Genomic DNA, 522,195 nt, shown 5'->3' with positions numbered 1-522,195 from the left:
TCTTTTTTAGTTCTTTTAGTTTTTACCTTTTTTAGTTTTTTTAGTTTTTTAGATGAAAATTTTTTTTAGTTTTTTTCCTTTTTTTCTTTTTAGTTTTTTATTGGTTTTTACCTTTTTTTTAGCTTTTTTAGTTTTTTTCGTTTTTTCTTTTTACTTTTTTTTTTAGTTTTTATCTTTTTTATTTTTTTTTATTTTTATTCTTAATTTTATTAGTTTTCTTTTTCTCTTCTATTTTTCAGTTTTTTCCTTTTTTTTAAGTTTTTTTTTTAGTTTTTAGTTTTTTTAGTTTTTTTTCCTTTTTTTCTTTTTAGTTTTTTATTGGTTTTTACCTTTTTTTTAGCTTTTTTAGTTTTTTTCGTTTTTTCTTTTTACTTTTTTTTTTAGTTTTTATCTTTTTTATTTTTTTTTATTTTATTCTTAATTTTATTGGTTTTCTTTTTCTCTTCTATTTTTCAGTTTTTTCCTTTTTTTAAGTTTTTTTTTAGTTTTTAGTTTTTTTAGTTTTTTAGTTTTTTTAGTTTTTTTAGTTTTTTTTAGTTTTAGTTTTTTTAGTTTTTTTTTCCTTTTTTTCTTTTTAGTTTTTTATTGGTTTTTACCTTTTTTTTAGCTTTTTTAGTTTTTTTCGTTTTTTCTTTTACTTTTTTTTTAGTTTTTATCTTTTTTATTTTTTTTTATTTTATTCTTAATTTTATTAGTTTTCTTTTTCTCTTCTATTTTTCAGTTTTTTCCTTTTTTTAAGTTTTTTTTTTAGTTTTTAGTTTTTTTAGTTTTTTAGTTTTTTTTAGTTTTTTTAGTTTTTTAGCTTTTTTATTTTTTTTATTAGTTTTTAGTTTTTTTTGTAGTTTTTGCCTTTTTTTAGTTTTTTCAGTTTTTTTTTTTTTAGTTTTTAGTTTTTTACCTTTTTTGTGGATCGTCACCTGATCCACAGATCCACAGATCCACACACAGACAACTTATTTTTATATATATAGATATACTAGCTGTTGGGGTGGCGCTTCGAGCCACCCCAACACCTAGTTGGTGGGGGCGCTTCGCGCCCCCCCCCCAAGCCCCCCCGCGTGCGTAAGTCGTCACGCGCCATAATAGTTACGCGCCATTGTAGTTGTGTCCCTATGTCCCACCTGTGAATATAGATAGATATATATATATATATATATATATACTAGCTGTTGGGGTGGCGCTTCGCGCCACCCCAACACCTAGTTGGTGGGGGCGCTTCGCGCCCCCCCCAAGCCCCCCAGCGCGCGTAAGTCGTTACGCGCCATAATAGTTACGCGCCATTGTAGTTGTGTCCCTATGTCCCACCTGTGAATATAGATAGATATATATATATATGGTTTTAACTACGTAAAACTTGCGAATATACAACATTCTTTGCTGTCCCATTGTCTTTGCATATAAATAGATTGTCAGGTTTACCGACTCTTGAACATGCAACATATAATGGTCCATGGGAAAACAATCTGTATTCAGATCTATACCTCATGATTCTAATGATTGCCCTTGAGCTTTGTTGATGGTGATTGCTAATCGACCATTCCCTGTCCCGGTGTCCCGGTCGTCATTTACATCCCCCTGTTTCCTCCGGTGTCCCCGTTGTAGTTATGTCCCTGTGTCCCGGTCGTCATTTATATTCCCTGTGTCCCGGTCGTCATTTGTATCCCGGTGTCCCGGTCTGTATATACATTCGTTTTTTAGTTTTGTTTTTCTCCTTTATTTTTTTCCTTTTTTTTTCTTTTTTAGCTTATTTAGATTTTTAGATTTTTTAGTTTTTTTATTAGTTTTTAGTTTTTTTTTCTTTTTAGTTTTTTTGTCCCGGTCGTCATTTATATCCCCCTGTTTCCCCCGGTGTCCCCGTTGTAGTTGTGTCCCTGTGTCCCGGTCGTCATTTATATTCCCTGTGTCCCGGTCGTCATTTGTATCCCGGTGTACCGGTCTGTATATACATTCGTTTTTTAGTTTTGTTTTTCTCCTTTATTTTTTTCCTTTTTTTTCTTTTTTAGTTTATTTAGATTTTTAGATTTTTTTAGTTTTTTTATTAGTTTTTAGTTTTTTTTTCTTTTTAGTTTTTTTGTAGTTTTTACCTTCTTTTTAGTTTTGTTAATTTTTTTTTTTACTTATGTCCTGGTCGTCATTTATGCTCCCTATGTCCCGGTGCTTTGTTGATTGCTAATCGAACATTCCTTTTGTCCTGGTCGCTTTCTCTTTGAGTGTCGTCATTTATTTTTTTCTTTTTTAGTTCTTTTAGTTTTTACCTTTTTTAGTTTTTTTTTAGTTTTTTAGATGAAAATTTTTTTTAGTTTTTTCCTTTTTTTCTTTTTAGTTTTTATTGGTTTTTACCTTTATGTTAGCTTATTTTTCAGTTTTTTCCTTTTTTTTTAGTTTTTTTTTATTTTTTATTTTTTTTAGTTTTTTACCTTTTTTTAGTTTTTTTTAGTTTTTTTAGTTTTTTTAGTTTTTTAGCTTTTTTACTTTTTTTATTAGTTTTTAGTTTTTTTGTAGTTTTTGCCTTTTTTTAGTTTTTTCAGTTTTTTTTTAGTTTTTTATTGGTTTTTACCTTTATTTTAGCTTATTTTTCAGTTTTTTCCTTTTTTTTAGTTTTTTTTTAGTTTTTAGTTTTTTTAGTTTTTTACCTTTTTTTAGTTTTTTTAGTTTTTTAGCTTTTTTATTTTTTTTATTAGTTTTTAGTTTTTTTTGTAGTTTTTGCCTTTTTTTTAGTTTTTTTAGTTTTTTAGCTTTTTTATTAGTTTTTAGTTTTTTTTTGTAGTTTTTGCCTTTTTTTAGTTTGACAACTTATTTTTATATATATAGATAGTTTTTTTTTTTACTTATGTCCTGGTCGTCATTTATACTCCCTGTGTCCCTGTGCTTTGTTGATTGCTAATCGAACATTCCTTTTGTCCTGGTCGCTTTCTCTTTGAGTGTCGTCATTTATTAGTTTTTTCCTTTTTTTTTTTAGTTTTTTATTGGTTTTTACCTTTATTTTAGCTTATTTTTCAGTTTTTTCCTTTTTTTTAGTTTTTTTTTATTTTTTATTTTTTTTAGTTTTTTACCTTTTTTTAGTTTTTTTTTAGTTTTTTTAGTTTTTTAGCTTTTTTACTTTTTTTATTAGTTTTTAGTTTTTTTTGTAGTTTTTGCCTTTTTTTAGTTTTTTCAGTTTTTTTTTAGTTTTTTATTGGTTTTTACCTTTATAGTTTTTTTAGTTTTTTAGCTTTTTTATTTTTTTTATTAGTTTTTAGTTTTTTTTGTAGTTTTTGCCTTTTTTTAGTTTTTTCAGTTTTGACGTCACCTGATCCAGTTTTTTCAGGTGACGTCACCTGACACATCCATCCATCCATCCACAGACAACTTATTTTTATATATATAGATATATATATATATATATATATATATATATATATATATATATATATCTATATATATAAAATAAGTTGTCTGTCTGTCTGTGGATGGATGGATCAGGTGACGTCACCTGAAAAAACTGGATCAGGTGACGTCAAAACTGAAAAAACTAAAAAAAGGCAAAAACTACAAAAAAAACTAAAAACTAATAAAAAAAATAAAAAAGCTAAAAAACTTAAAAAACTAAAAAAAGGCAAAAACTACAAAAAAAACTAAAAACTAATAAAAAAGCTAAAAAACTAAAAAAACTAAAAAAAGGCAAAAACTACAAAAAAAAACTAAAAACTAATAAAAAAAATAAAAAAGCTAAAAAACTAAAAAAACAAAAAAAACTAAAAAAAGGTAAAAAACTAAAAAAACTAAAAACTAAAAAAAACTAAAAAAAAAGGAAAAAACTGAAAAATAAGCTAAAATAAAGGTAAAAACCAATAAAAAACTAAAAAAAAAACTGAAAAAACTAAAAAAAGGCAAAAACTACAAAAAAAAAACTAAAAACTAATAAAAAAAGTAAAAAAGCTAAAAAACTAAAAAAACTAAAAAAACTAAAAAAATGTAAAAAACTAAAAAAAAATAAAAAATAAAAAAAAACTAAAAAAAAGGAAAAAACTGAAAAATAAGCTAAAATAAAGGTAAAAACCAATAAAAAACTAAACAGAAAAAAAGGAAAAAACTAAAAAAAATTTTCATCTAAAAAACTAAAAAAAAACTAAAACAGGTAAAAACTAAAAGAACTAAAAAAGAAAAAAATAAATGACGACACTCAAAGAGAAAGCGACCAGGACAAAAGGAATGTTCGATTAGCAATCAACAAAGCACCGGGACACAGGGAGTATAAATGACGACCAGGACATAAGTAAAAAAAAAAAAACTATCTATATATATAAAAATAAGTTGTCTGTGGATCTGTGGATCGTGGATCAGGTGACGTCACCTGAAAAAACTGGATCAGGTGACGTCAAAACTGAAAAAACTAAAAAAAGGCAAAAACTACAAAAAAAACTAAAAACTAATAAAAAAAATAAAAAAGCTAAAAAACTAAAAAAACTAAAAAAAGGCAAAAACTACAAAAAAAACTAAAAACTAATAAAAAAGCTAAAAAACTAAAAAAACTAAAAAAAGGCAAAAACTACAAAAAAAAACTAAAAACTAATAAAAAAAATAAAAAAGCTAAAAAACTAAAAAAACTAAAAAAACTAAAAAAAGGTAAAAAACTAAAAAAAAGGAAAAAACTGAAAAATAAGCTAAAATAAAGGTAAAAACCAATAAAAAACTAAAAAAAAAACTGAAAAAACTAAAAAAAGGCAAAAACTACAAAAAAACTAAAAACTAATAAAAAAAATAAAAAAGCTAAAAAACTAAAAAAAACTAAAAAAACTAAAAAAACTAAAAAAAGGTAAAAAACTAAAAAAATAAAAAATAAAAAAAAAATAAAAAAAAAGGAAAAAACTGAAAAATAAGCTAACATAAAGGTAAAAACCAATAAAAAACTAAAAAGAAAAAAAGGAAAAAACTAAAAAAAATTTTCATCTAAAAAACTAAAAAAAACTAAAAAAGGTAAAAACTAAAAGAACTAAAAAAGAAAAAAATAAATGACGACACTCAAAGAGAAAGCGACCAGGACAAAAGGAATGTTCGATTAGCAATCAACAAAGCACCGGGACACAGGGAGTATAAATGACGACCAGGACATAAGTAAAAAAAAAAATTAACAAAACTAAAAAGAAGGTAAAAACTACAAAAAAACTAAAAAGAAAAAAAAACTAAAAACTAATAAAAAAACTAAAAAATCTAAAAATCTAAATAAACTAAAAAAGAAAAAAAAAGGAAAAAATAAAGGAGAAAAACAAAACTAAAAAACGAATGTATATACAGACCGGTACACCGGGATATAAATGACGACCGGGACACAGGGAATATAAATGACGACCGGGACACAGGGACACAACTACAACGGGGACACCGGGGGAAACAGGGGGATATAAATGACGACCGGGACAAAAAAACTAAAAAGAAAAAAAAACTAAAAACTAATAAAAAAACTAAAAAATCTAAAAATCTAAATAAGCTAAAAAAGAAAAAATAAGGAAAAAAATAAAGGAGAAAAACAAAACTAAAAAACGAATGTATATACAGACCGGGACACCGGGATACAAATGACGACCGGGACACAGGGAATATAAATGACGACCGGGACACAGGGACACAACTACAACGGGGACACCGGGGGAAACAGGGGGATGTAAATGACGACCGGGACACCGGGACAGGGAATGGTCGATTAGCAATCACCATCAACAAAGCTCAAGGGCAATCATTAGAATCATGAGGTATAGATCTGAATACAGATTGTTTTCCCATGGACCATTATATGTTGCATGTTCAAGAGTCGGTAAACCTGACAATCTATTTATATGCAAAGACAATGGGACAGCAAAGAATGTTGTATATTCGCAAGTTTTACGTAGTTAAAACCATATATATATATATATATATATATATATATATATATATATATATATATATATATATATATATATATATATATATATATATATATATATATCTATATTCACAGGTGGGACATAGGGACACAACTACAATTGGACACAAGTACAATTGGGACACAAGCTGTTGGGGTGGCGCGAAGCGCCACCCCAACAGCTAGTATATATATATATATATATATATATATATATATATATATATATATATATGGTTTTAACTACGTAAAACTTGCGAATATACAACATTCTTTGCTGTCCCATTGTCTTTGCATATAAATAGATTGTCAGGTTTACCGACTCTTGAACATGCAACATATAATGGTCCATGGGAAAACAATCTGTATTCAGATCTATACCTCATGATTCTAATGATTGCCCTTGAGCTTTGTTGATGGTGATTGCTAATCGACCATTCCCTGTCCCGGTGTCCCGGTCGTCATTTACATCCCCCTGTTTCCCCCGGTGTCCCCGTTGTAGTTGTGTCCCTGTGTCCCGGTCGTCATTTATATTCCCTGTGTCCCGGTCGTCATTTGTATCCCGGTGTCCCGGTCTGTATATACATTCGTTTTTTAGTTTTGTTTTTCTCCTTTATTTTTTCCTTTTTTTTCTTTTTTAGCTTATTTAGATTTTTAGATTTTTTAGTTTTTTTATTAGTTTTTAGTTTTTTTTTCTTTTTAGTTTTTTTGTCCCGGTCGTCATTTATATCCCCCTGTTTCCCCGGTGTCCCCGTTGTAGTTGTGTCCCTGTGTCCCGGTCGTCATTTATATTCCCTGTGTCCCGGTCGTCATTTGTATCCCGGTGTACCGGTCTGTATATAGTTTTTGCCTTTTTTTAGTTTTTTTAGTTTTTTAGCTTTTTTATTTTTTTTATTAGTTTTTAGTTTTTTTTGTAGTTTTTGCCTTTTTTTAGTTTTTTCAGTTTTGACGTCACCTGATCCAGTTTTTTCAGGTGACGTCACCTGATCCACGATCCACAGATCCACAGACAACTTATTTTTATATATATAGATAGTTTTTTTTTTTACTTATGTCCTGGTCGTCATTTATACTCCCTGTGTCCCGGTGCTTTGTTGATTGCTAATCGAACATTCCTTTTGTCCTGGTCGCTTTCTCTTTGAGTTTCGTCATTTATTTTTTTCTTTTTTAGTTCTTTTAGTTTTTACCTTTTTTAGTTTTTTTTAGTTTTTTAGATGAAAATTTTTTTTAGTTTTTTCCTTTTTTTCTTTTTAGTTTTTTATTGGTTTTTACCTTTATTTTAGCTTATTTTTCAGTTTTTTCCTTTTTTTTATTTTTTTTTATTTTTTATTTTTTTTAGTTTTTTACCTTTTTTTAGTTTTTTAGCTTTTTTCATTTATACTCCCTGTGTCCCGGTGCTTTGTTGATTGCTAATCGAACATTCCTTTTGTCCTGGTCGCTTTCTCTTTGAGTGTCGTCATTTATTTTTTTCTTTTTTAGTTCTTTTAGTTTTTACCTTTTTTAGTTTTTTTTAGTTTTTTAGATGAAATTTTTTTTTAGTTTTTTCCTTTTTTTCTTTTTAGTTTTTTATTGGTTTTTACCTTTATTTTAGCTTATTTTTCAGTTTTTTCCTTTTTTTTAGTTTTTTTTTATTTTTTATTTTTTTTAGTTTTTTAGCTTTTTTATTTTTTTTATTAGTTTTTAGTTTTTTTTGTAGTTTTTGCCTTTTTTTAGTTTTTTTAGTTTTTTAGCTTTTTATTAGTTTTTAGTTTTTTTTTGTAGTTTTTGCTTTTTTTTAGTTTTTTAGCTTTTTTATTTGTTTTATTAGTTTTTAGTTTTTTTTGTAGTTTTTGCCTTTTTTTAGTTTTTTCAGTTTTGACGTCACCTGATCCAGTTTTTTCAGGTGACGTCACCTGATCCACACATCCACAGACAGACAGACAACTTATTTTTATATATATAGAAGATAGATAGATAGATAACGATGGATGATTGAAGGTTAAAGTGTGAAAGCTTCCTGATTATTGTGGGAATGATAGTTTTTAACAGAAACCTCGTTTTTTATGCCAAAGTATTATGATAGGAATTTGAACATAATTACAAATGAATGGGTGTTTGCTTCCCTCTGATTTAGGAGATTTGGTTTTATTCTTGATATCAAATACATCTAAATGAGCCCTTTGTCAAAACCTTGTTATGCAAAAGTTTAATTTTAGTGAAAAGAGTGGGGTCCGAATAGGGCAATAATACCCTTCGCACATAGGATGATAAAAAAAACTGATATTGAAAACAAACATACGCTACATTAAAAAAAAAGATAAATTTTTCTCGATAGATAAAAAGATAAATAATCCTCTATTTATTTATTTATGTATGTAATTTTTCCCGAAAACGGTTCCATATTTTTTCGGGAAAATTGGTATCCTGGTATATTCTGGTCTAAAAAAAAGGATTTAAATAGGTCAGAAGTATGAGAAAATTCTCTAAAAGCCTTAACTTAGGAAAAAAATTACTTATGTGAGTGACTTCATTTTCATGTAAATCAGTATTACAATGACGTTGTCACACTTGTCACACTTATGTGGAAAAATTGAAGATTTTCATATGTGGAGAAGTACATTAAACTGCTTAAGGAGCAAACAATTGGTCATTGCAAAAATATTTTGAAGTCATTTTTATATACATCAGTATTGCAATGACGTTGTTACACTTGTCAAACTTATGTGGAAAAACTGAAGATTTTCATGAACGGAGAAGTCTATATTGAGTTGCTTAAAGAGCAAAAAACTGGCAATTGCTAAAATATTTAAACGGCTCATGAATACACATTTCGATACATCTGAGCATTAAACAAATTCCAGAACACATTTGGCCGATTTCAGTGCGCAACGGTAAAATTCTTTTCTTTTCCAGACGGTGACAATTCCAATAGTTTTTTTTTTACCAAGTATTTTGGGAAAATGGTACAGCAAAAGTTATTATTGGGGTTAGCCCTGATTTGAAAAGAGAGGCAGCCCTGTGCTTTACACTAGATTTTCATTTCATTGTTTTTATATGTAAATAGTGTTAGAAATTGTGAACTTAGTGTTAGGAATTGTGAAACAGTTTGTAAACATTTAAATTTTTTTTTATTTCACCCCGCAAGACGATCCTTGGATAAGTATAATAAAAATCTGTAAATCTTGAAATTGGGGTCGCATGTCACCCTAGCTAATTTGATATTAGTTAAATCCCTGACTTACATCTTTTCTGATGAATATTTCATCATTCAAGATGAATATTTCAAGATGATTTAGGTATTCACTTATTTTCTGCTGCATTCAAGCCGGTAAGTTGATGTATGTAGTTATTCAGTACCTTGGTGATAAACATGTTTAAACGCCTATAATAGGGAAGTAGGCAGGCGTATATTTTTAAGATTGACTTCGGATGTTTTTGGATTTTTGGCATATTCGATCGTGGATGTTCATACTCAGATGATTGTAGAGGGCACCTGGTGTGTGTGTATGATATTTTTGCTTACAAAGGCTAATATTGGTTTTGACACTCAAACAAATTATTTATGTTTCGTACTCCAGTATAGTTACATCAGAGGCTCTCTGTATATCTGCTATTTTTAGGGTGAGAGCTAACAATGTTAATTATATATATAAGGACATTTTTGTTTTAATCTTAACAAGAAATAATTCTTACCTTGATTTTTATTACAAGAAACCATAGAACAGCAGTCATCAAAAGGATCAGGAGCAATAGTACACCCCATTTCAATAGTGTCAGGCAACGGTGCACATCTTGGCTGAAAAGACGAAAAACGAATCACATATATTTCGTACGGTAAAAATTAATTTAAAATCTAATTAATCAATAATGCCATTTGAGAAACAACCTATTTATTCTGTTAGTATTATAATTTTAGCAAGACATCTACGATTACTTGATCAATTGTAATTTGCCGAGGAGACAAGGTGTCTTCATACTGTTTCCAGCTCCGCAAAAGGAAACTGCGATCTTCATTTTAAGTCTTTTGAGGTAATCCCAAAGATTTGAACTTAAATAAATCAAAAGCAATTTAAATATTATTAAATAGTAATATACATGAGAGACAATTCTCCCATTACTAAGTAAACACTAGTTTGGTAAGTCTGATCCTGTAACATTAAAATACCATAAAGAACTATAACCATGGTCAACGACGCCAACAATGTGAAACTTGTAATTGTTTCTTCCTCTTCTCTGTTTCGCTTTATTAATACTAATCCAATTCAATAGCATCGTCTCATTTTTTTCAACGACTTGATGACTTTTTTTTCGCCAAAAAAGTTGATGAAATTGCAGTGTTAGCAGGCTAGCTTTAAATATACTAAATGCATCATAAACACAAAAAGAAATTGATAGTGTTCAAATTGGTTGAAATAGTTGAGCTACTGTTATTTAAAATTATGTATAATACTTCTGGTGAGCCCCAAACAAGAGTAATCACCAAAAGATGACTTTTGTTTTGCTACAGTTTTTTAGATAAACTTATAATTTTGTCTGGCTGAAGTTTGCTTTAAAAAGAGCTTTCAGTTGTCAGGTTTGGGGGTTTCAATTCAAAAAGTGCAATAAACTGTGTACTTCGTCCCTAGGTGATTTTTGAAGCATTTCAAAAGCTCCCACCCGAGATTCTTACAAAACATTGTATGTCACGAATTCACACTCCTCAGTTGTTAACTATAGTACTAATTGGCGGTGTTAAATACTGCTACATTAGCCTATTCTCAAGTTCAAATAAAGCTAGGTTGAAATACAACGCGTAGTTTTTTTGGAGCTCAGGGGGTTTTTGTGCTAAAACGAGTCGTTAGTAACAGCAGTATTTACTCGCAGTATTTATTTATATTCCAATCATATTAGTTATTCTAACTTATTTTGCTCCTTATTGGACTTCCAATCAAAATAAGTAAAATCAAAGTGATAGAAACTAATAGCTGGATTCACACTAACGAGAGTAACAAAGGCAATTTCTTGAAAAACACTTTTTTTTCAATATGTAATAATTTAATCAACAGCAAGTCTGCTTAACTCACAATTAACTAGAGCAAAGTTCGTACTAGTGAAAAGAAATTTTTAAAAAATTGGTAACTATTTTATTCCCGCATTCATTTCCTAAAAACAAAGCTGAGGAATAAGAGCACGATTAATTTTGATTTCTATAAATATTTACAGTAATCATTTTTTTTTTCACAGACTAATAGTACCTTTCGAAACACGCATTATCATGCAGCATTACTACGTCTGAAACTGGAAAGCTCAACATATAATTTTTAGACAATTTTAAAGTCAATTGTCTATCTTAGAATTTTCACTCGTAAGCTTTTGGCTCTACTTGGGCCAACACTTTTGCTTTGCTTTGAAAAGATACCTCTTTTCTGTTGGACTATCTTTTCACTACTTAAATAGGACACCAGAACTTCTAGTATCTGTTCGAATGAGTCCTCTACCGCTATTCTAGGACTGTTGGTTCGATACAATTACCCCTGGGGAAAAGACAGTAAATAAACACCCATTCGCAATAATCCTTCTAGGAAAAAATACAAATTTCTAAAAAAAAATGCAGTAGGGTTCTCTGATATAATGAATTTGCTCATGTAATCAAACAGTTCGTGGTAACGAACTGTAGTAACGAGCGACCCGGCTCAATAGTAACCAAAACTCTAAAAAATTGAATTTTGATACCAATAGCTGATTTCAAATATATAAGTTTCATCAAGTTTAGTCTTACCCATAAAAAGTTACGAGCCTGAGAAAATTTACCTTATTTAGGAAAATAGGGGGAAACATCCCCTAAAATTCGTAGGATCTTAACGAAAATGACACCATCAGATTCAGCGTATCAGAGAACCATACTGTAGAAGTTTCAAGCTCCTATCTACAAAAATGTGGAATTTTGTATTTTTTGCCAGAAGACAAATCACGCGTGCGTGTTTATTTGTTTTTTCTTTTCTTTTTCCCAGGGGTCATCGTATCGACCAAGTGGTCCTAGAATGTCGCAAGAGGGCTCATTCTAACGGAAATGAAAGTTCTAGTGCCCTTTTTAAGTGACCAAAAACATTGGAGGGCATCTAGGCCCCCTCCCGCGCTCATTTTTTTCCCAAAGTCAACGGATCAAAATTTTGAGATAGCCATTTTGTTCAGCATAGTCGAAAACCATAATAACTATGTCTTTGGGGATGACTTACTCTCCCACAATCCCTGGGGGAGGGGCTGCAAGTTACAAACTTTGACCAGTGTTTACATATAGTAATGGTTATTGGTAAGTGTACAGACGTTTTCAGGGGGATTTTATTTTGTTCGGGGGTGGGGCTGAGGAGAGGGGGCTATATTGGAGGATCTTTCCTTGGAGGAATCTGTCATGGGGGATGAAAAATTCAATGAAAAGGGCGCAGGATTCTCTAGCATTACTATAAGAAAACAATGAAACTTAAAACGAACAGAGATTATTACGCATATGAGGGGTTCTAAAAATACTTTAGCATAAAGAGTGAGGTATTTAGGAGGAGATAAATACCTTGCTCTTTATGCTAAAGTATTTTTTAGTAATTTCAACTATTTATTCTACGGCCTTTCTGATTCAGAGGTCATTCTTAAAGAATTGGGAGAAAAGTTAAGATTTAGTGTAAAGAGCGAGGTATTAACGAGGGTACAAACCCCCTCGTATACATAATAAAAATATAAGGTTATGAAAGTTTGTTACGTAAGTTAATTCTTAAGTTACGTATATTTTTTACTAATAAAAACGTTTGTTAAAAATTAAAAGTTCTAGTAGCCTTTTTAAGTAACCGAAAAATTGGAGAGCAACTAGGCCTCCTTCTCCACCCCTTATTTCTCAAAATCGTCTAATCAAAACTAAGAGAAAGCTATTTAGCCAAAAAAAGAATTAATATACAAATTTCATTTTAATAATTTATGTGCGGAGAGCCAAAACCAAACATGTATTAATTCAAAAACGTTCAGAAATTAAATAAAAAAAAAACTGATTTTTTTAGCTGAAAGTAAGGAGCGACATTAAAACTTAAAACGAACAGAAATTACTCCGTATATGAAATGGGTTGTCCCCTCCGCAGTCCCTCGCTCTTTACGCTAAAGTTTGACTCTTTGCCACAATTCTACTTTTTAAAACAATTAAAAACTTTAGCGTAAAGAGCGAGGGACTGCGGAGGGGACAACCCATTTCATATACGGAGTAATTTCTGTTCGTTTTAAGTTTTAATGTCGCTCCTTACTTTCAGCTAAAAAAAATCAGTTTTTTTTTATTTAATCAAACAGTTCGTGGTAACGAACTGTAGTAAGGAGCGACCCGGCTCAATAGTAACCAAAACTCTAAAAAATTGAAGTTTAATATCAATATCTACATCAAAAGAATCGCATTTTAATGCTGATTTTAAATATATAAGTTTCATCAAGTTTAGTCTTACCCATCAAAAGTTACGAGCCTGAGAAAATTTGCCTTATTTAGGAAAATAGGGGAAAACACCCCCTAAAAGTCGTAGGATCTTAACGAAAATGACACCATCAGATTCAGCGTACCAGAGAACCCTACTGTAGAAGTTTCAAGCTCCTATCTACAAAAATGTAGAATTTTGTATTTTTTGCCAGAAGACAAATCACGGGTGCGTGTTTATTTGTTTGTTTGTTTTTTTTTTTTTTTTTTTTTTTTCCCAGGGGTCATCGTATCGACCAAGTGGTCCTAGAATGTCGCAAGAGGGCTCATTCTAACGGAAATGAAAAGTTCTAGTGCCCTTTTTAAGTGACCAAAAAAATTGGAGGGCATCTAGGCCCCCTCCCACGCTCATTTTTTTCCCAAAGTCAACGGATCAAAATTTTGAGATAGCCATTTTGTTCAGCATAGTCGAAAACCATAATAACTATGTTTTTGGGGATGACTTACTCCCCCACAATCCCTGGGGGAGGGGCTGCAAGTTACAAACTTTGACCAGTGTTTACATCTAGTAATGGTTATTAGGAAGTGTACAGACGTTTTCAGGGGGATTTTATTTTGTTTGGGGGTGGGGCTTAGGGGGGGGGATATGTTGGAGGATCTTTCCTTGGAGGAATCTGTCATGGGGGAAGAAAAATTCAATGACAAGGGCGCAGGATTCTCTAGCATTACTATAAGAAAACAATGAAAAATAAATATGAAAACGTTTTTTCAAATGAAAGGAAGAAGTAGCATTGAAACTTAAACGAACAGAGATTATTACGCATATGAGGGTTTCTAAAAATACTTTAGCATAAAGAGCGAGGTATTTAGGAGGAGATAAATACCTTGCTCTCTATGCTAAAGTATTTTTAGTAATTTCAACTATAAATAGGGTCATTCTTATAGGGGTCATTCTTAAAGAATTGGGACAAAACTTACGATTTAGTGTAAAGAGCGTGAATGAAATGAGTTGTCCCCTTCACAATCCCTCGCTCTTTACGCTAAAGTTTGACTCTTTGCCACAATTCTACTTTTTAAAACAATTAAAAGCTTTAGCGTAAAGAGCGAGGGATTGTGGAGGGGACAACTCATTTCATATACGGAGTAAACTAAGAGAAAGCCATTTAGCCAAAAAAAGAATTAATATACAAATTTCATTTTAATAATTTATGTGCGGAGAGCCAAAACCAAACATGCATTAATTCAAAAACGTTCAGAAATTAAATAAAAAAAACTAATTTTTTTAGCTGAAAGTAAGGAGCGACATTAAAACTTAAAACGAACAGAAATTACTCCGTATATGAAATGAGTTGTCCCGTCCACAATCCTTCGCTCTTTACGCTAAAGTTTGACTCTTTGCCACAATTTTACTTTTTAAAACAATTAAAAGCTTTAACGTAAAGAGCGAAGGATTGTGGACGGGACAACTCATTTCATATACGGAGTAATTTCTGTTCGTTTTAAGTTTTAATGTCGCTCCTTACTTTCAGCTAAAAAAATTAGTTTTTTTTATTTAATTTTTGTCAAGATCACTTGTCCTTATGGGTTTTATTTACCTTTTTTTCGAAAATCAAGCATATTTTTTAGGCTCACAACTTTTGGGGGTAGCTTTAAACTTTATGAATTTTACATAAATAGAATAACCGTAATAGGTAGATTCTTTTTATTTATATATTATTGCCAAAACTCGCTTTTTAGAGTTTCAGGTACTACAGGCACGAGTCCCTCCCTACCTAGAGTTCATTGTCACGAGCTGTTTGGCTATAGACGGCATAGTGTTTTCGTAAGCTCTTTGACTTTATATCTTTCTTAAGGTTTCTTTATAGGTGTTTGGAGCAGTTGACACAGGAACAAACAGGTTTTTTCTGAATATATCTGGGTATATCTAAACTGGTTAATTCTACCCTCGACTCCATTATTCCTTACAGATGTTTGGCGGCTGAATGCCTGCTTGTTTATTTAAATGCGTCTTCTGTATTATCTGTTACCTATTTAGGTAGTTCATCCACGGCACTTTTATGCCTCTTCAGAACCAGAGTAGATAAATACTGTCACAGCCACAAGCTTTAGAGCCTCTTCTTTGACACCCTGGGTGGCTTTGGAGGAACAGAAGGATCTAAGGCAAAGTTTAAGGTGGAAATATACGGTCATAGTATGAGCGATAATGATAAAAATACTGTTTGTCATCCAGACTTGATTTCCATGCTTATAGAGTTGATCCACGTACTGCTACCTTTTTCGTTCATTTTTTTTTAAATTCTTTTGCTTCTTAGAAGCTATTTGTGTCTATTTATTTATCTATTTTTCTTGTATATGTTTATTTCATTGGAGTCTATTTAATCTACTAAATTAATTAGTCTATTCAGTCTATTTAGTTTTGTGTTATATAGTTTTGTTTTATTTGTATTTTTTCTTCTCCTTTTTGCTCTTTATTCTGAGAGTAAGTGATTATTTTTTTCCTCTGTGTATGTAGCTCGTTTGTCTTCCCCCTACTTTACAGGCCAATGAGCTTTTGGGGGAATAGTAAAATGTAATATTGTATGTGTATTTCATGATGAATAAATTTAATCTCATCTTGCTCTTCTTCTATTTTTACACTCTAGTGCTTTTTGCTGCTATCAAGTTTATACCAATCACTTTTTTTCATTTCATATTGCCTTACACAACTACCACTCCATTTATATTTTTGGTTTGTTCTCAGACTAGACCCGCTAGATGTGAAAATAAAAAAACAAAAAAGATTGAAAAAAAATTTCTACAGTGAATAGAATAGGACAAATACAGACAGTTAAGCAAAGAGCTTTACAAAGCCATCTTTAGTGCAAAAAAAAACAATTGAAAATAATGTATCTGAACCAGATTTCTATCTTTTCCGAAAAAAAAATAATGCAACAGTGGGACAATATTACATATAGTATTTTCAATTCTCCTTTTTTCTATCTGCATTTTCCAGGTTGCTTATTAGGACGGCAACCTAAGTTGTCACTATACACCATAGATTGCAGTTTTTTTATGGGTAAATGGATTTATCTTTATAGGCTCAAGAGAGCAAAGCTACCCTTTTTTGCTACTTACTACTGGCAAAATGTTTTCATAGGTTTTGGGTTTCCATGGGAAATGACTCCCGCCGTTTACCAGTGCCATTTAACCAAACACTTGGAAAACTACAGGCTTTATGACTATCTTAGCTCTATGACTATCTTAGTTCTACTGCCCTAAGAATGACGCATGGACATGGACGGATAATAGATGGACACATCCATTAACAAATCAACTAACATCATTTTCATACAATCCTAATAAGGGGGGATTAATGCCAGAATTGTCTCTGACTCAATTGGACTATCTGTCTTGGCTTTTTCTACAATTAGCCATGACTTGATACCCATAACTATTCCATTTTAATTCAATATTTTGTTTTGAACAAGGATAAAGCAAAAAGGTTTTTTTTTCATAGCTTCACGGACTCTGTCAATCGATTCAACAGGGCCAATAAGCCACGTTTTGAACCGTAAAAAACTCCGACAGTGCCTCATGAAGTGAGATACCTTCATGTTTTTTTTGCACTCCCATGGATAAATGGATTAATGATTACATTCAGGTTGTAATTATTTTTTAAAAGGGAATAGAATAAAAGTGATCTATTCCATGGTTGGTTAGTATTAAATTAGCAAAGGGTTGGCATGTTCACTGAGCGTGGTAGCAGGATGGTAAATTTATGAAATAATTATCATCATTATACCTAGATAAAAGCTTTGAACACTTTGCGACGTAGGAAATGAATGACAGGTGTTTCAAAGACATTTAAATTTTGTTTCCATCTGGTACCCTATTTCCTCCAAGAAAATTGTCCACACGAGAATTGTTCAAATGAAGAGTAGACAATTAGCAGTGGCGTCAATTGGAGGAGGGGTCTCCTAGATTTTATGAAATGCCTTTTCTTTTTTTTTAACGACGAAATAGGCTAAAGGTATTTTTCTACCGTTAAGAAAAATTTGAAACAATAGAAAGATAAGTCTTGGAACTTAAATTAAGATACTAGCAGCCACCGTAGTAAAAAGTCGTCAACTATTGCTCTGAGACGTGGGTACTTTGACAGATAAAGGAAGATACGCTAGATGCGTTCCAGAGTTGTTGTATTAAGGTTAGTTTTAGGTACCCGTCCGGATTACCTTTTATATAATAAACAACAAAGAGAGATAAAACTCCGCAAAAAAAAACCTCAAACGAGACTGCGGCCAGTAGAGAGGGAAGACTAAAATAATGTGTACATTTCGCCTGTATCCAAACTAGGCGTCCTCAGCACAAGACAAAAAGAAAAAACACTAAACTAAAATCAAATAAAACCACCACCAATAATAATAAATACAATTATCGCTACTGATCCACGTAGAGAAAAGAAGCTATTAGAGTTACTTCAATGAGAACATCAAAGCAACTGAGGAAAAATTATGAAAATTGAAACTTAGTTAACTATTCTGTTGCGAAATAATCCTCTTGTAAGCTAATATTGAAGCAACTCTTTTTGGTCTAGTAGGTAATCTTGTCCCCTGGTAATTGTGTAAAATTTTAATTCCCTTATTGACTATTGGTTCATTTTTCAAAAGACAATCATAAATTGGGTCAATATTTAAATTCCCTGTGTCTCTATTTATTGAAAGATTAGCCAATATATGTTTTTAATTTCTATAGCCTCCCTCGCCCACTGAGAAAAACCTCTATCATTAGAAATAGCAGTAACAATCAGTAAGACCATTTGGTAGTTTTCTTAATTCTGGGAAGCATTTAACCCAGGGAGATTTAGTTAGTGGGGTGTATAAAATTCCTTGTTCTTGTGGAAAGTTTTATACTGGTAGAACTCACCAACAATCTACTGAAAGATTTATTGAGCATCGCAACTCAATAGAAAAAACCCTGCAATTAAGAAAGCCTCCTGAAACTTTCTTTTCATACCGAGCATTTTATACAATTAGATGAGATTACTGCTCTAATGACAGAAGTTTTCTCAGTGGGCGAGGGAGGCTATAGAAATTAAAATAACATATACTTGCTAATCTTTCAATAAATAGAGACACAGGGAATTTGAATATTGACCCAATTTATGATTGTCTTTTGAAAAATGAACCAATAGTCAACAAGGGAATTAAAATTTTACACAATTACCAGGGGACAAGATTACCTACTAGACCAAAAAGAGTTGCTTCAATATTAGCTTACAAGAGGATTATTTCGCAACAGAATAGTTAACTAAGTTTCAATTTTCATAATTACTTGCCAGAATGGGAGGCAAGTCATATATATCTATATATATATATATATATATATATATATATATATATATATATATATATATATATATATATATATATATATATATATATATATATATATATATATATATATATAATATATATATAATATAATATTTTATAATATATATTATATTATATAATAATATAATATATATATATATACAATATTTTGCACCACCTACATTTTGTAGTTAAAAAAGTCCTATGAAACGAAATTCATTTTACGTTAATATTAGCAGCAAACCTTCATTTAAAAGAGGTTTATTATGAAGAGTCATTGTGTGGGACTTTACAAGTCCCATCTACTTACAAGTAAGTAGAAATCCCGTTAGAAAATGTTAAAATTTTGTCCCAATGCGTGTTTTTGCTTACCTTACAAAGAATTTCAGAGTTTTGATCACACTCACAAGTATATTCACATCCATCAAAGAAATTTTCACCGCGGGCATAAGTCTCGTTCTTGAATGTGCAGGCACCTTCTCCTTCAGCATTGTCAATTTTCATTACAACTGAAATAAGAATTAAAAAATGCTTATTTAACTAGAGATTTTCTTTCGTAACATTCTTATGTACAAATTTCCTGTTTTGTTTATTCTTCCAAACTAAATCAACTAAGAGAATTTTATGTTTAGAAAGTTTAGTGAAATTCAACTTGATTCAGCTGCTTTTGTTGGGGAAATATTTCTGCAAAAATTGATTTTCCCAGTCAACAAAATAAAATTATTCTTTATTAGAACTGAACACACTTTATTAAACCTTATTAGGACTATGTCCTGAGGTAAAATACAGACTAAAGCAAAAGAAAAATTGCCAAATTTAAGAAAAATTGCCAAATTTAAGAAAAATACCGGCAAACACTAAAAACAGTACGAATTGTTCAATTGAATATCCATTTATTCGTATTGAATACAAAAAGAAGAAACAACACCAAAAGTCCAAGCAAAATTGACTGAATTGATTCGTGTCATAAAAAAAAAACTGTTTCAATCGTAAAAGAACATAGAAGTAGAGAGAACCTTGACGAGGCATTAACTTGGGATAAACACATGGTTTCACAGCCTCCATGGTTAAATCTATTGTACAGTGTTCCACTTCAGGAGCTCTAGCTCCCCCTTCCAATTAAAATATGGATTTTTCAATATTCTTTCATGTGAATTATTATTTTAGGGATTTTGGGCTATAGTATTTTAATTATCGGTTGCTCATGGAAATTTTCTGAGGTTTTGAAAATCCTCTATAAGAGAAAACAGTTCCAGTCGAAAATCTTTATAGCGTATTCTATGTTCTATGTTCAATGTATCTAATGTATGTATGTCTATGTATCTATGTTCAATAACAGTGATGCTCATAGCCAAGGTCGTTTTCACAACTATTTTGTTAGTGTTTTTTTTCCATTCTTTGGGGGTAGGCAAGCTAACAGAGGCTTGGGGTGCTGACAGCCCTCTAATTCCATTTGACTCATAAAAAGGGCACCAGAACCTTTGATTTCCAATTGAACTAGCCCCCTTCGAGGCTCTACGACAACTCTTTCCATGCGAAGTGGCCTGAGAAAAATAAACAAAAAAAATTAATACCTTGAAGCCTTGTCATATGCAGCCCTATTGCGCTGCCTATGATTTCTGTTCGTTTTGGGTCTTATTTGTTCGTTGATAGTGATTTTTGTTCGTTTTAAGTTTAAATTGTAATATGACTTTATTGCTCCTTGTCTTTGATTTAATATAGCTCTTCAATTTTCTTTGAAAAAGGTTGTTTTGATTCGTTCTAGTAAAGTAAACCAGATTTACACAGCGTTTTTAGCTTTCCCTTTCAATCACACAAGGGTCGTAGATGGTTACCCTTACTTTAACATTCTACAAATCAATCAAGAATACAGTTCATAGTAATCAGAGAGGAGGTGGGATTCTTTGAACAGGAATTTGAAGCCAGATGTGTTCTATGGTCAGTTTCTTAAAAGGAAAAAGTCAACTAGCAATTGAGTCAAATTATGGTTTCATCCTAAACATCTGTGACGATCATCATGTAATATGTTAATTAATTTTACTTATTTTAGTGAATAATTATCAAGTAATGGTAGGTTAGCTAGGAGGATGGTTATACGAGATCATATTCTGCAAAAAAAAAAAAAAAAAAAAAATGAATGTTATGATTCCATTGTCTTTCTTTTATTTATTATTTCTCATATGGGACAAAGATAGAGACAATTTTCCCAAAATCAAATAAAATGACAGTGAAAACTGAAAAATGAGTCATGCATTACCATAAAGGCAAAGATATACTAAAGAAAACTAACCTGTTTCTCTGAATACTTGAATTATGAAGTTTCATCTTAATTTTGAAAAGATTTTTGAGGAAACTAAATTTCAGCTGTAGGGGCAATTTGGGTCTGAGGGGGAAAGTTACCCCCCTCCACCTTTGCCTGATATCAAATCATAATCCTGCTACCCCTAGATTTTTACCCTCCCCCTATATTTTAAAAATATCTTTTTTGAGTGTTTTCATTGAGGAACTGCTTTTTTGGCATTTTCAATAAAAGCAAAACAAAAATCCCCACCCCATAAAGGAAATTACATTTTGTCCCTCGGTATGATTTCGTGGATCGGTGTCCATCCATGATAATTTATGGTTCAACATCGTTTTAAGATGACTGCACGTGGAACACACAATCAAAATTTAGCGTGCCTTCAACGACTCAAATCTCTTTGCGACTTCCAACTAGTTTGTCTGCTTTTCCATTTTGTAGAAACAAAACTGGTTTTCAATTGATTACACCATATCTCAGAGCGACGTTTAAGGGGTTCCACACTGTCTTTCACTAGATAAATTGACTTTGTGCTTCTGTTTCTGTCACTATTCTTCGAAATTTTATCGAGTTTGCTTATCAAACTTTTAATATATGCAGCTCTAGTCCTCCCTCCATGCCTTACTTGTGAACAGACTAGGTCCTAATCCCTTGGCTATAATTTTAATTCTGGTAAGATTTCGAAAACTACCCTTAAGGAATTTTCAAATGATTGGATGGAGTTCAGGAATGACTTGCAGAATAAAAGCAAAATTTCGAGTTACCCCAAGTCCTAAGGCAAAGCAATGCCTATAAGCAATCAATTTCAGAAATCGATCAAAACCTGTAAAATTAACATTTCAGATCAAGCCATTAACATGCATGAAATATATAAAGAATCATAGAAGCAAAATAACTAGCTTTTCTGAAAATAATGCCGTAATGCCAGCTCTTCATATTAGGACAGGAATAGACTCTAGATACTGTTCCCGTAGTTACGCCATTTAGTTAAACAGTTTTGTAAAATATGATAGATGTTTTTCAATTAAAAAAGTTCATTTCTTATGGTCCCTAAATAACCCAAGGCTATTCTGGGAACATGAAGACAAGGTCAAGAAAAAGTAGAAATAACCAACAGCCAAATATAGACTAAACATATAAAATCAGATGAAATTAAATTTTTGGCCGCTATACTTTCATTTTCCCTGGACAACCTTTAAACTAATATTAAGGTGATATAGTTCCCATGACAACAGGTATACTCATTTTTCGAGGTTTGAGACAGACAAAAAAAGTTAAAGGGCAAACAAAGGACGGTTTACAAATTATTATTCAAGTTCACAAAAATACGGTAGTGACAATGCTACGACGATGACAAATTTACGAGAATTTTTTGAATTAAGATTTATAAGAGATTTTTGAATTAAAATGGAATAGTTGTGTTGAGGTTCTTTCAGGTTCAGCATGCTTCAGGTTCTTTTCATGCTTTCAGGATGCTTTTCCGGTTCTTCCATTATAACGGACAACTTAAGGAAATACAAGACATCACGTTCATTCATTATAATGACGATTAAAACACATCGTCACAGCATCGACAACCTGGAATAGGGCTCCTTATCCTCTTATAAATCAAACTGAATGTATAAACAACCAGATCAAATAAAAAACATGTTCCTAAGCAAAAGCCATTCCCTTTTTCCTTGTGTATTTTAATAATTGCTGTATTTCTTTGGTGCTTTTATGTCGTTCACACATAGAGGAGACATATGCTTTATAATTTAAAAAACATTTAAACATTTAAAAAACTAATAAAAACTTTATAAAACATTTTCTATATTTAAAATCTTTTGCAAATTTTTCAGTGACAGCAATCATGCATGCATATGAAGTAGAGGAATTAAGGAGAAATTCCCAAGATGGCTCGAAAAAAATCCATGCGTCGATCTTTTGGATCCGCCTCGTGTACCAAAATCTTATTTTTCATATAATTCAAAAAATTTGTACATCTTGGTGACTTTCTCGTTCCTAAAAACAGTTTCATCGTATGTGCCTGGTCCAAAGGAGTCCCCCTCTAGGAGTATATATAAAAATGTGGTTTCAAATCTGCACAATTTCACTTTTTTCATCCTCCCACACGCAGAAAAATCGCCCCTCCCCACTTGCCTCTCCTAAAAGTAAGTTCAGTGAGTATCTATGACGATAATGAATATCGAGAGCAAAGCTTGAAAATAAAAGATAAAATACCCGCATAAACAGTACTTGATCCAGTGGGTGAAAAAAATTACAAGAGAAAACTATGTATAGGTTACTGATTATCACGTTAGTAACATACCTTCATCTTCAGCTGAATCGTCGGAGCAGAATACCTGAACACAGCAAGTATCCTCTGCAGGTATTTCTTCACAAAACTCGTCATCTTTAAACGTTCCAGTTCGATAAAATGGTAATGCACATCGTGGAAAGCAGGACAGACGACCTGCTTCATCGCAAGTGCAATTAGACTCACAACCTTTTGAGAATCGTGTGTTCGTTGGATGTGAGATACCATTATCGTAGCAGCCCGCTAAAACGTGAATATTTCATTAAATGCGAAAGTACAGATATATGCGTATTTTAAATAGAATAACATCAGACAAACACCGAATAACGCTAGAGTTTTTATAGACGGAATATACGATCAGTTGAGATGGCGGTGTCTGTGATAAGAGCTTGTGCCAGGAAAATATACATCGCTGAAAAATACTATGCCATTTTTTCAACGAAGAGCAAATGACACTTTACCGCTATACAAGGGGTGGAATGGGAATTGGCCCCTTTTTTTAAAGGTCTGCTATGAAATATAAAAACCTTTGTAAGATAAGTTTCTAAGGGCCTGCTGGTACATGACGGCGCATTTTGTCCTTAAAACGCATTATCTAGTCCGTATATACTGAACGGTTTTTAGCGGACGAGAACATTTATTAAAATAACAGAATTTGCACGGATTGGGGAAAAGGGAGAAAACATTTTAAAAGACAGGCGCAATTTTAATGAAAATTGCAGTGTTAGATTTAACAAGTACGAGAACCCTTAGGCTTATTTTTCTCGGCCTTATCTGCGAAAATACAGATTATTTTCTCTTAGAAGAATGGCCATGGATACATGCTTTGGGTAGCCCGCTCAAGAAATTGGATATGGAACCTAGTTGGTGGGGGCGCTTCGCGCCCCCCCAAAGCCCCCCCGCGCGCGTAAGTCGTTACGCGCCATATTAGTTACGCGCCATTGTAGTTGTGTCCCTATGGCCCACCTGTGAATATATATATATATATATATATATATATATATATATATATATATATATATATATATATATATATATATATATGTTTTTAACTACGTAAAACTTGCGAATATACAACATTCTTTGCTGTCCCATTGTCTGTGCATATAAATAGATTGTCAGGTTTACCGACTCTTGAACATGCAACATATAATGGTCCATGGGAAAACAATCCGTATTCAGATCTATACCTCATGATTCTAATGATTGCCCTTGAGCTTTCTTGATGGTGATTGCTAATCGACCATTCCCTGAGTCGCCATCGTCATTTATATATCCCCCTGTGCACCCCGGCGTTCCCTTTGTAGTTATGTCCCTGTGTCCCGGTCGTCATTTATATTCCCTGTGTCCCAGTCGTCATTTGTGTCCCGGTGTCCCAGTCTGTGATTTCTCTTTGAGCGTCCCGGGCATCATTTATATTCCTTGTGTCCCGGTGTCCCGGTCGTCATTTATATCCCCCTGTGCCCCCGGCGTCCCCGTTGTAGTTGTGTCATTTATATTCCCCGTGTCCCGGTCGTCATCCCGGTATACATTCGTTTTTGAATTGGTATATGATGAAATAAATTTTTAATTTTTTCCCTTTTTTTCCTTTTAGTTTTTTTTTATTGGTTTTGACCTTTTTTTAGGTTTTTTAGTTTCTTTCTTTTTCTTTTTAGTTTTTTTTTGAAGTTTTTATCTTTTTAGTTTTTTTACTTTTATTTATATTTTTTTAGTTTTCTTTTTCTCCTTTATTTTTCAGTTTTTTTCCTTTTTTTAGTTTTTTTTTCTTTTTTAGTTCTTTTAGTTTTTACCTTTTTAGTTTTTTTTAGTTTTTTAGATTAAATTTTTTTTTAGTTTTTCACCTTTTTTCTTTTTAGTTTTTTATTGGTTTTACCTTTTTTTTTATAGCTGTTTTATTTTTTTTTCGTTTTTTCTTTTTACTTTATTTTTAGTTTTTATCTTTTTTATTTTTTTTTATGTTTATTTTTAATTTTATTAGTTTTCTTTTTCTCTTCTATTTTTCAGTTTTTTCCTTTTTTTAGTTTTTTTTTAGTTTTTTAAGTTTTTTCCTTTTTTTAGTTTCTTTAGTTTTTTTAGTTTTTCGGCTGTTTTATTTTTTTATTAGTTTTTATTTTTTTTGTAGTTTTTGCCTTTTTTTAGTTTTTTCAGTTTTTTTTTTAGTTTTTAGTTTTTTACCTTTTTTAGCCTAACCAGGATTTGAACCTGGGACCTTCATTCTCCGTTCTGACACCCTCTCTCACCGAGTGACTACTCCAGCATGTTCATTTTGGTGTTTTAAATGGTATATTATTAACCAAATTAATGTGTTTTACAATATACTAAGCATCGTCATAACAAAAATGACGACAACTAATTTCATGACGTCAGCCGACACAGAAACATGACGTCACCTGATCCACGATCCACAGATCCACAGACAACTTATTTTTATATATGTATAGATTGGATCCACTCCCCCAGGGTCGTATCCAGAATTTTTTCGGGGTGGGGGACAAAAAACTTTTAAAAACATCAAAAATTTGTTTACATTATATTTTTGTTACATTTTTGCGAGTCAGACAAACATTTTAGAGAGTAGGAATGCAAATCTCCCTCCTGGATACAGCCTTGCCCCTAGCGTATAACCTTAGAGGTTTGCTTTTTTTAGGGGGGATCAGAATGGCCAAATGGTCATACAAATTAAGATAATACTAATCGAAGTACGATTTTTCAACTCTACTTCCCTTTTTAAGCATCCAAAATGATCGCGGCTCAACAAACCACGCGAAAGTTCTTTATGCCGCAGAGCAGCAATTTTGGAAAAATGCAGAAAAAAATAATTTGACCAAATTATTGCGGTGGCTCTTCCGTTTGGAGTGTCGAGTTGACCAATAGACACAGACAGAAATCAACTAAAGACAACTACTTCAAGCAAACGAAAATTATCCTCAATTTGGATGGGTCTGTTTCTTCGTGGTTGAGTTCGATTTTCAACAAAACTTGTTAAAAAGCAACAAACAGGACATCGTTCTATCAGCTGACTCTTTCCAAAATGAGATTGAAATATATATTCTCTCAAGAATCAATGAAGATAGGTGTAAACGAGGGGCACGAAACAGATTCAGCTTTTCACAAGATAGATACCCAACTGGTCCAAGTTATAAGTGCATAAATGAAAAAAGTCGGCGATTTGAGCAAAAAGAGTTAAATGGTCAAGTTATATAAAGCCCAATCCATTTTATGCCCCTTTTTTTTACTATTATTCAGATTTCCAAGAAAAATATTATTTTCAACGTTTTAGTTCATTTTGAAAGCGTTTCTTTTTAATTTTATGTTTACTATTTTCAGCTTTTTGCTCTTGTATTATTGCACTTTCACCGGAAGTTCATACAATTTGCAAGTAATTAGACATTCGGAAATGGTAAGAAAAGGCTCACAAATTTGACAAATTTAGGACCCAAAAATACAGAATCGGTGAGTTGAGGAAAACGAGTTAAAAAACAAAAACAGATTTATAAAATCAAATAGTTGAATCTATGTAAAAAGTAATGATTTTATATGTCAATTGCAGCAAATTGAGTACTAGCAATTTCAATATTCATTAATATCATTGATTCCTTTCAAACTTTTTTATGTGGGCTTTTTTTTGCATTAATGCAAAAACGACCCTAGCACTACACTACCTTTCCTCTAAGACGTTATCTGAGAAAAACGATTGTCATTTCATACGATATTCTTTCGTTGATGTAAGTGACCCTGTGCCTCCCCCTTCTAGCTCCGACTAACCCATTTCTTTACATAAACTATCTGGAAGGAAATGAATACGAATTTGTCATTTGCTTTTTTGGATGGTACTTCAAATCACTGCTGAGATAATTGAAACTAAAAAATGTCCTTGTCACTTAAGCCAGATTAATGCAATCGTATCCTTTATTTGGGTTTTTCAATATTCATATCTTTTAAATGTCGACCCGGAAGACGCTACCCGGATTTACTTTTGGCGGAAAATTTACGGAAATACAAGACATCATGTTTATTCCTTATGGCTTTTTACGACGCAAGTAAGATCTAATGAGTATTCACTTATGAGTCATAAAAGAAGGGCTTCACATTTCTATGACAGGTAAACATAGCCTTATCGCTCTAGTCCTCACTCTTTCAGCAACGTTTTGTTTTCAATCCCCAATCCCTGGTAAAAATTAGGAAAAACGACAACTGTCTTCTTTCTTATTGCGATAAGCATGGCCGTACCCAGGATTCTCGTTCGGGAGAGGGGGTTACAAAAGAATTCTTCTCGCGGACTTAGTCTAACGTTCAACAGTGGAGACCTTCAGTCCGTCCCTTGCGAACAAGGACACGTCCAAAAGGCATACTTTCTTTTTTTTCTTTTTTTTTTACAATATCACATTAGTAAACCAAGTATTTAAGTATTTATGTACATAATATATCTACAGAGCCGACCAAGAGTTTTGTCAAGTAAACTAAGTACCTACAAAACGAAATCTAAACGTCGATTTTTTTTTTCCAAGCAAAAACGTCTATGACTTTCGTGGAAGACATCAATGTCTCTATGGATGGCGAGAAGGGATAAACCACTCGGCTTTTCTATTCCTGCTGAATTTCTTAGCCAAGTTTTAAACCTTCTAAGTGCAGAGAGGCTTCTTTCCGGAATTGCAGTACTGACAGGCAACGTTGCAAGGACAGTTAATAGAACAAAAATATTTGGAAAAAATGTGGAGTCACATTCCTGAACAGAAGATACTGCACACGAAAGCCTTTCTGTAATAACAACTTTTCACATTTGCTGCACCAAAGCTCAACCTCTTGCTTCAAGCAGTCTCGCTCGAGAAGAATATCGGCATACGACTCAAGCAAAGACTCCAACTTAACGGTTTTGGGTCAACTGATACAATCCTCGAAGGGACAAGGATGCTGAGATGAAACAACAAATTCAGGTGGAGTTCAAAGAGTCGTTTCAGCTCCGATATGAAGTGGTCTAGAAAAGAAGTAAACAATGGGATTCTATAGTGAGTGAGAAGACCAGGATCGTCAAAATGAGATTTCCTTACTCCTCTTTTTCTTGGGTGAGTCATCTCAAGCCCTAAGGTTGTCGCAAAGACTGAGCTTCGTCGAAAAGAGCAGCGGAGGTAGCGACAGAATCTTGTCATATTTTCATTGTTCTAGAAAGAACAGTTTTTACGTGTCTACAAGCGGCAGGCAAGTCGCAATAGTCTTGCACAAGGGCAGCGTAAGGCAGAAAAGTTCCTTTACGACATGGAGCCACATAAGGAACTGTGACTGGTCCATGGCGTCTAGCATCTGCGACGCTTTCGCAGACTTTCTGCGTTGATGCACTCCTTAAGAGCTTCAAGATCACACAGAATTGACTGGTAGAGCTCAAGAAAACGCATAACTGAATCATGGCGCTCGACCCTTCTTGTTTCGCAGAGTCCGGTAGGTTCTGTTTTCACGAATCCGGCAAGAGCTCTTTGACCTTTTCTTTCGGATTTTGAGTGGTGAAGGACTATAGAGACTGCAAATTTGCGATAGGGCTACAAAGAAATGCTTAAAAGCTGGAAGAGAGCAGACAAATCAAATGCCAAAGTTGAAACTATGTGCGCTACATTGGGCGTAAAGCCCCTTTGGATACTGTTTGCGTATGTAACGTATGACCCTGACTGCAATAGATTAGTGTTTATCAAGGTTACTATTTGCAAAAATTTGTTTATATGTATTTCGTTACTTTTGCACGATTCGGACGAAAATTTCAGGGGGGGGGGAAACTGGGTAACCCCTTCCCCCTGGGTACGGCCTTAACGAGAAGAGTTTTGATCAGGGGTTTTGCCATATTGGAAGAAAAACTTCAAAATATTGCAAAATCCGGACTACAATATTTCAGAGCTCAAAATATTAAACTGTCAGAAAAAAACAATCATAATTGCACAGAAAAATAAAACAATAAATAATATATACAACATAAACTAATGAGCTAAAATTATTGAACACTAGATTTCGCTTGTCTCAGGGACTTTCCGCTTTAAATTTCAATCTGCTTTAAGTTCTTAGGCGTTTTTTTTCGGGGAGAAACAATATCTGTTTCAATTTCTCTTGAGAATTGGAGTCAACTCGGTCCTTGGATTTAACAACAAATTAATTTGTTTCTTATATTAGGCTCCTCTTTAGTCAAGGACTTATGGCTGCAAGATACAAAAAAGGTCTCTTGGCCATTAGTGAGCCCTCAACACCCTCCCTCTCCAAACAAAATATGTGGTCCCATGGTCTGGGCAGTGATCCTTGTAAGTTCCCAGCTAATCGAAAAAATAACATTTTCTGGTGCTAGTTTTTCAGGTTCCGTGCCTCCAACCTAGATCTCACTTTTTCCGGGGCGCCAAGCCCCTCTTACGGCTATAAGGTTCAGACTGATCAGGGCAAATAAAACTTATGCCCGTTTCCCGACCACCGTGCTCCCTTAGTAAAAAAAAAAAAAAAAAAAAAAAAAAAAAAAAAAAAAAAAAAAAAAAAAAAGAAAAAAAAAAAAATCCAACGAATATTCAAAATCAAACAGTTCGTGGTAACGAAGTGTATGTAAGGAGCAACCCGGCTTAATAGTAACCAAAACTCTAAAAACGGAATTTTGATACCAATAGATACATCAAAAGAATCGAATTTGTATGCTGATTTTAAATATATAAGTTTCATCAAGCTTAGTCCTACCCACCAACAGTTACGAGCCCAACAATGTTTGCCTTTTCGAAAAAAGATCATTGGGTCATTTTCAAGCCCCATATTTAGGAGCCCGTATTACAACTAAAAGTATTACTGATCATTTTTCTGATCCTATTTTCTGGGGAACAGAATTTACGCTTCAATTCGTCTAGTACATTGGGATCCTCATGGTCCAGGGATCTAAGGACAAAGTTTCAAGCCTATCGAAAAAAAATTAGTTCTTCTTGAGGCTCCCTTTTTGGGAAAGGTCCATGCTCCCTAAATAAAATCATTTTTGTACATTGTGGTTCCCTTGGTCCAGAGACATACAGTTTCAAGTTTCAACCCACTCATGAACTGTCTAGTTACCCTTTTCAGCTCTTTGTATTTTGTAATCTGTGTTCGGGTCCCCTTTGTTCAAAGACCTAAGGATCTAACTCACGAGATGATAAAAAAAAAAAAATTGTTTTTTTGCCTTTTTCAATATTTGATTTGGGGGCCCATACCCACTAAAGTTTTCCCACAATAGGCTCTTCATCCCTGAAGGATTTGCTGCTATAAGTTTCAAACTGATCAGGGTCACAGAGTATTTCCACAAACTTCCTGTCCTACTACCACCCTCCCTGACTCAATAAAATATGCATTCCTCTTGGCCCCGGAAAATATCCTTGAAAGTTTCAAGCGATTAAAACATCCCAAATCAAACGTGAGCCCCTTTTTCCACTAGAAAATCTACTTAAAAACAATTGGCAATTTGTCCTTTCCCTAAGGTTTAAGGGGGAAGTCGTGTTATCTCTAAAGCCTTTGTATCTTTCGTCAACTTTATATAAAATGGCCATCTCAAAATTTTAATCCGATGTCATGGGGTGTTGTAGGAGAGGACGGTTAGCAGGGCGATGGAGAGGGATAGTTGCCAGCCAACTATTTTCAACCCTTAAAAAGGCAAAAAGACTTTCAAGGAACTTGTGTCTTCAAGCCACCACACTCAGGTTCTGTCGAGAAGCAAAGTTTGGTTAAGAATCAGTTTTTCAGACGGTGGGGCGAAATTCACTCATTTTGTGATCTGTGTTGATAGGAAATAGTGTCTTACCATGGATGTTAAAATGAAAACTTGGAATTTGTCAAGAACTGAAGAAACGTAATTAGAATTTTCCAGGATAAGGGTGTCTTGCCCAAGACAAAACAGTGTGTTGATGGACACAGCATGACTTTTACAGGACCGAGGTACATCCCGCCATCATTTAAAATCATACCTAGCAGAGTACATGCGAAGGGTCGCAACAACTGCAGAAGGCAGAGCTCATTTCAACGAAATTCTAAGTGACATTTCTGCGTTCTGGGCGCATATTTCTAAGTTGTAGTTTTCACAATATTGTTGATAAGGTATTATATTTTCATCATATTTGTTTTATTTCATTAGCATTAACCAAACTTCACTTCTCGACATAACTTTAGTGTGGTAGCTATAAGACACAAGTACTACTTTCAATTTCTTGTCAAATGAGCCCTTCCCAAGCTTTTAGCACTATCCCTTCGATATAAAGTGGCCGGGGGAAAATGCAGGAGAGGAACATGGCTCTTTTACTTAGGCAGCGCTCGAGCGCTACCTTTGGTTTGTATTTTTATGCGTTTCTTCAAATAGGCCCGACTCCCCTTTCCCCAAACAAAGGAGTTCTAGCATACATATCTGACTCCCAAAACAACTACACTGAGACACTCGGCTTAAAATTAATGATTATTATTATATAGCTGCAAGTGATGGAATAACATTCAAAATTGTAGACGAAAATGGGTGTTTATAAAAGTTTTTGAAAATTAAAGTACTTCTACTAATAACAGTTAAGTTATTTTTTAAAGGCTCAAATTCAGGAACTTTGTTTAATATTGTCAACGATCAATTGGAGCATGTCTAAAATTGAACTACTAACTGCAATCTGATTTAACACGATTCGCAACTTGAAAATACGTAACTAACCAATTATGTGTTGAATTCAACCAGTCTGATGATACTGACACACAGATTAAATGAAACAAACCTGAATTGTTAAATACAATTTGAATCGTTTTCAACATAAACTGTATAGTTTATTTTCATTTAATGGAAGATGTGATGCAGCAGCACATGTCTTCAAAGATACTCTTACAGATATTTTTTTTCGGAGAGGGGGAGAGGGGTAAAATAATTATAACAGCAAAAACAAAAAGCAGGCGAGCTATATGAAGATTGTAGAGTTCATTCAACCGTCGGTAAATTCTTGAGTCTCCAAACTTTGTTGGCTAAAAGGCCTAACAAACAGATTATCGGCAAGGATCATGGGCAGGAATCTTGAGTTGAGATACTTAATGACAAATTTATTTTCATTGTTTTGGCAGGCCAAATTCAGACTTTTGTAGCCAGAACTACACAAAAGAGATCATAATTTAAAGGTTATTTTGCAGAGAGGATTTGCATCAATTGTGTGAGGAGAACGTTTGGGCCAAATTATTGCCCCGAAAGGTAAACTTTTTTTTATACAAACATTCTGTTGTCGTATTAATCAAGTTTTGGAAATCAAACTGGTCGTTTTTATGAATATGTAAAAAAAGAATTAATTAAATAGCTATTCTAGGGCTTTTAACGACTATAACATCTTCTTAATAAGAATAATAATAATAAATGTAAAAAAAAACAGTACTGTAATCTGAATCTGATGTATCAACATCATAATCATCTCAACTTGAAAAACTATTTTTCACGCAGATAAAAAAAAAGAAGAAAGAGAACAACTGGAATATTTCGAAATAAATCAGAAAGTAATTCGGAAAAAATAATTGTTTGTGACTCATTCTGATGCCAAAAACAATAAATTAAACTCTTACCTTCTGTCCTTATAGTTATTTCTTCTGACAAAGTTACGAATTTTTTTGTCAATGTGTCCATAAAACCTAGCCTTAAATCATAGTCTGTCGATGGTTTAAGATTGTCAAGAATAATTGTATTTCCATTCAAAACATCTGACATCATCCATGTTTTGTTTTCTCGTTCTTTAAACTCAAGTATATAGCTCCGGCCATCAGGTACTTGGTGATCCCACACTAAAGTCACTGAGCTCATTGAACGGTCAGTGGCCATGAGGTGGATAGGCATATCTGATTTTGAAAAGATAATATTTACCATTTTGGCTATTAACTTTAACTAAATATAGATAAAATATAACATCAGCAAAGATTGTGAACTAAATGTTGGAAAGAAACAGTAAAGCAGAATGATTTTATTTCTTTTTTTAAGTGAATGAAACACATAATAATATACAAGAGCACCAAATTTGAAAGAACAAAATTGATTGATAGCAATATAATGGTTTATAGGACCAAAAATAGTGTAGAAATATACTCAATTAAGCTAGGAAAGTAAAACAGAAGGTGAAGTAAAGGAATGGAGGGATATAATGAATAGAAAATATACGCATACACAAACCAAATTTTTAGCCAGTCATTTACATTCTTTGATCCTACACAGGAAACAAAAAACTCATTTCCAAATGGTGCCCAATCAAAAGTGATATATGGGGCGATGCATGCTTGAATATGATCTCATAATTTTACCACGAAGAGGAGCATAATAGAAAACTTTTCCATGGGATTGCATAGTTCTAATGACATCACGCTATTCGAACCTAAGACAATTTTAGAAAACTTCCAACGGACCCCCAAGTCTCTGTTGCACAATAGAAAAAAGGCTACCCAAAATGTATGAAAATAAAAAAAAAATTATATATTGAATAACAGGTTCACAGGAAAACTACGACTGATAATAATGATAAACTATCAATGATAAACTATGAGTGATAGTCATATAAAATAGCTCAAGTGAAGTTCGCAAGATTTGCATTTTAACTGTGCTCAATATTCAGCGAAAACTAAGCATAATTAAACAATAGTACGCAAGCAAACTATCTGTAGGCTAGAAACATGATCACAAAGAGAATGGAATTAGCACGAGCAAAATTCGCATGATTTTGGCGTAATAATCATCAAATTCAGTGAGATACCACTTTTTTATTAACAGTTTCTGCTACAAACTGTGGATAATCTAGTAAAGCAGCCCCAATAAATATGAAAATTGCACGCGCGAAAATCACGTGATTCGCATATAACATCTTATTAGATTTGGGGAAAGCCAAGCACAAAACTAGATATTCATGTTCAACAGAATTAAGCGTGGCAGACTTGAATGAAGTCTATCTTCAGGTAACCAGCTGTTTTCTTATTCTGAGTATAGCTAGTTGGTCTGGCTAGTTACGGTGGACATAAACCGTCGAGCCAATAAACGATCACGATATGTGATAGATAATAATGCTCTGAAAGTCCTGTTTTGAGGCTTTTGGCCTAACTCCACAAGTAAAGACAGCTCATTACTATGCTTTAGAATGTCTTACATTTTGATTTTATGAAGATTTATCGCGTCAAGAGCTGCAACTAATTTAAAATAAGATTGTGGTGGTATGTGACATCGATTGCTCTCTGCCTTCCAACATTTGATATAAATAAATTAAATATCGGTATCTAAATCGGTTGAATTTGTAGTATATATAAATACTATTTATACTATAGTATATATATACCATATATATATATATATGGAAATATTCTATATACATATATAGAACTGACAAGTATATTCGGAGTTACTAACATCTGAAAATGTCTTTATTGTGGAATTTTTCATAAGAACATCTAGATATACATTTTTTTTTATATATGTTAACTATGTGTTCTGGAAACAAAACTGCTTTGAAATTAAAACAGCACCTCTATACAATACGATATTCATTGTAAAGAAAAGCCACGGGCAACAGGTACCACAAGCCCGTTGGAAGCCTTGCCTGTTTTGTTGGTTACCTGTGGCAACAAACAAAGCAATAATGACTATTAATAAATGAGCATTTCACAAGCAACAGTAAATTATAAAGGAAGACTTTTATCATTTGTCCACATGAGCGAAACTGCTATTCCAAGCTTTCATCTTTTCAAATTAAAAAAAAAATATGCTTTGAATAATAATTTAATCACAATTATGCCCTTAAAACTAAATAAATAGAGGAATGTCCCCAATTGAATGCTGGTAAATTCATAAACATAAGTGTTCAGTTTCAGACTTTCTTTAATATATACAATTAATATGGCAACTGGAAACGCCGTTTTTCTTACACTGTGTTGAAAATAACTTTTCTGATAGTTTGATTGGTTTGTTTGCTTTCAGATTTGTCAAGAAAAGACCAAAACAAAAACACAGCTTAAAAACACGTAAAAATGGTGTTAAGAATGCGCTATCCTTAGAATAGATGGTAATGTGAAATTCCTGCATCGCTCTTTGGTTTTGAGTCATCAGGAGTCGTCAAGAAGTTGACAGGTTTTTGTTTTAAGGAGGCCTTAGACGGTCAATCATTTTGATCAAAAGCTTCCGTCGATCAATTGATTCAAACATGGTTGACCGCCTAGGAGCCCGTTTGACGCTTAAGTCAAGCGTTGACGGTTATTGATAGAAAGTTTGAATGACTCAATCGATTTGACCACAAGCAGTGTGTTAGGTCAGCTTTGGTCAAAACTGGAGGGTTTATTGTGGGTCGATTGAATCAAACGTCAATCGATTGACAGAAACTTTTGATCAAAAGGATTGACCGTCAAGGGTCTCCTTAAAGGAGGCCCTAGACGGTTACATCTACAACGAACTGCCCGTCAGCATTATGCTTGTGGAGAGCAAACTGTCATTCTGACCACAAACTGATTTCTAACATAGAAAAAAGCGATTTTTATTAACATAACCGATACTATTAAAACTAAAACAAACCTTATCCTGTGAAATAGTTAATCTAGAACAAAAAAGGAAAAAGAAAAGATCTCAAGTTGTGTGCTGAGGGAATGAAAGATTTAAAAGTATATATTTAAAAAGTTTTTATTCAAGATGTACTTGGCAACCCTTATATTTGTAATTTAGCTCATCGGGAAGGAACATAAATTGAGGAATTAACGGATTTCCTTATAAAGACGCATTGAAGCAAAGAAATCTTCACATACTTACCACACTGAAATCACTTATCAGCCTCCAAAAGCAAAAACTGGTTCTTTTTTTTATCCCAACTAGTGACAATAGAGTTCAACGATAGTTGTTCCAATAAATAATTATTTACAAACTGACTTCGTCACATTTCTTGTACTTAATTAAATAAAAAAAAACAAGTTTTTTTTAACTGAAAGTAAGGAGCGACATTAAAACTTAAAACGAACAGAAGTTACTCCGTATATGAAAGGGGCTGTTCCCTCCTCAACGCATCACTCTTTGCGCTAAAATTTTACCCTTTCTCTCAACTCTACTTTTTAAAATAGTACAAAACTTTAAAGCAAAAAAATTGGCATAAGAAAAAACACTTAGCTTAGAAGAATTTATGGTGAGATAGTCAGCATCAAACCACAAAAGGAGTACTTCGAACGAATTTACTAGATTTAACCGAAGTTCAGATTACTCCTATAAGTTCTAAGGGTATTGTATTTAGGGGAAGAAACAAGAACATCCGAAAGAGGCAAACAATCGTTGTCATTAAAGGCATGGAAAGGCTGGGAATTACAAAATCTACTGTAACTTACAGGTTTCTATATTTTTACCAAATTTAGTTTATGTAATGAAAAGGCCATTTACATAAACTACAAATAGAACAGGCACTAATGGGTGAAGAGGTATCTAGGTTCTCGATTATCACTACCTTCCGGAAAGAGAATTAATCAGTAGGCTATCTATTCATCCATATAACCATTATGCGGCCAACAGGCTCAATCATCCTATGGAAATTTTAGCTCAACCATCATATGCAATAAATGCTTTCAGTTGATCCAAATAGAGTTGACAGGTTTTTCTGTTAGATCCACACCAAACTGTGCACGAGAATTATGCATGCGCAAAGCAACCCGCGTTTCTGACCACAAACCGATTTTCAACATTGAAAACAACGATTTTTATTAATGTAATCGATATTTTCAAAACCCCAGAAAAAGATTATTTGATTAACACATCGGTTTCAGTAAAGACAAAATGACGCAATAGCCCCTGTGTGATTTTAGGGAACGGTGACCAAACTATTTTTTGTATAAATTGTGTTTTTTTTATTTTGAGTTACTTATTCATTTTAATTCCTGAATTTCTTTTTTGTTCATTATATTATCTATTATTTAGAAGATGACTTTGTTAATAATTTAATTTCCGTTCATTTTCAGTTTTATTTGTTCATTCCTGGTAACTTCTGTTAATTTTTCTAAGTTTTACACATAACAAGAGTAGTATCCCCACGATGGCCTTTGTGACAGCCATAGCCACTACTCCTTTTTTTCCTTTAGTGATCTAAGATGATGAAGAAGTTAATCGGTGACCACGTCTGGGCAAGGGGCAGGTGCATGTTACGTAATAGGGAATAGTTTCTTCGAGATGCAGGTGTTAAATACGTAATAGTGACTATTTCCTAAACGATGCATGTGTTAATTACTTAGAAACCTGTGAGGGCCAAGGGTTGTTAACTTCAGAATTTCTATGATTGTTACGTAATAGGGTTTGTTTAGCTACGTAATAGAGTGTGTGTTTTTTTATTGCTTAAAAAGCCTGAGAGGGCCAGAAAAAAAAAATCAGGGACCCCATCAAATCAGATTTTCTTTACTTGTTTAACAAGAGCTCATATGGCACTTGTGACGAGGGCGGACAAGCCAAGAGCCAAGACCTCATATGGTATGAGCTCTAGCAAAATTCTAAGAATCAATAGATTGATTTAAAAGAAAAATCAGAGGCTTAATGCCGGTCGGAATTTAAAATAAGATCTCTGAGTCACGAGGTCCTTCTAAATATCAATTCAGATTCGATCGCCCACTCGTAAGTTATAAATACCTCATTTTTTTCTAATTTTTCCTCTCCTTTCAGCCCTCCAGGTGGTCTAATCGGGAAAACGACTTTATCAAGTCAACCTCCCTGATACACCTACCAATTTTCATCGTCCTAGCAAGTTCCGAAGCACCAAACTCGCCAAAGCACTGAACCCCATCCCCTAGCTCCCCCAGAGAGAGCGGATACAGTACGGTTACGTCAATCACGTATCTACGACATTTGCTTATTCTACCCACAAAGTTTCATCCCGATTTCTCCACTCTAAGCGTTCAGCAGTCTCCAAGATAAAGGAAGCGAAATATTTTGCGTGCCATTGATTCTGGCAACTTCTTACATTCAATAAGGGGAATCCACCTCTTGATATATCACTAGGGGAAAATGTATTTCTTGAAGACAAGTAGTGTTAATTTAAACTCCCCCACTCCCAACTCACGCCACTGTTGACTCTAAAACGATTTTTTCTGAAACGAGATAAAATGTATAAGATATAATATTTGTCCTGGGTAAAATAGTTTGCTTTTTGATTTGCAGGATTTTTATTCTTTTTGAACAAAACCATAATTGAAGGTAAATGGTTGATCAATCTCCTTTTTCTTCAGCGATTGCAGACAGCGTGGTTCGGCTAAACTCTGGGCTCGTGATTCACATTGGAAAATTACCAGATGACCCAGAAGCAAGAACCGGCTTACATAGTGCATTAAACAGTGATCTCATCATCTCGTTGGCACTCATCTCGCGAGAGTCCAAGACAATAGCTATGTTTTTCCTACTTTGTCACTCTATGATTTTGAAATTCTTGGGTCCTAACCCCCCATTACAGGATAGATCTGCCAAAATGTAAATATGGCCCAATTCAATTGATTACAAAACGAACAACTGAAATTCTTAATGAGGAGAACCATCTCTTGTCTCCTTATATGACAAGAAACTTTAAATAAGAAATTGATATAGTTTTGAAATCAAATCCTGATAGTACTAGAAACTCAGATCAGTACTAAGCTACACGAGACACAGCTGTGCAGGTTCCTCCTTCATCCCATTCTGATTCATTATTTACTGCCTTTCATGGCATTCTCACTTCCTTCAAATTCTTACTTGTGACTTTTCCCCAATCCATTCAAGGGGTCCTCCTCTCCATTTGTCCACAGCTGGTTTCCCAAAAAAGCTCTTGTCTAGAGTTGGGGAAGGGGGTGGGGTGGTTCTGGCCTGGCCCCTCCAAGGTTCAAGACATTTTGGATTTCTTTCAAATTTGATGCACCCCCTCCAATTTAACCATCTATTTATAACAAAACCTTGTGCATGAGCTCGCTTCGCAGCGTAATTATAATTTTTTGACTTAACTTGCTCACAATTATAATTCAGAAGACAAGATGGGTCTTTTTGTGTAAAGAGGTGTTTTTGGTTAAGGTAAAATTTATGGTGGTGTATGTATGTGTCATATGTATGCAATTTTTTTTCTTAACGGCTCCATTTTAAATAATCGCACCCTGTGATTTTCTGGCCTGAAAAAGAATCTAGATAGGTCACGAGGTTGAGAAAATTCGTTTAGAGCTTTAATTATGTAAACAAATTATGTGAATGACGTCCCATTTATAAACATTTCAAGACTGAGAATTATATCATTTTTCCTCAGGAATGGTCTGGAAGATGCAGCTAGACGGCATAATAGTAAAATATTATACTGGCATGTTAATACATTGAGAGGGAGTAGTCAATCCGGAGTAGTCCCAGTTAAAGATAGGAATGGGGCCACAACTACTGATAAGGAAATAGTTAAAGTGAGATGGGCGGAACATTTTGAAAATGTGCTAAACCGAGATACAGCTGCAGGAAAAGATATAGATGAAAATGAAAAAGTTTGTGATACCTTGGATGTGAAGGAAGATTTGTTTTGTGAGGAAGAATTAGCGACAGTACTAAAAGGATTAAAAAGTAATTAAGATCCAGATACTGATAATGTGATAAATGACTTTCTTACATATGGTGGCTCTGAGGCTAGAAATAAGTTACTGAAGATTATGAATATGATTTTTGAAAAAGGGGAAGTACCTAATGATTTTAGGAAAACCTTAATTAAACCACTGTATAAGAAAGGTGACAAGAGTGAGTGTCGTAATTATCGAGGCATTAGTCTGGTCTCTGTAGGTAGCAAATTACTTAGTAATATGATACTTTTTAGACTGAGAGATGCTGTAGACAAAGTTTTAAGAGAAGAAGAGTGCGGTTTTAGAAAAGGTAAAGGATGTGTCGACCAAATTTTTACTCTTAGGTTAATAATTGAAAAGTGCCTTCGTTGTCAAACTCCTTTGGTCCTCAGTTTTATAGATTACGAGCAAGCGTGCCATTATGTTGATAGAAGAGTTTTTGGTAGAAAATGAGGTTAGCAGCTGATTTTGTATTAAATCAGGATTTAAGTAGGGCTGTGTTCAATCCCCCTTTGTATGGATCATTTGGATGGACTTTATCTTAAGGAGCACAGGAAAGGCAATTGGAGATCACGGAATCAAATAGGGAGGAAAAACTCTCCTGGACTTAGATTATGCTGACGATTCAAGCCTATTAGATGAAAGAGTGAGCAAAATGAATGACTTTTTATAGGTTTTACGAGTTCAGGGTGCAAGAATAGGTTCCAAAATTTATGTTAAGAAGACTGAGTCGTTAAGACTATCAATAAGTGAAGTTGAAGAGGTGACCTTGGGTAACGACAATATTGATCAAGTGGGCAGCTTCACTTACCTTGGTAGTATTATTAGTAAAGCCGGTGGGAGCAGTGTAGATGTTAAAAGTAGAATAGCCAAGGCTCAGGGTGCTTTTTCAAAGTAAAAAAAAAAGTTTGGCAGAATAGGAAGATAGGTCTGTAAACCAAAACTAAAATATTGGAAGGTACAGTGATGACAGTGGTCAAATATGGCTCTAAAGCATGGGTGCTCCGGAAAGCGGATTAACATTTACTAGATGTTTTCCAGAGAAATTGCCTACGGATTGTTCTGGGTACCCGGCTAACTGACCGTATTTCAAACAGTAGGTTGTAGGAAAAATGTGGTTCAATCCCGCTTTCTAGGGCTATAACGAAAGAAAGGTTGAGATGGTTAGGCCGCGTTTTGCGGATGAAGGATGACAGATTGCCAAAGATTATCCTTTTTGGCCAACCGTCTGGGGCTAAACGGAAAAAAGGTCGTCCTCATCTGGGGAGGGAAGATGTCATTAATAAAGATTTTAAGGAAATGGCAACTTCCTGGGAGGGTGTAAAGAGAGGCCTTGAATAGATTGGGTCGGAGGAGGAGCGTGCGTAGCTGTGTTGGCCTCAGGCGGTTTAGTGCTGCGGTGAGTTATTATTAGAAGTAGTAGTAGTGGTTGTTTCGTTTTCAGTATCTACAGCGGTATCACTTTCGACTTTTGCCGGCGTTTGCGATGGCAATACATAAATCACATGGGCAAACTTTCGAATTTATTGATGTCGACCTTTGCACACCTGGACATCTTCCTATATGAAAGGGTTGCCCCCATTCACAATGCTTTGCTCTTCACGCAAAAGTTTTTAGCACGTTTAGAAAAGCTTCTATAATAATCAAACGCCCTTGTGTTTCGGGAATCACCATTGAAAAAATGGAACTGATACTCACACTTATAGCGTACAGAGCAGGGCAGTGAGTAGGGGTGCAACTTTTTCATATACGGAATAATTTATGTTCTTTTTTAGTCTTAATGTTGCTCATTGCTTTCTGCTGAAAAAAATTATTTTTTTTATATTCAATTTCTGTTCGTTTTTCAAATAATGCAGGTAAATCTAGCTCACTCTCCAGGAAAAATGAAATTCCTTCTGGACAATTCTATCCTCACTTAAAATCCCCCCCTCCGTAAAATTTCCTGTAGAAGATTCATGTTTAGCAAATTTTTATTTGAAAAAGATTTTAAGTTCTATTCGTTTTTCAATCACTTCAGAAATCCACCCTTCCATGGAAATTATTTCCCAGAAATCCAAACACGCTGAAAATTCCCTCTGGACCATTCTCCCTGGAACAACTCCACATTCAAAACTTAGTAGGCAAAGAGAAATTAAGACAAATGAAAGGAATTTTGCATAGGAATTCTAACAAAACCCCCCAGTGTAAAAATTTCCCATGGATGGTTCATCCCCACAAACTTCCCTCCAAATGGAAAATCATACCCATTGAAACCCACCCAAAACAAAATACCCACCCCACAAAAATGTCCGTATGCTTTCCAAGAACTACCTACTGTACGCAAACAATGGGCAAGTTTTATGCCTTAGCAACCTATCCCCAAGATCTAGGGGGGTCAAGTTATCTCCAAATGTATAGTTTTGGGACTTTTCAATTATGCTAAACAAAAACGCTATCTCAGAATTTTGACCGAACGATTTTTTTTTTTGGGGGGGGGGAGGTGTGAGGGTGGGATGGAACTAGTTGCCCTCTAATCTTTTTTGTCACTTAAAAGTACTCTAAAACTTTTAATTTCTGTTCAAATGAGCTCTCTCCCGATGTTCTAGGACCATGGACTCGATACGATCACCCTTGGAAAAAAAACACGTCCGTGAAATTTCTTCTGTTAAAACACACAAAATGCCATATTTTAGCAGATAGGAGCATGAAACTTGTAAAGTAGGGTTTTCTGATACACTAAATCCAATGGTGTGATTTTAATTGAGATTCTTTGATTTTTAGAGATTTTTACAGCCTTTTTTCGAAAATCAGGCAAAGTTTTGCGGGCTCGTAGCCTTTAATGGGTAACACTAAGCATAATTAATCTTATATATTTGGAATCAGCACAAGAAATCCATTCTTTTTATATATTAAATATAAAAAAAACAAGTTCTTTCAACTGAAAGTAAGGATCAACATTAAACTTAAACCGAATAGAAGTTATTGCGAATATGAAGAGGATTGCCCCCTCCTCAAGACCTCACTCTTTACGCTAAAGTTTTTTAGTACTCCTAAAAAAAAACATCTTATTATTCTCATTAAACGACTCCTGTGTTTCAGGAGTCCTTCTTAAAGAATTCGGACAAATTTCAAACTTTAGCGTAAAGAGCGAGTGTTGAGGAGGGGAAAATCCCCTTCATATATGTAATAATATTTTTTCGTTTTTAGTTTTAATGTTGCTCCTTACTTTAAGTTGAAAAAACTTATTTTTTATATTTAATTTCTTATCTTTTTCCAAATAACGCCAGGAAATATGGCTCGACCTCCACGGAGAAATCCTCCACTCCAATGGCAAATTCTCTAGACAATTCAATCACGGAGAAAATTTACTTTTAGGATAATTACCCTTAATAACTCCGCGCGTAAAATTGAGACGGAAAAGAGAAATCAAGACACATAAAAATAATTTTTATAGAAATTCTGACAAATTCCCCAAGTGCATAATTTTCCCTGACAAGTTCACCCCCTGGAAATTTCGCTCCCCATGAAACCCCATGGAAAAACCCCAAACAGAAAATTCGTCCCCCCATCCGAAAATGTATATATACTTCCCAATAATAAATACTATGCGTAAACAATGGGAAAAATTTTATAATTTAAAGACCCTTCCCCTAGAGCTCAGGAGGGGGATCATGTTATATCCAAAGGCAGAGTAATTGGGCCTTTCAACTATGATGAACAAAATGGCTATCTCAAAATTTGGTCGGACGATTTTGGGAAAAAATGTGTGGGGGACAGGGCCTAGTTGCCCTCCAATATTTTTGGTTACTTAAAACACTAGAACTTTTAATTTCCACTCAAATGAGACCTCTCACAACGTTCTAGGACCACTGGGTCGATACATCACCCCTGGGAAAAAAAACAAACAACGAAATAAACAGGCATCCATGATCTTTCCTCAGGCAGAAAATACAAAATTCCACATTTTCACAGATAGGAGCTTGAATTTTCTACAGTATGGTTCTCGGGTACGCTGAATTTGATGTTGTGGTTTTCATCAAGATTCCTTGAATTTGCGGGGCTGTTTCCCTTTTTTTCGAAAATCAGGCGAAATTTTTAAGGCTCGTAGATTTGAATGGGTAAGACTAAACTTAATGAAACTTATATATTTGATATCAGCAGAAAAAGCCAAATCTTTGTTATATCTATTGATATATCTATCAAAATCCCATTTGTTAGTTTCGGTTGCTATTGAGCCGGGTCGCTTCTTACTTACAGTTCGTTACTACAAAATGTTTGATCTGTTGATATTAAAGTTCTGTTTTTTAGAGTTTTGGTTACTACTGAGCCGTGTACCTTCTTGCTTACAGACAGGGGATAATCTATAGAACCTTTATTAGGGAGGCAAGAAGGAGGAGAGCCTCCCTCCCCCAAATGACGCCCCTGCTTACAGTTACTTACCAAGAACGGTTTGATAGGGCCACGACGATATTCATCATCTAGTATACGAGAGGAAAGTTTTTTTTTGCCAAAAGTTTATTTTACTTTAAATATTATGTTTTGCTAGCGAGTAGATGTAGCAGTTTTCTTCTAAATAATCCCTTAAACAGCTCTCTATGATGTCCAGTTTCACTAGCAGAGGAAGGGAAAGATGGAGCCTTTTGCTCCATCTTTCTTTGAATTGTTAACACTTTCCTTAGAATTTTACTTCATCTCCATATGGTTCAGTTAATTTTTTTTTAATCTTATGCCCTCTATCCCGTATTCTAGTGCATATTCCTCGGTCTGTATTGCTCTTCAAATACAGCCACTAACCTGGAAAAATTCTTATTTTGAGGGGAGGTAGGGACTTACCTTGATCAGCTGGAAACTTGATTGCGTCAGTAGATTCATCAAATATAGCACCATTAGCATCTGAAGGCATAAAAATCCCCTGGAATGAAACGTACTTAGAATCACTTAAAGAAAGTAGAATCATTGATCATTTACAGACGATGCACATCGATAATTTTTATCGATGTGATAACTTCGATTTTTGGAAATCTTAGGGTTTTAGTGAAGATCCAGGCCTAAAGGCCCCATCCCTACACAAGGGGTAAGGATCGAAATCAGTGTACGTTAAATTTTTGCTGGGTTGAATATCCATGGTTGTATTTTCTACAAGCTACATTTTGCGGTGGTTAAATGTGGGATTACATTGTGCTTGGATTGTAATTCTGCCTGGTTTGTTTTGCTTAGTTGAATGTTGGGGGAGGGGTTAATGAGTGAATATTAGAGGATCTTCTGATATTTTAATGTTAAACATGTTATTCTATACCAATGGAAAAGATGGTTCTTCGAACTTTTATTTTCTTATCCCGGTTTTATTTTCTCGTCACGAAAAACGTAAGGATAAAATATGACATTTTTTTACCTTGTGGTTATCATAAATAATTACTAACTTATTTGCCGAAATCAGTGTTAAACTTGTTAGCCTGAATATCAAGTAAACTAGAAATTAGCTTTGAAGTTAGCTCCGAAGTGCGGTGTAAACACAACAGTACCTTATAGTAGTACACGTACTAAAGCCAGTGTGAGGAAAATGCATGTCATATATAATTTCAATTTACGCTATGCTGGGATTAGAAAATTACAACGAAAGAATTAAAAGGTGTTTCTACTACAAATGTTAGGGGCAATCTTTAGTATTTATCATTTGGTTCGTCATTGTTTATGAGTAAGATAGAAGAAGTCCAAAAACATTTTTTCTAGCCGTTCCTTCATATATACAATTTATCACAAAATCAAAAAGAATATTTATTTGATTCACTTGAACTCTTAAGTCAGTTGTCATTGATTTAAAAAAAATACATTTATCATAAGAAAAATTTGTGTGTTGATCCAACGATCCAAGGATACTTTAAGAATAATCACGTTTTACTGTCCTAAAACTCATAAAATTTCCAAATTTAGGCCATAAATCGGATACTCTGTAGGTTGCTATTATTTTATATGTTTTTTGCTCTAAAAAAATTTCTCCGAAAATATCTTGGTTGAATCGTCAGATATAACCAATAAAGAACAAACTCTAATCCCTTAGCAACTGAAAATTTAAAACGCATTTTGAAAAAAAAACTCTCGAATGAAGAAAAATCACTATTTAAGGTTGATTTAGGAATGATAACTGTCATTTCGGCTAATCTTAATAGGAACAGTTAATTGCGAAAAAATTTCATAGGAATTTTGAAAAAAACATGAAATCCCTTAAAAATGGTGTCGGATTGACATGAAAACTGCACTATTGGAATCAGCATAGCTGAAAACTCAATGTAGAAAAATTACAGTCCCCTATGTGGAGATATAAGGAAAATCCCTTTTTTGCGATCTATGGAAATAGCGATCTGTCTCCTTCAGGTTTGATCGCACCAAACTAATGGGCATAAAATGGGAATTTAAAACACGTTTAGGAATTTTGAAAAAAAAACATGAAATCCCTTAAAAATAGTGTCGGATTAGAAAAATTACAGTCCCCTATATGGAGGTACAAGGAAAGTCCCTTTTTTGCAGGGGAAATAACAATGTGTCTCCTTCAGGTTTGATCGCACCAAACTAATGGGCATAAAATGGGAATTTAAAACACGTTTTGAACAAAAAAAAACTCTCAAATGAAGAAAAATCACGATTTAAGGTTGATTTAGGAATAGCAACTGTCATTTCGGCTAATCTTAATAGGAACAGTTTATTACCAAAACAATTCATAGGAATTTTGAAAAAAAAACATGAAATCCCTTAAAAATAGTGTCGGATTAGAAAAATTACAGTCCCCTATATGGAGGTATAAGGAAAGTCCCTTTTTTGTTGGGGAAATAGCAATGTGTCTCCTTCAGGTTTGATCGCACCAAACTAATGGGCATAAAATGGGAATTTAAAACACGTTTTGAACGAAAAAAACTCTCAAATGAAGAAAGATCACGATTTAAGGTTGATTTAGGAATAGCAACTGTTATTTCGGCTAATCTTAATAGGAACCGTTTATTACCAAAACAATTCATAGGAATTTTGAAAAAAACATGAAATCCCTTAAAAATAGTGTCGGATTTAAAAAATTAGTCCCCTATATGGAGGTATAAGGAAAGTCCCTTTTTGCAGGGGAAATAGCAATGTGTCTCCTTCAGGTCGCACCAAACTAATGGGCATATAATTTTTGGAAGGGCGTCATTAAGGAAATCACCATAGATGACTTCCTAAATCTTTAATTCAAGTCCTTTGTTTTCCAAATATGGGGCCCACCAAATTTTGGAATCCTTCCTGAAATAGGCAGCCTCCAAGCTATATGTAAGTGCATTTGTATGCATTTGAGACTACTGAAGAATCGTTCACGAATTTAAACCTGGAAAGAAGCAAGCGCGCCGTAAAAAATTGTTGGTGATAATAACCTTTCCCTGTGAAAAACTAAACTGGGATTCAATGATACGGCTTCCGCATAAAAGGATGTGTCCTTGAAGTAAATGAACTTTTTTTCTTTGATTCTATTTTTAACGTTCTGGGATTTTAAGCCTCACTTTTATACCACAAGTTATTTTCGTTTTTATCCTTTACGCTAAAACTATTTGTTCTATTTTTACATCGAATTTGTTTTACAGTTTGACTCTAATGATAATGAACTGGGGAGATCCTTTTCAGCTAGTTTGTATTTCCTTCTTTCATTTACGGATTCCAAAATCTTCTCATTTCTTTCATTTAACTTGATCCTTAAGCAACTCCCTTAAGTTCTTTTTGCTTCAGCTTGCTTCCGCAAAGAGGCCATCCATTCTACCACCTTGTATAAAGGTATTGCTACTTGTTCCACCACACGTGGCAGAGTTCCGCCATGGTATGTCTCTTAGTGTCACGTTTGAGAAATTTTGCATTATCCTTGGGACACGCCATCTGATATAGGCTATTTTTATACTGGGCTACTCTTCGACTGTGGCAGCTACTTCTTTCTAGTGGTGAATGACCACTTATTATATAGATTATTTAGAAGACGACAATTTAAGCTGCGGCAACAGTTCTTTCAGGGGTTTGCGTACTACTACTACTAACGACTCACTGTTGCACCAAGCCGCCTGTGGCAAACACATCTACGCGCGCTCCTACCCATCCCAATCTGTTGAAAGCTTCCCTCTTCACACCTTCCCAAGAAGTTCCAATTTCCTTTAAATTCTTCCTTACGAACTTTTACATACGATATTCTTTCTTATGAATTATATGAAATGTACTGAATAATTAACAGGGAAGTGTTAAATGCAAATGCAAATTTCATAATTTTACTTCATTTGAAACCATTTAGAAACTTAGTCAAAATCCCACGAATGCTTTCTCTTTGTTGACTTGCAGTTAGTCATCAACCATAAAATTACCTCAAAGAGTTGATCATTGTTTAACTATGAAATATCTTACTGAAGCGGAACAAACATACCATTTGGTTCTTCGTCATAATAGACAATTTCTTCCTCGAGGGGAGATGATTCGCAAACAATTCTCACACAACAATCCGGGGCGCTGGATTCCACTTTTTCAAAACAAAGGTTATCCTGGTTGAGTCCAGCCCTAAAAAATCCCGAGGGGCAGTTATACGGCTTACAGACAAAGGAGCCATTAGATTGGCATTGGCAATCTTGGGTACAATTTCCGGTTAAAAGTGATTTTCCGACATCGTACAATTTGCCATCATGCATGCATTGGATCTCCTCAGGAGCCGCTACAAATAAAGCACGTTAAAGGGAGAAGGGTAAAGGCACTTATGAATTATACGACCAACACTTAAGAAGTGAAATTAGGTTAATCCTAATGAAAAATACCAAAACATGATGAAAATATAGTACGTTGGAAACAAATTTGGGCTATATATTTGCACATTACGTGGAGGAGGAGGTAACCCAGCCCCCCTAATGTGCAAATATATAGCACAAATTATATAATTCCAATGTATTCTGTCACCCGCCACTTGTTTTCCACTGAGCGTAAGCTAATTGTTTCTTAATACAGACAGATAAAACCGGTTTGTTCTCGAGTTTTACACAGTGTTAACTGAACTGTTGATGGTATAATACACAAGTACCAGGGTAAAAACACAATAAACAAAAATATAAATTAAGTCAAAAGCGTTACAAAAAAAAGTAAATAGGTTCAAAATTCCTATAGTAACTAGGAATATAAGTAATATACATTTGGAAAAATTAAGTATAATCAAAGGTTCTTAAAAATTAAATTTATTTGTTATAACAAAAGCAAGTAACTAATAAGTGTTTTACGAGCTATACCAAAGTATTCCCTCATTTGCCTAATAAAAATATTATTTTCAGCTATCAGGACCGTATCAGCGCCGTACTAGCCGAGTCGGTTGGTGCGCTGGATTTGGGATCCTTTGTCTGAAAGGACACGGGTTCGAATCCCAGTGTACCCAATTGTTCAGTTTGGGACGGGAGTCAGTGGCGTGACTCTGTAAGCTTAGCCAGAGTCGACCCAGCTTTAAATGGGTATCTGGAGAAATCTGGGGAAGGTAAACAGGAGGGTGTGCGAAAGCACAGGATGGTTGGCCCCCAACCCCCCATTGCACTTCCTGGCTGAAGATCCAAGAAACGGAGATCAGCACCGCCGGTAGGGACTGTAAAGTCTAATACCGTGTTGTTTTTTTGTTGTTTTTTTTTTTGACCGTACTTAACAATTGCCCAGGTTCGCCCACTGACGTAGGCCCAACTGGTATCTAGAGACCTACTGAATTTAATCTGCGGGCCCTGTACATTAACTCGCGGAGCATATATATACTCAAATAAAGCAATCTAAAGGCTTCAAAATAATCGTAATTACTAAGCAATTTGTTTTTTTCTTCTTTGCTTTTATTAATACTTATCATTTAAATAATCATATTTTTCAAAGAACTCGATTAGTTTGTTTTTTTAGAAACAGGAGCTTTAAGAGTAGGCGTAACCGTAGTAGACAGCAAGAAGGGTAACATCTCCTTCTAAAACAAGAGCTAAGAGCGTCATATGGCACTTGTGACGAGGTCGGAAGAGCCGAGAGCTCATATGGTACGAGGTCGGAAGAGCCAAGAGCTCATTTGGACGAGGTCGGAAGAGCCGAGAGCTCATATGGTACGAGGTCGGAAGAGCCAAGAGCCAAGAGCTCATTTGGCACTTGTGAGAAGGTCAGAACCTAAAGTTAAACTTTATAGCACAAGATCCTTCTAAATATCAAATTTCATTAAGATCTGGTCACCCTTTCGTAAGTTACAAATACCTCAATTTTCAAAATTACCTCCCCCCTCCCAATTCCACCAAAGAGAGCAGATCCGGTCCAGTTATGTCAGTCACGTATCTTAGACAGGTTTCTATTCTTCCCATCCAGTTTCATCCTGATCTCACCGCTTTAAGTATTTTCTAAGATTTCCGGTCCCCCCAACTGCCCCCCCCCCCCAATTACGTTTGATCCGGTTGAGATTTAAAATAAGATATCAGAGTTACGAGGTCCTTCTAAATATGAAGTTTCATGAAGATCCGATCACTCCTTCGTAAGTTAAAAATACGTTATTTTTCTTATTTTTCAGAATTACCCCCCCCCCCCCGCAATTGAGCGGATCCGTTCCAATTATGTAAATTACGTATGCAAGACTTTTGCTTATTTTTCCAACCAAGTTTCATCCCAATCCCTCCAATCTAAGCGTTTCCCATCATTTTAGGTCTCCCCACCCCAAACTTCCCCCAATGTCACCAGATCCGGTCAGGATTTAAAATAAGAGCTTTGAGCCACGATATCCTTCTAAAAATCAAATTTCATGGAGATCCAATCACCCGTTCGTAAGTTAAAAATACCTCATTTTTTTCTAATTTTTCAGAATTAACCCCCCCCCCCCAACTACCCAAAAGAGAGCGGATCCGTTCCGTTTATGTCAATCATCTATCTAGGACTTGTGTTTATTTTTCCCACCATGTTTCATCCCGATCCCTCCACTCTAAGTGTTTTCCAAGTTTTAGGTTCCCCCTCCCAACTCCCCGCCCCCATCACAAGATCTGGTCGGGATTTAAAATAAGAGCTCTAAGACACGATATCCTTCTAAACATCAAATTTCATTGAGATCCGATCACCCGTTCGCAAGTTGAAAATACCTCATTTTCTAATTTTTAAGACTTACTCCCCCCCCCCCAACTACCCCAAAGAGAACAAATAAGTTCCGATTATGTCAATCATGTATCTAGGACTTGCGCTTATTTTTCCCATCAAGTTTCATCCCGATCCCTCTACTCTAAGTGTTTTCCAAGATTTTAGGTTTCCCCCTCCAACTCCCCCCAATGTCATCAGACCCAGTCGGGATTTAAAATAAGAGCTCTGAGACACAATATCATTCCAAACATCAAATTTCATTAAGATCCAATCACCCGCTCATAAGTTAAAAATACTTCATTTTTTCTATTTTTCCGAATTAACCGGCCGCCCTACTCCCCCCCCCCAGATGGTCAAATCAGGAAAACGACTATTTCTAATTTAATCTGGTCCGGTCCCTGATACGCTTGCCAAATTTCATCGTCCTAGCTTACCTGGAAGTGCCTAAAGTAGCAAAACCGGGACTTTAGGTTTTCCCCCTCCGACTCCCCCCAATGTCATCAGATCCGGTCGGGATTTAAAATAAGAGCTCTAAGACACAATATCATTCCAAACATGAAATTTCATTAAGATCCAAATACCCGCTGATAAGTTAAAAATACTTCATTTTTTCTATTTTTTGCGAATTAACCGGGCCCCCACTCCCCCCCAGATGGTCAAATCGGGGGGGAAAACGACTATTTCTAATTTAATCTGGTGCGGTCCCTGATACGCTTGCCAAATTTCATCGTCCTAGCTTACCTGGAAGTGCCTAAAGTAGCAAAACCGGGACAGACAGACCGACAGACCGACAGACCGACAGAATTGGCGACTGCTATATGTCACTTGGTTAATACCAAGTGCCATAAAAATCTGCTTTTCGTAGAAGATATATTGACCATCTTGAAAAACCATTAAATGTGAATATAAGAATGTTTTACGACGTGAGTCACCCCCCTCCAAGAAGAATGTGTAATTATGTCCACGAGATCACGTTGAACCTATTAAGAGTTAGTTTAGAATACTGTTGCTGTTGGCTTTTTGCTGAGCCGTGAAAAAACAACACTTCTACTTTATAACCAAAACATTTTTATGGGTTTTCTTGACCGTTTTGTAGTTTTGGCTGGTTGAATATTGCTTGGAACAGAACTAATATTCAACAGTTTTATCAAGCATAAAAAGACAACGTTATAATCGCTCTGTGCTTTATCCTCGAAACATTTTTGAAGCACTACACAAGCTCCCACTACCGTTTGTAAAAAAAAAATAACAAGATTTTATGCCCTGCGATTGGCCGTCACGACTTCAATAAAGCCATCAGAAGTGCCTTAGCATTAGCAAGAACAAACTACATAATCCCAAGTACCCACGAAGAAGGGTGCCTGCTGGACAATACGTAAAAAACAAAGGGCAATAAGTTGGCCGTTTAGCCACCTCGTTTCATCAAGATGAAATGAATCATCTACACACTGTATTCAATTGATACATGGTCTTAACTCCAACCAGATTAAATCCATAATCTTCAATTATCTAAATGGTTGTATGACATTAGACACCGGATATTTGAAGCCTGAAGCCAGGAGATTAGCCTATATGTCAATATGCATTCAGTCAGCGAGTTTGATTAAAAGGGTGTAAAATTTTCAGACGTTGTCTTGATGACCCTGTTTAGTCTTACAGCAGTGGGATGTGGCTGTAATTTTTCGATAAATTTTTTTTTGGGTGCAGAGGGGGTAGGATAATCTGACTTGTAGTCTTATTTTTGGGAATACTTGCAAAATTTTTTGGTTTGTTCTCACAGAAGACCATATACATCGTTGCTTTTTCTTTTTAATTAAGCATGTAGTATTATTAATTACTTTGTCTATCTTCCAGTATTGCAAAATCGGTCAACATTGGAACCATGTAGGAGTACCTTGTAGTCCCACATTTGGTTGAACTACGTTGTTGGTAATTTCAACTTGAAATATAAACGATTCGTTTATTAATAATTTTCAAATAGTCTATTTTAATTATCGGTCTTTTTAAAATGATAATTCCGTAAATAAATCCAGAAAACGCTTCAAAAGATTATGGTTAAAGAGCCACCAAATTTCTTTTCAAGAAGACATAGGCGTGTATTTATTTCTTACACGCAATTAAGAAAAAAAAAACAAGTTTTATTAACCGGAAGTAAGGAGCGACATTGAAACGTAAAACGAACAGAAATTATTCCGTATATGAAAGGGGCTGTCCCCTCCTTAATGCCCCGCTCTTTACGCTAAAGTTTTTTATTGTTTTAAAAAGTACAGTTGTGAGAAAGAGTCAAACTTTAGCGTAAAGAGCGGGACGTTGAGGAGGGGACAGCCTTGTTTATACACGGAATAATGTATGTTTGTTTTAAGTTTTAATGTCGCTTCTTACTTTCAGTTAAAAAAACTTTTTTTTTTATTTAATTCCTAGACGTTTTTGAATTAATGCAGGTTTTGATTTTGGCTCACCGGATATGAATAATAAAAAAAAAATGCATATTAATTTTGCCTTTTTTGGCTAAATGGCCTTCAAAAGTCCCAAAATGGGACGATTTTGAGAAAAAAGGGACGGGAAAGAGGGCCTAGTTGCCCTCCGATTTTTTTTTACTTAAAAAGGCCACTAGAACTTTTAGCTTAACGAACTTCTATATTCTTATATTTTTATTATGTATATGAGGGGGTTTGCTCCCTCGTCAATACCTCGCTTTTTATACTAAAGTTCGAATTTTGTTTCAGTTCTTTAAGAATGACCCCTGAATCACAAAGGTCATTTAATTAGAATAAATAGCTTTTTTGAAATTACTATAATTACTTTAGCATAAAGAGCGAGGTATTGAGGAGGGGACGAACCCCCTCATATACGTAATAATTTCTGTTCGTTTTAAGTTTTAGTGTTACTACTTACTTTCAGTTGATAAAACTTGTTTTGTTTTTTTTATTTAATTTCTGAACGTTTTTGAATTAATCCAGGTTTTGATTTTGGCTTTTGATCTTTGTCATCAATTAAACTTGATAAAACTTATATTTTTAAAATCAGCTTAAAAGTCTAATTCTTTTAATGTATATATTGGTATCAAAATTCCGTTTTTAGGAGTTTTGGTTACTCTTGAGCCAGATTGATCCTTACTACAGTTCGTTACCACGAACTGTTTGATAGCAAGGAGAGAAAAAATATTATTGCAGTATGATTTCGTGTTAAAAACTGTGCTTTAATTCTATGGGTTTAACCAAATAACTTTGGCTTTTCACCTGTTGTTGCATTTACCTGTTGTTGCAATGTGAGAAATTAAAAACGTTGGCCCTAAAAATAATTTTGATAGTTTCAACATCCTCCCTAGCAATTGGCACTATTTCACGGTGAAAAGAGATGGGGCGAGAGTATTCTTAAAAGTCTCAGGAGGCGATTTTGTTGTTTTTCAAGTTTTTTCAGTGAAAATTCAAACCGAAGGTCTCAATGAATATAACCAAACAAAGGGTATTTTTCACAAACTAGAGAAAGTGCAAAATCTAGTGAGTCCAATGCCCCCACCCCGTTGAAACCCCGATCCCTACCAAAAAATCCTTTTACCCCCATTTTCTCCTCCCTCAACGTTGATAAATCCACCAGTACAAGTGATTATTTTCCTTTAGGAAATAAAATAGCTGAGGTTGATCAGATCTCTCAGAGATTTTATGCAACCGGCTTGCATATTTGATTTCTTTCTTAAAATCATTTTTTGCCTCTTTTATCTTCCAGAATTAAGTCTAACTTGAAATGCATCGAAGAGAGAACTGTGACAACCCCTTCCCTAAAAAGTTCAGCAGAACAATGCTCACATTATATTGTTTGCTGCTAACTAACAATTCTTTAATGCAGTATTTTAATACGCTGTTTTTAATACACAGTTAGTGGCAAAATGTGTTTTAATCGATGAAAAATCTAGGTGAAAGAGCACTAGCTGTAGCGTGGAACTTTAGTAAATTAGTATAATACAGCTACTAAGAATATATCTCTACGATTTGAAGAAAAGCCAAGATGAATATTTGATCTTTCAATATATACCCAAAACCAATCCAAATTTCCTTCTTCAAGAACGATTTAGGGTGACTTGGTGAATTAGTTCAAATTTTTATTAGATGACAGCAATAAAAAGAATAGACTTACTACTTATGCACACTCCTCCTCGGTTTTCAAAGCCCTTTGCACAAGAACACACCGGTCTATGGTCTCTGGTTGTACATATGCCAGAGGGCAGAGATCGAGCACATGGGTTAAATAGCTTGCAAGGATTAGCACACGCGCCTCCGAAACACAGCTTGTCACTAGAACAATCACGGTCGCTTCGACACGACTCTTGAGCTAAAAAGTAAAAAACAATTGATCTAAAGAAACTAAAGAAGTATCATTTTTCTAGGGATTTTTTTTTTGCAAGAAAAAATGGTTTGGAATATAGTCTGCGCACTCTTGCTCTATTTTAAAAGTTATTGTGACAAAACCATATGCTACTCTAAATTTGCGAGAAGGAGTAAGGCAGGATGGGATCTTATCTCCCACCTTTTTAATATCCTAATTTCTAGTATTTTGGCTAAGCTGTAGTTTTTTTGTCCTAACGTTACCTTGGTGTTTCTTACGACCCAGTTCTGATCAGCCATTCCATAAATGTGTTCCGCCAAATGGTTTCTACTTTTTCTGGCGCTTTTAAACCAAGTCGTGAGAAATAATATAGAAAATACTGGTATAGTTTTGTTTAATTTGCAAGTGGAAGAAGATTCATTAAGCAAGAAGGAGGTAGAGACGATATTAAAAAGATCGAAAAATAAGTTTTTAAAACAGGGTTGATTCAATGTTGAAGATAAAATGCTGAAAATAATTAGTATAATTTTCGATAAAGGCGAAGTGACCTACTGCTAAGCCCTCTTTAAGAAAGCTTAATTTTGAGATCTGGACTCTGTTTGTGTGCCTGCCCCTTGGTCCTTAGATCTATTTAATACAAGTGACCAGATTATAAACAGAGTGAAAGTTTAATTTTATAGGCATTAACTTGATTTCAAAAGGAAACAAATTTCTCAGCCTGCTGATACTTATTTGATCAAGAGATGATGAGGTATGGAATGGTTTAGCTTTGCATTGGCTAACCTTTCACAATCTGATTAGCAATCGTGGAGAGCTTGATTTACCAAACTCCTCAGAAAAGCTTCAGTGAAGAACATATCGTTATATACTACTCCAGATGAGTACGTTAAAGTGATCGATGATTTGTACGAGAATAAAATATTACTGCTTTAAAGATAGGAAGCTTTATTAGTTGGATCGGTATGGAATTGGATCGATGTTATGAACACGAAGTCATTAAAATAAGCAATAACGAAAAATGGGAGATTTTAGGTACCGAGAAAACTGACAGAATAGATAGTTTTATTTACCTAGGTAGCATTGTTAGTAAGGATGATTGTGGCAGTGAAGATGTAAAGAGTAGAATAGTACACGGGCATTTTTCCTCAACTAAGAAAAATTGGGAAAATATTGAAATAAATTTTATAACTAACATTAGTATTTATAAATGTGCTTAAAAGCAAGCGGCCATATACACAACACCAAACACACACAAAACAAATAACACTTAACAAATTTATATCATTGTCTTCTGCGTCCCCACACCTTTCTCTATACATCCCTCGAATAAATTTTTTCCTTGAATTCTCTAAGCCTTAGGAATTAATCAAAAATGTTTCAGTCCATTCCCATAATCCCCACAAAGGAGGTAAGCACAGTTACCTTCCGTGATATCCTCGTCATATTCTCCCAGTGTACCCTACCCAGTAGCATGCAATATGCCAATACTCACAACCAACGCTTAAGGGCTCTCTGTGGTAGATGAAGTTTCAAATAAAAGTTCAGCATACTAGAAACCAAGATCAAGTGTGGCTCTTAAATAGGGTTGCTTTGGAAAGTTGAGGAAGGCATGTTAGACGTTTTATGGAGGATTGATCTAACGATTGTTTTAGGTGTTCGTTTTAGTATGTCAAGCAAAAAGCTGTGCGAAAAATGTGGTTCGATCTATGGCGCCAATTCAAGAAAATATAGGAGGGCATGGATGAAATATTTTTTGAAAATCTTCAGGGAGGGGGGCAATTTCGTTGTTTTCCAAATTTATTTTTGCAGAAAAAAAAATTAAGACCGGCTCGGATCATCCTCGAATGTCATGGGCGAGAACACAAGAAAAGACTTAAAGGAAGTAGAAGCTTCATGGGAGGCAGTAAAGAACACACTTCCAGTGCTTATTTTTATTTCACTCGAATGAATTGCCTCTTTTCAGCTCACTTTATGCATCAGTCCTGGTTGAACTTCCCTGAAGTAAGGATGCTATGACTGTTTTCACATTATATATATAATAGCGTCTATACGCTGGACTATTTAAATTTTTTTAAGTTTTAATGGTCGTATTCTAATGTAAGTTTCTTTTATATTTTCATTTGTTGTTTTGCTGAGGATGGCCCTTGTTTATAGGGTCGAAATATTTATTGAAGATTAAAGTTCCACTGTCTTATGAAAAAATTCCTTATTGTTCTACTTCTTATTTGTGTTTATGATGGAAAGGCAGTGTGGTCTTCGTCGCTATTTACGGTTTTACCTTCAGCATTCCAAAGGCACTTTTAGCTAAAGACCCTTGGCCAAATGATACCTTTCTCTTTCTGGGTAGAGTGCTCGTTTGCACACAGTGCACAGGCGTACTAAGAGACAGGGAAAAAAAAAATCTAAATGCAAATTTAGTATATGGAAAATTTCTTATGGAGAAATCAGCGAACTGTAAGTAGAGAATAGGTTTTCTTGCCATAGGTTTTCTTGCCCGATTAATGCTATATGAATTTGTTCTAATCACCTTCATTTTCAAACCAATGCAACATTTTTAGAAATTCTACAAGTTACAAGTTTTATGGTAAAACGTATTTAGTAAAGATTTATGGTTTCCTTCTTTTATTTCAACTAAAGAGAGGTATGCTTTCTGTTTTCACTGGGTTGCACTTTACTGGTTTTCCTTACGCTTCATAGCCAGTGTTAAAGAAAATGTCAGGAAAACATGTTTTTCATAGTTTAAGGGGGGGGGGGCAATTTGGTTTTTCTTAACTTTTTCAATAAAAGTACCAAAAACTGAATTTTTAATAAAAAAACTACCAAAAAACTGTTTGGAAATACTGTAGGTGGGGGCAAAATATACAGAGGGTAAGTGCTACCTCGAAATGTCTATCACTGAAGTATTTAGAAAGTGTATGTCAATCAGGCATTTTTTTTGGGGGGGGAGGGGGGTGAAGCAGACTCCTCTCAAAGCTCTGGGTTTTGACAAGATATTTGTATTTTCGTCTTTCTAAAAAATTAACGCTCCCCGAGGAACATCATTTCTGAAAAACATCGGAGACAGGGCCCAGGGAGTAAAATCGACTCATATTCAAAAACTTTGCCCCAAATAAAAGTGCGCCTCATGAAATAAATTATATTATTCATTAGTAGCCTCATTTTCTCAGCATTTTTTAAGCAACATGACAAAACTTTAAGACATGCCTAAATTACGCAACGAGTAATTTGGAAGCATAAATCTCAAACTAATTTTTCACACTTCTTGAGGCTTTTGTGGCAATATCCTCTTGACTAGATAAGGGCTTTCTTCATAAATTAGAGACATTAGGAACCATTGTTTTTGCCCGTATAAAAGCAAAGTGGTGTCAATGTTCTCCTAGTCTAATGCTTAAATTACTATACTTAACGCAGCTACTGAAAAGTTTGCAGATATTGAACATCCTGAAGCACTTCCGTGTTTTCCAAGATTCAAAGGTCGAAAGCCAATTGCACTTCTCTAATTCATATCGTACTGTTCCAAGTTTATGAGAAAACTATCAAGAACACCTAGAAAGAGCTATGGCATGGATTTTCAATAATGTTCATAAACTAAGTAAAATGAGGGCCTTCCTACAGTCGTAACACCTCCTCTGCGAAACAAGACAAGTTAAAGATCACCATTGCGGGAAAGAGCTGTGGCATAGATTTCCATAACGTTCATAAAGTAAGTAAAAATGAGAGCCTATCTACAGCCGTAACCCCTCCTCTGCCAAGACGTGTTGCTCCTTACTTTCAGTTGAAAAAACTTTTTTTTTGTTTAATTTCAGATCGTTACTAAAACAAATACCAGTAAATTTGGCGCATCCGCTAGTTCCTCCCACCCAAAAAAACTTCCCTCGGAAGGTACTCGTAGCTAAATGCCAATAACCCAGGGGTTCTAAAAGTTTCCTATGTATAGCCTACTGTCAGGGATATATTTTTCTTTTTTACGTAAAAAAAGTCAAAACCTAAAAAATCTAATTTTTAGTGAAGTTGACGGATAAATCTTTAAGAAGAAACCGGTAATGTTACGTAGCTGCATCAAATATTTGCAGAGAAAGGTCAAAAGTTTTTATTAGAGAGGAAATGGTGTTTAGCCGAATATCTACAGAACGCTCAATTGTTTACTTAGTATTATTGCCTTCGTCTTCAAAGAACCTTCTTAGACCGATATTTTGCAGAGTACACATGTGTTTTACGTACTAGTAATCCTAACTGTTGGGCAAACGACTCTAAAATTCAAGTAAATAAAAGTCCATTCTAAAAAGAAACGTTCAAACGTTAATGGACGCACAAGAGATACGTTCTTGTTTTAAAACTGGGATAAAGGATCAACATTAAAAAACAAGACAAAAGCAGGGGAAGATGAAACCAAAAATTCAGTCAGCTGTGAGTTCTGTACAAACACGTACGCAGGGCTCGAAAAATTATTGAAATGGCCCTGAGTGCCAGTATTTTTTTTTTTTTTTGAACGTAGTTTTCTATTGCCGTTTTATTTAAATCGTTTAATAAGATAAAGTTGCCTAAGAATATTGATTTACAAAACAAAGAAAAAGAATCGGACTTTTAGAGGGACTAAAAAACACAAAAATTTTTTCAATTGAAAGTAAGGAGCAATATTAAAGCTCAAAACGAACGGAAATTATATCGTATATGAAGGGGTTTGCGTAATTAAACTGCCCTTGTGTTTCGGAAGTCGCCCTTAAAAATTGGGACAAACCGTCAAACTTTAGCGTAAAGAGCAAGGTATTGAGGAGTGGGGCAGCTCCTTCATACAGGGAATAATTTTTTTTTTTTAGTTTCAATGTTGCTCCTTAATTTCAATTGAAGAAAACTTTTTTTTTCGTCTAATTTCTGATGGTTATTCAAATAATGCCAGTAAATATGACTCATCATCTAGTTCCTCCCATCTACACCCCCTTTATCTTTACTGAAAATTCCCCCCCTCCGTAAAATTTCCTGCTGAAGATTCAGCCTGAAATTCTCCTTAGTATACTTTCATTTGAAAAAGATTTTAAGTTCTAATCGTTTTTCCAATCACTCAGGAAATCCCTCCTTTGGTGGAAATTATTTCCCGGAAATCCAAACACTGAAAATTTCCTTCCGACAATTCCCCAGGAATATCTCCAAATAAAAAATTGAGTAGGCAACAATAAAGTAACACACATAAAAAGAACTTGGTATGAGAATTCTCAAAATCCCACCTGTGTAAAATTTCCCTGGAAACTTAACTCCCGAAAATATTCCTTCACATGGAAAATTGACCCCATGGAAGCCCATCTCAAGCACGAACCACCATCCCGAAAACTGTTTGCAAACTTCCCAATAGGAAATAATACACGTAACCGGCAAATTTTATAAGTTAAGGGTCTATCCCATAGGGCTGGGGGAGGGGGTGATATTATCTCCAGAGGAACAGTTTTGGGACTTCTCAACTATGCTGAACAAATGAACATCTCAAAATTTTGTTCGGATGATTTTTGGGAAATAAAAGGGGCGTAGAAGAGCGATAGGTGCCTCCGATCTTTTGGTATATTAAGAGGGGCACTAGAACTATTATTTTCCTTTATAATGAGCCCTCTCCCGACGTTTACGACAACTGGCTCGATACGATCACCTCTCAATAAAAAAAAAAACATATATTCATGATTTTCTTCTGACAAAAATTCTATATTTGTGCAAATAGGAGCATGAAACCTCTACAGTAGAGTTTTCTGATATGCTAAATCTGATGGTAGGATTTTCATTAAGATTCTATGACTTTTAGTGGGGTGTTTCTCCCTTTTTCAAAAACCAGGCTAATTTTCTAAGGCTTTTATCCTTTTTTGGGTAGCACTAAGCTCAATAAATTTGGAAGCAGCATAATAAGCCAATTCTTTTTTATGTATTTATTGATATCAAAATTCAATTCTTCAGAATTTCGGTTTCTATTGAGCCGTGTCGCTCAATACTTATAGCTCGTTACAACGAACTGTTGTTATTGTTTTCTATTTAAATAAGACAGATTTTCATATAAAATCTAGGCAAAAGGGGACAAGTGCCCCTCTTCTTCTTATGTACGCCCATGATATTTGTATTCTGAACATTTGTTCTTCTGCTTTGAATCCGTTGTACACTTTTGAGATAATATGAAAAATGTAATTGCTCTATCGAAGATTAACTATACTGCTCTGAACTATTTAAGTTCTACCAGTGCTATCAAACTGAATGGAAAGGAAAGGCGAAAAAAGGACCTTCCGACAGAGCAGCAAATTTGAGCCCCCTGCCAGCTTCGGCCACAAAAATTTCAGTATTTATTGTGAATACCGCTAACATTCAACATTGAAAATGGACAAGTTAATTATAATAGTGAAAGTGGTTTCAAAATCAGAACTATTTGCGGTGATCCATAAATAATGTAGAAGACAATGTTTTGTGAACAGCGTACTTCTTCTCAAATGACCACGAAAAGCCATCAGCGTTTTTCTCTTGAGAGCAAAATTGTCCTCCTGCAAATAGAGGATTTCGAAAAAATTGACTTCAGAATTTGAGCTTTACAGTTCATGGGTGTAGCGGCAGCTGCAAACTAGTAAAGAACGAATCACGGCCATGTAGCGACCAAAATATTGAAAAACGTACTAAGAAAAATGGCAAGTGAAAAAAAAATTACCATTTCGTATTGATTTATGAATGATAACTACAATCGCGAAACTCTTAGTATCAAAATTTGTTTTGAAAACCAATTTATGAAAAATTTTGAAAAATAACCTGAAACCCCTAAAATAGGGTATTCACAGTCCTGTCGTGGCGCAGTGGGTTTGACCTTAGCTTGGTAATACGGGACCCAGAGATCGAATCATGCTGCAGTAATGCACCGCAGGGCCGACGCAGGGATCTTAGTAGTCAAGAAGCGTCATTAATCTGATACAATATAATAATAGGGTATACCATTGGAAATAAACCATACAGAACACCATACGCAGGAAACTTACAGCGCCCTGGCCTGAACAACAAAAAATCACTTTTTTGCATCGGTACTGATGTGTCCTCCTCTTTCCATCCCTTTTCCTTTATTGCTAGCGGGGCACTAGAACATCATAGAGAGGTATTTAAGGGCTCATTTTGAATGAAATTGTATATCTAGTGCCTCTTGTGAGTACCAAAACATATTATTTAAAAATAAATTCATTTTTTGCAAACAATCTGCATCTTTATATGCGAGAAGAAGAATGACGTCATACTCGTAGGCTCCAACCATTATTGACGTTATAGTAAAGCTTTCAGTACCAATCTAAGATGTTAGAAGGTTAATTCAAAGATAATAGCTACCGAGAAAGGCCAACAGATCTGCGAGGGTGCATAAAATATAATTTAAAGGGCGTATTGGATAACAGTGATGACACCGTAGTTCGTCTTTACTAGTTCCTGCCACCAATAAGCCGAAGGCTTTTGCCTGTGTGTAATATATTTTTCCAATAAGGCTAGTGTTACTCTAAAGAACTATTAATGCAGGAGGATTTTTAGGTTCGACGATATTATATATCTGCACAATACCCACGCAGTTCCAGAGGCAAGTGCCATAAGTTATGAAATTACTCACAGCTCAGTTATTATTTTCAAAAAGTTGTGAAACGATCACCATTCATTAAATATCTGGACAAGCACAGATGGGGCACAATAAGGCCTACGGAGTAGGGCTTTTGTCAAGTTTAAAAAAAACGAACAGTTTTCCTGAATTTTAGAGATAATGACATAAAAAAATAAGGAAAGTAAATAATGATTTATTTCCTTCTTTAGCAAAATTAAACCTCAAACAGTCGACCATCAATTCCATAAGCTTTCAGTTTGCAAAGAAGTCCCTTGTGCCATACACGATCAAAGACTTTTGCGATGTCAAAGGAGAGAAGGCAAATATCGTGCCCCTGAGAAAGAAGCTCAACCTACTCTTGGTACTGTGCAATCAGAGAGCCTAATTTAGACTGTTTTCTGCGAAAACTGTATTGCGTGTCTGCCAACAACAGACGTGACTCAAGGTATTGGTAAAGGGTCTTGTTAATGTCGCTTTCATAAACTTTACCTACACAGGACAGCAGACCTAGTGGACGATACAATCCTACATTTGTAAGGTCGGACTCTGCCTTAGGAACAAGGACCACATGAGCAGTTTTCCAGGCTTTCGGGAATGATCCCGCTACAAAGCACTTTCTATACAGCGAGGCGAGAGGACCAGCAAATTCAGGGATACATCTTTTAAGGATGAGATTGGGAGTCGTATCAGTTCCTGAAGCTTTGGTGACATCCAACTGGAATATGAATGATCAGTTAAGAAGAGATCAAGCAAGGATGATCCATGATGATCTAAGTCATAAGCAAGACTCGGGTCTAGCAAAGCTGCGCCTTCCCCATCAGTCGTACGACTTTTCAGCCAGTGGCAATGATGAATGTTGAAATCTCCCCAGATTATTCCAAGCAATCTTCCAGATAATCGGTCGGTGATTTTTATCATTGGTGGGTTATACACTGTATCAATAACAAACGATTTGTTTGGTAGGTTTACTTTCACCCAAAGGACCTCCTTATGACTAGGAATCGTAAGTGCCAAAAAAGCAATGTTATTTTAATGGTACATAGCAACACTACCTCCACCAAAAGCCGAGCTTCCTCAAGTTTTCGCGATCCAGCCTTAGCAGGGTGTAATCAGGAATATTGATCTCACTATGAATGACGCCAGAATGCTCTTTAAACGAGCAACTATGTATTTTTTTAGAACTTTTTCTTTTAAAAAGGCTCCTTTTTTTTGAAAATTGGCAACCGCTGAGAAAAGTCGTTTAAAGCCTTTTTATGAAAAACAAAATTCATATGACTGACATCCTGTTTATAAACACATTTTAAGAGCATAAATTACATCATTTTCTCTCAGGAGTGGTCGTATCATTTTCAGTATCTAAAGCACCGAAAATTAAACAAAGATGACAAATGAACAGCTAAAGAAAGGGGCACTGAACAAGAAACAACACAAAGTAACTCCAGAATTACTTCAGAATTGCTGATTTATCTCTAGAATGAAGAAGAGTTATTTTAGCGTCTGCCAAGATACACGGGAAGGAGAAAAATAATTCACGCCTGAATTAAATCATTCTACCGGCAAAAATACAATAAGGAACAGTGTGTCACTTTGAGGGGCCCTTCGAAGGCTTAAAATAGAATTTGCAAGGATAGCAATTATTATCTTTGAAAAGAGAGTCAAAAGCGTGTCAGGTGGTATGTTCTTCTTTCAGATAGTGAACTCATCCATAAATTAAACAAATGACCGGTTTAAAGTCCTACTACGTCAAATCTGTGCAACTATGTTTTTAAGCCCATGTCCTCTATACAAGCCTTAGAAATAGGGCAGGAGCAGAGAAAAGAGCTTAAAATCACCCTCCCCCCCCCCGAGCACAGTAAAGGCCCTAAATACGTTCCTGGAAATTTCATTCACAACAAACTAGCCTACGAAAAATTAAGAGGGAAAAATGGTTTAATATAAATAAAGCAGTGACAAAGAACGGTATGAAAAGCAATAAATAAAAAATAGCAGCAGAACTTAAGTTAGTAAAAAAAAATCTGAATGTTTTAATTCCACATCCGAGAGCCTTCATTAATGGGAGAAAAAGGAAAAAGAAAAAAAAAATGGTACTTACGTGTTCTGCAATACACACTCGACAACTTGTATCGCGAACATGAGACATTACAGGATTTTCGCGGTGTTTATACCAGACAATTAGCTTCAGCTAGGGGGAACTACATTATAGCTATACTTTAATTAAACATTTAGTTAGTATTTTGGTTTGGCTAGGTTAATTTAGGTTATGTTTTTGATATAACCTGCTCTGGGTGGCCCCCTTCCATAATTCTTTGTTGCAGTTTTCTTAATTCTTTTACTAAAGTATTGTATTTTCATCATATTTTGTTTTATTACAGTGGCATTCACCGAGAGCCTTTATCAATGTGAGAGAAAAGAATATGATACTTATGTGTTATATAATACACACACGGCAACTTATATCACGAACATGAGACAATACAAGGTTTTCACGGTGTTTATACCAGACAATTAGCTTCAGCTCGGGGAAAACTACATTATAGGTATATTTAGAGTAAATGTTTAGTTGGTATTTTGTCTTGGTTAGGTTAATTTAGATTACGTATTTAATATAATCTGCTCTGGGTGGCCCCCCTTCCATAATTCTTTGTTATAATTTTCATAATTTGTAACTCAAGTATTATATCGAGCGGTATGTTCACTTTATTGGTAAGTCAGTAATATGAACAGTGATATATTTACCTTTTATTTTGATAGATCCCATTTGCCAATCTGAATTTATAGAGGAGAAATATCGGCTATACTAGAGATTTTCGTTGTCTTATCTGTGATTACGCGTTTGCAGTATTTTGGAAGTTTATTAAAATAAGAGTTTAATTTATTTGTTTTTCTTTTCTCTTTTGTATTATTTTTTGTCTTTTTCTTTAGATTATTTAACTATGTTCCCCCCTTTTTTCGTTGAGGCTCCCGGACGTGGGGCTGAAAAATTTTGATTTCTCATTAACTAATGTTTTTTGTTGTAGTTTTGGTCAATGTTCCTACTACCTGAACAATTGTTTTGGATCATGAAACTATTGTTAATAGATACATTTTGACTTTTTGAACATCTTTTCTCTCTTGCAAAATTACCAATAAATCACCGTTATGGAGTTATTATATATTTGCACATTAGGGGGGGGGTAAAGCATAGCTTATATTAAATACAGCAATGGTTAGTTTACGTGTTTAATACATGCTATGCTTGCTTATATGCTTATAAAATTCTACTGAATCTAGAAATGCCAAATACAAAATGATAGCTCTTACGTTCACACACCCTCCTTGTTCCACAATGCAAACCTCTATCCGAATCACACAAATTATTCACACCATCGCACGGCTCATTTGCTTGGTTTGCACAGCTGAAACAGCAGTCACAATCAGGACGGGCCACAACACGTCCACTCTGACATTCTGCCGCGGTGGCATTGTTCAAACAACAGGGACACTGACTAGAATCTTCTAATGTACCTATCCGTGCAACACTGAATAATTTATCCAAATTGTTCGAAAGATTAGGTCGTTGGGAGCACACACTGCCGAAGATGACCAAAAATGCAATGGTTTTGAGAAACATTTTTTACGAAGTTACATTATTTAACTATCACGGATAAGAAGAGACTGTCAGACGTCATCTTGCAGACAAGAAAATAATGCTATCGCCTGGAGCAATATACCTTTAAGGTATTAATGTGGGTATGGTCGATACCTGGGGTTTTTGCTGCGATCAAACCCGATCTGGTCAGGTGTGCTTCCCTTCAGCATTTTAACATTTACATATATTCGACTTAGATTTTTCTAAATATGCGTAGAAATTATCTGCATGCAACCTATGTAGCTAAAAAGTACAAATCAAGTGTAAAAATAAAACGTTTTCATCTGTACAAGCTTCGATTTCCATATGAAGAAACGCCCCTTGGCAAATAAATTTCGGAATTGTTGATCTTGGCGAATGGTGTCAATTGGGGGCAGGAGGAGAACATTTTGGTAAAATTATTGCAAATCGTATAACTGGCTTTCGTATAAAGTGAATATACCGCTCGATGCCTTTTTTATGCTCTTTACGAATATAATAATCGCTTCTACCTTAAATTTAAATTTAAGCACTTTTTAATCTAGCCTAGCTTAACCTAAACTAACCTTCTTATAAAAAAAATTTAGTACTGAGAAAATGTAGTATTATTTTGTCGAAAACGGCGCGGAGAAAACGTAGTATTATTTTGTCGAAGACGACGGATAACTCGTACTTTAATTGAAAATTCGTCATTTTTAAGAGCTTAAAAAGTGCTTAAGTTTGAATTTGTGGTAGAAACGGTTATTATATTCATAAGGAACATAAGAAAAGGCGTCAGTGGTATGTTTGCTTTATTGGTACATCAGTTATACGAACTGTCATAATTGTTTGAAAATTCGTCATTTTTAAAAGCTAAAAAAGTGCTTAAATTTGTAGTAGAAGCGATTATTATATTCGTAAAGAGCATAAAAGAGGCATCGAATGGTATGTTCACTTTATACGAAAGCCAGTTATACGATTTGCTATAATTTTACCGACATTTTTTCTTAAATTTTTTTTGTCCATCCCCTAAGTTCGAAAACACCTTTTATTTAGTACTTTCATAGTAAAATACCCTTTTCGGTATTTTCATTAAAAAAAATCCCCTCTAGATTTTTAAAATGTGTTTACCCTCCCTCCCAAAAAATCCTTAAATTGGTGCCATTGTTTTTGAAAGGCCTTACTCAGGCAGAAAGATTGCCTCAGGCTTCAATACTGCTCAAAATTTGAAAATGGAATAGAATCGTGCTACTTTTTGCAAACTAACGTCCAAAAAAGACCTCAAACGGACTTCGAACCTTCCCAATTTATTAAAAGAAACATACTAACATTTAGTTAAAACATTTGAATGTATTTTGTTTTCAGTAAAGTGAAAGTTGTGTTCTGGTCTTCTGAAGGCATGGGGGCTGTCAGCCTTATTCATGTTAAATTTTGCTCGTTTTGAGTTTGACTCGGTTATTTATAGTAACTTCTATTCGTTTTGGGTTTCATTTATTTAATGTTGTTGATTTGTGGTAGTTTCATGCTTATAAGATTTTTTTACCTTATTTCTACATATTTTTGGTTTAATGGAGTTCTTACTTTTTTTCGAAAAACTTGTTTTGTATAAAAAGTCTTTAAAATTTATAACTGTTCATTTTTCATTGAAATAATTTGTTTCGTGAAAAAAATTATATTTTATGTCTTTTCGATTTTCAAACAGTTCGTGGTAACGAACTGTAGTAAAGAGCGACCCGGCTCAATAGCAAACGAAACTCGGAATTTTGACACTAAGGGATACGTCAAAAGAATCAGATTTTTATGCTGATTTTAAATATATAATTTCCATCAAATTTAGCCTTTGTCATCAAAAGTTATGAGCCCGAGAAACATTGCCTTTTTTTGGAAAATAGGGAAAAAACACCCCCTAAAAGTCATAGAATCAGACCATCGAATTCGGCGTATCAGAGAACTCTATTGTAAAAGTTTGAAGCTCCTATCTACGAAAATGTGGAACTTCGTATTTTTTGCCAGAAGACAAATCACGGGTGCGTGTTTTTTTTTGTTTTTTTTTTCTTTTCCCCAGGAGTCATCGTATCGACCAAGTGGTCCTAGAATATCGCAAGAGGGCTCATTCTAACGGAAATGAAAAGTTCTAGTGCCCTTTTTAAGTGACCAAAAAATTGGAGGGCACCTATGCCCCCTCCCACATTAATTTTTTCCAAAGTTAACGGATCGAAATTTTGAGATAGCCACTTTGTTCAGCATAGTCGAAAACCATGATATTTATGTCTTTGGGGATGACTTACTCCCCCACCGTGCTGCAGTTACAAACTCCGAGGGAGGGGCTGCAAGTTACAAACTTTGACCAGTGTTTACATACAGTAATGGTTAATGTGAAGTGTACAGACGTTTTCAGGGGAACTTTTGGTTAGGGGGAGGTTGAGGGGAGGGGGCTATGTGGGAGGATCGTTCCTTGGATGAATATGTCATGGGGGAAGAAAAATTTAATGAAGCGGGCGCAGGATAATTTAGCATTTTTATAAAAAAAAAGGAAAAAAATATAAAAACGTTTTTCAATTGAAAGTAGGGAGCAACATTAAGATTTAAAACGAACAGAGATTATTACGCATATGAGGGTCTATTCTCCTCCTAAATACCTCGCTTTTTACGCTAAAGTATCTTTAGTAGTTTCAACTATTTATTCTACGGCCTTTCTGATTCAGGGATCATTCTTAAAGAATCGGGACAAAATTTAAGCTTTAGTGTAAAGAGCGAGATATTAACAATGGGACAAACCCCCTCATATACATGATAAAAATACAAGAATATAGAAGTTTGTTACGTAAGTTAATTCTTAAGTTACGTATGTTTTTTACTAATAAAAACGTTCGCTAAAAATTAAAAGTTCTAGTTGCCTTTTTTAATAACCGAAAAATTGGAGGGCAACTAGGCCTCCTCCCCCACCCCTTTTTCTCAAAATCGTATGGTCAATTCAATTCAATTAAATTCAATCATATATATTTAAACAAAAACACATAATTTTCATGTACATAATCTGCCAGGAAAGCACAAAAGTGCTTGACTAGGGCAGACTCTTAACTAAAGAATAATTAAACAATCAACTAACAGAAACAACGAATCAACTGGATTTATCAAAAAAGAAAAAAAAGAGAAGGAAAAAGGTGGGCGACGAAGAGAAAGAAAAGAAAATAAAGAAAAAAAACCGAAAAGAGGAGGACCGCACGATATTCAAATCTAAACAGTTTTTCTGTAACGACCTTTCACTGCTCGCTCGAAGGTAATAAGTTTATTTGAGTTCCGGATTTCCAAGGGGATTGAATTCCAGATAGCTGGTTTAAAAAATTTAATTAAAAAAGAAGTTCTTTTTGTTGACGGTGTCTCGTGGACAATGTCACATGAATTTCGCGTTTCATAAGCATGCAAATCTTGATTTAAAGTGAATAAATTTTCAAATGATGATGGAAGCAGGTTGTTAAAATATTTAAAACAAAAAGTTGCAATCTGAAAATCCCTAGTCTTTGACACATCAAATATTTTAGTAAGTTTGAAATGGAGGTTAATGTTATTTGAATGCTGAAGAGGTGATATAATTTCAGTGGCCTTATTTTGGATGATTTGGATTCTCTTATAACATGAGATGAAGTTGCTTGCCCATATAGAGCATCCATAAGACAAATGGGGATGAAAAATAGAATGATAAATCATTTTCAGGATTTTTTTTAGGGAAACAGAATTTAAGACAGCGGATAACTCCAAGGGACCCTGAAAGTTTGTTACCAATCAATTTAGCATGTTCATTCCAAGAAATATTCTCATCAATAATAAATCCAATATATCTACAGGTTTTTACTCTATTTATAATATTATTTTTTACAATTAAATTGAGGTCTGTTTGGACTGACCCGATTCTAGAAAATAAGATATAATTTGTTTTACCATAATTTAGTGTCATATACTGTGAATTAGCCCACGATATAAATTCAGTCAGAGCAATTTCCATTTTTTTAAATAAATAAGGTAGATTTTCACATGCAGCAAAAAAAGTGGGTCATCTGCAAATATTAGGTCCGTAGAAAGTCCTTTGCGAAAGCCAAATTGGGTATCACATAGAAGTTTCTGCTCCTGGAGGTAATCATACATTCTTTTATGGACTACTTTTTCATAAATCTTCTAAAAAAAAGGTAAAATAGAAATGGCTCGGTAATTACTCGGTTCATTTTTTGACTTCCCTTTGTGAAGGGGTAGCACTCGGGCTAATGTAAGTCTTTCTGGAAAAGTTCCCTCTTCAAGTGATAAATTAATCAGATGAGTCAAAATAGGAATAACAATTGTTTTTGTTGTTTGAACAAATTTCTTTTGGATCATTAGCAATATTTTCACTGGAATTCATCATTTTAATCTGGTCCTTTTCCTTTTTATGCCTCAGTGACTCATTGATTTTAATCCAATTCCGCTTCATGTTTCCATTTATCTGTTCAAACTCTTTTTTTGTAATAAGCTCTTTCAGCGAACCGTTTAATTTTATTCAGCCGATTTCTATACTCTTTGAAAGTCAGGAGTTTCTCATTCGTGGGGTCTTTTAAATAATCTTTATACAGTCTATTCTTCATTTTTACAGAAACAAGGATGCCAGCCGTCATCCATACCTTCCGAAGGTTATTTTTTTTTAACTTTCTTTAAGGGGCAACATTTATCAAACTCAGCTAAAAATATATCCATAAACAAATTATAACCCTTTTTTGCACATTTCCATTTGAAAATTTCTGAAAAATCAATACGTTCCAAATTTACAGCCAGATTTTTCAAACTATTTTCTGATAAATCTTTAAACTATCAATTTAACTCATCAACATAAGGTGGTCTGATCCATCAGTAACAAGTACATCGGCCATACAACCATTCAGTAACTGCCCATCAACAAATATATTATCTATTAAAGTTGCCGAAGAATGCGTTGGATCTGTTACTAGCGTTGTTACTGCGTTGGTCTGTTACTGCGTTGGATCTGTTACTCTGTTATCTATTAATCGTTGGATTTGTTACTAAAGGGTACAAATAAGACGACAACATTGTATTAAGGAAATCAACACGATCATCTGGATTTAATAGATCAATATTGAAATCTCCCGTTAACACTACCTTTTTCTTTTCTTTTGCAACTTGTGACAGAAGACTTTCAAATACATCTAAAAGATCTTTCTTCAGAAATGATAGTACTTTATATATTATTCCAAACAGTAGCTTTTCAGACCATGACGACCTTATTTCAATAAACAATGTTTCGAGTTTACCTTCAAGCCAGAGTGAAAAGTCATGTCTTACTTCATAATCTACATCAGTTCTTATTAAAGCGGCTAGTCCTCCTCTCTGCATAAAAGAGCGACCTTTATATTCAACCCTATACCCTGGAACAAAAAAATCCATTACATTCAGGTTCTCATCACTCAAAAACGTTTCACATAGACCTACAAACAATGGTTGCGACTTAAGACACTCCATTGTCCACAACAAAGAACATTTAGCCGATCGGAATCCTTGGCAGTTCCAAAAAAGTAGCGAATTTCCATTACATATATCCCGTTTAGTAAGATCTTCAAATTCAACGTATGAACTATCATTAAAGTACTTTTTTAATCCAGCTTTAAATCCCGACTGACCAAACGAAACATCTGAAAACACATCATAAATAACTAATCTATTTTCCTCATAATTTTTGATTTGATCACGGGACCCTGACATAACCTAAGTGCAAACAGAGATTGATAAAGAATATAAGCAGTGACGAAAAAAAGTGAAGAGCATAAATGAGAAAAAGACACTAAAAAGTAGGGTATCGCAAGCGGAAAATGGTTGAAAGAAACAAAGAGTGAGAACATGGCACTGCACAAACTGACATGAGAAAAGCAGTAATTAAGCTGATGATCCTTCACCGATAAGATCCTTTGCACTTCGTATTTTCCTGATATTCGGACCCTGTTTGACAAAAATCATTCCATCGATTGACCATGCGTTCTTTGAACCAAGTTTGTTTCGAGCCAAATCAAGCAAGTGTTTGCGCTTTCTCGTTAAGTACTCCGACACAAATATACCAGTTTTTGCTAGTTTCGATTTTGCCATGAACACCGTTTTTGCAGCATCCAGATTACGAAACACAACACAAACGGGAGACACGTTAGAATTGTTGGAGACTGGATTGGATGGATTCTGGAACCAACGAACGCTCAGGATGTGCGTTCTGCAATTTGCAATATCCGGTAGTCCCATTTTTCCCCAATAACTTGTTTCACTGACATCTCAACACTGGCTCCTTGTGCTTGCTTTAAACCACTAAAAATAAGCGTAACCATTATCGTTTTCTGTTCCATATCATCAAGTTTTATTTCAATCACTTTGATTCTGTCTTCCAGAGATGTAATTTGCCTTTTGAGCCCAGATAACATTTTTTCAAAAGCACTGAACTTTGCCGAGTATTCAACCAAAATTGAATCATGGATTTTACAGGCGATGTCTTCTGTAACTGATGATGCTAGCCCTCTAGAAGGCACCATGCTCAAGTTGTCATTAACTCTTTGTTCAATTTCATTTCTCAAACCGTTTCGCAGATTTTCAAGTTCTTTTTGAGCATTGTCCACAACGGAGGCAAGAGAAGACCGATCCAAGTTTAACTTTTCTAAGTAAATATCCGGAAAAGTGGTAACCTCGCTGAATGCATTTGCTACACCTTTGGTTTTTTTTCTTCACAGCTTCATCAAAATTTTCTTGGTATGGTTCAAGCTGAGATTCTTGAACCATTAATACCTCATGCGTGCCGTACCAGAAAACAGCGTAGTTTGAGCAGTTTTTCTTTTGAACAGTATCCACAATTCGAACCGGCCATTTTGGATATCCTTGAATTTTTGCAAACGCTAGTCCTTTCTTATTCATAGACATGCCAGCCTTCGTCTGTTTCTCATTAAAGTTATCCAGAAAAAGTATCCAAAAAAGATTTGATTTCTTCGTCACTGAGTAATTAGATCCAGTACTTTTACAAAGCGTATCAGTTTACTCTATTGCGCAACACTGAAACCACTATTCCAAATATAATCCTTTTTCAACACTGGTCTTAACTGTATGAAGTCTGAATGAATACTGATCAAAACTAAGGGAAAGCCATTTAGCCAAAAAAGGAATTAATACACAAATTTCATTTTATTAATTTATGTGCGGAGAGCCAAAAATCAAACATGCATTAATTCAAAAACGTTCAGAAACTAAATAAAAAAATAGTTTCTTTTTAAATGAAAGTAAGGAGCGACATTACAACTTAAAACGAACAGAAATTACTCCATATATGAAAGGGGCTGTTGCCTTCTCAACACCCTGCTCTTTACGCTAAATTTTTTACTGTTTAATAAAGTATGATTGAGAAAAAGATTCAAACTTTAACGTAAAAAGCGGGGTGTTGAGAAGGGAAAAGCCCCTTTCATATACGGAGTAATTTCTGTTCGTTTTAAGTTTTAATGTCGCTCCTTACTTTCAGTTAAAAAAAAACTAGTTTTTTTATTTAATTTTTCTAGGAGAATCCATTGTGTGGCTTGCTATTTGTATGTTGAAATTTTTTTTTTACAAATTTTTAATCCTGACAGAAATAGCATTATTTTAGTTTATTTTATACCTCCTCAAATTAAAATGAAAAATAAAACATAATATGGCTCCCAAAAAATTCTATCTATGCTCTTTGACAACCTGGATACACTTACACTCTTTTGATTTATTCAAATTGTAAGAGCAGTAGCAGTAGCCACAAAAGTTTCAAAATAATACCCCCAGTCATTCTCGATATATTGCTGATGTGTCTTATTGGCAACCGTACACCATGTGCGACATGGTGTACCATGTGCAACAAGTAGGAACCAATTTTCCCAAGAAAGGTGAAAATGGACAAGTGAGAGAGGAACCGTGTAGTATCATAAAAGCAAAGTAGTATTAAAGAAAACCGATCTGTTTCCGTGGATGCTTGAATCATGTAGGCCTGTCTTAGTTTTGACAGGATTTTGAAGACGCTAAATTTCAGCAGGGGGCAAACTGGGGTCTGGGTGGGCAGCTGTGCCTTTTGGTTTAAAACCAACCGTACACCATGTGCCTTTTGGTTTATTTGGTGTTGTTTATTTTGGTTTGTTTGGTCTATTTGGTGTTGCTGATGTGATTGCCGATATATTGCTGATGGCAACCGTACACCATGTGCCTTTTGGTTTATTTTTGAAGCAACATTTGGTTTTAAAGCATAATCGGCCAATTAGATAATTTTTAGGGGGTTGACATACCTGATATCCCTATAGACATAGTTACTGGACCGTTCTATTAGGCTGAACAAAATGTTTTTTTTTCAAAATTTTGACTGGATGTGTTCGGAAAATGAATGGATTTGGGAGGAGGGATGCTTGCCCTCCAATCTCTTCTGACTCTTAAAAAGGGCACTAGAATTTTTTGATTTAGTTCAACATCCACCTAAATATTTCTAGAAAGCTTCACCTTAATGCTCTTAGCTTGTGTAGTAGCAGTAGTTATAGTAGCATTAGTAGCAGTATGCACCTATTAACCTCGGTTTCTAAAACATTCTCATCAACACACGCCGAAAGTTTAAACTTAACACCATCAACCGTCCTTGAAGTATTTCTGATACGTCTTCTTGACAATCTGTGCGGACATAGTGTGTCTCTATTTAGGTCCATACAATTTTAGTATTTTCCAAATTTTGCAACTTGATAACATTAGGTTTTAGCAGCAGAAGCAGTAGAAATAGTAGTAAAACTAATAGTAGCAGCCTTACTTTTAGTGGCAACAGTAGTAGTTGAACTAGTAAAAATAGCAGCTGTAGTTGCATTATGAGCAGAAGGAGTAGAATTAGGAGGCAAACATTTTCTTTGGGTTAGTTCGACATCCCTCGAAACACGCCGTATTAGTTTCAATTTCACATCTTTGAAGTCAGAACTATCTGTTCCTGAAACATTATTGTTATGACCTTTCGACAGCCTGGATACAGACGGCGTGTTGTGATTAAGTTCACCTTACCTAACTGAAAATTACTGGAAAATTTCACCACTATATCCTAAGGCATAGTTGTAATAGTAGTCATAGTAGTAATATTGGTAATAGTGGTACAGTTTCTTGAAGTCAGCAGGAGAAACTTTGGTTTGGTTCAGCAGGTTTTTACTGTGTCTATGATTGTACAGTTTCTTGATATCAAGAGGAGAGACTCTGGTTCTACAGTTTCTTGAAGTCAGTAGGAGAAACTTTGGTTTGGTTCAGGAGGTTTTTCATGTTTCTTCATATCTAGATGATAGACGTTTGTTCTAAAGTTTCTTGAAGTCATCAGGAGAAATTTCGGTTTGATTCTTTGATTCAGTAGGTTTCTACTATTTCTATGATTGTACAGTTTCTTGATTTCAAGAGGAGAGACTCTGGTTCTAAAGTTTCTTGAAGTCAGTAGGAGAAACTTTGGTTTCGTTTAGCAGGTTTCTCAAGTTTCTATGATTCTCAAGTTTCTTGATGTCAAGAGGACAGATTTTGGTTCTAAAGTTTATCGAGGTTAGTAGGAGAAAATTTAGTTTGGTCCAGCAGGTTCCTACAATTACTACGATTCTTCAGTTTCTTAATGTCAAAAGAAGAGACTTTGGTTTTGTAGTTTCTTTAATCTATATGGAGGAACTTTTGTTTGGTGCAACAGTTTTCTACAGTTTCTTCGATTTTACAGTTTCTTGATATTGAGAGAAGAAAATTTAGTTCCAGAGTTTCTTAAAATCAGTAGAAGAAACATAGGTTTGGTTCAGTAGGTTTCTAAAATTTCTACGATTCTATAATTGGATCGTGTCAAGAGGATAGACTTCGATTCTAAAGTTTCTTGAAGTAATAGGAGAAACTTTAGTTTGGTTCAGTAGGTTTTTTACTGTTTCTATGATTGTACGATTTCTTGATGTCAAGAGGGGAGACTCTGGTTCTACAGTCTTGTGAATTCAGTAGTAGAAGAAACTTTGGCTTGTTTCAGCAGGTTTCTACAGTTTCTACGATTCTCAAGTTTCTTGCTATCAAGAGGGCAGACTTTGATTCTAAAGTTTCTTGAAGTCTGTAGGATTAACTTAGGTTTGGTTCAGCAGGTTCCTACAATTACTACGGTTCTAAAGTTTCTTAATGTCAAAAGAAGAGACTTTGGTTGTACAATTTCTTTAAATTAGTAGGAGAAACTTTTGTTTGGTGCATAAATTTTCTACAGTTTCTTCGATTTTACAATTTCTTGATTTTAAGAGGAGAAACTTTGGTTCGGTTCAGTAGGCTTGTACAGTTTCTTGATCTCAAGATTTGGTTTGGTAGAAACTTGCTGAATCCGAATCAAAGTTTCTTCTACTGAATTCTCCTTTCTGACTCATTTCCTTTTTACTTCAAGAAACTGTAGAACTACAATCTTCCTTCTTGACATCAAGAAACTGCAGAATAGTAGAAATTGTAGAATCGTGGTAACTGTAGAAACCTGATGAACCAAACCAAGGTTTTGTAGAAACTTGTAGAAACTGTTACTTGTAGAAACTGTAGAACTAAAGTCTCTCCTCTTGACATAAGAAACTGCATAATCGTAGAAACTGAACAAAACCTCCTGAAACAAACCAAAATTTCTCCTACTGACTTCATAAGACTGTTGAACCAAAGTAAATCCTTTTGACATCAAGAAACCACAGAATCGTAAAATCTGATGAACTGAACAATAACCCCTCCTTTTAACTTCAAGAAATTGTACTATCAAGGTCTTTTCTCTTGACGTCAAGAAACTGTAGAATCGTCGAAACTGTATAAGTCTGATGAACCAATGCATTTTTATTTGACTTTATGAAACTGTGATACCAAAGTCTTTCTCTTGACGTTAAGAAAAATGCGGAATCGTAGAAACTGCAGAATCGTAGAAACTGTAGAAACCTGCAGAACTAAATCAAGGCTTCTCCTACTGACTTCAAGAAACTATAAAACCAAAGTCTCACCTCTTGACATGAAGAAACTGTAGAATTATAGAAACTGTAGAAACCGGCTGAATCAAACCAAAGTTTCTCCTACTGACTTCAAGACACTGTTGAACCAATGTCTCTCGTCTTGAGGTAAAGAAACTAAAGAATGGTAGAAACTGTAGAAACTTGCTGAATTAAATCAAAGTTTCTCCTACTGACTTCAAGAAACTGTAAAATCACAGAAACAGTAGAAACCTGCTGAACGAAACGAAAGTTTTTCCTACTGACTTCAAGAAACTGTAAAACACCAATGTCTCTCCTCTTGACATAAAGAAACTGTAGAAACGCAACCAGTATCCCCTTCTGACTTGAAGAAACTTTAGAACTAAAGCCTCTCTTTTTCATATCAATAAACTGTGGAAGTGCAGAAACTGTGGAAAACCACTGAACCAGACCAAAATTTCTCCTAATGACTTTAAGAAACTGTAGAACCAGAGTCTGTCCTCTTCACATGAAGAAACTATAGGCTCGTAAAAACCTGCTGAACCAAACCAAGGTTTCTCCTACTGTTTTCAAGAAACTGTAGAACCAAAGTATCTCCTCTTGATATCAAGAAACTGTAAAATCGTTGAAATCGTAAAAACCTGTTGGACCAAATCGAATTTCGCCTACTGAGCTATAGATATTGTAGAGCCAATGTCTCTACCTTTGACACTTAGAAACTGTAGAATAGTAGTAACTATAGAAACCCACTGAACCAAACCAAAGTTTCTCCTACTGACTTCAAGAAACTGTGTAAACTTGCTTAACCAAACGAAGGCTTCTCCAACTGACTTTCAGAAACTTTAGAGCCTAAGTCTCTTTTTGACATTAATAAACTGTAGAATTGTGGAAACCGCTGAACCTGCTGAACAAAACCAAGATTTTTCCTATTGACTTCAAGAAACTGTACAACTAAAATCTCTCCTCTTGACATAAAAAAACTGTAGAATTTTAGAAACTCTAGAAACCTGCGGAACCAAACCAAAGTTTCTCCTACTGACTTCAAGAAACTGTAAGAAACCTACTGAACACAACCAAAGTTTCTCCCACTGACTTAAACAACTTTAAAACTAAAGTCTCTCTTCTTCACATCAAGAAACTGTGGAAGCGTAGAAACCTGCTGAACCAAACCAAAGTTTCTCTTACTGACTTCAGAAAACAGTAAAATCGTAGAAACAGTAGAAACCTGCTGAATCAAACCAAAGTTTCTCCTATTGACTTCAAGACATTTTTGAATCAAAGTCTCTCTTCCTATAGTAAAGAAACTTCAGAATTGTAGAAACTGTAGAAACCTGCTGAACCAAACCAAAATTTTTCCTACTGACTTCAAGAAACTTGAGAATTTGATATATTAAGACAGAGAGTTATAAACACGCCTAGGAGTACTAGCAAAACCCGGTGGGTGTGGGAGAAGAGAGAAGGGAAGAAGATATGATAAGGAGGTCATGAATCAAATTACCGAGGACCTGTAAGATGCAGCCATATAGCCAGAGAGCATAATAGTAAGATATTGTATTGCCAGGTCAAGAAATTAAGAGGAAGCAATGAGATAACCCGGACTTGGTCGAGCTAAAGATAGGAATGGGGCCTCAGTAAGTGTTAAAGAGAGATGGGCAAAACATTTTGATAATGTGCTGAACCGTGATAAAGTTACAGGATATGATATAAAAAAGAATTAATTTTTTTTGATAATTTTGAACCGAAGGGATTCTTATTTTGTAAGGCGTTACAGACAGGAGTAAACGGATGGTAATAAACAGATAGAAATAAACAAGGCCTCAAGCGCTGATAGCGTGATAAATGAGTTTTTGAAATATGACAGTTGCGAAGTTAGTGATATTGCTGAAGCTCTTGAATACTACTACTACTAACAACTCACTGCAGCTCCAAGCCACCTTTAGCCAACACAGATACACACATCCCTCCTGTATCCGAAACCATTCAAAGTCTCACTCTTTACACCTTCCCAGAAAGTTCAAACCTCCCTTATTCTCTCCTATTGAGATCCTTCCACCCCAACAGGGGACGACCTGATTGTCGTTTGGCCCTAAGGTTGGCCAACATGCACAATCTTTGGCAATCTGTCCTCCATCATCCGCAGAACGTGTCCTAGCCATCTCAACCTTTCTCTGACTATGGCCCTAGAAACGGGGATTGAACCGCACTTTTCGCACAGCCTACTGTTTGAAATAGGTTCACTGTGACAGCCCAGTGTAACTCGGGTACCCAAAACAATTCAAAAGTAATTTTTCAGGAAAACATCTAACAAATTTCCCTCCGCTTTTACGCGCGCGCCCACGCTTTAGATCCATACTTGACCACTGTTATCACTGTAGCTTGCAATGATTTAATCTTGTTTCGGAGACTTATTTTTCTATTTTTAAAATTTTTTTCAACTGCGAAAGAGCATTCTGGGCTTTGGCTATTCCACTTTTATCATCTTTCCAGCACCCAACGTCTTTACCGATTATACGACCAAGGTATGTGAAGCTGTCCGCTTGATCAATCTCTCGTTACCCCGCATCAAGAATGAGATTGGTAATTGCAGGAGGATTAGCTTGAGACTAAACGACGGTGTGCATAAGGTTTTAAGACGAAAGGACAACATGGTTTTAGGAAAGAAAGAGGTTGTGTCGAACAAATTTAAATACTAAACATTCAAAACGGATTAGATTTCAGTTTTAAGAATTTTATTTAATCAAACTTTAATTTTGAATCAGTTTATAATTTGAACTGAATTATTATAGTTAACTTTAGTATTAATTCTAGTTGAAATTTAGATTAATTTGAACTTACTAGATGAACTTATCAAACAGTTCGTGGTAACGAACTGGCGACCCGGCTGAATAGTAACCAAAACTCTAAATAATGGAATTTTGATACCATTAGCTACATTAAAAGAATGACATTTTAATGCTGATTTAAAATAAATAAGCTTCATCAAGTTTAGTCTTACCCATCAAAAGTTACGAGCCTGAGAAAATTTGCTTATTTTAGAAAATAGAGGGAAACACCCCCTCAAAGTCATAGAATCACACGAACTGATTCTATGTGATTTTCTTAACCAAAAAACCACCATCAGATTCAGCGTATCAGAGAACCTTATTGTAAAAGTTTCAAGCTCCTATCTACAAGAATGTGGAATTTTGTATTTTTTGCCAGAAGACAGATCACGGATGCGTGTTTATTTGTTTTTTTTTTCCCAGGGGTGATCGTATCAACCCAGTGGTCCTAGAATGTTATGAGAGGGCTCATTCTAACGGAAATGAAAAGTTCTAGCGCCCTATTTAAGTGACTAAAAAATTGGAGGGCACCCAGGCCCCCTGCCACGCTAATTATTATCCCAAACTCAACGGAACAAAATTCCGAGATAGCCATTTTATTCAGCGTAGTCGAAAAACCTTATAACTATGTCTTTGGGGACCACTTACTCCCCCACAGCTCCCGTGGGAGGGGCTACAAGTTGCAAGCTTTGATCACTGCTTACATATAGTAATGGTTATTGAGAAGTGTACAGACGTTTTCAGGGGGATTTTTGGTTGGGGGAGGGGTTGAGAAGAAGGGGATATGTTGGGGGAACTTTCCATTGAGGAATTTGTCATGGGGGAAGAAAATTTCCATGAAGGGAACGCAGGATTTTCAAGCATTATTTAAAAAGAAAAAACAATGAATGAACAAATAAATATGAAAAAGTTTTTTCAATTGGAAGTAAGGAGCAGCATTAAAACTTAAAACGAACAGAAATTGTTACGCATACGAGGGGCTCACCTCCTCCTAATAATTCGCTCTTTACGCTAAAGTATTTTTAGTAATTTCAACTATTTATTCTACGGCTTTTGTGATTCCGGGGTCATTCTGAATGAATTGGGACAAAATTTAAGCTTTAGTGTGAAGAGCGAGGTATGACGAGGGGTGAACCCCCTCATATATGTAATAAAAACATGAGAATACAAAAGTTCGTTACGTAAGCTAATTTATAAGTTACGTATATCTTTTACTAATAAAAACATTGGTAAACAATTAAAAGTTCTAGTTGCCATTTTGAGTAACCAAAAAATCGGAGGGCAACTAGGCTTCCTCCCCCACTCCTTTTTTTCTCAAAATCATTCGATCAAAAATATGAGAAAGCCATTTAGCCAAAAAAAATACACAAATTCCTTTTTAATTATTCCTCTGCGGAGAGCCAAAATCGAAACATGCATTGATTCAAAAACGTTCAGAAATTAAATATAAAAAAAAAACAAGTTTTTTTAACTGAAAGTAAGGAGCGACATTAAAACTTAAAACGAACAGAAATTACTTCGTATATGAAAGGGGCTGCTTCCTCATCAACGTCCCGCTCTTTACGCTAAAGTTTTTTACTGTTTTAAAAAGTAGAGTTGAGAGAAAGAGTCAAACTTTAGCGTAAAGAGCGGGGCGTTGATGAGGAAGCAGCCCCTTTCATATACGAAGTAATTTCTGTTCGTTTTAAGTTTTAATGTCGCTCCTTACTTTCAGTTAAAAAAATTGTTTGTTTTTTTTATTTAATCACTATATTAAAGAGACTAGTTCTACGTAAAGAGTCAAATTGCTTGGGCTAAGGTAGGAACTGAGGTTAGTAGTTGGTTCTACGTAGAATTAGGAGTTAAGCAGGGTTAAGTTTTATTCCCGCTTAAGCAAATTATTCTGGTGGACTTTGTTCTAAGGCAAAGGCTATAGGAGAACATGATATTGAATGGGAAGGTAAGACTTCCCAGAATTGGATTATTTAGACGTTCTAAGGGTTCTAGACAACAATGTTGGCGGAATGGGTAAAATTTAGGAGTTTTCGAGAGTTTAGGGTGCCAATATAGGCTTAAAAGTTAGTGTTGAGAAGACTAGCTGAATTAGATTAGGAAGATATAAAGGCGAATATTTGATTTTGGGTAACGAGAGAATCCATCAAGTGAATAATTGCACTTACCTTGGTAGTAATATCAATGAAGACGTGGATATAGTTCCAAGACACAAGGTGTTGTTTTCGCCGGTGAAAAAAGCTAGAAGAATACGCAGGTTAGTCTGCAAACTAAAATTAGAATATTGGAAGCCACGTTCATGACAATGGTAAAATATGGCTCTGAAACATAGGCACTTCAAAAAACTGAGGAAGATACGATATATCCGTTCCACAACAATTGTTTAATAATAGATTTATGTCCTAGTTTGACAAACCACATATCAAACAATAACCTATACGAGAAATGTGGTTTGATCCTATTTTCTAGGACTATAAGGACAGAAATGTTAAGATGGGTAGTATACATGTTGCGGATAAAGAAGGACAGATCACCAAAGATTGTGTCTTTGGCCATTCATTTAGGGCTAAAATGAAAGTAGATCATTGAAGAATAGGTTGGAAAGGAATCACAAGTGAGGATTTAGAGGAAACTGGAACTATACTCTAGAGGGGTAAAGAATGTAGCTTTGAATAAATTGAAGAGGAGGAGGAGGAGGAGCGTGCACAGCTGTTTTACTTTCTGGAAAGCTTGGTGCTACAGTGAGATGTTAGTAATAATAACAATGTTTTCTATAGCTTAAATAGGAAAGAAAAAATCCCGAATTAGCCATTTTTAAGCAGAATGTGCATGCGTAAATTTAATTTCTATACTATGGCCAGGTGGGAGAAGTCAAACCTGATTTACCTTTTTCCTCGGTCACGGCCATGCAGGGTAGCAATACGAATTGACTCGTCCTACTTTTACTGCAATTACTCGTGGTGAGTTCCATTAATTTGCCTGCAAACCACAACCGATTTCTGGAGGTATTTCAACAACCAATAGGAACTTTTGTCTTTAATCAGAATACCGTATTTTCAGTGTCTACAAAATTAAAAATCGAGCCCTGAGCCGCCAGGTACTAAAATTGTCACACGACTTGAATCGTTGAAGTTGAAAAATTGAGCTTAAAAAAAGGGACAGTTTTTAAAATTTATTGAAGTTTGTGCTATTCTAGAAGTCTATCTTAAACCGCCAAAAATGTTTTTTCAGAAATCTTGATTATCATTGTCTACTGTCCAGTGGCATTAACGATCCCAAGTAAACAGAATTTGCCCTCATTCTTTTAGATGATTAAACTAGCCCGCACATCAATTGCATTAAAAACCAAACTCCTCAGAATTCCTGACTTGGTATAAGTTCTCTAACATCCCAGATTTGTGTAAACAACGAATTACTCACGACGAAGAGTAAAAAAGAAGGTTTTATTGATAAAAAAGAAGGTTGCAAATACATTTAGAAAAAAACAGAGATTATTGTAAAAGAAATTAAATAGAAAAAAACGACAAAAGATACTAAAAACATAGAATAAGCTACAATAGTAAATGAGAAATACTATTAAAATGACACACATAAAATCCTTTGACTTTAATATTTTAGTTGTCCTTGCAATGGAGACTGAAATTCGCCACGCATCAAATATTACAAAGTCGACACATATCGAGCAGTTAAGCCACATAAAACGACGTCTTGACGATAGGATATCGAAGAAACACCTTGACTACCTCCTGTTACCGTTGTGGATGATACGAGCCAACTGTCAAAGAAAACTTGCTCTTCCACCATCAAGTCACCTTGGAGTTACTTGGCAGACTTGAGAACTACGGCACACGTTTGGATCAATACTGGTTATTGATCGTCGAGCCATCAGCAAGGACAGACCCTCCTTGAGATAGATGTCGTCGAATCTTCATCTTTATGATGAGCCAAGGGTTGAAGTGTGAAACAAGTAGAAGTAAGTAGCTCCCCTCAGAAAGGCTAACACTTTGATAGTGCTATTGTCATGTCCAATTCTTCACGATAATGTATGGTGAATTGTATATGGAAGTCAGTAACTTCTTCGTTGCTAGGTTCTGCTCATATATTCTCATGTCATCACTCAATGGGAATTCGCTCTCTAGGAATGTCCCCCCTTCACGGAAAAGAAGACACTTCCTCCTGGAAAATCACCACGACATGAAGGAAGATTCACAAATAGCCGGACTTTTGCTATGAAAAGTTGTTTTATCATGTTTTCTCCAAACATTTTTGTCATTACCATTCAGAGTGTTCGTCATTAAAATTGAAGGACAAATCCAGCTTTTATCCATTGATTTGAAGAACATATGAGACACTTCGACTTTGATATCATTCATTGCTTCTGCAAAGCTTCTTTCAGTCTCCCCATGATGGAAAAACTTAGTTTTCAAATGTTTTTTATCATTCTCAGGAATCGGAAGTCACACTCGGCTATATCTGACAAATACGGAGAGTGGCACTGGTGGATCCAGGCGGGAACCCGGGCCCCCCAAGTTTTTTTTCAGGCACCCTCATTCCTTGTTTTTTCTGTTTTTCATTCTTTGTTTTTTAAACAAATTTGTCACTTTGCTCAATTATTGGCGCACATGTCACATTACCCCCCCCAACCCTTAATATTTTACTTATTGGCACCCTTGTCAAATTACTCCCTCCCCCATGATTTTTCTTATCGGCACCCTCGTCACATTATCCCCCTCCCCGAGATTTTGCTCTATATCCGCTCCTTGAGAGTGGGGAACTCTAATCTTAACACCAAACTGGTGGCAAAATTACAATAGACGTTAGTAAAACATTTGAATACAAGAATAGGAACCTGTTATAGATTGCGCTGAGACAACAGGTTGGTAAAAGAACATTATGAGCTAAAAGCACAGATTACTCAGACAAAGAAGACTAGCGACCTTTTACTTTTTGGATAATTTCTTTCTGCCATCTAACGTTAGTGTGCATAACTTGACTGCGGTAATCAGAAGACGTTATGTTACAGAGCAGAGACATAGAGAAACATAGAGAGCAAAAAAGGGAAAATACGCTTTGAGTTTTAGACTGTTATTAAGGACCCATTATTTCTACAAGGACGGTTGGCTTAGGCATTTGAGATACGACAAAGACCATAATCACATCAAAAATGCTGTTTCCCGAATATATCTATGGGTTAAAAAAAGAAAATATAATAGTAAATATTACATAGCGTCTTTTGAACTGCTGCCAAATTACCAAACTGGCACTTTAAATACGTATTTAGAATCACGTAATTTAAGATATAAACAGTACAATTCAAAATTGTTGAAAATTACATCCTCATATTTGACAGTGAAACCACTTTTGGTAATGGAGAATATTCTTTATATTATTCGAAACACCCCCCCCCCCCACACACACACGCCTAAAAAACATACTTGTGAGTACATATAATAAAATTTGAAGTATATTTACCACGACATGTCTTAAGCAATAACCTGCGATCCTTTATAACTAATAAAGATTTCCTGTTCAAAACTTAGCTTTGCATAAAAAAACAAAAAAAAATCTAAAAGACCAGCTTCTTAACATCAGAATAGGTAAAGAAACGCTCTCAAAAAGTAGAAATTAAGATAACTAGGTAAGACATACAAATCACTTCACAAACCCAAAAGCAAACTTGGGTAGGAAAACTGGACCTCGTTTGCCCTTGAGGATGCACTTGGGGCAGTTGTAATGACGCTTTTCAATCTCACTCAAATGCTTCACGCAAGCTGGAATAAGAAAATAAAATAAAATAAAATTAAAACAAGAGAACTAAAATTAATGCAAGGGTGATTTTCGGAGAAATTTTAGAAATGTGGAGAATAAGAGAAGGAGAAGGATTTTTTGCTTCAGAGTTCTCTGTAGTCGGTTCCATTTTAGCAACCATAAGGGAGTTTGCGCTATTGTCAAAACACTTCGATGTAATATTTTATGAGCAACATCTTAAGATTTAGGACCAACAGTAGCCGACGAGTCATAGTCAACAATAGTGAGAACCAAAGAGTCATAACCAACAATACTGAGAGCCAAAATTGCCAAAAAGCTGTCAGCGGCATTATTTTTATAATTCACCAACGGATTTCTTTTTGTTTTCTCTCTCCTGCGAACTTTCTCATCTAATTTTCATGTGTCTGACAAAAAATATGCTTTGCATTAAACCAATTAGTCTTTCTATAATTCGTCTTTCTATTACCACTCACATATTTCTTAAACAAAATCTTGTACGTTCTAACCTTTTATCAGATTTCAAATGTGTAAAATTTGACTATAGGTCAAGCAGCTATGTAGGATTTGTGTGTGAGCAGGGGAGGGGGGTGAGACATTTTCCAAAAGGCAAAAAAGGCAAAATATATAAAAAATTATAGTAGACTGTAGAACAGATTTAAAAATCTTTGGGTTTCAAACGGCCAGGGTATAGAACCTTCCCCTACCCTACACACTTTTCAGATATACATATCACATCTTTAATTTTCGTCTTAGGAGGAACAATAAAAAAAGAAAACAGATAGCAAACATGAAAGTTAAAAGAAAAACAATATATAATAATGAATTTGGTCAGACAAGAAAAAAATAGAGTAGAGGGAATTTCCATAAAAGGACAACACCAGGTAGGAGCATCTTCTTTGATTAGCTAGAAACAGGACAAATATTATAACAACTTTGTTTTAACAAGGACAATTTCAATAAGAAATGAGAAAATTGCAGGGCATTTAATAGGCTTACTTCAGCAGCATCTCCAGTTCCACATTAACGACTTATTGAAAAATATGACCTCATTATCATTATAAAAGTAATGGTAATAGTACTGGCTGAGCTCCCATGGAGTGAGGTCAATGCTAATTTGATATCAGTTTATGTACATATTCTTTTTAATTTTTGGTTGATTTATACTTAAACAGCTATTATACATATAACTAAAACATTTCGGAGTAAAAGTTTCATTTTTCACTCTCTTCTGAAAAAACAGTTTACATTTCTACGAACGCCTTTGTTCAATCATTATTATTTCAATAATAAAACACCAATTATTCTCTTTGCGGTTTTTTTTAGCTTGTATTTAACTTCTCAGTTTTGAATTCTGTTTGATTCTGTAAAACAAAATTCGTGGCACGATTAACTATTTAACAATGTGCCCTTGATCTCAGTAATTTCATAAATATCAGCTGTATGGGTTACTAGCACTTAGAGGAGAAAAGAACTGTCCAGAGACAACAATGCTTCATAGCAAAAAGAAAGGCAAGTAATCGTAAACTTCTCACCAACAAAGACAGTGGAAGCCTAGACCCCTAAAGGATCCCGAGGCCAAACGGAGTCTAGCATAAAAATTAACAGTTAAAACAATTTTCCCAAAATTTTTATTTTGGCAATTCTTGCAGCTGGTAATAAAAATATTATACTAAAAAAAGTTGTAGTCTCTGAACTACATGGGACAAAGCATTCCAGCAAGAATAAGCCGTTCCCTTACTTTTAAAGTAAAACTGGGTTTGTAATGATGTCACATTGATTTAGAAGGCCGGAGGATTCCTGTCTGTTTCATTTTCAAAATACGTTTTTTGACGATGACAACTTTGTCCCATATTTGGTTATAATAAATTTTCAGGTCTATTTTTAAATTTAGAAGTATTTCTAACTGAGATTTATTGATATTTTTTTAAGTCTGAGAAAGTCTAAATTAGGAGTTTCCTAGAAAAAAGACAGAGAAAACACCTGAAGTGAGTGGAAATGGAAATTTTATTAGAACCTTTCTGGAAACTTACGTTTTTCTTCTTTTCTTTAAGAAATTTCTCTTTATTGACTTTACTATTTTATTGACTTTACAATTTTATTGACTTCTACTATCTCTACACATTTACTTTCTTTCCCTCTCTGCAAGTTTACATTGCTAGTTTTCTGTTTATTTGTTGTTGTTTTTTTGTTTGTTTGTTTTTTTCCGCCTAAAGATGAAGAAACAGACCTGTGTGAGTTTTCCTCTGGCATGAACAACAGTCAACAACTTCAGAGTTATGAATAGGGGGGATAAGACATTTATGACAGACTGGACAGACTCGGCCCCTCTTCCAAAGTTTCAGACAACGAACACAGAACGTCATGAAATATACACGCGTACCATCTGCCATTCGTCGAAGCTGAAAAATAAAGGAAATATACGTGTAAATATATCGGAATTTTCATTACTCTGAATTCACTAACTTAAAAAAAATCCGTTTTTTCTATAAATTCAAATCTCGATACAATAAAACGAAGCTCACACAATACTAAAATACAGGTATTTATGATACTATCTAGGTAAATAGCAAAAACTAGAGTTTATGTATTGAAACTCTAGAAATAAATGATATCCGTAATGAAGATACAGTGTAGGGGATAGGTCTAGATCTACGTCATAGTATGCACTGGTTTTCATAAATAAAAAAAAAAAAAAAAAAAAAGATGAAAGGAAGCCGAATAAATTATCGCCAATATAAGGGCTATAGTTACCACATGCACAAATACCCAAACAGAAGGCCATTTTGGAGGGAGAAAGGGAGCAAATTAGACAAAAATGCGAAAAAACTGCAATATACTAAGAAATTACAAATCCTCTGATATACGTTAGAGAAGAAGCTGAAGATAGGCCCCAAAACGTGTTTGTAAATTCCATAGCCCTTCTAAGGATTTCTGGCTCTTTTTCAAAGGTTTTAACTTGGTGACAAAAAGTAAAAAAGCATGTGCAACAAAAATTATATCTATGAAAAACAATGTAAAAAGGTCACAAATACCCTAAGACGTTTAAAGTGAAACTAGCCCCCGAATGGAGCTCAATCAAGTAATTCTGAATTTTTGATCTTGCTATAATGTAATCAGGACTGCCACCTATGGCACTAGTATACTATTTATGGGAACTTTTTATGGGTGGTCGAACATTTTTTCGTGCGGTTCCTCTTTAAGCAAAATATCACAGTTTTTACTTATGGTACCTTTTGGTGGTTCTTTCAAAATCAGACTTAATCCATAGATGGGGAGCTTTTAAATCGATTATCTGCTTCAATAGGCCACACTTACCCTACTAGCCAATTAAGTCAAAGAGCTTAGTGAGTCAACTCATGCCAAACGATCTGATTGTGAAAGTCATCTTTCATCCATCAAAATCAGCTCAACCATAAAATATTTCGTCCAATTTCACACGGGCACAGGTTAGTATATTTTCTAAGTTTTAAAATTTTTGACTCTTAATACAATTACATAAAAAAAACTAGTTTTTTTTAACTGAAATTAAGGAGCGACATTAAAACTTAAGACGAACAGAAATTACTCCGTACATGAAATGGGTTGTCCCCTCCGCAATTCCTCGCTCTTTACGCTAAAGCTTTTAATTGTTTTAAAAAGCAGAATTGTGGCAAAGAGTCAAACTTTAGCGTAAAGAGCGAGGAATTGCAGAGGGGGGACAACCCTTTTCATATACGGAGTAATTTCTGTTCGTTTTAAGTTTTAATGTCGCTCCTTACTTTCAGTTAAAAAAACTAGTTTTTTTTATGTAATTTCTGAACGTTTTTGAATTAATGCATGTTTGATTTTTGCTCTCCACACATAAATTATTAAAATGAAATTTGCATATTAATTCCTTTTTTGGCTAAATGGCTTTCTCTTAGTTTTGATCACGATTTTGAGAAATAAGGGATGGGGAAGGAGGCCTAGTTGCCATGTAATTTTTCGGTTACATAAAAAGGCAACCATAAATTTTAATTTTTAACGAATTTTTTTATTAGTAAAAAATATACGTAACTTAAGAAGTAACTTACGTAATAAACTTTTATATTCTTTAATTTTTATTATGTATATGAGGGGGTTTGTACCCTCGTTAATAACTCGTTCTTTACACTAAGTCGTAAGTTTTCTCCCAATTCTTTAAGAATGACCCCTGAATCAGAAAGGCCGTAGAATAAATAGTTGAAATTACTAAAAATACTATAGCATAAAGAGCGAGGTATTTATCTCCTCCTAAATACCTCGCTCTTTATGCTAAAGTATTTTTAGAACCCCTCATATGCGTAATAATCTCTGTTCGTTTTAAGTTTCAATGCTACTCTTTACTTTCAATTGAAAAGAACTTTTCCATGTTTATTTTTTCATTGTTTTTTTATAGTAATTTTAGAAAATCCTGTACCCTTTTCATTGAATTTCTGTTCCCCCATGACATATTTCTCTAAAGAAAGATCCTCCCACATAGCCCCCTCCCCTCAACCCCACCCCCAAAACCAAAAAAAAATCTCCTGAAAACGACTGTACACTTCCCAATAACCACTATTATATGTAAACACTGGTCGAAGTTTGTAACTTGCAGCCCCTCCCCCAGGGACTGTGGGGGAGTAATTCATTCCCAAAGACAAAGTTATTATGGTTTTTGACTATGCGGGACAAAATGGCAATCTCAAAATTTTGATCTGTTGACTTTGGAGAAAAAATGAGCGTGGGAGGGGGCCTAGGTTCCCTCCAATTTTTTTGGTCACTTATAAAGGGCACTAGAACTTTTCATTTCCGTTAGAATGAGCCCTCTTGCGACATTCTAGGACCACTTGGTCGATACGATGACCCCTGGAAAAAAAACAAAAAAAAAACAAACAAACAAATAAACACGCACCCGTGATTCGTCTTCTGGCAAAAAATACGTAATTCCACATTTTTGTAGATAGGAGCTTGAAAATTTTGCAATAGGGGCCTCTAATACGCCGAATGCGATTGTGTGATTTTCGTTAAGATTCTGTGATTTTTAGGGGGTGTTTTCCCCTATTTTCTTAAATAAGGCAAATTTTTTCAGGCTCGTAACTTTTGATGACAAAGACTAAATTTGATGAAACTTATATATTTAAAATCAGCATGGAAATCTGATTCTTTTGATGTATATTTTAGCATCAAATTCCGTTTTTTAGAGTTTCGTTTACTATTGAGCCGGGTCGCTCCTTTTTTAAATAAAAAGAAACTAATTTTTTTAGCTGAGCATTTATGTTTTTTTTCGGTTTATTTCGGTTCACATAATATTCACGCGAGCATGCAGAGTACAATAAAAGTATTGGATTTGACTTTCTGTTGTTTATTCATTCGTCTGTGAACTTTTCCAAGACTTTTGTGAACTGGTTCAATTTCAAATTCTTAACATAAAAAGGTACAACATAGACTTGAAAACGACACATTTCTTGTGACCTTATAATTGGTCAAAAAACTTTATTCTCATCAATTTTCGTCCAAATTTTGTTCTCCATAAATTTCTGAGAAAACATGTGAGAAGTCAGAAAATTGACAGGCACATTACCAATGATAATGCCAATAGCAGGGCTCGGAATGATTCCTGCTCATTAGAAAAGGGACTTGACAACCTGTCAAAGGACTTTTAGGGATGGAAAAAGGGACCAATAGGGACCAAAGTGGGAAGAGATTTCGACTGCCATTCATGGTCAAAACATCCCTTTGCTCACAAATCAGAAACGGTGGCCAAGTCACCCTAAGAATCATCTTATTCATGAGCCTCGGAAGGAATTCATTATTTGCAGTTGCCCATTGTCTTTCCTAGATACACTTGGGAGACCTGAAAGACAAGGAGGTTGAAACACAGCAGGAATACATCAAGATTTTTGCCATCTGAATATTCCATTAATGGTACTCTTCTCACTCATCCTACCATTACTTTATTAACTAACCTCAGGGAAAGAATGTGTAATGTGCTCCATTGGAATACAAGTCAATTAAAACACATACAACAATACAAGTCAATTAAGTTCCTACTGGTATGAATCATTTTATGAAGCTACAGGAAACTATCTATTCTTGAACTTTACCACAATATGACCAGCCCATACCACACACCCTATAGGTCAATATTCCTCTTTATCCTTGAACAGTACAATAATATCACCCATCTATCCCTCCCCAATATAGGCCATTGTTGTGCCGTTATAAGCTTCCTATGTTTACAACAGTTAATAGACACTTTGGCCACAGACAAAGTTCCCTCTGCTTTATTGCTCCTGCGACGGCGTAACCAAGAGGCCAGTATAACCGCGTTTGTGTAAAAGCTAAATTATCTAAAGAGGGTCTTTCAACGTATCATGGCTCAGTTTTCAAATATACGATGCTCCCAAATATAAACTTTAAGGGACTTTTGGGAGAGTTAAGGGACTGTTTGCACAAAAAGGGATTTGGAAGGGATTTCACCCAAAAAGAGACTTTAGGGACTAATTCCGAGCCATGCAATAGTTTCAATAAATATTTCTTATCAGACTGCTATGAGTTGATTAGTATGTACAAAGCCGAATATCTTAAATAGCACATTTTCTAACTTATTTCATTTTGGTACTAGAGGAGACAACGTTTTTTTTCTTCTAGAAATCATCTTTTTCATTTTAGTCCACTTCTAGTTTAGGGGCAAAAAATTTACATGGGAAACAAGATTGATATTGTCTGGCATTACTTCTACAATGCCTGTATAAGATATGGTGGGGGATGGTGACACCCTCTCGCCTCCAAATTGAAACGTCAAAATTCTTTATAATAGCAAAAAAATCCATAAAATACGATTGAAACTTTTGTGACGGTCCAAATCCTACCCTAAAAAAAAAAAGAAAAAAAAAAAGAAAAAAAAAAAAAAAGATGATATAGAAAATGAAACCCCCTCGCGCTAGTAGTTAAAACAAGTAATAGTCAAAACGCGCTAGCAAGGCCACAGAGAGGAAAATGAAAAAGGGAAAAAAGAAAATGTATTAACTACAAGAAGAATATAACAAATTCGCTGCTACGCATTTTTACCTTCTTTTGATTATTTTGGGATGTTTCTACTGAAGTCCATAAGAATGGACGATAAACAGTTGAATTACTAGCACAATGTCCTCTAATAAATAGACTTCTTACTATTATTCATCCTCTGCAACTCAGGTCAATCGAATAGCCTGGTTATCACAGCAACTTGAACATATTTTAGACCAAACAAATTAGACTCGTTTGGCTGCTACAATCCATTTAAATATATTCGACTCAGAATAATCATAAGAATCAGCTTTCTTAAAATTTTCAGTAAAACCTTTGGTCCACAGCAGTCGTAAAGAGAAAATATTGACTATTATTTACACAACAAATTGGTATATTCGTACACAAAACTTAAATTTTTAATTTTTATTTTAGAACGCAATTTAAAAGGAAAAATACTTAAATTGGAAATATAGAAAATAAAAAGAAGAAAACAGATGCTTTACTTTTACCATTACTTTTAAACAAGGCCATATCAACGGGAGGGGGTTACCGTTTTTGATCTCCTCCCCCTCCCCTGAAAAAAGAATTGTCTGATCCATAAAAAAGTAACAAGAATGTATTTAAACAAATTTCATATATTTTTTAAGTTTTCTTTTGCCCCCCTTCCAGAGCAAAAATCCTGGATACGGCTTTGCTTCTAGACGTCAAATTTCCCTAAAATAGCCATCTTTTCAAATTACGATGCACAAAAGACACCCTTAATTATTTGTATTTCTTGTTCATGTTTCGACATCTTTTGGGCCTTGCAACAGAAGTAGCAACAAAGAAGACGGGAAAACAAACCTCGTGATGCCACTGCCCTGTTTCTCCTTCTTCAACCGGTTTAGTCGTGCCACAGCTTGTACACTTAGCACACTCAGGACAATGCCACCTGCCATCTGGCCGACGTTTTAGACCGCAGCATTTCAAATGATAATATCTATCGCACATTCCACAATTGGCAAAGCGCTGTTCATTATTTGCATCCAATCGGAATTGGTCGTTACAAACACAGCAAACACGACATATACTGCACATCCAGTTGTTGATCTCACGGATACGATTGTACATGTCGGGAGTCAGGCCAACACACGTCATATGAGCTAAAACAAAAGAATCAAATCAACATCAACGAATACTGTATAACTTGTTTATGCAGTCGTTTAGGTAATTGCCTAAAGATTTTACCTGGGAGAAGGAAATATGTTAAAAAACAATTCTTACTTCATAATAGGCAGAACAATCATAATTAAGACATTTTGCAAGCAGCCAAACTTTATCTTCACTTATTTCAGTGTTTTTCCACTTTTTCGCAATAGCCTTTGATTAATTTTGAAAATTCTGCGAAATGCAGCACTGTCAACTAAAGATTCGGGCCATTTTTCTGAAATAAAGCGCAATCTATATATTTTCTCATAGAATTGTCTTTAAATAAATAGACTGGTTTCATGAATTTTGCGTTAACGCCATTGCAGTTACCTTAACGTCCTCTACAAAAAATTTTACGGAGTGCTCTGTTTCAGGAATGTTTCGAAACTGAAGAAAAGCTATTAAATAAAATGATAAATATATTAGAAAAAGTGAGAAAACACTTAAATAGGTGAAGATAAAGGCTAGCTGCAAGCGAAATGTGTTAACTACCATTATTCCTGCATATTATGGAGGAAGAATTGTTTTTTAACATGTTTCCTTCTCTCCAGTAAGATCTCTAGGCTTTTACCGTCGTTTAAACCAAGTTCTTAAGATTCTATATTATGTCCATTTTTAGAATTTGTCACCACCCCACCGGGCCTCCAAAATCTTTTATTTGAAGTAAAACATGTAAGTGAATTGTCAAAAAATATTTTTGCAGGGGGGAAGGGGGCATTCCAATTCTTAGAGAATATTTAGGTGTCAAAATGGTAGATTAAATTCACACGCTTAGCTCTACCGAAGGGAAGGAGTAGAAAGCATCCTTCCATAATCATGCCTTCTTGGGAAAACCCCATAGTCCCTTGAAACAATTTAAAAATTATCTCTAGTGAAATAATCTGTTGGCATAATAAACAGATATTGTCGTTATTATTCAAACTCTACTAAACATATGTTAAATATTAAGAATCATGGTCTGGAAAAATAAAACACCAATTTTAAACTGATTCTATTAAATCAAAATTCAAAGTTTCATAAATATAATCCAAAATTAGGCCATCGTAGACGACAGCCCCCCAACCCCAGCCCACTCAAAAAAAAAAGAGAAGAAAAATAGAAGCAACAAGCTAAAAAAAAAATTACTTTAAGGTTATGGCTATGGTAATTCGAAAGGCAATATGTCCCATTTCATGAAAGACTTAAACCACAGCTAACCCATTCAAACTAATCAAGCTATCATTTGATTTCATTTCAATGAATCGATTTGCAATTCAATCAATTGGTCTATTGAACAATGCAGAAAGCTATATATATATATATATATATATATATATATATATATATATATATATATATATATATATATATATATATATATATATATATATATATATATATATATATATATATATATATATATATATATATATATATATATATATATATAGATATATATAGATATATATAGATATATACATATATATACATATAACTATACATGGTGTGTATACCCCATGTATATATATATATATATATATATATATATATATATATATATATATATATATATATATATATATATATATATATATATATATATATATATATATATATATATATATATATATATATATATATATATAGCTACTGCGCTAAAGTTGATAGTTACGAAGGACTGCGAAATGCATACGAAAAACTCTGTTTTCGAGGAGGCAACTTAGGGGCCGATCTCTCTCAGACCAAATCAAAGTATACCAATCATATATTGGAGAGCTTGGAAATATATGCATATTGTGGGTATATATCCGATTCCGAAGGTGAGTACTGAGATAATTTAATTTGTCGACTCTTTCTAATAGAAACCACTTCGAAGCTGAAACGGGTTCATTTTGTTGTCTGGATTTTTCCATTATTTGTGGAACCATTTAAATGATTCCTAGCACATCGTACACCTTTTCCCCTAGTATTAGCATAGGTGAACACAGATGAAGGTCAGGTGGAGCGGGATGCCTCTAAGACCTTTTTACAGGGAGAGAGGAATGGAGAGGGAATTTTTTAAGGCTTAAAAGTTCAAATTATAGATTGTTATTTATTGGAGGTTTTTCGAAGAAATATGGGTAGATTGAACACAGTTCCCTAGGGGCGTTTGTTATTATTAACATATAAGCAACATTGGCCATTGAAACTATTCTATGAGTTTTTGGACTAATTTATTAGCCACTACAATAAGCAATGCACTGAAAAAATTAGGTTAACTTGGCTAATAGAATATAAGTAAATTTATGATGAAATTTTAGTATTTTCATGGTCTCTACAATCCGATATTTAGACTTCCAAGAACTCTGTAACTAAATTTACCAGCATAGTCAGATAAAAGGTGCTCACACAACGACTACGTTTTGACATCCTCATGTTAGCTTAAAGCTATTGTGCAAACAAACAATTCTATTCCAATAGCACTATAATATAAAGCAAGAAAAGTAGATAATATCTATCGCATGCAGCATGATGCAATAAGCAGTGGATTGTATGGTTGGTAATATTGGGGAGTTGTTTTTTTATGTTGAGTAAAAACAAAAAAAGGGTTTTGGTCATCAGATTCCGGGTGCTTTTGGGTAATTTTGGTTAGATACTGCATATCAAACAATAGCTGTAGAGCTTTTAAAATAATGTTGCGAGTCAGTGGTTCAACAGATTCTCGGGGACCACGGGAGCTAATGTATGCAAAAAAGATAAGGCCTCCTCGAAGAATATCCTGACGAATCCCGTAGAAATGTTGAAAAATTCAAGTCTACGATTGAACTTTTCGTTACGTCTGTTACATTACGGTAAATTTCTCTTTATCTTCTCCCCTTAGAAGTTGAACGAAGATGCATATAAATAAAATGGATTTTTTATCAAATAAACTAACGTTAGGATCAAAGGGCTTCTATTACTAAAAATTTGGCGATTTAGAATAAAAATTCAGCAATTCGAAGCGTTCTCCGTTCGCTTTATATTAACACTGTGTTTAATGTATGGGAATTCCAATTTGTCACAACTTTCCTAAAGTAATCTCAAGTGGAGGACATTCTATGGAGAACATTTACCATACATTATCTTAGAAAAAGAAGGAAGAAGAAAATAAAGACAAAGCAGAAAGTTGTCTTTCTACTGTACATCAAAAGAACATAAAAAGTCTATCTCAGAAGAACTTACCACTTTTCAAGCATTTAATACAATGAAGCAGAGGCTCAACTTTTTCATCTTTCATAAGCTTCTTTTCTTCATTGCATATTTTACATGGAACACCTGGTCTTTGATATGGGTCTTCAGGCTCGGCATCTGAAGCAGTATCTTCGTTCTGAGTATCGTCACTAGATGAAGATGAACTAAAATGTATGAAAAAGCATGAAGATGAGAAGAACTTCAGAGAACATTCTTTGGTTAAACCATAAGATTCGACATTGTATCTTGAAATAAAACTAAATGAAATACGACTAAAGTACTTTTTTGTGTATATCGAATTTCAATTTAAAAAAGGCGTTGAAGGTAAGGTTGCCTACAGCGTCCTTCCCATTTAAGAGAACCCTGGATAAAACAGATTTTTAGTAACTTTAACAATGGGATAAATATTTTATGGAATAAAATATTTGAATCAAAACAAATTTTTTATTTATGCTTATTCTAAATATAAGCATAAATAGAATTTGACATATGATATCTGAGAGATATGAAGGGTGAAACAACCTAAAAAACGGGTGCATTCTTAATAAAAAAATATGCAATAAAATCCAAAATTTGTGAGAACCCTGAAGCTAGTATCTACTACAAAAAACTGAAAACAGCCATTCCGATCCGGATCCTTCGATTTGAAGACTATATATACTTCAATGAGTAAAAGATAAAGCTTGAAGTACAGCTGCTGAAGTAAACGCTTCTCATATTGTAAAATAAAAACTAAAAAATGCCCCGTAATTTTCAGCTAAGAAAGATTTGGTTATTTCTTATTTCATTTTATGTTCCGGGCTCCAAAATCTAAAAAAAAAAAACAAACAAATAACAGGGTTTTAGGGAAGCCTCAAAATTCCTAACTGCCCTCCATACTGAGTGTTGTACACTTGAATTCTAAAAAAATAAAAAAAAAAAAAATGAAACTTATCTTCTCTAGAAATTATTAACAGTTAATGTGCCAATTCATATATTTTCTACCATTCCAAAGACTTGCAGCTTTCGAGCGGGCCATTTGAAAAAACAAAAACAAAAATCAGACTAATAGCCCTTTTGAGTTTTTTGTTTAATTGGGGAGCCCTAAACATAATAGAAAACAGGGAAATAGCCCACCTAGTTGGTCGTAAAATTGAGGGCCATCATTTTAATTTTCTCTAAAAAAGAAAATGCTATAGATTTAGACCAAACCTATTGTTACTTGTATAAACCTACACTGTGCATTCAATAACTTCCTTTTATACTGGAACCAGTGCCGAATTTCGGTCTGGTTCTTCATAAAAATTTCACTCCTTATTCTCTCAACGTTAACAAAAACACCAGCCAGTGTAGGTAGAACTAAACCCAAAACTATTATTGTGTAATACAATCAATTTAAACTAAAAGTATCTTACTAATGGTTCGTAATTGATACCATTTAACCATTTACATCTTAATTAATCTTTTGATTTTTCGTTAGGGTATTTTAGATTCTTCAAAAGAAATGTTGCATTTAATACTATTTACTGTTCGTATTTACTGCTAGTTCATGATAAGCAAAATTCTGAAAAAGTGGTTTAAATTGGTATATTTATTAGATTTACCTTTATTTATTTGACCTTGATTTAAAATATATTCAGAATCAATCATAAAGATGTTTTTGTGAAACAAAACTGAATGAAAAAAAAAAAAAAATGGGGAAAATCACCCTCCCAAAAAGATTAAGATGATAATGAAAACTAACGAAATTTTCAACAATCTTTCTTTTTGGTTGTTACAACATTTTAAAGAATTTTCACGTCGTGCAAAGTTCTTCGTTGTTGCAACAATGAATTGAAAAAAAATAAGCGGAACACTAATTTGGTAATTTTACGACACTTTTCCTGTGTACACAGCAAGTTCAACCGGGCGATTGTAACACCCCATTGATCTGCATCTTGTCTTTTTTTCTTATTAATTAAAAAAAATTCTTTAATCTTATTAATCTTATTAATTCTGAAAAAGAAGTTTTCTACAGAAAAGTAAAGGCAATATTAAATTTAAGATCAGAAGAAATAGAAACCTACAACAACTCAAGCTCAAAACGACCAAAAATTACTATTAAAGAATAAATGAAACACGAAACGAACAGAAATTAAACAAACAATAATAGCAAAAAAAAACATATAACAGGTACTAAACATACAATAGGTACTAATATAAATGAGTGGAACTTAAATTGAATATGCGAACCAAGCTTGAAACGAACAAAAATCTCTACAAACAAGAGCTTGGGTTTTGCCTCCTTCTCTCACTGTAAAAGTCTAAAACCTACTACTTCACTGGCGCTTTACTGAAAACTATAAGTGTCTTGAACAGTCTTGGAAAGCACAAATAAAATCAAACTGAATGTTTTATATGTAATGCTATTAATTGCTGAAAGATCATCAGTTCAAGATTTTATTTCATTGTGATTTCATTTTCATTTTCAATGCTACAATAACTGGAAAAGAAAATATTTGTAATATAATTTGTTTTCAGTAAAGCATCAAAGACTTAATAGGCGTTATGACTTCTTCAGTTAGGGAAGGGTCAGTATCCGATTCTTGTTTGTAGTGAAGCTATATTTGTCTTTAACAGTCTTGGAAAGAACTAATAAAATTAAACTTAATATTCGATATATAATGATATTAATTGCTGAAAGCTCATCATTTCAAATTTAATTTTACTGTAATTTTCGTGTTTATTATCAATGTTGCAATAAGTAAAACAAATATTTGTAATATAACCCGTTTTCAGTAATTTTATTATATTATTTTATTATTCAATTATTTAGAAATTTTTATGATGTGACATTTGATTATAAAATCTCATAGAATCTTATCAATTTAAATATAAAATCTCAAAAATTTGATCAGACACATTTGGGAAAAAGACGAATGGTGGGGGGGGGCTAGTTTCCATCAGATCACTTGGGACTCTCGAAAAGGGATCTAGAACTATAAACTTTTAATTATTTGAGTCCCCTCCAATTTTATCTCTTCCATAAAAACCTTATATGCCTCCGGGCATAATTTATAACCCTTCCCCCGGGGTCTGGAAAAAAATTGCTATCTAAAATTTTGGATTGAATGCGTTTGGAGAAAAGAGTGTGTGTGAGGGAAGGGGAGGGGGGCTGGTTGCCCTCCGATCTTCTGACTCTTAAAAAAGAAACCCTGGAGCTTTTGCTATATAATTTTTCGTCAATCTTGAAGAAAATGGCTGAATAGAAAATTGATCAGATTTGAGGAAAATAGTCCTGGTGGGGGGGAGGGGCTAGTTACCATCAGATCACTTTAGACTCTTAAAAAGGGAGCTAGAACTTTGAATATCTAATTATTTGAGTCCCCTCCGAAGTTTATACGACTACCTCTTCCATAAAAGCTTATATAACCCTGGGGAACATACCTCTTGGGATATGTTGACCACGAAGTTAATGTTATTTGATTGTTTGACTATTTTAAAGAAAATGACAATCTTAAGTCCATTAGATGCACTTAAGGAAAAGATGTCGTAGGTGGAGGAGGGGTAGATGTCCTTCAATCACTTTTGACTCTTAAAAAGTTAACTGGAACTTCCAATGTCCAATCAAATGAATCAAATAAAATGGCTGTCTAAAAATTCTTATTGGATGGATTTGGGCAAAAGAGGGCGTGGGGCTAGTTGACCTCCGATCTCTTTGACTCTTCACGTCCTGGAACCTAATGTCCAACCCGCTGTACAACACGTTATGAATTTATCTTGTCCTTTCCGTTTCCTAAGGGAGCTCTAAGATGGCATATTCTGAAAGAGCACAACTTGAATGCCATCTGTGTTTTTTTTTTTAGTAGATAAAAACAATGACTGATCTACCCCAATTTTCACGTTTTCCAAGAATTCCGGTTTCCCCCTCCAACTCCCCCCATTGTCACAGGATCTGTTCAGAATTTAAAATTAAAATTTTAAAGCACAAGATCCTTCTAAATATAAAATTTCATTAAGATCTTGTCACCCTTTCGTAAGTTACAAATACCTCAATTTTCAAAATTACCCCCCCCCCCCCAATTCCACCAAAGAGAGCAGATCCGGTCCGGTTATGTCAGTCACGTATCTTAGACAGGTTTCTATTCTTCCCATCCAGTTTCATCCTGATCTCACCGCTTTAAGTGTTTTCTAAGATTTCGGTCCCCCAACTGCCCCCCCCCCCCCAATTATGCTTGATCCGGTTGAGATTTAAAATAAGAGATCTGAGTTACGAGGTCCTTCTAAATATAAAGTTTCATGAAGATCCGATCACTCCTTGGTAAGTTAACTACCCCAAAGAGAGCGGATCCGTTCCGTTTATGTCAATCATGTATCAAGGACTTGTGTTTATTTTTCCCACCAAGTTTCATCCCGATCCCTCCACTCTAAGTGTTTTCCAAGTTTTAGGTTTCCCCCTCCCAACTCCCTCCCCCCCAATGTCACCAGATCCGGTCGGGATTTAAAATAAGAGCTCTAAGGTACGATATCCCTTTAAACATCAAATTTCATTGAGATCCGATCACCCGTTCGTAAGTTAAAAATACCACATTTTTTCAAATTTTTCAGAATTCCCAACCCCCCAACCCCCCAACAACCCCAAAGAGAGCGAATCCGTTTCGATTATGTCAATCATGTATCTGGGACTTGTGTTTATTTTTCCCATCAAATTTCATCCCCATCCCTCCACTCTAATTGTTTTCTGAGATTTTAGGTTTCACCCCTCCAACCCCCCCCAACGTAATCAGATCCGATCAAGATTTAAAATAAGACCTCTGAGACACAATATCATTCCAAACATCAAATTTCATTAAGATCCCATCACCCGCTCATAAGTTAAAATACTTCATTTTTTCTATTTTTCCGAATTAATCGGTCCCCACTCCCCCCCACAGATGGTCAAATCGGGAAAAAAACTATTTCTAATTTAATTTGGCCCGGTCCCTGATACGCTTGCCAAATTTCATCGTCCTAGCTTACATGGAAGTGCCTAAAGTAGCAAAACCGGGACCGACAGACAGACCGACAGAATTTGCGATTGCTATATGTCACTTGGTTAATACCAAGTGCCATAAAAACCTTATATACCCCCAGGGCACAAGTCAAAACCCTTCCCTGATTTTTTTTTGGGAAGGGGGCTATATTGACCCCAAAGTTTTCTCTTCTGATCGTCGGACTAATTTGAACAAAATAACTATTTCAAAATTTTGATCGGATACAGTTGGAAAAAAGAGAGGGAGGGGGGGGGGGTATATGCCCGACGATTACTTTTGATGACTATTAAAAAGGTAAATAGAAATTTCAATTTCGAATCAAATGAGCCACCTCTGATGTTTATAGAACTCCTTACATAAAATCTTATGTGCCCCCTCCACCAGGGCATAACTTACAACGCTTCTCCCGGGCTCTGGGGGTTGTGTTGACCCCTGAGTTTTAATTATTTGATCTTCAAACTGTTTTGAATAAAATGGCTATCTAAAAATTTTGATCAGATACATTCGGGGAAAAGGGGTCTTGGATGGGTGGGGGGCTAGTAGCCCTTCGATCACTTTGTCTTTGGTAAAAAGGATACCATAAATTCCGATTCACAATCGAATGAACCCCCTCCAAAGTTTATACTATCATACCTTCCATAAAAACCTTATATGCCCCCGGGGCATAATTTACAATACTTAGCCCAAGACTCAGGTTGAATGTGTTACCCCTGGAGTCTTTGTTATATGATTTTTGGTTTATTTTGAGCAAAATGGCTATATAAAAAATTCGATCAGATGCATTTGGGGAAAAAGGAGTTGGTGGGGGGCGGCTTATTTGAATAGCTTTCGATTCTTAAAATTTCAATTTCTAATCATTTAAGTCCCCTCCGAGGTTTTTACGACCACTTCCATAAAACTTTAGGGCATAAGTTACAACCATCCGCCAGGATCGGGGAGGGGGTATGTTGACCCCAATGTTTTTGTTATCTGATCATTGGGCTATTTCAAACAAACTAGCAATCTCAAAATTTTGATCAGATGCATCTGGGGAAAAGAAAGAGGGTGTATGTGTGTGTGTGAGGGGGAAGGATAGATTTCCTTCGATCCCTTTTGACTTAAAAGCAGTAACTAGAACTTTCAATTTCCAATCAAATAAGCCATCTCTGAAGTTTATACGAGTCCCATTACATAAAAACCTTATATGCCCCCAGGGCATAACTTGAAACACTTGCCCCAGACTCTGGGGGGTTTTGTTGATCCTCGGAGTTTTTAACTATCTGATTTTTGAACTATTTTTAACAAGATGGCCATCTGAAATTGTTATCGGCTGGGTTTGGGGGAAAAGGCCGGGGGGGGGCCTAGTTGCCCTTCAATCTTTTGACCATACGAGCATCCTTTCTATAAGAACCATATATACCACCAAAGCCCAACTTACAATACCTGCTCCCGGGCCGGGGATTTGTGTCATACCAGGAGTGTTCGTTATATGATCTTTGAACTGTTTTTAACAAAATAACTATCTCAAAATTTTTATCGGATGTATTTGGGAAAAAAGGGCGCAAGGGGGGGGGGGGGGTAGTTGCCTCCGATATCTTTTGATCTTAAAAAGTGAACTATAAGTTTCAATTTCCAATCAAATGAGCTCTCTCTAAAGTTTATACGAGTAACCCTTCTATATGAACCATATATGTCCCCAGGGCATAACTTACAAAACCTGCCCCGGGCCTTGTGTCTATCCGGAGTTTTCGTTGCATGATATTTGAATTATTTCAAACAAAATGGCTATCTATAAATTTTACCGGATGTATTTGAAGGAAAAGGGGATGGGGGGCAGCTAGTTGCCCTCCGATTTCTTTTGACTCTTAAAACATGAACTAGAACTTTCCACCTCCAGTCAAATGAGCCCTCTCTGAAGTTTATACAATCACTTCTTCTATAAGAACGACATATACCTCCAAGGCATAACTTACAACTCCTGCTCCCGGGTCTTGGGGGATTGTATCGACCCCGGAGTTCTGTTTTGTAATTTTGGACTATTTTTAAAAAAATGACTATCTCAAAATTTTTATCGGATGCATTTGGGGAAAAAGGGGCGAAGGGGAGGGGGGAATAGCTACCCTCTGATCACTTTTGACTCTTAAAAGGGCACTATAACTTCTGATTTCCAATCGAATGAGTCCCCTCTAAAGTTTATACGACGATCCCTTCCATATGAAGTGCCTCTGAAAAAATAAAATAAAAATAAAACATTGGAGCCGTACGGCCTTTACTATAGGTGACGCTACAGGGTTGCCTCTGAAAATTGAGCTCCAGGGTTTTCCAAACTTTTTTAGACGTATATGGTTGTATAAATTTCCACTAAACCAATTTATAGAACCAGATTTCATTTTTACTGACCTTGATATTTCAAGAAAAATATATTACAAACAAAATTCAGTGTGTCTGAAACCTTAGTAAAACTCAACAAAAATCGAAAACTCGGTAGCTTAGTTTCTGCATTAATAAAAATTAGAAAAAAATAAATCTCTAATGAAATAAGAGTGTCCAAGACACCGGTGAGAAAAAAGAAGAAAAAAAAAGAAGAAAGAAGCTGAATAACATACTGCCTCTACCAACATAAATATAAATTAGTATTTTCATAAAAAGAATAATCACGAATGGGTGTTTATTTTATCTTCTTACGGCTGAACCTGTCAAAATTATGGCCACACGAAGCCGGAGGATGGAGTTCTAGTACTCTTTATAAGTAATAATTGATACCGCGCCTCAACGAAGTGCATTTCTCAGCAACACTGTGTCATCAAACAAGTTTTTCAGGCCAAATAGACCCAAAGCACTACACAGTAAAATACACTAAGATAGCTAATCAGTGGAAAACTATCAAAAGCCTTGCATAAAACCTACAAGTTTCAATGAGCATGCTGGAGTGCCTTCCGTTCATCATCAATATAAGTCTATATTGGCACGTTTGCAATGCTCTAGGGACGGGGTGGGGGGTGGATAGGCCCAAATAAATTTCAAAACATAGATGAATGATATAAAAAATACAAACAATTATAGGAATTGTCTTAAAAACCTTGAGATGTTAGGGATTGAAAGGGGAGGGGGCAAGGTCCCCACTCTCTATACATACCTGTGACTATGATTTAACCCAAATTAGAACTTTAGATGAACATCCACAAATCATTCAAAACGATTGAACAATAAAATTCAAGCATTAAAACTTTAATTTAATCTGACTATTTCCAGAAATTTTCGATTGATTTTAGAGATTTTTTGTGTGCTTTTTTTCGAGCACAAAAAATTATCCCAGAAATGTCTCGTTTGATTTTAGAGAACGCAGAATTTTGCTTTTCCCTTAAAAGAGTCTTAAAAAACAAAAACAAACAAATAAAAACCTTGAGTCATCAGAAGAACTAGAATCGTCAGAATCTGATTGTTCACCATCAGACTTTAAATCTGCAGGGGGTGCTGCCACCACTGTATTGAGTGGCAACGACTTCAATTCTTCTGGCGTGTAATATTTAACTCCGTCTTGAAATTGTCCAGGAAACAAAGCAACTGGATACAAAATCATTGCTTCTTCTCTCTCAACGACTTCTATCGGTTTTACTTTGCGATGAATTTGAAAGGTTTGTAAGTCAAACGCACAGCCTCGTTTTTCTATTCTCTCTTTATTGAAAGATGCGTTCCATGACAAAGCATCTCTTAAAGCTTGAGTCCGGATGTCCATGGCTGAACTAATTCCATCTGTTCTAGGTTTTTTACGCGCCATTTCTTTACGCTCTTTTTGGGCTTTTTGGTATTCATCGTATTTTTCAGGGAAATCGCTGTAGAGTACGTCTAGAACTTCTGACACTCGAAGGGCAGTTAATCCTGTAAAAGAAATTTGTGTTGGCTAAGAATTTACTGATTACGAATGGTCATATATTTCCAAGCAACAATGAGGGGTTAGTAATTAGCTTTTTAACTTTTCGCGGAGGATCATATCTGGAAGAAGACAGACATGACAGTGGCAATCGTAATCTCATTGACTTTCTATCATTAAAACCGAGAGACATTATAATTATATTTTGGTTGAAGTCAATTAAGTTAATTAGACACGCTAGTTAGAGCTGCATATGAAGAGATGTTAAAGAGCAATTTGAAAATTCGTGGCCATCCCCGATTAGATCATTACAAGAAAGGGTGGGAATGTGTTATTTATGGAGAAATCGTCTGGGTCCTCGTGGCATGTCTATTCTTAGTTCTGTCTTCGAAGAGATACACAAATGATATTACAAAAATGCTCCAACAGATAAAACAAAACAATAAATCACCATGCACTTAAAAACAACAGAAAGAAATATGCAAATTTTAATTTAGAGGGTCAAGGAATTCAGTGTGGCTGGGGCTAGTTGGCAATTCAATATCATTGATTTCGACAATCTTTTAATAATCTGGATAAATCTAGTGTTGGAAAGCAAAGAGCAGGTAAAAGGTATGGTAGAGAGTGTGAGTTCTGAAGAGGGATACGCTTCTCCCCCCCCCCCCCCTATAAGAAAGATGATGAAGATTGAGACCATTTTCTCCGGAAGTGCCCGGTGCTTTTTGATTTCAGGGGAAAATCTTTCCATGGGATTGATTTGTAGCTTCCTAACACTTTTCAAAGTAGAAACCCAAGAACAATGACTGGAATTGGTGTGTATAAAGATAAATGCTCAGACAGAAGGAAAGTTTGCGCGATCATGTAATTTTGTCTGTAGGTTAGGTATTATTAAACTTGTATTTAGTTTTTGTATGCTTTGGAATTTCTTTTGTTGGCAATTTCCATGTATTGCATACACCTTTTCGTGTATATGGTTCCTGGGCTTTTGAAATACACTGATATACACTGATAAGATACACACTGCAAGTCCTATCTTTAGGTGGTGCAAGCACTACGAGCAACCGTGTGCATCACTAAATGGAGGAAGATTCCCCTTGAAGGTATACTGTGAATCGATTCGTATACTGTGAATCGATTCGTATACTGTGAATCGGGGTACTATGTGATTCATATACGTATTTACGCACACTTTAAATTTTAGAGCGAATTATTGAGAAGCAAAACAATATTAGAACTTAGAAATATTATTCAGGTTTGTTTATTGAATTTTGATATCAAATTTGATCACCTGAAGCTATCATTAGTTTTAATCTATGTGTATTCGAAATACATGGTTCGTGGGCTTTCGATATACACTGATGAGATACACACTGCAAGTCCTATCTTTAGGTGGTGCAAGCACTACGAGCAACCGTGTGCATCACTAAATGGAGGAAGATTCCCCTTGAAGGTTTTCAAAGGATTTTTGTTGGGTAAAGTTCCAAAAAAATTCTGACAAATTTATATATTGTCGAGGAAAAGTTATACCTGAACCAACGATTCCTTAAAACTCTATTGTGCATTGACCCGGAGGGATGCCTCACAAATCATCTTAATCGGTTGGCCAAAATTGGGTTTAAATTGCTGCTTTTTTTCTAAAGATTAATTTCTGCTCTGAAAATACTACTTTCAAACTAAAAAGCATCAGTTTTAGGATTCGTCTGTTGTCACTTAAACCAGAGAACATGACTTGTCAGAAACTTTATTTGGCTGCCTTATTATATTCTGACCGCGTCCAGAAAAGAGTTTTTGAACAGTTTTTGAACAGTACAGACTTCTTTATCGACTTTAATAAATAGGTCTGTTTACGGAAAGAATCATGGACAGCACTAGAGGAAATCAAGCTCATTTTGAACGTGTTTAAATTAAGCTTGCAGCATAATTTTCACTGTAAGCAAATATTGCAAGTTTCTTCATTATTTATTTCTTGCATGCATCATGTCTAATCTCTTTCTAATATATTTCTGATCTTCAAATTTTTCCTCTGACTCTAAAGGGATGCCCCCATGGTGCTCGATATCAGCAAAGGTAATTATCAAAATGGAAAAATAGAAAAATCGAGATATGTTCTCAAATTTCTGCTAGAACTTGCATATGTTTTGATAGAATATTTATTTTGATCCAACTTCTGATTCTTTTGATGGAACTTTTAATTAGAAAAAAAAATTTTGAAAGAACTAGAGAATCTTCTTCTTTTCTTTATTTTAAATCATTTTATCGATTTATCAAAATGCTCATTCTGGGTCTAGATTTATTTTTTGTTTGTTTGTAACACCTAAGGATATATAACTCTAACAAACAAGTTTCGTACATTGATCTTGTATCTTTTGTTCTTTGTACCTTAAAATCATTTTGCGAGCATCAGCGTCGGCTGACCGCTATAAAGACAAAGGGCTCGTTAGCAAATTCTCCCATCGAAATCTGTTGATAACCTACAGAACTTTACGGAATGTTAAAATGGAATTTTACATCCTTTTGTCGATAAACTTGTCAATCAAAGCGGGTAACACCACAGGGAACTACAAAAACGGGTGAATTATGGATATAATAATTCTTTTGAGGTGATTTTTAGCGTTTTCTTAAACGAAGGTATGCTAGAAACTTTTCAGGGACTGCCCTTTCCTGAACTTTAAAAAAAAATAAAATTCTACTCCGTCTAACCGAAAAAGCTACCACGATTTAACCTTAATTGAAACCCAATTTCCGTCTTCAGTACAAAACACAAAGTTAAACGGTTTTTCTAATATTTCCAGGAAAGTATGAGTCAGCTTTTTAGTTTCATCCGTTTAGTCAGATCTCTTATCCAAGCTCTAAAAGTTATGGCAAGATCGCCCAATCAATTTAAACCCAACGCACACAGAAGAGCCTTTAGTACCAAGTTCCCAAGAAATCTCACAGTGTTTATAATTCTACAATATTATACTGTCTACATACTTATACTGTCTTACATTTCCAACTCTCCCCCCCTGCCCCTCAATAAACCGAGAACCCTTGCGTATTGCTTGGTTGAAGGCTTAAATCAATTGAATCAAGTTGAATCAATATTTATTTATAAATAGGCTAGTAGATTCGTTTATAATAGTGAACCACTCAGTAAAACGCAGATTTAAAATACATTTAGACTTTATGCAAAAAGGCTTGACAGTATGAAAAGCATATTAAAGAAAGGGCACTCCTTGTGTCCCAGTGATGGAAATAATAAGTATTAATTTAATAGCTCTTTGCTTGAAAGGTTCTTTATTAGAATACAAATTCATAATTCATTGAATCAAAGGACGAGTAAAATCGATCAGTGAATTGCAGTAGAAAGATGAGACTTTGGGATTATGACTCATAAATTTTGTGCAAAAACAGTTGTGGGGGCCAAAAGACCTTCCCTTTTTAATCCTACATGATTATAGGAATGCTCGCCTCTTCCTATTTTCCCACAAAACTTTGGTTAAATAATCTACTCAAATCGAACTGATGATTGTAAAATATTGGAAAAATGAAAAAAAAATGTAGTACTGTGAAAATGAGTACTTTTAAAAGTGGAGTATACGAGTCTCATCTTAGAAAAAAAAGAAATGATGCGAGATTTCATGTCAAAATCGTTATTCCAATGAGAAAAATTGAAATATGCAAAGAAATATGTTTTGGTGGCAAATTTTCCAAATTACCCTGAATCTGATATTGAAAATCAATAGAAATTAAATCTGAACATAAATTTTCTCAAACGAAAGTAAAGTAAAACGAAAGTATGAGGGGCTGCTATAACTCTCAACACCCTACTCCTTACACAAAAATTTACCCTTTTTTTGTTAATTCTTCAGGAAAGAACAGTGATGTTGCACCAACGAAATATTTTCTTAACAATACTTCAAAAATAAAAAGGCTTCTTTGTTCGCATTTGTGTTAAATGATAAAATTTTCAGATCAAATATTCTTACAGGCAATCAGTAAATAATAAATTCAGAATTAACAGCTGGGTTAAACATATTACACACAAAAATATTTTAAAGTACCGTTCAAATGTTAGCGTTGAGAGCAAGACAATAGCTGTCATTCTTTTTGAGTGTGGTGGCAGACCCTTTAGTATACAGGATAAATTCTGTTATTCTTCATATTTATTCTGATATTGAAAAAAATTGATTTTGAAAAAGCTTGTTCTTTTAATTCAATAGAGCTACGCGAGATTTGTATTTATTATTGATACTGGCAAAAAAAGGAATAGAAAAGAAAAGAAAAAAGACAAAAAGACCAGTATTACTCCTTCGTTACTTCTTGATACATTATATTAAAAAACAGCAATCAAAATTAAAAGGCAGAAAATAGTAATGCTAATACTCATGATTTATTACCATTTTATTTTATCAATTTTACATTCTATCAATTTGATGATTAAAATCATTTTTAAAGAACAATCTATTTTACAACAGCCTTTAGAATTCACTTACATCACAACTGCTTTTAATTTCCACACGTAAGTGTTGGAAATTGATTAGTTGGTTTTACAACTTTTGGTTATTTACATAAACATTAAACGGGTTTTATCCGGAGTTTCCAGACATACCGAAGCTCATGATAATAGCCTTTGTCAGCTCAATGACACAGACAAAAAAAAAATCAAATAAATCATATATATATATATATATATATATATATATATATATATATATATATATATATATATATATATATATATATATATATATATATACATATTTATATATATATATATATATATATATATATATATATATATATATATATATATATATATATATATATATATATATATATATTAGTGCAATAGCACAATAACTTAAGTGTTCGAAAGAATTGAGACTTTTTTTTAATATTAGACACGTGAATAGCCAAATAATATAAACGATTATTCCCTAGAGCCCAAGTAGAGTCACATAGTCCCTACCACCGACACTGTCCCATGATAATTTGATAGGCACTGGCTACCCATCTAAACATCAGAAAGGGGCAAACATTTATGACGGAGGAGAGAAACGACCTCGATGTTAAAATTAAGACCTTGAGGTCCTGAAGGTGTCACCTCCCTTAAGGTAGGGCCAGGGATGGGAAATATTATGAATAAAGAATCATTCCACTTTACCTAAATCAGATTGTTTCATTGTAACAATTTCATTTTCGAGAAGAAAGTCTCTTTCAACAGGTTCAACAGATCTTCTCCACAGCTTTGGGAACCGTCTTTTGAAAGATTTGATATCCAAATACTCTGAAATATGCTCCTGAAGGACCCATGTTTCCGCTCTGGGGTCATAGGGCGGCCAAACATACTCAACTATATTGGAAGCCGTCATTGCCTCCATACAACTAAAATTAAAATGAAGTGGTTAAAACAGATAAAAGAAAATATTTTATTTTCTTTCTTCCTTCCTTTTCTCGAAGAATTACTTATGTTTAGAACACCCAGTAACCACTCCAATATTTACGATAATGATAAAAAAAAATTGTTTGGACGATTATGTATGTTTCTAAAACAATTTATTGTTCAAAGTTGAGGTAGGTGCAAAACAAGGTTGCTTCCATCCCCCTTATAATTGTGTTACTGAGACAGACCTTCCTTAAGACGCATTTACAATGAGATTTTACTAATACCGAATAAAAATATGATCGTTTGAATAAAGGTAGATAGCGATCTCAGAGAATGGTTGAAAGTAGAGGTAGGTGCAATCCAAGGTTGCATCCTTTCCGCTTTCATCTACACTACTGAGCAGTGGTGTCAACTTGGGAAAAGGGAATGCAGAGAAGACATGTACACCTCCTAGATTTTTTACTCCCCCCCCCCCAAAAAAAAAGAAAATACCTTTCTCGGGGGGTGTTTTCATTGAAAAAAGACAAGTTTGCTCCCCCCTTGATTTTGAAAAATATTTTCCCCCACCTAAATTTTTGTCAATCGACGAGCAAGTTTATGACATACGGCAGCGGTAAAAAGGTCAGGGTATATCTAACCTAAATTATGCAGACCATCTCAATACTACTTAGGAACATTTTTCTTTAGGTCTAATCGTGCCCGTAATAATCTTAATAAACAAAGGGAAGCTAAGTAAGACGAAAATTAATAAAAATAACTGCAATGAAGACAAAATATTTTAGACTACAACATTTTACATAAGGTACTAAGAAGCTAGGAAATAAAGCGCTGGAAGTAGGGAAGTTTCTTTCCTTGTACAGTGCTAAATAAGAAATATTTTCTAAATCAAAGCTTAGGCAAAGTTATTTGCCTAATTTATTAATTTAGTTATTATTTAATTTATTAATTTAGTTATTATCTAATTTAGTTATTTGCCTATGTAGATAGCATAATTATGCTATCTACAACAGCATCCACAATAGTTTGCATTTGCAATCTGGTTCCTAAGTTTTTAACGGTTTATTTATATCAAGTGATTTGATATACGGTTACCCGTCATGCTAGCAATCCAAGAACAAGAATGTATAGATACCAAAGAACCATTTTTATACGCCGTATTGCCAGAAAAGACTGTCTTCACGTGCATGAACGTTCGGATCACTTCAGTTATGGATCAGAGTTGAAAATTAGTTTGTCGGGCTGACAAAACCGTCTTTAAAATAAACAAAAACTTTGTGCACATGTTCTGGAAAACATACTGGCATTTCATTTCAGATAGGCATTCAAAGTGGTCTTTCTATAAAATAAATTTTCTAGGAAGACATAAGAAAAACTTCCCCCTCAGTTAGATATACCAGCCGGAATTGACATAACAACATCGCTTCGTCGTTTTCACTTGACAAAATTCGTCATCTTCTGTCAAAAATTAACTTTAGCATTGCTTACCTCTCTCCCAGGAGTGCGGTTTCACGTTTAAACCTTTTGGACGCAGAAGTCATGGAGCTACTATCACGCGATTCTTCATCAGCTAGTAAACTTAGCTCTCTCTTCTCAGCTTTCTAAAATTACAGCAAGAAATATAAATCAATTTGTTAAACACGACACATCTATAAAAACCTAAATAGGTTCTGATGCAACACTGCCTATACAAGAGGTACGACAAAACGATGAACGAACAAAAATAAAAAATCAAACGAGGGTGATTTTCGGCGAATATCTGAATGGAAATCATCATCGTTTATTTTAGTCTTTCGCTTAATTTTTTTTTCGTTGTTTGTCGCACACCATCCATACAATTCGAAGAACTCGAAGGTTTAAGATCAAACTGCTCAATGGTTATTATTCTTTATAGCATTGTTATGATAGTCAAGTTATTATGATCATAATTATTATTTTTTTTAATTTAGCGAAAAATCAGCCTGAATCCTACAAAATTGTTTCTCTTTGTAACTAGTTCATGTTTATTGCAGTCAGAGGATATAAAAAAGAGAGTATAGCAGGCAACAATATGAAGAAACAGATCCGTCAAACTCATGCTGATGCCACTTGTTAAATACAAATTACACAATTTTACGAACAAGTGAGATTATAAAAATTAAAGTAGTCTAGACTCCCATAAATATTATCTCCCGGGAGGGATCCTAAAAAGAATTTTCAAAGGGGGAGAGGGCTTAAGATTTTGGAAAACCAAGTGAAAAAGTGATGCTTTGGTATTGCAAAAACTTTTCGATTTTTATATCTGTTTGCTCTTTCATTGAGGGTAACTCATTATGCTATTGTCCTCTGTGACACTTATAACTTGTTTCTAATTTCGCTTTTGTATTCCATTTATATCATTTGATTACATGCTCAAACACTTATAGAAACTACTTGATGAAGAGAAAAACGCAAAACATCAAGCTTCCATTTTATTTTTCATTTAACTGAATAAAAACAAACAGTTCATGAACAATTTGCTTCATTAATTACTAAAATTCAGTAAGATTTACGATAAAAAATATTTCAGGTTATCTTTTTTTCAAGGTGCCAACATTTTTCATTGCGTATCTAGTTTTCTCTCAAAGAATTCTCAAGACACACGGCTTCCCGTCCCATAAACCATAAACACAAAGCTCCTAGTCACTTTCCCACACACAACTCTCCATTCTATATATATATATATATATATATATATATATATATATATATATATATATATATATATATATATATATATATATATATATATATATAAAACACACAAATCCCCGTCCACACAGTCTTTTTCAAAATGATTTTTACTATTGATAAAAATGGGTTACCCAGGATAACCCAGTTATATAAAAAGATTTAAGTTTGAACGCTCTAAGTTTATGGGAGGGTTTGTCTGTAAGGACTCACTTTCAAAATTTCACTGAAAACTGTTTTTTTTTAATCCCTTTTTTAAAATTCTAAATAGTGATGAAGATTCCTCTTTTAGCAGTGATTCCAATAAACACATTGTATGAATTAAACTTCATCCAACTGAGAAAATCTTTATATAACAAAGTTTTACAGGAAATTACCATTTTTCATAGATACTTTATTTCTAATTAGCATCTTCCGAGTTTATAGTATATATATCCAGAACCAGCAAATAACTAAGTAACATTTTTTTTTGCAAATTACACTTTCAAAAACCGAAAAATTTGGACTTCTTTTAAGAATACAATTTCTGAGCCATAAAAAAAAAACTTTTATTTTAGACCAAAATAATGAAAAGATCGCTGCACTGTAGGTTAGAGCCAGCACTTCAAAACAAAGAAAAAAAAAGCTTGAATCAAATACACCGAGTTCAAAAGTCTCAAAATTCTGACTGGAAAAAAGTTGAAGTTAGCGCCATCTATAACTTTCAACAACTCTAAACATGAGTTTTGCGTAATTTCCAGGAGTTTCCAGTAAATACGTGCTTTCCTGAGAAGACGTAACAGCTCTATATCCTGATCATAATATTTGAGATCGATGGCCTTAACAGACTGGTTAATCATGTCAAAGAATTGTCCTAAATGATAAAAAGAGACAAAATGACACTGCCCAACAAAGAACAGCCATTCCATTTCATAGCGCCTTCCCTTCAAAACATCAGTTTCTACATAAACAACTTTTAAGTTTTTAATTTGTACTAAGACATTATCAGCTATCACCTTCATAAGACTTAAGACAATGAACGACTAATATGCTGATATAACTTTTCCAGACTACTTTTTCATATTTTTTAGAGGAGCCCTAGGTTAATAGGAAAGTTCCCTAATCCTAACATTTTGAAGCTTAGATTATATCAAACTTTGGGCGTCTAATCACTTCAAAGATTTCGTTAATCAATTGACGTAGGATAGTAATCATAGATGACATGTTTATCAGAAAACTGTAAAAATACAAGAAATGCGTTAGTGAAGTGGGAGGGTTGAAATGTACAGACATTACAAAACTAAAACTCTACAAAATTTTGGGGGCACCTAAGAGGGTCACGAATATATCCGCGACATGTATTGATAATACAGTCTCTACTGTTAACCCTGATTCCCTCCTTGTTGTTGTTAGTGACACTTCTGACCATTTTGGTGCGTTTTCTAGACATACTATTCCTCTCGGAAATAGTTTTAGCTTAAAGAATGAGTTTTCTTGGCATTTTCTTGACCGGATCCAGTAATCTTGGAAAACGCTTAGAGTGGAGAGATCGGGATGAAACTTGGTGGGAAGAATAAGCACAAGTTCTAGATACGTAATTGACATAACCGGACCGAATGCATTCTCTTTGGGGGAGTTGGGGGGGGGGAATTCCAGTGCTTTGGCTAGTTCAGTGCTTCTGGACGTGCTAGGATGATGAAAATTGGTAGGTGTGTCAGGGACCTGCACAAATTGACTTGATAACAGTCGTTACCCGATTCAACCATCTGTGGGGGGCTAAAGGGAGGGGAAATCGTGAAAATGGAGGTATGTTTATCTTACGAATAGGTGGTCAGATTTTAACAAAACTTGATATATAGAAAGATCTCATGTCTCAATGCGGGACATGGGAAGGGGAGGGGGGAAACGTAAATCTTGGAAAACTCTTAGAGTAGAGAGATCGGGATGAAACTTGATGGGAAGAATAAGCACAAGTTCTAGATACGTGATTGACATAACCGAACCGGATTCACTCTCTGTGAAGGAGTTGGGGGGATTTCTAGTACATTGGTGAGTTCGTGAATAAGTACAATTTATAGATACGTGATTGACATAAAAGGACAGGATCTGATCTCTTTGGGAGAGTCGGAGGATTTTCTAGTGCTTTGGCGAGTTCGGTGCTTCTTGACGTGGTAGGACGATGAAATCGATAACTCTAGTACTGAGTCTAATTTTAGGTTCCGACCTCACCACAAGTGCCATATGAGCTCTTGTTTTATCTGCAAATATTCTTCTATGAGATTCAAAAGCGTCTGAGGATCTTGCGGTTTATTAGCCACCAAAGCAATAGCATCTGCAAATAATAAAAGGCTAACTTTTTACTATTTAAGGCTAACTTTTCGCTAACTTTTTACTAGGCTAACTTTCGGAGCCCATCTATTCTCTAGAAAGTTCAACAAAATCATTGATAAAAATATTAAACAACTTAGGAGAATCAAACTAACAAATAAATGGGGAAGGCCAATTTATAGCATGACATCTTTCAATAACTCTCTGTCGACACTGTCGAAAGCCTTATGTAGGTCCAGTAATCCAAAACAAAGACAAGTTTTTTCCTTTCCATGTTTATCTATTAATACCTTTAAAATAAACACACTATCGTCCCATACACTGTCCTGAAACCACCTTGTTCCTCATGTATTATATTATTTTTATTTAACCAAACGGAAAGCCTGGTATCTAATATTCTCTCCAATACCTTACTTAAAGCAGGGACAAGCACTATTAAACAATAATTCTCATGAGCCTGCGGGCTTCCTCTCTTAAAAAAGGTATAAACAATGATGTCTTTCGAACACTTGGCCATTGCTCTGAAGTTAACACTTTATTACAAAGAAGAACAATTATCGGCATAAAAATGGAAAGAAAATTCTTAAATAACTTTATTGGTATACCATCAACATCCGCAGCAGTACCACCTTTTAAATTCTTGAATACCAACTTAATCTCTTGGCCATTCACATCACCCACTAAATCACAATAATGTTCCCTCATAGGATAAATAAACATCTCTGGGGTATGCGCCACCTCCTGAAGATCTACACAATCACCTTCCGAATGTTTTAGGTAATCAGGCCATGAATCAGCTTCCGGAACAACCTGGGTATTAACTTCTCCCTTCCCACTATCATTCCTTATATAGCCCCAAAATTTCTTAAAATCTACTTTTATAAAATCATCAGCAATGTCCAGTTTCTTCTTATTCTCATACTCTTTTTTTCCGTTTTATTAAACTTTTATGTTCTCTTCTTTTATCTTTATATTTAGCCAACCTCAAACTTTCATCTTCCACGCTTTCACATTCATTCAAGCGATTCAATAGATATTTCACTTCTCCTTTCATTAACTTGCAATCCAAATCAAAATACCGCTCATTCTTTCTTAGCTTTTTTGTCAGGCCAAACGATACTGCACAATTGCCCATTATTTCATTTAACTGTATAATTACACCGTGTGCATCTTTTTCATTGTCTTCTAACACTTTCAACTTATTTTTTACGTGCGAGTCCAAGAGCTCCCTTTTAAATGCCTCAATATCTTTATCTGTTAAATCATTTCTAATTCGTTTTTCTAAACCTATTTTTCTATACTTCACACTGTAGGAATTTCTTACTCGTGGACCGCGGTCCTGAAACTGCCCAACCTTCACCTCAAGCTTAATAGCTCTATGATCAGATCCAGCTAAATCTAATACTTCCATATTGATTGGTTCAGGTACAAATTGCGTATTAATTAGCGCATAATCTACAACACTTGGAGTTGGACCCGAAAGGCAAGTAAATTTGCCCCTACTCTTATCGTTCCCAAACCTACCATTCGCAATCATCAGATCATGTTCCCCACCACCAGGAGCTTTCTCCTCAATACATTTATTTTTCTTTTTTCATCCTTGTTGCTTCGTGGTATTCTACAACAAATTGGGACAAAATCATCTAAATTTGGGATCAACACATCTGTGATCTCAGCCTCCTTGCCGGTATAAGCATTAAAATCCCCCATCAGCACGCACTCCAGATCTCTATAGCTTTCTTGTATTAACGATAATTCTTCTTCTAAAATTTCCCAAGTATTTTCTCGATTATACGAACTATTCTGTGGAGGTATATACACTACACCCAAAATTAATTGCTTCCCACAGTTAAAAACAAATATACCGCCAAAGCAAGTTTTCAGACCTACTATTAATTCTCTCACAACCTTCAGTAGCAGATGCTTTAACCAAAACCAAAATGCCACCATAATGTCTATTATTTCTTGATACATTACGCACGATCTGTTCTACCGAACACCCGGGGAGAGATGATATAGGAGAGTAATCATTCCATGTTTCAGTAAGGAAATCACATCAAACGAAAATAAATCGTCATATAAATAGTTCAACTTATCACGTAATCCCTGTATGCTCCATGACACTAGACTCAGTATATGACCCTCTATTTCCTCTGTATCTACGCCTTCTGTCAGCACGTTAACATCACTAGCCTTTGGTTGAAATTTCTCGTTACTAGTCTTAGTCGGGGTAAAGGCAACATGATAATACTCGCGACTGCGGTTACTCATATCCGTTAACACACCTCGGTGTGTATTGTCATAAAAATCACGTGAGAAACCACCACGATGTGTTTCGATAAACTTCTCTCTTGGCGAATGGCTCCTTTGCGTGCCACATTACGAGTACCTGGTGGATGCAGGTCAGTAGGGGGTGACAATAGCGCTAGTAGGTCTTTTAGTTGTTGATACTGCCTGAGGAGTGCTGGTCGACGGTACCAATGTCTCAGCATCACTATCTAGCCTCATCGGAATATTATTGGGATCATTTGAGGGCCTAGCACTAAGAGGTGGACCAGGATTTTATACTGGCTTCAAAATACGCTTAATCTCGACAATGGAATTTCCATCGTACCTGATTAATCGGCCTTGGATAAACAGTTTGTCACCTCATAACTTTGCATCACGGTCGTCATTTTGCGAAAGAGTCAAGATTTCCTTTAAGTGTTTGCGGGCCTCCCTTAGTACAGCTGTGTAATCCGGAGCCACCGATAGACCAAACCTTCTTAATACAGAACTGTTTCTTAAAATATAGTCTCTGATTTTAACCGAGTTTAGCTTTACTACTATCGGCCCAGATTTCAATCTAAAAATGTCACGTATATCACCTCGATTTATTTCGAGAGACGGCATAGTACGGTTTAATAATCCCGTTATTTCTCGCTTCAGAGCATAATCGCTGAGGTCTTGAGGAGTATAATTATAGATCATTGAATTCGTTCGATTCGTTTGGTCTAGGTTTGATTTTACATTTTCCAGCTCTCTTTTAATTTCTTCATTTGTCTTAGCACAGTTAGATAACTGTGTAATAATGATACTTAACTGTACTTGTACGGCATCAATGCTATCTGAAAGTTCAAGAGTCGCATTAACTTTTTGCGATAGCGCCGGTAATAAATCGAGTTTAAAATTAATTTCTTGCAAAAACTGGACACTTTGCATTTTCTCGGCCTTTTGTGTTTGGTCTGCCATTTACACCCTTATAAACTTATCAATGTACAAAATGTAGACCTTTGATCGCTTCTTGATTTGATCCAGTATCGTTACCTAGCAATTATCATTACCTAGCAATAAGACAATTTTTCCACAGTTCGAAAAAAAAAATACAATATTGGCACAAAGCCACACAGGTGAAAAACGATAATTAAGTTTTGGTTTAACTAGTTGATTAAACAATCTGTCTAAATTTAAGCAGGGATTTTATCCGAAAGAAAAGAAAAACTTGTTTTGCTGTTAACTCCTTGAACTTTGAATGAAAACTGATAATTAGTGATATAGAATGGTTTGAAAAAATTTAGAAAAAAAATTCAAGGGAAAATGTATCCTATTGAGGATTCCTGAGTTGTTATTCACCATTTTTCTTTTTCTTCTTTTTCTTTTGTTGTTTGAGGTATGTGAAGGAGCATAGTGAATTATTTGGATTTTTTTGTCGTTACGGTGACTCCAGTAGCAACTCAGCACAGAATTATGCACTTTTATTTATACACACATATATATATATATATATATATATATATATATATATATATATATATATATATATATATATATATATATATATATTCTGTATTATAGGTATTTCTGGTATATTTAATTTGTGCTTATAACTAGTACTAAAATTTTCTCATTTTTTCTTCTTTTCCTGACACGTCCCTAGGACAACTTACCGTTGCAAGTTCATGGGCAGGCTAGAAGATTTAGTTGATTGGCTTTATTTTTCCTGTATTATGTATGAATTTTGTAAGTCCTATTTTTATTAATAAACTTAAGTAACTACAATGTATTATTTATTTTTTGGTCTTAGGCCAGAGCGCTTCATATAGAAGGAGTTGTCATATAAACTTCAAAAAGGGCTCATTCGATTGCAAACTGAAATAGCTAGTGCTCTTTTTAATAATAGGAAAGTGATTGGAGGGCAACTAACCCCCCTCCCATACCCCAAACACATCCAATCAGAATTTTGAGATAGCCATTTTGTTCAACGTAGTTCAAAGACTCAAAAATTATGTATTTGAAAATGACACCCCCCCCCCACAGCCCTCAAGGCGAAGATTGTAAGTTATGCCCTGGGGGCATACAAGGTTCATTTAGAAAGCGCTGTCGTAGAAACTTCGAAAAGGCCACATCCGATTGGAAATTGGGAGGGCTTGTGCCCCTTTTGATAGTCAAAATGATCGGAAGGCTAATATCCCCCTCCCCACAACTATCACTTCTCCGAATGCTTCCGATCAACATTTTGATTCAGCCATTTTGTTCAACGTAGTTGAAAAGTCTGGAAATTATATCTTAGAAGATGACAAAACCCCCTCCCCCCACATCCCTTAGGACAAGGACTTTAAGTTATGTCCTTGGGGCAAATAAGGTTTTTACAGAAAGCGTTGTCGTAGAAACTTCAAAGAGTGCTCATTCGATAAGAAACTGAGAGGACTAGTACCGAGAGAATTAGTCGACAGTGATCGGAGAGCAAATGCCTCCCCCCCCTCACACCCATCATTTCCTATAATACTTCCAATCAAATTTTTTAGATATAGTGGAGGAAAGATACAGAAAAAAATGGTCAAACCTCGGGGAAATTGCAACAGATTTTTTTTTACACCAAAATGTTCAGAAAAATCAGTTTAATCACACAAAAAAACCCCCCGAATCCCCCTTGCACAAGTATCCCAAATTTGCCCTTGAAGGGGGAAAATGAGAGGAAAAATCCCACTTGTGTTTATAAATATTTTTGAGTTTAAATAGTCGTTTTCTATCAAATCAAGTATGCCGACTCCAAATCTGAATTCAGATTTTCCTTTTTTCATACCCTAATGCCCATTTCCACCCTTAAAGGGCGGGGAGGGGGGAAACTCGAAATTAAGAGGTTGTTGCATTATTTGACGGTTTCCTTTGGAATCAATGGCGGTGAATTCGAAAATGAAGTTAAAAACTTGATTTTACGTGGTCAAGTACCTCATCTTACCTAAATCCACTGTGAAAGTTGACCTACGTGAACTAGTTATTTTAATCATTTGTCGGTTGATTCACCACTTCCTATCAAGCTAGAAATGGCGCCTTAGAATATGAGTCTCGAACAGTCTAATTTCATACCAGCATTCCAGACTCCCCCTGCAGTTCGCGGTTTCCATTCCTAAGTGTCATTCTCTAACTGATCTAATCAGTGGAGCCATCTACCATGGTACTTTCTAGATGATTGGCTAGATAGATTTGGTTATTCTAGATAGGTTTCAAGGTTATATACAAGGTTTGTGCCGTTTTATTTACTTCCTCAAAGAAAAGACAAAAATAACAAACTGGGATCCGCGAGCGTTGATTAGAAGTATTTAGTGAGATAGTGTTTAAAATTATGCTTCCGATTTTGGAAAAGAGCGGATATTAATTTCTGCTTTTCAACTTCATTTGTGCAATGCCATCTACTGTGTATCGTTCAAGCTGAATTTGTTCTTCTAGGTGGCGATGGTTTGAATTGCGATTGAATTGTGCCTGGATTTACTGAAAAAACAAGTTGTATGAAATGATCAGTCTCTTTTTCTTCTAGAACCGTCAATGAAGAGAACATGGTCTGTCCAATATGCCAAAGCAGCATCAAACCCGGTGAAAACACTACCAAATTATCCGAGAAAGGAGCCGATGCCATGAATAACGCAAGCAAAGGAAGAGGTAGTAGCATAGCTGTGACGACTGGAAATGAAGTCCACACCGCGTGTCGTCGTAACTTCTGTGACAGACGTCGGATCGACAGAGAAAAGAACGATAAAAGGAGAATTGAGCAGAAAGAGCCGATTGCAGCCCCCCCGACCAGATCTTCAGCTCCACGCTTTGATTTTTCGAAGAACTGCCTATTCTGTGGTCAAGCAGTGAAATTATGCAAGATCACAAGTCGTGAATTTGCTGAAGCTTATGCAGTACAAACTCCGATCGAGTAGGTTCGACTACTCGATTAGTGAAATGTGTAAGAGCAGGAACGATCAGTGGGCCATGACAGTGCTTGATCGGATAAATTCGAAGACTTCTGACCTTCATGCAGAGGATGCCTTTTATCATCAAATATGCTCAGTGAACTTCAGGACAGGAAAAGGGGTTCCACAAAAATTCTATGGTCAAGAAGAAGTGAGTGACGTGCCTCCATCAAAGAAAAGGAAGGGAAGACCATGCGGTAGTGAAAGGAAAGCTGCTCTCGAAGAAGCAAAGCGGTGCTATGCCAGCAGTGAAGAACCTGTACCTCAGACGATCATTTTAAGAAAAATGGCTCATATTCTCTCTGAAACTGACTGTGATAGTTTGGCCTACAGCTTTCGTCAAGCCAGAGATTTGCTAGTCAGCGAGTATGGCGAACAAGTGATTGTGTCCGATTCAAATGGGAAAGAGACACTCGTAACATTTAGAGATACGGTCGACAGGATATTACGACAATTTCACCAAGAGAAAAAGTAGATAGTGAAAATTGAGAAAGGGATCAGCTCATCAAAGTCGTTGGAAAGATAATAAGAAGTGAAATCAAATCCATTACGACAAGGAAGGATTCCTACGAATTTCTTAACGAGACATCGTCAGTAGAGAAGTGTTTGAACTTCGTGTGCCCATCTCTTTGTCTACTGCTTTCATCGATAGGGGTCGACACGCCTCGTCTAATATCTTCTATCGGACAGGCTATAATGCAGGCATGCAGACCACGTGGTTTAATGTCTCCTGTACTGGCTTCGCAGCTGCATCACCATTTCTCATCCCAATTTTTAATTGACACACTGCACAATCTTGGCTTCTGCTCTTCGTACTCAGACGTAAAAAATTTGAGAGATGTGTAGCAGTAAATCATACGTTGTTGGAAGAGTCCGAAAAGAAAGCACATTTTTTTCAGTATGTAGGAGACAACGTCGATCATGATGTTACTACTATCGACGGCATGAATACCTTTCATGGAATGGGACTTATTGAAGTGTCTACACCTGAGTTTCCGGCAACGGAGCTTTCAGTGCCAAGAAAAGAAGTAAGTGGAGATGAGATGAAGTCAATCGGCACCGTGCCGTTCTACACCGACCAAAAACCCACTAAGTCGCAACCAAGGACTTTTGTTTGCTTGACAAACAGTGGTGACACTCATGACAATGAATGGAAAGCTGAAACACTCTGGCGCATCTCTGGCTTTTTCAAAAGCTCATACATGAGCTGGTCGGCCTTTTTGTGGTCAATACACCAAAAGCTACCTCATCCGGGAAAGTCGAATATTCGTTTTTTGCCAATGATTAACCACAACCCAAGCGATATCTCCTCTGTTTATTCTACACTTATGCATGCTAACGAACGCGCTAATCGAGCTGGAAAAAACTCTAGTCATTACCTTTGACCGACCACTTTACTGGAAGCCGAAGTGTATCGTCGATGCAGAGCCTGTCACAAGTGCTTTAAGAAATGCTATTGTTGTCCTAGGTGGGTTTCATACACGCATGAGTTTCCTAGGAGCCATTGGCTTCCTTATGGCTGACTCGGGAGTTTTGGAAATCCTAAGTCAAGCATACGCGCCTAACACTGTGCGTAGTATGTTACAAGGCAAAGCCGTCTCTCGTGCTGTACGAGGCCATGGTCTGTTGGAGGTAGCCCTTTATAAGAACCTTTAAACATCAGAACTGGATAGCAGAGCGTTTGATGGCAATGACATGCTACCAGAACCCCATGAAAAGGCAAAAAAGGCGTACGAGTCGCTCCTTGAAGGAGATAACATAGATGAAGCGCAGGTGTCGGAAGCAGCAGAGCTTATCTATGAATAGTTCAAAGTGCAAAAGAACGATTATCTGAGTCCAGAACTGTCCCTCTTTGGTTTCAGTATCTGGACCTACTTAGAATCCTGAGAAAGAACCTGAGAGCTGAACGAAGTGGCAACCTTGAGCTTTATCTACAGTCTTTGTTGGAAATACTTCCTTACTTTGCTGCTTCCGGACACAATCTTTATACGAAGTCTACTTGGATGTTCGTGAAGTCCATGTTTCAGTTGAGGAAAGACAACCCAGAGCAGTACAGAACGTTACAGGAGTACCTGTTCATCCGAAGAACTGACAACTACTGGGTGGCACTTTCTCCTGATTTGGTGATCGAACAGACGTTAATGAGAAGTATGAAAACGAGTGGCGGTCTCACGAGAGGTAGAGGCATGACTGAATTGTAACGGACAATTTGGACGTTTGCTATGCCTACTTTGGTTCTCGTTAACGAACGCATGCAGAACCTGACTGGCCTCGCGGAGTTGACTGTTGAAAATCACGCAGAAGCGATTTCTTCGAGGAGAGCTAGAGATCTAGAGGACATCGAAAAGATAGTTCGATACATTGAGCCCCTAGAACCCTTTAGGCAGGATTCAGAACTGTTGAGCGTGGTTACTGGTGTCCGCGCTTCATCATTTGTAAACGCAGACGATGCCAAATCTGTGGGAGAAAACATTGTAAAGGATATGGAACCGAAAGACATTGAGAAATATGTTTTCAGGAGAAAGGAGAAAGCTGTAACTATGGCTGAGAGGTCATCCGTCGTGATAGATAGCGAGAGGGTAATGGTCGACCCAGCTCTAATCTTCCAACGTCTTGCCGCAGTGGCTAGCACCAGTGGTTCTGACTTGAACGAGGTTCTGTCGTTTGAGCTCTGTAGTTTTCCACCATCACTCTTTAGTTCGTTCGAGGTGATGAGGACAGCCGACAAAGGCTCTCTAACAAATGCACTGATGAAAATTGAGGGGCTCGATGGTCCAGAGACATTGCCAACCTCCCAGAGAGTCTTGGACGGTGGCTGACTAGTCCAAAAAATCCCGTGGACTGCCGGATCCACATACTCTGAGGTGGCAGGATCTTACGTAGATTATGTCACAAGACATTTCGGCCAGGCAGTGGTAGTTTTTGACTCTTACACTGATACACCAACGACAAAAAACTGCACACAACTGAAGAGAACCAAAGGCTTGTCGTGTCCAACGATTCAATTCTCTCCTAACATGAAGATGGTCAAAAGTAAGGAAGAATTTCTGAGAAATCACAAAAACAAACAACGCTTCATCAAGCTACTTGCTGAGAGGCTGGCGAACTCAGGATGCAAAGCTCTACACGCTCAGGATGAGGCCGATGTCTTAGTTGTACAAACTGCAGTCAGTTGCGCTGAAACTTCGTCGACCACTTTGATTGGGAATGATACCGACCTATTAGTCCTTCTGCTGACCATGCCAAGCTTGATGCATGTGATATCTTTATGCAGACAGACACGCATGGGAATAACCAACGAGTGTACGACATAAAAAGAATCAAGAACAAAATAGGAACCGAAGCTAGGAAGTATTTATATCAATACTTCCAGGGAGATCTCCCATGTTGTTTTTCGGGACTGCTTTAACTAGTAGGGGAAGTAAATTTGTATATCGTTCGTAACCGGGAGGATGTGATGATTCCAGCTAGTCCCTCGGTTCGTTCAGACGTCGGCCTGGCTGTGACTGTGGGACGTGCTTGGAACTTGGTTCCCGCTGAGATCCGGCAGTCACGAACACTTGGCTCCTTTAAGAGACAGATGAAAAGTTTCCTATTAAAGGCTTCTTATTAAATGTTTCTTATGGTTTATTTATTATTTTTTTTCTTTTTTGGGTTGTTGTTTTGTTGGTGTTGTATCCTCGATGACGCGAGAATTTTAATTTACATTTTATTATCGGGTGATGTGAGGGTCGCTATTTCGTGGGGACTGCTGCCGGTGAGTTGATTTCTTTCCCTTACATATTTATATTTAGATGTTGGTTAGTATGTTTATGACAAGTTTTATGATTCTTTATTTATTGTATGCCGTTTCCCAAATAACGGGCCATTGAGCCCTTTGGGATATTGTTTTTGTTATTGTTATTTCACGAAAATAAATAGAACTTGAACTTGAAGCAGCAGAAAATCTACCCGTTTGCCACGCAATGTCTAGCTGCGATACAACATCTAGACTTCACGACGTAGGGAAACCAGCAGTGGTTTTTTTTTGTCACTTAAACATGGGATTTTTAAAGATGCTTGCAAGACCTTCATGACACCAGGATCCAACCATCAGGAGATCGCAGAAGCTGGAGAGAAAGCTTTGCTCCGCATCTACAAAGGATAAAGCAATGAGAAGACCCTGAAGGATGTTCGGGTGCGAGCATTTACAATGCGGGTTGCAAGTGCAATTGCTTTCGTTCAGGCAGAGCGGCTTCCGCCGAATTTGGCTGCCGCAAAGTACCACTTTTACAGGCGCTATTTGCAAATAATGAAGTGGCAAGACACGTCCGATTCGCTAAAGCCCGAAGAATGGGGTTGGCACCTCTCTTCGTCACGGAATATGTATCTTCTCATAATGACGGATGCTTCACCAGCACCGGAGAACCTGCTGAAGATGGTGCGGTGCCAGTGCACCAGCGGGTGCAAGTCGCCCAGATGCAGCTACCGTCGGAACGGTTTGCCCTGCAGCTTTGCCTGTGGGGAGTGTAAAGGGGCGTTATGTGCTAACGCTGCAGCAAGACAATAACGAAGACGAGCAGGAAGAAGAATTAGCTTTAGGTTGTGCTTTAAAATCAAAATGTTCTTGTGATTATTTTACCTCAGTTCTAAACGTTCCTTTTTATAACTGATTGATCTGAAGTTTTGATCTCGATTAAAGAAGTGGTTTTCAAGATGTTATACTCAGCAACCCCTCATATTACAGGCCCTTTAGAGGTGAAAATGGCGTAAATAGTAAAAAAAACCTGCTTTTTGACCTCATATCTGGCAATAAGGTACTTTATTTGATATAAAATGATCCTTTAGCCGCAGGAATCCGGCAAGTAATGACCTGCGTACTTTACCCCCCCGTTCCGTGAAGGTGAGAATTGATACTGGGGTACGAAATACTTGATTTCTGACGTCGGATTCGGATTCATCATGCTTGATTTGATAGAAAACGACCACTTAAACCCAAAAATATGTCCAAATAGAAATTTCGATTTTCCCCCCTTCAAGGGGGGGGGGGGGTTCGGGTAGTTGTGCAAGGGGGATTCGAGGGGATTTTTTTGTGTGATTAAGCTGATTTTTCTGAACATTTTGGTGTAAAAAAAAATTCTGTTGCAATTTCCCCGAGGTCAAACCGTATTTTTCCTCCACTAATAGCCAATTTATTCAACGTAGTTGGAAGGTCTGGAAATTATGTCTTTGAGGATGGCAAGTCCCCCAGCTCTCATGGCAAGGCTTGTAAGTTATTCCCTGGGCATATATACTTTTTTATAGAAAGCGTGGTCATATAAACTTTGAAGGGGGTTCATTGGATTGGTAATCAGACACTCTAGTTCCCTTTTTAAGAGTCAAAGTGATCGGAGGGTAGCCCCCCCCCCCCATCCCTTACACACACGTCGTATTGTCCCGAAATACATCTAATAGAAATTTTGAAATAGCCATTTTATTCAAAATATTATAAGTATCATATAACAAGGCTTTTGGGATTGAAACAAACCCACAGAACCTGGGGGCAAAGGTTATAAGTCATGCCTCAGGGGCATTTGAGGTTTTTATGGAAGGGATGGCTGTATAAACTTTAAAAGAGGTTCATATGGTTGAAAATTGAAAGTTCTAGTTCCCTTTTAAGAGTCAAAAGTGACTGAGGGCAGCTAGCCCCCCACGACTAAGCCTCTTCACCAAACGAATCCGATTAAAACTGTGAGATAGCGATTGTGAGAAGAACATATAACAATACTTCTAGGGTTGAAACAAACCCCAGTGCCCTGGGGATAAGGTTGTAATTCATGTCCTGAGGGCATATTAGGTTTTTATGCAATGGGTGGTCGTATAAACTTCAGATGAGGCTCATTCAATTTGAAATTGGAAGTTATAGTGCCCTTCCATTGTAGTCGACGGGTCCGAAAATTATGTCTTTGAGGAAGTTACTCCCGTCCCACAGCTCTTAGGCCAAGGGTTGTAAGTTATGCTTTATTAATTAATTAGTATATTAATTAAATATTAATTAATTAATTATAAGGCTCTTAATAATTAATTCTCCGAGGACAACCTGACTCTTATAGATAATAATGGTAGATAGTTATTAGCTTACTCTAGATTTTATTAATACTGATTTAATTTCATTTGATTTAATCTCTTCTAGATGTGAATTTGGACCTGATGATGACAAGCACAGGTCCTGTCAAAATTATCGTTTAAAGAAAATCAATCATATGACATCCATAGCTTAGGTAAGCTTATTACCATCTACCATTACTAAGGCTCTTATTGAAAGGGTGGTCGTATATACTTTGAAGCATTAGATTAGTAATCTCAATTTCTAGTATCCTTTTTAAGAGTCAAGGTGATCTGAGGGCAGCTATCCTACCCCAACACGTCGTTTTTTCCCGAAATAAATAGAATAAAAAATGAGACAGTCATTTTATTCAAAATTGTCCAAAGATCTTATAACGAGGCTTTTGGGGTTGATACAAACCACCAGAGCCTGGGGGCGAGGGTTGTCAGTTATGCCACGGGACATTCAAGGTTTTTATGGAAGGGACGGTTGTTTAACTTAAGGAGAGGCTCATTTGGGTGAAAATTGGAAGTTCTCGGCGTCAACACTTTAGCATCCGCCTCCTCAACAACCCCTCTTTTCACCAAACGCTTCTGATTGAAATTATTAGATACTGATTTTGTTCAAAATAGTCCAAAAAACGTATAATAATGCCTCTAGGATTGACACAACCCCCCAGCGTCCTGGGGATAGGGTTGTAAGTTATACAATGAGGGGATACAAATTTTTTATGAAACGGGCAGTCGTATAAACTTCAGATGGGGCTCGTTTGATTTGAAATTGGAATTTATACTGTCCTTTTTAAGATTCAAAGTGATTTGAGAGCAACTAGCCCCCCCCCCCCCTTCACGCTCATCATTTCCCTTAACACCTCAAATCCAAATTTGGAGATAACAGTTTTGTTCATCGTAGTTGAAGGGTCCGGAAATTATGTCTGACAGGAAGACCAACCCCCCCCCTCTACAGCTCTCAGGGCAAGGGTTACAAGCTATGCCCTGGGGGCAAATAAGGTTCTTATAGAAAGGGTAGTAATATATGGTTTGGAGCGGACTCATTGGAATGGCAATCAGAAGTTCTAGTGCCCTTTTTATGAGTCAGTGATCGGAGCACAGCTACCCTACCCCCTCTCCTCCCCCCCACACACACAAACACGTCGTGTTTTCTTGAGACGCATCCAATAGACATTTTGAGACAGTCCTTTTATTCAAAATAGTCCAAAGATCATATAACAAGGCTTTTGAGGTTGATAGAAACCACCAGAGCCTGAGGTCGAGGGTTCTAAGTTCTACCTCTGGGGTATTTAAGGTTCTTAAGGAAGGTATGTTTGTACAAACTTTAGATCTGGCTCATTTGGTTGAAATTGGGGGTGCTAGTCCACTTTTAAGAGTCATAGTGGAGGAAAGATATGGATAGAAATGGTCAAACCTCGGGGAAATTGCAACAGAATTTTTTTTTTACACCAAAATGTTCAGAAAAATCAGTTTAATCAAACACAAAAAATCCCCCCGAATCCCCTTGCACAAGTATCCCAAATTTGCCCTTGAAGGGGGAAAAATGAGGGGGGAAATCCGACTTTTGTGTTTATAAATATTTTTGAGTTTAAATAGTCATTTCCTATCAAATCAAGTATGCCGACTCCAAATCTGAATTCAGATTTTCCTTTTTTCTGTACCCTAATGCCCATTTCCACCCTTAAAGGGCGGGGGGTGGGGCAAAACTCGAAATTAAGTGGTTGTTGCATTATTGGGCCGTTTCCTTTGGAATAAATGGCGGTGAATTCGAAAATGAAGTTAAAAACTTAATTTTACGTGGTCAATTACCTCATCTTACCTAAATCCACTGTGAAAGTTGACCTATGTGAACTAGTTATTTTAATCATTTGTCGGTTGATTCACCATTTCCTATCAAGCTAGGAATGGCGCCTTAGAATATGAGTCTCGAACAGTCTAATTTCAAACCAGCATTCCAGACTCCCCCTCCAGTTTGCGGTTTCCATTCCTTAGTGTCATCCTTTAGGTGATCTAATCAGTAGATCCATCTACCATAGTACTTGCTAGATGATTGGCGTGTTCAAGGCTATATACAAGGTTTGTGCCGTTTTATTTACTTCCGCAAGGAAAAGACAAAATAATAAACTGGGATCCGCGAGCGTTGATTAGAAGTATTTAGTGAGATAGTGTTTAAGATTATGCTTCTGATTTTGGAAAAGAGCGGATATTCATTTCTGCTTTTCAACTTCATTTGTGCAATGCCATCTACTGTGTATCATTCAAGCTGAATTTGTTCTTCTAGTTTGCGATGGGTTGAATTCCGATTGGATTGTGCCTGGATTTACTGAACAAACAAGTTGTATGAAATAATCAGTCTCTTTTTCTTCTAGAACCGTCAATGAAGAGAATATGGTCTGCCCGGTATGCCAAAGCAGCATTAAACCCGGTGAAAACACTGCCATATTATCCGAGAAAGCAGCCGATGCCGCGAATAACGCAAGCAAAGAAAGAGGTGGTAGCATATCTGTGAAGACTGGAAATGAAGTCCACACCGCATGTCGTCGTAACTTCTGTGACAGACGTCGGATCGACAGAGAAAAGAACGCTCAAAGGAAACTTGAGCAGAAAAAACCGGTTGCAGCCCCCCGACCAGATCTTCAGTTCCATGCTTTGATTTTTCGAAGAACTGCCTATTCTGTGGTCAAGCAGTGAAATTATGCGAGATCACAAGTCGTTAATTCGCTGAAGCTTATGCAGTACGAACTCATAGCTTCGACTACTCGATTAGTGAAATGTGTAAGAGCAGGAACGATCAGTGGACCATGACAGTGCTTGGTCGGATAAATTCAAAGACTTCTGACCCTCATGCAGATGATGCCGTTTATCATCAAATATGCTCCGTGAACTTCAGGACAGGAAAAGAGATTCCACAAAAATTCTGTGGTCAAGAAGAAGTGAGTGACGTGCCTCCACCAAAGAAACGGAAGGGAAGACCATATGTCTTCCCTTTAAGTGCAAGGAAGGACACTCTTGAAGAAGCGCTTCGGTGGTATGCCAACAGTGAAGAACCTGTACCTCTGTCGATCTTTTTAAGAAAAATGGCTTAAATTCTCTCTGAAACTGACTGTGATAGTTTGGCCTACAGCTTTCGTCAAGCCAAGATTTGCTAGTCAGTGAGTATGGCGAACAAGTGGTTTTGTCCGATTCAAATGGGAAAGAGACACTCGTAACATTTAGAGATACGGTTGGCAGAATATTACGAGAATTTCACCAAGAGAAAAAAGCAGATAGCGAAAACGGAGAAAGGGATCAGCTCATCAGAGTCGTTGGAAATATAATAAGAAGTGAAATCAAATCCATTACGACAAGGAAGGATTCCTACAAATTTCTTAACGAGATATCGTCGGTAGAGAAGTGTTAGAACTTCGTGTGCACATCTCTTTGTCTACTGCTTTCATCGATAGGGGTCGACACGCCTTGTCTAATATCTTCTATCGGACAGGCTATAATGCAGGCATGCAGACCACGTCGTTTAATGTCTCCTGTACAAATAGGCTGGCTTCGCAGCTGCATCACCATTTCTCATCCCGATTTTTAATTGACACACTGCACAATCTTGGCTTCTGCTCTTCACACTCAGAGGTAAAAAAAAAGAGAAATGTGCAGCAGTAAATCAAACGTTGTTGGAAGAGTCCGAAGAGAAAGTAGATTTTTTTCAGTATGTAGGAGACAGCGTCGATCACGATATTGCTACTATGGACGGCATGAATACCTTTCATGGAATTGGACTTATTGAAGTGTCTACACCTGAGTTGCCGGCAACGGAGCTTTCAGTGCCAAGAAAAGAAGTAAGTGGAGATGAGATTCAGTCAATCGGCACCGTGCCGTTCTACACCTACCAAAAACCCGCCAAGTCGCAACCAAGGACTTTTGTTTGCTTGACAAACAGAGGTGACATTCGTGACAATGAATGGAAAGGTGAAACGCTCTGGCGCATCTCTGACTTTTTCAAAAGCTCATACATGAGCTGGTCGGCCTTTATGAGGTCAATACACCAAAAGCTACCTCATCCGGGAAAGTCGAATATTCGTTTTTTGCCAATGATTAACCACAACCCAAGCGATATCTCCTGTGTTTATTCTACACTTATGCATGCTAACGACCGCGCTAGTCGAGCTGGAAAAACTCTAGTCATTACCTTTGACCAGCCGCTTTACTGGAAGGCGAAGTGTATCGTCGATGCACAGCCTGTCACAAGTGCTTCAAGAAATGCTATTGTTGTCCTAGGTGGATTTCATACGCATGAGTTTACTAGGAGCCATTGGCTTCCTTATGGCTGACTCGGGAGTTTTGGAAATCCTAAGTCAAGCATACGCGCCTAACACTGTGCGTAGTATGTTACAAGGCAAAGCCGTCTCTCGTGCTGTACGAGGCCATGGTCTGTTGGAGGTAGCCCTTTATAAGAACCTTTAAACATCAGAACTGGATAGCAGAGCGTTTGATGGCAATGACATGCTACCAGAACCCCATGAAAAGGCAAAAAAGGCGTACGAGTCGCTCCTTGAAGGAGATAACATAGATGAAGCGCAGGTGTCGGAAGCAGCAGAGCTTATCTATGAATAGTTCAAAGTGCAAAAGAACGATTATCTGAGTCCAGAACTGTCCCTCTTTGGTTTCAGTATCTGGACCTACTTAGAATCCTGAGAAAGAACCTGAGAGCTGAACGAAGTGGCAACCTTGAGCTTTATCTACAGTCTTTGTTGGAAATACTTCCTTACTTTGCTGCTTCCGGACACAATCTTTATACGAAGTCTACTTGGATGTTCGTGAAGTCCATGTTTCAGTTGAGGAAAGACAACCCAGAGCAGTACAGAACGTTACAGGAGTACCTGTTCATCCGAAGAACTGACAACTACTGGGTGGCACTTTCTCCTGATTTGGTGATCGAACAGACGTTAATGAGAAGTATGAAAACGAGTGGCGGTCTCACGAGAGGTAGAGGCATGACTGAATTGTAACGGACAATTTGGACGTTTGCTATGCCTACTTTGGTTCTCGTTAACGAACGCATGCAGAACCTGACTGGCCTCGCGGAGTTGACTGTTGAAAATCACGCAGAAGCGATTTCTTCGAGGAGAGCTAGAGATCTAGAGGACATCGAAAAGATAGTTCGATACATTGAGCCCCTAGAACCCTTTAGGCAGGATTCAGAACTGTTGAGCGTGGTTACTGGTGTCCGCGCTTCATCATTTGTAAACGCAGACGATGCCAAATCTGTGGGAGAAAACATTGTAAAGGATATGGAACCGAAAGACATTGAGAAATATGTTTTCAGGAGAAAGGAGAAAGCTGTAACTATGGCTGAGAGGTCATCCGTCGTGATAGATAGCGAGAGGGTAATGGTCGACCCAGCTCTAATCTTCCAACGTCTTGCCGCAGTGGCTAGCACCAGTGGTTCTGACTTGAACGAGGTTCTGTCGTTTGAGCTCTGTAGTTTTCCACCATCACTCTTTAGTTCGTTCGAGGTGATGAGGACAGCCGACAAAGGCTCTCTAACAAATGCACTGATGAAAATTGAGGGGCTCGATGGTCCAGAGACATTGCCAACCTCCCAGAGAGTCTTGGACGGTGGCTGACTAGTCCAAAAAATCCCGTGGACTGCCGGATCCACATACTCTGAGGTGGCAGGATCTTACGTAGATTATGTCACAAGACATTTCGGCCAGGCAGTGGTAGTTTTTGACTCTTACACTGATACACCAACGACAAAAAACTGCACACAACTGAAGAGAACCAAAGGCTTGTCGTGTCCAACGATTCAATTCTCTCCTAACATGAAGATGGTCAAAAGTAAGGAAGAATTTCTGAGAAATCACAAAAACAAACAACGCTTCATCAAGCTACTTGCTGAGAGGCTGGCGAACTCAGGATGCAAAGCTCTACACGCTCAGGATGAGGCCGATGTCTTAGTTGTACAAACTGCAGTCAGTTGCGCTGAAACTTCGTCGACCACTTTGATTGGGAATGATACCGACCTATTAGTCCTTCTGCTGACCATGCCAAGCTTGATGCATGTGATATCTTTATGCAGACAGACACGCATGGGAATAACCAACGAGTGTACGACATAACAAGAATCAAGAACAAAATAGGAACCGAAGCTAGGAAGTATTTATATCAATACTTCCAGGGAGATCTCCCATGTTGCTTTTCGGGACTGCTTTAACTAGTAGGGGAAGTAAATTTGTATATCGTTCGTAACCGGGAGGATGTGATGATTCCAGCTAGTCCCTCGGTTCGTTCAGACTTCGGCCTGGCTGTGACTGTGGGACGTGCTTGGAACTTGGTTCCCGCTGAGATCCGGCAGTCACGAACACTTGGCTCCTTTAAGAGACAGATGAAAAGTTTCCTATTAAAGGCTTCTTATTAAATGTTTCTTATGGTTTATTTATTATTTTTTTTTCTTTTTTGGGTTGTTGTTTTGTTGGTGTTGTATCCTCGATGACGCGAGAATTTTAATTTACATTTTATTATCGGGTGATGTGAGGGTCGCTATTTCGTGGGGACTGCTGCCGGTGAGTTGATTTCTTTCCCTTACATATTTATATTTAGATGTTGGTTAGTATGTTTATGACAAGTTTTATGATTATTTATTGTATGCCGTTTCCCAAATAACGGGCCATTGAGCCCTTTGGGATATTGTTTTTGTTATTGTTATTTCACGAAAATAAATAGAACTTGAACTTGAAGCAGCAGAAAATCTACCCGTTTGCCACGCAATGTCTAGCTGCGATACAACATCTAGACTTCACGACGTAGGGAAACCAGCAGTGGTTTTTTTTTGTCACTTAAACATGGGATTTTTAAAGATGCTTGCAAGACCTTCATGACACCAGGATCCAACCATCAGGAGATCGCAGAAGCTGGAGAGAAAGCTTTGCTCCGCATCTACAAAGGATAAAGCAATGAGAAGACCCTGAAGGATGTTCGGGTGCGAGCATTTACAATGCGGGTTGCAAGTGCAATTGCTTTCGTTCAGGCAGAGCGGCTTCCGCCGAATTTGGCTGCCGCAAAGTACCACTTTTACAGGCGCTATTTGCAAATAATGAAGTGGCAAGACACGTCCGATTCGCTAAAGCCCGAAGAATGGGGTTGGCACCTCTCTTCGTCACGGAATATGTATCTTCTCATAATGACGGATGCTTCACCAGCACCGGAGAACCTGCTGAAGATGGTGCGGTGCCAGTGCACCAGCGGGTGCAAGTCGCCCAGATGCAGCTACCGTCGGAACGGTTTGCCCTGCAGCTTTGCCTGTGGGGAGTGTAAAGGGGCGTTATGTGCTAACGCTGCAGCAAGACAATAACGAAGACGAGCAGGAAGAAGAATTAGCTTTAGGTTGTGCTTTAAAATCAAAATGTTCTTGTGATTATTTTACCTCAGTTCTAAACGTTCCTTTTTATAACTGATTGATCTGAAGTTTTGATCTCGATTAAAGAAGTGGTTTTCAAGATGTTATACTCAGCAACCCCTCATATTACAGGCCCTTTAGAGGTAAAAATGGCGTAAATAGTAAAAAAAACCTGCTTTTTGACCTCATATCTGGCAATAAGGTACTTTATTTGATATAAAATGATCCTTTAGCCGCAGGAATCCGGCAAGTAATGACCTGCGTACTTTACCCCCCCGTTCCGTGAAGGTGAGAATAGATACTGGGGTACGAAATACTTGATTTCTGACGTCGGATTCGGATTCATCATGCTTGATTTGATAGAAAACGACCACTTAAACCCAAAAATATGTCCAAATAGAAATTTCGATTTTCCCCCCTTCGAGGGGGGGGGGGGGGTTCGGGTAGTTGTGCAAGGGGGATTCGAGGGGATTTTTTTGTGTGATTAAGCTGATTTTTCTGAACATTTTGGTATAAAAAAAAATTCTTTTGCAATTTCCCCGAGGTCAAACCGTATTTTTCCTCCACTAATAGCCAATTTATTCAACGTAGTTAGAAGGTCTGGAAATTATGTCTTTGAGGATGGCAAGTCCCCCCAGCTCTCATTGCAAGGCTTGTAAGTTATTCCCTGAGCATATATACTTTTTTATAGAAAGCGTGGTCATATAAACTTTGAAGGGGGTTCATTGGATTGGTAATCAGACACTCTAGTTCCCTTTTTAAGAGTCAAAGTGATCGGAGGGTAGCCCCCCCCCATCCCTTACACACACGTCGTATTGTCCCGAAATGCATCTAATAGAAATTTTGAAATAGCCATTTTATTCAAAATATTATAAGTATCATATAACAAGGCTTTTGGGATTGAAACAAACCCACAGAACCTGGGGGCAAAGGTTATAAGTCATGCCTCAGGGGCATTTGAGGTTTTTATGGAAGGGATGGCTGTATAAACTTTAAAAGAGGTTCATATGGTTGAAAATTGAAAGTTCTAGTTCCCTTTTAAGAGTCAAAAGTGACTGAGGGCAGCTAGCCCCCCACGACTAAGCCTCTTCACCAAACGAATCCGATTAAAACTGTGAGATAGCGATTGTGAGAAGAACATATAACAATACTTCTAGGGTTGAAACAAACCCCAGTGCCCTGGGGATAAGGTTGTAATTCATGTCCTGAGGGCATATTAGGTTTTTATGCAATGGGTGGTCGTATAAACTTCAGATGAGGCTCATTCAATTTGAAATTGGAAGTTATAGTGCCCTTCCATTGTAGTCGACGGGTCCGAAAATTATGTCTTTGAGGAAGTTACTCCCGTCCCACAGCTCTTAGGCCAAGGGTTGTAAGTTATGCTTTATTAATTAATTAGTATATTAATTAAATATTAATTAATTAATTATAAGGCTCTTAATAATTAATTCTCCGAGGACAACCTGACTCTTATAGATAATAATGGTAGATAGTTATTAGCTTACTCTAGATTTTATTAATACTGATTTAATTTCATTTGATTTAATCTCTTCTAGATGTGAATTTGGACCTGATGATGACAAGCACAGGTCCTGTCAAAATTATCGTTTAAAGAAAATCAATCATATGACATCCATAGCTTAGGTAAGCTTATTACCATCTACCATTACTAAGGCTCTTATTGAAAGGGTGGTCGTATATACTTTGAAGGGAATCATTAGATTAGTAATCTCAATTTCTAGTATCCTTTTTAAGAGTCAAGGTGATCTGAGGGCAGCTATCCTACCCCAACACGTCGTTTTTTCCCGAAATAAATAGAATAAAAAATGAGACAGTCATTTTATTCAAAATTGTCCAAAGATCTTATAACGAGGCTTTTGGGGTTGATACAAACCACCAGAGCCTGGGGGCGAGGGTTGTCAGTTATGCCACGGGACATTCAAGGTTTTTATGGAAGGGACGGTTGTTTAACTTAAGGAGAGGCTCATTTGGGTGAAAATTGGAAGTTCTCGGCGTCAACACTTTAGCATCCGCCTCCTCAACAACCCCTCTTTTCACCAAACGCTTCTGATTGAAATTATTAGATACTGATTTTGTTCAAAATAGTCCAAAAAACGTATAATAATGCCTCTAGGATTGACACAACCCCCCAGCGTCCTGGGGATAGGGTTGTAAGTTATACAATGAGGGGATACAAATTTTTTATGAAACGGGCAGTCGTATAAACTTCAGATGGGGCTCGTTTGATTTGAAATTGGAATTTATACTGTCCTTTTTAAGATTCAAAGTGATTTGAGAGCAACTAGCCCCCCCCCCCCCCTTCACGCTCATCATTTCCCTTAACACCTCAAATCAAAATTTGGAGATAACAGTTTTGTTCATCGTAGTTGAAGGGTCCGGAAATTATGTCTGACAGGAAGACCCCCCCCCCTCTACAGCTCTCAGGGCAAGGGTTACAAGCTATGCCCTGGGGGCAAATAAGGTTCTTATAGAAAGGGTAGTAATATATGGTTTGGAGCGGACTCATTGGAATGGCAATCAGAAGTTCTAGTGCCCTTTTTATGAGTCAGTGATCGGAGCACAGCTACCCTACCCCCTCTCCTCCCCCCACACACACACAAACACGTCGTGTTTTATTGAGACGCATCCAATAGACATTTTGAGACAGTCCTTTTATTCAAAATAGTCCAAAGATCATATAACAAGGCTTTTGAGGTTGATAGAAACCACCAGAGCCTGAGGTCGAGGGTTCTAAGTTCTACCTCTGGGGTATTTAAGGTTCTTAAGGAAGGTATGTTTGTACAAACTTTAGATCTGGCTCATTTGGTTGAAATTGGGGGTGCTAGTCCACTTTTAAGAGTCATAGTGGAGGAAAGATATGGATAGAAATGGTCAAACCTCGGGGAAATTGCAACAGAATTTTTTTTTTACACCAAAATGTTCAGAAAAATCAGTTTAATCAAACACAAAAAATCCCCCCGAATCCCCTTGCACAAGTATCCCAAATTTGCCCTTGAAGGGGGAAAAATGAGGGGGGAAATCCGACTTTTGTGTTTATAAATATTTTTGAGTTTAAATAGTCATTTCCTATCAAATCAAGTATGCCGACTCCAAATCTGAATTCAGATTTTCCTTTTTTCTGTACCCTAATGCCCATTTCCACCCTTAAAGGGCGGGGGGTGGGGCAAAACTCGAAATTAAGTGGTTGTTGCATTATTGGGCCGTTTCCTTTGGAATAAATGGCGGTGAATTCGAAAATGAAGTTAAAAACTTAATTTTACGTGGTCAATTACCTCATCTTACCTAAATCCACTGTGAAAGTTGACCTATGTGAACTAGTTATTTTAATCATTTGTCGGTTGATTCACCATTTCCTATCAAGCTAGGAATGGCGCCTTAGAATATGAGTCTCGAACAGTCTAATTTCAAACCAGCATTCCAGACTCCCCCTCCAGTTTGCGGTTTCCATTCCTTAGTGTCATCCTTTAGGTGATCTAATCAGTAGATCCATCTACCATAGTACTTGCTAGATGATTGGCGTGTTCAGGGCTATATACAAGGTTTGTGCCGTTTTATTTACTTCCGCAAGGAAAAGACAAAAATAATAAACTGGGATCCGCGAGCGTTGATTAGAAGTATTTAGTGAGATAATGTTTAAGATTATGCTTCTGATTTTGGAAAAGAGCGGATATTCATTTCTGCTTTTCAACTTCATTTGTGCAATGCCATCTACTGTGTATCATTCAAGCTGAATTTGTTCTTCTAGTTTGCGATGGGTTGAATTCCGATTGGATTGTGCCTGGATTTACTGAACAAACAAGTTGTATGAAATAATCAGTCTCTTTTTCTTCTAGAACCGTCAATGAAGAGAATATGGTCTGCCCGGTATGCCAAAGCAGCATTAAACCCGGTGAAAACACTGCCATATTATCCGAGAAAGCAGCCGATGCCGCGAATAACGCAAGCAAAGAAAGAGGTGGTAGCATATCTGTGAAGACTGGAAATGAAGTCCACACCGCATGTCGTCGTAACTTCTGTGACAGACGTCGGATCGACAGAGAAAAGAACGCTCAAAGGAAACTTGAGCAGAAAAAACCGGTTGCAGCCCCCCGACCAGATCTTCAGTTCCATGCTTTGATTTTTCGAAGAACTGCCTATTCTGTGGTCAAGCAGTGAAATTATGCGAGATCACAAGTCGTTAATTCGCTGAAGCTTATGCAGTACGAACTCATAGCTTCGACTACTCGATTAGTGAAATGTGTAAGAGCAGGAACGATCAGTGGACCATGACAGTGCTTGGTCGGATAAATTCAAAGACTTCTGACCCTCATGCAGATGATGCCGTTTATCATCAAATATGCTCCGTGAACTTCAGGACAGGAAAAGAGATTCCACAAAAATTCTGTGGTCAAGAAGAAGTGAGTGACGTGCCTCCACCAAAGAAACGGAAGGGAAGACCATACGTCTTCCCTTTAAGTGCAAGGAAGGACACTCTTGAAGAAGCGCTTCGGTGGTATGCCAACAGTGAAGAACCTGTACCTCTGTCGATCTTTTTAAGAAAAATGGCTTAAATTCTCTCTGAAACTGACTGTGATAGTTTGGCCTACAGCTTTCGTCAAGCCAAGATTTGCTAGTCAGTGAGTATGGCGAACAAGTGGTTTTGTCCGATTCAAATGGGAAAGAGACACTCGTAACATTTAGAGATACGGTTGGCAGAATATTACGAGAATTTCACCAAGAGAAAAAAGCAGATAGCGAAAACGGAGAAAGGGATCAGCTCATCAGAGTCGTTGGAAATATAATAAGAAGTGAAATCAAATCCATTACGACAAGGAAGGATTCCTACAAATTTCTTAACGAGATATCGTCGGTAGAGAAGTGTTAGAACTTCGTGTGCACATCTCTTTGTCTACTGCTTTCATCGATAGGGGTCGACACGCCTTGTCTAATATCTTCTATCGGACAGGCTATAATGCAGGCATGCAGACCACGTCGTTTAATGTCTCCTGTACAAATAGGCTGGCTTCGCAGCTGCATCACCATTTCTCATCCCGATTTTTAATTGACACACTGCACAATCTTGGCTTCTGCTCTTCACACTCAGAGGTAAAAAAAAAGAGAAATGTGCAGCAGTAAATCAAACGTTGTTGGAAGAGTCCGAAGAGAAAGTAGATTTTTTTCAGTATCGAACACGATATTGCTACTATGGACGGCATGAATACCTTTCATGGAATTGGACTTATTGAAGTGTCTACACCTGAGTTGCCGGCAACGGAGCTTTCAGTGCCAAGAAAAGAAGTAAGTGGAGATGAGATTCAGTCAATCGGCACCGTGCCGTTCTACACCTACCAAAAACCCGCCAAGTCGCAACCAAGGACTTTTGTTTGCTTGACAAACAGAGGTGACATTCGTGACAATGAATGGAAAGGTGAAACGCTCTGGCGCATCTCTGACTTTTTCAAAAGCTCATACATGAGCTGGTCGGCCTTTATGAGGTCAATACACCAAAAGCTACCTCATCCGGGAAAGTCGAATATTCATTTTTTGCCAATGATTAACCACAACCCAAGCGATATCTCCTGTGTTTATTCTACACTTATGCATGCTAACGAACGCGCTAGTCGAGCTGGAAAAACTCTAGTCATTACCTTTGACCAACCACTTTACTGGAAGCCGAAGTGTATCGTCGATGCAGAGCCTGCCATAAGTGCTTTAAGAAATGCTATTATTGTCCTAGGTGGATTTCATACGCATGAGTTTCCTAGGAGCCATTGGCTTCCTTATGGCTGACTCGGGACTTTTGGAAATCCGAAGACAAGTATACGCGCCTAACACTGTGCGTAGTATGTTATAAGGCAAAGCTGTCTCTCGTGCTGTGCGAGGCCATGGTCTGTTGGAGGTAGCCCTTTATGCGAACCTTTTATCATCAGAACTGGATAGCAGAGCGTTTGATGACAATGACATAATACCAGAACCCTTTGAAAAGGCAAAACAGGCGTACGAGTCGCTCCTTGAACAGGATGAGGATGATAACGAATACGAGCAGGAAGAAGAATTAGCTTTAGGTTGTGCTTTAAAATCAAAATGTTCTTATGATTAATTTACCTGATTTCTAAAAGTTCCTTTTTTTAACTGATTGATCTGAAGTTTTGATCTCGATTAAAGAAGTGGTTTTTCAAGACGTTATACTTAGCAACCCCTCGTTTTACAAGCCCCTTAAAGGTGAAAATGAGGTAAATAGTTAAAAAAAAACCTGCTTTTTGACCTCATGTCTGGCAATACGGTACTTTATTTGATATAAAATGATCCTTTAGCCACAGGAATCCGGCAAATAATGACCTGCGTACTTTACCCCCCCCCCCCCCGTTCTGTGAAATTGATACTGGAGTACGAAAAACTTGATTTCTGACGTTGGATTCGGATTCGTCATGCTTGATTTGATAGAAAACGACCTTTTGAACCCAAAAATACGTCCAATTAGAAATTTCGATTTTCCCCCCTTCAAGTGGGGGGGGGGGTTGTTCGGGTAGTTGTGCAAGGGGGATTCGGGGGGATTTTTTTGTGTGATTAAGCTGATTTTTTCTGAATATTTTGGCGTAAAAAAAAATTCTGTTGCAATTTCCCCGAGGTCAAACCGTATTTTCCCTCCACTATCAATAGTGATGGAGGTTAACTAGCCTCAACTCCCCATTTTTATACCAAATGTATCTCATTGAAATCGTGCAATGGTAATTTTGTTTATAATAGTCTAAAGAACATCTAACAATGCCTTCAGGGTCGGAACAAACCCCCCTCCCCCAAAGCCCTTGGAAAGGACTTTAAGTTATGCCTTGGGGGCGTATGTGGTTCTTATAGAATGGGTGGTCGTATTAAATTCAGACGGGTCCCATTTGATTTTAAATTGTAAGTTATAGTGTCTTTTTTAAGAGTCAAAGTCATTTGAGAGAAACCATTGAGATTGACTAAAAAGGCAATATTTGTACGCTACTACTACTACTACGACTGCTACTGCTTCTACTACTACCACAAGCATGGGCGTACGGAAGGGGGAACGGGGGGAGGGCAACTGCCTCCCTAGAACAAGGGCGTATCAGCAATATCTTAGAAACAGTTTTGCATGTGAAATTAAAACTTACAACGCTTGTTGTGGGGGATGTTGAACTGACCTACAGACAATATTTGCATCATAATACTACTGCTTCTACTCCTACTGCTACTAGTATTATTATTGCTACTACTACAACTGCTACTAAAGCTAAGACTATTCTAACTAAGACACACTCTAAGCTAAACTCTACTCCTACTGCTACTACTATAACTACTAGTGCTACTAATACTACTAATCAGGTATTAAGGCCAAAAATTTGGGCAATATTGTAACTGTATCGAAATAAATCGAAACACAGTATGCCCACATAGGTTTTCAAGAGAGTAATAAATTGTTGTCAAGTAATAAATAACCAAGTTAAACTCAAAAACGAGCAGAAATTAACATGAGTTAAACCCCTTTGCCTTCCCATATTTGCACTTTATTGAAAAAAAAATTATGTGCATTTTCAGCTTAACATACATATGCTGATATTTATTCCTGAAAATGTAAATAATATTTGACTTATCTAAAGTTATAAAAATGAAAACATTTAATTTTTTTCAGTAGAGTGCAAATTATGTTTTGGCTTTGGGAGGGTACAGAGATTTTGAGCCCTACTCATGTTAATTTCTACTCGTTTTGAGTTTGAATCTGTTATTTATTGTATTTAATGTTCGTTTTGGGTTTCATTTATTTATCGATGCTGACTTGTTTATGCTTGGTAGATTATTTTATTTTTGCTCATTTTTAGTTTAATAGAGTTCTATACATTTCTTTGGAAAACTTATTTTATGGAAAACGTTTTTTTAATTAATAAATATCATATATTGTCCCTTTTACATTAGAAAACTCAACTTTTACTTTTAAGACTAGAATTGTTCACTAGACTAGTCTTTCAACGAAAGGATGAATCTATATCCCGAAGAGCAAATATCAAAAATGAACTTTCTCACCTTTTTACGGGCTTCTGCTAACTTTTGCGCCTTTGACTTTCTTCCTCCCCGTCTCCTCCAATGAACGAACACAGGTTCAATGTCTTCTTTTGTCTGTGTCTCATCATTTTGACTCATTAGCTGATCAGTCATCATAGATGAATTCATACTTATATCAAAATCCGCCCCCATCTGTAACGACTATAAAAATAATGTTCAATCATCCTAAAATGGCATAAATAGACATAAAAAACTGACATCTAAAAAATATTCTTTTACACAAATGAAGAGGAAACGACTTCATATTCAGAAACATACTTTTTTCTAAAACACAGTGACATCTACTATCCAAATATTTCACAATTTTTAACTGAAATTGAGAGTGACTTTCAAGATGAAGTAGAGAATGATGAATTTGTTGTGATGTAAAAAATAGAAAATTATGCTCAGGAGGATGTCTGCAAATTAAAAGAAATTCTAAAAAGAGGGATATTTTGTGCAAAATCGTTCTTAGGTTTGTGTTAAGTTCACCAGAACATCCAATTTTGTGGTTAACTCCCTTGACTTTTTCTGGATACAAACGCCCTTTAAAGAACGTTTTGATATCCAACCTCAAGAAGTTCAAATTCTTTTATAAGGTCTTTTGTTTTTGCATCAATGGAAAGAAGTCTTTGAAAAGAGGAATTTCCATAATCGACTAAGATATTATAAAGGTATTAACTACGGGGATATTTCCAAAAAAGTTTGGATCATCATATGAAATTTATTTGGCGATTTGGTTAAAAATTTACTATTCGCTTATGGTCACAAGTTATCAAATACATAAGCATTGGTTTAGGATTGATCCATGCAAAGGAGGCCAATAGCTTGGGAAATCGTTGTTTTTATGCATAAACGTTAAAATGTTTCCTGAGGTTCCTATGACAGACCTTTTCAGGCAACCCTTCTCTATCCTCTCCCTCCAAAATGTACATGAGTAGTTCCTCACTGAGTGGCACTCAAATATAAAATAGAACAAAATCCTCAAACGGAATAGAGATAAACCTCAAAAATCAAAATGAAGAAAGACTTAAATACAATAAAACACGCAAAACAAAATAAAAAGACAAACTTCAAACAAAACATCCTTATTTAATTTAGCATTCACCTTTTTGCAGTTAGGAGGATTGGGTGTTTTTTTTTTAATATTTTTCCTATGGAGTTTTATCTTTTTATTTTTTTCAAGAATTTTATTCTTTTTGCAGTGAGGGCTTCAGAGTAAAAATATTTTCATTCCTTCTGGGTTCTACAACCTGAAAATTTACCCTAGTTTAATTCTTCTTTTTTTACGGAAATATGTTCTAAAGCCCTGAAGCAAGACATGAAGTAAAAGAAAAAAAAATATTAGGGAGGAGGTTGTAGTCACAATGCACATTTACAAGGAAGTTGCTCTTAATGGGTGGAAATTTTTTTTTTAGCCCCGTTTACGAGCCCATGTATACTAATTATTTTGAAACACAATGAAATAATTAAATATCAGATACTTTCCCTTTTCTTTCAACCCACTAAAACAAATTTCAGGAAATGACGTGCATAATTAATATAATTGAATTCCTAGAGAACGGATCAAAATAAATGTACCGTATCGTCATTAGTGGTCTCATCCATTGTCATTGATAAATCTTCATTAACATTCATCACCCCTGAAGTTACACCATCTGTCTTTAATTTGTTTTGTTTCCCAAAAGCAGAATGAAAATTCAGACTTTCCGAAGTTTTGCCTGAATTTGCTTCAGATTTATTATCGTTGTTAGAGGTTGTAGGATCTATGATCGTTGTCTCGTCTATCATAAAGCTCTGCACATGATGAAGGCTCAAACGTTCATCTGCGCTCGGGACATTTTCTTCTGTTTTACCAATTGTTGCAATGCTTTTGTCAGGGTTGTCGTCACGATCTGTTAGAACAGGTTCATGATCAGTCATTAGAATAGCTGATTCATTTTCACCAATTCCTTGAGAAAGAGATAACTCCTCCTTAGCAAAAGAAGGCATATTATTTTCTATACCTTTTCCGTCACTTCTCGGAGATTTCCTTTCAAAACTTTTTTCACTTCTTAAAGAGAGTTCAGAATCTGAAAATTGGACACTTCCATCATCATCAGTGCGACAATCACATGAATTACCAAGCATTGTAGCCAAAAATGGACTAAAATGACTAGCAGCAGATTTTTCATTCGAGGGTAGCACAACGTTCTCAGTTTCATCAGAATCAGGTTTAACTGCAAGTTGCTCTTTGCCTTCTTCAGCCTTAAGTTCATTTGGTACATTTTTTGAATCTGCAGGGGCATTACACACTTCTGCAGCTGGTTTTACCTCAATCTGTTGTTTTTCAGTATCAATTTCTGAGTCTTGACAAACGATGTCTTTACCTAATTCAACTGAACTATCAATGTTATTCTCTTTGAAAAGTTTAAAGGTCTTTCCATTTTTAGTATTGCTGCTATCAATTTCTTCAACTTTACTTTGCAGATTGTCAATGCCATCGAAAGCCTTTTCATGAGATTCATTGCGATTTCGGCAGACGGTTTTCACATCTTCAACTTCATTTAGCTTATTTTTGGCATCATCAGTAGCCTTTTCAATGGGTTCACTAGCAGAACTACCACCTTGGCCAAATGTTCCCCTATTTTCAACTTTAATTTGCTTATTTTCTGCACCACCAATAGCTTCTTCAATGGATTCACGAGCAGGACCACCACCTTGGCAGATTGTTTTCATATTTCTCATTTCAGGTTGCTTATTTTCGGCACTGTCAGTAGGCTTTTCAACAGGTTTACAACCAGAAGCACTCCCATGGGAGGATGTTTCCATAGATTCAACTACAGTTTGTTTATTTTTAGCATTATCAGTTCCCTCTTTGTTGGGTTCACTAGAAAAAATATCACCTTGGCAGACTATTTCCATATTTTCAACTTCACTCTGATTATTTTCAGCATATTCAGTAGCCTTTTCAATGGATTCACGATTGGTATTACCCTCTTGGCAGACAGGCTCCATGCTCTGAATTTTATTTTGCTTATTTTCGGCATTAGCAATATCCTTTTCAATGGATTGCCTAGAAGAGCTACCACCTTGGCAGATATTTTCCATATTTTCAGTGTTACTAATGGCTTTGTCCACAGATTGACTAGTAGGCATGACATTTTGACAGATGGTCTCAACGCTTCCTATTATATTTTGCTGATTTTCAGTATATTCAATAGCATCTGCACTGGGTCTACTTTTTTCAATAGCCTTTTCAGCATCACTATCGTCTTGACAGACAGCCACCATATTTTTCACTTTATCATGTGTATTGTCAACATCATTCACAGGTTTATTCTCAACACTGTCAATAAAACAAACATTTCCAGCTTCGTCTGTTTTAACTTCATTCTGACCAGTCTTGTCCTTTATAGTTGTTTCTTTTTCAGAGTTATCATCTTGCAGATTCTCTACATTATTCTTTACTTCATCTGTGGTGATTGCACTATCTAGAGAGTTTTCTGAATGAATCATCTCTTGATTCGTACTATTTTCATCTTGTTTAGTATACTTCTGAATGGTTTCCTCTTCAAGAGGCGCCAGCAAACTATTGGAGTTTGCATAGTTCTCTTTGTCAAATTTCTTTACTGTAGATCCAGATCTTTTACTTTCTTCATCTGAGGTGACATTAGATGGTGGTAAATTTGCTGTCTCTTCTTGTCCTTTTGATGACTTCTCATCCATTGCTGCTGAAAAAACAAGTTTTTAGTATAAACAGGAAGAACATGGCTAAAGCAATACAATTGTAAATATCATGCAGTAATAATTTCTAGTCAGGAATGACTCAAATGCAATTAGTATTTTATCTGAAAAATTTGGGGTGCATTGCAGTTTTATTTCCCGTCATAAAAACAAAATATACAGAAGAAATAGCATAAACATAAAATCTGACAGTTAAATGCAAAATGAATGTCATTAGATGCTAGTTCAGTATCTTTAAACTGGCCATTCAACATTGGGACCGAGCATATAGGTAAAGACACAGCTCCATCTTCAGGGATAAAAAAAACAGTGCCTCAAATTTTTCACAGTGTGTGATGGCGGTGTTCTATGTTTACAAAACTTCTTCAGTCCAAAAATTGTTGACTTATCGTCCCCTCCCCTTCAATCGTATTTTGAACACTCTTACTACATAAGTTCAACCAATAAGCAAGGGAAGATAAGGATCTAAAATAATAGAAGGAGGAAGTAGCATCTTATAAAGCTTAACAAAAAATAGATGCTTCATAAGTAGCCGAGAAGATTGAATTAAAAAAAAAGTCAAAAAAAATTTCTAGCTAACAACTTCATCAAGCGACAAAAAAATATCAACATAAACGAGCTAAGGCTTTTTATATATATTTGTTAATTTTTCTATGTGACACCACATCGAGTTGCTAGTCTCACTGCTTCTAGTCTTTGCACTTAGTCATGCTCATTCGTCTAATCACTGTGCTGGACAGCTTGTGTCCAGGGAAAAGAATTGGTAGTCTACACCTTTCCCCATATAGCCTTGGTATTGAAGGATGGATTGAAAAGGCTGAAGACCTCAGAACAGTATTTCTTTTTACTTTTAATCATACTAAATAAAAATGAAATAGAAAGGCTTACAATGTAGAAAAAAGGCTACTAGAAAAAAACTACTAAGCTCCTTTCAAACTGTTTTATCTTAGTGGACACGTAGCATAAATATTGCATACACATTTATATACATGTTCCTATGACTACACAAATAATCAGCTGGTTGATGTACGGGGTAAAATTTAAATCATCTAAAAAAGTACTCTAACTATTTTTTATGGAAACTTTATTAATCATTCATCAGTTTCATAAGAATTATCATCAGAATCAGTGAAGTCTTCATCATCGAAATCTTCATCAAAATCTCCATCGCCTTGGCCCTCAAGAGCCATTTTAGCTAGTTTTTCTTTTGCTATTTGATATATCTCATCACTTGACTTATTAGTTTGCTTCTCAGCATTCGAATCCACATCTTCTACTTCTTTGTCGTCTTTCTCTAAAAAAAAGAATCATTTAATAAAAATGAAAACTAAAAAAAATAAGAAGTGGAAGTAAATATTACATTAATATAATAATCAGCGCGATAACAGAATTTTCCAGTGCAAACAAAAAAGAGAATGTAGTCAATACCATCAAATGAGCTTAGAAAATCAAGCGAAATAAGCAAAAAAATAATAGAGGAATTTTTTAAAGAGATATCTCTCAAAACTGTACTCTTCCAGGTCTGAATTGCAACCAATCACAGAGACTCTGGAATTCTAGGGAAGATCTTGTGGACCAATCACAGCGAAAGTCTGTAAAGATGAATTTGTATTCTGAATTTGAAAACAGTCTCTCAAAACTGTACTTCCAGGCCTAAATTGTCCAAATCATCCTGGAAGATCTTATCTTTCAGAGCATGTGCAGACGAATTCACAATTTAAATTTCAAAACATCTTTCAAAACTGTACTTCCAGGTCTGAATTATCCAAATTGTGCTGGACAATCTTTTGGACCAATCAAAGTGGACACATATGTCGATGAACTTGCATTCAAAGTTTAAAAAATAACTCTCAAGACTGTACTTCCAGTTCTGAGTTGTCCAAAGCGTCCTGGAAGATAATTTGGACCAATCACAGGAGACATATATGTAGATGAATTTGCATTCAAAATTTGAAAAATATCTCTCAAAACTGTAATTCCAGGTTTAAAATATCCAAATTATGATGAGCAACGTACATTCAAAATTTGAAAATTTCTCTCAAAACTGTACTTCCAGGCCTTAATTGTCCAAATCATCCTGGAAGATGCTTTTGCACCAGCCACAGAGACCATCTGTGTAGATGAATTTGCATTCCATTTTTGTCTGTGTAGATGAATCTCATTCCAAATTTTGAAACATCTTTAAAAACTGAAATTCCAGGCCTGAATTATCCAAATTATGCTGGAAGATCATTTAGACCAATCACAGGGGCCGTCTGTGTAGATGAATTTGCATTCCAAATTTGAAAAAACATCTCTCAAAACTGTACTTCCAGGCCTGAGTTGTCAAAAGCATCCTGGAAGATATTTTGAACCGATCATAGAAGCCGTCTGTGAAGATGAATTTGCATTCCACATTTTTCTATTGCTTTTTTAAAACATTTATTCATGTAGACACTGCCAGACTCAAATCACAGAAAGGGGTGGTAAACATTTCCCCAAAAATTTTTCTATTTACCCGGGGAAGGTCCTTTGAACTGATCTGATACGACAGCCTCTCTGTCCCTTTGGCCAGGTGTAGCCAGACTGACTCAGCAACATTGAGTCATTCAAAATCTAAAAATGTCATTTTGGTTTCTACCTATCTTGGTCTATATATCACTAAAGTAGAGCGTATTTTACCAAAGGCAAACCTATGTCATTACTGAATATTCACTTCTAAGTTATGTTCTCTTACTATCTCTGTTCAGGTCTTCTTTTAGCATAGCTAGTTTTTTAGGGGGAAGAAGGATATGGTTCAAATTATTTGGGCGAGGAGGGGTGATTATAGGTTTATAACTCAAACTGAAAAGTGTGTTTTTTAGCCATAGTATAACCAAATAGAAATTTCTATAAACTTTTCATATTTGACTCGGGGTTGAATGGCTTTGACTACATGGCGTACTGTTGCATGTAAGGCTAGCCTACTTGTAGATTCAAACTGTTCCTACATTATGCTAAGCTTTAAAGTGTTTGGACTTGAACAGATAAGAAAATAATACGGGGAGTGTGTGTGTTGTTTTTTTCTTGGAGGGGGAGGGCATTAATTCACACCTGCAGCACGTCTGCCTCATTTGACGGCCCATAGAAAACAATGAGAATACTTTCAATGGTCAATAGTTTGCTAGTTAACTTTAATCATAGTCAATTATGCTTCATGACATTATTCAATTAAACCGAAAATAAACATTTCCACGTTAGTAAAATGGCAAATTATCAAATTTATCAAATTCTCAGGATATTATCAAATTCTATCATAGTATACATTTTTTTAAGCAAAATGTATAGTTGCCATAATAATTTCTCACTGTATCTGGTCTATCAATACAACCAAATTTATATTTTGCCAACAAATAGCTAATCAGGGATACACAAAAAGAAAGGCCTATTTAGGCCCACAGCTCCTGTAATCAAGGGACATCTACAATTTTTCTTACAATATTCTACTGCATAATTTACTGATTTTCAGAAGTTGCAATATCTTCCTAAATGTTTGCCCTTCCGACATTAATTTCTGCGTGGGTGCATAGGGTGTAGCTGTGGAAATTTTATCTTGTTTCAAAATAATTCCGAAGTATGGTGAAGTGGTAAGTAGTAAGTCAACTTACTAGATAAATTTTGATCATCCAGTCTTGGGGAGTTTGAGTACTAGCTTTATTAGTATAAATAACAATCATAAAAAAATACAGCATTCTTTTACGAAAAACTGAATTGCAAATCAGAATCATTTCAAATGCCTGGTCTGACCCTCCTTGCTCTACTGCAAGTACCTACATAACTCTCTCATGAAGGTAATTTAGGGACATAGGGCTCAACTAACAAAAAATAAATAAACTTTATAAGACAAACGAGCAAAGACTTACTTTTGTCTGCATTGGCCAGGTATCTCAACAGCCCTCTCCTTTTTCTTTCTGGCAGGAGTTTAAGTTCCCTCTGGAAATCACTATCCATGCGAGCTTGCTCAGCAGCAGAAGGTGGCGCTTTCATGAGAACTTCTTTCTTCTCTCCACACTTTGCACAAACCTCCAGCTTCTCTGAGCAGAGACTACACATCATGTGATATGCATACTTAACAGACTTTTGCATACACTTCACACATTTGACAGGAGTACTCAAAGGCTTATATTTATTAAATTTAATCCTCCATTCAATTTGATTTTTGCACCGTTCACACACAGAACATACTTGGATACTGTTCAAAAGCTTTGTTAACTTTGTGTCTCCATGTAAATTATTTTTATAAGCAGTGGTGTTATTGTACTTCTGTGCTCGTTTTCTCTGAGGGTTTCCTCTTTGGCTGCTCATGACCTACAAAAGAGCAAGAGTCAATAGCAAGCTCAAAGAGAAAACACTCAACACCCAGAGACTATAACAAGGAACAGATAAATATCAACTTGTAGCATACCCGCAATTCCAATTTGGGAGGGGTCCTGCCCATTTCCAGAGAGGTGTCTACCCATGAACCGTAGTTCTGTTAATAGGGCCCACCAGCCATGGAAGCCCTTGCCAGATGATCTTGTTCGTGCTCGAAGTGGAATGTCATTCAAGAGAGGTATTGTTGATAAACTATTCTACTCATTGCAGTACATCCATACATTTTATTAGACCCATAGAAGAATTTTTCGTGCCACTTTTTGTTTGTTTCAGTAAACATTGTAAACAGTCAGAATTGTGTGCTTAATGTTTTTGGTGATAATAAAAAAAAAAAAAAAAAAAAACAATAAGTTCCTTTTGCAAAAATTATATAACTAAAAATTGTATATTACAATAAAATTTCAAAATCCTATTTGTAGCTCTAGTAGCTCTAGAGCTATGTCTCTCAGCCTGTTCCCCTAATAATGAAACTAAATAGATTTCCAAAATATAGACGTTTCTTGCTACATAATAAACGAAACTACTCTATCCTGGTCCTGAAGATGCCTCCAGAAAAACTTGGATAAAACATAATCTTGTCTTTGACGTTTGTCCACAGTACCTTGACTAATAAGTACCTTGCAGACAAAGCTCTTATAGGTAGGTCCAGCAAAATTGGGAAAAGTAGATCTTTGGCCTCTATTTCTCCATTTATTTGGAAAATCTGTTCCTTTTGAATAACCTCTGGTGACATGTGTGTTGGGGAGAGGGGGGAAGGTATAGCACCCTCTATAGAATTTACATTAGTGCATTGTAGGCAATGCTCACTTTTTTTTCGTATTAGAGGGTTTTGGAGCCCTATTTCGTTTTAAATGCCTAAAATCCTTTGTTGTCAGGAAAGATAAAGTCAACTTTATAAGCCCTTATTACTTGGGATGTATTTTATTCATACATGCAAAGAGGGGAGATCAGTTGCCCTCCTTCAGGATTTTAAGGGAGATAGAGGGAAATTAGAAAAAAATCGTAACAACATGCTTTATCTTGCTTTTTATGTGCGGACAAAGGTAAAAGATCTGACATGGCACTTGGACTTCAAGAGCTTGAAAGCTATAATGACATAGTTTATTCTACAAGAGCAGGCAAGTCTTTGTATTTTATACCTTTCCAGTCAGAATGGGCATGGTGTATTCCAGAGTTCTTTTGTATATTTCAGGTGGCCTCTGAACCAACTATTAGTTGAATTATTCATTTAACTGACTTGAAAATATAAATTCTCAAGTTCTATTTATTTTTCATAAAATAACAAAAACAATATCCCAAAGGGCTCAATGGCCCGTTATTTGGGAAACGGCATACAATATATAAAGAATGACAAAACTTGACATAAACATACTAACCAACATCTACATATAAATCTATAAGGAAAAGAAATCAACTCACCAGCAGTCCCCATAAAACAGCGACCCTCACATCACCCGACAATAAAATTCAAATTAAAATTATCTGCGTCATCGAGGATCCAATGCCAACAAAACAACAACCCCCCCCCCAAAAAAAAATTAAACCATAAGAAACATTTAATATGAAACTTTTCTTCTGTCTCTTAAAGGAGCCAAGTGTTCGTGACTGTCGGATCTCAGCGGGAACCAAGTTCCAAGCATGCCCCACAGTCATGGCCAGACCGAAATCTGAACGAACAGAGGGAGTAGCTGAAATCATCACATCCTCCCAGTTTCGAACTATTTACAAGTTTACTTCCCCTGCTAGTTTGAGCAGTCCCGAAAAACGACATGGGAGATCTCCCTGGAAGTATTGATATGTCAACGAAGATAGAGACAAAACATAAATATCTTTAATCTTAAGGAGGTCAAGAGGAGTGTGTGTAGCCGACTGGAGAATTCTTGCTGCTTTCTCATGAAGATGGTGAATAGGAGCAAGTACCGAGGGAAATGTGGACATCCACACAGACGAACAGTAACAAATATAAGGATAAATGATAGAGAAGTATAAAAGACGGAGGATAGGGAAAGGAAATAAACGCTTTAAATTTCGGATGATCCCAAGTCCACGGGAAATTTTCACTCTTGTTATTTGAACATGCCACTTAAACGACAAATTTTTATCCTGAAGAACTCCCAGGAATCACCCATATCGATCCAGGGAACGACTTATGGAGCCTCTTGGTGTAGGAAGCTCAGTAATTGTGGGGCAGCTCACACCTTTATGAGAAAAAATAAGAAGGTACGACTTTTTTACATTTAAAACCAATTGATTTATGTCAAACCAAAAGAGTATCTTCTAAGTCATTGCTTGAAGCTTTAGAATAAGGGATGATTCATTTGGAGCTGCAGCACCTAAAGTAGTGTCATCTGCAAATGCTATCAATTCTTCTCGACTATCAGATGTGAGCATCAACGTAGTCTGAGAGTAAGATTTATGACACAATCAAAAGCAAACATTGTTATTTGGGATGTTAAAAAGTCGGTAGACCGTTCACATAGATGAGGAAGAGGGTTGGCCCAAGAATAGAACCTTGGGGTACTCCGTATTCAATGGGAACTTTATTGTCTATAACTTCCGTGGCGATAGATCTATCAGTTAGGCATGACTAGAACAAAGACAATGCTTCCCCACGCACACCAAGATGAGAAAGTTTGCCAATGAGGATCTTGTGTGTAAGGCTGTCAAAAGCTTTCTTTACATAAAAAAAAAAGGCTCTATGAATAAGATTAGAATCTAAAGAACGTCGTATAATCTGAAGAAGTCTATTACAAGCATGTTCTGTAGAATACTTTGCGCTGAACCCAAACTGATACTAATGAAAAAAAAAATTGAGCTTGAAGAAATCTCACCAGACGTTTGAGCATTGCTCTTTCAAATATCTTAGAGAACACTGACAAAAGAGAGATCAGCCTATAGTTCCCAGGATTCACACGGTCACCTCCTGTAAAGAGAGCTATCACACGCGCAAATTTAACACGTTGGGGAAATACTCCTAGTTGAAATGACCTATTAATCAAATGTTAAATTGGGGCGATAATCGATGGAAGGATATGTTTAATTACTTTAGCAGAAATTAAGAGAAGATAATCAATTTTTGAAAGTTCTTAAGTCATTCCCAAACATTCTAACAGCAGCACGAGTAGCACTGGCTTGCCATATTATGGCCACAATCCTATTTCAAAATGTTCAGACAGCTTTACACAAAATAATGACTTTTGGTTTCTTTGGAATTACTTTAATTAAACTAATCACCAAATAATAAAATTTAAATAGAAGCGCATCTTCTGTGTTCTAATTTTGCTATTACATTTATGATAATCTGTATTTAAAGAGTTGATTTTGGATTGTGATTTTGGCATGTGAGCTACATACTATACGGACTTTCAGTAATAGATATACACTTAGACAGATTTCAGCAATAGATACCACAGCCTAGGAGGGAAGAACATTTAATTTTTGGTGACAATTTTTAGTTTTTCAACAGTTTCTCTTGGAGCTAAATCTCTTTCACCCAAGCCGATTTTTTTTTATTGTAGCAACGAAAATATTACTTGTTTGGGACAAAATCAGGGGTGTACTGGACTAATCTGTACCCTAATCAATTAAATTTTGCCATGGAGATGATCAGAATGGGAACCTATGTTATGTCTTGATGAAAAACGAGCTTTTACAAATGATGTTACAAATGATTGGTTAAAACTTTTGAAGTATTTATGTGAAGAATAGAGTTAATGTTCATCATGCAAAACTAAATTCCGTATGAATGATCTGTCTTGCACACAAGAAGTTAAGATCAAAATTATGAAATACCTGATAAAGATTAGGAAAATAATATTTTTTTTTGTTCTTTCTAAATTATATGACTCCAGCAATCTCTAATAACAAATTCCATTTTCCTTTCCCCCAGCAAAAAGACACTGACTAACAAATGTTATCAAAGCACATTGTGTGGAAAAGTGTTCAAATAAATTCTATTAGAAAATAATACTTTGCTATCCAAAGCCTTGCGGAAAATTGACAGCAAATTTCACTTCATAGCATAAGACAAACTATGGTTAAGTTTCTTCTTTTCTTCTTTTTTAGGTCTCCTGCCGGGCGCCGCTCGGCGTAGAGGGATGTCTGCCTCCTACATTCACGTCAGTCCATTGCAAGGGTTTGTGCTTTGCTTGGTCTGATATTTGCAATCGCAAGAAACTCGGGTACGCTGACGGACCATCGTTTCTTCGGTCGGCCGCGAGGTCGCTTCCAACCGCCTTTGATAGGGTCAAAGACGAAGATCATCTCTGCAGGTTGTCCAAACCGTTGTAAGGTAAGCTCAGCTGATAAGGTAGAAAACTGGGACTGCTTGGTGAGGTGCAGTAGCTTCTCGTCACTCACTAATTCAAACCACTGTAGACCTTTTATCCTTCTTAGGCTCTTCGACTGGAATCCATCAATAGCCTTTAGGGTTACAACTAATGCTCGCCAAGTCTCGGCTCCATAAAGCATCACAAAATCGACTAGGGAGTTAAAAATTCGCAGTTTAGTTGAACAGCTAATACCCGGTTTTTGCCAAAGATGACAGTTCAACCTGCCCATAACAGAAGACGTTTTGGATAGCCTTACTTACAGCTCAGGGAGAAGCAAGCCATCTGAAGAAATTGTGAATCCCAGGTAGGTGAACCTTTGGACAACTTCTATGCTAATTGTTCAGCCCAGGCTGGCTGGAGGATTGACAGCAGGAAAAGACGAGTCTATGGCCATAATTTCCGTTTTATTCCAGTTTATCTGCAGCCCCACATTTGCGGCCTCTTCTCGCAAGATTCGAAGCGCTTCCAGCAACTCATCCATTGAGTCAGCAAAGATGACCAGGTCGTCAGCAAAGATGACCATTAAGAACATTACGAACATGGGCTAGGTCGAACTGAAACAATACATTTTGGCTTATTGACAAAGTAGCTCTCGAGTCGCAGACACGTTCTGTGACAGAATGAAGAAACAAGGAAAGAACAACTAAGAAAATAACAAAACCGAACAAGGGAGATTTTTAGCAAGAGAAAAAAAAAATAACGTCTAATGTCTGCTACAAAAATATCGGAAAACTCAAATATCATGAACTCAAGGTTTGAGCATTTTCTCAATTAGGATAAGATGAAGTTGATCAAATTCTTAGTAGTGGTGTATATAGTCCTGTGTTCTTGCGGAAAATTTTACATTGGCAGAATCCACCAACAGTGGTAAGAAATGCTACAGGAACACAAACTTTCAGGAGACAGATATTTTAAGTTTACAAGTAAAAATGATGATTTTGATTCTGCTTTAGCCCTTCATGCTTTTGAATACCCAGATTATTCGTTTTTTTTTTATAAAAGATTTACCATAATATTTTAAGGGAGCAGCAGAAAAAAAAAATATTTAAGGACTCGTTTTAAAAATAGATGCTCGGAATACTTTTATAAACTTTACAAACTACAAACTTTAGACAACCCCCACATAACAACCGTTATTTGCATTTCTCATCAAATCACTCCCATTCTGTGACAGGATTTTTGGCTATCCCTTTAGTAAATCAAGTTCTAAAAATCATACGCCATCCCTCATTGTTTTGTATTACAAAGGTTGGTGAATATTTAAATTCAATAGGTTTAATCCCACACTCCATGAGAAGCAAATGCAAAGCCAAAATTACATTCTTGTGCTGTAAATTGGGCTAGAGATATATTTCTTCGCGTTTCACTCGCCTAACTCAGCAAATTTCCTGAATAGAATAAAGCTGTCTAACATTGTCTTGCAAATCTCTAGTTTGAGGGCTTCTTGCCATCTTTGAGAATTATTTGAGGTGGGCAAATGAGACTTCCAGGACTGAAATCACAGTCCAAATTATGAAAACAAAGTGTATTTTAAGCTCTTACCTCTTTCCTTACTTACAAGGCTTTAAAGATTACGCTATTACCCTACAACCTTAAAAGGCTTGACTTTGGTCTATTTTTGTCTTGACTCATCTCAATTTTGAAAGTAATTTGTTGTTTTCAAGTGAGCTTAGTCTGCTTCTCTAAGACTGTAGTTTTTAGCGAGGAAATTTTGAACCGGATTTGAATTTTTGCTGCAACAAAATCTCTTAAACCATACAGGAAGGGAAAGAGTGTAGGTATGCTATGAGGTGAAAACATCTCTCAAGACCCTTATTTTGAAGGATGGAATAAACCTTGGATAGTTTATGCCAACAATAGCTGCTCTATATACCAGTCCAAATAGGCGTCCAACTTGCTGATTAAGTCCTGAGGTCCAGACAAACAAATATCAAATCAAATTTATTAATTATATAAAACTGAAATTATAATAAACTGAGTCAACAACATTTTGTAGATTCTAAGGAGTTTTCCATGGGTTTTTATGAAATTTATGGGTCTTTTGGGCTAATCATTCATATTGTCAGTGAAACAATACAATACATCCTTTGACAGCCCTCAGATCTGGTCATTTGAGATAACAAATGAGTAAACAACATTTTTAGCTTCTAAGCAGTTTTCTATTGATTTTATGAAATTTATGGGGTTTTTTGGGACTTAGAATTATTTTTAATTTTTTTACTTAGAAATTTTGGGACACTGATAATTTCTTGGTATGTATCCGAGAAATTCAAGAATGATGTGTTATCTGACATTGCATAATTATTCATGCTGTCACTGAAAGAAAAAACAATAGGGGGAGACCAGCCTAGCTTCGCCACAGCCCAGGTTCACCATTTGCGTTTTACTTGCAATCCATCCACGGAGAAAATCCCATAATCTAGCGTTTGAACTGCCATCTAGTAACGAAAGTTTAAGTAGATTAAGAAGCATGTTAAAACACGTTTTGTAAATTCTATGCGGTAAGTTGTTTTTTGGTGCTTTAAAACTAGATTTTGTCCTGATGGAAAATGGAAAAAGTGAATCCTTAACATGAAGGTATGAGAGGACTCATTAACTCAACGTGATCATCTGCAACTTAGCAACAATGTGGGTGCATATTTGATGCCATCTATGGTAATCACTGATCAGCACTTTTTCTCCTCAAAAGAGGGAACAAGCCCACGTTCGCCATCAAAAACCAGCCCTGGTTCGCCACTCCTAGGAATGGCGAACCAGGGCCTGGCGAATCTGGACGGTCGAATTCTCGCAATAAACCGACTAAGTCTATCTTCTTTTTTTACCTAACCGGGAAGTAAATGTTGTGATTTGCGTTCAAATGTGACCTTTCTTCTTCTTATACTTTGTGACCAACAGTCGGTATGATCAACCCCGAGAAAAAATACAATAGTTGATATTCCTGAATCAGCTTCAGACGACAATTCCTCCTCCCTTGGCAGCTGTTTTCCCAAACATGTTTTAAGTTTTTGGCTGCTATGGTGGTTGTGACGGAAGCACCAACCATGAAAAAAAACTGATTGTTCCAAGTTGTGCTTTTCCTTTTGGTTCAATGTGTGCGACTTTAAGTCCTCAATCGAGGATTTTCAAGAATTTCGATTTCAATGGTGTTTTTATTTCGATTTGACACACTTTTTGAGGTGTTCCTGGCTTCTTTTGAAATTCTCAAAAATGTGTCTCAATAACGACAATTTATTGTTCTTTAAACTCAAATAACAGCTATTATTTTGTATCAGCATTCATTCGGAAATATTTCTCACAATACGGTTCTTACAGCATACATTTTAAGATTACGTTGAAAATAAGTCGTGTTTCACTCTTTACTAAGCTGTAACTAGTGCTGCACTGATGATTAGAGAAACACTAACCACCAGTATTCTGCTCAAACTTATATGTTTGTAAAACCAGACGTGATTAATGCACCAAGGAGATTCCTTAGATATGTAAAAACGCGATTCCTCACTTTTCTGTGAGCAAGAAGACAAAAGAAAATAGCGTTTATTCTCAATTATTTACCGATTTTGTTTCAAACCAGAGATTCATTGCTTCTTTGTCTTGCTTCCTCTATGGGATATAAAGCTGAAATTCAACCTAGATTAAACTGTTTATATATCACATTAGGAGAAAATCATCACAATGTCAAGGGAAAGGGCAGTTAGATGATGGCTTATAAAAATAATGCTGCTGAAAGTCTGAAAATTTTACACACACAAACATATATATATATCAGGTTCACTCCAAAATGAAATACCGGTAATTTGTTGGGAAAAAAGAAAAATTTAATCATTCAGCTTACTTTTTTCAGGTAAAATGGTGCAAAAAACTAAGCCAGATAAAGAAAGGAAAAAGGGTGCTGTGGATCCTGAACTGGTTCAAGCAGCTGTCATTGAAGTGTTAGTAAAAAAAAAAAAAAAACGCTTACATCTGCGAAAAAGTATGGAATACCATGGAGAACTCTAAGGGGATATGTCACAAAAGCTAAGAAACAGAACATGGAAATTGAGCTTCTACCTCTCTCATTTTTTCCCCAGTTTACGCCAAAAGAAAAATTTTCACAGAAGAACAGGAAAATGCCCTTGCCAGGTACTTGAAACTTGTTTGTCAGATGCATTATGACTTAACGCCGCTTGAAGTGCGGCAACTTGCCTACAGATACGCTCTCGCGAAAGAAACTGCTATTCCAGAGTCATGGTCTTGCAACAAAAATCAAAATGCCGCCAGGGATTCGGGGTTTTATGGCATGACACCCGCACCTAGCTGTCAGATCGCCTGAAGCAACAAGTCTTGGCCGTGCAACTGCTTTCAATCGTGTGACAGTTGTGAAATTTTTAGAGAAACTTGGTGAAGTGTACGGGCGCCACAGATTTACTGCCCAAAATATTTGGAATGTTGATGAAACTGAAGTATCAACTGTCCACAAGCCGGGAAAAATTGTTGCAGCAAAAGGACAGAGACAGGTTGGCAAGGTTACTTCTTCAGAAAGAGGACAGAATGTTACTATGTGTGTTAGTGTCAGTGCCATGGGTAATAGCCTCCCTCCAATGCTCATTTTCCCTTGCAAGAAATGCCCTGAAATTCTGCTGAAAGGAACGCCACCAGGTACCATTGCTCACGGCTCAGAAACGACATTGGGCTGGATGTGCAATGAACTCTTTCTTGTTTGGATGAACCATTTTATCAGTCAGGCAAGACCAAGCAGAGCTAATCCTGTGCTTCTAATTCTTGACAATCACATTAGTCGTTACAGTAGTGAATTGCTTGAGTTAGCGAAAGAGAATGGAGTTGTCATGCTGACAGTGCCTACACACACAACGCATAAGTTGCAACCACTTGACAGGGTTGTCTACAACAGGGAATCTGCAACTTTTATGACACAGCACAAATGCAACACTATTTCCATGTACAAATGTATCCAAGCTTTGCGGAAAGGCGTATCCCAAAGCACTGACTCCAGAAAACATAATAAGCGGTTTTCGTAGCACTGGGATTTTCCCTTTCGACCCCAATGTTTTCAAAGATCATGAGTATCTCAGCTCATATGTCTCTGATCGACCATATCCTTTGGACCAGGATGTCTTAATACCTCCATCACCAGTTTCTGGTTCCTGTAAAGATGATGCGGCTAGCCAGTCTACTGACTGTGACAACGCTACCCAATCTGTATTGGGCTTCCTTCAGATGTAGACCTATTGGCTGACAAAAGTTTCTCTGAACTAGTTGACATCTCTCCATTCCCAAAAGGTTCTCTGAGAAAACACATCAGACGTGCAGTGAAAAAAAAATCTACCGAAATCTTGACTGACACCCCAGTGAAGGAAAGAATCCGTCAGGAAGAGGAATTGAAAGGCGACAGGAAGAAGAAGAAAGAACAGAAAAAGGGCCAGGGAAAGGAGAATGCAAAGAAAGCCAAATTACAAGAAGCAAGCAAGCAACTATTTCTTGAGGGTGAGAGTGAATCCGGTCATGTTGAGATGGAGTTTGATGATGATAGTGACAACAGTCTGAATCTAGGAGAAGATGAAGAGGATTTGGGAAGCAGGCCAATAGAATTGGGCGACTTTATCTTAGTTGGTCTTGCAGGTAAAAAGAGTGGCAAGCATTTCTATGCTGCGAAAGTTTTAAAGGAATTTCCAGATGAACTTGGTGTTAAATTCTTGAAGTGTGTAGAAATGAGCAGGTTCGTGCTGACTGAAGAGGAATCGTGCGTCTTGAAGTCCAAGGTTGTAACCAGATTAGGAAAACCCTCAATATCAAGTGGAACTTCAAGACTTGCTGAATGGCTGAAGTTTCTGAAAAATATCTGAAATAACTATACATAAACACCTATTCTAGCGCTACATTTAGAGCAATAGATGCTTTAATAACCACGATGCAAGGTGGTGGCAAACGTGGGCAAATGTGTGGCGAACGTGAACCAGGTTGGCCCAGGTTAGCCATCTTTGGAGAATCTCACTGTGGCTCTTTTTTTCGTTGCATCGAAAAAGATTGACTGCTGGGGATTTTTTTCCTAGATACCCCATAGATAAGCATATATTCCAGGATTTTCAGAATTATTTTCAGTCGAAAACTGTGGTTACAATAAATAAAGAACGAAAAAAGTGGCGAATGTGGGCTGGTCTCCCCCTACATGATGTGGCAGCCTCACATCTGGTCTTTTGCGACACAGACACTGTTGCAGCCCATACTCCAATGTACTATTGGACTTGCTAACACCTTGCATCCAGGTTTCCAAGAATTTCATGGCATGTTTCCGAGAATTTCAGAATGGTGTGTTATCTGGTATTGCGATCAGTAATGTTGTCAGTAAAACAATACAATACATCCTGTGACAGCCCTCACATCTGGTCTTTATTTTGGGACACCAATAATTTATTGAATGATACATTATCTGATATTGCGTAATCATTCATGTTATCATTGAAACAATACAAAACATCCTGTGACAGTCCTCACGTCTGCTCTTTTGAGATAACAACTGAGTCAACAACATTTTTAGCTTCTAAGCAATTTTCCATTGATTTTGTGAAAAATCTGATTTTTTTAGGACTTTTATTATTTTTTTTTTTTACTTGGAATTTTTTGCGGACACCGAGAATTTCTTGGCATGTTTCGGAGAATTTCAAGAATTCTCAAAAACATGCAAAGAAATTCTTGGAAACCAGAATGCATATTCTGGGAGTGATGTCAAAAAAGGTGGAAAGATCCCCTCACATAACCTTCTCCCACCAACAGAAATATCTCCCTGAAAACTCCTATATACTTGTCATCTTCAAAGACATAGTTATTAGACTTTTTGACTATGCTGAAAAAAATAGCTATCTCAAAATCTTGATTGGGTGACTTTGGGGGGAAATGAGCATGGGAGGGAGGCTAGCTGCCCTCCAGTATTTTTGGTCACTTAAAGAGGGCACTAGAACTTTTGATTTCCAATCAAATAAGCTCTCTCCCGATCCTCTACGATCACTGGTTCAATACGACCACCCCTGAAAAAAAAAATTAATAAGCATGCATCCGTGATCTTTCTTCTGGCAAAAAATGCAAAATTCCACATTTTCCTACATTGGAGCTTGAAAACCGATTCTCTGGTATGCTAAATCTGATGGTGTAATTTTCATTAAGATTATTTGATGTTTTTGGGGTGTTTCCCATTTTCAAAAATTTTGCAAATGTTCTCAGGCTTGTAACTTTTGATGAGTGTCATTAAATTTGGTGAATTGTACATATGTAAAATTCATCGAATTTACCAAGTTTCATCCCGATCCCTTCCATGATTTTAGGTCCCCCCCCAAACGTCCCCCAACGTCACCAGATCCAGTCAGGATTTAAAATAAGAGGTTTGAGACACGATTTCCTTCTAAACATCAAATTTCATTGAGATCCGATCACCCATTCGTAAGTTAAAAATACCTCATTTTTTCTAATTTTTCAGAATTAACCCCCCCCCCCCCCCCAACTACCCCAAAGAGAGCGGATCCGTTCCGGTTATGTCAATAATGTATCTAGGACTTTTGCTTATTTTTCCCTACCAAGTTTCATCCCAATCCCTCCACTCTAAGTGTTTTCCAAGATTTTAGGTTTCCCCCTCCCAACTCCCCCCCCCCCAATGTCACCAGATCCGGTCAGTATTTAAAATAACAGCTCTGAGACACAATATCCTTCCAGATATCAAATTTCATTAAGATCTGATCAACCATTCGTAAGTCCCCACTCCCTCTCCCCCAGATGGTCAAATCGGGAAAAAGACTATTTCTAATATAATCTGGTCCAGTCACGCATACGCCTGCCAAATTTCATCGTCCTAGCTTACCTGGAAGTGCCTAAAGTAGTAAAACCGGGACCAACAAACAGACAGACAGACTGACAGACAGACAGAATTTGCGATTGCTATGGGTCACTTGGTTAATACCAAGTGCCATAAAAACTGAAAAAACATAAAAAAAAAATTTCTAAGAAAAAGACTAGATCAATAAAAAACGAAAAGAAATTAATTTAGAACTTTTTCAATGAAACAAATTTTTTAAAGAAAAGTAGAGCTCCATTAAGCCAAAAATGAGAAGAAATAAAGTCAAATAATCTTTCAAGCCTAAAACTATCACAAATCACTATCAATAACATGGTGATAACATGATTAAGAGTTCATCAGACTTGGATAACACAAAATCAAATACTAATGAATGCAAACTAAAGGTGAAGACTATTAAGATAAGTAGTCATGAATTGACTACAGATAAAGGTATTTGCAAATATGCGTGGAATACTATTTGCAAAAAAGGGAAAAAATGTAAATATCTGCATGTTGCAAACCTTTTAATATTGAGGGTAAATGTAAGGTCCCTAACTGCCAACTATTACACCAAAAAGTTTGTAGCAAGTTTGGAAGTGGTCATTGCTTTGGTTTTGACTTGATTCATTTGAATAATGGTTATGGCGCATTCAAACGACTTTTTAATAATAACCAAAAGAATTGTCAACTGTCAAACTCTCTCCCGAGTATTAGATCAGCCAAAAAACGAAGTTTGCCAAACCAGCCCACTGTTCCCACCAGCCCTAAAAAGCAACATGAATCCATATTTTCAATGACACCAAACAAAACCCATTCAGAAGACCTCCATGTTATGTTCCCACTCCCTCCCATTTCAATTGCCAAGTCAGTCCATCTCTTCAGCCTTGTTATTTGCATCAAATGAACACAAGAATCTACAACACGTATCCAATAGCAAATCCAGAAACCCCGGTATGATACATCACTCCTCCTCCTAATCATTTCCTAGAATCCTTCTTGTGAATATAAGGTCACTGGTAAACAAAATGATGAACTACAAATTATTCTTGACAAATACCAGATTGATATTGCTTGCCTAACTGAAACATGGTCTGCCACTGAAGATTTTGCTTGATTCCTAATTATGATTCCCATTTTAAGCCCAGATTGGACAAAGATGGTATTCCTCTATCTCATGGTGGAGGAGTGACTTTTTTTGTCAGTGTACCCTCCCAAATCAGATTCTTTAATTTTCTAAAATAGAGAACAACTTCAAAACCGAAGTTCTATAGTGCTGCTCCAGATCCAAAACCTCCCAAAAGAAGGATCTTGCATGGTTTTTTGTATTATTTATTACCCTGCTTGTAGTGGATTTAAGAAGGAGCTGACGGCATATCTGCAACTTTATAATGACAGAATTGGCTGAAAGTACCCTTATGCTTCCCCCAAAACCACTGATCAGTTATTCATATAGACCCATTACTGACGAGAAAATTGCCCATTTCAAAGAAAACCTTAGCTCCAAATCTTGGGCCACTATCCTATGTCTTACCAATGGTGATGAAATGGTTTCTAAGTTTTCAGTAAAACTTTTCAAGTTATTCTGTGACACCTTTCCAGTGAAAAAAGTTAACCAGCAAATCCAATTGTAAACCATGGACATACAAAAAAAATTTGCACCTAATAAATGAACATCTTAAATTTTCTCCAAGATTTTCTCCAAGAATCTTAAAAACTTTGAAACATTGTTGTTAGGGAAATCTGTAAAGCAAGAAAGGAGCAAGGTGCTCATATCCTCAATAAGTTACTGTATTCTAGTGCTAATATTTTCCCCAAAAGTATCCAAGATCTCATGGGAAAGATCTCTTCAGTTTTTCTTACTGGATAGTAATGAAGACCCAGTGAGTGTGGATATCATAAATGATTTTTTGCTTCAATTTGTAAAAGTCACCCACCACTCCAAAATATGCCAGCCAACAGTGCAGTGAGTGACATTCCTGTGATTGTCACTGATTGTGAAATGTGCCCAGTATTTAAGTGTACCTCTAACTGCAATTTTTAATCAATGTTTTGTAGGGGGTATTTTTCCAGTGTGTTTTAAATGAGCTATTACATCACCAAACCAAAAAATAAGACCCCAAAAGTTCCCTCGGACTTAAGACAAATATCAAAGACGTCTATTTTCTCCAAAATTTTTGAAAGCTTTATTTACAATTTCCTCTTTGATGATATTCAAGATAAAATCAACCCAAATCAGTTTGGCCTTAGGCTGAATCGTAGCACTACACATTGCTTAATTTATATACTCGACACTGTTTACAAACATCTTGAGTTAAATAGTTCCCATATTAAGGCTGTTTTTGCTGATATTAGCAAAGCCTTTGACAACTTGGATGATCAGACAGTTATTGATAATGCAGGGGCTTTAGGAGACAGAATAAAGAATAAAAGAAATCAAGAATAAAGAAATAAAATAAAGAATATAAAATAAGAAATAAAATAAGAAGAAACAAAGAATAAAGAATCAGAATATATAAATCAAGACAGAATAAAATATAAGAAGTATTTATAGCGATTATGTTGTTTTGTATCTGATAAAAGTATTAGCAAGACTAAATCTCTTCAATTTGGCTAATTGAACTCATTATCTTATCTTTTTTTAATTGCATAGTATTAAATAAGCTCAAAAGGGGACTATGACAGTATTATACTTATTTGCTGATAAGTTTATGTGCATCTGATAGCTTTTAACCTGCCCCCCCCCCCAAAAAAAAAACAGAAACTCTATATATGACACTGCTTCTAGGAACATTGGTTTGATATTATTCCAGCTGGGGAAACAACAAACAATAAATAAACATGCATCTTTGATCTTTCTTCAGGCAAAAAATATAAGTTTCCAAATTTTTGAGGATATGACCTTGAAACCTCTACAGTAGGATCATTTCCACTGAGATGTGACTAGGGTGACTTTTTGCTCCTATTTTGAAAATCAAGCAAATTTTCTCAGACTTGTAGCTTTTGATGGATAAGATTAACCTTAATGAATTTTACATATTTGGAATCAACATAAGAAGCTTAGTCTTTTGATGTGCTAGTAGTTATTAAAATTCCTTTTTTTAAACTTTTGCTTGCTATTTGGCTGAGGTGGTCTGTACTTAAAGCTTGTTACTATAAACTGTTTAAACCAACAACAAAATAAATGGTATATTTCTAGTTTGGGGACTTCTTGCTATTTCAGAAAGTAGTTGATTCAAATGAATGAAATTCTCAGGAATGTACATAGAGCCTTGATGATCTCCTGTGAAGACATTTGAAGCACTTCCACTCCTTCAATCACCAGAGGGCACTCACTTTTAGCAATCTTTGTGATATAAAAGTGAAACCTTTCAAAACTAATCTTCTCAAATGAGGCACAAGAAAAGTGAACCTTGTAATGCTGCTTAATCTCAATCATATGGTTTTAAAGATCTGTAAATCTTCTTATTGAATTCAGGAAAAAAAACTTGATACAGCTTAAAATTTTCCTTGGATAACAATTGTATTTCAAAAAATAAAAGCCAATGAAAGTAACTGAAGACTTAAAGTAAAGCATTAAATTATCAGAATTAAGATAGGTATATACCTGTCATGCATATGCAATCTTCTAAGCTTTAAAAATAACAAAATTGTAGGTAAAGTAGATAGGTAATACTTTCTAAGCATAAGTTTTTGCCCTGAATATATTCTGGAAAGTTTTATTCACTTGACTCAACTACTTTCCAAGATAGCAAGAAGCCCTTAAACTAGAATTTTACCAAATATATTGTTAATCCATATATGCAACAATTAGGAGGGGATGCATGCTATAAAAACAAACATGATATTTAAAATGAGCATAGAATAAGGAATCTAATAATACTACTTGCATTTTACTCAGATGCTTCTTCTATCAGAATAGAATATGATTTATTGACTGAAATAGCATACAAGCTAGCATAATCACATCAGAACAGTTAAAATGATAAAACATATATTAAGGGATAAACATAATTAAAAAGTTTAGTCAATTACTAAAATGCAAAACAAAATATGGAACAAAAGAGTTTTTGTACCTCATGGTCAACATTTGGGGACACAACTCAAATTGGGTATTTGGAGCTCTACAAGCACAAGTCTTGTATTAGGAAGGATTGGGGGATTTGCTTTGAAGAGGGGAAGAAGATGCTTATGATAGTCAGAACTAAGGCACTTGTGACCAAAGTTTGTGGTAAGGATGTGACATTGTGATTCCAATGTAGTAAGTTCAAGTCTAGCCAAACCTTCATTGTAAGTAGTATAGGATGTCCCCAGTATAATTTTTATTGCTCTTTTTTGAATGCTTTCAATTTTAGAACATTGGGCATTGGTCAACCCATGGTGCCAGACAGGACAAGCATATTCAAGACAGGGTCTTATATAAGAACAATAAATTATTTTAAGGTTCTGGATTGATATGGAGAACCATTTGAGAAGGGAGAAAGATTTAAGGAGAAAACTACTATATTTAAATAAGTGAAAAATGTGAGACTTCCATTTAAGGTCATTGTCCAACTGCACACCAAGATGCAGCCCCCTAATATAAAGAATAATTTCTGTTTGTTTTCAAGTAATGTTGGGGAATCTGCCTCCCCCTCCATATAAAATTCTCCCCATTAGAAATTCCTCCTTGGAAAATTCCAAAGTTCAACAATATTCAAACTTTAGTGTAAAGAGCAAGCTGCTGAGGAGGGGACAGTCCTCTAATTGGGGAATCTGCCTCCCCCTCCATATACAATTCTCCCCATTAGAAATTCCTCCTTGGAAAATTCCAAAGTTCAACAATATTCAAACTTTAGTGTAAAGAGCAAGCTACTGAGGAGGGGACAGCCCTCTAATTTACAGTATAGTTTCTGTTTGTTTTTAAGTAATCTGTTTTCCCTTCTGTGGACAATTCTACCAGGAAAATTCTCCCTAGCCTACTTTCATTTTGAAAAAAGATTTGTTTCTTATTTGGTTTCTGTTTTTTCCCAATTATGGTACAAATTGCCCAAGGAAAGGTTTCCTAGAAACCTCCTCCCCAATGTAGTTTTTCCTGCAGAAAATTCCCCATGTAGAATTTCTCTCATGGAAAATCCTCTCTCCACAAAAAAATTCACCAAACAATTCCAACCCTGTTGAAAATTCTCTAGGAGCATCTCTACATCTAAAATTGAGTTGGCAAAGAGAAAATATGGCAAATAAAAATAATTTCATGTGGAAATTCTGGCCAGTGTTAAACTTCCCCTGGAAAGTTTGCCACCAGAAATTCCCTAAATAAAAAATCCTAGTGTAAGCTTAAAGAGGGACCTCTATAGAAGGAAACATTTTAGGAAAGCAATTCTTACTTCATAATATGCAAAATAATTGTATTTCATACAACTTGCATGCAAATAAGCCTCTTCTCCACTTCAATTTTTTTGGTCACTTAAAAAAACACTAAAACTTTTAATTTTCATTGAGCCCTCTCCTAATCTTATAAGGCTATTTGGGTAAATATTTTATAGTTAATAGTACTGAATTATAAATAAAGTGAACATATCACTTTATGCCATTTTTATACTCTGTACAAATACAATAATTGTTTTTTCTTGCAAGTTCAATTTTAAGCTATTTTTGAACCCTTGAAAACAACAACTTCTTTTTATTTGATTTAGGCTATATTTCATTCTATAACATTTTTTTCAAACTTACTATTTCATTATAAATCCATTTTGTAAAAGTTGTATGGGCTAATTCATAAATGCTGATTTATCAAAATTAAGCTGAATAGAACTAAAAAAATCAAATCAAATCTGCCAATTTTTCTTCTTATTCTGTTAAGCTGATTAAAAATTGCCATTTCATCTACAAGTTGAAAAATATCAAAGCTGACAGACAAAGCATGGCATATGGAGAAATTATTTTGAATTTTTTTATCCAACTTAGTTGTGACAAATCAATGCTTGCAGATTATTTAACTTTAAAAAATGGATTTAACAATGAAATAGTATATTTGAAACCAATGTTTTAATCCTTTTTGTACAAAAATCATAGAAAGAAATTACTACCATCTTCAAGGATCCAAAAAAAAAGGTAAAATTCTAGTTAATTGACTTCTTGCTATCTCAGAAAGGGTTTAGGTTAGGAAAATGAAACTTTCAGGGATTAATCTACAGACAAAAGTATGTCCCAGGAAGGTATTTTGAAGCAACTAACTCCACTCCTTTTCCCTCTAGAGGGCCCTGACCTTTGATGACCTTTAAAAATATGTGTGTTATTAAAGTGAAACCTTGCAAAATAGATCTTCTGTTTCATTGAAGTACAACAAAATTGTTTTCAGCTTCATAATTTTGCTTAATTCCATCTTATAAGGTTTTAAAGCTATGCAAATACATTTCATAAATTTTGAAAAAATACATTGATATGGCTCAAAATTCTACTCAAATAACAGGAATAGCATTTTTCAGAACTAAATGCAGAGAAAAAGCAACTAGCCTAGTAACTGAAAATTAAGGTAAAATGTTGTTTTGTCAAAATTTCAATAGGTATAGATCTGTCATGTAGACAAATTCAGGGCCCTCTGGAGGGGGAAGGAGTGGAGGTGGGTACTTCAAAATACCTTCCCAGGACATACTTTAGCCTGTAGACCTATCCCTGAAAATTTCATTTTTATAACCTAAACCCTTTCTGAGATAGCAAGAAGTCAATTAACTAGAATTTTACCCAAAAAAGGTTTAAAACTGAATTTGCAAGAAAAGCAATTAGGCTATTATATTTAAGCTATAAGGAGAATAAAAAAGGCATCTGGTAGTATGTTCACTTTATTTTTTAAGTCAATAATATGAACTGTGAAATATTCAATCTGATTTGTTTGATACAATCACGCCTGGCAAAAAAAAATAGCAAACAAATAATTAAAAGAAAGTGTTTCCCCCTCTTTTGAAAATGACTCATATTTTCTTGGACTATTGACTTATGATGGGTAGCATTAAACTTAATGAATTTTATAGGTCTATGTTAGGAATCAGAATAAAAGCTAATTCTTTAGGTGAATCTATTGCTACCAAAATTTTACTTGCACAAATTTTGGTTACTATTGTGCCAAGTTCCTCCTTATTTACAATTTGTTATCACGAAATTTTTCACTCTCAAAAGACTAATATCGCTTATGGGTTCTTTGTCCTTGGATTTAGCAGCCTTGACTAGCCTAGGCTTTTGCAAGAGCAAAAGAAACTCATTAGCCAGAAGTAAGGACTTGCCTCCAAAAACATAAGAAGCTTATGGCTGTAATTACCAAATATCAACTTAAAACATATAAGATACACCTACCAACAATATATATGGAAGACCAAATGTATGCACAGTAATTATACCCTACAGTAATTTCCAGTAGGTTTTTATCTTCTTTTCTTTCTATAAAATAAGAGCAGTGTTTCTATCTTCGGTCTAAAGCTCTTTTTTACTCTGCGCACAGAAGACCCGATGCCCGGCCGGTTTTTCTTTTCGATGGCGAGTAGCTAATTTTTAGCGAAAACAGCAGTGTATCATGGCGCGCCACTTATTTTCTCCGGTGGAGTGCCACAGAATGACTCCAATATCTCTTATTAGAAACTAGTTTTGGATCTGTTCAAAACCTCCTGAATAGCGTACCATTCAAATCCGAATAAGCAGTTGAATTTGTCGGTCCTTTAGAACTCCAAGGACACGTCCTACATAATGAACGCGTTAGTTCGAGGAAAACGTGACCTAAACAGCGACACTAAAAATTTGTAGGATCAAGAACTTTTTCCGACCAACTTAATCTTTTGATATTCAATAAGTGGTAGCGCTCACTTCTTTCCGTGTCTGTGTTTTCGTCATCTTTGTCAGTTTACCTCATGAAACCCAATAATCATAGTCAGGGGCGTCCCGAGCCTCTTTTCATTACCAGTATACCATGTCCGAATCTAATAATCCTTTCAACTTCTTTCAAATTTCAAAGTCAAGGAAGGTTTTTCAGGTTACATTCCTTGATTCAAGCTTCTTTCTAGCATATAGTATCAAACAATTCCCTAAAACAGGCCAGTTGCGCGATAAATCCATGATTTAAGTGTTAAATGTTTACAGATTTAAGAATCTATTTTCCTATTGTCCTTCTTTCAAAAATATTCACTGGAAAAAGCCGTTTGCTAATAACTTGTCAAATTTGTGTATGAATCAATTCAAATTGTCTATTCAAACCTCATAGCCAGCATACACTGTCCAAATTTGGTATGAGCCTGTTAATAACCTCTTCAAATTTCAAAGTCGAGTCAGGCTTCTCAGGATAAATTTTTTGATCCAAGCTCTTTTCAAACATATAGCATCATACAAATTCTTAAAACAGGCCATTTGCAAAATAAATCTAGGACTTAAGTCTAGAATTTTTACCAATTTAACAACCTGTTTTCCTATCGGTCCCCTTCTAAAAATATTCACTTGACAGATATAATGGATAATAACCTGTCAAATTTAGGTAGCAATCATTTCAAATTGTTTATGTAAACTTCAGTACCAGCATACCGTGTCCATTTCTAAATATGAACCTATTAAAAATCTCTTCACTTTTCAAAATCAAGGAAGGTGTTCAGGGTAAATTCCTTGATTCAAGCTTGTTTCTAATATGTAACATCAAACATTTCCTTAAAACGAGCAAATCGCATGACATATACTTGATTTAAGTCTGCAATTTTTCTTATTTTAACAACCTGCTATCCTATGGTTTCCTTCAAAAAATTTACAGCTAAAAAAATCCTTTGCTAATAACCTATCAAATCTACTTCAAATCCCCTTTCATTTTTTTTGTTCTTTTCTGCCTCCATTTCTGTGTGTCAGTGAGTTTGTTTTTGTGTCTATGTATTTCATTTTGTCTGTCTGTCCGCTCTACAAAGTCGAAAAGTACTCATCCATATCATCAACTTTTTTCTTCTTATTTGAAACATTTTTTATTTTCAAGAATACAACAATGGTATATTTTGACATCACTATGTTCACATACTGATTCAAATCATTGTCTTTACTATATTTCAGAGTAGTACTTAAATCATCTTGTAGTCTTTGTATATCTGTAGTCATAAGGTATACTTTTTCAATACTGGCATCATCTTTACTTTTTAAAATAAGACGTATGTGTTTATCCTTCCAGTGCACAATTAATTTTGATTGAACATATACAATAAATCAACTATTGCCGATGACCAAGCACAGAGTACCACGGGGACAGCCACATAAAATAATATCCAGAAACCATGTTCACCAAAGATTATAGGTCATTTTAAGACATGGAAAAAAAAGTAGAAACATTTTTAAGTTAAAAATAAAAAGTTAGTTGAATTCTAAGTAAATGAAAATTAGTTGAAATCTAAGTCCCAAAGAAAATTTTATGTCCTCTCCCCCCCAAAAAAGTTCGGGGATGGGTAAAGTCATGCGGGAGCATTGAGGCCCCTGGAGGTGGCCCTTGAGAGGAGTGTGGGAGACCCGAACTCATACGCAAATCCGGTAATGGATAACCAATATGCACGGGACCAATACATTGCAGAAAAGAACCTGGTCGGCTTTATTAATTACAATTTTTGGGACCGAAACAGGTGCCTTTTGACCAATCAAAAGAACCAGCGTGCTCGGTATAAAACAAAATTGTACGAAAAACAGTCCCCACCCACTAAGCATATGTTCAAATAAATACATTGATAATGAACTCCTTGTATATTTCTTTCAAAATTTCTTTTATTGGAATTCTTCTCAATTCAAACTCACTTCAAGTAATAGTAATACCTAGGACTAGTTTTCATTCTTGGCAAGCAAATCCATTTTCACCGGATTCTCTGATAAGGCCAGATAGTCGACAGACCAGATGCGTGGGACTTGTAACTATAGAACTCTCAATGGATATAGGTGGATACAAGGGACTAACAACTCCAATTGTATACTGAGATAGGGCTCTCATGGGAGTTTTATTCTCCATAGTACTTTCTCAAATTTAAGTTATTTAAGTTCAAAATTAAGTTATTTTTCACGGAAAAGTAACTTTCATTTTGCCATAGTAACTTAAGCCGCCATAACTTAAAAATACAGAATATTATGTCATTAGTATATTAAAAACAACCAATAAATCAAATACAAATATATGTTCTTTCCAAGCCTGTATACACGAGTTTGGTAGTCTTACCCTGCGAGTAAGAAACAACTAAAACAGTAATAGTGGCTTCACATTGGCAAAGAAAGCCTATTAGCTTCGCTCACAATAGGTTTGTCACATTTTCTAGTGATTGGTGCATAGTTTTCGGCGTATTGATCAGAGGTTAATCCACCTATCTAAGTTCTGCAAACTCATACGTAACAAATGAAAGGCCCATAACTCTTAGATTCTTAAAAAATAGGAGTTTACGTGGGAAAAAATGTAAGGAGTCATTTTACACACCCTGGAGCAATGCTCCAAACCATAGATTCCTTTAGCGAAATAAAATGACTGCGTTTTATTATCATTGAAGACATTTGCTCTCCAAAGTTCTTCTACTTAATCTTTAAATCTTAAGTCATCAAGTAAATTAAAAGATTTAAGAAGGACGTTCAGCAATTGGAGTCCCTCGCTCATTAGAACACTACTTAGATGAGCCTTTGCTTTTAAATCTACCAGTACATGTGAAGCGAGAAGCGGAAACACAATTTTACAGGACTGTTAAGCACCATTACACCATCTAGAAGGCTAAATTAAGCATAGCCTCTCCCAATGATTCCAAACACAGCTTCAGCTGATTATCTTTGTCTGCTTATATCATAATACTGAATGGTCAAATCAAGATGAAGTAAACAAGTGAATAAGATGGCACTAGATCCTTAAGGTCCAAACCGGCGGTGCTGATCTCCGTTTCGTGGCCCTTCAGCCAGAAAGTGCAATGGGGGCTTGGGGCTAACCATCCTGGGCTTTTGCTCACCCTTCCTACTTACCTTCACCAGATTCCTCCAGGTACCCATTTAGAGTAGGGTTGACTCTGGCTAAGCTTACGGAGTCACGCCACTGACCCCCTCCCGAACCAAATGGCTGGCTATGTCTGGTATCGAACCTTTGCACCCTGGAAAAGAATTCTTAAGCCAGCGCGCCTACCACTTAGTCAGGACGGTTCAAGATGAAGCCAAAAGACGAAAAAACTGGATTGAAGAAACCTTTCTGGAAGGAAGAAAAATAATTTTGAGTGGAAGAAATTTTTCTATGTCTAGAGCATATAAAAATGCCGTGCTCAGCCATCATTTGAAAGTTCTCTATAGTATAAAATTGTCCATTTATGTTTTATTCTCCTACAAATCCAACAAAACTCACATAAAAAATCAAAAAACTTCCTTTATTAAATATTCATGTAAGTTCTAGCGTTCAATTGAGCACGGGTTCTTTTTTTGTGACTTCTGTTATACACATTGAAAATCTTTGTAATAGCCCACTTAAAAGAAGATGCGAATGCCCAAGATTCTACAAAAAGGTGGTAGAGAGTCAGACAGGGGACGTTAAAAATGCCAATTGACCCTTTTGTGCATGAAATTTTACAAGTTTGAAATTGGCTTTCAATTTGAATTTTTAATTTTTCTGAAAAGATTGCTCATGAACTCACATTTATTTATTTGTTCATTTTGTTTTCTGAAGGGAATGAAATGCAGCCAATAGTAATAAAAAAATTGAGGGAAGACTCATTCAGACAAAATTTAAAAGTTCTAGTACCTCTTTTAATTATTAAAAAATATTGCGCCACATCCAAGTCTTCCATTTGAAAGGAGAATAAAAATTATTTTAATTTGGCATTTAATAAAATTTTTTAACAAGCTTACCTTTTTCACACACAGCAAAGCTGTGCGGTGACATATCAGTTCCTAAGGTCATACATAGTCCACAAATTAAATGGTTATTATAAACATGTTCCGTTTAAGTGAGTTGGTTCATAATATGAACCAAAATGGTTTGACCTATATAAATTGTCACAAAGAGTGCGTGACTCCAAAAGATGGTTCAAGACTATTTTTTTTTTCTTCTTTACAATAAAAAGCTTATCTCCTTCACTATTGTGGATAGAAGTGAAAAGAATAAATTATGCAGAATATATTAAATATCATATTTTTTTATAGATGGTGAACAGCTTTTTATCTTCTTTATAGCGGGGTGGTTTGTATAACTTACATTTTTTTATGAATATTTTTTTACCATTTTAATTTCGATAGATTTATTAAAACTTTAATCCTCACCAGATTTTGGATTAAACTTACGACCGTTTCCACTACTTACCTACGACATATAGTTGTCTAGGTTCCATTTAAATTGCAAGTATTTTTTTGTTCGCAAGGCTATTAAGCCAGCCTTATTATGGTCCCCTTAAAGAAAATTCTGGATTTGCCCCTGGTTCATAATTGGCTTAAAAAAGAAGAATGCATAATCACGTATTAGCTATTAAATTAGAGGGTCGGGAGTTTTCCGTTGGGGGATATCCTAATTCTAAGAGGTGGTTTGATTGGCAAGAGTATTAAAAAGCATGATTGTAGAAAGGAGCTGCCAAGAAAAGGCTATAAACATTGTTGACCTCGTTAGAAAAGACATTAAAGAAGACTCGGCTTTTCAGATGGATATTCGAAATTTGAAGTCGATGCTGTTGGCAGTGTTAGGTTTCAATTTTGGCAAAATTTTAAATGCAAAAACGTTGTTTAAGGGTTACTAACTACTGTAAAGGCGTTTAATGATCAACTGTATGAAATCAAGCGTTGTTCAATACCTTTATGTACTCAGCCTAGCTGGAGCTGAATGCGAATTCTATCCTTAAATTATGCTGGATTTTAGTAAATTCCACGCACAATCTAGATTAAAATTGGGATCTGATATTTCTCCAATTTTCTCTTTTATTATTCAATCTTTTTATATCTCTAAAAAAATTCTGCTGTTCTGATATCTATGATTTTCTATGCACCCCTCTATCTAAATTAAGAAATACCATTTGTCTAGGTTAGTATACCCTGTATGCCTAGGATACAGGGTAAAATGGCATTGCTACTCTAATAGCACCTAGAATAGCCTACTATATTTGGGTTTCCTACTGGTCCTCTTCATCTTACACAAGTTATAATAAAGCATTTTAATTATCAAGAAGGCTCAACAGTCATCTAAAACCGTAATTTAAAGACTAGTGGTAAATCTGGCATTTAATTATACCTGCAATGACAAACTAAGAAAATAAATCAAATTTTGGTATCTCATACCTCTGTTTTTACCTATAAATTCTGATTCACAGTCATTAGTTACTAACTAGCATTTACAATGTAGAGGTTTTCCCCATGTCTATTCATCAGGTCATTTTAGATAACTTACACCATCAAAACCTGTTTGCTCTTTTCCTGCTTTGTAAAATATTTACCAAATTTCCAAACTGGAATGAATAACCCAGTATATTGATACATGAAAGCTGTGTAGCCTATTTGCTGGGTCCAAACTAGCAATGGGTTTTTCAGCATACAAATAAAACAAGTTAGTAAATTACCAAGTGGCTATATTGGTTGAAATCTAAGATATGTTTAAATATTAATTGGGTCCTTTTTGCTGGGTCCAAACTAGCAATGGGTTTTTCAGCATACAAATAAAACAAGTTAGTAAATTACCAAGTGGCTATATTGGTTGAAATCTAAGATATGTTTAAATATTAATTGGGTCCTTTAATTTCAGTCAAATTTTTTTCCAGTTTAACATTTCTGAGAATAGCCTTTTGATAGTTCTAATCTTCTAACCTGTTTTAATATCATGGCTTGCTAGCATTGGTCCTAGCCATTCTTAAGTAGTTTTCAAATTGTTGCTTGTCTTAAGTTTCAACTTTGTTCTTAACTTTGAGCACATATTTTTTCCTAATTAATCCATCCTTGTTTTTAATAATAATGATAATAATAATAATAATAAAAAAAAAATGCAAAATGCCACCTTTGAAACTTTTCAAGTGAAAAGGTGAGCCTAGTTAAAGGAAAAAATTGCAAATATATACTATGCTTCCTGTGTCTCCATGTTTGCTCAGGTCAAGTCTTTTCCTCTGTTAGTTGAGTCTTTTACCTCCTATAATATGTCAGTTCAAATAAGACTATCTTTTTTTAAAAACCTTGAAAATAGATGATAAAACACCTCTCTACATCTGCAAATAGGACATAAATGGACTCATTGAAAAACATCAAATTATTCAGAACAAGAATTTTTTTCATAGAAAAATATGAAAAAGAGATCACCAAAAAAGGAAATAAGATTTAGTGCTTTTTATAACAAGATTTGTACTTTAGCTAGATAGGTCAAATCAGCTGCAGTTTAGTCATAGAAGTTAGTAGGAGGGGGGGGGGGGTGCCTCCAGGAATCATTTAATTGTTTTAACTTTTACTTCTGGTATTTATATTACTACTCCAATATAGGTCCAAATTCTCTTATTTGTTATTGAAATGCCAAATAAGTAGAGATAATATCCTTTTTTTGCGTTTTTGGATTTAAATACTAATCTATAAATGTATATCAGAATATGTACAATATCATGCTGACCTCTTGCTACTTTTGCTCTTCTAAACATATCTTTTAACTAGCTCCAAAAAAAGATGTGACATAAACGTTCTGAGGATTATTTCCATTACTGATCACAATTTGCATAGTGCCAACTCTATTTGTGTGGCATTTATCTCTTCATCATCATGCTGTATGGAATGTATATATGTATGTTTGTATCACAATTTAGAAATTTTATGGTCACATATAAGCAGTACCAACCCATACTCTTTATCTATTGTTATCAGTTTTAACATGCAGCAGTAGGAGACCATGTTTTGCTTGGTGAAGAGAATTTTAGACATAAAAAAAAATTCATTGCCCCCCCTCCCACTTCTGAAGAGATATACCCCCATATTCTGATTTGCACAAACAAACTTTTTGGTAATTTTTCTATTTTTTTTAATATAAAGAGGAAGGTAACTTTCAGACTCTAGGTGTCAATTTTTCTGATCCAATTGGCATCCCTGGCAAGTTTTAACGAATACAAAAATTAAACAAGAAAAATGAGTTTTAATTTCAACAAAGCAGTGAACACAAAATAAAAACAACAACACTTTTATTAAAAAATATTCCAAATATTTTGGCCCCACATCTGGGAGAAAAAAATAAAAAGAACAAAAAAATAATTTTTTAAATAACACACAAAAAAACAACAACTAAACACATGAAGAAGAAGAAAAAAAGAATAACTCACATTATTAACAAACTTCCAGCACTGATGTTACAACATAAGAATAAAACTGAAGCAAATGTTTATAGTGAAACCTTGGGTCGTTCTCCTCTCAACATTCAGTGTATAAATGAGTATCTATTAAAAGTGATGTTGCAGTGTTTGTTTTTACAAAGAGTCAGAAAGAGGGAAAAAACTCTTGTATAAAGGAAAACAAATTTTGTTTGAGTATTTTTTTTTTACTTTTTTTTTGTGATGATGTTTATTTTGTCGTAGGTTTTATTTTTAAATATTAGCAACCTTTTTTGTGAAGAAATGACACTTTATTTTTTGTTTTCAATCTTTTACAATTTAAGTCAGAAGGTGATTGGAAGAACACTGCCATCCACAGGACTTTTGTCTTGTATATGGTTCTTTAAGTTTTTTTTTTGTAAAACATAATTACGTTTTTTTTTATTTTGTAAAACATGGTAGATATCTATCTATTTAATACTTTGGAATGACAAACTTGCACAAATGTTACTAAATCTCAAAATGAATTCAACTCTCTTTTATGTTTCCTGATAATGTCTAACATACAAGCTGTCGCCCTAGAAAATTCCTATATAGGTGACTTGATTATTTAGCACTTTACAGGCGTTATGTTGGACTGTTGTTGTCTTAAAGGAAGGTCTTTGAGTTTTGTGGTCTAGTGTATTCCAGCCAAGAAAATTACTCTTGGAAAATACCATGACCTCTTCCCAGGGAAATTCTCCATTCAGTAAATCCCCTCAGAAAAATCCCCCTACACCCCCTCGAAATTCTCCCCACATGTAAAATTGAGCACCCAAAAAGATTAAGATGAATAAAAAGAACAAAGAAAAAAAAGGATTCAGGAGTGTTGTATCTATATTCTAAAATACATTTAGAATATATAACGTAGGATATATTATAAGATTTGTTTTATTTTTTGTTTCTTTTAATTCTTCTTCTCATGTTTTTGGGAACTAGGAGCTGAACAGGGGAAATTTAATTTGCTTATTTGGAAAAGGAGTTCTGTTGATCCTAAATTTTCTTGATTCTGACTTGGATTTTGACTCTGTTATATTGAAATTTAATTTTTTTAAAATGCCATATTGATACATCAGATGGGAATACCTTCTGATGCACACATATGCTTAGTGGTTGCATTATAGAGCACGAGGGATGAACTGATATTATGTGAACCATGCCAATCTCCCTAATCCAAAGGCTGAAGAGGTCCTTATTGTCTGCCAAGGAATTACAAGGCAAACAAGAGAAATATCAGACACTTATTCTCACATTATTTTGACTGTTGCAAGAGGCTTGACAGACCTAGCTCTCGCCAGGCTTACTATGTTTAGATCTTGAGTTTTTTCTGCCTTTGTCTTAGCGTCTGTAGAAAAGTTCATTTGCTTGAGCTCCAAAAGAGATGCAGAAGTGAACCTGAGTTTTTTTTATGCAGATTTCAATGATACCATCCCTGCCCATTCTTCCTATTGGTTACGTTGTGTCAGCTTTTGAAGATATCCCAGGGGATCTTGGCAGTGATTTTACCGAGTTAGTGAACTACTTCGAGGACATCTATGTAGGTCGTCTAAGAAGGAATTGAAGGGTCAAGCCACATGCACCAGTATCTGGGGCCTATTATCAGAGCCATAGAATCCACCCTTTCCTCCTGGTCAGTGATGGTAGATTTTGAAGTTTGTCAGTTAATGCCTTAAAGTTGACGTTTCCTACTGCAGAGATAAAGGTTGTTTTTTCCGCCTGTCTCAGAGCGTCTGTAGAAAAGTTCAGGCACTTGGATTCCAAGATTGATACAGAAGTGCCCCTGAGTTTTCTCTGTGGGTTTGGGTGATACCATTTCCTATTAGTAATTCTATTTCAGCTTTCGAAAATAATGAGGAAGAGCTTGGCAGTGATTTTACCGAGTTGACAGATGACTTCAAGGTTCAGCCTTCCCCCCATTTTCTTCTGGTCTATGGAATACCTGCAATCAATGTGACCAAAGCCTCCCTTAAACTAATAATTCTATGGAGAGCAGGTACTCTTGGATGCAAGGCTCCATTAGCTGCCACCATTAAGACTTCTGGAAGTTCCTGGAAATCCTGAAACGCTTATAGGGCTACATGAGTACTGTTGTCACTCATTTAGCCTTCTGGACCTCTTACTCCCACAACCCCCTTCTCCCCTCCCCCTCATCCTAGAAAACGTATATAGACCCATAATCCGTGGGTATGAATGATTTTACAAACGTATGACCTCCTAGCCCCCTAGCCATTTTTGAAAGCCATTCCCTATAATATGTGGAAATAGTTCTTTTATTTCGAAATGATACCCTTTGCTTTTTTTCTTAACGGATTTTGTTACTTTTCAAAAAAAAATTTTGGAGGGGATATACCTAGCACTGTTTGGTCACAGAGAACCCTTGCTGGCATCCTAAAGCTAAAAGACCATTAAATCACTCTGGAACACTAAAGAATTTGATTGAAAATAGAAGAAATACAGAGCTTGTATTCAGATATACCTATTTGGAACTTTTGCAATGTAGATTTTGCTGTTAAAAAAATGTTTGTTTCAAACTTATTGCTGTAGTAGTTTTTGGCCTATGTCTTTGTGCTAAATCTTCAAATGAAAAATGCAGTATATAAAGGTTTTCTAAAATCAAGTTACAGGAGACTGTTTTATGTGGCCTCAGATTTGTTGCAACAATACAAAACAATTTGCTAATAGCTGTTGAGCTTTTACTGATGTCAGTCACTCTACCTAGGTTTCCTGCTATCTTTGAATCATGGAGCCTGAGTTTGGTGATTTTTCAGTACTCATAATTTCTTCATGCTTCCCTACTTGGTACCGTACTTGTGGATTGCTTTACGTTGAAGTTTTTGTTTTGCATTTACTTTGTGTCTTTATATGTTTTTGTGTTTAATTGCTCTTGCAGAAATAAAAGATGGATTAATATAATTTGGTTCCCCTGTGCGTAGGAGTGCATGTATTATTTTGTCCTCGGAGGTTTTTTGGGGGGTTTTAGGTTTTTAGACAAATTTGATTAAACCAGATTACATTGTAATTTTAATATTTGGTGTTTGGAGCTACTGGGATGCCTGAAGCACAAAAAAGGCAGTTGGGCTCCCTCTGATACGTTTTGTAACTGAAAGAGGCCACTAGGTATTAGAATTTACGATTTTTCTCGTAACTCTACAGTTTTCTGTTCTATGTTATTAGGTGGGAAAAATTCACACTGGGACATACGTCGCTGTCTAATAATTCCAAATTAGGGTGTACCATGATCATTATTTTGCTTTAACCAACTGTTACAGAAAGCTAAGACAATTGGCTTCGTTTCGCTTTTTGGTTTCCCTATTTCCAATATTATGATCGAATTTAAACCAATGAGCTCCAAAATTCCTTGATGCAAATTGCAGCAGTGGAAGATGTTGGTAAACAGGTATGGGGGACAATTTGTTTTGTTGCATTGGATCAAATTGCATTTTAAGCTTCAAATTTGAAATTCTTGGCTTCAAAAAACCCTCAAGTACCAATTTCGCTGAAATGAAAGCCAGTTTTTCCAAATTACACTGGTAAAACTAAAGGGCCTGCTGCAAATATAGCAAAACTGGTCAACGATCGTCAAGATTTGACTTGATTATCTTCCAAGGCTTCCAAGAAAATGATAAAAAAGTTGCTAAGCATACAAAGTAAATTTAATCCTTTGGACAAGTGTCCATCCCAATCCTTAGATTTACTTCTCCCTAGACTTAAAAGAAATACCTTTTCTGAATTTTCATTGAAAAATATCCTTTTTTGCTACTTTGACTTGGAAAAACGAAGCAAAAAACAGAATTACTCCCTCCCTATATTTTGAAAGATATGTGCTGCCCCTCGCCCCAAAACGTTCTACGACTTGGTGTCACTGCCATTTGGTAGGACTCGGTAAAAAGATCTTTTGGGACACTTCCAATTCTTTAGCTTTAAAATTCGTTTATCCTTGTGAAAAATTCTCAAGAAAAGAGCAAAAGTTAGATTTTGTCTACAAAAATAATAAAGCTACACTAGTATAAAAAGCTACAAAATAAGATTTTTTAACATTAAAAGGAAAGTAAAAGCAAATTTATTTCAGATCAAAAAGTGGGAAAAGAGGCATCACAAATCAACTTTTCCGTTCATGCAGATGTTCGGCTGAGGGTGACAGTTTCAGCTCAACTTATTTCTGTAAGACACCGGCCATGTCGTCAGTTTGTAGCAAAGTTTCTAGTTTTAATGCACTTAATAATCCGAATCTCTAATGTATTGATTGATGTGTATTTAGTAACGGCAGTATGGTGAATTGAATTTCATTTCTTGCTCTTCAGCTTGGTCACTATTTAATCTACAATCGATGCATTCTCTTGAATGGCTGAGGCTGCTTAATCTTCAACATGCATGTTGGAATCTGAATTGTTGCTCTATATAGGATAGTCTACGCTGGAGTCATTGTTTCACCGGTATCTTTTTATTAAAAATTCAGGTCCTTTTTAGTAGAGCCAGTTCGTGTTTGGCCCTCTTATAATCTTTTATAGGATGTTGATGAACACCTCTTAATTCGCACTTTTATTTCTTTGCCTTGTTGGTTTTTCGTAGGGAAGCCTTACCGAGGGGGAGAGAATCTATGATTGCTGTGAGTGGACTATACATCAATTTTTGCTTCCCATATTTAGGGTATCCTGTATTGCTGCACCGTTAGCGTCACTGTAAAAGGAGACGTTTTAATTTTTGTATTTCTTGTAGAACGTTATCTTTTGGGCTCTTTGCTATTTGTAACTTCGGCTTGTCTGATACAGACAATGAGAAAAACTCATCATCCTATAAGATACATCTCTTTGTTGGGCAGATTATCCTTACTTTGAAGCTACTTATAATGTCTTCAGGACTGGGAGCCATTGTTCATGCTTTCTCCAGCGGTTTGAGGATGCTAAACATATATGTTACACTTACAGACGCTTAGGAAACTTGCTGCTTCCTTGTAGCAGGAGTTTTTCAATGATCCCATGACTGTCCTGTAGACTAGTTTGTGAGTGGTGCGAAGAGGGGTGCACGGTTAGGAAAACGCCGTTGGTTTCTGCCAAGTCAAGCAACTCAACTTTGTAATAGCTAATTGCATTTTCTAGTTTCAGAAATAGAATTTACTGATTTAAGGATTTTTGTAATGTGATTGTAAATGAGAAAGGACGAAGCAGTCAGCCGGAATAATTCCCTGAACTGGACATAAGGATTATAGGTGAAGTCCCCTGAGTAAGATGCCTCGCAAATCAGTAGACAAATGAGCAAAAGATCAACAGGTCTGAATCGGTAGGTATGACTTCCTATTTATTTCTGTAGGTCTATCCTCTCAGGTCTTTGGACATTCATAGTACACGTCTCTTCCACGCTCCAGATATTTTTCTATATGAAACGATGTTTGCCAAAAATACACTCTTAAGCTATAAAAAAGATTCTCACAGTGTAACGGTTATTTCAGTCACCAGTCCTAGACTCACCCCATCATCCATTCTAACTGTTGAAGTTTTGGGGCGAGCCATAGAACCACGATGACAATCTTTGTCTGCAACACCTTCCCTATTTCTGCCAGCTTCACATTTCCAGTTGCCTGGTACATTTATATCTTTAGTAATGGAACTGCTTAAGTATATCTGCGTGTTTCTTGTGGGGCATACAAGTAATGCCCATCTTCAGCTGTAGGTTTTTATTCCTTTTGCCTCAGTAAATATTGGAGCTTACAAACATGGTTTTCTATTTTTTTCTAAGGTGATGTTGTTGCAGGGAGCAACGAACCACTAGATGGGGCTTTTATACTTTGTTCTGATTATAAGCTACAAATTATCCTAATCAACCACTTTTTCATTATTTTTTCTATAGTGATGTGGGATGTGTTATATCAGCAAATATATTTGTACTTATTAGGTTATCAAATATTTCGTGATAACCAACTATTAGTAAACTCTAGAAAACGAAACCTTGATATGAATAGATACATCAAAGGGACCAGCTTATTATCCTGATTCCAAATATATAAGATTCATCAAGATTAATGTTACTCATCAAAAGCTACAAGCCGGAGAAAATTTGCCTATTTTATAAAAAAGGGGGGACCCACTTAAATTCAAGGAACCTTAATTAAAATCACACCATCAGATTCAGCATATCAGAAAACCCTATTGTGGAAGTTTGAAGCTCCTATATACAAAATGTGAAATTTTGCAATTTTTTTTAGCTCATATATAAATAAAAATCATGTATGCGTGTTTAATTGTTTTTCCCCAGGGGTGATTCATATTGAACTAATGGTCCTATAAGACCGGGAGAGGTTGCGTTTGAACCAAATGCACCTAGAGACGGTTGGGTTCGTAGCCCTTCTCCTGAAACTTCTATTCCTACAAATGCTACGAATCTGAATGCTATCATCTCAAACCCCCTTTTCGAACTTCGACCACCCATAGACGATTCCCTCTGAGTATGGTTGACCAAGGTGACATAAATGTGGCCACCTGGAATGTTCTGACACTAAATCAACCCGGTTCAAAGCTTCTATTAGCCAAAGAACTACAGAAATATAAAGTTACAATAGCTGGAATCACTGAAACACATCCATCTGCTGATTGTGAGGAGTACATTGGTGAAGTGCGTACACTGGTCTGGCGGTCACCAGAAATGAGGAGGTGTTGCGCCGCTCGCAAGTCCCTCTTGTCATTTGCACCAGTAAAACCCAGGCTCCTGAGAGCAAGGTTCGATAGTAAACATGGAAGAATAAACATCATCACCTGTTACGCCCTCACAAATGAAACCGAGGAAGAAGATAAGTCTGACTTTTATACCCTTTTAAGTTTTGAGCTCTCTTCAGTACCTCCCCATGACTACCTCATCCTTCTAGGAGATATGAATAATAGCATTTCAAATGAGTCTGGCATGTGGGATTTCGCTGTTGGACCTGTAACAGTAGATAGCCTAAGCGACAACAGAGTGAGAATGCTGAACTGCTGTCTCGCCCACAGTCTTACCGTTGCAAACACAAGGTTTCAGAGACTCAACTTAGCCATGTACACCTGGTATAGCAATGATGAATCCACGAAGAAGATGCTTGACTACATCGTCATACGCCGGCGATGACTGTTATCTGTACATAATTGCCTCACCTACTGATGCGCCGAACTTGGGAACACTATTGTCTTGTTAAAGCTAAAATCAGGCTTCGCCTAAAATGTACAAAAACCAGCCAGACACCTCGGGAAATTGATAGTTATCATATCCAGAAAAAACCCCGCTTTGGCTAAGCAGCATCAGGTTGAAATATTCAATAGATTCGAGGTCCTTACGTATTGTGATGATAGTGAAGGTGTATGAAAGGTCTTCACAGAGAATGATCTTGCAGCTGCAACGTTACTGAAATGAAGCAGCATAAGAAAAAAGACTGGATCAGCAACGTGTCCGTCGCCATTATTGATATTAGAGGGGAAGCCCGCCTTCGCGAGGATATGACAGCGTATAGGCAATTAAATAAAGAGCGTAACATCATGCTATGCGAAGACCATAAGACCTTTATTGACTAAAAAGCACGCAAGCTCTAAGAGGCCGCCAAAAAAAGACATTGGAGCCACATATAAGATCCTCCGTGAGCTCTCAGGTCAATACACTCAAACTAAATCCTATCTCCGCAATGCGAATGGCGAGAATATTTACGACCAATCACAGTGCCTCCACAAGTGGGAACACCACTTCGAGAAGCTACTAAACTCAGACCCAGCCGACCAAATTGACGACCAGATTACTGCTGCTGCTGACAATGCTACACCTGCCCCCGATGGCACTGAATACACTGCAGAAGAAATCAGAGGAAGAACAACAAAGCGTCGGGAGTATGTGGCCTGACATCAGAACTCCTTAAAAATGGCGATCCTACCGTGATCCTCTGGCTACGAGTGCTGTTTAATACTTTGTGACGTTCTGAAATGATACCATCAGACTGGAAGACAGGCTTACTTCTGCCAGTCTACAAGAGGGGAGGAAGTAAAGCAGTATGTACTAACTCTCGTGGTCTGCTCTCAGTACCCAGCAAACTCTACGCCATGCTTCTCCTCAAGCGGGCAACTAAGTACCTCCATCCCCTTCGCCGTCAACAGCAAGTTGGCTTCATGTCGGGTATCTCCACTACGGAGCAACTTCATACAATTAGATAGCTGATAGAGAAAACTCTAGAATTTAAAAGGAAGGCATAGATTGCCTTTGTCGATTTTTGATCTGCTTTCGACACTGTTGTCAGACAGTCACTGTGACTGATCCTTCAATCTGCTGGTGTACCGAAGAAAATTGTCAACCTGTTAAAAGAACTTCACAATAAGACCGAAAGTGCTGTCTTTGTAAATCGCCAGCTCTCATCAAATTTTCAAATTAGAAACGGTGTTCGGCAAGGCTGCGCTGCTGCTCCCGAACTCTTAAACTGTGTCATGGACCATGTTCTCAACAAAACACTGCTGGCGCGTCCGTTTGGCGTCGATTTTGCTAGAAGAATTTCGTCAAATGTTGACTTCGCTGATGATGTTGCATTGGTATGCGAAAATCTCACTGACATCAAGACTGCCCCGGAGATGCTAGCATCTGCTGCAGAAAAATGTGGTTTAAATGTAAACTGGACCTAGATCAAAATATTGCCTGTGGACAAGACACCATGCAGCCCTTGACAATTATAGAAGTATTTGGCCAAGATGTTGAGATAGTCAAGCAGTTGACCTGCCTTGGTTCAATTGTCTGCTCAAACGGAAATCTAGATGCAGAGATATCTGCAAGGGTGACAAAGGCGAACGCCGTTTTCAGCCGCCTGCTAAGACCAATATTCCACAAATTTCTGATCAGCCGTCTCAGCCTCAGACTCAGCCTCAGTAGCAAGTGGGTGTTGCACATGTCAGAGACTTGGCCTTTGACTCAATCGCAAATGATAAAGGTAGATGCTATCCAGACAAAACACCTCCGCAAAATTGTGCACGTCAGGTGGCTCGACAGGGCAATGATCCTTTCAGGATATCCTCCGGTCCTTTAAATTACCACCCCTTTGTCCGAACAGCTTGAGCCCTAGTCGCTGCTTTGGTACGGTCATTTACCTCGCATACCCACTGAAACACTTACCCGACTTATATTCGACTTAGATCCAACTGCAAACGGCTGAGAACGCCCCAAAGATAGACCACGTATTAGATGGGCGGATATCATCCGCGGTCGACTCACGGCGTGGGGCATTGACCCCAGGGAAGCTCCTACCCTCTCCCAAAACAGCCCACTCTGGAGACGACTAACGGCACTGACGTCTGGTTCCCTCTACGCTGGCGTGGCTGCCGAACAAGAGCTTTAAGTAAATAAGTAAGTAACATGACCCCCACAGTCTGCGGGGAAAGGACTGTAGTTTATGAAATTAGCCTGTTGTTTCCATATAGTACTTGTTATGGGGAAGTATACAGACATTTTTCGGGGGAATTTTGTGCTTGGTGTGGGTTTCCATGGGAAGGATTTTCCGGAGGTGAACTTTCTAGAGGAAACTTTACACGGGGAGAAGGGGGTTGACAGAATTCCTATGCAGAATCCTGTTTACTTGCCTTACTTTCCCTTTGCCAACTCAATTTTGCATGTGTAGATGTTCCGGGGGAAATTTTCAGTGGGTTTGGATTTCTGGAAAACTTTTCACAGATGGGGGATATCCTGATAAATCGAAAAAAAAAACAATTAGAAATTACAGTCTGTTTCAAATTAAAGTATGCTAATGAAAATTTTTCAGACTAAATCGCCTGCAAGCAATTTTATGGGGATATTTTCAGTGAGGATGGATACGGGCAGGGTTGTATTTTACGTGCGAGGAACATTCCATGGAGGAGCTTTCTGTGAGGGGAGGGAATTTTTCATGGAGAGTGAACCAGAATTACCGACATTATTTGAACAAAAACCAGAAATTAAATAAAAGAAACAAGTTTTCCAACTGAAAGTAAAGAGCGATATTAAAACCCAAAGTGAAAATAAATTATTCCGTGTATAAAGGGGTTGCCCTCCTCCTCAATATCATGCTCTTTACGCTAAAGTTCGACTGTGTAACCAATCTTTTTAAAGAACCTTTCCTGAAGCACAAAGACCGTTTAATTAGAATAGGACGCATTTTTTAAAAGTGCTAACAAATTCAGACAATGGGATATAGGAAATATATGTATATATATGTATTTATTCATATATGTATTTTTCTCCAAAATGGCTCCATATTTTTTCGACAAAATTGGTACTTTGGGATATTCTCGCATAAAAAAAATAGATTTGTCAAAAGTCTGAGAAAATTCGCTGAGAGCCTTGTTTTTTTTTAAGTGACGTCATGTAGCCTACTTTGTTAGTACATCAAACAAGCATTTCTTATGACATCATATAAACACTATCTTATATGATATCATGCATTTGGGATATTCTCGAATAAAAAAAGATCTAGATTGGTCAGAAGTTGAGAAAATTCGTTGAGAGCGTTATTTTTTTTTTTTGCAAATGACGTCCTGTAGCCTACTTTTTTAGTACATCATACAAGCATTTCTTGTGACATCATATAAACATTTTCTTATATGATATCATGCATAGCATAAAAAAGATTGTTAAGTTTTCAACGCATCAGTTATTTATATAGTACTAGCTGTTGCGCTTCGCACAACACCAAGACCTAGTTGGTGGGGGCGCTTCGCGGCCCCCCAAGCCCCCCCCCCCACGCGTAAGTCGTTACGCGCCACTGTATTTGTGTCCCTGTGTCCCAACTGAGAATATAGATAGATATAAATATGTTTTTAACTACGTCAAACTTGCGTAGTCAAAATTCCCTGTGTCCCGGTCGTCATTTGTGTCCCGGTCTGTAATTTCTCTTTGAGTGTCCTGGTCGTCATATATATTCCCTGTGTCCTGGTGTATTGATCTTGATTTTCGATTTGGGCACCAAACGACGTCATTTGGAAACATAAGTTATATTTTCTGATGTTTAATAAAAAAAAAACGCTTAGATTCTGACGTAGTTCCAGTAAGCAAAGTCTTCAATGGCTCTGGTGGTGCAGCCAGTTGAGGAAGTTTAACTTTTCCTGAGGTGCAACACATCTACTCAAGCTATAATCCTCGACTGGGCTGTACCTGATTCCTCGGCATGCTTTCTTTTGGCATTATCTCTTTAAGCCACAAGCCTGTTTTCATTTTGTTCTTGTGATTCCTCGGCATGATTTTTTTCGGTAATTTCTCTTTGAACTGCAAGCCTGTTTTCACGTTGTTCTTGTGGTTCCTCGGGACGCTTTCTTTTCTTACTTTCTCTTTTAGCTGCAAGCCTTTTGGCATTATCTCTTTGAGCCGCTTCCTCGGCTGTTTCTTCTGCCATTGTAGGATTTATACTAAAATTTCTCGCACGATTTGATTCCTTGGCTGTTTCTTCTGCCATTGTAGGATTTATACAAAATATTCTCTTTGAATCGCCCCCTTATATGCTTATAATGGCGTCATATACAAAGCCTTATATATTTATAATGACGTCATATACAAACATACAAAATACATACATGACATCATAGCACAGCACCTTGGATGCAGGTGCGAGCAAACTGTCTCCCTCTTCACAGTATTTGGAAAAATAGGTGTCACCCGGAAATGCGGTATACTTGTCCAATTTGCGGTGATCTTGATGGGCTAGACCATTTTCTTTTCAGGTGTCAGGGTAAATGAGCTAAGAGGGAGCTTTCTTGGGATGGATGGTCGTGAGCCCCTTCTTGGAACTTTGAAGTCGACGTCGAAAATAATTATAGTAGCAGTGGCAAATTCTGTCCGGAAGGGTCTTGTTATTCGAAAGTCGATTGTTACATAATTTAGTTTGTTTGTTGTTATTTATGTATGTATACGGCCTGAAAAATGGCTTTAAATGCAGTCATTCATTCATAATGCTCAATCCGTATAATGACGTCAGTCGCCAAACATACATACAGCTCATTTTTACATAAATCTTATTTTTAAATAAAATTAAAACAATTTATATTTTATATACAGTTTTATATTGTTAAAGCAAAGGTCATTGCTAAATTGTCTGAAATAATCAAATCCAAAACGGTTTCAAAAATGAAACGAAGAGTAAAGACACGGGCGGTTAGAAGATATGCGAAAGCAACAATTAGAGCATGTTAAAAATGAAAATGAAGAGTAAAGACACGCGCGGTTAGAAGACATGCGACACCGAACATATGAGCGAGTCAAAAATGAAAATGAAGAGCAAAGACACACATGGTTAGAAGACACGTGACACCGAGCATGTGAGCAAGTCAAAAATGAAAATGAAGAGCAAAGACACGCATTGTTAGAAGATGTGTGACACCAAGCATGTAAGCGAGCCAGTGGAAATCAACCTGGACAGCGAGAATCAAAACGTTTCAAAATTGAAAATGATGGCAATTATGATTGGGTTTGTGATTTTGGTCACCAACGCCTACCATATCTTTGAAAATGGTCGGCAATGTGTCTTATATAAATGACAAAAGACAAGCCGAGGCAAAAGAAGGAAGTTTTGTCCCACCACCGGAACAATTAAAAGAAACAAAGGTGGTCATCAATGTCTACCATATCTTTTAAAATCAAAAACCTGGACTTGATAAATCATTGGAAGAAAAGGAAGTTTTTGTCCCACCATCTGAACAATTAAAAGAAACAATGGTTGGGCGATATGTCTTTCATCAAACAGTTCGTTGTAACGAACTGTAGTAAGGAGCGACCCGGCTCAATAGTAAACGAAACTCTAAAAATCGGAATTTTGATTCTAATACATACACCAAAAGAATCGGATATTTATGATGATTTTGAATATATAAGTTTAATCAAATTTAGTCTTATCCATCACAAGTAACGGGCCTGAGAAAATTTGCCTTATTTTGGAAAATAGGGGGAAACAATCGTTAAAAGTCATAGAATCTTAACGAAAATCACATCATCGCATTCAGCGTATCAGAGAACCTTACTGTAGAAGTTTCAAGCTCCTATCTACAAAAATGTTTTTTTACAAGAAGGCCGATCACGGGTGCGTGTTTATTTGTTTTCTTTTTTCTCAGGGATGATCGCATCGACCAAGTGGTGCTAGAATGTCGCGAGAGGGCTCATTCTAACGAAAAGTAAAAGTTCTAGTTCCCTTTTTAAGTGACCGAAAAAATTGGAAGGCACCTAGGCCCTCTCCCACGCTCCTTTTTTCCCAAAGTCAAGGGATCAACATTTTGAGATAGCCATTTTGTTCAACATAGTCAAAAACCTAATAACAATGTCTTTAGGGGCGACTTACTCCATCACTGTCAAAGGGGGAGGGGCTGCAAGTTACAAAATTTGACCAGTGTTTAGGTATAGTAACGGTTATTGAGAAGTGTACAGACGTTTTCAGGGGGATTTTCTGGTTGGAAGGGGGGGGGGGGTAAAGTTGAGTGGGTCTTTCCGTGGAGGAATTTGTCATGGGAAAAAATAATTTCCACGAAGGGAGCGCATGATATTCTAGCACTATTTAAAACAAAAACAAAACAATTAAAAAATAAATATGGAAAAGTTTTTTCAACTGAAAGTAAGGAGCAGTATTAAAACTTATAACGAACAAAAACTAGACCTACGTTGCCTGAGCAACGTGAAGTGTTGTGACAACCTTTGTCCGGCTTCGCCGAATGAAGTGTTGCGAGAGCAACACTTTGGTTTTGTTTCTTTGCTATCGGTCAAACGCTGAAGTTGTCAGCCTATCGAAGCTTTTAAAATGTTATGTTCAAAGAAGAACACGATCAGTAATCACATGATCAAAGGCTATTCCTCAGCGTTTGAAAAAAAAAACAATAACAAAATAATATCGAAAGAAGGGACTAAATTGAATTTGCAGCCAGTTGAACTTTATCCTTTTCAATCGTAGACATCGTGACGGATCAAGACTCGGAACAATATCTTATATAATCTAGTTGGTATTATAAAGCTATCCGTAACTTCTCAGGATCAAAATACCATAGATGACACTCTATTAATTATTCCGAAATTGCCTCGTTGTTTTACGTTATCGTTTGTACCCGTTGCGTAAACATTTAATTCTAGGTTATAGTGAGTACGGGTAGGCTACACCAGCTAGCAAAAGTTACAAGCCCCTCTTCACTAAAGATGATTGTAGCCTAACAAACGATTATTACTTACAAGTCCCCTACATGTCTTACCACTGGAACCAACTCGGTCTTACCATCAAATACACTGGAAACAAATAATAGGTACACCAAATAGCAAAATTTGCAAACCCCTCACTGCCAAAGATGATTATGAGCTGACAGCCGACCTTTCCTTACAAGTCCCCTACATGTCTCACAATTGGTATCGGCTTATTTTTGGCTTCAATGTGTACCCTACTACTGAAGTTGTCAACCCCTTGAAACTTTCAAATTAGTTTATCTTATGAAGGAATTTTTATACCAAAATATGGACGACATATATTTTGATCAGCTCATCAAGAGCTATCGATTGCCGTCGAAAAAAAATCTATGTGTCTTAGTTCAAAAGTTGATCTTTTTGCCGTAGGCCAACTTTCTAATGTCACCACTTAGAAAGGAGCAAAGGATAAGCTCCAATTTCTTTAGCAATGACAGAACTTTTGAAGTTTAAGAGGTAGCCTACATCTGATAACATTTTTCTACCTCAATCCCAAGTCTGAAAAAAACAAATGATAAACCCAGCCAAAATCACGGCTGCACTTTCGGACCCATGGGAAAATGCCGCTTTTTTGCTTCTGTAAATTTTTCCATGTATCACTCACAGAAAATATATTGGCTGTGGGGCCGAGTAACTGCCGCATATATTAGCACTTATTGATTTTAGTCCATCTTCAGTTTGAAAGTGATGCCTGCCTTCTTGCCTGCTAGAACGGAGCTTTTCACTGATGAAACGAAAGCTTGGCTGCACAACTTCAGATACTCCTCTCTGACATAGGCTATATAACTCCACTTTACTTAGCACACCATGGGCTCTGGCTCGTGGACAAGTAAAAACCATCCTTTTGGGCCCCAGGCAAGAGTTCTGCGGAGCTTTCCAAAATGTAATACCATATTCATCAATCCGGCCTGAGGTCCACACTTTCCGTAAAAACCGCACAGGCTAGACCCTTACCAGTTTCCAGGAATAAGCCGAAATCGGCGGCATAGGAAAAAAAAAGGGACAAAACCAAATACAACAATTATTACGCATATGTGGAGTTCATGTCCTCGAAAATACATCGCCTTTTACGCTAAAGTATTTTTAGTAGTTTCAACTATTTATTCTACGGCCTTTGTGATTCAGGGGTCATTCTTAAGGAATTGGGACAAAATTTTAGCTTTAGTGTAAAGAGCGAGGTATTAACGAGGGGGCAAACCCCCTCATATACGTAATAAAATATACAAATATAGAAGTTCGTTATGTAAGTTAATTCGCAAGTTACGTATATTTTCTACAAATAAAAACGTTCGTATAAAATTAAAAGTTCTAGTTGCCTTTTTAAGTAACCAAAAGATTGGAGGGCAACTAGACCTCCTCCCCCAGCCCTTTTTTCTCAAAATCTTCCGATCAAAACTAAGAGAAAGCCATTTAGCCAAAAAAAATTAATATGCAAATTTCGTTTTAATTATTCATCTGCGGAAGTCAAAAAATATATTAATTCAAAAACGTTCAAAAAATATATATGAAAGGGGTTGTCCCCTCCTCAACACCTCGCTCTTAACGCTAAAGTTTGACTCTTTGTCACGTTTCTACTTTTTAGAAAAATAAAAAACTTTAGCGTTGAGGAGGGGACAACCCCTTTCATAGACGGAATAATTTGTGTTCGTTTCAAGTTTTAATGTCGCTTCTTACTTACAGTTAAAAAGCCTGTTTTTTATATTTAATTTCTGAATGTTTTTGAATTAATGCATGTTTTTATTTTGGCTCACCGCACGTGAATAATTAAAACAAAATTTGAATATTAATTTTTTGTGGCTAAATGGCCTTCTCATAGTTTTAATCGGGCGGTTTTGATAAAAAAGAGGTGGGGGAGAAGTTGTTTGTTTGTGTGTCTGTCTGTCTGTCCGCATATGACGTCTGAATTATTTCATCATATACCAATTCAAAAACAAATGTGTTCAAGCCGAAGTAGCTGAGTTGGTAAAGCGTTATGTTCCAGGTTCTAGGTCCAGGAGGTTCCAGGCTCGAACCTTGGCTTTAGCATTAATACAAAAGAAGAAAAAACTAAAAAAGGTAAAAACTAAAAAGAAAATACTAAAAAAAACTAAATATGCTAAAAAACTAGAAAAAAGGTAAAAAACTAAAAACTAAAAAAGAAAAAAAAACTAAAAAAAGTAAAACTATATTTCATCATATACCAATCCAAAAACGAATGTATATACAGACCGGGACACAGGGAATCAAAAAACTAAAAAAGCTAAAAAACTAAAAAAGGTAAAAACTACAAAAAAAAACTAAAAAGAAAAAAAAACTAAAAAAAGAAAAAAAAAATGAAAATTAAAGGAGAAAAAGAAAACAAAAAAATAATAAAAAAACTAAAAGAGGTAAATGTATTCAAGTAGCTAAGTTGGTAAAGCGTTATGTTCCAGGTTCTGGGTCCGAGAGGTTCCAGGTTCAAACCTTGGCTTTAGCATTAATACAAAAGAAGAAAAAAAACTAAGAAAGGTAAAAACTACAAAAAAAAACTAAAAAGAAAATACTAAAAAAAGGTAAAAAACTAAAAACTAAAAAAGAAAAAAAGCTAAAAAATCTAAAAAAGGTAGAAACTACAAAAAAAACTAAAAAGAAGAAAAAACTAAAAAAGGAAAAAAACTGAAAAATAAAGGAGAAAAAGAAAACTAAAAAAATAAAAATAAAAAAACTAAAAAAGGTAAAAACTACAAAAAAAAACAAACTAAAAACAAGAAAGAAAAAAAGAAAGACTTGCTGTTGGGGTGGCACAAAGCGCCACCCCAACAGCTTGTTAGTAATAAATATATGTGACTTACGTATTAACGTATATGAGGAGGTTCACCTCCCTCTTCAATACCTCGCTCTTTACACTAAAGCTTGAATTTCGTCCCAAACCTTTAAGAATGACCCCTGAATCACAAAGGCCGTAGAATAAATAGTTGAAATTCCTAAATATACTTTATTGTAAAGAGCAAAGTTTTGTGGAGTATACGAACCCCCTTATAAATGTAATATTTTCTGTCCGTTTTGAGTTTTAATGGTGCTCCTTACTTCCAGTTCAAAAAACTTCATTCATTTATTTTCTCATTGTTTCTTTTAAATAATGCTAGGAAATCCTTCGCCCCTTCATGGAAATTCTCTTCCTTCATGATAAATTCCTCCATGGAAAGGTCCTCCCATGTAACCCCTCCCCCGAACCACCCCAACCGACGCGGAAAAGTCCCCCTGAAAACATATGTACACTTCCCAGTGACCATTACTATATGTAAGCAATGGTCGAAGTTTGTAACTTGCAGCCCCTCCCTCGGGGACTGTGGGGGATTAAGTCGTCCTCAAAAACATAGTTATTAGGTTCTTCAACTATACTGAACAAAATGGCTATCTAAAAATTTTGATCTTATGACATTGGGAAAAATGAGCATGGGAGGGGGCCTAGGTACCCTCCGTAATTTCCGTTCGAATGAGCCCTCTCGCGACATTCTAAGACCACTGGGTCGATACGATCACCTCTGGGGAAAAACAACAACAAACAAACAAATAAACACGCATCCATGATCTGTCTTCTGGCAAAAAATACAAAATTCCACATTTTTATGGCACTGTATTAACCAAGTGACATATAGCAATCGCAAATTCTGTCGGTCTGTCTGTCGGTCCCGGTGTTGCTACTTTAGGCACTTCTAGGTAAGCTAGGACGATGAAATTTGGCAGGCGTATCAGGGACCGGACGTTTTCCCAATTTGACCATCTGGGGGGAGGGAGTGGGCGGCCCGTTAATTCGGAAAAAATGGAAAAATTGAAGTATTTTCAACTTACGAACGGTTGATCAGATCTTAATTAAATTTCATGTTTGGAAGAATATCGTGTTTCAGAGCTGTTATTTTAAATCCTGACCGGATCTGGTGACATTGGGAGGGGGGAGTTAAAATCTTGGAAAACACTTAGAGTGGAGGGATCGGGATGAAACTTGGTGGGAAAAATAAGCACAAGTCCTAGATACATGATTGACATAACTGGAACGGATCCGCTCTCTTTGGAGTAGTTGGGGGGGGGGGGTAATTCTGAAAAATTAGAAAAATGAGGTACTTTTAACTTACGAACGGGTGATAGGATCTCAATGAAATTTGATATTTAGAAGGATATCGTGTCTCAAAGTTCTAATTTAAAATCCCGACGGGATCTGGTGACATTGGGGGGAGTTTGGGGTAGGGGAACCTAAAATCATGGAAAACGCTTAAATTGGAGGGATCGGGATGAAACTTGGTGGAAAAAATAAGCAGAAGTCTTAGATACGTGATTTACATAATTGGAGCAGATCCGCTCTATTGGGGGGGGGGAGGTAATCCTGAAAAATTAGAAAAAATGATGTATTTTTAACTTACGAAGCAGTGATCGGATCTTTATGAAACATCATATTTAGAAGGACCTCGTAACTCAGATCTCTTACTTTAAATCTCAAGCGGATCCAGCGTCATTGGGGGGGGGGGCAGTTGAGGGGGACCAGAAATCTTAGAAAATACTTAAAGCGGAGTGATCAGGATGAAACTGGATGGGAAGAATAAAAACCTGTCTAAGATACGTGACTGACATAACCGGACCGGATCTGCTCTCTTTGGTGGAGTTGGGGGGGGGGGTAATTTGGAAAAATGTGGTATTTGTAACTTACGATAGGGTGACCAGATCTTAATGAAATTTGATATTTAGAAGGATCTTGTGCTTTAAAGCTCTAATTTTTAATTCCGACCAGATCCTGTGACATTGGGGGGAGTTGGAGGGGGAAACCGGAATTCTTGGAAAACGTGAAAAATGGGGTGGGGAATTCTTGGAAAACACTTGGAGTGGAGGAAAAAAACTATTAAGGAATCTAGATGAAGCTTGGTGGATAGAATAAGCAAATGTTCTTGATACGTGATTGACGTAACCATACTGGATTCGCTCTCTTTGGGGGAGTTGGGGGGAGGGTTCAGTGATTTGGCGAGTTTGGTGCTTCTGGACGTGCTAGGACGATGAAAATTGGTAGGCGTGTCAGGGAGCTGCACAAATTGACTTGATAAGTCGTTTTCCCAGATTCGACCATATGGGGGGCTGAAGGGAGAGAAAAAATTAGAAAAAATTGAATATTTATAACTTATGAATGGGTGATTGGATGTTAATGAATTTTGATATTTAGAAGGACATCGTGACTCAGAGATCTTATTTTAAATCCTGACCAGCATTAAGCCTTTGATTTTCATTTTAAATTAATCTATTGACTCTTAGAATTTTGTTAGAGCTCATAGCATATGAGCTCTTTGCTCTTACTCTTCTTGCTTTGTCACAAGTACCATATGAGCTCTTAGCTCTTGTAGTAGATAGGAGCTTGAAACTTCTTCAAGAGAGTTCTTTGGTATGCTGAATCTAAAGGTGGGATTTTCGTTAAGATTATATGACTTTTAGGTGGTTTTTCCCCCTATTTTCTAAAATATGGCAAATTTCTGACGCCTTTAACTTTTGATGGGTAAGACTAACCTTGATGTATTTAAACTTATATATTTAAAATCAGCATTAAAATACGATTCTTTTGATGTAACTATTGGTATCAAAATTTTGTTTTTTAGAGTTTTGGTTACTATTGAGCCGGGTCGCTCCTTACTACAGTTCGTTACCACGAACTGTTTGACAAAAAGCAAGCCGAGGCAAAAGAGGAGTTTTTTGTCCCACCACCTGAAAAATTAGAAGAAACAAAGGTTCGGTGACTATGTCTTTCAAAATGACAAAAGACAAGCCGGGGTAGAAGTTAAAGGTAAAATTAAAAAGAAACATTATTTTGCAAAGGCACTAATTCTAATTTAAGGTTCATTTTTTATGTCAAGAAAAGGGTGATATGATGTTCCCTGAGACAAAGTATAATGTATGATGTTCTTTTATATTTATTGTTTAGTCTGATTGTATTTATGGTATCGGTGGCCAAATGTTCTTTTTGTTTTAAGGTTTTTTTTTCTACCTCCCCCACGGACAAGCTTTGCTTTTTAGGGGAAGTAGCAATAGTTTTTATGTTTGGATGTTTTATCAGTAAATCTTTCTTACGATGAAGAAGGATTTACTGACAAAACGACAGAGCGAACAATGATCTCATTTGCTTGCTTTAAACAGTACAGTTTTTACTGTAAATATTTGAAATGTGATCGCAAATACACTTGTAATTACCAAATGGCCGAATTAGTTGTGTTCTAACATGCTTCCAAAAAATAATTAGTAAAAATTAAGAATAAATATGGGAAATAAAAGGAACCTCTTAAAGAGGGGAAGTCTATTTGCTATATATTTTCATGTCACTCTTTACTCTGATTCGAACGAAAAGTTTTTATTACACATTTAGTTTATTTTCATTCTTGATATTATGTGCGGGGCTGTCTTAACTGTAAGGGGGCTGTCACCCCTCAACCAACGTTGTTTTTTTTAGGAAACAGTTTTTACGTTTCCCCAAAGGGATTCATTGGCCGAGTGGGTTTTTGAGGACATATCCCACCCATCCCCTTTTCTGACCAAGTAAGACATGAACATAATCTTTTACGTTCTCACCCCAAAAGTTTCTCCAATAAAAGAGTAGCTGTCGTCCCGTCGCGCACATATTGCAGGCTCATCCCAGTAATATTCCTCAAAATTAAGAGAGATTAAGGGGTAAGTTCCTGCTAAACCCTCTTTGTTTTTGTTTGAAGGACCTTTTACTCAAAATTATAACGTTCGCGTCTATTGGGCTCGGGCTCATGTCTGTAATTTTTTTTCTCGGTGGGTGGATGGGGGACGGTAAATATTCATAGTAATCTTTTACCAGATAAGCACAACATTTTTACCGAAAATTAGGCAAGTTCAGTTGTTGTATTACCATTTTTTTTCTCTTTTAGGGGACAGGGGGCAGTCAGTCCTTTTTCCAAGTGCCACTATTTCTACTTACTAATATTAAATTCAACACCCCCTCGGGAAAGATTATGCCAGCCTCCAGACCGTCAATATATATGATATAACATAACTGACCGATCAGGATAGCTATCACAATCGTTAAAACATTTTGAGATAATTTCTTTCAAGAATTTTTGACAAAATTCTCCAGTGACGTATTGATCGCCAAAAGCGAGCGGGAACAGTGTCTCTGCGAGGAACCCATCTATTTAGTCTTTACTACTCTTCTGCAGCAGTATAGTGCAGGTGAAGGAACCTTTCAATATATTGAAATTCGCCAAAAATAGTGTTAGTCTTGTTTTTACTCCCCTCACCAAAGGAATAAGGATAATAAAAGATTTGGAATTGATTTTGTCCCAAGTCGTCTATGGTAAGAAACCTATTGAATATATTTTATTATAAAACTTTTTTTGTGTCGACCTATCATTAAACTAATTAGAGCAACGACAATACATTGGTAGAGGGTTTAAACTGGGATAGTATTCGAGTAAAACCTGAAGGTTTATTCTAGATATATACTAACTCAATGTGTAAGTTTTATAACATGTTCTCCAAGGGGTGCAAGGAACACTTGGAAACACAGTCTTCAAAGACAATAATCGTAATTTAGATTAGACCTAATGCAATTGACTCCCACTTGGAGATTTTTTTTATTCTAATGTAAACTCTAATACAAACCGGAGGCAAAACTAGGTGGCAAATCTTCTCAAAGGGTTGGGCATGCAGACCATTTGGAAACGTTTTCTACAATAATTGTAATTTAGATCATGCCGAATACAATTGACTACCTCTGGGAAGAATTTTTCTTGATTGTCAAACCAACTCTTATTACTAACCGGAAAAAAACAAAAAAAAACGTACCTTTTAGATATGAAATCAAAAAAATAGTTCTTTTAACTGAAGTAAAGAGACACATTAAAACTTAAAACGAACAGAAATTACTCCGTATATGAAGTGGGTTGTCCCCTCCGCAATCTCTCGCTCTTTACGCTAAAGTTTTTAATGGTTTTAAAAAGTAGAATTGTGGCAAAGACTCAAACATTAGCGTAAAGAGCGAGGAATTGCGGAGGGGACAACCCATTTCATATACGGAGTAACTATTTTTTTATTCAATTTCTGAACGTTTTTGAATTAATGCATGTTTGATTTTAGCTCTCCGCACATAAATTATTAAAATAAAATTTGCATATTAATTCTTTTTTTTGGCTAAATGGCTTTCCTTAGTTTTGATCAGACGATTTTGAGAAATCAGGGGTGGGGAAGGAGGCCTAGGTGCCCTCGAATTTTTCAGTTACTTAAAAAGGCAACTAGAACTTTTAATTCTTAACGAACGTTTTTATTAGTAAAAAATACACGTAACATAAGAATTAACTAACGTAACAAACTTTTATACTCTTATATTTTTATTATGCATATGAATGGGTTTGTCCCCTCGTTAATACCTCGCTCTTTACACTAAATCTTAAGTTTTGTCCCAATTCTTCAAGAATGATCCCTGAATCAGAAAGGCCGTAGAATAAATAGTTTTAAAAATAATAAAAAAAAATAATTTTTAGTAATAAATTACAAAAAATACTTTAGAATAAATAGCGAGGTATTTATCTCCTCCTAAATACCTCGCTCTTTATGCTAAAGTATTTGCAGAACCCCTCATATGCGTAATCTCTGTTCGTTTTAAGTTTTAATGCTACTCCTTACTTTCAATTGAAAAAACTTTTTCATGTTTATTTTTTCACTTTTTTTTATAGTAATGCTAGAAAATCCTGCGCCCTTTTCATTGAGTTTCTCTTCTCCCATGACATATTCTTCCAAGGAAAGATACTCCCACATAGCCCCATCCCCCCTCCCCTCAACCCTAACCCAAACCAAAAAAATCCCCCTGAAAACGTCTGTACACTTCCCAGTAACCATTACTGTATGGAAACACTGGTCAAAGTTTGTAACTTGCAGCCCTTCCCCCAGGGACTTTGGGGGAGTAATTCATCCACAAAGACATAGTTATTATGATTTTCGACCATGTGGAACAAAATGGGTATCTCAAAATTTTGATCCGTTGACTTTGGGAAAAAATGAGCGTGAGAGGGGACCTAGGTGCCCTCCAATTTTTTTGGTCTCTTAAAAAAGGCACTAGAACTTTCCATGTCGGTTAGAATGGGCCCTCTTGCGGCATTTTAGGACCACTTGGTCGATACGATGACCCCTAGGGAAAAAAACAAAACAAAAAACAAATAAACACGCACCCGTGATCTGTCTTCTGGCAAAAAATACGAAATTTCGCATTTGTGTAGATAGGAGCTTGAAATTTTCGCTATAGGGTTCTCTGATACGCTGAATGCGATGGTATGATTTTCGTTAAGATTCTATGACTTTTAGGGGGTGTTTCCCTGTTTTCAAAAATAAGGCAAATTTTCTCAGGCTCGTAACTTTTGATGACAAAGACTAAATTTGATGAAACTTATATATTACAAGTCAACATGAAAATTTGATTCTTTTGATATGTCTTTTAACATCAAATTCCGTTTCTTAGAGTTTAGTTTACTATTGAGCCGGGGCGCTCCTTACTACATTTCGTTACCACGAACTGTTTGACTGTACCTTTTTAAGGTAAAACTCCAGACGAGTGGCTTTGTCTTACCTTGAAAGTTAATTTGGGCCAATGAAAGTTTCAGGAATGTATTTACCGCCTTTATACACTGGAATATGTCAAGCTCCTATCTCCGCCAATAGCCGTATCCAAGGGGAGCCCACCCCCACGAAGTTTTTGTCCGACTCGTAAAAACATAACAAAAATGCATATAAACGAAGTTTTGATCCCTGCGCAACTTTTTGGTATTCTATTTCTTTGTAGTTCTACGATGTTAAGGTCTTAGCGTGAGACGATAATTTTGCTGTCATTCGGTAGCTGAGATTAATATTCATCCAGCGGGGAATTCAATATTAAAAAAAAAATTCAAAATGGTATCTCTTTTAAATAAAAAATATGTTGGAAAGGTCGCTAAAATCTGTAAAAATAAGACAACTTTTCTATTTTTAATCAAGTTCAAGATCATTCTCTAGCTGTCATTCGATAGCTGAGATTAAAATTCATCCAGTGGGGAGCTATATTTTGAAATTTCAAAATGGTATCTCTTTTAAATAAAAAATATGTTGGAAAGGCCGTTAAAATCTGCAAAAATAAGGAAACTTTTCTATTTTTAATCAAGTTCAAGATCATTCTCTGAGAAAAATTAAATAAAAAAAATGTTTTTTTAACTGAAAGTAAAGAGCGACATTAAAACTTAAAACGAACAGAAATTACTTCGTATATGAAAGGGGCTGCATCCTCCTCAACGCCCCGCTCTTTATGCAAAAGTTTCCTACTGTTTTAAAAAGTAGAGTTAAGAGAAAGAGTCAAACTTTAGCGTAAAGAGCGGGGCGTTGAGGAGGAAGCAGCCCCTTTCATATACGAAATAATTTCTGTTCGTTTTCAAGTTTTAATGTCGCTCCTTACTTTCAGTTAAAAAAAACTTGTTTTTTATTTATTTAATTTCTGAACGTTTTTGAATCAATTCATGTTTTGATTTTGGGTCTCCGCAGATGAATAATGAAAACGAAATTTGCATATTTTTTTTTTTTTTTGGCTAAATGGCTTTCTCAGAGTTTTGATCGAATAATTTTGAGAAAAAAAGAGCGGGGGGGGAGGCCTAGTTGACCTCCGATTTCTTGGTTACTTAAAAAGGCAACTAGAAATATATTTTTTTCACGAATATTTTTATTAGTAAAAGATATACGTAACTTACAAATTAGCTTACGTAACGAACTTTTGTATTCTCATGTTTTTATCAAGTATATGAGGGGGTTCACCCCCTCGTCAGTACCTCGCTCTTTACACTAAAGCTTAAATTTTGTCCCAATTCCCTAAGAATGACCCCTGAATCACATAAACCGTAGAATAGATGGTTGAAATTACTAGAAATACTTTAGCCTAAAGAGCGGGGTATTAGGAGGAGGTGAGCCCATTATATGCGTAATAATTTCTGTTCGTTTTATGTTTCTCCTTACTTTCAGTTGAAAAAACTTTTTCATATTTATTTTTTCATTGTTTTTTTTTTTAATAATGCTAGAAAATCCTGCGTTACGTTCATGAATTTTTTCCCCCACGACAAATTCCTCCAAGGAATTCCTCCAAGGAAATTCCTCCCCCAACATATCTCCCTCTTCTCAACCCCCCCCCCCCCAACCTAAAAAGCCCCCTGGAAACCTCTGTACACTTCCAAATAACCATTATTATATATAAGGACTGGTCAAAGTTTGTAACTTGTAGCCCCACCCACGTGGACTGTGGGGGAGTAAGTCGCCCCCAAAGACATATTTATAAGGTTTTTCGACTACGGTGAATAAAATGGCTATCTCAGAATTTTGATCCGGTGACTTTGGGAAAATAATTGGCGTGGGAGGGGGCCTAGGTGCCCTCCAATTTTTTTGGTCACTTAAAAAGGGCACTAGAACTTTTCATTTCCGTTAGAATGAGCCCTCTCGCAAGATTCTAGGACCACTGGGTCGATACGATCACCCCTGGGGAAAAAACAAAACAAAAAACAAATAAACACGCATCCGTGATCTGTATTCTGGCAAAAAATGCGAAATTCCACATTTTTATAGATAGTAGCTCTAAACTTCTACAATAAGGTTCTCTATTACGCTGAATCATATGGTGTGATTTTCGTTAAGATTGTATGGCCTTTAGGGGGTGTTTCCTCCTATTTTCGAAAATGAGGCAAATTTTCTCAGGCTCGTAACTTTTGATGGGTGAAACTAATCTTGATGAAGATTATCGATTATCGACGAGGGGTGAACCCCCTCATATACGCAATAAAAACATACGAATATAGAAGTTCATTACGTAAGTTAATTCGTAAATTACGTATATTTTTACTAATGAAAATGTTCGTAAAAAAATTAATAGTTCTAGTTGCCTTTTTAAGTAATCAAAAAATTTGAGGGCAACTAGGCTTCCTCCGTCGCTTCTTTTTTCTCAAAATCTTCCGATTAAAACTATCAGAAACCCATTTAGCCAAAAAACATTAATTTGCAAATTCGTTTTAATTATTTATGTGCGGAGAGCCAAGATCAAACATGCATTAATTAAAAAACGTCCAGAAATTAAATAAAAAGGGGCTAGTTTTTTTAAATGAAAGTAAGGAGCGACATTAAAACTTAAAACGAACAGAAATTACTCCGTATATGAAAGGGGCTTTTCCTCTTCAACGCCCCGCTCTTTACGCTAAAGTTTGACTCTTTCTTTCAACTCTTCTTTTTAAAACAGTAAAAACTTTAGCGAAAAGAGCGGGGCGTTGTTGAGGAAGCAGCCCTTTTCATGTACTGAAGTAATTTCTGTTCGTTTTAAGTTTTAATGTCGCTCCTTACTTTCATTAAAAAAAATTGTTTTTTTATTTAATCATAAGAAAGAAACCAACAACAATAACAAATGTACGCTTCTCAAAAAGAGAAAAAAGAACAGGGAACAAGCAAAAAGTTTTTTTTTTTTTTTTTTTTTTTGATAGACTTGCATAAGTGTAAGTCCAAACTCCATAGAAGCAAATTACACCCAAGCAAGAGTTCGATATCCACTTCCTTGGTACGCCACGAATGCTACCACACGTTGGTAGTTGTATGTGAATATTATTGCTCAAGATGGCGTATCAAATGGGAAATCAAGGATAGCTTTTAAGACTCATGTGCCTCTGGGTGGCAGTATATCCTCAAACACTGTGAAGTTTACATAGCTTTTCAATAATGCCTATCTAAGAGAACATTTCAGAATTTTTTATTCTACGTTTTGGCCCTTAGCGGGACTAATATGTTGTTTTGCGGCGCAAAATGAACGATGAAGCTACAGTGTTAGGTATTTGGCCATGATGATTCTAACATTTCTTTTATTTTGATTTGCCGGTTTTTTCAACGATTATGGGGCTCTTCTTCAAGAAGAGGCTTCAGGGTTAGGTGTAATTTTTAGATTAAATAGTTCCCTTCCAAAATGTATATTTCAGTTTTACTTACTAATGCCTGAAGTTTACTCATCTGAAGGTTGCAGTGACTTTCACAACCGTGATATTATAAACCGTCTTTTGCTGACATACATTAGGAAATTACATTAAAGAAACTAGATACAAGCTACCAATTTCTTAAGAGCTCATAAGCAAGATTAGGATGTTGTTTCATTAATAATAGCTCGGAATACTTTCATACAATGATATTTGTATTTAAATGTTAATTTCTGTTAATTATAGAAACTTGAATTAGGAAATTCTCTTAGCTTGTGATAATCATATTTTCAAATATATGCGGTAAGGGCAATTGTACTATTTCTAAAATTATTAGCTTGATCCCTTCGACTGGCAGTTTTTTACGTGACAAATCCCTCTGCCCTGGTTTTCGGCTATAGCGATTGTAATGTCATTTTTATTTTGATTTTCCGTGTTTGTTCAAGGAGCTTAAGGATCGTTTTCAAGGAGTTTTGAGGTTTCATTGTCCTTGAATATTCCTACGCTCCTTTCTGTACAGAACATTGGAACATGTGCCTTTGGAATGTACGAATGGGCACAAAAGGAGGTAGGAAGATAGAGGGACATGAAGCAAATTGCTTTGATATTACTGGAAAATACCATGTTCCGAATGCTGCAGATAGACACAATTTGTAGGTATGCCCTCTAATTTTTTTAGTCACTTAAAAAGGGCACTAGAGGAAGGGCACTATCGGAGAAGGGCACTTCTCTGATAAGCTTAATGCGATGGTGTGATTCGTTAAGATCGTATGACTTTTAGTGGGTGTTTCCTCCTATTTTCCAAAACAAGGCAAATTTTCTCAGGCTCGTAACTTTTGATGAGTAAGACTAAATTTCTAAAAGAAGGGCACTATCAGAGAAGGGCACTTCTCTGATAAGCTTAATGCGATGGTGTGATTCGTTAAGATCGTATGACTTTTAGTGGGTGTTTCCTCCTATTTTCCAAAACAAGGCAAATTTTCTCAGGCTCGTAACTTTTGATGAGTAAGACTAAATTTCTAAAAGAAGGGCACTATCGGAGAAGGGCACTTCTCTGATAAGCTTAATGCGATGGTGTGATTCGTTAAGATCGTATGACTTTTAGTGAGTGTTTCCTCCTATTTTCCAAAACAAGGCAAATTTTCTCAGGCTCGTAACTTTTGATGAGTAAGACTAAATTTCTAAAAGAAGGGCACTATCAGAGAAGGGCACTTCTCTGATAAGCTTAATGCGATGGTGTGATTCGTTAAGATCGTATGACTTTTAGTGGGTGTTTCCTCCTATTTTCCAAAACAAGGCAAATTTTCTCAGGCTCGTAACTTTTGATGAGTAAGACTAAATTTCTAAAAGAAGGGCACTATCAGAGAAGGGCACTTCTCTGATAAGCTTAATGCGATGGTGTGATTCGTTAAGATCGTATGACTTTTAGTGGGTGTTTCCTCCTATTTTCCAAAACAAGGCAAATTTTCTCAGGCTCGTAACTTTTGATGAGTAAGACTAAATTTCTAAAAGAAGGGCACTATCACAGAAGGGCACTTCTCTGATAAGCTTAATGCGATGGTGTGATTCGTTAAGATCGTATGACTTTTAGTGAGTGTTTCCTCCTATTTTCCAAAACGAGGCAAATTTTCTCAGGCTCGTAACTTTTGATGAGTAAGACTAAATTTGATGAAACTTATATATTTAAAATCAGCATAAAAATCCGATTCATTTGATATATCTATTGGTATCAGAATTCCGTTTTTTAGAGTTTCGTTTACTATTGAGCCGGGTCGCTCCTTACTACAGTTCTTTACCACGAACTGTTTGATAACACTGCTGCGGTTAAGGTAGGAAATGAGGTTAGCAGCTGGTTTTGTATAAAATCAGGAGTTAAGCAGGGTTGTGTTCTGTTCCCCTTTATATGGATCATTTTCATGGACTCTGTCTCAAGGAGCACAGGAAAGGTGATAGGAAACCAAGGAATCAAATGGGGAGGGAAAACTCTCCTGAACTTAGAGTATGCTGACGATATAAGCATCCCCCGAGTGGAGTGTGAGCAAAATGAATGAACTTTTGGGGGTTTTGCGAGTTGGTGGTGCTAGATTAGGTTTGAAAATTGTTGTTAAGAAGACTAAGTCACTAAAACTAGGAATAAATCAAGATGAAAAGGTAACGAAAAGATTGATCACATGGGCAGCTTCACTTACCCTTGTAGTATTGTTAGTAAAGACGGTGGGAGCAGTGAAGATGTTAGAAGTAGAATAGCCAAGGCTAAGGGTGTTTTTTCACGGTTAAAAAATAGTTTGGAAGAATAGGAAGATAAGTCTGCAAACCAAGGCTAGAATATTGGAAGCTACAGTGATGACAGTGGTCAAATATGGCTCTGAAGCACGGGCGCTCCGAAAAGCGGATGAAGATTTACTAGATGTTTTCCAGATAAACTGCCTACGGATTGTTCTGGGTACCCAGCTGACTGACCGTATTTCAAACAGTAGGCTGTACGAATTATGTGGTTCAATCCCGTTTTCTAGGAGTCTAATGAAAGAAAGGTTGAGATGGCACGGTCGGTTAGAAGACATGTGACACCAAACATGTGAGCGAGTCAATGAAAATCAACCTGGACAGTGAGAATCAAAATTGATAAAGATAGCGATCATGATTAGATTTGGGATTTTGACATACATAACCTCGTCAATGCCTACCATACCTTTCTTAAAAAATATTTTCTTAAAAAACCTTTCTTTCGTAAGATCACCTTCGGGATCTTACAGATGAAAAGTCATCCTCCCTAGGCCCTATCATATCTAATGATGGAAATATTATCACTGACGAGAGCGCTCAACTGTCATTATTTTAAATTTTTGAAGAGGCTGTGGATAAATTAAGCTCCTAAGGTATACCCCTCCACCCTTTTCAGAATAGTGTAGGTAGAGCTGTACCTGCTGTCACCGCCGCGGCTTCCACTTATCTTTCCAAATATCTTCCTCCAAATGTAGGAAGGCTGTACCTTCGTAGAACGGGGACTTACGGATAACAGTAGTACTTAAGGTTTAACATTTATTTGTGCTGAGTTTGCCAATATTGAATCGGCTGAACAAGGGATCTCTATCCTTTTTTGCACAAATAGTCTAAGCAGTGAGGTCAATTGGGAGGGAGCAGATATTACCCCTCCCCCCCAAAAAAAAATGTGAAGAAGATTCTTGTGGGGGATATTTTCATTGAAAATTGCCTTTTTGGGGTATTCCCATTGAAAAAATGGTCGAATTTGCCGAGCTCCGCTAGATTTTGAAAAGTATGCTTTGTCTTTCCTCCTAAATTTTTGTGAAAGACGCCACAGAATCTAGCCACAACATCCTTTTTTCCTTGTTCTCATAGTGTCTGCTCAAAAGACATACAAATATGTCAGAATGTAAATGGGAAGAAGGCTCATACTTGAATAAAAGGTCATTAGGAAAATATAGAAATCCAAAAGAAAGTTAAACTCTCACCAAAGGAGTCGTTTTCTTGTCTGATAGTTCCCAATAGATTCATAACTTCAAGAATCGTGTTGCAGGCTCTATAGCTTCCCTTCCATAAATTATGCTAATATATGAACACAAAAAGCTACTAATGGTGGACACAGGAATGTACTTCCAAATTGGTACATACAAGTTGTTTTGTTTTTTAGTTTTATTTTTGGCTGGGGAGAGGCAGGAAATTTTTCAACAAAATCTTATGAAAATTTACAGGTTTGGGTCTGAATATCTCCATGAATACCTACTGTGTGCGGGTATGTGCTTTATTATCATATGCAACTGAAAATCTTTAAAAGAATCCTTGAGGAGACAATACACTATGCCATTCCATAACGTGATTGGGTACGTAAAAGCAAAATTCATGAAATATACTCGTATATACCAAATGGAAGAAAGTTTCTGCACTCTTGTCTCCGGCCTATGGAAATCGTTAGTTGTTCCCCCCAATAGATAATTAAAATTGCATACCCGATAAGTTGAAGCTCGATAAAAAGAGACAGTAGTCCAATAATGGACTTCTTCATTGGATGCTAATAAAACATCATCAATTTTCCAGCTATGTCTTCTTTCAATTTAGTAGATAATTCACTAACTGACAAAAACCCAAATCTTTCATTTTTGTGGCCGATTCGTCCATATCAAAAATTTCTGAGGCAAATCTATTTTCTATCGAAATTACTGTCCCCTATTCTAGAGAATAAAGAAATCTCCTCTGCTGAACAAGCGAGAAAAACATTAAAGCTTCCTTTAAATCATATTTTATGGCTGGGAAAGCGGGATTTTTTTCGAGGAGTTTCTATCCGAAAGAGTATCAGTTATGGAAGAGTTGCTTAATAGGCCCTACTTAAGAGATTCGCAACGATCAGGGTCTTTTTTTCAAAATAGATCTATTTCACCCAAATAAAAGCGAACTTCGAATACAGAGCTATTGAACACGGCGGACAATTACGCAGGAATTTACTTATTTGCATTTGGACTCAGTTCGTCAGAATCGAACTAGAACTGAAAGAAAAGCATAGCCGAATAATGGGGAAATCAACTATGAAAATAAAAGATTAATAATAAGAAGATTTTAGTGCGACAGGTGGGCTCTACTTGCCAGGAACGCATCGTTCTGAAATTTTCCATAAGTTTCGTGCAAACTTATGGTCATCCATGGCCCACCTCCAAGGGGTCCCAATACTCCTATTCCAATTTTTTGCCCCCGCTTTTCACACATAGAGTTTGTTGAACTAAGAACTTTTTGGAGATTGGAAGTTTTTTGGGGGTAGGGGGCTATGATACAACATCCCTATGAAGGAAATGATATAATGAAGCTTTTCGAAAAGTATTGCTTAGTATTGGGGCATGCACAAAGTCAAAATTAATATAGTTGAATATGTTTTAAGCGATGATACTACAGTCCTATGAGGGAAATGATGCAATAAAGCCTTTTGAAATGTATTGTTTAGTATTTAGTATGCATAAAGTCGAAATTAATAAAGTTTTATATATTTTAAGCAATGATACAACAGCCATATGAGGAAAATAATGGAATAACGTCTTTTGAAAAGTATTGCTTAGGTATGCAAAAAGTCATAATCAACTAAATCATATATATTTTAAGCGATGATACGACAGCCCTATGAGGGAAATGATGTAATAAAGCCTTTTGAAAAGCATTGCTTAGTATTGGGGCATGCATAAAGTAGAAATTAATAAAATCATATATATTTTAAACGATGATACGACCACCCTATAAGGGAAATGGTGCAATAAAACCTTTTGAAATGTATTGTTTCGTATTGGGGTATGCATAAAATCGAAATTAATAAAGTCGTATATATTTTGAACGAAAATACGGCAGCCATATGAGGGAAATGATACAATAAAGCCTTGTTGAGTACGACAAACTCAACTAATTGATAATTTCCGTATGTTTCACTTACTGGCTGAGTACCAAAGAATTTCATAAAAACACTTGACAAAACACGGGGACAAGCAAACATCCGCTCAGACACACAGGCACAGAGAAAAAGAGACAAAAACACATACAAACACACTGAGTTAGGCACACAAAGACAGACATAGAGACCAGTAAATGGCGGCTCAGACACATAGACACCGAGAGAGAGACAAACACATAGAGTCAGACGCACTAGTACACAAAGATAGACACTGGGACAAGCAGACATCTGCTCAGAAACACAGGCACAGAGAGAGAGAGAGAGAGAGAGAGAGAGAGAGAGAGAGAGAGAGAGAGAGAGAGAGAGAGAGAGAGAGAGAGAGAAAGACGTCTACAAACCCAGAGTTAGACACACAACATACAGAGACAGACAGGGGGACAAGCAAACATCCGTTCAGACAAATGGGCACAGAGAGAGAGAGAGACGAAAACACATACAAACACATTTATACGCACAAAAACAGACACACACACAGAGAGAGAGAGAGAGAGAGAGAGAGAGAGAGAGAGAGAGAGAGAGAGAGAGAGAGAGAGAGAAAGTCCGAAACACATACGAACGCACAGAGTCAAACACACAAAGACAGACACAGAGAGAATTAAGCAAACTCCCGCTCAGACACACAGGCATATAGAGCGAGAGAGACAAAAACACATACAAACACACAGATTTAGACACAAAAACCCACAAAGGACACATGAACGTGAGGTTACTAACTACTTTTATGTTAGGTTCGTTTAGATTAGGTTAGCGTGTTTGCAGGTGTTTTTGTCTCTCTCTCTCTCTCTCTCTCTCTCTCTCTCTCTCTCTCTCTCTCTCTCTCTCTCTCTCTCTCTGTGCCTGTTTGTCTGAGTGACTGTTTATTTCTCTCTCTCTCTCTTTCTTTCTTTCTTTCTTTCTTTGCTGCCTTTCTTTCTTTCTTTCTTAGACTGCCCGTTTGCTTCTCTCTCTCTTTCGCTCTCTCTCTCTCTTTTTTTTCTCTCTCTCCAAAAAATTTAAGTCACCAAAAAGGGGGGGAGACAAAAAGTTGGGAGAGGGGTTTTTGGGGGCCTCTTGGAGGTGGGGCACGGATGACCGTAAGTTTCCTCTAAAAAAGACATAGTAACTGATTCATTGGGGAACATATGTTCGCTGGTTTACATTACCTAAGTGCGTGTGATGAAAAATGGGTAGCAGATTTGTCGCTTTTTGATTCACTAAATTTCGGTTCGTATTATAAAACGCTTCCGATTTGCTTCACCCAAGTACGTTTCGAGACTAGTTTAATACACCCCTCCCCCCAAAAAATTATTCATGTAATTGTATTGACTTGAATATTAAGTATTACAGTAACTGGTCATTCCTCTTATTCAGTGAAGGTCGAATAAATGTTAATTTTGTCCTGGCAGGAATATGTAGGTCATTGAACTTAGCGTGGGCCACATTAGGGCCTCACTACTCAAAGCTTACACATTGAACCGTTTTACGGATGTTCAGTAACCGCAGTAAGTATTACGCAGCTTTTATATACATAAAAGGAAAAACCATGCGGATACAGAGCCTGTCGATTATTTCGTGCCTACAGAACTTCTTTATGGAGTTATCTAATTACGCCTTAACCTTACAAATGATAACTTACAATATACTCAACGCATATGCAAACTTGATACGGGAGCATAACCCAAACATTTATTACCTGTTAGATATAATTGCTTTTGTTGCTCCGTAACTGTTATTCATCGCGTAATAGATGCCTGAGCACTCTTCCCGGGGCCTCGGCACCTGGGATCTAGTTTTACTATAAACTAAAAATTTTGTTGATCTTTCATTATCGCAAGTACAATTCTTTGAGAAGGCCCTAGTAGCTGAAGAGTAAGGAAAGGATGGCACTAAACTGGTGAGTTCCGCAAGAAATCCTAACAATCGGCACATTCAGAGGAAAGATTGGGCCCCTAAAGGCCTCCCCGCATTTCTTCCAGTTTAGACTTCCTAAGAGCTTGACGAAACAAGAAATTACTCCCGATTATCCCAAATCTAACTATTTTTGGGCAAATAGCCATAAAATATTTGCTTCATCTGAATACCTGACTCTTTCTATTAACTCTACATTTTAAAACAGTAAAAAACTTTAGCGTAAAGAGCGGGGTGTTGAGGAGGAAAAGCCCTTTTCATATACGCAGTAATTTCTGTTCGTTTTAAGTTTTAATGTCGCTCCTTACTTTCATTTAAAAACACTTTTTTATTTAATTTCTGGACGTTTTTTAATTCATGCATGTTTTGATCTTGGCTCGCTGCACATAAATAATTAAAACGAAATTTGCATATTAATTTTCTTTTTGGCTAAATGGCTTTCTCATAGTTGTAATCGGAAGATTTTGAGAAAAAGGGAGAGAGGGAGGAAGCCTAGTTGCCCTCCAATTTTTTGATTACTTAAAAAGGCAACTAGAACTTTTAATTGTTTTACGAACATTTTCATTAGTAAAAAATATACATATTTTACGAATTAACTTACGTAACGAACTTCTATATTCGTATATTTTTATTGCGTATATGAGGAAGTTCACCCCTCGTCGATACCTCGCTCTTTACACTAAAGCTTAAATTCTGTCCCAATTCCTTGAGAATTACCCTTGAATCACAAAGGCCGTAGAATAAATAATTGAAATTCCTAAAAACACTTTAGTTTAAAGAGCGAGGTATTACGAAGAGGTAAACCCCTCATATGCGCAATAATTTCTGCTCGTTTTAAGTTTTAATGCTGCTCCTGACTTTCAGTAGAAAAAAGCTTCTCATATTTATTTTTTCATTGTTTTTTAATAATGCAAAAAAGATCCTGCGCCCCCTTCATTGAAAGTCTCTTCCCCCGTGAGTAGTTTTTCCATGGAAAGATCCTCCCACGTACCCCCCCCCACCTCAACTCTCCATCCCAAACCAAAAAAAATCCCCCTGAAAACGTCCGTACACTTCCCAGTAACCATTACTATATGTAAACACAGGTCAAAGTTTGTAACTTGCAACCCCTCCCACGGGGACTGCGGTGTTGTAAGTCATCCCCAAAGACATAGTTATTAGGTTTTTCGAATATGGTGAATAAAATGGCTATCTCAGAATTTTGATCCGGTGACTTTGGGGAAAAAATGAGCGTGGGAGGGGGCCTAAGTGCCCTCCAATTTTTTGGTCACTTAAAAAGGACACTAGAACTTTTAATTTCCATTAGAATGAGCCCTCTCGCGACATTCTAGGACCACTGGGTCGATACGATCACCCCTGGGGAAAAAAAACAAATAAACACGCATCCGTGATTTGTCTTCTGGCAAAAAATGCGAAATTCCACATTTTTGTAGATAGGAGCTTGAAACTTCTACAATAAGGTTCTCTGATACGCTGAATCTGATGGCGTGATTTTCGTTAAGATTGTATTACTTTAAGGGGGTGTTTTCCCCAATTTTCTAAAATGAGGCAAATTTTCTCAGGCTCGTAACTTTTGATAGGTACGATTAATCTTGATGAAAGTTATATATTTAAAATCAGCATTAAAATGCGATTTTTTTAATGTAACTATTGGTATTAAAATTCCATTTTTTAGAGTTTCTGTTACTATTGAGCCGGGTCGCTCCTTACTACAGTTCGTTACCACGACCTGTTTGACATGAGGGACAATTTGGTTGAAAGGTTCTTTGGCCTGGATCTCTCAAATTATTTAAGAAAGAAATTGATTTTTAAGCTGTGAAGGTTATTAAGGTCATAAAGACAAATATGTCTCAATCACTCTTGTGATAACTACTAAGAAATTTGAACAAATTTCTGACACTCTTAGAAATTCATTGCAACCTCAATAGTACCTATAGCCTATATAATGATACAGAAACTCGCTTGGCAGGGTAGCTTTAGGGTACCATGTATATGGTGTCATACAAAGTTTACATTGCAAATCATTATATAGAATATATTCGCTCCTTGTGTCTTTTTATTCCTTTTTGCCTCTAAGTTGCTTTAACCTTACACATTTTTCCCGTTATGTTATGACCTGCTGGCTTATTGGAAAACAGTGGCGTATCATTAGATGTAAGAATCATTTTAATTTTGATTCATCCCTTCTCAGTATCCCTTTTATTGATTCCCCGTTCATCTTCAACCGCACTTCTCCCTTAATCTTGGATATTATCTAACAAAATCTTTAATTCCACCTACCTACCAAATGACTTGCAGTACGCTTCAATTTCTCTCCAAAAGAAAATCGGTTACTTCTACCAGACCGTTGGTTTTCTTATTAAATTTTAGATCCTGTCACTCTTTGAAGGGTCAGATAGTGGAAGAATTTTTATCAAAGATCAGATTTTAGCTTTTGAAACCGGATCTTCATTTCTATAGCGTTAAATACAAACCATCAAGTTTGTCTAAGTCGTGTTAATCAAATTTCTGCGATCGTTAAGCAACTTTCTAGGGTCTTCAGACGAAATTAAATTAAAAAAACAAGTTTTTTTTACTGCAAGTAAGGAGTGACATTAAAACTTAAAATGAACTGAAATTATTCCGAATATGAAAGGGCTTGTCCCCTCCTCAATGCCTCGCTCTTTACGCTATTTATACCATGAACTGTTTGATAAGCTTGTTTCCCGACAGTCTTTAATATAAGAGAAGAACAAGAAGCTGGCTTCTTTGATTTAAGATTTAGCTGTCTTGATCTAGTTTTTATTTCCACTCATTGCTTGATTCTCTGTCGTGGACACAGGAACAACGACGAGCGAATTTTCAGTTGGAGCCACTGGATTTGAGTTTTTGCTGTCTTTTTTTCTTGTCGCTTTTGTGATCAGTTGGGGAGTTTTACTTGTACCATCTGCCAACAGAAGAATACTCGACGTCATTTTGCATCAGAGGGGGGGGGGAGAAGTTTAATATTGATTATAGCTAAGAACTAGGCATAGGTCTCAGAGCTTGACAGTGCGCTAAGGTTTGAATTATGTCCCAGTTCTCTAAGGAAGACTCCTGAAGTACTATGTCCATTTAATTAGAACAATAAAAAGTTTTTTTTTTTTTGTAAGTACTAAAAAAACTTTAACGCAAAGAGTAGGGTGTTTTGGAGGAGTAACCCCCTCATATACGTAGTAATTTTTGTTCGTATTAAGTTTTAGTATTGCTTCTTACTTTCAGTTTAAAAAAAACTTATTTTTTCATTTAATTCTATTTCAGAAGTTGTTCTGAAAGAATTGGGTCTAAAAGTCAAACTTTTTGGGATTCAAACTTTACTTGAGTTCCTCTCGCGTAAAATCACCTGCCCCTGGACTATTTTATCCTCACTGAAAATTACCCCCAAAAAGTTATCAGCGGGTGATACCGCCTAGAAAATTCTTCTTCGCCCGTTTTTACGTGGAAGAAAAATACTTGTTCTTTATTTAATTTCTTATTGTTTTTTCGTATCATGCCAAAATTCCTCCCTCCGTGGAAATTTGTTCTTGGAATTACCCCAATGGAAAGTTTATCGCTGAAAATCGCAGGGAGTGCACTAAAACTTTCAATTTCCATTCGAATGTCAGAAGAAAGGCCACAGATGCGTATTTATTTGTTTTTTTTTATCCAGGAGTGATATTATTGAAATAGTGAAGCTATAATATCGTTAGAGGGCTCATTTTTATCGTAATTCAGAAGTTCTAATGCCCTGTAATGTGACCAACAATATCGGAGGGCAGCTTGCCCCCCTCCCTTCGCCCATGTTTCCCCTGAAGTCGCCAGATAAAATTCTGAGACAGCCATTTTGTTCAACATAGCCTAACGATCTAATAACTATGTCTTTGAGGATGAATTTAACCCCTCCAAATTCCCCAGGGAAAGGGCTGCAAGCTGTGAACGTTGCTCATTGTTTACACGTAGTATTGGTTATAGGGATTTATGCAGACATTCTTCGGGGGGAGGGGGTTTCTTCTGACGAGGAGATGGTACGTGGGAGGATTTTTCAATGGAGGAATTTTTGCGGGGGAGGGAAATTTTCCATGGGGAGAGATCTGGATTTCTCGGCACTATGTAAAATATAATCAGAAAAATAAAAAAACAAGTTTTTCCAACTGAAAGTAAGGAGCAACATTAAACTGAAAACGAATAGAAATGTGTGCCTATATTAGGGAGGCTGCCCCCCCCCTCAATGCCTCGCCCTTTAAGTTGAATTACTTTTTCAGAACTTTCATAAAAGCTTATTGTTCTAATCAAATGGACCCTTGTGTTTCAGGAGTCATTCTTAAATAATTGGAACTAAAGGTCAAACTCAAGCGTAAGGATTGAGGTTTTGAGGAGGGGGCTGTTCCTCTCATTTACGTAATAATTTTGGCTTGTTTTAACTTTTAATGTTGCTCCTTACTTTCAGTTGAAAAAAAACTTTTTTTTTCATTTAATTTACGAAAAAGGACTTTTTTTTGTCAATCCTTCAAGAATATATGCCCTGGCACAAGACCAATGTGATAATAGCAGAATTTTTCTTTATCGAATGAAAGGCATTTCGAATAAAAGGGCTCATTTAATTTTCCCCGATACTTCAAGAACGAGTGCTCTTGTACAAGAGCAATGAGGTAATCTTTTTTTTCAAAATTATTTTCTTTTTTAATTGTAAGAGATTGTTTATGTGCATTTGCTTCAAATAATTTTGTCCAAAGTTTGTGCAATGCAAAGTGTGACTTAACACTCGCAGTTGCCACCTGGCTATATTAGTTGCATTCTTTCAAGCTTTTAGGACTGCAATTGCCAACTTTAGCGTATAGTGCGGGCAGTAGGGTCAATTCTTAAAATTTTTGGGGAGAGGATACATATGTCATTTTTCAATGGAAATACCGAAAAAATGAAATTTTTCAATGGAAGTGCCGGTACTTGTCGGTTATTCGAAACACACCCAAGAAGTGAAGTTGAGTTAGTCCTAATGAATTATAACAAAAAATATTGATAAAACAATACTTTAGAAACAAAATTATGGACACATAACCTAACCCCCTCCCTCCTAATGTGCAAATATATAGCTCAAATTATGCAAGCCCAGTGTATTGTATTTTCCGTCATTTGTTTTTCTAGCTATGAAACCGGTTTTCTGAGATGTAACCTAAGCGTAATTCTTGCATGTGTTTTGAATAACCGACAAGTACCGAAGTGCCTCCGAAAAAGTTATTGTTTAAAACCTGGGTGGGGGTACATTTTGACTCTGAGAGCAGGAGATGGGGTTGAATGCTAGGGCAGCTCTGTTTGCACAAGACAGTTTTTGCTTGTTTCAAGTTTTAACGCCACTCCTCACTTTCGTTGGAATATGTTTTTAATATTCAATATATTTTTGAATTTACAGCATTTTTAAAAGATTGACATGATTTGAAGATCCCATTAATGCCTCTAAACTCACTCGATTAATATGAGCTTCAGGAGTTCTTGTGTAAGAAGCAGCCGACAGAAAATTTCGCGTGAATTGCACAACCCATTATTGTGCTTCGACAAATACCTGTGCTACTATTGACAATGCCAATTGAAAGGTAAAGCCGTCGTCTATTCAACAATGGTCTATTTGAAAGCCTTCCTGTGCGGTCTGTTTCCTGTGGGAAGATATTATCAAGATCGGTTATATGGCATCTAATTTTTTTTTCGGATTTCTGGGGTATCTAATTAATTATTCTCACCACTTTAATGCGTTAGTTAGGCATAGACAATTTTGAAGTCAGAATGTTTCAACTTTATTGTGTGAAGCTAGCTCATTCAGGCAGTTACACTCAGGGGCGGATCCAGGGTTTTCTTTAGGGGGGGGGGGAATAATAGGTTGCTTCGATAAACTTGCAAACAAAGAAATTCTCGCAATTTAAAGGGCATTTCGACAATTATGTGTCGTAGGTAGGTAGTGGAAATGGTTGTAAATTTAATCTAAAATCTGGCGAGGGTTAAATTTCTAATAAATATGTTGAAATTGAAATGGTATAAAAATATTGATACCAAAAATAGTAAGTTATAAAAACCTACTACCTTTAAAAAACCTTTAAATACTACCTTTAAAAAAATGCTGTTCACCATCTATACAAAAAAATATGATATTTAATATTTTCTGCATAATTTTTTGCCTTTGCACTTCTAACCACTATAACGATTGAGTTAAGCTAATTATTGTAAAAAAAAAAAAAAAAAAAAAAAAAAAAAAAAAAAAAAAAAAAAAAAAAAAAAAAAAAAAAAAAAAAAAAAAAAAAAAAATGGGTCTTTTGGGTTCATTCGCTCTTTGTGACAATTTGTATGGGTCAAACCATTTAGCATGTCTCCTAACTTTGCGGCGTCGCCTAGTAAATATGATAGTAATGAAGAATAGGAAATGAGGATAAAGATACAACTTGTATATTCTTAAAAGATATATTAAACATTAAACACTAGTTCTTTTAGTGGTATAAGAAGAAAAATAGAACAAAGAGATAGAAATACATAGAAGATATTTAAAACGATGGTTTTAAGTATAGGCAATAAAGCATTAACTAATCACTGTTTCTTTCTAAAAGTTATGTTTTAATAACTGTTTAATAACTTATCAACTTTGACGAAATCTCAAAAATATACTAACCTTTTTACTTTTCATAACAACGTACCGTATCTTTCCTATTTTTAAAGTTCGATATATCTCGCTTAAATTACATAATTCACAATTTATAAGGAACAGTCGATTTCTCTATTTCCAATCACGCCATATGTATTTATTAAACGGTCGATGTCTACCTCAATATTTCGGTGAACGTTTATAATGGCTAATCCTTTCAGTTTAGAGCTCTTCCTTAGTGTTTTCTCTTCTATTCATCCTACAATATTCGTATAAAGACCAATATCGTCAGAAAAAGATGAACTCTAATAAAGATGCATGTAGGTATGTGCTTCAACCTAAGTATATGAGTCGAAATGCTCCTTAAAAACAAATAATTATGTGTTTTTTACCTTTGTATTTGATAGGTATAGACTAGTGATTCAAATTCTTAGGGTTTCAAACTTTTGACAAATTTTTGACAGTAAAAAAAATTGAATGTTTTGTTTTTCAGCCCCGTTGGAACAGCACAATCCTGAAATATCATTTCGACAGCCTAAAAAGGCTAGGATTTTAAATTTCCCCTCCTTGTTATTATGAAATGAAGATTTTCGTCTCCCAGTTGGCTTTTGTGGTAATATGGACAGATTCCCTTGATAAACCTAAATTTAATTAAGTACTTTTTGGCAGTATGTGTCATTAGTAAAATCTAAGAGAGACCGCACAAAGTAACTAAAACCTTTTTTCAAACTTGTTTGCAAAAATAAACAGTCTTAATAATTAAAAACTCGACTATTAAAAACCATTTACAAAAAAAAACTATCGTCTTAACCCAAACCAGAGCAAACGGTCCCAATCACAAATACGTCACTACGCCAGGCCCCCCTGGATCCCTCACAGCTTAAACTGCATTTCAGGGGAAGGATCAAATTAGAAAAATAGGTAAATTATACGTAAACTATGAGAAATAAAATTAAAAATCATGAGATTCTAGAGTGGGCCTGAAGGTCCCTTGATCACATGCCTGTGATTATCAATTACTCAATCTCATAACTAAGCTTCAACCCCAAGTTGTGTTAATGTGACTAAAGTTTTCAGATCTTATTATATTGTATGGCATTTAACTGATGCAGAACAGTACCAGTACGCGAGGGCAATGGGGCTTTTGTGTCCGTGATTATTATTGAATACCCAATATATCAACTTTTTTTCAAGGTGGAAAAGCAAAGATTTAGGTGTAGCAAAACGTTATCGTTTTGGTAAATTTGTACAATAGGGTTTTTTCGCCGACCCTTAAAAGTTTTCAATCTACTAGTTGATAATAACTTTTAGGAAAAGGTGTCTAGTCCGAAAGGAATTTTTACACTCTCGCATCCACCCTTCCTCTACCTATAAGGCTTTGAAGGCTAAATGAAAATAGGGACGTCAATTAAGGGGGATATGGGCTTTTGAACCCTCTATATTTTGATCCTCCTCCACATTCCAAAAATTGTGTTTTATATTCTCATTGAAAAATATCCTTTAATGGGTATTTCGTTTGGGGAAAAATAAAAAAGAAACTGCCCCTGCACCAAAATTTTGAAGAATAACCTTGGTACAGGAGGTGATTCCCTCCCATTAAAATTGTTGTGAATTTGGTGTCATTGTCTGAAAACTGTTAATATTCGTTATAACTTTGAGCAAACTTAGTTTTCCAAGATTAGTTTAAGCCATTTTCAAATGTTGTTTTACGGGCGTAACACAAAACTAATTATCAATGAAAATGTGAGAAAAACGTTGTTTTTCTTTTCGACACAACAAAAGAAAATTAATTTTTCTAGTCCGTAAACTTCTAATTAAAACTGATATTTAATGTCTGACTTTCTCGACAATAGGCCATGACAGGTAGATTTCTGAAATTTCAGTGGGATTCCCCTACTCAAATTTGTTGTGTTGTTTAAAGCCAGGGCCTAGTTTCCGAGAGCTTAGAATAGCTTTCTGGCAGCTCAATGCCCCAATCAAAAAATATATCCAAGTTAATGAGAAGATACTGTAACGTGGGGGGGGGGGGGTCAGTATGCAATAGAATTTTTTACTTAGTAAAATATTCTTTCCATTATTTAAATAATAGATCCAATGGAGTTTTTTAGTCGCCTACTACAGCTGCTTTCTTATTTTGGAAAAAGCCTCTCTTCTGCGCTTCAAAAATTGCTTCTGTAATTTCTTATATCTTCCATATAATGCATCCATCTTTTGGCTTTTATTGATTTACTCTCTCCCCCGCCCCCAAATATTTCCGGTCTAGCGAATAATTGCCTAGTCTGAAGAACAAAATAGGAATACTTATAATTTAAGTTAAACCTGACTTGCGCTAAACGAGAGCCACGTTCGGTGACACGTGTATGAAAATCCAGATTCCAAAAATTGCTAAATTCTATATCTGATGCATTAATACTTTTCACTTTTTATTGGCAGTGTCTAGGACCAAGTCTATTTTCGCAATTTGTGTTTTTTCAAATATACGGACATTTGCTTAAAACTCTAATGTAAAAGACCCGTTGACCCTTATGTGGGTGCAGCTATTAAACCAGTCTTTATGACTCGTTACAACCAACTCTACAAGGTTGGGTGCTGGCCAAATATCGTATAGTTACATCAACAGTTAATTTCGGCAAATCGTCTTGCAGCAAGAACAAATTTGATTAGAAAAACAAGAAAAAAAAACAACAAAAAACTATCAACTATTTCTAAACCTTTGTACAGCGATATTCAGTCAATTGAATCGCAATCTAAATAAATATTAAATATTAAAATAGAAGAAAACGCGTTCTATCAAATGAAATTAAAGAGCGACATTAAAACTTGAAACGAACCCTCAATCAGGCGGAATGCCCCCTTCAGTGTTGCCAATTATAGCAGGGGGGGCCTCTAGCTTCTATATTTTGGAAAATACTTTTTGGTGTATTTTCATTAAAAAACACCTTTTTTCAATAAAAAAAATGACAAATTTGCCACGCTGAATATTGAGAGATACATTTGCCCCCTCCAAACTTTTGAGAATTAATTCCACTGGCCCCACCTTAATCCCCCACTCTACTGAAAGTATTCATGAGCACAGATGCATTACTGAAAGTGTTTATGAGTACAAAAAGTTTGGCTGATGGATAATTCTAAGGGTTTTGTTTACTATTTGTCATTTTAAACCCTTTAAAACAAAATGTGCATTAATATGCTTTTTTGGGGTTTCGGTTAGTATTTGAACGAGTCACTCCTCACTTGCAGTTCGCTACCAAGAACAGTTTTATGCTTTATCTTTGAAAAATAAGACATTTGGGACAACGTGTTTTATAGGTTAATCGCCAAAATCAGTTCCGAAAATACACTTTTCTTATTCATTAAATTCTTCCACCTGATTAAATTCTTCCTTTGGACATTTTTTTCCGGATATCCAAATCCATGTCAAATTACAAATAGGAATAATAACTAATTTTTCCTTTTCCGCTAAATGATTAACATATAATATCAAGATATATAATACCATATCACTTAAATGATTTCCATAAAATGGATATTAAAAACGGACTAAGAACTCCCATTTTGACAAAGGCTCATTATTATGATTACGTTTCGAATGGGTCATTAAATGGTCTAAAAACACCTTAAATGGTAATTTTCCCGACAGGTTTCCATTTAAAAGCCATTTTCGGCAACAAACACTTGAGATTTGGCAGCGTTGGGTTTAATTTATGCAGCCACATATCTGACTGCATTCCTCTGATCCTCTGTATCTCTGGTGGAGTAATAATATTTGATAGCCTCTCTCAGCCAGGGTAGTATTCAGTATTTTTTTTGTGGGGGGGGGTACACAAGGATTCTTTTAGGAGGGGGTTTACAAAAAAAAACTTTAAAAAACGTAACAAAAAATTGTTTATTTTCATTTTTGTTACGTTTTCACGAGCTGGACAAATTTTTCGGGGGGGGGGGGCTCAAACTCCTCAACTTCCCTTCCCCTGTGTACGGTCTTGTTCTTAGTATACTTTCTCGCAGCATTTCGTGAGTGGACGTCAAAATATAAGCTATGAACAGTGTGGAAGGAATGGGGAGTTTTCATCTTTTTTTTTACCCCAGGAGGCTTAGCGCTATAATAAGTATGGATTAGGAGCAGTGGCAATAAATAGAGATTAAGGCTTAGTAGCTCAAGGGCGAGGAGAACACAGTTCCATTCCGTTCGCGTATCAAGTTCTAATACTTTTATGACATATTCTAAAAATCTCGTTTGCTTTGTATATGTAGGCTGCATCCCAATTTTGCGTTTCGTTTTTGATCTGAATTAAATAAAAAGAACAAGTTTTTTTTTAACTGAAAGTAAGGAGCGACATTAAAACTTAAAACGCACAGAAATTACTTCGTATATGAAAGAGGCTGCTTCCTCATCAACGCCCCGCTCTTTACGCTAAAGTTTTTTACTGTTTTAAAAAGAATAATTGAGAGAAAGAGTCAAACTTTAGCGTAAAGAGCGGGGTGTTGATGAGGAAGCAGCCTCTTTCATATACGAAGTAATTTCTGTGCGTTTTAAGTTTTAATGTCGCTCCTTACTTTCAGTTAAAAAAACTTGTTTTTTTTATTTAATTTCTGAACGTTTTTGAATCAATGCATGTTTTGATTTTGGCTCTCCGCAGAGGAATAATCAAAACGAAATTTGCATATTTTTTTTTTTGCTTAATGGCTTTCTCATAATTTTGATCGAATGATTTTGAGAAAAAAAGAGCGGGGGACGAAACCTAGTTGCCCCCCCCCCCCCGATTTTTTTGTTAATTAAAAAGGCAACTAGAACTTTTAATTTTTTACGAATCTTTTTATTGGTAAAAGATTTACGTAACTTATAAATTAGCTTACGTAAAGAACTTTTGTATTCTCATGTTTTTATTACATATATGAGGGGATTCGCCCCATCGTCAGTACCTCGCTCTTTACACTAAAGCTTAAATTTTATCCCAATTCATTAAGAATGACCCCCTGAATCACAAAAGCCGTAGAATAAGTAGTTGAAATTACTGAAAATACTTTAGCGTAAAGAGCGAGGTATTAGAAGGAGGTGAGCCCCTCATATGGGTAATAATTTCTGTTTGTTTTAAGTTTTATTGCTGTTCATTACTTCCAGCTGAAAAAGCATTTTCACTTTTATTTTTTAATTGTTTTTTTTTTAAATAATGCTAGTAGCCTAAATCCTGTTCTCCCTTCATGGAAATTTTCTTCTCCCATTACAAATTCTCGAAGGGAAGTTCCCCCAGCATATCCCCCTCTTCTCAACCCCTCCCCCAAACCAAAAAAATCCTCCTGAAAACGCCTGTATACTTCCCAATAACCATTACTATATGTAAGCACAGGTCAAAGTTTGTAACTTGTTGCCCCTCCCACGTGGACTGTGGGGGAGTAAGTCGTCCCCAAAGACATAGTTATAAGGTTTTTCGACTACGCTGAATAAAATGGCTATCTCAGAATTTTGATCCGTTGACTTTGGGAAAATAATTACCGTGGGAGGGGGCCTAGGTGCCCTCCAATTTTTTTGGTCACTTAAAAAGGGCACTAGAACTTTTCATTTCCGTTAGAATGGGCCCTCTTGCAACATTCTAGGACACCTGGGTCGATACGATCACCCCTGGGAAAAAGAAAAAAAAAACAAAAAAACAAATAAACACGCATCCGTGATCTGCCTTCTGGCAAAAAATGCAAAATTCCACATTTTTGTAGATAGGAGCTCAAAACTTCTACAGTAGGGTTCTCTGATACGCTGAATCTGATGGTGTGATTTTCGTTAAGATTCTATGACTTTTAGGGGGCGTTTCCCCCTATTTTCTAAAACAATGCAAATTTTCTCAGGCTCGTAACTTTTGATGGGTAAGACTAAACTTGATGAAACTTATATATTTAAAACCAGCATTAAAATGCGATTCTTTTGATGTAGCTATTGGTATCAAAATTCCATTTTTTAGAGTTTTGGTTACTATTGAGCCGGGTCGCTCCTTACTACAGTTCGTTACCACGAACTGTTTGATGAAATAAATCCGAGCGTATGCCCCTGCATAGATACAAGCAGCCAGAATTTATGGAGGATTTTTTTAAATGAATTTTTCCAGAGGGAGTCTGAAATGCAAGAAATCTTTTTTAGGTGTTATGTGTACCTGGAATGGGCCAAACATGTATTTACCTGATTAGTTGCATTAAGATTGAGTTATTACGGATCTTTCGCTTGGCTAAGATTCCTCGAGTCTCCCAAGAGCATATTCTCGAAACGCCATGCGTATTTTAGCAAATAAAAACACTATGTACACATGTATTTTCCAATTATTTACAATTATATCGAAAATGTCTAAGGGAATCAGATGCCACTCTGAGGGATTACTGGGGGAGGGGGTCAATTGTCTTTCAAATTTTAAATTTGGGAGGGGGGGGCAGAAGTAAATTGAAAGACACTATGTAGACGCAGGTTATCGAAATAGCCTGCTTGCAATACTTTGGAAACAGTTTGGGGGATGGAGTTGAAACTTTCATGTACTGTTGGAGAAAGAATGGGGCGAGAGAAAAATACCTCAGGAACGGTTTAGGGTATTAAGTTGATATTTTCAAGGAGTATTGAGGGAGAGAGGCCAGTTCTTATTGGATTATGACTTGGGTAGATCTAAATCAAAAGAAACTGTGTGCATCCAGGCTATGAAAATACCATGCTGCATTTTTCCGAGAACAAAAACAGGCTATTGAAATGTAAATTTGAAAGTTCTAGTGTCTTTGTTAAGAGTCAAAAGTGATTGGAGGGCCACCGGCCTCCTCTCTCTCGTGCCAGCTTTTACTCCACGCAGAGCCTCCTAGACATCCAATCAAAATTATGACAGCTATTTTTCATAGTCATTGAAAGGTTCAACATCTCCGGGGATAATGTCTCCCACGACCCCTGCAGTAAGGGCCGTTAATTATGCAAGTTGCCAATTATTTACAGATAGGTTGTTTCATGGAAAAGAGGGGCATGTTTGACCCTGGGTGTCTGATTAGCTCTAAACTTTGGAGGAATGACAGATCATTCTCTGGGCCTAGAAAAGATTGCCTTTTATCGGGAGGAGGGGGCTCCCGAAAATGGTAAAGGGTTTTGTTTCTAATTTGTTCTGTTTTGAGCAAGATCATATGGATCGCTCGTTAGGTCAAGTTTATCAGAGTTTCCCAAGAATAAATTTTGGGAATGACACGTGTAGCTGAGTAAATCAAAAGACATATTGCGCACAAGATTTTTCAAATTACCTCCAATACCTTGAAAATGGCTTACGGGTCCAAGTTGAAACATTGAGGGTGTATTGGAGGGATGAGGGTCGAATGAATTTTAAATTTCGACTTGGGGACATGAGTAAATTGAACGATACTAGGCTATATATCCTGGTTATCGAAATAGCATGTCAGTAATGGATAAGGAGTCAAAACTTCGAGGTACTGTTAAAAATAGGGCGGAGGAAGCAAAAGCAATTCAATTTTATCTTTTTGGAGGAGGAATGGGCTAAAAAGTTTCATCTCACATTCAAACAAAATAACTTTTTTAGCACTATAAGCTCCTAGGGAACTTATAACTTATACCAGGTTGACCAGCAAAATAAATAATAGACACTAATGGTGCCAGGTTTCTAAAATTGCGTAAATCCAATATCTCGGGAGCTTCGTAGCATTAGGTTGAAATTTTAGGGAATGGTGAGGGGGAGGTATTTAGACGCTGAATTATGACTTTGGAGAAAAGACACTATATGCATCCAGGTCATCGAAATTTTGTCCAAACTTTAAATAGCAAGCTAAATCTTAATGTTTAAGCAGTAAACGGGAGAATAACTTCCCCAAAGTTCCTAATAAAAGTAAGTTATATGGCAAAAGACCTTTAAGGTCCAAACTGGCGGTTTCGAGGCCCTTCAGCCAAGAAGTGCAATGGAGGGTTGGGGACTAACCATCCTGTGCTTTCAGGCGACCATCCTGCTTACCTTACCCAGATGTCTCCAGGTACCCATTTAGAGCTGGGTCGACTCTGACTGAGCTTACAGAGTCACGCCAATGACCCCTCCCAAATCAAATTGAACCCATGCCCCATGGACAAAGAATTCTCAAAGCAGCGCGCCAACCACTTAGCCAAGTTAGGCTAACGAAAACCCCAGAAAAGTTTCTAATATTAACAAAAAAACCTGCGTTAATTGAAACAACCATAAATTTTAACAGCTGACTGAGCACTTCTATGATAACACGAGAGCAACTGGCAATAAAATATAAAAACGTTGAAAATTAACTTAGTTATTCTACCTTAATTAATATTAATTTTAACTTAATGGTTATAACTGAGTAATTAAGTTTATTTTCAATTTGTTCTATTATTTATTACCAGTTGTTTCTGTGTTTCATAGAACTGCCTCAATTAGTTGTAAATATTTTTTATTTCAGTGATTTAGTCGTGTATTAGTATATATATATATATATATATATATATATATATATATATATATATATATATATATATATATATATATATATATATATATATATATATATATATATATATATATATATATATATATAGAATATTTTATTTTGTCTTTTAATACAAGTCACGCCTGTCCTCAGAATTCAGTTTAATGGAAGGCACGCTCAGGGAATTTATTCTGGGGAAAGGTGTCAGAAATTTAGAAAGAACTAAAATAAAATAGATAGGGCATGCGAAAGATATAATAAACCACATAAATTTTTCATATCAGAGGGTACTGTTTGGAAGCCTCATCCTCCTTTAATGAAGGTGCCTGGGCAGTGTGCCACATTTAATGGGATTTTAGTTAGTAGTTTGAGAAAATGTAGTCTCGGTATTCCTCCAAATTTTGTTAAAAAAAAAAAACAGGATCTAGGAAATTTGGGAGGGAATGCACGATGCAACTTTGCATCCTCCTTAGTATAATAACACGATTAGTTTGAATTTTTCATTTGAAGTAGCTTACACTGCGAAATTCCAAGCACCGTATTTACAGTTGCAATAGTATTTGGCGGCAGCCTGAAGCGGTACCAAGACCACACCTTCCTTTTCATAATGATGTTGCCTTTTTCTGAATAGCAGTCAACGAGCAAAACTTTTTGATTGAGCATTTCTTTGAAGGATTTCAGATAATAGCATAATGCGTCATTTGTTCCTGCATGAATATAGCAATATTAGTTTTATGTTCGAATTTGATTTGCTAGTACTTGATGGTCTTGGATTTTTACTGTTGACAGCAGTAGTGTCAAGAAATGTTGGGGGAGGAGTGGTAAACATATTTTTTTTTAAATCTACGGGGGCAATTTCGTTTTTTTTCAGTAAAACATTAAAAAACATTTTTCAAGTAAAACACAAAAACAATCTTTTTTCTAATTCTAGGAGGGAGAGGGAATTTCCTGCCTCTCAGTAAATGACGCAATTGATTTTTTAGTAAACCAGGTATTTGTTTTTCACATCTATTCCATTTACATTTGATCACATTCCTCTGTTATTTTGAGTCTCTGTCGATATTGGATTTTTTCATATTCTCCGATAAAATTTCGGTCCATTCGATATTTCTTCCAGTCTCGTAATAGAAGTCGCTAGACTCTGATACAGCGGTATCACTCCCAATCCTCGCCCTTGTGCAATAGTTCACAACACTTATTGGTAGCATATAGCCTAGTATTAAACAAATAATTTTGGTAAATGGCTTTTTGCTACTGGATTTTCCTGAAAGCTTTCGTGTCTTCTTGAGACTCTGGCTGCTGAAAATCTGAGATTTGGTTGGTTTAACACTATGAGAGTCTGACGTGTTGCCGCAAATGGCACTTTGGTCTTCGAGAAATGTGCAATCTCCAAGCTATGCACTAAGTGCATAGGAAAACAAAAGCTATGCACATAGTGCAGCAAAAACAAAGCTCTTAGGACTTTCTTTTTGCTGCAATAATTTATTAGTAGTGTCATTTTTATTTATGTTTATATTGTGGATAAAAATAAAACCTACCTACCTACCTACCTAACATTTTAAGCAGAAGCAGAACCAGCTTGGTTGTACTTTTGAATGAATGAAACTATAAAGGACTACAGTTTCCTGCGAAGAATTCATACCGTAACTGGGCCAGCTAATTGCACAAACAGTCTAAACAAGTTATTTTGATGCATAAGAAAATTTTGCTGTAGCCCGGAACAAGGCAGTATCCAGGAAGGGGGTAGAAGGTTTGATACCCCCTACCCCTTTCCTGTTTTTTTTACCCATAAAAGCGTAACAAAAATGTATATAAACAAATTTTTATGTGTTCATTAAAGTGTCTTGTACCCCCACCCTCTAAAAATTATCCCCCTGGACAAAATTCTGGGCGTACCACCGCAGAAGACCAAAGTGACAAAAACAAGTTGACCTTGAAAAAGAAGAAGCGGGGACTTAAAATTAATTGTCGAAAGACAATGGCAGACTATGGGGGAAGGAGGCATTTTCTGCAAATTATTGAATAACGAGTAAAGACGCGTTTGAGGGAGCTAACTTAGGTGGAAGCATTTTACATTGAGGGGGGACAAGAGCATTGCCAAAATATCCTCCAAAAGAGAAGAATAATTAAGAAAAAATGGGGATATGATCAATACCTGATCATTTCGTTAAGCAATTCTAAGAAATAATGCAGAAGAGCTTAAAAAGTCAAGTTCGGGGGCCTGGACGCCCTGCTTGTTTTCCTGCTCCGGATTACGGATTTGATCGTAACCATAATAATTGAAATTACGCATGCCTCAGGAGTTGCGCATTACCATGCTCTTCATTGCATATATTACGATATAAGAGTGCTGCATTATGAGCGAGTTTGTAAGCCCAGGGGATACGCCTAACGTCAAAGAAAACCTATCCATGATTTATTATTTGATTACAGGCGTTGTCCTCTCTCTCTCAATCACTTTGGATGTTTTTTGTATATTTTTAGGCTACGCACTTGAAGTTCTTTTTTTTGTCATTTTTTTAAGACAGGAATGTAAACATTGTTTTGAAAACCATCTTTTATTACATTTAAAAAAGGTTTTGATTCTAATTCAAAGGCCCATGTTCTTCAAGAGTCATTCTTAAGGAATTGGGACAAAAGGTGAATAAAAGTTCAAATCGGGATAAAATCCGTTTAATAGACAGCGACAAATTTCACAAAAGTACTAGATATTTCGGTCACTTATGCAGTGACCATCATCAGTATTAATATTCTGTCTATTAAAAGGATTTTATCCCTTTTTGAACATTTATTTGTCCTCATGTAAAGGCAGTGGGGTCTTCGAAATTATCTGGGACAAAAGGTCGAACTTTAGTGTAAAGAATGAGGTATACAGGAGGGGGTAATTCCCCTCATATACGGAATAATTTATGTTTGTTTTAAGAGTTAGTTTTTCTCCTTACTTTCGGTAAAAAAAATCAGTCTTTTTATTTCGCTTCTGATCCTTTTGCAAATAATCCCAGGTAATCCACCCCCCTCCATGGAAAAAACCCTTTGCGAAAAATTCCTCCATTGAAAGCTTGACCAGTGTGAAAAATTTTCTCTGGGAAATAACCCCCGGATAGTTCCATCCTCGCTGCAAGTTCTCCCTAGAAAATTTCTTGTGGGTGATTCTGCCTAAAAAAATTCTCCTTAGTATGCTATCATTTGAAACAAGAATTGTTTCTATTAAATTTCTGATTGTTTTTTAAGTCGTGTTGTATCCCCTCCACGTGGAAAATCTCGCGGAAATTCCAAAAGTTTCTACCGCTGAAAATTTTACCGTGAAGAATTTCTGCTAATGATAGTACCCTCATGGAGAATGTCTCCCGTAGAAGACCCCTCCATGTAAAAATCCGACAGATGATTCCAACTCTGCTGAAAATCCCTCCCCACAATTCCTCCAGAAAATCTCCATATGCTAAATGGAAAGTAACATAAATAAAATAAATTCGGTATATGAATTCTGGCAAACTCTTCCGGTGTAAAATTTCCCCTGGAAAGCTTGCCCCCGGAAACTTCTCTCATTACTTGCAGCCCTTCCCCCAGGGGTTGTGGGGGCTTATGTCATCCCCAAAGGAATAATTATTGGGCCGTTCATCTACATTGAACAAAATGGCTATATCAAAATTTTGATCTGATGACATTGGGGGAAAAAGTGTGGAAGGGGGGGGGGGGGGTAGTTGCCCTCCAATTTTTTGGTCACTTAAAAAAGGCCACTAGAACCTTTAATTTCCGTTCAGATGAGCCATCTCTTAATCTTCTAGTACCATTGGTTTGAAACGATCACCCTGGGAAGAACACAGAAAAAAAAGAGTTAAATACGCATTTCTGATCTTTTTCTGAAAAAAAAAAAATCAAAATTCCACATTTTTGCATATAAGAGTTTGAAACCTCTACACTAGGGTTTCCTGATATGCTGAACCCGATCGTGCCATTTTCAGCAGGACTTCTTGACTTTTGGGGGATATTTCTCCACTTTTTCGAAAACCAGGCAATTTTTTTCAGCCTCCTAGCCTTTGATGGGTAACATTAAACTAATGAATCTTGTATATTTGGAATCAGCATAAAAAAATTCTTTTGATGAATCTGTTTTTTTTTTATCAAAATTCCGTTATTTAGAATTTCAGTTACTATTGGGCCGAGTCGTTCCTTACTTACAGTTTGTTACCACAAACTATTTGATATCCTTATTAATTTGTAAATTTTCTAAGGATCCCAAACTTCTGTTGCATAATTCGACACAATAAGTACCTTATTCATAAAAATTTCCTTCTGAATCCTAACATCTCTCATGTCCTTACTTGCCTCCTCAAAATTAAATTCGGACATCCTACCCATTCCCTTACTACGTCTTATATTCGTTAATACTTAATTGGCACTACTTTCGAAACGCTAAGACAACTGTTTTACCAACATTCAAATCAAGTTTCTTTCTTAATAAATATTTCCACAACGAATTTAACAAGTCCTGTAACTTCTGACCTGAATCTCCAACTAAAATTATAGAATCTGCGAAAAGGAGCATGTATATCCTTGACAGGTCCATTGTCGACATTAGTGCCTCCTTTTGCACCATAAACTTTTCCAATCTATTTAAATAAGTACTAAATAAATTAGGCGATATATTACTTCCCTGCTTTGGGCTGCTCCTGTCTCATATTGTACTCCTAGACAAATTCTCCCGGACAAATTATTATCAACCCTAACCACTAATCTCGTTGCCTTATAAATTTCTACTGAAATAACTACAAAAATCATCAGCAGAACCATCTCCAATAACTCTCCACTAGTGGCACTCTATCTACACTATCAAAGGTAACTTTCAAGTCCACGAACTCAGCATACAACTGACCTTTCCTGATCCTCCTGGGTTTAGTTACTAGAGCTTGTAGCATAAAGATATTGTCTCTAATACCATAATATTCTCTTAAACCAGTTCGAACCTTATTAAGTACCTCTTCCCAACGTAACCACCAATTCAACCTACTATCAACTACTTTGCAAAATAATTTAGCTAAACTATTTCCTATATGGATTTATTGATAAATATTATAGTCGCTCTTGTCTCTTTTTTTGTATAGTGCAACCATCATCGACAAAGTTACCACTTTCTCGGCTAAATCGTTTTCTGCAGAATAACGGTGAAAATTAATAACACAATTTGAAGTAAATATGCTCCTCTACGTTACCATAATGATACTGTTATACCATCTGGACCAGGTGCCGGCGTTCCTTTCATTATTTTCAATGAAGTCTATAATTCATTTGGATCCACCGGGCTGGTCAAGCCATAATCTGTTTCTTAAAAGGGAATCAGTGTGGTGTTATTATGGAAAGATTTCGTCGCTATTTACTTTTCTAAGTACTCTGCCCACGAACCTGCGCGGGGGGGGGGGGGTAAACTCATTTATACGGTCATTTTACCCCTTAATTACCTGCTAAAACAATTTATTATCCTAAACTAATTTACGATTTCTCTTACACCACCCTTCTTTTGTTCTACTTTCTTTGTCTTTACCAACGTTATTTACTCTTCGATTATCCTCGGAAAACTTTATTTCTTTTGTATTCAGGGATGCTGTAATTACTCCCTATTTAAACTTAAGAATTCCTGGAAAAAAAGCGTGGTTCTTCCTCCTTGCTTCTTTTTTTCCACACTCAAGGCATGATTTCCTCGTACTGGAACATAGAATGCCTTTACCTATTTTTCCTTCATTTACTATTTCATTTAACTTTCCAACTCCTAACCAATACAAAAACCCTGACCTTTTCTCTTCACGACCCCATTGAACTCCTTCTTTTAACCCCTAATTTTCGTAAGTACTATTATTTCTAATAATACCTCAATGGGCACATGGTGTGGCCCCACCCCTTCCGAAGCTCTGAAAATTCCACACGATGGCAAAAAAGACAAATCAATGAATATACCAGATTCGAAGTAATTCTTGAAAAAGATGTAAATTCACTCAATTTGTACCACCACCATTTCTTCTGTTTAAAATAACCAAATTTTCAACCCCACAAAAAACATCCAACAAAAATAAACCCCATTTGTTTACCTTCCTAGCATGACCCTTACTCGCTCAAGCAGCAATCGGTCATGGAAATTCTTTATTTTGTTGCTAGTAGGGGCATAAAAGTCACCTTGAAACACAAACTTACAATTAACAAAAGTTTTATTATAATAAGTGTAATACATTTCTCCACATGTGTCACTGCTGCTATAACTACTTCTGTGTAAACTATTTCTAGTTCGGTTTCTTAACTCTTTCTGTACAAATTTTGTTTTTAAGCACAAAGTATTTTTTTTGTGCACTTTAACTTATTTTTGCAGATCCCGTGGGAATAGTTCTTCGATCTCTCTCTGGGAACCATGAATCTGTCTGCATTACTTCCACAAATCTAAAAAAATTTTATGAATTTCTAAGTAATTTCTTAAAATTTTAAGTTATTCACCTATTTCGAGTAGTTTTTTTCGAATTTTTGATAAAATGTTAAAACAAATAAATAATTGCGTCGGCCTACTTGTCTAGATGTCTATTATTTTAGCCCAATTATCGTTTTGTGAAAATAGACTGTTTAAGAAACCAAGTAGAATATTCCAATTCTGAGAATTAAACTTCAATACCTCTAATATGCTAAATTACATTGTTTCTTTTGATTGTTCTTGTGTTTCAAGGGTCAGAAAACTTGAATTTTATATTTGGAGTGCCCTTTAATTTCGCGTCTCCATTGAAGTGTATTGGGAAAGTGTAAGAATAACTGTCAGGGTGACATCCTACCATTGAAATTGAACACTTTTCACAAATTGAAGTTTCGTCCTTTTTTTTTACTCCATTCAAGAAAAGTAGTTTTTTTTATACTTAATAATACCCAAGAGCCCATCTACTTAGTTATGCTTCTCGTTTAAGTTTTATTTGTAATCTTTTCAATGTGGAAATTACTTCCAATTTTCTGTATGGCAGTTCATTTGAATTGAGGCCTTATACGATTGAAGTATGCAAGGCATTTTGACCTTGGCTGTCCTGGCAAAAATTACTAGATTTTCTACGATTTTCAATTAGATACTCAGAGGGTCTAATGCGTATACTATGGAAAAATATAATAATTTTTTTTGTCTATCGGTTTGAAGGCCCAATTAGAAAAGTGTCAAAAAACTGACAATCTGAATAAAATTGGAAATTATGGATAATAACATCAAGTAATTCTTTAAATTTTGGAGAGTTGAGATCCAGGAAGGCCCTGTTCCAAATCCACTCAGATTCAGAATGTTTTTCTTCAAATCTGGCAGAATCTACTGCTACCACTACTACTAACAACTCACCGCAGCACGAAATCGTATGAGGCCGACACAACTACGCACGCTCCGCATCCATTCTAATCTTTTGCAAAGCCTACCTCTTTACACCCTCCCGGGAAGTTCCTATTTCCATTAAATCTTTCTTTACGGCATCATCCCACCCCAACCGTGGGCGAACTGCTTTCCGTTTAACCCTAGACGGTTGATCGATAGCATAACTAGCATTTTACCTTTTGGTACTTTCAGGATGACTCTACCTTGTGGTTCGCGGTCATAACATGGGACCCATAGATCTTTTACAATGGCCCAGGTCCCCAGCGAGGCCTCGGCCACCTGCTTTGGCAATCTAAAGACACTGCAACTTCTGACTTTCAGACACTGCAACTTTCAGACCCTGCATCGTCAAAAACTCCAGACTCACCTGTCTTCCATAAGACAGCATTTATCTGGTTCTTGTAATATTCTTCACGTTTGGATTGTCTTCGTAATGCTCATTGCTGCCATGCCAGGTAAGGTCACTTAATTTTAGGTTTGTAGAAGGCATTCAAGCAAGGCACTTACACTGGATTTGTTTGGGTTAGCATGGAACTTCAGAGAAGAGGACACACTTAATGCCAACATTAAGCAACCTACTTGGAAAAAAACAAGAAATGATAAAAGAAAAAGCTGCAAAATTTTGAGGATTCTTTCAGATGGAAAGAGGATGGTAATAGCCACAAAGGCCACCCTACTTGAGGGCTTTTCTCCTAGTACAAAATAAAATAAAATTCTTGGGTATCAATTAAACATTTTCCCAAAAGGATTTGTGGCAATACAGGAAATGCGCATGTTTTTGCTTTTATATACTTTATTTCATAGCCGACGCAGTAACACAGACTTAGTAAAGAGCAATGTGTTTCTTATGAAATGTTCATTCTTGTCTTTTAATTTTTTTGCCTAGTTCACCAGGTGTCGAGGGCAGCCCATAATTCCTCGCTAATCGTGTTAAGTCTGATTTTTGAGAACGCAGTAGTCAGTCTTGAGAAAGTTTACTCGGAAAAAATTCTCGGGGGAGGGCTAAATGTAAGAAATAAATTTTATCATAATAATTTTCACGTTTTTCAAGGGGGTTTATTTTATAAATTATATTATTCGGGATACCAATGCCGTCTTTGCCTTTCTGTGGAGATTAGCTTTTGGAAGTAATTATTATTATTTTATAATTAAATTTCTTTTTGTATATGGGAGAAGCTGCGATTTGCTAGTACCCATTTAAAGGTCTAACTTTTATTCGTTTGAATGACGGGAGTTTAGGGGGTATAGTTTCTCTCCCCCTCCCAATTGACCACCAGAAATTTTTCATTGTAATAAAAAAAAAATGGGATTAGGAATACACAATCTTCCCCGTTCTGTGGATGTAAGCCCATGAATGTAGTCTTTTATCTTACTCTTAAAATTCTTTTGGAATATGGGGTGAGCTGTCATTTCGCAGCTCGTGTTTTGCAGTGTGTCATGTGTCATATATATATATATATATATATATATATATATATATATATATATATATATATATATATATATCGTATATATGTTTCTTCTCAACGCCCCGCTCTTTACGCTAAAGTTTGACTCTTTCTCTAAGTTCTACTTTATTAAACAGTAAAAAACTTTAGCGTAAAGAGCGGGGAGTTGAGAAGGGATAAGCCCCTTTCATACACGGTGTAATTTCTGTCCGTTTTAAGTTTTAATGTTGCTCCTTACTTTTATTTAAAAAAAAGAGGTTTTTTTTTTATTTAATTTCTGAACGTTTTTGAATTAATGCATGTTTTATTTTGGCTCTCCGCACATAAATTGTTAAAATGAAATTTGCATATTAATTCTTTTTTTTTGGCTAAATGGCTTTCTCTTAGTTTTGATCAGACAATTTTGAGAAACAAGGGGTGGGGAAGGAGGCCTAGTTGCCTTCCAATTTTCGGCTACTTAAAAAGGCAACTAGAACTTTTAATTTTTAACGAACGTTTTTATTAGTAAAAAATATACTTAACTGAAGAATTAACTTACGTAAAAAACTTCTATATTTTTATATTTTTATTATGTTTATGAGGGGGTTCATCTCCTCGTTAATATCTCCCTCTTTACACTAAATCTTAAGTTCTGTCCCAATTCTTTAAGAATGACCCCCTGAATCAGAAAGGCCGTAGAATTAATAGTTGAAATTACTAAAACTACTTTAGCATAAAGAGCGAGGTATTTAGGAGGAGAAGAACCCCTCATATGCGTAATAATCTGTGTTCGTTTTAAGTTTTAATGCTACTACTTACTTTCGATTGAAAAAAAACTTCTTCATGTTTTTCATTGTTCATTGTTTTTTTATAGTAATGCTAGAAAATCCCCATGACATATTCCTCCAAGGAAAGATTCTCCCACATAGCCGCCGCCCCTCAACCCCCCAACCAAAAAAATCCCCCTGAAAATGTCTGTTCACTTCCCAATGACTATTACATACTGGTCAAAGTTTGTAACTTGCAGCCCCTCCCCCGGGGACTGTGGGGGAGTAAGTCATCCCCAAAGATATAGTTATTATGGTTTCCGACTATGCGGAACAACATGGCTATATTAAAATTTTGATCCGTTGACTTTGGGATAAAATGAGCGTGGGAGGGGGCCTAGGTGCCCTCCAATTTTTCGGTCACTTAAAAAGGGCACTAGAACTTTTCAATTCCGTTAGAATGAGCCCTCTTGCGACATTCTAGGACCACTTGGTCGATACGATGACCCCTGAGGAAAAAAAAAACAAAAAAAAACAACAAATAAACACGCATCCGAGATCTGTCTTCTGGCAAAAAATACAAAATTCACATTTTGTAGATAGGAGCTTTTAGCTCCTGTGTATTTCTATGGATCTTAGGGGGTGTTTCCTCCTATTTTCCAAAATAAGGCAAATTTTCTCAGGCTCGAAACTGTCGATGACAAAGACTAAATTTGGGGAATCTTATATATTTAAAATCAGCATGAAAATCTGATTCTTTTGATGTATCTTTTAGTATCAAAATTCCGTTTTTTAGAGTTTCGTTTACTATTGAGCCTGGTCGCTCCTTACTACAGTTCGTTACCACGAACTGTTTGATTCGTTACCACGAACTGTCTGAAAAAGAACGCTCGTCAGTGCTTTCCATGCAAAAAAAAGTGATTTTACTTCTCGTACATAGGGTTTTGACCATGATAATTCTAATGGTGTGCTTTTCATTTAGATAAGCCATCATTTCAAGGATTTCAAAGATACTTTTTAAAATTCCCTTTTGTTTTTGCAATAAACTTTTAGTAAAAGTTTAGTACGGATAATATCAGAGAGAATATTTCTGAGATTTCAATGAACAATTATTTTAAAAACTAAGAAGTAACGTTTTTGGTCTTCAAGTCGATGAAGCGATTGATAAACATAGGCAACCTTATTTATTGGATTATGTTAGATTTATTGATGATAGGGATATAAAAGAAGTGTTTTTTTGTCAGTCTTTGACCACCAATGCTACTGGAAAGTATATTTTTGATATTATTGACTCAAACAACATGATATGGGATGGAATAAATGCATTGCTTTGTGTACGGAGAGAGACAAAACTCTGTTAGGACGGTACACTCGAGTTCAAACTTTGGTTAAAGCTGTTGCCCCTAACATAAAATGGATCCATTGCATCATTCATAGATAGGCTCTATCCTCATAAGATTCGAGCCCTAGCCTAAATGAAATTCTACAAAGACGTCAATTTAGTAAAAGCACAGACACTGCATTAAGGTTGTTTAAAGTTTTGTGAGAAGAAACGGGCTTGGAGAATACCTGACTGCTATTTTGCACCGAAGCTCAGTGGCTATCTCGGGGAAATGGTAACCCTTTCACCGTTACTCAGAAAGGGTCATCCTTTTTAGTTTTGTGTTTAGTTTTTTTATATTAAAACAATATCTGGTGTGTTTTTTTTATATTTTGTCCGTATTATTCTGCACTGACGACGGTCAAGCGGAGGTCTTTAGCGAAATATTTGCATAATTTTTCAATTTTTTTTCACCGGATGTTTATTGTCCTTGTTTTCTTCCTTTTTTCGCGATTTTATGTATTATCATGATTTGCCATTGTGGTCCCAGGAATTATTTAAAACCTAAAGACCTTTCCCCAGGGGCTGTGGGGGGTCCTGTTATCTCTGAAGACATAATTATTTGACTTATCAACTATGTTCAACAAAATGGCCATCCCAAAATTTTGATCGGACAATTTTGAGAAAAAAGGGGCGTGGGAGGGGGCCTAGTTGCCCTGCAATATTTTTGGTCACTCAAAAGGACGGTATATCCTTCAATTTCCGTTCGAATGGACCTTCTATCGACATTCTAGGATAGCTGGGTCGATACAATCACCTCTGGAAAAAAAAAACAAAAAAAAAAAACAAATGAACACGCATCCGTGATCTTTTTTCTGACAAAAAAATTCCACATTTTTGCAGATAGGAGCTTGAAACTTATACAATAGGGTTTTCTGATCAGCTGAATCTGTTGATGTGATTTTTATTAATATTTCGTTATTTTTAGGGGTTGCTTTCCCCTTTTTTTGAAAATCAGGCAAATATTCTCAGGCTCGTAACCTTTAATGGGTAAAACTCAACTTAATGAAATTCATATATTTGAAATCAGCATAATAATTTGAGTCTTTTGATATAGTTATTGGTATCAAAATTCCGTTGTTTAGAGTTTCGGTTACTATTTAGCCGGGTTGCTCCTTACCACAAACTGTTTGATATTAGCAACAATGCAGCAATCAATAGTTACATTGCAGGTATTAGAGCAAGGACATATTTTAATGGGATGGGAGGTACCTGAAGCCAGAAAAACTTGACCCTATATCTATGGCTTCATTTGGAGGAATATTTTTTTAATAAGCATTCCTTGTGGGTGCTTAGGGGGGAGACAAATCCCCTGTCATTGCTGAAATGCCGCTTTGAATTGGAAACAATAGTTTTTAAATGTCAAGGTTCTGTGAAAAATATCTTGTTATAAGCATCAACAAGACGAGCTAAGATTATATATATATATATATATATATATATATATATATATATATATATATATATATATATATATATATATATATATATATATATATATATATATATATATATATATATATATATATTATATTTATGTATATATATATATATATATATATACATATATATATATATATATATATATATATATATATATATATATATATATATATATATATATATATATATACATATATATATAATAACGATTATAAATTCAACGTAGCAAACAAAAATCATCCCACATACGAGGGAGGCTCGTAACATTCGTTAGAGAATGAAATGTCTTATTTATACTCAATTGTTTTAGATATTAAGTTTTGATTTCAAATATTTTAAAAGGCATCGGTAAATAAAACAATTGCAAGCATCAGCTACTATACATATGTATATATATATATATATATATATATATATATATATATATATTATATATATATATATATATATATATATTATATTTATGTATATATATATATATATATATATATATATATATATATATATATATATATATATATATATATATATATATATATATATATATATATATATATACATATATATATAATAACGATTATAAATTCAACGTAGCAAACAAAAATCATCCCACATACGAGGGAGGCTCGTAACATTCGTTAGAGAATGAAATGTCTTATTTATACTCAATTGTTTTAGATATTAAGTTTTTATTTCAAATATTTTAAAAGGCATCGGTAAATAAAACAATTGCAAGCATCAGCTACTATACATATGTATATATATATATATATATATATATATATATATATATATATATATATATATATATATATATATATATATATATATATATATATATATATATATATATATATATATATATATATATATATATATATATATATATATATATATATATATATATATATATAAATATATATATATATATATTTATAAATATATATATATATATATATATATATATATATATATATATATATATATATATATATATATATATATATATATATATATATATATATATATATATATATATATATATATATATATATATATATATATATATATATATATATATATATATATATATATATACAATTTAGCGTGAGTCTGAGAGGTAATAACCCCCTTAATAGGGATGTAGGGTAATTTCTGTTCGTTTTAAGTGTTAATTACAGAATTGTTATTTTTAATTTAATAATGTGAGAGGTTGGGCTAAAAAAAAATTGTATATTAAGTTTGGTTTCTCTAAACTTTGTAGAGTTTACGTATCTGGAATCAGCTTACCAAGAAGTTTTTTTTTGTGTACAATCACCTGAAAGTCGCGAAACGTTTCACAATTAGAAATGCCTTAGGTGCTTTGTTGTCGAAAAGAGATATTGAAAATCTCCAAAGAATATTAAAATCCGATTGGCTGTCTCATAAGCGAGAAAGGAGAAGGGGGTGCATTTGACCTCCTTCACTATCCATTCCAAACTACTGTCTTGCTTTTCTCTGACCTCTTCCCTGTCTTTGAATGATTTGTAGTTTCTCAGAGTTTTGACCAACTTGAAATTCCCTCTGAAATATGAGACCCTCTGAAACACATTCTTCGGTACTTGCTTTTAAGCTGAACCTAGTCCATTGATCTTTGAAAATTTCATTTCTGTGAAATGTTATGTGTTAGGAATTTTTTTCCAATTCTAGTCAAGGGTTGTATTTAATTACGCTGTGGCCCCTCATGAGCTACGGATTGTATCTTGACTTTCTACTCTTGATGGACTTACGGGAAAACTCTATCATCAGCATGTGGATTGCTATTGTCGTCTTAATTCAGTTTTTAGCCTCTTTGAAATCAAATATCTGTGTAAATTGTCTAAAATGTCTTGTAAATCTCTTCAATTTGTTTAGGAAATCAATATCACGTGCATGAAATTACAATTTAATGACAATTTGCTTAGTGTCTGACTTTGAAGAATCTTCGGAAAACCACTTGTCTGGTGGAGATTCCATGTCCCATTAGCAAGTGTTTCTCAATCGTTTACTGGCACAGTAAAAAAAAGTGCTATTAAGTTTTATTCAAGAGGGGTAACTGTATTCATTTTATTTATTTTGTTTAGCAGAGGTTTGTATAATGATGACACTTATTCAAGAATGTCTTCCGAGGGGACAATGATAAAATAAACAGGGGGGGGGAAATATACAAAATCATTTTTTGTAATAATTTTAATAAGAAGTATCAAGAAAGCATAGGATTTTTATTGGGTGGGTGGCTCTTGCGTACGTCCCTAATTTAGTGATTAGAATTTTTAAGAATAATTTTGTATCTGAAACAGAAATATAGTCAAGTTTTTTTTTAAAGGATTCGTTTAAACTTTTAAAGTTAGTTTTTTTTTATGAAATTTGAAAAAAAAACGTTTTGTTTTTCACAGCTAAATTTCAATCAAACCTTCCAAAAATTAAACTACCAAATTGCCTTTTAAATATGTTTCTTAATATTCGATGCAAAGAAAAATCGGTCACATTTTTATTGGCTGTTGTAAGCTATCCAAAATTGAAATATATGGTACGAAATTTATTTTCTTTAGTGACTGATCATTCGCATGTTTCTCATGTTGCTTTAGCATTGCAACATTTAGTACTAGGAAAATAAAGCATGTTTTTTTTTCTTCAGTTTTTGCTGATATCTGGCATTTTTTAGAATTTCCTTTTAATTCTATAGGGTTTGGCTGATAAATAGCAGATATAACCGAACTCTCTTTGGACGAATAGAGCCTGGAACCAAAGGTGAGGTGGGATATAAATCAAAACAAAGAAATCACCGGTAGTTGTTTACCAAAAAGCTATGCGTTCCGGTTGAACAAGGAACCGCAATTTCCGCTTTTGCGATAAAATGTTGATTAATGCAAATCGAAACGCTATTGACTGGTATATTTCTTAACGCTTTGGCGCTCAAGGCTTTTAGCTGTAAAATTTAATAAGGGCTGAAGGCTTTAATGCGAATAGCGTTTCTTACAGAAGTAAAGAATGAAGTTGTAACTTAAAAGGAAAAAAAATTGCTGTGTAGATCACGCAAGATATATCTGCAAGATAGTTTGAATAAACTCACTCGTGATATTTTCCAATATCCTTCAGAATTCAAATAAAAAAAAATACTGGCACTATTGAAACCATAAAATGAATCTAAAAAGATGATATGTTCCTTTAGGATCAGAAAATTCTATGCTTAGCCTGCAGAAAATGAAAGACTAATGTATAAGTCTCTCAATAGTCTTTCACTAGCCATGATATCAACAATTTTTTATATACAATTATAATTCTGTAAAGAAAAAAACTTAAGCAAGCTCAGTTTTCGTAAAAAAGTCATCATCTGCTGAAGACTATCAAGAAACCTTGAGAAGCGCTGCAACAGGAGTGAATCTCCAGCATTTTACTGGGGGGGGGGCATGAGGGGTCCATATCTAGATAGTCCAAGGGCATGGAGTATATAATAATTCTTTTCTCCACATTATTAGGTGGCAACTGCCCCCATTTGCCCCCCCCCCGAACGATGCCTCTGAACTGCACACGCATGTTATTATTAGCTAACAATCTATGAATAAGCACGTAACTCATTGTGGCATTCACGTCTTATACTTTATCGCTGTTTTTCAAGATGGGGATCCCAAAACCCCTTGCTTGCCGATTTAGACATTGACAAATCGATCGGTTAGCTAAGAATTTGTGTTTTCCGGCATTTTAAACCTCTTTAGGCCAAAATCGGTGTTTTGTGGCACAAAATGACAGAAAATGTCCCCTTGCTGATTTCTCTCTAGACGGGACGCTCATAACCCTGTTTAGAGCTTAAGAATACGAAAAAAACTGATCTTGTAGGCTATATTAGAATCTGGATTTCATTGTATTTTTACCTTTTTTGAGTGGAATTTTTTGTTTTTGCAGGACATTGCTAAAAACGCTACTTTGCTCTGGTTTGTCAAAATGGGAGAGGTATTCAAAATCTCCTGTTCGGGGTTTTAGACATGCAAACCTGATTGGTTGTCTTAGAATTTCCATTGTCTGGTATTTTCACCCACTTTGAGCCAACATTGATTTTTGGTGTCACAAAATGATATTATATGATGTCATTTTCGTTTCAAAAGAACCCTTTTCCAATATTCTACGACCACTGGATAGCTACGATTACTCCTGGGGAAAAAGAAGGATTAAGAAACAAACCAGTGTTTCCCATACGAGAAAGCAATTTTACTTGTTGCTCAAGGTGGGGACTATAATTTTCCTGAATGTAGGTGTTGACCCTGCTGATTCCAATGGGCACTCTTTTATTTAGATCCAACACTACTTTTGAGGAGTTTCACTGAAGCAAAAGAAGTCACTTGAGGGGTTTTTAACTGCTATTTTGACTCGCATTTATGGTAAAAGTTTATTGTGAAAGAAAGTTAAGGACATTTTTAAATAGAGCCTGAAGCCATTTTAGGGGCTTTTTAAAAAAGTTTTTTTTTTACAAAACATTTTTAATGTAAAAACTAATCAAAATGAGAGTTACCATGCCTGGATCAGCGTCAAATTAATTTTTTTATTACCAGACATTTTTTTTTTCAAAAACGTTGTTTAAACTTTTGATTAGTAAACTATGGGCCGTGGTTTACTCTTTGCTAGGTTCGCCGTAATAACAATAATATAGAGGATTAAGTCTTATAAAAAATTATCTAATAAAATTAATAAAGAATAGGCTATTTCAAGTAATTCCCATTGCAGGTGCCTAGGATAACCGAAAAGCTTTTAGAAAGAACTCACCTTAATATTAAAAAAAAGGTAGTCGAGTTAAGTGAGTTAACTCACATAGTCCAGTTAAATTTCAGATATTTTCAGGTCGGGAATGGTAATTGTTATTTGATTAATCTTTATAGTAAAAGTTTGTTGTGAAACAATCATTAAAAGAATTTCGAAAAGGATTGATTTCTGTTCTTTTTAAATTTTTATTTTGATTAAGCATATTTCTGCCATTTTGTTCCATCAAAAATATATGTTTACCTAAAGCGTGTTAAATTGCCCAAGACCGCGAATTCTAATAGAACCAATTGGATTTTCATGGTCTAACGCCCTAGAAAGAGGTTTGAGCTCCAATTCTTGACAAACTACAGAAAAAATAAGCCACACCATGTGCTAACCATGCAAAAATTAAATTTTCATTATTGTTCAAGACAAAATACTCTAAAAATTCAGTTTCATTATTGTGCTTTTTATTCAATTTGACACCAAATGTGTGAATTTACTCTATTTTAGGAATTCTCAAAACTTTTCTCGTAATTATTAACTTTTCATAATTTCTCATAGCTATAGTAACTATTATTAGTATTTTTCTCTAAACTGCTTTTGTCTAAACAGCTGCCCCCTCCTTAATCCTTTGCACTTTACGCTGAAATCTTAAGGCTTTTAAAAATGTTTCTGGTGACATATTTTAAAAAAATATGTCTTTCCTAAAGAAATGTGCTAAAAGCCCTCTTTAGCGTAAACATCGGGGGATCGAGGAGGGGGCAGCCCCGCTCATATATGAAATAATCTCCGTTTGTTTGAAGTTTTGCTGTTGCTCCTTATTTTTGGCGGAAAAACTTGTTCGTTGTAATATCCTTCCCTCCGCCGTATAAAATTTCCCCTTGAAGATTTCCACGAAAACTTTCCTCCCCGTAGAAATCCTCCCCCGCAGAAAGTTCCCCCCTAAAGAAACAAATATTCTACATTTGCCTATAACTAATACTATGTATGAACAACGGGCAAATTGTTTAACTTACAGCCCTTTCTGTCGTAATTCCCTCCAATCTTTTTGGCACTTAAAATGCGTACTAGGAATTTCATTGAGATTGCTTGACGTTTTGTGGGCGATACCCCTTTTTGAAAATCAGGCAAGTTTCCTCTGACTTGTACCTTTGCTAGGTAATATGAAACATAACGAGTTTTATATATTTGGAGTCAGCATAAAAAGCCGATTATTTTGATGTATTTATTGGTACTGAAATTCGATTTTTAGAGTTTCGGTTACTTTTGGGCCAAGTCGCTTCTTACTTATAGTTCGTTACCATGAACTGTTTGACCAAACTGTAATATATATATATATATATATATATATATATATATATATATATATATATATATATATATATATATATATATATATATATATATATATATATATATATATAACAAAAACAAAACAGAACACCACTGACAGTCATTTCATTGTCGTTTTGTAGTTGATCAGTGGTTTATATTTCATGGTCTGACTGACTTAAATAGGTGTTGTGGCTGCATTCTGATATCAAATTAATCGTGAAAGAAACACAAAGAATTTTCTGATAAAGTTTTCCTTAATGGTAAATTCTTGAATATCTTAAGGGAAAAAAAGAAGGTTATTGACATCTTTAGGATTTTAAAAATAATCTGGTTTAAATTAGCGAATTAAAAGATACATTAGTCGCAATAGTTTACAGCCAAAAATAAACCGGAAGCGTCGCATTAGAAGATTTATACCATAAAGAGTATAATTTAATGAGGAAATTTTCTAGGGGCTGCCCACTCTTAGAAATTGGTGTGGGTGTTTTAACGCCACCGTGGTTTTCCGCCACCGTATGTTTTCCACCACCCAGGAAATCTTGCATCAACAAGAGGATTGTTGTGTCAGAATAGACAGGTTAAGTTAGGTTAATCTATGTCTATGTCTACGTCTATGTCTATGTCTATGTTTGTATCTATGTCTTTGTTTTTGTCTATATCTGTGTCTATGTCTATATCTATTTCTATGTCTATGTCTATGTATGTTCTTATGTCTATGTCTATGCCTATTTCTATGCATATTCTGACCTACCCGAATTAAAAGGTGGCGGAAAACATATGGTGGCGGAAAACCGCGGTGGCGTTAAAACACTGCTACGTTAGAAATGATGAGCACCAGGCAAGCGTTGCCAAATTGTGTCATACGTTTTGGGATTGTGTCAAGCGTTTTGAGAACTTCGCCATGCAGGGTGGAACTGTGTGGCAACCGTGGCATTCAGTGATGTACACCATATGGCAGGAAGTGGGCAACCCCTCGGAAATTTTAAAGACACTAAAGGGTAGAATAATCTAATTGAATATTCCAACCATGTATCTATTGGCCATTCTCAGCAAACAAAATTTTATCGTTATTCTACATTTTTGTTTTGCTGAGGACGGTCATTAGCTATATGGCCGAAATATTCAATTATTCTTCTTCTTAGAATTACTGTCTTCAAAAAATCGTAATTGTATTATCCTCTTTATTGATTATATTATGATAAGACAGTGTAATCTTTGTTATTATTTGTATTATAGGATGCAATAGAACAAGGGGGGCGTCTACTCTTTGCCATCTGGCGTGTCGGAGCGCCACTTGTTCTGCCATAAAGGGCAAATACCATATTATATACATATTTCTGAAAGTGGACGACCCTTGATGGAACGTCAGTTGCCTGAATCTAAAGAAGATAATAAGGATTAAAAAAAAAAAAAATAGTTCGAATTTTGAGTTTAAAAATATTCAGGCTGTATTTCGGTAAAGGGTTGTCACTACGCTAGGATCAAAATCGCTATTTTACATATATAAAAAAAGAGTTTCATTAGGGCAAAGTGCTATGTTCCAAAAAATTGTTTAGTGTTGATGTTCTACTGTGTTGATGATCTGGCCCAAAGTCAACCATGGCAGTCTAATTTTAGCAATTAACTGGGGCAAAACTGGATAGAAGAAAAGCTTCATAATGATGACGTTTCAGATTGAATTGAATTTCCTAGGAACCAGGAAGGATTTTATTTTCAACCGTTTTTATAGCTTTCTAATAGTATGATGTAGGTTTCTTCTTATCTCATCGATTCCTATTTATTTGTTTAAAAAATTCTAAAAAAAGTCGATTTGCCATTTGTATAAGTTAGGATCGTTTTTCTGAAATATCCTTAGAAAAAACTTAAAATTATAAAACCTAAAACTCACAGCAAGATTTGAAGTCCAACAATGTATAACAAGCCAACCTTTCTTTAAATTTTTTTTTATGAGTTTTTCCATATGGTTCCAGTTCTTCTCTAAAACTTTGGGCCCTTGTCCGGGAACTCCATGCGTCGCACTACCTTTAGAGGTAGTGGTACTTTTATTTTACTTTTTTTTTGTTAAAGAAAGTCGCATTGCACTTCTGATTAAAACTTCAGCTTTAAGATTACTTTTGCTAAATTACTTCTGATTAAAATTTTAACGCGACACATTATTTAGCACTGAGGGACCACTGGGTCAACAAATGGCACGGAAGAGCCCAGTTGTTCTCCGATCATTTTGGGATCTTTGAAAGGGCACTAGGATTAACTTTTACGACCATTGACTCAATATGACAACCGTTGGTAATAAAAACAAAGATCACTATTTGGGCCTGTCTCCCCCTTTTTCTGAAATTATTTAAATTGACCAATTCTATTAATTTCTATTCCTACCTTTAAACTTACTAAATTTTCATATTTGAATCACCATTAAATGCAGATTTTGTCTAGTTACATATTTTTTCAGAATTCTTTTTGTAAGTATAGTTGCTATTGTAATTGGCTCTCTTTACGTACAGTTCGTTGTCACGTAGTATTGATACTAATAATTTTAGAACATTTTTTTCGTCAATGAAGTTCATCAACGCCTCTTTGATTCTGGAGATTTTTAACGGTAGTAGCAAGTAAAAAGCGCCCTTCAGATAGCTAAACTAGGCTAAATAGCGGTTTCAATCAATATTTGAAATCTTTATGTCACGAATCTTTTTAGAAATGTCAAATAATTTTGAAATTACACACAACTTAACTATCATAACTTGCGGCTGTATGTCAAACCACAAAATTGTAATAGAAAGAAATAAAACACAACACCTCGAGATAGCTCACATTAATTACTGTAAATTCATCACCTGGAATAATGCATACTAATCTAGGCATTGTTTAGAGCTCTAAGCTATTGACGCCCAAATTGGCCATGCCTATATATCATTTTTTAATTCTACATTAGGTTTCGGTTCTACAGTCCCAGTTTTTATGGCACTTGGTATCTACCAAGTGACATAAAGCAATTGCAAATTCTGTCGGTCGGTCTGTCTGTCTGTCCCGGTTTCGCTAGTTTAGGCACTTCCAGGTAAGCTAGGACGATGAAATTTGGCGGGTGTACCAGGAACCAGACCAGATTAAATTAGAAATTGTCGTTTCCCCGATTTTACAATCTGGGGGGGGGGAGTGGGTGACCGGTTAAATCGGAAAAATTAGAAAAAGTGAAGTATTTTTAACTTACGAACGGGTGATCGGATCTTAAAGAAATTTGATATTTAGAAGGATATCGTGTCTCAGAGCTCTTATTTTAAATTTCAACCAGATCTCGTGACATTGGGGTGGGAGTTGGAGGGGAGGGGTAAACCCTCCCTTCCTCTCTAGTTTCCTCACCAGAAAAAGTGAGGTATTTTTAGCTTACGAACGGATGATCAGATCTTAATGAAATTTGATATTTAGAAGGATCTTGTGCTTTAGAGCTCTTATTTTAAATCCCGACCTTATCCGATGGCATTGGGGGAATTGGAGGGGGAAACCGGAATTCTTGGAAAATGTGAAAATTGAGTTTTCTTTATCTTACGAATGGGTGATCTGATCTAAACGAAACTTTATATATAGAAGGATATTATGTCTCAAATGCTCGATTGTCAATTCGAATCGGATCTGGGGACATAGGGGGTTGGGGGGGGGGAAAGTAATCTTGGATAGTGCTTAGAGTAGAGAGATCGGGATGAAACTTAATGGGGAAAAATAAGCACAAGTTAAAGATACGTGATTGACATAATTGGAACGGATCCGTTCTCTTTGGAGGAGCTGTAGGGTGTTCATTTGGAAAAATTAGAAAAATTGAGGTATCTTTAACTTTAGAACGGGTGACCAGATCTTAATGAAATTTGATATTTAGAAAGAAATCATGTCTTAGAGCTCTTATTTCAAATCCCCACCAGATATGTTGAAATTGGGGGGAGTTGGAGGGGGAAACCGGAAATCTTGGAAAATGCTTAGAGTGGAGAAATCGGGATGAATCTTGGTGGGTAGAATACCTACCAAAAAAGTTAAAAATACCTCATTTTTTCTAATTTTTCTCTCCTTTCATCCCCCCCCAAATGGTCGAATCGGGGAAAACGACTTTATCAAGTCAATTTCTGCAGCTCCCTGACAACCAACCAATTTTTATCGTCCTAGAAAGTCCAGAAGCACCAAACTCGCCAAAGCACTGAACCCCACCCCCTAACTCCCCCAAAGATGTTGGATCCAGTCTGGTTACGTCAATCACGTATCTACGACATTGTTTTATTCTACCCATCAAGTTTCATCCCGATCTCTCCACTCTAAGCAAGATTTATGGTTTCCCCCTCCAATTCTCCCCCCCCAATGTCACAGATCTGGTCGGGATTTAAAATAAGAGCTCTGAGACATGAGTTCCTTCTAAAAATCAAATTTAAAAAACCTCACGAATGGTCACCCGTTCTTAAGTTAAAAATACCTCAATTTTTCTAATTTTTCCGAATTAACACCCCCTCAAACTCGCCCTAAGAGGGTGAATTCAGTCCGGTTATGTCAATCATGTATCTAGGACTTGTTTTTATTCTTCCCATCAAGTTTCATCCTGATCTCTCCACTCTAAGCGTTTTCCAAGATTTCCGGTCCTGCCCCCAACTTTCCCAAATGACACTGGATCCTGTCACGATTTAAAATTAGAGATCTGAGTTACGAAGTACTTCTAAATATGAAATTTCTTAAGATCCGATCACTCCTTCGCATGTTAAAAATACCTCATTTTTTCTAATTTTTCAGAATTAACCCTCCCCCAAGTCCCCCAAACAGAATGAATCTGTTCCGGTTATGTTAATCATGTATCTAGGACTTGTGCTTATTTTAACACCAAGTTTCATCCCGATCCCTCAAATCTAAGCGTTTTCCAAGATTATAGGTTTCCCCCCTCCAACACCCTCAATGTCACCAGATCTGGTCAGGATTCAAAAAATAGTTCTGAGACACGATATTCTTCTAAATATCAAATTTCATTAAGATCCGATCACCCATTCGTATCGTAAGTTACAAATACCTCAGTTTTTCTAACTTTTGCGAATTAACATCCCCTCCAACCCCCCCCCCCCTAAAGAGAGCGGCTTCTGTCCGGTTATGTCAATCACGTATCTAGGGTTTGTGCTTATTCTTCCCACCAAGTTTCAATCGGATCTCTCCACTCAAAGCGTTTTCCAAGATTTTCGGTCCACCCCCCCAAACTCCCCCAATTACACTGGATCTTGTCGGGATTTGAAATAAGAGATCTGCGTTACAACGTCCTTCTAAATGTGAAATTTTATTAAGATCCGATCATTCCTTCGTAAGTTTAATTTTTCTAATTTTTTCAAATTTTTCAGAATTGACCCTCCCAACAACTCCCCCAAAGAGAGCGAATCCGTTCCGGTTATGTCAATTACGCACGTAGGACTTATGCTTATTTTTCCTACCAAGTTTCACCCCGATACCTCCACTCTAAGCGTTTTCCAAGATTTTAGGCTCCTCTCCAACTACCCCCATTGTCACCGGATCTGGTCGGAATTTAAAATAACAGCTCTGAGATACGATATCCTACTAAATATCAAATATTATTAAAATCTGATCACTCGTTTGTAAGTTAAAATTACCTCATTTTCTAATTTTCCGAATTAACCGTCTCCCCGCTCCCCCCGGGGAGTGACTCGGATCGGGGAAATGACTATTTCTAACTTAATCTGGTCTGGTCTATGATACGCCTGCCAAAGGATTTATAGGATCTATCAATTCTAGCTTATCTGGAAGTGCCTAAACTAGCAAAACCGGGACCGAAGCAAAGGGTTTGTGCTTATTCTCCCCACCAAGTTTCATCCTGATCTCTCCACTCTAAGCGTTTTGCAAGATTTGCGGTTCCCTCCCATACTCTCCCTAATGACACTGGATCCGGTCGGGATTTAAAATAAGACATCTGAGTTACGAGGTCCTTCTAAATATGGAATTTCATTAAGATCCGGTCACTCCTTTGTAATTTAAAAATACCTCATTTTTTCTAATTTTTCGGAATTAACCCTCCCCTAACTCCCCCAAAGAGAGTGAGTCCGTTCCGATTATATCAATTACCTATCTAGGACTTGTGCTTATTTTTCCCACGAAGTTTCATCCCGATCCCCCCACTCTAAGTGTTTTCCAAGATTTTATGTTTCCCCCACCAACTCCCCCATCGTCACCGGATCCGGCCGGGATTTAAAATAAAACATCTAAGTTTCGAAGTCCTTCTAAATATGAAATTTCATTAAGATATGATCACTCTGTCGCAAGTTAAAAATACCCCATTTTTTCTAATTTTTAGAATTAACCTCCCCCCAACTCCCCCAAAGAGAGCATATCCGTTCCGGTTATGTCAATCCCGTATCTAGGACTTGTGTTTATTTTTCCCACCAAGTTTCATCCCGATCCTTCCACTCTAAACATTTTCCAAGAGTTTAGGCTCCCCCCAATATTCCCTTCACCGGATAAGTTTGAAATTTAATATAAGAGCTCTGAGACATGATTTTCTTCCAAAAATCAAATTTCATTAAGATTCGATCACTCCTTCGTAAGTTAAAAATACCTCATTTTTCTAATTTTTCCGAATTAACCCCCCCCCCAAATCCCCCAAAGAGAGTGGATCCGTTCCAATTATGTCACTCACATATCTGGAACTTGTGCTTACTCTTCAAGTTACCCATCAAGTTTCATCCCGATCTCTCCACTCTAAGCATTTCTTCAAGATTTCTGTTTCCCGCCTCCAACCCCCTATGTCCCCTATGGATCTGATTCGAATTAAAAGGGAGCATCTGAGACATAATATCTTTCTATATATCAAGTTTCATTAATATCCGATTACCCATTCGTAAGATAAAGATCCCACAATTTTTACGTTTCCCCCTCAACCCCCCTCCCCCCAACGTCACTGGATCTGGTCGGGACTTAAAATGAGAGCTTTGAAGCACAAGATCCTTCTAAATATATAAATTATCAAATACTAGCTGTTGGGGTGGCGCTTCGCGCCACCCCAACACCTAGTTGGTGGGGGCGCTTCGCGCCCCCCCCAAGCCCCCCCGCGCGCGTAAGTCGTTACGCGCCATAATAGTTACGCGCCATTGTAGTTGTGTCCCTATGTCCCACCTGTGAATATAGATATATATATATATATATGGTTTTAACTACGTAAAACTTGCGAATATACAACATTCTTTGCTGTCCCATTGTCTTTGCATATAAATAGATTGTCAGGTTTACCGACTCTTGAACATGCAACATATAATGGTCCATGGGAAAACAATCTGTATTCAGATCTATACCTCATGATTCTAATGATTGCCCTTGAGCTTTGTTGATGGTGATTGCTAATCGACCATTCCCTGTCCCGGTGTCCCGGTCGTCATTTACATCCCCCTGTTTCCCCCGGTGTCCCCGTTGTAGTTGTGTCCCTGTGTCCCGGTCGTCATTTATATTCCCTGTGTCCCGGGTCCCGGTCATCATTTGTATCCCGGTGTCCCGGTCTGTATATACATTCGTTTTTTAGTTTTGTTTTTCTCCTTTATTTTTTTCCTTTTTTTTTCTTTTTTAGCTTATTTAGATTTTTAGATTTTTTAGTTTTTTTTATTAGTTTTTAGTTTTTATTTCTTTTTAGTTTTTTTGTCCCGGTCGTCATTTATATCCCCCTGTTTCCCCCGGTGTCCCCGTTGTAGTTGTGTCCCTGTGTCCCGGTCGTTATTTATATTCCCTGTGTCCCGGTCGTCATTTGTATCCCGGTGTACCGGTCTGTATATACATTCGTTTTTTAGTTTTGTTTTTCTCCTTTATTTTTTTCCTTTTTTTTTCTTTTTTAGTTTATTTAGATTTTTAGATTTTTTAGTTTTTTTATTAGTTTTTAGTTTTTTTTTCTTTTTAGTTTTTTTGTAGTTTTTACCTTCTTTTTAGTTTTGTTAATTTTTTTTTTACTTGTGTCCTGGTCGTCATTTATACTCCCTGTGTCCCGGTGCTTTGTTGATTGCTAATCGAACATTCCTTTTGTCCTGGTCGCTTTCTCTTTGAGTGTCGTCATTTATTTTTTTCTTTTTTAGTTCTTTTAGTTTTTACCTTTTTTAGTTTTTTTTTAGTTTTTAGTTTTTTTTAGTTTTTTACCTTTTTTTAGTTTTTTTAGTTTTTTTAGTTTTTTAGCTTTTTTATTTTTTTTATTAGTTTTTAGTTTTTTTGTAGTTTTTGCCTTTTTTTTAGTTTTTTTAGTTTTTTAGCTTTTTTATTAGTTTTTAGTTTTTTTTGTAGTTTTTGCCTTTTTTTAGTTTTTTTAGTTTTTTAGCTTTTTTATTTTTTTTATTAGTTTTTAGTTTTTTTTGTAGTTTTTGCCTTTTTTTAGTTTTTTCAGTTTTGACGTCACCTGATCCAGTTTTTTCAGGTGACGTCACCTGATCCACGATCCACAGATCCACAGACAACTTATTTTTATATATATAGATAGTATTTTTTTTTTACTTATGTCCTGGTCGTCATTTATACTCCCTGTGTCCCGGTGCTTTGTTGATTGCTAATCGAACATTCCTTTTGTCCTGGTCGCTTTCTCTTTGAGTGTCGTCATTTATTAGTTTTTTCCTTTTTTTTTTTAGTTTTTTATTGGTTTTTACCTTTATTTTAGCTTATTTTTCAGTTTTTTCCTTTTTTTTAGTTTTTTTTTATTTTTTATTTTTTTTAGTTTTTTACCTTTTTTTAGTTTTTTTAGTTTTTTTAGTTTTTTAGCTTTTTTACTTTTTTTATTAGTTTTTAGTTTTTTTTTGTAGTTTTTGCCTTTTTTTAGTTTTTTCAGTTTTTTTTTTAGTTTTTTATTGGTTTTTACCTTTATAGTTTTTTTAGTTTTTTAGCTTTTTTATTTTTTTTATTAGTTTTTAGTTTTTTTTGTAGTTTTTGCCTTTTTTTAGTTTTTTCAGTTTTGACGTCACCTAATCCAGTTTTTTCAGGTGACGTCACCTGACACATCCATCCATCCATCCACAGACAGACAACTTATTTTTATATATATAGATAAATAAATATATAAATTATCAAAATATCAAATTACATTAATATCTGATTACCCGTTCATAAGTTACAAATTCCTTATTTTTTCTAATTTTTCCGAATAAACTCCCCCCCAACTCCATCAAAGAGAGCGGATCCTGTCCGTTTTTGTCAGTTACGTATCTTGGACTTGTGCTCATTCTTATACCAAGTTTCATCCTGATCTTTGCGCTCTAAGCCTTTTCCAAGATTTCTGGTCCCCCCCAACTCCTCCTAATGACACTGGATCCGGTTGGGATTTAAAATATGATATCCGAGTTACGAGGTCCTTCTAAATATGAAGTTTCATTAAGATCCGATCACTCCTTCATAAGTTAAAAATAGTCATTTCTTCTAATTTTTCATAATTAACCCCCCCCCCCCAACTCCCCCAAAGAGAGCGGATCCGTTCAGGTTATTTCAATCACGTATCTAGGACTTGTGCTTAGTTTTTCCACCAAGTTCCATCCCGATCCCTCCACTCTAAGCGTTTTCCAAGATTCTAGGTTTCCCCTCCCCTTCAACCCCCCTCAATGTCACAGGATCCGTTTGGAATTTAAAATAAGAGCTCTGAGACACGATATCCTTCTAAATATCAAATTTCATTAAGATCCGATCGCCCGTTCGTAAGTTAAAAATACTCATTTTTTCTAATTTTTCCTAATTAACCGTCCCCCCACTCCCTCCCAGATGGCCGAATAAGGGAAACAACTATTTCTAATTTAGAAATTATGTCACTTGGTTAATACCAAGTGCCATAAAACACTTGTTTTTTTGTTGTTGTTTTTTACTATGAAAGATTGAGCGTTAAGAATTATGCGCTTACATTTCAGACAGGTGTCATAAAGGAAACACGAGCTGATAAACGTGGGAGTTTTCAAGCAGGTCAAGAAAGTAAATGATAAATCCTCTTTTGGTATGTTTAACTTAAATAAATGCACCAGAACCCAGGATTAGACAGGAATATTAGAGAGGTTACCAAAGCTCGCAAAAAGGTAAATTGCGTAAAGGCGAGTGTTTGGCATTCGTGACAGGGGAGTTTTCATACAAGTGGGAGTTAGTTATATTATCAATAATGACATAGTTCATTTCATTTCGAGTAATTTTTTCGACTCTTTTAACGCAATTTGAAAACACAGTTATCCACAAAAAGTAAAGACTGGTATATATAAAGTAAAGAGTAATGCATAACATATCGGTCGATACTTATGCATTTAACCACCAAAACTCACGTTTACTCTGTGTAAAACTCGAAAAAAATGGGTTTTATCTGTCTGTATTAAGAAACAATTGGCTTAAGCTCAGTGGACAACAATTGGCGGGTGACGGAATACATTGGAATTATATAATATGGGTTATATTTTTGCATATTAGGGAAGTGGGGCTTAGGTTAGATTTGGTTAGGCTACTCCACAACCCTCCCCCCTCTAATGTTCAAATATATAACCCAAATTTGTTTCTAAATTATTACATTTTCATTATGTTTTGGTATTTTGCATTAAGATTAACCTAGCTGCACTTCTTGAGGGCTGGCGGTATAATACATTAGATAGGTAGGTAGGTATGCGTTTATTTCATCAAATAAAAATTACTAAAATTGCACTTACAATCAATAATATGCTGCTCAATTTAGGGACCTAAAATGTCCCTGTTCAGCAGCAAAACTACAACAAATAAATGATAACTATTCATTCAAAATCAAAGAAATACGCAAAAAAAAAAAAACAAAAACAGACGAAACATAAGTACATAAGTACCTATCGGACTTAAAACTAACAGAAACTACAGTGAATGAAGAATGAAACTTGAAACGAGCGTAAATTCCAATGAAAAATTGAACTTAGAACCGGCAAGAATTACCACAAAGACTGGCAACAGAAATTTTAGTGGAACCCTTAAAAAAAACACTGTTAGTTGCGCTTTACTGAAACTAAATAATATGGTTGAATTGTAAGTTCTGATTAGTGTTTCGCCGATTGATTTATAATAAATTAGTTTCACATTTGAAAGGAACAGATTGGAGAGAAAGAAAACTCAGGGGTATTTACCCGATTTAGAAGGATTTACGTACTAAGGACTGTTTGAAAACTTTTGTAAACACCCCTTATTAAATATCAAAACAACTACATATGCGTACTTAAAAGTGCAATTTATGTGTTGTACATTAAAAGTACTTACGTCTTCCCCTTCTTTTCAAAAGTCCTGTAATGGTGTTCTTAGAATAGTAGGAGTACACCTACGCAGAAGAAGAAAAATAGTTAAAGCTTGAAATTTATTCACTCATACATTCTTTTTCAGCCAAAGCATATACCAATGATGAATATTCAGTAACGGCAATGGTTGGTGGGAATGTAATTCTAAATTGCCATATCGAGTTCCCGGATGCGGGACATCCCGTTCCGTACGTCGTTCAGTGGGAAAAAAAGGTATGTGAGACTTTTTCTCTTTAAATGGTTCGAAAAAGTAAGGAATCCAGAGCACTAAACGTAGTTTATTATACCCTGAATTATCTAGAGATCTGGTTTACAATAACTTACTTATTATAAATCGCCGGAACAATTATACCATTACAAAACTTATACTAAATTCAGTATTTTTTAAGGGGAAAGTGATCTTAATACAGAGGTAACTGGGATATAGAGACAAATCAGATTTCATTCTGGTTTGATTCAATTATAATATGATTAATAATTGTCCATTTTAACTGAAATTTTGTTATGGGCAATTGACAGTGCGTAGCTTCTTAATTTTTGATTTAGCGAAAAGTTCCTGTAGCGCAAAAAGGTTAGAAGTTGTGGCGATAGTTGCCCACGTATTATATAGAAAAAGTTTCTGTTCGATATAAATTTTAGTTGCTCTGGACTTTCATTTGAAAAAAAATGTTTGCCATTAATTTTTGTTACTTTTCAAAATCATATTCGGTTAATACAACAAATGATGGGAGCTCCCGTTCCAACCATCTTTTGCCTTCGCGCTAAAGTTTAACTTCTGCATAACGCATACCTAGAAAATGCTACTAATCCATGAAAAAAGTGACAAAGTCATTTTCCAGCTCGTGATGTTTATATGTTTAGGAAAGGATTCGTTAGATAAACATTGCTCCTGAGATATGCCATTCCCCTATGCCATTATACAGGCCAATTAGATTGATATTTATTGCAGAAAAAAACCACTGGTTAGTCGTAACAAACAATCGAACATCTTATCAACATGTATTGATTTACATAAAACTTGCCTACAATGCCCGGCAATTGCTGCAATAACAGTGAATTCGTTTCTCCTTTAGCATCCATGTTGCGTGCTTAGTCCAAATATACTGTTCAAAAGGAGGGAAATGTCAGAGATTTAATCTTCTTCATACTAATCTGAAGGACCTCTCACGAAAAGTTGTAAGTTTTTGATATAAAACGAACTTTTTGGGGCAAGTTCACCTTCTCTCTCTAAATCTTCCCTTTCCCCTAATAGTTTATTTACAATAATGCAATATTGTATATTTGTTAGTTATACTAAATATAATCTTAGTTTCAGTTTGTAATTTCATTAGCCCTTCATTTTGTATGGACTGCGTCTGTTCATGTTTAGAAAAGCACAATTTAGCAGTGTGACGTCTAATACTAAGAGGAAATGTTTATAGCTTTTCCATAGTTATATTTCGATTGGTTATCTCAAAAATTTTGCTCGTCAGCATTTCGGTAAAAGTTAGACCAACATTTCTGTTTCTGTGACTAAAATGTTTTAAATTGACATTTGCCAAAAATTTTTATCTGCAGCACAAAATTTCATAAATCGGCACTTTCCTACAGCACAATCCCTTTCATTTCCATGAAGAACATTAATACTTTCAATTTTCGTTCGAACGAGCTCTCTTCAGATATTTTACATAGGCAGCTTCGAAATGGTCATCCCTGGAAAAAAGTAATATACGCATACGTTATGAAATTTACCGTAGATAATTTTGAAGATCACCCTGCCTTTCCATGACGATAAATAAAAATTCAAATAGGGATAAATCCTTTTAATAGATGGTGGCATGTGCAGTGACCGTCATCGGCAGAAATACTCTGCTGATGAAATATTTTTGCTGTTGACGGTCACTGCACCTGTGACCGAAATATCCAGTATTTCCTGTGTATTATCACTGTATGTTTAAAAGGTTTACCCTTATTTGAACTTTTATTTATTGCCAAATTTGTTTGAAAAATAGAAAATTTTCGTACTTTTTAATATAGAAGCAACTCCTTGTCAGTGTTCTTTAAATGCTGAATATGATGAGGAATTCTTATTAAGATCACTTGACTTTCTGAGGGTGTTTCCTTTTTTTTTTAAAAATAGGGCAAATTTTTTAAGGCTTATAACTTTCGGGGGGTAACATTAAACTTAATGAACTTTGTATATTTTGAATCAGCAAGAAAATTTAAACATTTGATGTATGTATTGTTATCAAACTCAGTTACTATTAAGCCGTGTCGCTCCTTACTTGCAGTTCGTTACCACGAATTCTTTGGTGCCTTTTCTACCTGATATTTATTCATACCAAATTTGTAACGTTATACATCCAAGAGTTTTCAGCAAAGGCATTTGAAATCCTGGTTGACCGGCGTGTTTTGCTATCAATTTGATTTAATGATATCAGTGGATCTGAAGAGCATTCCCTCTCTTCATGGATCCAAACTCTTTGGTTTTGGATCTTCTTCAGCAGTAAAATACTATTAAAAAAATAAAAAATAAAAACTCAAACTACTCACTAACTGTATCCTGTACACCGTTAGGTTTAGTTTTATAGTACTAAATTTAATCTAGATTCAGTACACTGTTAGCCTTAATTTTATAAGACAAAATGCTAATTAGCATGCAAAATAATTAAGTAGGCCTCTTCTGTTAGCCATAGGATTTCTCCATTAGGATTCCTTCATTCATTAAAAGCTAGTTCCGGGTCATAAATACCACCTCTCAAAGGAAGACTTCCATATCCGATATATATTAAACTCAGGAGGAATTGGGCTTTATTTGAGATATTAATTAGGAGCGGATGGAATTCATCGAATTCTACGGAATGAACTACTTATGAAATCATTCAGACTTCGCCTAATCATTTGGCCTTATGTACCCTTGTTAAAAGCATATGCTTTTCAATTGACGGTTAAGAGATATAAAAAAATAAATTGCAGCGCTCGAATTCAGCCAAAAAATATGCAATATTTCATACGAAGTGTTCCAATTCGATCATTAGAGCGAAATGATATCAGAGAAACCAATTTAAAACTAACAGAAATTGCTTCTTATGTGATAGAGGCTGCCCCTTCCTCAACACTCGCTCTTTACGCTAAAATCATAAAGCTGTTTAAAAATACTTATCATTAAATTCATTGGCCCTTGTGTTTGAGCCGTTTCTTTTTTGAAAAAATTGTGACAAGATGTCTAACTTTAGTGTAAAAAGCAAGGGTTGAGGAAGGGGAAGGCCCTTTTTATAAATTTCCGGTCGTTTTAAATGTTGATTTTGCTCCTTACTTTCAGTTGAGAAAACTTGTTCTTTTTATTTAATTTGCAACTGTTTTTCAAATCATGCCATGAAATCCCTTTTTCTCCCCCAGATGAAAGTTTCCCCTTGAAAATTAACCCCGGAAACTCTCCTTCTCACGGAAAGCTTTCCTCGTGGAACCTCCCCCACCGAAGAAAATCCGCAAATGTCCCAACAAAAAATACTATACGTTTTACAATGGATAAATTGTGTAACTTACAGCCCTTTCCCGAGGGACTATGAGGGGTCATTTCATCCCCAAAGGTATAGTCATATCATCCCCAAAGGCAGCTCTATTAGCATGACATCGACTATACTAAATCAAATGGTTATCTCAAAATCTTGATCGGATGTCCTTGAGGAAAGAGAGAGGCGGAAGAGAGGCTAGTCGCCCTCCAATTTTTTGGTCACTTAAAAAGGGCAGTAGAACTTTTGACTTCCGTTCGAATGATTCCTCTCTTGATCTTATAGAACCACTGGATTCATACAATCACCCCTGGGAAAAGCAAAGCAAAAAAAAAGAAAAAAAACAAGGAAAAAACAACAGCAAATAAACGCTCATCCGTAATCTTTCTTTAAAAGACTGCTGAGAGTAATTTTACTGAAAATAGCGGTTTTTTGTAAAAATTGAGCTACACATTGAGTTAGGCTACACCCTATGTTGTGTAAAAAAATTCTGTTTCGGGTGGTCTAATTGACATTGATTTAAGACGCCAGCGCTCTAGCTAAATCCGATTCTGATATACAAATGTCAAAATTTTCAAATTTTTTTTTTTCGGAATTTCGGAAAAACAGATTCGGTAAAACCGCTCTCAGCAGTCGTTTTGGTAAAAATTTCAAAGTTTTGCGTTTTTGTAGACAGTAGCTTGGAACCTCTACAGTAGGGCTCTCTGATATGCTGAACCCGATGGTTTGATTTTTACTAAGATTGCTTGACTTTTTGGGACTGTTTTCCCCCTTTCTCAAAAATAAGACAATTTGTTCCAGGCTTGTAGTTTTTGATGGGTAAGGATATTAAACTTGAAAATAAAATCAGGCATCGTAGGAGCCCCCCTCACAATTAAGTGAGCCTTGGACAAAACAGATTGTGGTAACAATCTGCTAGAAAAGAGCCACCCTTGTCAATAGAAACCGAAACTCTAACAAACTAAGTTATGATTCAAGTATATGCAGCAGCGAAGTCCATTATTTGTGCTGATTCCAAGTGTGTATTAAATATAAAAAAAAAACAAGTTTTTTTAACCGATAGTAAGGAGCGACATTAAAACTTAAAACGAACAGAAATTACTTCGTATATGAAAGGGGCTGCTTCCTCATCAACGCCCCGCTCTTTACGCTAAAGTTTGACTCTTTCTCTCAACTCTTCTTTTTAAAACAGTAAGAAAACTTTAGCGTAAAGAGCGGGGAGTTGATGAGGAAACAGCCCCTTTCATATAAGAATTAATTTCTGTTCGTTTTAAATTTTAATGTCGCTCCTTACTTTCAGTTAAAAAAAACTTGTTTTTTTTTTTATTTAATTTCTGAACGTTTTTGAATCAATGCATGTTTTGATTTTGGCTCTCCGCAGAGGAATAATTAAAACGAAATTGGCATATTTTTTTCTGGCTAAATGGCTTTCTCATAGTTTTGATGGAATGATTTTGAGAAAAAAGAGCGGGGGAGGAAGCCTTGTGGCCCTCCGATTTTTTGGTTACCTAAAAAGGCAACTATAACTTTTTATTTTTTACGAATGTTTTTATTAGTCAAAGATATACGTAACTTATAAATTAGCCTACGTAACGAACTTTTGTATTCTCATATTATTATTCCATATATGAGGGGGTCCAACCCCTTGTTAGTGCCTCGCTCTTTACACTAAAGCTTAAATTTTGTCCCAATTCATTAAGAATTACCCCTGAATCACAAAAGCCGTAGAATAAATAGTTGAAATTACTAAAAATACTTTAGCGTAAAGAGCGATGTATTAGGAGGAGGTGAGCCCATCATACGTAAATTAAGTTTTAATGCTTCTCCTTACTTTCAGTTGAAAAAACTTTTTCATATTTATTTTTTCATTGTTTTTTTTTTAATAATGCTTGAAAATCCTGCGCTCCCTTCATGAAAATTGTCTTCCCCCATGACAAATTCTTCCAAGGAAAGTTCCCCCAACATATCCCACTTTTCTAAACCCCCAACCTAAAAATCCCCCTGAAAACGTCTTTACACTTCCAAATAACCATTACTATATGTAAACAAGGTCAAATTTTGTAAATTGTGGCCCCTCCCACTGAGACTGTTGGGGAGTAACTCGTCCCCAAAGACATAGTTATAAGGTTTTTTTACTACGCTAAATAAAATGGCTGTCTCAGAATTTTAATCTGGTGACTTTGGGAAAATATTTAGCGTGGGAGGGGGCCTAGGTGCCTTCAATTTTTTTGGTCACTTAAAAAGGGCACTAGAACTTTTCATTTCCGTTAGAATGAGCCCTCTGGCAAGATTCTAGGACCACTGGGTCGATACGATCACCCCTGGGAAAAAAACATAAAAAACAAAACAAAGAAGTAGGCTAAACACGCATCCGTGATCTGCCTTCTGGCAAAAAATACGAAATTCCACATTTTTCTAGATAGGAGCTTGAAACTTCTAGAATAGGGTTCTCTGATACGCTGAATCTGATGGTGTGATTTTCGTTAAGATTCTATGACTTTTAGGAGTTGTTTCCTCCTATTTTCTAAAATAAGGCAAATTTTCTCAGGCTCGTATTTTTTATGGGTAAACTTGATTAAACTTATATATTTAAAATCAGCATTAAAATGCGATTCTTTTGATATAGCTATTGATATCAAAATTCCATTTTTTAGAGTTTTGGTTACTATGGAGCCGTGTCGCTCCATACTATAGTTTATTACCACGAACTTTTTGAAAATTTGTCGGTTTAATGGTACTCACCAAAATCTCCATTATTTTAGAAATAGGGGTAAGATTCCCCCAAATGAGGGCGCGATATGATTTTTGTGTAAATTGTACAATGAGATTCAGCATGTACGAGGACTATAAACAGACTATCTAGAAGACATGACATTCTTATTTACCCCAGGAAAGTGCATGGTTGTGCATATGTGTTCGTTTTTCCTCGGGTTTTATCATGTCGAACCAGTTATCGTAGGTTATTGAAAGAAAATTCATTTGAATTTACATCTAAAGATATAATACCTTTTTTAATTAACAAAAGATGTCATACGACAGCAAAGTGCCACATTCTGTCATTTTTGCCTCTAAAAGAGCAATTTTGACCCGAACAGGGCCAAAATGTTGTCGGTCAAAAGTTATGAAAACTATTACTAGGTTATTTAAATTGCCTCTCAGTGTCAGAGACATTACTGGCAATGGCACACGGTATACCAATCGTCCGTCCCTAAACATACATTCAGTCAATATCAATACCTGTTATTTTAGACCGTTTATCCAATAGGACAATAGGTTGGTTGCAAAGCATCGATTAGGGTGTCGGCCAACGGATTTCTTCCGGAGAGGAAGATACCTAACCCTAAAAAAAGAAGTACTTGGCCCATGTTTTCTCAATTTTTATCAATTATGGGAGGTGCTTCAGAAGAATTGAATAAATTATCAGAGATGTATATATATATATATATATATATATATATATATATATATATATATATATATATATATATATATATATATATATATATATATATATATATATATATATATATATATAAATAATTTCTTAGACCGCACTGCTTTTCCATTTACGAAAAATTGATTTACGAAAAAACGGGTTTAATTTCTATAAAGCAGTAAACAAATATTCACTGTTAACAAATATTTCTATAAAGCAGTGATCAATACCTGTTATTTTAGACCGTTTATCCAATTTTGTTATATATATATATATATATATATATATATATATATATATATATATATATATATATATATATATATATACATATATATATATATATATACATATATACATATATATATATATACATATATATATATACATATATATATATATATATATATATATATATATATATATATATATATATATATATATATATATATATATATATATATATATATATATATATCTATATATATATATATATATATATATATATATATATATATATATATATGTATGTAGGATAAGCTTGTTTTGCTGTTACTTGGTTGTTCTACATTTGCTTGTTTTTTCATAGGCATATATTTGGGGGTAATACCTAAAACGGGGATACATAGGGAATTTATAGTAGGCACGCCACTTGCCTGGGTAGATAAGTTAAAGTGGCGAAACCCTATAGGCAAGTGTGTATTCTCCTGATGAGGCCTTGTGTTGGGTTGTTGCCTTTGAATTATTGTCTTTTTTTATGTTTGGTAAATGACGACTTATACTTACTGACGACACGACTGCCTGTCCTTGGATTATTCTTTATGGTTGATTGTGTATGGCTATGCTGTTTGACCTATGTGATTGTATGGATGAGTAGGGATAAGGCCTCATTCAAGTGCTGATCTATATTAATCACTAATGTAGGAAAACAGTCTTACTTATCTCCTTCTGTCTTTTTTTTTATTTGTTTGCGCTGTTGCACTGGTGATTTCTCTTTTCATTATATATATATATATATATATATATATATATATATATATATATATATATATATATATATATATATATATATATATATATATATATATATATATATATATTTACATATAAGAATGAATATCGGATGAGGGAGACTATGATGTATTTTTAAAAATTATTAACTTAGAGTTAGATCCTCCAACGCCTAGTGGCCAGCAATAGTTGACCTCCGCGTCAGAGGATCCTGAGCCAGAGATCACAGTTCACTGAAGGATATTTGTAGAACTGTTGTCTATCTTCAAGGGAAGGGACAATAGTGATATATTGTCTACCACTCTTCCGGAGGCCCGTTGGGATCCATTACCAGACGTCATAGGAAGTCGTCCTTGTCTCATTCGAGTCATGTAAACCCAAGGGATACGATCGCCCCTGGAAAAAACAACAACAAATAAACACGCATCCGTGATCTTTCTTCTGGCAAAAAAATACTTTGAGTTCTCTGATACGCTGAATCTGATGGTGTGATTTCCATCAAGATTCTTTGAGTTTTAGGGGTATTTCCCTCTTTTTTTCGAAAATAAGGCAAATTTTCTCAGACTCGTAACTTTTGATGGATTAGACTAAACTCGTGTCCTTACTTACGGTTCGTTACCACTAACTGTTTGATTTGAAAAAAAAAAAAAAAAAAACAGGGCCGAAAAATATTTTTGCACTGTGAAGATGCTGCAAAAATATTTTACTGGTGACCCCCCCCCTTAGAAAAATGGAGGAATTACGACCTAAAAATGATTTTTGGTGTTTCAGATGCTCCTTAAAAAAATAGTTGAAAAAAAAATGGGAAGTCTTTTTTCAGGGATGATTTTAAAGAATGGGGGTTGGGGTGGTGAAGATCCTCACATTTAGAAAAACGCTGAAAATGATACTAGAAACCAACATAAAATCTATACAATTTTTTGTCCATATGCATGTAAAGAGCGTTTTTAAAACTCTTAACTCGTAGAAATTGTCCTCTTTATAAGGGTGGCTCCCACTCATATAATTTAGTATTTACAGTAATTTGAACTTTATTTTAGTTGGGGGATTGGGGGGGGGGAAGCTTCCTTGGTTTCCAGATAGTTTGGCTTCGTCTAAGGTAAAGCATTACTTTTATTTGAGAAGCCGCTTCTTTTTTTTAATTGATACTCTCGAAAAGTGAATCCTACACCCTATTTTATAACGAATAGTATAATCAGTACAATTACAAATATGGTAATTATATGGTTCAAAATCCCAAGCTTGTTTTTACGGTTGTAGTTTTTGGTGACAGCTGAAGGCAGTATTGAAAATGTAGCTCCATTTCCATCGTGATGTTGCTTTTTTTTGAATAACAGGTTTAATCATTCAATTATTTTAATAATTGCTATTATTATTTTTATATTTAATATTTTAATATTTTATATTTAATAAATATACATCAATCATTATTATCTTTGTCAAATATATTTGCCAAAGCTGAATCACTTTAGTAACAAAAGTAAAAAAGTAAACAAAAAAATGCATTTAAAAGGTTTTTCAAAGATGATTAACACAACACCAAGAGCACACAGAATCAATGTTTGGGAGGTGCCATCGAAACCTGGAATTCTCCAATATTGTTTTATGGCTTTTCAACCCCTGTAATTAGTGCAATCTTTTACCTTTTGGGGGGGGGGGCTTGACCCTAGACCACATATTTCATCTTCCCTCTGCGTTTTCCCCTAAAAGTTAAACTTTCTGAAACTATGGCTAGCACGGTTCTAAAACGTAAAACCGAATTATTTAATATCCACATCCGTAAATTTTTAGCCAAATTTACCATTGCATGCCTAAGTCTTGATTTTTCGTGGAATGAAAATTTCCTTTTGTGAGGATTTTTTTTTTTTTGAATTACAATTAAGCGCTTAAATAGGAGCAGAGCTTAGCCCACACTAAAATTATTACTACCCCTCCCCGTTTTATCTTTTGCGTGTAATTTGACCGTTTTTTAAGTGTTTTAGGTTTGTTTAGTGTTTCAAGTGTTTTATCCCCCCCTCCACTAAAAAGTTGCCCCTTTCTCTGAAAGAAATTACTTTGTAGCTGCCTTTTGGAAGGGTACCTTTTAAGGAGTTTATTTTCCTTTTTTATTTTTATCTCATTTGTCTCTTTTAGTTGTGGCTGTAAGCGCAACTAAACAATCTCGTTAAAAAAAAAATTCCAGAAGCGTATTAAAAGGGAGAAAAAGATGGCCACTGATATTCTAAAGCAAGAGTTCGACACGCAATATTTTTTGTTCACGGTCGTTGCGTGAGAAATTAGAGACATTTGATCACTTTTTCTACTTTCTTCCTCTAGTTGTACTGAAACTTGACGCCGGAACCTTTTGTTTTTTCGCACCTAGGTTTAATCAATGAACACAAATGGCCTGACAAGATGAGTCACGCTAGACTTCATAAGCACACACCCCAAGAAATAGGGTAGTGGGTATCGAAAGATTTTTCGAAGGAAGGGGGGTGAAGCAGGTATTTATGCCAGTGCATCTAAACTCTTGTCATTTTTTAGACCTTGGGATTTCCCAAATAATTATGTATATTTTTTTATAATTCCCTATCTTTGGATTTGACCTCCGCTAACATTTGGGACCATTAAGTACCAAAAATAGTTTTGTAGAACCCAAATATGCTGGGGAGAAGGTTATTTGGATCAATCTTAGGAAGAGAGTTTTTGGGTGTTAAATAATTCATAACTACTGGAGAAATGTTGGAGATACTTGAAAAATGTATCAGGTGAATTTAGACTACTTTCCGTTAAAGTACCCAAACCTACCCCCTCCCTCCACCTCTCACCAAAAATATGGACCATTAAGTCCTAAAGAGTAATTTTCTAGGATCCAAATATACTAGGAAGGATGCTCTTTGGACCAATACTTGGAATTTAAATAAGTTCCTAAATCCTTCTTGAGGACTTAAATAAGTCGTAAATTTTGGACAAGTGTTATGGATACTCGGTAAATGTGCAAAGTGGATTTAGACTACTTGGCGGTAAGCTAAAACAGGAAACCAGAGTATATTCAGCAAAGCCAATATTAACTTTTGAAAAAGTAGGAAGGAGATTGTAAAATCAAGGGACTGGACACTATTTGTCAAATCTGTACACCATATGCCACAATTCCTGTCTTGTAGACAGGAGCGTAATTTTCTATGGGGCAGGGGGCAACTGCCCTCCAGACCCCAGTTTGTCTTATCCCACCTGATATTTAGCGTCTTTAAATATCTTGTAAAAACTAAGATAGCCTACACAATTCAAGCATCCATAGAAACAGACTACTTTTCTTTTGTATACCTTTGCCTTTGTGGCACTACATGGCTCATTTATCTTTTTTCATTGTCTTTTTCACTTGACTTGGGAAAATCGGATCCAACTTACATAAAAAAAAAATATAACGCATAAAAAATTTGTTTATATGATTTTTTTATACTTTTTTTCCGAATCGGACATTTTTTGGAAGGGGGGTTAAACTCCGTAAACCCCTCCCTGGATGCAGCCCTGGTCTTGGGCCTCCTAGTCTGTCTCTGTTTCTAGATACGTGCCCTTGATCCAAAGAAACTACTATTATGCTTCTAATGAGTACAAAGCAAGCTATGCTGTTTTGTGCAATTTTCAACCATTGGTAAAAATTTAGTTTTTCGCTTTAAGAAGGAATATTAATTTCACAAGTACATCTACAATCAGCTGAAAGGGGGGGGGGCTCTATAATAGAGTTTAAGTTTCCGTCACTCTTTGAAAAATTTTGACATTTTAGCGAACAAACGACCTTTTTGTCCTTCAATCCCTTCTTTCTCCTTGAAATTTTAGCTGTTTTCATCTATCTTTAAAAATTTTATTGTATGCTTTTGCTAAAAACACGCAAATGAACCTTGTAGAACTAGAGAATCACGAAAGCAAAATAGTAAGTAAGGAAAGTAAGTAAGAAAAAGCAGGAAAATAAGGAGCGATGCGGCTCAATAGTAACTGAAACTCTAATAAACAGACTTTTGATAGCAATATATGCATCAAAAGAATCAAATTTTTATGCTTATTCAAAATATGTAAAATTCATCAAATTCAATGGTACCCATAAAAATTTACGAGCCTGAGGAAATTTGCCAATTTTCGAAAAGGGGGAAAACACCCCCAAAACATCAAGTGATCTTGATGAAAATCACTCCATCAGGTTCAGCATATTAAAGAACCCTAGTATACAGGCTTCAAGCTCTTATGTACAAAAAAGTGGAATATTGTATTTCTTGCCAGAAGAAAAATCACGGACGCGTTTTTTTTTTTTTTTTTTTTTTTAAGGGGGATCGTATCGAATCAGTGATCGTAGAAGATCAAGAGAGTGTTTATTTGATTGGAAAATCAAATGTTCTAGGGCCCTTTTACTTGAAAACATATTGGAGGGCAGATAGACCCCCTCCCACACTCATTTTTCCCCGAAGTCACCTGCTAAAATTTTTTAGATAGCCATTTTGTTCAGCATAGTCGAAAAATCTAATAACTATGTCTTTGAGGATGACTTAACCCCCCACAGTCACCGGGGGAAGGGCTGCAAGTTATGAACTTCGCCCATTGTTTACATATAGTATTCTTCATTGGGGAGTATACAGATGTTTTCAGGGGGATTTTTTTGGTTTTTGGGTGGGGTTGAGCGGAAGGGGGATATGTGGGAAAATCTTTCCTCGGAGGAATATGTCATGGGGGAAGAGAAATTCCATGAAAAGGGCGCGGGATGGTGTGATTTTCGTTAAGATTGTATGACCATTAGGGGGTATTTTCTAAAATGAGGCAAATTTTCTCAGGCTCTCAGACTAATCTTGATGAAACTTATATATTTAAATCAGGATTAAAATGCGATTTTTTTGATGTAACTATTGGCATCAAAATTTCATTTTTTAGAGTTTCGGTTACTATTGAGCCGGGTCTCTCCTTACTACAGTTCGTTACGAGCCTGAGAAAATTTGCCTTATTTTAGAAAATAGGGGAAAACGCCCCTTAAAAACCGTACAAACTTTACGGCACGCTAAAGTTTTTTACTGTTTTAAAAAGTAGAGTTAAGAGAAAGAGTCAAACTTTATTGTAAAGAGCGCGGCGTTGAGGAGGAAAATAGGGGAAAACACCCCCTAATGGTCATACAATCTTAACGAAAATCACACCATCAGGTTCAGTGTATCAGAGAAACCTACAGGAGAAGTTTCAAGCTCCTATCAACAAAAATGTGGAATTTTGCATTTTTTGCCACAAGACAGATCACGGATGCGTGTTTATTTGTTTTTTTTTTTTTTTGTTTTTTTTTCCCAGGGGTGATCGTATCGACCCAGTGGTCCTAGAATGTGTTGAGAGGACTCATTCTAACGGAAATTGAAAGTTCTAGTGCCCTTTTTAAGTGACCAAAAAAATTGGAGGGTACCTAGGTCCCCTCCCACGCTCATTTTTTGATAATGACTTTTGAAAATTCTGAGATAGCCATTTTATTCAACACAGTCGAAAAGTTTTTTACTGTTTTAAAAAGTAGAGTTGAGAGGAGTCAAACTGTAGAGTAAAGAGCGGGGCGCTGAAAAGGGAGAAACCCCTTTCGTATACGGAGTCATTTCTGTTCGTTTTAAGTTTTAGTGTCGCTCATTACTTTCAGTTAAAAAGAACTTGTTTTTTTATTTAACAGTGTTTAATAGTGACCGATTTTAGAATTTTGTTATGGTGCTGCAACACTAAACATGTACTGTTTTAAACTCATTCTCAGGGAGGGTTCTCATTTTTGCTAGATGTTTCATCAGCTACTCAGCAAAAAGAGGGAGAGAATATCCAGAAGTCTTCCCGAAGTTACAATACTCATCATGGGCAGAAGGTAACAGTAACTTGATGTTTCTGTTACTTGAGACTGCGGTAGAGTTAGCTAGTAGGTTGAATATGGGAATCTGATCAATTATAATGCTTTTCTTCTATGTGACACAAGAAAGATGGATGATCGGTTATGTGGTATGTGAACAATGAAGTTCTTCGTGAAGATGATTACAATTGATGCGTGAATCTGATTTAATTTGATGCAGTAATAATAATAAGGCTAGAAGCGGCAGCTTTTCCAAATCTTTGACAGGATATTGCCACTGAATCCAGTGCCTATTGCAGTAAAATACTTAGATGGGATGGAAAAATTGTAATAAAATAGTTTAAAAGCTGCAAATGTAGGATTTCTAGATCAAAAGGTATAGTAATAGAGAGGTCTCTGATTTCAGTAGGTATATAGTTTAGAGGAAGCTATAAGATACAGTGTTTTAGGATAAGGATCCTTCAGAGCCATTGCTGGCGCATAGGACGTCGAATTGCCGTTTCAGTTGCTGGGTATTTTTGCAGGGGAAATTAGCTAACCTATCGCTTAACCTTGCGGCAGTGGGAAAAGATTGTGTAAATTATTTGCATTATTTTAATGATTACCTTCATTCTGTAGAGTGGATTGAACTTATATCCCTATTACGGAAGGAGAGTCCCATTACCACTGTACAAAATGTTTTATTTCAAGAAAAATATCCTATATATAAACTCGATACTATCTAGATGCATAAAATAGTTCCAAAATTATATTTCTGTGAGTCATTATTTAAGGATACTTGAAAGGAGGGGAGCCTGGGGCTCCTCATTGAGATTTCGATATTCAATTATTTTCCCATTATTTCCCTCTAATTATCTCTTTGTTAATACTTTTATTTAATTCTATTGAAAATATTTCATATTTCCTTACCCAGACATTTAAAGGTTATGTTCGAGAAAAAAAAAAGGTAAAATGCTACTTCTGAAACCTCCCTATTACTCGAAGCAAATTAGTGAAACCACAATAGGGTTTTATCGATTCACTCGTCTGCCAATTCTTTCTACTGATTGGATCTACTTGGAATTTGCTATTTCGCAAACAAAGAAAGAAAAAGTAATATTCTTTAAAATTTTTGCGAGCAGTAAACTTATATTTACAAAGGCTAATTATGAGAATTCCTTTTTGACCAGGGTTGCCCCACGGTCAGTTCCCAAAGTGCTACAATCACCCAAATTTGCGTGCTACACAGCTATTTCCCGAGCTACAGTTAAAAATTTGACTGCTCAGGGTTCAGAGAGTTCAGAGTTTATCCACCATTAAGTACATAACGAAAATAAGATACTCTTATTCCCCCTCGACAGGCTCCATGGCTAGGGATACAAGGGGGATACTAAAAAACAATATAAGCAACAACCAAAAACAAAGAAAAATAGCCAAATAACAAGATTAAAAGAGAACATACCTGAGGCCTGGGAGACGAAGTGCAGAGAAGACAACCATGCACCATGAAACAAACACTCAGGGGACATCAGCTCTTCAGCGGAAAGGGAAAAATAAATAAATAAAAACAAAATACTTTTCTGTTTGATTCTTAACTAAATGGTCCTTAAGAATCCTTTTAAAACTCCAAAACGATTAGCATCTCTGTACTGAAGAAGGTAAGGAATTCCAGACCTGTTGACGAGAAATGAGGGATTAAAAGAATTGATGTTGATTTTAAATATAAAAGTTTCATCAAGTTTAGTCCTACCCGTCAGGAGTTATGAGCATGAGAAAATTTGCCTTATATTCGAAAAAAGAGGAAAACTCCCTAAAAGGCATAGGATCTTAATGAAAATCACACTATTAGATTCAGCGTGTCAGAGAACCCTACCGTAGAGATTTCAAGCTCCTATTTGCACAAATCTGGAATTTTGTATTTTCTGCCAGAAGAAAGATCACGGATGCATGTCTTTTTTTTGTTTTTTTTTTCCGAGAGGAAAAAAAAGGAGACTGCAAGTTATGAAATTTGTCCATTGTTTACATTTAGTATTTGTTATTGGTAAGCATACAGACGTTTTCAGTTGGGATTTTTTTGTGGGGGATTGAGTTACGTGGGAGCATCTTTCCAGGAGGAGTTTTTCATGGGGGGGAATAATTTTTATGAAGAGGGCGCTGGATATCCCAGTATTATTTAAAAACGATGAGATATTAAATTTAAAAAGACAAGTTTTCTCAACTGAAAGTAAGGAGTAACATTAAAACTTAAAACGAACAGAAATTATTGCGTATATGAGGGGGTTCGTCCCTTTGTGAATACCTCGCTGTTTACGCTAAAGTATTTTTAGTAATCTCAAAAGAGCTATTTATTCTAATTAGACGGCCTTTGTGATTCAGGGGTCACTCTTAAACAAACGGTAAGACAGATTCAAAAATCGACAATTCAAAAACGTTGATTTTTTTTAACTGAAAGTAAGGAGCGACATCAAAACTTTAAACGAACAGAAATTATTCCGTATATGGAAGGGGTGGTCCCCTCCTCAACGCCCCACTCTTTACGCTAAAGTTTTTTTGTTGTTTTATAAAGTAGGGCTGTGAGAAAGAGTCAAATTTTAGCGTAAAGGGTGGGGCGTTTAGGAAAAGGACAGCCCCTTTCATATAGGGAATAATTTCTGTTGGTTGTAAGTTTTAATGTCGCTCCTTACTTTCAGTTAAAAAAAACTTGTTTTTTATTTATTTAATAACTCAATAAGAACAGAATAAGCGACAAGTACACGCTCAGAGAGCATAACTTTAAAAAAAAAAAAAATTCAATATAGCCTGAAACTATCATCTTTTTAAGATTCATCAATGCTCATCAACCCTCCTGTTGCCAATAGGTAGGCTAAAATAACCAAAAATGGCTCAAAGAGCTATTTTGCGAACTTTTAAAATTTACCTTTTCGAAAGATTCGAGTACAAAGTCAAAATCTCACGTTTTAAATTAATTTAAAATATAAAGGAGGCATAGGCATAGAATGAAAGCTAGTCCTACATGATGTATTCACCTCAGCTCATCCTGAGCTCACCTGAGCTCAGCTTCAAATAAAATCCTAGTCTATAAGGCAGCCGTAATTTCAGTTGCCATGTTTTTAAAGATTTAATTTAATTAAATGAAAGGCTACTCCAGTAGCAAGTTCTGGTCATCTTAAATAGAGGTTGACTAGATTGAACAGATGAAGAATGATCAAATAGTTCGTGGTAGCGAACTGCAAAAAAAAAGAAGTGACTCGGCCTAACAGTAACCGAAACTCTAAAAAAGAAATTTCGATAACAACTAATATATCAAAAGGATTGCACTTTTATAGTAATTACACACACAGACACACACACAGACACACACACATACACACACACACACACACATATATATATATATATATATATATATATATATATATATATATATATATATAGAACTCATAAAGATTGATGTTATCCATTAGAAGCTACGACCCTGAGAAAATTTGCCTGAGTTTTGACAAAGGGGAGAAACACCCCTAAAGAGTCAACTGATCTGAAAGAAAATCACCCCGTCAGATTAAGTGTATCAGAGAATCCTACTGCATAGGTTTCAAATTCCCACCTAAAAAATATAGAATTTTGTATTTTTCTCAGAAGAAAGGTCACGGATGCGTGTTTTTTCCCCAGGGGGTGGTTGAATCAAACCATTTGTTCTTTAATATCCAGATAGAGCTCGTTCAAACGGGAATTAAAAGTTCAAGAAACAGAAATTGTACCGTCTATGATGGAGGCTTCCCCTTCCTCTTCCCTCGTTCCTTACACTAAAGTTTGGCTTTTTATCACAATTCTTTAAGAGCAGCTTCTGAAAAACAAGGGCCGTTGAATTTGAATAAGAGGCATTTTTGAAGAACTAAGTCTTTAGCGGAAAAAGCGAGGGCTGAGGAAGAGACAGCTCCCCTCATTTCCGGAATAATTTCTGTTCGTTTTAAGTTGTAATGCTGCTCCTTACTTTCGGCTGAAACAACTTGTTCTTTTCGATTCCTTATAACACAACTCCTTAATAACACAGCGTTCTAGATGTAAAGGGTATTGAAGTTCTAGGTAAAACACGCGATGTGAGAACCAGGTTGAACTACTTTGGAAAGAGTCCTAGAAATAAACTGGCCTTAAGTATTAAGCGTAAATATTGACACTATACTTAATTTCCATGACTTTGGAAAGATAAATCTTGTACATTCCACTTAATTTCAATCTAGGTGATAAACACAAAACATAGGGAAAAAATTACTGTTATACAAGTTCTATTTTCTAAAATAAGACACATTTTCTCAGGCTCGTAACTTTTGATGGATAAGACTAAACTTGATGAAACTTATATATTTGATATCAGCATTAAAATGCAATTCTTTTGATGTAGCAAAAACTTGGTATCAAAACTCCGTTTTTTAGAGTTTCGGTTACTGTTGAGCCGGGTCGCTCCTTGCTACAGTTCGTTACCACAAACTGTTTGATTGAGTGATACTGCGAAAAGTACGCAAGATGACATGAAATTTCTTAAATACAATATTGCTTCGTTCACTTAGAAATAGTTTTCAAAGTTGATACAATGTATGAAATTTTTTGATATCCTATAGGTAACTTGATTTCGCAACACGTATAGATAAACTTTGATCTTTTAAGAATTGGAATAGGCATTTGTCTTCTATAAGTAAATTTTCTTCTGAGACCTTCTATTTTGAAGTTTGGTTTCCGAATTTCGTATATTTTATCTAAAGAAAAATGTCCTAGCTCCGAAGCCAAACTTCTTAGAAATCAAATAACTTCGAATATTAAAATAAAGTCACATTATCTCTTCGAAAATCTTAACAAAATTTCGTTATTTCTCATAAATCTTTGGGAAATAATACCTTAAATCCTAAGTTCGGAACAAAGAAGTTCCGACTTTTTTCTAAAATTTCCGATTTTGACGTTTATCGTTTTTTAGACGTTTAATGATACGAAAAGTAAGCAAGAAGACGAGTATCTGTATTTGACACCGAACTGTACACTAAGAAATGATTTCTAAGGTTGTAACTGCGCAACGATTTCCTTGTTATCCCGGAAGCAGCTTTTTTTTCCAGACAGGGCAGTATTTTTTTTGGACGCGGATGTTGATCTTTTAAGAACTGTAACTTACAGTAATTTTGTAGAAATAAAAGTTTCCTTTACTTTCCTATTTTGAAGTTTTGATTCGGCGGATTCCCTACATTTTGTTTAAGTAAAATGTCCTAGTTTGGAAGCTTAACGTGTCAAAAGTGAAATAACTTTCAATACTGATAGAATTTTATATTATCTCTTCCGGAGCCTAAACAGAATTCCCGTATCTCTCATAAACTTCGAGGAAATAATACTTGAAATCCTGATTTTGAAACAGAAGTTGCCATTTTTGTTCTAAAATGTTCAATCAAGATATTTATTATATTTGATACGTTTAATTCCATAAAAAGTTAGCAAGAAGTGTTGCACTCTTCAATATCCGAAGATGTACCGTACACTATGAAATACAAGTTTACACAGTACACCGTTTCAATGAAATTCATTAACCGTGGTAAGTAGCACTAAGTCTTAATGCAAGTAAAACAAAGGAATGCGGATACTAAGCTCAACGATTACTTCGTATATACAGAAGTTCGTTGAAGTTCCCTGATTTCAGAAGTTCTCTGATTAAACGCTAACCTTATAAATAATAACCTACAGAAACATCAACAGATCTGCAAACATGAAACGGGAGCATACACAATTACTACCCGTAAGAAATAGTTGCATGTGTTGCTCCGCAACCATGATTCACAGATCACAATTGCAGGAACACTCCACTGGGCCTTGGTACTGGAGATCTAATTTTTTGGAAAGAATCAAGTCTAAAATCATAAATCACATAGAATCAGTTTTCACAAAAAAAAAGAAAAGAGAGGAAGAGGAAGAGAAAAAAATGATGTTGCAATATCGACAGGACACGCAGATAATAAAATATAAGTCATAAACTGTTTATCTCTCTATTAAACTTTATTAAACCCATTAAATTTTTGATTGGATAAAAATTACCAAAAGATGAAACAAAAATAGTCTAATCACAAAACTAGCAAATTACAAAACACAAATATCACAAAAACGAAATAGCTCCACAATTTGTCTCATTCAGTATTTCTATTCTTTTCTTGGGTATACATAGTTTTAGACAATATAAACAATTCCTAAAAACGGCTACAAATCAAATTTTGTTCTTTATTTCCTAATATCCATCAGACCTCTAATTTCCACCTTAGTTAGAAAAAGAGGTCATTTTGTAAAAAAAAGGCTATTTTAGTGACAAGCATCTCAGACATTCATGAAAATTCACCTTGTTAAGTCTCAAGAAGCAATGGGTAAAAAACATTCTGTCATTAGTTGCATCCTGAGCCCTCCAAAGGAAAGAAAGGAATATTCCGTTGAAAGAGAAGTATGCATTGCGGAACAGGGTGCTTAACTCGATAATGAAGTAGTTAGTAAACATTTATGCCTGAGGATGAGCTTGAGATATCATTATAAAGGAAGAAGAACACATCTTGAATAGCCTATGTGAGATGTGCTTTGCTTAAGACACAATAGAAAGCAGTTGTATTGTCTAATTTTCTTCCAATATTATAAAGATAAACTACCTCATTCACAAGAAAGTTGTCGCAGGGAGTGTATTGAGGAAGTTGGTTCAGTGTTGTTTGAGCTTCTTTGGTGATTGCTACTCAATAGTCTAGAAAGAAATTAATTCTACCCAGGTTAGGCTCAGAATTTCGTCATTTGGATGTCAGAAGGTCGTACCTCCATAATTGTAAATTTTCAGAACAGCAAAAAAAAACCTCACAACTTTTTTATTTCCCCTCAGATAACTGTAAAAAAAAGATGGATTGACGTGTACTGATTTTATATATCAATCTGTTTTTGTTTTACGGTTATCGGAGGGGAAACAAAAAGTTAGGTGGTTTTTGATTTGCTCTTCTGAAAATTTACATTTATAGAGGTACGACCTTTTGACACCCGAGCGACAATTTGCTTCCACACGTCTTCATTATAGAAGGCTACCACTGGCAGCCTTCTATTAAGTTGGAACAAACCAAACCACGCTGGAATGGAAGTGATCATGGGATGTGATCATGATGATAAGGAAGTTGACGAAGTCATCAACTGAACCAGATTATTCACCGCCTCGAAGCAGAATAATACATCAATGTTACGGTGCGTTAGGCTGATAACTTTCAATGACATCATTATGCTGATCACCCGTGCTAATCCTAAAAGGTTTTTAACACGTCTTTTTCAAGTTTTTGCACATTGGAAAAGCTAAGACATCAATTAATTTAATCCTTTTATGTAATTAAATAAAAAAACAAGTGTTTTTAACTGCTAGTAAGGAGCGACATTAAAACTTAAAACGAACAGAAATTGTTCTGTATATGAAAGGGGTTGTCCCCTCCTCAACGCCTCGCTCTTTACGCTAAAATTTGACTCTTTGTCACAACCCTACTTTTTAAAACAATAAAAACTAGTCGTACCTAAAGATATAGTTCTTAGGTTTTCGACTAAGCTGAGTAGATTTTTTAGCTATCTCAAAATTCTGATCCGGTGACTTTTGGGGGGGGGGGAAATGTGTGTGGGAGAGGGACTAGGTGCCCTCCAATTTTATTGGTCATTTAAAAAGGACACTAGAACTTTTAATTTCCGTTAAAGTGAGACATCTCGCGACATTCTAGGACCACTGGGTCGATACGATCACAAAAAAAAACAACAAATAAACACGCATCCGTGATCTGTCTTCTGGCAAAAAATAAAAAATTCCACATTTTTGTAATAGGAGCTTGAAACTTCTACAGTAGGGTTGTCTGATACGCTGAATCTTATGGTGTGATTTTGGTTAAGATTATATGACTCTTAGGCGTTGTTTCTCCCTATTTTCTAAAATAGGGCAAATTTTCTCAAGCTCGTAACTTTTGATGGGTAAGACTAAACTTGATGAAACTTATATATTTAAAATCAGCATTCAAATGAAATTCTTTTGATGTAAATATTAGTATCAAATTTCCGTTTTTTTAGAGTTTCAGTTACTGTTTAGCCGGGTCGCTCCTTACTACAGTCCGTTACCACGAACTGTTCGAAAACCGGGACTTTTCTCAGTATTACGTAAATCGACGTACGCAGTAAAAAGTGTTGCAAGGGTGTAGTGAAAATATTCCATAAGAACATTTATCGATGCAAATTAAACTTTCCAGATACGCATTCTTCGTGTCGCATAGTATTAAATTTTTTGTTGCTTTTTGGGACTTATGATCTTTTAATGGGTGGAGAGGCGCTTCAAAGCTAATTGTTCTAAATTTGTCTTTGGTAGAGTATAGGAATAGAATTGCAGGAGTTTATTTACTGATTGCCTTTCAAACATTTGAACTGTCAATTTTGTCGTTCAAAGTGACTGAGAACAAAGCCTTTTTACTGTCGAAGTATTGAATAAATTAGAAAGCTTTTTATCACGTTGCTCTTGTTGCTTTGTTAACCTTGACCAAGTAAAACTTCTATCTAGAGTAAAGGGTTGAGAGGGACAGAAGAGCGCTTCTTATAAAGGATACTTTTTTAGTTTTGGGTTTTAATGTCGCTCCTTACTTTCATTAAAAAAATATATTTTTTTTTAATTTCTGAACGTTTTTGAATTAATGCAGGTTTTTGATTTTGGCTCTCCGTACATGAATAGTTAAAATGAAATTCGCATATTAATTTTACTTTTTTTTTAGCTAAATGGGTTTCTGAAAATTTTGATCGGACGATTTTGAGAAAAAATTGGCTGGAGAGTGGGCCTAGAGAAAGGTATTCAGGAGGAGGTCTAGAGAGGTACCTCCTCCTCACCACCTCGCTCTTGGAGTTAAAATTTGAATTTTGTCCTAATTCTTTAAGAACGACTTTTGAATTACTATGTTCGTTTAATTGGAACAATACGAAGCTTTTTTCAAAATTACTAAGGAAAAACTTCAGGGGAAAGACCGAGGTGTTGAGGAGCAAGTAACCCCCTTCATATACTTAATAAATTCTTTTAGTTTTAAATTTCAATGTCGCTCCTTACTTTCAGTTGAAAAAGCTTGTTTTACTTATTTGATTCATATAATTGAAACTACTTCACGTAAAAAGTTATCGCAATCTTATGATAGAAAAGTATTTTTAATGTGTTCTAAAGAAGCAAAAAAAAAAACACACACACACACATAATTCATAGAAATCATGAAGAATTTTCATTGCAAGGAAAATACGGGGGTTGGAGGGTCAGCCTCTGAATTTTCTCGAGATTTTATAGTATCTTGATTATTCCAAATATTTTTCATATAGCTCGCCAATTCTGGCACGTTATTTTATTTATTTAGGATTTGTTTGAAACATTGTCCCTATTCTCCTAAAACTTACGTTCCCACATACGTGTCGGCTCCGAAGTAGTTCTTTTTTCAGTTCTAGGTGTTCATTCCCCAGGAAAATACCCCTCGCATAAAATCCCCCCCACCAAAAAAACGGAAATTACCATCCCGCGGAAAATACCCACCGGAAAATAGTCTCCCGGAAAACAGCCGTCCGACGAAAATACCCCCCGGAAAATACCCCCCCCCTCCTGTGGAAGATAAGGCTTTCCAAATTTGAGAATTTTATTTGAGTTTTGCTTTCTTATGGCACTTGGTATTAACCAAGTGACATATAGCAATCGCCAATTCTGTCGGTCTGTCTGTCGGTCTGTCTGTCTGTTGGTCTGTCTGTCTGTCGGTCCCGGTTTTGCTACTTTAGGCACTTCCAGGTAAGCTAGGACGATGAAATTTGGCAGGCGTATCAGGAACGGGACCAGCTTAAATTAGAAATAGTCGTTTTCCCAATTTGACCATCTGAGGGGGGAGTGGGGGGCCAGTTAATTCGGAAAAAATAGAAAAAATGAAGTATCTTTAACTTATGAATGGGTAATGGGATCTTAATGAAATTTGATGTTTGGAATGATATTGTGTCTCAGAGCTCTTATTTTAAATCCCGACCGGATCTGATGACATTGGGGGGGGGGGGGGGTTGGAGGGTGGGGAACCAAAAATCTTGGAAAACACTTAGAGTGGAGGGATCGGGATGAAACTTGATGGGAAAAATAAGAACAAGTCCCAGATACATGATTGACATAATCGGAACGGATCCGCTCTCTTTGGGGTAGTTGGGGGGGGGGTAAATCTGAAAAATTAGAAAAATGAGGTATTTTTAACTTACGAACGGGTGATCGGATCTCAATGAAATTTGATGTTTAGAAGGATATCGTGTCTTAGAGCTCTTATTTTAAATCCTGACCGGATCCGGTGACATTGGGGGGAATTGGGAGGGGGAAACCTAAAACTTGGAAAACACTTAGAGTGGAGGGATCGGGATGAAACTTGGTGGGAAAAATAAACACAAGTGCTAGATACATGATTGACATAAACGGAACGGATCCGCTTTCTTTGGGATAGTTGGGGGGGGGGGTTATTTCTGAAAAATTAGAAAAAATGAGGTATTTTTAACTTACGAACAGGTGATCGGATCTCAATGAAATTTAATGTTTAGAAGGATATCGTGGCTCAGAGCTCTTATTTTAAACCCAACCAGATCTGGTGAAATTGGGGGGGGGGGAGTTGGGAGGGGGAAACCTAAAACTTGAAAAACACCTAGAGTGGAGGGATCGGGATGAAACTTGGTGGAAAAAATAATCACGAGTCCTAGATACATGATTGACATAACTGGAACGGATCCGCTCTCTTTGGGGTAGTTGGGGGAGGGATTAATTCTTAAAAATTAGAAAAAATGAGGTACTTTTAACTTACGAACGGGTTATCGGATCTCAATGAAATTTGATATTTAGAAGGATATCGTGTCTCAAAGCTCTTATTTTGAATCCTAACTGGATCTGGTGACGTTGGGGGAAGTTTGGGGTGGGGGAACCTAAAATCATTGGAGGGATCGGGATGAAACTTGGTGGGAAAAATAAGCAAAAGTCTTACATGCGTGATTTACATAATTGGAACGGATCTGATCTATTGGGGGGGGGGGGGTTAATTCTGAAAAATAAGAAAAAATTACGTATTTTTAACTTACGAAGGAGTGATTGGATCTTCATGAAACTTCATATTTAGAAAGACCTCGTAACTCAGATCTCTTATTTTAAATCTCAACCGGATCAAGCGTAATTGGGAGAGGGCAGTTGGGGGGGGGGCCGGAAATCTTAGAAAATACTTAAAGCGGTGAGATCAGGATGAAACTGAATGGGATGAATAAAAACCTGTCTAAGATACGTGACTGACATAACCGGACCGGATCTGCTCTCTTTGGTGGAATTGGAGGGGGGGTAATTTTGAAAATTGAGGTATTTGTAACTTACAAAAGGGTGACCAGATCTTAATGAAATTTGATTTTTAGAAAGAATTCATGTCTCAGAGCTCTTATTTCAAATCCGACCAGATCGTTTGACATTGGGGGGAGTTGGAGGGGGAAATCTTGGAAAAACACTTGGAGTGTAGGAATCGGGATGAAGCTTGGTGAATAGAATAAACAAATGTCCTTGATACGTGATTGACAGAATCGTACTGGATTCACTCTCTTTGGGGGAGTTGGAGGGAGGGGTTCAGTGATTTGGCGAGTTTGGTGCTTCTGGACGTGCTAGAACGATGAAAATTGATAGGCGTGTCAGGGAGCTGCACAATTTGACTTGATAAAGTCGTTTTCCCAGATTCGACCATCTGGGGGGCTAAAGGGAGGGGAAAAATTAGAAAAATTTAGGTATTTATAACTTACGAGTGGGTGATCGGATCTTAATGAATTATGATATTTAGAAGGACATCGTGACTCAGAGCTCTTATTTTAAATCCTAACCGGCATTAAGCCTCTTATCTTCCTTTTTTAAATCAATCTATTGATTCATAGAATTTTGTTAGAGCTCATACCATATGATCTCTTGGCTCTTAGCTCTTCTCGCCTCGTCACAAGTGCCATATGAGCTCTTAGCTCTTGTTATTTTCCGTAGGGAGAAGGAATTTTAGTGATTCTGTATTATACGCCACTCAATCAAATTAACGCACTGTAAAACTCGAGAACAAACCGGTTTCTTCGTTAGTTTCTTTCAGCTTAGCGCGAGACAACACAAATACAAGTGACAGAATAGATGGAAAATATGTTTATTGGGCTATATATTTGTACATTAGGGGAGGGAGGGGTAAAGTATTTGGACAGTTTGAAGTCAAAAAACAATTCTTAATAATATGTAGAATAACTGTATGCCTACCTATAAACCCCCCCCCTAATTTGCAAATATATAGCCCAAATTTGTTTCTAAAATAACGAAGAAACTGGCGAAGAAACCGGTTTGTTCTTGAGTTTTACACATCGTAAACTTGAGTGAGTGGCATATGATACACAAGTATCGTTTTTAAATAATACCAGGAATCCGGCCCTCTCTCCATGAAAAATTCCGGTACTTGTGTATCATATACACAATTGTGTATCATGTATTGCGTAAAACTCGTTACTCTAGAAACAAACTTAGTGAATATATTTGCAAATTATATATTTCCCATCTATTCTGTCACTTGTCTTTGTCTTGTCTCCTGCTAAGCTGAAAGAAACTAACGAAGAAACCGGTTTGTTCTTGAGTTTTACACAGTGTAGACTTGAGTGAGTGGCGTATAATACACAAGTACCAAAATTCCTTCCCCCTAAGGAAAAAATAACTAAAAAAAATTCTCAAATTTGGAAAGCCTTATTTTCCACGAGGTTTTTTCCGCGGTTTTTTAGGGGGGGGGGTATTTTCCGGCTTTTCCGGGGATGGTAAACGCCGACCACTCTTTTTTTAAACAAGTCCCATCCTCTAAAAGCAATTGACCATCAAGATTTATCGGTTTATTAAATCAAGTATAAACTATAAGGGAGTTCTCAGTTTCTTTACCAGGAAGGAAAAACAAAGCAGAAATCTTTTCAGGGCAAGTGTTAAATGTAGATATTTTTTCAATAAAACCGTCAATTTTTTAAGAACTATAAAAAATCTGGAAGTTATACGTATTTTCAGTTTTATCTACCTTCTTTGCTCTCTCGTGCCGGCATCCTTCTTTATTTACATCTCAAATTGTTTTCTGGCAGTTAAAACGATGTCTTATAAAAATGGACAGAGTTCAAAGGAATCTTTGTTGTTCAGAAACAAAAAATATCTAGAATAAATAAACACAAATGTCTTCATTTAATTACCACCCTATCCATAAACTGGCGGACGAGCTTTGATTTTGAAGATTCAGATTCCTTTTGACGTCAATGCCTATTCTTTTTCATGGGCTAATAATATATCGGCTATGCAGAAGTCATTATATTGTCAAGTCTATTTTCTTATAATTTTGAATGTGTCATTTATTATTAGTTTTACCTTAGAACAGTGGTTCCCAACCCTTTTCAAATGGCGTACCCCTTAAAAAAGATTTTCATCGTGGATTACTCCCTTCCCTGTAGTAATATTAACCACCTATAATGCTTTTAAGAAATCAGTTTTATTTTCTTTGTCATCTTAATCAGGGCTGCCAAATTTTTTTTAAGGAGTGTGTCATATTTTTTCCGAAAATGTGCTTTTTGTGTCATCTCAGATTCCATAATGTGTCACAAAATGTGTCATTTTTTTTGCTACAAGTGGTATCATATTTAATTGTCAAATCTTTAAATAGAGTTTTCAATATATAATCTTTTCCAAATCGGTTCAGAAAGGAGTAAACTTAACCTTAAACTATTATCTTGGGATCGAGACGTTTATATGACGCCATGAAAGTGATAGGAACATTCGATTAAATTAATGTTACACACTATGAATTTGTGTCTGGGCGACCAACGAGGCAAGTTTAAATTTATAAAAGTTTTAGGGACAATCAATTCCGAAGGTAAATTAAAGACTTTTCGCTCGACGTCGTAATCGTAATCGGCTAAGTTTTAGCTGAAACCTTCGAAAATGGAAAAATATAAGACCACAGTAGGCGCGTTTGAGCTTTTTAGTTTGCGAGCATAAAACTTGTCCGAGACCTGGATTCAATCGAGAAGGAATTCGTAAAAATGAAGTATAACGCCTGAACACGCTTCTTTTTGTTTTAACATGCTTTGTGCCCACTTTTCTTCTCTTGTACAGAATGTCACTTTGACTTGGAAATCTGGACTTAATTCCCAGAAAAAACAGTTCCAACTATTTGTCTATCAACTTGTCTGTGGTTCATTGTGCCCTCATTGAAGCTTAGCTTGAACCAATAATACTACTAAGCCGTCTTCCTGTCTTAATGGTTAAAATCGTACTTCTAATGGACCTAGAGGCCGAGGAAAAATGTAAGCCAAAATCAATCGTATATTTGTACTAAAAATTACAGATAAATATCAGATAAATAAGCACTGAACAACTTGGTAACCTCTCACACACAGACCCCCCTCCCCAAAACTTCAAGTATATTCGACCCTATCTATATCTAGAGCTCATTGGTCTCTTCTTCTTTCTCCTTGTACCAGACCATAAAATTCTTCCGCATATCGGAAGGAATTTCCCAGTCGTGCATGATTCCTGAGGTACGAGAGACCAGCTGCTTTGCATGCATCAGTGAGTCTATCGTGTCGAGAAGTAGACTGTTCCTGAGTTTCGTTTTTATATTTGATAGAACTGAAAATTGACGTTCTGCAAATGCACTGGAGTGCGGAAGAGCACACAGATTTAGCATGAAAAGGGACAGCTCTTCGAACTGTGGCTTGCCTTGAACATCTTTCGTATTCTGTAACGTCTTCCAAAAGATCGAAGGAGACATTTCAGTTCCCATGGTTCTGATAATCTCATCCCTCTGCTCACTCATCAAGGTCCACTGAGTCTCTATTACATCCCTTGACCTTTCCACTTCACCTTCATGTCACCCAAGTAAGCTGCTGAACCGACCAGTCAGTCCCACTCGAGTGTCAACTTTTCCGCTGAAAGCAGTCACTAGGTCTAAACAAGCCAGAGATTTTAAAGTGGGATCAGAATGATAAATTCATATCCTCATTTATTTGATAACTTCTACAAGGAAGTTCAGGCAGTTCAACCTAAACTGTTTGAGATCATTCGAGGGTATCACATCCTTATATTTCAGCACGTGTATTTCGGTACTTGGACCAAAAGAAATCTCGGAGATTTCCTTGAAACAGCCTGAGATCATGGGTATGACAAAAACATTATCATTTTCTAAGATATCAGTTTTGACAAAAGACTTCATGGTTGCCCTTGAGCTGGAAAGGAGTTTGTGAATGCGACTGTCACTACTCTGGAATTGCAAATTCAAGCAATTGTTCTTGTTGACCTTTTTCATCATTTTTAGGTGAAACAAGGTAAGGTTAGGATGAAGTGATCTTGTTTGAAAATAGAAGTAGGTTCATTTAGAAATTTTGAAGCTATATTTATTTACTCAATATGTAAGCCATTCAACTAGCTTCAATCTAGTATTTTTGTCATATTTGTTGGTGCCTTTTTAATCCAGATAGATTATTCTGAAGGAAAGACTTCTCTGGAAGTCTTAGACCCCTTTGTGGGGTCTAAAACTTTGTAGTTTTTCTTTATTTTCTCTTAATAACAATAAACAGATTGGAAATTTGTAATCTTGTCCGAGATGGGATACCCCTCCTGTACTCTTAAAAATGTGAGTTGCTGTTTATGCATACAGCTTTGATAAACTGCACGCTGTTTACTTTTTACTATTAAGTACATACCAGTTGGCTACATCACATACTCAATCAAGCAGTTAATTAAGTTCAGATATTCAACGTGCATTTTGATTTGAAATTTTCACCTATGGTTGTTTTCATCTCGTGGTTTAAATTTTAAATATGGTGAGGGCATCTGTCCTATATTCCGCACTGTTTGTGTACTACTGCCACCGTTAGGTAGTGCTATTCCTCTCCATTAATTTCTAGCTTTTGCGGAGGTTGAAAACTAAAATTTTATTTTTCTTTTATTACCATTTAAAAAACAAGACTCGGATGACAAAATTGTGTCATTTTTTTTTGAAAAATGTGTCATTTTCGTCGATTGTGTCATTTTTTATCGAAAAATGTGTCATTTGCGTCGATTGTGTCATCATTTCGACTGAATGTGTCATTGTGTCACGCAAAATCAAATTGTGCCATTTTGACACAAAATGTGTCAATTTGGCAGCCTAGATCTTAATAAAGACTGAGCTTTAAAGGCGAAAATTAAATATATAAATATATGTAAAAACTGAGCATATTCATAATGTCAGAAAACAAGACTAAGTCTAACTAATATTTTTTTAAAAACAAAATTATAAGAAAAACAACGTTGTGTAAATGATTGTTATAAGTCAGAAAAAAATATTAAACCTAACTAGGATACAATTTTTCACATAACATAACATTTTTCATTGTTTGTTTATAAACGATTTAGCATGAGCATTTATGAACAGAAAGCTACTTTAAAGAACCGTAACATGAAAAGTAATTTTTTATTTAATTGTTACAAAAATGTTACAAACGTAACCTCCGTGGCAACCCTCTGCCTTAGAACACGGTTTCCCTATATTTATGTTTTGAGTCCCAAAGTAGGTAAAAGAAAAAAAAATAAGGTCAGTCTTTTCGCGACCCGTTTATGATAAATAGTAATTTCAGCTTAACTATCAGTTCTGTCAACTAAAAAAGTCACTGAATTATTTAACAGGAACTTGGATACTAGGAAAATGTAACGAGAAATACACGCTACAGAAATATAGGTACGTCAAGGCCGCATCCAGGGAAGGGGTTTTCCAGTTTGAACTCCCTCCTCCCCCTGAAATTTTTGTTCGAAACAGGTTCTGTCATGCAAAAATGTTCAATTTTTTCGGGGGACTGACTGTGTAACCTTGCATATGAGAACACGACCCCCCCCCTCGGCATGGAATCCTCCCTAGGTTCATTTTGCATCTAGCCAACAAAATTTGCATGGTGTGTCCAATTGACTCAATCAGTACAGTTATTCTTAAATTTCACTAAGCAAAGCTGTGGCAAGCCATTGCCATTAATACCATTGAGCGTATATTCATTAACTTTGTCTGGGTTGATTGGGTTGGGTGCTTACTTTGTCTGGGTTGAGTCTATTCCGATAAGGAGTTCTTTTGCCCTTCAAAAGTTAGAATTATTCTTCGGAGTTACTGTGAGTGCCATCATGGAATATATAAATTCTAGGAAAACTGGGATATTCCTGTCATTTTATTTATGAAAATACTGAATCACAAACTCATTTTTCGGGCTCGGCTAGAATTTACAAAGAGCAGCCGCATCTAACCTAATCTTACTTGGAATAGGAATTCAGAATCCAAGGACACAGTAAGTTTATATGTTGGAAGTTGAAGGAGAGGATACAAATATTTAAATATAAATGGAAACAAAAGAGAGTCTAAACTGGTCTACTTTGAGAAAAATAGAACAAATAAGGCTTAACGCCTGATGAAAGCCAGCTCTGATCCAGAGGGGTACAGTGAGTTTGGAAAAAAAAAACTACCCACAAGTTTGACAAAACAGAAAAATTCTAAATGTGTAGGATTATTCTCGTGTTGTTTAAGGTGCATAAAGGCGAGAAAAGGTTCATGTTATTGCAATTTTTTATATTTATAATTGTGCAGTTAAGAGTTCTCATTCCTACCAAAGGTGAAGTTTTCTTTTTCCTGCATTGTTACATAGATTTGTATATTTTTTAGCCAAAGGTTCGCGTGCCCCCTAGTTCTCTTCAAATATTGTGTGCCTGTATACGAAACAAAAGAACTTCCATTGTTCAGATGGGAAAAATAAAGGTTCCAAAACCAGTTACCAGTCCTTTTTTTTCACTAGTTTCTTACTTACTCTATGATACTCTTATTTTGGCTATCAAAATACGGTTTTTAGTTTTCAAACAGCAAAATTTAATACCTAACAATTGGTTCTGCCAGCTCTGACTGAGATGATCGTATTGCATAGGAAAAGAATCGTGATTGCAGCTCTCTAACTCGCTTCTTCTGCTTGGCCGCACAAATTTGGCAAAAGAGTATGATATATATGAGTGTGATGGTACTGCTCAAGAATAAAATCATCATTGGCAAAAGGTAAAAGCTGACAACATAAGAAAAATATATGAGCATAATAGTACTGCTCAAGAATAGAATCATGGTTGTAGCCCTTTCATTCGCTGCTTCTAGCCGACCACACAAATTTGGCAAAGGATGCAAGTTGACAACATAAGAAATTCACATGTGCCTGATAGTACTGCTCAAGAATAGGATCATCATTGGCAAAAGATATAAGCTGGCAACATAAGAAAAATATATGAGTATGATAGTACTGCTCAAGAATAGAATCATGGCTGTAGCCCTTCCATTCGCTGCTTCTAGCCGACCACACATATTTGGCAAAGGATGCAAGTTGACAACATAAGAAATTCACATGTGCCTGATAGTACTGCTCAAGAATAGGATCATCATTGGCAAAAGATACAAGCTGACAGCATAAGAAAAATATATGAGCATAATAGTACTGCTCAAGAACAGAATCATGGTTGTAGCCTTTCCATTCGCTGCTTCTAGCCGACCACACAAATTTGGCAAAGGATGCAAGTTGACAACATATTAATTCACATGTGCCTGATTGTACTGCTCAAGAATAGGATCATTATTGGCAAAAGATATAAGCTGGCAACATGAGAAAAACACACGAGTCTGATTATACAGTTGAAGAGTAGAATCTTAATTGCAGTCCAACCATTCGCTTCTTTGGCCTGGCCACACAATTTTAACAAAAGAGGCAAGTTGACGAGACAATAAATACATGCAAGTCTGATAGTACTTTTCAAGAATAGGATCAGGATTGCAGCCCTCTCGTTCACCTCTTCTGGTTGACCACACAAATTGGTTAAAGATGTAAGTTGACAACAAAAGAAAAGCCCAAGATTCTGATGATACTGCTCACAGCCCTTCTGTTCATCTCTTCTGGTACACCACACAAATCAGTAAAAAAAGAGAAAAAAAAATATGCAAGGTGACAAGAAAAATAAAAAATATATAAAAACACAAGAGTCTTAAGCTACGTATTTACGATGTTGACAATTTGTAACTTCCGGCTTAAAAAGAAGCCTTAGAACAAAGAAGAAGAGATATTTTTATTAGATAATCGAAGTTTAAGTTAATATTTTTGAGATAATTAACACAGGACGCTTTTTCACGAAAGCTCTCTAAAAATCAACAAATTTGCTAAATCACATAAAAAGCACAAGAGGGAGCCAATATTACATAATTTGATGATAAAATAAAGGTGATAGAAATTCGTGGATTTGAGGTGGGCTACGTAGATTTAGCATACAAGTTTTTTTGAACTGACTTCGAAACGATTACAATGATTAAAAAATTTTCACTGATCACATTTTTGTAAATTTATAGCTTAATGTTTGTGTCGATGTCAAACTAGAAACCTTTTTTACTGTCACGGAAAACAAGTGCTGCTTGAGGTAACCCATTCCCTAAAGTTGGAGTGGTTTAGGCTTCAAATTTCGATAATTTAGACCAAAAAGAAAGCAAAACCTCAAGAGTTTTGATATTTTTACGCCAATTTTTTTTAGACGCCACAACCTTCATAGTCTTGATGCACATCCAGGGAATAGTTTTCTAAATGTCCTGTCATGAAACTAAAGCAACATACCCTAGGGTAGGCTGGGATGAAATGAAAAAATATTGACAACCCCTGGAGAAATCAATAGAACTGGCCAAACCCGTTAGCTCTAAACATGACAGAATAGAAGACGAGTATTTCTCAGGGTGTCAGTGTCGAATTTATAGATGCTTGGACGAACTCGTAGCAGTAGCTGTAGTGATACATCCATTAGCATAGATGTAAAGATTTCCATTGGTGAAAACTTTAAAATTTCGAATCCAATCTTTAGCAAACAATGAACGTGGGCCCTAAGATTGATATTTTTTAGGGGGATGATTCAGAACACTTCAGTGGTATCCAGAAAATGAATATATACGAAAACGGATTCCTTTTATTCAGATTCGGAAATTTTTTTGAAAGTTATCATCCCTACCCGAGTTTTAATCCTCCCATTAAGCCTCAATCACGTAATAGTCAACTTCTGACCCCATTGGCATTTCAAGTACTCTTTTTATTGCTGTTTTCGACATACGCATGAATAAGAAGTTCATTCCAGACGTTTGTGGTTCCTTCCGTAGATAAACCGAAAGTGCCTAAATCGAGTATTTTGCAACATTTGCCATTCAAATTTACAACTAATTTATTGCTAATGCCAGTTTTATCTTGAAACTGGTCAATTTTTGCGCAAGGGATTCAAGAAGCTTCAGTTAAGCTTAGGAAGATGTATGATTTTTCTTTTTTGTATATCCAGCTTTTCCCATTTTTGGGTCTTATTATGCCATAGGTACTGTGACCGTCTGTCAATGTGTATGATCCCAGTGATTCAGCTACTTCTGGGACTACTATCTTTGGTATAAATAGTTGCAGGGAAGAGGAGTGATTCCAAAAGGTTGTCACCCCTCCCTTGAAAAACGAAAATTATCAAAAAGGTGAATATTTGTCATATTTCAAAAATACACCAAGTATCCGACATAAGACCTAATTCATAATACTTTTCCTCTGCCCCCCCCTCCCTCAGCTAAACCGGGCTTAACTGTGTACCATAAGCCCTGGCTATTGAACATTTGTCTTTTATATTTCCTGAGTCGCCAAATAAACAGAATGGCTTTTTAAGCTATTTTTTTTTTACACATCATCATCAGTAGAAATACTAAAGTATTAAAATTGAAACTAAGTGATGTATTTCTACTATATCTGTAGTTAACGGTCGCTATATATTCAAGACTTTTTACCTGTTTTCATTGTCTAAATAAATGGGCTTATCTCCGTTGGAACATTTATTTGTTTCGTCATAGAAAGGCAGTGTGGTCTTGGAAAAGGATACCTAATTTAAGGTATTGCGTCGAAAAAGCATCAAATACTATATTTTTCGAATCACCGTGGAAAATAATTTTTATTATTTATTTTATTTCACGCATACACTTTCCAAACTGTAATTTATTTTGAGTTTCAGCTACTCTAATTTTTCTAATTCAGTTTCATTTCTTGTAGTTTTTTAGAGTTTGTAAAGGCATTATTATTTATTTTATTTCATGCATACACTTTCCAAACTGTAATTTATTTTGAGTTTCAGCTACTCTAATTTTTCTAATTCAGTTTCATTTCTTGTAGTTTTTTAGAGTTTGTAAAGGCATTATTATTTATTTTATTTCACGCATACACTTTCCAAACTGTAATTTATTTTGAGTTTCAGCTACTCTAATTTTTCTAATTCAGTTTCATTTCTTGTAGTTTTTTAGAGTTTGTAAAGGCATTATTATTTATTTTATTTCATACATACACTTTCCAAACTGTAATTTATTTTGAGTTTCAGCTACTCTAACTTTTCTAATTCAGTTTCATTTCTTGTAGTTTTTTAGAGTTTGTAAAGGAATTATTATTTATTTTATTTCATGCATACACTTTCCAAACTGTAATTTATTTTGAGTTTCAGCTACTCTAATTTTTCTAATTCAGTTTCATTTCTTGTAGTTTTTTAGAGTTTGTAAAGGCATGTCCGTCAAAATCCAAAGAATATTTGCAAATCACCCAAAAAACATGGGTAATCAGAAAAATTCTGGACACTTTGGGAGGGCTTGAATGACTCTCCCCCTGTCGTCGTGCCTAAGAAGAGTGGGAGTAGTTCTATGTTTCTTTGAATCATTTGTCCAATTCGAGCAAAGCAAAATTGATCCTCATTAAATCACCCCTCCCTTTACTAAAAGTTATTCGTAACATTTATTCGCTTGGTCCTAGGTTAACTCAGCGTCCCAGAATAACCTTCTCTTATCTGGATCTGACACCGTCAATTATTTACTAATATTGTCGTGGGATCTTGACAAATCGTCTGCCTCTTCCCCATAACGATATGCAAAGTATTATTCTTCAAGTCAGTGATTGACTTGCTTTTCGCACAATTTTGTGTAATTACCAACCATCGTTTCTTGCACCATTAATCTTCACCTTTACGGTACCTACTATTGAAATACCTCGTAGCAATTTGGTAACACAATCTGACTCTGCACTCTGGGCCGGCTATTAATTTTTCAACGGTTGATGTCCTGATCAATGAATTTCTTTTTAGAGAAGGGTCTGCGACACTTTCAAATAACAGCGGCGGATGTTTAGTCGATAACACTTCCGAATTAAAAGCATTGGAAATGTCCTAAGGTCTTAGGGGAGACTGGTGATTTTTAAGATTTTACAAACGATTACGCTCCCTGTCAAGAAAGATAAAAATAATGAATAGGGGGGTGGGTTGAATATGATGTGTCAGATTTTTCTTCTGAAAATGACGAGTTTACAATAAGCATATCTTTTAATGGGTATGGCATTGAAGCGAACATGTTTATTGAAGTAGTGATTTGATATAGTATAGATTAAAAATTAATTATTTCCATGTTACAGCGTTAATCTTATTTTAAAATCACCCTCCCATTCCTACATGGAAAATACGATCGTAGACAGAGCCAATTTTGTTGAGAAAAAAACATTAGGAAGAAAATGGGCCAAAGGCATGTTAGACAGCCAAGAAAAGAGAAAAAGATAGTAACAGAAAGAAACAAATCCAATATTTTGCCTTTGTAAAATAAGATATATTTGGCACGGATGAAAAGCAGCCAACGGAAATAGCAAGCAACTAAAGAAGTGGAACAAAAATAAAACGAAAAGCTAAAGAAGAAGAACCAGAAAACCCATTTACTTTTCCTTATCATGATCGATCAGTTTAGATAAGATTTATATCTAATTTTGCCGAATTCAATAATCATCTCAGATTAGGGGTGCCCCCAGGGTTTAGCTCTGCATTGGTACATGGTAGTAATATTACTTTATTTGCATATTTTCCGAGGCTCAATAAAAACATTAAACACAAGTTACCGTTTGCACAAAAATGATATTGAAGACCAATCATGGCTAACCTCCTCTTATTCCCATTAATCTAATACACCTCTGCTAATACAATCAGTAGGTGAACATTAAAAACAGGGGTTTTCCTCTTTTTTCTTTTTTTTTACCGAGAGATATCTGCTTGTTTTTGGTGCAACGTTATACAATATTCTTTTGTTTTGAAGTGGCCAAAGAGACTAACTTTATATCTGGCAGCCCTTTTGCAACATAAATATCTTAGACTTTTCAGTTCCCTATATTCTGTTAATAAAAATGTCGATACAATAGTCCTCTACTGTCATGTTTATTGTCTTAACTGACCATTAAACCTCTTTTGGCCACATTTCAAACTTCCCACGGTACTTAAGAGACTATTCGAGGCCATTAGAAAAGATTCTCTGTTTTCATTGTGAACTCAGGCGTCAATCCCAAGTCAAAAATCAATGTCTTGCCTAATCAGTCAAGATGTGATGACACTTCAAAATGAGGTTTACTGTGTTGTCATAGGACACTCAAGGGGGGAGCCATGGAAATAATTTTAGGAACTGCCTTTCAGAGACCGATGATTGTAGTAATTCTTTTTATCAGTCATTGGAAACAGGGACTCTGATCTATATGGAAGTCTATGTTTCTGTCAATAGATTTGTCATCAATATGCATATTATACAAAGCTTGAAGGCAAATTATGCCTCTTTTTATATGTTTCCTCCCTTGTTCTATTTTGTGTTTTTTTAGTTTTCCTATATTTTTATGCTCTTATTTTGTAGATTATATAGTGAAATACTTTGTGAGGGTTTAGTCACGAAAGAAATCATCCATTCATTTATATTATGTTTCATATTTATATTTTAGCTTGTATTTATGTAAATAAACATTTGATAATTTGTATAGATTTTATATAAATTTAGATTTATATTGCACATTATATTTTTGCCACTCATTAGAAAAAACAATGACATCTGTACAAACCACTATTTCAAATAGCTAAAGAAGTGCACTTTAAAAGTTTAACAACAGATCTGCTAATGAATATTAAAAATAACAGTAGACTATTTAATTATTATTGACTAGTCAATTATGAATAGTTCAGTGTCGTGAAGAATTCAAAAGTTCTCCAGCAAATTTATAAAGGAAAAAGCTTTTTTTTTTAATGCTTTTTCACCGATTAATTTTAAGTTCAACGAGGGACATGAATAAATCATATTGGGATTTAAAACTCCTTCCTCCGCCATATCGTAACTGAAAACTGGAGGTTAAATAAAAATGTACCCTCACATAAAGAAAAAGAAATCATATGATACGAGTAATCATATCACTTTGACTTATCCTTTAATCCTCTCGTTATTAGTCCTTAGCCATAAAATAATAAATTATAATTCTAATTTCTTCTGTTCATAATATGAATCAGGGGGTACAAATTGGGGAAGGAAAAGGAATTGTGCCCCTAGACCTTGAAAAACCCTTCTTTTTGGTATTGTCAATGAAAAATCAAAATAAACCAAAAATATTCCGCCTAGATTAATTTTTTATATTTCTGTATTATAAGGCAAAAATAAAAAAAAATAAAAAATTCGCCGCCTACATCTCCATGAATTTGTACCATTGATATGGAGATTGAAGAGCTATGAAATGACTATTTTTCCCTTTTGCCTACTTTTTTCCGAATGTTTATCATTTTCTCCGAGCATTGTCTCATTTCTGCAAAAGGCTACATAACTCTAAAGAGAATAAGACATAAAGAAAAAAGATATTTATTCTTTTTTTCACTGCCCATAAATGAGTATTCAAAGTAAACAACACCACAAATCATATCACCCCTGAAGCTAAAGCCCTATGTGGGATTGGGGAAATATTATCAAAATACAAGCCATTGTTTTTGTTGTTTGCTTCTATCTTCAAATATTGCCTGAATTTATCAAAAATATTGCTATTATTGCTGTTGTTGAGCTTCTGGTTTTCATGAATATATGACAGTAATGTTTGTTTTCAAACCAATATGTTTTCGGACTTTTAGAAAGGGTTTAGACGACTTTCCCTATTTTTCTTGTAGTTTCCACTTAATGTGCATATGTCTTGCATTTTTAGAAGTTACGTCCCCTTCCGAAATGATTCTTGCATGCGTGCATGATCCTTAGAGTTGGAGTCTATCTTCATAACCGTTTATTTTTATGTCTTATTCTTCTTCTGTTTTTAACGTATATTTAAACGGTATTCATTGCTAGTCAAAGACTTTTTGAAAATGTAAGCTTACCTTGTAAATTTTAATATTTGGGTTTCATACACCGGATTTTATAGAACGATTTGAGAAGAGCTAGAGGGACCACTCCCTCTAAAGCAAGTTCTTGTATTCTATAACATCGAATATTCACTTTAAAATGAATGTTCGTCCCCCCCTTTCTGGCCCTTAGGAAGCCTAAGAAAGGAAGACTCAGACCATCCGAAAAGCCATTGGAAGGGTGCCTGTCCATATTCTTATCTTGCGTGTCAGTTCAAATTTCTTTTTTCTTTACCAAATGAAGCCAATCTCAATCTTGGAAAACACTCAAGGAGCTGAAGGTTTATACACAAGTTTCTTTAAACATGCCAATCGGATGCTTGATTCTCCAGCCCCAACCATTTATGTTCCAATTAGCTTAGCTAAAAGACACCGCCACCACCTGCCAAAAGAACACATCATATCACAAATCCTTGTGAAAAAGTCAAAATTCTATTTTAAATGAGCCATCACAGAAGCTTCTATGACAAAGATTAATTCTTTGTTTCTTGAAATTAATTCTTGAAATCTAGTTACAAGAGCCTTAAAATGTGGCACATTTAATCGTAAGGTTTATATATTTAGACCTAAATTCCACTTTGATTGTTTTTCACCCCTCCATAAAGGTTTGTAATATATATCTCTACTGTAACATTTTAGAGCACATGTTATGGATAATTTTCTTTTAATTTTTCTCTGTGAAAACTTACAAATGACTTTTCACAAATCTGAAACTAAATTTTCATACAGTTCGTAGAAACGAACTGTAAGCAAGGAGCGACTCGGCCCAATAGTAACCAACTATAAAAGAGGTATTTTGATAACAACAGATCCACCAAAAGTATTGCTTTTTCATGATGATTCAAAATATATAAAAGCCAACAAGATTAATGCTACCCATCAAAAACTATGAGCCTGAGAAAATTTGTCGGATTTTCGAAAAAGGGGGGAAACATCCTCCAAAAGTCAAAGAAGCCTAATGGAAATCATACCATCAAATTCAACGTACAAAATAAACTTAATTTTGAGGTTTAAAGCTTCTATCTACAAAAATATAAAAATGTTGTGTCTTTCGCCAGAATACAAATTTTTGATGTGTGTTTTTTTGTTCTTATTTTTTTTCCAGGGGTGACCATATCGAACCGATGATGCTAGAAGAGCGGGAGAGGGCTCATTAAAACGTAAAATAAAAGTTATAATTACCTTTTTAAGTGACAAAAAATATTAGAGGGCAACCATCCCCCCTCCCATACCCGTTTTCTCTCAAAGTCATCCGGTCAAAATTTCGAGATAACCAATTTAATCAGCATAGTCGAAATATCCAGTAACTATGCCTCTGATTACGACATAACCCCCTACAGGGGTGTAAGTTATGAAATTTCCCTATTACTTACCTATAGTATTTGTTATTGGAAAGCAGTGGGGTATTCAGGATTTTGTTTGGAGGAGGGGGTACAAACAACTTAAAAAAACGCACCAAATATTTGATTGTATGCATTTTGTTACGTTTCTACGAACCGGACGTTTATTAATTTTTTGGGAGGGGCGGGAGATCAAATTGTGAACGCCTTCCCCTAGGTACGGCCTTGTATGGAAGTATACAGACATTTTTTTTTTGGGGGGGGGTTGAATTTTACACGGGTAGACTTTTCCGTGAATATGGAATTTTCTAGGGGAAATTTTAAATGGTGAAATTTACCATAATTTTTTTTTTTTACAAAATTCTTTCTATTTATCCTCCTTTCTCTTTGGCGACTCAATTTTAAATGTGCAGATGGTCCAGGGAAAACTGGGGATTTTCCGGGGAAGGGGAATTTTCCGCGGGGGAAATTCTCCATGAGGATATTTTCCAAAGGAGTAACTTTCCATTGGGGGAGGGTGATCTCCAAGAAAATTATCTATAGTGTGGTATTTCTGGCATGGTTTGAAAAACGACCAGAAATTAAATAAAAAAACAAGTCTTGTTCTTAAATGAAAGTTCGGTTTTCCAGACCGAATTGTTCGTATGTAATTTCCTGGTGGATTTTTAGCAAGTATAGAATTGCCCTTGGGAGTTTCCCAGGAGGATCCTACGTGAGAGGAGCTTTCCGGGGAGGAGTTGTTTGAGGTGAGAATATTCCTAGGAGGGGGAGGTGGGTTTCCCGGCATTATTTGAAAAACATGAAATAAAAAAAAATATTTGTTTAACTGAAAGTATGGTGCAACACTAAAACCTTAAAACGAGCAGAAATTATTCCGTATATGACAGGGCTGCCCCCTCCTCAATATTTTACTCTTTAAGCTAAAGTTTACTTTTTTGTCTCAATCCTTTGAGAAGGACTCCCGAAACACAATGACCGTTTAATTGGTATAAGAAGCTTTTTTTAAAGTTCTGAAAAACTTTAGTGTAAACAGCGAGAGATCGAGGAGGTGTAACCCCCTCATATACGAAATAATCCCGGTTCGTTTTAAATTTTAATGTTGCTCCTTACTTTCAATTGAAAAAACTTGTCTTTTTTAAATTTAATTTTTACCAAGGATGACATAATCTTGCTTTCAACTATGATAAGTTGAAGACCAGGACACCAATAGCAATTAAGCTGTATATCTTAAGTTTAATTTTTCCCGCAGAAATTTTAATTAATTAAAGATCAAAGATCCTACGCCATATTTTCTGAATTTTTTCTAATACCAAAAGAAAAACAGAGCAAAATTTTCCTTTATATAGATTTAAAGCCTGTTATTTTCATAAATATGAACAACTAAAAGTTATCAACTAGTTTGCATGAAAAAAGTAATTAGCCAAGCCATAGCAAATACTTGGAAAATAAAAGAAATGTGAGCCTGCAAAAGAAGAATTAGATCCGAAGAATCTTAAAATAAAGGGATTTCGAAAAGTATTCACCATTCCTCTATTAAACAAGGGTCATAGCTAAGCTAAGTAAGAGAAATGCTACTCAAACAAGACCACTTGGAAAACCATTCTTTAAAGGCAAAAGCGAACAGATTTGAGCCACCAGACCATAGCCATATACTCCTTGGTATATCCTCTTCTTAGGCACAAGAAAGTACATTTATTTGCTGCCCTAAAATTCTCTTTTTCTTGAATTTTGAAACTTTATAAATTTTTAGTTTACTATAAATTAGGTTGGTAATTTGAATTGTATAATCAAATTAACTATAATAAATATAATTAAAGTATTACATTATTAGACTAACAATTTAAATAAATAAATTAAAAACATAAATCATTGTAAATTAAGAACTTTGGCTGTTATGGTGCTTAATAAATAGTACATGTTGCTTCTCACTAATGTATAAGATAGTTTTGAAATGGCAATTACAATTTGAACTAGTTACACAATTTGAGCATGGTACAACCTGAAAATATTTAGAGTTGCCTCAGAAATATTTGTATAAAAAGGCCCCGAATTTCTGTTTGCATTTGTAGCAGTGCCAATAATTAGATTTCGCTGTCGTATAATCACGGTTCATTGACATATTTTCTGTTGATAAATGGTTTTCTTTTTTATGCCCATAAATTTTTGTTATCTGAAGCTGAACTTTTTCCCTGAAGATGGTTTTACTGCCCTGAAAGAAAGATTGTTTTTACGGATGATATTAACAGTGATCCAAATTAAAAATCTGGGTCGCAAAAGCATAGGAACTAATAGTTCTGAATGAAGGAATAAAAACATCCGAAATCCTATTCATATCTTCGTAGGATAGAAAAATGTCAATTGTTGATGACAAATGTGTTACTTCTAAAATATGAATGATATTCTTCTCAGTAAGTCGCAGCTTCTACCTGACTTACTAAAACATCGAATATCCCACTCCAAATGTGCCGTTTCACTGTTTCTTTTGTGGACGAAGTCCGAGAACTCCGTATTTTCCTATGGCCTAGGAAGGACCAATGCTATAATTTTCTTTGTATCTGAAGTTTCCCCTTTTAATGTATGTTGTATGGGTTTTGGGATTTTAGTCAAAATAGCTGACAAGCTATAGCATTTATTTTTAGAAAAGGAAATCGATTTTAAAATATAGTTTTGTAGCCCTCCTAAGGGATGTACTTACTCATTCTAGATTAGATTCCTTATATTGTGATAGAAACTAAGATAGGGGAACTTAGAAATGATTGCGTGAACAATCTTTGGAGAGACAATCATTCTTGTAATCATATTATCAGTCATCTGGGACAAAGAAATCGGGGCTTTGAATAACCGTTATTGGTAGTGTTGATTAGACTCCAATGATGAATCAGTTTCTTGTATTGTCGGACCTACCCCCCAAAGGGCTATTCAAGTGACAACACAATAATGAGCAGTTTGATCGCTGTTCAGATGTGGCAGAAGAACTGTCATAAAAGGGATCGATTCCTACAGGACAAGTTTAGCTAAATTTAAAATTCGGACGGTCGCCATCCACTTTTAAAAAAAAGAAACCACATTTGACTGTTTTATTTATCTTCTGGCAGTCCGCAACGCACCGTTCTGTGAACAAATGGTGCAAGTGGGTTATCCCATTTTTACAGATTGCCTATCTGGTAGCAAAGATTAGACGATAAGGTAGACATAGAACTCAAGCACTTGTATATGCTTTTTTGGGGAGGGGGGTATTTTTGGGGACTAGAGCTGGAGGGGAGCTTATTTTTGTGTGCATATTTTTGTGAAGGAGCTGGAACTAATGGCCTGACTGGGTATAAGTCAGCTTAAGTGTATTTTTGTACTATGGCAAACAACCTAATAGTCAACGTATGCTAGTTTCTTTTATTTTTAACTAATTTATTGAAACATGTAGAATGTCAGATGAAACAACAAATCCCAAAATCCTTTAACTAGGAAAGATAATACCTAGAAAATAGTATGAACCAAGATTTAAAAAAATATGTACTGAAGGAAGACATAAAAACATAGAAAAAAACAGATCGGATTATAGTAAGTCGTGACTATATATCATATCTATGAAAATTAACATCTGATTTTTGGAAAATTGGTAGAAAATGTTTTATTTCTACTCCTGGAAAAAGGTTTGTCAATATTCAAATCTGCTTATAATATCTGAAAGTATGATTAGTTATTTTCTCTTCCAGATTCTTATTGAAATATATAGCTTATGCCCCAAAGAAATGGGCACAACTTTTACTTGACGGCAGACTAGGCAAGTTCACCCCTCGTTTTACTAGAAGTTGGTCAAGATTGTTATATCTTGATCTCGGCTATTTGTACTCTTGTAGAGCTATCTAGATTAGAATTATGCACTCGTTTATGCTGGTTTGGTCATTATTTCCCATACAAAATGCTGAGCTGCTCTCACTAAAATACATGGTGAGGCGAAAAGTATGTCATAGGTAATTACTGGTCAGGGATTCAAAGCCTATATCGATCTTAAAGAGCTTGTCCCTTTCTGTTGATTTTCTTATGAACTTGTTTCTATGGTCGACTTATTATCTATTCACTCAAAAGCTACAGACAAACAAATAAATAAAAAAATCCTATTGAATCGCCCCCTTTCCCCAACGCAAAATTTGAAGTTTCTTGCCCTCTCTCCAACTCCCCAAAAAGCAAACAACTATTCTGGCAAGTTTTAATTCGGTCTCCGAGTCATGAGACAAAGAAGGGTGGACTTCAGAAACTACGTATCTTCGTTTCCCCCTCCATCCCCCAAAAACAGCGCATACAATTCCTCACCTTTTTATGAGGCTTCCTGATTATATAACAACGAAAAATACCCGCTTAGCTTCCTACTTCAGGCAAGACCATATCCAGGAATTTCGCTCGTGGGTGGGGGGTGATGTTTGGAAAAAACTTGCAAAACGCATCAAAAATTTCTTTATCTGCATTTTGTTACTTTTTTTACCGATCGGACACAAATTTCAGGGGGGGGGGGTCAAACCGGGTAGCCCTTCCCTCTGGATACGACCCTCACTTCATGTACTCTTTGCATAACTTCATGACCGTCTTCAGAGCTGAAGGTTAGCGTTTGGCTGAGATTCGCGCACATAAGGCAATTGCTTAGGTCTTATAAGTTTTATATACACTTATACATACTTATAAGTTCTAGTCGAAGGTTACCAGAGTTTTTTCTAACATACCCTCTAAAATTACCACATTTGTTAACTAGTTGTCTTGAATTTTTAAAAATGTGGATATATACTTGTATGAGAAAGCAAACCATATAACGAAACTCGTTATCGTATGTATTACTGATATTGCATATAAAGGAAATGCGCGAAGTAATTTTACTTACTAGAAACTTTTCTCATAACGGCTTCTAATTGTTAAACCGTCAGAAAAAAAAACTTCTGTTAAGCACAAATAAATAATATTCATTTTCTACCGTATTCTAATTTGGGCGCTTGCTTAGGAATTAGTTTCGGGTGAGAGGGGACGCGCTTCGAAAATACTATGAACAATAACCGATTATATATTTTTATAGAATAATATGTAAGACTGTATAAATTTCATGATTTGTGGACTGGGGACGAAAGCCGGAAAGATCCATCTCCTCCCCAAGTGTTTGATACTCAGTGTATCCAGTAAAGTATGAAATTATTGAAATTTTTAATAAGTAGTAGGCCTACTAAAATTGTGTCTGTTATTTTTCCTATTCCTATTTCTATATACTATTCCTATTTTATTAGCTGTTAGTTCATTTGCTTCAGTTTAATTTTTGGTTAATTTACTTAGGTTATTGTCTGTGATTTGGGACACGTGCGTGGCCGATGGCTGGACCGTATCCCTTCCTCAAAATCGCGAGATTTTCCATCTACCCTCTTATATTTTTCATGCGGGTTTTCTTTTGAGTGCATTTTTTGAACTTAGACCTCCCAAAATATCGCTCCCTCTTGATATAAATTTTTATGTCTGTCTGGCTTACTCGGTTAAACAATACTAAGCAATAAATAATTTAGGATACTAACAATACTTGAACGTTTTGGGAATGCAATTGGTTAACATTTTTTGCTGGATCAAACTTATGTTGTGGTTTGAAAAATAATTATCCCTCAGATATTCGTTGTTTTATTTAAAATTTATAGCCTTTAATGGACAATATCCGTTTCTTTTTGTTGTGGTCTTAACTTAGACGTAGTTTGTTATTACTTTTTTAGTATTTGCTTAACCAATGTTGTTTAATTTTAAGTTCGTTTTCTTTATTTTTGTCTAGCGTTAAATTTATGGTAAATTTCGAGGAGTTTCCATTACTTAAATAGAGGCAAGGTGAACACACTACTCAGTGAATTCTTTTGTATATTCTTTCCAAACATAATAACCGTTTCACTCGCAAATTCTGTGTGACTTTTGATCTTCTACGCGGTGGAAGCCATCACAGCCTCTACAATAGGATTTTCTCATCTATAAGCACATTGTATACATATGTTTAAATACATTGAAATATTTCATATAAATAGAAATATTATCATTTAAAATTAATGAAAACAAGGTTCCTAGTAGCATTTGCCACCCCGAAAGAAATTTTCTGACAGGGCTCATGATGGCCCACCTCACCTTTTCCACCTCAGTGCCAGTAGAAATGGGAATGTAATATTTTATACTACATAGAGAAATATTTTAATTAATTCCTACTTCACCCCTAACTCTTTCTACATTTATCTGAAGGCTATTGGAGAGTTAGCTTTCTGGGCATTAAATGTGCTCTTTTAGGTATTTTCCCCCACCCCTGATTAAACGATGACACACCCCCACGCTTCAAGATAGCTGATACGCAATTACACATCACCAAATGTAATCTCATGAAAAAAAGTGAATGAACTTGATTAAATCTAGTACTGCCACCATGTGGCATTACCTCCTCTGCAACTGGGAAGCATAAATGTAATTTTCTGATACTTTTAAATCGAATAGCTCCTCAGAATTTTAAGTTGATTGCAAATTGGTTTTCTTTAGGACAAAGTCGTAGTTTGGTACCAAGAATGGTGGAAAACGACACTTTTGACACAATCTTTATTGTCACCTAAAACGTAATTTATGTTTGAATGCCCTCTCTCCCAATTTTCTAGGACATTCGGTTTGGCACGATTAACCCGGGAAAAGAATAAAAACAAATACACATGCACCTACGATGTTTCTTAAAAAAAAAAAAAACACATTTTGTAAATTGGAGCATGAAACTTCTACGGTATGGTTTTCTGATAGGATGAATCTAATACTGCCATTTTCACTTAGATCGTTTGTTTTTTTGGGCGTGTTTCCCTTTTTCCTGAAAACCTGGCAAATTTTCTCAGATTCGTAGCTTTTGATGGATAATAATAAACTAAGTAAATGTTAAATATTTATAATCAGGATAAAAAGCCAATTTTGCGGATGTGTCAACTGTCATCTAAACTCTGCTTTTGGTTTTGGTGAATATTGTCACGAGTTGCTCCTTACTTACAGTTCATTATCACGAACTATTTGATACGATTCTATTGTTCAACAGTTTTGTTGAATTGGGGTATCGAAAGAAAGAGGGACAATTTGACAACTGAATAGTAAGAAAATATAAGAGATCTCAGTTCGATGGGGAGAATTGTCCTGTTATGAAAGGGTTATATTTTACATGGATATTATAAAATAAAAAAATAGTATCTGTGCACGCAGGGTGAGTTTTGAGTATGGGCCCATAGAAATATAAAGATCTTGACAAAATCCCACTTTAAAGGCTTTTGAGATCTTGGAAATCTGTTTATCTAAGGTAGATAAATGAAGCTTCCAGGACTGAAATCGGAGCCTAAAATATCCTCTTTGAAGCTGTTTTTAAGTTCCTATCTCTACTCGTTCTGTAGCATATTCTGAGGCTTAGGAAATTACATAAAGACATTATACGACTGTTATAATATTGCAAAGCAATAAATCTTTCCGTAATTGTGGGTTGAGTGTGATTTCCTTTTACTCTGAGTTTTGGACATAATGGATTAAGATTCAATACATAATAATGCATAATAATTAAAAAGAAGATTAGAATATTGGAAGTTAAAGTGATGATAATGATGAGGTATGGTTCTGAAGGGTGCTCCGAAAAACGGAGGATGATTTGTTAGATGCTATTCAGATATATTGCCAATGGATTGTTTTGGGCATCCGACTGACTGACTGTATTTCAAACAGTAAGCTGTAAAAACAGTGTGAGTCAATTCCACTTTCTAGGGCTATAATTAGAGAAAGGTTGAAATGGCTAAGATACGTTCTCCGGATGAAGGATGAAAGATTGCCCAAGTTCGTCCTTGTCGGGCAATCATCTTGTGCCCGACAAAATATATTTCCTGGCCCCCACCCATCACTGTTATTCTAGTGTCTGTTCCCCCCCCCTATAAAATTTTCTGCGGGCGCCCTTGCTTTCTTTGACAATATTTTGAAGGGGCCTATAGTTTTTCCAGAGGGATAATTTGTCATTGATATATTTTACTTCAGCTTTGATAGCGATGGCTGCTTGGTAACTGAATATCTGGGATTTTCACCCCTCCCACATTGAAATTTCAATTATAGCATTCATTCTGCTTTAATTCATATTTGATTGAATTTTATTCACAACCTATGGACTTATTTAGTTATTTATCTACAATAGTGTGATTTTGAAAAATGGCGTTTTTTTCTGGAAGCCCTCTTCCGTTCGAAGGCTATATGTTGTGTTGACTGGAATAGAGTAGTTCTATTTTTCATTTTTTTTTTCTTAAGTACCAGCTCTTTCAAAATGTCTCCTTTATATAACATTACTTAATTCCTTTTATTTCAGGGGTTAGATGTTCCTGTTTATATTTGGTATGACGGGTATCCCACTCATTCAGCATCTGGATTCATGAATAGAGTGAGTCATCTAGATCAAAATTCTGGGTATGGATGGGCTAGCCTCAATATTACTAATATAAAAGAAAGCGACCAAGGCTGGTATGAATGTAAAGTAGTGTTACTGAATAGACCACCGAAGAGTAGGCAATCAAATGGAACGTGGTTTTATCTGGATGTTCATGGTAAGTTTAATTCCTTTCTTCTTCTTCGTTTTAATCAAGAACATTCTTTTTAAAAAAGGATAATTGTGTAGAAAAAACGAATAGGTCAACTTACAACAAATTTCGAATTATTACTTCTTGATGAAAGAAAAAAAGGACTGCTAAGTCACAGAAAAAAAACGAGAAAAAAAGCACGCAAACAAAGTCAAAAAAGAAGTTTTAACAATAATATTGAGCTTCCAGTTCTTCGTGAGACAAGTCAATCTTCTGAGAACTAATAGCCCGATATTAGAAAAAAAAATCGCTAATCATCAAAATCAAAAGGATAATATTAAAATAAATTGAAAATTTTCTATAAATGCCAAAGATTTAAAGATAGACTATAAAAAGAGAAGAATGAACACATAATTATTTACAAAGGAGAAGATGGAATATCTCTTGTTATGGTTTGGCTAAGTACGGAAGATTTTAGTACAGTTTTGTTCCGTGAATTTCAGTGACACCAATTCATGAAATTGTTAAGGGAGGGGGTTGAGAAGGGGGAAATTTCGCTTTTTTTCAATCACAATGCTAAAAAGGGTGTTTTTCAACGAAAATACTAAAAAAAAGTATTTTCGGAAATCTAGAGAAGGGGAGAAAATAGGGGTGAATGAACCACCTCCAGGAACTGGTGCCGCTGATGTCTTTGGGAGGATGGGTTTTGTCGGAATTATAAAATCTTAGAAATAGAATTTCAACCATGACGTAAGTCATCGCCTCACGGCGAAAGCGTAAAGTGTGTAATCCCTAGTTATGCCTTTTTGCCGAGTTTAAATATTAAGTTTTTCAGTAGGCGAGTTTTAAGTTAACCCGATTTTAAGGCCCTATTTTGTGGAACTTCAATTTTATCACTATGTTCTTATGTGAGGCTATGGTATTAGAGCTTTTAGGCAAAGGTTTTGTACCTTGTGGATGTATTTTTCCCTGGAAAGTATTATATTTCCTCTAGACCTTCAACAGTATGTACCATTGCAGCGTTTTTTATTTCTTGCCATTTCTTTCTATTTGTCCATAAAAATATGTATCACATTCTCCAAGTGGAGGCAGCTTTCCTCTTGCAATCTATCAAAACATTTCTTTGGAGAACTGTTTAACTAAAGTGAAAAACATTGGCCTCCCTGCTGAGATCTGGAGTCTACTTTTGTTCTCATTTTATGGGGGGGGGGGTGTCAGTTTTTCATATTGCTGGGTGTTGCATTTTCATAAAATAAATGTGGGAAACACTACTTGGAAATCTCTTTATATGTTATGTTCACTTATGCAGAATTTCGAACTCCTAAAGAATAGGTATAAATACATAATTTTCCATAAACAATACAAGAAAACAATATAAGATTAAAAAGGGATAAGAATAATAATAGCGAAAGAAATAAAATATATTTTGGGCTGGTGTTTTCTGTCAGTCCATTCAATCAAAGAAAAAGACGAAGAAAAAATTAAACCAGCGAACACAAAAACAACAAGGAAAACAAGGGAAAAGTATTCGAACTGAGAAGTGATGATTGAAAATTCATGAATAAAAAACAAAGACTAGAGCTGTGAAAAAAGCTAAGCCTGGAAACCAAATTATCATACGATATATTGCTGAATTCTGCAGATGAATCCCTTTGAGTCACCTTTAAAAACAAACGGCCGCTAGGTTGAGTGAATAAAAACTTTTGTGATTGTGATTTAATTTTTTGAAAGGCTGCGTCAACAGGCTTTTTATTCAAAATCTAAGATTTAAATCCATATTTTTAGACATATATACCTTTATTAATTTTCTACACATGCCATAACTGGCCATAATGGCTTGAAAAAGTACTGAAATACTGAGGCTCTTTATCAGTATTAAATGCAGGACAAAGATTAATGAGTAAGGACTCATGGAGGACTCAAGGATAAGAGGTATATTCGCTATCAGTGATGGATTTAGTGGCCTGAAGCCAATTACAGAGTAGATAAGCTGGATAGGGTATATCCTCTGTGTGGACCAGAGCAAAATCTTTAAGCACAGACAGTAGAAAAATTGTTTAACAATTTATTGGCTTCTTATTGCCAATATTTTGGAGAGTTCGTAGCTGTGCTAGTATTAGTATCCTGTTGTTTGTATTCAAATAAAATGCATATTGAAACGTCCTTGATAAATAATCTTCACTTTGGTCGATATTGTTTAATTTTTAATTTTACATTAAAGAAAAGAAACATTGCAGTGCAATTTTAAGTGGGATTAGTAGTAACCAGATAAAGCAGAATTTAGCCTTAATACTTGTTGCATTGATGACATTAATACTCTTCCAAGGTTCACAAACACTCATATTGACCAGCAGAATTTTGTTTTAAAGATTCATCGAAAAATATGATTGTACATGCAATTTGAATACGAATCATTTTTTAGTCCACACTCTCCTTCCATTTAAAGACAAAGCAAATAAACGCGAAAAGGGGAGTGAATAGTGTCTAATAAAGACAGTGAATCTATGGTACGAATATATACCAAATATTTCAAATTCACACCCTGGATTCACTTTCATAGAAAAAAGAACTATATTTTAAAAAACAATAAGAATTGTAAAAAATGAGAAAAGCAACCCTAACATTTACTCTAACAACTTTCTATGGCACTAGAAGTGCCGAAAAGTGGGATAGAACTGCCTTGAAGTGACAAGACCACACATTGACAACACGGTGAACGTTATACTTAGTTCGAAGTCGGCAGCACTGTAGTAATTAATTGTGGAAACTTTGACAATACTGCAATGTATAGCAACACAAAAATGATTCTGCTCATTCAACCTAGGGTCTGATGAAGCTACACTGCTTAAGCGGCTGCGCTAAAAACAGAAAGGAGCTGCTAGATGGCGTTTGTTGTTTTCTCTTTTAAAATTGATTTGACTTTCAAATTTTTATGAGTGTCCTCTCATAGGAGTGTCACGCAGGATCGTTGACCATCATATGGTGAGCAAGAAATCTATTGGTGGGTACCAATGTATGCCTTAGCCTTATAGGGGGCTTAAGAGGTGGTACCACTACCCTAAGTTAGGGTGATTTGTCTTCGTTTTGAGTTTAGTTTTGTCGTTCATTGACCTATTGGTCATAAGATTTCATTTCTTCATTCAATGGGTTGGTTTTATTAAAATTTTCTCTTTACTCTTCATATAAATACTTTCATTTTTAAAAAATGGGAAACTCAAAAGGGAAGAATTATACTAAATTTGCATTAAAAGGAATTAGTCCTGCATTAATAAATACCTGAAACTTATGTAGGGACACAACCCCGGAATTTAATGAATTTTATTCATAGATTTTTTGGCATTAATATATAACTTTTTTTTTAGATTTTGTGTATAAGAGTTTTGTCTAACGCCTTGTGGTGGTTATGTTCAACTATTTTCGGTAAATTTTATGAAAAACATCGGAATTTTCAAATATTTGGAACAAAGTTAATTGTAAAGACATTAGACCTTTCCCTCCAGGAAAAAAAATATCTAGCCCCTTTCCTCCCAGCATTTAGGATGAGCAGATCTATTGGAACAATAGATTCTTGTCCGTGATGAATATTTCTTTGCCATTTTAACCTGTTTCCAGGTTACAAGTATAACAATGAAAAGTAATTTCATTATCAACGCAATGAACGTAACTATTGTCTAATATTCTACTTCTTGCCAAAATATTCTCATTAAATTTGGCAAGGTACAATGGCTATGTTTTAACACCGGAAAGCATTCATCTGCAAAATCTACGGACACTTAGCTATTTATGGTTACAGTGCCAACATTTTTGGAGCTTATTCCTTACTATGTGTCTGATTTTATCATTTCATTTTTAAAAGTTGAAACTTTGTAGATTTTGCTGTTTTAATAGTAATAAAAAAAGGAAAAAAAGTGGGAATAATTACTCTCTGTGGGATAAGTTTTCTACCCATGTTCTAGTATATTGATGGTTGGAAAATTGAGCCTGGATTTGCCGAGGAACTCAATTTTTTTTCGAAGTAACTAGTTGCAGCTAAAATTTGCGATACGGATTTTTCTAGCACTTATCTATCAACTCAAATACTCCCGAGATATTTTATAAGACGTTACGTGTATGTACTTAGGAATTCATAGTAGGTAGTAAGAGTTTGGTGAGGGCAGAGGGAGGTTAAATTAGAAAAGGGGTCCACAATATTTATAGTATATTTAAAAAATACGAAATTATGAGTAAAATTGAAAATAAATCTTAGAATTGTGTTCTAGGGGAGGAGCCGGACATTCAAACTTTATACTTGGCGGAGACTGTAGAATAATGCTAATTTTTTTCAAAAAAGAAAAAGCCAAAAAGAAAAACACAGGCTTGAATAAAAAACTGAATAAAAACTTGAAAAACTTAAACAATGAAAATTGCTAAGATAAGATATCAATTATCTTAGCACATGCTAATATATTCATTCTCAAATGAAATGTATTATTTAAAATATTTTTGCAGCATACTTAATTGAAATTTTTAACTATTAAACTGCAATGCAATGTTAAACATAGTTTTGTTACCTATAAGAGGTGTCAATAAGGGCTGGGTGAGGGTAGGAGGCTGCATTACACTCAGCCCCCTAGATTTGTAAAAGTACCTGGTTTTGGTATAAATTAAAAAAAAAGAATTGAATCGAAACAATAATGGGGCTCCCCCTATTTTCAAAATACATTTGGCACCTCTCCCTCAAATGTTTTAGTATAGCTAACTATTGTTATAGCATACCCTTATGATTTTTTAAATGTTATAATATGGAAAAAATTAAGCTAGGCACAAAATCGTTGCTTACATATCAAGTTTCCTTCATAAATTTTGGAGACTCCAAAGTTTGGGAGGTTCGAATTTGAATAAAAATGTTTAAGTTTATTCAACAATACACCCCCCCCCTCATTTTAATGCTAAAATATTCCGTTGTAAGGCTCAAGTTGTATCTCTTATTCAACTTGTCAAATCTCAGAGGGATAAACCACTTCTTTTGTTCAGGTTAAACTGCTTACCACTTGGAAAATCAAATTTGCGTTTCGTTCTGAAAGATTCAGTCATCTAGAATTTCTTCAATATGAGAAATCTTCTTTCATTGGAAGTAAAGCTTTCTTAGAAAGATAGAAAGTTGGAATAAAAGTAGAAAGATTGGGAACAAAATATTGCCGCTGTTATAAGAAAGTGAAACAACCACAGATGATAGTTTAGTTTCATTGTTGTATAAACTCTTTTTCCGTTTTGAAATAGGTTCAGTTTTAGTACTAGCCTTCCAGCTTTGACAATTAAAATCCCAGCCCCCTATAAATGGAGCCAACTTTTCTAAAACCCCTCAAAGAACGCCTGTGGAATAATAGTGGAAAGGCTGAAGCCCCTTCCCATGTTTGAACTTCATATTTCCTTGTGTTCAAATATTTGACAAAATTCCTATTACAATAGCAGTGTCTAGCCCACAGTATCTTAGAAACGTATGGCTCTGCAGAAGGTCCCAAGAGGTTCCACGAGAAAGAGTGAGACAAATTAGTATATTATTTACTACATAAACCAGGATGGAAAACTATGACAAAAACACTTTATATCCGTACTGCGGTTTAGTTCCCCGGGATGAAAAGTTTATTTTAAGGGTTCTGGAGAAATAAAAAGGCGTATAAAGAGTAGTCTAGCCCCTCACGAGATATTTCTGTGTGTAGGACTTGCACTTTTATTGATATTTGTTTTACTTTTTTGTGGAAACGACTATCGGTAATTTATTACTGAAGTTCTTCGTTGATATTAGAATAAAAATGAACTTAATCATAACAAGTAAAGACTACAGCTTCATTTTATGGCATTGAAATGATTTCATTTCGTGGCTATGAACAGCTGGCCGTTTGCCAAAGATTTCATAATTCATTCTTCAGCTAAGTCTTATATTCGAAAAATGTTGACACATATTTGGAATACACTAATTTTGACTTACTAATAAAAACACTAAAAATAACAAGAAAACAGGTCAAATTATTAAAGTACCTATAGCGCATTATATACTGCACTTGAGATCCGCGCTACTTTTAAAATACGAGAAATATATTACTCATGGGCGTTTTAAGTTTGATTTTAGGCCAGATTGCTCATTAGCTACCCTTTGCCTCCCATTCAGAGCAACAAATGTATTTTGTTCGGCGGAAAACCAGTGCATTCCAAAGGACCCTGTACTAAGCAGAGGACCACGTATTGTTACTTAAATTTTTAAGATGGTGGACAACAAAGAGTCAAACTTTTTAGCTTAAGAAGATAAAGCCAGAATTGCACCCTTTGCAATTTTGAGTATCCTAAGATAACAATAAAACATTCTCTTCAACGAATTTCTTCCTTAAAGCCCTTTCTGTTCCCACGCGCAGTTACGTAAACAGTAATAGAGCCATTTCTGGTATCATATTTGCATTATGTTGACTTTAAAAGAACATCTCAAGTTTCCACAATCGCCAAAATTCGAACTTACTTTTGGCATTGAAAGAATTCAAGAACTAAAAGATATTACAACAACATTTTTTATTTGAAGTGAAACAACAACAATATATTTTTGAAAATTTGAATATGGCCGAATGACATCACGTTTTCGTTCATGTACAACCTTTTAGCTTGAGAGTCCAATTGCTCAAACGATAGATTTTGCGCCATCTTCTTATCAGCATGAGTGTTTAAGTTTACACTGAAAAAAGTGAAATAGTTACAGTAAGAAAATATCTTATAAACCTTACTAATTTCTAGGTATCATCACTTTCGATTAACCTTGACAAGATTCCTGATAGAATCCCCAATAAACCGATTTTGATATCTGATAAAAAAAAAAATCTTGGTTGCCTGAGAGTGATGATGCCGCTTTGATATAGAGTTAAGCATGAATTTGAATTGGGCTTCATTGAACCGGTAATTAACTGCCAAGCTTTGGTCAAATTATTCTAGCTAAAAATAAACTAAAAAAATTGTGTTAGACTTTCTACGTTCGACAACCCAATTCGATCATTACTAAAATATTTTATATAATAATTTGCTATGTCAGTAAACTCCAGTTCTGTTATTGTGACTTGAGCCAATTCTGACCTGAACCCTGACCATTCTGACCCGAGCAAATAGACCTGAACCCATTCTCTGACAAGCAGGTCTTTGTTTGTCTCATTGCGCAACGTCATTTTGGGGGGGGGGCATGTATTCCTCTAGATCCCCACTAGATTTTGAAAATTACCTTTTTTGGTGTATTTTCATTGAAGAATGCCTTTTTGATATGCTCATTAAAAAACTTTGAAAAAAATGACAAATTTACCCCCATCTTACCTGAGTTTTGATTTATACGTTTTGAGCCCCTCCCCCTCGCACTTTCATGAAGCGACGCCACTTCTGAACTACTCTCTAACATGTGAGCTTTTGTTTGACTCATAATGTAATAATGTTTTGACGAATTTCTTGCTTAGTTTTAAAACCTGTGTCCGTCTCTTGGGTAACGATACTCTCAAGTTTACAGTCGAATCTGGTGTCAAGTAGGGATGCCTCCTATCGCCCACATTATTCAACTACGCGATAGACTGGATCGGAAACCACAGCCGACGGTTTCCGAAGCGTATTGGACTTAACATAAGCAGTTCCAAGACTAAAGCGATGGCCATCAGCCATTCTGCTCCACGTCAAATAATCGTGGACGACAAACCAATTGAAAACGTCGATGAATTCAAGTACCTCGAGTCTATTTTAACACCAGACGTTGGAGCTGGTAAAGACATTACTTCCCGGATATCAAGGACTTGGGGAGTCTTTACCAGTCTGAAAAAGAAGCTGTGGGCCAGACGTGAGATCTTGACAAAGACCAAAGTCAGAGTCTAAATGGCATCCGTGTGAACTCTGCTACTGTATGCCTGCGAGACATGACCGCTCAAGGCTGTAGAAGCAAGAAGTCTGGACGCGTTTGATAACCGCTGCCTTCAGTACATACTCTGAATCAGTAGACGGTCTAGAATTTCCAACGGTGAAGTAAGAATCCGCTGTGGCCAGGCTGAAGAACTATTCTCTATCATCAAAAAACATCGCCTCAATCTTCTTGGCCACACCCTGCGCCTCCCTAAAGATACGATATATTGGGGCGTCCTTATCCGCGAGACATTACCATCCTGGAGACGACATCGGGGAGGACAGGTAAAAAATATTTGACAAAAATTCAAAGTGAATCGTGAGCCATAGGGAGGCTTCAATAGGCATGGTAGGAGATATGACAGAAACTTTGGACAGAAACGGGCAGAAGATCGCTGAGGAACCTGCAGCCGACAGACTGATTTGATCGTCAAATATGATTCCAAAGTCCATTGCTCCCCGTCAGGACAGTTCTTCGTCTGGTTCCCGCCGGAAGTAAGTAAGTAAGTAAGTAAGTGGTTTTAAGTAGCTTTACCCTTTTTATCTCTCAGGTACAAGATTCAGTTGGAACTTTCAGAAAAAGTTTTATGTGTGTGTGAGTGAAGGGGGCAGGCAGACCTTGGAATTTTGTGCGCAGGGCAAGGGGCTCAACACATACATTTTCTCCAATCTCTTTTAGTCAGGAACGCCCGCAAGAGCGGGGGGGGCAGTAGGGGGCCAAGGCCCCTCTGGAAATTGGGGACTATAAAATACTTTTGAGGAAACCAAAGGAAAAAGAGCAAAGCAGGGAAAACCATGGAAAAATTTGTGCTGGCCCATCGTTGGCTGCCTGCCAATAGGTTTTGGCGCTTAATAGGGACAATATGAGTTCTAATTTGGTGGAAAGACCCCTTTCCAGTTTTCCGCAAACATTTTTTTTATTGGTTGAAGTAAAAAAAAAACAAAAAACAACAACATCAAAATCTTCGTAGTAATGAATGGTAGTTAATTAGCTATCCTTATTGATAAAAAAAAGCATAAGACCTAAAATATTGATAACGTTAAATCAAAGAATCATCTTTTTATTCCGATATGTATTTGTTCTGAGTTTGAATTTCAACATTCCAAGTTATTAGTTCAGAAGAAAGTTCGTATAATTACAGAAAAAGAAGGAAAATCACTTAAAAAAGGCCAATCCCGATGTTTCAAAATTGAAAACATTTAATTTTAGTATTTTCTTTTTGTCTTAAAAGTAATTAATTAAAACCTTTAAATTAAAAGAAATATTTCTTGTTCTGCTTCTTTTCTTTTTTATGCACATCTCACTCATTTTTGCTGCACTTTCTCATAAATTTGTTTTTAGTGTCAAAATTTTTCTTTTTTTTAATTCATAAAAGAGAACCTGTGTGAATTTATAATATTAGGTTAATATTTGTACTGTCTTTGTTGCCTTCACTAAATGAAATTATTTTACTGTTCATATCTCTCCATTTTTCTTTTTCAACAGATTTTGTTGCTATATTTTAATAGTTTTATTTTGCAAACGAACTCTAAACTCGAAGCACAAGTAGCGGAAACGCTGCATGACTAGTTGCGTGTTAGGTTTTAATATTTGTTAAAATATTCCAGAGGTATAGTTTTTTTCCACTTATAAGAAATTATGGTTAAAAAAATGTCCACAGAGGAAAAATACTTATCATCCAAAATTTGAGTTCTTCTTATGCTTTCAACCCTGTTTTTTCTTTTTATTAAGTATCTTTCGCCTCTTTTTTGTACGAAGTATTAATAAGAATGCATAATTTAGTGGGAACAAATGGAACTTTGTTTTTTTTATTTTTTTTTTTCGGTTTTAAATTAAAAGAAATATTTCTTGTTCTACTTCTTTTCTTTTTTATGCACATCTCACTCATTTTTGCTGCACTTTCTCATAAATTTGTTTTTAGTGTCAAAATTCTTTTTTTAATTCATAAAAGAGAACCTGTGTGAATTTATAATATTAGGTTAATATTTGTACTGTCTTCGTTTCAAACAGTTCGTGGTAACGAACTGTAGTAAGGAGCGACCCGGCTCAATAGTAACCAAAACTCTAAAAAATGGAATTTTGATACCAATAGCTACATCAAAAAATTCGCATTTTATTGCTGATTTCAAATATATAACTTTCATCAAGATTAGTCTGACCTATCAAAAGTTACGAGCCTGAGAAAATTTGCCTCATTTCAGAAAATAGGGGAAAATACCCCCTAAAAGTCATACAATCTTAGTCATACGAAAATCACACCATCAGATTCAGCGTATCAGAGAACTTTATTGTAGAAGTTACAAGCTCCTATCTACAAAAATGTGGAATTTCGCATTTTTTGCCAGAAGACAAATCACGGATGCGTGTTTATTTGTTTTGTTTTTTTTCCCAGGGGTGATCGTATCGACCCAGTCGTCCTAGAATGTCGCGGGAGGGCTCATTCTAACGGAAAAGTTCTAGTGCCCTTTTTAAGTGACCAAAAAAATTGGAGGGTACCTAGGCCCCCTCCAACGCTCATTTTTTCCAAAAGTCACCGGGTCGAAATTCTGAGATAGCCATTTTATTCACCATAGTCAAAAAACCTAATAACTATGTCTTTGGGGACGACTTACTACCCCGCAGTCTTCCTGGGAGGGGTTGCAGGTTACAAACTTTGACCTGTGTTTACATATAGTAATGGTTACTGGGAAGTGTACGGACGTTTTCAGGGGGATTTTTTTTTGGTTTGGGAGGGAGAGTTGAGGTAGGGAGGGGGGGGGGGTTACGTAGGAGGATCTTTCCATGGAAAAACTTCTCATGGGGGAAGAGACTTTCAATGAAGGGGGCGCAGGATTTTCTTGCATTATTTAAAAAAACAAGGAAAAAATAAATATGAGAAGTTTTTTCTACTGAAAGTGAGGACCAGCATTAAAACTTAAAACGAGGAGAAATTATTGTGCATATGAGGGGTTTACCTCCTCGTAATACCTCGCTCTTTACGCGAAAGTATATTTAGTAATTTCAACTATTTATTCTACGTCCTTTGTGATTCAAGGGTCATTTTTAAGGAATCGGGACAGAATTTAAGCTTTAGTGTTAAGAGCGAGGTATCAAATAGGGGTGAACTCCCTCATATACGCAATAAAAATATACAAATATAGAAGTTCGTTACGTAAGTTAATTCGTAAATTATGTATATTTTTTACTAATGAAAATATTCGTAAAACAATTAAAAGTTCTAGTTGCCTTTTAAAGTAATCAAAAAATTAGAGGGCAGCTTGGCTTCCTCCCTCTCTCCTTTTTTCTCAAAATCTTCCGATTAAAACTATGAGAAAGCCATTTAGCCAAAAAGAAAATTAATATGCAAATTTCGTTTTAATTATTTATGTGCGGAGAGCCAAGATCAAAACATGCATGAAATAAAAAACGTCCAGAAATTAAATAAAAAAACAAGTTTTTTTAAATGAAAGTAAGGAGCGACATTAAAAGTTAAAACAAACAGAAATTACTCCGTATATGAAAGGGGCTTTTGTTCCTCAACGTTCCGCTCTTTACGCTAAAGTTTTTTCCTTTTTTTAAAAAGTAGAGCTAAGAGAAAGAGTCAAACTTTAGCGCACAGAGGGAGGCGTTGAGGAAGAAAAGCCCCTTTCATATACGGAGTAATTTCTGTTCGTTTTAAGTTTTAATGTCGCTCCTTACTTTCATTTAAAAAAACTTGTTTTTCTATTTGATTATTCATTATATAATTATTTATAATTATTTATGAAATTATTTTACTGTTCATATCTCTCCATTTTTCTTTTTCAACAGATTTTGTTGCTATATTTTAACAGTTTTATTTTGCAAACGAACTCTAAACTCGAAGAACAAGTAGGGGAAACGCTGAATGACTAGTTGCGTGTTAGGTTTTAATATTTGTTAAAATATTCCAGAGGTATAGTTTTTTTCCACTTATAAGAAATTATGGTTAAAAAAATGTCCACAGAAGAAAAATTCTTATCATCCAAAATGAGTTCTTCTTATGCTTTCAACCCTGTTTTTTCATTTTATTAAGTATCTTTCGCCTCTTTTTTGTACGAAGTATTAATAAGAATGCATAATTTAGTGGGAACAAATGGAACTTTGGTTTCTTTTTTCCAATCTTATATCCTTGGGCTGGGAAAATTCAAAAGCAATTTATGATTTAGAATGATGGGGACAAATGTGAATTTATGTTAGCAAACAACAGGAGCAATTTAAAGCGATATTTGAGAAGTAAATTTTTTTTTACACTGAATCTGGAATCAACTGTTCTAGTAATAAAAGAGTGGTATTAATAAGAAAGGGAGTATCAATCAACAAAGGAACAGTTTTATTGCAAAGATGATTAAATACAAAAAAAGCACAATAAGAAATAATAAAAATTAGACTGTAGCTAATAAATAGAAAAGATGAATAATTGAAAAATATATCAGCTATACCAATAGTATAATAAATAGTTAAGTTTGTAAACATGGCTGGAGCTGAAATCTAAATATTAATACCTTTCCAAAAATAAATACATTAAATTTATCTACATGGTCTGTAGTCTCTTGGTCTCATTGATGAGTTTTAGGACTCAATTTTTATCTTTTTCTGATGCTAAAGGATTTTCAGCAATGGATAAAATTATTAGTGCTTATTAAACTTTTAGTGTTGACCACCTCTGGTGTCTGTGCCATTTAACTTCCAAATTATATGTTTACAGGTTAAGTTGAATAGAGAGTATATACTGCCATCTAGAATCAATCCTTTCCAGGTATTGCAAAAATTGTTCAAACAATTTTGATAAATATCTACAAATTGAGGAAACAAAACCGTACGCTAGCATGATCGCTTCATAAATTAGCGGTACATGATAAAAATGTATTGTCATTCAAAAATAATAAGGTGATTAGCGTCTCAAACTCACTTATATATATATATATATATATATATATATATATATATATATATATATATATATATATATATATATATATATATATATATATATATATATATATATATATATATATATATATATATATATATATATATATATATATATATATATATATATATATATATATATATATATATATATATATATATATATATATATATATATATATATATATATATATATATATATATATATATATATATATATATATATATATATATATATATATATATATATATATATATATATATATATATATATATATATATATATATATATATATATATATATATATATATATATATATATATATATTATATATATATTTATATGTATCAGGCTGAGCTAGGTTTTATTTTCTTCTGCAGTGTTTCTTAGACAACGATCATATAAACAAGCAACAATTATAAATAAGTTTACGGTATGTTTTCAAGACTGACCGCAGTACCAAGCCGCCAGAGGCCAACACAGCTACGCATGATCTTCCTCCATCCCAATCTGTTCAAAGCCTCCATCTTTGCACCCTCCTAGGAAGTTCCCATTTCCTTTAAATCTTTCTTTATGACATCTTCACATAAGAGGACGACCTGCTTTCCGTTTAGCTCTTGAAGGTAGGCCAAGAAGGACAGTCTTCGGCAATCTGTCATCCTTCATCCGCAGAACGTGCCATTTCAACCTTTCTTTCATTATAGCCCTAGAAAGCGGGATTGAACCACGTTTTTCGTAAAGCCTACTGTTTGAAATACGGTCATTCAGCCGGGTACCCAGAAGAATCTGTAGGCAATTTCCGTCTTTACTATACCGTCTTTACCGCCATTTTTACTTTTTGTATCACCACCGTCTTTACTAGTAATACTACCAAGGTAAGTGAAGCTGCCCACCTGATCAATCTTTTCGTTACCCAACGTCACCTTTTCATCTTCACTTATTCCTTGCCTTAGTGACTTAGTCTTCTTAACATTAATTTTCAAACCTATCTAGCACCCTGGACTCGCTAAACCCCTAAAAGCTCATTCATTTTGCTCACATTTTCATCTAGGATGCTTAAATCATCAGCATAGTCTAAGTCCAGGAGAGTTTTTCCTCCTCATTTGACTGGTCTCCCATTGCCTTTCCTGTGCTCCTTAAGACAAAGTCCATCAAAATGATCCATATAAAGGGGGATAAAAAACAACTTTGCTTAACTTCTGATTTAATACAAAACCAGCTTCTAACCTCATTGCCTACCTTAAACGCAGCAGTGTTATTCTCGTACATAGCACTAATCACTTTAATGTATTTGTCTGGTATACCATACAAGGTTAAGCCCTTTGCTAAAGCTCCTCTATCAAGAGAATCAAAAGCTTGCTCATAATCTATAAAACTGAGGACCAAAGTTGTTTGACCTATATTGTTTGGTTGTTTCACAAAAGTTGGTGACCTATATAGATCGTTATCTTAGGCCAGAAAATCCCAGGTTGCCAATTTCCCCGGCCCCCCAAAAATATGGAGCTGTTTTTTTTTAGAAAATATTAATTTTCAATATAAATATGGAGCTGTTTTTGAGAAATATTATTTTTGTGAAAATATTTTGACATATGCATATATATAAATACATTTATTGCTTGTTTAAAGAGATGATATATATATATATATATATATATATATACATATATATATATATATATATATATATATATATATATATATATATATATATATATATATACGAAATCATATGGGTGTGCTTAAATTGATTAATGTGAATTGAAAATTAAGCCATACTGATAAAGCTAAAGTAAAAGGACGATTTTGGAGCGATGAGAATATACATAGGCTAAAAAAAACTCCCCAAAAATAAAACTAAAAAACCAACAAAGGGTATTGTGACATTTTGAAAACAAGCATAAAAGGATTGAAGGCTCGAGCGTATGAAGAAGTGTTGAAAAAGAAAGTGAATCAGGTTCTTTTTATAGCGAATACATAGTTATGCTGCTTTCCTTAATTGTCAGCTTTTACGTAATTTAAATCATGCTAAGAACTTGTACAGTGCACTTCAGTGGCCTTGTCAGTTGAGTATGTATATAACAAATTAAAAGTTTAGTAATACGTTTTCAATAAACTGGAAGGCAAGACCAATTACCACAACTGAAAGGTAACAACAAGACTGTTATTGAACCTCATTTGCAACATAGGAGCAAGAAATATAAAAAGATATATGACTTAGGATTATTTCACTGTTGGAATTAGGCCTCCAACTAACCAAACACGCTTTAATAGTACTTCTTTCCTTTGATGGATTTTGTAGACACTTAAGAATGTTATATTACATTCTTATAAAGCATTCCATTATTGGAGATGTTACTAAGTTTATGGTACTTTAAGAGAGGTAAAATTTGTTGATTTAAGTCTTGCTCTGTAAATCGCAACCAATATTTGAAATTCGTCGAACACATATTATATCACGTTCGGAATATTTCAAGGGTAATTGAAGAGAGTTTCATGGAAGTGTAGCGTTTTTAAGCTCTATTTTAGGCACTTTTAAGGTAATTTTTAAGGTCTATTTTACATAGGCTATTTTAAGATGAAAATGGCTAATGAACTTTTTAGGAGGTTTTGAATTCTTAGAGTCATGGAAATGTGAGTAGGACTAATTATTACTACACTAATACATAGTATTAAGTAAGAACATCATCCAGAAACTTATCTTAACTGACCCTTACTGATTAGAATGATTTATATTATTATTGATTAGGATATATGAACAGCTGAATACTTTAAAATACTCTATTGTTTAGACATTTGAATTTGAAGCTGTTAAGGTACTAGGCTAGGCTTAAACGCCTTTTAAAAAGACCTGTCGGATATAGGCTCAGTCAACGCACCGGATTGGGCATTTTGCTTAAGAGGACCTCACAGTTTAGGTGGGAAAAACGGAAATTTATTCTCTTTTAGGACATTACCAGGTGGTGAAAAACGGGTTGTGAAAACTATGGAAGTTGACCAAATTGAAATTTACCTCTATTGACAATTTGGATAACACTTACTGATTAATAAATTTTATAAGAATGCTTAACGCTTGAGGGATGCATATTCGCTGATTTTCTCAGGACTTCTTGGATATTGGCATGGCAGAAATCCGTTCTAGCTGTTATTATTATTATTATTATTATTATTATTATTATTATTATTATTATTATTATTATTATTATTATTATTATTATTATTATTATTAGTGTAGCTAGATTGTGTATTTATTATTCTATAAGTAACTAGTGTACCCTTCAAAACTGAAGACTTGAGAAGAAATAGAAGCAAGACTGCAATAAGTTATTCCTGGCATCCCGCAAGAGTTACTCGGAAATTTAGCTCATGCGATTCCCTAGAGGCTTGAGAAGCTGCAGGCGAATGCTGGTGCTTATATAGAATTTTAAATAATGCTTTTAGTTCCGCGTATTCTTTGATGCTTACTTTTTTTAAAATATTGATTCCTAATTATATTATAAAAGTTATGAGGCTTGCTCAATAACGCTGTACTATGTAGCTACAAGCATCAGTGCTCCCATCAACGACTATCAAATAGTCCTAGATTACAGGTTAAAAGAGAAGTTCATGATAAATTAAGTAAAAAGTAATTTTTTTCGAATTAAAGTAAATAGTAAAATTAAAGATAAAATAAAAGGAAATAATTCTGTATACTGGGGAGATTCAACCCATTTTATTCAGTCTCAGAAAGTTCTTTTTCAATTACCTAATTGGCATTATTCGATTAAACATTGGCTTGTCCAGCTCTAGACTGCACCTGCTTTTTGCTGAATCCCAGCTCGTTAGACTGTAATTCCAAAGTAAAAAATCCAATACCTGCTCTATTTCTTCATCTCCTCACTCTATGCCCACTGGCGACTGCTAGTTGCCGTGCTTTTTTGTTTTTTCGTAGTTGATTTTCAATTTAAAAAACTCGCTTTCTCTCGGATTACGCTGAGAAGAGTCTGGAGCCTACCCTTGTTTGCTCCCATTAAGATTGTGTTAGCGGTATAGTTAAGATTTGATCATTATATGTGATAGGTTTGGATTTAAAATCCCGTGCAACTTCGGAGTGCTTAATCAATTGCTAGAACAAAAAGTAAATGGGACAGGACAAGTCCTTGTTTGACACCGGACAGAATATAAACATACCTTGCAGTTTCTTCGGGGGTCTGAACGCAGAACTCAGTTATGATTTCAGTATTTCAGTCGTTTAAAATCGCTCTTGGTTTTCATTTGAAAAAAAAAATTAACTCTAAACTAAAAAATAAAATTTTAATTGATTTCTGTTCGTTTCTAATATCAAGTCAAAGTTTAACTGACAAATGAAGGTAAGTAACACCCCCCTCAACCCAGACTTTTCAAATTTAACTTTCGTATAACAATGCTTCGACAATATAATTTTTCTAAGTAAGAGGAAATTCAGCCCCCGCTTTAGCTTTTGATCGGTAAGACTAAACTTGATGAAACTGATATACTAGAAATCAGCATAAAAATGAAATTCTTTTGATGCATCTATTGGTATCAAAGATTCAAGTTTTTTAGAGTTTCAGATATTATTGAGCCGGGTCGCTTCTTACTTACAGTTCGTTGCCACGAACTGTTTGAAAGTAATTTATTAGCAATATGAAACGTATTCTAAATATAGCACGTACATAGATGAGAGGGGGGCTTTACTTTCTCACCCCAAAATGAGCCTTTATATCCAATTTGAAGCTGGATACATTTTTGAAGAACTTTCTTGGCAGATATTCCCCTTAAAGATATTAAAAAAAAGAAGTTATTTTAACCGAAAATAGGAGCAACATTAAAACTCAAAGCGAACATAAATTATTCCATATATGACGGGTTGCCTCATCCTCAGCTCTTTTCCCTTGCTGTTTACGCTAGAGCTGTTTTAAAATATTGCACTTTTAAAAAAACTTCCTAGTCTAATTAAATGGACCCTGTGTTTTAGTAGCCGTTCTTAAAAAAATGGGACAAACAGTCAATTTTTAGCGTAAAGAGCACGGTATTGAGGAGTGGACAACCCTTCACATACGGGATAATTTCTGTTCGTTTTTATTTCTAATGTTGCTCCTTACTTTTAGTTAAAAAATTTGTTTTTTTATTTAATTTTTTATCGTTTTTCAAATAATGCCGGCAAATCTCGCTCACCCTCCATGAAATATACCCCCCTCCTCATGGGAAGCTCTTCCGTGGAAATTTCATCCAACTTAAAGTGCACACCCCGGCAAGGTCCCTCCAGGCAGTTCCATCCTCGCTGAAAATCCCCCCGTAAAATTTCTTGCGGACGATTCAGCCTGAAAAATTCTCCATAGCATACTTTATTTTGAAAGACTTGAATTTTTCATCGGTTTCTTGATCGCCCCGGAAATGCCCCCTTCCGTGGAAATCTTTTCCCGGAAATAAAAACATGCGAAAAATAACCCCCGAAAGATCTCCAGTTGCAAAAACTGAGTTGTCAAAGAGAATTTAAGACAGTTAAAAAGAATTTCGTATAGGAATTCTGTCAATTCCCCCCAGTATAAAATATCTCCTGGAAAATTCACCCCCTGGTAATTTCCCTCCCCAAGGAAGCTTCTCTCCATGGAAATGCACCCCCACAGCAAAATTCCGCCCTGGAAAATGTCTGTACACTTACCAATAATAAATACTATACGTGAACAATGGACAAATTTTATAACTGACAGGCCTCTTCCCATGGACTGTGGGGGTCATTTTACCCCTAAAGACATAGTTATCTGATCTTTAAACTATACTGTACAAAAGGGCTATCTCAAAATTTTGATCCGATAACTTCGGGGAAAAATGGGCGTGGGAGGGGAACCAGTTACCCTCCAATCTTTTTGGTCACTTAAATAGGGAACTAGAAATTTTTAAAAACCCGTTCGAATGCACCCTCTCTCGATCTTCTAGGACCATCATTTTGATACGATCACCCCTGGGGAAAAAAAAAACAAATAAACTCGCATCCTTGATCTTTTTCGTGGCAGAAATAGCAAAATTCCATATTTTTGTATATATGAGCTTGAAACCTCTACAGTAGAGTTCTCTGATATGTTGAATCTCATGATGCGATTTTCGTTAAAATCACTTGATGTTTTGGGGTGTCTTCTTTTTCAAAAATTGGGCAAACTTTCTCAGGCTCGTAACTTTTGGTGGTTAACACTAAACTTGATGAATCTTGTATGTTTGGAATCAGCATAATAAGCTGATTCTTTTGATGTATCTGTTGATATCAAAACTTAGTTTTTCGAAGTTTCGGTTACTATTGAGCTGAGTCGCTGCTTACAGTTCGTTACCACGGACTATTTGAGAATTCAGTTTTCTATCAAGGGTGTCTATATAACGAGGCAAAAAGAGGTTTTTGTTTACTACCTAGAGTAAAACAATCAACAAGTTGTATTTTAGAGCCTTTATTCGTACTAAAATGCTTCTCCTTCACTTTGCATGACAACTGCATCTATCACCTTTCTAAGAAATCTCCCGTCTCTAGTTCTGATTTTGGCAATGAAAGGCATTGAAATGCTTCGATTGGAAATCGTGAAAAGTGTTTCCACAAATTTGGAAACATTGCTAAAAAGCCTTTTTAATGAACAGACAAGTTTACATTGGGTTTAATTATAATAAGGAAAAGAAAAAAATCACAGGAGGCATAAAAACAGACAGTATATTTGGGCTTGTGGTAATGACTCTTATCCACGTGATATAACCCCCCCCCCACCGAAATTTTTGTTCAACTTCGTAAATGCTGAACAAATATACATGTAGACAAATTTTTGATATGTTTTTTTTGTACCTCCCTCCCAAAAAATTCTGGATAAGGCTTGCATCCCCGGCTTATTTTCAACTTGTCATTGTTTAATCCTAGTATTTTCGGTAAAATTCTAATTAATTGACATCTTGCTATCTCAGAAAGGGTCTAGGTTAGGAAAATGAAACTTTCAGGGACGAATCTACTGACTAAAGTATGTCCCGAGAGGGTATTCTGAAGCAACTACCTCCACTCTTTCTCCCTCTAGAGGGCCCTGACCTTTGATGACCTTTAAAAATATGTGTGTTATAAAATTGGAACCTTGCAAAATAGATCTTCTGCTTCATTGAAGTACAACAAAATTGTTGTCAGCTTCATAACTTTGCTCAATTCCATTTTATAAGGTTTTAAAGAAATGCAAATAGATTTCCTAAATTTTGAAAAAAAAAACCATTGATATGGCTCAAAATTCTACTCAAATAACAGGAATTGCATTTTCAGAACTAAAGGCAGAGAAAAAGCAACTAGTAACTGAAAATTAAGCTAAAATGTTGTTTTGTCAAAATTTCAATAGGTACAGACCAGTCATGTCGGCAAATTTCAGGGCCCTCTAGAGGGAGAAGGAGTGGAAGTGGGTACTTTCCTTCCCCTGATACCTTCCCGGGACATACTTGAGCCTGTTGACCCATCCCTGAAAGTTTCATTTTCCTAACCTAAACCCTTTCCGAGATAGCAAGAAGTCAATTAACTGGAATTTTACCGTATTTTCTTTTAAAAATGATAATTAGCACTTATAAATAGTGAAAATGGACATTGAGGCTGTGATTTCTGAGTTAGCTTGAGGCATGGTTAACATAGGAGTTTTTTAATTTTTGATAGTGATTCGATATTGCCAAAAAGTAAATGTTTAAAGAGCTGTAAAAAAGGGGAGGGTGGTATAATATCCTCAAATTTGTGACCTTCAAATGAAAGACCTTCTTTCATGGGTGTATTGAAAAAAGAGAGTAAAGATCCACTTTTCTTGAGCTTCTCAACCTCCCCTGTAAAAAAATCCTTCGGTACACCTTTAACTTGCATAGGAATATTTGTTAAAATGTTTTAATGCTGCTGCAATTTTTCGTTTCTCTACATCTGACTTGCTCATCTTTTTTTTCAAATGAAGGACTTTTTTTTCAAAAAAAGGTCTTTTTTTTCAAATGAAAGACCTTCTTTCATGGGTGTATTGAAAAAAGAGAGTAAAGATCCACTTTTCTTGAGCTTCTCAACCTCCCCTGTAAAAAAATCCTTCGGTACACCTTTAACTTGCATAGGAATATTTGTTAAAATGTTTTAATGCTGCTGCAATTTTTCGTTTCTCTACATCTGACTTGCTCTTTTTTTTTTTTTTTTTTTTTTTTTTTTACCGGAATAGAATATAACTTATAAGTGACTTGGTACATATTTTTTTCTGTCAACGCTGCTCCTGCTTTTAAAACGGGTTATTCTAGATTCTAAGATTTAGGATCTAAATTTAAGATTATGCCGTGAATAATTTATTGTAAAATTCTTAATTCTGCATGTAATATTCCTCGAAATTTAAATATTCCTCGACATTTCGTTTTTACAATTTGTGCCAAGATTTCCCCTCCACAGGACAACAGATTACAGATTATTTATGATATGTGAGAGAATAAGAAATTGTTTTTAATATTTGCAGTGAAAACTTGTTTCTCAGTCAATAATATCAAACAGTTCGTGGTAACGAACAGTAGTAAGGAGTGACCCGGCTCAATAGTAACCGAAACTCTAAAAAATGGAATTTTGATACCAATAGTTACATCAAAAGAATTGAATTTTAATGCTGATTTTAAATATATAAATTTCATCAAGATCAGTTAAACTCATCCAAAGTTACGAGCCTGAGAAAATTTGCCTCATTTTCGAAAATAGAGGGAAACACCCCCTAAAGTCATACAATCTTAAGGAAAATCACACCATCAGATTTAGCGTATCAGAGAACCTTATTGTAAAAGATAGATTACGGATGCGTGTTTATTTTTTTGTTTTTTGTTGTTTTTTTTTCCAGGGGTGATCGTATCGACTGAGTGGTCCTAGAATGTCGCGAGAGGGCTCATTCTAACGGAAATTAAAAGTTCCAGTGCCCTTTTTAAGTGACCAAAAAAATTGGAGAGCACCTAGGCCCCCTCCCACGCTCATTTTTTCCCAAAAGTCACCGGATCAAAATTCTGATAGCCATTTTACTCACCATAGTCGAAAAACCTAATAACTATGTCTTTAGAGACGACTTACTCCCCAGCAGTCCCCGTGGGAGGGGCTGCAAGTTATTAACTTTGACCTGTGTTTACATATAGTAATTGTTACTGGGAAGTGTATAAACGTTTTCAGGGGGATTTTTTTGGTTTAGGGGGAGAATTGAGGGGGGGGGGGTTACGTAGGAGGATATTTCCATGGACAAACTTCTCATGGGGGAAGAGAATTTCAATGAAGGGGGCGCAGGATTTTCTAGCATTATTTGAAATAGCAATGAAAAAATAAATATGAAAATTTTTTTCTACTGAAAGTAAGGAGCAGCATTAAAACTTAAAACGAACAAAAATTATTACGCATATGAGGGGTTTACCTCCTCGTTATACCTCACTCTTTACGCTAAAGTATTTTTAGTAATTTCAAATATTTATTCTACGGCCTTTGTGATTCAGAGGTCATTCTTAAGGAATTGAGACAAAATTTAAGCTTTAGTGTAAAGAGCGAGGTATCGACGAGGGTCGATCCACCTCATATACGCAATAAAAACATACGAATATAGAAGTTCGTTACGTAAGTTAATTCGTAAGTTACGCATATTTTTTATCAATTAAAACTTTTGTAAAAAGTTATAAGTTCTAGTTGCTTTTTTAAGTAATCAAAAAATTGGAGGGCAAATAGGCTTCCTCCCTCGCTCCTTTTTTCTCAAAATCTTCCGATTTATTGCAATTAATTAATATGCAAATGTCGTTTTAATTATTTATGTGTGGAGAGCCAAGATCAAAACATGTATTAATTCAAAAACGTCCAGAAATTAAATAAAAAGCAAGTTTTTTTAAAATCAAAGTAAGGAGCAACATTAAAACTTAAAACGAACAGAAATTACTCCGTATATGAAAGGAGCTTTTCCTCCTCAACGCCCCGCTCTTTACACCAAACTTTCTTAATGTTTTATAAATAGAGCTAAGAGAAAGAGTCAAACTTTATCGTAAAGAGTGGGGCGTTGAGGAGGAAAATTCCCTTTCATATACGGAGTAATTTCTGTTCGTTTTAGGTTTTAATGTTGCTCCTTACTTTCATTTAAAAAAACTTGTTTTTTATATAATTATTAAATAAGAACCAAGCTTGTAGTAATTCAATAAAAAAAAATAGAAAGGAGCAACATTAAACTTGAAATCGAACCGAAACTATTTCGTATATGAGAGGGGCTGCCACTTCCTCAACCCTCGCTCTGTACGCGAAGTCTTAAAGTTCTTTAAAACACGTTTTATTAAAATTCAACGGCCCTTGAGTTTGAGCAGTCTTTCTTAAAAGTTGTGCTAAAAGTCAAATTTTAGTCGACCGGTTAGTCTATCAAACTTTATTCTGACCGATTTTCAAACAATCCCAGAAAGTACCCCCCTCCATCGTGTATGCTTCCTATGAAAAAAAACCTTGTGAACTTGCCCCCCCCCAAAGAAAATTCTGCAAGTGGACCCCCCCCCCCCGCATGAAATTCCTCCCAAAAAATGTCCTTATTTTTCCCGATAACAAATGCTATATGTAAACAAATGGCAAATTGCGTAATTTACAGCCCTTTCCCCAGGGACTAAAGGGGTCATGTAATCTCCAAAAGCATAGTTATTGGAATTTTTAAATATGGTGAATACAATGATTATCTCAGAACTGTGATTGGGTGTCTCTGGGAAAAGGGGGCGTGGGACAAGGGCTAGTTGCTAGTTGCCCTCTAATCTGTTTGGTCACTCAAAAACTACATTATAAATTTTGTTTTCCTTTCGAATTAGCCCTCTCTCGATCTGAAAGAATGATTGGTTCGAGGCGATCAACCCTGGAAAAAATTAAAATAAATAAACATACATCAGTGATATTTATTCTGGAAAAAAATCCGATTTTGTAGACAGGAGCTTGAAACTTCTTCAGTAATATTCTCCGATTAAAAATCAAATATATTTCCCCCGGCTCGTAGATGTTTATGGGTAATATTAAACTTAGTGAATTTTATGTATTTAGGATCAGCATAAAAAGCCAATTCTTTTGATGGATCCATTGTTGTATCAGTTGTCCGTTTTTTAGAGCTTTGAGTTTTAGAGATTGGACTGGGTGGCTACAATTAACAGTAGATTAAATATACAAGGTACAAGTAAAATTTTTACAAGTAAGAGTAAGATTAAAAGTTGAAACCAGGTGGAAATGTATTTGGTTCAGAGAGAGAGGTGGCTGCCACCCTGATTTATTTCTCTCACTGCTTAAGTGTACTTCTTCCCTTACTGAAAATGAGTCGGCTTCTCCAGTCTTTTGTTTGGGATTTTCACTGCCTTTATCTGCTCACGCCCCTTCCTCCACTTTTATCCAGATCTTTGGTCCCAGCTTGATATAATGTTTCCTGCTTCTTTTCTTTTTCGGCCATGGTATTTAAATTTTGTTGCCTTCATCAATGTTAATGGTTCCGAGAGAATTTTCTTAGAACCTAAAGGTTAAATTCTGCATACAGATAATGTTATTCCGAACCTTAAACTCGAAAATTAATCTTTGTGAAGTCTTTAGCCTATATCAACGAGGATTGTTGTGGGGCTCAGTGACTAGCCGTCGTCTCTAACGATATTTTTCATCTTTATACTCCATTTACTTTGTTCTTCGACCTTGCTGAAGTTATTGGGATTTAAATGTCTAACAATAATCGAGATCATCAAGAAATACAACTGATTGCTCCCAATTATTAGATATACAACTTTTGGAAGAAGCTGATATCTCAGCGCTTGTTTTATCGCTCCCATGGCAGTACCCTGACAAAAAGAGAAAATTTATTTTGCCTGATCTCTTGCGTGACCTTCTTGCGAAAAAACACTTCAAATAAGCAAAAATTAGTGCTTTGTAGATTACGTAAGATAAATCTACAAAATTATTTATAGAATTCTAAAAGCTTGCACTTTGGTAAAACATAAAAACAAAATCTAAAAACATGGTGTTCTCTTTAGAGTAGACCATTCAATAGTAGCTATGGTAAAGTGCAATACAAAGCACACAATAAAAGACGAGTTCATTGATCTCTCAATTGTGTTTCACTTTTCAGTATTAAATAACATTTTCCGTATTGAATTAAATTTCTCTAGAAAACCCGAGAAAGCTCAATTTCAAACAGTTCGTGGTAACGAACGGTAGTAAGGAGCAACCCGGCTCAATCAGATTCAGCGTATCAGAGAACATTATTGTTGAAGTTTCAAGCTCCTCTATACAAAAATGTGGAATTTTGCATTTTTTGCCTGAAGACAAATCACGTATGCGTGTTTATTTGTTTTTTTGTTTTGTTTTTTTCCCCAGGGGTTATCGTATTGACCCAGTGGTTCTAGAATGTCGCGAGAGGGCTCATTTTAACCGAAATTAAAGTTCTAGTGCCCTTTTTAAGTGAACAAAAAATTGGAGGGCACCTAGGCCTCCTCTCACGCTCATTTTTACCCCAAAGTCACCGGATCAAAATTCTGAGATAGCCATTTTATTCACCATAGTCGAAAAACCTAATACCTATTTCTTTGGGGACGACTTATTTCCCCTCAGTTCCCGTGGGAGGGGCTGCAAGTTGCAAACTTTGCCTTGTGGTTACATATAGTAATGATTACTGGGAAGTGTACAGGCGTTTTCAGGGGGATATTTTGGTTTGGGAGGGAGAGTTGAGATGGGGTTACGTGGGAGGATCTTTCCATGGAGGAGCTTTCTCATGGGGGAAGAGACTTTCAATGAAGGCGGCGCAGGATTTTCTAGCATTATTTTAAAAAAAACAATGAAAAAATAAATATGAAAAGTTTTTTTTTCTACTGAAAGCGAGGAGCAGCATTAAAACTTAAAACGGGCAGAAATTATTACGCATATGAGGGGTTTACCTCCTCGTAATACCTCACTCTTTACGCTAAAGTATTTCTAGTAATTTCAACTATTTATTTTACAGCCTTTGTGATCCAGGGGTCATTCTTAAGGAATTGGGACAAAATTTAAGCTTTAGTATAAAGAGTGAGGTATCGACGAGGGGTAAACCCCCTCAAATATGCAATAAAAACATACGAATATAAAAGTTCGTTTCGTAAGTTAATTTGTAAGTTACGTATATTTTTTACTAATGAAAACTTTCGTAAAAAATTAAAAGTTCTAGTTGCCTTTTTAAGTAATCAAAAAATTGGAGGGCAACTAGGCTTCCTCCATCGCTCCTTTTTTCTCGTTGAGGCGTTGAGGAGGAAAAGCCCCTTTCATATACGGAGTAATTTCTGTTCGTTTTAAGTTTTAATGTCACTCCTTACTTTCATTTAAAAAATTTTTTTTTTAATTTAATTGCAGTGAAGCGCTAATTTTTAGAATTATACAGATATTAGAAAATATCACGGGTCAGTTTATTCTCGATCAGTTAAATATCACGATACATCTTATGCAATCTGCGAAGCAATGGTGTTTTATTTGTTTTTAGTTTCAACTTTACTGTTTACTTCCGCGAGACAAGCTTTATTTTCGTTAAATTAATTTTTGCTTATTTTTTTTTTTAGCATACACAATAAATCATGCAAAAAGATCTTAGTTTAATTTAGACCATGAAATTAAAGAAGTAAAAAATATTTTTTTTTGTCAAAATATTAAACATAGGTTTTACTTCCATATGCTTTCCCACAAAATACGTGCAGCTTTGTCAGATAATTAAGGAACCTGGTGGGTATGTTGTCACCGATATCATTAAGAATTTGTTGATAAACAAGTGAACTTTTCTCCTAAAAATGATAATAATTAAATAACATTAATTCATTAGGCAGTTTTTTTCTTAACGCGCTTTTTAGTTTGCTCTCACTAAGGGGGCTGAGAGGAGGAGTGTACAATACGATGGAATTATAAACTTCCTTTTAAGTGTCTTCGACTGTAAAGATTATAATGGTACCTTTATTATGCTTTCCACTCTTCGTGCCAGATAGCACTTTACTATTGAGTTTTTAAGATGAATTTATAAGACGCTAGTACAAACAGCCAGCAGCTTTTAACTGAGCCGACTAAAATTGGCTATATGATGTTTTAGTAACTTTGCACAAAAAAAAGAATTAGAAACGAATATTGTGAAGGATGCTAACCATGCCAAAAGCCGATTTTCCTCGATTTTCAAGATTTGGGGCTCAAAACCTCCTATTTAGGATCTAGGCAATGAAAAACCTATGGGCTATCCCGGAATTTGCATTCTCCGGCATTTTCACCCCCTTTAGGCTAAAATTAATGTTTTCTGGCACAAAATTGGAGAAAACGCCACTTTACCGTGGCACCTTTAATGAAAAAGGTTACACATATGAAAAAGGTTATTGACAGGAGCGGATCTAGATCAAAATCTTGGAGGCCCAAAATGAGAGGGGCGCCAATGAGAAAAATCTTGGGGGAAGGCAGTTTGACAAAAGTGCCAGTAGTTGACCAAATTGACAAATTCATTCTTTAAAAAGAGTAAAAAAAGAAAAAAAAACAATCAATGAAGCCACCAGAAAAAGCTTGGGGGGCCCAGGGTCTCCCTGGCCCCCCGGATCCGCCACTAGTTACTAATACTATCGATATTAGTAATAATGTGATCATACTGTTTACGATAGTACCTTCATTGGTTTGTCATCACCCCCGTTCGATCAAAATTGATGTTTTGTTGCACGATAGGGGAAATGCCACTTTGCTGTGGTAGGTAATTTAATGCTATGGAGAAAAGAATTTGAATATGGAAAAAGCCTGTTAGTGCTTGTCAACATTAATAATAATGTGATCATACTGTTTACGATAATACCCCCTTTGGTATGCGATACCCTCACTTTCGGCCAAAATTGATGGTTTGTGGCTCAAAACAGGGGAAAACGCCACTTTACTGGGCCACGTAATCTAATACTATGACACAAAGAATTTGAATATGCAAAAAATTTATTTATGCTAGTCAACATTGATAACAATGTGATCATACTGTTTACGATAGTTCCCTCTTGGGTTTGCGGTCACCCCGTGGGTCAAAATCGATGTTTTGTGGAACAAAATAGCGGGAAACGTTAAGTTGCAATGATGCGTAATTTAATGCCATTTCACAAAGAATTCGAATACTTAAATAGGCTGTTCATTCTTACCGACATTAATATTAATGCGATCACACTATTTACGATAGTAAACAGCAGGTAATTAACCTGCATTGATATAATAAGCAAAATGCGAAAGCATCAGAAAAATAAACAAAAATAATATTAGAGACTTTAATAGAACCTTGTTATTGTAAAACCGATTCGTAAACACGAAATAATAACATTTTTCTTTCTTTAAATCTAAATTGGTGCGCTTATACGATCATTTTGTCATTCATGCAGACTTTTGAAATGGCCCCTAATAAGTTGTTTATGCTTAAACATGATAATTTCTTGTTACTATGAAAATAGTATATGTGAAATGGAGATATAGCAATACGGGATGAACATCTTTAATCTAAATTTGCGATTCGCAGGGGAAAACTTTGTCCTCCAGTTTCCAAGCAATGAAAGCGCTTTGTAGATTTTCCTAGTATTGATTTTTAGCAAAAGCGGAGAGAAGGATTTCCTGGTTAATCAAACCCTTCAACATCCAAAGTAAGACTTGAAATATTTAAAGAATTACAATAGTCTGTCTTGCAGTCTTTTTTCATACTAGAATAAAATTAATTTAGATACCAACTAAAAGTTACATATCAAGGAACACTGCCAACTTGGGGATAAAGGGATCATGCCCTATTAGTAATTTTCGAGAAATATAGGGCAACTCCTGAGAAACCATTAAACCGATCTGACAAAGCTACAATTTCTGGCGAAAATGGCTTGCGTCAGATTTAATCAGTTTTCCTTCGCAAGCTCATGTTCCTGGATTATTTGCATGTTGGGTTGATATGCTTTAACTCAGCCACAGCAAAGACATCGTCCTAAGATTCATCAAATTTTCTATAAACTGGTCAGAAAACAGTAATTTTTAGAAGATGTTATATTATTCTGGAGAAAAAGCCATTCACATAAAAAAAAAAAAAAAATATCGTCACTGTATTGCCGCCCTGCAACATTTGTATGTCGCCAAAGAATGCTTGACAGGTTTTATCCATCCTCACTCGTTCACCGTGATCACGTGACAGACCTATTTCGAAAACCATTCTCCAGTGGCTTTAATGATACTGCCGCACACCTGTAGTTTTGCAACGATCGTATGATTTGGTTAGATGCAACAAATAGTGTCAGCCTCCTAGCGAAATGTTTGGTTAGTAGTCAAGTATACTAGATACACAGCTTAGATACCGAAATTGGTATCTAAGCTGTGACTAGATAGGACACAGGACTAAAAAAGAATTTTCCTGTTCGTGTTTTAACCAGTTTGATGACTGATCTTGTGTTTTTGCTGTACATGTTGTGCGGGAGCTGTTTTGCTTGAAGAAGAAAAAACAGCTCTTAGAACCAAGATAATGTAGAGGGAAAATTCTCAGGATTACTTTAGCATAGCGTCGTAAAGTGGATCAGACTACGCTATAGCTTAGACCAAAGGATATACATTCATGATTTACTTTAACAAATTAAGTTCTTTGTAACGGTTCGCTGGAAAGATACGAGTTTCAGTATTTTTGCCTCTAAAGAAGATTTTAATGGATACTTTAAAAGTATTAATTTATTTTCATTATCTTCTGCACACATGCATTATCGCAGTATAAAGGTTTTGCTTTAATTTACCCCTTCAACCTTTTACTAAAGAGTGACAACACTGAAACCTAAGTTTGACAGTTTTATTGTGAATGGCTTGTGAGTGCTGCAACAAGTACTCCAAATTTTTACTTAAGTATCAAGTATTAAGTACTCATTGGTTTTTTACTTAAATATCAAGTAATAAGTACTGGTCAAAATTGTACTTAAGTATCACTTCAAGTTCTACTTCAAGTATTTATATAAATATTGAAATATTATTTAAAATATTGAAAATAGAAAAATAAACTTTGGATTGGCTTTAAAACAGATGAAAGATAATAAAGTAGTTCATTCTCTTATTCAGTAAGTAAAAACTTTAGCAACCAAAAACTCAAATTTAAAGTAAGGAGTCAAGTGAGTCAGTTCCAGACTTTTTTAACATGAGAAAACAAAGCTCAATAATAAAAAGGAGGAGCAAAAATCTGCACTTTTGGCAGCTAGCTGAAGGTCGCTGGTTGTCAGCTTGCTAAAAGAAAAGAAGAGTATGAAAATGAAGTCTTGATTCACACTTTGATGACATGTCTCGCCCTCGGCACCTTTACAAGGAAACTGCCTCAAGTTTTCAAGTTAAATTTCAGACGCGCTATGAAAATGAATGGCATCTATATCTGTTGGCTGGTTTTCACTCAAGCAAGCCGCATACTGTGTAGTCAATTCAGATGGTCGGTATAACTCCCTACAAACATATATTATAAAATCACGGGCCTGCAGCAAGCCCGCTGATTCAGACGCATTCCATACGGCTGGTCAAACTGCAGAATGAGTGAATGAATGAATGAACTTTATTACCCGTAAAAGTATAAAAAAAACACAAAGTACGGAGTATTATAAATAAAAAAAAAACAATAAACAGCGAGAAGAAAAATTCAAACTAAAAAAAGAAAACATGGATTAATTAACCAGTGTCAATATGGAAAAAAGGCTGCAGGAGGTTGTAAAAGTGAATAAAGTTGATGGTCTTTTTACATAAATCATCACTGGAAGACCGAATCCGAGAAGGTATTAAACCAAATTGAGCAATTATTTTTCTGTTTCGGTGCCATTTAGGAATCCGGAGGAGGAATTTGCAATATCTGAAATAAGCCGCACGTAAAGTATGGCGATCTTTCTCACGAAACAGATGAGCCGTGCCTGATAAAAACAAAAGCACAGGGGTGCCATAAGCGTTGTAAATCATGCACAAACCGTTGCGGTTGTAACGGCTTTTGTTTGGGGATATTTGTCCGTAAACGACACGTAGGTTTTTCACGGCTTGATTCACTAGGGATGAACAGGTAGTGGAAAGTGTTGGACCGAAACACAGACCAAGCCAACTAACTAAAGAAGAACACGGCAGAACTGCAGTCTCAGCAACGAACGGAGCGACAGCGTAAGGGCTATTAAAACAAATTAACTCGCATTTAGACGCATTAACTGACAGCCCAATCCTAGATAGTTCATTGGTTAATATAGTAAAATTGGAAAGCAATCCACGGCAAGTCTGGGCAACAAGAAGAACGTCGTCTGCATATGCAAGAGAAGACAAACCAATATTACCATAAGAAACAGAACTTTTAAGGGGACGCAGACACGATGCAAGCACACATTTAAATATACAAGGAGACAATACGGAAGAAGTTGCAATCTATTTACTTCTAGCAGCAGTTTTCACACCATGAAGTGGCAAAAACCATGAGACTAAGCCGGAAATTTCCTGAGAAAAAAGGAATAAAACAAGAGCTAAGAGCTCATATGGCACATGTGACGAGGTCGGAAGAGTCAAGAGCTCATATGGTATGAGCTCTAGCAAAATTATAAGAATAAATAGATTAATTTAAAAGAAAAATCAGAAGCTTAATGCCGGTCGGGATTTAAAATAATAGCTCTGAGACACAAGGTGCTTCTAAATATCAAAATTCATTAAGATCCGATCACCCAGTCGCAAGCTAAAAATGCCTCATTTTTTCTAATTTTTTCTCTCCCTTCAGCCCCCCCCCAGATGGTCGAATCAGGGAAAACAACTTTCTCAAGTCAATTTTTGCAGGTCACTGACACGCCTGCCAATTTTCATCGTCCTAGCACGTCCAGAAGTACCGAACTCGCCAAAGCACTGCCCCACCCAAACTCCCCCAAAGAGAGTGGATCCAGTCCGGTTTCGTCAATCACGTATCTACGACATTTGCTTATTCTACCTACCAAGTTTCATCTCGATCTCTCCACTCTAGTCATTTTCCAAGATTTCCGGTTTCCCCCTCCAACTTTCCCCCAATGTCACCAGAACTGGTCGGGGTTTAAAATACGAGCTCTGAGACATAAGTTCCTTCTAAATATCAAATTCAAAATACCTCACGTACGGTCATCCGCTCTTAAGTTGACTATTCCTCAATTTTTGTAATTTTTCCGAACTGACACCCCCTCCAACTCCCCCAAAGACAAGTGAATCCGTTTCGGTTAGATCAATCACGTATCTAGGACTTGTCCTTATTCTTCCCACCAAATTTCATTCTGATCCCTCCACTCTAAGTGTTTTCCGAGAATTCCGGTCCCCCCACCAAATCCCCCCAATGAAACTGGATCCGGATTTAAAACATGAGATCTGAGTTACGAGGTCCTTCTAGATATGAAACTTCATCCGATGAAATTCAAGATCCAATCACTCTTTCTTAATTTAAAAATACCTCATTTTTTCTAATTTTTCAGAATTATCCCTCCCCCCAAGTCCCCAAAAGAGAGTGAATCTGTTCTGGTTATGTCAATCACGTATCTAGGACTTATGTTTATTTTTCCCACTAAGTTTCATCCCGATCCCTCCACTCTAAGCATTTTCCAAGATTTTAGGTTTCCCCCTCCAACTCCCTCCAGTGTCACTTGATCCCGTTGGAATTAAAATAAGAGCTCTGAGACATGATACCCTTCTAAATATCAAATTTAATTAAGATCCTATCACCCGTTCATAAGTTAAATATACCAAATTTTTTCTAATTCTTCCCAATTAACCGTCCCCCACTCCCCCTCCAGATCGTCAAATAGGGGAAACAACTATTTTAAATTTAATCTGGTCTGGTCCCTGATACGCCTGCCGCATTTCATCATCCTAGCCTATGTGGAAGTGCCTAAAATAGCAAAACTGGGACCGACAGACCGACAGAATTTGCGATCACTATATGTCACTTGGTAAATACCAAATGCCATACAAAGTAATATTTCTCTGGGGATGGAATAAATGGTTGAAGGTTGGCTTCAGTACGGCTTATTTTGGAAAAGGGTTATTTCCAGGCTTTGGGCAAGCCATGGGTGGAAGTAGTTATAGGCCCTACCTAATTGAAGGAAAACTCGACTTTCTTAAAACTTGAAACCCCCTCCCCTATTTGAGATAGGGTTTGTGATATCAGAGCTAGATATGAGCCCTGATCCTAGTCATTTTTGTTCTAGCTTTCAGTTGGATCCGTTGCTCCATTGGCAAGTTATACTAAATTAAGCAATAAGCTTGACTTTTTTCAGCACTTAAAACCCACTCCCCCTCGTTCTATTTGAGATAGGGTTTTTATCTCAAAATTTGATGCCTGTCATGGTCTCAGGCATCTTTGGTTCAAATTTCATTGAGATCCATCACTCCACTCGCAAGTTACACTTAATTAGATGAAAAACTCAAATTTTGTTTTAACACTTAAAGCCCCCTCGCCCTAATTAAGTTCAATTTTAATCCAAATAGTTCAATTTTAATACAAATCTGATTGGCGGTTCTCCCACTGTACTCGATTGCACAGACGGTCGGACAGAAAGACAGATCTCAAAAACCTATCTTGATGGATATTTTCCACTATCCAAATAGGTGATAATGCCTGGATGATGATATGCTATTCTTTTCCTTTTTTTGGATACAATGAGCCAACATGCTACCTAAGACGTTGCAAAATCTGTCCATCCGTCCGTCTGTGTAATCAAGTATACGGGGAGAACTGCTGGTAGGATTTGGATGAAAATTTGGACAGCTGGATTTGGTGCTAAGGATCATGAGACACATCAAGTTGAACGATGAAGACCCTAGCTCTAATATAACAGGGGGAGAGGGCTTTACCTGCTAAAAACAGTTTTTCGTTTAATTCAGATTAACCTACGAATGGAGCGATGGATCTGAATGAAAATTGAACCAAAGAGGCCTAAGACCATGACACATATCAGGTTTTGAGATAAAGACCCTAGCTCAATAATAACAAGGGGGAGTGGGTTTTAATTCCTGAAAATTTAAGTTTTCTGATTAATTTGTCTTAATTTATTTAATATTTATCTTTCAAAATTATCTTAGGACTGTATACAGGAATCTACGAGAAAGAAAATTGCTAATTTATATCATTTTCAATTGCTAATTTATATCATTTCTCGGTATCTCGTTTCGATACTAGCAATGGTATCCCGCACAATAGACCGACAACAAACTCAATAATAATATTCACTGTAATATGTATTACAATGTAAAAATACTTATAAAAAAGTACTTTTTACAAGGCATGGGAACCGACAAGTTCAAAAAGATGATGAAAGTGGACTGTAAGACATAGTCCCTGAATACAGGTCCCTATAGGTGTCACTCTTTAACGACACAAAAAACCTCATCTTAAAATATGGGAGATTATCTGCTCGATGGAATTTTTATCAAGATTAACATTTCTTTTATGGTATTTTTTGGTTTGACGGGGGACACGTTAGATGGACTTAACGTACTTGACTTGGGTCTCATGCCGGACGCTACTCGGCGTAGAGACTGACGTACGCCTCCTCCATACGCTTCGGTCCAGTGCGAGCGTTTGTGCTTCGCTCGGTCTGATGTTTCCCATCGCCAGAAACTTGAACTGGCTTTCGGAACATCGTTTCTTCAGTAGGTTGTGAAGTTGCTTCCTACCGGCTTACTTAGGGTCAAAGCAAAGATCATTTTTGTGGGTAAGAGGAGATTTATTCGGAGTAGGTGTCCGAACCATCGTAAGGTATGCTCAGCTGCTTGGATAGAAAGCCGAGACTGCTTTTTGAGCTGCAGCAGCTTCTCATTAGTCATGAAATCAAACCAGCTTTGATCCTTCTCAGATCCTTTATCTGGAATACATCTATGACCTTAAGTGTTGCGGTTGATGCATGCCATTTTTCAACTCCGTAAAGCGTTACAGAACCAACGAGGGTGTTGAAAATCTGTAGTTTAGTTGAACTACTGATGTACGGTTGTCACCAAAGGTGACGGTTCAGCCTACCCATGTCACAAGACGCTTTGAATATTCTTGCTTGGAGCTTGGGGAGAAGTGATCCATCCAAGAAAATTGTAGAACCCAGGTAGGTGAACTTTTGGAAAACTTCAATGCTAGTTTTTCTGTCTAGGCTAACTGAAGAATTGTCAGCAGGAGAAGACGGGTTAGAGCCATAATTTTTGTTTTATTCCAGTTTATCTGCAGTCCCACATTTAAGGCTTCTTCTCTTAAGATCCGAAGAGCTTCCAGCAACTGATCCATAAAGTCCGCTATGATGGCGCGGTCATCAGCAAAATAAGCATCCGAGATGACTCGACCTCTAAACTTGAGCCCAAAACTTAGACGTGAAGTTGCCTTTGTCATAGCATGGTCAATGATGGCATTGGAGAGCTGTGGGGCCGCTGCATATCCTTGGCCCTCTCCTGTTGTGATTTTAAAGAATGGGCTGCGTCGGCCGTTGACTTTTACACGGCTCTCTGTACCATGGTGTAGAGCTTTGATGAGTCTGCAGTATTTCTCCGGGAGGCCAGTTGATCCTAGAATCCGCCAAAGAGCTTTTCGGTTCACTGAATCAAACGAAGCACGAAAGCTTTACGTTGGAACACCGCAGCTTTTTATGGCATTTGGTATTAACCAAGTGACATATAGCAATCGCAAATTCTGTCGGTCTGTCGGTCCCGGTTTTGCTACTTTAGGCACTTCCAGGTAAGCTAGGACGACGACATTTAGCAGGCGTATCAGGGACAGGACCAGATTAAATTAGAAATAGTCGTTTTCCCGATTTGACCATCTGGGAGGAGAGTGGGGGCCCGTTAATTCGGAGAAAATAGAAAAATTGAAGTATTTTTAAGTTACGAACGGTTTATCAGATCTTAATGAAATTTCATGTTTGGAAGGATATCGTGTCTCAGAGCTGTTATTTTAAATCCCGACCGGATCTGGTGATATCGGGGGGGGGGGAGTTGGGAGGAGGAAACCTAAAATCTTGGAAAACACTTAGAGTGGAGGGATCTGGATGAAACTTGGTGGGAAAAATAAGCAAAAGTCCTAGATACATGATTGACATAACCGGAACGGATCCGCTCTCTTTGGGGTAGTTGGAGGAGGGGGGGTAATTCTGAAAAATTAAAAAAATGAGGTATTTTTAACTTACGAACGGGTGATCGAATCTCAATGAAATTTGATATTTAGAAGGACCTCGTAACTCAGATCTCTTATTTTAAATCTCAACCGGATTCAGCTTAATTGGGGGGGGGGCAGTTTGGGAGAACTGGAAATCTTAGAAAATACTTAAAGCGGTGAGATCAGGATGAAACTGCATGGGAAGAATAAACACTTGTCTAAGATACATGACTGACATAACTGGACCAGATCTACTCTCTTTTGGGTAGTTGGGGGGGGGGGTTAATTCTGAAAAACTTAAGAAATGAGGTATTTTTAACTTACGAACGGGTGATCGGATCTTAATGAAATTTGATTTTAGAAGGGTATCGTGTCTCAGAGCTCTTATTTTAAATCCCGACCAGATCTGGTAACATTGGGGGGAGTTGGGAGGGGGAAACTTAAAACTTGGAAAACACTTAGAGTGGAGGGATCGGGATGAAACTTGGTGGGAAAAATAAGCACAAGTCCTAGATACATGATTGACATAACCGGAACGGATCCTCTCTCTTTGGGGTAGTTGGTGGGGGGATTAATTCTGAGAAGTTAGAAAAAATGAGGTATTTTTAACTTACGAACGGGTGATCGGATATCAATGAAATTTGATATTTAGAAGGATATCGGGTCTCAAAGCTCTTGGTTTAAGTCACGACCGGATCTGGTGACATTGGGGCGCGTTTGGGGTGGGGGGAACCTAAAATGTTGGAAAACGCTTAGATTGGAGGGATCGGGATGAAACTTGGTGTGAAAAATAAGCAGAAGTCTTAGATACGTGATTGAGCGGTGAGATCAGGATGAAACTGGATGGGAAGAATAACAACCTATCTAAGATACGTGACTGACATAACCGGACCGGATATGCTCTCTTTGGTGGAGTTTGGGGGGGGGGTAATTTTGAAAATTGAGGTATTTGTAAATTACGAAAGGGTGACCAGATCTTAATGAAATTTAATATTTAGAAGGAGCTTGTGCTTTAAAGCTCTAATTTTAAATTCCGACGAGATCCTGTGACATTGGGGGGATTGGAGGGGGAAACCAGAATTCTTGGAATTGTGAAAATTGGGGTATTTTTATCTTACGAATAGGTGATCGGATCTTAATGAAATTTGATATTCAAATTCCGACCAGATATTTTTACATTGGGGGGATTTGGAGGGGGAAATCTTGGAAAACACTTTGAGTGGAGGAATCGGGATGAAGTTTGGTGGATAGAATAAGCAAATGTCCTTGATACGTGATTGACGGAACTGTACTGGATTTGCTCTCTTTGGGGGAGTTGGGGGGAGGGTTTCAGTGATTTGGCGAGTTTGGTGCTTCTGGACGTGCTAGGACGATGAAAATTTGTAGCCGTGTCAGGGAGTTGCACAAATTAACTTGATAAAGTCGTTTTCCCAGATTCGACCATCTGGGGGGCTAAAGGGAGAGGAAAAATTAGAAAAATTAGGTAATTATAACATACGAGTGGGTGATCGGATCTTAATGAATTATGATATTTAGGAGGACATCGTGACTCAGAGCTCTAATTTTAAATCCTGACCGGCATTAAGCCTCTTATTTTCCTTTTAAATCAATCTAATGATTCATAGAATTTTGTTAGAGCTCATACCATATGTTCTCTTGGCTCTTAGCTCTTCATGCCTCGTCACAAGTGCCATATGAGCTCTTAGCTCTTGTTCTATTATCTGTCGAATCATACAGATTTGTTCGATGGTTGGATGGTTCGACATAAAAGCAGCTTGCTCTGGTCTCCGGCCGTAGTTCAAATAATAACTTGGAATAGCAAATACTTGCTTTAGAAAAACGTGGGCAAAGTTTACATACATTAAATACGTTAATCAATCATTTTAGAGAATAAAGAATAAAATATATCCTTAGAATATCTTAAGAATAAAATTCATCTTTAAAACATAGATAGGGAAGTGGTAAATTGATGGTTTTTTCAATATTAACACCCAACAAAGACATATTTCGATAACTACGCAAAAAAGGTGTTTTCCAAAATCGAAGGGGAGGGAAAATATAGATGGCTCATGTCTCCCCTCCAATTGTTGGCACTGTAGGTAGGACTAGGATTTCGCCACATATGATGCTACTGTAGCCCAGGACCATGAAATAACAATGCAATACCAGAATGTCGATCCTGGTTGGTATAAATTATCAACCAATAGGTAACACTCCCCTTGAACACCCTGTTTATATGAACACAAAAACATCAAAAATTTATCAGTAGTGGAAACGATTACGTACTGCGAAACTGTTAATGTTTGAACCTAAAATGCAGTTTCCAAATTCGAGGGAAAAGATACACACAATTGACAAAAAAATACACTAAAATGAAATGAAATATAAAAACCCACCCACGTTGCAGCGACTACCTAATTTTTATATAATAATAATAAAATATATTATTATTATATATAAAAACCCACCCACGTTGCTGCGACTACCTAATTTTTTATATTTCAGGAGAGATTGTAAGCTTGTCTCTATACTTAACTGAAGCCATTTAGTATTCTATATACTTTCTAGGTTGATTTCAAGTAGTATTCGATAAGAGCCGGGATCAATGTCTGGGTCTGAGAAGAATTTTGGAATTAATAGGATTTTATTAAATTATTTAAATTTTGAATTAAGAAGGAATTAATTAAAAGTCTGAATAAACTCGCCAAAACACAAGCTTTCCGGGATCTATTATAAATTAAATAAAAAAAAGTTTTTTGAACAGAAAGTAAGGAGCAACATTAAAACTTAAGACGAGCAGAAATCATTACGCATATGAGGGTGTTCGCTCCCTCGTCAATTCCTCGCTCTTTACGCTAAAGTTCGAATTTTGTTCTAATTCTTTAAGAATGGCCCTGACTTACGTTTAATAAGTCTGTTTAATTAGAATAAATAGCTCTTTGAAAGTGCTAAAAAAGACTTTGGTGTAAAGAGTGAGGCATTGATAAGGGGTCGAACTCCCTCATACACGTAATAATATCCGTTCGTTTTAAGTTTTAATGTTGCTCCTTACTTTCAGTTGAAAAAACTAGTTTGTTTTATTGAATTTCTGATCGTTTTTTATATAATGCTGGGAAATCCGGCGCCCCCTTCATGTAAAATTCTCTTTCCCCATGAAAAATTCCTCGTGGGAAGATCCTCTCACGTGACCAACTCCCTCCCCCCCAAAAAAACGCACCTTAAAAAATTCCCCTGGAAAACGTCTGTTTACTTTTCCAATAACCAATAATATATGTAACTACTACTACTACTACTGCTACTAATAACTCACTGCAGCACCAAGCCGCCTGAGGCCAACACAGCTACGCATGCTCCTCTTCCAAGGCCTCCCTGCTATCTAACCTATCCAAGGCCTCCCTGCTTACACATTCTCAGGAAGTTCCCATTTCCTTTAAATCTTTATTTATGACATCCTCCCACCCCAGACGTGGACGACCTGCTTTCCGTGTAGCCCAAGTTGGTTGGCCAAAAAGGACAATCTTCATCCTTCTGTCATCCTTATGGCAATCTGTCTTCCTTCATCCGCAGAACGTGACCTAGCCATCTCGACCTTTCTTTTGTTATAGCCCTAGAAAGCGGGATTGAACCACATTTTTCGTAAAACCTACTGTTTGAAATACGGTCAGTCAGCCGGGTACCCAAAACAATCCGTAGACAATTTCTCTGGAAAAGATCTAGTAAATTTTTTAGTAAAAATCTTAGTAAATATTTGACCACTGTTATTGGGCAAAGTTCGTAACTTGTAGCCCGTTCCCCGGGGACTTTGGGGGAAAAAGTCATCCTCAAAGACATATTTATTAGATTTTTCGACTATGTTGAACAAAATGACTATCTCAAAATTTTGATTTGGTGACTTTGGGGAAAAATGAGCGTGGGAGGGGGCCTAGTTGCCCTACAGTTTTGGTCACTTCAAAAGAACACTAGAACTTTTAATTTCCGCTTTATTGAGCCCTCATGCGACATTCTAGGACCACTGGGTCGATACAATCACCCCTGGAAAAAACAAACAAAAAGAAACAAATAAACACGCATCCGAGATCTTTCTTCTGGCAAAAAATACAAAGTTCCACATTTTTGCAGATATGAGCTTGAAACCTCCACAGTAGGGTTCTCTGATACGCTGAATGATGATGTAATTTTCATTAAGATTCTATTACTTTTAGGGTGGTGTTTCACCCTTTTTACAAAATAAGGCTAATTTTGTCAGGCTCGTAACTTTCAATGGGTAAGACTGAACTGGATGAAACTTACATATTTAAAACTAACATAAAAATCCAATATTTTTGATATGTCTATTGGTATCGGAATTCCGTTTTGTAGGGTTTCGGTTACTATTGAGCCATGTCGCTCCTTACTCACAGCTCGTTATCACGAACTGTTTGATTATCTTATTTATGTATTATGCAGATCTCAGACTATATATTTTATTTTTAAAGCTTTATTCTATACAGTCATTCATCCAACGAAATTTTACTTTACTGGTCACTTAGCAATACAGATTTTCAGTAATTACCCTTTAATTAAAAATCCCCCACACATTAGGAAGAAAACTAATTAAAAGTAGACTGTCTGTCGATATTCTCTGAAACAAAATTCGCTTTTCTATGATCCTATTAATTTCAAAATTCGTCTCAGGCCTAGAAATTGCTCCTGGCTTTTATCGAATACTACTGAAATCAACCTAGAGAGTATATAGAATACTAAATAGGTTCGGTTAAGTATAGAGACAAGCTTCCGATCTCCCGTGAAATATAAAAAATTAAGTAGTCGCTGCAACGTGGGTGGGTTTTTATATTTCATTTCATTTTAATGTATTTTTTTGTCAATTGGGTGTATTTTTCCCCTCGAATTTGAAAACTGCATTTCAGGTTCAAGCATAAGGAGTTTTTGCTGTGCGTAATCGTTTCCACAACTGATAAACTTTAGATGTTTCTGCGTTCATTCAAACAGTGTGTTCAAGGGGGGTGTTAGCTATTGGTTGATTATTTATACCGACCAGGATCGACATTCTGGTATTATATGTACATTTGCAGTTAGTTCAGTAAAAATTTTAGTACCACTTTGAAAAATCTGTGAAATCAGAGTAAAATCTGACAAACGACGGTTTAATGGCAGAACCTTGCGTTGCAAGTGAAGATTAATTTTTCTTCTTTTTTACTTTGGGACTGATCAAATAAGTATACTATCCAAACGTCCATGTTGCCTCTGGTTATGTCATTTCATGGTCCTGGGCACCAGAAACGTCATTCGCGGTGAAAGCCCAGTCCTATCTACAGTGCCACCAATTGGAGGGGAGACACGAATCCTCTATATTTTCTCTCCCCCCAACCCCCCAGATTTTGGAAAATACATTTTTTTTGCATAGTCATTGTAAAATGTCTTTTTTAGGTGTTAACATTGAAAAAAATCATAAATTTACCTCTCCCCCTATCTATGTTTTAAAGATGTATTTGGCCCCCTCCCCCACCTCCCGCCCCACCAAAAAAGAGAAGGAAATTCTGTGAATTGACAGCACTGCCCATCTAGTTTTGAATAGGCATGAACAACATAATGAAGAGAAAATTCCTGAAAATATGCTAAGGATTTGTTGTTCAGCCTTACCTCTACCTCGGAAAACTGCCACGGTCGTTCCATGGGTCTGTGGCACCCGTGAAAAATTAATTAGCCCCCACCCTCTGTACTCGAATATAAATATAAAAAAACATGGAGGCCCCAGCCAAGCACCCCTAGCCACGACTCTCCCCTAGCCACGGCGCCTGGGTCAGCTTGCCCCGATCACCTCCCTCTTTGAATGACCCTGCTGCTTGCTTATATTTACCCTTAAAAAAAAGTTGAGACGCCGTGTATGTTGATGAATGCAGGCAATACTAGGTTAACAAACAAGAGACTGTAACGAGGTTGAAGATTTCCTCAAAAGACAATCTAGTTTCTTTTAACGTATATGGAAACAATCTACTGTTGTCGATTCAAAGAATTGAGGTAAAAACACCAAAATGGTCATTAAGGATAGTTCTCGTTTTATTCTTCTTTCTCAAAGATGAATTATTAAGATATTTAATGCATGTTTGCTTTGCCCACGATTTTCTTACAAAAGTTTTGATTATTTCAAGCTATTATTTGAAATATGGCCGGAGACTGGAGCAAGCTGCTTTTATGCTGGACCGTTCAACCTTCGAACTGATTTTTACTATTCGATAGATTTTAGAAAAAGCTGCGGTGTTCCGACGTAAAGCTTTTTTGCCTTCGCTGACTTTCGTGCTGCCTTCGGCTCAGTGAACCGATAAGCTCTTTGGCGAATTCTTGATTGACTGGCCACCCTCAGAAATACCGGAGATTTTTCAAAGCTCTACACCATGGCACAGAGAACTACGTTCAAGTCAACGGCCGATGCAGCCCGTTGTTTCAAATAACGACAGGAGTGCGACAAGGATGTGCAATGGCTCCAGAGCTCCTCAATGCCGTCATTAACCATGCTATGACAAAGGCCACTTCGCGTCTCAGTTTTGGGCTCAAGTTTGGAGATCGAGCCATCTCAGATATTGATTTTGCTGATGACCTTGCCATCCTAGCAGACTCCATGGGTCAGTTGCTGGAAGCGCTTCGGATATTACGAGAAGAGGCCGCAAATGTGGGACGGCAGATAAACTGGGGTAAAACAAAATTAAGGCTATAGACCCGTCTTCTCCTTCTGACAATGCTCTAGTTAGTCTTGACAGAACAACTAGCATTGAAATGGTCCAAAGGTTCACCTACCTGGGCTCTACAATTTCCTCGGATGGATTGCTTTTCCCTGAGCTGCAAGCAAGGATATCCAAAGTGTCTTCTGCCATGGGTAGGCTGAACCATCACCTTTGGTGAAAACCGAATATCAGTAGTTCAACTAAACAACGGATTTTCAACACCCTCGTTGGTTTTGTAATGATTTACGGAGCTGAAACATGGCATGCATCAACCGCAACACTAAAGGCCATAATTGGATTCCAGACGAAGAACCCGAGAAGGATCGAAGGTGGTTTGATTTCTTGAGTAATGAGAAGCTGTTGCAGCTCACCAAGCAGTCGCAGTTTTCTATCCAAGCAGCTGAGCGTACTTTACGATGGCTTTGACACCTACTTCGAATGCCCCTGCACTTACCCGCAAAGATGATCTTTAACTTTGACCCTACCGAAGCCGGTTGGAAGCAACTCTGTGGTCTACCGAAGAAACGATCGTCGGACAGCCTTTCCACGTTTCTGGCGATGGCAAACATTAGACTGAAGGAAAAACAAATGCTTGTACTGGACCCAAGTGTATGGAGGAGGCAGACGTCACTCTCAACGCCGAGCAGCGCCCGGCAGGAGATCCGAGTCAAGTAAGTCAAGTCTCGCTTATTTTGAGGCAAGGTTCTTTTTTGATGCCGTAAAAGAGTAACACCTATAGGGACCTGTATTCAGGGACTTTGTCTAACAGTCTACTTTCAGTATGTTTTTGAATTTGTCAGTCCCCTGGCCTTGTAAATAATTTGCTGTCGGCATGCCTCTGTTTGTTTACTAATACATATTGTAGTGAACATTATTATTGAGTTTGTCGTCGGTATATTGTGCGGGACACCATTACTAGCATCGAAACAAGATACCGAGGAATGATATAAATAAGCAATTTTCTTTCTCGTAAATTTCTGTATTTAAATTTCGTAAATTTCGGTTTGAAATTCTGATAAAAATTTCTTGTATTTACGTCTTTCAAGGTCGTCTCCCCCCCCACCCTTCTGTAAGAACCAATTATCGAAAGCCCTCACAATTCTAGATTTTTTTTAGCTATAGAATATCCCGTGAGACAAAGTTTACCATTAGACACCATCTATCCATAGACACTAATTTCTTAACTCTTTGGGACTATAAAATGTTTTTGTACCCTATCAAACAGTTCGTGTTAACGAACTGTAGTAAGAAACGACCCGGCTCAATAGTAACCGAAACTCTAAAATATGGAATTTTGATACCAATAGTTACATCAAAAGAATTGCATTTTAATGCTGATTTTAAATATATAAGTTTCATCAAAATCAGTAATACCCATCAAAAGCTACGAGCCTGAGAAAATTTGCCTCATTTTAGAAAATAGGGGGAAAAAAACCCTAAAAGTCATACACTCTTAACGAGAAGTCACACCATGAGATTCAGCGTGTCAGAGAACCTCATTGTAGAAGTTTCAAGCTCCTATCTACAAAAATGTGGAATTTCGCATTTTTTGCCAGAAGACAGATCACGGATGCGTGTTTTTTTTTTCGTTTTTATTCCAGGGGTGATCGTATCGACTCAGTGGTCCTAGAATGTAGCGAGAGGGCTCATTCTACCGGAAATGAAAAGTTCTAGTGCTCTTTTTAAGTGGCCCCCTCCCACGCTCATTTTTCCCCAAAGTCACCGGATCACAATTCTGAGATAGCCATTTTATTCATCATAGTCGAAAAACCTAATAACTATGGCTTTAGGGACGACTTACAACCCCGCAGTCCCCGTGGGAGGGGCTGCAAGTTACATACTTTGACCTGTGTTTACATATAGTAATGGTTAACAGACGTTTCAGGTCAAAGTGTACAGACGTTTTCAGGGGGATTTTTTGGTTTAGGAGGGGAGTTGGGGGTGGGGGGGGGTTACGTAGGGGGATATTTCCATGGAGAAACTTCTCATGGGGGAAGAGAATTTCAATGAAGGGGGCGCAGGATTTTCTAGCATTATTTGAAAAAACAATGAAAAAATAAATGTGAAAAGTTTTTTTCTAATGAAAGTAAGGATCAGCATTAAAACTTAAAACGAACAAAAATTATTACGCATATGAGGGGTTTACCTCGTCGTTATACCTCACTCTTTACGCTAAAGTATTTTAGTAATTTCAACTATTTATTCTACGGCCTTTGTGATTCAGAGGTCATTCTTAGGGAATTGGGACAAAATTTAATCTTTAGTGTAAAGAGCGAGGCATCGACGAGGGTTGAACCCCCTCATATACGCAATAAAAACATACAAATATAGAAGTTCGTTACGCTAAGTTATTTCATAAGTTATGTATATTTTTTACAAATGAAAACGTTTGTAAAAAATTAAAAGTTCTAGTTTTTTTGTTAAGTAATAAAAAAATTAGAGGGCAACTAGGCCTCCTCCCATCGCTCATTTTTCTCAAAATCTTCCGATTAATTGCAATTAATTAATATGCAAATTTCGTTTAATTATTTATGTGCGGAGAGCCAAGATCAAAACATGCATTAATTTAAAAACGTCCAGAAATTAAATAAAAAAACAAGTTTTTTAAATGAAAGTAAGGAGCAACATCAAACAGTTCGTGGTAACGAACTGTAGTAAGGAGCGACCCGTCTCAATAGTAACCCAAACTCTAAAAAATGAAATTTTGATACCAATAGCTACATCAAAAGAATTGCATTTTAATGCTCATTTTAAATATATAAGTTTCATCAAGTTTAGTCTTACTCATCAAAAGTTAGGAGCCTGAGAAAATTCGCTTTATTTTAGAAAATAGGGAAAAACAGCCCCTAAATGTCATAGAATCTTAAAGAAAATCACACCATCAGATTCAGCGTATCAGAGAACCCTATCGTAGAAGTTTCAAGCTCCTATCTACAAAAATGTGGACTTTTGTATTTTTTGCCAGAATGCAGATCACGGATGCGTGTTTTTTTTTTTTTTTTTTTTTTTTTTTTTTCAGGGATAATTTTATCGACCCAGTGGTCCTAGAATCTTGCGAGAGGGCTCATTCTAACAGAAATGAAAAGTTCTAAGTTCTAATGCCCTTTTTAAGTGACCAAAAAAAATAGAGGGCACCTAGGTCGCCTCCCACGCTAATTATTTTCACAAATTCACCGGATCAAAATTCTGAGATAGCCATTTTATTCAGCATAGTCGAAAAACCTTACAACTGTGTCTTTGGGGACGGCTTAATCCCCACAGTCCCCGTGGGAGGGGGCTACAAGTTACAAACTTTGGCCAGTGCTTACATATAGTTATAGTTATTTGGAAGTGTACAGACGTTTTCAGGGGGATTTTTTGGTTGAAGGGGGTTGAGAAGAGGGGGATATGTTGGGTCAGTTTTCCTTGGAGGAATTTGTCATGGGGGGAAGAAATTTTCCATGAAGGGAGCGCAGGATTTTCTAGCATTATTAAAAAAAATAATGAAAAAATAAATACGGAAAAGTTTTTTCAAATGAAAGTAAAGAGCAGAATTAAAACTTAAAATGAACAGAAATTATTACGAATATGATGGGCTCACCTCCTCTTAATACCTCGCTCTTTACGCTAAAGTATTTTTAGTAATTTCAACTATTTATTCTACGGCTTTTGTGATTCAGGGGTCATTCTTAAGAAATTGGGACAACATTTAAGATTTAGTGTAAAAAGCGAGGTACTGACGAGGGGGTGAACCCCCTCATATACGTAATAAAACCGTGAGAATACAGGAGTTCGTTACGTAAGCTAATTTATAAGTTACGTATATCTTTGACTAAATTTGAGGACAGCTAGGCCTCCTTCCCCCGCTACTTTTTCTCAAAATCATTCGATCAAAACTATGACAAAGCCATTTAGCCAAAAAAATAAATATACAAATTTCGTTTTAATTATTCATCTGCGGAGAGCCAAAATCAAAACATACATTAATTCAAAAACGTTCAGAAATTAAATAAAAAAAACACGTTTTTTTAACTGAAACTAAGGAGCGACATTAAAACTTAAAACGAACAGAAATTACTTAGTATATGAAAGGGGGCGCTCCCTCGTCAACGCCCCGCTATTTATGCTAAAGTGTTTTACTGTTTTAAAAAGTAGAGTTCAGAGAAAGAGTCACACTTTAGCGTAAAAGAGCGGGTCGTTGATGAGGGAGCATCGCCTTTCATATACGAAGTAATTTCTGTTCGTTTTAAGTTTTAATGTCGTTCCTTACTTTCAGTTAAAAAAAAAAACTTTTTTTAATATACTATAAAAATCCACATACTATTATGTCATTTATATTATTTAGCTCCTTTCCTGTTGTACGGAAACGAGCAAAATCTTCTAATTTCTAGGTTACAGGAATTAGCAAGCTGATTTAAAAACCTTAGGTCCCAAAGGGAAGCGACCACATACTGAAAGACTGGATTTTGGTGTAGTGATTGGTTTTGGGATGGTTCAAAGCAGCACCTATAAGACGTTCCCCTGGGTGTTCTCTATTTTTTCTACTTATTTTTTTTTTTTTTTAGCTCCTCCGTATTTTGTTGCCACTCCAGATGATGTAGTGTATGTATCGATTGGTGATCAAGCAATATTAAATTGTGTCGCAGAAGGTAAGCCTTACACTACCTTTTTTATTCTAATTTGATTTTTCCTATAGGAAAAATATCGATACGGAAATATTGTAAGCATTTTTGAGGTGTGACAAAAACTCTCTGCATACAGACCTCTTTTTTTTGTACAAGAAGAGTACAAGCTTAACATTTTTAGTTTCTCCTCTCCAATTTCCTTGTCGCTAGCATTTTGTGACATATCCTTTTTGTATGCTACTTGCAAACATGTATGATCTATAGTATCTTGTCAGGATCCTTTCGGTGGCACCAACTCACAAAATATAGGTTGTTAATATGTATTTTTTTTTCAATAAAGTTTTGATTTTTCAAATGCCAATGTCAAATAAGTTTTTTTTTCAAAATATTTGGGGAGGGGGTGTACAAATCTAGGGGGAATTCCCCCTTACCTCCCCAATCGGTACCCCTGGATCGTCCTCTTTTGATTTTGTTTTTATGTAGCCCACTCAAATTATCAGACCCGCTGGTTTTCGCATGTAAGCATAATTTACGAATCAAAGACAGAGCTATATCTAAACGTCACAAATCTAGAAATGAAAACTTGCTAATTTTTCAAAAAGCAGACCCTTAAAGACTTGGTAAATCTAGTAGGGATACACTGTTGAATAATAATGCTGAAAACAAAAATCAGGGGACAAACAGACAAATCTAGACTTTTTAGAAGATGGATGAACTGTTTTGATATTTTTTATTATATTATATTGTTATTATTGATAAATCATATTAACCGTCTTGCCGTTATTTTCGTGAGAACATCTTGATAAAGGTTAACTGAACTGAAAACAAAACCGGAAAACAAGCTAGATGTGAGGTATAGGAAAATGAACCTGATTCAGCATAAAAATCTTATTAAGAAATTGCACATGGTTTGATTTGCCATTATTGTTCATTTATTACCCATCGATGGGGTGAAATCCTAATAAATTATTTTTCAAATGAGTTATTCCCTATAATCGTTTATTCTTACTCCAATGAATCTGCCTTATCTTATTTGACTAGGAAAGAATTATGGTACGACGTAATTTTGAAATTTACCGTTTATGAGTGCTATCTATTAATATTAGTTGCGTTTGCGCTGTTTTAGCACTTTATTTGGCTACTCATTGAACTTTTCAAATCGGTGTATTTTGTAGAACATTTTTTTAAAATAGAGCATTTGGTGTATTCGTAGTCGAATAATGATGACGTTAATGTTTCTTGCTTTTATGACTTTACTAACTTAAGCCTGGTAACTAGTAATATTGCCGTAAACCAACCACTTTAACTTAGGATGTAAAGGGGGGTGTAGTTTTGTTACTTTTTTTTTTTACTCGTTTAGCCCATCAAGTCAGTACATTCTCTGTAGCGATTTTTTTTAATTGTCCATTCGGTGTATATTGGATACATTAATACTACAGAAACCAAAGGCGTATTTACTGTATTCGGGCACCTTTTTCTGTGGTTATACATAGAATTCTTCAAATCAGTGCATTCTTTAAAGTGATTTTTTTCATAATTGAACACTGGGCACATTTTTGTCTAAAAATAGTGCAGTCAGCTCGTTTTTTCCTTATCAATGTGCTAACTTAAACTTGGTATATAGTGACGTTGCTGTAATCTCACCATGTGAGCCCAGGTTGTCAAAGGCGACGTATTTTTGCCAATTGAGTGTTTTCTTAGGCATTTTCGCATTAAATTCTTCAAATTAACTGATCTTTTAAAGCGAGCCTTCTCGTATTTTTGTTTGTATAAGAGTGTCATACTGCATCATTGCGATTTTTCTATCATCGCAGTTTTTACAGCGTAAATATCTTTACTTAAATTATCTCTACTTTGTAGGTAAAGGACGATCAAATCCTTCTTTAAATGAATTAGGCTCTTAATGAAAATAGGCAGTAAGAAGAGAAAACATTATTCAACCGAATAAATTATTGAGGGGCAGTAGCATGTAACATAAAATACATTCTGATGGAAATTTAGATGGCGCTTAAGCAACAGTGCGAACCACAAGAAAAATAAAGCCATGTAACCATTGAGGGAACAGTTTTGAAAACTGACTTATTAGGAAATATGTACCAGTATAATCTTACTCCCCTCCTTTTTCCAGGAAAGTCAGTCTTACTTCACGTAAAAAAGGTAAATCTTACTTTAGAAAATCATGACATTTCACTTTCTTCGTTAATTAACGTTCAGTATACTATTCTAGAAGACATTGGAACATTTCTGTAAGCCGATTCTTTGAAAATGTATGGATAAGATTCTGTGAATATAGAAATCTGCTAATAAGAATTTCTCAATTCGTTAGCTCGGATCTGTATAGAGGTTTCCATCGTGAAATGAATTAACACGAAATTGTAAATTGATACTTTAGCGCTCATAGGTAAGGCGTCGTCGGAATTATAAAATTGACTGTTATAAATCCACCTTCGTCAATTAGGACGCCATAAGATTGTAGAAGTGAAATATTGTTAATTTTTGTGGAATTGAAGCTGTGAATTACCAGCTTTAGGATCACTAAATGCCCAATCGCTGTGATGATAAATATAGAAAGTGCGCACCAGAATACCGTAATTTTAACTTACCCCCTGAATCAAAGATATTTAAGACAAGGAAATTTTGTTTTCAGATATTATGATTATGATGAAATAATATCAAAAATAGAGAAAGAAACCCCACTCATTTTGTGAAAAATACCACATTTTTTCCCGTTTTATGTAAAACACCGACTAGTATGGGAAAGAAAATAAACTACGGCCTTTCAATGAGTATAATTTGTGGTGTGTTTGCGGCATTTTTTTTTGTTTGGGGGGGGGGTGATAAAAAAAAGAAATTTGACGGGATAATTTCATATTAATTTCCTAGAAATTTGGAAAATTTAATATCTGGGGTGGGGCGGGGGGCTCCGACTCCCCTTCCTCTTTTGTACATCCCTTGTTTCATATCTTGTTTAATGTAAAATTTGGACCTAATATGAAATCTCTAGTTCACAAGTTATTATCCTTTCATATAGTATTGCCACATTCAACCACATCAAACTTTCTAGGAAAACTTTTCGTCGTACCTAGAATATGTCAAATAGTCGTTTAAATTCCTATGTGGAAAGTTGGGCTGTTTCTTCTCCCTGGAAACGATGGACACTTTAGCCCTACTTGAGTTGCATTTCAAAATTTCCCTATCTTTTGCGATCTTCGTGACTTGAATTGGCAAACGATTATTTTCTCAAGTCCTAAATCTTTTTCGGGAAATTTCCTTCTTTTCTTGTCATCAAGTTCTTTGAAATCGTTGAAAATCGATGAGCTCAAGAGAGATGAATAGCAAACTGTATTTTAATCACACAAAAAGCTATTCACCACCTTTATTACCAAAAAGAATAAAAAATGAATATCTAGAGCTGCTAAAAAAAAAAAAAAAATTCTGGTATTAAAATCTTACGCAAAATTTAATATTGGATACACGTATTCACGCCACCTGGAGACCGTAGAGGGTGGCTAAGCGTCACTACCTAGGAGTAAATCAGAGCTCTTTAGAAAATTTTAATCTCTAAATTATACAAATTTTATGACAAATTGTGTTAGACCGTATAGGCTGAGACTATAGAACTCCAACAGATTTTAAATGTGAATTAATTCGTTTTACGGCCTACGTGTCTCCATCAATTGTATATTTCCATCTTTTTCTATTAGAATGATTTGCATTCATGAAAATTTCCTTGTTATTTGTTTGAAGTTTTTAATTCCCAAGTTCTGTCTTAGCTCATTTTGCCACTATGTATCTTTGTCAAGATTATCAGTTTTAGTAGAAATATCCCTTTGTATCCTTAGCGGCTTTGAAGATGAATGACTTTCATGAGAGTCATTTCGTGGCAATGATTATATATTAGAGAATCAGTGATGGTTGTTTTGAAGACTGGACGCTTTATGCATTTATGTATGAAATTTGCTCCCTTGATAGATCACAAGAAAGGAGTGCTTTGAGGTTTATTGCTTGATTTTGTTTTCAGCTTGGGTCTCATATTTTGTAGGATTCCTGTCAATAGGTTGCGGCAAAGAGTCTAGACGACTTACTAGAGTGAAAATGGCGTAAGTGTAAAAAGAAAAATCACCAACATCCTCTAGCGTTTGGTGTTTCTTGGCATTTCTGTTGAAGCTTCGTAATAGTGTTTTTCTTTCTTTTCTTAGAAACTGAGATCAGACACTTATTACTATATTAATTTTCTAACTACACTAATTTTGTCTTATCATTACACTGGAAAAATTCCAAGGAACTCCAAATGCCATATGATACTGGTTTATTGGCGACACGTGTGTCAGTTTTAACCGTTGTAAGCTAACTTACAACGGAATTCTTATTTTATTTACATAATATTATAAGTTTACATAATATTGCATAATAAAATAAATTACATAATAAAATATTATAAATTACATAATATTACATAATATTATAATATAACCCTTAATGCAGGGCTGCCCCTCAGATAGATTATTCCAAAATATCTAAATTTCAACCCACAATCTAAGATTTTGGGATAAATAGAGCCTTCTTAGCTTTGGAGAGGTTTCTGACGAAGCCCTTGGGGGCCTAAATAAAGAATATTTATGACGGGTGTCTGTTAGTTTCTGACGTGACATTTTTCTGATTTGTATAGAGATTATTTTTTCTTCTTTGGGGAATGCAAATGATCAATTGTTCAATTCTTTTTGTTCTTCCGTCCCCTTAATTTTCACAAAAATAGTTTGGAGCTGTTTTGTTAAACCTTTTTTATGGCACTTGGTCTCTACCAAGTGACATATAGTGATCACAAATTCTGTCGGTCTGTCTCTCTGTCCCGGTTTTGCTCGTTTAGGCACTTCCAGGTAAGCTAGGACGATGGAGTTTGGCAGGCGTATCAGTAACCAGACCAGATTAAATTATAAATTGTTGTTTCCCCGCTTCGACCATCTGTGGGGGGGGAGTGGGGGACGGTTAAGTCGGAAAAGCGAATAGGTGATTGGATCTTAATGAAATTTGATATTTAGAAGGATATCGAGTCTCAGAGCTTTTATTTCAAATCCCGACCGAATCCGGTGACATTGGGGGGGGACCTAAAACCTTGGAAAACGCTTAGAGTAGATGTATCGGGATGAAACTTGGCGGAAAAAATAAGCAGTATAAAAAAAAGTCCTAGATACGTGATTGACATAACCGGAATGGGTCCGCTCTATTTGGGGCAGTTGGGGGGGGAGGGTTAATTCTGAAAAATTAGAAAAAATGAGGCATTTTTAACTTACGAAGGAGTGATCGGATCTTAATGAAATTTCATATTTAGAAGAACCTTGTAACTCAGATCTCATATTTTAAATCCCGACCGGATCCATCGTCATTGAGTCATTGATTTCTGAGGACCAGAAATCTTGGAAAACGCTTAAAGCAGTGAGATCAGGATGAAACTTGGTGGGAAGAATAAGCACAAGTCCAAGATACGTGACTGACATAACAATACCGGATCCGCTCTCTTTGGCGGAGTTGAGGGCGGGGGGAGTAATTTGGAAAATTAGAAGAAATGAGGTATTTGTAACTTACGAAGGGGTCATCAGATCATAATGAAATTTGATATTTAGAGGGATATTGTGCTTTCGAGCCCTCATTTTAAATCCCGGCTAGATCCAGTGACATTGGGGGGAGTTGGATGGGGAAACCTAAATTCTTGGAAAACATGAAAATTGAGGTATCCTTATCTTACGAATGGGTGATCAGATCTTAATGAAACTTGATATATAGAAGGATCTTATGTCTCAGATGGTCAATTTTCAAGTCGAATTGGATCCGGGGACATAGGGGGCTGGAGGGGGAAACATAAATCTTGGAAACTGGAAATCTTGGAAAACTCTTTGAGTGGAGAGGTCGGGATGAAACTTGATGGGAAGAATAAGCACAAGTTATAGATACGTCATTGACATAATTGGAACGGATCCGTTCCCCTTGGGCGAGCTGGGGGGTGTTAATTTGGAAAAATAAGAAAATTGAGGTATTTTTAACTGAAGAACGTGTGACCGGATCTTAATAAAATTTGATATTTAGAAGGAACTCGTGTCTCAGAGCTCTTATTTCAAATCCCGATCAGATCTGTTGACGTTGGGGGTGTTGGAGCGGGAAACTGGAAATATTGGAAAATGCTTGAGTGTAGAAATCGGGCTGAAACTTGGTGGGTAGAACAAGCAAATACCATAGATACGTGATTTTACGTAACCGTACTGGATCCGCTCTCTTTGGGGGAGTTACGGGGTGGGGTTCAGTGCTTTGGCGAGTTTGGTACTTCTGGACGTGCTAGGACGATGAAAATTGGTAGGCGTGTCAGGGACCTGCACAAATTGACTTGATAAAGTCTTTTTCCCCGATTATACCATTTGGGGGGCTGAAGGGAGATGAAAAATTAGAAAAAATGAGGTATTTATAACTTACGAGTGGGTGATCGGATCTTAATGAATTTTGATATTTAGAAGGACATTGTGAATCAGAGCTCTTATTTTAAATTCCGACCGGCATTAAGCCTCTGATTTTCCTTTTAAATCAATCTATTAATTCTTAGGATTTTGCTAGATCTCATACCATAGGAGCTCTTGGCTCTTCCGGCCTGGTCACAAGTGCCATATGAGCTCTTAGCTTTTGTTTTATTATCAGTATAATAGCGGATATGCTGATGGATAGTGAGAACCTCGTGTCTTGCATGTGTAACAATTATCATTTCTTTAAATATTCTTGTGGATACATTCTGCGAGATACAACTGTTTGCCCAAATACTGTTATGATGCAGCCAAAACCAAAATCAGCTCTTCATTGCCGGGATTGGGCCAAACGATTCAAAGGTTTTGCAGCAACTTTTTTTTACCAGTTTTAACTAAATAATTTAAATTTTTTTACTAATGAATTGGGAGATATTTAAAATTACAGATTTTGATTGATAATTTTGGGGCTTAGGAAAATTAGTAACATTTTGATACCATTGAAAGTGTTGAAACCGATGAAAATATCGAAAGCATTGATACGTAATACCTATATATATAAAAATAAGTTGTTTGTCTGTTGACTGACGTCATGTTTGTGTGTCGACTGACGTCATGTTTGTCGACTGACGTCATGTTTGTCGACTGACGTCATGTTTGTCGACTGACGAAATTACAGACCGGGACACCGGGACACAAATGACGACCGGGACACTCAAAGAGAAATTACAGACTGGGACACCGGGACAAACCTGACAATCTATTTATATGCACAGACAATGGGACAGCGAAGAATGTTGTATATTCGCAAGTTTTAAATATATATATATATATATATATATATATATATATATATATATATATATATATATATATATATATATATATATATATATATATATATATATATATATATATATATATATATATATATATATGTATATATATATATATATATATATATATATATATATATATATATATATATATATATATATATATATATACATACATATATATATATATATATATATATATATATATATATATATATATATATATATATATATATATATATATATATATATATATATATATATCTATATATATAAAAATAAGTTGTCTGTCTGTGTGTCTGTCTGTGGATCAGGTGACGTCATGTTTCTGTGTTGACTGACGTCATGAAATTAGTTGTCGTCATTTTTGCTTTGACGGTGACCTCATTCAAGATATTTAAGACATATGTTCACGTAGAAATCTATTAATGTTTAAGTTTACAATGACTGATGAACTTACCATGGCAAAAGCCGATGAAGATGCTCAAAGAGTCTATGCCAAAAAACTTGCTGCTGATAGAGAAAGTCAGAAAAGAAAGCGTGCCGAGGAATCAAAAGAACAGCAAGGAAACAGGCTTGAGGCTGATAGAGAAAGAAAGAACAGAAAGCGTGCCGAGGAATCAAAAGAACAGCAAGGAAACAGGCTTGAGGCTGATAGAGAAAGAAAGAACAGAAAGCGTGCCGAGGAATCAAAAGAACAGCAAGGAAACAGGCTTGGGGCTGATAGAGAAAAAAAGAACAGAAAGCGTGCCGAGGAACTACCAGAGCAACGCGGAAGCAGACTTGCTGCTAAAAGAGAAAGTGAAAAAAGAAGGCGTGCCGAGGAATTACAAGAACAGCAAGAAATCAGGCTTGCTGCTGATAGAGAAAGTAAGAAAAGAAAGCGTGCCGAGGAATCACAAGAACAGCAAGAAATCAGGCTTGCTGCTGATAGAGAAAGTAAGAAAAGAAAGCGTGCCGAGGAATCAGAGCAACCTGAAAGTTATCGCCTGGCATTCAGGTACAACCCAGTCGATGATTATAGCTTGAGTAGATGTGTTCAAATCGGGACAATGTCTAAAATTTGTCCCTATTGCAAGGCCTTGAAATTCAATGGTGAAACAATGGGAATGTGTTGCGCCTCAGGAAAAGTTAAACTTCCTCTATTGGCTGCACCACCAGAGCCATTGAAGACGAATGAATGCTTGCCTGAAAAATTCTAATTTATGGGCACACGTAAAAATATTAAAATTAACTACAAATATGCGTGTCCGATTGCAAAACGATGACTCTGGTCAAACATTTTCAGATCAATTGCTGACAATTGGAAACGGAAAGCTCCCAGTAGACTCAATTTCAGGACGTATACAACTACCTGCTGATTTCTGTAATTTAGTGACGTCCAAAAATGAATTGATTGAAAAAGTATTTCCGAATATTCTAAAAAATTATAAAAATAATAAATGGCTAAGTGAAAGAGCGATTCTCGCACCCAAAAATATAGACGTCCACGAAATCAACAATATTGTTTTAACCAAGATTCGAGACCAGGCAGTCCTTTACAAGTCAGTCGACACAGTTTTGGAACCAAATGAAGCGGTTAATTATCCATCTGAATTTTTAAATTCCATAGATCTTTCAGGGTTTCTACCACACGTGCTACAACTAAAAATAGGCGTACCAATAATACTTTTAAGAAATATAAACCCACCAAAGCTTTGCAATGGCACTCGACTTGCCGTAAAAAAAATAATGGAAAACCTAATAGAGGCCACAATCTTGACAGGGCCTTTTGAGGGTGAGGCTGTTCTTATTCCTCGCATTCCCATGATTCCAACGGATCTGCCTTTTCAATTTAGAAGATTGCAATTCCCAATTCGATTAGCATTTGCAATCACCATTAACAAAGCTCAAGGTCAATCATTAGAAAAATGTGGTATAGATCTTAATACTGATTATTTTTCCCATGGACAATTGTACGTTGCATGTTCGAGGGTCGGTAAACCTGACAATCTATTTATATGCAGCGACAATTGGACAGCGAAGAATGTTGTATATTCGCAAGTTTTACGCAGTTAATTTTATATTGTATCTATCTATCTATCTATCTATATAAAAACAAGTTGTGTGTATGCATGTTTGTTTGTTTGTAAAAAGAGCGTTTGCATATGATGTCATTATTAGTACATACGGCTTTGTATATGCAGAGACAATGGGAAAGCCAAGAATGTTGTATATTCGCAATTTTTACGTAGTTTGACTCCTGCAGACGAAATGAATGCTTGCCTAAAAAATTCTAATTTATGGGCACACGTAAAAATATTAAAATTAACTACAAATATGCGTGTCCGATTGCAAAACGATGACTCTGGTCATTAGAAAAATGTGGTATAGATCTTAATACTGATTGTTTTTACCATGGACAATTGTACGTTGCATGTTCGAGGGTCGGTAAACCTGACAATGTATTTATATGCAGCGACAATTGGACAGCGAAGAATGTTGTATATTCGCAAGTTTTACGCAGTTAATTTGTATTGTATCTATCTATCTATCTATCTATATAAAAACGAGTTGTGTGGATGCATGTTTGTTTGTTTGTAAAAAGAGCGTTTGCATATGACGTCATTATTAGTACATACGGCTTTGTATATGCACAGACAATGGGAAAGCCAAGAATGTTGTTTATTCGCAATTTTTACGTAGTTTGAAACACATATATAAATCTATCTATATTCACAGGTGGGACACAGGGACACAACTACAATGGCGCATAACTAATATGGCGCGTAACGACTTACGCGCGCGGGGGGGCTTGGGGGGGCGCGAAGCGCCCCACCAACTAGGCGTTGGGGTGGCGCGAAGCGCCACCCCAACAGCTAGTATATATATATATATATATATATATATATATATATATATATTCACAGGTGGGACACAGGGACACAACTACAATGGCGCGTAACGACTTACGCGCGGGGGGGCTTGGGGGGCGAAGCGCCCCCACCAACTAGTAGATAATAAAATAATAAATGATAATTTCTTGATAAAAACTGACATGCTGAGAAAAAATAAGTGAATAATATAGATGGGAGGAAACTCAGATCTTTGTTGACGTATAGATTCTTTTGCTCCTCTCACCTAGAACCGAAAAGCAAAACGCAACAAAAAATAGTTGTTACTCTAAAATTTCTGTGGTTACTCTAACTGAAAAAAAAGCATCCCCACACCTTGGACTTACACCTGTAAATCTAGTGGAATTGACAAATTCATCTAATTAACATTCCTAGGGCTGGTGGTGCCCGGGTCAAAATTAATCAAGCGGCCTCCTCATGCTCCAAATATATAAAAAAAGACTAGTAGAATCAATGTGAAATATATGATCAAAGTAAGCAGCCCCCTAGCCGCAGTGCCCCCAGCCACGGCACCTGGGGCAGCTTTTCTGGCCCCCTCATCTGAACAACTCTGTCAAGACGTACAGAGAGCTTCTTATGAAGTGTGACACTTTCGCGTCATCTATTTTAAATACTGTATTTTCCAAGGTTGTTAGAATTGACAAGCTGCCATCTGGATTTTAAACGGCTGGGTGAGACTTTCGATGCCATTATTGTCCTGATTCGAGCAAGTTGCTTCCGACTTTAGATCCTAAGGTGCACTGATCCAGGCATCGAAGACCCAATTTTAGTCAGACCCATTATGATGCCCACCGCTGATTTTCCCCTTTCCTAAAAATTCGAAAAAATAAACAAATCTTGGTGGCAAATTGATATATAATTGTCCTTACCAGTTATAATCAGAAATGGATGACATGAGTTGCGGGAATCTAAAATGTTTTTTTTGTTAGTTTATTCAAATTTAACTCTTATTTTCTACCCCAAAGCTGAAAAATATGCTTCAATTTTCGTGCCAACTACAAGATATTTAACGTATTGTTATTGGCTGCTCTTTGATATCTCAAAGCCACCTACGGCACCACCTCCGGACAATGTTCTTAATTGTTCCCCAAAGCGTAGTTATCTTCTAGGAAGTCCTTGTGAAACGAGTATTCTATTTTTCGACATTTAGTACTTATGAAATGCATTTAGTGCTTATGAAATAGGATATTTGACCTATTTATACCCAAATAAGGCTGTATAACTTCTCGTTTTTTTTTTAAATATCTCCAACATCCCTTACTATATATCTCCAGATATTCTCAGAAACATTTTCAACCAAAATGAACCAAGTGTATATATATAAAAAAAACGCTTTTTATATGATTTTTTTTATAATAAGTCCTCCCTAGTGATATATCAAAAGCCCCTACATTTCGAAACTACCAGAGAAAGAGCTTAAAATTCCGTCATACACTCCCATTGCTAGAATTGTAAGTCAATAGAATGTCCAAAGGGATTCCCATCGGAGGGATTTTTCATGCCAGAACTAGAAAACTTACAAGTCTTGACAAGGCCTCATTTACAGCAGATCACTCTTGGATTGCCTTAATAAGTTAGTTGAGTAGCTATGTGTCATCACCAGTATTACCTCGGGGGAGTTAGGGGAGCCCCCTCCTAAAAAATCTTCTTTTACGGCTATAAATAAAATTTTCTATAGCTATAGATATGAATAGATAAACTTTTCTAATCTGTCACTCTCCCTACTAGATTTGTCAGCTGACAGAAAGTCAGAAAAGATTTCCAAGGAATTCGTCATCAGGGAATAGGGTAAGAACTTACCAATCTTGAAAAGCCCTCGTTGATTCCTAGATGACTAGACCTAAAGTAATATTAATTCCAAAGATCCCCGAGAAGTCAGTTGAGTGCTTATGTTCCAAAATCATGAAAGACAAAACGGCTATAAACATAGGTGCACACGTGCCTAGTCATTAGTTTGACTGTTTTTTTCGCAGAGAAAGGTGGCGGTGCTAAAATACGCATAAAAACAGGATTTTCAAAGATTTCTTTGCCAAGAAAAGGATGGAGGAAATAAAAAAAAGAAAAAATAAATAGATGGAGAAAGCAAGATGCTGAACTTGTAGCAGGAGATAGCACCTCGCCACAAGACAACGAATAACAGCTGTTCAAATACCGTCATCAAGGCTTTTTTCTTTGATTATTTATTTCAGTCTTTTGTAGTTTATCTCCTAGATAAATCACAGACACATGAGAAGGAAACCTTTCTCTTAGATTATACTTATTAGAAACTTGAAGGATAATTTATCTGATGAATATATAGATCTCTTATTTTAGCAACTGAGACTGGAAGTCCATAATAGCTTAATCTTATAGGGAACACATGTTTCTGGATGATAAGATGGTAAATTGTGATGATGTACTGAAATTTTTGCCTGTACTTCCAAATATTCGTTATCAATTTGTGAAGCGAAGAAATAACATATAAAAAGTCAGGGTTGCGTCAGCCGCTGCAACGTAGTAAAGGACGAACTCTCGCCCATAGTAACCGAAAACTGAAAAACGACTTTAAAAAAATGTCAAGCGAAGAAGAATCGCCATTTGAAGCTGATTCAAGAATCGTTATTATTTCAGTTATTCTTACTGGTAAAAGTTTATTGCGAAAAAAAATATATGGGAATATTGGAAAATAATCTGAAACCCCCATAAAAATGGTATCAAATAGAAGTAGATACCATCGGAATATCCATAGCCGAACGCCCAATATAGTAGAATTATAGTACCTCATCTTGAGCAAAACGGAAAATCAGTTGTTCGCACGGGAAGCACTGACGTGTCTCCTTTTTTATTCTCCTTCTTCTTTTTTTGTCACCACTAATGGGGCATTGAAACATCACAGAGAGATGTTTAAGGGCTCATTTAAAAGTAAATTTCTTTTAATAGTAACAAAAGACATGTGCAATAAAAACTGTCAGTTCACGCATGTAAAAGCTGTATAAAATTATGGGGTAGTTCGTGAAGATCTTGCATTTGTCGATATGGGGAAGGGGGGCTGGAAGTTTTCTGTTTTTTAACACAGTGTTGCCAAATGTTGATTATTTATGTCAAGTTGACGCCATGTAAAGTATTTTTCTGATAAAATATCCAGATTTATTTTTTATTGACGGAGAAAAAAATACACATTTTAAAATGAATACAAAAAAAAGAAAAGAACACACTTTGTGCATGAGCAGACACAAGATAAAAAACACAACTGTAGGTTTGACAACTGAATCAGTAATTTTAAGAAGCGACAAACCAAAAATTTGGTATTCAGATTCTAAGATTTAGAACTTAGAAATGCAGGGCCTTTACCCCCCCCCCGGTCTCTATAAAAAATCGAACTCTGTAAAAAATGTTTCATAAGTTCTTATATTTTCTATGTAATTCATGTGTTAGTTGTAACCTTGCCAAATTCAGATTCTCAATGATAATTGGACTGTCGAAAACGACGCTTCAACTGGAGTTCTGAAGAGGAGAATTTACATTTTTTTTTCAAATCTAGCAATAGTAAGCAAAATTGTCGAAAAAAGTCCCTTAGAATTTGCTTGTGAGGAAATGAAGCATACACGGTGATTTTCCCTTTGCTGGGTCAGGGGGAAAATGCAGTTCTTGTGCTTGGGTTAGCGAGGTCAGCGAGCTAAAACATCAATTTTCCACACTTGAAAGCAGTGCTCGAATTCCGTGGGAGTCCTACTAATTTGAAAGCGAATCCGGACTGGCAGTGAAAGTAGATAATACCTAGCACCATCTTACTGTACATTTTTCATGTACAGATTGCGATGCAAGAGATGCATTTTGTTTTTGATCAAGACACATAGAATTTGCGGAGGAACACATTTCAATTTTAAAACAAAGAAAACGCAAAGTAAAATTGAAAATTAAATATTTAAAGATAGGTCCAGGTACAGCTGTTACTTCCAATTTCATATTCCCCGCTTTCAGATTTTTATGCAAGTTTATAGCTACCTCACAGAAAAAATTACTCTGTGAATTGTCAGAGCAATTTTTACCCTTCGGAATGTATTTTCTTGCTTACTTTGAAATATATACCCGCTTGTCGATCTTTATTTTTGTTACAAAATTTTTCCAAAAATCTAATGTTGTCCATAAAATATAACTCTCCGGGATCTTGACTTACTTTACTTGATTTAAGTCTCCTGCCGGGCACTGCTCGGCGTAGAGAGTGACATCTGCCTCCTCCATCCACTTTGGTCCATGGCGAGTATTTGCTCTTCGCCCTGTCTGACGTTTGCCATCTTCAAGAACTCGGACCGGCTGTCGGACCATCGTTTGTTCGGTCGGCCGCGAGGTCGTTTCCAACCAACTTTGATAGGGTCGAAGTCGTAGATCATCAATGCGGGTAGATGTGGTGGCACTCGAAGCAGATGCCCGAACCATAGTAAGGTTCGCTCGGCTGCTTGAGTCGAAAAATAAGACTGCTTTGTGAGCTGCAGAAGCTTCTCATTGCTGACGAAGTCGAACCATCGTAGGCCCTCAATCCTCATCAGGCTCTTCGCATGAAATACGTCTATTTTCTTGAGGGTTGCAGCTGATGCTTGCCATGTCTCAGCTCCGTAAAGCATCACAGAGCTGACTAGAGCGTTGAAGATTCGCAGTTTCGGTGTGCGACTGATGTTTGGTTTTCGCCAGAGGTGGACGATTCAGTCTGCCCATGACAGAAGACGCTTTAGATAATCTTGCCTGCAGCTCGGGGAGAAGTGAGCCATTTGAAGAAATTATGGAACCCAGGTAGGAGAAGTCTTGAACAATCTCGATGCTAGTGGTGCTGTCCAGGCTAACTGGAGAGTTAGCAGTAGGAGAAGACGGGTCTATGGCCGTAATTTTAGTTTTGTTCCAGTTTATATGAAGTCCTACTTTGGCAGCCTCTTCTCGTAGAATTCGGAGCGCTTCCAGCAGCTGCTCTATGGAGTCCGCCAGAATGGCCAAGTCATCGGCAAAATCAACATCTGTGATGGCATGATCTACGAATTTGAGCCCAAAGCTGAGACGTGAAGTGGTTTTTGTCATAACGTAATCTATGATGACATTGAAGAGCATCCTTGGCGCACCCCGGTCGTGATTTGAAAGAACGGGCTGCGCCGACGATTTACTTGTACACAGCTCTCCGTCCCATGGTGCAGCGCCTTGAGAAATCTTCCAAAGAGCTTTTCGATCGACTGAGTCAAATGCAGCACGGTAGTCAACGAAGGCAATAAATGCTTTCTGTCGGAACTCTCCGTCGAGTTCTCTCGACGAGTTCTCTCCGGAACTCGTGGTCTTCTTTAATATTCGTCGGATCGTGAAAATCTGCTCGATGGTTAAACGATCCGACATAACATCAGCTTGCTCCGGTCGGCGGATTTTTCGAATGATGTTCCAACATCGATCCAGGAGGACCATTGAAAACAGTTTGCCAGGGACTGACAGCAGGGTTATTCCCCGGTAGTTGGAGCAGTCGCTTCTTGAGCCTTTTCTCTTCCATAAGGGGGTGATGACACCCTTCCGCCAATCCTCGGGAATTATCTCCGTTGGCCAGATTGTAGAGAACAGGGTGTGCAGAAACAGGAGCATTGCAGGACCCCCATATTTTAGCAGCTCTGAGTTTAAGCCGCTGATACCAGCAGCTTTATTATTCTTGAGCCTTTTTGCTGCATGTACAATTTCTGAGGGGCTGAAAGGCTCATCTGGAGGAGCATCTGTTCCCGGTCTTTGACTGCAAGGTTGGCTGGGACTATCATTAGGAGGACCAGACGGACTAGGCTCGTTGAGGAGCGAACAGAAGTGGTCCTTCCACCACTCAAGACAAGAACCTTCATCAGAAAGAAGTGTACCATCCCTGGACAGGACGGGACCCAAGGTGGGAGTTTTATTTTCAGTGAAATCCCGGAGATGCTTGAATAGGCTGCCCATGTCTTTCTTTTTTGCAGCTAGTTCAATTTCATCGGCTTTCCTTGCAACAAACTAGGTTCTATCCCGGTGAATGAGCCTGTTCCGCACTCCATTGAGCCTTTGATATGTGGTCATGTCCCCAAGAAGTCTTGCCTTCCGTCTTTGCTCTATGACCTTCAGTGTTTCATTAGTTAGCCACGTTTTCTGGGTAACTGTTCTTGCCAAGCATTAGTTGTGCTGCTTCGCTGGTCTGAGATTTAAAATGCTTCCAGAGATCTTCGCTGCTATTAAGTGAGCCAAGGGCCTCGAAGCGATTCGATATCTCGATTCTGTACTTCTGGCGAGTATCTGGTTCCTTTAGTTTCCCAATATCTGCAGCGATGGGTTTTCTTTCCGATCGTTGTGCATGGAGGCAAAGCCGGAGATCGGCGCACACAAGCCTATGGTCTGCGTTTCCAAGCTCTGCTGATCTGTAAGTTCTGTAGTTCTTCACGCGTTTGGAAATAATGACGTAGTCAATCATCTTCTTTGTACGACCGTCGGTACTATATCACGTGTACTGATGAATAGTTTTGCGTTGGAAGTAGGTGTTTGCAATGTAAAGGTCGTGAGATCGGCACAGTTCAAGTAGGCGGAGCCCATTGTCGTTAACTGGGTTGGGGGATACAGGACCAACTGTGCCACGCTATACAGCCATATCGTCGCGCACTGTCGCATTAAAGTCGCCAAGAAGAACAGTTATATCATGGGGGCACTGTCGCAAGGAATCTGGACAAAGCAGAGTAGAAATCCTCCTTAGTCGCATCATCAGAATCATTGGTCGGGGCATAGCATACGATGACAGTCATCTTGTCATGCTTGTGTACAAAGCGGGCCTTCATTAATCTGTCAGATACAGCTTTGTGTAAAAGTAATGCCTTTCTTGTAAGGCTATTTAGTGTAATGCCAACGCTATTCCTGTTCGTGCTTCCTCCAGACCAGAGCAATGAGTCACTGTTACCTATTCGCTCTTCTCCGTTTCCAGTAAGACGGGTTTCTGTAAGACCTGCAATTGACACTTTATTCTTGCGAAGTTCTTCATAAGGTAGGTTCTTTGACACAGGTGCATTCAAAGTCAAGAAATTCCAGGTGGCTGTTCGTAGCCCCCTTCGGTCCATAAGGTTTAGTCTGTCAGTCTTTCTGACGTCGTCAGCATGTCCATTGACGCGTGATGGTCGAGATCTTAAAAGGGAATCCGGGTCCGAAGCTATATTGTCACTTTACGTAGCACTTAATTTTCTGGTGGAGGGTCGCTAGCCCAACCGACCCTAGGCCTGGAATCTGATTAGAGCTAGGTTAAACCTAGGTACTGAGATTCTCGGGGTGGGCTCCACCCGCCACATGAGGTTGCGGCCGTCCTGATCGGATTGTTTAGTTAGGGGAGAAACCCCATATCCAGAGGCACGTGGTCAGCAGACAGAGTCTGCCTCATTCCGGACGAACTCCATTCACCTTCAAATCCGGGATCCGATTTGCTACAATAGATCCTACGCAATTGAACTGTTGAACTATACTTAAACGATTATTGAAACAATAAAAGTGTCCAGACAGTGGATCGTTAGAATGTGGGTTCTTCGTTAAATCATGTCAAGTTAAATACAAAGTCTACCTAGAGACGTAAGTTGCTACGCTCAGGGGCGTGGGACGTAAGGGGGACTTTCCCTTCCAGAATTTGGCTTGCCCCCGACCCCCTCCCAGACCCAAGTTTGTCCCCCAGCTGCAATTTAGTTTCTTCAAAAATCTTGTCAAACCTAAGATAAGCCTGGATAATTCTAGCATCCACAGAAACGGATCAATTTCTTTAGTACATATTTATTTTATGGTGCTATATGAATCTTTTTTCAGTATTCATTGTCATTTTCGCTTGATTTGAGAAAATTGGCTTTAACCTGACACCCCTCCAGGATTTTAACGAAATTACGCCACTGAATCTATCTGGTATATATTTTTCCTAAACAAACATTAAGCCATTTTGAGTTTTTCAAAGGTTCGGTAAAATTCTAGTTTAGGGGCTCTCAACTATCTTGGAAAGGGGTTTAGTTGGGTGAATGAAGCTCTCGGAAATGTATACAGAGCCTTGATAATCTCCCAGGAATGCATGTTGAAGCAGATACTTTGACTCCCTCTCCCTCTAGTAAGGGTTACCAAATGGTAACCCTTAACAATTTTTTGTGTTGTAAAAGTGGAACCTTGCAAAATAGATCTTTTGCTTAAGTGAGACACAAGAAAAGTTTTTTGAGACTCATATATCATCCCTATTTATAAGGTTTAAAGATGTGTAAATATATTTCTTAAATTTAGGGAGAAAACCCTTAATACGGTTTAAAATCCCATTAAAATAACAGAATTTCCGCTTTCTAAAATTAAAGGCGATGAAAAAGATATTAAAAACTCAAAATTAAAATATTTTTTCAGAATCAGATAGGTTACCTGTCATCTATGCGATCTTCCAAGACCTTGAAATACGAAAAGCATAGACACAGTAGCTTGACAACACCTTCACGGAGTATATTTTTGGCCCAGATTCGTTCCGGAAAGTTTTTTTCACCTAACTCAACTATTCTTCAAGATAACAAGAAATCCCTAGACTAATAATATCACCAAAAGTTTCGAATGATATTTCCCAAGAAATGAGACTAAGGAGAAAATAATACATTAAGAGTAGAGGACTGTGCGAACGTTTTTTTTTGCAATACAAAGCAAATGGGAAACTAGGGTGCTTAAAAATTATTCATTTTCCACTGGTTTTAATCGTCAGCCCATTCTTCCAAATAAGGTCTAGACATGATGGTGAATAGTTTTGTCATTTTATATCCTATTTTTCAGCTCCCCATCTAGTCATTTAAGGATATCAGGTATTTTGAAATTTGTCGAGTTTTGATTTGTTTTTCTTGCAATCCATGGTATTCATAACATATTTAAAACTCTACCTTCCAACCTTTTGAAAAAGTGTAATATCTCGCCAAATATTTTTATACCACAAGACAATCGAATGCAATAAGATTACTATTTTCTCTCAGTATTTGTCCTAGGCTTTTTAAGAGGGCTTATTTATTCACCCGTTCAAGAAAGCAGCTTTGGGACTTATAAATAAACAGGAAAACAGACAGCCTGGAAAACTGTTAATAGAATAACAATGAATGAAAAGAAAGAAAAAAAATATGAGTATAAACTATAATGTAGTTAGAAAACCATTAACTCCGAAAGTAAGACAGTTCTCAAGAAAAATGGGAGGATAAGAATGTATTAGAAAATTATTTTCTGTCGTTTTTATTAGAAAATGAATTTTAAAATTTACATTTTTTTTCAAATTTGACATATTTTCAAATATCCGATTTTCCTTTGTGAGAAGTGCAACTGATCCGGCGAAGATATTCACTAAGGCACTGAAGTTAAGCAAGAAAATATGAATTATCCGAAAAATAAAAATAAAAATGAAAAGAAAATCTTACAAGAAAATAATAATTTAATGCTGAAAAAAAATAATGAAATTGAAACGAACAACTACAAAAACTGGAAATGAACAGCTGACTTTCGTGCATACAACCGATTCCATAATTAGACAAATAACGGAACATTTGCACTAAAAATACAAATATTAAAAAAAGGCTTTTTAATTGGAAAGTTTTACGACTTCAAAAGCGTGGGGGGGGATCATAGCATATTTTAAAATTATTCGAAGATCATCGCTGTCGAAAATCTGGTTAATGTCGATCTGGTTAATCTTGACGTTCACTTATAAATGTCCGAAATTCCCTTTTCTCTGCTTAGATTCAATTTGCTTTGCGAGTCAGCTTTTTTAGTATTAGGTTAGGTTAAATTTGGCTACAAGTGTCAGAAATGTTTTAAAAACATAAGCTAACTTAACCCAACCTATTTTGACCTAGCCAAATCTAACCTAATCTGTCATCATCAAACGTTGCAGTAAATTGAAATTAAATAAAAAAAAACAAGTTTTTTTTAGCTGAAAGTAAGGAGCGACATTAAAAACTTAAAACGAACAGAAATTACTTCGTATATGAAAGGGGTTACTTCCTCATCAACGCCCCGCTCTTTACGCTAAAGTTTGACTCTTTTTCTCAACTCTGCTTTTTAAAACAGTGAAACACTTTAGCGTAAAGAGCGGGGCGTTGATGAGGAAGCAGCCCCTTTCATATACGAAGTAATTTCTGTTCGTTTTAAGTTTTAATGTCGCTCCTTACTTTCAGTTGAAAAAACTTGTTTTTTTTTTATTTAATTTCTGGACGTTTTTGAATCAATGCATGTTTTGATTTTGGCTCTCCGCAGAAGAATAATTAAAACGAAATTTGCATTTTTTTTTTTTTTGGCTAAATAGCCTTCTCATAATTTTGATCGAATGATTTTGAGAAAAAAAGAGCGGGGGAGGAAACCTAGTTGCCCTCCAATTTCTTGGTTAATTAAAAAGGCAACTAGAACTTTTAATTTTTTACTAATCTTTTTATTAGTAAAAGATATACGTAACTTATAAGTTAGCTTACGTAAAGAGCTTTTTATTCTCATTTTTTTATTACATATATGAGAGGGTTCGCCCCCTCGTCAGTACCTCGCTCTTTACACAAAAGATTAAATTTTGTCCCAAATCATTAAAAATGACCCCTGAATCACAAAAGCCGTAGAATAAATAGTTGAAATCACTAAAAATACTTTAGCGTAAAGAGCGAGGTATTAGGAGGAGGTGAGCCCCTCATATGCGTAATAATTTCTGTTCATTTTAAGTTTTAATGCTGCTCCTTACTTCCAGTTGAAAAAAACTTTTCATATTTATTTTTTCATTTTTTTTTAAATTATGCTAGAAAATCCTGCGCTCCCTTCATGGAAATTTTCTTCCCCCATGATAAATTCCTCGATGGAAAGTTCCCGCAGCATATCCCCCTCCTAACAACCCCTCCCCCAACCAAAAAATCCCCCTGAAAATGTCTGTACACTTCCCAATAAGCTTGTAACTTGTAGCCCCTCCCATGGGGGCTGTGGGGGAGTAAGTCGTCCCCAAAGACATAGTTACAAGGTTTTTCGACTACGCTGAATAAAAATGGCTATCTCAGAATTTTGATCCGTTGACTTTGGGAAAATAATTAGCGTGGGAGGAGGCCTAGGTGCCCTCTAATTTTTTTGGTCACTTCAACAGGGCACTAGAACTTTTCATTTCCGTCAGAATGAGCCCTCTTGCAAGATTCTAGGACTACTGGGTCGATACGATCATCCCTGGGAAAAAAAAACAAACTAACAAATAAACACGCATCCGTGATCTGCCTTCTGACAAAAAATACAAAATTCCACATTTTTGTAGATAGGAGCTTGAAACTTATACAATAGGGTTCTCTGATACGCTGAATCTGATGGTGTGATTTTCATTAAGATTCTATGACTTTTAGGGGGTGTTTCCCCCTATTTTCTAAAATAAGGCAAAGTTTCTCAGGCTCGTAACTTTTGATGGGTAAGACTAAACTTGATGAAACTTATATATTTAAAATCAGCATTAAAATATGATTCTTTTGATGTAGCTATTGGTATCAAAATTCCATTTTTAGAGTTTTGGTTACTATTGAGCCGGGTCGCTCCCTACTAGAGTTCGTTACCACGAACTGTTTGAAAGTCGACTGGCAACGCTGACTAAATCCCAGGAGGAAAAAAAGTATATTTCGGATATTCACCGGTGGATTTCGACGTTTACCAATTCCAGACATTCACGATAACAAATATGAAGAACACATCACCGTGGAAATTATCAGGAAACATATACAAGATTTTTCTATTTATGTTTCTTTTTTGTAGGGGGGGGGAGGGGGAATTCATGACATCGATCTTGGTCTTTCATGTATGAATAATCGAGTTCAGGTTTTGTAGCCATTCAATGGGTTTTCAAAACGTTTTAAACTATTCTAAAATACCCTTCTACACTTTTCGTCCAACACTTCGACAGTGGTGTCAATTGAGGGAAGCGGGAGGGGGATAATTGACCTCCCCTCCTACATTTATTTGCCTTCCCTTAGATTTTGAAAACTACGTTTTTCGGTATTTCCATTGAAAGAATATTCGACAGAAACAAAATTGTCCCTCCTCCTAGGTGTGAAAAATAGATTTTGCCCTCCCCCCAGTATTTACTGAATTGGCCTTTCCTTCAAAATAGTCATATCATTCAAAAATATAATCAGATATATTCACTTGTAATAATAATAATAATAATTTATTTATCACCCACTTTACAGAAACAGAGGTTAAGTGGAGTAAAATACAAAAGAAAAACAGCAAAAGTAATACAAGAAACAAATTTAATCACATACAGAAAAAAGACGGATAAGGCGATGAAAACATCCTAGCCTATAAATCGCTTCAATAGCTAGATTGGCAGATAATTTTTCGAAAGCACTAGTAATATCTGTCGCACAATACTTTTTAAGCAGTTTTGTATTCCGGTAAGAACGAGGTAGATATAAAAGAAATTTGTAGTACCGGTAATAATTTATACGAATACGTTTTAGATCACCAGTCAACAGAAGTGGCCTAATACCAGAACAGAAGAGTACAGAATGATCGCAAAAATTTGAGTAAAGCCGAGTTAGCGCTCTTCTGCTATTGTGTCCACGATTTGCTACAATCTTAGAGTAACCGAGCCTCAGCTTATCACTAATATCTTTGACAGCACGAGACCGGAGAGCATTCATAGAATCGCAAACTGTTATACCAAGCCAACGAAACGATTTAACACGAGGAATACTAAAATTATTACCGTTGAAAACAAGAAACTCGCACTTGTCAATATTTAGGTACAGGCCGATATCGCGGAAAGCAGAAGTAACTGACTTCACTGAACGGGCAAGACCAGACTCAGTTTGACTAATCAGAAGAAGGTCATCCGCATAAGCCAGATATGAGATATCAGATGGTCCTAGTAGGCACGTAGTCGATATTGTTGATAGTACACTTTCAATACAAGCATTAAAAATATACGGCGAAAGAACTCCCCCTTGTCTTACACCGCAACGAACAGGGATATGACCAAAATAGGAATTATCTAATGGCTTAAGGCGAAGGTAAAAATGGGAGTACCAAAAACGAAGCACGTGAATTACCGACGGATTTACTCCTCTCTGGCATAATGCTGTCCATGCTTGAGTATGAAAAACACTGTCAAATGCTTTAGACAAGTCTAGGGCTGCGAAATGAAGTACACGACGAGTGCGATGGGCATCTTTTAATAAAGAAGTCAAAGCACGGTGAGCATGCTGATAGCCTAGCCCCGATCTAAAACCAAATTGATTATCATCATTTAGAGCAAGCTTTGTGATATGAGGTAGTAGGAGGTGTTCAAAAAGCTTGCTAAGAGTACAAGCTACCGTTATTGGCCTATAAGAACTACAAGAAACCGGAGCTTTTCCTTTTTTTAGAAGTGACGTAACGCTACCGCATAAGAACGAGTCGGGCACACACGAACTACTAAAACACATTTGAAAAAACAGTTGGAGATGAGATACCAGTTCAAAAGAATTCGGAACAAGATTCAAAACACTAATCCCATCAATATCCAAAGATTTTGATTTTAAACCCTTAATACCTTTAACAATAGCCCAGTTTTCAACTGGAATCACATGTCTCTGACATAAACGTGACGGCAAATTTTTTTCGAGCAAACGTGAGAAACGCTTATGCACTGCATAATTAACTTTCGAAAATATTTTTGAATAATGTTCGATCCAAGATGGACGAGGTATAATATCACTAGAACTTGTATCCGGAAACTTGGCAGAATTTATCACTTTTCGCCACTCACTATTACTTTTCGGAAAAGTTTCACCGGAGTAACGAACGGCACGAAGATGGCGTTTACATTCGAGTTTCGTCTTTTGTTTTAGATCAAACACAGTACCCCGACAAGGTCGACCTCAGGCAGACCAGATTCTTAACCAGAATTTGGCCTTATTCTTGACTTTTTTCAGCAAAGGATCACGCTTCCAAATTGATTTTTGGGTATTCCGCCTGACACGGATCAGTGGGACGGCCACATCTTCAGCTTGCTTTATACATAAGATAATGTCACGATAATAGCGATTCAAATCAGCACGAGCATTGTCAATAATGGGGTACGCATTTGTGCAAAGAAGATGGAAGGGGACACGTACGGTGGACAGTAGAGCTCCAAGTGTAGCAAGGTAAAGACGCATGTTCGCACTAGACCAATCACGTTTTTCAAACCACTTATACGACAGTGATGGTTGGTTCGAGTATACGTCAGAAGTAACCGTAATATCAAAATACAGAGGTAAATGATCATAATCTCTCTCATCTTCATCAACATGTACTGCTGAAGTTTGTAATGAATGATAGCAGATACAGTGGTCCAAATTTGAGACAGAACCACTACAGTGGATATATGTAAAACTGAGGTGTTTCGCTAGGACCTTAAATGCTGAGGGTAGACACTGAAAAAGCGCTTCCTTTCGTGTCGAGGAAACGGTGATGTCACAGTTTAAGTCGCCTATAAGCACCCACTTGTATCCGTGACAGTCAATACCAGATATGAGAGTCTTTAATTTGTTGCAGGCATTAGCATAACTGGAGAAGGAAGAAACAGATCTTCTATCATGGTGCAAATAGGCGTTGATTAGGATCACGTCTGCAAGCCGGATTGCAAGATTGGTAGCAGCTAGGAGACAAATATCTAGGCAAAGATCGCTTAATTATACAGGCAAGACCGCCAGAAGGCCTGCCTCGGGTACGGCGGGCATTCGTGGTGAAAACAGCATGTTGAGAACTTCGCCTTAGAAAGTTTACACTGCAACTTGGGAGCAGGTGTTTTTGTAAGAGAACAACATCGGATGTAATATTTAACATATAAAACAGGCAGTCAGAGTCAGTGCGGTAACTTGTAAAAGTTATCGCACTTTACCGCAATTGAATAATGCCGTTTAACTACAATCGATTTCGTTCAGTCGGACACTGCACTGATAACCGGGCTATTCAACTTAATCCGACGGAGCTAAATGAATGCAAGCAAAACAGGGAAGGCAGGGAGCAGAAAATATCTCACTAACAGGTTTAGTACGCTGTCTTTTTATGAAAATTAAATAAATAAAAAAAAACAAGTTTTTTTTTAACTGCAAATAAGGAGTGACATTAAAACCTAAAACGAACAGAAATTACTCCGTATATGAAACGGGCTGTCCCCTCCGCAACGCCTCGCTCTTTACGCTAAAGTTTGACTTTGTCACAACTCTACTTTTCAAAACAATAAAAAAAATTCAGCGTAAAGAGCTAGGCGTTGCGGAGGGGACGACCCCTGAGTTTGGGCTATTCAAATTTGGGTACTCATTTCCTATCTGACCAGTGTGCAACAGTTCAACTTTAAGCCGGATTAATGTATCAATGTGTTATAACAACGGATCAATGTATTACAACATTGAGAGTCCAGACATATATGGACTTTAACACTGGCTTTAATGACTAACACTGACTTTAATGTCTTTTTGACCCCAGAAAGACATAAATATGTAAGAAGAAAAAATTTACGTTTTTTTCTTATATATTTATGTCTTGTTGAGGACGGCCCTTGGACATAGGGCCGAAATAATCATTCTAAATTGTTTCCGACTGTCTTACGAAACGAATTCCCTATTGTTCTTTTGTTTTTGGTGTCTTCTTGTTTCTTGTTCTTGTCTTGCTTTTGTGATGGAAAGGCAGTGAGGTCTTCGTCGCTATTTATGTCCTGAGCGAACGAGTGATTTGGATATTACTGTCGAATCGCTTGTCTCAATCTGCTCTTTTAAATCAATGGTTACGAAAGATAAAGATGGCTCATCAAACCAAAAAATGAATTATTCTGACATTTTGTTCTTGCAAGAACATTTACTTCCTGTCATCTTTGTTAACTCTTTACGAAGAAGTAGAAGTAGTTTACAAAGAAGAACCAATGCCTGCAAAACAAAAGGCTGATCCTCCGGGGACCTTGCATGTGTTTTCAAACGATTTGTTACTCCTTTGTCACTTGTCTTATTTCATTCCTCTTATGATATGATGGCAATACGAATTGTTCACCTTATAATTAATAAATGTACATCTTCCCTGCGATCAGAAATGTCTAGCTTCACATACTAAGTTTTCTAATGCCTGCTCATCCCTTAAAACTCTGTTATGTAGTATTAAAAATCATGAATATCGCTGGGTAGTGATAAGTTACTTCAACTGTGCTGGTTATTGCTCCTCTACTTGTACCGACTTAGTTTTAGATTCATTGCCAATTGGTACCGTGTAGCACCCAAAGCTCTTAATTGCAGTTAAATTGTAATAAAGAACGAACTCTAACCGATACTAACCAAAATGTTCAATATAAAGAGCAACTTCAGATATTGATGATCCGGGTGGCTGTGGTAGTTAGCAGACTAGTAAGAGACGATCACGTCCCATGGTAAAAAACAAAATAGGCCATAACTCCTCAAACTAGAGTTAGATCAAAAAAGAAGTTCACTGCTGGGACCACCCTGCCCGAATTTCTGCATTGGAAATTAACTGTCCCTTGCCCTGAATAGCAAAAAAAATTCACTGACTTGAAAAGCCAGAAAAGTGGCTGCAAGCACAATATCTTGCATTGACGGCTCCTTTTTCTTTCTTTTCTGCTTTTTTCCTCTTCAGATAGCTCTGCGCTAGAAAATCACGGAGAGCTGTTTAATGGCTCATTTTAAAGGATTACATAAAAGATCAACAAAAAAGAAAACGATTCTACAGTGCGTCATGGATGGACAACTTGAGCGGTTGGGGCTATATCATACAAGCACCTTTGGTTTTCTGAAAAACCATTGGAAATAGGCCATAACTCGCTAAATTAATCATCAGTGATTACAAGCAGGTTATTTGGTATTGTACGATCTACTAAGCTCTCAGCAGGGGTACATTTTCAGCTCCGGATAGTCAAGGGGCATGGGCTAAAAATATGTTTTCCTTAAATTATTGGGGGTAGCTGACCCACCTTGCCCCCTCGCTCCCCCAACCCAAATACTGGTGTAAATAGGAGGAATTTATTGGGAGAGGGGCCCTTTACTTTCATGTAAAGAACCCTTCATTTAATGTCTATTCGTCATTAGGGGGTGCCAATAGGAGGGGGGTGTGGGATGCTAGTCAATAGTTTTTCAGTATTTTCATTTTGAAAAAATGAAAAAAGACAAAATTCCCCTCTCTGTTTTGAAAAATAGATTTTTTCGTATCTTCATTTGCAAAAAAAAAAAAATAAAATAAAAATAAAATCCTCACTCACTTTTTAGTTTTCGTGAACTGCCCCTGCCCATTATCAATCAAAAAGGCGGAACACATCACCTTTCAGTTCTCATAACAGAATGGCTTTCTGATAACTTTTGATTTTGTGACATTTTGGCTTGATTTGGTCTAAGATTGTGTTCTTTGGCCCATTCTGGTGGAATATAGTAGCTGTGATCTTTTTTGCTGCTTTGAGCACCATCTGTTTTGGGCACTAGAATTAAATAATATTGTTTTAATAGTCTTTCTCTCCATCTTTTACTACCTCTAGCTCGGTAAAATCATCAGTGAAAAAAGTAAACCCATTACGTAAACCTATCAACCGTACAAAAATGAGAAATCCCTTCGGGTTAAAAACGATTTTCAGGCGAAAAAATCAGGTCAAATCTCAACATTTCAATGATTTTTTCTACATTTTCTTGTATCTTTGAAAATTGATTTTTCTCAGGTATTTCAAAGTAATGTCCTCCACTTTCCTTGCGAAAATTTTCTCACTAATAAGCATAAGCGGGATTGCCGGAAAATATAGTTCTTATAGAATGGACCCACCTGTCCTAGCTTTATACAGAAAACTGAATGAGTAAAATTTTAATTTTATGCTCAAAATATTTCCACAACAAAAGGACAGGTTTCATACCAGAGTATCATGTTTAAGTGCCTCCCGAAATGGTACCTTTCACGGAAGGCTGTAAAATTCAAACTTAAATATTCATTTCCTTTTATGAGGCCTCACCCTCCCTTAATCCCCCAAACAAAAAAATCACTTGCAACGCCACTGGTGCACAGTTCTGTAGCACTGTACAGACTTCATCGTAACGCCATCTTTTTTTTTTTTTTTTTTTACCTAAAAAGGCATTAAAACTTTAAATGTTTCTTTCATTAAGTTGTGTCCCAATATTAAATGATGACAGGTTCAAAAAGATCAATCCTACTAAGAAAAATGGATAAAAATACCCAAAAACGAAAAAAAAACACAGGTCCTCTTCAGTAAAACTGCAGAATTTTGTAGCCTTTTAGATAAGGGGCTGAAACTTGGTTTCATAGATTCTCAGACACATTAACTTTGGTGGTGGGATTTATATGAAGATCAAACTTTAAAGACTCTTTTCCCTCTTTTTTCCTTTCCTAAATTATGTAAATTTTCTTGCGCTAATCACTTATGATGTGTTGTTTTACACAACAAGTTTTATACGAGTATATTTGAGATCATAATAAGAAGCTAATTTTTTGAATGTATAAATTATGTTGAAACATCCGTATCTCCGATTTTAGTTACTTTTTACAATGGTTGCTCTTTGCTTACCGTTCAGCACCAAAAAAGACTTGACTCATGACGAGGAGAAACTTATTCTTTAAGCTCATTAGTTAATTAATCATCCGATCTAAATTCAAACTTAACTAATCGAAGAAAAGGAAGAAAAATATTCTTGACTGCTCAAAGTCATTGGCATTTTTCCAGTTTCTCCATTACTCGTTATTGAATTCTCAAGTTTAATGCGATGTAATAATTCGTACCACGACAAATGACGCGAAAGATCAAATGCGAAACACTATTTGAGCCATTTGGAAATCTTCCAAAAGCTTGAAAGACTGTTGAGAATTAGGGGGCTACGGACTAGGTGTCTTCGTATAAGTCGGAGGAATCAATGTTAAAATGAAGACAGGGTTAAAGATATAGGGGTTAAAATCCCAAAAAATTGTATACCTTTGACACTTGGAGGGACACTCCAACGCTCATGTTGGCCGAGGTTTCCTTTTACGGTTCTACGTCTTGGAGCCCCATGTGTTTCGCAGAGCACAACCACGTATGGCAGAGCCACCACAACGATCGCACAGTTATGCCACGCTTGGTGCGGGTCATCTAGTGTAGTTTCTATGAGTCGGTGACCCCTAGGTCTTAGCACTCATTAGATAATGTGTCATACGTCCTTAAGACCTTCTCTACCTAATCCTCCTCATACTCTTAGCACCTTCCAACATGGATGGGTATCAGTTTTTCCAAAGCTCACTGAGTAAAAATACACATCTTCTATAGATCTTTTCAAACAGTTCGTGGTAACGAACGGTAGTAAGGAGCGAACCGGCTCAATAGTAATCGAAACTCTAAAACATGAAATATTGATACCAATAGTTACATCAAAAGGGTCGCATATTAATGCTGATTTTAAATATATAAGTTTCATCAAGTTTAGTCTTACCCCTCAAAAGTTATGAGCCTGAGAAAATTTGCTTTATTTTAGAAAATAGGGGGAAACACCCCCTAAAAGTTAAATAATCTTAAAGAAAATAACACCATCGCATTCAACGTATCAGAGAACCCCACTGAAGAAGTTTATTTGTTTGTTTGTTTTCTTTTCTTTTTTTTTTCTATTCTTTTTCCCAGGGTGATCGTATCGACCCAGTGGTCCTAGAATGTTGCAAGAGGTCTCATTCTTTACGCTAAAGTGTTTTTACTGTTTTAAAAAGTAGAGTTAAGAGGAAGAGTCAAACTTTAGCGTAAAAAGCGGGGCGTTGAGGAGGAAAAGCCCTTTTCACATACGGAGTAATTTCTGTTTGTTTTAAGTTTTAATGTCGCTCCTTACTCTCAGTTAAAAAAAACTTTTTTTACATTTAATGCATCGAAAAGAGAGAAAAACGAAGAGAAGTAAGTAAAAGTGAACAATAGTAAATGTTCAGTCTACAATTATGAAAAAAATGTCAATTTAAACATGAATACCACTTATTGACAAAGGTAAATAATTCTTGGCTCTTAAGAGATTTAAATATAATCCTGGCATTGCCAAGTTCAAATAGAATCTGGAATTTAACTGATTTAAACAGAATTTAATCAGAATTCAGTTCCAACTCCAGTAGCGTTATGTCGAGCGTTTAACAAATATTTGTTGTGTTTTTGGTATTTTGACTATTTGTTGCATATAGTCGAAACTTCATTAAGCAGTGAAATTGTACCGTTAAATATAAAATGTGATCCCGCCGTTTTTTTCCAAAGGGGTAGCAGCAACAAACATATGGAGATAAAATCTGTTCGACGACAATCTTTTAGTTGTTTTTCCCCTTTTCACCTTTTCGGGCAACGGGGCTTAAAGGCTAACAACATATATTATGAGACAGCCAAACCCACCATTGGCGTTAATTGGGGGGTGGCTTGCTCCCCCAAGATTTTTGCCCCCTCTTATATCTCAAAATACCCCTCCCCGCTATTTTCTTTCAAAAATTGCTATTTTTATACTTAATTAAATTTTTTTGGAAAAACAACAAAATTGCCCTTCCCCAGGATTCTGCAAAACAGATTTTATTCTCACTTCCCCTACCCTAATCTACACGAATTGATGTCACTGAAACCAGCTTAGAATTTCCAAAAACCTATCGGTTAAATCTCCTATTTTCACATCTTGAGGAGCAGCTGGGTAGTGCGTCCGCACACCCAGACATGTATGGAGCACACATAAAAGGATTGTTTCGGACAACTTAAATGGACTGAGTTCCCTCGTTTGGAACTTCATCCAGTTATGTGGAGTACTAAATTTTTAGGGACTGGCTCTTAAAAGAGAGGCTGTTTGGGCCAAAAAGAAACAAATCCGGAAATTGTAAGATACTTTTTTGATTAAAGATATTGAAAGCTTTTTAAGAATCTAATAATTTCGACTGAAATACTCAGGAAAGCACAAATGGATGGAATGAAGGGATATCCCCTCATACTCAGGGGGATATTTGTTCATATAAGTCTTGATGTCAAACTTTGCTCCCACATGAAAACTATGTTCTAGGGGAAAATGGGTAAGACCATGGAAATTGAAAAGTAAATGACCCAACACACCTCTTCATTTTCGCAGGGGGGCCGACTTTGAAGTTTTCTGTACTTATATTTTTCTTGTTGAACGGGATTTACCCTGTTTCACAGTTTCCTAGGGATTTATAGTTTTCTCCCAAATGGACCAGATCCTAACAAAACGGAGTGGTGTCTCAAAATCGGATTAAAATCTAGGTACCAATTTCACCTGCTGATAGTACATTAATATAAGCAAATATTTCAAATTAACCCCACCGTTCGATTCGATGTCATAAGGCTTCCTTTTAACATTCTCAAAATATCCACGAATCATTTATCCATAATCCCGTAATAATCCAAATTTGCAGTACTTGAAGAATTCTCACAATGACAATTGAGCATATATATTTTATATCAGATAGTGGATGTTTTATTAAACGGACAGTGAAATTCACAAAGATTTAGTGTGTGGGGGGGGGAGTAAAATGTATTTTTCAATATTTAGAGGGACAAATTGTCTTTTTTTTTCAGTATGTTCAGTAAAAATATAAAAGGATATTTTCAATGAATACGATTCCCAATAACCCCAAAATCGATATTGTTCCAAATCTAGGAGGATCTAGGAGGTACATACCCCTCGACACCCACCTCCAATTGACGCCACTGTACAGGAAATGTTATCTTTGTCACGAATCTAATTATTTAATAGCCTAGGACAGTCTTAAGATATTTAAGAGTGAATATTGAATTCAAGCGTTATTTATTTCAGAATTTGTTGGCCATGTTTCTTATCTTAGCATAATATTGAATTCCATTTTTGAGACCAAAGACATTCCTTATGGCATTTAAGGACTTTCCTCGTCAGTTAAACCCAACCGAGACTGAGGATAAACTAATTCGAAAGTTTATATGGAACAAAGTCCCAGTGAAACAAGGAATATATTTGGAGAAACCGGGAGTATTTCTAACTCTGCTTACGAGCTTGGTCTAATCTTGTCTCATCCCGCTGTCTGTCTTTCCGGAATTCTCCTAAGTTTGTCTCTTGTTCTTGCATTACAGGTCAACAGGAACTGAAAACGCCGGCTTTTGCGGTTGGATGGATTGATGTAAAATTTGATTGAGTCATTAACATCCTTTTCTCCAGATAAGTATCTTCGGGGAATTAGGTCTGAGGGGGATGGAATGAAATCAGAAGCGTGCCTCAACAAACAAATAGGCTAATGATTACTTTATGAAAAGCCATTGATTGTTAGACAAATAAAATTGCGAAGAAATGCATTGAGTCCTTCAAAGGCTTTTGAATCCCAACAATTTCATTAGTATAACTCAACGATTCAAAGATGGAAGCACGTGAAATAAAGCCTAGAAGGATGGACAGGGTTGCCACTTGAGGTCAGAATTTAAGGGACTTTTGGTCTCAGACCCGCTTCCCTTAAGTTTTCTAATAAATTCAAGCAGCTGAGCGTTGTGAATTATATAGAATTAATACATAAAAGCAAGATCTAATTTTGGTAGAACGAAGTTTTGTTATCAAAGGCAGCGCAATAGCCCTGCATAAGTAAAGAGCGATGTGGACACAATGTATTTTTTTTTTCCTTTTTTTTCTTTTTTACACCAGGGCACTTCGTATCGCCAGATTTGTCGTAGAAACTCCAAAAAGTGTTCATTCGATTGGAAATAGGAAGAACTGGTGCCCTTTTTAATAGTCGAAAGTGATTGGAGGGCAATTAAAACCCCTCCTAAACCCATCATTTCCCCGCATACATTCAATTGAAATTTTGAGATAGCTATTTTGTTTAAACGTAGTTGAAAGGCTCGGAATTATGTCTTTGAGTATGACAACCAACCCCCCCCCCAGAGCCCTCAGAGCAAGGGTTTTCAGTTGTGCCCTGGGGGTATAGAAGTTTTTCTGGGAAGGGTGGTCGTTTAAACTCCAGATAAGGTTGATTATATTGGAAATCAGATGTGCTAGTTCTTTTTTTAAGAGTCAAAGTGATCGGGGGCAGCCCCCCCCCCTCTACGTCTTATTTTCTATTAAAGCATCCGATAAAAAATTTTAGATAGCCATTTGTTCAAAAATAGTCCAAAGATCATATAATAAGGCCTTTGACGAAGACAGAATTTCCCAGAGCCTGGTGGTAAGTGTTGTAAGTTATGGGGTGGTCGTGTGAACTTTAAAAGAAGCTCATTTAATTTAAAATATGTAATTCTAGTTCCTTTTTAAAATCCAAACATGACGGAGAGCAACTATCCCCCCTCCTTGGCGTCCTCTTTTCTCAAAACACATTCAGTTGAAATTGTGAGGCAGCCATTTTGTTGCCAGTAGTCCAAAAACCATATAGCAGTGTCTTTAGGGAGGACACAATCCCCCAGAGCCCTTGGGCTTGTAAATCATGCCCGGGGCATATGAGGTTTTTGGGAACGGGTGATATTATTAAATTTGGATTGAATGGACCTCATTTAATTAATAGTCACACATGAATGGAGGGCAATCAACCTCACCCAACCCTATCATTCCCCAAAATATATCCGATCTAAATTTTAAGAGATCTATTTTGTTCAGCCTTTTTTAAGGGTCCGGTAATTATGTCTTTGAGGTGTCAACATGGCCAAAGTCCTCAGGAAAAGGGCTGTAATTTAGGCAATTTGTTTGTTATTTGCACACAGGATATATTAATGAGAAATATATGCATGTTTGAACTTTATTTTCCAAGAAGACTAGGGGCATTCTGGTGAGCCTTTTTGGAAAGGTTTTAAACTATATCAAAACACGTTATGTGTATAAGGATCGTCAAAAGGGTGTAACACTAGACTGACTGAGTATATTAATTTTTTAAAATTCAGGAAATGACAAGGGAGATGATAAAAAACGCAATATTTGCATGCTACCTATACTACTACAACTACCACCACTACTGCTACCAGATCAATCTATTTACAGTATTGAGGGGAAATTTGAGCTAAATCAAAAGACGCCATGTGCATGAAAATTGTAAAAATAGCGTATCTAAAAAATCGATTTGGGTATTAAGTTGGATCTTTCAAAGAAGGCCTAAAGGGGAATATCATCTTACCAAAAGGCATTATGTGCATACTACTGCTAATACTACTGTTACTGTTGTATTTACTGCTACTAATACTTTTATTTATACTACTTGTAAGGCAAAGAGCACTGAGAGGAAAATACGACAACATATAGGTTATCAAAAGGAAATATCAGCAATAACATTGCAACGGCTAATAGTATTAAGTTGAAACCTCTAGGACTTGATGAGAGGAATGTTCTGCTCATCAAAAGGCAATGTGCTAATAGTATTAATTGTAATATCGATACTACTACTGTGACTACTATTGTAACTATTCCTAGGGGTATGAAGGTGAAATTTTCAATGAATTTTGAGGGGGAGGTGTACTGAATCACAACACGCCGTCTGTATGCAGTTTTTCAAATGGGTGTAGCTGCAAAATCTTAGGAACAGTCTGGTGTGTGAAGTTAAAACTAACAGAACTTGTTGTGAGAGATGTTGAACTAATCAAAAGAAAATATTTTCAACCTAATACTACTGCTTCTACTCATATTACTACTAATGTTGCTAGTATTACTACTTCTCTTAGTACTATTGTCACTAAAACTTAGACTACTACAATTAATTCTTCTGCTAAAAATACTTCTACTGCTATTAAAGCTGAGGACGTTGAGGTGAAAATTTTGGTATGTATAGTAACTAAATGGAACTAAATCGAAACACACTATACCCCACACAGGTTGTCAAGCGGACACACCAGAAATGCTTTAAAAACGGTTGATGATATTGAGTTGAAACTCACCGTATGTTGAAAGGCATGTTGAAGAAACCAATCTCGTGCCCTTTTTAAGAGTAAAAAGGGATTGGAGGGCAAGCAGCGCTTCTCTCTAGCCCCTTCATTTTCCAAACACATCCAGTCAAAATTGTGAGACAGCCATTTTGTTCAGCATAGTAGAACGGTCCAGCAACTATGTCTTTAGTGAGATTGGGTATGCCAACCCCTCACAATCGCGCAATTTGCCCATTATGCTTGCTTTAAACTAAATGTTGCTTTAAACTAAGTCGAAAGGCATTATGCTTATGGTTGCCAAAAATACACCTCAGCAATACTTTGAGAACGACTGAGAATATTAAGTTAAAACTTTTGGGACTAATACTATTACTACTTCTGCTCTTATAATTTGAATAAATAAAAAGAGCGTAAGTGTATCCAGGTTGTCAAAGAACATGAATAGAATCCTTTGGGAATGATATGGTTTTATTTTTCAGGTCAACTTTAGGAGTTATAAAATTAAATTAAAAGATACAGTTTGTGTCAGGATCAAAAATTGTTGAAAAAGTTTTTCCAACATACAAATAGCAACCCCAACTACAGATTCTTATAGGAAAAACCTGAAAAGACATCAAATATTATTTTTTGCCACGAAAAAGATTATGTCACTAAAAAATGAACAGAAATTAATTTAAAAAACTTTTTCCACAAAACCAGTTTTTCAAAGCAGAGTAAAGAGCTCCATTAAGCCAAAAATAGGTGCAAATAAAGCAAAATAATCTTTCAAGCGTAAAATTACCACAAATCACTATCAAAAATAAATGAAAATCAAAGCGAACAGAAATTACAATAAATAGCCGAGTCAAACTCAAAACGAGCAAAAATTAACATTAGTACGGCGGATAACCCCCATGGCTTCTCAAGACCAGAACATAAATTGCGCTTTACTGAAAACAAAACACGTTTTATATGGTTTCACGTTTTTTACTTCCTTAAAATTAGCAATACTTTAAGGAATAAATATCAGTATATGTCAATTATACTGACAATCCACGGTCATTCGTTTTTTTCTTTCAGCAGAACCCAATTTATGTTCTGGTGGTAGTTTTGTGGTAGTTATACGCTTGGAATATTGTATGACTTTATTTCCGCTCAATTTTGGTTTAATGGAGCTCTTTAATTTTCTTTGAAAAACTTGTTTTGTGGAAAAAATGTTTTGAATGAATAAAAACCATATGGAATTGACAAACTAAAGCTTATTTAAGTCTCATCGCTTAAGACCAGCTTCACTTAAGGTTTTTAAAGATAAATTATACAACTGAGCTTCGTGAATTAGACAAAACAAACAGATGTTTAAACAAATTAGTTGTTTACATAATTAAGCATATATGCAATACATGCAAAATGAGGAAATATATTTTTAGGCGTACCATTTTCGTACTTTCCATTAGGTTTCAGATCTATATAGAGAGGATTCCGCGTATAAAATCGGTTCACCTGGGGAAATGTATTTAGACAAAGTATTTATTATGGGTGACGATAGGGTGAGGGATTTACAGGCTGAATGAGGGGCAGTTCCCCTCATATATACGAGAATCTTATTTAATTGTAAATGCGTTCAAGACTACATTAGACGTAAAAAATACAGAACAGATCCTTCGTATTTTCATATAATAGAAAGCCCGCGTGTGTCACTTAAAGATACCTTAAAACCGGTTAAAAATTTTGTTCGTCCATGTTACTTCGATAAAAACAAATTTCCAGATGAAGGCTTAATTTTTTATTCAAAATCCAGTTTTATTTCTCAGTTGTTGTTTTTTTTAGATGGCTCTATTACTCTTTTTTATTTTTGTCTCTTTGATTTGTTTGCGCAATTTATTCGATTCTATTTTTTTCTTGTTTTTGTACTAAGGAAAGCTATTATAAGGACATCTGACACTGCTATTGATGAATAAATGAAACCAAAAAAGAACTTAAATAAAAATGAATAATTAAGTCCAAGTTAAAATAAAGAGAAATTATCACAAACAGGAGGCTAGTGCCCTCTAAATCTTCTTATTGTCAGAACACTATTTGTGCTTTAATTTTGGGATTAATTTGCTTATCTATAGGGGTGTCTTTTATCTTGTTAGATGTAATTATTCATTCTGATTCCTGTTGGCTTTGGGTTTCATCTATTCTTTGTTAATAATTTCTATTTCTGTTTATTTTCAGTTTGAGTTTTCATATAATTATATAAAAAAAACAAGTTTTTTTTAACTGCAAGTAAGGAGCGACATTAAAACTTAAAACGAATAGAAATTATTCCGTATATGAAGGAGGTTATCCCCTCCTCAACGCCTCGCTTTTTATGCTAAAGTTTGACTCTTTCTCACAACTCTACTTTTTAAAACAATAAAAAAAACTATACTTGTATATTTTTATTACGTATATGAGGGAGTTCGTCCCCTCTTCAATAACTCGCTTTTTACACTAAAGCTTGAATTTCATCCCAATTCTTTAAGAATGACCCCTGAATCACGAAGGTCGTAGAATAAATAGTTGAAATTACTGAAAATACTTTGGCGTAAAGAGCAAGGTATTGTGGAGGAGACGAACCCCCTTATATGTATAAGGGGGTTCTTTTTAGAACCCCCTTATATATTCTTCCGTTAGTTTTAAGTTTTATACTTAAATAATATCTTCTGTTAGTCTTAAGTTTTAATGCTACTGCTTACTTCCAGTTGAAAATTTTTTTTTATTTATTTTCTCATTGTTTTTTTAATAATACTAGAAAATCCTGCGCCCTCTTCATAGAAATTCTCTTCCCTCGTGATAAAATCCTCCATGGAAAAATCCTCCAATGTAGCCCCCCTCCCCCAACCCATCCCCACCCCAAATCTAAAAAGTCCCCCTTAAAACGTCTGTACACTTCCCGACAGCCATTACTATATGTAAACAATGGTCAAAGTTTGTAGCTTGCAGCCCCTCCCCCGGGGACCGTGGGGGATTAAGTCGTCCCCAAGACATAGTTATTTGGTTTTTTCGACTATGCTGAACAGAATGGCTATCTCAAAGTTTTGATCCGTTGATTTTGGGAAAAAAATTAGTGTTAGAGGGGGCCTATATGCCCTCCGATTTTTTAGTCACTTAAAAAAGACACTATAACTTAATTTTCGTTAGAATGAGCCCTCTCACGACATTCTAGGACCATGGTTCTATACGATCACCCTTGAGAAAAAAACAACAACAAATAAACAAAAGAAAAAACGTATCCGTGATCTGTCTTCTGGGAAAAAATACAAAATTCCACATTTTTGTAGATAGGAGCTTGAAACTTCTACAGTAGGGTTGTCGGATACGCTGAATCTGATGGTGTAATGGGTAACTTTTGATGGGTAAGACTAAACTTGATAAAACCTATATATTTAAAATCAGCATTAAAATTCAATTCTTTTGATGTAACTATTGGTATCAAAATTCCGTTTTTTAGAGTTTCGGCTACTATTGAGCCGGGTCGCTCCTTACTACAGTTCGTTACCACGAACTGTTTGCTTTCATTTCAGCTAGTCTTACTTCGCAGAAATTAGCAGAAATTACTTCATTTCTGTTCAACTCTGCTAGGGTACTTAAACTAATGAAAGTAAAGGGTGACGTTAAAATTCAAAACGAACATATGTTGTCTTTGAAAACCACCCCTCCCCTTTCTATGCTCCTAATTTTATCCTGCACAAGAAATATCAACTTTTTTTTAAAATCATTATACCTCAAGAATGACATGGCTCTTTTAGTCATATTAAATAAAAACACAAGTTGTTTCAACTGAAAGTAATGAGTAATATTTAAACATGAGAAGAACAGAAATTATTACATATAAGAGATGAATCGCCCCCTCCTGAACACCTCGCTCTTCACGCTAGAGTTTTTCAGCATCTTTAAAAAAAAGTTACTTATTGTTCCAATTAAAAGACCCTTGTGTTTCAGGAGTCGTTTTTAAAGAATTGGTCTAAAATTTAAACTTCAGCGTAAATAGTGAGGTTTTGAGGAGGGGGCGATCCCCCTTGTTTACATAATAGTTTCTATTTATTTTAAGTTTTAATATTGCTCCCTAATTTCAGTTGAAATAACTTGTTTTTTATTTAATTTCTGATCGTTTTTTAAATAACGCCATGAAATCTGGCTCCACCTCCGCGGAAAAATGCCCTCCCCATGAAAATATCCTCTGGACAATTCAATCCTCGTCAAAATATACCCTGTACAATTACCCTTAACACCCCCACGCGTAAAATTTAGTCAGCAAAGAGAAAGCGTGACATATAAAGAAATTTCGTATGGGATTCTAGAAAATTCCCCCAGTATACAATTTCCCCTGAAAAGTTCACCCATTTGGATATTCCTTCTCCATGGAAAATTCTCCCCATGCAAAGTTCCTCAGAAAAATTTGTCCTCACCCGAAAAATGTATGCATAATCAGGGTCGTTTCTAGCCAAAATGTTTGGGAGGGAGAGCAAGAGATTTTACCGACTGGCTGGTCATTTCTACCGGGTGTTTTGGTCAAAAATTAGCATAATGTCCATTTTGAATATAATTCGTAAAATCACTGTCGAGTCAGTAAAACCGTTGCATTCATCACCTGAGATTGAGATTTTGGTACATATCATGTCGCTATTTTAATGCTGTTTATTTAACCAAATGGAAAATTACGGCATCATCTGTAAATTCACGACAGGAGCTTGTGAAATTGCTGCGTTTACGGACCAAGTTCGGAATTTCTGTAGATGACATGTCAGTATTTTCATGGTCTTGTTGAACCAAACAAAGAATTTTAGCGGAGTCGGAAAAATCGTAGCGCGAAGCGCCACGATTTTACCGGCTTTTATTTCTTACTGAATGACGAAAAACATTGGGGGGCTCACTCCCTCCCCCCATAAGTAACGGCCCTGTGAATACTTCCCAAATACTAATGCTATACAAATACTATGTGTGAACAATGAACAAACTTCATAACTCAAAGATCTTTCACCAGGGGCCAGTGGGGGTCATGTTATTTCCAAATGCATAGTTATTTGGCCAGTTCAAAATAGCAATTTCATAATTTTGATAGGATGATTTGGGGGGAAAAGTGGCATGAGAGGGGTTTCTTAGTTGCTCTCTAATTTTTTGTTCACTTCAAAAGAGCACTAGAGCCTCTAATTTTCGTTAGAACGAGTCCTCTCTTAGTGTTCTAGACCGACTGGGTCGATAAAATCACCCCTGGAAAAAAATAAATAAATAAACATGCATCCGTGATCTTCTTCTGGCAAAAGTACAAAATTTTACATTTTTGAAGGTAGGAGCTTGAAACCTCAGTAGTGTTCTATGATGTCCTGAATCTGATGGTGTGTCTTTCTTAAAGATTCTATGAATTTTAAGGGGTCTTCCCCCTTTTTTCGAAAATTAGGCAATTTTTTCAGGCTCTTAGCCTTTGATCGGTATGACTAAACTTAACAAAACTTACATGTTTAGAATCAGCATAAAAATCCGATTCTTTTGATACATCTATTGGTATCAAATTTCCTTTTTTAAAGTTTTGGTTACTATTTAACCAGGTCGCTCCTTACTTACAGTTTTTTCCCACGAACTGTTTGATTTGCTTGAAACAACGGACTCTCGTGTTCTTCTTTTTTTATTATTCACACACAAGGCGTATGAATTGTAAGTCTTGTTTAAAGCCTTGGTCATACTTTAGTGTAGAGAAGGAGGGATAACAGGCCCACCTCATATGTTGAATAATTTCTGTTTGTTCTAAGTTCGAATTCTTTACTTTCATTTCAATTTTTTTCTTTTATTTGATTTGGAAAAAAGAAACATGAAGACGGCCCACAGAGTCAGTTGTCTGCCTAATATACCTTTGAATTTTCATTTTAATTAAATAGAAAAAAGGAAGTTTTTTCAAATGAAAGTAAGGAGCAACATTAAAACTTAAAACGAACAGAAATTACTCCGTATATGACAGGGGCTTTTCCTCCTCAACGCCCCGCTCTTTACGCTAAAGTTTGACTCTTCCTCTTAACTCTAATTTTTAAAACAGTAAGAAACTTTAGCGTAAAGAGCGGGGCATTGAGGGGCTCTTCACGCTTAAGTTTGACTCTTTCTCTTATGTCTACTTTTTAAAACAGTAAGAAACTTTAGCGTAAAGAGCGGGGTATTGAGGAGGAAAAGCCCCTGTCATATACGGAGTAATTTCTGTTCGTTTTAAGTTTTAATGTTGCTCCTTACTTTCATTTAAAAAAAACTTGTTTTTTCTATTTAATTTCTGGACGTTTTTGAATTAATACATGTTTTGATCTTGGCTCTCCGCACATAAATAATTAAAACAAAATTTGCATATTAATTAATTGCAATTATTGGAAGACTTTGAGAAAAAAGGAGTGAAGGAGGAGGCCAAGTTCCCCTCCAGTTTTTTGATTACTTCAAAAGGCAAGTAGAACTTTTAATTTTTTACAAACGTTTTCATTGGTAAAAATTATACGTAACTTACGAATTAACTTACGTAACGAACTTCTATATTCGTATGTTTTTATTGCGTATATGAGGGGATTCAACCCTCGTCGATACCTCGCTCTTTACACTAAAGCTTAAATGTCCAATTTAAGCTTTAGTGACTTTGAGCTTTAAGCTTTAAGTTTTAGAATTTAAATCACACTCTGAATCACAAAGGCCGTAGAATAAATAATTGAAATTGCTAAAAATACTTTAGCGTAAAGAGTGAGGTATAACGAGGAGGTAAACCACTCATATGCGTAATAATTTTTGTTCGTTTTAAGTTTTAATGCTGCTCCTTACTTTCAGTAGAAAAAACTTTTCATATTTATTTTTTCATTGTTTTTTTCAAATAATGCTTTCATATAATAATTTGATATATTATATTATTTATATTATATTATAATATAAATAATTTATATAATAATTTCATTATAATAATTTTTCACATAATAATTATATTCATATAAATAATTTTTTCAAATAATTTTCTTCCCCCCTGAAAAGTTCCTCCATGAAAATATCCTCCCACGTATCCCCCCTCAAATCTCCCCCTAAACCAAAAAAAATCCTCCTTAAAACGTCTGTACACTTCCCAGTAACCATTACTATATGTAAACACAGGTCAAAGTTTGCAACTTGCAGCCCTTCTGCGGGGGAGTAAGTCGTCCCTAAAGACGTAGTTATTCGGTTTTTTGAATAAAATGGCTATCTCAGAATTTTGATTCGGTGACTTCTGGTAAAAATGAGTGTGGGAGGGGGCCTAGGTGCCTTTCAATTTTTTTGGTCACTTAAAAAGGGCACTAGAGCTTTTCATTTCCGTTAGAATGAGCCCTCTCGCGACGTTCTAGGACCGGTCAGTCGATACGATCACCCCTGGGAAAAAAACAACAAAAAAAACAAATAAACACGCATCCGTGATCTGTCTTCTGGCAAAAAATGCGAAATTCCATATTTTTGTAGATAGGAGCTTGAAACTTCTACAACAAGGTTCTCTGATACGCTGAATCTGCTGGTGTGATTTTCGTTATGATTGTATGACTTTTAGGGGGTGTTTCCCCCTATTTTCTAAAATAAGGCAAATTTTCTCAGGCTCGTAACTTTCGATGGGTATAACTGATCTTGATGAAACTTATCTATTTAAAATTAGCATTAAATTGCTATTCTTTTGATGTAACTATTGGTATCAAAATTCCATTTTTTAGAGTTTCGGTTACTACAGTCGCTCCTTAGAGTCTCTCCTTACTACAGTTCGTTACAACGAACTGTTTGATAACATTTTATTGCCCAAGAAGGATGTGTTCCCTTCTCCCTCCACTTAATGGTCACAAATTCTGTCCCTTCTTGCGCAGCAAAGGAATTTGCTGTTCAAATCTGAAAAGTAATGGCTAAAAGTAAGGAACTATTAATTTTTTTCAAACTATTATATCGCTTACTGTCTGCTATTAACAGCTCTTATTCCTATATTTCAAAATACAGTTATTCACTTTTAAGAACAAAAATTATATTTTTATGCACCTACCAATATCTTCTCCAAATAATATTTATCCTGCCTCTGTTTACAAATGAAAACTAATAACAGCAAAAAGTGATGAAGATCTTCCAGAGACATTGGTAAGCGCACAGGGCGTCGAACCGACGCTGCAGGTGCTGGGTCTTTCTTACATGGACAAGTAACTACCTTGTAGTCCAACTTTGTCACAATGCGGATCGATCTGTGTGCCCCGTATTGCCAAACGGCGCGCCATCGACTCTGCTGCGACCACTTTTTGGCCACTGCGCGCCATCATCCACTCCACTTTTAATATTATTAGAGAGGTAAATGAATGTCTCAACTTTTAGATTTTTGCTTCAATTTTCTGTTTGCGGTACATTATTCAAAAGCATTATAATCGAAAATAGAAATTTATTTCAGGTTCTCCAATGCCAGAAGTTATGTGGTATAGACAGGGTGAGCCCGTTCATCCTTCACCCTCTATTGGAGTAGTTAATGATGGCACCGAACTGCGCCTAGCATTCATTCGACAAGAAGACATTGACGATTATACTTGTGTTGCAAGGAATAGTAAAGGAAGAGTAACGCACACTACCAAGATAGTAATTGCTGGTATGTAGACAGTGATCCTTTCCCTATTCATTTATTTATCTAATTGAAAACCCGTCTATAAAAACTTGAAAAGGACGGAGGATAAGCTGGAAAAAAAAAATTAACGAAACGAACGTGACAGATCATGGGCCTAGTGCGAGAAAAATTGTCAATAAAAATCAGATAAGAACGCCAAAGTTTTTGTTAGCAGTTTCCAAAGGAAATAGCAAGTAGTATGTGAGGAAATGCCGCGGCATTATATAGGCTAGCAAAAAGCATCCGGCTGAACCGAAGTCTGCATAAAGCAATAGAAGCATAAGCTGGATTGAGGAACCTATGGGGAGGCCGAGACAAATAAGTTGGTCAACAGGTTGGACAAAACTATTCCCAAGAGTTAATTTAAACATTTTCCAATTAAAAAGAATTATATCAAATTTAACAGACTTGAATTGTAATCCAATTTTCTGGTACACAGCTTACAAGGGTTTTCAAAAAGTGTGATTGGAGAACACAAAGTAAAGTTTTTGGTCTCGTATTGCCTATCGAACTCACTCCCATTTCTCAAGCTTAGCACATATAGAGATGTAATTCCTCTTTCTACTTAGTGTCATTTGTACCTCTTTGACTGAAGCCTTTCGAAATATTTATTTCGTGATGGATCTATATTTAAGAATACTAAATTCAATTGACATCTAATTTTTTACCCTAGTTTTTTAACATACATGGCAATAAATTAATTTTGTGAAAAAAACTATTTTACTCCTCATAGTTTTAATCAGATTTTTTTTTATCTTTTTTTCTTCTTAAAATTCTTTTTGTATGTTAATTACCGATTATACATATATTTTACTAAATTTGTTTTACCCTCTTTATTGCTAAGTGTCATTAATCTTCTAATAATAAGATTTATATAATGTTAATTTAATATAATATTACGTTTATTGGGTAAATAAAAAACATTAGATATCCATTGAAGAGACGTGTGAGCAATGTACCGCGGACATCCTATGAAAAGCAAATTTACTGCGAACAGTGTAAAACATACCAAAGATATGTTGCTGTAAAGGCTACAATGATGTTTTTTGTAAAGACAGATTGCAAGATTGCAGGTTGCAGGAAATTGAAGATTGCAGGAAAAAAAAGTCTTGTTTTGATGTATAGCTTAAGAAAATAATATCGGTTAACCTTAGTTTTGTAGGATTGGCTCCTAAATAACTAAGAATTCCCCCGTTTGTTCAAAAGTTTCTGTCTTTTGCTAGTTAGTATAGTCATAGTATAGTCATACGTGCTTATCCATATTGGATATGTTTATTTCAACTATGTTTTGGAAGAAAAAAAGGGGCATAACTTGTCTAAAAGAAAGACCTGAATTATTCTGATATTATTAAGTATTTTCCTTACTGGAATATTCTTTTCGTTTCTAAGCTGCCATAATATTCAGCAGAAAGTGTTGGATTTGAAAGCAAGAAAGTCATTTTTAACAGGCTAAGCGAACATGTCACACCCAGATTCAGTAAAAGGTCATTGGGAAAAAAAGTGACAAGAAATACTGTAGGGAATTCATAAGAAATAATAGTTGTCACAATAAAAAGGCAAGAAATTAATTTATCATCTATTTCAGCAAGAGAGAGAGAGAGAAGAAAGGAGGGGGAGGAAGGGAAGAGAGAAGGAGAAAGAAACAAGAAAGGAAGAAAGAGAGAGATTGAGAGAATGGGAGCGAAAGAAAAATATATTAATACAACTTAAACGTGGTTATGTATCACTTTAAAATGGACAAATTCTAAACCCGTTATATTCTACTAGCTTTAAATTGTGAAAGTTTAACCGATTCATCTATATTTCATATAAGGAGGGCACTATTAAGGTGGGACGGGCTCTCGAGGAATCTTCCTATACCTCCCATGTTAAACATTTGGAGTTTGCCTGATGTTCCTGAATTAGTGATCTTGGCGGTTTTCTATTTTAACAAATAAAAAAAAATTTAGTGAATATTTTGATCTAAACAAATCTTAAAGCCGACAATTATTTTTTTTATAATCCCAAAATAATTATAATACCTGTTTCGGGTTTGCATTCTAGATTGCTAAACTTGACACCGTTGTTGTGGGGTATCAAAAAATAGAGCAAAAAAAAATTCTATTCAACAATCAGAAACTTATTTCTATAGTAAACGCTTGCTGGCTGCAGTCCCTTCAAATACTCGACATGTTTGTGTTCCGGAGTTAAAAATTTCCATAAAAAGACTAGATGCAGCTATAATCGGAGCGCGTAAGAATGCATAAATTAGACCAAGGGACTAACCACTTGGATTGTTCTTGAGCAATTCAGTGAAATATTAGTTAGTTTTAACCCGTTTAAACAGAGTCTGAAAAATAAGTAGCGTGCAGACACCAAACTGCCGGTTAATAAATATATATAAAAAAGTTATATTGTATAAATAATTACAAGAAGAATTGCTAAGGATAACCTGCGCCTAATCGTAATTTTGAGTAAGAAACCCCTTAGGCTCAACCTTCTCATGTTTGTTTAGTTGAAGCAAAGAAGAAAACTGATAACTTTGTCTTTGACCGAGTTACCGCCTCTGAAAAGGATTGACTAGGGAGTAAAATGCTTAGACTTCCGTTAGGTCTTAAATGACTTCTCCTTTGATTTTGTCTATGAGCATTGATGGTGGGGCTACAGGGATGGAGTCAAACTGCATAACAGTCTTTCAAACAGTTCGTGGTAACGAACTGTAGTAAGGAGCGACCCGGCTCAATAGTAATCAAAATTCTAAAAAATGGAATTTTGATACCAATAGCTACATCAAAAGAATTGCATTTTAATGCTGATTTTAAATATATAAGTTTCATCAAGTTTAGTCTTACCCATCAAAAGTTACGAGCCTGAGAAAATTTGCGTTATTTTAGAAAATAGGGGAAACACCCCCTAAAAGTCATAGAATCACACCATCAGATTCAGCGTATCAGAGAACCCTACTGTAGAAGTTTCAAGCTCCTATCTACAAAAATATGGAATTTTGTATTTTTTGCCAGAAGGCAGGTCACGGATGCGTGTTTATTTGTTTGTTTGTTTGTTTTTTTTTTCTTTTTCCCAGGGGTGATCGTATCGACCCAGTTGTCCTAGAATGTTGCGAGAGGGCTCATTCTAACGGAAATGAAAAGTTCTAGTGCCCTTTTTAAGTGACCAAAAAAATTGGAGGTTACCAAAACAGTAAAAAATTTTACTGTTTTAAAAAGAAGAGTTGAGAGAAATAGTCAAACTTTAGCGTAAAGAGCGGGGCATTGGTGAGGAAGCAGCCCCTTTCATATACGAAGTAACTTCTGTTCGTTTTAAGTTTTAATTTTGCTCCTTACTTTCCGTTAAAAAAACTGTTTTTTTTAATTTAATTTTGGAAAGAGCTGTGTGCTGAAACACTTCAATTTCTTGAATATTTGGAGATTTGTGGATAAAATTGAGAAAAAGAAGTTACGTTTTGGTGTCAGTTGAGATGGGCCCATTGATATTTCCCATGGACATTCTTATTTTGAATATTGAAATCTACTGCAGGGTCTGTAGTCATGCTGATTGAGTCACGAAACAGTTTTAAGGACTGATACCCTTTCAGGCTTCGCATGGCTTAGTTCTCTTGCGGAATCTAAATTTCTGCGCACTGTAAGAAAACTTTTTTTTTCATGGAAAACCAGGAAATGAAGAGCCGATGTTCAGGAAACCCAACAAGTGTTCTGAATATTCTTATGTCTTCTCTGGTTAATTTTTATATTTGTACTTTTTACAAATAATTTGAATCTAGCTACAATAACTCCAAAGAATTGTTCGTTACGAAAAATTGTGTTTTGAAGATTGTACCTTGTGGGGACTTATAAATGATAAATTTAGTGTTAATTTCGATTTTTCCATACTCTTGATGGGACGGCCTCTTTTTTTCCTTGATTAGTCTTAATCTTGTTTTTAATTGTTTGTGTTACTGTGGCGTATTATGTATCTACTTTTGTGTAATGCATTAACCTGACCCATCAAGGTATGCACTTAGTTAGCTAGAGTTGTAATTTCGTTGCAACTATTTCTATTCGTATTCTGTTAATAAATATCTACCTAATAAAAGATTCTTTTGTGTTTGAACTCTTTTTATCTCTTTCAGATTTTCATACAAAAGAGCTTTAATTTTATTATTTATTTTCGTTCTAGAATATAGGAGGAGTTCAGTAGGTGTATACTCGGTGTTTCGTCAGAAAGGGGCGTTTTACCCATCCAGTCAGGACTATCCAGTCTAGGGACAATTTTTAGCTTCTGGGATTTTTATTCAGGTTTTTGGTTTGATTTGAGGTCTTTGGTTTTAGTTTCGTTCTGTTTTTAAAAAAGGCAAATACGAAGTTTTCCTAAAACATCAACAACACTAAATGATTTGCGTTTTCTTTTGGCATTTCGATCAAATGATCTACAACACCAGGAAGTGATCAGCATGATCCAGAGAATCCGATAGCTTCCAAAAGATGCAACTGGCAATATAAATTTTTGAACCCTTATGCAAGGAAGCTGATACACTAAAATTAATAAGAACCTTAAGAACAAAGCTAGACAGGTGAATCTTTTTATTTTTATCGTCTTGTTACTATTTCAAGGGGTTCCTCTGTATTATTTTCTGTTGCCTTGAGTCTTGAGACAGTTTTATACAGCATTTTTGAAAATTTTAAGATTTTTATTCCCCCCCCCCCCTTCTCTCCAAGGTCTATGCATCATGACACAAGAAAGCAAGTATTAGACTCTAAACTGTAGAATAATAACAATCCTGTAGAAAATTGACTTTAAATTTTTTGAATGAGCTTGAAAGAATATAGCCGAGTGGTTATATTCTTGGTAGTCTATATTATTGTTTTCTATATTCTTTGCAGTATATATTCCTGGTAGTCTATATTCTTGGTAGTCTATATTCTTAGTTTTCCATATTCTTGGTAGTCTGTATTCTTGTTAGTCTATATTCTTGTAATCTATATTCTTGTAGTCTATATTCTTGGTAGTCTATATTCTTGTAGTCTATATTCTTTGTAGTATATATTCCTGGTAGTCAATATTCTTGGTAGTCTATATTCTTGGTAGTCTATATTCTTGGTAGTCCATATTCTTGGTAGTCTGTATTCTTGGTAGTCTATATTCTTGGTAGTCTATATTCTTGGTAGTCTATATTCTTGGTAGTCTATATTCTTGGTAGTCCATATTCTTGGTAGTCTATATCCTTGTTAGTCTATATTCTTGTTAGTCTATATTCTTGGTAGTCTATATTCTTGTAGTCTATATTCTTGGTAGTCTATATTCTCGGTAGTCTATATTCTTATTAGTCTATATTCTTGTTAGTCTGTATTCTCGGTAGTCTATATTCTTGTAGTCTATATTCTTTGTAGTATATATATTCCTGGTAGTCTATATTCTTGGTAGTTTATATTCTTGGTAGTCTATATTCTTGGTAGTCTATATTCTTGTTAGTCTATATTCTTGTTTGTATGTATTCTTGGTAATCTATATTCTTGTAGTCTATATTCTTGGTAGTCTATATTCTTGTAGTCTATATTCTTGGTAGTATATATTCTTGTAGTCTATATTCTTGGTAGTCTATATTCTCGGTAGTCTATATTCTTGTTGGTCTATATTCTTGTTAGTCTGTATTCTTTGTAGTCCATATTCTTGTAGTCTATATTCTTGATAGTCTATATTCTCGGTAGTCTATATTCTTGTTAGTCTATATTCTTGGTAGTCCATATTCTTGGTAGTCTATATTCATTTAGTCTATATTCTTTGTAGTATATATTCCTGGTAGTCTATATTCTTGGTACTCTATATTCTTGGTAGTCAATATTCTTTGTAGTATATATTCCTGGTAGTCTATATTATTGGTAGTCTATATTCTTGGTAGTCCATATTCTTGGTAGTCTATATTCTTGTTAGTCTATATTCTTGTATTCTATATTCTTGGTAGTCTGTATTCTCGGTTGTCTATATTCTTGTTAGTCTATATTTTTGTAGTCTATATTCTTGTAGTCTATATTATCGGTAGTCTATATCCTTGTAATCTATATTCTTGTTAGTCTATATTTTTGTAGTCTATATTCTTGGTAGTCTATATTCTTGTTAGTCTGTATTCTTGTTAGTCTATATTCTTGTAGTCTATATTCTTGGTAGTCTATATTCTTGGTAGTCCATATTCTTCGTAGTCTATATTCTTGTTAGTCTATATTCTTGTAGTCTATATTCTTGTAGTATATATTCTTGGTAGTCTATATTCCTGTAGTCTATATTCTTGGTAGTCTGTATTCTCGGTAGTCTATATTCTTGTTAGTCTGTATTCTTGGTAGCCCATATTCTTTGTAGTATATATTCCTGGTAGTCTATGTTCTTGGTAGTCTATATTCTTGGTAGTCCATATTCTTGGTAGTCTATATTCATGTTAGTCTATATTCTTGGTAGTCTATATTCTTGGTAGTCCATATTCTTGGTAGTCTGTATTCTTGTTAGTCTGTATTCTTGTAGTCTATATTCTTCTAGTCTATATTCTTGGTAGTCTATATACTTGTAGTCTGTATTCTTGGTAGTCTGTATTCTCGGTAGTCTATATTCTTGGTAGTCTAATTACGAATTAGAGTCTATTAAAGCTGAACTATGGAGAATAAGGATTGTAACATTGTCAGCGATGCTTTTTCTTTCTTTATGTCGTTGTTCTTGTAGCACTACTTTAACCAGCCTCCTATAGTTTCTCAAGTTAAATTTGGTGAAACAAATATTTTGAATAAAAAGACGTAGTTATTAAAGATCGCTTTGAGAATGCTCTTACTTTTCCTGAATTTCAGTATTTTGCTGTTCCTGACATATGGAAGAAAAATTAGTGTTTGCATTTCATAAGGACTTGAACTAGGGAAAGGCAACTTGCTTGCCAGGCGAGTAGTCTATGATACTAAAATTGGATTGAGAGCTGATGCTTTTGGCCCACCTTGATACGCTTGACTAAATACTGTGTATGAGCCCTGTTTGAATTAGCAACATAAAGCCGACAGACTGCCGACATCATGTTAACACTTTGGTTTTTAGTGTTTTATTTATATCTTTCTGTGTCAACTTGAAATAGCAAATCGAACGCATTTTTTGGCATTAATTTTAAATACAAACTATAATACACTTTAATACTAATCATTAACCAGCTTTTGGCTTTTATTCAGTTAATTAATTGATTCTAATGTCTCCTCCCCCACTCCTTTTTTTTATCAAAATCGTGCAATCAAAACTATGAGAAAGCCATTCAGCCAAAAAAAGGATTAATATACAAATTTCATTTTAATTATTCATGTGAGGTGAGCCAAAATCAAACCATGCATTAATTAAAAAACGTTCAGAAAGTAAATAAAAAAAAACAAGTTTTTTAACTGCAAGTAAGGAGCGACATTAAAACTTAAAACGAACAGAAATTATTCCGTACTTGAAAGGGGTCGTCCCCTCCTCAACGCCTCGCTCTTTACGCTAAAGTTTTTTATTGTTTTAAAAAGTAGAGTTGTTATTGTAGTCTATAGTTTGTCCTTAACAAACTATCATTTAAAAAAAAAGTCATCAATTTACCTTACGTTTTGAATTTGCCGCTTGATTTCAAAACTTTTGTGTTATTATCAGAAAATAATGGAATTTTTTCTTCTGTCATTAAAGACGGCAAAATGTTGACATGATATCAACATTTGACAAATTGAACGCGCGCCGTATCGACAGAGAATCAAATAAAACGCCATAATTCCTTGTCGAGTCGACAGAGATTAAATAAAAAAACTAGTATTTTTAACTGAAAGTAAGGAGCGACATTAAAACTTAAAATGAACAAAAATTATTCCGTATATGGAATGGGTTGTCCCTTCCGCAATCCCTCGCTCTTCACGCTAAAGTTTGACTCTTTGCCACAACTCTGCTTTGTGGAAACAACTAAAAAATTAAAACAATTAAAAACTTTAGCGTAAAGAGCGAGGGACTGCGGAGGAGACAACCCGTTTCATATACGGAGTAATTTCTGTTCGTTTTAAGTTTTAATGTCGCTCCTTACTTTCAGTTAAGAAAAACTAGTTTTTTTTAATTTAATTTCTGAACGTTTTTGAATGAATGCATGTTTGATTTTGGCTCTCCGCACATAAATTATTAAAATGAAATTTGTATATTAATTTTTTTTTTGGCTAAATGGCTTTCTCTTAGTTTTGATCAGACGATTTTGAGAAATAAGAGGTGGGGAAGGAGGCCTAGTTGCACTCCAATTTTTCGGTTACTTAAAAAGGCAACTAGAACTTTTAATTTTTAACGAACGTTTTTTTTAGTAAAAAATATACGTAACTTAAGAATTAACTTACGTAACAAACTTTTATATTCATATATTTTTATTATGTATGCGACGGGGTTTGTACCCTCGTTAATACCTCGCTCTTTACACTAAATCGTAAGTTTTGTCCCAATTCTTTAAGAATGACCCCTGGATCAGAAAGGCCGTAGAATAAATAGTTGAAATTACTAAAAATACTTTAGCATAAAGAGCGAGGTATTTATCTCCTCCTAAATACCTCGCTCTCTATGCTAAAGTATTTTTAGAACCCCTCATATGCGCAATAATCTCTGTTCGTTTTATGGTTCAATGCTACTCCTTACTTTCAATTGAAAAAAAGTTTTCATGTTTATTTTTTCATTGTTTTTTATAGTAATTCTAGAAAATCCTCCGCCCTTTTCATTGAATTTTTCTTCCCCCATAACGTATTACTCCAAGGGAAGATCCTCCCACATAGCCCCTTCCCCTCAACCCCACACCCCAAACCAAAAAATCCCCTGAAAACGTCTGTACACTTCCCAATAACCATTACTGTATGTAAGCACCGGTCAAAGTTTGTAACTTCCAGCACCTCCCCCAGGGATTGTTGGGAAGTAAGTCATTCCCAAATACATAGTTACTATGGTCTTCGACTATGCAGAACAAAATGGCTATCTCAAAATTTTGATCCGTTGACTTTGGGAAAAATATGAGCGTGGGAGGGGGCCTAGGTGCCCTCCAATTTTTTGGTCACTTAATAAGGGCACTAGAACTTTTCATTTCCGTTAGAATGAGCCCTCTTGCGTTATTCTAGGACCACTTGGTGGATTTAAATTGATGAAACTTATATATTTAGAATCAGCATGAAAATCCGATTCTTTTGATGTATCTTTTAGCATCAAAATTCCGTTTTTTAGAGTTTCGTTTACTATTGAGCCGGGTCGCTCCTTACTACAGTTCGTTACCACGAACTGTTTGATACTAATTCAAACACGGCTCTGTCCGACTGTGACTGGTGGATGTGGTGCGCTGACAGCCTTACCAAGGACGATGTTGAACTAGGGATAGAACATCCCTAGATTTCTGCTGTCCGCAACCTGAAGAAACCTCTCTGACACGATCTGCTATTTTTAAAAACACCTCCTTTTTTGAATCTTGTAGTCAAGGTATGAAAAAACTTGTTCTGATCTAAACGGGGTCAAGTTGCTTAAATAGAAGAAGACCGGACAAACGGAGCCTCAGTTGTTTTTGTTATTTTTAAGAATTGTTAATTTACATCGGGCAAAATGATTTCTCAATCATTTCTAAAAGATTTCTTGACGCTTAACAACAAGCATCATAGTAAAAGATGCCTTAATCGATGGATTTGGACTTCCTTATGAACCATTGAAACAAAATATTTGTCATTGTAGGTTTTAGTCGATATTTAAGTTCCACATCGTTCCTATCTTGTTGCAGTTTTACAAAAAATGTCGCCAAGGTAAAATAACAAAGCAAACACATATCTACTTGACCATTAGATACACAGATACTTAAATTAACCGTAGTATTAGGTTTTTCCTAGGGGGGGGGTGTGGGGTAAAAAGCCAGTTGGGAATGGGAGGACATAGTTCACTGATCATTTTAATTTTCTCTACAGGCATGAACATGTTTAAATTAGTCCCCGCATCGTTCATTTAAAAAATATCTTGTTTTATTTTAGGCAGTGCTGTTATAGTTGAGCCTCCAAGAAACCAAACTCGAATGGAAGGTGAAGAAGTAGAACTTCCTTGTGAAGCAAGGGGGCATCCTGGCAACTTCACTACAAGGTGGATCAAAGATGGAATCCATATCTCCCAAATTCCAGGTAACAAAAATAAAACCGCTGGAAAAACTGCTGATTAAGAAATGAAAACAAACCACTTTTAATGGGTCTGTTATGATGATGCAGTAGAGAAAAAAAAATTATTCCACTAAGGCAATGTGAAGCAGCCTTTGTTCAGATTCGTCGACGAAACTGTTACTGTAGCAACACTGAGTTTTTGCCATCTATTAAAGCTGTAGTTGTCAACCCTCATAAATTTAAAAATGCTATATCTCAAGAAGTTTTTTCTAAAAAAAAGCATAAAACAAAATGACAACATCTTACTTAAAGACTCAGCATACGCCGTGTTCTTAAAACCAACTTTATTCTCTAGTTCCTGATGTCATCTCAAGGTTGTTATTTTTAAAATTTAACATACCTACAAGCTATTTCGTATTTCTAAAACTGCAACAGGCATTCGGTAAAGGTTATATCACATTGCCTCAAAATATGATATTTCCTATGTATTGGATAGTAAAAACAGCTTGATTTAATGATAATCACCAAGTGATTGTCAAATAAATACACTAATAATAATTACGAAATTGCAGTCACTGTGTTACAGCTACTTATGCTCTTTGTGAACAACTTGCATAAAGACAAATTTCCCTCTTCTGAAATGCTTCACTATAACAAATACTATGTGTAAAAAAATGGGCAAATCTTATGACTTAAAGAACTTTCCCCTGTGGCTTTGGGGGTTCATATTATATCGAAAGGCATAGTTATTGGACCTTTCAACTATGATGATCAAAATGGCTATATCGAAATTTTGATCGAACAACTTTGGGAAAAATGGATGGGGAAGGGGACCAGGCTGCCCTCCAATCTTTTTGGTTATTTAATAAGGGCACTAGAACTTTTAATTCCCGTTCGAATGAGCCCTCTCATGATATTCTAGGACCACTGGGTCGACATGATCATCCCCGGAAAAAAAAACTAAAACAAATAAACACCCATCCGTGATCTTTTTTCTGGCAAAGATTACAAAATTCCACATTTTTGTAGACAGGAGCTTAAAATCACTACAGTAGGGTTGTCTGATACGCTGAATCTGATGGAGTGATTTTCATTAAGATTCTAACACTTTTAAGGGGTGTTGCTCCTTTTTTTTGAAAATCAGGCAAATTTTCTCAGGCTCGTAGCATTTAATCGGTAAGACTAAACTCAATGAAACTTATATATTTAAAATCAGCATAATAAGCCAATTCTTTTGATATATCTATTAGTATCACAACTCTATTTTTTAGAGTTTCTGCTACAACTGAGCCGGGTCGAGTTTGTAAACTGTTTGATATAATTTTAAAAAAAATGAGCGTTTTTGATTTAAACAGGGTGCAAGATCTCCACCTTTCCACTAAAAATCCGGGGGTAGAGAAGGTAAGGATGGAGGAAGAAGGGAAACTGTCCTACTTTTACCATCTAATCGTAAAGCTAAAGCTCTCGCGCGATTTAGGTTCAAAGAAGATGCAACGTGCTTATTGTTGTACAAAGAACTGGAATTATAAGGAGCAGGTAGGGGTTTTGAGGGGTTTAGGGCTAAATTTGTGTCTACATTAGTGCATACTAAAAATCCGTGCCCTACTCCTCTTCAAACAAAGTGCACTAAGTTACCTTTCAAAAAATAAGCTTTGACTTTTTCTCACAACTCTACTTTTTAAAACAATAAAAAACTTTAGCGTAAAGAGCGAGGCGTTGAGGAGGGGACGACCCCTTTCAAGTACGGAATAATTCCTGTTCGTTTTAAGTTTTAATGTCGCTCCTTACAGTTAAAAAACTTGTTTTTTTTTTTTATTTAATTTCTGAACCTTTCTTAATTAATGCATGGTTTGATTTTGGCTCACCTCACATGAATAATTAAAATGAAATTTGCATATTAATCCTTTTTTTGGCTGAATGGCTGTCTCATAGTTTTGATTGCACGATTTTGATAAAAAAAAAAGGGAGTGGGGGAGGAGACTTAGTTGCACTCCTATGTTTGGTTAATTCAAAATGCAACTAGATTTTTTTTTTTTTTTTTTTTACGAATATTTTTTTTTTTTTACGTAACTTGCGAAATCATCTTACGTAACGAAATTCTATATTTGTATTAGATAACTTCGAAGACCACACTACCTTTCCATGACGAAAGTAAAACAGTTCAAAATAAGGATTATACCTTTTTATTGACAGTGAATAGATATAAAATTATTTAACTGGATATTTCGAACGCATATACAGTGTTCATCATCAGCAGAAAAACTAAAAGACATGAATAAAAATAAACAAAATTTATACCTAATAAACTAATTACATATAGTTTATTGCTCCTTTTTTTTTTCAATGCAACAGCCGAGGCAAATCTCTTTGACCTTTTCGGTTCCGGTTCATTAGAATTATTTGACATATTACGTGGACAGAGGTCATAGCTCTTAGGTGAGGTGATATTTACTTTATTTGACCTCAGTAAATTATCATAAATTGAGTTCAATCCAAATTCACCTGTATCTCTGTTTATGGAATTATTCTTGAATAGAATTTTTTTAATTTCGATTGTTTCCCTGAAAGTTTGCTTTAAACCTTGGTCCCTAGAAATCAAAGAAACATCTTCAAACAAAAAAAAATGATTTGGAAAACTAAAGATATCCTCCGAGAGGGCCGACGTGAAATCTTCAGGTTTGGTATTTTGCTTTAAAGACGATGAAATAGAATTATGATGTTGTAGCAATCTCGTTTTTAAATTCTGGTTAGTACGTCCCACATAAGAGCTTCCACAAGTACATGGGATTTTATAAACCCCACTTTGTTGCTCTACGGAAGTCCGATCCTTTCCAGAATTTAAAAAACTAGCCAAAGTATTACTACCTCTTAAAGCTACCTTTAGCCATCATTTTGAAAAATTTCTTAAGTTTTTTACTCAAACCTGGAACATATGGTAGAGAACAAAAAATATCTTTCTTTTCTGTTGCTTCCAGAATATCGTCAGAACATTCTAGAATTTTTTTCCTTCTTTTCGAAAAAGTCTGGTCAATTAACCAACCCAGATAATGGTTACTTATTAAAATCTCTTTTAATAACTAATTCCTCCTCAATGAATTTTGGAGAATAATTCTAAAAAAGCGGTCAGTTAAGGATATTACTTGGCGAGCATGACCGGAGAAAAACGACAAAAATCTGTTAGAATTTGTTCTCCAAAATTCATTGAGGAGGAATTATTGTTGTTAAAAGAGGTTTTAATAAGTAACCATTATCCGGGTTGGTTAATTGACCAGACTTTTTCGAAAAGAAGGAAAAAATTTCTAGAATGTTCTGACGATATTCTGGAAGCAACAGAAAAGAAAGATATTTTTTGTTCTCTACCATATGTTCCATGTTTGAGTGAAAAACTTAAAAGAATTTTACAAAATAATGGCTTAAAGGTAGCTTTAAGAGGTAGTAATACTTTGGCTAATTTTTTTAAATTCTGGAAAGGATCGGACTTCCGTAGAGCAACAAAGTGGGGTTTATAAAATCCCATGTACTTGTGGAAGCTCTTATGTGGGACGTACTAACCAGAATTTAAAAACGAGATTGCTACAACATCATAATTCTATTTCCATGAGAAATTTATCATGGTGGAAGAAAATTTCCATGAAGGGGGCGCAGGATTTTTTAGCATTTTCTTAAAGATGAATGAAAAAATAAACATGAAAAAGTTGTTTCAACTGAAAGTAAGGAGCAGTATTAAAACTTAAATCGATCAGAAATTATTACGCATATGAGGGGTTCACCTCCTCCTAATACCTAACTCTTTACGCTAAAGTAACTTTATTAATTTCAACTATTTATTCTACGGCCTTAGTGTAAAGAGCGAGGTATTGACGAAGTGGTGAACACCCTCATATACGTAATAAAAACATACGAATATAGAAGTTCGTTACGTAAGATAATTTGTAAGTTACGTATATTTTTACTAATAAAAACGTTCTTCAAAAATTACAAGTTCTAGTTGCTTTCTTAAATAACCTAAAAATTGGAGGGTTACTATGCCTACTCCCCCACTTCTTTTTTCTCAAAATTGTCTTATCAAACTATGAGAAAGCCATTTAGCCATTAAAATAAATTAATATGCAAATTTTGTTTTAATTATTCATGTGCGGAGAGCCAAAATCAAAACATGCCTTAGTTTTGAAACGTTCAGAAATTAAATAAAAAAAAACAAGTTTTTTTAACTGAAAGTAAGGAGCGATATTAAAACTTAAAACGAAAAGAAATTATTCCCTATATAAAAAGGGCTGTTCCCTCCTCTACGCTCCGCTCTTTACGCTAAAGTTTTTTACTGTTTAAAAAGTAGAGTGGAGAAAAAAAAAAATCAAACTTTAGCGTAAAGAGCGGGGCATTGAGGAGGGAACAGCCCCTTTTATATACGGAATAATTTCTGTTCGTTTTAAGTTTTAATATCGCTCCTTACTTTCAGTTAAAAAAACTTGTTTTTTAATTTAATATTATATATAGGCTACAACGCTAGTCTAAATGAGGTAAAAAAAAACTGGCTGGTTTGAAAAAACTGCCATTCTGTTGGATGGGCTGCTATTATCTCGTCCTAGTAAAGAGCAAAACAACTAAAAAAGTTTGTGTTCTTTTGACGGAGTAACATAATATATCATAAAAGGATCATGGCTACAACAATAGTCTTTGTGCAAAAAAAAAGAGAAGGAAATAACAGGATTTCCTCAATAATGACCGTCGTAACCCTTGCCCATTCAAGATTCAGACCTTGTACTTGTTTTTGGAAAAATACGACTTCACTTTCTATTCATGCCCCTCTTTACCTTTCAACCATTACGCGAAAACAAATTATGTGAGAGTTTCGAAAAATAACCTTAGGAAACTTTTAATGGGTAGATTATCAGAGTTTGAGCGATGACTTTGGCAGTAAATTAAATCGTTGACAGTAAATAAATATTGGACCAAGTATAAATGCTTATTGAAGCTGCCAAAAACTATATATATAAAAATTTTTTGAGTGCCAAGACACATGTCACCATTATGAGAATTCGATCTGGCTCAAACTCTTGGACAAACATTATCTTAAAGTTAACTCTTTGTTTCACGTATATTTCTAAAAGTAGTCTGTATATGTACCTTGTGCTGGTATGCTTCTGATATTGCTGACTAAGTCCAATTACATCCTTATTATAATGGATAGATTTTACTTACAATTTAACGGTATGCTATTATTTGATTAGAATAACGCAATGCCAGCACATTGGTAAAATGTAAGTGACTTTTGCAAGTTTTATAAATAAATGCCAAATTTATTAAACCGCTTTCACTAGAAAATTAACAACTTAAACCTTCACCCATAGATTCATTAACAGTGAAGGTTAGAATAAAAAATTCGATGTACATTTTGGGGTTTAGATGATCTGCACGTTTGCAAACTACTCTCAATATTTTGTAAGTATTTGGATGCCATTGGATGTCACTCAGCTTAAAACAAAATTTCCGGCAGACCTCTGAGGGAGTCATTATCCAGTGTTAATTAGAACATAGAAATAGAAAAAAGAATAGAGATAAGAGTCTTCTAATTTTTGGTATCTTTTCCATTCCAAAAATTATCTTAACTCTGAATAATGTGAAATTTTGATGATAAAATGTTGCAAAATTTGGCCTCTATTCTTTTTTCAAAATCAATGAATTAGAAGCCTATGAAATTAGAAATCTATGAATTAGAAGTGTGATGCATATTTTCTTCGTACCCCAAACTTTTGTGTACCACGTATTTTTTAATATTGCAGTAAAGCAAAAATAAGGTTTTTAAACTTCTTGTCGGAAAAAGCTTATAAAAAGCAAAAAAAGAAAAATCGAAGCATTAAATGGGTAGCTATTACTGAAAAAAAAAAATGCTCACTGGTTTTGTTTCAGTATTTAACCCACACAATTATAGTCAAGTAGTCGTTGAGATAACAGGAACCCAATTCGAGGTTATCGTAAAAGTTTTGGTGGTCCTGAATAAAAAAAACAACAACAATAAAGAAAATTGCATGTAAAATACAAGAAGTTATATCATAATTCTTTTTTAATTTGAAGGGACATGGACCTGAAGTCTTCCCTGTGCGTACGCATTTGAGTTAGACCACTGAATCATTTTGTCCCCGATGATAACCCATCTGTAGTACCTCCTAAAAAGCTAATACATTTCAGGAAATTCTCACTGTGATTATCATCCGCTTTAGGAATCCTTCTCACTTCTTAACTCAGTTTTGAAATGTGCCATACGTTTTTTTGGTCTGGGCAAAATAATATTCAGGATATTCACAGTAAAGTGTGACAACGCAAAGTCTCAGAAACCATGTACATCAACATAGGAATTACTCTTGCATTTTTGCCTTCCACAGTTGTAATTATAATACCATTATTATTGGGGGTTGTTAGGCACCCAATCAAGGATACTGGGGAAATCAAATTTCATCTGACAATTCCTGTAAAATAACACACATTTAGAATACTAAGAAAAAGGAAGTAAATTTTACCTAAGAAAGTTTTGTGAAAATAAGCCGATCGGTGGTTATAAGTATGCAAACTTCGAAGTTTTTGATTAATGTTTATATTGGACGAAATATGTTGGGTCTTTTCTTCACTTGTAACGTTATTACTATACCATGCACTATACAGTGATTGACTTTCTATTAGTACAAAAAATGACTGTAACAGGGAGTGGGGAAGAGGGGACAATGCACCCGCAGTGAAGGTTGTTCAAACAATTGACTTGGGTTACATTTACTTGCAAGTTTGTTTCTTTTCTGACCAGAATTGAGACTGAAGCCTGAATGTAAAACTTTTTCTCAGATTTATGAGCAATAGTCAAATGTTACGTAAAACCAAGATCATAGCCTACAGGTTAGAAAAAGAATATAATTTGAGTATGAATATTTGTATTATCTCTCTTTTCAGCTGATGTATGTCGTAGTTTCCCTAGTCTTTCTTCTTTTTCATTTTTCGATCTATCTTTGATTGGTGACATAACTTATTTATTTCTTTACCTAGTGAAAAAGTTGGTCTTGTTGATTGAATGCACCGAAGTAACCAATATCCAAGTTATGTCTCGTATCGAGAAAACTATCAGATTACGTATTTACAAAAGAAGAAATAATTTCATTGTTAATACTATTCGTTATACTTTACCTGCCTCCGCCCAGTTTTTCTCGATCTTGCACTGTATTACAATATATATATTGCATGAAAAGATTAAGATTGGATATGCACTGTATTATAATATACATATTGCATGAAAAGATTAAGATTGGATATCGACTGTAACTGCACGTCTACGTATTGTCTGGAGTCTGGAGTCTCTTGTGTTCGTCTTTTTTTGCGTGCCTCAACACTGCAGTAGTTAGAGTTGTTGCATAATATCCCGAATCTGTCAATCTATTTTAGCTAACTTCATCGATGTATATCGATGATTTTCACCGATTTTTGTAAATAGGGTCTTAAAATTGGCATGTATCAATTTTTTTCTGTATTATACAGCAGCTAATTTCTACCGATAAGCAAAAATATTGAAGAACGTTGACGCTGCAATCTTTGAAGGGCATTAGTTTGCTTGCATAAATGCCTGTTCCGAAAAAAAATCGAACGCAAGTATTGTGCTAAGAAGGAGTATTTTTAACTTAAAACCTGCTAAAACTGACAAGAAATCCATGATTAATTTTTCAAATCTGTTATATATCACCCTTAAAAATTTACCTATTATTGTGTGCCATTTCACGGAGTTAAAAGGGATTCAGTTTTGAAAAAAAAACCAAAAAACTGCTCGATCTGATTTATAATTTCTGGCAAAAAATGAAAAGAGTCATTATGCATTGCTTAAATATTTTTGTCTTGACACATCAAAAATGATTATCTACCATACATCTTTAGGTCTTGACAGTCGAGCAAGTCAACGAAGAGATGGAAGTCTAATTTTATCTCCTATAGCTGCTGAAGATCAGGGATTCTATGCTTGTGAAGTATCAAATGGAATTGGTGAGCCGCAACTGGCGTCTGCCTTTCTAGAAGTGGTTTGTAAGTCAATGAATTAGTTATTTTTATTAAAAGGTGATATTCAGGTGTTGAAAACAACGAATATGTCTGCAAGTCTAGTAGAAAAAAAATCATAAGCAATATTTAAAAAACTAATTTCGACGGAGGAGAAAGAACACCAAAAAGGAAAGAACTTCCATCTTTTTTTGATTCCACTATATGTAGCTTATTGAGCATCAAGCCAACACCAATTAACGATTAGATCATCATATTTTACAACTTAATGTTTCATGGAAGGAATATCACATATTTGTTACTTAACATGCTCTGTTTTAAGACCATGATCCTAACATGTTTGCAGAAAAACAGGCCTTTCATCGACGAAAATTGACGAAAAAGTCTTAGTCTGATTGATCTATGTTACGTTAAATATAAATATAATATATATATATATATATGCATATAATAATAATATATATATATATATATATATATATATATATATATATATATATATATATATATATATATATATATATATATATATATATATATATATATATATATATATATATATACACATATAACATATAGTTAAATATAAGTTTTGGAATCGCAAAGTTAGTTACTCACCTTCAAAATTTTTGGAATGTTTTATAATTTTATGGCACCACAGCTTTTTAAAAACGGTGTTTTTTTTATTATCAGGTACCAAAGATAATATTGTAGCACTGATTACCCCATGCACCCAGACACCCGCCACGTCCCCTAATTCTACCGATTCTATTCTATCTCTTTTTGTTTCAACTTTAAAGCTAAGATAAGAAGTTTTGCACTTTCCTTTGATAACAGAGATCAATTTTTGATTTTCTAACAAGAACTTCTCTCTCAAATCTCACTGGGGAACAGAGACGTGTATATCTTCTTTAGTCTCTGACATATTCTAAATTGTACAGAAGTATTCGAGTTTCACAGTAATATAGTACTGTATGTCAGATTCGCTACTGTAGATCCCAGTACTGCTAGGTTTCCCCTTCATAAGGGAAAAAACAGCAGAACTTTCTGTTTACTTAGAAAGATGTTTGAGCCATTCAGAATTCCAAATCGATTAACTCCACGAAACGAAAAGTGAAGAAAATTGGTGAAGAATATAGAGGACTGGTTTTAGTTAGAATGTACCAATCATCTGGTAGAGAAATATCCAATTGGATAATATTGTCTTTAATTGTGTATAATCTTGTGTATACCCAGGAATTTAGGGGAGATGGTGTGAACACTTAACTTTGGTTCTGGGTTTCTTTATTTACTTTTGAGTAGTTTTCGCTTAGATTATACTAACGAGGTGAACGCCAAGCTTAAACTAAAGCATCCAGACACTTTTTTTTAACATGATCCTTGTTCAAATCATTATGGCTTTGTCTGGGTGTGGCTATTTTGGCCCAGTTTATTTTTCTCTATAAAGCCTCATTTTAAGAGCTTCTTAAAATTTGAAAAGTCCATCCATTTGTTTTATTAAATAGTTACGGAGTAAAAAACACCAAGGGAATTATGAAAGCAGGATTTAGAGGATAACAATTCATATAGTTGAGAGTAGAGGGCTAAAAAACGATATAAAGAAGTCATTTAGGTAGGATAGACTTGGGAGATTTCTAACAAGTTTTAGATATTTGGCTCAAATTGGTATTTCCTAGGAACCATAACTTCTTGGGAAAAGGTAGAATATTTGGGTCATACTGAGCATAGTTTTGAAAATAAGCTTAGATAAATAGGATGAAATAGTAAAAAAGATGTGATATACTAAATTAAGGATAATTTTTCAGATGCAAATCGAGCACGGTGTTGGAAACAAGTTTAGACATCTAGGATGAATTAGACATCTAGGATAGGATGAATAGCAATAGTCTATTGCTTTGTGTATTTTATGTTACTTACTTTTTTCATTTTTACATACTTTTACTTTAATTGACATACGTTTTCCATTGCCTTTAGAAACATGTTTGTCTCTAATCTTCACTAAATAAAAAACAGTTTTTTCACCTTAAAGTAAGGAGCAACATTAAAAATTAAAACAAACACAATTTACTAGGTATATGAGGGGGTTACTCCCTCCTTAAGACCTCCCTCTTCACGCTACAGTTTTTCGGTACTTTAATAAAAGTTACTTATCGTTCTAACTAAACAACCCTTGTGTTTCAGGGGTCATTTTTAAAGAATTAGGTTTAAGAATTAGTAATTTAAACTTTAGCCTAAAGAGTAAGGTTTTGAGGAGGATAACCCCCCCCCTTCACATACGTAGCAATTTCTGTTAGTTTCAATTTTTAATCTTGCTCCTTACTTTCAGTTGAAAAACTTGTATTTTTAACTTGATTTCTGATTGGCTTTTAAATAACGCCAGGATACCTGGCTCCTCTTCCAGGGAAAAATCCTTCTCCCCACAGATATATCCTCTGGACAATTCAATCCTGGCGAAAATTTACTTCGGACAATTACCCTTAGCATCTCTATGCGTAAAATTGAATCGGTAAAGAGTAAGCAAGATATATAAAGAAATTTCATATAAGAATTCTGGCAGATTCACCCAGTGTAAAATTTACCCTGAAAATTTCACCCCCTGGAAACTTCCCTCTCCATGGAAAATTCTCCCCGTGAACAATCTTCCTAGCAGAAAATTTGTCCTCCCCTTCCCACCCGAAAAAATGTATGCATACCTCCCAATAACAAATACTATACGTAAGCAACGGGCAAACTTTAAAACTTATAAACCTTTGCCCAGGGGTTGTGACGGGTCATTCTATCTCCAAAGACATAGTTGTTGTGGCTTTTAACTATGCTGAACAAAAAAGCTATCAAAAAATTTTGATCGGAAATTTTGAGGAAAAAGCAGCGTGGGAGGGGTCCAGTTCCCCTCCGATATTTTAGTTACTTAAAATGGGCGTTAGAACTTTTAATTTCCGTTATAATGAGCTCTCTACTGATGTTCTAGAGCAACTGGGTCGATACGATCACCCCTGGGAAAAAAACACGCATCCGTAGTCTTGGTACTGGCAAAATAATTACAAAATTCCACATTTTTGCAGATATGAGCTTGAATTCACTACAGTAGGATTCTTTGATACGCTGAATCTGATGGTGTGATTTTCATTAAAATTCTATTACTTCAAGGGGGTGTTTCACCCTTTTTTGAAAATCACACAAATTTTTTCAGGCCCGTAGCTTTTGATGGTTACGACTAAACTTAATGAAACTTATATACTGGAACCAGCATAATAAGCCAATCAGCCTTTTGATATATCTATTGGTATCCTTTTTTTTTAGAGTTTCGCTTACTATTGAGCCGGGTCGTTCCTCACCTACAGTTCTTTGCCAATAACTGTTTGATTACCCTTCAAAATCAAAACAAAAATAATTGAAATATTGAACGTTTTTTCTGCGCTACCAAAAGTATCGTGTTTATAAAACTTTACAGTTACATGAAATGCAATTAAACAAATAGAAAAGGTTTTTCAACTAAAGTTCAATTATCTTGGACTTTCGGTTTGATACAATCATCCCATGAAAAAAAACAAATAAACACGCATCGACGATGTTTCTTCTGAAAAATTCAAAATTCCACATTTGAAGACTGGAGCTTGAAACCTCTACGGTAGGGTTATCTGATAAGATGTATCTATTAAAGGGATTTTCAGTAATATCGCTTGCTTTTTTGGGGGCGATTCCTCTTTTTTTAGAATCAGGCAAATTTTCTCAGTTTTTTGGTTTTGGGTGGGTAACAATAAACTAAAAGAATTTTATATATTTAGAATCAGCATAAAAAGCCAATACGGTCGGTATAACAATTTTTATGAGCATTCCATTTTTAGTTATGTTGAACATTGGCAAAACTTTACCATAAAGATTGAGGTATTGAGGGGTAAACCCCTCGTATACGTAATAATTTCTGTTCGTTTTAACTTGTTCCTCACTTTCAGTTGAAAATATCTTGTTTTTTTTTTATTTATTTAATGATGCACACGCTCACCAATAGATCTTAATTGATACTAATTAACAGGGATTTTGGTCAGTTTTTATACTGGCATAATTTTCTAAACTCCGTGCGAGCCTCAGAGTTCTTAGCAAAGATAATGGCAGTGCTATGTTTCGAAAACACAGTAAGCTCCTTCAGGGCCATAGCTCGTTTTGTGTAAAAGAAAGCGTTAATTTTAACTTCCTCCTTGTTGGACTGATTTTTGGGCTTGGAAACCCCTCCTGGGTTACCTATACTGTCATTTTTCGAGACTATTACTTTCATTTCGCATTCTTGTTTATTTAGAGTATGATATTTTTGAGTGAATATGGATCAATAAGCTACTCAGTCCCCTCTTAGTAGATTTTCTATGTGTCAAGCATATAATACCCACTGGGGGGAAGGCCAATGTTACAGATTGAATCGAATGCTCCAATCCAACACTTTGCTGCTGTATTCAACCTTACCCTCCACCCTACGCCTCATATGCTTTTGGCTGTGTATTTGTTTTGCCTCCAGTGTGAATGAACCAATTCCATGAGAATAATTTTATGATCATAAACAGTTTCTTAAAATTTTATTTTATCTGTTTTTGTACCATTGCAATCATATACGCAGTTTTAAAAGGCTATGTCTTTGAACTACGGAGCTGTCCTAAAAGCTGTCTACCTAGGAGCTGTCTTTAAGTGAGTTAGATCTGAATAATAAGGGGAAAATGACCCTCGTATTAATACTCCATTGAGAACCAGAAATTAATCTTGAAAAAAATCAATAGTGAAAGGGAAAGAAATTCATTATTATACTCACTAAAGAATATTTCAAAGAAAGAAGGGCCGTATTTTATAATGCCACTTCACCCCTTTTTCCCTTCTTTCCCAAAGAGGAGTATAAACCGAAATACCTTTCTTTTATCGGAAGATTTACGAATTGAAGCCTGTTGTCATTGATTCCCTTGGATAATAGCCAAAAGCAGATTTATATCTTTCAAGTGCCTTTCTGCTTAAGTACACTTCAAAAAAATTAACAGCTAGCGATCAAACAACAAGTAAAAGCAAAAGTAGCATGATTTTTAATATATACTGCAAAATGCTGGAAAAGCAAACAGGGATAATAAAATCAAAATGAACTTGTTTTGAAATTTATTACAGCTTGGTTGTAAATTGAAATCACGCAAGCTATTTGCCAACTAATTCTTATAAAGAATCATAAATTCATTGATCACGAACATACTAGGTTGGCAGGTAAATGATATAAGTTAACAAGAACACACGCGGGATATTAGCTCACTTTGATTAAAAAAAAATAATTTATTAACTGTTGTGCAGTGTAAACTTGTTTCCTACCTTTATTTTTACGTCCTGTGTCTCAGGATAGCTACACGTAGTTGCATATTGGTATAAATTTAAGTGAAAAGCGCAAGAAAGTAAGCTGTCCCATACCAAGTTATTGAATGGGGGGCACCATTTCTTTGGATCTACCACTAACAGTGTAATTGATATGCAAATATATATATATATATATATATATATATATATATATATATATATATATATATATATATATATATATATATATATATATATATCACCAATGCAACAGCACAAACACAAAAAAAAAGAGAGACAGAAGGAGAAAAGGAAGACTGTTTTCCTAAATTAGTGATTAATATAGACCAGCACTTGAATGAGGCCTTAACCCTACTCATCCATACAATCACATAGGTCAAACAGCATAGCCATACACAATCAACCATAAAGAATAATCCATGGACAGGCAGTCATGTCGTCAATAAGTATATGTATATATAAATAAAAATAATATATAAATATAATACAAGTTTTTGAGGAAATAAACACTTGCAACTCCCAATTGGTTATATTGGTTGGGCTAAAAAAAAGAAATATATAGGTAAGCGTTGGTAACATTTTAGTTTAGAGAGTGGGGGATCGGGGGCGGGATTTCCTTCATATAAAGATAGTTTACATTCATTTAATGATTTTAGCTTAGTTTTTACTTTCATTTGAAAACTGAAAACTTTTTTTTTCACGACTGAATAAGGACACCGACCGGTGTCCCAGTCTGTAATTTCTCTTTGAGTGTCCCGGTCGTCATTTATATTCCCTGTGTCGATTTATATTCCCTGTGTCCCGGTGTCCCGGTGGAAGCCTTATATACTTATATCTTGCGAATATCAACATTCTTCACTGTCCCATTGTCTGTGCATATAAATAGATTGTCAGGTTTACCGACCCTTGAACATGCAACATATAATTGTCCATGGGAAAAAAAAATCCGTATTCAGATCTATACCTCATTATTCTAATGATTGCCCTTGAACATTCCCTGTGTCCCGGTCGTCATTTATATATCCCCCCTGTGCCCCCCGGCGTCCCCGTTTTAGTTGTGTCCCTGTGTCCCGGTCGTTATTTGTGTCCCGGTGTCCCAGTCTGTAATTTCTCTTTGAATGTCCCGGTCGTCATTTATATCCCCTGTGTCCCGGTGTCCCGGTCTTCATTTGTGTCCCGTTGTCCCGATCTGTAATTTCGTCTGTCGACAAACATGACGTCAGTCGACAAACAACTTCATGACGGAATAATGCTCAATCCTCATAATGACGTCAGTCGACAAACATGACGTCAGTCGACACACAAACATGACGTCAGTAGACAGACACACAGACAAACAACTTATTTATATATATATAGATAACTAGCTGTTGGGGTGGCGCTTCGCGCCACCCCAACACCTAGTTGGTGGGGAGCTTCGCGCCCCCCCCCAAGCCACCCCCAAGCCCCCCCCGCGCGCGTAAGTCGTTACGCGCCATATTAGTTACGCGCCATTGTAGTTGTGTCCCTGTGTCCCACCTGTGAATATAGATAGATTTATATATGTGTTTCAAACTACGCAAAAATTGCGAATATACAACATTCTTGGCTTTCCCACTACTGGGAGCTTTCCGTTTCCAATTGCCAGCAATTGATCTGAAAATGTTTGACTAGAGTCATCGTTACACAGACAGACAACTTATTTTTATATATATATAGAAGATATATATATATATATATATATATATATATATATATATATATATATATATATATATATATATATATATATATATATATATATTTTCTTTTTAGTTTTTTTGTAGTTTTTACCTTTTTTAGTTTTTTTCTTCTTTTGTATTAATGCTAAAGCCAAGGTTCAAACCTGGAGCCTCTCGGACCTAGAACCTGAAACATAACGCTTTACCAACTAAGCTACTTCGGCTTGAATACATTCGTTTTGAGCAGCTTCCTCGGGAGTTGCCATTGTAGGTTCTTCAGTCATTTTACAATTAGAAATTTCTCTTTCAACGGTCTTCTTACAATTAAAAATTTGTCTTTGAACGATATTCTTAAATACCTGTGTCCTGGTCGTCATTTATATTCCCTGTGTCCCGGTCGTCATTTGTGTCCCGGTATCCCAGTCTGTAATTTCTCTTTGAGTGTCCCGGTCGTTATTTATATTCCCTCTGTCCCGGTCGTCATTTGTGTCCCGGTCTGTAATTTCTCTTTGAGGGTTTTTTCTTTTTAGTATTTTTTAGTTTTTTACATTTTTTCTTTTTTCAGTTTTCTTTTTCTTCTTTATTTTTCAGCGTGTCCTGGTCGTCATTTATATTCCCCGTGTCCTGGTCGTCATGTTTGCATTGATGACCTTATCCAAGTCAAAATCCCACACCCAATCATCATCGCTATCATTTTCAGTTTTGATATGTTTTGACTCTCGCTGTCCAGGTGGATCTTCATCTAACTGCGCGGTTTTGCGTTCTTTAGCCTCAAGCCTGTTTCCTTGCTGTTCTTTTGATTCCTCGGCACGCTTTCTTTTCTGACTTTCTCTATCAGCAGCAAGTTTTTTGGCATAGACTCTTTGAGCATCTTCATCGGCTTTTGCCATTGTAAGTTCATCAGTCATTTTAAACTTAAACATTAATAGATTTCTACGTGAACATATATGTCTTAAATATCTTTAATGACGTCACCGTCATAGCAAAAATGACGACAACTAACTTCATGACGTCAGTCGACACAGAAACATGACGTCACCTGATCCACTGACAGACAACTTATTTATATATATATAGATTTCAGCGGAAATCACATCATCAATTTCGTTCGAAGTAATTTTTTTATGTAGCCAGATTAGTATATGTGCGTGTGGCAAACCTCGTTTTTGCCATTCCACTGAGTACATCCAGCATCGCACTGACCCAAACACTTCAAGTTTTACTATGTAGTTTATCAGTGATTTCAACTTTTGCCAGAAGACACGGGCCGTAATGTCATGCCTATGAACCGCCGATTGTCCTTGAAGTAAAAGCTGCAGTATCTCGTCCCAAGATTGATTACATGTAAATGTAATAAATAAATCTGGACGACCATAGAGACGAACATACGCAATAGCATCTTGATCATATTCATGCATATGACGGGGACTGCCAGCATATGACGAAGGTAAAATTGTTAATCTTCCAACGTTTGTGGTATTACCGTCATTTATAACTGCATCTCGCAAATGAATGTATTGTTCAGAGCGGAGCCTGGTCTGATTCAGGCGGATATATAGCAAACGTTCTGATTCAATTTTAGCATACATATCAACAACAAATTGGTGAAACAGTTCATGGCATTTTAAAATATAATTTTCTTCATCCTGCCCAATCATTAGTCTATAGGAATAATAATGCATTGCACTGCATTTCTTATTAATTTCTTTGTTAGTGGCTGGATTCATTAATTTAATATTAAAGTGATAGCCGTCGGCTCCATCCCAAAAAATGATAGGATATTGTAGGGCATCGTAGCATCGATGAGTTTCAGCAATTCTTAACAACTGAGCGTTTCGCTTATGAAGAATAATATCTCTAGGTAAAAACTGATCACCGACCATAACGATTGCCACTTCGTCGATAGTTGGAGTATTGTATCTACGCACATGTTGGCCAGGAGGCGTTTTGTCAGCGGAAATAACAATTTTATGCGTATCAGTAGGCATCAAATCGATGGCTGTTTTGAACAGACGCACTAAATTATTATTTTCGTGGAAAAGATGTTGCAATTGGGAAACGATTGTCCTTTCAACGTTAGGAGAAATTTCGCAACGTGCATTCAATTCAGAATTTCTATCACTGATGAAGTACAATTGTAAAAATTTATGATTCTCGCCTGAGAATGGTAGAAGGGACCCTGCTCTATGATAAATTTGCCCTTTTACTTTGAAAGTAGACATAAATTGATCTGGATTTTCGATTTGGGCTCCAAACGACGTCATTTGGAAACATGAGTTGTATTTTCTGATTTGTGACAAAAAACGCTTAGATTCTGACGTAGTTCCAGTAAGGAAAGTCTTCAATGGCTCTGGTGGTGCAGCCAATAGAGGAAGTTTAACTTTTCCTGAGGCGCAACACATTCCCATTGTTTCACCATTGAATTTCAAGGCCTTGCAATAGGGACAAATTTTACACATTGTCCCGATTTGAACACATCTACTCAAGCTATAATCATCGACTGGGCTGTACCTGAATGCCAGGCGATAACTTTCAGGTTGCTCTGATTCCTCGGGACGCTTTCTTTTCTTACTTTCTCTATCAGCAGCAAGTCTGATTTCTTGCTGTTCTTGTGATTCCTCGGCACGCTTTCTTTTCTTACTTTCTCTATCAGCAGCAAGCCTGATTTCTTGCTGTTTTTGTGATTCCTCGGCACGCCTTCTTTTTTCACTTTCTCTTTTAGCAGCAAGTCTGCTTTCGCGTTGCTCTGGTAGTTCCTCGGCACGCTTTCTGTTCTTTCTTTCTCTATCAGCCTCAAGCATGTTTCCTTGCTGTTCTTTTGATTCCTCGGCACGCTTTCTTTTCTGACTTTCTCTATCAGCAGCAAGTTTTTTGGCATAGACTCTTTGAGCATCTTCATCGACTTTTGCCATTGTAAGTTCATCAGTCATTTTAAACTTAAACATTAATAGATTTCTACGTGAACATATATGTCTTAAATATCTTTAATGACGTCACTGTCATAGCAAAAATGACGACAACTAACTTCATGACGTCAGTCGACACAGAAACATGACGTCTCCTGACAGACACACAGACAGTATTAATGCTAAAGCCAAGGTTCAAACCTGGAGCCTCTCGGACCTAGAACCTGAAACATAACGCTTTACCAACTCGGCTACTTCGGCTTGAATACATTCGTTTTGAGCAGCTTCCTCGGGTGTTGCCATTGTAGGTTCTTCAGTCATTTTACAATTAGAAATTTCTCTTTCAACGGTCTTCTTACAATTAAAAATTTGTCTTTGAACGATATTCTTAAATACCTGTGTCCTGGTCGTCATTTATATTCCCTGTGTCCCGGTCGTCATTTGTGTCCCGGTATCCCAGTCTGTAATTTCTCTTTGAGTGTCCCGGTCGTTATTTATATTCCCTCTGTCCCGGTCGTCATTTGTATCCCGGTCTGTAATTTCTCTTTGAGTGTTTTTTCTTTTTATTATTTTTTAGTTTTTTACATTTTTTCTTTTTTCAGTTTTCTTTTTCTTCTTTATTTTTCAGCTTCACTATGAAATACATATCGCCGAACCTTTGTTTTTTTAACTAAAATCTGGTAGGCATTGATGACCTTATCCAAGTCAAAATCCCAAACCCAATCATCATCGCTATCATTTTCAGTTTTGATATGTTTTGACTCTCGCTGTCCAGGTGGATCTTCATCTAACTGCGCGGTTTTGCGTTCTTTAGCCTCAAGCCTGTTTCCTTGCTGTTCTTTTGATTCCTCGGCACGCTTTCTTTTCTTACTTTCTCTATCAGCAGCAAGTTTTTTGGCATAGACTCTTTGAGCATCTTCATCGGCTTTTGCCATTGTAAGTTCATCAGTCATTTTAAACTTAAACATTAATAGATATCTACGTGAACATATATGTCTTAAATATCTTTAATGACGTCACCGTCATAGCAAAAATGACGACAACTAACTTCATAAAGTCAGTCGACACAGAAACATTTTTTTATAGTTTTTACCTTTTTTAGTTTTTTTCTTCTTTTGTATTAATGCTAAAGCCAAGGTTCAAACCTGGAGCCTCTCGGACCTAGAACCTGAAACATAACGCTTTACCAACTCAGCTACTTCGGCTTGAATACATTCGTTTTGAGCAGCTTCCTCGGGTGTTGCCATTGTAGGTTCTTCAGTCATTTTACAATTAGAAATTTCTCTTTCAACGGTCTTCTTACAATTAAAAATTTGTCTTTGAACGATATTCTTAAATACCTGTGTCCTGGTCGTCATTTATATTCCCTGTGTCCCGGTCGTCATTTGTGTCCCGGTATCCCAGTCTGTAATTTCTCTTCGAGTGTCCCGGTCGTTATTTATATTCCCTCTGTCCCGGTCGTCATTTGTGTCCCGGTCTGTAATTTCTCTTTGAGTGTTTTTTCTTTTTAGTATTTTTTAGTTTTTTACATTTTTTCTTTTTTCAGTTTTCTTTTTCTTCTTTATTTTTCAGCTTCACTATGAAATACATATCGCCGAGCCTTTGTTTTTTAACTAAAATCTGGTAGGCATTGATGACCTTATCCAAGTCAAAATCCCAAACCCAATCATCATCGCTATCATTTTCAGTTTTGATATGTTTTGACTCTCGCTGTCCAGGTGGATCTTCATCTAACTGCGCGGTTTTGCGTTCTTTAGCCTCAAGCCTGTTTCCTTGCTGTTCTTTTGATTCCTCGGCACGCTTTCTTTTCTGACTTTCTCTATCAGCAGCAAGTTTTTTGGCATAGACTCTTTGAACATCTTCATCGGCTTTTGCCATTGTAAGTTCATCAGTCATTTTAAACTTAAACATTAATAGATTTCTACGTGAACATATATGTCTTAAATATCTTTAATGACGTCACCGTCATAGCAAAAATGACGACAACTAACTTCATGACGTCAGTCGACACAGAAACATGACGTCACCTGACAGCCTGTTTCCTTGCTGTTCTTTTGATTCCTCGGCACGCTTTCTTTTCTGACTTTCTCTATCAGCAGCAAGTTTTTTGGCATAGACTCTTTGAGCATCTTCATCAGCTTTTGCCATTGTAAGTTCATCAGTCATTTTAACGATATTCTTAAATACCTGTGTCCTGGTCGTCATTTATATTCCCTGTGTCCCGGTCGTCATTTGTGTCCCGGTATCCCAGTCTGTAATTTCTCTTTGAGTGTCCCGGTCTTTATTTATATTCCCTCTGTCCCGGTCGTCATTTGTGTCCCGGTCTGTAATTTCTCTTTGAGTGTTTTTTCTTTTTAGTATTTTTTATTTTTTTACATTTTTTCTTTTTTCAGTTTTCTTTTTCTTCTTTATTTTTCAGCTTCACTATGAAATACATATCGCGGAACCTTTGTTTTTTTAACTAAAATCTGGTAGGCATTGATGACCTTATCCAAGTCAAAATCCCAAACCCAATCATCATCGCTATCATTTTCAGTTTTGATATGTTTTGACTCTCGCTGTCCAGGTGGATCTTCATCTAACAGCGTGGTTTTGCGTTCTTTAGCCTCAAGCCTGTTTCCTTGCTGTTCTTTTGATTCCTCGGCACGCTTTCTTTTCTGACATTCTCTATCAGCAGCAAGTTTTTTGGCATAGACTCTTTGAGCATCTTCATCGGCTTTTGCCATTGTAAGTTCGTCAGTCATTTTAAACTTAAACATTAATCGATTTCTACGTGAACATATATGTCTTAAATATCTTTAATGACGTCACCGTCATAGCAAAAATGACGACAACTAACTTCATGACGTCAGTCGACACAGAAACATGACGTCACCTGACAGACAGACACACAGACAGACAACTTATTTATATATATATATATATATATATATATATATATATATATATATATATATATATATATATATATATACATATATATATATATATATATATATATATATATATATATATATATATATATATATATATATATATATATATATATATATTAAAACTTGCGAATATACAACATTCTTCGCTGTCCCATTGTCTGTGCATATAAATAGATTGTCAGGTTTGTCCCGGTGTCCCAGTCTGTAATTTCTCTTTGAGTGTCCCGGTCGTCATTTGTGTCCCGGTGTCCCGGTCTGTAATTTCATCAGTCGACAAACATGACGTCAGTCGACAAACATGACGTCAGTCGACACACAAACATGACGTCAGTCAACAGACAAACAACTTATTTTTATATATATAGGTATTACGTATCAATGCTTTCGATATTTTCATCGGTTTCAACACTTTCAATGGTATCAATATGTTACTAATTTTCCTGAGCCCCAAAATTATCAATCAAAATCTGTAATTTTAAATATCTTCCACTTCATTAGTAAAAAAAAATTTAAATTATTTAGTTAAAACTGGTAAAAAAAAAGTTGCTGCAAAACCTTTGAATCGTTTGGCCCAATCCCGGCAATGAAGAGCTGATTTTGGTTTTGGTTGCATCATAACAGTATTTGGGCAAACAGTTGTATCTCGCAGAATGTATCCACAAGAATATTTAAAGAAATGATAATTGTTACACATGCAAGACACGAGGTTCTCACTATCCATCAGCATATCCGCTATTATACTGATAATAAAACAAAAGCTAAGAGCTCATATGGCACTTGTGACCAGGCCGGAAGAGCCAAGAGCTCCTATGGTATGAGATCTAGCAAAATCCTAAGAATTAATAGATTGATTTAAAAGGAAAATCAGAGGCTTAATGCCGGTCGGAATTTAAAATAAGAGCTCTGAGTCACGAGGTCCTTCTAAATATCAAAATTCATTAAGATCCGATCACCCACTCGTAAGTTATAAATACCTCATTTTTTCTAATTTTTCATCTCCCTTCAGCCCCCCAAATGGTATAATCGGGGAAAACGACTTTATCAAGTCAATTTGTGCAGGTCCCTGACACGCCTACCAATTTTCATCGTCCTAGCACGTCCAGAAGTACCAAACTCGCCAAAGCACTGAACCCCACCCCGTAACTCCCCCAAAGAGAGCGGATCCAGTACGGTTACGTAAAATCACGTATCTATGGTATTTGCTTGTTCTACCCACCAAGTTTCAGCCCGATTTCTACACTCAAGCATTTTCCAATATTTCCAGTTTCCGCCTCCAACACCCCCAACGTCAACAGATCTGATCGGGATTTGAAATAAGATCTCTGAGACACGAGTTCCTTCTAAATATCAAATTTTATTAAGATCCGGTCACACGTTCTTCCATTAAAAATACCTCAATTTTCTTATTTTTCCAAATTAACACCCCCCCAGCTTGCCCAAGGGGAACGGATCCGTTCCAATTATGTCAATGACGTATCTATAACTTGTGCTTATTCTTCCCATCAAGTTTCATCCCGACCTCTCCACTCAAAGAGTTTTCCAAGATTTCCAGTTTCCAAGATTTATGTTTCCCCCTCCAGCCCCCTATGTCCCCGGATCCGATTCGACTTGAAAATTGAGCATCTGAGACATAAGATCCTTCTATATATCAAGTTTCATTAAGATCTGATCACCCATTCGTAAGATAAGGATACCTCAATTTTCATGTTTTCCAAGAATTTAGGTTTCCCCATCCAACTCCCCCCAATGTCACTGGATCTAGCCGGGATTTAAAATGAGGGCTCGAAAGCACAAGATCCCTCTAAATATCAAATTTCATTATGATCTGATCACCCCTTCGTAAGTTACAAATACCTCATTTCTTCTAATTTTCCAAATTACTCCCCCCGCCCTCAACTCCGTCAAAGAGAGCGGATCCGGTCTTGTTATGTCAGTCACGTATCTTGGACTTGTGCTTATTCTTCCCACCAAGTTTCATCCTGATCTCACTGCTTTAAGCGTTTTCCAAGATTTCTGGTCCCCCACTCAATGACGATGGATCCGGTCGGGATTTAAAATATGAGATCTGAGTTACGAGGTTCTTCTAAATATGAAATTTCATTAAGATCCGATCACTCCTTCGTAAGTTAAAAATGCCTCATTTTTTCCAATTTTTCAGAATTAACCTTCCCCCCCCAACTCCCCCAAATAGAGCGGACCCGTTCCGGTTATGTCAATCACGTATCTAGGACTTTTTTTTATACTGCTTATTTTTTCCGCCAAGTTTCATCCCGATACATCTACTCTAAGCGTTTTCCAAGGTTTTAGGTCCCCCCCCCCCAATGTCACCGGATTCGGTCGGGATTTGAAATAAAAGCTCTGAGACTCGATATCCTTCTAAATATCAAATTTCATTAAGATCCAATCACCTATTCGCTTTTCCGATTTAACCGTCCCCCCACTCCCCCCCCAGATGGTCGAAGCGGGGAAACAACAATTTAGAATTTAATCTGGTCTGGTTACTGATACGCCTGCCAAATTCCATCGTCCTAGCTTACCTGGAAGTGCCTAAACGAGCAAAACCGGGACAGAGAGACAGACCGACAGAATTTGTGATCGCTATATGTCACTTGGTAGAGATCAAGTGCCATAAAAAAGGTTTGACAAAACAGCTCCAAACTATTTTTGTGAAAATTAAGGGGACGGAAGAACAAAAAGAATTGAACAATTGATCATTTGCATTCCCCAAAGAAGAAAAAATAATCTCTATACAAATCAGAAAAATGTCACGTCAGAAACTAACAGACACCCGTCATAAATATTCTTTATTTAGGCCCCCAAGGGCTTCGTCAGAAACCTCTCCAAAGCTAAGAAGGCTCTATTTATCCCAAAATCTTAGATTGTGGGTTGAAATTTAGATATTTTGGAATAATCTATCTGAGGGGCAGCCCTGCATTAAGGGTTATATTATAATATTATGTAATTTATAATATTTTATTATGTAATTTATTTTATTATGTAATATTATGTAAGTAAAATAAGAATTCCGTTGTAAGTTAGCTTACAACGGTTAAAACTGGCACACGTGTCGCCAATAAACCAGTATCATATGGCATTTGGAGTTCCTTGGAATTTTTCCAGTGTAATGATAAGACAAAATTAGTGTTCTTTATTTTTCAGCTTCACTATGAAATACATATCGCCGAACCTTTGTTTTTTTAACTAAAATCTGGTAGGCATTGATGACCTTATCCAAGTCAAAATCCCAAACCCAATCATCATCGCTATCATTTTCAGTTTTGATATGTTTTGACTCTCGCTGTCCAGGTGGATCTTCATCTAACTGCGCGGTTTTGCGTTCTTTAGCCTCAAGCCTATTTCCTTGCTGTTCTTTTGATTCCTCGGCACGCTTTCTTTTCTGACTTTCTCTATCAGCAGCAAGTTTTTTGGCATAGACTCTTTGAGCATCTTCATCGGCTTTTGCCATTGTAAGTTCATCAGTCATTTTAAACTTAAACATTAATAGATTTCTACGTGAACATATATGTCTTAAATATCTTTAATGACGTCACCGTCATAGCAAAAATGACGACAACTAACTTCATGACGTCAGTCGACACAGCAACATGACGTCATCTGACAGACACACAGACAGACAACTTATTTTTATATATATAGATATAACACAGGGGCTCTTAGAAAAAATCATTTGCATTTCAGCTCAGTTATTACTTAAAGCTGCGTTTTATTTAAGAAGTACTGTTTAACAAAGTTTAAAAACCGTAATTCGATTTAAAAAAAAACCTTATTCCTCTAAAGTGGTGCTCCCTTAAAGTTCACAATTGTAAAAACAACAAATTTGTTCTCTTGCAACACTCTGCTATATTGCTATATCACGAAAAGCGTCCGCAGTCACAAGTCAAATTCAAGGTTTAAAAAAATATAAAGCATTGTCTTCACTACGAAATCATTCATGTTATTTTCAATTTGTTCTGCTATTGGACAATGAAGATTTGTACAAATGAAGGGTCAATGCAGTGCCCTCCCAACACTAAGAAATTTATCCCTTCCGAATGAAATGCCTTAATCTCTATGAAAAGTTCCATTTCGAGTTAATGAATCTTCTATCTTTCCCACGTCCTGTCCTTGCATGATCCTTGTTCGTTCTCTTGTACTTCTTAAATATCTACATATTTTTTGTGTGCATTAAAGAATTCTTAAAATATGCAATCCTTTTTCTATTATATGGTGAAAACAACTTTGATCACTCTAAATTGAAACTACTCATTAGCTTGTTGGAACGTTTAAAAAAATAGGTTTTATTTGGAAATCTTTTCTTAGACTGTCAACGACTGAAAAACGTGTGTAATCCAAATTTAGTCCTTAGAACGCTCAATAGTATTCTTTTCTAAGAAGCGAGCCTTTGGAACTATAGAAAGAGAATTCTATTGATTTTCTGCTTAGAATAAAATGTTCTTTTCTAATCCATTAGAGATTGAATGGGATGTAAACAACGAACTGTGTATTGTTTATTGCTGTCTTTTTCAATCTAAGCTAGAAAAAGAGGCCTAAATGAAAGCGAAATTCTAAATGAAAACAAGACAATTTATTAAATGAGAAGTCACTACGGTGTTAGCCTGCCGAGGAAGTGGCTTAAAAATCAAAAGTGCTGAGATTCGCTCGAAATTTGCTTGGCAGATACTTAGAGTCAGTAAGAATTCCCCAAGTAATTCTTAGACTAATGGCACTAATAGGCTTCAAAGTCTCATGACTCGATGAATCTCTAATCTTTTAACTTAGAAGCATTGTAGTTTTTCTACCGTGTGATCCAGTGGTCTGACATTTTTTTCTTTAGAGAGAGTTTCCTTAACTCCAGCTATATGCAATATGCCTACCTTTGTGTTAAAAAATAGCGATGAGGCAGGGGGGTTGGAGGGACTCGCATCCACATTCGTTCTCTATTCGTATATATTGAAAATATTTCGTGATTTTTATACAATTCTGAAAAAAGGCTTATGTCAGCTTTGCCTCTCACTCAGACTATCTGAAAATGTTTAAAATGTTTAAAGTTTTTTTTAGGGATCAGTACTAGTCGCTTTGCCTCTCACTCAGACTATCTGTCTTGGCTTTTTTCCAATTATCCATGGTTCTCAACATTTCCATCATTGTTCACAAACTTGATTTTAATTTAAAAGTCAACGGACTTGTCTCAAACAAGGCTTATCTTGGATGTCTATCTGCTAAAAATTTGACGGTTGATGGGGGAGGGGATGTAGGGAGTTACTGGTTTAGAGGGTCAATGAGCCAATTTCATACCCTCAAAACTGCCCAATGAAAAAAAAATTATGAGTATAATTTAATTTTTAGTCTACAACTTCTGAAAGATACTAGCGATAGCATACTTTTTGGATTCCTTAGGTATGTGACAAAGTTCCACATATTTTGGGGAAAAGCTTATGAGTTGTAGAAAACAAATCCATATTTAATGCCCTGTTTCAACAAAAGCTCATTTCGGCTTCTTTAATTTCATCATCTAAGTTACACAAGACTCATTTTGCAAAGCTAATTGTGCGGATTAGAAAAATATAAACCAGCAAAATTTTATTAAAAAAAACAACAAAGTTTTTTTACGGACGTAAAGGGCGAAGATAAAACCCAAAACGAACAAACATTATTGCTTCGCAGATTACGCAAGATATATTTTACCAAACTAGCTTAAATCTGTTGACCCGTGATAATTTCCAATGTTTGCAGAATTCTACAAACTACTGCTTTATTGAAAGCTGCTTGAGTATTTTTGAGATTGCAATCCTATCGTTATCATCACCACTGAAGGTCTGCTGAGAGCCTTATAATTTAGTATTTCAAATTCTGCAGGCTACTTGTAGAGTGTTTTGCTCCCAAGAAAACTTCTTCTTCTTTGGGTTGATTTTGTGCTCTCAATAAAATACCTCAATTTTAAAAATATCAGGATTATCATGAGTTGGTTCATCTTATATATATATATATATATATATATATATATATATATATATATATATATATATATATATATATATATATATATATATATATATATATATATATATATATATATATATATATATATATATATATATATATATATATATATATATATATATATATATATATATATATATATATATATATATATATATATATATATATATATATATATATATATATATATATATATATATATATATATATATGCAGGTTATTTGCAAAAAAAAAAGAAAATCGGCAGCACAGAACAAAAACAGGACAAAGCCAAAATTTCGTTCCTGTTACACAATAACATGGCATGTTTATTTGCTTATATTTTGCTTTGATAAGAGATTATAGATTGAGAACCTAAATATGTATCTATGAGAATTCTTTTAAAAATTGAGATCAGTAACAACCCATAAAAACTGTGTCGTCTTATTCTATCTTAGCTTAAAAAAAGCTTCATTGATGTTCTCACAGAAAAATGTTTTGAAACAAATTTTAAAATGTTAAAATTTTTTTTAGGGATCTGTACTAGTCGCAACAGTAATTGTAGGGTAAGAGATAAAATAACATCTAAGTTTAAGATAACCCATTCGCTTTAACTTGTTTTAATCCATAAATTGTTTTAGTTCCAGCCCGTGTGACATTCGTGCAGACGGTGCAGTACCTTCCACTTGGTTTGAGCGGTGCGGTACAGTGTTTCTTCGAAGCGAATCCTCCCGTAAATCTAGTGACTTGGACCAAAGACAGAAAAATATTAGATACATCAAATACTCCTGGAATCACTTATATTAACAATGGCACACTGCTTTTTCATAACGTGAGTATTTTTCATATCCTAAAGCTTAAAAAATGAAATGGTATGAGGACTTACTAGGAGCTGGTAAAAAAATACAAAGGGATGAGACCACGTAAAATATAGTGCTTCTGAAACCTGTACTTATATTATACTAAAAAGTGACTGATTGAAGTGCTTGTACTTCCATTTTCTACTGAGTAAGGCACAGTATTGTCTTATTTATTAGTACAATCTAATTTTTTGCTGTCAATATGACATAAATTTGTATTTGAAGGTCAGGTTTTGCAATGGAAGTTTGCGGATGAAATGAGAAATTTGGATCATCAGAAATTGAGTGGTGGAGAGAGGTCATGGTCACCTTGTTGTTGCTTATCAAAGGAACATTCCGTTATCATTTGTAAATAACCATCATCTATAATAGTCGTCAGTTGTAAATCGTCAGTCATCGATTTCGGTTGCCTACACTAGAATCTTTTCATCTCTTTTATTAACTTTGTATGTCCTTTTTTAAATAGTAAAAAAAGACAATATTAATCACCGTCTCCTAGATGCAATAAATTCTGTTCTTTCTCCCTAGAAACAGTTAATTAAGAGCTTGCTTCCCCAAATCTGATATCCTTTATGGGAAGGATATGAGAGATTCTTGTTATTCTAAAAAACAGACCTTCATTTATATTCTTATGCTATAATAGTATCAATAGTTCAGAGTTATGTAAAGGGACAACTGTAATAGTTTATTCCTGATAATATGGATGGACGCTCCCTCCCTACTGGCTCTAAAAGGACTTTTTAGGGAGGGGGGTGGTTAATCCATAAACAGAAAAAAAACGTGTGAATTATTTGAATGTAATTGAAGATGACATGAAGAACCGTATAAAATAGATTTTTCAGCAAAAGGGGAAGACCGAAGGCCTATGACACCTAGAATACCTATTAAATGATTCTTACTAAATTGATTATTAATTGGACCCTGACAGAATTTTGATTATTTGATTATTACAAAAAAAAACTTTGTTTTTTTTAGTTTAACGATTGGAACGTTAAGCCTTCAGTGTATCTAACTTGCCAGTTTTCTCCTTTGCGTACCTTTGAATTTGGTCGATTCAGCAGCTGAATAATTCGGAAGAGTATCCGTAAATTTCACAAGAATTCTAGCACTGAAGCTCCGCATTAGATTGGTCCCAGAATTAAATTGCAATAGTAGTCTGTTAACTTTTGATCGATGTTCATATATTACCAATTTATTTGGTAGTGCGCATTTTCTATTATCAATCAGGAGAATTGTAATGAATCATTTATTTGCTAGAGTAACCTCTTGCCCTATTCAAGGTCAATAAAAGAGCATAGAACAACAAACGGAAATGATTTCAGTCATTTATTTCCAAAATGAAGTAGAGGATAACTTTCGCTAATGAATTAGCTTTTCAGAATCATGCTTTCGGATCAACAAATACTAATTCAAATTTTGGTAAAGTAATTGGCTTCACAAGAGTTCTGCTGCACTAAACTTTCTTAAAACTTGGGTTTTAGTTCTCTAACTCGTGTACAACGAATGTTCTTAGAAAGTTGACATCCGTAAAATTAAATTCTCCAAGTTTTTAAGAAAAGTTGACTGTCACCAAATAGCGCCATCGCTCATAAACTTATCAAAAATTGTGAGGGTTTGTATGAAGAATTTAAAGAGGGAAATACTATTGATTATACCCCGTAACACCTAATCGCTCTAGATACAACGCCTGAATTTTGCAGTTCTGGCCTTTTTATTTCTTAGAATTAAAAAGAGATGCCATTCAGAAGTTCAGAAAAATTTCATATTCACAGGGATGCTATACTGAAAGTAGAATATTCATATATTTATATATATATATATATATATATATATATATATATATATATATATATATATATATATATATATATATATATATATATATATATATATATATATATATATATATATAAATATATGAATATTCTACTTTCAGTATAGCATCCCTGTGAATATGAAATATATATATATATATATATATATATATATATATATATATATATATATATTTCTGTTTGTTGTTCTATGCTCTTTTATTAACCTTGAATTGGGCAGGAGGTTACTCTAGCAAATAAATGATTCATTACAATTCTCCTGATTGATAATAGAGAAAACATACTACCAAATAAATTGGTAATAGATGAACATTGATGAAAAGTTAACAGACTAGTATTGCCGATTTTGGGACCAATCTAATGAGCAGCTCAAGTGCTAGAACTAATTTTTTAAAACAAAGTTTATCCGATGGAAGTAAACAGCAAAGTTGAAACTTGAAACGGACAAAAATCATTAGTTCACAGTCTATCCGATATAAATCAATAAATTTAGTACAAATAAACCAACTAAAGTAAAACAGTTAAAAATAGGGATGATACCTTTTTATTGACAGTGAATAGATATAAAATTATTTAACTGGATATTTCGAACACATATACAGTGTTCATCATCAGCAGTAAAACTCTATTTAGACTATATTTAGACAGCAGTAAATAATTAAAAAGTATTTACTGCTGATGATGAACACTGTATATGTGTTCGAAATATCCAGTTAAATAATTTTATATCTATTCACTGTCAATAAAAAAGGTATCATCCCTATTTTGAACTGTTTTACTTTCGTCATGGAAAGGCAGTGTGGTCTTCGAAGTTATCTGTAAACCAACTAATTATGTTTCCCTATACTTTTAGGAATATAGAAAACTAGCGCTTTACTGAAAACACAAAAGTCAAGTAGAAAAAACAGGAATATTGATTTGGGATTCAAAAGTGATTCTATATTCTGATAACAATAAGCGATCCTATAAAGCTCTTCATAGTCCAGTTGCGACATCAGTACCTTTCGATATACAATTAAAATTATCTTAAAAACATAAGCGTAAAATCAAATATTTTTTTTAATAACCACGCTGTAATTGAACGGTATACGGAAATATTGGATTGATTTATCAGATAGCATTTTGGTCTCGCCAACTATAATACCAATAGTGAGTATTGGAAATGAAGATCAAATAAGACATAATATGAACTCTGGAAATGCGATTATTTGTATATCTTGATATATCCATCTTCTGATTATCCAGTCTTGATAATCCTAATACTATAAAGGTGACTTTGCTACGAACTTGTGTGCAAACTAATCATGATATATCCTTCTCAGAACCAAAACGAGAGCCAGTCATTGAGCTGAGCCATTGTGCAGAAGTGATATCAAATTAAACGTAGTAAAAAAAAATAGAACAACAATCGTAAAATGGATTGCTGCTTTATCTTAAAAGGGATTGATCCGAAAAGGGTTAGAAAATATTTTTATTCTGTACAAATTGTCCTTAATTGGCTTGCTTTTACTGTACCAAAACTCCTATATTTCTTTTGTTTTCAGTAAATCCCTAGTTTTTTATAATCCTAAAAGCATAGGGAAATATAATTAGTTAGTTTCTTTGTACTAGTTTTATTGATATATATTAGATAGGCTTTGAAGTAATAATTTTTATCCGTTTTAAGTTTCAACTTCGCTCTTTACTTCCCTGGGAAAAACTTTGTTTTTTAAATTAATCTTTGTTCGTTTTTGGTTAAAATTTAATGTAGAAACAACGCTGTCATGATCTTTTTTATTTATATGGAATAGTGTATGTTTGTTTTAAGTTTTAATGTCACTCCTAAGTTTCAGTTGAAAACTTGTTTTAATACAATTTCTAATTATTACCGATCTAGGGGAAGTAAGACACCTCTAGAAAATACTGCAAACAACCTTGACAGCTACGAAAAACTTTTAATCTATAACAAAAAGTTCATTATCCATACTACACAAAACAATACGTGTTTTTCAGGAACGTTTGTTTTTCGATGAACAAAAAGCTGTTTTTACTCGGCCGACTTCGCCTGAAAAAGCTATAATGAAAACAGGGCTTTGTAAATCACCTACTGACTAGCAGAAACTATAAGGCTACTGTAACAAAAGAGAGCTGTTTAAGGGCTCATTTAAAAGCTTATATTTATACCTAATCGCTTTTTATAAATTTGACTAGATAGCGCATTCCCACAAAGTGAACTTTCGTATGTTTCCCCCATTTTTTTAAAATGAAAAAGTGCCTTTTCCAGTGAAATGACAAAAGAGTGTTTTTCAAAACCTAGGCAGAAGCAAAAAACTAAGGGGGCAAAAAATAAGGCAAAATACAAAGGGGGGAGAACGTCCTTTACCCTCAGTTAACGCCGTTTACTAGCACACAGGCTTCATCGCAGAGTGAAGTTTGAAGGTTCAATTCAAAATTGTTGATCATTCAAGCTTAATTTTTGGTGGATTTTTAGTTGAAAAGTTTTTAATTTTATTTAATTTGTTTTCGCAATAGTCTTTTACTTTTAAGATGAGTGGGCGATTTATAAAACTTACTAAAAGGGTCTGGAGGGGGATTATATGTGAGGGGTTCTTATAAATCTCCAGTTAAGGGCTTTGGAGCATAACTATTGCAATGGTACCATTTTATGCTTCCAAACTTTTCCACTTGAGAAGTGGTACCAAAGGTGCCGTCTTTAGTGCTATATGGCACTTTTGGAAGGCAAAATTGATAAAAAGCACGTAGATATGAGTAATAGGTTTAAAATGAGCCTTTCTGGGATATGCTTTAAAAAAGAGTGAATCACATTTGCAAAAATAGTAGATTATCTGAAAAGTTATCAAGAAGGGACAAACCACGATTGAAAAAAAAATCCAAGCTGGAATCGAACGCATGATAATCTAAAGTGAAGTCCAGTGCAGTACTAACAGAACCACGCCTCTAATAATGTAATTTAATATATTGGTGTTTGTAGGACTTTAATTGCGTAGCTTATTAAGGGGAACTGGAGGAGGAATTACCTCCGGTTATTTCCGGAATTTTGAAAAGCCTAGTTTTTAATTGAGCCACTAAACATCTATCTACGATAGTGTGGTAGCCTGCTTGCAAACCTCCGGTTAAGGTACGAATGATAAAATTACGAATGACAGGATTGATAAATAGCACCTAGCTATGCGCAAAAGTTTTTAAGTAGGCCATTAAACATCACTCTAAAAAGTTCTGGTAGCCCACTAGCTCCATCTTTTCCACTTGAGACATGACACCAAAAGTACCGTTTTTAGTGCCATTTGAAACTTGCAGATAGTAGAATTCATAGGAAGAACGTAGATATGAGCAATATTTTGTATATGAGCTATCAAAAATCTATCTAAGCTGTTCTGGTAGCCTGCTAGCTCCACTCCTCGAGAAACAGCATAAAAAGTGACTTGTGTCGTGCCATATGGCACTTACAGAGGGTAGAATTCATATAAACAACGTACATATGAGAAATAGTTATTGAATGAGCTCTTAAGCGTCTCTCTATGATATTCTAGTAACCCGCTAGGCCTGGAAAAAAAAAAGAAGAAAAAAATACCGTTTAACATTTTTTAACTTTTAGTTACTATGGGCTGTAGTTCACTCTTTGCTAGGTTGTAGCTAATGCTTCAACCATGACAAAGACTTCATTGCAAATTCTCCCCAGAAACTAATTAACATTGAAATCTGTGAAATCTAATAGATGGTAGAATTTTTGAAAACCTAGTAAATATAAGCCTAGTTTTTAATAGAGCCACTAAACATCTATCTACGATGGTGTGGTAGCCTGCTAATGCTCAAGTAGCTTACTGATGAGCAGACGATTATTGAAAGCTATTGGGGGATGGGAGGGGGAGTGTACTCGAGGAGTTCTTGTAAACTTCCAGTTAAGGGTTCTGGAAGATAACTATTGCAATAGTACCTGTTTTGTACTTCAGAGCTTTTCCACTGAAGAAGTGGCACCAAAAATGTTGTTTTCAGTGCTATATCGCACTTATGAATGGCAAAATTGTTAAAAAGCACGTATATATGAGCAATAGCTTTCAAATGAGCCATTAAACATCACTATTGTAAGTTCTGCTAGCCCAATAGCCCCAGAATTTTCACTTGAGGCACGGCACCAAAAGCGCCATTTTTAGTGCCATTTGGAACTTGCTGATATATCTTTTATATTATATCTTTTATATGAGCTATAAAAGATCTGTCTAAGATGTTCTGGTAGCCTACTAGTGCCACCCCTTGAGAAATGGCGTACATGAAATTATTCCGTACATGAAAGGGGCTGGTCCCCTCCTCAACGTCTCGCTCTTTGCGCTAAAGCTTTCTACTGTTTTGAAAAATAGGGCTGTGAGGAAGAGTCAAACTTTAGCGTAAAGAGCAAGGTGTTGAGGAGGGGACAGCCCCTTTCATGTACGGAATAAATTTTTTTCGCTTTAAGTTTTAATGTTACTTCTTACTTTCAGTAGAAAAAAACTTGTTTTTTTTTACTTAATTTCTGATCTTTTTTAAATAATGCCAGGAAATCTGACCCCACCTCCTAGGAGAAACCCCTTCACCTGTAATATCCTCTAGACAATTCAATTCCCTTAAAAATTTACCCCAGACAATTACTCTTAACCACTCCGTGCTTAAAATTGAAACGAAAAAGAGAAAGTAAGACATATAAAAAGAAATTTGTATAAGAATTCTGGCAAATTCCCGAATTGTTTAGTTTCCCCTGACAAGTTTACGCCCTGGAAACTTCCCTTCCCCGTGGGAAAACCCCAGTAGAAAATTCCCCCCTCCCACCCGAAAATGTAAGCATGCATCCCAATAACAAATACTATTCGTAAACAATGGGTAAATTTTATAACTTAAAGACCTTTCCCCTGGGGCTAGGAGGGGGGTCATGTTATACCCAAAGACATAGTCATTGAGCCTTTCAACTAGGATGAACAAAATGGCTATCACAAAATTTTGATCGGACGATTTTGGAAGAAAAAAAGGGGCAGGGAAGGTTGCCCTGCAATTTTTTCGGTCATTTAAAAAGAGCACTAGAACTTTGAATTGCCATTTGAATGAGCCCTCTTTCGATATTCTAGGACCATTTGGTTGATACGGTTATCCTTGAGAAAAGAAAAACAGCATCCGTAATCTTTCTTATGGCAAAAATACGAAATTCCGCTTTTTTGCAGATAGGAGCTTGAAACCTATATCGCAGGGTTTTCTGATACGCTGTATCTGATGGTGCGATTTTCATTAAGATTTTCATTGACTTTTTAGGGGTGTTTCCACCTATTTTCGAAAATCAGGAAAAATTTATCAGGCTCGTAATCCTTTTTTTTACCATTTTTAGAGTTTCGGTTACTGTTGAGCCGGGTGGTTCCTTACTTACAGTTTGTTACCACAAATTGTTTGAACAGCAATTTTCTCAGATTTTTCTTTTGGTTGTTATCACTTATATGAGGGAGTTGCCCCCTCCTTAGTACCTCGCTCTTTACGCTATAATGTTTGTGAATTTGTAAAAAACTTATTGTTCTAATTAAACGGTCTCTGTGTGTCAGGAGTCATTCTTAAATAATTGGAACAAAAGTCAAACATTAGCGTAAAGAGTGAGGTACTGAGAAGGGGGCAGTCCCCTTATATACTTAATAATTTCTGCTCGTTTTAAGTTTTAATGTTGTTCCTTACTTTCAGTTGGTAAAAACTTGTTTATTTTTTTATTTAATAACAACCACAAGCCGAAAACTTACAATAGCTTTGGTTTATTATAGCGTAAAAATCATAGTTAAGAAGCTGTTTAAGATAATATTAAATGCTAGGATTGACCGAAAAATAACAAACAAATTGTTGTTTATATCGGTAATTATTTCACAAAACTTTAGCGTAAAGAGCGAGGTACTGAGGAGGGGAAGAAATTCCGTCACATACGAAATACGAGGGGTTCGCCCCCTCGTCAATACCTTGCTCTATACGCTAAATTTTGAATTTTGTTCCAACTCTTTAAGAATACCCCCCTGAATCTCAAAAGCAATATAATTAGAATAAATAGCTCTTTTGAAATTACTAAAAATACATTAGCGTAAAGAGTGAGGTATTAACGAGGGAGAGAACCTCCTCATATATGTAATAATTTCTGTTCGTTTTAAGTTTTAATGTTGCTCCTTACTTTCAGCTGAAAAAACTTGTTCTTTTAATTTAATTTCTAATTGTTTTTTTTAATAATGCTGGGAAATCCAGCACCCCACCCCCTTCATTGAAATTCTCTTCCCTCATGAAAAACTCTTCCATGGAAAGATCCTCCCACGTAACCCTCTGAAAATGTCTGTATATTTCCCAATAGTCAATACTATATGTATGTAAACAAAAGACAAAGTTCATAACTTGCAGCCCTTCCCCCGGGGACTGTTTGGGATTAAGTTGTCCTCAGAGATATAGTTATTAGGTTTTTGACTATGTTGAACAAAATGACTATCTATCTCTAAATTTTGATCCTATGACTTTGGGGGAATTATGAGCGTGGGAGGGCGCCTAGTTGCCCTCCAATTTTGTTTTGACTTAAAAAGGGCACTAGAACTTGTAATTTCCGTTCAAATGAGCCCTCTAGCAACATTCTAAGACCACTGGGTCGATACGATCACCCCTGGGAAAAAAACAAACAAATGAGCACGCATCCATGATCTTCCTTATGGCAAAAAAATACAAAATTCAACATTTTTGCCAATAGGAGCTTGAAAACTCTACGATAGGGTTCTTTGGTACGTTTAATCTGATGGTGCGATTTTCATTAAGATTCTATGACTTTCAGGGGGTGTTTCCCCCTTTTTTTTTAATAAGACAAAGTTTCTCAGGCTCGTTATTTTTGATGGGTAGGACTAAACTTGATGAAACTTATCTATTTAAAATCAGAATAAAAATGCAAATCTGTTGATCTATCTATTTGTATCATAATTCCGTTTTTAGAGTTTCGGTTACTATTGAGCCGGGTGGTTCCTTACTTACAGTTCGTTACCACGAATGTTTGATTGCATTTCGTTACCATGAACAATTTGATTAAATATTTTTTTTTCAACTAAAAGTAGGTAAAAACATTAAAACATAAAACGAACAGTAACTATTGCGCATATGAGAGGGGCTACCCCTTCTTCAGCCCTCACTCTTTACGCTAAAGTCTTAAATTTTTGTAAAAATATTACTCATTCAAACTGAATAGCCCTTGTGTTTAAGTAGTCCTTCTGAAAGGATCGGTACAAAAAGTCAGACTCTAGCATAAAGGACGAAGGTTGAGGAAGGGGCAGCTCCCCTAATATACGGAATAATATTGTCCGCTTTAAGTTTTAATGTTGCTTCTTCCTTTCGGGTGAAAAAACTTTTTTTTAATTTAATTTCTGTCCATTTTTCAAATCAAGTGAGTAAATCCCCTTCCCTCCCCCTCACCCGTGTAATATTTCATCTGGAAAATTTTCCCCAGGAACTTTCCTCCTGGGGAAAAATTCACCCCGTGGAAAACATCCCTTTCCCGTAGAAAATTTCCCCCAAAGGTTTCTGTATATTTCCTAATAACAATTACTATAAGTGAATGAGTAAACTGCGTAACTTACAACCCTTTTCCGAGGGGCTGAGGGGGGCGTTGGTCATATCATCTCAAGAAGCATAAGGTAGTCAGTGGACCTTTCAACTTTGCCGAACAAAATGACTATCTCAAAATTTTGATTCATTTTGGATTAAAAAGGGGATGGGAGGGGGACTAGTGGCCGTCCAATCTTTTTCGATACTTGAAAATGTAACAGAACTTTTGATTTTCGTTCGATTGATTCTTCTTCCGACCTTCTTGGACCATTGGCTCGATAGGATCATCCCTGGGAAAAAACAACAAATAAACACGCATCCGTGGTCTTTCTTCTGCCAAAAAATACACAATTCCATATTTTCGTAGATAGGAGCTTGAAACCTCTACAGTGGAGTTCTCTGATATGCTGAAGCTGATGGTCTGATTTTCAATAAGATAGCTTGATCTTCTGGGGGTGTTTTCCTCCTTTTACGAAAAATAGGCAAATTTCTTCAGGCTGCTAGCTTTTGATGAGTAACATTAAACTTAATGAATTTTATATATTTTGAATCATAGAGAGCGCATTTGCACTGTATAAGTTGGAGAGTGATGTGGGCACAATGTACTATTTGTTTATTTCTTTTATGTTTTATTTTTTTCACCAAGGCACTTCGTATAGAAGTAATTGTCATAAAAACTTTGGAGGGAGCTCATTGGATTGGAAATTGAAAGTTCTAGTGCCCTTTTTAAGAGTCAAAAGTGATTATCTCACACTTCTCCATGTTATAACTGGAGTAAAGCATACAAGAAGTAATGTTGGTATACGATTCTCTTTTTTTCCTTATGAAATAATGAATGCAGCTTGAAAAAAACATTTGGAGAGTAAATTTGACCCCCACCCCCTCTAGTAGGTTAAACTAGCGTCTCTGAGATTAGTACTTTACTAGCATCTTTAAATCGAAATAAAAACACTGTTATATCTTAGTAAATCAAATCACTAAATTTCAATATTTTTACCGATCGATCGCTGACGCTTAGTTCTCCAAAAGAAAAAACAAAACAAGTATTGAATGAAATGTAACACTAGTGAAAGCAAACTAAGCAAAAAAGGGAAGACGGGAGGGACAGAGAGAGAGAGAGAGAGAGAGAGAGAGAGAGAGAGAGAGAGAGAGAGAGAGAGAGAGAGAGAGAGAGAGAGAAAGAGATAAAGACGGAGAGAGAGAGAGAGAGAGAGAATGAGGAAGGGGAGTTCGGGTACTGGGATTCCGTTTTAAACGTTCTTAAACGTTCGCAGCTCAGGAATGACGGACAGTATTAATTTGGAACTTCCAGGAAATGATAAGGTCAATTTGATCAATTGACCAAAAAGGCATTATCGGCACACTGCGACTACTACTGCTACAACTTTAACTACTACTACTACTACCGCAGCTAACACTACAACTACTGCTTTTGCGTCGAGTACTATCAAGGCTGAGGATATTGAAAAGAAAATTTGAGGAAATTTTGGGTTGAAAGTTAAACTAAATCAGAACATACTATCTGCGAAAATATATCATTGGAACGGCATACTGTTACAAGCTGAAACTTCTAGGGCATCGTGAGGGGGATATTCAACTGGCCAAAAGGCAACACGTGCATACTGCTACTGCTATTAATATTACTGATACTACTGTTACTACTACTACTACGTATACAGTATTACAACTGTTTCAACTGCTCCTACTACTAACACTGCAACTATGCTACTAGTACTATTAAGGCCAAGGATATGATGGTGAAAATTTGAGAGGGGAGTTTGAACTAAATCAAAGCACACTATATAAACATGCAGATTTTCAAAATAGCGTACGTCAGGAATGGATTAGCGAATTAAGTTGGAACTTTCAGGGAATGCTTAAAAGGAAAGAAAAATTGATCAAAAGGCAGTATTTACACGCTAATACTAGTACTGCTACCACTGCTACTCTAACCACTACTTTTACTGCAACTACTACTAACGCTAAGAGCATTAACATGAAAATTTCAAGAAATTTTAATGTTTAGTTTAATTATATTGAAACATACTATGGTTATCAAGTATGTTATGAAAGTTGATAACATACTTATACTTGATTTGATAACCAAGATAGGCTATCAAAAGGCTTGTCGACATTTTTATAGCAAGGGCTAATTGTATTAAGTTGAAACTTCCAGGGTATAAGGAGGGGAATGTTCAACTGACCAAAAGCAAATATGTTAATACCACTGCTAGTCCTACATCTAGTACTCCTACTGCTACTACTACTACTACTACTGTGACTGCTATTACAACTATGGCTAAGTGTATGAAGGTGAAATTTTCATAGAATATTTGGGGTGGGGGGAGATTTGTACTGAATCATAACATGCCGTATGCACGCGGGTTGTCAAAAAAGAGTATCAGCACCTATCTTAGGAACGACCTAGTATATGAAGTTAAAACTTGAAGGGATTTTTGGGAGGAATGTTGGACTAACCAAAAGTCAATATTTGCATCCTGCTACTACTACTACTAGTACTGAGGCCATTGCTAATTCTACTGCTACTACTTTTATTACTGGTGCTACTGCTACTAAAGCTAAAGGTATTAAGGTGAAAATTTTAGGGATTATTGAAACACCTTTGAACTAAATCAAAACACACTACGTGCATACAGGTTGTCAAGAGGACACATCAACAACACCTCAGGAACGGTTTATAGTATTAAGTTGAAAATTTCAGCGTGTGCTGTGGGGCATGTTAAAAAAAAGGTACTGTATGTACACTGCTACGAATGCTAATGCTACTACTACAACTATTGCTACTACTGAAGCTAATGGTATTAAAGTGAAGCTTTCAAAGAGTGTTTCCATGGATGTTGAACTAAAGCAAAACGAAATATGAGCATATAGACTGTCAAAGTGGTGCAACAAGGTTTTTTGCTTCCTTGGTGAATTATAAAAGCTCCCAAAATCGTCAGAGTTGGAACTCAAGAATCCTAAGTATTGTAACTGCTCCATGGGATAACTAAAATATTTACTAATCTTCCAAAGTCGATGATTAATATTAGTTTTGTTAATTGTATCCAATCTTTTTCTGGTTAAAGTTTCCATATCCTATGCAACAAGAATCGCTATTTACTAGGTTCAGGGGTTGTCGTTTTGGGGGAGGGGGTCAGTTGCACCCCAAAACTCTACAGGTAAAAAATTATTATATACTCTATGCCCCCTGGCTATCTAGATATGGACCCATTTGTCCCCCAATAAAATGCTGAAGCTACACCATAGGTCGTTATTATCTTAAGAGTCATGATAATTCTGTATTATTCTGAAGTCTTTTGGGAACTATGCATTTTTTTTGAGAAATGTCAGAATATTTTGCATGCAAAGTAGTCGTCTGGATAGGTTTATGTTCTCTATGGTTGCAAATTGCCCAAATATGAAGCAATAACCTAAGTTTCGACAACTCATAAGCTTTTAAGGGCGTTGTGTTTTTCTTTGGGAGGGGTCCTAACAATTTTAAAAGGGACAGAGTTAGAGTAGTTAAAAAAATATCTAACGTAGCCCCTAGAAATACACATTTGTATTGGATTTAATTTTTTGCTGAAGTTTTAAAAAACATAAATGCTTCAGTTTTTGTTTGATGTTGTCTTAAACTCAGAAACCCTTCCCTAGGCTTACCACAGGCTAGTCTTCCAAGATATGGGCAAATTACCGTCTTATTCTTAAAGTTTATATTTAGGTATATAATAATATGGACAGCAATGGACTGGATGCTATGTCAATTTTCCTTTTGATTTTGGAATGTTTTAGAAAGGTTCTAAACACATTATATCTTTCCTTTCTTTATAGCTTCTTACTGTCATTGTTCAGTATTTCTTAAGTCTTGAAAGATGTTCTAGGAATTAATACCATACTAGGTAGCATCAAGGTCTAAAGATCAATCAAAATCCAGTGTTCAGGAAATATTCTAGTTTTAATTACATGGTTTTCTGAAAATATTTAACGAACGATTTTAATTGTCTCCTGTTAATTGTTATTTATATGTTGCCGGATCCTATTTCTATTAATATTATAAATATTATTGTTCCCGTCTGAAATGTAATATTCAACTGAGAATTTTATTTAGTTTCGTTTAAATATCCTTTCATTGTTATTTTTCAGGTTACGATGGAACACCAAGGGCACTATACATGTACGCCGTTTAATTACCATGGAACGGCTGGATCATCAGCCAGGATTGACGTATTGGTCAGAGAGCCACCTATGTTTACAGTGAAGCCAAAACCTGTGTATCAAAAACGAGCTGATGAGGAGATTACTTTACCGTGTGAAGGACAAGGCTCACCTCCTCCAGTTATAACTTGGAGAAGGGTGAGATAATATTGGATTGTTATTACTATTTACTTCGGCTAAACGTTTAACATGGAATACCAGTACTCGCACTTCCCTCCCTCATTCTCTCTCTCTGCCTTTGTCTCGTTTTCGCTCTCTGTTCCTCTTGTCTTCTCTATTTTCTCAGTTTTCTTTCACTAGTGTTACATTTCATTCACTACTTGTTTTTTTAGAATTAAAAAAAAAAAAAAAAAATCGTCAGCGATCGATCCGTAAGAATATTGAAATTTAACGATTTGATTTACTAAGATATAACAGTGTTTGTGATTGCGATCTGAAGATGCTGAGGAAGTACAAATCTCAAGAGACACTAGTTTAACCTACTGGAGGGGTTGGGGTCAAACTTATTCTCCGAATTTTTTTCTCAAGATGAAAGAGCTATATACCAACATTACTTCTTGCATGATTCAAAAAAGGGAAAAAGGAGACACGTCACTGTTTCCAATCCCGAAAAGTGATTTTATTCACTATTTGTTTTTTAGAATTAAAAAAAAAAAAAAAAAAAAAAAAAAAAAAAAAAAAAAAAAAAAAAAAAAAAAAAATGTCGTCAGCGATCGATCGGTATGAATATTGAAATTTAACGATTTGATTTACTAAGATATAACAGTGTTTGTGATTGCGATCTGAAGATGCTGAGGAAGTACAAATCTCAAGAGACACTAGTTTAACCTACTGGAGGGGTCCGAATTTTTTTCTCAAGCTGAAAGAGCTATATACCAACATTACTTCTTGCATGATTCAAAAAAGGGAAAAAGGAGACACGTCACTGTTTCCAATCCCGAAAAGTGATTTTCCTTGTTGCTCAAGATGGGAGACTTCAATTCTCTTATTCAGGGTTTTCGACCACAGCTGTTCTATTCGGGCAGGTTTCATTTCGATCTGACACCATCTTTGTGGATTTTCTGGCTATTTTTCGAAATCCCTATAATTTTTTTCGCAATTATCTTTTCCATTAAAATTAACGAAAATAATAGTTACCATCCCTTAATCAGTTTCAAATAGCGATTCTACTTCACGTGACAGCTTTGTTCAAAACGCGTTTTTAATTTTTTGGTTACTATTGGATTTTGGTTACTAAGTTCATTCTTTACTAGGTTGCATCTGACGCTATTCATAGATACTTAGTGAATTTCCTTCGATCAGACTAAAACAACCCTTTGACATTTATTTTTTTGCTATTGGTTGTGCTGGTAAATGGAGAAGACCCTCTTATTTGTTTTCTTTTATTTGTAACATAGCGTCAGATAGTAGATGGTAGCTGAGACAGTATAATCCCGGGGCAATGATCCTCACGGAAAATTATACACTAATTTTTTGTTTCGTTTTTATGCCTGATGTCCGACAGGCTTCGTTGGTAGTTCTGCCAAATAGCAACTGCTTGAAGTAATAATTATACAATTAGTTAATAATTATATAATTAGCTAATAACATATAATTAGTTAGTACGCAGCATATAACTGTTAATAGCACAACTTTAAGAAGCACAGATACCCTTCAGGAGCATCATGGCATAACCTTGTTGTTTAAGGTTTATACCGGATCTTTGGCATTTTTGTTTCAATATATTCTTTTTTGGGCTGAAGCTGCAAATTTCGCTCTGCTCTGGAAGGAATTGAGGTAGAATTTTTTTCTATGATCCTCACAAAAGTGTACGCGTAATTTTTTTTTCTTTTTAATGCCTAATGTACGGCAAACTTCCCTGGTAGTTTCGTCATAACTTTTATCTTCAATTTTATTTTTCTGAGGGGTCCTAACAGTATCAAACACGGACAAATTGTTTTCTTTTTTACTTATTTCCTTCTATTTTCTACTATCATTCTAGTCTTGTATGAAGATAAATATATAGTCTTAAAAGTCGAAAATTCCTGTCGAAATATCTCCTACTACTAGTTTTATGATCTGGCTCGGTTGTTTTCATCTTCCAGTTTGTGTCTCAAATAGTAGAATTTAGCGTCGCCTCAGCTCTTCAATCGATTGCTTCAAAATCAACGACTAATGTAGCAATGCCAATTCCATGTTCAGAATCTGAATATTAAACATAGATTAAAACCAAATATAATACGTATGGCAACTGACCAGAGTTTGGGTGGGACTTTATCTACTTTCCTGAGAGATGTTAAATTCTGCAAAACAATGCATTCTATCCAGTATTTTCTTTTTATTTCTGTTTTCTACTGGATTTACATCTTTGTATCAGGACTGATGACCATCCTTTGGGTTTAAGGTTACTTTCTTCTTCTTTTCCGCTCTAAGAAATTTTCCGTTTGGGGGCTAAGAAACGATAATAGGGACACCAGAGCCTTTTAGTTAGTCTTTTAATCTGTCCATCGGATTGTCTTTCATTATGAAGTTTTGTTCAAAAAAATTGTCTTTTTTATAAATACATAGCTAATAAATGATTTGGAAAGAAGATCATTCCTGGCTGACGCTTAACCAAGTCGATATGGCAGACTTACTTGGCTAACCATGCTATAAAAGAAGAAGGTCCAAGTCTAACCACAAAGGAAAGATGCTAATGACGAGAACTAACAAACCAGTTCATGTAAATAATGGGCGGCCGACAAAATGTATTCTAATTCTTCGTTTAAAATGTAGTTTTTTCTCTCTTTTTCTTCACCTTTTGTTTTTCCGACCAAAAACGGTTTGTTTCTTTCTTTTCTTTCTTTTCTTTTTGTACATTCACTGCTATTGGGTCAGACAGATCTAGGAATTAATTTTTAAATTTCTTCTGTTTTTTCCTCGGATTATTTTGGTTTTAAATCTATTTATTCTTTCTTTTGATTTTTTTTTCTTATAGATAGCATAGGATTCTCAAAGACCAAAATTAAAAAAAAATTTTTTAGGACGACCGCAAATTACCCCTTTATAGGCAGCGTACATGTACGTAATACCGTTAAATAAAATGTCAGTCATAATTGTAAATAACAATTAACTATTCTCGTTTCAAATTGAGAGTATGACTCATCACTTATACCGCTATTTAGTCTATTTAATTTTAGCTCATCGGGCTTAGGGGCTAATAGGGCAAATTCAACTATTCGGTTCGGAAAATTGAGAGATGCACAAAATACTGGAAATTTCGAATGTATGTCTTTTCCTGAGATTTGTCATTATCATTCCTCTTAAGTTTTGACTCTGGACACCTATAACTGCTAATAGTATGTAAAAACGGAACAAATTTAAGAAAGTTAGCTTGTAATAAGGATTAGGGGCAGAGTTTTAATCAGAATTTTGATTTTTTGAGGGACATGGTTGAAAAGTATGTAAGACACTTATCTATATAATAGATAAGATTTATCTATTACTTCGTACTGCAGAAAGAGTAATTGTTTTCTGGAACCCCCCCCCCCCTTCCCCCTCTTCTTGACAATTACCATCCTGAATAAATAATGTTACTAACAGTTCACTGCAGAATCAAGCCACTTGAGACCAACACAGCTGCATACGCTCCTTTTCCATCCCAATCTATTAAATCTTCACTCCGTACCCCCCTTTCACGAAGTTCTAATTTGCTTTAAGTCGTTCCTTGAAACCTCTTTCTATATGTTTCGTAAGTAGGTAGCCACTAATAAACACAAGTTTATCGAGAAGCTATTGCTTCATAAGATTAATTACGGCTTATAGGTATGCTAGTAGTAGGTCTTAATTATTTGGTCCGAATGCAAGTCAACAAATTTAATGGTAACTCTTAAAAAGGTCTGTGGTTAGGACCTTAAAGTACTTCGCATACTCAAACTCTGATAGCAGCATCCCAGGCCCTTCTGTGAATCTGAAAAGAGGCAACAAGTAGGGGCTAAAAGAGCAAATTCTAAACAGTACTAATCTTTGGGTTCTAAAAAGGGACTGTTTTATTCCATCTTGATTAATTCTCATCTTGCAAGCTTTACGCTTTTTTTCTGAGCAGCTTTTTAAGATTTAACATGCAAAAAATTATGTAATGCAATAAACAACCCTCAAATTCCTATTCTGCTCTTTTGCATACTGACTTGGCTAATGAATAAGTCAGCATGATACAGAAAAGAGGATGGTTCAACAATGCAAACAGTTTTCTTTTTCTTCTTTAACAAGAGAAGAAGAGGCAGGGAAATTTTCTTGTTGTTTCTCACTCTTTTATTCGATTACCCCAAAGTCCGATTCGTATCTATTTCACGACTGTCCAAAATTGCCTTTCTTTCCAATTTGGTTTTAAGAGGAAATAGGAAGCATTTTCTTTTATTTATTCCTTCAGGACATTCCATCTTATCGGGAAAGGCGAACTTGTTTTCTTGCAAGCAAATTGATAAACCTAACCCAGTTCGATTGGCTGTAAAACACAATGATGCCATTACATTTTTCGAGGTGAAAGAAATAGTTGGCTTCCTTACAGGAATAGAAGTAATTCATTCAAAATTATGACGTCATATCTGAATGAACAAAACGAAATATAGCGATGGTGTATTTGCGTAGAAAGTCGTTCGCTGTCTAAAAGATTTTTCTCATTCACCTATTAATTTGAGGTTTTTGTTTTACTTTCGAAAGGCGTGCACTTAAACAGGGAAATAAGTATTGAAAAGAAAGAAAAGTGAACGATATTAGTAAAATCAGACATACTCTGGTCCTGAGCGTCCTGTACAGAAAATCATAGAAATTCACCATATATTTTGTTTGCTCTAACGAGAAAGACAAATAAAATTGATACAGGCTACACAATTAAGTAGCTACGCAAACAAATAGATTTAGCGCTGGGCGATGAGATTCGTGAAAACCGCAACGCACTGAATATGGACTTTAAATGGGGAATTTTTTGCAATATAATAGTCTGTATACTTTGTAGCTAAGTTGCACTCCACGACTTCGTGTTTTATAGCAGCTTCATGTAAATGTTCTTCTACAACCTGGGGCCGATGGATTGTGCACCTACGCTCACCCCCCGCTTACTTTTAGTATATAATATGCTGTTTTAGATTCTATACACAGAAAACTGCCACTTGAGGGTCTATGTATAGTGTCGCTAGGTTCACTCCTCATAGTATGTAGTCCGATAGTGAAACGCAACCGTAAGAAACGCAACATGTTAGAGAAAATTGAATGAGCTGATATATTTGCTGCTAGCATTACCACAGACCAGATACATGCCCTAGGGTACCGCTTTGTGCCCAGATCCTTCGCAATTTACTAGTCTTCAGATAATGTCCCAGGTTTCTACTGCCCCAATGAATTTAAACCCCCCCCGCCCCTTCCACCCAATCCCCTTGAAATAAACTCTTAGAGGGAATGCATAATATATGCTGATATGAACAACTTTGAAGCACTGAAAATGGATATTGTTATTATTGATATTACCAGAAACGTCGTAAGATCCATTTTAGACTTGCATATCTCAAATTCTAGGTAGATGGACGAGCACTTCCTCGTGACAGAGCGAGAATCGAAAATGGATATTTAATAATTACCACTCTTCGACGGACTGACTTTGGTTTCTATGAGTGTGTCGTTCAAAATGAAGTAGCAGCAATTACTACAAGGACACATATTCTTATTGAAGGAACGACCCCTCATGCACCTTATAATGTCACTGCTAAGGCGATGGAATTTTCAGTGGAGGTTGAGTGGCTTCCTGGGTATAGTGGAGGCACAGACTATACTCAAGATTACCAAATATGGTAATAATTTAAAAACAATAAAAAAAAATGAAATTTCAATGATTGATGTTGTAATTTCTCTGTTGCTAATATTGATGTTGTTGAACAATTTCTATGCCCGTGTCTCTTATAAAAGTTTTTATTGCAGTGAATAAGCAGTAAAAGTAAAGTCAATAAAAGTAAAAGTAACGTCCTTAGTTCTCAGGTTAAGTCAAATTTATTAAAAATAAAGCAGATTTAAGACTGAACTTTCTAAAATACCCAGATTAAAAATTCCTATCGGAATTATGATGTTTTAATCAACCTTAACTAATCTCGATGTGACGGAAAAGTTACTTTGTATCTTCTATAAAATCGTGTACTGTTACGATTTTAATCATCATAGGAATTTTTGAAAGTTGTTGATATATAATAAAATAGGATAAAACCGATTCTTTGGTAATGAGATTGTTTCACTTTTAAAATGAAGCGAAAACTGAAGCTGAACTTTGTTAATAACCCAGATAAAAATGTTTTTTTGTTGAATAATGAATGTTTTAATATCTAGAATGAAAATCCGAAGCACAAATATGAATACTTACTCCCGTTTAGGCCACCAGAAATAGCACTAGTTTTTTTTTTTTTTTTTTTTTTTTTTTTTTTTTTTTTTTTAAGTAAATACTTCTATGTTTTGCTGCTATGAGCCAGAAGTAGACATCAGCAAAAGATTTCATGTCATCTGCTTCAGTGTTTAAGTGAAATCGGTAAATAAAAGTGGCAGAGCTTTTTCCCCAATTCTTTCTTGTAATTTCAATTTACGTTATGTCACCGAAATAAATTTATGTCTTATTATTCGTTTAAGATTCATAATAGCATCTAACACAAACAATACCAACATTTAATATTATGTATTTCCCCATGCGATAAATTGAATGCACATATCCCTTAATGAAGGAGAACATTTCAAGTAAACATTTCACATTAATTGCGTGCAAATTGTTAACCGACTCAGTAAACCAATCATTACTAAACTCTACTTTTGGAATGGTTTTAACTCAGAATTATAAAGTCTGTCTCCTTACATGAATTGTTATCCATCTAAACTACGTAGATTGAATTTCTATTAATACGAACCATGGAGGCCATTGGAAAAGTATCCTTTCTAATTTGGGGTGTGGAGGCCCACCTTTGTTAATTAAATTCGATTAATATCAAAGAATTCAATTTAAACAGGCAAATAATACATTTTGAATTGGTATATAGTGCCTTTTCATTCCAGGTCTGGAATCCTCACTTCGTGTTCATGTCTTTGGTCTATACCTTCACTAATATACTAACTTTTTTTTCGAAGGGATATGCCACTGCTCCCATGCACTTTGAGGCCTACTTTGAGAGCGCTAACTATTACTATAGGATGTTTTGTAAGGAAAACTATAGAAAATTTATGATGAATGAAACTGGATTAAAGATATAACTTTATTAAAGAATAAAAGAAATTCTGAAACAAGAGAAATAAATTTATGAACAAAATAATCTATACAGAGAATATGAGAGCTTGGAAGCGGGGAAAGCAGTGACTTAAATTTGTCGAGCGTTATTGATTTTTTTTTTGCGTTTGTTTTTCTACATATGGCCACTGGCTTTTAAATATACGTTGTATAGCGTGTATGTATTGTTACCCTGTGTGAGGAATTTTGTTCAAGGGAAGCTCATTTGAATTCTATTTCTATTCCAAAATTATAATTGATATAGATTTTTGGCATGAAAGACATGGTTGGAATAAAATGTGGGAAGAGAACAAAGGTGGTCGGTTTCTCATCGGATCACTTATTATACTGTGGGGATTAAAATCCAAAATTGAACAAGACTAAGGGACCTGAAGAGGCAATTCGTTTCTTTCCCACAGAACCATGCTCAGAGTTAAAGGGATTATATGAGACTTTCTAAAAATGTGTGGGAAAGTAGATAATACACAGTGCAGCATATTTATGTCATAGAAGATAGGAAAGCCAGGCAATTATTGAAATAAAATGCTGTAGCACGCTTTGCCCTACGCAATTCTGTGAACTGTATGTATATGTAAATATGTGTGAAAATGTATATGTTACTATGTGTATATGAATGGTTATTATAATTTAGGCTGTGAAATCCTGGAGACATCTTGATATTCTTCTGATCATAATTAATAAATTAATAAATAATTCTTCTGTATAATGTTTCTACATTTCCTACATGTATTGTACCTACGTTTCCTACTACGTTTCCACATGTATAATGTTTCTGTATAATATTTATTCTGTATAATATGTTCTAATAATTTAATAATAATTAATTCTTCACAATTAATAAATAATTCTTCTGGCCTCTTCCTAAGTTATCCAACATACATGGGCACCAATTTTTTCAAAAGCTGCTGAATTAGAAACGCATGTTTTTTTTATCAGCTTTTGTTATGGCTGGAATTTAAAACGTAAAAACAGATGAAAAAAGGGAGATTCTTTTTGTCAATATCAAGTAAAAAATTTTAGCTATTTTTATGAATAATGCACCAAAGCTGGTATTGCTCTTACTTGACTTATGCAAACCATGCCTCTTTTGACTCGTGGGTCCTTGCTTTATTCTGAATATGATCCACTATGGAATTTTTGTCATTCATTTATTGAACAGTCTCGCATTATAAGATTTTACTTAGGGGAAGGAATTACTTCAATAATGATAAGGATTCGGGATAAGGATTGGCTCTGAAGGTTGAGGGTGTTGGAGGACCATTAGATTGCCTGGATTGAGAGGTAAACAAGGGACGCTTACCTATGGTCTTAGGCAGGTTGAACCAAGAATTTAGAATTGAAACATGATACCGTTAATTTCGCCTAGAATCAGAGCTTTCATCAGAATCAGAGCAGTGGCACATTCCTATGCCAAAAGGCTGTCATTCAAAGTGTCTTAACTGAGGAGAATTGGATTTTATCCTCATTGTGACTTATACTGTAATTACCCATAATGTGTAACACCCCTCTAGTTACGCCAAAAAGGAGCTCAGTTACCATTACCCAGTTGGGCGACAAGTGAAAGAAAGCCCTGGGTCTTGTCTACTTGATGAGATCACTTGCACTCCTTGTACTATTGATTCCCCACACCAACAGCCCAAAGAGGCAAATGAGACCAGTATACGAGACCAATACCTCTCACCAAATCCTCTCAACATTAACAGTTGAAACAAAATTTGACGAGATCGCTTGCATTCTCTATAGAGGTTAAAATCAAAGGCCGTATAGAAGCAAGGGGCATCGCAGTGGCTGTGGGTACATGTAATTACATGCATATTTATTTTTTATAAAAACACTCGTATATTTTTCCTAGAGTACCTGACCAAGTGAGAAGGTTTGAAATTGTAAAAAGTATAAATTGTAAGAATTTAAACAATAAAATGCTTCTAAATTAAATGACAAACTCTTCACGTGGGCTTTATCAATGTTATTTCCTGAAAAGTAATCTATACTTAAGTAGGTGTAACTTTCCTACGTCAATCTCGGTAAATGCCTGAAATTAAGTAAACTATGCGCAAGTCGGCTACATAATTCTTCATTTTTCAACTGCTTTATAAACACATTTCTTTCAAAATGAGACTTCCTCTTCATCAAAATGGTCTACTCAATGGTTTACTCAAGATGTTGGATTTGAGGGGCCATGTCGTAGCCACGTAGAGCAGAATTGAGTTCACGAATGTGTTGCATATGGGCATCTTCGTGTGCCTAGAAATACAAGAAATACAATTTGGCTACCCAGTTTCGCATCCATGGAGCCATATAGGTAAAATTAGTGACAACTTGAACACAAGCACCACAAAGTGTAAGGAAATTTGGGACCGTAACTAGACCTGGTTGTTTCACTGACATTATCTTTATTTTTGCTAATTATAAAGTTTTAAAATCGGTATTTAAACAATTCTTTATTGTGTCTTTATTAGTATATCCAAAAGCGACCTTGTCATAACCTAAACAAGCATGCATGCAGTAATTAGGTTTTGCAAGGGGGTGGGTGGATTCAAAGATTCAAAACTACCAAGGTTGAGTGTAACATATATGGATTGTAAAAATGTGTAGGAAAAATCTTAAAACCAGATATTTTTTACAGGGTGTCAGGGGGTGGGGAGAAGTCGGAAGCCCCAAGCTGTCTTCCATGTAAGCATCTCTGATCCATGAAGTAGTCTTCTTTATTCGTAGATAGCTGTTAATTGCCAAATCCTTAATTTTAATTGAAAATAAACTTTTTTAAAAAGAAAAGTTAACTTAAATGCTTTACTTGCGAAATATTCTTTAAGTCAAGGAAATCAAGAGTGTTTTGACAATTGATATCGGAACAGGACCTGAAAAATCTAGGACTATCTTTTTTTTGGTAAGTTTTTTGCCATAACTGTTAAACGAATTAACACCCTGTAATTGAATTGTAATTAAAAACCTGTAATTCTTATTGATAAATCCTTTAACATAATACTGCTCCGGCAAAAAGCTTGAAAACAGTATCTTTACTTTATTAAAGCAACAGAAATTGGAGATATATGTTTTTATTTTTGGAGGGATAATATCTTTAATCTCCTTTAAATTAAGTAATTCACTCCTTCTTTTTCTAAATTACTCTGTTCTTTATTATTATCAACAGCGAGAGATTTATTCTAATAGAAAAAAAATATACCAACAGTTCAACGGTCAACCCCCTCAGTCAGTATTTCTTTCCTAGGTTGTTCTTTTTTTTCACATTTATTATCAAATTTCACTTGCCAAAACAAATGCTCATTTATTACTCAACTCAAAAAAAACTGTAAAAACTAGACTCTCTAACGTTTATTAGAAATAAAAACTTTTGTAGGTATAAGCTGGAGACTGCTGATAAATGGACCCCCGTTGATGTTGCACCCGGAATGACCAAGTATATCATCCATAACCTCCAACCAGGCACTCTTTATGAGTTTCAAGTGGTTGGGAAAAATATTTTGGGAGATGGGATGCTGAGTGGAATTATCAAAGAAAGAACAAAAGGTTAGTTGTATTTTTGCTTGAGGAGGCATTTGTGACGATTGTCATCTTTGTGACTCCTGTAACAGCCACAATAGTGACTACTTAGTTTAAGGTCTTTGATCACAACATAATATATCAGGATGAGAAACAAACCTGCCCAAACCTTCAAAATAACCTGCCCATCGACCCACAAATTTAAAAGGTAACATAGAAGTTAAAAATGTTTTGATTCGATTTAAATAATTTTATTAGTATTACAAAATTTAATATGACAACAAGTCGTGTTAAAGAAGAAAATATATTTGAAAAAGTGACCGGCTGGATATCACTCATGCCAATTCATCGCGCCGATTGTAAAATACAAAAGGGGGTAACAATATTATTAATAAAGAAGAAAAAGAAGGGGAAACACTCTAAACTATTGAAAAAATAAATACAAATCAAATGATAAGATCAATCAATAAATCAGAAAGAAAGAAAAAAAACCTTCTCTTGGAAGTTTAATATTACCCAATTGCCAAAAAAAAAGCCAAGATATGTCAGGATTATACATCATTTATCCCTATTGCGGAATTTTTATTTTCTTCACTACAAATTACTGATTTATTAATGTCCATGTAACATCAAATTTTGATGTTGACACTGTGAACTCTGAATTGAAAACTGATGTAAAGTTTGTGCAAACTTTAACGTAAAGAGCGGGGTATTGAGAAGCGATCAGCCCCTTTCATATACAGAATAGTTTCTTTTTGTTTTAACTTCAAATTTTATCCCTTACTATCAGTTGAAAAAAACTTTTTTGTTTTTATTTAATTTCTGATCGTTTTTCAATTAATGCCGGGTAACCCATCTTCGTCTGCATAGAAGTTTCCCAGCCTGCACAAAAAATTCCTCCATGATAAGTTCCTCCCATGAAACATCCTCCTTTCTCTGGGAAATTACCCCAAAAAACTCTATCCTCGCTGCTATTTCCCTCCAAAAAATTTCTTGCGGACGATCCCGTCTGACAACACTATCCTCGCTGCAATTTCCCTCCAGAAAATTTCTTGCGGACGATCCCGTCTGAAAAATTCTCCTTAGCATACTTTTATTTGAAAAAAGACCGGTTATGTATTGTATTTTTCACCGTAATTTCTAATCTGCTAGAAATACCCCTTATGTGAAACATTTTTTCTGTAAATCTCCCCCCCCCCCCCCAATGGAAGTTTCTCCAGTGGAAAATTTCACATGGAGAAATTCTCCTGGTGATAATACCCTCACGGACAATTTCTCCTGGTGATAATTCCTCCATGGATAATTTCTGCCTCAAAATAGCCACCCCACCTCTACAGCAAAATTCTCACGAGAATTCCAACCTTACTGAAAATTTTCGCTGGATAACTCCCCCAGAACATATCCACATGTGAAATTAAGTCATCAAAGAGAAAGCAAAATGATTAAAACGAATTTCGTATATAAAAACTAGGATTTTCCCCCGTGTAAAATTTTCCCCGAAAAACTCACTCTCGGAAAATCCCCTCCTCCACCAATAAATTCTCCCCGAAGAAAATTCCTGCACAGAAATTCTCCCTCTCCCTGAAAAATGTCTGTATACTTCCCAATAAAAAATAGGCTACTGTATGTAAACAAAGGGCGAATTTCATAACCTATAGCCCTTACTTGTGGGGGACTTTGGTGGGTCTTGTCCAAATTTTGAGGCTATCTCAAAATTTGTATAATATGACTTTGTGGAATAAAGGGCGTGGGAGGGGGACTACTTGTTCTCTATTTTTTGTCATTTAAAAGGGTACTAGGACTTTAATTTCCGTCCAACTGTGCCCTCTCTTGGTCTTTAGGACCATTAGATTGATGCGATCACCCTAAGGAAGAACAAAGAAAAAAATAAATACGCATCCATGGTCTATCTTCTGGCAAAAATTTCTAAATTCCTATATTTTTCATATGGGGCCTTAAAACCACTACAATAGGATTCTTGGATACGTTGAATATAATGGTGAGACTTTAATTATGATCCCGTGACTTTTTGGGGGTGTTTCCCGACTTCTTCGAAAATCAGACAAATTTTCTCAGGCTTGTAGCTTTTGATGGGTAATATTAAACTTAATGGCATTTATATATTTAGAATCAGCATAAAATGTCCATTCTTTTTATCTATTTATTGTTATCACCGAAGGATTCCCTACAATTGTTTCACAGAGAGGGGCATTAGAACAAAGTAAATAAATAAGCCCCAGTAATGAAACCTGGAAAAATGCTATTGGTATATTAGAAAAATAGAGAATGTAATACATAAAATTTGAATACCATGTGTGAATCGTAATCAATGAGCATAGATACCCAAACACACGCATTGTCACCCGCCATTCCTAAAGCCCGTATCCTAAATATCCAAACTTCTGAAAAAATTGTCAAAAACTTTTTGTTAAAACGTTCTCAAAGAGCTAATCAGCAGGATAATTCATTTTCTATCCTACTTTAATTATGTCTATTAAACAATATTTAATATACATACAACAGAAATTACATAGAACAGAAATTATATTTCTATTCATGATTTCTATCCTACTGCTCCTTTCTTTAAGAATTAAATAATAATAAAAACAGTTTTTTTTTCACTGAAAATAAGGAGCAACATCAAAACTCAAAAAGAACAGAAATTATTCCGCATATGAAAGGCTGCCCCCTCCTCAACACCTTGCTCTTTACGCTAAAGTTTGACTGCTTGTCCCTTTTTTTAACGGCTACTGAAACACAGTGGCCGTTTAGTTAGAAAAGGAAGCTTTTTTAAAGAGCTAACAGCTTTGGTTAACACTTGATAAATCTTATATATTTGGAATCAGCATAATGAGCTGATTCTTTTAATATATCTATTGATGTCAAAATTCCGTGTTTAGAGTTTCGGTTACTATTGAGCCGAGTCGCTCCTTACTTACAGTTTGTTACGACGAACGGTATGACAGGTTAGCAAGCTCTTGGTAACTACCACTGATCTATGAAAATTTCAATTACGACATCTTTCAGTCAACAACCACAATATATGTTCACCCGTCAAAATCTGTTTCTGTAAACGTTGGAAAATAGTAGGAGAAAAAAAAAAAAATGGTATAGTGAAGAATTTTCCAAGGATGGCTGAATTGTCTACAAACGGCTTTTGGTTTAATTCTGTTTTTTTATGCGAATTTTTACGAGAAAGATCTTGCGTCATGACAAGAAAATAATTCCCAAATGACTGCTCGATGCTCACGAAACTGTTTCGGTTTATTGTCTTGAAAAGAAAAAGTTGCTAATTCTTTATCTACGTAAATGGCCCTGAATGCTCAAAGCCTCAGAATCGTTACTTGAATTTGCAGGAAAAATAAAGCTATTATGAAAACTAAATAGAAAGAAATGACTTTTGCACCATATACTCTGACTGATTATTGTTTTTAAACGACTTCCTCGAAGAAATTCTTATAACCTAATAAAAGTCAGCCAGGTTAGAAAGGAAAGGGAAAAAGACACTCAATTTAGGTCAGAACAATAATGTGTAAAAGTCTAGATTTTGAGTTTAACGGTTGACTGTTTGCTAGGTAATGGATTTCTAAAGTAAAATAAGCTACCAAACACATAAAACACAAAAACCAATTCAAAAGAGGAGCAGGTTAGGGCTGCGGGGTGGTTAATTATAAAAAAAAAGTGTATTTCATGAAAGTAAGTATCTATGTTGAAACACATAATGAAACAAACAAATAATAACATAACAAACAAAATTTTATATGTGAAGACAGCAATTTACCAAATCCCCTACTATTTAGGCTAAGGTTCAACTTGTGCTTTGAAGAAACCAATGCAAATTTTGAAATATTTGCAGTTTATGACAATACTTTGAAAATTAATGGATTAAATTTAAAACTATAAAATATGAAATACAGGGCTGTCGTCTATGGGGGTTTTCGTAGGCCCACTAGCCGTAAACTCAAAGAAAAATGTTGAATTACATAAAAATAATGATAGAGGCCAAGAAAGAACTGAGACAAACATATACTTGTTAATGTGCTAGCACCATGCAACATGAGCACCACACTCGCGTTGCCAAACTGCTGTCAATTCATTAAAGTACCCAGAGAAAAAATAGCAGTATCTGTAACTATCCCGCAATATGATAAAGTAGTTTAGATTGCCATGCACCACATAAATTATTAAATTGCCTGATCTTTTGGTTATTATTTATTATAACTAAGTATATTGAAAACTGTCCTGAATAATCGGAGTAAACGTGGCACATGTAATAATGCCAAAATTCTTGTTTTTTAGCGTTTCACTTACTATTAGCACGATTCACTCCTCACACACAGTTTGTTACCCAATTCATATTTGAACAATTTGTTAAACAATTTCATATTTAAGTTCATTTACATTTCAATCACACATACATAACATACTAAAGATACAAATATCTGGTAGCGAGAACAGTTCGTTTTGCACAAAGGCAAAAAAGTAAGGAAATAAATAGATATTCAATCTAATTGAAAAAATGCCAAAAAAAATAAATAAGAAGAAAGAAAAATCAATAGACGTAAGGTTAATACTCCCCAAGCCACAGCAAACACTCCACAAAGAGGAAAATCAAGACTTGGGAGAAACACCCAAAACAAGGCAATAAATAAATAATAACTATCCAATAGGGGTGATTTTTATCTAATTTTTGAAATCACAAAGGGTACATCAAAATCGATAGAACTCGTATCGGTTGCATGCAGCAACAACACTATTTCCTAGAGAAAAACAACACTTCTGTGAAATTATCAATGGCTGGCGAGGTTTGCGTATATTGCGAGTTACACGAAAAGATGGTACAGCAACTGGGAACAAACCAAGAGAAAAGAAATGAGGCAGATCCAGGAGGTTATGCTTAACCTTGAGCAATAACGAATTACACTCAAAAAACAATATACACTCTTTGAAGAGGACTTACTGGGGAAAGACGCTGGGGAAGGAAGAAAACCTTTTAAAATAGGAAGCGCCCTACTTTTGTTGTCTCTGAAGCGGAACTAAATTTGATCAGAAAGTATTCAATTAACTAACTGGACAGTGATTTAGGTAAGAATGAACAAGAGCAAAATAAATAGAACGCATAACTTCCAGAGGCAAAACGAGTTTTATACGCTGCATAATACCCACGTTCCTTCTAAACTTTAATCTTACACTATTTATATGCCGGCTATTGATTTTAAAACTTTTGACACCCTACTACGCATTGCAGCATTGATTCCTAAGTTAAATAAGCATCCAAACACACTTCAGGTTGGAAAAGTAACTTAAAAAGAAAGTAGGGCTAGGGCTGTGTGGTGACTATTGTTTTTTCTCGTGAAAGTAAAGAAAGATATTAAAAGATAGAAATAAGGGGAACTTGTCCTAAATAGGACAGCCATTGCCCGATTTTCCTCGCTATTTACGCTGAGGTTCAACTTGGGCTTTAAAATAAGCAATAAACATATTGAAACGTGTGGTCTTTATATCAGTGCTTCAAAGGTCAATGAATCTATATTAGAATATCTACCTCAAAATAAAGAGTGTTTTCTTAAGTTGGGGAGCAGTCACCGACAGGCCACATTTTATAAATTTAGGCTGAATTTTTTTAAGCTATATTTTAGTGTAAGAACAAAGAGATTGTTATTTTCTTTTTAATTTTGTACGATATTCTACACTCTCTTGAAAAAACTTCCCCTTTGATTTAAATTTTTCTGTTTCTCATTTATTTATAATAATTAAGTTGTAGAAATCACAACAATGTGCTCAGAAACTAAAAAATGATTGCATGTGAGTAAGATCTTAAAATCTGACATCTAACGATATTCGATGCCTTAAGCAGAACGCTGTTTTTATCATATAAGATGTTGACCACATTTGAGCCATATTGTTCTGGTCAAAATGTTGGGCCAAAATCTAAAATATGAAGACATCGGTAGTTTACTGAGAGGTGATATTTTGATTTTGTAAAGGGCTGTAGAAGTCTAGATTTTTTTTCTCTTTTTTTCTTTTTTATTTTAATTTGAACTAGGCTTATTTCCATTGTCTACAGCCGCTTGATGTCACTAAGTCAAATGGCGATACTTAATATTTTTTTTTTATAAAACGCGATAAGATTCTCTGTATTATTAAAATATAAAACAATTACCTACCCCTCAGACCCACCAAGTTGTATCCATTGGTTCAATCTATCTTATTAATATCCGTCTATATTATTCAATCTGTCTCGTATATTATTTGGTTCTTGAAATACTTAGAATGTATTTCCCCAAAATTTATCACTTACAGAAACTGTTTTCAAAATGTAATTTTGGATAAATATTCCAACAAAAACTTCAAAAATCTTATTTTTGATATCCTGTGAAAATACATAAGAATTATCGGCCCTTTCGTTTTGAGCGCGAAGCTAAATAAACACATCACCATCTTAGGATCTTGCAATACCATCTTCTCAGAAGTATAGCTGTGTCAAATAATGGCTTCAAAAGGAGCCAAATGGTAGTATAAGGAAAACGGAAAGAAGTAAAAATTACGACGAAAAAACCTGGAAACCAAAGGAAGATTCACCACATTTTCCGAATGAACAGTCACCGAGCAAACATTACCTTCCTTTCTGTCACAGAAAAGGGAAAGCTAATCTACATCAAGCAGAAAAAGTATATTTTCCATTGGTGATTTCATTTTTCATCTTGGCGCATTGCTGGGTCTGTTAACAAGATAAAAAGAAAGTGCAGATCTGTTCTTTCTACCAACGATTCTTTCTTCTGAGAGGATATGCAGCTTGCTCTACTCTCAATTACCTTTGCTAGAAAGTGAGATCGTTGCAAAATATATCTTCTCTTCACATGCTTTGTTTTAATCAAGGAAAAATGAGAGAGCTATAACGCTTCGCGCCACCCCAACACCTAGTTGGTGGGGGCGCTTCGCGCCCCCCCCAAGCCCCCCCGCGCGCGTAAGTCGTTACGCGCCATAATAGTTACGCGCCATTGTAGTTGTGTCCCTATGTCCCACCTGTGAATATAGATATATATATATATATATATGGTTTTAACTACGTAAAACTTGCGAATATACAACATTCTTTGCTGTCCCATTGTCTTTGCATATAAATAGATTGTCAGGTTATCCCCCTGTTTCCCCCGGTGTCCCCGTTGTAGTTGTGTCCCTGTGTCCCGGTCGTCATTTATATTCCCTGTGTCCCGGGTCCCGGTCATCATTTGTATCCCGGTGTCCCGGTCTGTATATACATTCGTTTTTTAGTTTTGTTTTTCTCCTTTATTTTTTTCCTTTTTTTTTCTTTTTTAGCTTATTTAGATTTTTAGATTTTTTAGTTTTTTTTATTAGTTTTTAGTTTTTATTTCTTTTTAGTTTTTTTGTCCCGGTCGTCATTTATATCCCCCTGTTTCCCCCGGTGTCCCCGTTGTAGTTGTGTCCCTGTGTCCCGGTCGTTATTTATATTCCCTGTGTCCCGGTCGTCATTTGTATCCCGGTGTACCGGTCTGTATATACATTCGTTTTTTAGTTTTGTTTTTCTCCTTTATTTTTTTCCTTTTTTTTTCTTTTTTAGTTTATTTAGATTTTTAGATTTTTTAGTTTTTTTATTAGTTTTTAGTTTTTTTTTCTTTTTAGTTTTTTTGTAGTTTTTACCTTCTTTTTAGTTTTGTTAATTTTTTTTTTTACTTGTGTCCTGGTCGTCATTTATACTCCCTGTGTCCCGGTGCTTTGTTGATTGCTAATCGAACATTCCTTTTGTCCTGGTCGCTTTCTCTTTGAGTGTCGTCATTTATTTTTTTCTTTTTTAGTTCTTTTAGTTTTTACCTTTTTTAGTTTTTTTTTAGTTTTTAGTTTTTTTAGTTTTTTACCTTTTTTTAGTTTTTTTAGTTTTTTAGCTTTTTTATTTTTTTTATTAGTTTTTAGTTTTTTTGTAGTTTTTGCCTTTTTTTTTAGTTTTTTGTCCTGGTCGCTTTCTCTTTGAGTGTCGTCATTTATTAGTTTTTTCCTTTTTTTTTTTTAGTTTTTTATTGGTTTTTACCTTTATTTTAGCTTATTTTTCAGTTTTTTCCTTTTTTTTAGTTTTTTTTTATTTTTTTTAGTTTTTTACCTTTTTTTAGTTTTTTTAGTTTTTTTAGTTTTTTAGCTTTTTTACTTTTTTTATTAGTTTTTAGTTTTTTTTTGTAGTTTTTGCCTTTTTTTAGTTTTTTCAGTTTTTTTTTTAGTTTTTTATTGGTTTTTACCTTTATAGTTTTTTTAGTTTTTTAGCTTTTTTATTTTTTTTATTAGTTTTTAGTTTTTTTTGTAGTTTTTGCCTTTTTTTAGTTTTTTCAGTTTTGACGTCACCTAATCCAGTTTTTTCAGGTGACGTCACCTGACACATCCATCCACACATCCATCCACACATCCACAGACAGACAACTTATTTTTATATATATAGATATCTATATATATAAAAATAAGTTGTCTGTCTGTGGATGTGTGGATGTGTCAGGTGACGTCACCTGAAAAAACTGGATCAGGTGACGTCAAAACTGAAAAAACTAAAAAAGGCAAAAACTACAAAAAAAACTAAAAACTAATAAAAAAAATAAAAAAGCTAAAAAACTAAAAAAACTATAAAGGTAAAAACCAATAAAAAACTAAAAAGGCAAAAACTACAAAAAAAACTAAAAACTAATAAAAAAAGTAAAAAAGCTAAAAAACTAAAAAAACTAAAAAAACTAAAAAAAGGTAAAAAACTAAAAAAAATAAAAAATAAAAAAAAACTAAAAAAAAGGAAAAAACTGAAAAATAAGCTAAAATAAAGGTAAAAACCAATAAAAAACTAAAAAAAAAAAAGGAAAAAACTAATAAATGACGACACTCAAAGAGAAAAAAAAGGCAAAAACTACAAAAAAAACTAAAAACTAATAAAAAAAATAAAAAAGCTAAAAAACTAAAAAAACTAAAAAAAGGCAAAAACTACAAAAAAAACTAAAAACTAATAAAAAAGCTAAAAAACTAAAAAAACTAAAAAAAAGGCAAAAACTACAAAAAAACTAAAAACTAATAAAAAAAATAAAAAAGCTAAAAAACTAAAAAAACTAAAAAAACTAAAAAAAGGTAAAAAACTAAAAAAACTAAAAACTAAAAAAAAACTAAAAAAGGTAAAAACTAAAAGAACTAAAAAAGAAAAAAATAAATGACGACACTCAAAGAGAAAGCGACCAGGACAAAAGGAATGTTCGATTAGCAATCAACAAAGCACCGGGACACAGGGAGTATAAATGACGACCAGGACAAAACTAAAAAATCTAAAAATCTAAATAAACTAAAAAAGAAAAAAAAAGGAAAAAAATAAAGGAGAAAAACAAAACTAAAAAACGAATGTATATACAGACCGGTACACCGGGATACAAATGACGACCGGGACACAGGGAATATAAATGACGACCGGGACACAGGGACACAACTACAACGGGGACACCGGGGGAAACAGGGGGATATAAATGACGACCGGGACAAAAAAACTAAAAAGAAAAAAAAACTAAAAACTAATAAAAAAACTAAAAAATCTAAAAATCTAAATAAGCTAAAAAAGAAAAAAAAAGGAAAAAAATAAAGGAGAAAAACAAAACTAAAAAACGAATGTATATACAGACCGGGACACCGGGATACAAATGACGACCGGGACCCGGGACACAGGGAATATAAATGACGACCGGGACACAGGGACACAACTACAACGGGGACACCGGGGGAAACAGGGGGATGTAAATGACGACCGGGACACCGGGACAGGGAATGGTCGATTAGCAATCACCATCAACAAAGCTCAAGGGCAATCATTAGAATCATGAGGTATAGATCTGAATACAGATTGTTTTCCCATGGACCATTATATGTTGCATGTTCAAGAGTCGGTAAACCTGACAATCTATTTATATGCAAAGACAATGGGACAGCAAAGAATGTTGTATATTCGCAAGTTTTACGTAGTTAAAACCATATATATATATCTATCTATATTCACAGGTGGGACATAGGGACACAACTACAATGGCGCGTAACTATTATGGCGCGTAACGACTTACGCGCGCGGGGGGGCTTGGGGGGGGCGCGAAGCGCCCCCACCAACTAGGTGTTGGGGTGGCGCGAAGCGCCACCCCAACAGCTAGTATTTATATATATATATATATATATATATATATATATATATATATATATATATATATATATATATATAAACAGAACAAATGATCAGGCTATATAATTCTGATGGTTGAAGAAACAAACTAATATAACAAGACTTTTTATGTAAAAAAAAAAAAAAAAAAGATCTCTAGTAATCGTCCCAGGATTACTTGATTTCCTTCATTTTTCTCAGGAATTTATGCCTGAGAGCCATGCCTAAGGAGAGTGGATTTTTGTCTTGTTGAAAATACTTCAATATTAGATCTCAAAATTATCTAAATCATTAAAAAGGAACTTTTATTTCTGAAGAAAATTATGGCTGAGGGCAGCGACATATTTTTAAAAGAAAGGGATAACAGTTAGAGCGCTAATGTTGGTGGTTTTTAAACAACCATTGTAGATTAGGGTGTTATATCTTGAGAATATAGGAGCCCTTATAGCTGATCAATTCTTCTCCAAAACTTGTTTTTGCTAAACAAGTAAAGCGAGAAAAAAAACAACAATGAAAAAGTTGAAATTATTACGAATATTTGACGAAACAATCGCTGACCATCACTAGCCATAAGATGTTACAAAAAAATAAGGATAAATATTTTTTACGTAAAAACATATATATATATATATATATATATATATATATATATATATATATATATATATATATATATATATATATATATATGTATATATATATATATATATATATATATATTATATAGAAAATAGATTGAAAAGGGATTGAAAACTAGTAAATAAAATATTTGCCCCGCGATTCGCGAGCGGTCAAAATAGAAAACTAAAAGGCGGTATAATGGAAAAATTATGATAAATATACTCGCTAATTGGGCCAAAGTTATAAAGTTCTTCAAAAGTTTAGGTGATAGGAGTGTGGATTCCCCGAGTTTTTAACTTTTTCCTTTCATCACAGAAGATTAATTGGCTTGAAGTTCCCTAAAAAAGATCAATCAAAACTACTCTCCAGGAAACTTTGTTCTAAGATCGCGCCTTTTGGAACGTCAAGATCCCACCCCTAGAAAATTTTAAGACACCATCCTTTAAAGTTGGCTTTCGGCCCTACCAGAACTAACTCAGAAAAAATTTCCAGCCAAAATAGTAATTAAAATAAAGTTCTGATCGCCTTTAGTTTTCCATTAAAAATCGGTCTCCAGCCCTTTAAAGGTCTTATTAATCCTATGAAACTCTCTTGACCTATAAAACTCTTAGCAGAAAGGGATAGAGAAGAAATTTGCTCTGCTGAGTTGGCCTTACGGTTATTTGGTGCTGCGCTCAATTGTAAGTAGCATTAATATTTGCAAACTAAGTTAAAATTCGTAAATTGGCTGAGATAATTTAGTAGAATAATAATCTACTCAACTTCCTGCAGAGAGTCATCTAAGAATATCTAATTTCCCTTAGTTGAATCAAGAGGAGGGGGCATTTTAGAGGGTATTTCGATTATGTTTTATGTGAAAACACCAAAAAAGATTATTTTTTAATTCAGGCAAGAGGTCAATCCCCCTCCTACCTTTTGTTGGTTTTTATTGCTCTGAGCGTTTACTGAAAAGCTATGTTTACGTAAATAGCAAAAAAGACCACACTTGCTTTCCATCATTAACAACAAGTAGAACAGCGAAACTGTTTATATAAGACAGTGGAATGCAACTTTAAATGAACATTTCGACTCTATATCCAAGGGCCGTCCTCAGCAAAACAACGTCCTATGTTTATTGACCTTGTCGACTTTAGCACTTTAACTTCCATTTAATATCAGCATTTTTTTTGTCGGGCTGCGGTAAAATTTAGATAATCTTTTAGCCCACTCTATTCAATTTTTTTCCCATGTTTGCAATATTTTAGTTCCTTTGAACGTCTTTCTTTCGTCTTTTTATAGCCTGGTAATCTAAAACCGATTTAATTTGAATTTTTAATTTTTCTTTATTGAAAACGAGTGACGTTACCTAAGAGAAGATCAATAAGTGGATCTCGAGACTCTTGAGCGAGACTCTTTCCTTAACACTCCCAGTTTCAAACAAATTCTGATATCATTTTCCACTTCGAAGTAAACTGTTGAATCAACTAAAAATTTGATAAATTATAAGGTTTATCTGAATAATGCAATACGCCGGCGAGGTCGGATTCAGGGGGAGGGTAAGGGGGTTTGACCCCCTTCCTAGAAACGTTTGTCTGACTCGTAAAAGCGTATCAAAAACGAATATAGACCAATTTTTGATACGTTTTTACAAACTTTTTTTAACCCCCCCCCCTCCGAAAAAAATCCTGGATACGTACCTGCTTGCTGGGATCATAATTTTCTGTAAAAAAAAAGCTTGTACTTGTGTATCAAATAGTTCGTGGTAACGAACTGCACGTAAGGAGCGATGCGGCTCAATAGTAACTGAAACTGTAAGAAACAGTCTTAACAATGATAGATACATAAAAAAAATCTAATTTACGTGCCTATTCAAAATATATAAAATTCATGAGTTTAATGTTACCAATCAAAAGTTACGAGCCTGAGAAAATTTGCCTAATTTTTGAAAAAGGGGGGAAACACCCATAAAAAACAAATGATCTTAATGAAATTTCAAGCTCCTACGTAAAAAAATGTAGATTTTTTTTTTTGCTAGAATCAAGATCACGGATGCGTGTTTATTTGTTGTCATTTTGTTGTTTTTTTTTCAGGGGCGATCGTGTCATACCAGTGATCCTAGAAGATCGGGAGAGGGCTCATTTGAACGAAAATCAAAAGTTTTAAGAGACCAAAAAAATTGGACGGCAGCTATCCCTCCCATCCCCTGTTTTACCCGAAATAGTTTGATCAAAACTTTGAGATAGCCATTTTCTTCAGCATGGTTAAAAGATCTAATAATTATGTCTTCGAGGATGATTTGACCCCCTGGGGCTAGTTGCCCTTTAATCACTTTTGACTATTAGAATGGGCCATAGCCCTTTCAGTTTACAATCGAATGAGCCTTTTAGACGTTCCTACAACAAAAAATGGTCATTCCAAACTTTATATCGGATTCATTTCAGGAAAATACGATGTTAGTGTGGGGGGGGGGGGTTATCCTATTTCCGATTACTTTTAATCTTATATAGATTAACTTCCGATTACCAATCCAATGAGCCCCCTCTGAAGTTTCTACGACCACCTTTTCTATACAAACTTTACTTGCCCCCAGGGCACAACTTACAACCTAAGGGTTGTGGGGGGTCATATTCCTCAAAGACATAATTTACTGACCTTTCAACAACGTTGAACAAAATGGCTATCTCAAAATTTTGATTGGATGTGTTTGGGAAATGGTGGGCATAAGAGGGGGGGGTAGGTGCCCTCTAATCACTTTCGACTATTAAAAGGGGCACTAGCCCCTTACATTTTCAATCTAATAACCCTTTTTAGAAGTTTCTACGACTACAAATGGACGTCTCAAAGTTTATATCATATCCGTTTTGGTAAAATACGAGTTGTGGGGAGGAGTGTCCACCCTGCAATCACTCTGAATTTCAAAGGGAACACTGGAACTTTCAAGTACTAATCCAATGAGCTCCTTCCGAAGTTTATACGATCACCCTTTCTATATAAAGCTTAATAGCCCCCACGGCATAACTCACAACCCTTGCCCTGATGACTGTGGGGGGTATGTCATCTTCAAAGACATAGTTTTCGGATTTTTAACTATGTTGAACAAAATGGTTATCTCAAAATTTTGATTGAATGTTTTTAGAAAAATAATGGGCGTGGGAGGGTGGCTAGTTACCCTTCAATCACTTTCAGTTATTAAAAAGGGCACTAGCACTTGTAGTTTCCAATTTAATGAGCCCTTTTAAAAGTTTCTACGGCAACTCCTTCGATACTAAGTGCCCTGGTCTAAAAAATAATAATAATAATAAAAATACATTGTGCCCACATCGCTATTTATTTAGGCAGCGATTATTAAAAAATAATCAATTTTTTACGAAAAACTTAATTTTTCTATCAGGAATCACCGGATTCATTGGGTCAGCACTCACACGGCAAGCGGGTATACTTACTATTGTACCATCGGATATTGAGGAAATGGCGGGCGTGGGAGGGGGTTAGTTACCCTCCAATCACTTTTGACTATTAAAAAGGGCACTGGCTCTTTCGATTTCCAATCGAATGATTGGAAATTTTTGTTGAAGTTCCTTCAACAAAAAATGGCCATCTCAAAATTTTTATCAGATGTATTTCGGTAAAATACGAGTTCGCCCTTTGATCACTTTTAATCTTAAAATGGCCACTAGAACTTCTGATTACTTATTCAATGAGCCCCCCCCCCCTGGAGTTTATAAGATCACCCTTTCTATATATACCTTATGTGCCCCCAGGACATAACGCACAACCCTTGAAAATACGATCGTGATCGTTAAAATACGAGAATGTGAGGGGGGTTATCCACCTTTTTATTACTCTCAATCTTAAAAAGGACACTAGAACTTCTGATCACCAATCCAATGATCCCCCTCCGAATTTTACACGATCACCTTTTCTATGTATATACCTTATATGCCCCCAGGGCATAACTTATAACCACTACCCTGATGGTTGTGGAGGGTTTGTCATACTTAAAGATATAACTTCCGGACCTTTCAATTACGTTGAACAAAATAGCTATATCAAAATTTTGATTGGTTGGGTGTGGGAGGAGAGGTTAGTTACCCTCCAATCACTTTCGACTATTAAAAATAGCACTAGCCCTTTCATATTCTAATCGAATGCGCTTTTTTCGAAGTTTCTACGACAATAAATCGATATCTGAAACTTCTGACTACCAACCCAATGAGCCCCCTCCGAATTTTATCCGATCACTCATTCTATACATACCTTATATGCCCCCAGGGCATAACTTACAACCCTTGCCCTGAGGGCTCTAGGGAGGTTGTAAATCTCAAAGACGTAATTTCTAGGCCTTTCAATTACGTTGGACAAAATGGCTATCTAAAAATTAGGATTGGATGGGTTTGGGGGAACAGTGGAGGGAGGGGGGTTAGTTGCCCTCTAATCACTTTGGGCTATTTAAAAGGCCACTAGTCTTTTCAATTTCCAATCAAATGAGCTCTTTTAAAATTTCTACGACAACAAACGGCCATCTCAAAATTTCTATCAGATGTATTGCGGGAAAATGCGAGCTGTGGAAGGGCTATCCAGCCTCCCATCACTCTGAATCTCAAAAACCGCACTAAAAATTTTTATTAGCAATCCAATAAACCCCTTCTGAAGTTCATACGATCACCCTTTCTATATATACCTTATATGCTCCCAGGATATAACTTGAAACCCTTGCCCTGAGGGCTCTGGGGAAGTTGTCATCCTTAAAGACATTCTTTCCGGAACTTTCAACTACGCTGTACAAAATGGTTATTTCAATATGTTTATTGGATGTGTCGGGGGAAATGGTGGGCGTAGAAGGGGTGTTAGCTCCCCTTCAATCACTTTCGACTATTAAAAAGGGTATAAGCCCTTCCAATCAAATGAGTCCTTTTCTAAGTTTCTACGACGACTCCATCGATACGAAGTTCCCTTATCTAAATGAAAAAATAAATAAATAAATAACTAGTATATTTTGCCCACATCGCTCTTTACTTAGGCAGCGCTATTGCGCTGCCTATGATAGTAAATTTTTAAAGAATCTATTACATCCTTCTATACTTACCGTGTCCGAAGTTTTAGTTGTCTCGAAATATTTTCACGGTATTGGCAAATACAACCAATATTTTTCTGTTCTAGACCATCGGTCATACCTGATATTTTAAGACAAAAAAAAAGATAAAAAAAACTGTTTTCAATTTTCCCCCTGGAATTGGAAATTTAACTCTTATTCTTGTACTGTATACATGTACACATTGTGCATAGACAAGCGCAATATTCCAACGACTTAGATTTGATCGGAGGTGACTAAATACCGACCCCATCTGAAACTACTTGTATGTTTGCTCCTTAGCCATGTTCTTTCGCTTCTAAAATACGCAATTGAGTGTATGGCATCAAACACGGCGCTGAGCCGGAAAAACTCATTGTGTACGCAATAGCTGCCTGTGAAGGATGCCAAACACTAGTTGGACAAACATAATAACCAAAAAGAAAATTCATCACAACAAAGATAGCAGTACATGACCTATTTGACTCGCATACCAGCATCCAGACCGTCGTTCGTGCTTCTCCAGTGGTAAGCAGAGGGTACAAGAACTAGAGAAGGCCGAATAACACACCTCGAAGAACGTATGAGCGAGACAAACTTGACACCAACACATGAATAATCCCCCTATATTGGGAAGATATTTACACTGCTGTACACTCGAGATTTTTTGAAAATTGTAATACCCCAATTAGATTTTTGGTAAAAGAAATGCCAGAATTGCAAATTTGCTACTTGAAAATGCAAAATGTGGCAATTTTTGTTCATTTGTTGACTTTCATGAGAGATATGGAAAAGTAAGCGAGGATATATATAAAGATTTACATAAGAAGAAATGTGCTAAAGTTTATTTTTTAATAGTGTGGCTTCGTATGAACATGTTGGGATAGAAGTGCCGTAATATGTTTTCTCCTAGTTATGGCCAGTTGATTTTGCGTCTTACCTACTTAACTCAGCCACATAATGCCACATTTTCTACATCATGCTTGCCCCCGTAGGGGTAACTTAATAAAGAACAAACTCTATCCGATGCAAATCAAAAATTTAAACATGTGTAAAAAAAAATTATCAAGTGAGGAAGAATTACCATTTGAAGCTAATTCAGGATTAGTAACTATTATTTTCGTTCCTCTTTATAGTACATGTTTTTATCTAAAACAAAATTCATGGGTATTTCGAAAAATAGCCTGAAACTCCACAAAAATTGGTTCGTATCAAAATTAAACTGTACCACTAGAATCTCCATAACTGAAAGCCTCATATAGGGAAAACTATAGTCTCCTATCTTGGGCAACAAGGAAAATTACTTTTCCGCATGGGACGCAGTTATGTCTCCTTTTTCTTTTTCTTTTTTATTCATTGCCTGCCAGTGGAACACTGAACTATAGTAGAGAGATGTATAAGGGCTTATTCGAAAGCTCATTTTTACATCAACGTCGTTTTGCAAGTAACAAAACATAATATCCGAAAAATGTATAATTTTGGGCAAAACTGCATCTTTATATGTGAGCAGATTTTATACACATCTTTTGACAAGATAATATGACACTTTGCATATAACGGGCATGTTGTCCTATTTGAATGATTTCGCTGCCTTGTTCCTTGTGATTCGTTCTTACTAGACTCATCTGAGAAGAAAAAACCGAAGGTTCTTTTTTCTATGCGCCATATATTTTGCACATGATAGTTTATGAACAACTACAGTATTAAGTTAGAGCTTTCAGGAGATGTTGTATCATACAAAACCCGAACATTACAAACATTCAGAATCTTATAAACGGCTAAGGATATTAAGCTGTATAAATAAATAGGACATGTTCAAATATGTAATTCCGGATAAAACTTTTAATTCTGGCAAGGACTTGAATAATTACATAAAGTATCAGAAAAGACTGAGACTGAAACGTAATTGACCATATTATTGTTCTTTACTAGGAAACTGGCTAAGGAACTTTACCAGTAAAGAAAAATCTGAAGGCATTTTCCTTTGTGTGATAAATGAAACATTTTAAAGCTTCATTTAACCCAATTGATTCATTTGATGTTTGGTAAAAATATGTACTCTAATGTATAATTTTCCATGAACTATTACGAAAGAGGGCCGGTGGTTTATTGCGTAGGGGGGGGCGGCACCCGATGCCTCAAAAATGTATTTGGCCCCTTTTTTATTGCAGAAAAATCTTCATAACACAAAACATAAAAGATTACAATCATATGTTTAGCGGCACAAAAGATGAAGAGGTGGAGGGGCATCTTGACAGTCTTCAGGGAATTTTCTAGGAGAGTAGGCTAAGGATAAGGGATTAGAGTTCTGAGAGCTGTATAAACAAATGCCCCTTTCACTAGCCTGACCAAGACTCTTAGAGGACGTGTCAATCAAAAACCTTTGAACTTCCAGTAGAAAATTTTCAAATCTTGATTCCCCCAGATCAAAAAGGGTTATAATTCTTATGACAATCAATATTAATCTCAAAACCAGTCGTCAAGCGGTCTTATCTGATGACATAATAATCCTTTTTTGAAAGAATTAATTTTTTTCCGCAGGCCTGTCTCTAAACTAGAGCTCTATCAATGATTTAAATCATAAGGAAACCTAAATCTTTCTAGTAGTTTTGGCGATACCTCTGTATCTCCAATGTAAATTACATATCTAAATGTTTGTCGTCCATATTCATAAATGAATATATCGTTAGTTTTGACAACCTTTCTTACTTTTGGTATCATGGAAAATGGACAACTATGAATCTTAATAAAAATTATCAGTCTCAGATTATCCAAATGTCCAAAAAAATATACACATATGTCAAACCTACACGGTAGATGTAAATGTTTGTATTTTGTATTCACAAATAAATACTGTTGAGTTTTAATAACCTTTTGAACTTGCGATTATGATGGAGAACACACAAATACGAATTTTAATGAAATATCAGAGGCTTTCTGATTATTCTTATATCTAAGAAACGTGAACATATTCTTATTTGCTCAATTAAGTTAATTTTCTATTTCGTGCTGACCTAGGACAAGCCCCTCCAGAGCCTGACCCTCCAGGACCATCTAGAGGAGTAACTGGTGAGCCTGAAAGGGACCTCAGTAACGGTATGACGTGTCCCTGAGCCAACTATGCATGCTAAAATGTACCTCTGCTTTTTTCATAGTGTTTTTAGAAATAGAACAGCCAAACTGAAATATCAAAATGAATTACGGTGCGATAATTTCCACTTTTTAAAGTACCAAAGACGTCAAAATAAAAACATGTGTTTCCCTCTATCTGAGGTCGATTCATTCCTGAAAACCAAATTTTCTCCAATTTTTATTGTGGTTTTTATACAACTATTAAAATTTTTCTCGCTGTGTAAATTCTCTCTTTTAGTGCAACACTAAAAGAAGGTGAGAAACAAGCGAAAACTTTTTCTTTTTACGCAAAACTTAATGCTTGTACCGCCATTTTACGTCCATCACAGGGGCAAGCATTCTGCTAATCAGTCGGGCGGTACAACCCCTTGCTATTGAACAAATATAGAGTAGTGAGAATGTGTCAAAGTTAAGTAAGAAAAGTGTTGTGATTTGAATCAAAAGAATAGAGAATTCTACTTATATGTCAATCAAAGAGAAAATAAAACAACCTAGGATAGCCTAATTGGTCTTTCTAAAAATATTCTTCTATAGTTAAATCAATTAACTAATAATTTGAAGCAATTACTCTTGAAGAATTTTAAAAATAAACGTATTACTGCATAGCTAAGAATTTTACTGTTCAATGACATATGCATTTCCTTTCAGATTCTATTTGGGAATGAGATCTTATGGTTATATTCTTGCACAGTTTTACTCATTCAGTCTCTATTTTATTCCTAGTTTACTTTTTTTTTTATCTAGTTTACTGACATTTAATGGCAGGGTCTGTCATTTGTTGCAGCAATCAGGAAAGCCACACTTTCTAGATCTACATGGGGATATATTTTTTCGCTCATTTTCTGCTGATTTTTAACACACGCCCTTTATATTAAACTCAGCGCCCCTGGGTCGAAAATCTTTTGTATTAAAAACTGAGTACCCGTGTCTTCTTAATATTTCAATGCGCATTTGGTTGTGTAAGTTTTCACAAACTAATTCAAAAAATCACATTTCAATTTTGGTGTCCTTGGTACTTTAAGGAGGATTCTTTGTAAAAATATTTTTCTATAGTTTTTGTCCTCTATACATTTTCCTATTTATGTTCTTAGACTCTCTTATTAAGAGTCTGATCCTCCAGGGTCATATACAAGAGGAATGGCTGATGAGCCTGAAAGGAACCCTAGTAGCAGTATAGCGTCGCTCTAAACCGATTAAGCATGCCAATGTACCTCCCCCCTTCATAGTCTTTTTTAGAAATGTGTTTCTGCTTCCTTGTCTTCTGTATTATGTTGCTTTCAGTAAAAGGAGTGAAATATGGTTAAGTAAGCTTGATAGAAAATGGGGGTTGGAAATCTCTTTAGGATGCACAGAGGGTTCACAAATCGTGGCTGTAAAACTTGTCGTATCATTTCTAATAACCCTACTCTCAAATTTATGTTATACTGTGAAGGTAGACAAGGAAAACGTCTGGCTTATTGGAAACACGATGGTTCTTAGTAGATTAATTCAGTGAGTTACTCTTGGTATTTATTAACTTGCTTGGGATAAGGTAAGTGGATTATTTTAAAGCTATCCTCCTCGCTTCTTATTGTTTATTCATTTACTCAATCTTGTTTAAAAGTAGGTAAAACTTTAATGAAATGTCTACTATGAAAAGACAATGCAACAAAAAGAAGATAAAAAGAAGAAAAAAATAATACTACGAACTGTGAAACAAAGGTCATCTTTATGCCCAGACCAAAATTATTAGTTTGCGACACAAGATGGCAGAATCGGGATTTTCCTGTGGAACAATACATTTCGTTCGTTAAAAAGAATGCTAAAACTTTGAATTTCCGGCGAAATGATCTACTCCCTTTTCTCTTCACTACTGGTTCAATATATCTTTGGTGTTAAATAAGGGAAACAGAAATACGCAAACTAAGAAACACACATGCGCTTGGACCGTCCTTCTTGGTAAATCCCTCAAGAATTTTCCTTCTTGGGGAACCTCCAGTTTAGGGTTTTCGACCATGGTAATAGCAATTATATGCTTTTGATCCGAGGTACCACTGTTTTTTAGGGTTTTCAAACACTTTTCAGAAACTCCCATAAACGTATTTTTTTGTCATTACTTTACTTTAACATGGTTAATAATTACCGTTCTAGAATCAGTGTCAAATGACGATTCTTATGCATTTTAAAATCTATTTAAAAACGCATTATTTTTTAAATGTCGGATAGAGCGAGTGAGATTCATCCGTTAGTTTGTTACAGCGACTACTGCAACCAGGAAAAACTGAAGCTTTTCTTGGAATTTATGTCCCAAAATCTGTGATTTTTGCTTTTTGTACAACTGCTTATCGATCTCGCTTATAAATGTATTCACCTCCTTTCATTTCAAATGGAGCCCAAAGGACTTTATATGAAAGGAGGCAAATTGCAAAGGGAGGTGAATGGGAGGTGATCGGACTGATTATAAATTTCTCTTCTTTTTCAAAACAAGTCCGAATAAGCTTAAAACATGGAGTTAACAAGATAATTTTTGCTTATTGGCCAGTTTTGTTTTATTTTCTGAAATGGCGTTCCTTTTTTATGCACGAATAAGTTAATCTTCTTGTTTTATTATAGTTACAACTTTTATTGTCTTTTTTATTTTGCATGATTGTTTTTCCTTTTCTTATAGAAATCAGAGATTATTCTGTTGTGACGCTGCCCAAAGACCCTTTTGGCATGGAGTATTATCCTAAGTTAAATATTCGTTCAGGTTTGTCTTAATTCATGTTTCTTTTATTTCGTTTTTTTTCTCTTTATTACGCTTATCGAATAGACTTCATATGAGCTTGCACTAAGTAGCTGCTTTTACCCGAAAAATTTCGGTCTGTAGTCATTTCTAAAGGAATTTTCGGATTTAAAGATAAATAGCCCAAGAGATTTTTAAACTATGCTTTTAAGACGTTACAACTCTAATTACTCTATTAGTAAATTCAGGGGTTCGAGTCCTGGTGTCGCCGATTATTTTGCTTGGAACGGGGGTCAGTGCTGCGAATCTGTAAGCTCAGAGTCGATCCAGCTCTAAATGGGTACCTGGAGAAATCTGGGGGGAAAACACGGGATGCGTCAGACGATTTCCCCCCAACTACGCATTGCACTCCCGCCTGAAGGCACTGAATCAGGAGGTCGGTACATGCGTCACGCAGACCATTGGTCAGCATGCGAAAAATTTAAGTTTAAGCTTACTAGTAAAACAACGCTTGCATTTGCATAATAGGAGACGTTTTGAATTAACGCGAATGATAAGAGGAAAAATATGGTAATTTCTCATAGGTCATCAATCGATCCAGTAATACTAATAACCAAGTTAGATGCATCAAACTGATGATTTACTTGTGCTTTATGTTCTTTTTCTAATGAGTAAAATAGTGTACCCTATAAATCGCCAAAATTGCTAAAATATCGCCCCCTAAAACTATATTGTACGATCCATGGCTTAAAGTGAGAAAGAAGGGTTACATTTTTTACAATAAAATTTTATTTAATTACTCTTTTGTTTTTTTAATTAATTTTTTCCAATTAAAAAACAAATTGAAAATGACAAAAAGCAATCACAAACAATTTAACCTCCTAGCATGGATGATGAAAAGCCACAAATATTTTTATATCTCCATTAAAAAAAATAGAACCCCTCCCCCTTCCTGTTCTTAAAAAATCCCTTTTTTTGCACCTTAATTTTTTCTAAAAAAAAATCCACAATTTCGTGTGTCGTTACCAATGTGTCAATGGCTATAGTAATAGAATAACTTTTTTTTTACTAAACTCTGTAAAATTCCGTATTTTACTCATGCATTTGTATATTGTTAATTGGCAAATTCTTTCTAAGAATAGAATATGAAAGCTCTGACATGAGATTATAAATCAGAGCCGTCCTTTCGACCCCACTTAGAAGATACTCTTGCTTACACCAATGAACCCTTCCTGGTACCCAGAGGCTGATCAGCGAAATATCCACTTACGCATAGAAAATATTTTGAATGTTTTTATTTATCTTCAAACCATAGAGGAAGAAACTCACAGTAGCGTTAATTAAAAAAAATTATATGAAAATACATAAAAAGGGCATTCCTGAATAAAAATACATCCGAAAAAGGTACTTTTCGAAATATAGAGGAGCACATGTCCCCTTCCAAATAATGTCACTGAACTGATTGAGTGAACACACAAAACAGAACGAATCATTCTGTGACAATTTAGAGAATAAAGCGCAGAGAATCTAACAAGGGTTTTCAGGAATTCAATAAAACGACGTATGAAAATTAAATCTACCCAATAACTAGGCTTATATTAAAGGTTGACTCCCTACAACACAATCTTGGTGTCAATTCACCGAAAATGTAAAGGGAGTTCCATTGTTCGTATGTGTATTACTGTTAATAAACGTACAACACCCTTTGATGAAAAAGAAGAGTTAACGTATAAAGTTTTGGAGTAAAATGACTGATCTAGGTTTAAAATGTGTTGAGACTGGAGTTCTTCCTTAATATATTACATGGATCACACATTTTTACCATCTAGAACAACATAAGGAGGGTTCAACCTCAGGGCATTATCATCTGGTTTTGTCGTATCTCTCTACTTGCTTGGGCTTTCAGCCCTCGCTAACAAAGGGTGGCAAAAAGTTAATAGCAATAATCCAGAAATAATAAAACAATAAAGTAAACAATGACAAATTATTATGCCAAGACGACATAAAAATCGTTCCTACTAAAGATGAAGTTTTTTTTATAATTATCTTAAACTCAGCGAAGTCGAAAGTTTTTCAAAAGTTCACCAAATTTTCGTTGTCTCGTTTAACCATATGAACGGTCTTGTTTTTATCAAAATATATGTAGATCCTTGTTTTGTCAACGTTTTGAAGCTGAAAACAAATTTATTAACAAAAACAACATTCATAACATCCCTCTAAAACTGTCAGGAAGACCAATTGGGTTGTCAGTGATGGTTGTTTCTGGGTTCTTCTATTTGTAAAGAAAAATAAATCTACTTTTTCCTTAAAATACAAAGCTCGGGAATTCCAGTTTTAGAATTAAAAAAAAAATCTAATCCAAACCATTATTAGCTTCCCAGAAGGTAAATTTCAACCTATTTTTAATCTTGTAAAATGTTTCTGCCAATCCCATACTCTCCGGTAAAATACTTCTAACATATCGCTTCACAAAGCAGGGAAACCAACATGTGGCCCAAATAAAGAGGAGGATGTAGGCCTCTTTAACATTAACACTAAAATGATTCTTTTTTTAGGCCCCAAACCTAATCCACCTCACAACTTAACTATCAGCGTAGTTCAGGGTGGTTATATTTTAAAATGGATTGCACCAAAAGAAGATGCAGCAGCAGTGGCTTACTATACGGTTGATTACCAGGTAGACACCACCTGGAAACGGCTGAGCAAGACGGAAATAATGCCAAGCGAAACTTCCTTTTTTGGTATGTTCAATTCTATTAATAATAGCTGCTTATTTACGAATTTCCTATTTTATCTAAAAACCCCGCCGGCTTACTTTTTAACATACTTTATGCTTGGACTTTCTAAAAAGCTATTATTGCTGCATATAGCTCTAAACTTCTATTCTTTTGCTAAATCACCAAAAAATAAACTGTTACAAAATACCGAGGTCTAGTCGACGTTTGAGAGTCTGTCATATCGTCATTGTAACAGAAGAAGACACAATATTAGAAGAAACAATATTTTGCACTGCAAGTCGCTTAGTAACAGTATATTAGAAACAGTGCTCAGTTTTTACAACGGTTTAGGTTGTTACAAGTGCTACCTGCATTTGGGTTCCTTTAATCTATGCCAAATTTTTGACGTAAGATGATTGTTGTGCTTCGGCAAATCCTTGTGTCTATTAGATTAAAAAAACAAAACAAGTTTTTTCAACTGAAAGCAAGGAGCAACGTTAAAAGGAACATAAATTATTCCGTGTATGGAAGTTGCTACCCCCTCCTCAATACCATGCTCTTTACGCTAAAGTTTTTCAGTATTTAGAAAAAACAGCTTTCGATTCTAACTGAACGGGCCTTGTATTTCATAAATCGTTTTTAAATAATTTTGGCAAAAGATCAAACTTTGGCGTAAAGAGCAGGGTATTTAAGAGGAGGCAGCCGCTTTCATGCAGGGAAAATTTCTTTTCGTTTCAAGTCTTAACATTGGTCCTTACTTAATTTCTGATCTTTTTTCGGTTAATGCCGGGAAATCCACTTCCCTCTCCATGGAAAATAATCCCTACCCCAAAAACATTCCTCCCGCGCAAAATGCTCAATCCCTCTGGAAATCACCCCTGGACACCGCCATCCTTGCTACAAATTCCTCCCTAAAAATTTCTTGTGGATGGTTCCGCCTGACAAAAATCTCCTTAGCATACTTTCATTAAAAAAGAGCGGTTTTTGAATTCTACCAGAAATACCCTCTATGTGGAACGTTTTTACCGTACCTACCCCTCCCCCTCCCAAGGGAAAGTTTCTCCCGCGGAAAGTTTATCCTTGTGATAACTCTCCGGTGGATAATTTCCTCTATAGAATACACCCCCCTCCACAGCAAAATCCCCCAAAAGATTCTGACCCTGTTGAAAATTTTCGCCTGAAAGTTCTTTCAGACCGTCTCCCCGTGTAAAATTAAGTCACCAAAGAGAAAGTAAGATAAATGAAACGAATTTCGTTCATGAATTTTATGAAATTCTCCCTTTGTAAAATTTCCCCTTGAAAGTTCATCCCCAGAACCCCCCAACAATATATTTTGCCCGTGGAAAATACCCCCCAAAGAAACCCTCCCCCATCTGAAAAACGTCTACATACTTCCCAATAACAAATAGGCAACTATATGTAAACAATGTGTAAATTTCATAACTTGCAGTCCATTCCTCGGGGACTGGGGGGGGAGGGTCCACATAATTTCCAAAGGCATATTTATTGGACAACTATGCTGAACAAAATGGCTATCTAAAAATTTTGATGCGACGACTTAAGGGTAAAAAAGGTGCAAGAGAGGGCCTCGTTGCCCTCCAATCTTTTTGGTCATTTAACTAGGGTACTACAAGTTTTAATTTCCATTCAAATAAGCCCTCTCCTGGTCTTCTAGGACCGTTGGCTCCATATTATCACCCAGGGGATTTTCCCCTCTTTTTCAAAAATCGGGCAAATTTTCTAGTGGGTTTTGAAAGTTAACATTAAACTTAATGATTCTTATTTATTTAGAATCACCATAAAAGCCGATTATTTGGCTAATTAAAATCAAGTTGCCATCAAGCCATGGCTAATTGGAGATAAAGCCAAGACAAATAGTCTGAGTGAGAGGCAAATAAATCTTTTACTGTCAAAATTCTATTTTTTAGAGTTTATCGTTACTATTTAAGCGGAGTCACTCCTTCCTTACAGTTTGTTACCAAAAACTGATTGATTCAAAAAAGTGAAAAAAAGCATTTTTTGCTTTTTTTTTACTTTTTTTTGCTTTTTTTAGAAAGAAATTTTGACTTCCCGGTAGTGCTGGGAGACCGATTTGTCACTTTGGCAAGTACCTTCTGAACTTAAGAAATTAGTCCATCACCATAAGCATCAATTCATGAAAATACAGTAGAGGGGGGGGGGGTAATCCTATTTTTTTTCAATGTAAACCTCAAAATGTATTTTTCAATAAAAGTTTCAAGACAGAAAATTTTTAAAATCTAGGCTGGGGAAGGGGACGAAAAAGTATAGGCGGAGCCAATCTTCAGACAAGGACTTTGAATTGCCACAGCTAAACATAGAGATTACGTGCCGGATGGTTTGCAGTTTTATATGCTCAACTGGGAGGTAGACATACGGATCCCCTGTGATTTGATTTGTAAACCTAAAAATACGGAAAAATTTCTTATTTCAGGTTAGGATTTCTGTTCATTTCATCTTTGAGGCCGAAAAGATTTTTATTCTTAGCTATAAATAGAGAATATGTACATAAAAACTCGATGAGGGGGAGGGGGCTTATTAGATTTTTGGTCCTTTTCTGGAGAAAAATGGCATCGCTGATTGAAAGTAATCTAGTTTTATGGATAGAAATTACCTCGGTCACTAAAAACCTTGGTGTCAGAAAAGACATAATCGACTGTCTATGACAGCTAACGAAAACTTGAAAGTGGTAGCTTTCTATACATATTTACTATCTCTATATATCCAATAAGGAATTTTCTCAATGCAACAAATGCTTTCGATTTCATTGCTTAAGGAGCAACATCGAAGATATTTCTTTTGACTTTTTTGTGTATTAGACAGAGTATATTTTTGTGATATCAAACAAAAACAAGCCTATGGTATAGCAAATATGAGCTATCACTCTCTTCAAAAATGCTACAAACATTAAAACATAAAAATGCAAATTAACTATAAAACCTAACTGAGTATCTATTGGTGTTACCTTGCTTACCAAAGATACTCAAAATATTTGACTTTTATTGCTTTTCAGATAAAATTGTGGGTAAAAACTAAGCTTTGGAGAGGATTAAACCTCCGCCGCCTGTGACTTTGTCTTTCCAGAGAGTATGTTCCTAATTTTAATTTTCACGCATCGTATTGTTTTTCTTCTCAATTTTTTCTTATTTTAAAGTCCGATTTATTTTAAACTATGACTTACTTGGTTTAAGTCCTTTTATCCTTGAAGGTTATATTGGGGCTTCTCTCTCAGTAAGGAATTGGATATGGCTAAAGATCTTCCTGTCAATAAAGAAAGAGTAGAAGGCAGTGAGGATTAAAGTTTTCCCCACACCTCTGTGGAAATATCTTCTACATAAACTATGCGTGAACATACATTTTTTTTTTCAGTGAAGAATTTAATGCACGGAAAATCTTATCATTTCCGGGTGAACGCGCACACATTGACAAACCAAGCAACAAGTGAAATAATACGATTTCAAGTTCCTCAGCAAATGAAAGATAAGGCCGTTACTGCAGGCATCGTGGGAGGGATTTTGTTTTTCATTGTTGCCATTATCCTTAGTGTCTGTACGGTGAAAATTTGCAATAAAAGAAGAAGAAGAAAACAGGAAAAAGGTATTTTCATTTTCAGATAACTAAATCTTCATGAAACATCTAAGCATAGTGCCGTGCTCGTGTTATCCAACTGGCACAGAGCTTAGAGCCAAATAAGGTTACCAAAAAGTTGTTAAATACACTTGAATATAGCAAAAGGGAAATAGAGGACACGTTTTCTTAGCTTTTTTTTATAGAAAACCACACAGGCCGATAATTCTTCTTACCATAAAATACTGCATTTAAAAGATACTGACTTTTTGTTGACAGACAATCAAGACCTGACAATCATTAAATGACCCAGGCCGCTAGGTAACCCAGGCCGCTTTGACAGTGCCATACCTGATAGTCCAAGGAGTAAATTTAGGATCAAATTGAGGCTCATTTTTGCGTTTTCGAAAGTATTTTAATTAAATTCAAACCTTTAGAATTGTGGAAATTCACAATCTATCGCTAAAGTGGTGTTGAGTGTGGTAATTCTTTCCTTGAGGTAATGATCTTCCCCCGTGGTTAGTCCACGTGGTAGTTCGTTTAATTAGTTTAATGGAATTACTAATAAAAACCAGTGTTTCACAAAACTCAAATATTTTAGGCAGATATGCACACAGGAGTGCGAGATGGGGAATATTTTGGAATTATATTCCAACAAAAGTAACGAGACATGATAGCTATTAGGGGTGGGAAGCGGTTCCTAGAGGCTTCATGGGTACGATATTGCTTTTAGGCGGCAACATGTCGTGGACTATTGGAATCCATAACCTGGAGTTTTTATCAAGCATTTATTTCCTGGTTTTTACTGTGACTTTTGAAAATAAATTGTCTCTTGAAAAAAAATTAATAAACAAGGTTTTTTTTACAAAAGTCAAGACAACAAAGTTTGAAGAAGAAATTGTTGGCGTGAATATGTACGTAGGGCTACCAAAAGAGGGGAGATGGGGCATTCTTTTTAGATGCTTAAAAGTTCAATTTTCTTATTTTTAATATGAAAATAAAGTATTAGAAAAAAGGGGGTAGGCAAGAGTTCAAAGAAATTGCTAAGAGCCTCTTAACTTCTTGTGTGTGTATGAACTTCTGTAAGATAGGCTATTTCCTTGTAAAACCTACCAATAACAAATTGTGCTTCAATGACTGTTCCGTTGCTATTAAATTCTAGAGCAATACAAATTATGGACGCCTAGAGAAGGCATGGCTTAATCGAGGACCACTTTTGCAGTCAAGATAGATGGCAAGGGTGTTTGTCTAGAGCATAGAGAAGCATTTGCGACAAACTTAGTGAAGATGAAATTTTGTCATCATAGACTATAGAATTTAAAAAGTCTTTTTGGTGCTTTTTCATTTATGCTGTAGCCTCTTTTTCGTTTTTAGCATTCTCATTTTCTAGTATCTTTGTTCTAACATCTATTTCATATAAATCTTTTTCATTTATGTTTTAGCCTGTTATACTCTAGCTCGACCCAAAAAATAAAAAAAATGAGGGGGGGGGATATTACACCATCAGAAATTTGTGTATCCAAATTACATTTTGCTGAAATAGACGGTCTCAATCCTTAGGAATATTTATTATTACAGCTGCGGTTGTCAACCATTTGTTTTGTCTACTCGTATTAACAAATGATTATTCTATGCAATTTTTTTTCTAGCCTATAACATGGTAGCATGTCGAATAACTGAAGCAAGAAATGGGAGCCAAGCCAAACCCATTCCTTCAAAAAGGTTTGCACCATCTTTGTTTTTACTTGCACACAAATATAAATATAGCGAAATAAATTCTTTCTTGTTCATATTTACAAAAAGTTACAAAATATCAGGTCAATTCTCAAGAAATGCATGGAAAAACATAAGAAAAGAAAACAATCACGCATACTATTGTCATAAAACAATTAAATTTCTCAAGAGCTGGTTGCTCTTATGTGGCGTCGCATAGGAGTTTTTGCATGGAAATATCAGCTAAAAAACTAATATAAAAAGACATCATATCATAAGGTTTGCCCCTAATTTGAAAAGATAGTCTAAAGTATATTTTACAATTAAATTCTTATTTTGAATTAAATAGGTTAAACAGAGTATGCTTTTGTAGCAAAAACAAATATCAACTGGATTTTTGAGAATTTTCACCTAGTTATTGTGCATATCTAGATAATGCAATATAATGAAAATAGATATTTAAAACATAAATACCAAGTTACTTAAAGTCTTTCTAAAAGATTAAATATGACTAAACCTGAGTTCTATATATCAGATGAATGGTTTATAGTAGGAATATGCTTCAAAAATAAATTTTTGAATTAGTACCAAAGAGTATAGTTTACTTGTATAAGTGGAAATATGTGCTAGTGTCTAAAGTCATCAATACTAAAACTAACTTGAATTTAGTGTTTTTTTGGCATTTTTTCAAGCTTCATAACTGTGTTTTTTTTCATAAACTGATATGAGAGACTTATTGCTGCGCTTATCTTCGAAATTACAATAATTTTACTTTACTATTACACTGAAAAACAAACTAAGAAATGCCACACACCAGATAGCTTTACTGTTTCTGTCGACATTAATGTCATTTTCCATTCTTATAAATTACTCACGTTCTTTGCTCAGCGCTTTGGATTGCTTTTGCATACCGACATTGAAATTTAACTGCCAGATTCTATGTCATACCAAGTTTTTATTCGAGGATGGGTAGAAAATTGTAAAACTCTGTGTTTGAAAACTAATTATACTGTATTATTATATTATATTATTGTTATGTTATAGATAATATAACAATAATGTAATTTTCATATTATAACTTCATTTTTTATATCATAAATTTTTTTTTATATTATAACTTTCGTTATGTTATATAACTTATATTATATTACAGATGGCTTTTCGGGAATTTAAATAAGAAAAATCTGTAAAAATCATATTATAGCTGAACACATTCATATGTTTTGAGTTGGGGGAGAAAATGATAAAATAAATTACTAAAACGACTCCTATCTGGCATGATAATGGCAAATTATTACGTATTGTCCTAAACAAGACCTAAATGCAAATCTCTATTTTTCAAATTATTCACGGAAGTGAAAACAAAGTTTCAAATTTCTTGTGGGAAGAGCATAGATGAGAATTGAACGAAGTAAAATTCCTGTATCACTGAATGATTACGGCCTTTTTGGTTTAGTAATTACAATATTAATTTTATAAGAATCATTTTTAAGAATCGGTTCGGTCATCTAAAAGAATGTAAAGCATCAATAACACGTTGAAGAAGAAAGCCAGACTAAAGGAAAGCTCTGCACGACCCAAACCTATCCTAGTACCATACAAAATGAGCTCCAAAAGATTATTATACTTATAGACAAATAGTATATAAAAAGCAACAAAAAACCGAATATATGTATATCAGCTAGAAGTAAGGTCCATTTTGGAAGTCTCTTAGTTGGTAAGAAGCCGATTTTATGGGCTTTTTCCCAATTATCTTCGCATAATAATGTCAGTATCTCGGGCCATCAGACTTCACTAATATGACCAATCACGTGTGTGATTATAACGTCGCAATTGCTCTTTTAATAGTTTAGGTTTTTTGGATTATGCAGTCCTTTTCGGAGCATTGGTATCATCAAACAGTTCGTGGTAACGAACTGTAGTGAGGAGCGACCCGGCTCAATAGTAACCAAAAGTCTAAAAAATGGAATTTTGATACCAATAGCTACATCAAAAGAATCGAATTTTAATGCTGATTTTAAATATATAAGTTTCATCAAGTTTAGTCTTACCCATCAAAAGTTACGAGCCTGAGAAAATTTGCGTTATTTTAGACCTAAAAGTCATAGAATCTTAACGAAAATCACACCATCAGATTCAGCGTATCAGAGAACCCTGCTGTAGAAGTTTCAAGCTCCTATCTACAAAAATTTGTATTGCATTTTTTGCCAGAAGGCAGATCACGGATGCGTGTTTTTTTTTTTTTTTTTTTTTTTTTTTTTTTTTTTTTTTTTTTTTTTTTTTTTCAGGGGTGATCGTATCGACCCAGTTGTCCTAGAATGTTGCAAGAGGGCTCATTCTAACGGAAATGAAAATTTCTAGTCCAAAAAATTGGAGGGCACCTAGGCCCCCTACCCTCTAATTATTTTCACAAAGTCAACGGATCAAAATTCTGAGCTAGCCATTTTATTCAGTGTAGTCGAAAAACCTTATAACTATGTCTTTGGGGACGACTTACTCCCCCACAGTCCCCGTGGGAGGGGCGACAAGTTACTAACTTTGACCAGTGCTTACATATAGTAATGGTTATTGGGAAGTGTACAGGCGTTTTCAGGAGGATTTTTTTGGTTGGGGGGAGGGGTTGAGAAGAGGGGGATATGCTGGGGAACTTTCCATCGAGAATTTGTCGTGGGAGAAGAAAATTTCCATGAAGGGAGAGGATTTACTAGCATTATTTAAAAAAAACAATTAAAAAATAAATATGAAAAAGTTTTTTCAGCTGGAAGTAAGGAACAGCATTGAAACTTAAAACAGACAGAAATTATTACCCATATGAGGGGCTCACTTCCTTCTAATACTTCGTTCTTTACGCTAAAGTATTTTTAGTAATTTCAACTATTTATTCTACGGCTTTTGTGATTCAGGGGTCATTCTTAATGAATTGGGACAAAATTTAAGCTTTAGTGTAAAGAGCGAGGTACTGACGAGGGGGCGAACCCCCTCATATATGTAATAAAAACATGAGAATACAAAAGTTCTTTACGTAAGCTAATTTATAAGTTACGTAAATCTTTTACTAATAAAAAGATTCGTAAAAAATTAAAAGTTCTAGTTGCCTTTTTAATTAACCAAAAAATCAGAGGGCAACTAGGCTTCCTCCCCCGCTCATTTTTTCTCGGAGAGCTAAAATCAAAACATGCATTGATTCAAAAACGTTCAGAAATGAACGTTTATTTCCTTCCTAAATACCTCGCTCTTTATGCTAAAGTATTTTTAGAACCCCTCATATGCGTAATAATCTCTGTTCGTTTTAAGTTTCAATGCTACTTCTTCCTTTCATTTGAAAAAACGTTTTCATGTTTATGTTTCATTGTTTTCTTATAGTAATGCTAGAGAATCCTGCGCCCTTGTCATTGAATTTTTCTTCCCACATGACAGATTCCTCCAAGGAAAGATCCTCCAACATAGCCCCTCTCCTCAGCCCCACCCCCAAACAAAATAAAATCCCCCTGAAAACGTCTGTACACTTCCCAATAAGCATTACTATATGTAAACACTGGTCAAAGTTTGTAACTTGCAGCCCCTCCCCCAGGGATTGTGGGGGAGTAAGTCATCCCTAAAGACATAGTTATTATGGTTTTTGGCTATGCTGAACAAAATGGCTATCTCAAAATTTTGATCCGTTGACTTTGGGAAAAAATGAGCGTGGGAGGGGGCCTAGATGCCCTCCAATTTTTTTGGTCTCTTAAAAAGGGCACTAGAACTTTTCATTTCCATTAGAATGAGCCCTCTTGCGACATTCCAGGACCACTTGGTCGATACGATGACCCCTGGGGAAAAAAAACAACAAAAAACAAATAAACACGCACCCGTGATTTGTCTTCTGGCAAAAAATACAAAATTCCACATTTTTGTAGATAGGAGCTTGAAACTTCTACAGTAGGGTTCTCTGATACGCTGAATCTGATGGTGTCATTTTTGTTAAGATCCTACGACTTTTAGGGGGTGTTTCCCCCTATTTTCCTAAATAAGGCAAATTTTCTCAGGCTCGTAACTTTTGATGGGTAAGACTAAACTTGATGAAACTTATATATTTAAAATCAGCATTAAAATGCGATTCTTTTGATGTAGCTATTGATATCAAAATTCAATGTTTTAGAGTTTTGGTTACTATTGAGCCGGGTCGCTCCTTACTACAGTTCGTTACCACGAACTGTTGGATAAATGAAACAACAGAAAATTTTTTAATGACTGTTTAAATGAAGTCAATTTTGTTATATATGTACAACATGATAGTTCTAGGAATCACAATACCTAAGGGTCAATAAATATACTAGATTTAGAAACATTAAAAAAAGATCTTAGTCATGGTTTTCTTAATTTATTTCAATGTCTGTCTCCCTTTCTGTGCTCACCCAATTTAACTTCTGTAAACCATCATATTCTACTCTATCGGTCTCCATCTTTGAAAGTTTTTTCTATATTTTTTACCATTCTTTTTTCATTCTTAATAGTTTAATTTTAGGACTTGTGAGATACCAGGAAATACCACTTCTCCAAATACAAATTAAGTAAGAGTAGCTACTCTGTCCGCATGGGAAGGGTTATGTCTTTCTTTCTATGTTTCTTTGAAATTTGCATGCTACAGCACTTAGTCGTATCTTCGAGTTAAAGCCTGTTCTGTCGAACTTTTTGTAAATTTAATGCGAAGAAATACTAAGAACCCGAACACCATTACCTATTTCGGCGACTAATCTGGTGAAGCTTCAACCATAGGGGGTGACTGACCTCCCCCCCCCCACACACACACATTTGGTAGGCACATCTTTAACCATTTTCTAGTGATCTCTTACCTATTAACATCTTATCAATTAACATCATCAGAACATCTAATGATGTTATTGGTCCATTAAAATCCCAGGGAAGGTAAACTTATGTATTTCTTTATTTGATCGATTTATGTAAAAATTCTGACGAAGCGACTTTCAGTTCAACAGAGCCAGGACTCGACCCTGCACATATTTTGAAAGCAAAAGGTGAAGGGATGAAGGCTAAAAATCTGTATGTGAGACATGCTTGTTAATAGATTTCAAATTTGAGGAAGAGTGGTGCCTATAACGGGCCATTGAGCCCTTTGGGCTATTGTTTTTTGTTATTGTTATTTTATGAAAATAAATAGAACTTGAACTAAAAAAAAAAAAAATACATGATAAATCAAGCCAATTCTTAATTGGATCAATTGGAGATCTTGTCTTTTTGAGTTTAATATTGGAAACAATTAAATTATTTTTATGATATAATTGTAATTATAGTAATTTGTAATGATTTATACAATAATGATTTAATTACAACAGTTTAATAAAATAATTATCTGATACTTTCATTGTAAAAATTTGATATTTAATTTAATTAGAACAAAATAATCAAGCTGATCATATATGTATCAAAACGATCGAAATATTTCAATTAGTATTTGCACAGAAAAACGATTATAATGAAGATTCATTACGGGCCTTTTAGAATAATTAATATCTGTATAATTCTAAAAACTAGCGCCTCACTGCAATTAAAAAATTAAAAAAAGACAAGTTTTTTAAATGAAATTAAGAAGCAACATTAAAACTTAAAACGAACAGAAATTACTCCGTATATGAAAGGGGCTTTTCCTCCTCAAAGCCTCTCTCTTTACACTAAAGTTTGACTCTTTCTCTTAACTGAACTTTTTAAAACAGTAAAAAACCTTAGCGTAAAGAGCGGGGTATTGAGGAGGAAAAGCCCCTTTCATATACGGAGTAATTTCTGTTCGTTTCAAGTTTTAATGTTGCTCCTTACTTTCATTTAAAAAACTTGTTTTTTTATTTAATTTCTGGACGTTTTTGAATTAATGCATGTTTTGATCTTGGCTCTCCGCACATAAATAATTAAAACGAAATTAGCATATTAATTTTTTTTGGCTAAATGACTTTCTCATTGTTTTAATCGGAAGATTTTGAGAAAAAAGCAGCGAGGGAGGAAGCCTAGTTGCCCTCCAATTTTTTGATTACTTAAAAGGCAACTAGAACTTTTAATTTTTTACGAACGTTTTCATTAGTAAAAAATAGTACGTGACTTACGAATTAACTTACGTAACGAACTTCTATATTCGTATGTTTTTATTGCGTATTTGAGAGAATTCACCCCTCGTTGATACCTCGCTCTTTACACTAAAGCTTAAATTTTGTCTCAATTCCTTAAGAATGACCCCTGAATCACAAAGGCCGTAGAATAAATAGTTGAAATTACTAAAAATACTTTAGCGTAAAGAGCGAGGTATTACGAGGAGGTAAACCCCTCATATGCGTAATAATTTCTGCTCGTCTCAAATTTTAATGCTGCTCCTCACTTTCAGTTCAAAAAAAAACTTTTCAAATTTTTTTTTTATTTTGTTTAAAATAATGCTAGAAAATTCTGCGCCCCTTCATTGAAATTCTCTTCCCCCATGAGAAGTTCCTCCATGGAAAGATTCTCCCACGTAAGCCCCCCCCTCAACTCTTCCTCCCAAACCAAAAAAATCCCCCTGAAAACGTCTATAAACTTCCCAGTAACCATTACTATATGTAAACACAGGTCAAAGTTTGTAATTCGCAGCCCCTCCCACGGGGACTGCGGGGGAGTAAGTCATCCCCAAAGACATATTTATTATGGTTTTCAACTATGCTGAACACAATGGCTATCTCAAAATTTTGATCCGGTGACTTCGGGGAAAATATGAGCGTGGGAGGGGGCCTAGGTGCCCTCCAATTTTTTTGGTCACTTAAAAAGGGCACTAGAGCTTTTCATTTCCGTTAGAATGAGCCCTCTTGCGACATTCTAGGACCACTTGGTCGATACGATCACCCTTGGGGAAAAAAATTAAAAAACAAATAAACACGCATCCGTGATTTGTCTTCTGGCAAAAAACGCGAAATTCCACATTTTTGTAGACAGGAGCTTGAAACTTCTACAATAAGGTTTTCTGATACGCTGAATCTGATGGTGTGATTTTCGCTAAGATTCTATTACTTTTAGGGGATGTTTTCCCCCTATTTTCTAAAATGAGGCAAATTTTCTCAGGCTCATAACTTTTGATCGGTAAGACTAATATTGATGAAACTTACATATTTAAAATCAGCATTAAAATGCGATTTTTTTATGTAACTCTTGGTATCAAAATTCCATTTTTTAGAATTTTGGTTACTTTTGAGCCGGGTCGCTCCTTACCACGTTTGTTATCACGAACGTTACCACGTTCGTTACCACGAACTGTTTGATACGCAATACAACTAGCGGAAAACAAACATATTGTGTATTTTTCTGTCCTAATTATTTGATCTTGAGGATGAAAAATGACCTTAAAATTTTAATTCCCTGTACAAGTTTCCAATATTTTATTAAACAATATACATGCCGTTTTCAGTGGACCAAGAGAACAGACTTGTAGAACAAATGTAAGAAGATAATATAACAATATTCCGATAAATGCATTGTAATAAACATTCATTAACTATGGTAAATAATATAAATTCATATAAATAAGTTGTTGCACATCTATTGTTACACTTTATATTTATAAATATATATATATATATATATATATATATATATATATATATATATATATATATATATATATATATATATATATATATATATATATATATATATATATATATATATATATATATATATATATATATGTTTTTACACTATTATTTATACTTTTTGTAGTGCAGAAAATGGTATGGTGAATTCGAGCTTTCTGTTTGGCTGAGGGTAGAGGTTGACTATTTAAATATGTTTATATTATTATACAATAAGAACATACGTGGTGTTTGGACTTTATTCCTCTACCTAATTATATTTTCAAAATTTTCGTTGTATGTATTTTAGATTGAAGACTACGCTGGAAAGGCTGAGAAAACATTAAAAAAGGCTGAGTAAACATATTATAAAACATATTTTCCTATTTTTATACGAGTATAGATCATTCTCTAAGAAAAAGTTAAGCAACATATTAATTCTGACTTATCCAAGTACAAAACTGTAATTAGTTTCAATGATATAAATATCTTGTCTTTTTGATTCAAGTTGCAGCTATAGTATTGAAAATCGCCTTTTTCAAAGAAGTGTAAGCAGTGGACATCTTACGTGATTAAAAATCACTACGGTAGTTAAGAGAGATGTCACTTGGGGAGGTGCTAAATTTCCGTTCAGCTGGGGAGTCTAATAGTGGAAGATACATTTTACAACTTCCAAATATTTGAAAAGTAAATGATATATATAATTCTTCTTCTTTTGGAGGTTAGAGAATGTTTTCTTTTGCCCCGGTGGCATAAAGAAGATGCATAACGAAATCTGTTCATTGACTGATGCAGCGTCATAAAAACATTGGTTTTAATAGTCTATTTTTCTTTCATGCAACAATTAGAAGAAGGAAAAGCGACGGTTAGTACTCTGAAAGTCATTCTTACCTCTCATCTATTTTCCGTTAAAATTTTATTCGAAATTTGAAAAATGTGCAATTCCATGGGAAAAATTACCTATTATAGATAGTCGTAGTTTTGGAAGTCATGATAATGATGGAGGTCAAGTATAGCTATGAAACATGGGTACCTTGAAATTTGAGGAACGTTTGCTAGTCTAAATTATTTTCAAGGAATTGCCTGGGGATATTGTTAAGTACTCATTTGACTGACGCTATAAACTAGGAAAGTGTGGTTCAATCCTACTTTCCAGGGCTGTAACAAAAGAATAGTAAAGATAAATATGCAAGGTGTGAAAAAGATAAATACATCCAAGAATAAAAAACCAGGATTTATAAGGAAATAAATTGATAAATCTTTTTATTACAGTTTTTTTTTTAATAACGGTGTGGATCTAAGTGGACTCAACGACGTAGCTAGGGAGAAGAGCAAGGAGGTACGCTTTGCCATGGCCACAGCACCTGCTGGAAAACTATTTAGATAATCAATATCCGTAGAGTATTTCGTGAAAGATAGGCCCATCTGCATATTAAGGGGAGAGGGCTGAAATTTCCCCATGGTCACTGAAAACCATTAGGCCTGTGAGTGTCCTAACATTCAAACTAAAAACATTAAACTGAGACTTAAGCCTGAACATAATCTAATTTATTTTTTTGTAAAACTTCTCATTGTATCTAGCGTGTCCATTATCTTTCCTCTCTTTTTGTTCCTATCAATCGGTAAAAATTTGGTTCATTAAGTGTTTTACGAGAAGAGTATTTTTTCTTAAAGCTCAATAGATCAGATTTTCCTACTTGTAATAAGATTCTTACGCATGTTAGTACATATAATATTCAGCTATGATTTGTACTTTCAGTTCTACTTAGAAACAAAATTTATTCCTCCTTTTTCCTTTCAGAGGAGGATCAAGCCGATTGTCCTTTATGATGGGAATAGAGGAATTAAGCCAATCAGTGAATAGTGTAATTTTCAAAGACTGTTTACATTTTAGCAGCGATTCATCTAGTGAGGGTGAGTCTGAACCAAGTGCTATAAAAGAACAATCTGATGAATCGGAGTGGATCAGAATAAGGCGACCCTCCCCGTACTCAGTTCAAAGTGATAGACAGCGTTTACGTTACAGACAAAAACCTAAATACCATGTGTACGCTGAATATACTCAGCCCCCTGGTTATATTTCCCGTAGTGCTGACGGCCGTTTTGTGCTTGAGAGTGTAGATGCATCTCCTGCCAAAAGGCGGAGAATTGGGGATCTTCCACCGTGGTTGATAACAGAAGTACCACCACTTACTCGTCATGATTATGTCAATACCCCAAGAACATTTTACCCAAGAAAAAATATTTACCAAGGATATCCAGATTCTCCAATTATTGAAAGTGGTTTCTATAGGGTAGGACGAGATAGAGTTAGTCCACAAAAACCTATCTTGCGACGCGAATTATCTCAAACGAACCGGGAACAAAATCAGGCGTTTCTGCGAACACCTGCAAAACCATTACCTACTATTTCAACAATTTATGATCCTTCTACGTACTATACACCTGGGGCACAGACCCTGCGATCAATTCGTTCAAGCTCCCCTGGGCCAACTGTAGGTCGGTTTGTAGATGACCTTAGCTCAGTTGCTGTACCTAGTAGCGTTGAGAGGTCTTTCCCTAGCACTATCCTAACTTCTGATGCTACTCCCACAAGTGGTGAAATAACCAGGACAGAGCTTCCATCGTTGTCACCGCTTTCTGAAGGTTTGTCAAATAGACCAATAACTTTAAGAAAACAATTGACAAGTCCAGTGCCCCTTGATACCCCTCTATACCGTATTGATAGACCAGCAGTAAACCCTTTGCGTATCATGAATGAGTCACCCCATTCTCGGTTTAGATCTACTCAGACAGCTGTCCCCGCTGTAAGACCTCGTCGGACACTAGATCCGTTCAAAAGAGACACAGATGTAGGCAAGTCTTTATTAGTTTCTGAGCCTGTTACAACTTGGCAACACGCAACAAACACATATCCTTCAGAATTTCGTATTTTTGAACACCCAAGGAGCCCTGCGTCTTGCTCCAATTTTTCTGGATCTCAGCAGAAAGAGGTGCTTAACAGACAAGGCCGTATTGCAGATAATTTTTCTAGTCCTCCATATGTTGAGCCCATGTCCAGAGAAGGTCAAGATCCTGTCAGTCCCAGTTTGTACTCTTCTTCATCTGGATCTCACAAAAGGTCCCCACCCGTCCATGTTAAGGACGTTAGGTCAGCTGACGAACGCTCCTTAAGAAGCCCAAGTATTTACTCTATTTCTTCCGGATCACAGGGGAGAAATCTTTCTAGGATTTCGTCTCCAACTATGGCGGCAGGTTCTTTTACAGGGGACGTAAATATTAGAATCAATGTACCCAAACCTCAGACATTTTCTCAAATTCATGAAAAAAGGATCATGCAGCCACAAACACTGCCTCCTCCAGGAAACAGAAGACTATTTCCATACATATCACCTCCTGGTACTCCTCGTCAAAAAGTTGCATCGCCAAAAGCTAAGGAAGAGACATATCCGTTGTTGCAGCATACTGAACAGAGGCCACTTGCAACAAGCTCACCACCTTATCTAGTTATATCGCCTGTTCAAAGGGGAAATAGCATTACCAGCATTTCCAGTGGACGAGGTAGTAGTCAAATCCCACCTCGCCCTCCTCAGCAAGAGAGTATATCTAGCTCCTCAGGGTTTGAAAGTAAGAATACTTCTCAACAGAACCAAAGTAGTAGCTCAGGATCGCAATCTGTATTACAATCTTCGTCAGATTCAACACGACTAAAACCAGTTCCTAGAGTAAGAGCAAAAGTATCACGCACTTTTAGTGTACATGATCATCATTATGCAAACATTCCTCCACCCCTACCATTAAAACCGCCTCCACCCCTCCCCCCAAAGAAAACAGACTTTTATAATCAAGAATCTGTTGGCGCACTTGACATAAGCGTGGACCATCACTATGAGTTTGATTCCACACCAAGTTCTGGCGAAGGCAGTGATAGTCGGTGGGAGAGACTTCAAAGACAGCAATCTCCTGATGACGAGATCACGGTTGAAGACCGTGTAAAAGCAATTCGCCAGGAGTATGAAATGTATCGTAGAAAAAGGGAAAGACTAGAAAGTGCGTGTTAAACTAAATATTTTTACCAGTGCTCAATTTTTTACTAGTGCACCAAGTTTCACTGCCAATTTTGTTAATTTCTCTTTTTAGCAATGCTAGTCTTTTGAAAGTGCATTCCGAATACTCAAACTACAATTATATATTTTTATCCCAATCTTCAAAGCCAGTCTTATCCAACTACATGTGAATGTTCTTTATTTACACGTTTGAATTGAACTGCTTGATTTGGATGCACAAAGTATTTTTTATTTATGTACTGTGAAGTTTAAGTTTATATTTGTCACTAATTTTAAATTGCGAAATGCACATGTACTACCTTTTTTTTTAAACAAGTTTTGTCTTATTTTATATAATTAGTATTGCTTCAGTTGATTTTTCTACGTCTTCTTTTTCAGTACAAAGTACTCGTTAAAAAATGGTCGAAGCATATTGTGATTTGAATATGTTATTTTTAAATTGATTTGTTTTTTTACATAATAATTTTTCTTTGTATATACGGTTTTTGTCGTTAAAATACTGTGGCTTTCTAACCCTCACCAGTTCTATACCAAGTCTTTCTGAACGCGAAGCTCACAAGAACATTATTATAAAAATTAAAATAGTATGTCGAATAATTTAATATTTCCCTCCAAATATTATCTATACAAATCAAACAATTCCGTGCTTTACAAGGAATTCTATCTAATTCATATTGTCTAGGGACAAAAAGCCTGTAAAGCTATTTCCTCAACTGTCAAGTCCGTATACACAGAAAGAAAAATCAGATTTTCTTCTTTTTTTTAAATGCTGTTCCTAGTTTCCGTTTTTGCAATAAAAGAAAAATAACCACAGAAAATTATTTGACTCAAATTCACCATCAGTAGCAACTCACTAGCACCTAATGGTTAAATCAAATGATTAACTAAGGTTACATCTGCAGACAAAATTTAATCTGAAAATGGCTATCACAAGCCCATATAGACCAAATTCACACTTCACAATCAAAACATAAAAATGAGCAAAGGAAAAAAAACATAAGATTGGTAGCAAAATGATAGATAAAAATTCAAAATATCAAAAGACTAAAATAATAAATAAAACCAGCATAAATTATACAGGGTTAAACTAATTGATAAAACAGGGGGGGAGGAGAGTAAATAAAGTATATGAAACAAATAACATAAACAGGGAAACTATTGGAATTTGGAATGGTTCATTTTATTCTTTTTGGGGAGGTGGGTGGTAATGCAGGAAGCAATTTATTACGAATGTCTTCGAGCTAATTGAATTAAAAATATTAATTCACAGCTGCCAAAATATTTTTTTTTTTTTTTTAGTCAAAATTTACACAACAAAGCAGCCTCTACTTATCAAAAGGTTACTAATATAAGCGTATTTTCGGTAGGGGTGAATCCTGGCTAAGGAATTATTATAACTATGATTTAAGCTCAAGGTGGAAACATATCAAGCTACGTTAATTTAGGAGTGCTTTCTGACCCTGAATTACGTTGGTTAACTTGACAACAGTTAAGTCGACTGTGGTTGTGATAAGGTCCAAACATCAAAAGTTAGCTTCTTTATCACTATAATAAAATGTTAAAATAAAACTTTCAGAGTAACCCTTTGAGGTTGAAAATAGTTCAGCTATAGTCATATAAACTCCATGAACCCCCAAACGTACTCTAGGACTTCATTGAAATGTGCTTGGGGTTATTTAGTCACCGTATTTATTACCCGTTATTTGGATCTCAAGAATGTTTGTCCTGTTTATTTTCCATAATTGACTGAGGCGTTCCATTGCTTTCTGTTACAATTTTATTGAAGAATAAAAGTAGAACTAGAAATTTAATTTAGGTCAAGTTCTTTGAGACTGAGTTGCAAAGGAAATTCAGGTAAAAGGTCTAGTTGCCTGGCCCACATTTAAACGAGCGTCACAAGCTTACAGGTGTTGAAATCAGATGTAAAAACACAAGGAGGGCTTTTCTTATTTTTCTTGTTGTGATACCTTATACGAATTTGAATTCATGTTTGTCCCAATAGTTTTACTACAGCTATTATTACTACTAAAACCAATGAAAAGACGTACGGTTGAAATTTCATTTTACAAGCCTAAATTAATCCAGTTAAAAATTAGAACTTTAAAATATACTAGGAATTTGAAATTGACATGAGAAAACATAAAAAAAACTTCAATGTGCATAACAATTAGTCAGAAATAGCTAATTTATGAGAGCTTAAAAATAAAAAACGGCCCGACAGAGAGTCAGGCAAGAATTTCCATTCGTAAAAAACTAACGATGAGACTAAGAAAATACTCGAATATAATTAAAAATACATCTAGGTTTTAATTATACTTTGATCTTGGGCACCTTCCCATTTTGCAGACATTTACTATGAATCATGATGCTTGAAAATTTTTGATAAGGATGTTATAGGCCAACGAATTTTTCTATGCCGAAATGTGGACTTTGTAGGTATTTTCAGTCTTCCAAGGCTGGGAAAGTCGCAATTCCCCACCTCCTTGGGCCAGCTTCAGCATAGTCTTAAATTTAAAATTTAAGAAGAGCCAAAGCTTTCAGCCTTATGATACTTTAACATTAATGATTTCCAAATATTTTCTTCCGCCTGCTTAGAACTTTTTTCAGCTAGTGGCGTCAATTTGGGAAGGGAGGGGGAGAGATGGAGTGAGGTATCTGAACTGGTACGTTCTTGGTAAAACTAAAGTTGGTACTTGGATACCAGTCAGACCTTTGATCTAGATGCCCATCTAAATTGAAGCTATCTAAAATTGGGTGTGTGGATTGTTAATTTCGATGCTCAGGGAAATTATTGAAGTAACGTATACATTTATGCAATCTATAGATAACACGATAGCCTATATTATGAGTAGTAATGTGATCATTACTTTCAAAAGCCATTTTTTTGAAAAATCCCTGTCAATATTGTAGTTGGAAGAAAACAGGATGGAAGTATTCGCTGATGTACAATGTCTATGTCGCCTCCTTAAAATCCTAAAATTTAATCTCATAGCAATGAAACAATTGTGTCATGGCCTACAAATAATAATTTCTAACGAAATAATTTTCAAAAAATTATTTATAACTTAACAATAAAATAATTTTCAACATTATATTTTTGGAAGCACAGAGTTGCCCCTCTTCCCCTTCCAACACCCTGCAGCTTTTTCATATTTAGCCATTTAATATAAAAGTAGTCACGTTCAAGCTTTTTTAACTTGAAAAACCTTAATTGTTTTCAATTTACATGTCTTGAACCACAGAACGGGTTCACAAACAGTCCATCCCCTTTATACACACACACACACACACACTTTTTGTACAAATTTGGGAATGGTGCACCTTGTTTAAGACGGAATCATTCGATAATTCTCAATATTCAAAATTGAAGGAATAGAAGGGCCAGTAAGCCACCCCCCCCCCCCGAAACCCCTCTATATCCATTAACTTTCCAAAAGGAAGGTTTGCATATCTCCCAGATCAGCTTGATATTTACGGGATAAGTACGTTGGCAAGTGGGATATTAGAATGACTTTCGGAGACATACTCCACTTCTCTTATTTCTATATAAAAGTGATCGCATTCCCTTGAAACTTACTGGGGCAAGTAGTTTCGAAAAGAAGGATAGAGAGACTACATTTTAATAGTCAGGTACATACAACCAATAAGACTAAACACAAAACTAAAGTTTACTGTCCAGGAGCTAGGCTTCGCTGTTAGGGGATTTCTCTTCAATCAAAGAGATCAAATTTTAAGTAAGGATCATAAAGCATGTCCATCTTCAGGGGGCAATGGGATACACAAATGTGCCAGTTGATGCGCCTTTTATTCGTCTCCGATAGATTTCAAGCTATACAAAAGTGTCTTCATGCAAGTTGGTATGCAACAGTTACAAGGAATAATACAACACAGCAGCGGGTCTATCAGTTAATTGTTTGTGTGGCAATCAGTCGATGATGGACATACAATCAAACTGGTCTTACCCTCGAATGCATCCGATGCAAATCATAGCGGTTAGTTTTTGAGACCAAGTAATGTAGCGTTAAATTCCACCTGATGTCATTTTAGAACTAACAACGAAGATTAGTTGCTTGTGTTTAGAGGCAAAGCAAGTCATCAATAGCTTATATACACGATGCAATTAAAAAAAACAACAACATTGATTTAGTATCACAAAACAAAGAGTAAAGTTGATCCAATGCAGGGGCAGTATATTTCAAGACTGTTTTTAATGATCCTATAGTAATTTTTTAAACGAAAAGTCTTTTAATGACTTATTGTTTTAGAAGTGTTAAGGGTCAACATCTAGTTCATTTAATGGATGGTCAATGGAAAAAAAAGTGTTGATGTAGCAACGCTCAAGCAAAGCAAATCTAGTTCAGTATAATCTCAATCTGGTTTAGAGAGTATATCCTATAAATAACTGGATATTTTGCGGATCAAAGTCCTTTTTAGATGTCTTTAAGGCATATCTGTGCAAAGTAGGATTCCTCCAAGATTCTCTTTGTGAACCCCACTCCTTTAAGAATAAACTGTGCCCTAAAGTTGCTTTGTTGTATTTTTTTTTTATCCAACTAAATTTGGCCGACTAAATGCTAGCGCTATATATTTATTTCTTAATTTAATTATTGAACGTCTGATTTTTAAGATGTTTTTATAACTTACTAGCTGTTGGGGTGGCGCGGCCCCAACACCTAGTTGGAGGGGGCGCTTCGCGCCCCCCCAAGCCCTACCGCGCGCGTAAGTCGTTACGCGCCATTGTAGTTGTGTCCCTGTGTCCCACCTGTCAATATAGATAGATATAAATATATTTTTAACTACATAAAACTTGCGAATATACAACATTCTTGGCTGTCCCATTGTCTGTGCATATAAGTAGATTGTCAGGTTTACCGACTCTTGAACATGCAACATATAATTGTCCATGGGAAAAACAATCTGTATTCAGATTTATACCTTATTATTCTAATGATTGCCCTTGAGCTTTGTTGATGGTGATTGCTAATCGAACATTCCCTGTGTCCCCGTCGTCATTTATATATATCCCCCTGTGCCCCTGGCGTCCCCGTTGTTGTTGTTTCCCTGTGTCCCTGATTGCTAATCGAACATTCCTTGTGTCCCGGTTGCTTTCTCTTTAAGTGTCCCGGTTGTCATTTATATTCCCTATTGTTTCCCTGTGTCCCACCTGTAAATATAGATATATATATATATATATATATATATATATATATATATATATATATATATATATATATATATATATATATATATATATATATATTAACTACGTAAAACTTGCGAATATACAACATTCTTGGCTGTCCCATTATCTGTGCATATAAATAGATTGTCAGGTTTACCGACTCTTGAACATGCAACATATAATTTTCCACGGGTAAAACAATCTATATTCAGATCTATACCTCATTATTGTAATGATTGCCCTTGAGCTTTGTTGATGGTGATTGCTAATCGAACATTCCCTGTGTCCCCGTCGTCATTTATATATCCCCCTGTGCCCCCCGGCGTCCCCGTTGTTGTTGTCTCCCTGTGTCCCGGTTGTCATTTGTGTCCCGGTGTCCCAGTCTGTAATTTCTCTCTGAGTGTCGCGGTCGTCATTTATATTCCCTGTGTCCCGGTCGTCATTTGTGTTCCGGTCTGTAATTTCTCTTTGAGTATCCTGGTCGTCATTTATATTCCCTGTGTCCCGGTCGTCATTTGTGTCCCGGTGCTTTGTTGATGGTGATTGCTAATCGAACATTCCTTGTGTCCCGGTCGCTTTCTCTTTGAGTGCCCCGGTCGTCATTTATAATACCTATGTCCTGGTGTCCCGGTCGTCATTTGTGTCCCGATGTCCCGGTCTTTAATCTCGTCAGTCGACAAACATGACGTCAGTCGACACACAAACATTACGTCACTCGACACACACACACAGACAACTTATTTACATATATATAGATTTGATTCTATATTTTATCAGTTCATTGAGGGGCCCTAGAAAACTAGAAGAGTCATCTACCTTGTTTTCAACTCTAATTTTCTCTACTAATCGAAACAAATTCATTACATTCTGTTTGTTCTCTTTTTTATATTATTTTTTCAGTATATTTAAACACTGTACTCACTTTCGACTTGAATAATAAATAACTTTAACTTAAACACAGTATTAAGGATTCTCATTGCATTAGACGAATGATTTCGATTAATGTGATAGTTATGCTTTTCATACTCTTTATTTAATCAAATGGAAAATTGTGGCAATATCTATAAAATCACGGCAGGAGTTGGTAAAACTGCTGCGTTTACTAAGGTCGAGATTTCTGTAAATGGCATGTCAGTATTTTCGTGGTCTTTATTTAACCAAACAAAAAATTTTGGCGGCATCGGAAAAATCGTGGCGCTTCGCGACACCATTTTACCGACTCATTTTTTACTGAATGCCCAAAAATGTTGGGGCACTGCTACCAATCCAAAAAAAAAATTAGTTCTAGAAACAATTTCCGGAATTTATGAGGAGCATACTTAAGTTATATTGATAAAACCTAAAAACAGACAGAAAAGTGTTAGAGAGATTAGTCAAAATGACATTCTCCTCTTAGGGCACCTAAAGACTGAGTCTTAAAAAATTTGCGTTTCCTATTTTGGCAACGTTAGGTCTGACCTATGTATACCTTTCAGCTATACATGTACCTGTTTGGTTATTTACCCAAGCAATTAAACAGGTCTTCAAAAGGAAAATTAGACTCCCTTTTCGAGGGGCAATAGGAAGAAAGGACTTTTGACCTTCCAACTAGAGCATGTGATATGGCTTTACGGTAGGCTCTCTTCCCAACAAATCCAGTCACGTTTTGTATTCTAGGAAAAAGGTTCTTTACCAGTGCTTAAACAATGTTTTTTTTTACAAAATGAGCAAAAACAAACTTTATTTCAAAAAGCAATTAAAAATAACACAATCATCTAACAACGTGTGAATATCTACATTCCGCGTCTGAACAAGGACATCCATTTGGATGATTAGCTAAGAACCAGCATTCTTTCTTCTTCCAAGTTCGCTGTAACTTCTGCTTTTTTGAACCTTTGCTTTCCCGATATTCAGAAACGCTCATTTCAAAGGGGGCTCTAAACCTAACTGTCCCTTGACATACTAAGAAGACATGGGAGTGGTTTCTTAGTAAAGTTTGTAACCCACCGTATTCATTCTTCATGCATGACAAATCTTCTTTCGATATCAGGTTAACAAGTTCAGACAACTGGACAGTTCTGCCTTTATTCCATTTTTTCGAGTCAATAATTGCATAGTTACAGGAGTTCTCCAGCAAATATCTTGCAACTGATGCAACTACACGAGTCTTAATGCTTTCGTCAATTTTGGTACAATTTCTGACAGGTTCCATGGCATCTCTTGCAACAAAATAAGAATCCCAGTTAACATTTTGAATAGCTAGGTCTTTCGGAAGACAGCTTTTAATAAAATCATCAATTTTATCTTGTGTCACTTCCTTTTCACGCTCAGTTCCAATAAAACAAATTCGTTTTGTAGAAGGAATTTTCAACCTGTCTTTCTTAATACGAAAACCACACATTTGACCAACTTTCTCAACAAAATTTAAGTAACATTGATACTTACTTAAATCACTACCACCTTTTGGATTTTGAAATTTCCCAAAAAAGTTGAAGGCACAACATGGTAGCACAAAGAAACTACACTGAAATTTAGCCGCAAATACGGGTAACCAAGGAGTTAGTTCATCTGAATGATTTCCTATTAACCAATCTGCGTGAAAATCTGCAGAGTTTGGAGACACTACACCAACTTCCAATTTCACAAACGACGGATATAATTCCCATATCTTTCTGGAACGGATGTCAATGCCTCTCCCGGGATGTCCTTCACTTGCTAGAATGAATACAAGCAAGCCATTTCCACAACCTATATCTATAAAAGACTGGAATTCAGAAATACCCTTCTCTTTTCGTTCTTGCTGCCACAAAAGTATCAAATAGGCAGCAATACCAACATCTTCAAAAACGAATTTTGCTGGGTCAGTACATTCTGGCCAAATTTTCACCATTTGGTTTCCATATTTAAATTTAAGTGTTTGATATAACGTTTGATACTCTTCATTGTCAACTAGGACATTGGATTTCATTCCACATAACTCTTGGGAACTGTCATACCACTTTCTAATTTTAGGCAAAAAAACACTCTGAAGCCATTTATACTCCTTGGAAAATTCTGAACTCATTTTTAAATGCACATTGTTTTCTTTTTCAAAAATCTGGTACCAAACAGACAATCGCTGACAATCTATAGTATAATATGTTACTATGGCATGCTGAAAGCATAATAGTTCCACGTCACAATAATATGAAGATCCGGTCTTTAGAAAAACTTTCCGGAAATTTAGAACTGATAATTTCCTTTCGTCAACGGGAATGTCCCAACTAAATTCAAAATCTTCGAAGTCTTCTAACTGCTCAATATTGTTCGTAATTGTACTGTATTCGCCAGAAAAGCTGAGAATCTGCTGAAAATCGTTACCAACACAAAGACATTTAGATTTTCTAAAATATGATTTGATAAATTTGACACCACACACTCTTTTGTTGATTATATGTGGGTTCTTACTGTTTATGCGTACCGAATTCCAAAACTTCGTTGACATATTCTATTTTGACTCAACTGAAAGAAAATAATATCCTTCAGTAAATTATTCTTCAAAATAAAACTAGAAGGTTATATGCTATATCTCTAAGCAGAAGAGGGTGAGAAAGAGATGAAATAGAAGAGAAATCTAACGGATCCTTCTGCACAACACGGCAGCAAAATAATTTTTTGTGTGTATCAAACCCTCCCTAAAAACCCTCCAAAATACCAGTAATATATGAGTTGTGTTCACTTTGACAACCGTTAGATACTAACAGTTATATTTCAAATAAACAAGGAAACAATGATGAGAAATCAAATTATCAATTATGATATGTTTAAAAACATTTATGACCACATATATTTTAAAACAATAAAAGCTTTGAATAGAGAAAGCTCTACAAAAATTCCTTTCCTTCTATTATTGATCTTGGGAGTCTTTTATGTAAAACATTGATTTTAGTACTTATCCTTCCATTTAAACTTCCAAATCTATCTCAAACTGCAACTAAAAAATTACCTTGTTAGTCTCCAAGTTACATGGGATGTTGGCATGTTTCTTCCCATAACTCTTGAAAACAAACCAGGGATTCAACCGTCAATCAAGCCATAGATCATAAAATACTTATGTCGACTAAAAATTGGACGAACCATTCACCAATGCTCTGGGGAGATACTGTTTTGCATTTACTGAATGGGCGCAAACCAGAATAATATCAAACCTTGATTGCTGTCTGCTTTGTTTTCTTCAAAAGCCTTCCCAGAAGTTTGTCACAGAAAACATTCATTCACAAAAAAAAAAAAAAAAAAACAAAGAAGCATTTGGTAAAATTAAACTAAATACATGGTAGTGCAATTTACATGATAAAATTGAATTTGTCTTGTTCTCTTCATTCTCAAACAATGCTGAAATGTATTTAATGACATCTATTTTCAGTTTTAATGACCCCTGTGTAACATTAATATTTCTCTCCTGGAAAAACACGGTCTTCAACAAAACAAAGGAACAAAATTTAAACTTTTCTGTTGTAAAACTATCAACAAAGCAAATAAAAATATATAAATAAAACGGATTAAGAAGCAAAATGAAAATTATTGATAAGAAGCTGCAGATGGCGCAGAATATAAGCAAAAAATAATATTTCTGTATCACCTATATTTTATGAAATATGTATCAATGATATATTTTATATATTTATATTTTGTAATTTTCTGTAACAGCATTACTTTCTAAATATAGCACTACAACCCACAATTAAGTTAATTGTTAAAAAAAACGCTATGTAAAAATATATATATTTTTTCCTATATTTGATTTTTTTACTATTTTTAATAGGTTTTGTTACAACCAAATTTACTGTTAAATCACTCAATACATTAATAATGAAGATCATAATGGGTTAAAGGTAATTATTCGGTGAGAAAAAAAATTGTTTTCTTACTTTAGCAATTAAGACATATAAGCAGTTGAACAAGGCCTTGATTTTGCTCACCTATCCAATCTCTTAGGACCAACAGTCTAACCAAACACAATCAAACAAAAAGAAGGGTCCATGAACATGCAACATTGTCATTAGTAAATCTACGCCATCATAAATTTAAAAGCAAAACAGCTCAAATCTAGTAGAATATTCCCAAGTGATCAATTCCCACAAGGGCTCTTAGAGGAATACGCACTTGACTATATGGATTACGGCACATTAAATTCCTAACCCAGGTAAAGTGCTCTGGAAGCTCTTTATGGTATTCCTGTGATAGATGCAGCTGGTAGGTAAGGTAAGGTAAAGGATACAGCATTAGACTTTACAGTCTGTACCGGCGGTGCTGATCTCCGTTTCTTGGCCCTTCAGCCAGGAAGTGCAATGGGGGGTTGGGGGCCAGCCATCCTTTGCTTTCGCACACCCTTCCTGTTTACCTTCCCCAGATATCTCCAGGTACCCATTTAGAGCTGGGTCGACTCTGGCTAAGCTTACAGAGTCACGCCACTGACCCCCGTCCCAAACCGAAGAATTGGGTACACTGGGATTCGAACCCGCGTCCTCTCAGACAAGGATTCCTTGCAGCTGGTAGGATACATGCATATTAGTTAATTCATCAAAAAATACATACAAAATGAGACTAGATCTATCCTTGTTAGAATCCAGCAAGCAAATGAAGTCAAAAAACAAATCTAGAACAGTTCCACGTTTCATAAACCTCAAATGGGATGTGAAATAAACTCCTTATTGGTTTCTGGAACCAATTATAAATTAAAAGCCATTCAACCTGGCCCGGAAACTATATATAAAGCAATCCCAAAAGAAAAGTCAAAAAGAGAGAAATTACATTCAATGTAATTTCTTCCCCAACTTGACAGCCGTTTCTACTTCAGCTGAAAAACTAACACTTAAATACACCAAAAAACAGAATAAACACAAATCCGATGTGGTATTTCAAAAGACATTATGTGACACAAGGCAAATTTTTACAGGGGACAAAACACTTAAAAGTTATTATTATTATTTTTAATGTTATTAAGGAGTAGTTATTGGTGAAAGGGACACTTTATAGACATCTGAGATGCGACATCATTTTGATCTCAAATACCTCGTTTCAAACCCATTCTGTTAGCGAGAAAAGCGGAAATAAAGCAATTGGTAAAAAAAAGAGAAACTTCTGGATACCTTAGGAGCAAAATGAGATACTGAGTTTTTCGAAAACGAAATGGCCCACGAGCTTTTTGAATTATTACTGCCAAGAAGTCTCAAAGATATGCCAAAGCCCTATACTATTATAGTCATCATTTGAGTATATTACCGCAATATTTATGAATGATTCGCGTTTGCCATTTGGTACCATAAAGGTACTATAAAGTACTATAAATACTAGTACTATATAGTACATTAAAGGTAAATATGTACTAAAAAACTAATCTGTTTTTCTGTTGATGCTTGAATTATGTAGGTTTATCTTAGTTTTGACACGATTTTAGAACAAATTAAATTTTATCTGGTGGGGGGGGACTGAGGTCTAGAAGTGGAAACCGAGGTCTGGGAGGGGCAGTTGCCCCCTTGCCCCATAGCAAATTACGACATGACTAAAAGCCTTAATGGGCAATAGTTAATAAAAAAAAACTTAGCAACATATTAAATTATAAATAGGTTATAGAAACTTGTCCTTATGTGTCAGACCTGCACCAACAAACTTTCTCAACTTAATCATAATAAAACTTCTGCCAATATATATATATATAAATATATATATATGTATATATATATATATATATATATATATATATATATATATATATATATATATATATATATATATATTACATATACTGCATAAAGGGATATATAAAGGGATATACTGCATAAATTGCACATAGCACACCTAGGGATGGAAAAAAAGCAAGCAAAGAGCCAGAAGTGCTGTTTACTGGCCAAATATTAATTTAGTATTTGAAGATCTGATCCAGAACTACAAAACGTGTGGGAAGTTTGAAAGGAACAGACAACTTGGTAATCAGCTGCTATTATAAGTTGCTTTATAGAAATTGATCAAGTTGAACCAGTGACATCTGCAGAAGGACCATAGTTTACATCAGAAGAATTCTAGTCCTTTTTAAAGAAATGTAATATCCAGGTTATGACTTCAAGTTCAAATTTTCCACAGTCCAATGGCCATGCTGAGAAGGCTATGGATATAACCTGCAGAATCATATTAAAAGCAATAGAATCCAACACAGACCCCTACCTTGGTCTATTGGAGTACCTGAATTCTCCTATAGATGGATTTTTGTCCCCTGCACACCTCCTTATGACTAGAAGTTAGATCCATCCTTCAATACACTCAGCAGTAATTGCATCCAAAGACTATTCCAAAGACAAAGTTCTGTGCAGCCAGAGCCAAACAACAACAAACACAGAAGCAGAACTATGACAGGGCTTCTAAGAACCTAATAGAGTTGAAATACAACCAACCCATCTCAGTCAAGCTATCAAAGGAAGCTAAACATTGGACAAAAGGTGCAATACTATCATGCATGGCCCCAAGATCTTATCTTATCCAGCTGAAAATGCTAGATTTTATTGCAGGAATAAGCCACATTTCAAACCATGGTCCTGCACTGTAGAGTCAAGTGCTGGACACTATTCCCAGCAGTCTTCAGTATTCATAGGTGATGTGGAGCTGTCATCAGAAGTTGATCTGTATCAGATTTTACCATCTTCTCCAAAACATTCTGTCCCAAAAAATTTAATGAGATGTAGTACTAGGCAAAATTTCCAAAACAACCCTTACAGAATGCCATGAGCTCCAACACCCCCTTCCCCAACTGAAAGTAATAACAGAAGTGGAGCCAGTTCCCTATGACCATATGTGACAAAAACTGGCAGGGTGATTTGACCATGGAAGATAATGGAAATTTAAATTACATTGTTATGTTTTTGTGCTTGTGCTTACTTTTGCTTTATTATGTGTTTTTGTTGCAGGTTGGTAGGCTTAATAAATAATTGTCATGAAAAATCATACATAAAGGTTGACATCTTCCCATTACTGAATACCAAACTAAGTGAACATACCACTGGATACCATTTCTATGCTTTCTAAATATAATATTTGCTTCACTAGGAAATTCAATCCTAAGTCCTTTAATATTATAACTTTTTCTCCTATTTTTTGCTGTTGAAAAGTGTTGAAATATTGGTTAAGAATTTGTAATTTGATTGTAATTCCATTTTTCTTAAATTGTATAATCCACAGGCATTGATTTATCATGATTTAACTGAACAATATTTTATTTTATAAATCTATAAAATTGCTGTTTACTTTAAGTTGATATATATGTATATATATATATATATATATATATATATATATATATATATATATATATATATATATATATATATATTACACAATAAGGGGGTGGGGGTGAAATACAGTGAAGCTGAAGTCAAAACTTGTTAACTACAATTATTCTGCATGTAATGAAGTAAGAATTTGCTGGTTTTAGCCCTTTTACATAGGCTAGCTAAAAATATGAGTAAAAGCTATCATCTTTGAGGGTCTGTAAAAAAATAAACTTGAATTTCCAAGTAATTTATTATATTCAGAAATCAGAAAAAAGTCACATAGGGGTATAGAAACAAATTGGCATATTTGCCTGATTCACAAGCTGGGTAATAGAAAGATCTTAACCTTTAATGTATTCTCAGGTGAAAATCAAACAATGTTATCTGTATAACTTAATTTAGGTAAAGCTTTAGTTTCATCATAAGCTGTTGAAAAATGTAAACTATGCTGCAAAGCAGTACAGAAATGCACTTAGGAATGCTGATTCTAGAAGTGCATCTATTTTTTAGTTTTCTAAAATCCCAATTCAAAGAAACTTAAAAATCAGCTTAACCAATCAGCAAAAAGTACATCATAAACATCAACCAACAATTCAACCAATCAGAATACAGACCTTGCCCCACTCCCTGAAGAAATCAAGGACTAGTATGCTTTGCTCTATAGGTAATGTTATCTGTAACCAAAACCAGACCTATGTTTTGTTTGAAAGTGAACTATCTTGGATATTAGCCTAGCATTAATGGTGTGTGAGTTTTTTAATTATCTTTCAATTTCATACTATATAGGAATTACCAGTGATGACTGGAATTAGTATTTAAAATATAATTTCATTCATATTATACAACCCCAACTTTCCTCTCAGCTTCAAAACCCTGCCCACTTAATACATTTTTAATTTGCCCCATGGAGGAGGAGGGTCAACCAGAAATGGATGCACTTCTACAATTAGCATTTCTAAGTGGTATAGTTTGGAAACTATGCTTCTTTGCAACATAGTTTCCATTTTGAACAGCTTGTCATGAACCTAAAGTTTTACCTTAATTTAGGCTGATCATGATAATAAATAGTATAAAGAGTCATCTGGGTGACTTTGCAGGCTTAGTAAGTCAATTTATTTGTTCTAACACTTCATGTTAGGACACTGCTCTGTAATAGTATGATGAATAAGTCATCTGTATGACTTCACTGTTTACTCTATTTAGAAGTGAGGCAACATTCTGTAAGACATTTTAGAGCATCAAATATATATACCTACCCTCTTTAAACAAGCAATAATTACCTAAAGGGCTGTTTTATTCTTCATTTGAGAAAAAACATAATATTTTTTGTTTGATTTTATTATATGCATTCTCTATAGCAGTAAATAATAATATTTTATTGTGCAGATATGAAGATGAAAGAATCCATGGTGAAATTCTAGTTTAGTGACTTCTTGTTATCTCAGAAAGGGGCTAGGTTAGGAAAATGAGACTTTCAGGGATGGGTCTACAGGCTAAAGTATGTCCCAAGAAGGTATTTTGCAGTACCTACCTCTACTCTCTCTCCTGCTAGAGGGTCCTGACCTTTAATAATATGTGTGTTATAAAAGTGAAACCTTGCAAAATAGATCTTCTGCTTTAATGAAGTATAACAAAATTGTTTTCAGCTTCAAAACTTTGCTCAATCCCAATTTGTAATGTTTTAGAGATATGCAAATACATTTCCTAAATTAAAAAAAAAAACATTGATATGGCTCAAAATTCTACTTAAATAACAGGAATTGCATTTTCAGAACTAAAGGCAGAAAAAAGCAACTGGTAACTGAAAATTAAGGTAAAATGTTGTTTTGTCAGAATTTAACTAGGTATAGACCTGTCATGTAGGCAAATTTTAGGGCCCTCTAGAGGGGAAGGAGTGGAGGTGGGTCCTTTAAAATACCTTTCCGGGATATACTTTAGCTTGTAGACCCGTCCCTGAAACTCATTTTTCTAACCTAACCCCTTTCTGAGACAGCAAGAAGTCTGTAAACTGGAATTTTACTGAATCCATTGATATTATTGTACATAGGTAGCCGACCAATCCAAAATAGGAAATATAGCGTCCTTGGGATCCAGTTCTAAAAATTGTAGGGAGGTAGCCTATATGGACTAACAACAAGTCCTTTCAGCTCTTTGACTTCTTCTTCAAAAAACTAGCTACTGGAAGAACTATTCTCCTCCAGTCAGCAAACAATGAATGCAATTATGTACAATAATACACTGTTATTGATTGTGAGAAGTGCGAGTACCTGAGCTACCGTTCCCATATAGTTTGAAGTTTCTTGTGCTTAACTTCAAATTTGTGGGCCGTTATATCAACATCGCCAACGATTCACCAAAAACCAATAAAACATTCAACAAAATTCACCTAAAAATTACGAAGACTACCGGAAAATTGCTGGCTAATAATTAATCATTGGGTGGTCATCGAAAATTCGTGGACATCTTAGATTAAAATAGATTAGATTAGATTTCAGCGAAAAACTGAAATTGTGATCTAAAATTATTTTTCTAGACCTAAGAAATTACTTTATTGCTTATTTGCCCACTATTTTAACTTTTGCTTTTTAATTTTGCGTATTTGCTTCTTTTGTCAAATTCCATTGAAATGAACAACTACAATACCCCCCCCCCTTTGTCCTCAAATCGAAGCCGCTGTGTCTAGAGGCGTTTGCGTTTTCATTATACTATTTTGACGTTATCTATTTTGACATTGATAAGTGCAATGCACTTACTGAAAACAAATGCAGATGGCTCTTCAATCAATGGTGGCAATAGAGCGAAGAGAAGAAAACACGGGTGCCGAGCAGGGAGAAATGAAAGGGGATGTGCTATTTTGAAAAGACTTACAAACCGTGACAACCTTCAATCGTTAAAGTTCCGCTAACAAAGACAGCCAAAATTCTGAGACTATAGCGTTTTGACGAAAACCCCTTGTGCTTCACTACAGAAGGTCCACCTGTCCTTATCCAATAAGACCCCATTGCACTATACCGAACTTCCTTTTGGAAAATTGCCTATCTCTCTTTAACAAGCTGGAAGATTTAGAAGTTTTACTCTGAGGCGAAAACACAGCTGTTGCTGCTGTGACGGAAATCTGGAGCCTTGATGATGCCTCAGGACAAATTACAGGATATAATTCGTTTCTCAGCACGCACAGCAGTAGAGGTGAGAACCGACTCAATTGGGGTGTTGCTATCTATGTGCGAAAATACATGTCATGCAAATTCCTCTCTGAATATGCTAACCCGAATCATAAGGTTATCTGGACAATGTGTACATACCCGTGTCTATCTCGCAGCTTTTCGTGTCTGATTTTCCCGTTGTTTACTAGACAGAGAGCGCTAAAAACCGGCACGATCTTGTTTTTTACCTTCAAACTACAGCTGAATTTGTGAATTACGGTCGGTTGGTAGCTACATACAATTTCAGTGAAGCATCCATGGACGGTGCGCTTCCAGTGAGGTACTTTCCTTTAAGTATTGTGAAATATTCACAAAAAAACAGTGACCCTGAGTGAATATGAAAAACCATGGATTTCTCCCCTATAAAAGCCAAAATCCGCGAGTAAAGTAATCTTTACTCGTGCGGTAAAACAGACCAAGGAGCAACTCTACGGAACCAGGTAGTCCGTATGGTACGCAACGCCAAAAGCAAGTATGGTCGCGAAAAAGTGGTGCTACTTCTGAACAGAGAGCCTGCGAAATGGGATCGGTCGGTCAAGAAACTAAGCGGGAAATCGTCTAAGTCCACTGTGATGATAATAGAAGACAGCGGACGCTTACTTGGGTTCTCTGCCGTTACCGCCTTCATAGCCTCTATATGTACCACATTTCCTCTTGTGAATTCCCAGGAAAAAGAATCCCTGCTTGAAGATTGCCCCACAGATGTTTTGATTAAATTAAGTGAGCTCGATGTGTACAAGGAACTAAAAAAAATAAAGACGGGAGTCGTGCCTTTTCCTGGCGAGATCCCTCACCAAGAAAAAAGGAGACTCCAGAGACTGCTCTTTCGCTGCACATTTTGACAGTGTAATTAGGAAAGGTAATGCTCCCCTTCAAGCGCTGTCCAGAACGTATCGCTTTGGTTGCAATGTCAAAAGTCTCCTCCGTGCATATCTTTGTTCTGTACGACCAGCCTTGCAGTATGCCTGCCCTCTGTAGGACCCTTCAGTACTATACACTGGTCACCTGATGTACGACCAAGACTCCAATCTCCAGTGTAAATTTCCAGTTTTACTGCTGATGATGGACACTATATACGTGTTCGAAATATCCAATTAAAAAAATTTACATTAGTTTCACTGTCAATTAAAAGGTTTCATCCCTATTTTGAGGCCTGTAGGAAGCTGGTTTCTACAATATTTGTTGTGTTTTACTATAAAGTTTCAAGTCTTCATTATTTTGAGAATTCAATTTTAATCGTAATATTTTGTACTCCAAATTAATCAAGCAAAATCATATCTATTCAGTCAAACCTGTACGCAAGAGGGGGAGAATCTCTTCCCTGAAATTTGTCCAAGGACCATTATAGTCTTACATAAATAGGGTATTTTTAAGAAGTAAATATTAATGAATGCAAAATTATAAGTTCTCTGGTTTAGTATCAAGCTTTATCTTTATCTCAGAGAATACTTTCTATCCTCTTCCACTTCTCTCTGCAATAATTATTTTTAGGTAAATACTCCCGTGAACATATACAGCAGCTTCGCACTGTCAAACATTTACAAATTGACTGTTTCAGCTCCTTGCTCGAACAAAGAAAAAGTCAAGAGAAAACACTATTGGCCATGCGTAAAACTTCAAACTCAAGTTATTTTCTCTCGGAAATGTACAAACTCGCCATTTAATGGCTGCAACCTCGATTTAATTGCTTTCACTTGAAAGATTAAACAGCTTTGTGTTTTTTGCTTTTTGTTTCTTCTTTTTTACCTTTCAGTGGAACTGAACAATATACAGAAGATACCGTGATTGAAGTAACACGTGGCTTTTCGGTGTACCACCTCGATCCTTGCTCGTATGTTTCTGGCCAAGCCTGTGCTCTGTTTTTTTTATAAATTCAATTCAAATTCAAATTCAAATTCATTTTATTTAAAAAACATTCGACGGACAGAGCCGATTATTAGTTTTTATTGTCATACCACACAAAAATTCGTCGCCACCATCTCTCACCATCAGCTTGCTCCATCTGTTTCTTCCTTTTCCCATCTCATTCATTTTTTATTGACGTGTTTTATTTAATAACTGAACTCGTTTTCTATTAAAATTGAAAAATGTATGCTCACTAAATTTTAGGGGGAAGGGAAAGATGTATTTTTCAGTATCTAGGGGACAAAAGATAATAGCAGCCATATGCACTGGAGTCTATACTAGGTAAGTTATCAATCCGTTTTAGGTTAATTCAAGAAGTGCGTTATAAAAGTGGTTGATTCCTTCATTTTGATTTGATGAAAAAATTTTGCAGACTCAGAATCTCTGAGTGAGCAATTGATAAATTTTGAATTTCCTAGAAAGCCTTTCACGCTTGATAGTAGCTTGAATATCCATTTCTATCCCGCATTTTTTTATTTATTTACAATCTGCTTATGAAAATTACTATACTTTAAACGAATGAAATAATAGTAACACAAATTTTAAGTTAGCCATTTGACGTTACACTTGTTTAAGCTTGAAAGGTTACATGTAAAGTAACTTTACCACTTCACATGGGTGCGTAATGTGAAAGACGCTTTACGAAAACAATTTCGTTCATAGAATATGCAGTGCAAAGTAGACTCGAGCTAAACTTAAAATTTTACTTTACTTACGTTTGTGTTCCGTTAAGAAAAAGTCAATATAGCAGCAACAATATACAGTCTCTCACTTACTTAATCCTCATGCCGGGATGGCGATGAGAGCGTTGTCAGCCTTCTCTATGTGGGGCGGCCTGCAGCTAGGGCCTCTACATCAGACAGCGAATTTCCGGCTTGGTCAAGAAAAATCCCGAGACTATCACTCCACTGGAACTTAGGCCTTTCTCTTGGATGCTTCCAGCCACTACTGGTTGGTTCAAAGTCTCAAAGACTCCGAGCCAGTGTCGGAAGGCAATCGTAAAAGATATTCGAACCAACAAAGTGTCCGCTCGGCAAGCAGGTGTGACAAAGGTGACTGGGAAGTCATACTTCATAGGCGGTTGTTGCTGACAAAGTCTGTCCATCGAATTCCCTCGATTATGCGAACCCACTTAGATTGAAGATTGTTGAAACGGCTGGACAACTGGATACCTGCAGGTATAGGCCAAATTCAATACGTATAGCAGGATCGAATAGAATGGCCTCCAAGGATCTTCATTTTGGTGGCTCGTTTGATCATTGGCTTCATGCAAACATGGCTCAGTCTACCAA

The 522,195-nt window shown here is 35.5% G+C and overlaps 5 protein-coding genes and 1 long non-coding RNA gene across 19 annotated transcripts; 2 read left to right on the top strand and 4 right to left on the bottom strand.

The window, feature by feature from the left end:
- Positions 1–9,482: 9,482 nt before the first annotated feature.
- Positions 9,483–66,386, bottom strand: LOC136029405 (putative epidermal cell surface receptor). The gene is made up of 8 exons (XM_065707770.1): positions 66,026–66,386; positions 54,952–55,146; positions 48,137–48,418; positions 44,551–44,629; positions 32,770–33,039; positions 23,239–23,469; positions 19,001–19,137; positions 9,483–9,656 (listed from the first exon to the last, which is right to left on the bottom strand). The coding sequence occupies exons 3-8, from the start codon at positions 48,152–48,154 to the stop codon at positions 9,498–9,500; spliced, it is 894 nt and encodes a 297-aa protein (XP_065563842.1). The 5' UTR covers positions 48,155–48,418; positions 54,952–55,146; positions 66,026–66,386; the 3' UTR covers positions 9,483–9,497.
- A 19,277-nt stretch (positions 66,387–85,663) lies between these two features.
- Positions 85,664–171,887, bottom strand: LOC136029403 (uncharacterized). Its single transcript, XM_065707767.1, has 10 exons — positions 171,791–171,887; positions 145,778–147,909; positions 144,179–144,358; positions 112,931–113,043; positions 111,224–111,444; positions 105,608–106,085; positions 97,228–97,400; positions 93,703–94,001; positions 88,097–88,268; positions 85,664–85,871 (listed from the first exon to the last, which is right to left on the bottom strand). The coding sequence occupies exons 2-10, from the start codon at positions 147,902–147,904 to the stop codon at positions 85,753–85,755; spliced, it is 3,882 nt and encodes a 1,293-aa protein (XP_065563839.1). The 5' UTR covers positions 147,905–147,909; positions 171,791–171,887; the 3' UTR covers positions 85,664–85,752.
- A 5,244-nt stretch (positions 171,888–177,131) lies between these two features.
- LOC136029401 (protein turtle homolog B-like) lies at positions 177,132–504,145 on the top strand. Of its 13 annotated transcripts, XM_065707755.1 has the most exons (19): positions 177,132–177,202; positions 182,459–185,016; positions 236,820–237,082; positions 259,073–259,200; positions 307,722–307,956; positions 355,089–355,172; positions 398,573–398,764; positions 408,760–408,903; positions 416,785–416,928; positions 436,398–436,588; positions 450,155–450,364; positions 455,756–456,027; positions 460,852–461,021; positions 479,831–479,935; positions 482,619–482,699; positions 485,231–485,416; positions 488,780–489,007; positions 490,627–490,699; positions 500,069–504,145. In XM_065707755.1, the coding sequence occupies exons 3-19, from the start codon at positions 236,875–236,877 to the stop codon at positions 502,326–502,328; spliced, it is 4,911 nt and encodes a 1,636-aa protein (XP_065563827.1). In that variant the 5' UTR covers positions 177,132–177,202; positions 182,459–185,016; positions 236,820–236,874; the 3' UTR covers positions 502,329–504,145. The 13 variants fall into 13 exon arrangements, with proteins under 13 accessions (XP_065563827.1, XP_065563834.1, XP_065563828.1 ...); XM_065707762.1 differs by lacking the exon at positions 479,831–479,935 and having other exon boundaries at positions 177,144–177,202; positions 184,836–185,016; XM_065707756.1 differs by lacking the exon at positions 182,459–185,016 and having other exon boundaries at positions 177,149–177,202.
- Positions 186,181–186,831, top strand: LOC136029712 (craniofacial development protein 2-like). Its single transcript, XM_065708215.1, has one exon. It carries the CDS (start codon positions 186,181–186,183, stop codon positions 186,829–186,831), a length of 651 nt encoding a protein of 216 aa, XP_065564287.1.
- Positions 314,455–383,975, bottom strand: LOC136029402 (uncharacterized). Its single transcript, XR_010618024.1, has 2 exons — positions 383,893–383,975; positions 314,455–314,629 (listed from the first exon to the last, which is right to left on the bottom strand). It is a non-coding gene; the product is annotated as an uncharacterized LOC136029402 (long non-coding RNA).
- A 5,074-nt stretch (positions 504,146–509,219) lies between the features above and the next one.
- LOC136029400 (probable tRNA (uracil-O(2)-)-methyltransferase) lies at positions 509,220–518,192 on the bottom strand. 2 transcript variants are annotated; one of them, XM_065707750.1, is made up of 2 exons: positions 518,063–518,192; positions 509,220–510,996 (listed from the first exon to the last, which is right to left on the bottom strand). In XM_065707750.1, the coding sequence occupies exon 2, from the start codon at positions 510,977–510,979 to the stop codon at positions 509,267–509,269; it is 1,713 nt and encodes a 570-aa protein (XP_065563822.1). In that variant the 5' UTR covers positions 510,980–510,996; positions 518,063–518,192; the 3' UTR covers positions 509,220–509,266. The 2 variants fall into 2 exon arrangements, with proteins under 2 accessions (XP_065563822.1, XP_065563823.1); XM_065707751.1 differs by lacking the exon at positions 518,063–518,192 and adding an exon at positions 517,852–517,967.
- Positions 518,193–522,195: the final 4,003 nt, after the last annotated feature.

Source organism: Artemia franciscana, chromosome 7, assembly GCF_032884065.1.
Source record: "Artemia franciscana chromosome 7, ASM3288406v1, whole genome shotgun sequence".
Lineage (NCBI taxonomy): Eukaryota > Metazoa > Arthropoda > Branchiopoda > Anostraca > Artemiidae > Artemia > Artemia franciscana.
The sequence above is the reverse complement of the archived record's forward strand: the minus strand, read 5'-3'. Positions and strand labels throughout refer to the sequence as shown.

Excerpts from the sequence above, each read along its gene's own strand:
- LOC136029401 (XM_065707755.1), top strand. The coding sequence starts at position 236,875 with ATGGCCCAGGTCCCCAGCGAGGCCTCGGCCACCTGCTTTGGCAATCTA. Across the intron at positions 355,173-398,572 it reads ATTAAATTGTGTCGCAGAAG|GTTCTCCAATGCCAGAAGTT; the intron begins GTAAGCCTTACA and ends AATTTATTTCAG. Across the intron at positions 408,904-416,784 it reads CCATATCTCCCAAATTCCAG|GTCTTGACAGTCGAGCAAGT; the intron begins GTAACAAAAATA and ends ATACATCTTTAG.
- LOC136029403 (XM_065707767.1), bottom strand. The coding sequence starts at position 147,904 with ATGGATGAGAAGTCATCAAAAGGACAAGAAGAGACAGCAAATTTACCA. Across the intron at positions 113,044-144,178 it reads TAGCAGAAGCCCGTAAAAAG|AAAGCTGAGAAGAGAGAGCT; the intron begins GTGAGAAAGTTC and ends CTGTAATTTTAG. Across the intron at positions 94,002-97,227 it reads TATTAAATGCTTGAAAAGTG|CTCATATGACGTGTGTTGGC; the intron begins GTAAGTTCTTCT and ends CTTTTGTTTTAG.
- LOC136029712 (XM_065708215.1), top strand. The coding sequence starts at position 186,181 with ATGGTTGACCAAGGTGACATAAATGTGGCCACCTGGAATGTTCTGACA.
- LOC136029400 (XM_065707750.1), bottom strand. The coding sequence starts at position 510,979 with ATGTCAACGAAGTTTTGGAATTCGGTACGCATAAACAGTAAGAACCCA.
- LOC136029405 (XM_065707770.1), bottom strand. Across the intron at positions 23,470-32,769 it reads AATAACTATAAGGACAGAAG|CGGGCTGCTACGATAATGGT; the intron begins GTAAGAGTTTAA and ends TTCACGTTTTAG. Across the intron at positions 19,138-23,238 it reads CGATTCAGCTGAAGATGAAG|TTGTAATGAAAATTGACAAT; the intron begins GTATGTTACTAA and ends TTCTTATTTCAG.